The 502,669-nt window shown below is 45.1% G+C and overlaps 1 protein-coding gene and 1 long non-coding RNA gene across 3 annotated transcripts; one reads left to right on the forward strand and one right to left on the reverse strand.

Moving 5' to 3' along the window:
• The first annotated feature begins 62,322 nt into the window (after nucleotides 1-62,322).
• Nucleotides 62,323-484,958, forward strand: Grin2a (glutamate ionotropic receptor NMDA type subunit 2A). Of its 2 annotated transcripts, XM_059270020.1 has the most exons (13): nucleotides 62,323-62,736; nucleotides 293,699-294,291; nucleotides 349,827-349,941; nucleotides 387,245-387,450; nucleotides 395,647-395,815; nucleotides 395,920-396,073; nucleotides 401,914-402,039; nucleotides 406,109-406,338; nucleotides 414,645-414,805; nucleotides 445,524-445,711; nucleotides 477,104-477,342; nucleotides 482,433-483,607; nucleotides 483,951-484,158. In XM_059270020.1, the coding sequence occupies exons 1-13, from the start codon at nucleotides 62,323-62,325 to the stop codon at nucleotides 483,967-483,969; spliced, it is 3,789 nt and encodes a 1,262-aa protein (XP_059126003.1). In that variant the 3' UTR covers nucleotides 483,970-484,158. The 2 variants fall into 2 exon arrangements, with proteins under 2 accessions (XP_059126003.1, XP_059126002.1); XM_059270019.1 differs by having other exon boundaries at nucleotides 482,433-484,958.
• LOC131916631 (uncharacterized) lies at nucleotides 443,856-456,220 on the reverse strand. Its single transcript, XR_009380577.1, has 3 exons — nucleotides 456,088-456,220; nucleotides 449,745-449,854; nucleotides 443,856-444,015 (listed from the first exon to the last, which is right to left on the reverse strand). It is a non-coding gene; the product is annotated as an uncharacterized LOC131916631 (long non-coding RNA).
• Nucleotides 484,959-502,669: the final 17,711 nt, after the last annotated feature.

Below are 502,669 nucleotides of genomic sequence, written 5' to 3' on the forward strand. Positions count from 1 at the left end.
CTGAGCTATTTCTCCAGCCTTTTATGTTCTTTTAGACACACACAAGAAGAGCTGTATATATCTACACACAAATGCCTCTGCAAACAATCTTACTATACAGAGCTCTGACTTCTGCGCTATTTAGTTCAGCATCATATGTGACATCATTTCATTACATCCTTAAATGTTGCCTCAGAACGTGGCTTTTAGCAGCTTCGTACTAATATTCTGTGGTAGAGCTGCGTTGTGTTTTATTTAACCATTCTTTTCTTTTGGACATTTCAATTCTCTACAATTTTTCATTGTTACAAATGGTCTGCGGTAATCTTCTCTGCCCATAAATCTAAGTGTGGCTTGTGATTGTTCCCTGTGTTAAATTGTTTCCTAGTGTTAAAATTCCTTGGTGAGAAGGTCTGAGCAATTTAAATAAGATGTTTCCAAGTTGTCCCCAGAATGGGTAATTTAAAGTCCCACCACAGGGCTAGGAGGGAGGCTGATACACACACACACACACACACACACACACACACACACACACATACACACACACACACACACACACACACACACACACACGATATTGGGAGGTGACCCTGCAAAGAACTGGGGAAATGTCTGTATCCTTGTTCCCACTGACAGACCCCATTGCTTCTAGCTGTGCGGTTTGTGGCTAAGTCTTAGGATTGTTATTATTATTTTTTTCAACTGGTAATTAAACCTCGGGTGGCATGTATTTGAGGCACACACGCTGCCACTGAACTACAGCCTCAGGCCCTGACTCTGCCTTTGGTAGAACTGTGTAAAGAAAAGGCAGGAGAGGGTCTCATTGCTTAGGTGGCGTGGTGTACCAGAAGTCTTGTCTGACTGTGCCTGCCAGTGCAGAGCGTCCGAGTCCCTGAAGGGGAAGCTCTAGGCCCATTGCTTTGTGATGTAGGGAACTTTGTCAACCAAGTTAAAACTGTGATTTTTGCCTATCTATAGAGTCAGTTCCAGGCCAGCCATGGCTACATAGTGAGGCCTTTCTCAAAAGTAAACCAAACAAACAAAACCCTGTGGTTTTGATCTGGGGAGTCTTACAGCTAAGGGCTCGGCACTACAAGGTGCTCTTTGAAGACTAATTTTGTTCTAATGAGGGGAAAATTTAAGGTCAGATCTGCAGGTGAGGTGGGATTTTTGACTCTTACATCCAGGTGAAGTTTTCACAGGGTTATGATGAGAGGAAAAAAATGGCAAAGCAGCATGCACTGATAGAGATTTGCTGTCTCCACAGGTCCACAGGCTGGCCCTCTGCTAAGGATGAACACATTTGTTTTTTTTTTTTCTTTTTTTAGACAGTTTCTTTTAAAAATATGAGTTTTTATTTATGTGTGTAAGTATTTTGCCTGTGTATATGTTTGCGTGTGCACCATGTGCACACCTGGTGCTCACAGAGGCCAGAAGAGGGCGCTGTGTCTCCTGGAACTAGAGTTACAGGCATTGTGAGCCACCATGAGGTGCTAAGAATTAAACTCAGGTTCTCTCCAAAAGCAGAGTGCTCCAGAAGCAGCCAGTGCTCCAGAAGCAGCCAGTGCTCTGAGACATTTCCCTAGCTCGGGGCTTCACGTATTCTACTCAGGCCTTGAATTTGCTGTGTAGCTGAGAATGTCGTCGAACTCCTGATCTCCTTGCCTCCACCCCTCAAGTGGCAGGATCACAGGGTGCCACACCTACTCTATATGGTGATGGGGATTGAACCAGGACTTCATGCAAGCACTCTACTAATTGGTCTGAATCCCTGACTCACTTTGGATGTTCTCTATCTTTTTTTTTTTTTTTTTTTTAAGAGCTGAAAACCTTTCCACAGTATAAATAAAGAATCTGCCAAGAGAGGGGCTGGCCTGTCCACAGATGACAAACACGTCTCCTAGAAATAATATTAAAAACTGAACAAGTAGAGATCAGCTGTCGATGGGGTTGGAGAGACAGCTTAGGTACCTTAACATGGCTTCCTGCTCTTGCAGAGTACCAAGTTCAGTTCCCAGCATCCACTTCCGGTGACTCACAACTGCCAGAAACTTCAACTTCGGGGCATCACACACCCTTTTCTGGAGTCCACAGGCATCTGCACTCATACATGTACCCCTCGACCTCAAACACACACAGACACAGAATCAAGTGAGTCTTAAAAACAACAATACCAACAACAAAAACCATGAGTGGTGGTGACCAAAGCCTCATTGAAAACCTGCAGCCTTGGCTGGAAGACTTTATGAAGCAGACACACATAGACATGAAACTAACGGGAAACTCAGGGAAGGGTAGAGGAGAGGAGTTGGAGAAAGGGATGCCAATTCTGTTATAAATAGTACCCGGGTCTTTCACAGACCTGTGAGGCATCTCTGCATTGGACAAATCCTGAGCCCAGACCAAACTAGATGGATGAGCTGAGAACGGGGCAGTTGTCTGACTGTGGTGGAGTTTACAGTTTGAGTCCAAGCAAGTTAATCACCTGCTAAATGACTTATAGAATCAGTAACAACAATACTCTGTAGGGAAGTCGAAGAGAATCCAGTCTCTATAATCTAACGTTCTCAACAGCTGGAATATCTAATATTCCTCAAACTGTGGCCCATTCCCGTAGGAAAACAACAAACTCAGGTTGTCAGGTTTGTGCTATGGGCAGCTTACCCATTGAGACATCTAGCTGGTTTTTAAAGTAGTTTTTTTGTTGTTGTTGTGGATTTTTTTTTTTTTGACAGGGTTTCTCTGTGTAGCCCTGGCTGTCCTGGAACTCCCTCTGAAAACCAGGCTGGCCTTGAACTCACAGAGATCTGTCTGCTTCTGCCTCCCGAGATCAAAGGTGTTCCCGGAGAGAGCAGTATTTTTAGTAAGATGATATAAATGAAGGCATGGCCACTATAAATGAAAATACAACAAATCTTAGTCAAAATGTCAATAATAAGAAAGAAGCAAATAGAGAATTTAGATTGGAAACATACAATGTTGAAATGGAGCACTCACAGGGAGTTGACAAAGGAATGGTTCAGTGAGTTTCATAAGTCAACAGTACTTTTTACAGTACCGGCTGCTGCACCTTTACATTGTTTCCCTTTTCCCCCATTCATTATTTCTTTACACCAGTCTAAGCAGATGTCTGAGTAGCCTCAGGGGACAGAAAAGATGGGATAAGGGACAAAAGAAGCCAGGCATGGTGGCACATATCTATGATCTCAGCCCTGGGAAGGTAAAGACAGAAGAACTACCAGTTTGAGACCAACCTAAGCTACACAGTAAGATTTCAACTCAGAAAAAAATCACGGGTTAGAACCAGTGAGATGCTCAGTGGGTAAAGGTGCTCAAGCCTGACAACCTGGATTTGATCTCTGAAACCTGCAGGGTTGAAGGAGAGAACCAACTCCTAAAAACTGTCTTCTGACCTCCCTATGCATTCATACCATGCCCCTCCAAAGAGTAAACGAATGTCTAAAAAACTCCAGCTCATTGGTAGCATACTTGTGTAGCATGTATAAGGCCAGAGTTGGACCCTCAGCATCTCCAAATAGACAAAAGCCAAAGAAAATCTGTAAGTGCTTGCTTCTGGTGTCCCAGAGTCCAAGTCGTTGGGTGAATTAAAGAGGTTCAGAGGGATTCTCAAATATTTAGAGTTTGAGAAGAGTGAGCTTATTGAGGGTGGAGGGAGAGCAAGGAGGGGCAGATAAGCAGAAACAGCAAAGACAAAGCAGCCTGGCTGAGGACGAAGGTGGGGAGAGCTGTGTCGGGTCTTCCTTGGTTATCCACCCTGTCTTGCAGGGACACCAACCACTGTGCTCACGTATGGAAAACTGGACCGTGACCTTCCTTGGATACCGGGATCTTTGGTTCCACGTTCTCTCCTGGCTGGGATGGTGGCTGCTGTCCTGGCCCAGCTGTCACTTCTCTCCAGTTTTTAACAACTTCCAGCACTCCTGTTGCTGTATTGCCTGGTAAGGTGACCACTAGGGACACGTGGCTACAAAGACCTGGTTTTTCTGATTTAGAATAGCTCCCAGACACTTCCAAATCCACGTGGGGTTCACATTGGCTTCCTCATGGAGCATACATCGCTCTCTAGTGCCCCACGTCAGTTTCTTGCTTTTCTGCTCTCCACTTGACCTTGTAGACATGTAGGTCTACAATCCCAGCTACACAAGGAGAAGGGAGACCTGAGTTCAAGTTCAGGTTTTGACACTTATGAGTGACTTTTGGGAAGTCGCCCCTGTCTCTGGGCTTGGGGGCTTCATTTGCACTATGAGAATGTTGGTCTGAATTTCCAGCCCCCTGCAGTGGAAGCCTCCTCTAACACACACACACTAGCCCCCTGCAGTGGAAGCCTCCTCTAACACACACACACTAGCCCCCTGCAGTGGAAGCCTCCTCTAACACACACACACTAGCCCCCTGCAGTGGAAGCCTCCTCTCCCACACACACACTAGCCCCCTGCAGTGGAAGCCTCCTCTAACACACACACACTAGCCCCCTGCAGTGGAAGCCTCCTCTAACACACACACACTAGCCCCCTGCAGTGGAAGCCTCCTCTAACACACACACACTAGCCCCCTGCAGTGGAAGCCTCCTCTAACACACACACACTAGCCCCCTGCAGTGGAAGCCTCCTCTAACACACACACACTAGCCCCCTGCAGTGGAAGCCTCCTCTCCCACACACTAGCCCCCTGCAGTGGAAGCCTCCTCTAACACACACACTAGCCCCCTGCAGTGGAAGCCTCCTCTAACACACACACACTAGCCCCCTGCAGTGGAAGCCTCCTCTCCCACACACTAGCCCCCTGCAGTGGAAGCCTCCTCTAACACACACACACTAGCCCCCTGCAGTGGAAGCCTCCTCTAACACACACACACTAGCCCCCTGCAGTGGAAGCCTCCTCTAACACACACACACTAGCCCCCTGCAGTGGAAGCCTCCTCTAACACACACACACTAGCCCCCTGCAGTGGAAGCCTCCTCTAACACACACACTAGCCCCCTGCAGTGGAAGCCTCCTCTAACACACACACACTAGCCCCCTGCAGTGGAAGCCTCCTCTAACACACACACACTAGCCCCCTGCAGTGGAAGCCTCCTCTAACACACACACACTAGCCCCCTGCAGTGGAAGCCTCCTCTAACACACACACACTAGCCCCCTGCAGTGGAAGCCTCCTCTAACACACACACACTAGCCCCCTGCAGTGGAAGCCTCCTCTAACACACACACACTAGCCCCCTGCAGTGGAAGCCTCCTCTAACACACACACACTAGCCCCCTGCAGTGGAAGCCTCCTCTCCCACACACTAGCCCCCTGCAGTGGAAGCCTCCTCTAACACACACACACTAGCCCCCTGCAGTGGAAGCCTCCTCTAACACACACACACTAGCCCCCTGCAGTGGAAGCCTCCTCTAACACACACACACTAGCCCCCTGCAGTGGAAGCCTCCTCTAACACACACACACTAGCCCCCTGCAGTGGAAGCCTCCTCTAACACACACACACTAGCCCCCTACAGTGGAAGCCTCCTCTAACACACACACACTAGCCCCCTGCAGTGGAAGCCTCCTCTAACACACACACACTAGCCCCCTGCAGTGGAAGCCTCCTCTAACACACACACACTAGCCCCCTGCAGTGGAAGCCTCCTCTAACACACACACACTAGCCCCCTGCAGTGGAAGCCTCCTCTAACACACACACTAGCCCCCTGCAGTGGAAGCCTCCTCTCCCACACACTAGCCCCCTGCAGTGGAAGCCTCCTCTAACACACACACTAGCCCCCTGCAGTGGAAGCCTCCTCTAACACACACACACTAGCCCCCTGCAGTGGAAGCCTCCTCTCCCACACACTAGCCCCCTGCAGTGGAAGCCTCCTCTAACACACACACACTAGCCCCCTGCAGTGGAAGCCTCCTCTAACACACACACACTAGCCCCCTACAGTGGAAGCCTCCTCTAACACACACACACTAGCCCCCTGCAGTGGAAGCCTCCTCTCCCACACACTAGCCCCCTGCAGTGGAAGCCTCCTCTAACACACACACTAGCCCCCTACAGTGGAAGCCTCCTCTAACACACACACACTAGCCCCCTGCAGTGGAAGCCTCCTCTAACACACACACTAGCCCCCTGCAGTGGAAGCCTCCTCTAACACACACACACTAGCCCCCTACAGTGGAAGCCTCCTCTCCCCACACACTAGCCCCCTGCAGTGGAAGCCTCCTCTAACACACACACTAGCCCCCTGCAGTGGAAGCCTCCTCTAACACACACTAGCCCCCTGCAGTGGAAGCCTCCTCTAACACACACCTTTGAGTTTACCATTTGGGAGTAGGGGTGCTGCCTCTGATGAGGTTTCCTGCTGTGCAGCTCCCTTCCTCTTGCCCTGATTCTCTCAACTCCAGCTGCTTCTGCATCTTTAGGGAGTCCGGTATTCTTCAGGCCACCCCCTAATTCCACAGGGGACTGCATCTCAGATCATTCCGCTTAGCTTGTTGTTTACAAAATGCCAAGTCAATCATGTGTCTTTTTCCTTTCGTGTTAGTATCTGCAGTTTGCCCTCATTTAAATCACATGTCTCAGCTCACCTTCCACAATTGTTCTCCTGCACCCTTAGGCTCATGAACCATCGTTCCAAGTGGTATGCACCTATTTTAAGAACTTAATTTGTTTGTAATGCACATATCAGCTTCACGATTTGTTTCTTGCTTGTAATTAACTTTTAAGCTAGTACCATTCCCCCACCAAAGACGGAACTTCAGGCAAAGTTGGTGAGGTTAGTCATGCCGGCCGCGTTCGGGTCTTCTGACATCTTCCTTGAACTCCGCAAGTTTGGGATGGGAAAAGGGTGTATTTTTCCTTCCATGTCCATCTGTTACCTTGCAGATCTTGGAACCAATGCATCCATTAGTGGACATGAGTGCCAGAGTTAGAATCTGATGCCTTTTGATTTCTGTACCAAGAGAGGTAAGCCTTTTTCGCTAAACCCCTCACTTTGCAGCTTAAACTGGTCTTTTCCTGAGAGTCCCTGGATGTGGAGGCAGTAGTGAATCAGGAGTCACGGACAGCTGTGCTGTGCTTTCCTTAGCCCTGTAGCAGTCAGTTGCTGATTTCATGTTAGGTCTGAGGGAGTACATGTGTCCAGACATGGGCCCAAGCTGTTCTACAGAATGATTTCTGGCAGTTAGATAAATGCCTGCATTCTTCAGGAACTTGTGAAACAAGTCCTGTCAGCCAAAAAGAATCATTTCCCTAGTCTCCGACAGAAGGGTCTTAAGGCTCTTCCATTGACATACCCGTGGTTGCATGTTAACATGCTGGCCTCCAGGCTCCCCCAGTCCCTAGTCACATGCACTTGTTATACATTTCAAAGCCCATACTAGCATCCTGGCCCTTCTCACCTCCTCCTATACCCTAAACTCCCAGGTCTGCTCCAGTTCATGGTTCCCTCCCCACCAGGTTCTCATCCTCCTTATGACATCACCACACAACCCCCCCTCCCTCGCTTCTCTAGCCCCGGCCATGTCCAGTTTGTTTCTTTTTCTCTTAGCTCTGGACTCTTCCAGATGCCTATGAATGCTCTCTCTCTCTCTTATCCACAATAAAAACCTTTCCCCAATCACGGAGTGGCCATCTTGGTGGTTTCTTTACTGTGTCCCTTCCTTATAGACAGTTTGCAAATCAGAAATGTCCAGTTTGTAGTCTTCAATGATGGGGGAAGTGATCAAATTGGATATAGGTAGCTTTATCTTTATGTGTGTGTGTGTGTGTGTGTGTGTGTGTGTGTGTGTGTGTGTGAGAGAGAGAGAGAGAGAGAGAGAGAGAGAGAGAGAGAGAGAGAGAAAGACAGAGAGAGACAGAGACAGAGACAGAGACAGAGAGACAGAGAGGACAACCTTGGATGTTGTTCTTCAGGAACCATTCATCTTGTCTGTGGAGACAGGGTTTCTCTTGGTATAACCCAGGCCTGGCCATGAACTCAGCATCTTCTTGCCTCATCCTCCTGAGTGCTAGGATGATAGGTGTGTGCAACCTCACCTGGCTCAGAGAATCTGCTAGCTAACAAACTCAAACCAAAATAAGATCAGTTTTCTGGCCCAGGATCATACTGTGAGAAGTGGGTTCCAGGCTACCAGCCTCAGGAAGCCTGGAACTACATCTGTCTCAATTTTGATTGGCACACGGATGCTCTCAGCCATTTGGTGGCCGGATGGTTGACTGAAGGACGCTCAGAAATATAGATGACACAACCAGACTGAGCTTGTTGGAATGAGATATCTTCCTACATGTTCTCCACATTAGCAAAAATGAAAAAATAGTAAGGATTTTATATTTTTCCCAATTTAGGAAAGGCTAGGTGCCACGTGCAGACGTTTCTCTTGCATATATAGGGTGTGTGTGTGTGTGTGTGTGTGTGTGTGTGTGTGTGTGTGTGTGTACAGGCACACATGTTTGGCTTTTGGAGAAGAATTTATAGTAACAGACTGCTCCTCACCAAGCATCCCCTTCTAAGTATAGCCTGCCTGCCTCCATCGGAAAGACCTGCTGCAGAGAGCCTTGCAAACGGAGAATTCCTTATTCCTGTTTAAAATCCGGGGAGTTACAGCTTTCTTGTGAAAGGTCTGGCTTTTCCTGGTTTCTCCTGGTGTCAGATTTTAGCAGGGAGGGAGCAGATTAAGGACTTTCTTACTTCCTGGAACATTCCTCTTGGATCCCTTGATGCTTCTATTATTATTTTAAAATTATGATTGTTGTTGTCTGTGTGCGCATGGTGTGTGCGTGTGTGTTCCCGCTTGAGTGTGCATGCCAAGGCACACGCATGGAGATCAGAGGACAGCTTGGTAGAACTGACTTTTCTTTTCTCTTTCATATGGGTTCCGACATTGGAACTCAGGTTGTGTTAATTCCAAAGATGGGAGGAGAAAGACCACCGACCTAAATCATCATGACCAAATTAATTAAAGCAAGCAATTAATTAAAATAAGCTTTTTTTATTCATGTACATGGGCTGCCTCCCCCTAGGGTGGGCTTCTAGAGGTCAGCACCAAATATGAGGAAACAAGGTTTTTACAGGTTTTTTTTTTTTGTTATTGTTATTGTTTTGTTTTGTTTTAAATAGGGGATTTCCAAATGTGGGCTTTGTTGGGCAAAAAGAAGGGTTATAGGAACAGACAAGTCACAGCACCTATGTAATGATATTATGGCTCGAGGGAGGCCTTGGCTGGCCTGGTCAAGGTGTCCCATGGGTGAGGGAAACATGTCAGGTAGACGCGATGGCGGGCTGTGGACGTGGACAGTCACCCTGGGCACTGCATCCATGTGGAAATGAGTTTATTTTGGGATTTTGGGGGAGGGGAGAGGAAAGGAGAGGCGGAGGAAGGAAGAAAGGGGAGTAGAGGGGGCGAGGGTGCACACCGCATGGTGGGGAAGGGAGGAAGGGCAGAAGAGAGAGACGAAGGGAGGGGTTCTTCCTTAAAAAAGGAGGCTTTTATGTTAGGACGCAGGGCGGCTCCAAGGGTGGGTTCAGAATGCTAACACTAATGACTGACAAGGACATGGCTGCAAGGTGGGCATAACAAGGTGGTCGTATGTGATGGGTATTCTTGGTTGTCAACTTGACTCTATCTGGAATGAACTACAATCCAGAAATGGAGGGCACACTGTGATCTGGATCTTGAGGCAGCAAGACACACCTTTAATCTGGGCCACACCTTCTACTGGAAGCCTATATAAGGACAATTGTAGCTAGAGTTTTCCTGCCTGGCCCACAGTCAGGACAAATCTCTCTCACCTGCCAGTCCCACAGCCGCTCAGACCCGACCAAGTAAACACAGAGACTTACATTGCTTACAAACTGTATGACCGTGGCAGGCTTCTTGCTAACTATTCTTACAGCTTAAATTAATCCATTTCCATAAAGCTATACCTTGCCACGTGGCTCGTGGCTTACCGGCATCTTCACATGCTGCTTGTCCTGGTGGTGGCTGGCAGTGTCTCTGACTCAGCCTTCCACTTCCCAGCTTTATTCTCCTCCTTGTCCCGCCTATACTTCCTCCTGCCTGACTACTGGCCAATCAGTGTTTTATTTACCAACCAATCAGAGCAACACATTTGCCATACAGAACATCCCACGGCAGACAATGGAAGAGTTCTTCTTCTTCACCTGCTTGCCCTCACCTTACCAGCACGTCCATTTCTTCACTGCCAATGGAGCCTACTTCTTCAGGATCCCAGCACATACAGAAGACCAGCTGAGACACTCAGCCTCTGGGACTGAGCAACTGCTAGATTCTTGGACTTTCCATTCACAGCCAGCCATTGTTGGACTGCAGCCTGGAAGCCATTCCAATAAATTCTGAGAGAGAGAGAGAGAGAGAGAGAGAGAGAGAGAGAGAGAGAGAGAGAGAGAGAGAGAGAAAGAGAGAGATTCATTCTATAAGTTCTGTGACTCTAGAGAACCCTGACTAATACATCATATAACCTTTTGAAACAAAGGTAGGGTTGCAAGATGGTTATAGACAACTTGGGAGACAAAGACATGATTGCCATTCCTGGGACAGGCAGTACAGAACCATGCAGTTAAGGTGACAGGTGGGCATAGGCCAAGCCTTGAGAGACAGAGCTTCAGTCATTTACAGAACAAACTAGTTTGTCTTTACTATGAGGTGGCTTTCAAACATAAGGTGGAGGCAGACTGGTTTCCAGTTGCCAGGCCTGAGCAGCAAGCACCTTGAGCCATCTTACCGGCCTGCTATTATTTTAAATGTCTTCTTTAGCATATATTGACTTTACATAATAATGGGTTTCATTTTTAGCATTTTTAGACATGTATGTAATGTGTTTTCATCTCATTCACCCTTCTTATCCTCGCTGTCCTGGCTCCTGCTTCTGGGGATCACCCTCCTCTTCCCAATTAAGCCCTCTTCTTTTAGGTATAGTGGATGGGTTAATTAAAAAAAAAACTATGTTTATTCTTACGTATATGTGTGTGTGTATGTGTTTGTGTGTGAGGGTGCATTCATGCCACGTGCACATGTGAAAATCAAAGGGCACTTTGCACTTCTGTGTTTTGATCTTCATCTTCTACTTGTTTTGAGGCAGGGTCTCTCTGGTGTGCAGCTGTGCTGCACACTCGGGGCAGCTGTCGGAGCCTCTGGGGGATTCTCCGGCCTGCCTCCCATCTCTCTGCATACAGACACCCCACTGCCTCGAGCCTTACACTCATTCCTCAGATCTGAATCAAAGTTGTCAGACTTGGTGAGCCATTTCCCTGACCCAGGATGGGTTAACTTTTGATGAGGTCATGATTTTAAACACACACACACACACACACACACACACACACACACACACACACAGGCACACATACACTCATGTCACTCCACCCATCCCATACAAGTGCACACACCACACACACATACCACACCACACCACATAACACACACACACACACACACACACATCCTCAGCACATACTCAATGATTTGAATGTGGAAGGTCCAGAAACGCAACCTTTCTAAAGAAGGTGTTTTTAAAGAGACAGAAGGCAAAGTATTTTGAAGACAGGGCATCACCTAGCCTAAGATGGCCTTGAACTTGGCTATATAGCTGAGGCTGGCCTCAAACTCTTAGTTGTGCTGGATCATAAGTGTGTGCCATGAATCCTGAAGTGCAGACTAATTCCCGTGGGCTTTGTTTCCTAATGTGCCTGATACGTCACATGAAAATTTCTTCTTCCTCAGGAGGCTTTTCCATGTTCGTCCCTCAAGTCTCTTTCCATGGTAGGTAGTGAGTGTCTTGCTGCCGCTGCCCATGGGATTCCTGGACCATTGTGGACCCCTGGGTTTTCCAGGCCACTCCCTTGTGGGTGTGATTCAACATAGACAGGAAGAGCTGAGGAGGCCTCGTGGCAGCAGATACACCCCACAAACACATTCGGAGCCAGGGTTTATGCATTTATTTTTGTTGTTTTGTTTTTTGCGACAGGGTCTCACTATGTAGATCAGGCTGGCCTGGAACTCCCAGAGATTCTCCTGCCTTTGCCTCCTGAGTGCTTTGCTAAAAGTCATTTTTGCTACTAAGCTGGTCTCAGAGGTGCCCCCTGGGGGAGGGTTGCTTACCCAGCATGCACTCACACATGCAAGTCACAGAACATACACGTAAGTCAGAGGTTCTTGCCTTTTGCCTTTGAGGCAAGGTCTCTCTTGTTTTTACTGTGAACTTCAGGCCGTTACCCTGTCTCTGCCTCCCCCTCCCTACTGGAGTTATAGATTCAAGCTACTGAATCGGGTTATTTAACGTGGGTCCTGGGGATTGGACTCAGGCTTTGTCAGGCTTGCTTGGCAAGAGCTTTTGCCTGATGAGCCATCTCCCTGGCTAGTGACTGTCTTAGCTATCATGGTCCACTGTCTCAACCGTGTGTGAAGGGTCTCTTGGGGATCTTGTTCAAAGGCAGATCAGAGTCCAAAGGTCTGCACTAAAGCTGTGGCTCCTTCTACCCGTGAGCTCTTGGATGAGTCCAATGCTGTTGGTCTCGAGTTCTGCTGAGCTTTTGGATCTCACCCGAAACAGCAACCCGACTCACACAGGAAGCTTAACAACTTGCCGCCCCGGCCTCGGCCTAGGTGCTCTGACTTAATTGCAGCTGACTGGTCATCGTGAGTTGTAAAAGCTTCTTGGCGACACTTGTGTGTGTGGAAAACCCCCACCCCAGGACTCCAACCCAGTTGTAGACCAGCTCATCCTTCTTGGTCAAGGAAGAGAAGACTTGGGAAGATTTTGGTTCCCCTTTAACTCTGGCCTGTCCTTAGCCAGCTGGTTGGACCTGAGGTATTCTGGTACCATGCAGTGGGGAGCAGGCAGGCATGGGCTAAATCTGTCAGGGTACCAGAAGAGGAGCAGAGGTCTCCCCTGGAGGCCCGTAGACACAGCTGCTGCTCTTTGCTGAAGGCCTCATCTGCTAAGTAGAAAAAAGCCCCCAAATTGCTGAGGAGGCTACCTGGGGTTCCCTTCCTGCTGGGTAAGTGTAGGTGACCAGGCCAGGCAGGTCGGCAGTCGTGGAATGCTCTGTAAGGAAAGGGTTGTCAGACTGACCTGGGACTTCTCAACCCATCATCATAGACCCATGGTGATAAAATTCGGGATGACCAGATGGACTTCTCTGGTGATGTTGTAACAAACTGCCATAATCGGAGGAGCTTGGAACAAACGTCGGCAGATGTAGAGATAGCCCAGACTCTGACTCTGAGGCCAGCCTCATCTACACCGGAGCTCTGGGCCAACAGAGGCTCCATAGTGAGACCCTGTCTCAAAGGGGGAAAAAAGAATCACAGATGTGTTACCGTAAATTCTGGAGGGTGAAAGCTGGACTCAGGTCTTAGTGGGGCTGAAATCTAGCTGTTGCTCTTTCCCAGGGACTTGAGAGGAGAACCCACTTTCCAGCCCCTTTCAGTCTCTAGAGGCTGAGCTTTTGGTTCTTTCCTTCGTCTGCAAACCCAGCGCCAGTGAGTTACGTTACCGCACCCTGACCTCTTCTACCTCCTTCTCCTACTCTAAAAGATGGTTCTGATTACAGTAACCTCAACCAGACAACCCAGGGTACTTCCCTGTTCTCACACTAGTCAGTTAGCCAGGCCTGGGGGCTCACACTTGTATTCTCAGGCAGGAGGCTGACCTGGGCCGTCGAGTGAGAACCTGTCTGAAAAGTCCATCCCTCAATCAATATTCACTTCACTTGAAACCTCAGTTCTCTTTTCCAGGGAACAGAACCTTCTCCCAGTTCTGAGGAGTGCACCAAGCCCAGGGTATGTATGGAGGGGGTCATCTTATAGTTGGGGTGTGACGTGTTTTTCATAGTCTCATGTGTCCCAATGCTTGGTCTTGGTCTCCAGCTGGGTGCAATTTGGGAGCCATGGAGTCATTGGTAGGTCGGGCCTAGCTGGAGAAAGTGGATTGCTGGGCATGCGGGTCTTAGGATAGCTCCACTGTGGTTCATTCCCAGCCTGTGGGGATGTGAGGTGGTGAGACCCTCGGTACAAGCTCCTGCCACTGGGGAGCCCCGGAGGTCTGCCTGACCTGGCCCCAGTGCTGCGATGATAAATGTGTCACCCTTGGCTTTCTGTTTAAATGTGGGTTCTGGGGACTGAGTTCAGGGGAACACTTTACCAACTGAGCTGTCTCCTCAGTCCCACAAAGTCCCCACTCGCACTTCCTGGCCTTGTTCATTGTAGTTGAAATAGATGCCTGGGTCAGCGGACGATCACCGCCTGCATGTTCTTATCCTGCAAAACAAAACGAAGCAAAGAGCCAGGCTTAGCTTGTAAGTCCCACTCTACAGAGATGGCCAGAGGTGAAAGTGGCCAACGCCAGCCTTCAGGTTGGCTTCAGGGCAGCATGGCTTCCTATGTTTCCCTTTGTTCCTTGTCTCTCTAGACAGCTGTCTGGTCAAATCCCGGCAGCGACTCCTTGGCCAGAGGCCATCTCCATGTCTCTTTCACCTCAGTTTCCTCTGAGAGGCTCTGCCTTTCTTCCCGAAGTGCTGGAGGGGTCTGTAAATAGTTCCCCGAGGTGCTGGAAGCCTTGGGTGGAGAAACTCACTATAAATACCAGACATTTATAATTAGCCTTCCTGGCGGCTGAGCTCTGCATGTGGAGGAGTCACACACCTGCAGGGTAGAAAGTCAAGACTCAGGGACCAGGCTGGCAGGCGCTGCCTTCTAGGCTAGAGGTGAGAGGTGACCCCATGAGGACACAAGTACAGCAGGGGTGAGGCCATCTTGTGCAGCCTCAGAGTGGGCAGTGGGGGCTGGTGGGGTACCCAGTCTATTGCTCCTTGTTGGTGAGACCTCTGCCCAGGAGTGTGTTGCTCTGAGCCTCCATGTCTAGGGCTACAGGAGTTTGAGGCCAGCCTGGGACAAATGAGATCATGTCTTTAAAAAAGGCAGGGTGGGGGGAGGTGATGACTCAGTTTATAAATTGTGTAAGCATGAAGATCTGAGTTCAGATCCCCAAACCCATGTAAAAAGCAACTCTCACCTGTGATCTCAGCTCTGAGGGGACAGAGATGGGAGGCCGTGGGGCTTGTTGGACAGCTGGTCTAGAAGAACTGGATTGTCAAATTACAGGTTCAGTGAGAGACCCTGTCTTAAAAAAAACAAAAAATAAAGAGAGACACTGGATATTGACCTCTGGCCTCTCTCTCTCTTTCTCTCTCTCTCTCTCTCTCTCTCTCTCTCTCTCTCTCTCTCTCTCTCTCTGTCTTTCTCTGTCTCTGTCTTTGTCTCTGTCTCTCTCTCTCTCTCACACACACACACACACACACACACACACACACGAGAGAGAGAGAGAGAGAGAGAGAGAGAGAGAGAGAGAGAGAGAGATATTGATTGATGCTGTCATAGATGCTGTCATGCTTTTTGCACGGACTCTGGCTTTTTGCAGGACTGCCCTCTGTGTCACTGAGCGGTCTTGGACTTCCAGAAGACAGGGCTCCATCTGCACTTTCAGAACCCTTCCCACACAGAACAGTTTCAACTCTGTTTAGGACAGAAGCAGTCAGACGATACTTAGGTATAAAAAATTGGGTAATCATCCCCACAATCTTGGAGAGTAGTGTCTGGAATGGAGACCCTTGTGATCCCACAATCTTCTGCCCCTCTAAAGTGTGTCCGGTCCACACCCAGTATACATCTTGCATAGTGCTGCCAGAAGAAACTCTTCATCCTCAGATGGTGTCTGAGATCCCTCTCTAGGCTGAACTGAAATGAACGGGGAAGCTGGCTAAGGTGGCTCATGTGACCCACCTGCTGGGAAGTCTTGCTGGGAAGCATTCAGGTCCTGGTATTGGGACATGGGAACTCTTATTTCCTTTCTGTGCACAGCTGAGCAGATATCCTCTACACGTTTTTAAAAATAAGGCACCAAGTCCATTAGCGCCTCTGATGCGTGCGTAGGTGTGTAGATATGGGGCCACCCACTGGATCAGGAAAGCCTACCAGGGGCAACACTTCCAAGAAAACTGACTCCACCTTCCCCTATCAGCCACCAAGTAGGAGTGAGGCCTCAGGAGCCCCCCACCCCATCCATGCTGGAATTTCTGACTGGCTTGACCTCACGAAGGGCGTGTGCAGGTCAACACAGCTGCTGTGAATTCATGAATACAGCAGCTGTGTTATATCCAGAAGACAACATCTCACAGTATCCCGTTCTCCAGCTCCTCGGTTCTCTCTGCTCCCTCTCCCATGATGGCCCCAAGCCCTGAGGTGGGTATGATACAGACATCCCATCTATGGCTGAGCAACCACAGCTGCTTAATTCTTTGCAGATGTTACCTAACATGTGAATCAGATGGGACCTGTTTTACTTGAAGCCTGTTAGAGGTTTCCCGTTGGTAGCAGAGCTTTCTACATCCCAGTGTTGGCGCCTGACCCTTGTGACCCTCTTCTGAGCTGAGACTCAATTCTTTGTTACAGTGGTCACTGTGAGAGTGTGTCCTGCCATGTTTCTGGGATGTAGCTTGAACTTGATCGTCCTGTGCAAAAGTGAAGTCCAGAAGTGATGGGCTAACCACCCAGAGAGTGGTCATCAGCCAACGGAAAGGCAAACTGGATAGATGTACTGTGGCTTCCTCCTCAGAGTGGAAGATGCTGGGCAGCTTCCCGAGTGTCTCTTGGGATTCCTAGCAGCATTGTACCCCTCTCTCAACCCCGTGGTAGTCCCAATAATGAACACATCCCCTTACCCATTTCCTCCCCTTTGTTCTCTCTTCCAGAAATAACCTCTCAAATGGTTACCCACACCCAAATTCTTGTCTCAGACTCTGCTTTTGGAAAACCCAAGCCACCTGGAGCCAGATCCAAACTCCCTGCATGGTTTCAGGGCTTTGCATGATGCTCTTGCACCATCCCAGCCTTCCCAGTCACTGCTCTCCACCATGCCTGCGGTCTCCAGCCACACCTGCCTCTGGCCAGTTCTCCTCCCGTGCCCAGCTTTCCTTCCCTCTGGACGTTCCCTCCCTCTGGCCTCCCCCGCCCTTCTGTGTCTTGCCATCATGCTACAGTCTCAGCTTCAATGTCAGTCTCTTAGAGAATGGCACTCCTCTTGGAATTTTCTTAATTAGTGATAGATGTGGGAGGGCCCAGTCCACTGTAGGTGGGGCTACCTGTGGGCTGGTGGTCCTTCCTGGGTTCTATAAGAAAGCAGAGCATGAACAAGCCATGGGGAGCAAGCCAGTAAGCAGCACCCCTCCATGGCCTCTGCATCAGCTCCTGCTTCCAGGCCCCTGCCCTGCTTGAGTCCCTGTCCTGACTTCCTTTGATGACGAACTGTGATGTGGAAGAATAAGCTGAATAAACCCTTTCCTCCTGGACTTGCTTCTAGTCATGGTGTTTCATCATAACAACAGTAACACTAACTAGGACAGAAATTGGTACCAGGATTGTGGGATATTGCTGTGACAGATCTGACCATGTTTTGTTGGGAGGGTTGTTGAAGGACTTTGGAACTTTGGGCTGGACAAGCCATTGAGTATTTAAACCTTGGTGAACTGTTCTGTGCGAGCTTGGAAAATAAGAGTGTAAGAGAAACACAGAGGATGGAGGCCTAGCTTGTGAGGTTCCAGAGGGAAGTTTGAGAGTCACTTGAAGACTCTACTTGGGTCATTGCATATTTTGAATTAAAAATAGGCAGTGGTGGCGCACGCCTTTAATCCCAGCACTTGGGAGGCAGAGCCAGGCGGATCTCTGTGAGTTCGAGGCCAGCCTGAGCTACCAAGTGAGTTCCAGGAAAGGCGCAAAGCTACACAGAGAAACCCTGTCTCAAAAAACCAAAAAAAAAAAAAAAAAAAAAAAAAAAAAAAAAAAAAATAGGGGCTGAAGATTGGGCTGTGATTAACAAGAGACTAGCACAATAAAGTGAAGCCTTTGCTTTGCCGGGCCAACTGATGCTGGTTAGCTGGACCTGAGAAATACTGGTGACTAAGAACGGAGCAGCACCATTAAGGTAAAATCTGGGGAGTGTTTCCTCAGGGTCACACATAGAAGCTGTCTTCCAGAAGTGGCTGAGATTTTACATTCTGTTGGCAGCTGGACTTGGTAGTATAAGTGTCATCCAGGTGGTGCTGGTTTTGAAGGCATGAAGGGGTCATGGAAGGCAGCTGAGTCTTGGCAGTGGCAAGGTTAGAGTTCTTGAAGAGAGCCCAGAAGAGGCTACTGGTGAAAGTGAAGCCCAGTCGCAACAAGAGATCCTGGTATTTTGAAGACGCCAATACCATGTGGTGACTGTTAAGAACAGCAGCAGCCATGGGGTAGAGCTGGCCTGATTTCAGGAGACAATCTGTGTGTGCTGCAGAGGGTGGAGTTGGAGAGGTGACCCAGGCACTTTGGAGGTGCCTAGAAGATCATGAGTGCATTCCAGACTTTGGACACTGATTTTTTTTTTTTAAACACAGTTGGAGTTTTGCTTTTTAAATTATGACTGTGTTCTGGTTCTTCTCTCTTGAAGTATTTAACTTATTTTTTATTTTATAGGAGTCCACCATTGAGAGACTTGGGATTTTCTAAAGGGACTTTTAACTTAAATGTTTGAATTTTTAAATAGTGGGAGTTTTAAAACTTGGAATATTTTATATTTTATTCATATTAGTGTGTGATCTTGAGAAGGAACAAGAATGGTTATGGCTTAACAGTGGTATGTTTGTGTGCCAAGTTGACAGGGGGTCGATTGTGCTGGATAATTTTAATGTCAATGTGACAGCTACAGCCATCTGAGAGGAAGGAACCTCAGCTGAGAAAATGCCTCCATAATTCTGGGCTGTAGGCAAGCCTATAGGGCATTTTCTTAATTAGTGATTAGTGTGGGAGGGCCCAGCCCATTGTGGGTGGGGCCACCCCTGGGCTGCTGGTTCTTAATTAGTGATTAGTGTGGGAGGGCCCAGCTCATTGTGGGTGGGGCCACCCCTGGGCTGCTGGTCCTGGGTTCTATAAGAAAGCAGGCTGAGCAAGCTATGAGAGCAAGCCAGTAAGCAGCACTCCTCTATGGCTTCTGCATCAGCTCCTGGCCTGTTCTGATTCCTGCCCTGACTTCCTTCAGTGATGAACAGCAATATGGAAGTGTAAGCCAGATCAACTCTCTCCTCCTGAGTTGCTTTTGTCATGGTGTTTGATCACAGCGATAGGAAGCTAACTAGGACCGATCCTAGTTATTTGTGTGTTTGTGTGTCATGTGTGTGCAGTACTGAGAGACCAGCAGAGAGAGCATCATCAGATTGCCCTGGAGCTGAACTTTCAGACGCTGTGAGCTGCCATGTGGGTCCTGGGAAAGGAACCTGCATCTTCTGCAAGAATAACAAGTGTTCCTAACTGCCGAGCCATCTCTCCAGCCTGCTCTCTTATTTTAATTAATTAACTCATTAAGTTTTTTGAGACAAGGTCTTACTGAAGTTAGAACTTGCCATCGGGGCTAGGCTTTTTGGCCAGCAAACTCCACAAGACCTCTTGTCTTTACCTTCCAGAGCTGAGATCTGAGCAGTTTGCCACCATGCCCAGGTTTTTATGTGGGTGCTGTGGATCCAAACTCGGGTCCTCGTGTCTGTGTGGCAGGTATTTTACTGACTGAGCCACCTCCCCAGCTCCCTGGGTATCTATTTCTTAATGATCTGTGACTGGGGATGGCCGCCACCTACTTCTGTGAGGGTCGGGGTGCCCAGCAAGCTCCTGGCATGTGGGACACGAACATTTATTCAATGAAGACAGAAACCAGGTTGGTTTGTTCTCCTTGCATCCCATTCTCCTCTCTGCAGCGCCGGGCTGTGGATGCTGGCAGAAGGCTTGTGCAGAGTAGGAAGGGGATGACTCAGGAGTGAGAGAGTGGAAGGAACACTCCCCATTCTGACCTTCCCCCTCCCACTCCAGGATTAGAGCATCAGTGGACCCTGATGAGACATGCCAGGGAGAAGAGCCAGGCAACTTCCTCCTGGCCCAGAGAGGTGTCCCACTCACCAGGCACCCAAGCTGTGATACCCCAGGATTCTAAGCAGTCACCTGAAGTGTGGCTGGGGTGTGACCTGAGGGGAGGATAACTGATCTCTCTCATTAGCCTCTTTGGGCAAAAAGAGCCATCTTGTAGCTGGTCTGCCCAACGATGCAATCATCTCCGAAGGTGCTAGAACCATGGTCTTGTTCAAGAATGGAGAGAATGTACTAATCAGTGATTTATAACATACTGGTGTCTTCCAAAGTTGCCTGCCTGGAGATGCCTTGAGCCAACTTGCTACATGGTTTATTGGGAAAACATAGATAGATGGGCTGCACCTGGTTGCAGTTATTACGCCTGGTTACTTAGCCTGGTTTTGGCTATGTGACCAGTGGGAAATAAAATGAACAGATTCACATCCAACTTGCACCTTGGTGTCACTCAGGCCCCACTTCCCTTCCAACCATCTCTTGTTTCATGGCCAGAGGCCAAGCAAAGTCCTGTGAGACTCAGGGGTTGACTTGGAGACTGCTTATGGACACCATAGTTCTTTCTGAAGTCTCTCTGGTTTTTCTCATTCTTATCCTTCTGTGTCTTCTGCTTGTGATAAACCTTTTACGACTTTACAGAACCTTGCAAGGCTTTGCCATGATCTGGTTCAGTGTAGCATCATCCAACCTGGGTGTTGGCTCCTGGCAGTCACCTCATAGGTAACCCACGGTTTCTAGGTCCTGGCATTTACATCATAGATCACCCACGGTTCCTAGGTCCTGGCAGTCATATCATAGATCACCCACGGTTCCTAGGTCCTGGCAGTCACATCATAGCTCACCCACGGTTCCTAGGTCCTGGCAGTTATATCATAGATCACCCACGGTTCCTGGCAGTTACATTATAGATCATCCATGAGTCCTAGGTCCTGGCAGTTATATCATAGACAACCCATGGTTCCTAGGTCCTGGGACCTTCTTCTCAGGAGGAGGAGGGAGGGGATAATGATGATGATGTAGCCTACTTGTCCTAAAGAAGCAGTGTGGTGGTATTGTGTTCCCCAAAATACTGTGTACCCTAATAAACTTATCTGGGGTCAGAGAACAGAAAAGCCACTAGATACTTAGGATAGGCAGTGGTAGCACACACCTTTAATCCTAGCATTCCAGAGGCAGAAATCCATGTGTTCAAGGATACAGCCAAGCATAGTGACTCACGTTTTTAATCCCAGAAAGTGAGCCTTTAATCCCAGGGAGTGATGGTAGAAAACAGAAAGGTATATAAGGCATGAGGACCAGGAACTAGAAGCATTTGGCTGGTTAAGCATTTAGGTTTTGAGCAGCACAGTTCAGCTGAGAGCCATTCGGATATGAGGACTCAGAGGCTTCCAGTCTGAGGAGACAAGATCAGCTGAGAAGTTGGCCAGGTGAGGTTAGCTGTGGCTTGTCTGTCTCTCTGATCTTCCAGTTCATGCCAATACTTGGCTCCAGGTTTGTTTTTATTAATAAGAACTTTCAAGATTTCTGCTACAAAGCAGAGCCACAGGGACACAATCTGGAGGTCTAAAGTGTCCATAGCTGCAGAGACCCAACATTACTGAGTGAAGTGCTCAAAGATGCAAGACCCTGTCTGAGAGCACAAGGTATCCATAGCTGTTGAGACCCAACCAGAAGGGCTAAGGTGCCCATAGTCACCAAAAAGTTAAAATCAACCTTAATTGTTACCCATTACCTTATAGTCGTGTGTGTGTGTGTGTGTGTGTGTGTGTGTGTGTGTGTGTGTGTGTATGCACAATACTGAATAAACCATTGTTTTCTCCTTTACCTCAATATTACAGTATAAGCATTAATTGATAATTTTATGGAAGACTCAATTTCCTCATTTGTAAAATGGGAATTACAATAATAATACTGATGTTGATAAAGCCAGTACATGGACCTACATTACAAGGTTATTGTGGGGATTAAATGAGATAAAAAGCATGTAAAAGCTTTTAGCTCAGTGTGTGGTATATTCTGAGAAGTAAAAATTATTATTATAATAAAACTCCTTAAAGTTGCAAATGGCTGTAGAGTACCATATTGAGTGAATGTATCATTATTCATGGAACTATTTCTTTATTGAGTCTACAGGGAATGTTTACATAGCTAGGTATCTTGGCTGGGAGTGTAGCTCAGTTGCCAGAGAGCTTGCCTAGCATACCCAAAGCCCTGTGTCCCAGCACTGCATAAACCAGGTGCTGTGGTGCATTCCTGCAGTCCCAGTACTCAGGAAGTGGAGGCAGAAGGATCAGAAGTCCATGGTCATTCTCAGCTACAACATGAGCCTGAGGTCAGCAGGGGCTACTTGAAAATCTGTTTCAAAATAAACAAAATTAAGTAAGCAAATGTAGGTGTCTTAGTTCTCAAGTCTGTGTTTTCTTATACAGGCTTATATTACTGTCTAGAAATGTAAAGTGCCAATGCAGAAGTTTCTAGAAACCACACACCTGCTTTACAATATTAACTGCAATGAGAATAAAGGAGGGCAGGGCTCCCAGCCCACGTGACTGGGAGTGTGAAATTGGGTGGGTCACGGCACAGATTTTGTTGCCAGATCTTGAGCAGAATGGGAGAGATAGGATCAAGTAGTTGGGAGGGAGGTCAAACTTGATCAAAGATGACATTCTGGACCAGAAACTGAGATGGGCATCACTAGGCACATGGCCTAGTGTGAAGTACAGCAGGCAGAGTGAATCTCAGAACGAGGAGGGAGCCAATAGAAGGTGTGTTAAAAAGTGTAGAAACTGGCTCTTTGTGCTTCTGGAGACCATGAAGATCTACTAGAGCAGGCTCCCATTGTCTCCTCCATGGGAGGGGAGTCTGGCTCGTACCCATTGATGAGTGAAGGTTGCCTAGTGTGCAACTCTGCAGTCCCAGGCTGCTCTGGGCATGGAGACTCAGCAATGGGATCCCACAGTTCTGGGGAATATCCTGAAGGAGAAATGTGGAAGGACAGAAGGTCTGAGAAGGAACTGTGGTTATGATGTTTACTGACTCGGCACACCTGCAGCCAACCGGGAAGGTTAAGTGAGAGTGGTCAGGGGATGTGGTTCATAAACCAGAACACTCAGGCTGCAGAGCTCAATCTCACAGTCTCACGGCTTCCCTGAACTCCAAAGTTTGAGAATCTTCCTCGCTTCGCTTTCTTCCTGCTTCCTCTTCTGTGAGGCTAAAAGGAGGTGCAAAGCAGCTGCCCACGGCCAGAGGGAAACGCTCAGAAAGCTACAGATTCTTGGCAGCCCAACCCACCAGGTTCCTTTTGGGCTAGACAATGCTCTCAGGCAGGGGGCCTTTCTCCTTCCCTCACTCTTTCCCACCCTCAGTCCTCATCTGCATTCACTAGCCTGCACCAGTGGGAGCCCTGGAAGGGGCTAGGTTATTTACTGCATTGGGTGGTCCAAATTTGAACACCTTCTACGTACGTACGTACGTATGTATGTATGTATGTATGTATGTATGTATGTATAGGTATATATGCATGCAGGTATGGATGCAAGTGTGCATGTGTATGCTACTGCGTGTGTTCACTTGGGTGTGGAGGTCAAGGGTCAACCTTGAAGGTCTTTCCTTCCTCAGGAGTTTCCCACTTTATTTTTTTGAGATAGGATCTCCCACCGGGACCTGGGGTTCATCAATTAAGCTAGATTGGCTGGCCAGGGGATCTTGCCTCTACCTCCCCAGCACTAGGATCACAGGCACATGCCACCAGGCCCAGCTGTTTATGTGGGTGTTGGGGACTGAGCTCTGGTCCTCACGCTTACTTCCTGAGGCATCTTTCCAACTTCTAGCCCCTGCAGTCTCCTTCAATCAGAGCAGCAGCTGATGTTTGCTGGAGAGTAGGCACTGAGAGAGGTAATCACCTTGTCTTGTGGATTCTGATAGCTGTCCTCTGTGCTTGTTCTCCCAACACACGGTGGTTCTACAAGGAGAAAGGGGCCCAGGTTGCTCCATTTTCGAGAACTGGGCTTCAAGCCCTGGGACATCATGTGTTTCCACTCTGTGAGCAGGTACCCGCTCATCTGTGCTTCCTGCACAGAAGCTCAAGGGGCCCCCTGCAGTTTCTTGTAGTTTCAGTGAAGGAGGTACTTGGACATCTTACTGCTCTGCTTGGTATGAAGGAGGTGACAGCTCTAAGGCTTAGGAAAATGGCAGAGTTACCGCTGTGCCCTGACTAACTGCTGGCAGCTGTCATCTCTGTCCCCACTGGACAACGAGCCTGGAACCAGAGCAGTGGAGGTTTCCCCAAAACACAAAGCACGAGCAGCAGGCTTGGAACTCAAGTTATTGGGTTGCCAAGCTTGGGAAATTCCCCGCTAGTATTTATGGGGTGCTGTCTTTAGGGTGGCCGGGAACACGGGTTAAATGGTTTGCTGGTTTATTTTCCTTTCTCTTACCTCTTGCCCCTTTCTTTGTTCGAAGCAGGGTCTCATGTAGCTCAGGCTGGTTTCAAGCTTAGTATGTAGCCAAGCACGACTTTGAATTCCTGATCCTCCTGCTCATTCCTGAGTTCTGGAATCAGAGGCATGTGCCTCCATGCCTGGTTTATGTGGTGCTGAGGATGGAATCCAGGCAGCAGGCATACTAGGCAAGCACTCTACCAACTGACCCATGTGCCCTGCCCCCAGCTGGTTTATTGATCTTGAAGTGTGTGTTCTAATTCAGCCATGCACCAGGCAGTACTGCCCCATCTTTCTGCTGGGCACAGGGGCCAAGAAGGCACTATGGTCACAAGCGACTGTCATAAGCCCTAGGTTGTGAAATGATAGGACCAGAGACCCTGTGAGCCACATGTAACCAGCATACTCTTTAGAAGGAAACATTGGCAGCATCCTGACCCACCATGAGCTTACTTCCCTTGGCTTCCAGCCTCAGATTTTAGTGTAGTCACTTTCAGAGTGGGGAAACTGAGGCCAGGAGAAATAGCCAGTAGTCTAAGATCCCTCCACTATTTATGGTACCTCAGGGACAGACCCTCTGCCCCTTGATGCTCTGCAGCATGCTCATATGAGGCTGCCTACCTACATCAAGTCAGGCACTTCGGGGAGATTCCTGGACCCGTGCTCCTCTCCACCCCCAGCCATGGCTATAGTCTGCTCCCCCTCCATCTCCAGCTCTGTGACTAAGAGAACCCCTGAGGCCCCATTTCTGTGAGGCCCCATTTCTGCCAGCCCCCAGCCACCCCCTCGCCTTGGGAGCCCCCAGGCTTGTGAGCCATGGTTCCTAAGACAAGCAGGCCCGTGGGTGGGGCATGTGGGATAATTATAATCTTGGATGGCTTGACTCTGAGGCTGAGAGGCAGGGAGGCAGTTCCTCCTGCAGGCTCCGGGAGTTGAGTCTGAGTCAGAAACCAGCTTCCCCAGCACCCTCCCCCTCTTGAGGGTCTGGACCAGTGGTCTCTCTCATCTTGCCCATCTACCCTCAGATCTGTCAGCTTCTTCATGCTTTGCAAGCCATTCTGACATGCTGGCTATGTACTTACGTATGCATATACTAATGTATGTACGTAAGAGAGCCTGGGCATGCAGATGGGGTAGGGGGCAGGCATGCATGGTGCCTGTTTTAGCTGCAGCAGTCTTTCCGATGTCCTTGGAACATCCTGTGTTTTCCTTTCCTCATCTGAGAGGTGAGTGTGATAAAGATCCTCTTGGAAGATAAAGGAGGGAATGCACGCCCCACTGAACTTCACTCACGTGAAACATGTTAGGCAAGTGTTGGTTGTTGCTGTTGTGGTTACTGTTCTAAAGCTATTAAAGAGATGCAGGGGAGACTGCTCTGGAGACGCTCACCACCTACTGCAGACAGCAAGGAATTTCATCCCACATGGCAATGCCTGGTCCACAGAAACTGCTTAGAGCATTGTATCAGGAAAGAGGAAGCTAGGCTCTGTCATCCTGGCTATTAGGAAGGCTGAGGCAGGAGGATTGCAAGTTAAGGGATGCCTGGGCTATGAAGTCAGTTCAAGTCTAGCCTGCATAACTTCACGACTTTTTGTATCAAAGTGAAAATGTAAAGGAGGGCTGGAGAATATACCTGACTGGTAGAGTACTTGCCTAGCATGTGCCAGACGCTAGATCCAATCCTTGATGCTTCAAAGAAGGAAAGAAAGAAGGAGAAAGGAAGGAAGAAGGAAGAAAGGACAAAGAAGAGAAGGAACAAGGAAAGATTGGTTGATTGATTCTGAGCTTTCATCTAGACTTACAGGAAAAAGATTAGTACTCAATTGTATCAGATTCTGGAGAAGAAAGAGGGGACACCGGTTGTCTCCTGTCACAGAGACAAGTTAACCTTAGAGTGGAGACAAGGTGGAAAGGCAGGGTGGTAATGATGGAGGAGGGTGAACTCTGAACTTCTCAGGCACCCAAGCGCATGCTACAGGGCCAGGGCTGTCTTGTGGGCATCTCTCAGCATCCAGAGGCTGAGAATGGTCACCGCTCCAGAGTGGCGGAAACTTTCTGGAAGTTGCAATTGTGTGTCTTGGGCAGGCAGAGCCCCAGACCTCAGTTTCCCGTCTATTCTCATTTGCTTTCTATTGCTGTGATAAGCACCATGTTTAAAAGCAACTTGGGGAGGAAAGGGGGTATTTCATCTTACAGCTTGTAGTCCATCATCCAGGGAAGACAGGGCAGGAACTCAAGGCAGGAACCGAAGCAGATGCCATGGAGGAGTGCTGCTTACTGGCTTGTTTCTCATGGTTTTCTCGGCCTGCTTTCTTATAGCATCCAGGACCATCTGTCCAGGGGCAGCACTGCCCATGGTGAGCTGGGCCCTCCCACATCAATCATTAATCAAGGTGTGCCCTCAGGCCAGTCTGACGGAGGCATTTTCTCAATTGAGGTTTCCCTTTTCTAGACGACTCTATCTTCTGTCAAGCTGATGAAAAAACAAAAAACAAAACAACAACAAAATCATCACACTATGGGAACCCTCCTACCACCCTGAATTTGGGTGAGATGTCAATGAATTTGTAAGTATGGAGCATTAGATTCAGCACAGGAAGCAGAGAACAGAAGGACCAGGCAATCTGCGTCATGGGAGGAAACATTTGTGAACATTGCTCCCCTGTGTTCTCTGGTCCTAAAAGTCTTGGGTTGAAAACTGAGGATGTACTGATTTTTTGGTCACTGTTCCATCAACAACACAACTGTTTATGCTTCTTCATTTGCCTTGTGTCAGGCATTGGAAAAATGTTACAGTATTTTACTAATTATTAAAGTATATTACTAATAACCTAAAGATTATTCAAGTATATGGAAAGATGAGTGTGTTATAAGCAAGTAATATGTCATTTTATTTATTTATTTATTCATTTAATTGATAAGATCTCATGTAGCCAAGGCTGGCCTTAGCCTTGAACTCACTATGTAGCTGAGGATGGTCTTGAACTTCTGATCTTCCAGCTTCCACCTCCATAGTGGTGGGATTATAGGCATCCATCACCCTGCCAGGTATAAGTGATTCTGGGGATCAAATGTAATACTTTGTGCTGGCTACAAGCACTCTACCAACTGAGTCACGTTTCCAGATAACATGTCATTTTATATAAGGCACTTGAGCATCTGCAGACTTGGGCACCTTTGGGAGGTACTGGGATAAATTTCCTAGGTCACCAAGGAATGATTGCATTTGATAAGGGAATAAAGTATGTACAATCTATAAAAATATCACAACAACTATAAAACTCCAAGTAACCTGATTTTAAAAATAGCTAACAGTATTTGATAAGTTAGTCACTATCACTATTGTTAAAGAAATTAGAATCAAATCTATAATATCTCCTCACATATGCTGATAGCCTGCATACCTTTACCTCTGACTGTATAAACTATCCATTCATATCTATCTATCACCATTTGTCTGCCTGCCTATCTATTCATCCATCCATTATCTAGCTGTCATCTGTCTGTCTGTCTGTCTATCATCTATAAGCATTTGGGAAATGGAGGCAGGAAAATCATGAATTTGAGGCCAGCCTAGATGCATAATGAGTTTCTGTCTCAAAAACAAAAACAATGAAAAACAAAACAAAACAAAGACAAAACCCCCCACAAAACCCAGAAAAAAAGCAATCACCAGTGGGAATGAGGAAGAGATAAAAATCCTGGAGCACTGTTGATAGAATTGTAAACTGATTCAAGTGCTATTGAAAACAGTGCAGAAATTCTGCAAAAATTAGTAATAAATGACCATCTGCTCTAGTAATATCATGTTCACATTCGCCATGTAAACAGCCTAAAGAAGTTGGGCTGATGAATGGCTCAGTGAGGGATCACATTTGCTGCAGAAGCCTACAATATGACTTCTGTCCATGGATCCCATCATGGAAGGAGAGAATTGACGTATGAAAGTTGTGTTCTGACTTCTACACACATGCCACGGTGGGCATATGCCTGCAACATATTTTACACACACACACACACACACACACACACACACACACATACACACACAGAGAGAGAGAGAGAGAGAGAGAGAGAGAGTAATAATAATAAATAGGAATATTTTTACATGGGTGTTCCCTGCAGGTTTATTTATAGTAGTAAAAAGATAGAAGAAACCTAAATGTTCACCAACGGGTGAATGGATAAAGTATGGTAGATACGGCAGTGGGATGTTATTCTGCCTCTAAAAAGAGATTCCCATCATGCTACAACATGGATAATGCTTGAGGTCATTGTATCAAGTGAGATGAGCCAGTCACCAAAGACAAATACTGCATAATTATACTTACAGGAGTAATCAAAAACAGTCAAGCTCATAGAAACAGTGAGTAGATGGAGCCAGGCATGGTAGTGCATGTCTGTCATTTCAGTACTTAGGAACTGAGGCAGGGGGATCAGCAGAATGAGGCCTTGTCTCAAATAAAACAAGTTGTTGGTGCTGGAGAGGGATGAAAGAGGCACCAAGTGACATGCTACAGTGTTCTTAGAGGAAGGTTCTAGATATGCACATGGACTTTCTGGTGATAGGCATACCGTTATGACCATGGTGCTGACCATCTGCAAATGAGCACAGTGGTAAGTTCTGTCGATACCAGCCAGGCTTCCTGGCACTGGACACATACCTGAGAGCAACAAACTGTTTAGAAGGAAGGGCTTGCCCATCATGGCGAGGAGAGAGTCTGACAGGCTGGAGCAGTAAGCCAGAGTGGGAGAGAGCGGTGGGGACTCCTTTCCTGCAGTGTTCCTCCTATCCCTCTCGTCCCCAGCAGTGGGACATACCCCCACACCCCCAGGGCCTGGTCTTCTCTCCTGGCTACTCCTCCCTGAGAGGCCCTGACAGACACCCCAGAGTGACTTTGCTAATCTCCTAGACGCTGCTCAAGTCCATCAACTTGACAAGCATAGTTAACTGTCATATATCATAGTTAAAAGAAAAAATCAGAACAGTGTCAGCCACACAATAAGCACTCAAAACCTGGAAGTGAATATTTAATTTGCCTTAAAGAGCTAGGAGGTGGGGAGGGATTTCCCCTTATAGTCCGTTCTCAGCCAAATGGTTCTACTCTGCGGGGGAGATGGGAAGCAATCAGGATTAGTTGGAACAAAGTGTTTAAAAAAAATAGCAGATTCCATGCAAAGAGCTTACTAGTCAAATAATTGGTGAATGCTCAAGTTTTGTTGAGGCATACGGTATGTAGAACACGATAAAAAGATTCATGTGAGATCAGAAACAGGTTTGGAATTTGGACACTTTGGACTTGACAATGATTGTTCCCAGTTGTGAGTTGTGAGCATGTCTGTTAAGATGCTTGAGACAAGTCAATGGGCTAGTTAAGCAGAAAGGGAGTTTGCTCAGAGGACTTTGAGAAGCTGTGGTCCTCAGGGAACACCTCAGCTTTCAGGTGCATCCTTAGAATTTAGACACCTCTTCCCATTTCACAGAATGGAGAACTCTAGCTTGCGTAGAGCCTGTTCAAGGATGCCGACCCTGCAAACTTGTAACCGCCATGATTCTTGGATATGGTTAGCTCAGCTCTTCGCACTTGATAGAGTTCCAAGAATGATAATTCTTAAAACTACTTGCTAACAGTCCCAGATAATGTACAAATGAGTTCCTTCAACTTGGAGTCATCTTTAAGTCTGAGGAATTCACAGGTGGGTAGCTTTTCGGTCTAGTTCACAGTGCTTCCTTGTTGTAGAATATTATTTTAACTGGGCAAAGATGTGTTAATTTGTTTATGCTGCAGAATGTTACTTTAACTGTGTAAAAGTGTGTTACTTTTGTTTATGCAACGTGTGTTTAATGATGTAAAGATGTGTTGCATCTATTTCTCCTTGCCTGCCTAAGGCATCTGATTGGTCTAATAAAAACCTGACCAGCCAATAGCTAGGCAGGCAAGAGATAGGCAGGGCTGCCAGGCAGAGAGAATAAATACGAGGAGAAATCTAGGCTCAAGAGAAGGACCAAGAGAAGAAGAGAGGAGGGAACGAGGGAGATGCCCCCAGGGCCAGCCAGGCATCCACCAGCCAGAAGACATGAGAAGCAGTGAAAGTAAAGATATAAGAAAGTAACAAGCTCCGAGGCAAAAGGTAGGTAAAGAGAAACAAGTTAATTTAAGGTAAAAGAGCTAGCGCCAGAAATGTGCCTAAGCTAACCCGAGCATTCAAAGCTAATAAAAGTCTCCGTGTCATGATTTGGGAGCTGGTTGGTGCCCCAAAGAAAAAGCCTTGTGCAGCCCCTACTCTCAGGAGGGAGGGCAGGGTGTTCTGGTTGAGGTCCCAGGTTTCTCACTGTGGTGGGATCTCCTCATCATAATTAAGGGCTGATACCTTCCAGCCTTTGTTTCTTTCCACTGGTCTCTGGCACAGACATCTGTGTAATGAATATCTGTTCACCTCAGATAGGGTACCAATTACAGACAAAGAAACAATCTCATTCAAGTCCAGCTTGGTGAGCTAGTGAGTTTACTTGGGTTGCTTACAGGAGTATGAACTCAAAGGCAGCCATGTCTCCAAAAAGCCCACTCCAGCACAGGTTAAGGTGCATCACTGAAACTCCCTACACAATTTGTAGGCTGTTCCACTGAAGAGTGGCCTCTTTCCACTCATCATTTACTGATTTGTTACCATGGGGAGAGGCTTGTGGATCTTGTGACTCCCTGCGTCTTATAAGTGTTCCCACTCTGGGAATGCTTGAATGTGGAGGAAATAGCTGCATTACTGCTGTGGTTGAGACCCAGCCCCAGTCTCCAGGCTTGTCTTATCATGTGGGCAGCAGCTTCTAGCACAAAAGGATTCTAAGAGAGTGGGTCTGTGAGTGAACAACCTCATTAGAGATTGGATGACTAGAATGCTCCATGGAGGCAGAGACTCCAAGGTGAAGTATAGTTGGGATTTCACAGGTTTGGACAGAAGGAGGAGGAGAGAAGACCGAGGCAGCTTGGTGACTGAGATGGGTCAAGACAAAAACAAAGCTCCTCCTGTGATGTTGGAATTCAGACCAAGCACAAACATTCCCAAACCTACAAAGTGGTCAAATACCTCCATTCTGGATTTTGTGAGCAATGGCTGCTCTCCATCAGTTACAGTTTAAACGTCTCTCCTCCCTGTCCTCCCTCCCTTTCTTTCCTTTTTCCTTTCTTCTTCGATAACTTTTTTAAAGATTGTCACCACCACCACCACCATTACCATCACCACCACCATCATCATCATCACCATCATCATCACCATTATCACTACCACCATCATCACCATCATCATTACCACCATTACCATGCCATATCATTGTTTTGAGGACTAGATGAGACTAGAATCAGCAGTCAGTAAATGTGGTTCTACCACAGTAGTGCCCTGTGATGTAATCCATTCTCCCAGTTCAAAGGAAGAAGAACGTCTAAGCTCCTCTCATGCAGCCTTTCCTGGTTGGCTGGGGTGTGGGTCCTTGGACCTCCATGGCCCCCATCACTCCTGCTATGGTACTCCTTATCTGTTTACTGTGTTACCCCCACTGGACTGAGAGCATATTAAGGAAGGGTATTTCACGGGTTTGAAGGGTTGGCTTCTACTGCAGTAACAAAGCCCCACCCCTCCCCAACAGTGTTGTCTTCTTCCTCAAGTTGCAGCCCACTGGGGGCTGGCAGTGGCCCTGCTCCTTGTCATAGTCACTCTGGAATGTGGCAGCCAACTGTTAACCATTTAAAGGCTGGAACAACAGCTAAAAGGAAAATCTCCAATTTCATGGTGTGCTGAGGAGAAAGAAGACAATGAAGAAAGTGTTGACTATTGATAGGCTGAGAGGTGACATGTGTCAGTCAGTTCCTTTGGTGGTCAAAACCAGTTATGTGGCCATTGCTGCGTTCAGATGGAGACAGAATTTTCTTCCAGCAGCTTCTCTAGACTATTTGGCAGACAGTTAAAATCAAACATGGAGACTTTAAACATCCATTTTGTAACAGTTATAGAGCCCCAACAGGAGATCTGAGCTCTTTACAACCCTGTGAGGAAGGGATTTTTCTTCTATAGAGAGGGAAACTGATGCATGGAGTTAAGAGTCTTAGGCCCAGATGCTAGCCACACAGCAGCTGTGATAGGAACAGAGTAAGGACCAAAAGAGCACTGTGGGGGCTGGAGACATGGCTCAGCTGTTAGGAGCACCTGTTGCTTTTCAGGGCATCAGAGTCTGGTTCCCAGCACCCAGGCTGGGCAGCTCACAGCTACCCATAACTCCAGCTCCAGGGGATCCACCACCCTCTTCTGGTCTCCATGGGCACCCATACACACATATAAATAATAAAAACTGGGGAAAAAGTCTCCACAGAACCAATTTCCTAATTCAAATAGAACCATGAAGCTCTGCTTCCTCAGCTCAGTGACTTTACTCTTTGGGCAGAGGTCTACATAGCCCACCCAAACCCCTAGTTCTTATGTGGCTTCCCAGCTGAAATCCAGTGTCTAAGTCCTGCTGAACACCATAAAAATGTCAATTAAGTTGATTTAAAATGTTGCCAATCTCATTAACAACAAACTGTTAGCGTTGGTGCAGCCAGACTGGGCTAAGAATAAATAAGATGAATATTAAAAGGGTTCTGGTGTCATTAATTATCAGTAGTATATTACCCCACCCCACCCTTTTTTTTTCTGTATATCAAGGAAGCTTTCTTTCTTGACAGAAAGAGTCTTTTCGAGAAGTCTGAGGTCTCGCTTGTCATCTGCTGTATTGAAGGAAGGAATGCATGTAGTTGCAACTCTTGCACCCTCTGGCCTGAGTATGCTGACTCTTTCCTAGTCCTGTGGCGTGAGAATCTGACCCATGACTGAGAAGTGAATTAAAAGAGACCCAGCTCCTGTTTGCACTTCACAGCCAGTGTGGGCCTGGGCTCTGCTGCCTGCAGCTGGGTGACCTGCATGGACCACTTAACATCTCTGAGTATCAGTTTCTTTTCCTGTGGATGATAATGTAGTAATGACAGGGGCCGAGGCACAGTGAGATAGCTCATGGATAAAAGCCTCTGTCGAGAAACCCAGATGGCCTGAGTTCGATCCCTGGAACCCGTGAAAAAAGTCAAATGCAGTGACTCTCTGTAACCCCAGATCCAGCTCTATAGTGAGGCTGGAGGGAGGGATGGGAGGTTTGGATAGGAGCTCCTATAAACAGAGCAGGAGCAGGAATTATTAGAGAGACCTTGCCTCCCAAACAAGGTGGAAGGAGAGAACCGACTCCCAGAAAGTCCTCTGACCTTCAAACAGGCAAAGTTGATATGCCTGTGCCTACGTGTACACATCCACTTGTTCACCCACCCATTCACACATACATCTGGCTCACTCACCCACCTGAACACAGAGGTCATAATAAATAAAATAAAATTTCAAAAATTCACAGGTTGCAAAGATGAAGAGATGCTTGCAGCTGGGTGTGGTGGTGCACACTTTTAATCCCAGCACTCAGGAGACAGAGGCAGGAGGATCTCTGTGAATTCTGCCAGCCTGGTCTACATAGCAAGTTTCAAAGCCAGCCAGGGCTGCATAGTGAGATACCCTGAGAAAGAGAGGAGAGAACTGGGGCAGGGGGAGATCGCATACATGCCATGCATGTGGAGACCACAGGAAAACTCTTAAGAGTTTTAAGATAAAGCACAGGCATATCAACTTTGCCTGTTTGAAGGTCAGAGGACAACACCGGTTCTCTCCTTCCACCTTGTTTGGTGCTCTCATTGTGGGGGGGAGGTTGGGGGGTGGGAAGAGGGAAGGGGGGAATCTGTGGTTGGTATGTGAAGTGAATAAAAAAATTTCTTAATTAAAAAAAAAAAGAGTCTGCTCTCTCCTTTGACTGTGGGTCCTGGGGATTGAACTAGGGTTGTCAGCCTCAGTGGTAAGCAGTTTTACCCACAGAGCCATTTTGCTGGCCTCAAAATGTTTTCTGACTATGTGGTTCAGGCTGACTTGGAACTTATCATGTAGCCCAGGCTGGCTTTGAACTGGATCCTTTTGCTTCAGCTACTGAGTGCTGGGATCACAGACGTGAATCACCATCCAGAGATGGTCGAGACAAATGGCTCCACTGAATATTTAAAAACTTCTGTCTTTGCCTTTTCTTTGTTCTTGTGTGTGTGTGTGTGTGTGGGGGGGGTCTTACTATGTTGCCTGATCTGGCCTTGAACTCCTGGGTTCAAATGATGCTCTTGCTCTGACCTACCGCATAGCTAGGAGTTATGGATAAGTGCCACGGTGCCATTGCACAATGTTATTCTAATATAAAAAATAAATCTTATGAAAAACAACTCTTGGGATAATGTTGGCAAAAGTTTCTGTCCCAAAAGCCACTCCCAAGTAACCACAAAGAGGCTTAATATTAATTATAAATGCTTGGCCAATAGCTCAGGCTTGTTACTAGCTAACTCTTACGCTTTCAATTAACCCATATTTTTATCTATACTTTGCCACATGTTTTGGTACCTTTTCTCAGCATGCATACCCATCTTGCCTCTTTCTGCATCTGATGGTGACTCTACCAACTCTGCTCTTCTTCCCTCTAGCATTCTCAGTTTGGCTCTCCTGCCTAACCTTATTCTGTTCAGCCATTGGCCAGTCAGCTTCTTTATTAAATCAATCACAGCAACATATAGTCATACAGTGTAAAGGAATATTCCACAGACTAAAGGTGCAGCTTAGCTGAGTGCTTAGAGACTGCTTTTCTAGCATGCCTGAGGCTCTGAGTTTGATCCCCAGTACTCCACAAAACCACACATAGTGTCTTATGTCTGTAATCCCAGCACTTGGAAAGGGGAGGCAGGAGGATCAGAAGTTCAAGGTGATTTTGAGTGTGTATTGGTCAGGGTTCTCTAGAGTCACAGAACTTATAGGATGAGTATATATATATATATATATATATATATATATATATATATATATATATATATAAAAATATAAGGGAATTTATTGGAATGATTTACAGGCTGTAGGCCAACAATAGCTAGCTGTGAATGGAAAGTCCAAGAACCTAGTATTTGCTCAGTCCTAGAGGCTGGGTGTCTCTGCTGGTCTTCTGTATGTGCTAGGATCCCAAAGAAGTAGACTCCAATGCCAGTGAAGGAATGGGTGTGCTGGCAAGTGAGGGCAAACAGGTGAAGAATGAACACCCCCACTTCCTTCTTCCATTGTCCTTATATAGGCTTCCAGCAAAGGTGTGGCCCAGATCAACAGTGTACCTTCTCACCACAAGATCCAGATCAAAAGCCTGTGTCTTCCTGACTCAAGATCCAGATGACAAGTGTGCCCTCTATTTCTGGACTGTAGTTCATTTCAGATAGAGTCAAGTTGACAACCAAGAATAGCTGAAATATATGATATACTTGTATATAACTCTGTGTATAACAAGTTCAAGCCAGTAGCTTAGGCTGCATGAGACTTGTAGCGGTAACGCCCACGCTACCACCACCATGTCCAAGCGAGTGGCTGTGGATCAAAAAACGGAGACAAGAGACAGCAGGTCATTCGTCTCAGCAGAATGCCGAATGCCGTTTATTGAAGGAGGGAGAAAACCTTAAATACAGGCTTACAGCACAATGGGAGAACCCCGGAGGGCAGAAGTTTGCTACAGATGTTCTACATTCTTGCCTCTAAGCTGTTTACACCAAATGCAGGATACACAAACAAGGAACCTCCAGTGAGCGTTCAGGAGGAAGGAAACCGGCAGGGAATCAGCATAGGGAGGACATCTGGTCAAGGTCAGCAAGCAAGGCAACAGCTACCCAAAATGATCTTGATTCCCTTAAATATAATCTGAGCAACAGCCTGAGGATAAGGAGTAATGGTTTTCACTGGAGAAGCTGGGGAATGTACCCATAGAGTAGGACCTGTCCGCCAAAACACTCCAGTAGGTGAATGAGAAAAACAAAAAATTCATGACCTAAATAATGATATGGAAAGGATACTTTTGGGGGTGGTGGTGGCTGGAGAGACAGCCGTGGGTGCCGGGAACCGAACACGGGCGTTAACCACTACAAGACTGTCTTGTAAACATCAACTGACCAACCAAGGCCTAAAAGAAAGAAAACAAAACCCCTTTCTAGAGTTCCTAGCCCCTTTCTCAGCTGCATAGAAAATGGTAATAATCACACTCTTTAGAGTGCTGTGTTTTACTATCTTATTTAATCCTCACAATAACCATATAAATATTCTTTTAATCAATGATAGGAACAAAGCACAGAAGTAAAATAATTCGTTAATGAAAGATTGGGAAGAGACGCTGTAAACTGCACACAGGAGGGGGCACACACTGCCCTCCCTGTGACTCTGCAAACTACATAGGAGGGGGCACAACCCTCCCTGTAACTCTGTAAACTGTACACAGGAGGGGGCCACACACTGCCCTCCCTGTGACTCTGTAAACTGCACACAGGAGGGGGCACAGCCCTCCCTGTGACTCTGTAAACTGTACACAGGAGGGGGCACAGCCCTCCCTGTGACTCTGTAAACTGTACACAGGAGGGGGGCACACACTGCCCTCCCTGTGATTCTGTAAACTGTACACAGGAGGGGGCACAGCCCTCCCTGTGACTCTGTAAACTGTATACAGGAGGGGGCACACACTGCCCTCCCTGTGACTCTGTAAACTGCACACAGGAGGGGGCACACCCTGCCCTCCCTGTGACTCTGTAAACTGTATACAGGAGGGGGCACAGCCCTCCCTGTGACTCTGTAAACTGCACACAGGAGGGGGCACACCCTGCCCTCCCTGTGACTCTGTAAACTGTACACAGGAGGGGGGCACACACTGCCCTCCCTGTGACTCTGTAAACTGCACACAGGAGGGGGCACAGCCCTCCCTGTGACTCTGTAAACTGTACACAGGAGGGGGGCACACACTGCCCTCCCTGTGACTCTGTAAACTGCACACAGGAGGGGGCACAGCCCTCCCTGTGACTCTGTAAACTGTACACAGGAGGGGGGCACACACTGCCCTCCCTGTGACTCTGTAAACTGTACACAGGAGGGGGCACAGCCCTCCCTGTGACTCTGTAAACTGTACACAGGAGGGGGGCACACACTGCCCTCCCTGTGATTCTGTAAACTGTACACAGGAGGGGGCCACACACTGCCCTCCCTGTGACTCTGTAAACTGTACACAGGAGGGGGGCACACATTGCCCTCCCTGTGACTCTGTAAACTGCACACAGGAGGGGGCACACACATTGCCCTCCCTGTGACTCTGTAAACTGCACACAGGAGGGGGCACACACTGCCCTCCCTGTGACTCTGTAAACTGTACACAGGAGGGGGGCACACACTGCCCTCCCTGTGACTCTGTAAACTGCACACAGGAGGGGGCACACACTGCCCTCCCTGTGACTCTGTAAACTGTACACAGGAGGGGGGCACACACTGCCCTCCCTGTGACTCTGTAAACTGCACACAGGAGGGGGCACACACTACCCTCCCTGTGACTCTGTAAACTGTACACAGGAGGGGGGCACACACTGCCCTTCCTGTGACTCTGTAAACTGCACACAGGAGGGGGCACAGCCCTCCCTGTGACTCTGTAAACTGTACACAGGAGGGAGGCACACACTGCCCTCCCTGTGACTCTGTAAACTGTACACAGGAGGGGGGCACACACTGCCCTCCCTGTGATGCTTGGCAAAAACTGGAGTAGTGTTCCAATGCCGAGGACAGGGCTGGGGGAGACGTGGGCACTGTCCTGAACTGTCACATCTGTCAGCACTCACAACTGCTCTTGGTTGTCTCAAGCCTCCCCTGCTTCTGATCCTGCCATTCTCAGCCAGGCATAAGGGTCCCTAAGGAGCCTGTGCTTTACTTGGGCTGTGTATGAGAGCCCCAGTATTTGCTATTACAGGTTAGTAGAGAGACCTCACCTACAGAGATTAGCCCTCTGGGAGGCACCTCACTTGAGGGCCTCAGCAGCCATGGGGTGGGGGCACGTGGGCTTTCTAGTGATCACACTCTTGGGTCTTTATTCATGAGCGTTCTGGAAAAACCAGGCAAGCACATCGTATATTTTGGTAATGGACCCTGACAGGTGCTCAGTCCCCTGAATCCTTAGCTTGGCTTGCCTCTGTCCCAGGCCGGCTGTGCATCTGGCCACATGTTTTGGAAAAAACCAGTGTAGGAAGGTGGAAGGCATAGAGAGACTGAAAAAGGAGTCAGAAAAAAATCCAATGTCATACAAAGTATATACATACATATATCATTTTATATGTATGGGTGTTTTGTCTGCATGTATGTCTGTGTGCCTGGTGCTAACAGAAGGCCAGAAGATCCAGATTCCCTGGATCTGGAGTTATATATGGTTGTGAGTCACCATGAGGATGCTGGGAACTGAACCCAAGTCCTTTGGATGAGTATCCAGTGATCTTAACTACTGACCCATCTCTAGTTCCCCAAATGTATTTATCAGGGACTCACAAACAGAAGTGCACCTTGGTTAGTCAGTGAGGCAGGAGGATTTCCACTTTCTAGGCAGGAGAAAAGGAGTCATATGCTGAGCTAGCAAAGGTGGCCCACAGCCAATTGGAATGTACCCAGACTTTTTCAAAAACACCTAACATGTTGCATTAGTTACTTATTTCTATAACCAGACCTTAAGGGCTGATTTGAATTGCAGTTTGAGGGCATGCAGTCTGTCATGGAGGGTAAGGCATGTCAGCAGGCAACTTAGTTGGTGGCAGCAGCATGCAGCTGGGTCTCCCGTCTCCTCATATTTTTGCTAAGCAGGAAACAGACACCCACCTCCTCTGGCCAGGCTCTACCTCCTAAACATCCCACAATCTCCCCAAAACAGTGTCACCAGCTAGGGACCATGGGTTCAAACATATGAGCTTGTGAGGGACGTTCACATTAAACCATAAGACATGCCAAGCGTCAGTTAAGAGATGGTCCTTGCAGTCAGTGGCCGGCTGAAATGATGGCTAGTTTTAATTGTCCACCTGACACAGTCTAGAGCTGCCTGGGGGAGCTGGGAGCACGCTGCAGGGGTAAGGCAGATGACCGCAGCCATCTTGGCTGTCCGCACTATCACCTCTGTTGCTGAGATAACCAGCCCAGACAAAAAGCAAGTTGGGGAAGACTGACTGGACCAGATAGGCCCTGTGGGCATGTCTTTGGGAGAGTGTCTTGATTACCTTAATTGATGTGGGAAGACCCAGGCTGAAAGTGGGCAGCCCCAAATTGGGCGGTGGTGGCGCACACATTTAATCCCAGCACTCCGGAGGCAGAGCCAGGTCTACAGAGTGAGATCTAGGACAGGCACCAAAAGAACATGGAGAAACCCTGTCTCGAACCCCCCCCCCCAAAAAAAAAAAGGAAGCGGGCAGCCCCATTCTGTGGTTCTGGGCCCTGGACTGTGCTACAATAGAGAAAGCTAGCTAAGTATAGGCATGCATGCATTCATTTCTCTCTGCTCGACTGTGGATGTGATGTGACCAACTGTTTAAAGTTCATGTCACCTCGACTCCCCTGCTGTGATGGACTGTAACCTGGAATTGTGACCTAAAATAAACCCTTTTTCCCCAACTTGCTTTTTGTCTGGGCTGGTTATCTCAGCAACAGAGGTGATAGTGCGGACAGCCAAGATGGCTGCGGTCATCTGCCTTACCCCTGCAGCGTGCTCCCAGCTCCCCCAGGCCACCCCCGCCCTGTATTACACTGTAGTTAAGGCTGACAGTTTTGTTTCCATTGGGGACTCATGATGAGATTATAGAGGGCAAGAGTGGGGGATCTTTTAGATGAACAGTGGAGGGAAAAGACATCTCCTGTAGGCTGTCCTGCCAGATTCGTGAGTTCAGTTGTGTGGCCTGGTGACTGTCCTTCCAGATTCGTGAGTTCAGTTTTGTGGCCTGGTGGGTCCTTCCAGATTCGTGAGTTCAGCTGTGTGGCCTGGTGACTGTCCTGCCAGATTCGTGAGTTCAGCTGTGTGGCCTGGTGACTGTCCTTCCAGATTCGTGAGTTCAGCTGTGTGGCCTGGTGACTGTCCTTCCAGATTCGTGAGTTCAGCTGTGTGGCCTGGTGACTGTCCTTCCAGATTCGTGAGTTCAGCTGTGTGGCCTGGTGACTGTCCTTCCAGATTCGTGAGTTCAGCTGTGTGGCCTGGTGACTGTCCTTACAGATTCGTGAGTTCAGCTGTGTGGCCTGGGGAGGGGGTGAGAGCTGCCAAGTTCTAATGCAGCCTCTTCCAAAGCCACACGGAGTTGTTGGCCAAGGAGTTGGCAACTGATCCACACAGAGCCAGTGAGTTTCTGCCCTGGGTATTCAGGACTTGGGAAGTCAGAGAAGCTAGTCATCCTCCCTCTGCTCCCCTTGGGTCTAAATCTGAACTGTAAATGGGAAGCATTGGATGAACATTCTAACTATGGAGGAAGTCAGTTTGAAGTCAGTTTGATCCTCAGGGATCATGTGCGATGAGGAGGGAGGGAAGGAGGGAGGGAGGGAGGAGGGAGGGAGAACAGAGCCCAGCTGTTCTTAGATCTAGCTGGATCCACAGATGTGATGGGTCATCTTGGTTGTCAACTTGGTGCCCCTGGGAAGAGGGAACTTCAACTGAAGAATTGCCTCCATTGGCTGGACACGGTAGTATACAACTTTAATCCCAGCACTAGAGAGGTCGAGGCAGATGTCTATCTGTGAGTTTGAGGCCAGCCTGGTCTCCATAGTGAACTTCAGGCCAGCTGAGGCTACATAGTAAGATCCTATCTTTAAAAAAAAAAAATGCCTCCTTCAGACATGTCTGTGGGGCTTTTTTTTTTTTTTTTTTTGACAGTTAATCAATACAGGAGGTACCAGCCCACTGTGGGTAGTACTGTCCCTAGGCAGATGGACCTGGGCTGTATAAGAAAACCAGCTGAATGTGAGCCTGGCAGCAAGCCAATAAGCGTGTTCTGTAGTTTCTGATTTAAACTTCTGCCTTGGTTTCCCTTGATTACATACTCTAACCTGTAAAAACAAATATCCTCTCCTCTGCCAAGTTGCTTTTTCCTGGTGTTTGTCACAGTGATGGAACCCTAACTGGAACACCAGGATTTGTCTGTACAAGCCTGGGTTTGGATTCTCAGAGTCAGCTGTTTCTCTTATCTTGGGAGAGGTTCCCTTGGGACGTGTTTCTGCAGTCCACTGCTAAGTGTCTGCTAGACTAGGCTATCGAATTCTTCGTAACCCAAAGAAGGGGGCTGGGAGAGCCCCTCCAAGTCCCTCCCCTCAGTTGAAAAGTCCAGGATCACCTTGCTTCAGATGTCCAAGCAAGTGAATGGCAAAACCAACTCATGAGTTCAGGTTTCCTCACCCCCATTTCAAGGCCCTTTCTCGTCTTCCTCTTCTATACTGTAAGTAGTGTACAATAATAAAACCACATTGAAAACCAGCAATATTTACTGCTTATTAAGCATGTACTTAGTTCTCCTGTACAAGACAGTTGCTATTACTTTATGTACTTAATAGAAAAGTGTTTAAAAATGAGTGTGCATGCCAGCAGAGATGAATACCATGGCACCTGTGTGGAGGTTGAAGGACATCTCTCCTACTCTGTGGTAGGAATGGAACTCAGGCCACTGGGCTGGCAGCATATGCCTTTACCCATCAGCCTTCTCACCAGCCAGGCTGCTTCACATCAAGAGGCTCTCACACTCCTGCACAGGGGGAGACTGCAGTTCAGCCAGTTTGAAGCAGCTTGCTGAAAACAACAACAACAACCACAGTTAATAAGTCATTGCCAGGGGTCAAGTTCAAGGTATATGGCCCGTGACTGCTCACACTTGATCAGGCGACTCCACTCCAGCTTTTGTATCCTGCTCTACCTAGAGTCACAGTGCCCACCCACACAGGCCTGGGACAGTGCCTGGCTGAGTAGTCCCAGGAGACCTGTCATTTTCTGTATCGTATGGCTACTGGCCTGGGTATGTTGTTCTTGGACTTGCGTTATTTACCTAAGAATTTGCAAGGCTGCTTCTTGCTTAGGTAGCAAATAACCTCTGCAAATATGGACAGGAAATTGGATTTGCTTACCCCAAACTGGGGAGAGCCTCAGATGTTCTGGGAAAGGCACTGATGAGATCATATGAGGTCACCAAACATGCTCTGAGTTTTCACCGTGTGTGTGTGTGTGTGTGTGTGTGTGTGTGTGTGTGTGTGTGTGTGTGAACGTTAGTGCACATGCATTTGGAGGTCATAGGCAACCTTAGGTGTTGTTCCTCAGACACTGCTTACTTTTCTTTGTTTACAGATAGTCTCTCATTGGCCTGAGTCTAAGTTGGCTAGGCTAGCCACCATACTTGGCCTTTTTACGTAAGTTCTGGGGATTGAATTCAGGAACTCGTGATCTCCAGGCAAGCCCTTTAATGACTGAGCAGTCTTCTCAGCCCTAAGTTTCACTTATTAACCTAAAGAGACAGAAAGATCATCATCTTCTTTCCTTCTTCCTCTTCCTCCTCTCCCTCCTCCTCTTCTTCTGTTTGGTTTTTTCAATACAGGGTTTCTCTGTGTAGCTCTGGTTGTCCTGGAACTCCCTGTAGACCACGCTGGCCTCGAACTCACAGAGATCTGCCTGCCTCTGCCTCCTAAGTGCTGGGATTAATGTGTGCACCCCTACACCCAATTCAAAAGATATTCTTCTTCTTCTTCTTCTTCTTTTTTTTTTTTTTTTTTTTTTTGGTTTTTCGAGACAGGGGTTCTCTGTGTAGCTTTGCGCCTTTTCCTGGAACTCACTTGGTAGCCCAGGCTGGCCTCGAACTCACAGAGATCCGCCTGGCTCTGCCTCCCGAGTGCTGGGATTAAAGGCGTGCGCCACCACCGCCCGGCAGATATTCTTCTTTAAAACTGGCTTTACTGAAATATAATTGTACACAAAATAACCGCGCATGTTTAATGTACATAATGTGATCGTTTTGGATATATGCACACATCCTCAATATTATCAGCACAATAAAAAAATAATCCTCATCTGTGGAAAGAATTTTTACTTTTGATTATGCACAGGGTCTTGTGACAGGTGAGTGCTCTAGTATTGAGCTGTGTCTGTCCTGGGCCCAGAGGTTTTCAAGGTCTTTCCACTATTATGGCTGAACAGAGCCTCCGATGTGGTGGACAGGGATAGTCAACTAATCTAAGGACAGCCAGTTCCAAAGTTCCCACTGTGACCACCTGTGGTGGCACCGCCTGGGGAAGCTTCTTAAAATACAGTGCACATATTATCTCCCCACCTATGACACAGTCTCTGTGGTATAAAACAGCAAATTCTTTCTTTCTCTCTCCTTCCTTCCTTCCTTCCTTCCTTCCTTCCTTCCTTCCTTTCTTTCTTTCTTTCTTTCCTTCTTTCTTTTTTTTTTTTCCAAGACAGGGTTTCTCTGTGTAGTTTTGGTGCCTGTCCTGGATCTCACTCTGTAGACCAGGCTGGCCTTGAACTCACAGAGATCCACCTGGCTCTGCCTCCCGAGTGCTGGGTTTAAAGGTGTGCGCTACCACCACCCAGCGCAAATACTTTCTTATGAAATCCTTAAATTTTAAATAAAATATTTTACTTCATTTTTACATTCTGTGTATATATGTGTGTCTGTATGTAGGTGCCCATGAGTGTGAGTGCCCTTGGAGGTCAGAAGAGGATGTCCGACCCCTAAAGCTGGAGGTACAGGATGTTGTGAGTTGCCCAGCATGGGTGCTGTAACCAACACACAGGGCTCATCTGCTGAGGATTCTGTCAGAGTTCTGGTCTGTAAAAACTCCTCGGGGTTGCTTGGCCATCCTTACAGCATGGTGACTGGGATCCACCAGTGTCCTGTAATGGCAAGGCACAATCATGCTGCATTTTTCTCAGGTGCTAGACTGCATTACATTGGTTGCAAGAGCAAGCATAAAAGAGCCTACATAGTCTGGTCTTGAACTTGCTAGGTAGCCAAGGATGATCTTGAACTCTTGATCCCCCTGTTTCCACTTCCTACTGCCGGTGTTACAGGTGTGTACCATCGTGTCTGGTGTTAGACCCACCCATTTTTAAGAGCTTATGATCTCAAGCTCTTGTGTGTGTGGTATACATGCGTATATGTATGTATGTGTCCACTCTTGCACTCACAGAACCCAGAGACAATGTTGGGTGTCCTGCTCTGTCACTCTCCACTTTATTCCCTTGAGACGGCCTTTCTCACTGAGTCTGCCCCAGCCCAGTGACTCTGAGACGGCAGGCACATGTATGGCCATGCCTGTCTTTTTGCATGAGCACTGGGTTTGAACTCAGGCCCTCTCGCTTGCCTAGCAATCTCTCGGATTCACAGACTATACGTGCAGTATCTTGATGGGACAAGTGACAAGTTCTAGAAAATGAGTCAGGGGAGGGACAGCACTGTCCAGCCAGGAAAGGTGCATTCCGTTAAATACAAATCCCCTAGAGGAGAGAACGGGGATGGGCTGGGGGAGGGGAGGCTGGTGGGGTGGAGTGTCCAGCCGGGAAGGTGCATTCCCTTAAATACAAATCCCATCACCTACTGCCGAAGCAGAGTCTGTGGAGATTGAGCCCAAATCTGCATTTTAATCCCTTCCCACCGGACAGCCTCTTTGGTGTCTGAATTTTGAGTTGCAGTTTTATGCCGTCTATAAAACACCGGAACAGAGCAGGTCGGGGAGCTGGCCAGCGGCTAGAAGACAGGCTTTTGTGCTGGCTATGCAGCTGGTTTCTTGGGTGACTTTGGCAAGTAGTTTACTATTTCTGGGTTCATTCTTAGTGGTGATAACGGTACAGGACTCAGAGGACTACTCTGAGGTCTGTGTGGCAGGAGGCAAATGACATGCGTGCCTGGGTACCTGGTTGCAGTCGGCATTCAAATGGCCTCGTCACGACTGCCGAAGTCTCTGTAAAGATGCCCCTTTATTTGCTTGCAGAGGTCAGAGTGACAGTTACGGTCCTCCCTGAACCAGGCCCGCCATTCTTTGGAATTTTTGAGTATTAACAACCCCATTTCACAGAGGAGGAAAGCGAGGCTCAAAGCTTGACTGTCTTGTCCAAGCAGAGAAGAGGACCTGAGTTCATAGTGACTTGCATGTGAAGCCTCTGTCTCCCACACCATACTGTTCCAAGATGTAGGAAATTCAGGTTGTCTTGTTTGCTTACTGGAATCTTCTCTCATTTCACCTTCAAAACCGGGTGTATAGTATCTCAGTTGCTTGAAGCCCGGTGTGTGGGTCTACTATTTCTAAGTGTTTGGGTCCTGGCTGTTGCCCTCTATGGGTCATGGTAAGAATTGCAGTACCAGGAGCTGGGCTAGGGCTTCTAGCAAACCTCTTCCTATTCCATAGGATCAGGCCCAGTTGCCAAAAATCAGCACTACCGTCTCCCTCCACCGCCTCCCTCCACCGCCTCCCTCCACCACCTCCCTCCACCGCCTCCCTCCACCGCCTCCCTCCACCGTCTCCCTCTACCGTCTCCCTCCACCGTCTCCCTCTACCGTCTCCCTCCACCGTCTCCCTCCACCGTCTCCCTCTACCGTCTCATTTCTCTGAGGCTCATTGGCCTGGACGCCAGAAGCTGGGCCCCAAATCCCAGCTCTATCAGCACAGTGGGCCTTGGTAATTAATTAGCTGGGAGATGCCTCCACCTCTTAGAGCTTCCATGTTCACAAACACAACATAGTTCCAACCTGTGGGTTTGCTCTGGGCTTTCAGTGAACTCAGGCAATGCAGGTGTTGAGAGAAGGGTCTGTGCACAGAGAACTGGGGTGTTGCCATCACCCAGGGCCTTGGCCCTGTCAGACGGCTTGACTTTTTCCATCTGAAGAGATGGAACAAGTGAGGGACTCAGAGGTATGGATGATTACAACCCAAGACCTTGCCTGGCCCTGGAAGCCAAGAGATTTATTTATTTAGATAGGTAGCCCAGACTGGCCTTGAACTCACTATGTAGCTGAGAATATTGAAATTCTGATTCTCCTGCCTTCACCACCTAAGTGCTGGAATTTACAGCTGTGTGCCGCCACATCCCTTTTATTCAGTCTGGAGACTGAACCTGAGGCTATGTGTACAATAGGCACTCTAGCAACCGAGCTGTGTGCCTAGCCCTCTCTGCTTCTTGATGAACTTATTTAAATTGTGTTGTCCAAAATACTGGACCATCTAGCCAACACCTATGAACATACCCACCTTCTCCCTCCCTGCCTTTGTTTACTCCTTAAGCAAGCCATTGCACATCATGTCAAATCCAAATTAAACGCCGCAGGGAGACAGGGTCCTCCCTTTCCTCCATGTCTTTCTGATGCCCTCACTCCCTCTTCCACAGCTCAAGCACCTATTGTCCCTCTTTCCATACAGCCACTGCTACCAGCTCCTTTGGGGGTTTCTAGAAATATTCAGTGTATATATAAGCACACTCGGTTTTCTTAAACAAACAAGTAAATATGATCTCTAAAATCATTTGCATTTATTTTTGCTTTCTGTTATTTATTGAAATTGGTAGTTATTAGTGTGTGGGGGTGAGAGAGAGGGAAGAGGGAGAGCACAGAGCACATGTGGAAGTCAGAGACAACTTTGGGAAATCAGTTTCCTTCTCCATTGTGTGTTCTGGGGAGTGAACTCAGGCTATCAGGCTTGCATAGCAAGAACCTTTTCTCACAAAGCCATCTCTCTGGCCCTTGTTCTTCTGTTTTTTTTTTTTTTAAGTAATTTCTTAATTTAAGAGTAATTTTAGATTTATAGAAATACTGAACAGTGGGCACAAAGAGTTCCTATAGATACCTCATCCTGTCTCCCCTAACACAGCAACTTACGCGACTCTGGGGCTATTGTCAAAACTGAGACATGAACAATGGCACATTACTTGCTAACCAAACTCCAGGCTTGGAGCCTAGGGATGTAGCTTAGTTGGTAGGATGTTCATCTAGTATGCACAAGGCCCTGGGTTCAACCCCCAGGACAGTATAAATAGGTGAGAGGGCATGCACCTATAATCCCAGCACTTCAGAACAGAGGCAGGGGGACCAGAAGTTCAAGGCCACCCTTGGCTACATAACCAGTTCAAGTTCAACTTGAGCTATAGACCCTGTCTTAAAACAAAACAAAACAAACAAAAAACCTTCTAGCTTTGTTCTGATGTATAGGATTTCCCACCAATACGCTGCTGGAGGATTCAGCTCCCAGTTCCATGTCTGGGCTGTATTGAGACTGAATCTTGAATATCGAATGGGAAGGGAGGGAGTCTCAATACAGCTCAGACTTGTACTCATGACCCCCGTGTCACCACCTCCCGAGGGTTGCAATTTGAGGCACGCATCACCATGCCTAGCAGCAGATATGGTTTTTCATAGATGAAGATGATACCTCAAAGAAAATCCTTCATCCCTTTTCAAAGACTAAACCAAGATGCCCAAACCAAACAACCATGGCAGCTAGCCCACAAAACCCTCAGGCAACAAAGGAAGTCATGAAGTCAAATATTACTTGTTATTTGTTGAACTACTTATAAAAACCTAGTCGATATATGCCACACACGTCAATGAATTCCATTTGCATGACAGACTTGTTGCAGATGGGGAAATTAAGGCTTGGGAAGGCTGGTGACACCCCTACTCAGCTGGAGAGGAGGTGTGCAACTGTAGACCCAGCCTACAGGTCCCAGCAAGTTGTTGAGCCTGAACGTCGCTTTCTTTCTCTGTAGCAACCAAACCCTTGAGCAGCTTTGTCTAATGGAGAGAAACATTCTTTATGTGATTTGGATTTGACCACTGGACTTCATGACAATTTATTTTCTGACTTCCTGGTATAATGGAGTTCTTTTTATAGGAACTGGGACTCTCCGAGTGCAGATCCAGGAATTTTAATTGGGTGAGAGGAAGCATCACGTAGCAGAGTGAGCACTGAATAGAGTCAGTAAGCACCTGCTTCAATCCTGGTTGGCTTTGGCAACAACCCCAGTCTCATTAACAACAGCAATCGCCTCCATTTAGTGACCTCTCATCCTGTGTCAGGTGCTGCCTAACCTAAGGTAATCTTTTTAGCAATATTATGCTAAGTCATGAATAATGTGCCCATTTTACATCCGAGAAGACAAAGTCTCTATATACCAAGCAATTTGCTCAAGACCATTCAGGTAGGTAGAAAAAGTTAATCTTGAACTTGTGTGTGTGTGCATGTGTGCATGTGTGCGTGCGTGCGTGCGTGTGTGCGTGCGTGCGTGCGTGTGTGTGTGTGTGTGTGTGTGTGTGTGTGTGTGTGTGTATGGTGCTGGGAATTTAACCCAGCTAGGCAAGTGCTCTACCATGGACCTATCACCCTGACCCACACATTCCAAATTTGAACTTGGATGGAAAATTCCAAAAACCTGTATTGTTCACACTATTTTATTCCATTTGCAAATACAAATATAACAGTAACACAGAAAGTGGCTAATATTCATTTTTCTATGTAGCATGCACTATTCCAATTTCTGTGTGCAATTATCATCAAATCCCACTATGATTCTGTGAAGTCAATACAGTCATCCCTTGTTATCTGTGGTGGGAGGGGGTGTTAGATCCAGGATACCTGTAGTACCAAACTCCTAGGACACTGTAGTCCCTTGGTATCCATGAGGGCAGATCCAGGAGGCCCATGATTCCGAATTCTAAGGATACTCTTGTCCTCATGCAAAATGGTGTGGCATTTGCATATCACTGCACAGCCCTTCCTGTGCTTTGAGTCATCTGTGGATGACTTTTAGTGCTGAAGGCAATGTAGGTGCTAGGTAACTGTTGTACAGTATTGCTGAGGGGACACTGGCAATGGGGACAGTCTGCACCTGCGTAGTTTTCCCAGGGTTTTTCCCCTCAGATAGTCTCTCTTTGCCAAGAGTTCAGTCTGCAGATGCGGATCTGGTGGGTCCAGAGTGCTGACTATTAGCAACACCTCCACGTTCAGATGGGTAAACTGACTAGGAAAGGGTCATATCCTTTTGGTTCCCTGCTGTGTTCTGAGAACACTCCCTTTTAGAGGAAGGGCTATGACAGGCACATGTAACTCTCGGCTTTGGCATCTCTTTCCTCTCCGAGAGGCTGCAGGAGCAGCAAGAGCTTGGGAAGGTGGCTGGACAAGTGCCTCCGCTGGGCATCCTCTGGAGGCTGGAGGCATAGGGTAAGTTCCTGGGATCAGTCAAGCCTGTCTTCCACAGGTCCTGGCAGGGCAGCCTGCCTCCTTGGCAGAACAGACTGCAGCCTCAGGCTTCTGGGCACTGTGTGGCTCTGTAAACCGAGCAAGGAAAGGAGGCTTGCCAACGTGTCACAGGCCAGCACCCCCGTGGACACCATCTGGGACCCACTGAACTGAAGAGCCAGGACCAAGCAATGGCTGCCTCCTCCACCCACGGTCACACCTTCCTGAGCATACACCAGAGCGCTTGGCCTAGCAAAGCTGTCAGGGCCCTGGGGGACAGAAATGCCTCCATGGAACCTCTTTAGGCTCCAAAGCCTGTAGGCAAGCACAAACACTCTAACAACTGACACACACTACATGTTGACTAGGCTTGGGTCTTCTGAACTGTCTCGCTCGATTAGTTCCACTCGGGCATAGGAAGTGCTGCTAATATTATTGGGAAGTGTTATGTTAAGTACATTATTGTCTCTATTTTGTGGATGAGAAAACTGAGGTACAGGAAGGCTTACCTGGGGTCATGGGGTCAGGACATTTCAGAGCCAAGATTCAGAGTCTATTTTTACATCTGGTGAGTGGTCTTTCCCGGGGTTCTAATCTCTGTCCATTCTTCTGGTGATGGGCAATTCTATTCAGTCACTTGCTCTTTCTGGTACCCAGTGTTAGGACTGGTCCATATGTTCCAAAGATGTCCACCAGACTTCCAGGGTCACACCATAAGCTGTGGTGCAGGAAGAATGGGTGTGAAGGAAAGATGAGGAAGAAGGTAGGAATATCCTGCCGTCTTAACCTCTAACCTGAGTTCCAGCCTCTGAGGTTAGCTGCTTCCTGTGTTAGGTTCAATGGATGACAGATGGCTTGCAAAAAAGGCCCTGCTGCTTAAGACAAGGGTGAACTCTAGGAATCTAGAAAAACATTCTGTGATTCACAGGGAAGGAAAATGAATCTCAGAGAGATTACCTTCTAAAGAGGCGAAGGAATGACCAACACAAGTCAGATAATGCACTCTTTGAGCAGGCAGACATCCGTGGATTCAGATCCCACCTCTGGGCTTCAGAGTTCAGCTGGTAGAGCTCTTGCCTAGTGTGCACAAAGCCCTGGCTGGACCAGTAACCTTTCCTAATGGCTTGCTTGTTCCTTCAGGTTGCCAGAGTTTAGTTAGCATGGGAGTGTGAGCAGCCTGTGGTCAGCTCCTCCCAGGCAAGTAGGCTGTAAGTGGTGGTGTAAAGAGGTCATCATCCTGATCGTCCCTGCAGTATTTATGCCTATGATTTAAGCACTTAGGAAGTAGATGTAGGAGGAAGCTAGCCTAGGCTACATGAGATTACACCTCAAAAACCAACAAGCGAGCAAGCAAACCAACCAGCCAATCCTCCCTGACTCAAACCTACATCTCAGCTATGCCCATTGTGACTAGAGTCCTTAGGATGGGGTCAGATCAACTAATAACAGGTCCGTTTCCTACCATACAGTTCTGATGCGGGTAGTCGATGTCCTCAGTTACTTCTTTGATGGAAAGACTCAGTAACTGTCATCTATCCTGACTCTCTTTACTTCTAACACCAAGTCCCAAGCAAGGGGCACAAGGCATGTGGATATTGAGTTATTTGCCCATTTATGGCACATATATCCCGCTTGACTATTGAATGTCCTCTAACAGGCCCATTTGTTTAAGGCTTGGTCCTACCCTGCAGTATGAGTGGGAGGTGGTGGAACGGAGTGAAAAAAAGTTAGGTTGTTATGGATGTAACCCTGAGGGGGTTCTAGGACCTAGACCCTTCTTTCTTATTTATTTATTTATTTATTTATTTATTTATTTATTTATTTATTTATTTATTTGTAATGTTATGGGTGTAACCCTGAGGGGGTTCTGGGACCTAGACTCTTTCTTTCTTTCTTTCTTTCTTTCTTTCTTTCTTTCTTTCTTTCTTTCTTTCTTTCTTTCTTTCTTTCTTTCTTATTTATCTATCTATTTATTTATTTATAATGTTATGGGTGTAATCCTGAGGGGGTTCTGGGACCTAGACCCTTCCTATCTATCTATCTATCTATCTATCTATCTATCTATCTATCTATCTATCTGTTTTTTTGTAATGCTTTCATGGTGGCCAAGAGTAAGCAGTTTCCTCCATTTTATCCCACTGTGATGTTGCTTCCTCATCACAGGCCCCCAGAGCAGCAGAGCTGACTGACTATGGGCTGTAGCCTCTGAAACTGACCATAAGGGAAACCTTTCTTCCTTTTTATGCATGCATACATGTGTGCATGAGTGTGTGTGTTTGTGTGTGTGTGTGTGTGTGTGTGTGTGTGTGTGTGCATGCAGGTGCACATGTGCCTGTATATGTACATGTGGAGATCAGAGTTTGATTTTGATGCTGGATTTGCTACTTAAACATTCTCCACCTTATTTTTGGGGTTCAGGCTGACCCTGGAGCCCGCTGGTTGAGCCAGGCTGGTTGGCCAGTTGCAGGAATCTGCGTGTTTCTGCCTCCTCCTCCCACTACGCTGGGATTACCCTACTTTGCCACTATGCCTGCCTTTTTTAATGTGTGCGCTGAGCATTGAACTCAAGTCCTCCTGCCTTCAAAGCAAGCTTTTTATCTACTGAGCCATTTCCCAGCCTCTTCTTTTTAAGTTGTTTTATCTCAAATATTTGTTACAGTGACGGGAAACTGATTAACACAGGACTACCCTCCCTCAAGGGATAATTTTTAGTGGCTTTCTATTTGGCAACATCTTCTGGAATTCAAGTCCCAGGGAGTGTCCTGTACTCCTGGGAGCAGGGGAGGCGTGTGACGAGAAGACATGAACAGAAGGCTGCATTACTCTTAGCAGCTGGGTGACCTCATTTCACGGCTCCTGACTCCAGTGTCCTCACCTTCAGAGAGTGGCCTTAGGGTTTTGATGACCCCAAGGGCCCCTGCAGCTTCAAGGTGGCATGCTTTGACAACTCTGGACACCAGAAAATAAGATTATGTCCTTGGCCTCTAGACATTTCCCCAGAAAGCCCTCTCCCTTTGCATGGACCACAAATCAGAAGACAGTCTTCATGCTGCCTCTGCTGGTGACTGATGAGGCACCGGAGCCCTCCTGGCCATGGGAGACTGGCTTGCTAAGATCTGACACTAAAGCTCTTGCCGAACCGTCCTGACTCAGCCACGGCAGAGCCGGAGGGCCTTGGGCAGGGGCAGTGTCTGTACAGCGAAGGCTGAACCCTGCTGGAGGACGGCTCCCAGAGGAGAGGATGCACTGCAGGAGTAACTGTGAGCCAAGCTCCCAAGGCTCGCTGGGGACAGCAGCATAGCTGGAGTGGGCTCAGAAGCGACCCCTCCACATGCTTTGCACCAGAGGAGCAGCTGCTAATTTGGTAGGTCAGACTGCAGGATGCTGACAGTTACATTTTAAAAGTTAATTTTATTTATTTTTAAATTTTATTTACTTGTGGATGGAATAAATTCCACTGTGCTGGGGTTATAGTACTTTGTCATCATGCCTGGCTTTTGAAGTGTGTGCGCTGAGCATTGAACTCAAGTCCTTCTGCTTTCAAAGCAAACTTTTTATCTACTGAGCCATTTCCCAGCCTCTTCTTTTTAAGTTGTTTTATCTCAAGCATTTGTTACAGTGATGGGAAACTGATTAACACAGCATTCAAGGACTAGCCTCCCTCAAGTAAGGAGGGTATTCCTTGAGGGAGGATAAATAAATACAAATATAAATATTTTTTATTTCTTCCACCAAGTGGATGCTAGGGATGGAACTCAGGTCCTCAGGCTTGGTGACAAGTGTTTTTTATCCATAGAGCTATCTTGTGGCCCAATTTAAAATTTTGTCTCTGTGTACACAGGTGAACCTGCATGCGTGTGTGTGTGTGTGTGTGTGTGTGTGTGTGTGTGTGTGTGTGTGTGTAAGGAATGGTTCAATATTGGGCTGTTCCTCAGTACCACCTACCTAAGACAGACTTCTTTGACAGAGTCTCTCGCTGGCTTGATCAAACTACCTGACTGCCCAGAGAGTCCTGCAGACCTGCATGTCTCCACCTCGCCAGTTCTGGGGCCACACCACAAGTGTCACCTCACCTTGCCTTAAAAATGTAGGTTCCAGGAGCTGAACTCAGAAACTCATATTTGCAAGCGTTTTGCTGCCTGAGCCACCACCCCAGCCCCAGGTCCTGCTTTGCAGTGGCAAGCGACCGGCTCACGTGCCTGACACTGAGCCTGGGGTGGGAGACCAGGTCCCTTCACAGAGGTCACTTATCTCCTTGGTCTCTTGTTGGCCTATGCACTTCTTGTGTGTTAGATGGTGTGGTCGGAGCCCAACACCATCTCCTTGGCCCTTTGGAGGCTTCTTATAGAAGCATGGCTTCCTGTCCCTCTGAGCATAGATAGTATCATCTGGAGCATAAAGCATAAATGGTCCTGGATGACCCTTGCCAGTGAAGGGATAAAGTGGAGAAACTGAATCCTGAAAAAGCACTAACTCTTTCTAAAGCAATGAAATGCAGGACCACTGCCTCTCACGTCTTTCCTCTACAGGGTGTCAAGGTGTCCCCTAGGCTGCCATCTGAACCAGAGAGGACACCAGGTCGCATCACATAAAGACCGAACAAAGAAAGAAATCTATCTCTATGTTCATCCCAAGATTGGCAGTGCAAGGGTATTAAGAGCCTTGGCCTTTCAAGACATGCTAGAATGGACTATGAGGCCTTTGGATAAAATAATATGGAATGAGAAATCTGAACCTTGGTTGAGCCCAGAGTCTAGCTCTCCAAGAAGAGCCACAGAACTCTGAAGAAAAAGGTAACCTGGAGCTTGTTTTGACCAGCCTAACTCTTCCCTTACAAATGGGGAAACCGAGATCTTGGGAGAGAGCCAGGCTGATGGCACATAGGTCAGGGTGTAACAGAACGGAAAGGAAACAGAGCTGTGAGAGTCAGGACATGCTAGAACCAGGAACCCGTGAGAGCTGGAAAAGGTCCAGAGCCACAGATTGAAGCTGATTCTGTTCCTCTGATGGGAACACATAGAACATAGGCCTGAGCATGTTTGCAAGGTCCTGCATGAATTTTGAGGCTAACAGTTAATGAATCAGTGATGTCTACTTTGGTACAAGCTGGAGATCTTTTTTTTTTTTTTTTTTGTGCAGGGAATTGAACCTATGTGCTAGACAAGCAGTCTACCAATCAGCCTTATTCCTAGCCCCAGGACACATAGGTCATCTGCCCCCAAGGTAAAGAAATCTATCAGAAGGCCAGGGCTGGGGCTAAGGCAGTGTAGGAAACCCTGGGAGTTGGAACCTGCAGGCTAGAACTCGGAGGGATGGTGAAGGTGGGCCATCAGGGACACGTGTCATGGACAACGGTCATGACTAGTCTGCTACCTGGGCTGCTCAGCTCCCTGACCGTAACCCTCCTTTTTCTCTGACCTTGAGCTCAGGATTTTACTCATCTCACTCATCTTATCTCCACTGTTAAACTCCTTCGATCCTGCTTGAGCCACAGGTTTTTCACATGCAAAATAAAGATGCTTTTCAATATGGAATGTCTCAGAGAAAGGGCAGTCCTGCAGGTGGTAGCAGCTCTCATGTGGAGTACAATAGGTTCCTGTGGTTAGACTCCTTTCTCTCTCCTCCCTCCTTCCCTCCCTCCCTCCCTCCCTCCTTCCCTCCCTCCCTCCCTCCCTCTCTTTCTCTTTCTTTCTTTCTTTCTTTCTTTCTTTCTTTCTTTCTTTCTTTCTTTCTTTCTTTCTTTCTTTCTTCCTTTCCCTCTTTCCTTTGATACTGCCAGATTTAAAAAAAAAAGCTTTTCAAACTGCAGGACTTCTCATATCACTTAACACAAGAATTCATCTTTTAAAAATTTTTATTGTACTTGTACTGTGTTGAGTAAAGACATTTCCATACAAGTTAAGCGTATTTCCTCTCCTTTCCTCTCTCCTCCTCCTTCTCATCACCCATTGGTCCTCTTTGTTTCTGACACTTTTGCTTCAAATTTCAGGTCATATATGCACATGAGAGGAAGCATATGATAACTGTCTTTGTGACACAGACTTACTTTGCACAATCTGATCATTCCAGTTACATCCATTCTCCTGTAAGTGGCAAAGCTTGGCTCTTCTGTGTGGCTGAGCAAACTTCTCTATCCATGGCTGTGTTGATGGACACGGAGGTTTGCTCCATCACTTAGCTGTTGTGAATGGTGCTGCACTGATCACTGATGTGCAAGTGTCTCCTTTATGTTAACACCAGGAGTGGTACAACGGCCGAGTACGTAGATCGATCTTCGGTTCTCGAGAAACCTCCATATTGACTTCTGTAGTGTCTGGACTCATTTCCACTTCCACGGGAGATGTGCGAGCACTGCCCTCTGCCCACACTCACCAGTGGCTGCACCTTAATCTACTGCTATTTCAGCCAGCAATTGCGACTCCACAGTTACCTGACTGCGTCTCTGTGGATCCACCCAGGTGTCTATCGGTGAACAATATTCAGCCATGAAGAAGGATAAAAGTCTATCATTTGAAACAAAAATATAAAAACTATCTGTGCTTGGTCCAGCTCTGAGATTCCGATGGAATAAGGTGGTTGTAAGCATGAAGATTTTTAAAAAGAGGTTTATTTGTACTTTTAATTATGTGTATGTATGTACATGTCTTGCTGTGGGTTTGTATCCCTGAGTGCAAAGCCTGAGGAGCCCAGAAGAGGGAATTAGATCCTCTGAAGTTCCTAATGACTGTGAGCTGCCTCGCATGGCCTCTTGGAACTGCAAGAGGCTCAGCTATCTCTCTCTCTCTCTCTCTCTCTCTTTAAAAAATATTTTTATTTTATAATTAATTTAATTTTACATATCAGCCACGGATTCCCCTGTCCTCCCTCCTCCCACCTCCCAGCCCCCCCCCCCCCAATCTGCCCCCTGAGCCATATCTTGTTAGACCTGGGGCAAAACCAATTCCACGATTGTCTGATTGAAGCAAGCTGTCCCGAACTGGCTAGCCTGTGCCTCTTCCAAAGTCGGGGTTTCAGAGAGCAGCCCCTCCTGCATTTTGAGGTCCCTTTTGTGGGGAAGGGTTAGGGTTGATAGAAAATAGACAATTGACTATTAGGACCTACATAGAAGAGGGCGCGCTTGCGTGCGTGTGCACGCATGGATGTGGGGGCGGGAAGCGGGGAGGGGGACCCAAGGTTCAAGCCTGCCTGTGGACGTATCATGTGGAAGAGGAGTCATCAAGATATCGGGGAAGACACATTTTATAAGGTCAAAGGGCAATCATATCACAGCTTCAGGAGTTTAACAAGACAAAGGGGTAAGCATACATCATGGGGTCACAAGTTCAGTGTGGGTTGCAAAACACGGTTTGCAGGATCATTAGGCTTAAAAAGCAGAAACTTATTCCTGTAAGGTATGGAGACTTAATGTGTAACAATGTGGCTCCTCAACAACAATGTGGCTCCTGTTTTGTTTCACACTCTCTAGGCCAGAATGCTAATTTTAAAAGCCTCAGCCTACAACTCATGTCCACTTATAGGAGACTGGACACAAAACGTGTTTATTCATACAGAAAGCTAGCAATTCAGTAATTTCAAATAAACAGGGGCGAGGGAGATGGTTCCTTGGGAAAATTACTAACCACAAAACCACACAAGCCTGATAGCCCACATTCTGTCCTTGGAGCCTATATAAAAAGCCAGATGTGATGGCGTGAATCAGTCATACTAACATTTTACTGGAGGAGAGACAAGAGTGTCCCCTAGAAGCTTGCCTGCCAGATAGCCTGGAATACATAGACACAGATTACAAGAGAGACCCTGCTTCAGTAAGAGGGAAGAAGCAAATGATTTCTGCAAACTGCCCTCTGACCTTCACATGCCATGGCATACGACACCCCTCATAATAAATATTTGAAAAATACCAATAGAAAGCTATTAACATGTGTAACCAAATGGGTGACCCTTTGAGTTACCAGTTTTATTCAGAAAACAAAAACAAAAACAAGGCTGTGACTCGGATTCCGTTCTATGAAGCTAACAGAAGGAACAAAACTACTACACAGCATTAGAAATCAAGGTCACAGTTTCTGCCACTGAGCCCTATCCCTAGCCCTGTTTTCACTTTTTATTTTGAGGCAAGTTCTGATTAAATTGCTCAGGCTGTCCTTGAACTTAATCTGTAGTCCACGGAAATTTATGATCTTCCCACCTCAGCTCCCAAGTAGCTTCAGCACTGGGCCCGGCCTTAGCCCTGCATTGTCGATGATTGATACTTGAGGTTTATTTGTTAATTATCTTTTAAAGACTGGCTCTTACTACGTTGCTCAGGCTGCACTGCCTTCCTGGTGGCTGGGGCTACAGGTGTGCACTTACCCGGCTGCAGATTCATTGCTCCTTGAACTAAGACAGTCTAACCTCCCCATGAGTCCCCAATGATACCTCACACAGGAGAGAGGCCCAGCTCACCCACAGCCTCAGGAAATGGACCATCGCCTCCTTTTCTGCCTCCATCATATCACAGCATCCTTCCCACATTTTACTTACCTTCCAGATTCTGTCTGCTTTCGCTCTCTCTTTTGTGTAAAAACCCCAAGGAATTCCATACACAGCGAGCAGCACAACAGTAAACCCATAGGTCTCCTGGACTTGTCTTCTTGTCTGCTCTGCTTAGCCCTATCAATGTATCTAGAAGTACCTTCCTGGATGGGTCACTTTAGAGGGCTCTTAGGTTTCCTGAGCACCTACTATGTGCCAGGTCTTGTTGACTCTGGCCAAGGCCGTTGTCTTTTCATTTCAAATTAACCCTGAGTAATTGGCATTTGGACTACTGTTGCCCGCCCCTGTTTACCAGATTATCCAGTTGTTAAAGGAGGATGATGATGTCTGCGTTTGGTGGGCCTGCAATAACAAAAGCTACTCAGTTTATGAACCACAAGAAGTTCCTTGAAGCTGTTTCTCTGAAATCAACGCGAGGCTGCTTCTGGCTGGGCTGGGGGCTGGATCTCGTTTATAAAGACACTAATGCTATTCTATTCTTAAGACTTAATCACTTTCCGAGGGCCAGTCCTCTTAACCCCATCCCCTAGGGTTTAGGATTTTAACATATGAATTTGGGGCATAAGCATTCAGGTGACCTTAGGCATCAAGTGGAGTTTAAGACCTTTCTCCTGAGGGGAGAAGGGCAGAGGTAGGTGTTTGGGATACAGGTGACTATACAAAGGTCAAATGTAGACATCTAACAATGAGCCTCATGCTCAGTCGCTAGAATTAAAGCCAGCCAGCTCTCAAGTCCAGGTAGACTCGGGCTCTCAGCTCATCCCTTCTGGTGACTTAGTGGCAACCGCAGGGCTACTTTTCGTCTGGTACAACTTAGAGAAGAAAGCAGCAAGTGTGTATGTGTGTGCGCGCGCACGTGTGTGTGTGTGTGTGTGTGTGTGTGTGTGTGTGTGTGTGTGTGGTGTGCGCGTGCACGCGCGCGTCTGTGCGTGGAAGGAGTGTATATGTTTTTGCTTTTAGGTTCCTGGCTTCCTGACATCAGAGTGGGTTCCCATATCAGGGTGGTGAGGCGTTGAGAGAAGCATCCGAGCAGACTCTCTGGGGCGGGTGTGTGCGTGTCGGCGTGCCTTGCGTGGAGCAGGGATTGCTGTACCCAGCGCGAGGCACTGGAGGAGGAAGCCGTAGCAGAGATCTGAATAATTGATTCTCCAGCAGCACCAGACGCCCGGGAGCGGGCGGAAAGCGTGGTTTCAGCACCAAGGTTGCGCGCCACCGCAGGCTCCCCCCCATCACCAGCCAGACACCTAGGTTGGCCTTGTTCGCTGCCGCCTTGCGCTCCAAAAGAGGGTAGCGGCGCTCCGCGTCGCCGCCTAGGGACTGCGGGGTCTGCCTCGGCCCGCCTCCAGGGTGGGCGGCTGCAGGCGGGCCGGAGCTCCGAACATCCTCGGATTGCGCGGGGGTTGCTGCGTTGCGTCTCGCTGGCTGAGAACAAGTCCTAAGTTGGTGTGGTGGGTGCCTCTGCCTTCCTTTATTCTCCGAGGCGACCGCGGCAGAAGCGCGCCCCAGGATCCTGGCTTCTCCAGTGCTGTGAACCGCGGTGGCCAGGCACTCTCCTGAGCTCCCGCTGGCCAAGTGAGGGACCGAACGCCCAGAGCCGAGCTGGCCCCGCAGCGAAGGGCCCGGAGGGAGCTGCGGTTCTCCGCCCGCAACCTTCTCGGCCAGGGACCGCGGGGATCCCCGGCCACACGCGCGCGCGCGCTCCCACACTCACTCACACACACACTCGCTCTCCCGCAAGCCAGGCTGGAGCTGGGCTGCGGAGAGGGTGTCCAGGCGCGCTCAGAGGACCCGTCAGCTGCTGTCCGGAGTGGAGCAGGAAGCTAAGCCAGGGATCTAGGAGAGAGGCTCCCCAGGTGCTGTGCCGGAGCATGGGGCCCGATGAGCTCTGAGAGTCGCGGCCGCAGCAATCAGCCCTGGAGATGACCAGGGGCGGCCACTGCTGAGAACTATGTGGAGAGAGGCTGCGGTGAGTGCTGGCGCGGGACGCCGAGCCTGCGAGGGCCCTGTGAGAAGCCGGTGGGGGGAGGTCTGGATAGGAAGGGGAGGCAGGACGCACAAGAGGGTCGCTACGTGGGAGTGATCACACCTCCCTCGGGGATCCGGGACCGCGGGAGCCCGCGTCCTTCCCTCCCCCTCTTCTCCTCCCGGCTCGTCGCAAACTCAGCCAGCGCCCCCTCCTTCCCTCCTCTTTTTCTCTCCCTACCCCCCACCCCCCTCTCTCAGCAGCTCCTGGTCGCACAACTCCCAGTAGCCGGTGCCTGGGTGGTGGTAGGGGGTGAGGGTGGAGGTTCCCACTAAGCTTCTCGTGGGTGGCCAACCTGGGGCTCCCACTCTCCGGTGCGTCCCTGAGAGGAGCTCCGGTTATCAGCCACAGGGACCGAAGATCCGCACCGAGGGTGTCGTGGGCACCAAGCTCCAGCTCCCTCTCTGGTCGAGCCCCCAGGGTGCATAAGGGGGCTGTGAACACTGCAGACTGCATCCCTCCCCCATCTTCCCCCGCGCTGGTGGGCTGACCCTGCCTCTCCATCTCTCCTCCGCCCCGGTAGAGCCCTGCTGCAGAGCCTCCGGCTGGGATAGCCGCCCCCCGTGGGGGCGATGCGGACAGCGCGGGACAGCCAGGGGAGCGCGCGGGGGCCGCAGCATGCGGGAACCCGCTAAACCCGGTGGCTGCTGAGGCGGCCGAGATGCTCGTGCGCGCAGCACGCCCCATTGCATCCTCCACCTTCTCCGGCTACAGGTACGTCCTGGTTGGTGATACCGGCTCCGTGGGCCTGGGAGGAGATAGGCTCAACCGGTGAGGAGAGAGCAGGAGAGGGTTCAGGAGGGAGAGGGGGGGAAAAGAGCGAGCGAGAGAAATCCAGTACGAGAAAGCAGGAGAGGGAGAGCCCTGTAGCGAGGCGTTGGAGGAGCACCAGGTGGCGCTGCGGCCCTGCACTCCACCTTTCTCACCCTAAATGCCAGGGCTGGAGTTTGCCCCAACTTCCCCCGGGTGCAACAACACCCGGGCCGAGGGGCGCGGGCTTGTACATGCGTGCACGACTGTACAGGCATTTGCAGGCAAGCACCGTTGTGCACCTGGTACAGTACTTGTTTGCGCACCGCCTGAGAACGTTTGAAGGCTCCAGCTGGCCGTGGGCATCTCCACGGCGGCCTGCGGATGTGCGCAGAAAAGCGCGCGTGTCTGTTAGCATGTGCAGCCCACTGCCCACGTGCATCTAAGATTTGGCTCCAGGGTCTGCAGTGGAAAGACTGTGGAGGGGTTGTACACTCCGCGCCCATCTGAGAGCTTTTTGGGAGCCTACCCCCCCACCCCCGCACGTTCTTTGCCAGCTCCCACGCGCTGGCCGGCTTGCGGGGGGGTGGGGGGTGGCGTGCCTACTCTCCAGAATTTTGCATTTCACACGGTGTGAGAGACTGTGTGAGCGCTTGGTTTTGTGCACCCGTGTGTAGGGGGCGGGTCCTGGGGCGGCTTGTCATAGAGCGAAAGCCGGTTCTTGGCCTCTCCGGGCAAGGTGGAAAGGTTCCTCCAGGCACCTGGGAGCTTGGGGTCACAGAGAGCATCCTTCCTCACTTTCAAACGCTTGGGGTGTATCCTGTAGGGGAGAAGCGGGATCTGCAGCTGGTGGGTGCCACTAGTGGAGCGAGGTTTGTGGCGCACTGGGCTAGCTCCCAGGGGGTGGGGTCAGTTAACCCTCTAGGCACGCGACAGATTCAGGCTGCGGTATGCAGGCACCGCCTCTCACGCTGGGGCTGGTTCGGAGTTCGCTGCGCGTGAGCAGGGGGCGGGGTCGACAACTTGGTCCACGCACCTGCGGAGGAAAAGGGTTGGAGATGGCTAGGTCTGGGCATCTGCTTGCGGGTGGTGGTGGGGTTCATGGCTCTCTGGGCACTCAGGAGCTGTGGTCTGCATCAAATTTGGGGAATCTTGTGTGGAATTTGGACCCAGCTGGGGTCGGGGGAAGTCGCTGGAGACAAGAAAGGAGGAGGCTGGGTGCTAGGATGGGCTTGGGGACAGGGATGGAGAAATAGCTTGGACTGGAGTGGTAGATGGAGATGGACATGGGTCGAGGGATGTGGATGGCATCAGCCATGAGGACTCCGGTGAGTGGCCAAAGCAGCCAGTGCTGGGGCCCTGTTTCACACTTGGCTCCTAGAGCAGGTGCTGGGGCAGTCATTCCTGTCACCTGGGCCCCTCACTTACCGCTGCCCTGCTTCTCGTTCTCCTCCACCTCACAGGGACCCTAAGTGGCGACCATGGGCAGACTGGGCTACTGGACCTTGCTGGTACTGCCGGCCCTTCTGGTCTGGCGCGGTCCGGCGCAGGACGCGGCGGCGGAGAAGGGTCCCCCAGCGCTGAACATTGCGGTGCTGCTGGGTCACAGCCACGACGTGACAGAGCGCGAACTTCGAAATCTGTGGGGCCCGGAGCAGGCAACCGGCTTGCCCCTGGACGTGAACGTGGTGGCGTTGCTGATGAACCGCACCGACCCCAAGAGCCTCATCACGCATGTGTGTGACCTCATGTCTGGGGCGCGCATCCATGGCCTCGTGTTTGGAGACGACACCGACCAGGAGGCTGTGGCTCAGATGCTGGATTTTATCTCCTCACAGACTTTCGTTCCCATCTTGGGCATTCACGGGGGTGCATCTATGATTATGGCTGACAAGGTAAGGCCAGGAGGAGATGGGCTGCCAGGGTCCTAGAGGGGCGGATTCTACAAATGGCAGTCACCACGGTGGCCTAGGGCGCCCCTAGCAACTGTGGGCTGTCAAAGCAGGTTAAGTGGCCTCTGGCCTGAGAACTGTGCTGTGTCTCTCTGACCCAGACATGAATGGAAACACCCTTTGCTTTTGGTTCTGAAGATGGGGTCGGTACTTAGACGCAGCTTGGTGTGCCCAGATGAGTACAGAAAATACTAAAGTAGGATGGGGAGTGGTGATAGAATGCTTGGATATCTTCAAGTAGCTCAGAGGCAAGCGTGAAAGCACTTGGGTCTTTTTTTTTTTAAATTTTTTAAGTTTTTTTTTTTTTTTAAATTTTTAACCAGAATCTCCATTTTCTTTCTTTTGGTAAAGTGATTAAAACTACTTAAAAATACTAAGGATAGGTATGTGAGGTTTTTAGCAAACACAAAAGGGGACAGATTCGTGTTTGCCTAGACTTACAGGAATGGAGGTGGGAGCCTGAGCACCCTGTGGCTTAGAGGCACGTGGGCGGAACTCTGCCTCTAGGGAGTAGGAGTGTGTGCAGGGAAGTAACTCCAAGCCCAGAGTGTTGAAGGCCCGGAGGTTTCCTTAGGTAGCTCTAGTGTGAGCTGACAACTTCACTACAGGGCGTCCAAAGATTGTCAAATGGAAGGCATTGGCTCTGGAAGACTGACCTTGGTGTGGAAGTTGAATTTCAGAAATGAGAGAAAATGTGTCTGACCTTCTTGACTTTGGATCACAGTTCTTTGAAGCATTGGTTGGGGGAGGACATGAGAGGCTTGAAGGTTGAATGGGATGTTAGGGATGACACTGTAGTCAAGAGAGAAAAAAGTTTGAAGACAGAAATAAAACAAAAAATGAGAAAGGGGAGATACCGAGTTGGTGTGCTGTCAGTCCACATACGCCTCTGGAGGGCTGGGAAGGAAGGCCTGGGAGTACTTGTGTGCAGTGTCGGAAGCGGGACCTTGGAGATCATTCCTTGGGGAGCAGGGCACAACCTGTCTTGAACCGCTGCTGTGTTCATCTCATCAGCTTTCACTCTGCTCAGTGCATCCTCCTCTGGGGACTGTGTAAATTCTCCCAGGTCCCCTGGGCTGTGGCACATGCAGTGAAAATAGACACTGATGCAGTATCTTAGTGAACACTGGTTTCAGATGGTCCTCTTTCTGGCAGGGTCTCATGGGAGGTGAGGATCTCTCAGCCACCTCTCTGTTTTGGAGGCCCCCTTTCTGGTATAATGAAAGCAGGGGATGGCTGGACTCTGCTTACAGTGGATGGGCCATGTCAGAACTGCAAAGGGCCTTAGGATTATTAAAACACCCTGAAACTCCAGACAAAGTGCCTGAAGCACATGGCTGGTAAGAGACTTCACTAAAAACACACGTTGGGGGATGAAAATAGAATCCTGTTTCTCTGGTCTCAAGCTGTGATCTAGGGAAACCAAACCTAACCTTTAACATTATCATTCCTTATTTAAGAGGGACAGACATTTGGTTGATTGTACAGGAGGCACCAGGCCATGGGGGAGGGACAGTGAATCAGCTTAGAGGGCTTGCTCAATTAAGAAGAGGCCACCCTATTTAGCAGAAGGGAAAGGGGATTAGATTGTGAAAGCTATTATCATTGATCTTTCCTTTTTAAAAGTTTTGATTATAGAAGCAAGGCATAAAAATGAACAGGAATAGCAGGGCATGTACAGGAAAAAAAATTGGATAAGAAGGCATATGCCTTTGATCCCAGCATTCAGAAGACAGATGTCTGTGAGTTCCAGGCTAGTCAGGGCTACGCAGTGAGAGTTATCAGAGAAACTCTGCTACCAGGTGACCTGGGAAGGTGCTTTGAGGTTGGGAGGGTTGGGTAGCTTTCTGGCTTTTTCTTCTGACTATGAGCTGGCAAGTGTGGGGGGCAGGATCTCCCTCACACAGTACAGATGGAAAAGTGGGTACAGAGAGGATCCCAGTGTGAGCACTCCTTGGTACACTATGACCTTGACTACCAAGGAACCTTGATCTGTAAAATGGTGGTCTCTGTCTAGCTAGTTCAGCCACTGTGCCTCCTTTGAAACTGAGTTTTGAGAAGTCAGAGGAATGGGTGAATGTGTGTGTGTGTGTGTGTGTGTGTGTGTGTGTGTGTGTGTGTTTTCTCCTGGGGTGAAATTGCCTTTTGGAGATGTGGTTAAAATTGTGTTTAAGTGAACAGAAACATGTGCTTAAGAGTAAAGGAAAAAAAAAAAAGACCCAGGAAATGGAAAGAGGATGGTGTGAAAGGACATTTCCAGAGAAGACAAGATTAGAGAGAGATTGAAGAGCAAGAGGAAGAGAGGGCTGAAGTGTCCATTGTTAGCACCTCGTAGGGACTGACTTCTCATTGAACTGGGGCTTTCCAGAGTTGGCCTAGGAGATATTTCCAATTGTAGCAGAACAGGAGATGAGTCAAGATGGCAGGATGTCGCTGAAGTGGGCAGAGACACTACTGGGATTATGCAGGTCTCACGTAGCGGAGGAGCAGGTGATATGGGGGGGGGAGTGGGTTTGGAGAAACCTGTGTGTGGTTAAAAAGGAAAGAAGTTGTCTGAAATGCAATCAGCCTTTCTTTCATTAGGAATGCATATGTTTGGCTTGTCTCTTTACCACCTGTTTGGGTTACTGCTTAACATTCAGTGGACTTTATTTAGCTTTATGGAACTAGTCATGAGATGCAGTCTAAAACTGCCGTGCTTAGGCATGCTGACAGTATTGTGACCAGAAAGCTGACAGTATTGTGACCTCCCTAGACTGACAAGACTCCATAAAGGGATTCCAGTTGGGTAATGTCACCTAGAACATACCTATATTTTCTTACTTCTGACTTGACAGTGTGATAGTAGTTGATTATCAGCTAAAAGGAACACACACACACGCACACACGCGCGCACACACACACACACACACACACACAAGCACATGTGTACACAGGAATTCACACACTTAAGCCTTCAGGCATATACTTTTTACCTTCCTCTCAGTCTACTTGACCCTTGAACAAAGCTTTAGACCGGTGATTCTCAACCTTTCTAATATAGTTCCTCATGTTGTGGTGACCTCCAACTATAAGGTTATTTTCGTTGCTGTAATTTTGCTATGGTTATGAGTCATAATGTAAATACCTATGTTTTCTGATGGCCTTAGGTGACCTCTGTGAAAGGGTCATTCACTCCTAAAAGGAGTGCAGAGCACAGGCTGATAACCACTGCTCTATGCTAAGGGCAATAGTGTCAAGTGGCAGGTGTTTGGGGTGTTATTTTAATTTACCGTGGTGTTGATTTTGGTGGTATCCGTGGGTGGTCTTGAAATATCATTAAATTGGAGGTGAGCATTGGTGTCGATGACCTCTCGCCTTCTCATGGCTTGTCCAAGAGAAACAGACTCTTGCTGCACAGGAAACCCAGCAAGTTGATTAGACCTTTTCATCTCTGCTCACCATCCTTGAATTCCTTCTCCCCCTGGTCCGCCCCCTGGTGGAAAAGGCTGGGTCCATATTTTACCTACATCTATCCATGCCAGTCACTGTGTGGATTTTGTTTGGTATGTTTATTTTTAGTTATTTATTTTAAGAGTCACCAAAGGAGTTATTTATTTTACTTTAGGTATGTGATTGTTTTGCTAGCATGCATGAATGTTCATCACATGGATGCCTGTTGGATCCCCTGGAACTAGTTGTGAGTCACCCTGTGGGTGCTGGGAATAGAATCTGGGTCTTCTGCAAGGGTAACAAGTCCTCTTAGCTGCTGAGCCATCTTTTCAGCCCTTGTATGTTTATTTTAAATGTGTGTGTGCATGTGTGTACGCAGCAGCACGTGGAGGTCAGAGGAACCCTTGGGTATTGTTCCTCATGAGCCGCCAATCTCCTCTTCTGAGAATATAAGTCTTTGAGGGAAGATTTAAAAAAGTATTTATGTGTATATGTGTTTTTGCAATAATGAATTCTTCTCCATAGACACTATAAAAATAATATCTTTTCATTGTAGAGCACTTAGAAAGTACATTAAAGTTTAAGGAAGAAAATAAAAAGCTCACCATAAATTTTATCAGTGGAATTAACTTAGGCAACATGTAGATGTATTCCTTCTAATAACAGTTTGTTGGGTTATAATTTCAGAATTATACTTTTTTTAAAAAAATTTTTTGAGTCAGGGTTTCTTTGTGTAGCATTGGCTCTCCTGAAACTAGTTCTGTAGATCAGGTTGGCCTTGAACTCAGATATCCTTCTCTGCCTCTGAGTGCTGGGATTAAAGGCATGTACCAGTACTGCCTGGTGAATTACACTATTTTTATGTTATTATTTTTTGTACTTTACACTCTGGGATTTTTGGCCAGAAGACTCAAGTATCTTTAGTTCTGGAAAAATCTCTGGCCTGTCTGCTGGATACTTTCCCTCCTGTCTTGGTTATTTCCGCTATCTTGAATTGTCCTTTCTTCATTGTGTACATGTGTAATTCTATGCAGCAGTTTCTCAACCAAGCCTTCCTATACCTGACTTATTTTTATATTTTTGAGCTTATTTTCAGAGCAATTATATTTTATTTTTAATTGAGATAGAATTATATCACTTCCTTTCTCCTTTCAGCCCCTGCCAGTTACCTTCTTCTTACCCCTTCCACATTCTTCCTTAATTAATAGTTACCCTTACTTTGATTATCTTTGCTACATACATACATACATATGTATGCAAAATATATATAAATAGACCGTGTTGAGTCAATTTTTGTTGTTTGTGTGTATATGGTTTCATGACTGGCCACTCTGAATTGGACAACTAATAAGGGTCTCATGAATCCTGAGTGGCCTGGACCTTGTTATATAGTTCAACAATGAGCTCAAACTTCTGATCCCCCTGCCTCTACCCACCAAGTACTAAGATTATGTGCACCTGACAGATGTCCAATTTATGTGGCACTAGAGGCAAGCACTCCCCCAATTGAGGGACAGCCTCAGCCCCTGGTCTTAAGAGTTTCTTCTGCCTCATATCTGTAAGGGAGTGTGCTTTTATTTATTTATTTTTCCCTGTGGTGTTGGGGATGAGATCCAGGGTCTTACATTGCTAGATCAGTGCTCTCCCGTCAAGCTTCACTCCAGACCTGGGTTTGTAAACCAGAATTCCCATCAACAGCTCCGTCAGGAACATTTCCTTTTCTCTTCATGGCTTATAGTGCAGGCTGGACCGGTCTATGTTGGTGACTTCCTTATGGCTCCTTGACACAGGCAGGGGCCTCCTGAGATGCAGCTCTTGGAGCATGGTGTGGATGTCCCAGCCTGGTTCATAGAGAGTGGCACAATCTTGCTGTGTTTATCCTCTCTCCTCGGGTGGGTGTTAGTACCTATGTTCACACGGTTATGTTGGATCCATTTCCCCATAGGCCTCATGGCTTCCATCTTCCTATATGAAACTGAGAAGTCTGATCTTCTCTTTCTTTTCTTCTTTGGTCCTTCTGGTGTTGGAAATGGAAAGCCTAAGTGCCCAGCCTGTGCTCTGCCACTGAGCTGCACCGTGATTCCAGCTTTCATCTGTCAATTCATGCAATTTTAGGGGCTCCTCTTTATCTTTTTGGTTTTTTTTTTTTTTGAGACAGGGTTTCTCTGTGTAGCTTTGCGCCTTTCCTGGAACTCGCTTTGTAGACCAGGCTGGCCTCGAACTCACAGAGATCTGCCTGCCTCTGCCTCCTGAGTGCTGGGATTAAAGGCGTGCGTCACCACTGCCTGGCTATCTTTTGTTTTTTAAGTAAATATATATATTTAGTGTATGTGTGCATGGGTGTTCATGTAAGAGTGTGTGTTCATGTGTGTGTATGCATGTGTGAGAGCGTGTGTGCTTGTGAGAATGTGTATGCATGTGTGTGTGTGTGTGTGTGCATGAGCGTGTGAGAGTATATGTGTGAATGCATGTGTGCATGCATGTGTGTGACTATTGGATGTGTATGTGCCATGGTATGTATGTGGAACTCAGAGGAGAATTTTTCAGAAGTTGATTCTCTCTCACCTTATTTCTACCACAGTGCATATTTCAAGACAGAGGTCCGGAGCTTCCAGATGATGCTCCTGTCTCTGTCTCCTTTCTCTCCTCCCCATCTTCTTGTGAGAGTGTTGGGATTACTGATGTGCACATCAGGCTTTTCACGTGGGTTCTGGGGAGTGGATCTCAGGCCCGCAGGATATGTGGCAAATGCTGACTCCGCTCCCTGGCCCAGCCCTCTGTACTTTTGATCTTTGATTTCTTGTTTTTCTTTAATTCCTAAGCAATACTATACCAATAAAAAAATGGAAGACTTCTGTATAAATTTTGTGTCTTAGGAGCAGCAGAAGGAAGAGACTTGAATGTGTTCCCTCTGGTTTTGAGCTAGTTTTATTTCCTAACCTGCTTTTATGTTTTTTTCTTGATTATACATTCTTGGGATTTTTCCTTATGGTGAACTGGATGTTTAGGTTTGATTTTAAACAGCTGCAGAAGGTTTATGCTATAATCAGCAGAGTTGCTGCTCCTCTGTCCCTACATTTACACACAGTCACTTTGGGTTATGGGTGTGCTGCCTGGTGTCCTTTTGCTTCGGTTACGTGGTAAATGTTTGTTGATTGAATGAATCATGCCATTGGTTTTGATTCCAGCTTGAGGCTGCTTCCGGATGGACAAACATGTCACACTATGTTTCAGGGCTCTTTTTGTTCCTTAAGTGTGGACTGATCTCATACATGTGTGCCAACTCTTTTTCTCTCTTTAGCAGGAGATAATTATTAGCCATCCTGGGTACTAGCATGAATTAGGGGTTGCACATGAAACCCCCTGGAGCTGTGCTAAGTGACAGCTCAGTGGTAGGCGGAGGAAGTTGGTGCTCTTGCAACCTGGCAGCTCCTGAGTTGGATGTGAGTGATGGGCCATTAAACACCCAAGGCTCAGGAAAAGGGCAGACATGCAGATCTGAGTGCTGGAGGAGCCCACTCAGCGGCTGCTGCGGCGTCGGCAGGGAACTGGGGAGGGTGGGAGACCTACCTCTAGCCGCATGGAGAAGGCATGTCAGAGGCAGTCATCCACTGCCACCCACGTAAGTCGGCAGGGAGCAGCAAGAGCATCTCAGAAGGCCTGACTGACTCTCCACACAGCCCTCCAGCTTCTTGGGAGTGGCTTTGACCCTTCATGGCTGTGGTTTCATGGTTTGAGGGTTGTGTGTGTCTTCATAGTCTCAGATGGAAAGCAGTGCTCCAGACAGAGTGAGTGGGAGAAGAGAGGGAGGGGGAGGGAGAGCGGAGGAATAGGACTGAACCTTGGGTCTGCAATGAGCGAGTCAGGGGCATCTACTGACTCATCTTGCAGCGAGGTCATCACGTAAAGGAGCGGTTATAAGGCCATTAACTGGTGTTGCACTCACACCTCCACAGCCTTTATCTTTCCAATTTCAATTAGTTACCAACACTTTAAAGTTTAAATCACAGCTTAAAAAAACTCTAAGGCCTGGCCACACTGCCACTTCTCCATGGCAACTGCTGGCTAGATAAGGCATCCTCCCCACCTCTCCGTTTGACAGGACAGGCGCCCTCTCTCTCGGCCCCTCTTCCCACTTCCCTGCTTTGTAATGACGTTGTTTCTGAAGGCTTTGGGAATTGAGACCTGATGCTTGTGAAGAAAATAGCTACACCCCACTAATATTTCCTCCCTCCCTCCCTCCCTCCCTCCCTCCCTCCCTCCCACCCTTCCTCTCCTCACTCATTCCTTCCTTCCTCCCTTCCTGCCTGCCTTTCACTTTTCCCTTTCTTTATGGGAGAGAACATGTGCATGTAGATAAGGGCTCATGTACTTGTACATGCAAAGGCCAAGGCCAGAGGAAACGGTCGGATGGTCTGCTCTGTTACGCCAGCTCTTCACCTTGTCCTCCTTAGGCAAGGCCCCTTGCTGAATCTGGAGCTCACAGTTTTGCCGGGACTGGCAGGCCATCATCTCCGTGGAGCCTCTTGTCTCCCTCTGCCCCCCCCCCCCCCAGTGCTGGGGTTATCGGTGCGGCTATGTAGGTGCCAGGGACTGGAACTCAGGTCCTCACACTTGGGCAGCAAGTGCTCTCACCCACAGGGCCAGCCCCCTCAGGGGCTGCTCCTTCGTGGAGTGTGTGTGGTCACATTGATGCTGTTGTTAATCCCCTTTCTCTGCACAGTGCTCTGGGTGCTGCTACTAAGTAGCTTGAGTTGGAGCATCTCAGAGAACCATGGGCCAAGAGTCTGAGGACCCGAGTTCCATCCCCACATACCTGTGTGGCCTCGGGACACCCCTTCATCTTTTCCAATCTCCTGCTCTTTGGCAAAATGAGAGTCTTGGTGACATCATCTCTAAGTCCCCTCTAGCTCTGGAAATTTTCTCTGCCTTCAGGGAAGGCTTCAAAAAGTTCACCAAAATGAGACTTGTGACACTGGGGGCAGAAGATGACTGTCTTAATCTTTTAGAGAATGCTGTGACTGAACGGTTAATATATTGGCTCTTGAGTTAGTTCATCTGTGTTTAAATTCAGGCTTCACCACTTGGTAGCTGGGCAACTACCAAGAACGAGCCTCAGTGTCTTTATCTGTAAAATGGGATATATCAGTTGCTTTCCTGTTACTGTGATACAAATACCATTATCAAAAGCAATTTAGCAGAGACAAGGCTTATTTTTGCTTATGGTTCCAGAGGGATAGAGTTCTTCCTGGCCGGGAGGCGTGACAGCGGTTTATGTTCTCCTGGTGGCAGAAGCAGGGAGCTGGCTGATCACCTTTTCATCCACACACAGGAAGGAGAGAGAGAGAGAGAGAGAGAGAGAGAGAGAGAGAGAGAGAGAGAGAGAGAGAGAGAGAGAAGAAAGTTAAGGCCAAGCAATGAAACCTCAAAACCCACCAGAGGGACATAGCCCTCCAGCAAGGCTTTCCTCCAAAAGGTTCCATAGCCCCCTGAACAGCACCACCAACGGGACCAACTGTTCAAACACTGAGTCTGTGCGGCACAAGCTACCACATTGGAATGATGTTCACACCTGGCTCTTGTGAGTTTGGGTGTTGAATAAGGTCATGGGTGAAGAGTTCACCTCAGTGTCTGGCTCATCCTAAACTATTCTTAAGATATAACGTACAGTGCTTACATTTTGTGGTTGTTATTTTTCACCAGTGTGTATTTTTAGCAATTACAGATGGGGGATTAACAGTGGTATGAGGTTCCAAAGGCATTCCCTGTGAGAAACTGAGTCCTTAGAAATGAAGGGTCCAGTGTGGTGTGATTCATCCTTCCTCCAGGGCCAGCTAAGACCCGGCTCTGCCTTCTCAGGTCTCAGTGTGAGCTTTGTCCTGGTGTGGGAAACAACGCTCCCCACTTCGTGATAAGAGCACTGGGACTCAGAGCCGGGGGGAAGGGGGAGGGAGAGAAGGTTCAACTTTGTAAAGTTGAGAAACCGGCTAAGAATGGCTGGCGCACTGACTGTGAGGAGAGCCCTTTCCGAACCTCCTGTAACAAGCGCTCTCCTCCCCTCTCTGTTCGCTGAGCCATCAGGAGCACAGGATCTTACCCATTGTCCGGGCCTTACCTTGCTCTCTTCCTTGCGCGTTCGCCTTTTTCTTGCCGAAGCCCCACACCCGTGGGCTCATCTCTACCCTTCACATCCTGTTTATTTAAAAACCTGGTAGGTGTATAAGCTTGTGTCTGCAGGTCACTAGGCAAGCACGGCTGTTGGTAATTTTCTCTAAACTTTTGGTTCTGGTGTGGAATGGCTGCAGAGTTGGCTGGGGTGCCTGGGAGTAGCTTACGTTGTCAGCAGAGGTCTAGTGCTTCCAGATCGTCTGTGTCTGGGCATAAGCTGGCTTGAGATCCCTCTGGAAATGAACCATCAGATTCTGTTTCTTACACTGGTAAACCGGAAGTAGTGTGGGTGATACAGGAGCAGCTGGAAGTGGAGATCATCTCTTTGACCTTTGCACTTAATGACTCCTCCAATCGGAGCGTATGTCGCACTGGGCATCGGGCCTTGCAGTGTACAATACTGCATATAGTTTCTCATGTAACCTTGCCAGGGATTAATGACTCAGTGGGAACCTGGGGAACCTGGCAGCCCCAGAAACATTTGTTTAAAGGTCCTCTGTGTTCAGATGAGGGACTAAGGACCCAGAGGGCTGCGGGGATTTGTTGAGAACCACACAGCTAGAAAGTAGGTCTATTGTTCTTATTCTTTTGCTTCTTTGATTTCCCTTCTAAGTGCATAATTGTGAGCTCAGTGGGTTTTGGGGACTAGCATCAACACAGACAACTGCCAAGTTTTATTATGGACAACAGATTTAAAAAAAATATTTTGGTTGTCTTTGCTTGCATAATTCAGATGCTGGTGATGAAATTAAAATTCAAACCCTTTTTAAAAATTGAAATGATGGACTTCTACCATAGTCTGTACTGCAGAGGTCACCACCCCAGCTTTATTGATACATGAATGATAAATAAAAATTGTGTATTTGAAGTATACATGATATTTCTATATACTAATACGTGATGAAATATACAGCCAAGCCAACGACAGATCCTTGTCTTCACTGTGTGTGTGTGTGTGTGTGTGTGTGTGTGTGTGTGTGTGTGTATCTCAATCTTTGCTGGGTGGTACCTCATCTCCACTTCCAGCAATTTCGACACATTAGAATTTTAATTGCTTATTGATGGATTGATTGTGTTTATGTGCATGGGCATGGACAGGCCATGGCATATTTGTGGAGGTGGGAAGACAGCTGGTGAACCTGTGGGAGTCACTTCACTGTTTCTACTTTATGGATCCCAGGGATCAAACTCAGCTCATCAGCCTCGGCAGCAAGCATGGCACCTTTACCTGCTGAACCACCTCCAGCTTTCTTGCTAACCACAGACATCTCGAAGGGTCAGCACCAAGTCTCTGGGACCTGTTCAGTTAGCTGGTGCCGTTTGCCCAACATTTTCCATAGGTTTAAGAAGAATTTTCACTATTTTGGGAAAGGAAGAGATGGCCTTCAAACTCACTGGGGGATAAGCTTTGCAGGACCGTGAACAGTGGACTGTGCTGAACCTGACTAGATGCATTGTTCACCAGCATAATATTTAAAAAAATATGCATGAACTCTAGCTGCTTGTAAGAGTGTACACCTGTAACCCCAGCTCTTGAGAGATACAGGCAGGAGGATCAGAAGTTTGAGATAATGCTTGGCTACATAGGGAGTTAGAGGCTAGCTCAGGCTATGTGTAAGATAGCCTGGTCTCAAACAAAAACCTAAGCAAAACAGCAACAATAAAACCTGAAAGCAATAAAACAAAACCCCAAATAGTTCAACACGTTCTAAGTCGTGATCCAACTCTTAGTGAGTAGGGCTTGTGTCAGTTACAGTTTCTATTACTGTGAAGAGACAGCATGACCACGGGAACTCTTTTTTTTTTTTTTTTTAAAGATTTATTTATTTATTATGTATACAGCATATATGGCTGCCGGCCAGAAGAGGGCACCAGATCTCATTACGGATGGTTGTGAGCCACCATGTGGTTGCTGGGAATTGAACTCAGGACCTCTGGAAAAGCAGTCAGTGCTCTTAACCTCTGAGCCGTCTCTCCAGCCCCAACCACGGGAACTCTTATAAAGGAAAACATTTAATTGGGGTGGTTCACTTACAGTTTCAGTGGTTCAGTCCATTATCATCATGGCGGTGTACATGGTGACATGCAGGCAGATATGTGCTGGAAAAGTAGCTGAGAATTGTACGTATTGCAGGCAACAGGAAGTCAACTGAGACACTGGGCAGTATCCTGAGCATAGGAAAATGCTCAAAGCCCACCCCCACAGTGACACACTTCCTCTAACAAGGCCACACCCACTCCAACAAAGCCACACTTCCTAATAGTGCCACTCCCTATGAGATTATGGGGACCAATTACATTCACATTACCTCAGGGCCATGCTTCTCAAACTGTAATGTCTAACTAAAGGGAGTAGCTCCGTTTACATACCACTGTTGTTAGGAGTGTTTTCAGCAGCAAATAACAGAATATGTGATCTATGGTGGCTAAAATCCTCAAGAGATTCAGCATTTCTGTTGCAGTGGAGCCCCATGTCTAGCTGAGTAATTTGATAACCCCTAAAGGACTCAGGTCCTTCCTGTCTCTATTTTTCTACTTTGCTTTCCTTGGCAGCTGGCTCCCTTAGTTATCAGATGGCTGTTTTTGTTCCATCCTGACTCCACCTCTACAGCTCTGAGGTTACAGGCATATGGTCACACCAGTTTTTTATGTGGGTGCTAAGGATTTGAACTCAGGTCTTCATGCTTGCACAGCAATTGTCGTTGCCTGGTGTTAGCGCCCCAGTCTCACTGACTTCTTGGAGATAGAGTTTCACTCTCTAGCCCAATCTGGTCTTGAACTTGAAGTGTTCCTGTATCAACTTCCCATGCTTGGCTTACAGGCATATACTGGCAAACTCAGAATCTGTCCAGGACTTTCTCCTGAGAACAGGCAATGTTGCTGAGTGGAACTTGATTCTGTGAGCAGTGTTGGAACTTGATTCTAAGCATTACAGCTGCCCTGCTCTTCGGCATCTGCAGAGATGCACTTAGTTCTAGGGGGCAACTTCCTATGTTGAGATATTGCACCGTGTGCCAGGGAGGCACCCTCAGCATTGTGCAGAATCTAAATGGAATGTGTAAAGGGTTCCAGAAAAGGCATTTAGGTGTGTTCCACTGAGGAAGGAGATCTCGGTAGGGGGAGGATTTGAGAGAGATGTGGCCAGTTGCAGGGTGGAAGGTTTTAGTCTTAATTTTTGTTGTTCCATCTGGAGATGGAACTGAGAGGTAGAGTTTCAGTTTAGGCGAGGGTTAGGTATTGGCAATTGGGTCCACAGAATCAGAAGTACCTGTTGGGATGTGGCTGAGATAACAGTGACTGTCTAACTGTCAGGGATAGGGCCACCTCTGAGTTCTTATTACATTCATTTATTTATAATGTGTGTGTGTATACATGTGTGAGTGGAAGTATGTTGCTGGAGGTCAGAGGACAACCTGTGGGAGTCATTTCTCTCTCTCTCCCATGTGGATCCCAGGGAGTGAGTTCAGGTCATCTGGCTTGGTGGCAAGTGCCTTTATTTTCTGAGCCCTCTAGCCAGCTCTTGTTCAGATACTTTGGACCTCTCAAACCCTTTATCTGTTTTTAAATCTCTGAGCCCTGGTGCTTCAGGGCTTGGGATCTGGCTGAAAACTAACACACTCACTTTCTCCAAATGTGTGAGAGATTTGATCTAGATTTGACTGGGGGAGAAATTTATGATCCCTACATCCTCACTTTGAACCTCAAAGGTCTTTACATCTTCCAAAGAACATATGCGATTGGAAAAGGAGGAGACCTATGTATATATCAGCCCAGCTGGCTCACATACATAAACAGGCACAAGCAGGTTGGTGGCACTGTATTCACCACTGGAAACAGTGTTCTGGGTGATTAATAACCAATGATCTCTAAGTAGACATTTCTGCAACTGCTTCCACTTAATCAGTACTTATTTACATATATTCATATTTTCACCTCTTAATATAGTAATGTGCTTATATTTAATGGACAATCCAGTCTGATTTTCCCAGTAGTCAGATTATTATTATTATTATTGTTATTATTCCCCCTCTTCTTCCATTTGTATTCCCTGTGTTTGTAACAATTGCTTGTTGTAGGAAACGTTGGTTCAGTTCTATTGCGGTCTGTTTCACCTAATGTCCCCACCGCCACCAAGGGAAACAACCTGAAATTGCTTTCTGAATGAGCTACCATTTTAGATTTTATAACTTCCCATAGAAGGGAAATGGCTTCCTTTCTCCTCCTCTTCTTCCCTTTCCACCTCCTCCTCTGTTTCTCCTCCTCTTCTTCCTCCTTCTTTCTCTTCGACAGAGTCTCATGTAGCTCAGGCTGGCCTTGAAATCACTTTGTAGCTAGGATAAGTTCTTTATCTGGTGACTAACTTCCAAGTTTGGGGGTCATAGGCATGCACCATCACACCCAGTTAGGATATGCTATTTTAGTTACTTATTTATGCAGAGCAAAAAAAATCCTCAAAATGCAATACAACATTAAGAAAGAAATTGTTTAATTAATTAATAAATAGCATATTTCCATGTCTCCCTTATCTATCATGCTGCTGACTTGAAGAAGAAAATGAATTGGAATGGCAGTTTATTTTTATCTGTAATTATTTCTGAATTTTTTATATTATAAAGAGGCTCCTCTTCAATTTAAGCCCTGACTTGAGTGTAGTTTATCACTATCCATTGGGTTGTTTTTTAAGATTAAAAAAATTAATTATATGTGTGTGTGTGTGGGTATCCGCAGTGCCTGCAGAGGTCAGAAGAGTGCATTAGTTCTCTGGGAGTTGGAATTACAGGTGTTGAGTCACCCAGTGTGGATGCTGGGAACTGAACTTGGGTCTTCTGCAAAAGGAGTAGGTGCACTTAACCCTTGAGCCGTCTCTCCAGCTACTATCCCTAGGGTCCTTTTTTTTTCTAGTTTTTCTGAGACAGGGTTTCTCTGTGTAGTTGTGGTGCCTGTCCTGGATCTCGGTCTGTAGACCAGGCTGGCCTTGAACTCACAGAGATCTGCCTGCCTCTGCTTCCCGAGTGCTGGGATTAAAGGCATGTGCCACCACCGCCCGGCTCCTAGGTTCTTAACAAAGCCTATCTTGTCAAAACAAAGTAAACTCATTCTGAAATACGTGTGTCTCATTTGGGATTTCTATTGCTGTGATCAAACACCAGGACCAAAAGCAACTTGGGGAGGAAAGAGTTTTTTGACTTACATTTCCACACCACATTTCATTATCGAAGGAAGTCATGGCAGGAACTTAGGGCAGGAACCTGGGGGTAGAACTGAAGCAGAAGCCATGGAGGAACTGGTTTGCTTCTCATGGCTTGCTCAGCCTGCTTTCTTATATCATCCAGGACCACCTGCTCAGGCAGGCCCCACCCCATCAATCACTAATTAAGGAAAAGCCCCACAGGCTTGTCTACAAATCTGTAGACATTTTCTCAGGTGTGGTTCCCTCTCCACAGAAAACTCTAACTTGTGTCAAGTTGACAAAAACCAAGACAGAGTACTTGGCTCACAGCCATTCAGGGTTTAAGGTATTTGCCATGATAGGGTCAGATTTATGGACCACTTTACTCTCTGATGAAGGTGACTGGACTCCTCCCATGTGGTGTTAACTCCTGCACACAACTACAGCAGGTGTGATTTCAGGGGTTCACAGCCCTTCGGGACTGACTCACGGTGCTCCCCCTTGCCTGTGGTCCCCCTCTGTACTTTGTTACTCACTCAATTGTGGTTTGAAAACTGTAAATGGGAAATTCTAGAAATAAACAACACACAAGTTTAACATCATGTATTGTCCTGTGTGGTGTGATGAAAGCTTGTGCTCTCCTCTTCTGTACTCTGGGTAAAACCAGCCATTTGTCCCCTGCATCCATGTGTGTGTGCTGCCTACACATCCGTTATTCAGTAGTTTTCACTGCCGCCATCTCTGGTTGTGCATGTGAAATAGAGGATGAGGGAGATAGTCAAGTTTAATTAATTTCTATTATTGAGTATTGGCATAAATTCCATTTTATTTAGTTATTGTTGCAAGTCTCTCATTGTTTCTAAAGTAAAAATTAAATTTTATCATCGGTATGTGCATAAGGGAAATACATGGCTTACATAGGGCTTGTTAATATATACACAAAGCTAAGCATTACTCATGATCTCAGGCATCTCCTGGAGGACTTGATTGTGATCCTCAGATAAGTGGAGACTACCGCACTTACTGGTTTATTAATGCTTTCATTCCTTTAAAGCAGTTTAAAAATGTTTATTTTATTTTATGTGTATGTGTACCATGTGTGTGCAGTACCCTTGGACACCAGAAGAAGGCATAGGATCTGGCATTCCAGGCAGTTGTGAAGCTCCTATGTGGATGCTGGGAATTGAATCAGATCCTCTGCTAAAACAGTAAGGGCTCTTAACTGATGAGCCATCTCTCCAGCCCACTTCACAGTTCTGTGACTACACTTTGGGTAAAAATGTTTTGTGGACATGTGATAAATATTTGCTTTGATGTAGCCCATAACCTGGTTGGCAGAGACTTGGAACTGCAGCCCAGCATCATGTGACCCATCAGGGTGGCTCAAGGGCTACCATGAGGTGGAGAAGGGGTTGTTGTGTGGTTTGAGTCAGACTGGGGAGCTGATGCCAAACAGAGTACTGTCCCTTGAGGGTCGCCTTCTACTGTGCCCAAGGACGTGCAGCAGGCGGAGAAGGCTAGCATGTAGAGGACTGGAAGCCAGTCTCCAGTCAGAAACTTCTTTCTTCTTAACCGGCTTCCTGAAGCTGCCAGGCATGAGCGACACTGACAGAGTTTTCTCAGGATGGCATTTCTTCCAACTCAAACACTGAGCTTTTGGCAGCTTCCTGTTTGATGTTACAAATGGCTCAATGTCTCCCGCTCTATCTTCTCTCTTCAAATTAGGACTACCCAGCCTGAAGACTAGGTAGTATTTACAGTCCTTGTCTGGAGTCCGAGGGCCAAGAAAGGATGGACTGTGCCAGGTGAATCCTTTCAAAGCTGCAATTTCAGAAAACACACATACGTTAGAACAACCCTTCCCTCCAAACCAGGACACAAAAGAAAACCCCACAACCAGCCAATACAATCAAATGCAGGCACATTGTGAAGTTCAGAGAAGAATAAAGAAATGTTGTTTAAGTCCCACCATTTACAGATGCTTGTCCCTCTTCTGTACTCTTCCTAGTCCTCCCCTCATACCTCATATGCAAAGCACACACATGTCCACATACGCCATTGTGGGGTCTCTCCCACCAGTGCTGGCAGGTATTGATCCGAGAGGGGCAAGAGGGAAATCAGGTTCAACAGGACTCAGGAGCCGGTGTTGGTTCAAACGCCTGGAGACTGACATCAGGCAGTTATTTTAGGCATATTTAAGCACAGTACAATTTGGAAAGATGTTCCTGGTGCAACACAATCCCATATGAACAATGAGGCATAATTACATTGAAACTATTTTCAAAGTACATGTCACTTCTCCCATAGAAATGGGTTCTATAGATAGACTACATGTGTTATCTTAAAGGGCCTGGGGAGGATCTGGTGTGGTCTTGGTTATACAGACAGCACAGAGGCCATGCGGGCTATTTTCCACCCCTGGTCCTGGCTGTGGGAGCTTGAGGGAGCTTGAGGGAGCTCCTGGCCGTGCAGATAGCACAGAGGTCATCTAGACTATTAGCCATCTCCAGCCCTGCTTGTGGAAACTTGGGGGAGCCAGGTATTGCCTGGCCCTACAAATAGTCCAGGAGTCACCGAGGCTCTGGGCCACCTCCATCCCCAGCCTTCCGAGTGGAAGACAGATTAAATACATCTCTTTGAAGTGACAACCTTGTGTGTTTAACATTCCTGGTTTCTCTAATACTTGTCTGTGAGCACAAGGACCTTTGTGCTCCTGGCATATACACAGTTACAGAATTTCCCCGACAGTTTGTAATTTTCCTATGCCAATTTCAAATTACATACAAACATACATACATACATACACGCATACATACATACATGCATACGTGTGTGTGTGTGTGTGTGTGTGCGTGTGTGTGTGCTGGAGGCCAGAGGAAGGCACTGGATACCCTGGACCTGGAGTTGCAGGCAGTTGTGAGCTGTCTGATATGCATGCTGAGAACTGAATTCAGGTCTTTTGTAAGAGCAGAGTATGTTCTTACTGGCTGAGCCATCTCTCCAGCCCCCAAATAAGAACCCATTCATTGGGTTCCAGAAAACTTGAAATACTGGACATTTCATTTCATTAATCATGTCTTGACATAGCTGTCATCCAACTCATCAGTGCTTGAAACACAAAAACTTCTAATTGGCTAGATGAAAAATGTTATCTTTTGATTTAATTTGCTTCTCTGACACCTGCTGTGACATGTGTTTTCATTTAGTCATAGTTTTTATATTCCCTGGGTGTTTCATGTTTCAACCTCTTTGATATTTCCCATTGTGTCAATGGAAAAAAACTCGGATAATGATGGATTCCAATATAAAGTACAGTGAAATAATTTCAAGTTTTAAAAACTAATACGTATTTTGAAGGCTGTCAGGGTGCTCTGTGGCTCTCCACGCTTAGGCACTAGGTCTTGCCAAAGTCTCGTCTCTGCATCCACACTGTTTCTAAATTTGCTGTAAAATGGATGGCTTCCCAGCAGAGAATCATCAGGGACTGGACAGGAGGCCAGGTGAGGAGTCACGTCCGAGTGGACCTGCGGGGGGCTCAGGTCACAGGCTTCACGGCAGATTGTGGAGATGTGTGCCCTGCATTTTGTTCCTCTCACTGGAAAGTCACAGAAAGCTGCACATGTAATGAGTGAGAGGACCTTTCATGGAGCAGCTGTATCCTGTAGTTTTCTATATCCGTGGTGTAGCCAGCAGGCACTGAGGGTTTTTTTTTTGTGTGTGTGTGGTGTGTGTGTGTGTGTGTGTGTGTGTGTGTGTGTGTGTGTGTGTGCACGCATGGAGGCTGAAGGCTGATGTTAGGTATCCTCCTCAGTTACTTTCCCTCTTACTTTTTTAGATAGTTTCTCACTGAACTTGGAGCTTGCTGATTTGCTTAGATTACATGGCCAACAGGCTCAGGGGTCCACCTGCTTCTGTTCTCTCATTGCTGAGATGATAGGAATTTGCCACCGTGTCCGGCTACTATGCATGTACTGGGGATCTGAACTCAGGCAAGGACTTTACTAATTTTCTCCCCCTGAAAAAAGCTTTAAATAACAGCAGCAGGAGAGACTAGGGGTGAGAGTACTGTGCTTGACAGTGTGATTACAGGCCCATCAGACATGACGCTTCCTTTGCCAAATCCCTGAGCCCATGCTGTGTCCGGTGTGAGGCTTCCAGTGTCTGCCTACGGGGAAACCTGGATCTGGAGGCTGTAGACAGTCACAATAGAAACCAAAGTATTTCATTAGTTTATTTCTTTTTCAGTGCTGAGAATCAAACCCCAGGCCTTGGGCACGTTAGCCAAGTGCACCACCACTGGGCCACACCTCCAGCCCTCAGCTTTCTGACGTTGGGTTTTGCTCTGCAGTCCAGGCTTGCCTTAAAGTTGAGATCCACCTGCTTCTGCCTCCTGAGTTCTGGGGTGACAGATGTGTGCCATCCTGCCAGCATTCCAGCATCTTAATAACCAGTCATGTATCCCACGAGGATGTTACTGAGGGCTTGGTGTCCTTTATGAAGACAGCTGAGAACAGGACCCTCGATGGCCATCTCCAAAAGTCAGTGATGCCCCGAGACTGTTTTTGTTTCTTTTCTGTTGCTGTGTTAAAGCACCCTGACAAAAGCAGCATGAGCAATAGAGGGTTTATTGACTCACAATTTCAGGTTATAATCCGCTTCAGGGAAGTCATGAGGCAGGAACGTGAAGCAGCTAGTCACGTGCTGCTCACAGTCAAGAGCAGAGACAATTAATTGACGCATCTGTGTTAGTTCAGTCCTCTCCCCTCTCCTTCCCCCTCTTTCTCTCTCTCTTTCTCTCTCTTTTGGTTTTTCAAGACAGGGTTTCTCTCTGTAGCCTTGGTTGTCCTCACTCTGCAGACCAGGCTGGCCTCGAGCTCACAGAGATCCTCCTGCCGCTGTCTCCTGAGTGCTGGGATAAGGGGCGCCACTACCACCCACCTGCCCTCTCCACTCTTACACAGTTGAGAGTCTCCTTCCTAGGGAATGGTGCCAACCACAGTGGATGGGTCTTTCCACTTTAAATGAATGTAATCTGACACACTCACAGGTCAACCTGATTTAGACAGTCCATCATGGAGACTCCATCCCCAGCTGATTCTAGATTGTATCAAGTTGACAATTAAAACCAACTATTGAATATGGAAAGGTGAGGCTCAACACATTTTGAAAATTTCCTTTCCAAAAATATGGAAACAGAAATGTGCTTCTTCTAGCCTTTCGCCTGCTATACCTGGTGCTTCAGCCTTTCTCCTGTGAGCTGGTTTTCTAGCTGTCTGGGTACCATGCTCCCCACCTCAACTCTTCATTTCCCAAGGCAGGGGCATCTCCAGAAGTTCCTATTTTCATTTTGGTTGGACCAAAGGGCTCTGTTTCAGTCTCTGGTCTGAGGGTTCAATGTGGTCATCTGTACAAGTATAAAATTGTGTAACTCGCAAAAATACTTCACAGACTTTTAAATTCAGGATGTATCCTAGTGGGCTTGTGGGCTTGCTTTGTTCATAGATGTCTTCTTCACCTCCATGGAATCAGGACGTTCACATCTCAGTGACGATGTGGAGGATTTCCAATGCCAGTGGTTTCCAGGGGGAACCAGGCCCATTTCCAGCTTCATCTGAGGGCAGAAGACTGAAATACATAGGCATTTATGACTGAGAGGTGTTTCAGGATGAAGTCCTGTGCTTAGCTCTGAACTCCCGGGTGCACGTGGCCATGCCTGTAATCCCAGCTCTTGGGAGATGGAGGCAAGAGATCAGGAATTCATGATTGCTCTTGGCCACATAGCAAATTTGAAGCCAGCCTAAGGTACAAACAAGAAAGCAACAAAATCAAATAAAAACAACAAAAAACCCAACAAAGCAAACATAACTAATAAGATGTAACTTTCAGAACCTCAGAGTGTGAATGTATTTGGGAGTCTTAGGTAATTATGGTAAAACCAGGTCATATGCAGGGGTCCATAAGTATGTTTCTGGGCCTGTGGTGAGGTGGTGGTAAGGCTGAGGTTGGGAAACATTTTCAGTGGTGGGCAGGACACTGAAAAATGGGAAATACCACCACTTAATTGGATTTCTCTTCCCCTGCCTTTTATTCTACCTGGGCCCTAGTCTATGGTATGGCACCTCCTTCTCCTGTTAACTCTCCTGAAATGCCCTCACGAACACTGTTGTACTTACTTTTCTATTGCTGTGACAAAACACCATGACCAAGGAAACTTATAAAACAAAGCTTTGATTTGGGGCTCACGGTTACAAAGGGTTAGAGTCCATGACCATCATGGTGAGGAGCATGGCAGCAGGCAGGCACATGGTGCTGAAGCAGTAGCTGAGAGCTCATATCTTGATCCAGGATCATATCCAGGATGTCTGCGAACTCTGAAGGTGCCCTAGTCCTTTGGTATCTGTGGAGGGTCTGGGACACCCTAGCTCCTTATGCATTGTGTAGCATGTACCTATGAGCTATGCACAGCCTCCCATGTGCTTCAGCTCATCTGTAGATGACTTACATACAATCCCCAAGCAACAAAAATGGTACCTAGAAATGCTTAGGGGATAATGATAAGAGAGTCTTTATGTGTTTAGTACAGATGTGTATTTCCCTGAATATTTTTGACCTGCAATTGGTTAAATCTGTGTACACAAAACCCATGGATAGGGAGAGCCGATTGAGGTTAAAGAGGCCCCCCTTTAAGATGTGGAAGATGAGGTTTAGAGAAGCCCAGGGATTCACTGAAGTGCATCCTTCCTGAGTCCCAGCTTAGGGTCTCCTGTTTCATCAGCTGTTGATTACTGCTGCTGCTGAAGACATCGGCAAGGATATTCATTATCTATGAGGGGGCATAGTCATGACACCTCTCACTGAAAGCGCATCATGCAACCACACTGCATTCAGAGAAAATGTAAACTCATGCCCACACACATATTCCAATGTCTGACTCTTGAAGACCTTTCTAGCTTCAACTCAGTGGTGTTCCTGCTTTGAAGTGTGTGCTAGCCTTATACTTCCCAAGGACAGCTCTGGACAGTTCTACTCTTCTATTCTAGAAAGAGTCCCATCCAAAAGACACTCAGATTACAGACCTCTCAGGTATTTATAATGCATGGTGGCCTGTTTATGGTACAGATGAATCTTCCACAGCACAGTGTATTAAAATAATGTTTCTCAAATCTGTTTGATAAAAAAACAGACTCTTTGCTCATTTGCTTGTGTGTGCACACACATGCATGGCCACAGGTTAACACGAGGTGTTGTCCTTAGTTGCTTCTCACCTTATATTTTCTGAGACAGTGTCTCTCACTGAACCTGGAGCTCACCGGTTAGTCTGGGCTGCAGGCATCACCAATCTCTGTCTCCCCAGAGCTAGGATTACAGGTAGGCACGGCCATCTGGCCTCTAGCATGGGTACAGGTCCTCATGTTCAGATGGCAAGCACTTTATGTCACAATTGATGAGTGTACACTCATGTGACATGTCACCCAAAGCCATAGATTTGAAGGTTCCTTCTTGGTGTTGTGCCTTCCATAGATTTGGACAAATTTACAATGCCATGTTCACTGTTATAGTACCACAGAGAATGTTTGTATCACCATAAACATCCTCTCTGTGCTGCCTGTGGTGCCTCCCTCTCTCTCTGACCTTGGTGGACATTGAGGTCTGTGCTATCTCCATCTTTTTCCTTTCCCATGACAGCATACAGTTGGAATCACAGAGACATAGCCTTTTCAGATTGGTTTCTTGTACTTATTGATACACATACAAGATCCCTTCATGTCTTTGCATGGTTGGATAGCTAATTTGTTTTTAATGCTGGGTAATATTCCAGAGTCTGGATGTACCATCTTTTAAAGTATGACAGGTTCAGGATCATTTTCCTGTCAAGAAAGTAAAGTGGATTTGACTGGAGGAGGAACGAGCTAATCTGGTAAAGCCGTTTATGAATTGAACATCAGACCAAGCAAGAGGCTGAAGCTAGAGGACGACCAGAGAAGCTCCAGCAGAATGAAGCCAGCAAGAGTCTGGAAAGGAGAGAGCTTGATGGACATAGAGATTTAAAAAGATTCCCTTCTTGTGCATGTGAGTGTGGGCACATGTGCACCGGGACATGTAGAGGCCAGAGGACAGTCTGGACATTTGCTCTCCCTTTCCACTGGTTGAAGCAAGGTCTCTGTTTTGTTTTTCATTGTGTTCATGAGGCTAACTGGCCCAGGATCTGCTGAGGAGTCTCCTGTCTTCGCCTCTTATCTCCCTATAGGACTGCAAGGCTTGTAGATTTGAATGCTACTGTGTCTGGCTTTAGATTCTAGGGATTCAAACTCACATTTTCATGCTTGCACAGCAAACACTACCCACTAATCTATCTCTTCAGCACTTTATAGGGTCTATAATAGTGGAGATAGGCAGAAAGATTGACACATGACATCCATGGAGTTGAATGATAATTATATCCATGTTAAATGTTAACTTTGGCAAAAACAATTTCCCTGAGCTTATCCAGCCGAGAGAACAGCCTGAATAAAGACATGTGGGCGGCCAAGTACAGGGTGCGTATGGGGAGCCATATGTAGATGGTTGTGGTTGGAACATGGGGTGTTTTCATTTTAACCCTAACTCTTCTTGATGTGGATGCTAATTTGGGGTGTATAGAAATGGTGTGAGCCACATTCTTGGCTTTGCCAGGTGTCCAATTCTAGCAACGTGTCTCAATTTTCTCTTCCTTAGACCAACACTGTACTGGCTGTCTTGGTGGTCTCTGGTAGGGTGAAAAGTGTCTGTGATGGGTTACCTCCAGCACACTGTGACTTCTCAGGATGGAGGACAGAGTCAGTGCCTCTCTGGGGTGGTGTGTGCTTGGCAGGAAGAGTTGGACGTGGAGCTCAGCATTTATAGTCCAGCTGTTTGGATGAACCTTTTACGACATCTGCCTTTGAGCCAATTCCCCAGGGCATCTCAGAATTCTGTTGGAATATGTCTGAGAACATTTGCTGTCCACATACCATTGTTTCTTAGTGCTCCCTGTTTCAGTATCTTGGTGCTGTGTCCTGTTACTTCTGTCCAGAAGGTCTCTGTCTACCCAATGAGCAATATCTGTCTTTCCTTGCTTTTAAGTCCACATTACGGAGGATAAAGTTGAGAAGGGAAGAAGAGTTTGAGCCCATAAAATTAGGAAGCTCTGAAGGGGCAAGATGAGGCAACCACTCAATCTAGATGTGCTTAGCTTACTTAGAAATCCAGTTAGGAATTTGGTGTGGTGAATGATGCTAAAAATTAAAAATCCCTTTAAATACAACTTGCATCTTGTGTCTGAGCCCTTGATGGAAGGAAGGTGTTTAATAGATCTTCCAAGATGACAACCATTCCCCTAGGAGACTGGCCAAACCACTCCAAAGCATTTATTGAAGTGGCCCTTGCTTTTCAGCAAAAGAAACAAATACATACTTATTTCATCCTTCATTGTCCAGGTTTCAGCTTAACTTTGATCTCCTCTGGGAAGCAAACTCGACTTCCCCAGGGTAGATTTTATTCAGTAAATAATGTTCAACAGATGGGTGAGTATCTACTACCATGAACCTTTGATGCCTTAACTCAGAGACCTTGGTGGAGCTCCTAAGTTAATGGATTTGAATATCTTTGAAAACTGAAATTACTGAGCAAGATCAAGATGGCTCAAGGCACCAGGTACAGCAATAAAGAAGGTCTCTATTACCAGAAAGCTTATTTTCCAAGTGGGAATGTAGAAAATATGGGGAATAACAATATAAGATAATTTCAGGCAGTGATGTGTCCCAAGCAGGGAACTAAAGCCAAGGAAGGCGAGAGGCCAGCATTGGGCATGGGAGGGGTGAGCTTCTTGATAGAATGGCCAGTAAAGTAGATGATAGAGGAACCCAGTGGAGTGTGGGCAGGGCCATGGTCATAATGATAAGTGTTTGAAGCCGGAGTGGGTAGAGGAAGGTGGCTGGTCATGTTTCGGGAGCAGTAGGAAGAACAGGACATCTATAGGAGACCAAGCAGGGAGAGAGAGAGGAGATAAGACCTGGAAGGTGCAGTAGAGGGCAGCTCCCGCAAGATTTGTGGCCAAGGAAGACATTTGGATCGTATTCTAAGTGTGATAGGCAGCCATTCCAGGGCTTTGAGCAGAGGATAGGCAAAACTTTACTTACAGTTTAAAAAATGCCATTGTCGATGCTGCATTTATAGAAGGGAATGGGGAAGAGACGAGGGGACACTGAGGAGATGATTCGGAAGTTATAATGGTAATTAATCTAGGTAGAGACAGGATTGGCCAGCTGGATGTCCTAGAAGGTTCTCATGGAGGTGGTGAGGACAATCACATTTGGGATGTTCTTGGAATGTAGAATGTCTGGACTTACTGATGGGATGTAAGGAATGAAAGAAGGAAAAGTGAAGAGGGAAAGAGAAAGAATGGCCCCTGGGGTTTTAATTTAACTCATTTTTACATTTGGGGATAAATTTGCAGGCTGGTGTGTGGTTGGTCATGTGCTCATAACCGGGAAAGTGAGAGCTCCTGTTGGAAGTGGGCCAAGCTGTAACGCTCAAGGCTGACCTCTAGTACTTCTGCCAGCTCATCCCTACAGCCCAAAGGTTCTACAGCTTTCCAAATCAAGCACTCGAGCCTGCAGCTGGTGTTTCACACCGAAAACAAACAGTGAGATTTGTTGTGCCCCCTTGGTGGCACCGAGGGTCTAACCAGGGCTTTCCACATGCCAGGCAGGTCTCCACCGCTCTGTTTTTCAGCTGTCTGGATATTGAACTTCAGAGTGGCTTTCTTCCTGTTGCTGCACATTCTGTTCCTCCTGAGCCCACGTCTCTCTTTGTACCCTCCACAGTGCCAGTGATTTAATACCTGCCTCATTCAGTAGTAGGGTCTTGATGCACTCACATTTTAGGTCACGTCACTCCTTGCGATGGACCACTGTTTCGTGCTTTCCAGGATGCTTGGCAGTATCCCTGTCTTTTTTCACTAGATTGTAACAACTAAAAACATCCCCAGAACTGTCTACTATTTTCTGGGCACCATTGTTCCTAGCAAGGAATCACCCAGAAGCAGTGTGACCTCTAATGGACAAGGATGAAATCTGTTCTCTCTGCCTCTCTGGTGGTTAACAGCGTGCAAGGTACACTGTTAGGGGGTTGGGAGCCATTGTGGTGAGTGACCGGATCACTGGTGGGCATCTTTATAAAACTTGTTTTTGGTAATCTGCTGTCAAAATTGCCTCATTCCCGGGTAATCCAGTGGGGGGAGTTGGGGAGTTCAGTGGGTTTGATCTTTGCTGGGGTGCAGGAATTTGTCACCAAACTTGGGAAGTTCCTGTAGTTGTTAACAGGGTTTGGCCATGTTTGGCTGCCATTTCTTATGTAGTTTCTGGACCACGGGGGCAGGGTATGTGTCTCTCATATCCCCACCTCCTTCATGCATTGGAGAATATTGCTGTTGCCTAAGGACCCCAAGAGCTAGGAAGCCATGCAGCTTTCTCAAGCACTGTCCTTAAGTAGAAGTTCTACTTCTCAGACTAGAGCTGCCCAGAGAGTCCCTGGAGTCAGCTCAGCACCCGCCCTTCACCTCTAGTTGGAGACTCAGAGTTGAGGGGTCTTTTCCAGTTGGAGCAAGAATAGTGTTAATAACTCTCCCCATGAAGCAGTCGTACCAATTCACACTCCGTGGGGAGTCTTTATCCCACACTGGTTAGAGGGTACCAGTGTGCGAGCTACTCTCCGTGGGAGCTGACACGGTGAGAAAGAGATGACGCACTAGCTTCTCTCTGCACCATACCACACGGGACAGCCTCCCACTGGGGATGCTGTGAAGCCCTCCCTGTACCCATCATGTTGCTATCCTCTTTCAACCACGCTCTACTCAGCACCAGGCATGTCCTGTAGCTCCCTGCCCAGGAAGGCAGAATTGATAAGGAGCCTCTGGGTCCCCAGCACTGAACAATGTTCTCCCTTTTAGTTTTTATTACATCATCTTCATGATTTTTGTCACCTCTTGCAAGGCCTTGCAAACCAAAGCCCATGATCTGATATAGTACATAAAGCTTTACTGGGACAAAATTGCACACATCTGTAAATGTAATTGATGTTTTCTTTTAGACAATAGTTGAATTAAGCCATTGCCACAAAGACTGTATGGTTTGCAGAGCTGAAGATACTTTTTATTTATCCTTTAAGGAAAAGTATACTGACCCTTAACTCACACTATTATTTAATCAATTTCTCTCTAAATTGAATTCATTTTAAAATTATTATTATGGAAATTATCAAACATATAAGAAGGGAGAATACATAAAGCTTCCATTATCCAGCTTCATCTCATGTTAGATCTTCTGTTTTATATTTCATATTATTTTATTTTAAGCCTTTTTGGGACTGATTCTTACTATGTAATTCAGACTGACTTGGAATTCATGATCTCTCCACCCCAGGCTCCCGAGTGCTGGAAAAGCAGGCATGCATTACCATGCCCAGCAATGTTTGTTTTAAACAGCATTGTTGATGTATAATTAATATGCAAAGCTACACATATTTAACACATACAGTTTGGCGAGTTTGGACATAGGCACTCACCTGTGACACCATTGCTACAACTGAGGCATTTCCCTTTATCTCCAAGCATTTCCTTATGCCTCTTTGTGCTGCTTCTGTAGGAACACCTATCATGAGCTTTCAGAGTTCTAACAGCACAATACCGTGTTGTCAGGTACACTCACTGGGTTGTCCAGCGCTTCTTCAGAACTTCCTCATCTTACATGGCTAAACTTCACGTCATCAGCAACCTCTCCTTGTTGCAGAGAAGCAGCTGCTGGAGCCCATCATTCTAGTCCCTGATGCTGCAGGCTCTAGTACCTTAGTTGTCTGGTATAAATGAAATCATGCTGTGTTTGTCTTCTGTGCGTTGTGTATTTTACTTAGCAGCAAGTCTTACAGAGTCACACATGTTGCGGCAAATTGCAGAATTATGTTGGTAGAGCTTGTCTAGTTTGTGAAAAGCTTGAGTTCAGTCCTTAGCACCACATAAAACTGAGCATGATGGCACACACCTGTAACCTCAGCACTTGGGAGGTGGAGGCAGGAAGAAAGGAAGTTCAAGGTCATCCTCAGCTACATGGCGAGTTTGAAGCCAGCCTGGAGTACATGAGATGCTCCTCTTTTTAAAAGTCTGTATGATAGTGGAGAATTCAGCTCAGTGGCTGAACACTTATTTAACATACACTGATGGTCCTGGGTTCATCTCAGTGCTACAAAATAATTAAAATAAATAAATAAACACCAAAAGTAAAAAGTCTCTGTATATTTCACATCAGAATATACTGTATTTTCTTTATCCATTCATCTCTTGGTGTACATATAGTTCACCCCCAACCAGTTTGGCTATTATGAATTATACTAATATGAAGCTTTTGCATAGCAAAGTAAACAATGGATAGAATAAAAGTCATTCCACATAAGGGGTGAAAATAATTACAAATCATATATCTGATAAGGGGCTATTATTCAAACTAATTTAGGAAACACTAGGACTCAACAGTAAAAGACAAATAGCTCAATAAAAAAATGGTCAAAACCTGTTACATAGAGTATTCTCCAAGCAGACAAGTAGTCAACAGTACTGCAAGGTTTTGCAGTGGGTGATTGTGAGGGTTACCCCATACCTGTTAGGATGGTCCTTATCAAAAAGACAACAATGGCTGCAGAGAGGGCTCAGCAGTTAAGACTATCAGTCTGGCTTTGATTCCCAGCACTCACACGGTAGCTCACAGCCGTCTGTAACTGCAGTTTCAAGAAATCTGACTCCCTCTTTTGGTCTCTGTGGGAACTGCATGCACACAGTACACAGACATACATGTAGACAAAACACATAAAATACAAATAAATAAATCATAAAAAAACAAAATAACACACGTGGCAAGGATGTTAAGTCGCTGGGGTTTTTGTGTGTCAGTGGGAGTGTGAATGGTGCAGCTCCTATGGAGAAGACAGTGTGGAGTTTCCTCTGGAAACAGAAGGACCATCTGAGTAAACAATTCCACTTCTGGGTCCATGTCCAAAAGAACTGGAATCAGGATCTTGAAGAGATAGCTGCATGTCCATGTTCATTCGTCATTCACAACAGCCCAAATACAAACAGTCTTGTTTTCTTTATATTCTCTCCTATTGGTATGTTCATGAAGGCAGTAGTGGCATGGACACCATGGGAGGTAACCAGTTGCTTTCTGATTGGGTTTAGAGCCACGTGACAGAGAAAACTCATACCTACTACTATAAATCTTCCTAAGAACCCATGGTTCAAGGCTCACAGGCACCAGAGATGAACTTGTACTATTACTTTGGTAAGTGGTAACTATGTCCATAGTTTCAAACTGTCTTCCAAATACATATTTCTATACCCAGAGATTAGTGTAGCTCTCAGTCCACATCAGAACTTTTTTTTGTGCCATTGATAGACACTCAACTAGCCAAAATGCAGACAATAATTGTCTATGAGATGCTCAGCAATAAATGGGACATCTGTGTCACCCCTCCTTGCTCAAGGCTCAGGGAATGTTGCAAAAGAGGGGCAAGAAGGATTGTAAGAGCAAAGGTCAGAGAGGACTAGAGTGAAGCAGGGTCTTCTGGACATGGCAGAACCCCTGCATCCATGAACTCACAGGAGCTCTGGCTGTCTGCACAGGAGCAAGCCAGCCAACAGAAAAAAAAATCTCTCTTAAGCCAGGTGTGGTGGTACACGTTTAATTCCATTACCCAGGAGGCAGAGGCAGGCCGATCTCTGTGAATTTGAGGCCATTTTGGTCTACATAGAGAGTTCCAGGACAGCTGGGGCTGCATAGTGAGACCCTGTCTCAAAAACAAAATGGCAACAAAAAAAATTTTCTCTTGCTAATACTTTCCCTGCTCCTAATTATTTTAATGTAAACGTCAGAGATTACATGATTTATTGTAAAACACCAGTAGGTATCTGTAAAGATAAGGACTCCATGTGCTGACTATAAACACAACTTTATTGCCACACTTAAAATAAATCATTTATTAATAGAATTCGCTATCCCCCAACACATCATGATTTGCTCCAAGCAATAATGATCTGGACATGATATTTATATGTATTTTTCCTATGCAATAGAATAACTGTTGATTAATTAGAAGTTTACAAGGAAATTGTGTTCATATACCCTTTAAACTTATCTTTCACACCACTGATAGGCCCCAGTTGGAACAGCAGGTTAAGGAGCTTGCACACTTCCTCTTTGCTTGGCATGGTGAGTATGATGGTATTTGTGCTTCGAAGGACGACAGAGTTAGTCAATGCCTGGAGCAAACAGCAGGGACACAGCCCAAGCATGTCATCTGAACCAACCACAGCTATGTAGTCACCTCCATCAGCTCAACGGGATTTACAATACGATTGAGACCGGCAGATATAATTGGGTAAACAGAAAATAGAATTAAGGTAATCTATCCTAAGTGTACCAAATTCCTGTAATGAGTCGCTTTCAGCAGTTGTGGAAACATATAATTACCAAACAAATTACATGTTATTTTTATCTAAGAAGCTAATTAAGTGTTCTGTGTAAATTATTATGTGGTGGCACAAGGATCCGAGTTGTATTAAGTACCTAATTGGAAAAGGGCCGAGACCCGAGGATTCTTCATGGGAATGGGATCAGGGGAGATCAGAGCAAGTGGATCTGGTAGTGGAGCAGGGGTTGTAAGAGACCGGCGGCAGTGGAGAGGGTTTGGGCATCTCTGGTTGGTTGTGCTTGAGTCTGGTGGGCTGAGATTAAGTCAAAGTTCAAGTTGGTCCCTTTTATTAACCTTGAGCGGGAAATCTGTTCCATCTAACTTGACTCTAAGTTCTATCTTCTCCACAGCGGTTACATAACGTCCTGCCTTGGCTTTATTTCTTGTGACTCAGTAAATCTCCCAGCATCTCTTTGTGGATTGGTGTCCTTTTATACCCTGGAATGTAGGGAAGTGGGCATTTGGGCACAGATACAGCTTTCTTCCCATAACTCCGGACAGATAGCCTAAATGAATTTTTCGATGAAGATTTTAAGGGGAACTAGCCCCACCAAAACATCCCTGTTAGATATCCAGCATGAACACCTGGCTTCCTGCAGGGCAAAGCAAACTGAACAAGGCACAGCGTATGGATGAGAAGATGACATCAAAAGCAGATACTACTGAACCCCTAGGATCGGGAAGATGTTATGTCCATGAAATAAGAACAGAATATTTTATCATTCAAAAACCAAAAAAGGAGCTCTTATAAATTAAAAATATGAATGCACACATGAGATGTAGTTTAGAATGCAAAGTTAAGGGAATATCTCAGAGTAGTTGAAACTTGAGAGAACAGACATAAGGAATTAGGTTAGCTAGACATGGTGCCTTTAATCCAGCATTTGGGAGGAAAAAACTGAGACCAGCCTGCTTTACACAGGAAGTTCTAGGCCACCCAGGGCTACTTAGTGAGACCACATCTCAAAAAATGAAAATGTTAAAATGTTACATGTTAAGAATGATGGAAATAATAAAATGTCATGAGTGGTTTGATGGAGCAATCAAAGGCAGACATGTCAACAGACAACAGGGGATCTGAAAAACTCATGAGTTCTTGAGAACAGGGCCTCACACTAGTGGAGTGAACACTTTACCAGCTGAGCCATCTCTTCAGCTCCTACAAGCCTAGTTTCTTAAAATTTTTTTTTGATAAATTCTTTGAGAACTTTACACAATATCATATTCATATCATATTCAGCCCCTCTAACTCTTCCAATATCCCCTCAACTTCATGTCCTTTTTAATAATGTATTGAGTCCAGTTTGTTCTTTTCACATAGTCCTGGGTGTATGGTCATCCGCTGGAGCATGGTTGACCTATCCTGGGTCATACCCCTAACAAAAATGATTCTCCATCTTCCAGCAGCCATCATCCAAAACTCCCCAGTCAGGGGTGGGGACTTGTCAACCCTTCCTCCTCCATGCTAGAGTGTCACCTGGATGATCTTGTGCTGTGAGTTCATGAGGGCAATATCCCTGTCGTGCTCAGAGGACACCATTCTACTCTGTTCCTCCCTGACCTCTGGCTCTTCCAGTCTTTCTGTACCCTTCTCTACAGTGCCCTGAGTCTTGGGGAGTTGGTACAGATATTCCAGTTGTGGTTAAGAAAGCAGGCAATATGTATCCTCTGTACTTTGATCAGTTGTGAATTTCTCTGCCACCCACCACCCACTGAACAAAGAATCTTCTCCGATGAGGTCTGAGGCTGCACTAATCTATGGGTATAGAGATAGGAATTTAGAGGGGAGTTTGACACTCTGTCTATTTAATAGAATAGTTATGAGTTAACCCCTGGGGCCTGTGAGTTCCCTAACCATGGGTTCTCGACAGATTTGCAGAGACATTTGTTTCCTCGTGTGGAACAGGACTGAAATCCAGTACGAAAGTGGCTGGTTACCTCCACAACATTTGTGCCACTATCGAACCATGGGAATATCTTGCTATGCAGGTAATTATTGTAGTTCACAAAGTTCACATCTGGGTAAGTCTGTTGGTGACTCCCCTCCCTCCCGGCAGCCTACGCAGCACCCTCTAGTCCTGTGGAAGCTAGCCAGCATGGAGAAAGCTTCCTGTTCAGTACTAAACCTGGTTTATTATGGAAAGGAAGAAATCCATAACAAAATATTTCTGCTGAGTGTTAGAGGAGAGGTAGACTTTTCTCCTAAGTGGGGGGTGGTGGTAGAATTGCTGTATTTCCTGTAGGTTATACTGTGGCAGAAAGAGTGCTGAATTGGAGTTATAAGACCAGATTTATGGTCCCTGTCCTGCTGTAGGAGAACTATCTGACCTTCCACAAAGCATTGCTCCTTCCTAGCACTGCTATCTCATCTGTAAAATATGGAAAAAAGGCCCTTGGCATACTTAACTTCTAGAGGTGCTTTGAAGGTGACATGCCATGTTGTAAATGAGCACCATCAATACAGCCAGAGTCTGACTATAAAAAGGCATGATGACAGTCACTACTAACCACTGGGGCTGCACAAAGAGAGGTAAAGCACGTGACCTCACTGGTGGTCTGGAGTTGTCTGCTACGTTGGCTGGATCCAGGCACAGCTGGGGTTGTTCTCTCTTGTCTTTCAGCTTGGTTCTCCAGTAGACTGGCATCAATTTCACGGGGCTGTCTCCTCCTCGCCACCTCCAGGATGACCAGGGTCCACCAGAAATGCCATGTTTTCATTTTTTTCAGTTTGGTGACATTAAAGCAGAGTGTAGAGTCTCCTTTCAGTAGCACTGTCAAAAATCCCAGGGCAGGGGCCAGCGCCATGGCTCAGCAGGTAAAGTGCTCGTCATGTAGACCTGATGAACCCGAGTTTGATCCCCGGAACCCACACTGAAGGAGAGAACTAACTCCTGAAAAATTGTCCTCTGGTCTCTACATACATGCTGTTTCACACATGTGCCTTCACACTCAAATTTCTTACGTAGATGTACACACACAGATTAAAAGAACAAATGTCAATACAAAATGGTGGCTGGTGAGATGACTTAGTAGGTGATGGTGCTTGCAGGCAAGTCTGACAACCTGATCAGACCTCAAAAGTCATGGGGAGAACTGAAGAAAAGTCCTCTGACACCTACACATGCTCCATGCACACATGCACATGCTCACATGTGCACACATACACACATGCTCTCTCTCACACACATGAATTATAATGATCATGAATAAAAATAAAAAAAAGTTCCTGGCACAAATTCTGATTGGCTGCTTCTGGTCATGATGGCCAAGGGATGGAACCAACTGGCCAGGCTGGCCACATGTGTATTTTCGGAGGTACAGGTGCTTGAATTGTCTCTGAAACTACAGAGAACAAAAGGTGAATACCATTGGCTTGCTGAACATTCCAGAAGAAAGAGCGTATTTTGTATTGGAGATGACACTTGCCATTGTCTACCTACTGATCTATGACAGAAATGTTCACTGGGCTGGGGGTCAGGGAGGACTCAGGTTCTAGTCTTGGCAGAGATACCCACTAATTCTATGAGCTGGTTATATCTTTTCTGGAACTTGATCCCCACATCTGTGAAGTAGATTTGGGCTTGAGTTATTCAGGAGTCCCTCACCTTTCCTTCCTCAGACACTTAAAAAGTTATCTTCTTGCCTTTTCTCCCTATCCTATGCTATGCTATGTGTCTGTTAGTAAAACAAGACACATTAATTAAGTAAAAATCTATTGTATCATAAAACATTAATCAACATGTAATTGTCGTTTGGAAATGTCAGACCATCAGGTCTCTATTTCTCTCTATTGGATCACAGGAGTCACAAATGATCATCTGTAAATATATTTATTTTGCTTAAGTAGATACATGTATCTGTCTTGCACCTCAGGCTCAGGGATCACGGTGGAAAAGAGGTGGGAAGATTGGAAGAGCCAGACAAACAGGGAATTTGCTGTAAGACTGTGTTCCCTACAAATGTTGGAGTCTACACCATAAAGTCTCATCAATATGGCCGCCTAAACAAGGATGACACCAGTAGATGTGCTAACATGGAAGGGGAAATATCATGGGGCTTCAGTCTTAGACAAAGAACTGTGGGCAACTAAGGAATATTGAAAGCAGAGAAATCATCTTCCTGAGGGAAGAGTCCACAAATTAGTTATCCAGTACCAAATGGTCAAGCTCTGAAATCATATACATACAAATAACGTTATATGAACCAAGTAGGTTGTATTTATATATTTCGGAATGTGTGTGTGTGTGTGTGTGTGTGTGTGTGTGTGTGTGTGTGTGTAAATTAAAGAAACAGAGGCCATGGATTTGAGAATGAGCAAAGGTATGTGTATACATATGTGTGAAGGGTTGGAGGGAGGAAAGGAAAAGGGGAAAATGATGCAATTATATTTTAATTTCAAAAACTAAAACAATTAAAAAAAATAAAAATGAGTAAACAAAACAGCAAAAAACCTTAGAGATGGCTCAGTTGGTAAAGTGCCTGATGTGTGAGCATCAGGACCTGAGTGCATGTCTTTAGACCTAAATAGAAAGCTGAGTATGGCAGCATATACTCATAACCCCAACATTGAGAATGCTTAGGAAAGGGTCCCAGTAGCTCACTGATCAGCCAGTCTAGTCAATAGATGAGCCCCAGTCTCAAAACCTAGTGTGGAAAGTTGCTGTGGGATGTCTTTCTGTCTGCTGTGAATATGTGTCACTCCGTTGGTTAACAAATAAAGCTGCATTGGCCTATGGCAGGGCAGGATGGAGCCAGGTGGAAAAATCCAAGGGAGATAGTGAAAGGAGAAAGGAGAGTAAGGGGAGACGCCAAACCGCTGTCCACGGAGCAACATGTAATGGGACGCAGGTAAAGCCACGGAACACACGGAGATATGTAGATTAATAGTTATGGGGTGAGTTAAGTTGTAAGAGCTAGCTAGCAAGAAGCCTGAGCCAATAGGCCATCGAATTTGCAATTAACATGCAGCCTCTGAGTGATTATTTTACAAGGGGCCAGGTGGGACCAGAGAAACTTCTGTCTTCAGAAAGTGATTGAGGAAAGTACCCTCTGGCCCCCACACTCATGGGTGTGATTAGAGCACATCACTGGAAACATTTGAATCTGGGATTTCTGTTGAAATATCAGAGATACATACAGCTCGGATTTCCTTGTGGCACCATTTGATTTGGGTAGAAAAATGGCTGCCTCCTTCAGCTTAGTCAGACTGATCCAACCTTGCTGATTTCATTTGAACAAGGTTTCTTACTCTGCCTCTCTTGCCCAAGCCTTTCTACGACAGGCACTTCCTATGCTTCCCCAGACATGAGGGCATAGTGGAGACAGGATGCCCACCTCTCACCTCCCATCACCGAGGTGGAACAAGACGGTGTTCCATTCCCAGCCTGAGATCTGGCTCCTGAGGGAAGATAGGCTCCTGCTCCAGTTTCAGCATCTAGGTCTTGGAAGAAGAAAGCCTCTGTAGGCTTCAGATCTGAAAGCCGGCGTGTCTCATGGTCTCGGTTTTGACTTGGCTGATCCCTGCTGTCTCTGCCAGGTGTTCTGAGTGTTTTATGCATGGCTAGGCTTAGGCAATTGGGCCAGACCTGCCTTGTTATTTTTTAGTTTAGTTAGTTGAAAAGTTTTTTTTTTCTTCTGTTTTTGTTTGTTCTGTTTCCTCAATGGAGAACTTGTGTGTAAAGGATTCTAGAATCCAGGCACTACCAGGGCTTAGCAGTGTTCTTTCAGAATCCATCCATCCATCCATCCATCCATCCATCCATCCATCCATCCATCATTTAGCAAATTTCCCTTAAGCAATTCTGTATTGAAAGCACTCTGATAGCAAGGACCCAGTGATAATAATGGTAATGAGAACAGTTAACATGTACTACAAATGTATTATGAAAGGCTGGGGAGATGACTCAGTAGGAAAACTGCTTGCTGATCAAGTGTGAGCCTGAGGACCTGAGATAGGATCCCTGGATCCTACATAAAGCGAGGTGTGAAACATGTACATCTGCAATCCCAGGCACTCCTACAATGAGATGAGAGATTGAGTTAGGGGGACACATGGAAGCTGACTGGCCATCTAGCCTCGCATACACAGTGGTGAAGAATAAGAGACCCTGACTCAAAGAAAATGGAAGGTAAGGACAGATACCTCTGGTTGTTCTCTGACCCCCACATGCACACCATATCCTGCCTGTCAACACTACATTAAGCCACTACATTAAGTACTACGCTGTGTACTTTAAACACGTCATTTAATGCTTAAAGTGACTCTGAGATGTTCTTATCCCTCCCTTATCCCATTTGATAGATGGGAAAATCCAGGCAGAGAGAACTGAGTCACAGTGCCCCATGTATCATAGCTTGAACTGGATTCCAACCCAAAACTCTCGATTTCCAAGTCTTCATTGTTGGAGTACAAGTTACACTTGATGAAAAGAACTCCTTGGTGGTTCATCTTGATCGCTGACACAATTGAGAAGCTCCTAGAGATTTGTAAGGCACACCTTGGGTGTATCTATGAGAATGTTTCTAGGGCTAAGTAGATCATAGCTATATCCTGCCAAGGCTTCTTCCTGTGTCTTCCTTTTAATCTGCTTCCTGGCTATCATGATATGAACTACCCGACTCTGTCATGTTCTCCTTAGCATGATGGATTTGTGGGTGCCTCTGAAGCCAAGAGCCAAAAGAAATCCTTTCTAATTTTATCTTTTTTCTTCCTTTCTGACCTGAGGAACCCAGGCCTAAATCCCCAACTCCCAATCCTTACTACTTTTAAATTATTCTTTCAGGTGTTTTGGTTACCACAATGAAAAAATGAATAGCAGCTATCTACAGATCCTCTAATCCCACTATTGACTGCCAAAGGTGCTATGTCTCCCTTGGTTCTAACAGAATGGGAGTCTGAGAGTAGACCGACATGCTATGTTTACATGGCCAAGGATTGTTAGAACTCATATTGAGACTTTGGCTTCTTGATGTCGATCCAGGGATCTTTCCATCCTTGCGGGTTCACAAGTTTTCTTAAGAGGCCAACTCCTCAGAGGAGGAGTCCATGCCTGATGTTCGGGAGTTCATGGCAAATGTGTGGCTCAGGCTTAGAGCATGTAACCATTGCTCTTTGTTTTTATTGTTGTTGAGCCAGGTTCTTATGTGGCTCAGGCTGTCCTTGAACTGGCAGTGCTGTTGAAGGTACCCTTGAATTTCTGATCCTCCTGCCTTTACTTCCCGGGTGCAGGATTCCACCATACAGGTTTAGGCGGTGTTTTCCAGGGCTTGGTTTATTCTAAGCAAATACTCTACCGGCTGGGTTATATAGACAGCTCCCAAACAGGGGCTCTCGGCTAAACTCATGGTGAGATCAGTTTGCAATGAGTTGGGGACATTTAAGATCAAACCACAGCAGGGCTTAGGGACTCTCACCCAGGCTAGATGTGGAGGGAATTTTTATTGAAGAAGAAGAAAAATAACATTTGAGCTGATTAAGGGGGTGATTACTGCCCACGAGGAAAGCTCATGGGAAGAGTCGAATGCCTGAAGGGATTAAAAAATTCAAGAAGAAAGATGTCTGACACAAGGTAGGTCACCCCAAAATTGTAGCCGCTGTCATAATCATCATCTCATGAAGGCTGAATGAACTTAATTAAAGAAAGATACTGCCATTGACAGATAAGTTCACCTCAAATTACGAAGAATAATGAGAAGGAAAAGATCACCAGAATATATGGAGCAAAATATTGCAATGGTTTCTGTTTTTAGGAAGATAGTTTATTAATTTTTAAGCAGCGTGTTTAACCTTGTCTGACATGATGCACAGCAGGTGTACAAGTCCTTATGACTGGCAAGTACCTCCTGCTTCCTAAATTGGTCATTTTGAGTTACCAGGGCTGGTTTTCTTGGAAGAGGAACTGGCTTTATTAGCATCTAGTTGCAAATGAATGTCACCCTTGAAGTTCCTGTTGATATTTGATCTTGCATTTCTAGCTGTGGGCAGGAGAGAAAATTACCCCTGGACTTTGGATGTTTTAGCTTTCATTTGTTGAAGAGGTAGAATTACCTCTGTGTGTGCTGTGAGGTATTATGTTTCTCTCTCTCTCTATATATATAAAACATAGACATCCCAATGTGTAAGTTGATGAGTGTTTTGGGACAACCAGGAATCTTCAGAGCAGGTGGAGTTGGATGGAGTGGGAGGGTGAAGGGAGAGTTGTGTAAACCAGATGATGGGAGGATCGGTATACTTGCTTGTGGATCCGTCACTTGACTTAGATGTCCTTATCAGGACCTGGGATGGGCGAGAGGGGCTATAGAAAAACACAGGGAGGGGGAAATAGACATCTCAGCTTGTAATGTGCTTTCCTTGCAAGACACTGAGTTTCATCCCCCAGACCCATGAAAAAAGACAGGCATAGTGGCCTGTGCTTGAAATCCTAGAGCTGGGGAGACTGAGATAGGTGGATCCCTGGGACTCATTGGCTAGCCAGTCTGTACTGGCTGGTTTTGTGTGTCAACTTGACACAAGCTAGAGTCATCAGAGAGAAAGGAACCTCAGTTAAGGAAATGCCTCCATGACACCCAGCTGAAAGGCATTTTCTCAATTAGTGATCAATAGGGGAGGGCCCAGCCCATGGTGGGTGGCGCTATCCCTGGGCTGGTGGTCCTGGGTTCTGTAAGGAAGTAGGCTGAGCAAGCCATGGGAAGCAAGTCAATAAACAGCATCCTCGATGGCTTCTGCAGCAGCTCCTGCCTCCAGGATCCTGTCCTGTTTGAGTTCCTGTCCTGACTTCCTTCAGTGATGAACAGTGATGTGGAAGGGTAAACTGAATAAGCCCTTCCCTCCCCAATTTGCTTTTTAGTCATGGTGTTTCATCATAGCAATAGAAACCCTAATTAAGACAGAGCCTAACCTGCTTGGTAAGTTCCAGGCTAATGAGAGATCCTGCCTCAAAAAAGAAAAGGTGGATGGCACTGGTGTGATGATACCAAAGGTTATTTTCTGGCCTCCCCATATATGCAGATACATGTGCACATACAGTCACACACATGTGAAAACACACATACAGAGTGCAGGGGCATTACAGATATAGCATGGCAACACCTGTGAAATGGTCAGTTAATGTGTTAATTTGACTAGACTACAGTTCCCAGTTATTGAGCCTGACACTAATCTAGCTGTGGTTGTGAAGTGTTTCGTAGACATGACTGAAGTTTATATAGTCAGTTGATCAGTTGGGAAATGGTGGTGATGGTATGGGTGGGTCTGACTAAACAATGACATGACCTTAAGAACAAAGCAGACGCTTCCCTTGAGAAAAGGAACCTCTTTTCTCAGACAGAAGCTGAGGCCCATGCTCTGACATTTGTGTGTGTGCTGTGGATTTTAGATTAGCCTTGTCTTTCCCCACAATCATGAAAACAACTCCTTGTCATGAATCTCTTAACGTCTCCATCTCCTATTGTCTCTTTTTTTTGATGAACTCCAATTTGAGTTTTGGGTGCCAGAAAATGAGGTACTGACTTAAAAAAAAGAAAACCTAAAAAGTGAAAGTGGTTTTGGAGTTGGTAGTAGACAGAACATAACAACAAACTCAGAGACCCTTTGAAAAAGCCAAGATTTTCTTGACCTAGTTATTAGAAATAGGCTTCTGACCCTGTTACTGAGGACTCAGAAGGAGTGAGGGTTATGATAAAGAAAACACACATCATTTAAGAGAATACTTCAGTATCATGGTCAGTTCATACAAGTGTTGTGTTGGACACTCCAGTGGGGTACTTAGGATGGAAATGGGACATGTCATTAAAAACTAGACAAGGGGTCTTTGTAGAGTGGCTGAATCATGTCCTATGTTTTGTGGTGATGTGAACTTGTAAATAATGAGCTTAGATGGGTGGCTGAGGAGATTGCCAAGGAAACCACTGAAGGCGCAGCCAGGTTCTTCATGCTTGAATAACTCTAAGATAATAGACATGGCTTCTTTTGAGCCATACTTTTGTAGGTGACTGATACAACCTGTTAAATGTCAGGTCTTCTGCTAGTCTCTTGATGAATTATCTTGTTTAATTGTTTCCATGCTCTCCTATGAGGCAGGTGTAATCCTCCAGCACTGTGGTGTGGAAGCCGAGGCATTGAAAGTTCAAGTGCCTTGCTGCAGCTGTTTCCCATGTCTGCAGACTAGGTCTTAAATGAAGGGATGTCAAGAGACATGGGAGGTAGCTTAGAGAGCCATAGAGAGATGTAGCTCAGTGTAGGGTTTGCAGATGATGTGCAGTGAGTTGTGGGAAATGGTCTCAATGTTGCTTCATGGTGCTGGAGCTTTATTGGACCATACGGTAACCAGTCACAGCTGGCTCAAATCCATCTCTGTAACTCTCATTGATCGTGTTCTTGGACAAACTACTTCACCCTTTGGAGTCTACCTTTATCACCTATAAATGAGGAGTACAGTATCATCTTTCTTATAGAGATAAGATGCTTAAAAGAGAATAATCTGGGCAAAATGCTTAAGTTAGTATCTGACACATAAAAAATGCTCACAAGAGTGGGTATGGAGGGCTCAGCCCTGATGGGACATCAGTATCCACCTCCTTTACTTAAGGCTCAGGGAACATCACAGAAATGGTGGAGAAGAGATTGTTCGAGTCAGAGGTTGGGGAAGACTCTTGTGAAACTGTGTCTTCTGCCTGCCTGCCAAAGACATCCACACGATTAAGCCAGTCAAAATTCCTGTATATGTATAGGGTGAGAGGCTCACAAAGCCCCTGCCCCAGCTAGGGAGTTATTAACAGTTGAAGGCTGCTGGAGTAGGGGATGTTAGTTTTTTTTTCAGGTATGTGGGCCCTGGTAGGTTGTCCATGTTCAGGTAGATGGCCCTCAACTCATGCACACGTGGGCAGCATTGATTGGACTCAGTGGGTTAGAAGAAGAGACCATGAAGTTGCGATAAGGAGGAGATTTTGGAGGATCTGGAGAGGGATGGATAAATTGTATACATGTTTGAAATCATCAAAGAAGACATTTGAAAAATGCTCATGATCAAAATAACAGTAGCGACATCAGCAGCAATGGTAAGTATGACAATACTAATATTGGTGATAGGTTTTCCTTCCTACTGTGTAACTCTAGGCAGAGCAATGTTGGGGGGGCAGAGCACAGGACCCTGGCCGGTTAGGGATGTAAGCCTATCACAAGCAAAGCAAAAAGTGGGTCCTGGAAGCCTTGCCTGTGCTGTGTTCTCATTGTATGGATTTATCACGACCTGAGTACAGCCATCTTGAGTCATAACTGTGTGGTTACCTAGCATCGTTGCCCTGTTTGGTTTTTTTTTTTTTCATAGTTTTCTAGAAGATTATCAATAAACAGCCATGTGGAGCTTTACAACTGGACCCTGGCTCTAGGGATGTGCCTGTGTGTGGATATGAGCTTGAGACAAATCAGGCACATTCAACTAGGATGAAGTTGCTTTTGTCTTAATCCATAAATGCATCTCCTTTACTGAGCCAGCCTGGGCTGGGGAGAGGGGGCCACTGTGTTGCTGCCACTGCCCAGGACTGCACTTTTATGGTTAAGTCCTTGTATGCTACAGTTCTGGATCTGTCGACTTTTTTCTTCGGTCTCGTAGCACCGTGGGGTGATGCTGATGCTAGTGTGTACACTAGGACTGACTGCTATAGAATCCCTGTGGACCAATCTTGCATCTGCTTTTCTGTTCAAAATGTGCTTCACTCATGAGGTCTCCTCTGATCCTAGGCCAAGTGGACACTCTCCTTGGACTTCTAATAGCCAGTGCTTTCCTGCTCCAGTTTGTTGATGTGTTTGAGGCTCTCCCAGGAGCCCAGAAACTCTCTGCGGTATTAGGGTCCCCATGAACTCTCTCTTATTTATGGCTACATCCTGAACACACACACACACACACACACACACACACACACACACACACACACACCCCAAAAACAAATGGGATGAACGATGAGCTGAGCCTAGAGTGCAGAGGGGATCCTTCAGCTCTCCTGCTTTCCTGGCTGCTTCTCCACAGTTTCGGTTTTTGCAAGCCTTGGAGGCCTGAGGCTGGTTGCTTAGCTCCTCTGTGGCCCTCACCACACAGCCCCTTCTGCATGCTGTTCCCTGACCTCGGTGTTTAATATTTATTGATTGCCCACAGCATGCAAGCTGGTCAATCGTGTTCAGGAGCCTCACTCTTTCCTTCTTGATGGGCCCCTGATGCTCCTTCCATCACCCCAGCTCTGAGATCTTGGAGCCTTGACTTTTCCTCGGAACCTTTATAACCAAAGTCCCAGCTGTGGAGGCGCAGTAACTGAGTTTCCATTTCATTTGCCTCTCAAGCCTTGAGGGCACTGTTTTATATATATACATCTGCCCCCTTTCCTCCTATCCTTCATTCCCCATACTTTTCAGAATCAGTGAGGTGGGAGAGGAGGCTAGGATTAGCTTGGAGTCCCAGCTCCCCCTGTAGTCCCCTGTGCTAATGGTGACTGTATTAGCATAATGTCTTTGACTCCCCCAGCTGTTTGCTTTCCTGGGGATCTGCCTGAGCCACATTGCTCTTGAATCTACTTAATGAAGACGTGGCAGGCGGTGGGTGGCTGGAGAGAGAAGGGGAGAGAAAGTCCCTCGGGTTAGATTCCTGTTACTCAATATTGTTGAGTCGGATCTTCAGCATTCCATCATGTGATATTTGGATGCTAGGAGGGGAGTTAAATATAGAATTCCTCCTTTTGGCATTTTGGAAGGTTTATATAATGTCCTGTTCCTTTTTGACAGCGGGGAGAAAGTGAATAGGTTGCTTGGAAGATTGGTCTGGGTCTAGAGCGCCATTCAAAGCAAAGTCTACTGAGCAGCCTGACCCATCTGCCTACTCAGGGGTGCTCTGTGAATCATGTTTGCAAAGGCAGGTGCCCTTTTGAGCCAAAGGATCTGCTCAGCTCAAAAATTCTATTAATTCTATGATTCTACAAGTAGCCTTCACAAGAGTGGGCGCCGGAAATAGATCAGCTTTACGGCAGGCTCTGAATCTAACTGGTTTGCTGATTTGATTTCTCCTCCAACTCATTTCTGGGCATGGCTTGGCAATGTAGCTGCTTTGCCATGTGCACCATGCTCTGGTGTCCTCGGGATGCCTGTGTTCAGACTGTCTCAATCATCCCCAGCCACGTGACCTCCAGCATCTTCTGTGAGTCTCACTTCATCTTCAGCATGCCCTCAAATCTTTGCCTCCTCCTCCTCCCTTTCCTCTTAGTAAATGACACTCACTGCTTTTTACTTTGCTGTTCGAACTACAGATCCAGTACCCCAACTCTCAACATTTTTTAAAACTGGGTTGAATCTAGGGCTTTGTCCTCTACCATTGAGTTACATCCCCAGCCCTTTATTTATGTATTTTTTTTTTAAACATAGGATCTCATGTCATAAGAAGGCTCAGACTTCCTATATAGTGGAGAATAACTTGAATTTCTGATGCTCCTGCCTCCACCTCCTTGGTGCTGGAATTATAGGTGTGCACCACCATACACAGTTTATGAAGAGGATCGAACCTGGGCCTCATGCATGGTAGGCAAGCACTCTACCAACTGTGCCAAATCCCCACCCCTAGTCTTCATTTTGAAAGAAAGTATTGTGAAGTTGCCCAGGTTGATCTTAGAATCATTCTGTAGCCTAGGCTGACCTTGAACTTGCCATTCTCCTGCCTCAGTCTCCAGAATAGTTGAAATTACAGGCTTAGGCCATTAGGTCAGGCTCTCTAGGACTAACACAGTCTCTGTCTGTCTGTCTGTCTGTCTGTCTGTCTGTCTGTCTGTCTTATCTGCTACGTTCAATGCACCAGCAAATGCTGCTAGCTCTACTTTTACAACATACCTAGGAACCATTTCTCCATCTTTGATGCAGCTGCCCCAGAAAACCACTGTCGACAAGAACAGCGGTTACCTGCTAGTCTCTGCTTCCACTTTGATGTCTTGCCATCAATTTGTGGTTCAGCTGCTCAAGTGATGAAGAAGAACAGCACCACAAACCACAACTCTAACCTACGTTTATCCTTATTAAACTCTTCCTACAGCTTTCTATTTTACCTAGAGGTAAAATCAATTACTCGTTGTGCCCTGAAAGGCCTAACACAATCCCCTGAGTGTATCTTAGACCAAATCCTTTCCCCACTTCCCGTGGCCCCTTCCTTGGGACCCCGCCTCAGGGCCTTTGCAGTTGCTATTCCCTTTGTCTGGGAACTTCGATCATCATTTTAAAGTTAACTTGAAGCCAACACACAAAGTAGTGGGTTTCATCAAGGCATTGTTGTATCTATGTGTTATCATACATTATTCTCATTCATTTTCCCAGTGGCTCCTCCTTGTCCCTCCCTTCTCCAGCTGCTTCTCTTCCCCTCCAGCTAGTTCCTACTTCTGCATTGCTATTACATGTGTGTTCTGTTATCCTCTCCATTGCCCACTACTTCTCACAATCACTTTTTTAGTTTTATGACTTTTCTATACACACAGAAACACACACATAATTTTATTTTATATATGCACATAGAAACACATATACATAAGTTTTTGTTTTTTTCCCAAGACAGGGTTTCTTTATGTAGCTTTATGCCTTTCCTGGAACTCGCTCTGTAGACCAGGCTGTCCTTGAACTCACAGAGATCCACCTGGCTCTGCCTCCCGAGTGCTGGGATTAAAGGCATGCACCACCACTGCCCGGCTACATAAGTTTTTTTTTTTATTTTGAATTTTTGCATAGAACATATTTTGATCATGTTCTTCCTCCTCCTCTAACTCCTTCCAGACCCCCCACTACGCACTCAACTTCATGCTCTTTTTCTCTCTCTTAAAAACAAAGCAAACTACCCCCCAACCCAAAACCATAACAACAAGAAAAGCACATACACACACAACACAGGGAGCCTGTTTTGTGTTGGCCACCTACCCCAGAGCACGGGTGTCTGCTGGGGTAGTTGAGTGTGGTTGAGGTCCCCATGTCACTCCACTGAGGAATCCTGACTTGCCTTCTCCCAGTAGCTTCCAGGTGTGAAAGGCTTTCCAGTTATCAATGGGAGTGTCTCCATGCTGGGACTTGTTTGGTTTGAACTTGTGTAGGTCTTGTGCACATTAGTCTCTGTGAGTTCAAAACACATGTTCAACATAGGTTCTGCATAGGAGAGAAAATATTGGTTATTTGTCTTCCTAACCATGGCTGCCTTCTCTAGATCACCCTACTGTTTTACCTTTATCTCCAGCATTATTGCCTGTGACAGGCATTTTTTTCATGCATGTGTTTGTGGTGTATGTGTGTTAACATACGTGCATGTGGAGGTCTGAGAGGGGCATCAGGAATTTTCCTCAGTTGCTCTCCATTGTAGCTATTGAGGCGGAGTCTCTCACTGAACCCAGAGCTCACCTACAGGGCTGTTCTAGCTGGACATTCCATTCTAGCAGGTGCAGGTTTCATCCTCTGAATTCTGATCTTGGCTGTCACACCCACTGGGGGATTTATGTGGATTCCAGGGATCCAAGCTCTGGTCCTCACCCTTGCGGCTTATATGGTTTCACCACTGAACCATCTCTGTAGTCCACCGGCTGTTGGTCATCTAAGTTAGAGTCACCTGCTCCCCACTGTGGTCACACCCTTCATCTTGTTCTTCTTCCACAGTCAAGCTCTGTCTGAACATGATTTTATTAATGATTTTTTTCTGTGTGATGACAGTGTGTACTCTTTGAAAGTAGGGGATTTGTCTCCATTACTCCTGTATCCTAAGAAGGAAGCATACAATAGGTACATCAGTAAAAATCTGGAGTGTATAAAGCTGAAAAAAAGGATAAAACAATGACATTTACAGGAAAATGGATGTACCCAGAGATCACAGTGCTAAGTGAAAGAAACCAGAATAAGCTCAGAAAGTAAAATACCACATTTTCTCTCCCATATGACATCTAGATTTCGGTGTGTGTGTGTGTGTGTGTGTGTGTGTGTGTGTGTGTGTGTGTGTGTAGGTTATAAAAACAGAGAGACTGTGAAAGGGGAGGAAGAACTCTAAAAGAGAAGGTAGGAGATGGAAATGGACTATGTGACATGAAAACGGAAGGAGGACTTTTTGGCACAAAGGGAAGAGGGGATAGGACAGTCAGAGGGAGAAAGACAAATAAGTGAAGCATGAGGATTATATGTGCAAGGAAATGCTGTGACTGAACCCTAGCTCTCACACCAACTTAAAGACATGAGTGTGTGAGGAGTGATAATAAGGCTCAAATGAGCACACATGAACATACATGTTTCATACACAAATGTGTGTGAATACACACACAGACACACTATAGTAGTTTGAATGAGAATGGCCTCCATAGGTTCATATGTTTGAGTGCTTGGTCCTAGTTAGTGTAACTGTTTGGGAAGGGTTAGGAGGTGTGGCCTTGTTGGAGGACACATGCCATTGGGGTGGCTTTGAGGTTTACTGAGCTCTTACTCTGTCTGTGGGTCAACATGTAGCTGTCAGCTACTGCTTCAGCACCATGCCTGTCTGCCTGCTGCCATGCTCACTCCATGATGGTCATGGAGTCACCTTCTGAAGCCCACAAGTAAATGCTTTTTCTTATAAGTTGTCTTGGTCATGGTGTTGCTTCATAGTAATAGAATAGTGACTAACACACACACACACACAAACATACAACACACATACACACAAACACACATAGCATGCATAAACATACAACAAATACATACAACACACATGCACACACTAGACATACATAGACACACACACACACACTCTTACAAATATACTGAAATATCTGTGGTGAGACACTTTTTCTTTTGGTGCCAGGGCTCAAACTCAAGTAAGCATGGAGCCACTGGCTGTGCCGGGCAGTGCTGCTGTGACCGGGCAGGAGGCAGGCTTCCTAGAACTCTGGGGCTGGGTCAGGCCTCCCCAGTAACATTTTGCTCCCATGCACTTTCTGCCTGGTGTTGAATCCAAACCTTCACTTCTCAGCTCCTCGGGGATCTGCATCTGCGCGGCATCTGCTTCTTAGCAGACGAACTTGGCACATGGCGCTTTTAGAGACATTTAGCTTGTAAAGATATTTATAAAGGAGGGATTCTCTTCTATTTTTTGCCCAGTCATCTGCCGGGGTGGAGAGAGCAGTAACCAGGCATCCATGAGTCATTCTCTTGTCTGGAGAGGGCTGCCCATCTCCATCCTGGATGGACAGGGCTGCAGAGGACCTGCATCCAGGCCCAGTTTTAGTGGAATGAAGCATGCACAGGGGTGGCCTTGCCACATAGGGCATCCCATAATTTGGCCTAGTCATATGATCCTTGATTTCCAGATGATTGTTATTTTAGTATGTATATGTATTATGTACATATATGTTTGTGTGTGTACATGCACATGTGTGTGCATGGAGGTCAGAAGTCAACCTTGGATGTCCTGTTCAATTGCTCTGCACCTTGTCTTACTGAACCTGGAGCTCACTGATTCGGCTAAGCTGGCTGGGCAGTGGGCTCCATGGATCTGCTTGTCTTTGCCCCACCCCACTGTTGAGGTTATAGATACGGTAACTGAGCTTGGCTTTTATGAGGGTGCTAGGGATGCAAACTCAGGACCTCATGCTTTTGTAGCTGGTGTCTGACTGAGCCGTCTCCCCAGTCCCAGATGGGACCATTATGGTCACTTCCTTCATAACATCCTTAGGAGTACAGGCGTGAAGTCAGAGGACAGAAACCCAGCACACTGCTCTAATTTTTGGCACAAATGGCAATTCTGAGGCTCTCTGAGACAAGGGTATAATCTGAGAATTCTGAAATCACTGGTTGTTACACTCATGCTTATGGAGAGTAATGGCTTGTTATAGCAAAGGACATCACAGGGCTGGAGAGATGGCTCAGTGGTTAAGAGCACTGGCTGTTCTTCCAGAGGACCCAGGTTCAGTTCCCAGCACCCACATGACAGCTCACAACCATCTGTAACTCCAGATCCAGGGGATCTGATGCGCTCTTCCGGCCTCCATGGGCACCAGACATGCACATGGTACACATATAAACATGTGGGCAAAACACTCATACACATAAAATAAGAATAAATGAACTTAAAAATAAAGGATATCTGCTAAAATCAGCCAGCAAAGGAGCACACAGGGCGGAGTCCAAGGAAGTTACACTTTTGGATTTCCAGTGTGTGCTGGTTTCCAAGCTGCTGTAGGTTATAGCAAGATCAGGACACACGACTTTGGGTTCTGCAGTTGACTGCTTGAATGGCTGACCTCGTTCTCCAGGTCTCCCAGAAGCTAAAGCCCCCACCTAAAATCACAGTGTTAGAGCACTCATGTGACTCAAGGCCCCCAGGTGTACAAATACTCCAGTCCAGGCACAAGATTCCTAAGGCTTATAGAGAAATCAAGGACAAAAGGGAACAGCCTTTGGGGCAATATTAGATTGTTAACTTTGTAAGGAAGGGCTGAACCCACAACTCTTAAATGGGTTAATTTTGCAGCTTGCAGAGGGGCTGGCTATTTCTTAGGTTCTAACACCCCAAATTACCCTCCCCCCGTTTGTGTGTGTGTGTGTGTGTGTGTGCAGGTGCACTTGTATGTACAGGTGTATGTGCACATGTTGAGACCAGAGGTAAAACCTTGGTTATTCCCTCAATGCCTCGCCTCTTGTTTTTTGAGGCACAGTTTCTCCCTTAGTGAAACTTAGCAATAGGCAGGCTGGTTCTACATTGAGCCCAGAAGTTGCCTGTCTGTTTCTGCAATACTGGGATTACAGATGAATGCTACCATGCCCACTGTCTTAGCCATTTTTTATTGCTGTGAAGAGACACCATGACCGAGGCAACTTATAAAAGAGGGAGTTTAATTGGGAGCTTGCTTACAGTTTTGGAGGGTGACTCATGATCGTCATGGTGGGGAGCATGGCAGCAGGCAGGCATGGTGCTGGAGCAGTAGCTGAGGGCTTATATATTGAAACAACAACCATGAGGTAGAGAGAGTGTACTGGGAATGGTGTGGGTTTTTTGAACCCCCACCTCCCAAACTCACCCCTAGTGACACACTTCCTTCAGCAAGGCCACACCTTCCCCAATTGTTCCACTGTCTGGGAGCCTGTGGTGGGACATCCTCAAACCATCGTACTGACTTTAAAATGTGTGTTCTGGTGGGTCAGACTCAGGCTCTCAGGCTTGCAAAGCAAATGCTTTACTGACTGAGCTGTCTCCCCAAATCCTCAGTCGCCACGCAGTAGCTGTAAGTTCCAAATGCTTGGATCCCACCTCCAGCAGACTGCAAATACTCAGGAAGAAACTGCTGCTGTGTTGTCCATGTGTAGACATCTTCCTCATCACTTTTCTCCAGATACAGGAGAGCAGTCATTTCCTTAACACATAAGCAGGCTAGAGGTGGCCTGTGGTGTGCAAGAGGCTGTGCCCAGGTTGTATGAAAGCCCAGCGCACGACACAGAAAGGGTTGGAGCGTCTTGAGCTTTGTTAACTATGGGGCTCCTGGAAATGATCCTGCTTTTGGTGGCATTAGGGCTTTGGAGTGTGACTCAGAAGTCCGTCAGATCTGATTACTGTCCCTCCAGAGGCAGGAACGGGGTAAGCTGGCACACCGGGTGGAGTGCTGTTCATAGCAGCAGCAGGGGTGCCCAGGCACTGGGGCCTGTGAGTGAGGATCCTCTCAAGACTGTGTTTCAAAGGCAGACAATATTTTGGACTGAATCAGATGGCTGACTTTGTGATCTTTACAGGGAGTTCAAGAAATAACATAAAGGAAATTAAAAGAGGCCAAGTTGGAGGCACAGGTAGGTAATTACAGCTGCTCAAGATTAGGTAGGAGAATTGTTCATTCAAGATCTGTCCTCACCTATAGAGTGAGTTCAAGGCCAGCCTAGACAACTTAGTAAGACTTTGTCTCCAAATAAAAAGTAAAAGGAGGGTCGTGGCTCAGTGGCAGTGTGCTTGCCAATATATGTAAGGCCTAGATTCAACCCACAGCATTGCAAAACAAATAAATGCAGGAAGTCCAACAAAAATTAGTGATCTTTGATAAGGGGTTACCAGCTTCAGTATATAAAGGACACACACACACACACACACACACACACACACACACACACACACGTACGCACAAAAGCACAAAGGACTAACAAGCAGTTAGAGAAAAAATACAAAGGTTAACCAATGCCTGAGGAAATGTTAAATCCTGTTAATAAAGTATAAAATTTTCAAAGTGAAATTATGAAATTGGCCAGGGAATACAAAAATGCTAAGGGGATTCTGTGTTGTTCTTATAATTAATAAAAGCAAGCCAGGCATGTGATCTCAGCACTTGGGAGGTAGAGGCAGATAAATCAATAGTTCAAGGCTATCCTCTCCACCAACATGGTGAATTCTGGGCCATCCTGGGCTAAACAAACAAACGAAAAGCAGGCAGCCAGAAGGTGCTTTCTTCAAAGCCCCTCTGCTTCATTTTGGTGCTGAGTGGGGTGCTGAATCGGGGTGCTGGGAGACCAGCCCTTTCCTTCAGTGTCTTCTTGGTGTCTCCAGCCCTGGCCCTTGATCCTCTCTCCAGATGTCACTGTGCAGAGCAACTCCGAGCAGGAGTCGGAGAAAACTTGCTGAAGCAACCCCCCCAACCCCTCCCTTTGGTTGTGGTGCAGCGTGGAACCTTGCAAACGCTTGTCCAGAGCTTGGGTGCAACCAGCTGCAATCCCTCCTTCCCTCCCTCCCTCTCTCCCTCCCTCCCTCCCTCCCTCCCTCTCTCTGTGAATGTGTTTGTGTGGTTACATGTGTGTGTGGAGGCTAGAGGTCAGCTTCTGGTATCTCTCCCCAGGCACCTTTCTCCTTTTTTAAAGACAAGATCTCTCATTGACCTGGGGTTCACCAAGTAGGCTAAGCTGCTTGTCCAGAATGGACTCAGGTATCTGTCTCTGCTTGGCTGGTGCTGGGATTTCAAGTGCACACCGCAGCGTGTGGCATTTTTTACACAGGTCCTAGTGATCTAAGGCAGCTTGCTCATGCCATCAAGGCAAGAATTTTACCAGTTGAGCTGTCTCCTGAAGCCTGGATCTAGTATTCTCTGATGAGCTGAGTGCTTGGAAAGCCTGTCCGCAGGCATTCTCGGGCCCAGCTTCCTCCCAGGCTCGATTCCTGTGGGATGAACGATTCTCCTTGGCCTTTCCACAGTAGGAAGACAGCCCTGTGCTCTGAACCACCCATCTTCAGCTTCAGGGCAGGCCTAGGGCTCAGCTAGACACCAGGGACAGAGGCTCTGCCAGCCTGCTTCTCCCTGCCAGGACATGGCATGGGGATTATGCCTAAACTCTCTGGTTTGCTTTCAAGCTCTCAGAATTGCTGGAGGAGAATCTTGACTGTTCTCTGTCATGTCTTGGATTTGTGCAGCCGACGAGGCTGCTGGGAGAGATTTATGTCAGGTTTACTTACTCCTTAGAAGCATGGAGCTGACAGTGGAGGATTTCCTGGACTCCTCCTGAGGGGTTTTGGGTGTGGTATTACTCTCTCCAGCACCGTTTAAACCTCCTTGCCTTCCCTTTTCCCTCAGCAGTGAAGTTCCATCCTAGGGTTGTGTTCCTAGAGCCGAGACCCAAGTACTGTCCCTGTCTGGCAGGAAGCAGAGGTCTGACTCCACAGTCTCAGGCCATAGTGAGACTTGGTTCTTGCAGTGTGTAGTAAATGATTTTGCAACCCAGATGTGTTTAAACCTTTGTGGCATCTTTTGGACTTTAGAATACAATCCAGTACTATTTCTATGGCCTAGGAGGCTACTCTTTGGTAAAAAAAACTCATTGGCAATTTTATACACGTATATACCATGGTTGAACATATATACCCATCCCTCTCTCTTATTGCCCCCTCTCCTGCTGAACCCTCCTTCCTTCCCTAAGTTTTCCTTTCATCTTTTTTTTAAACACCTGTCTTTCATTAGTATTGCTCGTAGGAGCAGGGGTGGAGCGTTGTTTCCTGGAACCCAGGCATCTTATCAGCAGCTGCACCACTGAAGAAAGTGTTCTCCTTCTCCAGGAGCCATTGACTGCCATGTGTGCTCAGGGGAGGGGCCAGCTGCTTTCCTGTGTGTTCACTTCTTGCTCTTCTTCCTCTCCAACCCCAGGCTTCGTGCTTTCTCTTTTCTATGCCTGGGATGTTTTCTTCACTGTTCTGTACTCAGCTGATTCCTTCCCTTCTCCAGGATCTGGTTTAAGCTTCATTTCAAGATGCTTTCCGACCACCCTCTCAGATCTTTCACAGGAGCCCTCCTGCCATCAGCTGTATGGAGATTTTAACTTTCATTTGTTTCTTCCGTAGAGGAACGTCTCTATAGGGCAACACCTCTCTCTGTCTTATTGAGAATCCAGTAGAGGTGTTGGCATAGAGACCATTTGAAAATATCCTGAATAGAGCTGGGGAGATGATGTGGTGGGTGAAACACTTGCCTGCATAAGTGCAAATACCTGAGTTCAGATCCTCAGACGCCATGAGAAGATGACTGTGGTGGCACATGTCTGTCATCCCTGTGCTCCTGTGGTGATGTGGGGTGTGCAGATAAGAGAATCCTGGAAGCTTATGGGTGAGGACAGATACCCAAGGCGCCGTGGCATGCCCACCCCCACACTCATACACGGAAATGCACACACACACACACACACACACACACACACACACACACACACACACGTACACACATCATACAAGCGCAAAGTTTAAACCAATGTCATGAACGAAGAGCTAATGGATGAAGGGCAATGTTTTTAGGAAAGTAATGCTGGATTTTCTCTCCTGCCATCTCCCAGCCCACGCTCAGCTGAGCTACATGTAGAGTCTCTTGCCACATCTACACTAACGCCAGTGTCCCTGACTGTATGGAAGGCCCAGGAAAGCCTCTGCCATAGCTCCCAGCCGCCCTGCCCCCACACGAGTGTCCTTTACAGGTGAATAAACAGTCCCAGCCTCTCCAGGATGAGACAGTTCTCAAGAGGGAGTTGCTAGTCATGCTGGCTCTCTCTCTTGTGTGCCACTGGAGGATGGGGTTTGGATGACAGACAAAGTATCAGCCACCATTTATTGAGCACCTACTGTGTACATGGTACGTAGTTTGCAAACATTATCCATTTGTGGTTGTTGTTACCTTCTACATGTGACAGACAAAATGGAGGCTTTCAGAGATCAATGTGCACGTGGAGACACCAGCCTCAAAGACTTTGGCTTTGTTAAAAATGGCATTGAGCATAGGGCCCGGCATATGCTAGGCTGGTGTTCTACCACTTAACCATGACCCCGGCTCCTCACTGGTGGATTCCAGGCACTCTTGTTTCTTTCTATTTTGAGAAAGGGTCTCACCAGGCTTGGCCTTGAACTCACTGTGTAGTTGAAGCAAGCCTTGTTATCCTCTTGCTTCCCAGTCTCTGAGCAGCTGGGATCGCAGGCTTCCGACGCCAAGACCTGGTCTTGTGCTCGTTTCTTACACAATGTGGTTTGCCTTTTGGAAGACACATTCCCTTCCCCCGCCCCTAGACAAAGAAAGAGACATACACACATACGGCACACATGCTAACACACGCTCTCTGTCACACACACACACACACACACACACACACACACACACACACACACTCATATGGTACTAATAGATACAAGCTTCCAAGCCTTGCATTAGAAGACACAGATGCACCCGAGCTGGTGGCTGCTCGAAGTCAGAGACCTGTAGTTTTGCTTCCGAGTAAAGGGTGTACGTAAGGGACCTGGGAGAGGGTGATGGCATAGCAGCACCCATCTCCTGCATGTCCGTGTGCCCCGCATTGGTGGGGGGCTCTGGGCATGGCCTCCTTTCATCCTGACAGCGTATCTGCATGGTGATTGTGAACTTCATTTCACCAGGCAGAAGCCTGGGCACAAGGGAGGAAGATGGGGTGGTGGCTGGATGCAGGCTCAGCCACCAGGTGCACTGACCAGCTTAGCATCTTTAGACCCTAGCTGCTGGACGTTTGGCCCACGAGCCAGCATCCACAGTATCCTCTGGACCGACTGTGACTGAGTCAGAATTTGCATTTTAACCAGACGCCTTGTTAAAGCCGCTCCAGAAATTCTGCATATATAGAGTAAGTGCCACTTTACTGAAGGCTGCAAGGTCTCAGGACCGACTTGTGGCTTCAGCAACGTCTTATGAATTGTGGAGTTAAGAAGCAGTGGTTTTGTTTCCTTCTGGGAATGTGGTGACAAATTCATGTATTGCCTCTACCAGTCAAGGAATAAGGCTATTTTTTGTAGCCCATAGGATACAGTTGTGTGTGTGTATGTACAAGAGTGAGCATATGTGTAGAGGTCAGAGGACAATCTCAGATGTCATTCTTCAGGTAATACACATTTTTTTTGGGGGGGCAGGATATTTCACTGGGACCTGGGGCTCACGTATTAGGCTCTGCTGGTTGGCTTGAACCCCAGGCATTGCCTGTCTCTGCCTCCCTGGTGTGGGATTACAAGTACATTTTATCACCATTGGGTATCAAACTCAGATCCTCATGCATGCACTTTAACTGATTCATATCCCTGGTCTCCATGGGACACTATTGACAGACTACCATAGCATCTCAGCAGACACGACACCACAGGGCCAGGACAGTGGACATGGCAGTTTAAGGCTTGAACAGACGATTACGTCATCTGACTCACATCTGCCTAAAACTGACAAGTGCAAATGTGGGCAGGACACAGGAGCCTTTGACCCCAGGAGGCTGGCCTTATCTCATTGTCAGGGGAAGAACTTTGATCTTTCTCCTTTGATGTGAAAGGCTTGGCATTGGCAGCTCTGTAGCTGATCCCAGGCTCTGAGCTATCATTCAGCATTCCTCTTCATTTATTCCCTCCCCACGGATGCTCTCTTAGACACCCGAGTCTTTAAACAAGGAGAGGGTTTCATTTTCTAACCTTTACAACCTAGAAGCACCCTACAGGCTCCAAGGTGTCCCTGTGGGCTTCACTGATGATGTGTGTGGTCATGTTGAGTCCAGAGGACGACCGCTCTCATGGAAGGTGATTGATGCCCTGTGTCTCTGAGTCACCTCCTTTCTGGAGGATCTGCTGAGTCTGCACCCGCGTCTCTGCCATCGACCTTCCAGCAGGGGGCCCAGGAAGGTCGGCTCCCTCTCCACAGTGCTTTCCACGTTTTTTCATCTTGCCAAGCTGAATTGTCTAATTCCTTTTAAAAAATTTGATACCCGAATATATATGTATTTCCTAAAAGGATCCTTAAAAAAAATACACACACACACACACACACACACACACACACACACATGCTTTTAGGAAATGAGCTCCAGGAATGAGCTAATCAAAGCAGAAACTTCCTGTGAGGAATGTGACAGCAGCATGTCTTTAATAACCTTCAGGAAGACCACATGCTCCAGGCAATTACAGGATTTGGGAGAAAAGAGCTCCTTCTGAATGGCCTGACCTGCTGCCGTGTACCTCACTTTGTAGCCACAATCCTATCTCCCCCTCCTCTCGAGCCCCCTTACCAAGAGCCCCCCAAAAGAGATTTTACATGAATCAAAACTTTCCCTGCTTTACTGAGCTGCAAAAATGGACAGCTCAGGCTAAAAATGGGCATCATTTACATGGTGCCAGGTTTCCTCCGAGGCTTTTGGATCTGTCTACAGGAGGTGCATAATGCATTCTGATACAAGGCCAGATATTAGGGGTGATTTGACTGCTCATGCTTCAGAGTTGGGGTGTAGCTTGGAAAATACAATGTGTTTGTCTAGAGGTTATCAGTTTCACAGCCGTAGAGCCCAGAAAGGAAGGGTATGGAGTAAAAAGCCCCAGTGGGACTCAAGGAACCTGACACAAGGCCTTTGTGCAAAAGACGTTCAGGAGCCTTAAGGCAATTGTTCATTTTGATTAAACCACATCTCTCTTTTGTTTGTAGGGCTGTGAGATTTGATTCAGGTTCTTTCTTGAGAGGAGTTGTCTACTAGTGTTTCCATTATGTGAAATATTTAAAAAAAACCGTGTGTATGTGTGTTTTCATATGTGTGTCTGAGTGTGCTTGCATGTGTGTGGGCTAGACACCAGAGTCTGGTGTCTTCCCCAGTCACTTTCTCCCTGACTTTCTGAGACAGGTCTCTCACCCAGCCTGGAGATGGCTGTTTCAGCCAGGCTGCCTGGAGAGCAGACACATGCAGCCACACCTGGCTTTTGCGAGTGCCATGGATCTGAACTTGAGTCCTCATACCTGGGCAGCAAGCAATTTACGCACTGACCCATCTCCCCAGCCTCTATTTTAAGCTTTTCATACTTAGTATAACCAGCCAAGGCCAGTGCTGTGCTGGGGTGTGGAAGTGTCAGCATCTGCTTGCTCTCCTGTCCCAGGGACAGGGTTTCCTGTCCGGGCCTGTCTGTATGCCTCAGTATGTGAGTCATGGCTGAGAAACACAAAGTTCCTGCACTGTGAAAGAAGCTTTCTGATGACGTCATCGCTGGCAGGATGGCTTGGAATTCAAGATGTGCAGTTGTAGTTAGCTGCTGCTCAGCTTGTGTTGGCATTCTGGGGATGGGCAGTGAGCCACTGGCTTTGTGTTCCTGGGGGAGGTCTTGAGTGTCCTTATTTTTGTGGTCACAGGGATCTGCAGCCTGTTGGATGGGTTCCAGCTGTGCTGGATGCTGTTGTTACACAGTCCAGAAGTGGCAATTGTCTCTGGGGGAGCTAAGCCCTGCTCTTTGGAAAGTCCACTGTCTTTCTTCTGAATAGCTTCTGAGTCTGAGAACCAAGGTTTGTGGTCCTCTAAACAGATCCTCCCCAACAAGGTGTGAGACTTTCCCCTAGTGTTAAGGATGTGAGCTGATATACAAGGCAAAATGTTTTGGGGACCCCCTGCACATGGAGGTAGGCAGTCTAATTGAGACAGCAGATCAGCTTCACTTGGCCTGTGTTGACATCACTCAGGGTTGAAGAATAGGAGTGTAGGAGTCTGAGCATGTCAATCATGTGGTCTCTCTCCATTACTCTTGCCTCCTGAGGCTCCACCTCAGCTTTCTGAGAACAATGGTTGTGAGCAGGAGTGTTGCACTGATAGTGCTTCTCATCCCCAGGCTGTCTGGTGATCTTTTGTGGTTGGGTTTGAAAAGATGTGTTCAAAAGTGGGGCTTTGAAAGTAGATATTAGGAATTGGATAGTGTAGGAGACACAGTTTTACTATGTAGTCTAGGCTGTCCCTGAACTTATTATGTAGCCCAGGTTGGTCTTGAACTTGAGATCCTCCTGCCTCAGTCTCCTGAATGGTAGAATATAAGTCTCACATATTCGACTTCTTTCTTCTTGATGGAGATGTTTTGTTTGTTTCTTTGAATCCACTGTTTGTACAGTGACGTGAAAGATTCAGCGATGACTAAGGCGTAGTCTCTTACCCAGAAGAGCCCATAGATTCCTGGAAAATACTAAGCATGAACAGTTTATCAAGTAAAGCTGGAAAAATCTTTGTGTGTGTGTGAGAACTACCTAGATGCTTAACTGTGCAGAACGGGTAAAGCTACATTCTAGCTCACAGTGTGTTAGGGTAAATGTGGATGCTGTAATAAATATGCCCCCACTTGTCAGTGGCTTAACGTGATGTTGGCTTCCTGCAGATGTAATGGTATTCCTGGCTGGCAAACAACCTTTCTATCTGCAGTAATTCAGGAATCTAGGCTTCTGTAATATTGTGGCTCTTCCAGTCCCCAAGATCTTCTGTCCTCTGTCTCCAAACATCCTGTCTGACTGGAATAAAGGCTTAGCGCAAACTTGAGCAAAAGAGATTGTTTTTTCTACATTAATTTTTTTATGAAAGTTTCTAATGTACACACCAATAGAGGTGAGAGTATAATGGACAGAGCTAACCTTCATGTGCCCACTCTCCAGAATCAGCATTTATCAGTTCATGGGCAATCTTTCCATTCCATCACCACCCACAGTAGATTACTTTGGAGCGAATTCCCAATGCCATATCAGTTCATCTACACATTTTCAGTATGTGTCTCTAAAGATAAGAGCTCTTGGGTAAATGACTTGGTATGTCCTATTAAAAATGAATCTGAAAAGATACAAGGGATGAAGTCATGTGCGCCATCTTGCTCCCAGATCTGGGAACCGGTGCTTCCTGGAAGACAGCAGAGCAAGAAGGAGAGAAACTGAAACCTGAATTGGGTCCTGAATTTCTCTATTCAGGAACTAAGCTTATTGGCTCTCCTCTTCACCACTCCAGTTCAGGGAGCCAGAATATTCCCTGTAGCTGTGTTGCTGATACATTGCTCAAATCTTCTTGCCAGTTCTAAGGGGCATCTGAAGCTTGGATGGATATTTCCCACAACATCCATGGCTTCTTTCCTTAAGCACAGTTGTCTCCCAGCAGTAGGGCATTCTGTGGTCATAAGATTGTGCTTTGCTTTTGCATCTGCAGGCCAGATGTGGCAGGCAATGAGTGATCTCTAGAGCTACCTTCAAGCACAAAGGACAGAAGTTAGTAGGAAATGTCCTAGCTTCCATGTGGGAAGACAAGGATATGTGTTCTGCACTGTCAGAGCCAGGGTGGGATGGAGGCCTTGCCTCAGTGGTACTAACTACACCGGCAGTTGGCTTTTTTCCTTCCCTTTCTGACTACCCTTCCCCACATGTCACAGCTAACCCATTCTCTCTAGCCCTTTGTTTCCTGTATACTCTTCCCACTGCTCAAGCCTTTTGCATGCTTTGACACCCCACAGGCTCATGTCCCAATGCTTTTTTCCCAGAAGGTGGTGCTAGTTTGAGAGGGTATAGAACCTTTAGAAGGTGGGGCCTGGTAGTAGAAATTGGCCCGTAGGGGTGGGCCTCTCGAGGTTCTACCTGGCTCCACTTTCTGTCTCACTCTGTTTGCTGGTCCACCATAAATGACATAGACAGCCTCTACCACATGCTTTGACACCATGAAAGGAGTTGCTCTGCCGGGCCTTCCCGGTCACAGTGGACTGAAGCTCTTGGAAACCACGAGTGCAAATAAACATGTAGTCTTTTACTCATAGTTTTACCAAAATAACTAATATAACCTTTATATTTACATAAAAAAGTCCTAGGTAATTATGCCTTATATTTTCTATCTCCAATTAGTATTTCATGTTAGAGACATGAAGTCACAGGAAATTTTGAGGAACTGTATCCCTACCCTGCTTACCCATAATACTTTAAGTATTTCCAGCCTGAGGGTCAGGCTTGAGTCCTCGCAGAAGCTGGCAAGCAGTTGCTGTGGGTGCTCAAGGCTCTGATACCCCAGCGGCCTGGAATGCTGCTTCAGGTTGTGATTTAGATGGAGAAGCCTCTGGATATTCACATGGAAGGATGCTCTTGAGCATCTTTGTCAAGATAGACTATGGACATCTACTACAAGGAGGGGTTTGTGACGACAAGGACAGTTTCTGTCTCTATAGGGCTTTTGTCTGTCTGTCTGTTTGTTGGGGCTGCAGGTGCTTGTGCACATATATGTGCTTTTGGAGTCCAGAAGTCAATCTCAGATATTCTTCAGGTGCTGTTCACCTTGTGATCTGGAGTCTCTCACTGGCCCAGCACTTGCCTATTCATCTGAATTGGTTGACCATCTAGCCCCAGGAATCTTCCTGTCTCTGCCTTCCCAGTGCTGAGATTACAAGCACATGTCACGGTGCCCAGAGTTTATGTGGGTTCTCGTGATCAAAGTCAGGTCCCTGTACTTGCAGAGCAAGCACTGAGATATCCATCGCTTGTATAATCTAGGGATGAAAACATAAAACACAAGTGAAATACGTAGCTTTAAGGAAGGTCCCGAGAAGCACTCCACAAACTGGAAGACCAGTTTAGCACCTTAAACTCATAAGGAAACCACAAAGAAGAAAGTATCCAATGAAACCAACAAAAAACCAGCAGAGACCATTCAAAGTCAGCCTTTACACCAAAAAACCTGCCTAGGCTTAAGGCTTCAGGCCTCTGCCCCTTGAACTGCACACACGATTCTGACAGAACATGAGAAACGTCACATTTTAAGTAAGGAGGGGATACATACAGCTGAGGGGCTGCTGATTAAAGGCATTTAAATGAACCAGACAAGGATTATGAATGGGTGGTGATGAGGTCGGTCACCTGAACCATGTCTGAGGGAGTATGAGCTGAATGTTGCCAGTTCAAGCTTTTAGAAAAACACTACAAATTGGGATTTTTAAGTAAAATAGCCACACTTTTGTACATAAAAGCTTTCATAAACAGATGTAATGTTAGTACCCTGGGGCCTGACCTGGCCAGTCCAGTGAGTCACAGCTCCCCCTTTTGCTGCTTGTGTTCCTCCAGGCTGTTTTAACTTTGACTCCTTGGTCATTAGATCTCCGTGTTTCTTCTTCTGAGTCCAGGGTCTGGGTTTTGTTGTCTTCCTGGGAAGCCCTTGTCAGAGAAGTCAATGCATATGCAGTCATTTGCAGAAGTCACTCTATTTTGGGTGTGTGGGCAGTGTTCTCAGCAGCCTCAAAGCAAGCTAGCAGTGTGCGTCCCGAGACCAGCGAGGTGGTGCCTAGGGGCTTCTGGGGACACAGATGACATGCTTTCCTCCTCTCTCATGTGTTTACAGAGTCAGCTTGCAAAGGTTACCACTGCTCTGTGGGCGGCTTCCAGCATCCACTCTCGGCTTGTTTCGTTCAGGCTGGGTCCTCTGAATCTAGAGTTCTCTGGGTTTTGCATGCAAACACCATCTTGGGTGGATGAGAATAACCTCTTTTATGTTTTTTGAGGATTCAAGTAGCTTCATGGGGCTTTCCCAAGAGAACCCCAGCATTAGCAGAGAACAGTGGGATTTAGTCCTGTTGTGTGACATACCCGGAGGACTGAACGCATTCTCTCATTAGAGATGTTATTCAGGACTCTGTCTCAGGATCATGAAATAGTTTTTGAAATAAAAAGAGTATCTATTTTATTCATTTTACTTTAGTTTAATTCCAAAAGAGTAATAGACCTGTAGTTTTGGAAATACATAATGAAACAAAAATGATCAGTATATTTGTCATACATATTAAACAAAAGTGGCATTTCTTTCCTATTTCCTTCTCTCTCTCTCTCTCTCTCTCTCTCTCTCTCTCTCTCTCTCTCTCTCTCTGTGTACACACACACACACACACACACACACACACACACACACTGGAGCACGTATGTGTGTATATGTATATATGTGTGCATATAATATGCAAGTATTCATAGACTGATGTCTCTCCACAATTGGGCATTAGTCAAACATTTTTTTTTTTTTTTGCTTACTATCACATAATCTGTAAATGTCTAGTTTTATTTTGCTTGTTCTTTGGAGGGAAGGTCTCCTTAGGTAGCTCACTCTCATTTTAAACCCATGATCCCTCTGCCTCAGCACCCTGTGTGCTGCTGTTCCAGGTGCATGCCACTCTGCCTGGCCTCTGAGTCTCATTTTTAAGGCTTACATGAGGACATATCGTGATGATGTTCACTTACCAGCTTGCCTGACGCTGGATGCCTGGGTCATTCTGATGGAAACTTTTCTGATGTTAACAGTGCTGTGATAAACAGCTTGTGCACGGGTCTTATTTTGGTTATTAGTCCCTCAGCGTAGTTCTTTTTCTGAATGGTAGAAAAGGAGTCTCTTTAGAGCCCTACACTATCTAATGTCAGGCAATCCTTTCAAGGGATGGAGAAAGAATATTCCAACTTTATTGGCTAAACCAACTATTTTTGTTTTATTTAGCTCTGGGTTAACCAAGAGTCCCTTTAACATATAAATACTTTAAAAAATGATTTTTTCCCTCACCGGAAGGCTGACGTGTCTGCTTGTGCCCAGACAGTGTTTCTTTGATGAATGAATTCAGGAACTGAATGAATGAATTCAGGGGTGTTTTCTACTTTCCTACTCTGCCATCTTGAGTTTGTGGTGCTGCTCTGTCTTCAAGATCTTACACTGTAGCTCAGGCTGGCCTAGAACTCAGTGCATGGCCCAGGCTGGCTCCACACTCACGGTGATCCTCTATCTCAGTCTTCCAAGTTTTGGGATTAAAGTTACTGCACCCTGCTCTACATGTAGCTCCTAAGGCCGCTGGACTCACCTGTACTGAGCTGTGGCTGAGCAGATGTGAAGAGGTCCTTCTCAGCCACATAGCCCTAGGACAGAAAGAGAGTTAGGCTCATGGTCACTTCCAGATCCTTCTCTATGTCTCACACATCTTCAGAAAATCCTGTTGGTTTAGGCTCACCATGCTGTCCCACGCCCCGCCCCGCCCCGCCACACCACTCTCCTGCATCATCTCAGAGCTTCTGACCTGGGTTCCCTCTTATTTCCTCAGCTGCTTGCTCCTTCACATTCTGTTAAAAGGATGTTACTGAAACATAACCATTTCATGGCGTTCCTCCAATGTATTAATCACTTTCCTGTGGGTACCTGACAAAAAGGAACTTCAAGGGAGAAAGTATCTTTCAGCAGTGGTTTCAGAAGGATCCATGTCCTTCGTGGCAGGAAAGCATGGGAGAAGCAGCTCAGTTGGAGGCAGGAGCATGTGGTGGAGACTCCCTCACGTTACCGTCAACAAGCAGGCTGAGGAAGGTGCTAGAACCTTCAAAGGCCCGACCCCAGTGACCTACTTCCTCCATCCAGGCCTCCCCTCTCCAACTCTACAGCCTTCAGAACAGCGCCAAGAGCTGGGGACTGTGTGCAAACCCACCATCATGTGAGGAGACATTTCCATTTCCAACCATGACAACCAGGAATGCTATTTAATAGTGTTCGAATTTACAGTCAAATCCAGACTCCTCCTCTCTCTCTGAGGCTCCTGTGTGTGACCTAGGCCCTGTTTGCTCTGTGGCCTTTCCCTTCACTCACTAAGGGCTGCACAGGTCTCCATTAAACTAGTTTGAATTTATTTTCTGTTATTTTCACCCCCTCATTTCTGAATGTTTAATTGACTATATGATTTCCAAGATCAGTTCATTGATTTTTCTTTCCAATTTTTCATTCTTTGAGACTTCGATACATGCGTACAATGAAATATGTTCATGTACACATTCACCCAGTCACCGCCGTCTCCTGACTTCTTATCATTAAACAAAAAAAGAACCTTCCAATTAGTGCTGCATGTATGTGCATGGCTGTGCAGCCATGTGCAGATATAATGAGTTAGGCTGTGTTTCCTCTTCTAGCTCCTAACAACTGTGCAAGGTATTTCCTTTCTTAATTGAAATTTTTATTCTTTTTAGAATTTCATTCATGAGTACACTGTATTTACATGATTTCTATCGCTTCCTCTGCTCCTCCTGTTCCTTCTGTGTCCCTACTAGTTCTCAAATTTATGATCCTTTTATAATTATTATTCTTATATATATGCATAAATCAATATCTATCTGTCTGTCTGTCTGTCTATCCGTCCATCTATCATCTCACCTCAGGCATTTAGTGTTATCTGTATGTACATGTGTTTAAGGGCTGACCATTTGGGATTGGGTAATCTATCAGGGGGCTCATTCCTGGAGAAACGATTCTTCCTCTCTCAGAAATCATTGACTGCCCTTATATAGGGATGGGATCTTATGAAATTTTCTCCGTCATCCTTGGCATATTGATTGGTATTGCCATTGTACAAATTTCGTGTAGGTAATCATGTTAGTAAGATGCCGTGGCTGCAGCTTCCTTGTTGTGTACAGAAGGCACTATCTCACAGCAGGTGTCCTGGTCCGCTGGTCTTTCTGCCCTCTTCTCTGAAGTGTTCTGAGCTTTAAGTGTAGAGTTGTGTTGAATTTATAACAGTTGGGGCTAGAAAACCCATGGTCACTTATTCTTTACACTTTCAACGGTTGTAGATTTCTGAAGTAGCCTCTGAGTACACACACACACACACACACACACACACACACACACACACACACCCCTTTATGAGGGTTGAGAGCTGGTCTTACCTATCGGTGTAAGAATAAATATTTAGCATGCCGTTAGAAGCATATTGATTTAGGGAAATGGAAGTAGTAGGTTCTCCTCTAGGGTCTGTTCCCTCTTCAGCCGTGGGTATTTGCCTGGGTTACAGTATAAGACATTGTGATTTGAGCTCTGGCTCTGCCACTTGATAGTCAGGTGACCTGTGACAATGAGTTAACATTACTGAGACCTGTTTATCTCTTCTTTAAGATGATCTGATATGGTAAGTGCCTAACGTGGTCACTGGGAGGTTCGTGTGAGACATCCATGCAAAGAATCTAGACTGTGGTCTGCCTGCTGCAGGCTGAGCAATCCTTCAGGCACCATGCCCCTCAACACTGGCTGTCTGCATCAGGTGTCCTTGTCACCACAGCAGTGACTCTCATGTCCTGGCCACCTCTACATAAAGCTGCCTCTGTCAGTGTGACCTGATCTCAGACTCTTAAAGAGAGCTCTTCTGGCTGGGGGTGTAGTTCTGTCCGCAGAGCTTACCTAGTGCACATGGGGCATTGTGTTTGATCCCCGCACTGTAGCATGGGGGTGCACACTCTAATCCCAGCACCTGATAGACAGAGGCCGGAAGATCAGAGTTCAGGGCCGTTCTCAGCTACATGGTCAGTTGGAAGTCAGTCTTCGTCACAGGAGACCATGTCTAATATAAATATGAGAATCTTCTCCCTGTTTATGAACCAGTACCCTAACACTTGGCAGGGAAACCAATCTTAAAAGGTTAGGCCATATTGGAGCTGGCATCTTCTTGTCTCAAGAGAGTTACTTAGTTTCCTTCCAGGAATCTTCTAGACTACCTAGATCTCTAGGCGAGGTATAGGCCCTTCAGACATCTTGTGACTACAGCGTTATATCAGTTCTCCCCAACAGGGTGTGTCTACCTTCCCTCAGTGCCAGTTTGCAAACTCCAGAGAAGGCACTCTGCTATTTGCTAGCGCAGCCTGGCAGGATCCTGGGTGCCGTTCAAGAGCTCCAGGATGCTGGTATAAAGTAAAACAGACCCAGCAGGATGCTCTAAGCACCCACCATGCAATGACCTGCTGCGAATTTAGAGCCAGTTCTTGGCAGTGTTAATTCCAGAGCTGTATGGATACTTGTCTCCTAGGGCTTATGCTGTTATTTGTGTCCTGTGGATGCCTTCACCAGAGGCTGATCCATCCTGCTATGCTCTTGCATCTCACTGTGTCAACAACTGCATACATACATTTGTGAATGTGTGTGGGTACTGCAAGCATCTGGGCACATGAGTAAGATGAAGTATGCATGTATCCCCACCAGAACTGACACAAATGGTAAACATTATATGGGAATAAATTAATGGAAGGAGGTTGTTGTTGGTATTTGGGAGATATATATATATATATATATATATATATATATATATATATATATATATATATTCTCCTCAATTTTCCTTTATCCCTCTTCAAATTCTCTTTTAGTTAAAAATAAGGAAAATTCCCCAACCCCCCACTTTGTATGTATACAGTAGATTTTTTTTTACAGTGTCTGTAGTTTTTTACTTCTGTGTCTGTAGTTCAATCAAACCACAACCAAACATAAGATCCTGGAGCTGGGAGCTGGTCAAATACTCGCCAAGCATGCATGAGGAGATGAGAGGAAGGGGAGGGCGGCACCGCCCTGCGCTCTTGGTGTTGAGGAGGCGGAGATGGGAGCGCTGTCCAGTCTACCTTAGTCAGTGAGTTCCAGGTTCAGTGAGAGACCCTGTCTCAAAACAACGGAAATAAAAGTGGCAGAGGAAGACATCTGGGCTTCACCTTTGTCCTTCACACACATGTGGACCTGTACACACACACATACACACACACACACACACACACACACACACACACACACAGAGCGAGAGAGAGAGAGAGAGAGAGAGAGAGAGAGAGAGAGAGAGAGAGAACAAAATAAACAAACTCAATTACCCCATTTTTTCCCCCCAAAAAACTTGACTCTGTATTGAACAGATATGGACTTTTAAAACACTGTTACTATTCTCTCAACAATATAGCACAACTATTCCCATGTCATTTGTGTCTTATTAAGGTATTGTAACTAATCAGGTGATGACTTTTAGGCAGTGACAGGTGCAGGAAGATGTGCATGGGTTATATGTCAACATTGCGCCATGTTATATAGACGTGAGCATCTGCAGGCTTAGGTAGCGGGCACTGAAGGCAGACTATGCATTATGAACGTTTTCATGAGTATATATTTATTTTGGTTTATTTATTTAGGGAACAATAGAGTACCCCTGTCATTGGAATCACTTACATTTATGATAGCTGCCAAGTACCCCATCTTTTTGTCTGGTTTCATATGCATGGTGAGAGGCTGATATTGGGGCCTGCCTCAGTTGCTTGCCACTTTATTTATTTATTTTTTTAGAAAATATTTCCTTGAACCCAGAACTTACTGATTCAGTCACACTGGCTGGCCAGTAAACTCTAGGAATTCTCCTTGTCTCTGCCTCCTGGTGATGAAAGGCGTGTGCCACCATGCTAGGCTTTTTGTGTGGGTGCACTTACTGAGGAGCATCTACCCAGCCCCCATCTGGGTCTTCTCAGTGCTGGGTCAGGCACCCGGGGAGTACTTTACAGCCTAGAGAGCTCTCATATGGTTGTGTGATTTCCCCTCCCATCTTTCCATGTCTGCAGAAAGACCCATGCTTATTGTTATCTGCAGGTTTTTTGTAGCTTTGCTAAGGGTCTGGCTTTCAAGCTTGGCAGATTAGCATAGGTCAAATGTCATGGGCAGCACTGCGGATGAAGATGCCTCCACTTTGGCTAGGGACCCAAAGCCTTCTAGCTTCACCCATATTTCTTCCCGGGATATTTGTTCTCAGTGAGGTTCTGAAGAAACCAGATTCTTTGGGAACCACATGGACAGCCCCATCACCAGACCCAGACTGGCCCCGTTTTAACATAGAAATAGAACATTTAGCCAGTTAAAAGTCTGTAGGTAGCTTGTCTTCTGTGTTCCCATGACACTAAGCTACCACCTTCCTCTTGTTCATTACACTGTGTTGTTAAGTTGCTTAACTTTGGTTTTTCTCTAAGTTCCGCAGATGTCCAGAGCTCCTGGGGGACACAGAAGTCTGACCAATGCATTCATTGATTTATTTTAGCCGTAGATTCCCCTTTTTTTTTCAGGGAATCGGGATTCTGTGTAGGGACTTGGTATGGTCATATATGTAACCCGAAGAACTGGGTAATTGGAGAAGAAACTGTGTATACAAGGAACACTGGAAGAAGACACTCATGTGAGCTTCCATGCCAAAAAAAAAAAAAAATGCTTTTTAGTCTAATTAAAGGGGAAGCCAGTAGCAGAGGTGAGTTACTGTAACTTTCGTACTCATGGCTTAATTACTTCATTAAGTCATTGGCTCCAGTTGTATTTACTGGACTCATGATGTTCAAAGTCCTCTGCTAGGCACTGCAGATATAATTCCCCTAAAGCTAGCCTCTCAATTTTATTCAGTGCTCATATCTGTAGCCATTCATTTACACATGGCCTTTTGTTGTTCTGGGATTGAACCCAGGCCATCGTGGGTGCTAGGCAAGTGCTGTAACAATGAGCTGCAGCCCCAGCTGTTTGCTTCATTAACAAATACTTCCCAGGTGCCTACTATTGTTTGAGGTGGGGAGTTGCATCAGTAAGCGAAAGGGACTAAAAGCTGGACTCTAACACTGAGAACACAGAGTGATGAGGATGTAGGTCATCATGTGCCAGGCTCTCAGGGACAGCAGGAGAACACAAATCCACCAGCGCAGCCACGAACAAGCACCGAGCTGTGGACTCTCTTCTTCTGTGGCCTTCCCTTCTGGTTTCCCTCTGACCACTCTTCTACATTCCCAGGACTTGTGAGAGGGTAGGGTAGGGTAGGGTCTCTTTTGGAGCCATGAAAAAGAAATATGATGCTTGGTAGATTCCCTTGAGAGCCTCAGTTTGGACTAGAAATACTTTGAGCCGCATCCGACTCACCAATCAGGATTGTGTCTCTCTCCGCAGGCTGGTTGTGATGCCGGAACTTTACTCTCTTACTGTCTTGGTGTTCCAGCTGAACTGTTTCTGGTGGAGTTCAGCCACAACTACTTTTTGCACGTGGCCACCACACCTGTGTTTTCTGACTGCATCTCTAGCCATCTTTCTATTGGTCACCCACTTTATACAACACCCAGAGCTAGCTATGGGAGACTTGTAGGAGTGCTAGGCAGACGTCTCAGCCTCACTGACTTCTCTCAAAGAATGACAATCCAAGCGATGAATTGTCATAACCACGATACTAGAAAGTGCAAGCTGCTACGAGGAGACCTGGGTGTGGGGCGGCACTAGAGGCGAGTTCTCCATAGCAGTGATGTGGGGCTCTGAGGAGAGATGGTAAGGAGCTGGTTAGGTGAAGATGAGGGTTGGAGGAGAGGGCAACGGGAAAGGATGACTCTCTAAGTGTGCAAACAGCCCACAGTGAGAAGACCAGCAATTCTTTTAAAGAACAGAAAGAATGCATTTTAGTTTACTTTCTATTGCTGTGACAAAATGCTGACCCACAAACAACTTGTGGAGAGAAGGGTTACCTATTCCGATTATAATCAATCATTGTGGGAAGTCACAGTAGGAACTCAAGGCAGGAACCTGGAGGCCGAAACTGAAGCAGAATCCATGGAGGAGTTTGCGCCCATGGCTTACATAATCTGCTTTCTTATACAACCCAGGATCACCTGCCTATGGTTGGCACCACCCACAGTGGGCTGGGCCCTTTCACTTCAACCATCAATCAAGAAAATGCCCCACAGACTTGTCTACAGGCCAATCTGTTGGGGGGCATTTTTTCAGTTGAGATTCTCTCTTCCAAGATGACCCTACCTTGTGTTGTTGACAAACCCAGCAGTACAGAAGGTCACCATTATTATACCCTGAAGGTCATGGGATGGTGATGGCAAAGCAGAATGATTCTAATGTAGAAAACAGCCGGACCACACCGGGCTGAGTGGACAGCTCTCGGAAGATCATTGAAGAAAGGTTTTATTTAAGAAAGAGACAGATATGATCAGACATTTGTCTTTTAAAAGACCTCTCTGTTAGATGGGAGAAATGAATTGTAAGAGACAATATTAGACTCAGAAAGAAAGGTGAGATGTTACTGAACTTGTTGTCCAGGTGACCGATGACAAGGGACCTGGGCCAGGAGAGAAGAAAGAGAAGTAGATGGATATGAGCTGTCTGCAGGAGGCAGAGGGAAGGGGTGTGGGGTGTGTGGGAGAGGAAGGGGCAAATGTCTCAGAGTCTTAGCTTAGGTGTCTGGGAGAGGGTAGTGCTGTGTTCCAAAGAGGGGCTTAGCTTATGGAGAGGGAGGTAGGAGCTTTTGCTGGACTCTGGATCATTCTGATGAAAGCACTGATCAAGTGAGTACCTGGCTGGCTGCAGGTCTGGGAAGGAATAAGATTCCACAGGGAGAGAGAAGAAAGGGAAAAGTGGATGGCTGTGGGCTGAACCTGATGTTTGATTAAAAAGACTGCTCTTCTCCCATTTTTAATTAAGGTTTTTATTAGTGTATGTTAATTATGTATACTGATGGGTTTCTATGGCATTTTCATGCACATGTATGATGTGTTTTGATCATATTACCCACTGTTACCCTTTCTTACCCCCCACTTCTCTCTGATCTCCTTGCCACTCCCATGCCGTTTTAGTGACCCAGTGACTTGCACTGGGGTTGCGGCTGGGAGCACGGAGGAGTGAGGGGCTCTTTGCAGGAGCACGGAGGAGTGAGGGGCTGTTTGCAGGAGCATGGGCAGCTGCTCCCACATCAAACATTAACTTCCTAAGATTCCTCAGGAACGAGGGGTCTTTGAGAGGTTGGAGTTTTAGAATTATCATGTATCTGTGAGATGAACGTGCAGCAAGAGGAAGACCACATCCAATAGTTTCTTTAAACTGTTTTGTATCCAAAGAACTACAGTTATGTTTTTGTTTTGTCCTATTGGGAAAAATTTAGCTGGACTTGGTGACACATACCTGTAATCCCAGCACTCTGGAGGCTGAGGCAAGAGGATCATATTCAAAGTTATCCTGGGCTCCATAGTTAGACCCTGTACCCTCCAAAACCAAAGATAAATGAGCAAATAGAAATAAAAAATTTAAAAATCCTTTGCTCCTGTGTAATGTGGGTTTTAAAGCTTTTCATATATTTCACCCTCCTTGGCTCTGTTCCTTCTGGAGTTTGTATTTTAAGAAAGATGTTAATGTACTGGTCCCATTAAGAGAAAGGTGACTAGGGAGGTACAGGCTGCTAGGAATGAATTCCCAAAACATCAGTGGGATGATTAGTGTTCATGTGACTGAAAGTAGAGAAAAATAAGGATGAAAGTGGACTCAGTTGATTGCTACCTATGATTATTTGGAGGGTTTTCTTCTTATTTGTATGTATGTGTGTGTGTTCATGTGTGTGCAGGTGCATACTCGTGGTGGACTAGGGACAACTTTGGGTGTCATTATTTGGGAAGTGTCTATATTTTTATTTTATTTTATTTTACTTTTGAGACTGGGTCTCTCATTGACCTGGAGCTTGCCCAGTAGCAAGCCTCAAGAGTCCACCTGTCTTTGTGTCCTGAGTGCTAGAATCACAAACCTGGTTTTTAAATTACTTTGCTTTTTAAACACAGGTCCTGGGGGGTCTCAAATCAGGTCACTGTTTTTTTCTGACAATCTCTTTACCAGGTGAACAGATGATCTACTCTTCCCAGCCCATCTGGAGGGTTTTCATCATGTTGAACATAGAATGGGTATAGTCCACATTGCTCTAGAATAGAAAAGAAGAAACTAGAGGTCATAGGAAATAAAATTTACTTCTAAAAATTAATGAGAAAGAACAGCGAACTAACTAATTAAGTTTAATGACATGAAGCTGGGCATGGAGACATATGTCTACATTCCCAGGAGGCTGAGGCAAGAAGATTTTGAATTTGAGGTCAGCCTGAGCTAAATCATATCTCAAAGAAAGCAGTTTGGATTGAGTCTGACTTGTATGGATGTGTATATATATTCTTCACTCCTCAGATTCTGTGAGGTTATGAGGATTTCTGACAGTGTTCCTATCACAGGCATTCCCTCAACTGCCTGATTCAGAATCTCTATGTATCTCTCCAAGCTTCAGAGCTGCCAGCACAACTTCCAGAAGGGGTCAGTCAATACCCTTGATAGCTCTCCTCTGCGGCCAAATTCTCCTTGCATCTATTCTGGTCTCATTTAATGTAGCTGAAATGATTGATCATTGCCCTTCAGAGACTCATGTATTTTGTGCTCTGTGGAATGTCTGCAGATCACATCCTGACTTGTGCAGAGAGAACCCATCTCTGTGCCTGAGTGTGCCATTTTACTTGACAGTGGTGACTCAGAAGCTGTGGCCACAGGGTTCCCTGAGAGTGCGCTTTGGCTCCATCAGCACTGGATGCAGGTCTTGGGTTAGATGTGAATCTTATTTACAGGGTCCTCATTCATCAGCAAAGGCAGCGGTTGCCACTGCAGACTGTTTCTCATGGAGAATATGAAAGGGATTGAACTATAGTGCCCTCCCTTAGCTCCCCCACATCACACATGAACACCCTTCCCAGAAGAAAACATGAAAGGAGCTGATAAGAAATGCTTTTGGAGTGGTGCACATCTAAAATGTGCATTACCCGTGTCTCAGCACTCCTGGGAAAGAGTGGTCCTGGGCCATGGAGAAGGAATCAGTCATAGTCTGATCCTGGAGAAACCTAGGGATTTCTTTCTTCCTTCCTTCCTTCCTTCCTTCCTTCCTTCCTTCCTTCCTTCCTTCCTTCCTTCCTTCCTCCCTCCCTCCCTCCCTCCCTCCCTCCCTCTCTCTCTCTCTCTCTCTCTCTCTCTCTCTCTCTCTCTCTCTCTCTCCTTCTTCTTCTCTCTCTGTCTCTGCCTGTCTGTGTTCATGCACATGCATGAACATGTGGTCATGTGGTATATCTTCACATGTGTGTGGACAGCCGTGCCCCATGGGTGCCCATGGAAGCCGGGGAGGATGTTAGGTGTAGTGTTCTAGCGCTCTCCACCCTATTCCTTGAGTTAGTGTCTCTCTCTGAATCCAGAGCTAGGCTTCAGGCCAGCAAGCCTGAGCCCCATCCTGCCTCTCCCCCCCCACAGTGTTTGTGTTACAGGAACATGTGGTCATGCCAGCTTTATAGGTTGGTATTGGAAATTTGGATTTCCTGAAATATCTCTTCCAGCCTCTGAGAACTAGGTTTGGAGCCCAGGTCTGTCACTTACCAACCCTGTGGCTGTGGACAGATTACTTCACCCCTCGGAACGTTTGTGTTTTCACCAGAAGATGACCAGCGCAGATCTGGGGAGTCTGTGCGGAGTGTGGAGCGGCTGGTCACATCGTGTCCACAGTCAGGAAGCAGGGAGACAAGAGTGCTGGTGCTCACCTTGATTTGTTTTTCCATTTGGTTTAGGACCTAGGGCATGGTGCTGTCCACATTTGGGGTGGTTCTTCCCTAACTACCTGGAACACAATCTGGAAACTTGCTCACAGACATGCCCAAGGCCTTGTCTCTGCTGATTGTAGAGCCTGCCAAGTTGTTAGCCAATACTGACCATCACACTGATTATTAAGATCACCAGTTTGGGGTCATTTTTTACCTGCATGAAACTGGTTTGATGTCCTGGAAACTGAAGCCAGATCAGACTTTGAGTGGCTTCTCCCGGACATGCCACTACATTTACAGCCATAACATCTTCCTCCCAGAGTGCAGCGGCTTCTCTGGCAGGAGACGGGAACTTCTGTGAGAGGTCTTTCTTATTTATGTCTGTCTGATTCTTTTAGCCTCAGGTCTGGGCTAGATCCAGACTGGGTGGGGAAAGAAAGCCTTAGGAATGTCTTTCTTTGGGAGATGAAACGCTTGTCCCAGGTTTATAATTAGTATCTAAAATAAGGGATTGAGAGGTCCTAGCCAGAAGAGGGAGGAGAGATGGTTACATCACATCCCTAAATGACCTCTGGCATTCTAGCCCCAACAGGCAAATGATCTCTCTTAGAACCCCAGCATCTGCTATTGCTCAGAAAGCTTCCTGGTGATTTGAGCCAATTTAATTAAGTAGACAATTCTCTTTCATTGGAGCTTTTATTCCTTTGAGATAGTGAACAGCTCTGAGTCACTTAGCTTCCTGGGTTTGTCACCACCGGTGGCTTCTTCTTCTTCTTCTTCTTCTTCTTCTTCTTCTTCTTCTTCTTCTTCTTCTTCTTCTTCTTCTTCTTCTTCTCCTCCTCCTCCTCCTCCTCCTCCTCCTCCTCCTCCTCCTCCTCCTTCTCCTTCCTCCTCCTCCTCCTCCCCCTCCTCCTTCTCCTTTTTCTTTTCATCCTCCAGCTCCTCTCCCTTCTCTGAATACCTCTCCCCCATGTCCCCACTTCTCCCAACTCCTTGTCCATTTCCCCTCTTCCTCTTATTTATTTTTCTCCCATGTCTCTTTCTTCTTTTCCTTATCCTCATCTTCCTTCTGACAGTATAGAGTCCTACTATATAACCCAGGCTGGTTTCGAACTTATTATGATCTTCCCACCTCAGCCTCCTGAGTATTGGGATTGTAGGTGTGTGCTGGCTTTTAGACCTCTTTCTAGTGAAGCTTTTAGCTTCTCTTCTCCCCAGGGTAAGCCAGTGGGCAGTCCAGGGAGTAGATGATGTGATGGAGTGAGTTAGGAGTTCAGGACATGACTGGGGAGGGCTTCACACCTGCGAGATACAGAACAAGGGTCAGAAGGAGGAGAGCTGGGTGAGGGAGGGAGAGCCTCCTCAGGCACCGAGGGAGAGCCTCCTCAGGCACCGAGGGAGAGCCTCCTCAGGCACCGAGGGAGAGCCTCCTCAGGCACCGAGGGAGAGCCTCCTCAGGCACCGGGGGAGAGCCTCCTCAGGCACCGAGGGAGAGCCTCCTCAGGCACCGGGGGAGAGCCTCCTCAGGCACCGGCTGTTTCTGTTCCTTGAAAGCATTGCCCTGCTGAGCTCCCGCTGCCTCCTGGCCTCGCTGCTCCTCTGCCCCTCGCTCTTCAAGGAGTATCTGTTGTCTGATGCAGGCCTTCTGCACTTGTTCCTTTCTTCACTGACTCCTTGACTAGTAAACTCTTTTAAAGTACGTAAATAGCACTTGCTGCTATGTGTGACGTTCTGTTTCCTCCTGTGATTGTTTGACTGACTGCTGTCCTTCTGAGATTTCAGCTCTGTAGGGTGTGAATTGTCTTCCTGCTCTCATGGTTGTGGGTTGTATCCTTAGCACCCAGCATGTCACCGCACACATAGCAGGTGCTCAAGGCCTCTGTAAAGGCGCACATTTCAGTATGGCACTTGAAAAGAGGGTGAGCATCCTATCCTGCCTTCAGTGTGAGGGTTAACGTCTTGCCTTTCGTGTCATGAAGTGAGCATCCTGCCTCCAGTGTCGTAAAGAGCACTTTCTCCTAACTGTAGTGAGAGGAGGGTCCTACAGACATCTCGGAAGTGTTTGAACCAACCCTCAAAACTAGTTACCTCTATTTTGGCCCAAGCTCCAGTAAGCAAACCAATAAATCGAGACCTTAGGGATGTAGCTCAGTTTGTAGAGTGCTTGCCTGGCATGCACAAAGCTCAGGGCTTGATCCCCAGCATTGCATAAAAACAGGTGTGGTAGTGTAGGTCTGGGATCCCAGTGTTAAGGATGAGGAGATGAGGGTGGGGGGTTAGAAGTTCAAGGTCGTCCTTGGTTACATAGATAGCATCCTGGACTAAATGAAATTCTGTCTAAAACCAAACCTTAGAGGTGTCTAGACCAGGTAGCAGAGTCTAAACAGACACTCTCTGCCCGCCCTCCCCTGGAGAGACAGCAGCTCCAGCATCTCTCTGGTGAAAAGCATGAATGCTCACATTTCCTGTCCATGGGAGCACTAATGTGCAAGGGAGAATGTGGAGGCAGGGAGGACTACATCCTGTTTCTATTTCTGGGTTGTTTGAGTCTGGGTACTCAAGAGACATGGCCTTGAGTTCTGAGCTCTGATTATTTGCATTTAATCATGGAGGACAGTCTTGTCTTATAAGATTCAAAAGCCATTTTGCAACGTTCAGAGAAATTTCTATTGGGATGAAAATTCGAAGATTTAGTGTTAAGTGTTTTCTCTGCTGAGCACATGGAGTTATCTCAAAACAGGTAGTTGTTAATGCTCCAGGGGAGAAAGGGTCGGATTTACAAGGTCAGGGGAATGTTAGAAAACTATTTGCTTTGATCTGAATTACTCTACATGAGGGGGTTTATAATTTTTTCTTCCTGTGTTTGTATGTGCTTCTTCATGCACATGTACATGTCCAGGTGTACATGTGTGACTGAGTGTGTGGAGGGCGGAAGTCAACACTCACCGCTCCCCCCAATCACTCTCCACCTTCTTTATGGTCTCTCTCTGGGCTGAAGAACTTTCTGATTGTGCTAGACTGGCCAGCTGGAGGGCCCTCAGAGATTCTCTCATCTCTATCTCCTGACGTGATTATAGGCATGCACCTTAGCCTTTCTCTGTGGGTGCTGGGGATCCCAACTCAGCAAAGCACAAGCCATCTCCCCAGCCCGTGGTGAGGAAGCTGGAGAGACAAATGCAGGCAGCCTGGGAGTGATTTGGGAAGTCTGTCCACACTGACCAGCCATCTCTGTCCCCCACTGCTGCCCTCCTCTGGCTTGCCGAAACCAGAGTGTGCCAACGGCTTCAGGCTTGGTTAGGGTCACGTTCCGTTCCTGGGTTTCAGAGCCAGCACTGCTCAGCCTCTGGAGCTGGTCCTCTCTGGATGGAGGCTCTGTCCCTCACCCAGTGCCCCACAGATTAGGTTGTAAGATGACCCCGTTGTCAGGACTGCAGAGTGATGTGGGTAGGATGAAGATTTTGGAGGGAAAGAAACCTTGTCCCTCCTCTTGGTTCCTCAAGCACCTCTGTAGTCATTGTTCAGTGTGTGCCTTTGAGTCACTTGCTTTTAATGTAAGTGCACATATTTTACAGAAGCGACTTGGCATCAGAGCCAGATATGGAAAATCAGTATCACTTCCCACAAATAGAAAGTGTGTGCAAAAATAAACACACACGAAGGAGACCAAGCAGGAATCCCCTTCTGGCTGGAGACAGCTCCTGCCTGAGGCTTTGAGCCCCGGGCCTGATCTTCTGCTTAAAAAAGGAGATTAGCAAGTGTTGTAGGGGGTTTGGGATTTTCTTGTCAAAGCTGTAAGGACTTGAAAAAGAAAAACTCCAGCCATGCCATCTGATGCTGTTTAATTCTTTACCCATGTACCCCTTAAGGGGCATCATGGCTGGCCAAGAGGGGTGGACTTGCTCAAGGGAAGGTTCTAGGCTTTGTCTAGAGACCCTGGGAACCACTCTGTTGACTTCTTTTTCTTCCTTGGTAGGTGCAGAGACAGGGTCATTTCAAAGGGTTAGTGCTGGTCTTTTGGAGACCTTGGACTTGGTACTCACTAGTTGAGGAAGTATAAAAAGATGGAGTATCTGGTGGGAAATAAGGTCAGTGTTGGGACTTGGAATGCACAGGGGAAAGATAGACTTTGAAGCTGTGTCTGGACTTTGCCCCTTGGGGGATTTATGGGAAAGTTGATGGGTGATTGAAGTGGCATTGACCTATGTTATATAGAAATGGGTAATTTACAGGGGAACTGAATGTAAGTGAAATCAGCCCCGCTCTACCTTCATCATGTATACATTTATATTCATGATATCCACACACGTAATGAAGATATATGAGAGCAGAAAGGGGGCTGGGAAGGTGAAAGGGACAGAGGGAGGGTAAACACAGGACGAGAGGGTAATGAGGAGGGAATACGGTCAGAGTATGCGCCACTGCCCGTAGCCTTTTTACGTGATTGCTGGGGATCCCAACTCAGGCCCTCAAGCTTGTGCAGCCCATGGTGAGAAGCTGAGGAGACAATGTGCGGGGAGCCTTGGTGAAGTTTGGGAAGTCTGTCTACACTGATCAGCCATCACCGTCCCCCACTGCTGCCCACCGCTGGCTTTCAGAAACCAGCATGTGCCAACAGCTGCAGATCCCCCGTGTGCCAACATATGTATCCTAGATGATATGTATGTACGAAAATATCATGATGAGACCTATCATTTTTACAATGCATGTACACTAATAAAAAAAAGAAAAAGACATCCCCAGCTGATTGTGACAGTCACTTGGTTGTGGTTCCCAGCTGGTGACAAGGTAAGGGTGAGGCTGATTTTGAGCTGTACACTTTCAGAAGACATGTTTGCGAACACTCCCACTGGTCAGGGCTGAACTCAGTGTGGTCCAGAGAGGTGGGGCAGCCCTATGGGAAGGCACAGCACACATCCAGACATGCCTTTGAGAGAAGAGATGCTCTGGCAGGATGCTGTTCCTTCCAGACTACATGAGCATAACGTTCCAGTTTCCTCTGGGAACTTCAGGTTGATAGAACAACCGAGTCCACCCCCACCTGCCATTTCGACACACCACCCTGTCTGCAGTGTGAGAAATGGAACCTGTGAGCTTCGATTTCTTTTTTGTCGGTCTCAGGGCTGGGAATAAGAGGTAGCATCAACAGTTACTTTTATTTTTCTTATCTTTTGAGACTTAGCTCCTCTGTGTATGAGTAGTAAGGATCTAGGTTTAGCTGCTTGTGTTGGATTCTGGCTTCTGCTGTTGCTGTGTTATCTTGGGTAAGTCACAGAACCTCTCTGTGCTTCAGTTCCCTTGTTTGTCCAAAAGGATGAGATGGAACTGAGCTCATGGTTCATTGTGAGTGTTAGGTCAGGAGACACACATAAGGTGCCCAGAAACATAGTAAGGAATCTAAAGGACTTGTAATGATAAAAGACCAAGGCATTTCTGATTCCCCTTCTGATGTCCTCTGACAGAACTTACTGGGCACTCTCTCCCCTCTCCTCTGTTACTGGGGATAGAACCAAGTCCTGTTGTATGGACATATAACATTTTATTGGTCCATTTGCCAGCTAGTATTTGGGTTGTTTATGCCTTTTATTAGCAATAAAGTCATGTGACTCCCCATATAGGCGTCTATTCAGACACCTGTTTTAACTCCTCTTGTGTAATACCCAGGAGCAGAGCTGTTGGGTCAGACATTGTCGAGTTCACATTTACATTTTTGAGAAACGGACAACTTATTGTCTACAGTAGCCACAGCATCTGATGCTCTCAGCAGCAGCAGGACATTCCAGTTTCCCTGTCTCCTTGCCCAAACTTGTGTGTTCTGTCTTTTTTGCCACAGTCATTCCAGGGAGTACCTGCTCTCTCTTTCTGTTCCGAGTGTTCCTTTTCTTAGTGTTGAATGCCACTAAGTGCACGGCCATTGCCTCAGAACGGCGGGTGTGTTGTCCCTTGGGAGATGAGCACCGGGCTGCCATGTTTTAATCAATTGTGTCTTGTTGTACTTAGAGTTACAAGAGCATTTTATCTTATTCTACTTTATTTCGGCACAGGGGATAGAGTCTAGGGCCTCCCCCAGACTCAGCTCACAGCTCTGCCACTGAGCTGTGCTCTCAGCTCACAAGCTGTTTAGATGGTCAGGACTTAAGTCCTTTATCACATGGATGACTTACAAATATTTTCATCTAGTCTGTGGCTTGCCTTCTAATTTTCTTAATGATATGTTCAGAATGTAAGTTTTTAATTTTTATGACCACTTTATCCATTTCCCCTTTGATGACTCATAAAAATAACAAATAGTGCCATGACTAAGAATTCTTTGTTTAATCCAGGGTTGTATCAATTTCTCAGAATTATGTTTCCAGAAGTTTTGATAGTTTTAGCTTCTTTTTAATTTCTTTGATTAATCTGTGGTGTTTGTTTGTACATGTGTGTGTAGTTTGAGATAAAGATTTAAATTTGCTTCTCCACATATGAATATATAATTTCCCCAGAGTTATTGTCTTCACCCCTTATCAAGGAAATATCTCTTTGCAACAAATAGCACACACAACCAATCAAAAGGCAGAGTTGTGGAGCCCAGTCCCGATTGTACATCTCCAAACACTCCTGCACCTAAGGCTCAGAGAACATTGCCAAAGAATGATGGAAAGATTGCAAAAGCAACTGATCAGGGGGTTTGCTGTGAGACTGTGACTCCTAGTAGCACCACAAGCTATTCCCATAAAGTCTCACCAACATGAATGCCCAAACATAAGCTAAACAAGAATGATGCCAATAGACATTACAAACCAGACAGGGAGAATCCCATGAGACCTCAACCCTACACAAGGAACTACAGGTAGCTGAGGAAAGCTGGGAATGGGAGAGGTGGTCTTTCCTAGGAAGAGTACATCAATTGGTTGTCCAGTGCCAAATAGTCAGCCCTGAAAATGAATATATAATTAACATAATATGGACCAAGAAGGTTGTATTTAGGAATGTATATGTAAATGCATATACATATAAGCATGCTATAACAATCATAAAAGAGGCCATGAATTTGAAGGAGAGCAGGGAAGGGTATTTGCGAGGCCTTGTACAGAGGAAAGAGAGGGGAGAAATGTAAATTATATTATAATCTCAAAAAGGTTTTAAATGTTAAAACAACAACAACATAGTGAATGGCACATGAGGAAAGACACACTAGGCTTGCCTCTGGCTTCCACATGCACACTTACACATATATGTACCCACACAGACATGCACACACATGAACACACTAATGACTCTGGGGAAATTATATGGTGCTTTCTAGTATCGCAAAGGCTAGTTCTAGGGAGGGAACATTCAGGTCAGTTCTAGACTGAGGGGCCTTTTGGCCCTGTTTCTAAAGTACATGGTGTCTTTGGTAGGAGCTTACCTTCCACCTCCGGAGGGTAACCAAGGGCAACAGTAATGGGTTTCTTATGTCTAGTGTTGGGGTTTTGGTAAGTGGTGTTGGGCTCTTGGAGGAGTATCATCAGTCTAGATGATAAAAGTTCATTAAACCTATATATGTATATGTATATCTAGAATTACATGTATTATAGGTTTTATTTTTAAGGTAAACAGTTAATAGCATGATTCCTTGTAGCTTTCCCAAATATCCTTATTGTCATATTACCCCTCTCCTCCCTTCTTCGGTATTGACTCCCCTTACTCCCCCACCAAACGCCCTCCTTTTCTTTCCCATTTCTCTGATCAGGTCGCTTGTACTCTGCTGGTCCCCTCTCTGTTCCTTCCCATCCCCCTATCCTGGCAATGGTCCTATTTTACTTTCCTGGTTTCTGTAGTTACTACAGAATATTTACTCTCATCTGAAGATTTGGAGTGACCACCTTGTTTTTTGAGACAGGGTCTCTGGTTGGCCTGGAACTCACCAACAAATCTAGGCTGGCTGGCCTGCCTCTGATATTACAAGATGCCAAACATTGGTTCTTAAAAGTGGGTTCTAGGGATTGAACTTGACATTTTGTCAGAAACCATTTCACATAAATGTATAACTTGAGTTCTAAGCCTTCAGTTGGAGTCCATCCATGTGTACGTCTGTCTGTCCTTGCCTTGTACATGCCTTCCTGTTCACTCTGGCTTTAAGGTAAACTTCAAAGAAGATAGCATGAGTACCCAGAACTGTTTCTCAACTTCAAACTTACTTTGGCCACTGTATTTTTTCTTTTTCATATAAACTTTAGAATCATTTTTATCTATTTTGGGCACAGACAATCTGTTGAGATTTGGATGAGGGATACATTGAGTGTATTGTGGAATAGTCTGTACTGATACAGAGTCTTTCAATCCACGAATATGAGATGCCATTATTTTTATTTACATTTTCTCCCATTTCTCTTAGCAATACTTTCTAGTCTTTAGGGTGTAAGCATTTTACTTTCTTTGCTTCCAAGTAATTTTTGTCTAAGTATTTTAAGGTTTTGCTGTTACTGTATAAAAACAACTTTCTTAATTTCATTTTTAATTAACTAATTAATTCAAGTTTTGAGAAAGGATTTTTGTTATATAGCCCAGGCTGGCCTTGAACTTTCAATCTTCCTTCCTCAGTCTCCTAGAGTGCTGGGATTACAGGTAAACACCGCCACACCTAACTATTTTTAAACTTTGCATAAGAATATCAAAATGTGCTACAGGACACTTTGATGTGTGCATCCATGATGTATACATGCAAAGTTTGTCTCTGGGGTGAGAAATACAGTTTATTTTACTTTTTATCTTTGGGATTTACCTCCTGTAGCCTTCCTACACTTGTTCATTATTTCTATAATATTTTATGGATATGATGTGTGGATCTTCCACATGTGTGATCATGTTATACAGGAGTGAAGACACTTCTGCCTCCTTTCCTACTGGGATAATGTTAGTTAATTAAAGTTATTTTCTTTTTGTCAAATTGTACTGACCAGACTTCTTACTATCATACAACAGTGAGGAGAAATTCATAAGAATGAGAAGCCTTATCTTGTTCTTGACTTTAGGAGGGCTGTATTTACTTTTCCATTAAACCAGATGTTAGCTGTGGGTTTTGTAGATTCCATTAACTAGGTTGAAAATATTTCTTCTCCTTTCAAGTATGTTGATGGTTTGTATAATGGGGACTTTCTAGATTTTGTTAAGCATGTACTTTCTGACTTTGTCAAATCTGGGAGTTTTCATTTAGTTCTTTGTTCTATTAGCATGTTGCTGATAGGGACAAGGAATATTTAAACAAGAATGAAATCTAAACCAGCCAGTGGGGATACACACCTTTAATCCCAGCACTCAGGAGGCAGAGGCAGGCAGATCTTTGTGAGTTCAAGGCCAGCCTGGTCTACAGGACCAGGACAGCCAAGGATACACAGAAGAACCCAGTCTTGAAACAAACAAACAAACAAACAAACAAACAAACAAACCCCAGAAAGAATGAAATCTAGAACCTTTGTAAAAACCTGTGTGTCGATTATGATGGCTGTGTTTTTTGCCGAAGAGGAAACTGAGACTCAGTTAGCTGAACTTTCCTGCTGGGGATGCACAGTCAAGTGGTGCTTCCAGGGTGTAAGTGGTCGCTGTCAGAGCCAGGCTCCTGCACTGCTCTGCCCTCATGTCCACAGCTGCCGTGCACCAGGCACCTGCTCCTCTCTCTCACTGTGGCATCTCAACACACCAGGTCTCCTGAAATGGCACCTGTCTCCCAGGGGTGGATGAAAACCACTGTCCTTGCTGCACTCTGTGTGCTGACTGTCATCAGTCTTAGGACCCATGCTGGACCCAGCTAAGCATTTGTCTGGCATGATGCCTTCCCACTGAGACCTTACCATTCGTGGCTGCATGGGAATGTATTTTTAGAGCAAGGCAGCCTAGCAGGGCTGCTTGCTCTTCCCCGAGGTCCGTGGATTAGCCCAGGAGTAGCATATGCCCACGCTTTGCCTGCCTGGTCCTGGAACACAGGCCTCCGTGCTGTTCAGAAAACAGATTGTCTCAGGCAGACAATGTGGCCAGCTTTTCCCTCGCTGCTTCCCTATTTACAGAGTTGATCCTCCCCTTCATCTTTCGGGGACCCACAGTGGGGTCCGGCAGCTTCTGAATCAGTGAGATGGTGGGGCTTGCTCACTTGTACCTATGTCTGGCCAAAGAGCTTCTGGTTCTTACCACAAACATCTTGGGCAGGATGCACATCCCTGCCTGGGGACCAGGTGGATTGAGAAGCCCAGCAAACCAGGCTGTTTTTGACACTGCAACTCCTCCAAACCCATTATCCACATGTGCTGAACACTCCCTCCGGTCCAGAAATGGATGGCAGCGCCGTGAGCTACTCTGGCTTCTGTTTGCTTACTGACAAAAGCTCTCAGTAGGATCCTCAGATAGGACCAACAGTGCACACTGTTGCACAGGAACTGACACTCTATCTAGGAAGGGAGCTAGAGATGTGCATGACAAGGTATTGAGATATTTCCAGAAATATCACCTCAGATGTGACCCAGTTCGACAAAACCTTGCTGATCACCTACTTTGAGCAAAACATAGAATGTTGCTGTAGGTAGAGACAAGCACCCCTGCCCAAATGTAACACCTGGGGTCCATCTGTAGAATATGATGGATAGGAAACTCCGTCCATCCGTCTGTCCATCTGTCCATCTGTCCATCTGTCCGTCCATCCGTCAATCCATCCGTCCATCCATCTGTCTGTCCATCCATCCATCCATCCATCCATCCATCCATCCATCCATCCTTCCATCCATCCATCCATCCATCCATGCATCCACCCATGCATCCATCCATGCATCCATCCATGTATCCATGCATCCATGCATCCATCCATCCATCCATCCATCCATCCATCCATTCATCCATCCATCCATCCATCCATCCATCCATCCATCCATCCATCCACCTGTGCTGGTGTAAACATTAGCTTTGGAGCCCGTCTGTCTAGCTTTAATCCTTCCTCTACCTCACTGGCTATAGAAGTAGGCGGACGCCTGGATTTCTTCATTCCTCAGCTTCTTCTGCTCTAATTGGAATGACCACAGTAACCAGGTCCAGTGGTGGGTGGGTGCAGGGATTACACATAACTATACACAAAGTGCGAGGGCAGCTGCTCTTGCTCAGGAAATGCCATGGCCATACCAGGAAGCCCACACTGCTGTGATCATTCATTCAGCAGAGATCTGTAGAGTATCTAGCGTGAGTCAGCCAAGGACCCCGGGCTGGAGACAGAGTGGAGCCACATCCACAGCTTGGCCCTTGTGGAGTTCATGTGTCAGAGGATGGAAGGTCCAGGGGAAAAAAATCAATAGATAAAGAATCAGATGGGGTTGAAGACTTGGGAAAAAAAAGTCAGACAGTAGAGAGGTCAGAGGGCCAGGGCTGCTTGCCTGGTGACAGAGTAGGGGACTCCCCAGAGTAGGTGTTATGAGGTGAGACAGGAAGTCTGTGAGGGGCTGTACAGCACCTGCTTCCAAGCAGATTTTGCCAGGACACAGGCATGGTCTCCTCAGGAGTCACATGGTCTTACCTCTGGCTGCATTTAAATGGACTTATTTCTGCTTGATGACTTGTTGGGTACTGGCTTCTGGGAGTCATTTGTTTCTTTCCTCTTAGTTCAGGGTATTTTGTTACATTTCCATGCCATTAGGATTTGTTAATTTCACCACATTTACTAACTTATTCATTATTCCATGACATGTGTGGGTTCTGGAGATTGTACTCAGACCATCATGCTTGGCGCCAAGCCCCTTTGCCTGCTGAGCCCTTGCTCTGGCCCTGGGAAGGAGTTATTTTGACTCACAGTTTCAGAGGGTACAGTCCACTATGGCGGGGGAGGCATGGTGTGGAGTTTGTGGCTAGGATGGGGGAGTTGTGACTGATGCTCCTCCTCACATCTGAACAGAGAGAGATAGGAAGCTGGGCTGGACTGGAATCCTCAAGGCCCACCCCCAGAGACCCACTTCCTCCATCTAGGCCCCACCTATCAAATGTCCAACAAGTTCCCAAAACAGCAGCAGCCAGCACGTGCTAAGGACAGTGTTCAAACACAGGAGTCTGTGGGGCATTTCCCATTCAGACCACATAACACATGTCTACAATGTGTTTCATTATCTCTCTTTACCCTCTCCTAGCTCCCTCCACTTTCTCCCTGATCACCTTCCTCTTTTCTGTTGTCCCCCTTGGTGGACACTTTTCTTTATTCCAGTGACAGATTCTAGGGTATGATTCACTTTTTATTTTTAATTTTTTATTTAGCTTTCTTTCTTTCTTTCTTTCTTTCTTTCTTTCTTTCTTTCTTTCTTTCTTTCTTTCCTTCCTTCCTTCCTCTCTCTCTCTCTCTCTCTCTCTCTCTCTCTCTCTCTCTCTCTCTCTCTCTCTCTCTCTCTTTATTCATAGCCTTATGAAGCCTAGACTGGCCTCAGATTCTCAGTGCAGCTAAGGATGACCTTAAACTTCTGATCCTCTACCTCCTAAGCTTCAGGATTAGAGAGGCATGCACCACCATGCCTGGTTTATATGGTGCTGGTTATTGAACTCAGAGATTTGTGCATACCAGGCAAGCACTCTACCTACTCAGCTACATCCCCAGGCCCACAGTTATTTTAAATTTTCGATTGACATACATTTGTACATATTTATGAGTACAATATGATGTTTTGATTTTTGTATAATTTGAGTAACAATCAACTCAAGGTAGGTAGCATATCTAACACCTCCATTTTTATTATTTTTTTATGAGTTGTACATTCAGGATCCCTTGTTCTGTTTTGAGAGATGTAATACTATTATGTTTCCTTTCTGTTGTGATAAAACTACAACCAGAACAGCTCAGGGGAGGAAAGGGTTGATTGGTGTGTGAGTCCATCCTGGAGTGAAGGCAGGGCGGGAACAGAAGCAGGAACTTGAAGCAGAAGCCGTGGAGGACCACTACTTGCTGGCTTGCTCACAGGCCCATGCTCAGCTAGCTTTTTCTACAGCTCAGCACCATCTGCCCAGGGGATGGTGCCACCCACAGTGGGCAGGCCCTTCTACATCAATGAACAATCAAGACAATGCTCCATGCCCACAGGCTGATCTGATCTGGGCAATCTCTCTATCGAGACAGTGCCAGGTTGACAGTTACTGCTCACTAGGACAATTACCTTATGACTAGGTGGTTTTTTTTTTTTTTTTTTTTCCTGAGACAGGGTTTCTTTGTGTATCCCTGGCTGTCCTGCAACTCACTCTATAGCCCAGGCTGGCCTTGAACTCACAGAGATATGCCTGTCTCTAGAATTAAAGACATGTGCCACTGCCACCCGGCTACATTTTTGACACTATTGACTACCAGAGCTTATTCTCCCTATCAGACTGTGACGTTGTACCTGTTTACCATCTTTCCTATCCTTCCCTCCTTCCTCTTCCCCATCTCAGCACTATTGTTTTACTCTCAGCTTCTAGGAGATCAACAACTTCTTCTCCTCCGCATCCCCCTCCTTCTTTTCGGGGATTCTACAGTAGACTGAGGTGCTTTGAAGATTGACATGAGAGGGGTCTGGTGTATTCAAGCCTTTGTGCTAAGCTCCACGGCACTTTCCACAGGACACTAGTGACTAGCACAACATTGGGTACTTAGTAGGTGCTCAGTAAACAGCAGAGATAGTTCCTGCATGTTTCTTCCATGCTCCATGTGTTGCCAGGTGCTTCTGATCTTGCCACGTATACTACCATGCCCAGTTTATGCAGTGCTGGAATCATATCCCTTTGTGGAATCAAATTCATTTATGCCAGACAAGCACTCTACAAACTGAACTGCATCACAGCCTGGTACAGAGTCCTTGAAGTGTAAAGAGTAGCCCTCTAGATAGGAGGGAGGAGGGGACAGGGCAGAGTAAATTGGGAAGAGAAGCAGCTGACTGAGAAAACTCCTGAGCCTGAGGCCCAGCAGCAGGGCCAGAGAGAAGGCAGGAGGAGAGCATGCGCATAGGGATGGTTACTATAGACTGTCAACTCAACAAGGTCTAGAATCACTGGTGAGGTGAGCCTCTGGGCAAGCTTGGGCAATTATGCAGCTGGTACCATTCCTGTCTCTGGAGACAGTGTGCCCTCAGCTTTCTGTTTCTGCTGCTGCACCTACCCTGCCACGATGGACTGTATCCTCACACCGTGAGCCCAAATAAACCCGTCCTTGGCATTTGTCAGGTGGCTTGCCTCATTGAAGTAGCTCATGCAGGCTCCCAGCCTCACCTCAGCCACACAGAAGTAGCTCATGTTGGGCTCCCAGCCTCACCTCAGTCACACAGAAGTAGCTCACGCAGGCTCCTAGCCTCACCTTAGTCGTGGAGAATTCATCTTTTCTGCATTGGGTAGCCATGCAAGGAATTTCAGACAGAGAAGTGTCCCACGATCCAACTGGTTGTGTACAAGTGAACAGCTTAGAACTTAATGCAATGCCACCTCTCCATGTTTATTGCCACCTCCTGGGAGCCAGGGTTGGAAGAGCTCACATGAGCTGTTGTGTCTCGCACATCTGTCTGAGATTTGCATGCCCAGCCCGGCTCCCACTCTACCATTCTCCTCCAGCTCCTGAAAATGCCAAATGGTGGGAGTCTCTTCTTGGCTGAAGTTGTTGTTGTTGTTTTTTTTTAGGTTTGAGACTTGAATGTTTCCTTTGAAAATAGGTCCCCCCCCCTCTGGCTAAGAGCAACCTGTTCCTCCCCAATGAGCGGACCTCCTTCCTCTGCTCTTAGAGCAAACTTATTTAATCATGCTGTGATCAAGTCAGCCCAGGGTGCCCATGGTGGCCTTCAATTTTTAAAAAGGACATGGCAGGAAAAAGAAGTGGGCAAGGTAGGTTTGAAGTCTTTTCTGTTTCATTATTATTAAAGGAGGCCCACAGGGGAACACACAGTGCTCGCTCCTTGGCTCAGCACCGCTGATGTCATCTCCATTTCGACCTCTTTAGAAATAATTGGTACTTCACTGGTGTGCTACTCCTCCACGGCTGTGTAACAGGTCACCACCAACTTAGTGGCTCACACTCAGTTGTCATTTCATAAGTTTCTGTGCAGTGTTTGTTTTTCAGACAGAGTCTGAAATGAAGATGGGTATGGTGCTGTGTGTCTGTTAGTCCCGACAGTGGGAGGCTAAGGCAGGAAAAAGATGACTTGGAGGCCAACTTGGGCTACAGAGTAAGACTCTGTCTCCCCACTCTGGTCCAGAACTGTGTCTATTTTGAGCACTGGGATGTGTGACTTTCCTGAAGCCAACGGGTCCGAGAACCTGTTTATTTTAATTAGTTGCATAGAGTGACCCAGATCCCATGGGTACTTGTTTTAAGATCGATGTCATTATGGACTAGGTAGCTATTGCAGAGATGTGGCTGGACCCATTTCAGATATGTTTCTTCTAAAAAATAACTATTTCTAGCTAGAATTTGTTCTGCACCAAGACATGTATTTACAGCTGCTCTGAGCTATCTTTGAGAATGGACAGCTTTGGGGCTCACGGTCCCCACGGGGCACAAACTTTCTCTTTTAATGCTTCAATTCTATTTCTAATCAGAACGAATTTAGAGTATTAATCTCCAGCACTTGTTCCCGCCACTTCCAGCCACTCTACACTTTCTCATAAACAAAGTGACAGTTTGATTGAATGTGGTTTTTTACTAACTACTTTCACTCAGAGCAATTTCTGCGCATGTGTAGGGAGCAGAGCTTAAGAAGTGTGTGTGGAGACAGTGCTAGGCAAGCAGGGAATCCAGAGCAGCAGCTCGCTCTCTGTCCCAGCTGCTCCTGTCCCCTGCCAGGGATCTGGGTGACTCAACTCTGCGTGCAGGTGCCTCTCTCAGAACTCAGGAGGAAGTATGTGAAATTTTAGGAAACTATCCATGCTACATGGTGAGACTGTCATCATTTGTACCACTTAAAGAATGCCACTCTCTTCTGGAACTTGGCCAAACCACAACAAAACAAGGTGCTTGTGACTCTGCCCCCAACTCAACCCAGAACTTGAGAAGCCGTGGTAGGTTCTATGGAAGATTCTGGTGTCAAACATGGAGGCGAAGACAGGGGGCAGAACACAGAACATGGGATAAGTTGATGGGTTGCCTCAGCCGAGGAGCGGTGTTGTGGCCGAGAACCACCCCGCACGGTCCGAGAAGGGCTGCGTGTTCAATGGGAGAGAGCAGTGTCAGCTGGCCCTGCTTAGTCTCCTTCGAGGTGGACTTTTACTCAGTGACAGGTTTCTGGGCATCATCCTGCTATAATGGGAAGATTCAGGGAGGGGTTGGGGACATTGCTTTAAGCAGCACCGAGGCAGGGCTCCATCTCTTTTTGTTCTGAGGTATACAGAGCTGTTCTGTTCCACGGAGAAATCAAGCCTTCACCCTGGGCATGACTCATCTCCCTGTGGCAGGCGAGGTGCTCGGCTTCCAAGAATAGCCTAGCCTGAGGGATCCAAGCCTGGAATCCCTTCCAACTTTCTGGGCTCTGAAGTTTGGCACCCACAGAGGACTGTGCTTAGGTAACGGGGTGCAGATGGCGAGGCGTTTGCAGAGAATGGTAGCTAATAACCATCTCCCTTGCATCTTTGTTCTGCAAAAAAATCGTAAAGCCTGGCCAGGCCCCTTGCTTACAGAGGAAACCTATTCACAAGGAGGTGTGTGTACTTTGGTAGCTGAAAGATAAGGCAATAAGCAAGCCCACACATTCATTTATCCGCTTATTCATAAATATTTGGCTGAAGCCTTGTAAGTGAGAACCACAACAGGATCCTCTACAGGGGACTCAGATCTCCCTGCTCCAGACTGCATCTTGGCAGCTTGGTAGTGGGAAGGAGGTGAAGAAATAAGAGCTGCCATTCGTGGAGCACTTGCTGTGGGTCATGTATTGATAAGTAATTTTCCAATTATATTATGGTATTTTATGGTTGTTTGACCTGCATATATATCTGTGTATCACATGCATGCTGATGCCTGAGGAGGCCAGGAGAAGGCATCCAATCTCTCTGAAGCCGGCATTGCAGACCATTGTGAGCCACCCAGTGCAGGTGCTGGGAACCAAACTTGTGTCCTCCAGTAGAGCTTAGCCACTGAATCAACAATAGCAAGCACTTTAAATGCTCCAGCTCCTCTAACTTCACATAGTACTGTGTGTTCAGCTACACGACCCTCCCCATGTACTGGTCCGGGATGGAGCAGCACCCAGGGGGATGTGCTTAGGCCCCTGACAGTTGGTAGGTGGCCACTCAGACACCAAGTCAGGGCTCTCTGACACGAACTCACAAACCATGAAGCTCATGTTTTGGACCCTGAAAGTCGACTATCACAGACTTAGTGTGTGGTGAGGACTGCTTCTTGGTTCATAGACAACTGTCATTTTCTAATGTCCTCACAAGGGGAACGAGGGTGGGGGAACCTTCTGAGGCCTCTTTCATAAGGGCAGAAGTTTCACAGATAAAACTCTTGTTACCTCTCCAAAGCCCGGCCTCCTGACACCGTTACCTGGGGGTTAGGATGCTAATGCATACATGTCAAAGGCAATCAGTGAAGACCACAGCATCTTTGCACTGACATGTCCTCATCCTCCAGGGCTCAGCTTGGAGGTCAGCTTCCTAGCAGGTCTACTGGACACTGAGTTTAATATACTCTTCCTCTTTAGCTGAGTAGTTTGTCACAATGAGACACTGCCGAATTCCCAAGTCCCTTCTCCTTAGGTCTCACTTGAATTTAAGCTACTGAAGTCCTGAGTCCTGTGTACCTTCTTTATAGTGTGTGTGTGTGTGTTCATGTGTATGCAAGTGCCAGTGTGTGTAGGTGTGTCCATGCATGTTATGTGTGTAGAGGCCCATGGACAACATCTGGTGTCTTCAAGTGCTGTTCACTTTAGTTTTTCAGTCAGGGTCTCTCACTGGTCTAGAGCTCTGTAAGTACACTAGGCTGGTGAGCAGCACGGCCCAGGGACTTGCCTATTTCCACCTCCACAGCCCTCACATTCCGTATCCATGCCACCACACCTAGTGTTTCTTCTTTCCTGTGCGTCTTCAGTTGGCAGATGGTTCTGGTCCATGGCACGTCCATGGCATGGTGAACATTGGCTCAGTGACTACAGGGAGAACATGGCTGTCAGTCCTGACGGGTGTAGATTGCATCTAGAGGGCCATTGTTGAGGGTTTGTTTGGATAAACAGAGCTGTGAGCTGTATGGTTCTGTTTTTATTGTCGTAACTGGCTGGGAAAGAAGAGTGCTATCAAGGACCTGGAAAGCATGGCCGAGCAATTGTAATCGTGGTGCAGAGTCAGTGGCCTCTATCGGTGAAGAGCTTTGCACCCTATAAGCAGCCTCTTTGTAAACGATGGTGAAGGTAACGACAGTATCTGGTTCCTAACCAGGACAGGAACAGCCACTCCTTGTACAAAAGTGAAACCTGGTTTCCCAGGGGGCCAGCAAGGTATGGTGACCCACAGAAGGAACCAAATTGCAGCTCTAGTCTCCCTGGGTGTATCACTCTGTGGCCTGGCTCCTCTGCTCCAGAATGTGGAGCCAGGCCAGGTCTCAGAACTCTCTGATGTTCTTGTCTTCCTTGCCTTAATTCTTTAAAAAGAATTGCTTTTTTATATGGGGTCTTTGGCCTCGGCTGGCCTGGAACTTGCAATATAGCCAAAGATGACCTTGAACTCTTACCATTCTGCTCTGCCTTTCAAGTGTTGGGATCTCAGGTGTGCACCACTGCTCCTGTCTAGGCAAATTCTCTTCCATTCTGTTCAACTGTATCACCAGCCCTCCCTCTTCGGAGACTCTTCCTTTTATTTATGGTCATGCCTATTCCCTCTGAGGGCCTGTGGGAAAGAGGACGCTCAGTGTTCTAGAGCATTCTGCATGTGTGGCCTCTGAGTCTTGCTTTGTTTATCAGTGAAATGGGGATTGTACTAGATGATGGTGTGGTCATGAGAATTAGATGAAGCCATTCCTTCCCAGCTCAGTTCTGGGCACATGGTAGGTGAAGCTGTCTGACATTTGTCCCATATGTTAATGATGGCATCTCATGTGTAATGAAGGCGTTTCAGGCACTGGACTAAACTCTCTCTCTCTCTCTCTCTCTCTCTCTCTCTCTCTCTCTCTCTCTCTCTGTATGTAGGCTAGAAGTCATCTTAGGGTATTGTTCCTCAGGCTGCTGTCCATCTTGTTTTCTTTTGCCTTTTTTTTTTTATAGTCTTCCACTTTTAGCTGGAGTATGGCAACTTGGCTAGGCTGGGAAGCTAGTGAGCCCTGGGGAGCCGCGTGCTGTCTCAGCACTGGGATTACAGGAGTGGCTTTTTCATGTCAGTTCTGGGGATCTGAACTCAAGTCAGCACGCTCATGCAGCAAGTACTAGGAGTGAGCGTGTCCCCAGCCCCCATCTCTTGATTACAGTTGACACCACTGCCATTAAGCTCTTGTGGTTCCCGCGGCCATGCGGAGGCATACCGACAGATAGTGAACACAGCTTTGGGTTACTTTTGAAGGCTGCCTGTGTACCGGGGCCCTGTGTACCGGGGCTCTGCATCGTCCTTTCCTCCATCCCTAAACTGCCAGCTTTGTATTTCTCTCTGCTGTGCTTCTGTAGTCACACCCTCCTGCAACCAAGACCAGGAAAGGCGTACTGTCCCTAAGGACACGGCATGAGACCGACTCACCCAGAACACTGGAGGTCATGGCTGCACGTCCAGATCCTTACCTTATCACTCACATAATCACTCACGTAGTGTCTTTGGCTGTGGAAAAGAACATACGCAGGGACGGAGAATCAGGAGGTGGACCCTGTTGGGTGGCCGTTCTTTCGGCTCTCATACCCATACAGAGATGCTGGGAGATGTTAGATGTTGAAGCCTGGATTTCAGGGGAGAGCCATGGCTGAAGATGCAACTTTGGGGAGTTCGCAGGGTTGCTGACTCTTCCAGTCACATTTGGCTGTTGTTCTATGACTCTCTCTGCCCCAGGCTGTGAGTGCCTTGAGGTATCAGCAGAACCTGGAATTTCATCTTTGTGCTTCTCCATATGCACCCCCAAAGGGTGCTCTGGATTGCCTATGGTATGAACACAGTGTAAGGTTGGATGCAGACAAAGTCTTAGAGATGCACAATGTGGGTCTAAGCTCTGGAGAGTGACTGTGTTCCCTGTGCTGCCTATGGCCAGGCTGAGCAGGATCTGGGAAGAGGCTCTGCAGACCTCCAACTTCCTTGTGTCTTAGTTTTCTGATCCCATCTTCGTCGTTTTTCATTATAGTTTGATGTTCTGAAGGTATTGCCTTGTGAGCATTCTCCTGAAGAGGTTTTTTTTTTTTTTTTTTTTTTTGTGTGTGTGTGTGTGTGGGTTAAGACCCAGGGGCAGCCCACTGGATGCCATCCTGAGTTAATTTGCAAAGGTTGGCAGCCAAACACAGCAGGGAGGGTAAATAATCATAACCCACAGGACAGGCTTCCCACCAGTGAGTCAGAGGAAGGCTGTGGGCGGGGGATTCTTGACCCACTTTGTAGGTACAGGGCTAGCAGAATGGCCTGGTCAGCTCTCTGTTGGTGTGAGGAACATTCTGGTTCTGCTGTGCCTTCTCATGATGCAGCTGGCATGTTTCTCACTCTCTCAGGTGGTCTTGGAAGAAACTTCTGTTATGATTTGAATCTCATGTGCCCTACAGACTGATGCTTTGAACACTTGGTCCACAGCTGCTGCTGCTGCTGTTTCTAGGTCATGTTGTAGCTCTTGGTCACTACCTCATCACTTTGGGTGTAGGCTTTGGGGGTGGGGCCTAGCTGGAGGAAGTGGATCACTGGGGATGGGCCTTTGAAGGCGATACCTGGCCCCACTTTCTGTCTTTTTCTTGGCTTCTTGGTCTGCCATGATGTGAATGGCCTCTGTCACACGCTCCCTCCACTCCGAGTGGAACAGCTGTGTTGTGATTTTTCTGTCATGATGGACTAAAACCCTAAACATGAGCCAAAGTGAACTCTTTTCCCCAAGTATCTCCTGAGGTACTGTGGTCATACTGAGGCAAACAACTAACACGATTTCCTTGCATTGAGAGAGGAGTAGATTGAACTTTCTCTTACTATAGTGTAAATCACCAAACGTCTCACATTTCCTAAGTCACTCAAATAAATGCATCGGCAGTCACGCCATATTGTTTTCTTCTAACACTTGAAAACCAGTGATTTACTCTCTGCTTCTATGGATCTGCCTCTTGTAGATATTTTATATAAATGGAATCATATAGTATGAAGCCTTTTGTGTCTGATTGTTAGTATAATGTCTTCATTGTTCATCCATGCTTCATGTACATGTGCACCAGTGTTTAATACTCCATTGTGTGGACGTATCGTGTCTTGTGTATCTCTCTGTTGATTAATAGATATGACTTGGCTATCATAGATAATACTGCTGAGAACATCCATACACAAGTTTTTGTTTGAAAACTGTTTTCAGTTCCAGTGAGAGTTTATTCTGCTGTAATTAGGGAGGATTGCTGGGTCATACAGTAGTTCTGTGACTGGGGTTTGGAACTTCCAGGCTCGTTTATATCACGGCTGTACTGCTTTACATTCCCATAAGCAGTATGGGCAGTCTTTTTCCTCCATGTCTTTCCCACATTGGTTATTTTCTATTATGCAGTGTGGCACCCCTCATTCTTTGGTTTACATCCCCTGATTGCTGCTGTACTGAGCATCTTCTCACAAGCTTTATTTTTTTTGGGGGGGGGGCATTGTCTGAACAATGCTGATTGGAATCCTCTGCCTATTATTTCATTGGATTTTTCTTTTTATTGTTGAGTTATAAATGTTCTTTGTATGTTCTGTGGGTTGTTCTTTCACTTCTTCATAAGGATATTTGATGGAAAAATTGAATTTTTTTTTTGGTTTTTTGAGACAGAGTTTCTCTGTATAGTTTTGGTACCTGTCCTGGATCTCGTTCTGTAGATCAGGCTGGCCTCGAACTCACAGGGATCTGCCTGGTTCTGCCTCCCAAGTGCTGGGATTAAAGGCATGAACCACCACCACCTGGCTAAAATTGAAAATTTTAAAGTGCTATTGTCCATGATTCCCTTCTCCATATTTATTTACCTAATTTTTTTCTAACTTTCTGTGTCTATGATGTGCATATCTATGTGAGGTCATGTGTGTGATTGTGAGTACATGTGTGCCATGGCCCACTTGATGGTCATAGGACAACTTTGGGTGTCAGTCCTAACCTTGTTTGAAACAGAGTCTCTTGTTAATCCTGACCTTCAAAATTCTGGGCATTCTCTGTCTCTGTCTCACTATAGTTGTGGTAGAATCATGGACATACACTACTACGATCAGCTTTATTTGTGTTCTAGGGACCTGAACTCAGGTCCTTACATTTGCATGCCAAGCACTTTATCCACTGAGCCACCTCCACAGCCGCCTTCTACTTTAGACCCAAGTTTTTGTCTTCAGACATATGGTGGGTTAAAATCTGTTAATGCAACGTTGGTTTCAGGGGTGTGGAAAATAGTTGGGCCAGCCCACTGTTTGTTTTGTTCAGACTCTAGGCTCAGGATGACAGTGGAGAAGGAGAAAGGACCCTTCACATGATTTAGCTCAGCCAGCTCCCTCCCACCACCTTCCCTACTGAGTTCCTTTTGAAGACCAGGTCTGCAGGACCCTGCCTTGCAGTGAGCACACCTCTGTTTGCAGAGGCACTGTTACAAATGCTTCTTCTCCCTAGGTCCTTGCCTGCATGAACCTTCCATCTCTCTGGGCTTCAGGAAGGTTCATAAGTCACCAGATTTTAACAGAGATTCCTCAGCCTGCCTTCACAGTAGACCTTCCAGAGGGCCCCAGATTTCAGACAGTATTAGAATTGCACTTGGAGCTTGTTAGGAACGCAGATTCCTGGGTCATCTTCAGAGATACAGAACCCAAATTTCTAGGGTAAAGCCCAGGGTTTGATATGCACACGGAGTCAAATTCCCAGGTAATTCTGATGTCAAGAGCCTCAGGATGTGAGGTGTCACTGTGTTCTAGAAGCATCCAAATGCAGCCTTGTCCTGAGCCCACAAGAGAGGTACACCTGTTGATTCTTATTCTAGGCTGAATGTTAGAACACCCTGGATGAACTTACTTGCCTCTGGGCAAGGCTAGGGTCTCAGTGGAAGCTTTGCTTCCTTCTGTAAGATTCTGGCCCTCCTGCCACACTCTAGCTGTGGTTATAAGTGTGTGAACTCCACCTGATGTGTCCAGCCTGCTGCCCACAGACCTTGTGTACCCTAGATAGCTGTGAATGTAGCCCAGCACATTTGGAGGTGACAGTGTCATGTTGTAATGTCAAAATTGGACACCTCTGCTCCTCTTCTCTCCCCTAGTCTGCATCCGAAGTCCTGAGAGTTGCAGGTTGTCCTGGAACCAATTTATTTCCTATACAACATTTCTGCTCATGCCTTCTTATAACATCCCTGAGTGCTCACATATGCATGATTCCTTTATGGAACCCCTAGCCACAAACCTCAAGGTTGCTCAACAGTGTTCAGCATTTCTATGTACCAGAGCTGGAGAGATGTCTCAATGGGAAAGACTGCTTGCTGTACAAGCGTGAAGACCTAAGTTCAAATTCCTAGCACCCACATGAGAAGCTGGGCACAGCTGCACGTGTTTGTAACCCAGTGCTGTGGGGGCAGGGACCAGCAGATCCCAAGAACTTGCTGGCTGGTCATCCTTGTCAAAATGATCTCTAGCCTCTGTCTACACATGCACAGCCACATGGACCATATATCACACATAGTACACATACCACAGACACACAGACACAGTGATACACACACAAGACCGCATACTAGGCACAGCTCTTCTAGCATGTATGCTACTAAAATAAAATAGTTCCCAACTTTAATTTTTTTTTTTTTTTGGTTTTGAGCAATATTTGTCATTGTCTAGCTTAAGTGAAGTGCCGGATAAAAGATGGTCATTTCTCTAGTGGGGACACAGAGTCCTCATGCTGACGTGGCCTCAACAATTATGTTGATGCTGGGTGACTTCCCCAAAAGAGAGGTAGGGAGAGGAGGCGAGGATGAGAAATGAAGAGACAGAAGGGAGCAGTCTCTTTGGAGGGCAGCGTGTCCCTGACAAAAGTGGGCAGAGGAAGAGGATGCTTGGAACCCGTCTCCCCTAGAAACTGACAGGTCCAGATGGCTGGTAAGTGAGGCACTCCCAGAGCTGAGAACTCAACCACTGAGTAATCCACAGCCAGTTCCTGAAACTGTAGACAGGGGTCTAAGGATCCAGGCAAGAGCAGGTTAGAAAGGCCTACTTACAATGTAGTGCCCAGAGAACGGGCGATAGAAACGGGCATCAGAGAACACAAAGGGATGTTCATAAATCTTTTGGTGTCATCGGGATCTTGGCTCCTGAGCAGCCCTTAAACTTGCTGGAGAAGAATGACAATGGCATTGGCTTTGACATACAAATTCAGCTTCTCAGGTTCAGTTGTGTACAATGTCAGAGTTCTGGTTAAAATGCAGATTCCAGGGGATGGAGAGCTGGGCTTGGTTGGAAACATGCTTGCTGTGCCAGTGTGAAGACCTGAATTCAGTCCCCAGGACCCATAAACAGACAACAGAGGCATGATAGTGTTTGCTTGTATTACTGGTGCTGGCGCTGAAGACCGCAGGATCCTTACGGCTCACTGTCACCGGTTCTCAGAACCCTTCACTCACATTCTGGCTCCTTCTCTGGAGAGGGCTTTTCTGCCTTTGAATGTAGCTGCTCATTCTGAGCACAGTGGGTGGAGAACACCCTCCACTCACACTCCACATTCTGTGTAGTGTAGTTTGCAACCACCCTTCAAGCATACCTCTCAAATCCTTCTTCATCCCATGCCACCACTGTCAGCACTGGAGTGGCTGCTAACTGGTCTCCAGTGCCACCTGTGTCCCTGTCCACCCGATCCTAGGACTGCCAGAGTCAGGTGCCTCAAGCCACTTCTTTCCTGAGAGGCTTTCAGGGGCTTCTCAGGACAGCTTGGCTTGAGTCCAGGTTCTCCTCCTGACCTGAGGGACCCTCACCCTCCATCCTTCTCTCTCCCCTTTCCTATAGTCCGTATATTCTGTCCCCTCTGCCCAAGTCGGCAGCCCTCTTCAACACTGAGTAAGAAGAAACACCTGACCACCCATCCTCTGCCTTTGAACTTGGTCTTGATGGTGCTAATCTTAAACTTGGTTTGTTATTCTCTCTCTCTCTCTCTCTCTCTCTCTCTCTCTCTCTCTCTCTCTCTCTCTCTCTCTCTCTGTGTGTGTGTGTGTGTGTGTGTGTTCGCAAACCAGAGGTCAGCCTCAGGTGAGGTCCACTGATTTTGAGACCAAGTCTTTAACTTGGGGCTGGATGCTTAGGGTAGATATTCTGTTTAGTGCATTGGACAAACACCATTCCCTTTAACCTCCCCACCCATTGCAGTCAGAGACTTCTGCAGCCCAGAGACATCCATTGACTGCCCGTAGCCACAGCAGCCCAGCTGGTTTATGATCTGCTTTATCTTTATACTAAGGGTTTCTGGTGTCATCTGGGACAAAATCATCCTTTGCTGTGGGCCAGAGAGGGGGGTCTGTTCTCTGCCATCTGCTAGGACATATCATATCTACCCACAGAGCATCTTTGTGTCCAATTTTCAAAATTAAGTAATTAAAAATTTTCTCACTGGTCTCCCCACTGTATTCTTCCTGCTTTCCCCTCTCTCCACCCCCTTTCTCCACCCCCTTTCCCCACCTCCTTTCCCCACCTCCTTTCTCCACCCCCTTTCCCCACCCCCTTTCTCCACCCCCTTTCCCCACCTCCTTTCTCTACCCCCCTTTCCCCACCCCCTTTCTCCACCCCCTTTGTCCACCCCTTTGTCCACCCCTTTGTCCACCCCTTTGTCCATCCCCTTTTTCTACCCCTCCTTTCTCCCTTTTGTTCCCCTGGGCGATTTCACGGCTACTTTTCTTTAATATGTCCATCCATGCATGATGTTATGTGACTATATAAAATCTACAAAGCACATATTAGAGAAAACATACGATATTTGTTTTCTTGAGACCCTTTGTTTGCTTAATATGGTTGCCTCTAGTTGCATCCATTTTCCTGCAAATGATGTGACTTTGTTCTCCTTTGTGGCTAAAAATTCCACTCTGTATAAATCACATTTTCTTATCCATTCTTCTGTTGTTGGACAGGTTGTCTATAACCTAGCAATTGTGACTAGTGCTGCAGGGAACACCGGTCAATATTTCAGTGATACACTGACCTGGAGTCCTTTGACTGAATACCCAGGAGCAGTCTATATGGTGTATGGTATATGGCGGTCTCTGTGTTGTGTGGTAGACCTGTTTTCATAGAGGTTAGATAATGCACTTCCCCATCAACAGTGTGTGTGGGTTGTCCTTTGCCTACATCCTCGCCAGCATTTATTGTTATTTGTTTTCTTAATGACTACTATGTCCAATATTGGGTGGTCAAAATGTCTCCAGAGATTGTCATGTCCTCAGGGGGCAGACGTTTTCTGGCTGAGAGCCACTGACTTAACCTGTGGATGACTTCAGCCTCCTTCCCTCCTGCCCCTCTGTTCTGGTTCCTGCCTGCTCTGGTCCTCTCGGAGAGCAACTGCTCCCTTGCGGATGTGACCCATCTCCCCTGCTGTCATGCCTCCCTGAGGGTAAGGCATGGGTTATCTAGGTTCCAGGTTGTGCTGGACATCCGCTCTTCTGGCGTATTTAACATCAGCATCATGTCCCTAAGCATGTGTCATTGGCAGAACACTACCAACCTGACTTGAAAGTACACAACATGTATTTCTTCCCTTTTCCTAAACACACAGCTGTTTAACATGAGATAAACTGGTGTGTTTGCAGGGAGATGACCTGTCAAAACAGACCCGTGGTTTCTCTGCTGAGAAGCCTCATCCAGAGCTAGAGTGTGCCTTTAAAGTAAAACATACTTCCTCTCTCTCTCTCTCTCTCTCTCTCTCTCTCTCTCTCTCTCTCTCTCCCCCCTCCCTCCCTCCCTCCCATCCCTCTTTGTGTGTGTGTGTGTGTGTGTGTGTGTGTGTGTGTGTGTGTGTACAGAAAGTTGAGTGAAAGAACCTTCAGAAAAATTCCAGCTGCAAGCATCCATAAGCACAAGGGATGAAGAGAGAGGAAAAGAAGAGAGACTAGAGAATAGAAGAGATCAAGTCTCTAGCCAGGGGAACAATTGGAGGTGGATCTCCCACTGTGCTCATTCATTCACTCATTCATTTATTCATTCAATGCCAGGACATGTGCTGGGGGAAAGCTGGACTGTGTAGACATTTGTGTCCTCTTTCTAGGTGTTTGGGAAACAAATCAAGCACTAAGGATGGAGAGCCCTGTGGACCACTGCCCAGTCCAGCCTTGAGGCTGTGGTGGTTAATTCTGGTCGTCAAATTGACAGGGTGTATCATCATCATGGAGACAAGCCTCGGAGACACGCCTGAGAGAGTTTCTAGGTTAGGTCAGTCAAGGTTGGAAGACCCCTAAATGCAAGCTGTATTATTCCACGGGCTGGGGTCCTGGACGGAATAAAAAGGAGAAAGTGAGCTGAGCACCTGTGTTCATCACCCTCTGCTTCCTGACTGTGGGAGCCATGTGAGCCTCATGCTCCTGACACCGTGCCTTCCCAGAATGGACTGGACCCTGTGGATCGTGGGACAATAAGCCTTTCCTTTCTTTGTCAGCTATTTTTGTCACTGTCACAGACAAAGTAGCTAATACAGGGACAACCATGGGATGCCTCCAGGAAGGGAGTCAGTGGAGGGTTCCCAGCAGCCCTCCCCCTTCTCAGTTGCTGTGAATGCCTGTTTGTGAGACAGGGCTCACTCGCAGCAGGAGGCTCAGATGAGGGCATGGAGGAGCTGTGTATGCTCATATCACACTGCTCATCTTTGATGCATGCACCTTCTGTGGACATGCATGCATGGTCTCACATCACCCTCTAAGCCTCCCCAAGGTCAGTGCTGTTATGAGGTGATACCATGGTCCAGAGGTCTAAGTACCCCTTTCTCAGGGTTGTCGAAATCAGAGGTGACATATGAAAAGGCTGGCACCTGGTTTATGCTGTTATGTGAGGGGATTCCCTTCTTGGCTCTTGGCCAAGTTGCTCTGCATTCCATCTCTTCTGAGAGGGTGGATGCTTCTCTCTTCACTGTCTTCAGATAGCATCTTGGAGCATCTCCAGGCTGGAAGATTCGGGTGCAATTGATTGGCTTCTGTGTATGTGAGCTGTCAAATGGGATCCATCCAGTGTCACCTGCCGGCTACCCTCCTCACTCCTTCTTTAGATATCTGCATCCTTTTGTTTTGCTGTATCGGTAATTGGGCAAGATACACTTGCCGTTGCCTTGGAGCTCTAAGTGGGAGAGGAGAAGGAGAGCCCTGGAATGCTGTCCAGCCTTGACAATGTACAGATGGTCTTTCAAATTCCTTGCTTTTCTAATCTTTCTAGCCCTGTGTGTACCTCAATTATACACAATGGTGGGTTCTATTATAACGTTTTCATAAATGATCTAATGTATCTTGATCCTATTCACCCTCCTTATGCTCCCTTGTCCCCTTCTCCTCCTGATGGTCCGCTTCCTCTTCCCAACCAGCTCCCTGCTACATGTATTTATTTCTTCACTTTTGGTGAGTTTAATTAGAGTTGCTCACATGCACATGGGTCAGGGGTTATTTACAGGGGCCCAGAAACCTTTCCCAAGTGGCTACACCACTGAGGAAAATATCTCTTCCTTCCTATGAACTGCAACTATTACCTACCGACTAGTCCTCTGTGGAAAGCGTGGCCTTGTGCGTCCCTCTCTCCTTCATGACAGGATGCTGGTGGGTCCAATCCTGTGCACACTGTGGGCAGGTAGTGAGCAATGCTGTGAGTTCAAAAGCACAGGAACCGCTTCCTACCCAGAAGCCAGTGCTTCCCAGCCCTTCTCCCCCGCCTCTGGCTCTTACCTTCTTTCTGTCCCCTGCTCTGTGATGTTCTCTGAGTCTTGGCAGAGGGAGACAAGTCAGCATTTTATAGGTACAATAAGTGGTTGGTAGTGGGGCCTGATTCGGTGACAAAATGGCACAGCTTGAAGTTCTGTGCTCGGTGACACCAGTCCCTGCTGTGTGTCTAGAGTGGCTTACTTTCCAGGGCACATCTGCCTTCAGCACACTACTTCTGTTGTGCAGCCCCTGGCTAACCGTGAAGCTCTCTGCCTCTCTTTCCCCTCTTTCCTTATGACAGGGAGATAAATAAGCTGGTGATGGTCCTGGAAGAAGGACATGATGTGACAGGCAGGAACAGACTCTGGGAAGGACCCTGGGGCTGCATCTGAATCGTACACAGCCAACCCTCCCCAGTTGTGCAATGTAGCAGAAATAAAGACCCTGGGAGGGACTGAGAGGGAAGAGAGGGAGACATCTCCCAGACTCACAAGGTTGTCAGGCACTGCCTGCTGCTGCGAGACTTGAGATCCTGTGACAGCGGAGGACCTCACCTGCCTCCTGAAGAATGAAGGGCATTTGCACTGGGCTCCCAGGGAGGGCTGGCTGGAGTGGCTGTTCCGGGCAGCAGGAGGGCAGGAGAAGAGATCCCTGCTGTCTGTTGGAGCCATGGTAATTAACTCAGTTTACCAATGCCCTGTTTGCTCCCAGGGAAGAACCACATTTATTTTATTTTATTTTATTTTTTTCTGTGTGTGCATGGGTGTGGATGAATGCACATGTGCATTCAAATGTACCTACATATGTGTTAAGAGTGTGGAGGCCAAATGGCTGGCCACCTCAGGTGTCATCCCTCTGGCACTATACACCTTTTTTTGGAACTTTCTGAGTAGGCCAGGCCAGGACTCTACCTCCCCAGCACTGGGATGGCAGCTGCATGCCACCATGCCTGGCTCTTCATATGAGTGCTGGGGATCAAACTCAGGTTCTTGTGTTTGGAAGGCAAGTACTTTACTAGTTATTAGTACCTTCAAAAATCACTTTTGAGATGTGCCAGGTGACCTTTGACATGTTGTTTGTGTAGTCTTGACTTGAGATGGTGTTGGACATAGTAGGTCTAACTGTCTACAGGAGCTTCCAATTCATTGACCAGAGTATTGAGTACCCTAGGCTGGATACATCACAGCTGTGCTAGCATGAATTCTCTGAAATCTCTACTTACAGATGAGAAAACTCAAGTTAGTGAGGCTGAGGTCACCGGAGCAAATGGCAGTCAAATATGCATATTGTATGAGTCAGATTTTTGTGACTATAACAAAATAACCTAGCTGGCTGTCTTATAAGCAAAGAAGTTTATGTGGCTCACAGGGGAGGCTCTAGAGTATGGCACCTGCATTAGCTAATTTCTGTTGAGGGCCTTTCTGTTGTATCTCATCATGGAGAGTGGCAACGGTGGGAGCCTGTGCAGGACCCACTGCTCGTGTCTCTACATAGGAAGACAGGGAATGAGTGGGTGGGGCCAGGCTCAGGCTTTGTAACAGCACCTTTATAAGAACTATCAAAGGGATTAATGAGAACTACCACGGGCCCTTCCACGGGCCCATTTCCAATTGACCTAGAGACTACTCATAAGGCCCTCTTCTCCCAGAAGTCGATACCACCCTAGGAAATAAAACTCAACACTTGAACCTGTGAGGGTACCTTCAAATCATAGCATGTGTGAAATAAAATTTGGGGGGCAGGTTCATCCTGGGTGAGCCTTGAAGAGATGAGCAGTGATTCACCTGAAGTAGCAAGACACCTCTGTAGTCTGTTTAATTGCAACAGATGGAGAAAGGACATGGTGGCTTTGATAGGGAACCCAACTTTTCATGATGTTCTAAGTCCCTACCATGGTTCTTTCACAGGCTGTACTCTTGGGTGGGCAGTAACAGGCAACTGCTTTGATGATGGTGGTCAATCATATGATGGGTACCAATCCTCCCAAGTAGTGCCAACTGTGCAAATTACCTTGAAATGTGACCCATGGAGCGTGAGAAATGTTGCGCTGGTGAAGTGTTATGCAAAGCACAAGGAACTGAGTCAGAACCCATATAAAGAAAGCTGGATAAGTCTACTTGTACCTTAATCCCAGCACAAGGGAGACAGGCTCACCTGGGGCTCACCAGCCAGCAAAAGTAGTCAGATCAATGTACTCCAGGTTCAGTGCGAGACCCTGCCTCAAAAACAAGGTGGAGAACAACCAGGGAAGTCACCTGACATCAGTCTCTGGCCTCCACACACATGCACATCCACACACACACACACACACACACACACACACACACACACACACACACACAGAAACATGTATTCATGTGTATACCTACACAAATGAGGCACAGTCCCTAAAGGCATGTGAGAATCTGCAGTTCTATTGGAGCTTGGTCAGGGTTCTGTCTGTATGAGATGCTGTGTGGGGTACCTCCTTCTTCCACATTGCCATCAGAATTTTCCAAATTTCCATGTAATTTGTTGTTGCAGGGTCCTAACCCTTCCCTTTTATTTACATTAACATGGAAGTTAATGAGATCCCTGGCCTCTCTGTGGGATGGAGACATCCAGGAACTCTTACAGCTGATCAGGCAGGGGGGGCTGGTCTCTTTGATGGATGCATTGACCAAATGGTCATGGACAACTGGCTGGACATCAATCCTGCCCAGAAACAGTGGAGATTCTTGCTTACTTAGCCCATGGGATCAAAGAGTTTGTGTCATATTGAAGTATTCAGAGGAACGAACCCAGAGTCGGAATAAGCAAGCTTCTGGGAATGGCATGCTTTCTTGCAGTTGCTGGGGATGGAACCCAGAGCATTGTACTGCTGAGCATGTCCCTTAGAGAAGAGCACTACAGGCAAATCTTTAATGGAGACGTGTGTGAGTTAATCCTGGGGGTGGTGACAGCAGGGATGATTGAACAGTGACAACAGTTGATATATTTCTGCCACAATAGTAATCCACCCAGAGATTTTGGATCATATTAGAGGAAAATGTGAGACAAAGAATGTTTGTCAAAGGGACACCTGGTTACAAATGCCTGAAGGCTAGCAATGGAGAGGGCAGATGGAAGGAAAAAGCATAAGTTTGGGGCCGATGAGATGGCTCAGCAGGTAAAGGTGCTTTTGCCATCAAGCCTGATGACCTGAGTTTTATCCCCGGGACCCACATGGTGAATGGAAGAATAGCTCTGGAAGACTGTTGTCTGCCTTTCACACGCATTGGGTAGCAAGTGTGTGCATGTGCACACACACACACAAATCTAATAAGATAAAATGTAATAAGTAAGAGTCAGTTTGCTGTATGAACTGGAGTATGGTGGTTGATTTTTCATAGCTTGACTAGATTAGGAAATCTCAGGAGATTGGTAGAGTACACCTTGGGGTATATCTGTGGGGATCTTTCCAGAGCGTGTTAGGCTATGTGGCTCTGCTTTAATCTGTGGGTACATGTCCCATGGGCTCATAAGAGGATAACCTTATTGGGAGGAGCTAGACCACTGGGGGCCTGTCCCTAGGGCTGTAGCTCATCCTGGCTTCTTCCTGTCCTGGTCCACTGTGATGTGGAGAATGCCATCTTCTACTTCTGTCATGATGTCCTTCTAACCTCCTGGAGGTTCAATAGCTATGAACTGGTCTCTCGAAACCATGAACTCAAATAAATCCTTCCTTTTAAAAATCGATCATGTCAAGTATTTAATGATAGCTACAGAAAAGCAACAAACGTATGAACCAATGTAGAAACAGATCATCCTTTGTGTATGAGTGCCTGTGAGTATGTGTGTGAGTGTTTGAGTGTGTGTGTGTGTGTGTGTGTGTGTGTGTGTGTGTGTAGGATTTCCCTGAGACAGGGTCTCTCACCAGCCTGTAGCTTGCTCACTAGGCTGGCTGGACAACACGACCCAGAGATCCTCCTGTGCCTCCCTTCCCAGTGTTGGGCTTACAAGTGGGAACCACTCCTGGCTCTTCTTTTACAAAGGTTTTGGAGGTAAATCTCAGGTTCTCAGGCAAGCACTTTGCCAGCTGAGCCATCTCCACAGTCCTCATCATCTTTGGATTGATAGGTAAGGTCTTCATTCTAAATGTTTGAAGGTCTGTGTTGCGGGGTTTGGGAATCGTGCCAGACTCCTACTCTAAGAGTGAGGATGCTAGGGTCCAGGGATGATGTTGTCAATGCACTGATGGGGCAGATCTGGGAGCATGCTGGGATGCATTAAACAGGCTCCTTAGGCACACCTGCACATTACCTCGGCTGCCTGGGTCTTGTTTAGAAATCGAAGAGCCAGTCCCAGCTGCCTACTGGGATTTCTGTCCTAGTGGGGGAAATGGAACATCGCTGATGAAATCGATTCAATTCCACAGCTATTGACTGTGAGCCTGCCATGGGTAGGAAGAGCTCTCTGTTCCTGCAGCAGCTTGAGGACTGTTGAAAAATGACAGATCAGTGTGACTCGAGGAAGAAGGGCAGAACAACCCTGAGTCCGGCAGAGGCAGAAATCCTAGAATTCTTTGTGCACTCTGATGAAGAAAGGCTTCAGGGAAGAGGTGACTGGGGAGTTGGATATTTTAGTTGCCTTCCCTAGGAGCCTGAGAAGAGGCGGCTGCTCCATTATCATCCTGGCTGTGTGTGGCACAAGGGATGCAGGCAGCCAGGCCCCATGTACAGAAGTCCATGCTGTCTGTTGAGGTTCACTTTATGACTTTGGCCCTTATGGACACCGGATGATCTGTGGACTGGGATGACCACAGAGGTACACTACCTGCCTAGCGTGTGTGAGATCCTGGGCTCTGTCCCCAGCACTGGAAAAGGATTGCTGCTGTTTGGCTAGGTGTAGCGCTAGTAACCTGAAATCTTAGTGCTTAGAAGGCTGAGACTGGAGGATTGTCTCATGTTTAGGGCCAGTCTGGACTACATAGTGAGACTTAAAAAACAACAAAAATAGTTATGTTGAAGGGAGAGTTCTTTTATTGAGGTTATCAAAGAAAACATTTACATTTAAATGAATAAATATATTGTTAAAAAGTAGAACAATTTCAAAAAAGGAGTCCAGCTTTAAAAATTAAACATGCTTTTTCCTCTAAGAGTAATGGCAGGAGCTATATCATTCAAGGAAAGTTTGTGCTTTAAAAAAAAGCTTTGTTTATGTGTATGTGTTTCATTAAAAATATATTTTATATAAATCTATTCTCATAATGGCTTCCCCTCCCTCAACTCCTCCCAGATCTTCCCCAAACTCCACACCTACAACCCAACTTCTCCCCTTTGTTTTTCTTTTCTTTCTTTCTTTTTTTTGGTTCAGGATTTAATTTTTTTCTTCTATTCATTTTTTTAATATCAAAACATAGCAAAATAAAATATAAGATAGAGCAAAAACCGTCACATCAAAGTTGGACAAGGCAAACCAACAGAAGGAAAAGAACCCAAGAGAAGGCACAGGAGTCAGAGACCCACTCGTTCACACATTCAGGAGTCTCATGAAAGTACTAAACATATATACAAAGGATGTGGTATATACCTGTGTAGGCCCTGTGCTTGCTCTGTGTAGGCTCTGTGAGCTCATATGAGCTCTGCTCAGTTGATTTAGAGGCCTTGTTCTTCCAGAGCCCTCTGTCCCCTCTGTCTTCCCCATTCCTTTTCTGTCTTCCCTGATCTCTGTGAGGAGGGATTTGATAGAGACATCTCATTTAGAGCTGCATGCTCCAAGGCTTCTCTCTGCACATTGTCTGGCTGGAGGTCTCTGTATTTGTTCCCATCTGCTTCAAGAGGAAGCCTCTCTGATGATGGGTGAGTAAGGCACAGATCTATGAGTATAGCAGAATGCCATTAGGGGTCATTTTATTGATTTTTTTTTTGTTTTGACCAATATTATTTGATTTTACCTTAGACCTCTGGGATATCTAGTCTCTGGTTCTTGGTCACCCAAATAGTATCCTGTATGGGTTCTATCGAGTGGAGTGGGCATTAAATCAGATCAGACACTGGTTGGTTACTCCCACAGGCTTTGTGCCACCATTGCCCTAGCATATTTTTCAGGCAGGACAGATTATAGGTCAAAGGGATTATGGCTGATTAATGTTTACATTTCTCTTTTGGTAGCCTACAGAGTACCTCCTGTATCAAGGACACCAGAACATGAGGATGGAGGTTCTATGCAGGCACCAGCTCTACCTCTCCATGTTCACTGAGTTGTGTGGGTGTTGTTTTCAGTAGTGGGGACTTGCTGTCAGGTTGTGGAGAACAGCCTATTGTTTTGACAATGGCCTGGGTTGTTTGGGAGTTTCCATGGGACCTCAATTGAATGTAACCTAGTTCCAGTACTGGAAGCCTCATTTGGTGACAAAAGATGGGCAGTTGGGGTCCATCAGAGGGAGAGTTCTTTGCTAATCCAAGCTGCTTGTAAACTTGACATCATTCCGTGTACTTGAGACTGATACATTCCTTTCACAGATACTCACTGGATACTGAGGTAGTTAAACCAGGTCTGGTGATTTAGGAAAGAAACCCAAATTAACAGTAGCTTGCTCAGGTGTGGTAGAATTTCATTGCTCTCTTACATAACGGGAGTTTAGCAGAACAATTGGACATCACAGTATATCTTATAAGGTGACACAGTGACAGACCCTGGGTTCTTCCACCCTGCTGTTTCTTCCTGGAAGAGTTTTATTCTTAAAATTTACCATGGCTCCAGCCAGGTCTGCATTAAAGAGAAATGAGGAGGAGGAAGTGGTGGGTATGAATAATCTATCTTTTATTTACCTCTGCCACTCATGTCTCATTGACCAGGATGGAACTATGGGGCAATGTCTGTTGGGATGAGCAGTTAGGGAGCCATCTTTATTCCTGGCCATAAATATGCCTGGAATTTTCCTAGGCAGATGGGGAGGGGACAGAAGCTGGAGACTGCTGTCGTAGGCACCCCCTGGGAGCCCAACACCAGGTGATGTGCTTGAAGTGATGTTGACAGGGATGGGTGCTGAGGACAAGGAGTTCCTAGCAGCCCAGTGCTTTTCATTTTCATGTGTGTAGGAGTCACCGGAGGGCTTGTGAAATAGATGTCTGGAAGCCATGCCTGGACCCCCTGAGCTGTGAGGTCTGGCATCTAGGGGGCTGAGAACCTGCACTTCTAGCCATTTCTGAAAACTTGTCACTGCTGCTTCCAGTTGTGGTGCAGGGGCCACTTGGACTCAGGGACTTGGGCCAAGGCACAGCATCCCATATCCTGCAGGTTGAACCAGCTATCTGTTTTTGTAAATGAACTGTTGTTGGGCATTATGCATATGTGCCTGTGTGTGTAGACCAGAGAACTCCCTCATGTGGTGCTCGTCATTCACTGCCCACCTTGTTTTAGACAGGGTCTCTCACTGACCTGGGACTCACTGATTAGGCTAGGTTGACTGGGCAGTGAGCCCCAGGAGTCCAGCTATCTCTGCCTCCCCAGCACTGGGACTACAAGCACGTACCATCCTGCCCAGTACCTTTTTGGGTTTTGTATTTTTAATGTGATAAGGATGCAACTCAAGTCTTCGTCCTTGCAAGGCAAGAATTTTGCCTGCTGGGCTACTTGCCCACTGCTGTGCATTACTTTTTCCGGTACGGATGGACCCACATGCATGCTTGCTGTTGTCCACCATGTTTCCCTCCCCACAAGCTACAGAGCTGAGTCTGTAGTTTGTGACCTAAAGTGTTAGTACCTGACCTTCTGCAGAAGGCCCCTCGGCTTTAAATTAAAGCAAGTCCTCACAACCCTAGAGGGTGTGTCCGCCAAAGGATGGGCAGTAGGAAGACCTGAATTCCCAGCCCGGCCCAGCCATCACTGTGCTACCTACATGCCTGCTCTGGCTGTAATATGATGGAGCCTCAGTTAGGTGATGTACATAATGGGCATCAACTGAATGACTTCCAAAATCCCTTTCTGTGCTTTCCTGGTTTGAGCTAAAAAAGCCGATGCAGTGACCTGTTAAAGGGGCAGGTTCCACTGAACACCACTTGTTTTGCTGCAGAGGTGTGTTCGTCCTTGTGCTCCGCCTGTCCCTTCCTCGTCTGCAGGGACTGCTTTCCTTTCTTCACCTTTGATTGGCACCTAACATTTGTGGGAGCTTGTACCTGTGAGTCCCTGCTTTCCAACTTATCCCATTCATCAGTGTGGCTCCTATTTTATTCCTTTGCCGTTACTGACTGGTAAGAGTTCAGAAAAGAGGCACTTAGAGTTCTGATGCCCCAGAGTCAGTTCATTGTGAACTTGGGAAGCTTTTCTTCAGAAGTGATAAGGGAGGCATGCCTGCTTCCAGTGACAGCCAGTCAATCAAGTGAGACCCACAGTTAATTGAAGCAGAGTGAGTGTGTGGAATGATGTCGTGGAAGAGTGCCTAGTCATCTGGAGTGTGGTAAGCAGTAAATGGTTCTAGGGACAAGTTTCCAAGAGGTTTTATTTTGGGTGACAGCAATGTGAAGGAAGGTGGGCTGACTCGGCAAGGTGCTTTTATGATGTCATCACTGAGTTTTCTGCATTTTGTTTGTAATCCTAAGTACACAGTTTTCGCATTGTCAAAGTTGCTTCATGATCCAAGAGAGCTGCTGCGGCTCCAGCCAACACATTCATGCTCTAGGTGGGAAGCAAGAAGCAGAAAAAGAGCACATTCTTGCCGTAAACACATTTTTAATGATCTCAGAAAATTTCAGTTTATATATCATTGGCCATCTCAACAGAAGGGGAGGCTGGGGAAGACATATTTTACCCAGAAACCTGGCCTTTAGAATTAAAGTGGAGTTGTGTTACTAAGGAAGGAGAGGAGAGGCTCAGAGCTGGAGGGCAGAGTTCCTGCTCCCATGTCTGTCTGAGCAGTTGGGCTCTGGACAGCGGGAAATTCAAGCACAGATACCAGATGCCGGCTGCTCTGGGTGTACTCTGAATGGAAAACAGTGTAGCCTGTGACAGAGAAGAGTCCCAAGCTTTGCTCAGCTGCTCTGCCTCCAGATCCACCCTTTACTAGGTGTGTGAGCAACTTCGTAATTTTTTTCATTGTGTGTATATGGGTATGGTGTGCCTGTGTGTTTCCATATTCATGTTTGATGTCTCCATCCATCATTATCCACTTTACTTATCCAGACGGTGTTTTTTTGTGAAGCCTGGAGCTTGAAGAGTTGGGACATCTAGCTAGTCAGATTGTCCTGGAGGTCCCTGTATCTCCCCCTGAATACTGAGATTACAGGCAAGTCACCATGCCTGCTGGACTCTAGGTGGATCTTAGCTACTTTCACGTTATGATAAAATACTCTGATCAAAGCAACTTAAAGGAGAAAGGACTTGTTTTGGTTCACAGTTCCAGAGGATGTAGCCCATTGTAGTGGAGAAGACATGGCAGCCAGCAGGGAAGGCATGGGAGTAGGAACAGGAAGCTGGTTGTCATATTGCATTCACACTCAGGAAGCTGAGAATGAACAGGAAGTGGGGGCTGCCTACGAAATCTCAAGGCCCACCCCTACTAACCTACTTCCTTCAGCAAGGCTCTACCTCAAAGATCCCTCAACCTTCTTAAATAGAATCACCAACTGGGGAGCCAGTGTTCCACCACATGAGCCCTCTGTGGGCACTTCACATTCAAACCGTAACGTGCAGCCCAGCTTCCAGAAACCCATGGACATCTCTTGGTATAAAATGCATCTGCTCACTGCTTTCTGCTTCCTGATTGTGACAGTCTCACTGTAAAGTGTTATGACCAGCTGCTTCCAGCTTCTGTGACCTTGAGTGCCCCATCACGATGGGCTGTACCCTGGAAACACGAGCGAGAACAACCCTCTCTGTCTTAAGTTGCTTAGTCAGAGTATTTTATAACATCTGTACAAGAAACTAAGACACATGGGTTCTGGGATCCGAACTCAGGTCCCCAGGCTTGCGTGGCGAGTGCTTTATCCACTGAGCCATCTCCCCGGCCCTAGCTGTAAATCTGGAATAGGTTATTCAACATTTCTGAGCTTCAGTTTCCTCATCTGTAACTTGAGAATGATGATGACATTTCAGAGATAATGATGGTGCAGATGGGACAATCATCGGGGTTTTCTTCTGGAATGAAGCCTTTGTGGAAGCTTCAGGGTTTGTGTCCTTAACGCTTAATGCTTAGAAGACACTGTTCTGCAAAGAATGATGGTTTTTAGAGAGAAGAATATCAATTCTAGGACAATCAAGACATAGATTTAGATGCCCACTTGACAGCTTACTGGCTGAGGAGCCTTAAGTGTGCTTCTCAATTTTGCTGAGCCTTAATTTCCTTTAAACCAAAGATTTATTTTTCAATTATGTGTCTGTTTGTGAGTGTCTGTGTGTGGGCACGTGCAGGTGTGGTGGAGGCCAGAGGAGGATGCCATTTCCTTAGAGTTAGAGTTACACAGGTAACTGTGAGCAGCCCATGGGTGGTGGGGACCCATCAGGTATGTGCTCTTAAGTGCTGAGCCATGTCTCCAGACCCCGAGCCTTCGATTTCTATTCACAAATTAGAAAGGGCTGCCCCATGGTTCTTAAGTGCAACCCACACTGTTCAGATGACCCACAAACCCTAGAATGATGGCAGCTACCTCATCTCTCTTGGTCCTGTCCATCTCCTAGGCTGTCATCAGTCCAGTGCATAAGCCTCCCCCCTTTGCCTTTTACACCCAGTCTCCTTCACCTTAGGGGGTCTTTGTCTAAGTGCCCTTCCCTGCATGCGGCTCCTAACTCTCAGAGCTTGCTCATGATTGGGTCTCAGCAGCACTGCTGATTTCTGTAATGTCACCCATTGGTCCCCTTCACAGCAGTCACAGAATCTGCTAGCATCGTTTTTATCTACCTGCTTGTTGACTGCCTGCCCACTTGAATACAAGCTCATTAGGGAGACACCCATCTGTCTTTTTGCCTCAGTACCTTCCTGGCACTTACCTGACTGGGAAGCCTTAAGCATCCAGGATTTAAGGGATAATGTGCACATAAACGACTGGACAGATCCTCGAATACCTGGACACATACATCACATAAAGGGGCCCTGAGGGAACTGTGGACGGAGTGTAGAGGACTGAGAACTTGGATGGGGGAAAATCACTTTACCTCTGACTGAAAATTTTGTGTTTTTCCATTTTTAATGGCAGCAGCAAGCCACGTAACTCCAGCTTTTCCTCATACATTCTGTGTCACATTGCCATGGATGCAAATAACCCAGAACCATTATTTCCTAAATTTTATTTAGAAACCATGGCAATTAGTAGATGCCACATGGATCTTGTGATTTAGCACATTAGTGCCAACCTATATGATATCCAAGTTAAGTGCCAAAAAGTTTTATGACCCAATTTGATTTACTCTTCCTTCCTTGTGATACATTTGGGTTTTAGTTAGTAAGCAGCTGTGCCCTGGAGAGGAAGCTGAAACCTTCTCCATGGTACAGCGTGGGAAGTCAAGTCCCTTGTAGGCATGTGCACTTGTGTTTATGGAGGATCATCCTACAAATAGCTCCGTCACTACGCCCCAACTACTTCAGTCCCCTGTGCTCCCAGTGTCTAGCACAGCTCAGAGGAAGACACTGGCTGGTTGTTTGGTGTTCTCTCACTGTCTATCCATGGACAGAGATGTCACCATCTTGCACTTCAATTACACATTTGAAATCTTAACCTGCTGTCAAATGAGTGTGCTTCAGACACGTGCGGACGCTCCTTACTTCACACTCACCAGCGGCTGAAGCCGTGTTGCTACCTCCAAGGGTTTGCACACTGCTTTCTGTGGAGGTTCTGCTTTATTTGCCGGGGAGAGGGCACGTAGGAATTGAGAAGCGCCGTCTTGATGTCATCTGTTGAAGTGTTTGGACTTGCTGGGTCTCTCAGGAGGGTTGTAGGTTGCTGCCAGCTGGACTCAGTTTCTCAAGTGACAGAGTTCCTCAGACACTGTCTGCTTGAGCAGAGCTCCAGATATCTTGAGTGAACTCTGCGATATCAGAGAAGTCGTCGCCGTCGTACCATGATGTTCGGAAACTTTCCTTTTTAAAAAGAAAAGACTCATAACGCTGGGATATTTCTGACATGCTGGGAATAAAACAGCAAACACCATGTCCGACTCTCCAGATTTAACAAATGTTAGCATTTTTGTCACATTTATTTCAGATTTTTAGAACATAAATAAAGATGCTGCTGAAGCCTGTCAGCTCCCTCCCTCACCACAGGAAACGGCCAACCTGGAGCTGAGAAATGTGCTTTCCCATAAGACCCAGAAAGACACGTGGAACTGTCTTGGGATTTTTACTTTTAAATGGAAACAATTACTTTCTTAAAAAAATTAAAAACATTTTATTTTCATTTACATGTGTGTATTTGTGTGTACGTGTATATGTCTCTATGCATGTGTGTGTGCATATGTGTGTCTGTTCATGTGTGTATGTGTGAGTGTATACCTGTGCACATGTGTATGTCTGTGTGTGTGTCTGTGCATGTATGTCTCTGTATGTGTGTGTGTGTATGTATCTGTGTATTTGTGTATGTTGGTGTATGTATGTGCATGTGTGTGCATTGTGTATGTCTGTGTTTATGTATGTATGTGTGTGAGTGTGTATGTGTGTGTGTGTGTGTGTTTGTGTATGTGTGTGTATGTGTGCCTGAAGAGGCAGTAGACAGTCTCATATTCCATAGAGCTGGAGATTCAGAACCCACATAGGGCAGCTCACAACTGTCTATAATTCTAGCTGCCAGGGATCTGATATCCTCTTCTGGACTCTGTGGACACGTGAACACATGTAACATATGTTCATACAGATGCATACATACGCATAATTAAATATAAAAATACATCTTAAGAAACCTCTTTAACATGATTATTCATGAAAAATTTTCTTAATGGGCTTTGCTCTTTGCCTCTTGAAGGAAACCACTTTCTTTCCTAACAACAGAAGATGATCTCTCCAAAGTGTCACCTTTTGCCTTTGACCTTGAGAAATTGACCCATTTGGGATACATTTTGCGTGCATTGGGTGTCTAGTCTTCATGAAGGTGCCGGGTTCTTCAGCATTACTGACTGCAGGTCCCACCACAGCCTCGCAGATTCCAACAGCTCTCATGTGATGTCACAATGCTGGGCTGCGCTTTGTCCCACCGAACTGTTTATTTCCTCTCCTCCCAAGTGTCTTTGGCATGAATGTCGCTCTCTGCTGATATTTTACTTCTTTGGACAAGCCCATGTCTCTTTCCCATAATTTTCTTTTTTACTTCTCTTATTTTATCCTTAGATATACATTTCATGCACACCATCTCACAATCCAGGAAAATTTCTATTGATTAATTAAAAACTGTTGTGAATTTACAGATGTAGAGCAAATTAATGTTTGGTAAGAAATTCCTACAAGGGAATTATTGTTTTCTGTGTATTGATGTTTGAAAACATTATCAGGTTTTCATTTTTTGTCATTATTTATCTTGAAATATCCTGGATAGAAATTTCCATATAGGCAATTGTGTTGTCTGGGAATATGCTTTCTTTCTAGTGTTTTTATTTCTTAAATTACATCTATAACATCTCATTTGCCATGTGAGGTAACATACTCATGGATTCTTGGTATTAGGACATAGGAATCTTTAAGGACCATTATTTTGAGCTGGGTGGTGGCACACACCTTTAATCCAGCACTCAGAGGCAGAGGCAGGCAGATCTCTGAGTTCCAGGCCAGCCTGGTCTATAGAGTGAGTTCCAGGACAGCCAGGGCTACACAAAAGAACCCTGTCTTGGGAAAAAAAAAGACCCATTATTTTGTCTATCTATTGACATGAGTGTGCATATAGATATGGATATCATTGTAAGAGTGACATTTCCACTGGGCTATTGGAATGATTCTAGGGGCTTTGTTTATTTTTATGTTCTCTTGGCCAAGATGAATGAAATGACACCCTGGCCACATAGAACTTCATTGTTTTCAGTACAGACAGACAAACACACAAGCTGCCTCCAGCATCGGAAGAAAGTGGCTGTGATGGAGAAGACCCCAGGAAGAGAGAGGGCTGGGTGGGCTGCACAGGGGCAGCCCATTTGAACAAGGAATTGTACAGGTTGTCTTTGAGAAAGTGATTCTAAGGCAAGGAATGTATAGACTATCCGTAGGCTATGCACAGAAAACAGCTCCTGTGTGTAAGCCGAGGACAAATTAAACAGATACTTACCTGCTCACTGTCAGTCCACTACTCATAAAACAAAATCTTAGCTTTTCAACATTAGAAAAACAGTTGAAATTAGTTGTGTGAATATGTGGTATGTGCATGGGTGTGTTTGTGTGTGTAGTGTGTCATGCATGTGTGTGTTTATGTGTGGTGTGTACCTGCCACAGACAGAGGCAAACTTAAAGGAATTAGCTGTCTCCTTCCAAGGTGCGGGTCCCAGGGACTGGACTCAGGTTGTCGGCTTGGTGGCAAGCGCCTTTACCCACTGAGTCACCTCACTCTTTTGATATATTAATGAATGAAATTCGAAGGACCTTTACCCAGAGGCTTGCAAGGGCTGTTTTACTGCAGACTGAGATATGATATGTAGAGAAGACCCTGTTAGAGGCTTTCCCTTCCCTTTGGGTCTCCTTTGGGGTGCCAACAGCCAGGAGGTGAATGGCCCAGAGCAGGGAGGAGAGTGTTTCTGTTGCAATAATCTGGAGGTCTCTGTGCTGTCTCCTTCATCTGTGTCAGGAGAGGGCTTCTAGGAAATGGCTCTGGATCTTGCACTGGGATCCCAGCTGTCGTGTAGAAGGGTTGTGAGGACACAGATATATGACCAGGCTGAGGCAGATGGAAAGGATAGAGAGAAATCTGTTAGGAATCTGCAGCTTCTGAAATGTAAAACTAGCCTGAAGGGTGCTTTGCAGGGCCTTGAATGCCTGCCCGCTATGCAGCTTGGGGAGTGTCCATTTTTACAGAGCTTGGGACTGGCTCATGTTGGCAGCTGGGGATGCTGCTCTTGCTGTTCCCAGGACCGGAAGGACCTACAGCCCCACAGATCTCTGCAGGCACATCTGAGTGTTTCTTCAGGTTCAGGAGTCCAGGCAGTTTGAGGCAACATGTTTCCACGTGTTTCCTCAAGAGAGTGGGAAGATTGTGCTCTGGGCATGTTGGAGGAACTTCCATCTTGCTGTTGGCCATTTTAGGAAATCAGACTGTTCAGTTCCTGATTAGGATGGGGAGCAGCAATCCCCAAGGCTGGAAACTTGACAAGGCACCCAGGGAGACAGGGAATTTAAAACATAAGCACTTATATGAAACTTTCAAGGTGTCAATTACATTTTGAATAGTTTATATTAAATATTTAAATCTTACATAAATATTAACTAATTTTGCCCTTGAAAAGCAGGTGTCATTTAGCAAATGTTAACCTGATGCTTAGTCTTGTGAAGTGTTATTAGCTCCTTTTTAATTTAAATTCTTTATTCCTTGAAAATTTCATACAGGTGTACTGTATTCGCATCATTTCTATCCTTCCCTCTCAAACGTCTCCCATGCTTCCATATCAAATCTGTAACCTCTCCTTCTTTAATTACTGTTGTTACACACATACACACACACACACACACACACACACACACACACACACGACACAAAAATCTATTGAGCCCATTTGGTATTGCTTGCACTTACATGTTTTTAGGGCTGACCATTTGAGATTGAATGACCAATTGGGGACTTATTAGCTGCTTTTTATGTAAATCAGACAGCTACAGAGGTTAAGAATTTGTCCAAGGTCACAAAGTTAATGTGTTGAAAAAAGGACTTTTCTGAGGCAGTGATGCACTAGAATCCAGACCTTACTATCCTATGTAAAGGGAGAGGGATGTAGTTGGATTTCCCTGGAAACAGATCTCCATGGAAGATTGAGTGTGGATTTACCTGGGACACTAACCAGTGAGAGGAGAGGGGGTACCAATGGGCGAAGGCTGCCCCTGAGAGGTGTGTTACCAGGTCAGATAGAGAACAGGTGGGCTGTTGAAATGACCCACAGAGATTCTCTCAGCATCAGGGTAAAACACATGCATGAGAGTTATCCTGCCAGTATGGGAGAGTGCTGAGACATTCACACTCTGTACTGTTGGGGTAGAGGAGAGAAAAGGGTCCTTCTGCAGACCATTCCAGAATAGGGAGGAGGATGCTAACTCCTACGAAGTTTTGTCTTTCATGCATGCTGGCCACATGGGGCTCAGAGGGATGCTCTGTAATCAAGATGGATGTAGAAGTCAAGCTGGCTTTGCTGAAATGGCAAGAGAACATAGGAGGAGTCAGGTGGATCATTGACAACATCCAAATCTGGCGTGAGACTCAAGCCTGTGAAACCACAAAGCACAGTAAAGAAGGTTAACAAGCCTGAGGTATGACCCCCCAAACCAGAAAACAAGCTTTGAACCAAGAGCAGTAAAAAGGGCCAGGGAGTTAGCTAGCTCGTCGGATAAAGGAGCTTGCCGCCAAGTCAGGTGGCTCAAGTTCAACCCCTGGGACCCACGTGATGGAAGAAGAGAAATGACTGCTGCAAGTTGTCCTTTGATCTTCACCCACACACCATCACACACACACACACACACACACACACACACACACACACACACACACACCATTTTAAAAGAACACGTAAGTAAATACGGCATTTGCGGAGAACCACAGGTAGGCCAGGCATTCTATTGGGCATTTCTAGGTATCACCGAATTTAAGCCTAAAAATGATCCAGAAAGATGGGCTTTACTTTCACCCTCTTTCCTGCCTGAAGAGACTAAGATTGGGCAAGTAAGGGCCACAGGCCAGTGGTGAGTGAGTTAGATTTAGATCCAAATGTAGATTTAAATCTATTAACTTTAGATCAAATAATGCCTGTGCTTACGGTAAGCCTATGCCATTATAGCATCATTTTATGTAAGAAAGCCCTGCCTTGAGCACAGAGAACAAGTATTTTTGTCTGATCAATGTTAACATCTCTATTAGTATTTCCAATGAGGTGTGATTTTTTTCCACGTGGCACCACCTACAGAGGACTGGGCCCTCCCACATTAATTAGCAATCAGGAAAATGCCCACGGACATGTCCGCAGGCCTCTGATAGAGGCAATTCCTCAGTGCCGTTTCTTTTTCCCAGGTGACTCCACTTTGTGTCAAGCAGACAATAAAGACAAACCTGAGTAGGAAGCTCTGGCTTGAACAGACGCATGTCTTCATTTCTTAGATCCTTCTCCTTGGTTAACTCTCAGAGCCATTGAGAGCTCGGCATGCTAGGAACCAGAGAGCAAGAGGTCTTTTTGTTTTGTCTTCTTAGCAAGGAGGGGACATTTCCCAGAATTCCTTAAGATGGTGCACATTTACATCTCAGTGGGCCAAATTGGATCACGTGTTTACTCTTGACCAGTCACTCACTAAGGCTGCCATCTTGACTTGGAGCAGTGATTTTCAGCAAGGGGCCACATTGCCTCTCTTATCCTCAGGGGTGATGCCTAGAGACATTTTTGACTCCCCAAACTCAGTGTGTAAGGGTGGGGATGTCACTAGGATCTAGCATGTAGGGACCTTGGATGCTGCAAGATATTCTGCAGTGTCCCGTTCAGTCTTCACAGCAAAGAAGCATCCAGTCTAAAATGTCTGTGGTGTTGAAGTAACTCTATTGGGGAGGCACAAACGCACAAAGAAGCTGGGGGTACCGGCAGTGTGGAAGGGGCACGGGAGCGTGTGGAGCACCAAGAGAATCTGCAGCAGAAGGACTTTGCATGTTGTGTATGCTTGAAGTCTCAGGAGACGCATGCAGCTCTTTGCTGCCAGACAGCCACAGCCTGAGCGGGCCATCGGTCTGACCCAGTGTGGCACTTCTTATCTCCATCAGGCTTGCCGCCAGACACTAGGGGTAGGATGTCACTTCTGGCAGAAGGCCAGTCAGGATTAATTGATGGTGAAGCTGTGTCCCACTTTGAACCTCAGTCCTTACGTAGTCGAGCTCTGCAGATCTGTTGGAGGGGCTCTGGCATGGAAGCTGCTGTACGCAAGTCTGTGAACTAGCTGGAGGCTCCTGGCAAATGTAAGGGAAGGAAGACCATTTCCACACTGTTTCTTTTGGGGAAGGAAAAATAAATTTCTGTGTGAGGACATCTACAGTCTTATCAATACCTCATGATAGTGTTTGGATTCCTGGGACACAATTTCCTAGGCCAAACTTAAGGATCCTTGAGTCAGGTCTGAAGTGGGTAATCCAAGGCACCAGCAATGCTTGGGCTGATGGGCAAGGAGTCATCCCCACCTTGGAGATGCTCATGACAACAAGAAATGGTTGCCCAAAGTAATAGTTTGTTTGTTTCTTTTTATTTATTTATTTGTGGTTAAAATTTGAAGAAATGAGTTTCATTGTGACATTTTCATACATGCATGTCATTACATATTTTATTATTTTATTTACATGCGTGTGTGTGTGTGTGTGTGTGTGTGTGTGTGTGTGTGTGTGTACTTGCTTATCTGTATGTGCACCAAGTGCATGAGGTGCCCATGGAAGCCAGAAGAGGGCACCAGACTTCCCAGGGCTGGAGCAACTGGGGAGCCATTTCTCAAGCCCATGTACTTTTTTCTTATTCACTGCCTTGCTCTGTGGACTCTTTCCTGCTCCCTCCTCTCACCACGGGGTCTTGGGGACTGAATACAGGTGCTAGGCTTGGCAGCACAGCACAGCATGCTCACCTGCAGAGCTATCTCACTGGCTCAGATTTCATCAACGTTTATCGAGCATTACTGTACTGTAGCCCCTGGAGGTTAGAGAATTTAGTGCGTTTCTGTTACATGGTGGGTTCCCTGTGTGCTTTTCAGGCAGTCTAGCGTAAAGCAGTAGGGTTCCCCTTGTATTAAAGATAGCTGTAGAATATTGTGATAGCCTAAGTGAACAGAGGTTTAATTTGGGAATAAAAGAGTAGTGTTGGGAAAGACTTCATAGCACTGAGCAAAATTGGAGGAAAGAGGATACAGAAAGGAGGGCAGACACCACAGAGCCACGTGATGCCATTTAAAAAGTATGAACGCAGGCCTTTTCCACCAGGGGACAGTCAGCAAGCCTGAGTTGAGTGCTGTCACTTTGCTAGACTCTGTGACATCTAGACTCAGGGGACTGAATGAGCAGAGCAGGAAGCAGAGGGATTTGGTCTCCACAAGCAGGCAGCTCATGGGGTCAGGTCAAAGTGCTGGAGTCAATCTGAAAACCCTTTAGCAGCACACTGTGGGGTTTCAGCTGTCAGCCCATTGTGGGTTCCAAGCAGGGATCCTACAGGGAGGGTGGGAGCCACAGAGGCAGGGACTTTCCCAGGAGATAACTGAAGCTGGGTGCTGTGTTTGCAGGATGGTGAGAACTCATCCCTTCAATAGTGAGAAGTGGGAAATGGCGGCAGGCCTGCGGGCTTTAGCTCCCACACAGAAGGAGCTGGTAGGGAAAGCTGGGGCTTGCTGAGTGAATCTTGGGAAGCTTTTAAATACATTCTCTGACAGTTTCATACATGTGCTTAATGTGTTTTGATCATATTTGCTCTCATCATCCATCTTCTCTCCTTTCCAACAATTCCCTTCCCACTTGCATGCTTTTCTTTTCTTGTGACTCACTGAGCTTAGGGTTGTTTGCAAGAGGGGGTATTTACTAGAGCTTTGGCAACTAACCAGTGGCTATACCACTGAAGAAAAGATGTCCCTTCCCCAGGGGCCATAAACTGCCTATGGCTATTCAGAGAGGGGTGTGACCTCCCAAGCACCACCCCCCCATGGACCTTCGATAGGCCCTATCTTGTTCAGGTCTTGTGCAGGTGAGTTTCCACAGTTTCCATGAGCTCATGAGTGCAGTGGCCATGCCTTGTCCAGGGGACAGTTTCAAAGCACTCCTCCCCATCCCAAGCTCTCTCCACAGTGCTCTCCTGCGTCTTCCTTGTTCCAGGGAGGAATCAGGCAGGGATCTGGGGAGTTATGTCACAGAAGAGTGGACATACATTAGGACTGCATCACCAGATAGAAATATGAATGGAGACAGAGATAGACGAAGTACTGAGAACCAACTGTAGATTACAGGGGAAGTGACTTCCCAATTAGTATATTCATGTCAGTCTTCCCCAGGGGGTGGGACTTGAACTGCCCTCTGCAGAGTGGGTTAGGTTTACATATACAGCTGGTGTGCTGGTCAGTTTTAACTGTCAACACAACCTAGAATTACTTGAGAGTCTTAAGGAGGAATTATCTAGATCAAGTTGACCCAAGGGCATGTGTCTTAGTTAAGATTTCTATTACTGTGATGAAACACCATGGCCCAAAGCAAATCAGGCAGGAAAGAGTTTCTTTCATTCACATTTCTGTATAAAAGTTCATCATCAAAAGCAGTTAGGGTAGGAACTCTAACAGGACAGGAACCTGGAGGCAGGAGCTGATGAAGAAGCCATGGAAAAAGTGCTGTTTACTGTCTTGTTCCTCATGGCTTACTCAGCCTTCTGTCTTAAAGCACTAAGGACCAAAATCTCAGTGGTGCCCCGCCCTCCCACAATGGACTGTGTCCTCTCATATCACTAATTAAGAAAGTGCCCTACAGCCAGATCTTAGAAGGCCATTCTTAGATGAGGTTCCCTTCTCTTAGATAACTATAGCTTGTATCAAGTTGACATTAGAATAGCAAGCACAGTATGTCTGTGGGGGATTGTCTTGATAATTGATGTAGGATGATTCAGCCCACTGTGGGTGGCACCATTCCCTAGGCAGGGGATTCTGAATTATATGAGACAGGAGAAAGCTAGATGTAACTGAGCAAGAAAGCAGTGTGGGCATATTAATTAATTAGTTAATTAATTAATTAATCTCTGCCCTTGACTGTGGACGTGACCATCTATCTCAAGCCTCTGCTGCTGTGAGTTCCCCACAGGACAGGTAGAATTGTAAGCCTGATAAACCCTTTCTTCCCAGAGTGGCTTCGGGCCAGGGTTTTTATCGCAGTAACGGGAATGTGACTAGGATGGAGCTGAGGAGGTGCACACTCACAGCAAAGGTGTTGGTGACCATTTACCGAACACCCAATGTGTAGCAGACACTGTGCTTACGTGAGCTTTAACTCCTATGGTATTCCTGGAGATGAGTACTATGATCCCCATTTGACAGTCGAAAAACAAGTCTGGAGACATGACATGCGGTGACCCTTCTGAGACCAAGAGCTGGTGTGAGTCCCCACCAGAGCTCTCCCCTAAGACACTCTTGCATTTCAGAGAACACGGCCAATATCTTGCCTAAAGGAACTCTCCTGGCTTGTTCAAAGCATAGCTTTTATGTAACAATTTAGCTTCAGGGAACAGACCCAGAGAATGAATAATCTCTCCACAAAAGAATTTGTCATTTTATTGAACCTTTACAAAAGATTCCCCTTAATTATCAAGCCTGCACCCCACCCAAGACATGGGAAATATGATTCAAAATTTATTAAGATTTACTTTGTGCCCCTTCCCCCTGGAATTCCTGCTCAGGATTATGTCTTTTGTGTAATGAACCTGCTCTGGGTTGTTCGGTGAATTAGCTGGCTAAGGGACGGCTTAGGAGAAGGGAGGCCTTCAACTTTACTTTCATTCCTCCTTTGTTATGATGAAGGCAGTAAGATTTATTGAAGTAAAAGAGTCATTCTCTGCTGTTAATTAACGCCACCCACCTGGCAGCCAGCCGCTCCTGCTTACAGTGAGAGAAAGCTGTTTTGGCTCAGGTAGAGGCAGAGGAGGACTCTTGGGAAGACGTTCAGAGCAAATCCTCCCTACAGCTGAGACCCAGGGAAGACAACAGCAGGCTGTGGCTGCTCCTGCAGAACACCACATGGCCCAACCAGAGCAGTGCAGGGCCGGCCCAACCAGAGCAGTGCAGGGCCGGCGGCAGTCTCCCCACGCTGGCACCTCTCAGTCAGAATCCTCTACATTTATCTCCCCCAACCAGTCTCCCCACAGTGCCATCTCCCTCACACCTGCGTCCTCACAGCTCATCTCCCCCATACCTTCGATTCCCACTATTACATGTTCCCCACAGCTGCTCCTTAGCCTCTGCTGTGGATTATAGAAGCAGATATGAAAAGAATGAGAAGCAGATGTTGTGACAAATATGTGTTTATTTATATGTGTGTGGCTTACCTGTGTGTATGTGTTTGTGTGAACAATTTTTTTGTGTGTGCACATGCTGTGAATGTGAGGGTTTGAGTGTGATCTGTGTGCATAGTGTTGATGGATATGTGTGTGTTTGGGAATTCATTTTTGTGAATGTATGTGATGTGGATTGCTGTTTGCTGTGAGTTTGTGTGTGTATTTGTGAGCATGTGGATGAGTATGGTGTAAATGTCTCTGGCTTCCAGGACACCATTGGCTTGGTGTGGGGTAGCCCCAGGACTTCCTTCACCTCTGTAGATGAGAGCGTGGTTTCTGCTGCCAGCACCTGTTCTCAGAGCAACTGCTGAAAGATGTCCTCCCAGGGTCCCCTCTCACATCCCCATGTATTCCTGTGTCCCAGGCTGCAAAGTTCTGCTGCCCTCTGTCCTGCAGGTGTGGCCTTGGGCAGCCAAGCTCTACTCTTGCCTCTGGGAGAGGAGCTTCAGAACAAAGCCATCCTTCAGAATGAGCTTTAAAAATAAAAGAAGAAGAGGAAGAGTTACCAAGTGAGGGTTTATCAAAGCCACATTACCTGAGGAGGGAGGGAGGAGGGACACGCAAGCAAGGGAGCACTCAGGGTTTAGGTCAGCCTTGAGTCCTATGAATGTCAGGCTCAAGGAGGAACAGGGACCTTCCTGGAGGAGGGGATTCTACCCCTGGCATTTAAAAGACTGATTGGAATGATCTAGGCCAGGGATATTTGCTGATGTCTAGCAATGCTTTTGGTTGTCCAAGTCGGGTTTATGGGGGATTTGCCACTAGGGAGGCCAGGCTGGGTGCTTCTGAGTTGCCTGCAGGGCAGGCTCCATGCTGCAGACCTCTCAGTCAGCACGTGTCCGGCTGGCTGTGTCTGAGAAGCTCTAGTCCACACTAGAGATGGAGAGCTGTGAAGGGCAAAGCCATGGGGATTTGGGTCCCACCTTCTGCCTTGTCCACATTCATCGGCTGAAAACCCAAGTCCTGCGTTTGTGATGTTAGGAGCAGGGACCAAGGGAGGTGATTAGCTCAGAGGGTGAAATGAGACTAAGGAGCCCTCCATCCCTCTACTCCACAGGAGCACAGCAAGCAGGTTCGTTTATGAACCAGGAAGTGGGCTGGAAACCACATCTACTGGCATCTTGACCTTGAGTTCTTTGCCTCCAGAACTGAGATAAAAACATAATTCTGCCTTTTTTTGAAGCCCAGTGTATGGTTTCCTGCCTTACATTTGAATTGTAAGCATTCTGGGTTTGTCTAGGAGGACAACAAGGTCCTGGAAGGCTTAGGAAGGGGTGGGAAGTTACTGGCTGCAGATGCAGGGAGACTCTTGAATTGCTGTGCTGAAGAGTTCAGACTTGATCACAAGTAGACAAGTTAGGGAGTAACGTAGTCAAACACTTTTTATAAAGGTCGTCTTGACTAGTGTGTGGCTAGGGGAAAGATGGCAGGGGCAGGCAGATGTGAGGCTCCTGTTACCATGTGGGAGCAGAGAGGAGGGCTCAGACCAGTTAACTCGTAGGAAAGGATCTTTTTTATATTTCCAGAAGAAAGCTATGGAAGGGACGGCATCACTGAGCTGAGTGTCCATTGTTTAGCATAGCCACCAAGGCAATGGCTTCTTATTTAAATCACTAAACAGGTCAGCATGTTGCATAAGGAGTTGAGCAACACTTCTGCTGACCTAAGCAGAATTCCCCAGGAGCCCAAATCGTGATGCTTTAGCTGGTGATGTGACATCCACTTACATGACAGGTCATGGAAACAAATGATTGTTACCTCTATATCGTGTATCCTTCCTGGAATAGAAGGATGTCATGTGTTGAATTATGTTCCCCTCAAAAATGTATGTCAAGGTCCAACTCCCGGTATCTCAGAATGTGACCTTGGCTGGAGACAGAGTTTTTAGAAGCAGCCCTACCAAAGTGACTATTAGCCATTTTAGAAGGGGAAAATTGGATAGACATGGATAGAGGAAAGATGATAGAAAGGCAGGCATAAATCTTCAAAAATAAAAGTGCCAATACATATTTCTTTCTCTACATATCTCTGTCTGTCCATTACATACATATCATCTATCTTTCTGTCTGTCTATCTACATGTCATCTATCCTCCTAGAGCCTTAGTCATGCTGGGCAAGTGCTTTACAACTGTATATGGCCAACCCCCAACCCTGTTGTGATTTTGAGGCAGGATTTTGCTCTGTTGCCCAGACTAGCCTCAAACTCCTGACAAGTTTCATGGTTCCACTTTCTGAATGCTGGGATTACAGGTGTGAGCCAACTGTTATTTCTGTTATGGTATAAATGATAAAGCTGTCTATAAGTCCAAGAGTCTCTCTCAGTCTCTCCATTAGGAACCAACCTCCTTATACCTTGACCATGGCTTCTAGAACTGTTAAGACAATGTGTTTCTCTTGTTCAAATCACTAAGGTAATTGTGTCCCAGCCAACGTCTACTAACATCAACCACACTAGAGGTCAGAAGTGGTCTGGTGAAGTCCAGAGGGACCCATGACCTCAGTGGTGCAAGAGGGGATGCTTTCAGGAAATGTCACTTAGTTACCATCTTTCCCTGAGAGCAGCATGCAGAAGTCTGTGGATCTTCCAGTGCAGTGGTTCCTGCATACATTCCTAGGACCGGCAGCATCAACCATGCCCTGGGAACACAGAGCCTCAGGTTTCCCCCTGCGATCTTCTGAGTGAGAAATTCTAGGTGATGCCAATGTGTGTTTCAGCTTGTGAGCCACTGACTTAGGGTGTGTGAGACTAGAGAAGGCAGGTGTGCAGCCCACTCTCCAGGACTGTGACAAAATCCAGGAGAAAACCAGTTTAGGGAGGGAAGGTGTGCTTTGGTTCATGGTTTCCATCCACAGTTGCTTAGCTCTGTTGCTTTGGGCCTGAGATAAATTCAACATTGTGGTGAAGATGTGTGGTGGGTCAAGCAGCCAGAAAGCAGAACAAGAGGAAGGCCAAGGTCCCCGAAGCCTGCTTGGGTCACACACCAGAGGCCCGCTTCCTTTGACCGGGGCCCACTTCCAAACACTTGCACCACCTCCCTGTGTCACCAGCTGGAGACCATGCCTTCCACACCTGAGCTTCCTGGGGTGTATTCCACATACTAACTGTCATGAGGGAGGCAACCCTTGAATGCCCTGAAGGATGAGTAGGGCTCTGATAGGCAGCTAAAGGGCAGGCTGTTCAAGAAATGGGGCATGTAGCAAGGAGTGTGAGACGTGAGGGTGGGGGCAAAGTGTCAACATGGTTTTCAAGCATTTGAAAGTAAGGGTGCATTCATGCTCAGCATGGAGCCATTGAATACGTTCAGGATGGCTGTTACAGGAGAGGGCATCATGGATGTGGTGTGTGTTTCTCAGATTCATGGACTCTTTTATGATGCTTCTTGCCAGCTGACCAAGCAATGAGTACAGTTGCTCCTTTTGCCTTTGTTCCCCTCCCTCCCCTCCCCTCTCCTTCTCCTCTTTTTCTCTTTTCTCCTCCCTTTGCATTCCTTCCTCCCTCACTCCTTCCCCCATTCTTACTCTCCCTCCCCCTCTCCTCCCCCCATTCTTACTCTCCCTCCCCCATTCTTACTCTCCTCCTCCATTCTTACTCTCCCTCCCCCATTCTTACTCTCCTTCTCCCATTCTTACTCTCCCTCCCCCATTCTTACTCTCCTCCTCCATTCTTACTCTCTCTCCCCCATTCGTACTCTCCCTCCTCCCAGTCTTACTCTCCCTCCCCATTCTTACTCTCCCTCCCCCATTCTTACTCTCCTCCTCCATTCTTACTCTCCCTCCCCCATTCTTACTCTCCTTCTCCCATTCTTACTCTCCCTCCCCCATTCTTACTCTCCTCCTCCATTCTTACTCTCCCTCCCCCATTCTTACTCTCCCTCCCCCATTCTTACTCTCCTCCTCCATTCTTACTCTCTCTCCCCCATTCGTACTCTCCCTCCTCCCAGTCTTACTCTCCCTCCCCATTTTTACTCTCCCTCCCCATTCTTACTCTCCCTCCCCCATTCTTACTCTCCTCCTCCATTCTTACTCTCCCTCCCCCATTCTTACTCTCCTTCTCCCATTCTTACTCTCCCTCCCCCATTCTTACTCTCCTCCTCCATTCTTACTCTCTCTCCCCCATTCGTACTCTCCCTCCTCCCAGTCTTACTCTCCCTCCCCCATTCTTACTTTCCCTCCCCATTCTTACTCTCCTTCTCCCATTCTTACTCTCCCTCCCCCATTCTTACTCTCCCTCCCCCTTTCTTTCTTCTGACGGGGTCTCATGTAGTTCTGTCTGGTCTAGAATTTGTTGTGTTGACTGTGTAACTTAGAACTCAAGTTCCTTTTGCATGTACCTGCCAAGGGCTGGGATTGTAGGCATGCAGGTCTCAATCACTCTTTATCGAAGTGTGGGTTTCCAATAACTGGGCCTGGGGAAGACGTCCCCGTAATCCCAGGAGAAACCTAGACCTTGGGAATCCTTAAGGATTCCAAGAGCCAGCAAGCCCCGGTGTTGGTGTGCCTGCTTCTCCCGGGCTCTTAAAAGACAAGTGACTCTGGCTCTCGGCTCACACACTAGCCAGCCAGTCTGTTCCGGGCGGAGCCTGGCGGCATCAGATGTGAGTCAGTCTTGACCCGTTTTGCTAAGATCCCCATAGTCACTGACCCAGCCTCAAGGCAGGAGTGACAGTCTCTATCTCAGAAGTCATGTGACTCTGTGACATAGAAAGCTGAGCATTCTGTCTGTTTACACTACTAATCTCAGCTCTTCTGGTGGCCAGGCTTGAAGAAGATATTTATCTCTGTCATAGTCTGTGTTCTTCTAACAGGGTCACCCAGTAGTCATTTCTTGCTACTTTGCTTTGCCTGGACATCAGCAAGAGTTGATGAGAAAGTGGGTCTGTATACCTAGAGCTGCTCATTGCTCAGTGACCCACAGGTGGGAGAGGAAATGTGTCCTTCTCTGCCTTGCCCATGGGGGTTGCTGCATCATAGACTAGCAGCGATCCAGTGCAGCAGTTCTTGCCCAGGAGGCTGTGTCTCTAGGCTGGTGGTGGCTGTGTTTGGATGCAGATCCCTGAGGAATTGCCCCACCTCTCCCTCTCCCTCTCATTCTTTCCTCCAGTTGATGCCCATCATAGCATGCCTGTATCATGGTGCCTCTTCCTTCTGGATGGATTTAAGTGTTTGAATGTCTGTTTTCCCCATTAGGTTCTAAGTTCCCCTGTCTCCTTGGTTCATCTTGGTGCCCTGAGTGCACAGCACAAAGCCATAGTATAGTTAGTGCTCTGTAATACTTGTTAATAGAGTAATAATGGCAGAATGAGTAAGTGAGTGAATGAGCAGCTTGAGCCCAGGCCTGTCTGAAAAAGAAGCCTTCCTTTGCTCTCAGCAGACCTCCATGAGAGAAGATCTCATTTGGCAAGTGTAGAAAGAATTGAATTTTGGTCCCTGGTTGGAGTGACAGGTGGCTGTCTGCTCATGTGAGAAAACCAGAGAACAACTGTACCTTAATAAAGGGGAAATCTTGTGCCTAGGGCAAACTCACCCAGAGGTGCAGACTGGTAGGAGCCTGGGGTGCTGAGAGATCTTGCTTGGTAATGGCCCAGGAAACTGATCTTCCCATATCCAGAGCCTTGTGGAGGTGGTTACGTCTGGCAGCAGGACAGACAGGTGCTGAGACTTGTCTGTACTTCCATATCTGCCGTCACCATTTACTATGAGTCCCTTGCTGGTGCTTGATGCTTCAGACCATGGACTGGCACAGGGGTGCTTGGGTCAAGCCCTGAACCCCGGCTTTCTAGTTGGGCATCTATTGGAATATCCTCTTCTTAAAATTATTATTGGCAATTTAAACACAAACACAATGTATTAGATCATATCCAACCCCACTTTTCCCTCCAACTCCTCCCTGATACTCTCCACATCCTTCTCCCGACTTCATGAATAACCTACTGAGTCCACTGATGGCTGTATGGGCATGGGTGTAGGGTCATTCTCTGGAGCGTGGACAGCCCACCACAGGCTACGCCATGGGAGAAAAATGACTCTTTTCTTCAAAATCAATGCCAATATCCCTCAGATAGGTGTAGGTCTCATGAAGCCCCTCCCTCTCTCCATGGCTGGGTGTTGATTGGCTTGATTTTAACCTTGTGCTGTCCATCACAGTGTTGGGAGTTCATGAGTGCAATGGCCCTGTCATGTCCAGATACTACTTTTCCAGCTCCTCTTCCAGGATGGAGCATCCTCTTTCTCAGTCATACCTCAATCTCCCCATCTGTGAAATGGGGATGATGAGGGTAGTTATGGGGGAAGAATGTGTTAATTTGGATAAAACTTGCAGGATGCACAGGAAGTTCTCATTCTTAGGCTGATGGTTTGGTGAGAAGATCCAACGATATACTGACTTTTCACAGCAGAAAAGACTGTTAAAAAACTCGGCAGAGGTGAAACTTGGACCCAAGTACCCCTGAGGCATGTCAAATTCATGTGATGAGATTAGAGGCTTACGAACATATGGAGTAGAATGTTCAAATGATCACTATTGATACAGTGTGTCCATAGTCACAGAGTGTTGTCGTAATCTCACTAAGGTCTCCTGTATCTCTGGGATCTAGCTGTCATCAACCCAATAAACTCACAGCCCATTATTTGAAGGTCACGGCCCTTGAGTTATTTATTAGACTATTTTTCATGTCCTTTCTGGTGTGATATGTGCATGTGTGTGTGTGTGTGTGTGTGTGTGTGTGTGTGTGTTGTACGTGTGTGTGGGTGTGTGTGTAAGAGTGTGTGTGTGTGTGTGTGTGTGTGTTTGTACGTGTGTGTGGGTGTGTGTGTAAGAGTGTGTGTGTATGCATGTAGAGGTTAGAGGTCCCTGTCATGTGTCTTCCTCTCTACCTTGATTTTTGAGACGAGGCCTCTCACTGAACCAGGAGCTTTCTGATTCAGCTAGACTAGCTGGCCAGTGTGCTCAGGGATTGGATTGTCCTCACCTCCCCAGGGCTGGGGTTAGAGGCACACGACTGTACTGGGTTTTATGTAGGGGCTGGGGATCTGAACTCAGGCTCTTGTGCTTGTGAGACAAGTATTTTAGCATCTGAGCTATCTATCTCCACAACTTGGTTTACTTGCTACATTATTAACTTTTGTAGTTAGTAAGCAAAATAATGGGGTTCATTACATTTTTATATGTGTATTTAATTGTGCTTTGTTCATGTTCGGCCTCAGCTACCCTACTTCATCTCTTCTCTTGCTCCCTCTTACTCCCAAGTACGCCTCATTTACTTCATTTCATTATATGCATATATATTTCTAGATTCCATGTAAGAGAAAACAGGAGGTATTTTATTTCTTCTATTATCTTCTCATTTTCTCCTTCCTTTAAACTCCTACCATACAATCTTCTAGTTCTATGTGTGCATGTGTATGTGTGTGTGCATGTGTGTGTGTGTGTTTGGCCTGGAGCTCACCAATTAGGCTAGTCTAGCTAGCTGACGCATCAGTCTGTATGTATATCCCCAGCATTGAGGTTACAAGCATGTGCTTACACACTTGGAATTCTTATGTGGCTACTGGTGGTGGAACTCAGGTCCTCATTTTTGCGAGGCGAGGCTTACTGACCGAGACATCCTTCCAGCCCCATATGTTATCTAAAGAGCGCAGAGAAACCATGAAGACTTTTAAGCCAGGATGCGGGCAGCTGAGTATCTGATTCACTGCTCAGAAGCGCCCACTGGAGCCCAAATGGAAGATCAGCTGGAGAGGGAGAGAGAGGGCAATAGTCCACAGCTCCTGAGACTAGTCAGCATCCACTGTCTGCGCAGGGAGCAGGCTGGGCACAGAGAACATGGTGGCAGGCTGACAAGGCTCCTGCTCTCACAGAGGGACACAGACAACAGACAGACAGACACGTGAGGGACTGCGTGCCTACTGGGTGGTGGTGTGGGGAGGGAAGCAAGGCTGAGATCAGCAAGAGAAGTGAGAGAAGTGAGGGACATCTGCGTGCGTGCGTGCGTGCGTGCGTGCGTGCGTGCGTGTGTGTGTGTGTGTGTGTGTGTGTGTGTAGGAAAGGCTTCTAGAGTGTCCGGCGTTGAAGGGAGCAGACAGCTCGTGGAAAGCTGGAAGCGGGTTCCACAGTACTGCAGGTGCCACGCTGTTGGGTGAAGAAACAGGTATTGGCAACAGCCAAGAAGTCAGTGTGTCTGGAGACAGGAAGCAGCAGAGGCGGACCGGAAGGGCTATGGAAGTCAGTGTGTCTGGAGACAGGAAGCAGCAGAGGCGGACCGGAAGGGCTATGGAAGTCAGTGTGGCTGGAGACAGGAAGCAGCAGAGGCGGACCGGAGGGGCTGTGGAAGGTTTAGTTTCTATTCAGAAGTCGATAAGAGGTCAAAGGAACATGGAGTAGTGGGAAAGGACATGAACAGGATGGAAGAATTCCATGTTTCTCTCTTTTTTTTAAAGCTTTATTTTCATTTTTAGGTATGATTGTATGTGCTGCATGTGTGTATGTACCAAAGTAGTCTAGAAAAGGGTGTTTGGATTCCCTGGAGCTGGAGTTACAGGTGGTTGTGAGCTGTCCTGTGGGGTGCTGGGAACTGAACTTGGGTCCTCTGGAAGTGCATCAAGCACTCTTAATGGCCGGGCCACCTCTCCAGTCCCCATGTTTCTTTTTCCCAATCCCAGGCCCCTCCCCCAACACTTTCTCAAGTTCAGATTCCTTCTGGCTTCCCTTGTTAGCATCATCATTGTTGTTATTATTAATTATTATTTTATGTTTTGAGCATGTGGTGTGTAGGTGAGGTATGAGTGTGTGCGTGTGTGGGTGTGTGCATGTGTGTTTGTGCATGTGTGGGTGAGTGCTTGTGTGGGTGAGTGAGTGCATGTGTGCCTGTGTGGATGTGTGCATGTGTGGGTGAGTATATGTGTGCATGAGTGTGTGTGTGGGTGTGCCTGCCTGTGCTCATTTATGTGGAAGCCAGGAGACACATTGGGTGTGTCTGCTCTCTGCCTTGCCACTGGTCTGGAGCTCTGTTTCTCCTCTAGACTGCCTGACCTCCTGTCTCCTCTGATACCCCAAGCACTGGGGTTACAGGCACACCCACACCAGGCTTTTTATATGGATGCTGGGGATCTGAACTCAGTTCCTCCTGCTTGCACAGTACATGTTCTTACCCACTGAGCCTTCTCCCCGGCCTATTGTTATTTTACATCAGCAGACAGCATAGCATGGGAGACATACATTTGTGTGTGTGTGTGTGTGTGTGTGTGTGTGTGTGTGTGTGTGTGACAGAGTAGGGATGTTTTCCTCACTTTCCACACTAGAACTTAGGCACTTGGACAGAAGTAACTCCATGTCACTATATGTCAGAAGACTTAAACAACACCTGAGATCACAGATGTCAGTAATATTTGCTGAGATGATCACCCTGTAAGTCCATTTCTATGTTAATGACTCATAGCCAGAAAGTAGAGACTGAGCAGGGCAGCAGGACATAGGGTGGACTGAAATGAAGGAGAGAGGGGCTGACCTTAGTTGGCATTCTTGGAGCACTGGGTCTGATTCCCAGCATGCAGAAATTAGCATGTTGACACACACATACCTGGAATCCCAGCACAGAGGAGGCGGAGGCAGGACACATTCAAATAGTTTGAAGGCATCTTAGACTATATGAGATTCTGTCTCAAACAAACAAAGGAACAAAAAATTGAATGTAAAGAAAAGAAAGGAGAGGCTTATCTATTTACTTAAATATTTGTCTGTTTATTCACTTATTTTCAGTGTTGGGAATTGCACTTAGGGCCTGACCCAGGCTAGGCAAGTGCTCTACTTCTGAGCTATACACCCTTTTCTAATCTTCAACACAAAAGCACAAAGTAACAAGACCAACAAAACCCTTCCTGTCTGACAAGCCTTGGTCCTTGTGTAGACCTTCCTGGGATGTGTGGAGTTCTAGGTGGCAGGACAAAATATGGCCACACCAGTGCAGGTGGCCCCCTGGACTCCCCCTTACCGTGACAGTGGCAAAGGCCTGACCACATGGCTGAACCAGAAGGAGGCGGTATCTAGGTTGTATGCATGCTGCCAAAGTAGTCGCTTCACGGCTGGCACAGAGGAGGGAAACTGAGCATGTGTCTATTATATTTTCTGCCAGAACTGACAGCAATATTGAGTGATGAGAGAAATGTCATTGTATAACATTTAATGATTAAAAAAATTTCCCAAGAACATGAAGATGACTTGGAAAGTCTCTGAAAAGGATTCCTTCCTGTCTGTGGGCAGTGCAGCTGCCCCTTGTCCAGGATCCGATTCCATCACCCGCCACAAGCTTCCAGCGTGCTGTAGCCTCCGTTGACTTCCTGCTTTAATTGGCTGCGTTCTGCAGCTACTGCATGAATAAGGCAGGGGATGTTTTAATTGCAGATGAGGAGAAACATATGCCTTGTCCCCCAAAATAAATGTTGGGGCATTAACTTCTAAGTGCTGCGTCGGGCTTCTCTGTGTAATGTTTTATTCACCATTTCTGTTCTCTTTCGAAGGTGCTGTTTTTCATTTGCATCTACATGAGTGCAGCCGCAGGGAACTGTGCGGCTGGGCTGGGGAGGCACGGTGTTCTTTCTGAAGATTCCTCTTTTGGTTTCCCACAGACTTTGCAGCCTGTGGGTGGGGCTTATGGCCTGCTCCAGCTTCGAGGGGGGGAAAGTTGTGTTGACATAGATCCTGGATCTGGTTCGTGACTGAGAATCATCAGGGAGAGATGACATCCATATTCCATTGTTCTTTGTCCACTTCATTGTTAACATGAGCAATAGTGACACAGGAATGCCCAAGATGACCCTCGGGTGAAACTGGCCCAATGTTTGCTTTTATAAATAAAGCTTTATTGGAACATACTCATACTCATTACCTTACAGAACACATAAGGATGGTTTTATGCTACAATGGCAGGGTTGAGTTACTGTGGCAGATTGGTTGGTCTGCAAAGCTAAAAATGCTGAACTGGCCCACATGGTCTTCTGACAGTCATGGCCTATGCTTGGGCAGGGAGTGGGAACCCTGAGGAAGAAGAGAAGGGACACTGTGTAGGTCTGTGCTAGGTCCTCTGCACATATGTTGTAGTTTGCTTGGGGTTTTTGTGGGACTCCTAACAGGAATTGGGGATATTTCTGACTCTTTTGCCTGCTCTTGGGACCCTTTCCTTCCTGCTGGGTCGCCTCAAGCAGCCTTGATCTGAGGGTTGTGCCTAGTTTTATTGCATCTTGTTATGCTATGCACAGTTAGAGGCCTACTCTTCTCTGAAGGGAAACTGAGGAGTAGTGGATCTGGGGGTGGAGAGGGGGTAACTGGGTAGAGTGGAGGGAGGGGAGGCTGTGGTTGGGATGTATTGCATAAGAGAAGAATAAATTTTAAAATTTATTTTAATTTAAAAGAAATAAACAGAGCTTTAAAAATTTACGCAACATGTAGATTAAAAATCATCTACTTGGGAAAAAAACATGCTGAATTGGGTGTAGTGGTGTAGGTCTGTTATCCCTGCTGCCCTGGAGATGAGGGAGGAGGGTCACAAGGTGAAGATCTGCCTAAGCCATAGAGTGGATTCAAAGCCAACCCACGCTAGTAAGTGAGACTTCCTTTTCAAATGTTAAAACAGGGCTGTGGTCCAATGGTGGACACTGTTGTCCAGCATGGGCAAGGCCGTGGGCTTAGACTTTACCACAGAAACAAAACCAAAAAACCAACACAAACCTTGTTGACCTTTGGCTTTATAACAAAGCTTAGTTCTTACGTTCTTACTCACCTTCTGGCCCAGGGTATGTATTCGTGGGCTTACAGGGTAACTTTTCTTTGCATGGGGATTTAGGGACAAGGCTCTGTCATCTGTGAGCCTGTCATCCTCCAGAGCCCTACAGTTTGGGGTGAACAGAGAGTGGAGCAGAAAGAAGGAAAGAAAAGGGTCTTACGTCTTCATAATGCTGGCCTGTACCCTATTGGGAAGAAGTCTGTTTCAATTTGGTTATAAAATGTGTCATGTTCCCACCCCTTTCAAGCTCATGTGTTTGAGTACTTAGTCCCAAGCTGGCTGGACCAGCTAGTTTTGGGAGGTCGTGGAACCACTGGAAGGTAAGGTTTCAATGGAGGAAGTGGGGGTGCTTTTTTTTGAGGGGGTGAGCTTGGCACCACTTCCTGTCCTCAAGTTCTACTTCCTAGTCCCCCTTGAGGTATGGACAAGCAGCTCCACTCCTGTCCCTTCCCTGCTGTGATGGACTGCAACCTTAAACCAGAATAAATCCCTTTTCCTTCAGGGGCTTCTTGTCAGCCCTTGGGCTACAGCCTTGAGAAAACAGCTAATGTGGAGTCTGTGCTGCAACCAGATGCAAGGACAAATTAGAGGGGGCAAATGCGGTCCCTCGGTGGGCACTGCCTCCTGACTACAAGGTCACAGTCTGCAAAGAGGGGTGCACACTTAGTTCGAGTATCGAGCTATCACCACCAGACTCTTCCTGCGCTATGCTGCATTCGACACCTCTACAATACCACTGACAGCTGGAACCTTCGAGCATTTAGTGAAACACTCCAGGGTTTGCTTTCCTAGCCTTGAAGTGACATGGTCTTAGTGTCTGGCTCTTGAGTTGTCATGAGCAGTAAATGACATAGTATTTATGATGCACCCAGTGTAGACCTGGCATGTGGCAAACAGAACAAATGCCAATTATCAATGAGGATGACATTTCTATTGGCTTCATAAAAACCATAGGCACCCAGAACATCATTTAGAGTGTACTGTAATGAGTACTTCTTTATAAGAATCCATATGGATGGACAAAGGGGGCAGATAGAGGTGGAAGTGGAACACAGGGACCAACCAGCATTTGGTTGGTAGGTGCAATGTCATCTCTAGTTCTGAAGTTGATCAATCAACATCCACTTGCTTGGGGCCAATTGGAGAAGTAAGGTCTGAATGAGAAAGTGCAGGGGTTCTGGAGCAGAGGAGGACTGGCTTCCACAGGTGATGGAGGAGGAGGGGGGCTGCAGGTACAAAAGTCCTGAGGTTCTTACATTTGATAGGAAGAATCTAAAAATACCAACTTTTGGGTGTAGCTGTTTCCCTGCCCCCTCTTATCTCTTTGAGGCTTATTCTTACTTATAAATGCCCAATGTAGTCAGAAGATTTCCTGTGTCCTGGCTGGCACCTGTCGGGACAAATCTCTCCTACTTGTGTCCCCCAAGTAAACACACAGAAGCTTATATTAATTATAACTGCATGTCCATGGCTCAAGCCTTTCGCTAGCTAGCTCTTATATCTTAAATTAGCCCATAACTATTAATCTATGTATAGCCACATGTTCTGTGGCTTTACCTGTGTCCCATTACATGTAGCTCCTTGGGCAGCTCGCTGGCGTCTTCTGACTCAGCCTTCCTCTTCCCAGAATTCTCCTTGTCTGCTTATCCCACCTATACTTCCTGCCTGGCGAAGACTAATCAAAACATCTAGTAGCTGGTTCCTTCCAAAGTTTCCCTCAGGATAGCTGGTGCTCTCGAATGAACCTGCTGCACTGGGGAGGTGGAGCACAAGTGTACACTTTAGGACCTGAAAGATGATGAACTATGCCTGGGCAGGGCGAAGCCAGAGGAAACTCTGGTGGAGGTCTTTAGCTGTCCCTGACGTGCAAATCAGTCGTCCGACCTGGGTATAGGGATAAAAGACTAATTGAACCATCTAGTAGCTTGTTCCCTCTGAAGTTTCTTTAGAAGCCCAGCCTTAGCTTGGCTTATTTCTAGCTAGCTTTTCTTAACTTAAATCAACCCATCTACCCTTTGCCTCTGGGCTTTTATCTCTCTATTTCTTTACTTCTTACTCTATGGCTTGCTCTGTAGCTGGCTGGCTGGCTGGAGTCCTCTCCTTCCTTTCTTGCTCCTTCTACTCTTTTCTAATGTTCTTCTCCTTCTATTTATTCTTTCTGCCTGGCAGCCCCACCTATTTCTCTCTCCTGCCTTGCTATTTGCCATTCAGCTCTTTATTAGACCAATCAGGTGCTTTAGACAGGTGTAGTAACACAGCTTCACAGAGTTAAACAAATGCAACATAAAAGAATGCAACACATCTTTGCATCATTAAACCAATGTTCCATAGCATAAACAAATGCAACACATCTAATATTCCGCAACATTTGGGTTTTCTAGTTTCTTTCCTTTTATGGAAGTAGGAAGAGTGGAACTCATGACTTGTTTGAGATGTCTCTCCTTGAGTGGCATTAGTAGTTTTTCCAGGGGTCTGTGTTAAGAGCTGTCACGACCGTGCTTGCTACCGGAGTTCATCTTCCACAGTCTCTCCTGGCTTGGCTGTGTAGCTAGCTGATGGGTCACATTTTCCTGCCTTCTGATGATAGAAAGGGAGACTTAGAGGGCTGCAGAGATGGACCAGCAGTTAAGAGCTCTTGCTGTCTCTGCAAAGGACCAGCATTTGGTTTTAAGCACCCATACCAGGGGGCTCACAACTACCCATAACTCCAGCTCTGGGGCACCCAGTGCTCTCTTCCAGCCTCTCTGGGCACCTCCACACACACATACAAGTAAGAAGAGGAGATGCTGGGCGGTGGTGGCGCACGCCTTTAATCCCAGCACTTGGGAGGCAGAGGCCGGCGGATCTCTGTGAGTTCGAGGCCAGCCTGGGCTACCAAGTGAGTTCCAGGAAAGGTGCAAAGCTACACAGAGAAACCCTGTCTCGAAAAAAAAAAAAAAAAAGAAGAAGAAGAGGAGAGGTTTAGAGACTGGTCTTCATGCTCTTACTAAATCTAAGGGCAAAGTGATCTCAAATTTGAATGTAGGAAGTGGTTTTGCTTTTATATTAATGGCGAATCCTTCAGGCTATGTTGGCTGCGTGGTGCAGACAGAACTCATTACCATGATTGTGGTACACATTAACACACACTTTATCTTTTCATAGCATTCCTAAGAGCAAAGAGAGGCACTTTCTATTATTTTTGTGGGTGCAGGGAGGTGACATGACCAGGCTGTCCAGTTAGTGGGAACCCACATTGAGATATGAATCCAGCTCTTGAGCATCCATACCCCTGCTCTGTCTTTTGCCTCTGGACATCCTCCTGACTTAGTTACTCCTGGGACATTTTCTCTGTGGAAATTATCTGAGCTTTCCTAAGCAGGAAGAAGACTGAGGACAGGGTGAGGCGGAGCCAGGAAAGTCACCTAGGAGCTGACTATAGGGCTCTGGCTACTCAGGAAGTTCTACCTACCTTCCTGTACCCTGGCTCTCCCCTGTTCCATTGGAGGAGGCTCTGCCTATCTAGATTTGCAGCATCCCAGGCAAAGCCTTGGCCTGCAAGTCTCAGGTTTGCCACAAGATTTCTTGGAGGCAAGGTTGCATCTTTGTCTCTGAGGTTTGGCATCTCTTCTTCCTGTTCCCGGATGGCCCAGTTGAGGTTGGGGTGTGTGCAGCATCCTCAGACGGATCTGTCATATGCTGTGTTGTGTCTTTATTTTCAGCCCCGGGTAATTGGCCTCTCTTGGGGTCAAATGGGGAGATACTTCAGCAGCTTTTCTTTAAACTAAACATGTTCCAGAGACCAGGATGCTTAATATGGTAAGTTTGAAACCTAAACTCCTTTTAAACCCTGAGGCCAGCCAAGTTTCCATCAACAGGAAAGCTTGATACTTCTTCTGTGATGCAATGATGATGATGATAATGGTGATGGTGATGATGATGATGATGATGATGATGATGGTGATGATGAAACTAATGAAAAAGCCCATTCCACCTCTCTGCCAATTTCTGTTCTTCACTGGGTCCCTTTTCTTCCCCCCATCTCTTTCCCCATGCCCTCCACAGCCTTTCCCCTTCATTTTATTTTATTTTTAATTACTTTTATTTTGCTTTACTTTATTTTTTCAATAAACTCTCTCTGTGTGGCCCAGAGTCATCTTAAACTCTTGAGGGTCTTCCCACCTCAGCCTCTCCAAGTGCCTGAATTACCTCTCCTGTCGCATCTCCCTTTATATCATTTTTCTCTCCTCTCTGACTGTCCCGTCAATTTTCTTCATTTATCCTCTCAGTCCCCCTCAGAGTATTTTGTGGGAGGCTGTGTCTGAATTAAATGCTCATTTCACATGCTCAAAAAGACAAACAATTAACCAAGCATCGAGCCATTCTGTGTCTACAAGTAGCCTCTCCACAGCTCTTAAACTTGATGTGAAATAATTGCTGAGTGGGAAAGCCACCATGTCTCCCTCTTCAGCAAGGGTGTGCTTGCATGCAGGGCTCCTCTGCTCTCTTTGGATGTCTCCTCTAGATGCTACTCCAACTTCAGGGCTCGAGTGGGATTGTAAAATTAGAGCGTGTGCAAGCCGCACCCACCAAGGTGTAGTGTGTGATTTCAAATGTTTCAAATGTGAAATGGGAGACAGAGGTGATGAGGACATAGTTTATCTGTAACTAGAAATGTGTGTGTGTGTGTGTGTGTGTGTGTGTGTGTGTGTGTGTGTGTGTGTGTGTCAGGGGCTGGGGAGATAGCTAAGTTGGCAAAGTAAAGTGCTAGTTACACAATCATGAGGACTTGAGTTCAATCCCCAGAACCCACACAGAAAAGCTGGGCATGGTTGTACACACTTGTAATGAGACTGAGGTAGGCAGAGACTGGTGGATCCCTGGGGCTCCCTGGCCCACCACCTTTACCTAATCATCAAGTTCCAGATCAGTGTAAGAACCAGCCTCCAAAGAGCAAAGAAAGGTAGACTGTGTCCTGAGGAATGACACCTGAGATTGGCCTCTGGCTTCCATAGACAGGTGCACACACATACACGTGTACTTGAACACACACATATACCCATGAACACACAGATGTGCATGCACACGCACACACACAAAGAAGATCACTTGACCTTCAAAACAGTAGAGGGAAGCCCAATGAATGAAATCAATTTGAACAGGACTTGATGGCTCAGTTCACACCATTCAGAGTGGTGTGAGGTGTCTTCAGAACACTAGGGCTCATGTTCCAACACACGAGTTCTGACACAGACTGCCAGCTTCATGACCGTGGGTTGTTTAGCCTCTCCGAGTCTCAGTTCGTTCTGATCAGGGGATGCTGTGGTGGTTCACGGTGGGACACGTGTGAAATGCCAACCGAAGATGCACACTGGTAAATATTTGTCAGGGATGTTGCCATTGTTTTTGTTGTTGTTAATTTGTTTTCTTTCAAGAAGCATTTTATGATGTTGCTCAGGCTAGTTTCAAATTAATAATCCTCCTGCATCAGCCTTCTGAGTTCAGAGATGGCAGGTGGGCACTGTACTCCACTCAGTTGTTGCTCTTCTGAAGCTGTCTGCCTGGTGTGTGAAACCACACCCATGCTGTTCTCCCTGAGACGCTGTGGAACAGAACTTTGTGGGAAGGTCTGTGGGAATGAATGAACTTACATGGTTCCCGTGCGCAGGCTCAGCCAGCAGGACAGCAATGCACATTTACATCAACACATCAGAAAAGTTCCATCTCCACACAGCCTCGGAACCAGGGCAAGAAGTACCAGAAGGTCCTTCCTGGTGTTTTAATTCATCCCCCTTCCTTTCCTCCCTTCCCCTCTCTCCCTTGTTCCCTCCATTCCTTCTTCTGTTCCTTCCTTTCATACAGGTCCCTTGTAATTCAAGGTGGCCTCAAACTTGATATGTAGCTGCAGCTGACCTTGAACTTCTGATCTTCCTGCCTCCTGAATACTGGGATTATAGGTATGAGCCACCACTCCTGGCTCATGTGGTGCTGTGGATTGAACCCAGGGCTTTGTGCACACATGTTAGACAAGTACTTTCACAGCTCAGCTACATCCCCAACCAATACTCATTTTTGAACTGATGAGTTGTTAATGCTTACAGCAGTGGTGATTGCAGACAGTGTGATCATTTAGTGTTTTAATCTTGATGTGCTTGATACTGCCTCTAAGATTTATGCCAGGCCACTAACAAGCTTGGTCTTGTTTCCCTTACCTCTAAACTTGCAGTCATAGATATGCTATTGAGGCTGAGGGTGGCAGTTCATGCTTTTAATTCCAGTGCTCAGGAGGCTTAGGCAGGAGGATTGCTGCAAGTTCAAGGCTAGCCTTGGCTGTATAGCAACACCCTATCTCTAAAACCAGAGCAAAACAAGAACCAACCAAACAAACAAATTACCTGCTTAGAAGAGTTGTCAAAAGCGAGCTTCCTGTCCGCAGACCCACACAGATGCAATTGCTATAGGGAACAGGAAACACGATGCAGTCCTTGTCCAACATATTTTTCTTGGCTTCTGGGGATGTTTGTGGAACCACTGCCATAGCTGGCTGAATTGTCTCCAATTTGGAAAAGCCTCCTTCCCTAGATTTGGAATGCATCTGGAATACCAGGAGCAGCTTGAGGTCACCCTCTGTTTGTTGATGATGCACACCATGTTTAGCCTACAGAGTTCAGTTGGAATCCACCGTCTCAATATGCAGTGCTTGCTCATTGTCGTAGGCAGAGCCCTCTCCTTCCAGGCGTGAGAATGCTGTTGGCCGTGCTGGTTTGAAGACGCACATTTAGGAGAGTATGAGGGGCATCCTGGCTTGTCTAAACAAGTTACATCGTCCAGGTTGTGCTGACCTTTCCTCCAGATTCCTGCTAGACATGGGAATAGTGCAGCCATGCTGGTCACATAGCAGCCTGTGTGGTTTTCCAGTGGTGGGTCTGTTGGGCTGGCACTTCTAGAGGGCAATGTCACTGTTGTCAATGTTTCCTAAATATCTAACTGAAGCCTAAATGCATGGCTCTTTTGGTTTTGATACAGGGTCTCATGTAGTTAAAGCTGGTCTTGATGTCATTGTATGGCCAGGAATAGCCTTGAACTCCTGATCCTCCTGCCTTCTGACTCTACCTCTCAAGTTGCTGAGGTTACAGATGGGCACTGGGATGCCCAGTTTATGTGGTGATGGGGACCAAACCCAGCACTTAGTGCAGGATAGGTGAACACTATCAACTGAGCTATGTCCTCAGCCCTTATCACGGTGCACTGATTGATATGTTGGGAAAGGGATGTGTGTGTGTGTGTGTGTGTGTGTGTGTGTGAGAGAGAGAGAGAGAGAGAGAGAGAGAGAGAGAGAGAGAGAGAGAGAGAGAGAGAGAGAGAGAGAGAGAGTTGGGTTCTGCATCATCTGCCCCTTGAAAGGACTTATCCCAGAGTCCAGCCTGATGAACATCAGCTCATCACAGATGATTAGATTTTAATGGCTTGACTCAGTGGTGACAGTGAGAAGCCTGGAGGATATGGCAGCAGAGATGCAGAGTCTCTGGGTAAGAACCAGAGCAGCTGTATCTGGTGTCCCCATCGTTGGCCAGAGAAGTGCGTGCAGCTGTGGCTGCTGCAGGGAGGACCACTGTTTCACCTGGTGGGGAGGCAGCCATGGTATTAACGATGACAGGATTGCAGGAAAATCATGTTGCACGTGGAACACTCAAGGGGCCAAGCCCCTGTTCCATGCTTTCTATGTACTTAATTGCATCTCCTCTTGGAAACATCACAGGTCACTTCGTGACTATTTATCCTCATTTTGAAGCAGAGGAATGCACCATTTAATTAATTCACTCTGCATTATATGGTTACCGAGCAGCCAAGCACACATTTGATCTCTCGACTTCAGAGCCCGTGTTCTCCTTGGTGGTTCAGAAACTCAATTTGGAAAAGTCTAGTTTTACATTTTTTTGCATGCACAAAGACTCCCACACCTTGTATCAAAATAGTAATATGCAAAGACTCAATTTTATATTTCTTAGTCATTTGTATTATCATTCTTTGGTACCACTGGTGTTTGAACTTCTTAGGAATCAAAGACAGGGTGGGGGCATGGATTCCCAGTCTCTGGATGGAGACGCTGAGCCCGAAGAACACCAGTGGATGGGAAGAGCGTGCAGCCGCTGAGAAGCAGGGCTGGAGTCTGACGACCTAAGTTCTTAAACAGCAGTAGTAGGCGATACGTGTTTGTTGGAACTGATTAACCCTTCATTGTCAGACAATAAAAATATCAGCTCTGAGAGAAGTGCTCCTGTGTTGGGATGTTGCAGCTGCTACTAGGTAACTGTCTCTAAACAGTTACTCTTCAGATCTATGTCTGTCTGATGCTGCCTGTCACACACGGGTCCACTGACACTCACCACTTCTCTGCTGCTTGGTGTGTCTTGTCATCGGTGGCCTCTAACCCTGCATGCACCCCAGCGAGCTTACTGACTCAGTTGCTCTGGACTGGGGCCCCACAGCCTGTGTGTGGTGTTGCAGTGAAGTCTTGTGGAGGTGGTCTGTGACTATTTCCATACATGATTTCAGCTGGAACAGTCCTATCTGGGAGGCAGGGGCATTATTCCCAATTCTTACTGTTTCTTACAGGCAGGGAAACTGAACACCATAGAGACTGGCTTATGATGGAGCCAGATCTAGTACTGGATGACTTGAACCAGCTCGAGCTATGGCTTTCTTCCTCCTCCCCATCTCTTCCTTTCTCCTAGTCTCCCTCTCTCTCCTCCCTCCTCTTCCTTCCCTTCCCCATTCCTTCCTATTATAAGAAGGGTCTCACTCTGTAGCCCTGGCTGGCCTGCAGAGCTCTGTAGTTCAAGTTGGCTTTCCTCTTTCCCTAGCCTCCATGGTTTTAGTCCTGCACCACCAAGACCCTAGGACCGGTTGAAATTGTGAATTTTCTGTCATCCCCCTCCTCCTCAATCATCTGAGAGGTGATCTCTCTCCCTATGTAGCCCGTGTTGGCTTCATATTGTGGCAATCCTCCTGTGTGTGCTTCAAAATTCTGGAATTAGAGATGTAGACATCTGGCTGAGGTTGTGGAATTATCACCATCACCTAATTAATGAGCACACTCATCACAGTGTGTATTCCTAATTTTTGTGTGTGTGTGTGTCTATCTGCCTGCCTGACTACTATCTTCATAAATTTCTAGTAGACACTGGTATTGGCCATAGTCAACAAGTTGCTTAGGATTTAGAGTTCCTGAGTATATTCATCTTACAGCTGAGAGAGTTTGTACTTGTAGACTACATCTTCTCTTTGGTATCATGTCTAAACCGGTCTTGGAGAAGATGAGGTCAGTCCAGGACCAGAAACCCCTGCCTCTGATAGTCCCCAATCCCATTCAGGCTGTGATCTCAGAAGGAAGCACTTGCCACTGGCACTGAGGCAGAAGGCTGGCTCAGTTCAGTCATCTCGGGAACACACTGTCTTCTTGCCTTGGGCGATGATTGTTTGTGTGCGGATGCTGCTGCTAACTGTAGACAGGTTGTTGGAGCTGATTTCACCTGTGTTGGGACGCCCCAGGACTCTGTGTGTCCTCTGTGCCACCCTTGTTCAACACCCACCATTTATGGACGTCGGTGTGTCCCACACAATGATGGATGTTTAACACCCAGTCCTTATGACCTAGCAGTAACCACGGAAGCAATAATTACACAACGGTTATAACAAGAGCTCTCATACGTCAGAAAACAGTCATATGCCAGGTAAACGTTATTTATTTAGGTAGGTGGGAGGGTTTGAGACACAGTCTCATGTTATTTCAGGCTGGTCTGGAACTAGTGGTAAGTTTCTGCCTCTGCCTCCCATGTGCTGGTGTGAAAGGCAACATTCTGTTACCAAGTACACATTTTACCTACACCAGCTCACCTTTTTCTTGCATTGCCACATAGAGAAGTTTTATGACTGTCTTTTTGTCAACAATGAAGTGTCCTTTCTTTTTTGGGGGGGGGTGGTAAGGTTCTCACACTGTAGCCCACAGTGACTTGGAACTTGATAGCTACCCGCTACCCTAAAACCTGTATAATTCACCTGCTTGGGCTGGGGTTATAGTCTTGAACCAACTTGCCTAATGGGCCCAGTTCTTCTTTTTATTGATGGGGTTTACCGGAGCACAGAGAGATCACAAGGTCACAAGTTTGCATGGGGGTCTGGGGCTTTCTCAGCAATTTCTCTTTCCGTGAGTCTAATGGAATGGTCCTTACCTCATTCAGTCTTGATAAAAAGAAGTCTTTGTTTAGCCTGGTATGCTTTCCTTGATAATCTAGACTTTCTCACTCTTCCTCGGGAGTCTACTCACACTGTGTCCTCCGCTTCTGCTGTGTGGCTGCCTGCAGAACCTGCGTGCCTAAGTCAGGAAGGCCCGGCTTTCTCTCTTCCTCTTTGTAGCTGCTAAAGTTTGTAGCTTCCTATTATTGCTTTTCTTTTAAACTCTAATGAACTTTTCCCAGACCTTCCAAAAATAGGTTTACAAGAAGAGATCATTGTTTCTTGGGGTTTGGGGGGAATCAGAAGAATCAGGTGCAGGTACAGTTTGTAATCATCATGTGCAAGCTACAGCCCTGGGGTGGAGAAGGGCAGAGAGGGCGGAGAGGGGCAGAGAGGGGCAGAGAGGGGCAGAGAGGGGCAGAGAGGGGCAGAGAGGGGCAGAGAGGGCGGAGAGGGGCAGAGAGGGGCAGAGAGGGGCAGAGAGGGGCAGAGAGGGGCAGAGAGGGCCAGAGAGGGCCAGAGAGGGCGGAGAGGGGCAGAGAGGGCGGAGAGGGGCAGAGAGGGTGGAGAGGGGCAGAGAGGGGCAGAGAGGGGCAGAGAGGGGCAGAGAGGGTGGAGAGGGGCAGAGAGGGTGGAGAGGGGCAGAGAGGGGCAGAGAGGGTGGAGAGGGGCAGAGAGGGGCAGAGAGGGGCAGAGAGGGGCAGAGAGGGTGGAGAGGGGCAGAGAGGGGCAGAGAGGGTGGAGAGGGCAGAGAGGGTGGAGAGGGGCAGAGAGGGGCAGAGAGGGCAGAGAGGGTGGAGAGGGCAGAGAGGGTGGAGAGGGGCAGAGAGGGGCAGAGAGGGGCAGAGAGGGTGGAGAGGGCAGAGAGGGGCAGAGAGGGGCAGAGAGGGTGGAGAGGGGCAGAGAGGGGCAGAGAGGGTGGAGAGGGGCAGAGAGGGGCAGAGAGGGTGGAGAGGGGCAGAGAGGGGCAGAGAGGGGCAGAGAGGGTGGAGAGGGGCAGAGAGGGGCAGAGAGGGTGGAGAGGGGCAGAGAGGGGCAGAGAGGGTGGAGAGGGGCAGAGAGGGGCAGAGAGGGTGGAGAGGGGCAGAGAGGGGCAGAGAGGGTGGAGAGGGGCAGAGAGGGGCAGAGAGGGTGGAGAGGGGCAGAGAGGGGCAGAGAGGGGCAGAGAGGGTGGAGAGGGGCAGAGAGGGGCAGAGAGGGTGGAGAGGGGCAGAGAGGGGCAGAGAGGGTGGAGAGGGGCAGAGAGGGGCAGAGAGGGTGGAGAGGGGCAGAGAGGGGCAGAGAGGGTGGAGAGGGGCAGAGAGGGGCAGAGAGGGGCAGAGAGGGTGGAGAGGGCAGAGAGGGGCAGAGAGGGGCAGAGAGGGGCAGAGAGGGGCAGAGAGGGTGGAGAGGGCAGAGAGGGGCAGAGAGGGGCAGAGAGGGGCAGAGAGGGGCAGAGAGGGGCAGAGAGGGGCAGAGAGGGTGGAGAGGGGCAGAGAGGGGCAGAGAGGGGCAGAGAGGGCGGAGAGGGCAGAGAGGGGCAGAGAGGGCGGAGAGGGCAGAGAGGGGCAGAGAGGGGCAGAGAGGGCGGAGAGGGCGGAGAGGGCAGAGAGGGGCAGAGAGGGCGGAGAGGGCAGAGAGGGGCAGAGAGGGCGGAGAGGGCAGAGAGGGCAGAGAGGGCAGAGAGGGGCAGAGAGGGCGGAGAGGGGCCACTGCAGTTCCACCACTACAAGTTCACTTTAGGACCACAAGTGAGATTGATGCTGAGAGGATGGCTCTTGGGGTATTAGAGCGTCCTGGAGTCAAGGGGCAGGTTTGCTTCCTGTGTCCCCCATGGTACCATGGATGAGGGTACTGCAGTCAGGCCAACTGAATGTGGGGTCACAGGCACTTAGTTACCTCTCTGCCTGGAGCTCCTCTCTCGCAGCCTTGGCACTGGCTACAGAAGGAGCCCCCACTCCCTGCACAGTGTCCTCCCTCTGCACATGTCCTCCCTCTGCACAGTGTCCTCCCCTCCCTCTGCACAGTGTCCTCCCCTCCCTCTGCACAGTGTCCTCCCCTCCCTCTGCACAGTGTCCTCCCCTCCCTCTGCACAGTGTCCTCCCCTCCCTCTGCACAGTGTCCTCCCCTCCCTCTGCACAGTGTCCTCTCTCTGCACAGTGTCCTCCCCTCCCTCTGCACAGTGTCCTCCCTCTGCACAGTGTCCTCCCCTCCCTCTGCACAGTGTCCTCCCTCTGCACAGTGTCCTCCCCTCCCTCTGCACAGTGTCCTCCCTCTGCACAGTGTCCTCCCTCTGCACAGTGTCCTCCCTCTGCACAGTGTCCTCCCCTCCCTCTGCACAGTGTCCTCCCTCTGCACAGTGTCCTCCCCTCCCTCTGCACAGTGTCCTCCCCTCCCTCTGCACAGTGTCCTCCCCTCCCTCTGCACAGTGTCCTCCCTCTGCACAGTGTCCTCCCTCTGCACAGTGTCCTCCCCTCCCTCTGCACAGTGTCCTCCCTCTGCACAGTGTCCTCCCTCTGCACAGTGTCCCTGTGTGGACGGACAGGAAGAGACTTCAGTCTCCTCACCTCTCACCTGGCCACATGCAAGTCTGGTCACAGTGCTGAGCAGAGCCGCCTGCCTGGCTGCCCCTTCCACGTGGAGAACTGTCTTCCAGGGCTGTGCTTCCATGGAACATCAAGGGATGTCTGTCTGTCTAGGTGTTCCTTCTGGTGTTGCCTTACCTTGCCTTCTGTCACCGGGCACAGTCCTTGCAATTTTCACTATTATTTCCTTATAAATTTGTAAGGCAGTTTCACATCTAGATTTTTGAGACAGTTTCATGCAGCACAGGCTGGCCTCCAACTTGAGCTTCTGAGCTTCCTGCCTCCATCTCCCAAGTGCTAGGATTACAGACTTATGTCACCGTGCCCATTTGGATGGAGTGCTGGGGACTGAGCCCAGGCCTCCCTCCTGCATGCTAGAGAAGTGCTCTACCAACTGAGCAGCATCCTCCTCAGCCCACACGCCTGTGCTTTGCCTCCCAAACAGACTAAACTCTCTCGTCCACTTCACCTTGATAACTCCTCTCTTCAGAGAACAGCAACCTTCCCTGTTTTTCTGCTGTTTTAGGAAAGTTACACACTTGGGGAAAAAATGAAAGAGCTATATCAAGGCTGGGATAAAGGTGAGTGAGGAACTTGCTTTGGGTACAACTTTTCAAAAGTTTTCTTTTTTTTCGATTGACATACAATTATTATACGTATTTATAGGGTACAATGTGGTTTGTTTTGATACATATATACATTGTATAATGATCAAATACATTAATTAGCATATCTGGCACCTTTAAACATTTATCTTTTCTTTGTGGTGGGAACACTCAGAATCCTTAGGAAATATCTCCACAGATATTTTGGGACATATGTCATTGGGTCATCACTACAAAATTTCAAGAGGCACCCAGAGTTCATCCATCAAGATAAGTATTATTCTAGTGAAACATTTTAATGTAGTTTTTCTCATACAGTATTTTAAAGAATAAAAGTCAATGCAAAGAATTCTATGATGAACAAAATTTGGGGTCAAAAGTAATCAAATGATTTACTATTGTTTTTACAGGGCAGTCACGTGTGCCATGGGCATGTGTGGCGGTCAGAGGCTGACTTTGTGGAGTTGGTTCTCTCTTTTCACCTTTATGTGGTGCCAGGGATTGAAAACAGGCCACCAGGCATGTGCCTTTTCCCCATGAGCTATCCCACTGGCTTCCAAATGTGAGATTTTAAAGTAGAGAACTCAATAGTGAGGACTAAGGCTGCATCCTACTTCAGATTTTGCTATTTTTTTCAACACGGATTTTTCTTGCATCTGATTTATAAAAATGAAGCATGAAGATATTGCTCACCTTATATGAGGAAGTCTTACAGGTATGGCCTCGAGTTTTGCACATAATACAAGTACTTTCTTCTTTCCCTATAGCTGCAGGACTAGTAATGCTGGGCCAGTACTTGCTGACTGCTCACTGTGCCCCAGCCTTGTTCTTAGGGAGGCATGCCCCCCATATGAGCTCCGAGGTCTAGGAACTGTTACTGTTCATATGTTTCAGGACAATTAGCACCTTCAGAAAGTAGACACTTGTACCAACACACCTGACCAGGTGGTTTGACACCAGGGTCAGACCTTTTGGCATGGCACCCCAGCATCGTATATAAAGTTTATGCCTGAGAACTATGTAATTTAGTTATCAAAAACTGCAAAAAAATCATTTCACAATATTTTGTGTTGGGCCACATTCATTGTTATTCTTGGTCACATGCAGCCTTCAGGCTGTGGGTTTGGCATGGATGCAGGCCATCACAACCTAGAAGAATCGCCTTCTGGTCCCACTCTCTGCCATGATTTCCTCTAGGTAGTCTTCTCTGATGGCCCAGACTCATTGGACATCCATGATGCCACCACCATGCATTGATAACCTTCTTACCTGTTCAGCTGTCTCATAAGTGCAGTGTCTTCATCACTTTATGGTCCAAGGATGAGAAAACCTGGGCCACTTTGTTTGGGTGTTTGTACCTGCTTGTCTTGGCTCTGGACTCACCCTCATTTGCTCCAGTGGACACACGCTCATTGGAGGGGGAAAAAAAGAACGAAAAGGCCCATCCATACCTATCTCTTGGTAAACTCAACCTTCTGCTGATTTATGCTCATCCATCATGCCCATTGTGCAGCAGTGGCCTGGGACCATTTTCTAGCACGACTGATAATGTTTGAAGCTTGGGCAAAGGAGGCGTGGATGGTTGGACTTGGTACCCAACTCCGTCCTGCTGCTCTAGAGTGGTGGGGGCAAGGAGGCTCTGTTCTGTACTAATGAGGGTTGCAAGAGGCAAGTACCCACTCATGGGAGCCCAGGCTCCTGGGCCCCAGGGAGGAAGCTGGAGATGTGTTAGATCACTTTTCTTTGATATGGGAAAAGCAATCTGATCACACAAAAGGGAAGATAAACTACTGCAGAGCCCCAGCTGAATCAAACTGGTCTCTCTGCTGTGATTTGTTCACACCATGCATCTCTACTGGGCACCCAGCAGGTCCAGGAGGTTTTGCCAGACTCTGCGGTTTCAGCTGTGACTGGGGCCCTAGGCTCCCTGCCCTCCTAAAGCATGACATTTAACACTACTTGTACTGTCTAGTAACACATGTCTGTGTTTGGCAAGCAGTGACAGCCCTTTAGAAATATTAATACTAGCTACAGTGCATCTGCGGGGCTGCAGTTGTGTGTGTGTGTGTGTGTGTGTTGTGCATGAAATGGAGGTCAGCCATGTTTGTTTGAGCTGTGTGCTAAGAGTTCAGTGGGGTTGACCTGGGGAATGTTCATTGTGAATGTTTACAGTCATGTTTGAGAAACAGAACAATAACGTATACCTAGGGTGCTTTTCTTGTCTTCTACCCCATCACAGGCTCAATCAGACACCATTTTTCTATGTCCCCCACACCCCTGAGCTCCTCATATCATGGGCAACACCTATCAGGTTGATAATAGGAGATTATTTGACCCCCCATCCCCCACCAACCTTGAACTTTCCCCATTGCTGGGGCTAAGCTGTTTCTGATCCCTGAACCTTTCAGTTGCCTACAACTGGTAATAGTGTGTGCTCAGTCAATGCTTGCTGAAGGAATGCAAACAATGGTGGTTGAATAAGTGAAATACCCAGGATCAAGTGTATTCTACAGTGTTAGATGCCTGTAAACGAATCTGTGCACACCACATACAGAAAGGCAACATGATTTTCCAAATCAAAGAATGCTTCAATGTGTGAAGTGCCTTCAGAATGGACAGGAAGTGGTTTTGTGTGAACTAGTAACTTCCCTGAGTTGAAGCAAGTCACCTGGAAGCAGGTCTCAGTGCTATGACACAGCTCTCTGTGTGTAGATCCACTGCACAATATTGCAGGTCCGTCAAGTGTCTGTTTTCTCTTTCTCATCTGTCACCCTATGCCTAATAAGGTCCTAACTATGTCTAATTTGGACTTTCATATCAACTTTCTAAATGCCCTCGACCTCTCTCCTCCCCATCTTGCTATATACATTAGGTATGTTTTGAAAATGCCAGTGCCATGGCCTGTTAATGGCCCATTGTTTTGTTGCTAAAAATCTGTGTTGCTGAACTTGGTTCTTAACACTATTTGTTCATAGCTCTTCAGGCTCGTGTTTCCTTATTGTCACTGATGTTTCAGCCCCTTAAAGTATTTGTTCCTTCCTGGGATGTGCCCTTGACTTGGTGGTGCTTTTCCTCTTTTCACTGACTCCTGTCTGTAGTAACCTGGTTAATTCCTGCATGTGGGCACCCACACAGGCCAGACACTGACACCAGTCATCATCCATTGTTACTTTCCAACTTGAACTTTTGAGGCAGGATCTCTCACAGAACCTGGATCCCACTGTTTCAGCTACATGGATAAACCAGGGATCTCCCCAGTCTTCTTGTCCCTACTCCCCCCAGAACTGGGGCTACAGACATGTGCTTTTTATGTGGTTGCTAGGGATCAGAATTGGAGACATTCTGTGACACTGCAAATATTCACCCCAATCCATATCTCCAGTACCTAGTTTTCTTCACTTGTATCTGTGAACATTTGGATTCAGGTTAGTCTATGATTCTGCCTCTCCAAATTGACTGTATTCTAAGACAGGGACCATGCTTTGTTTATTTATGAACTTCATCCACCTTCTGGGCCTGGCTCGTAGTGGCCACATGGTTGGGAATGAATGAAAACTCAAGGCTTCCTAGTATGTTAGGAAATTTATGAAGCTGTGAGGAGAGGACATACAGTAGCCAATGAAATCAAGGACCAAATGTGGGTCACTGACCTACAATGTGAAATGAAGTTGTAAAGAGATAAAAATACTGAAGTCATGAATTTAGGTTATGACATTTGGAATAAATGGAATATAACTATCAAATGAAGAGGCATCTGTCCACAGGAAAATGACTGAAGATGGTCATAGGCTGTGACTTTCACTTGCACTGCTTATAAGCAGAATACTGGCACCTAGGCCCCCCACATTCACTTACTGTTTATTAACTGGGTACCAGACAGTGAATGCAGACTTCAGAGTTGTTCCCACAGAGCCGGAATGGGTGGGGTAGGCACAGACACTAGCCAGCAGCCAGGATAACTGCAGAATTACACTGGGAAGGGAGTGCTGGTTCAGACCTGCCACTGGTTAAAGGGCTTCCCCAAAGAGGTCATGTCTGAGCCAGATTCAGTGTGTAAATAGGAGCTTGACTGTGGCTAGGAAAATGAAGGATGTGGTGGTGGAATGAAGAGGAAGAACAAGGCAGTCACTTGAAGCATTTGGAGACATGGTCTCCTGTATCCTGGGCTGGCTTCTAACTTGTATATAGCTGATGATGACCTTGAGCTTCTGATTTGCCTTCCTCTGCTTTCTGAGCTCATGGTTTATAGGTGTGTGCCTCCATGCCTGGGAGGAAGCTAGGGTGTTGTGAAGGCTAGGCAAGCACACTTCCAGTGGAGCCACAGCTCCGGTCCAACCTTTTGCCATTACTAGAGAAACATCTCTTTAGCCGGGGAGGGATGGGATGGCTTTAAGCAGGCCTTTCTGGGCTCTGCGGGATGACACAGAGCACATGCCACTTACTTTCTCTGTCCATGGTACTGATCCAGTATATATATATATATATATATATATATATATATATATATGTGTGTGTGTGTGTGTGTGTGTGTGTGTGTGTGTGTGTGTGTGTGTGTGTGTGTGTGTAGGGGACAGGGAGGCTACTGCTGAGTAAGGCTCTCCTCATTTTGGAAGGGTCAGACAGCAGACAGATGATTCTGGGGAGGGCCTCAAAAAAAAAAAAAAAAACACAGGTACGTATGAGCAGTCTTTAAGAAACTGAAGAACTGTCCCGCAGGAGACAAGACCCCTTGCTGTCCTAGGGGGAGGGCAGAGGGCCTGTGGGCTGTGTGGGAGAGATGTTAGCTCTGCTTCTGAGCAGATCCCATGCAACGGTAAAAGCTTCAGTTATGGGAATGATGCTTATGAAATCTGTCAGCTGCCATCATGGAGCATGCTGAGCACAAGGCAGGCCGCTGGTCTGTGGACTGAAGGCAGGGAAAGGCCTTTGTGGGGTACAGCCAGAGTTTGAAGGCAGCCTGTGGACATGCTATGGGTCATAGTGTTAGGAAAATCAAGTCACTCTTTATTAAAATGTCTACATTTTTAAAAATACAGAAAAACTGGCAAATTGGGCCTGCACTCTGAATCTGCAGTGATTGTTTGTGGTGGAACACGTGACATATTGTTTCCATTTTTATAGTGAACCCCCATAGTCTTAGTGGCTTAGAACATGAAGTGTTCCTTACACTTCTGTAGGTCGGAGTCTTATTGAGTCTCACTGAGCCAAAGTCATGGAGTAGTGGAGCCAAGGCTTTTCTGCAGGCCTTCAGGGCTCATCTCTGTACCTGCCATTCCCAGCTCCTAGAGCTCTCCTGGAGGCCTTTGCTCATGGACCCTTCTGTCTGAAAGCCAGCATCCTAGTGTGTTCCAGTCTCTCTCTGACTCTGCTCCCCACAGAGTGTCTCCTTCTCTGATCCTCTTAAAGAGCTCTGTGATGACTATGGATCCACCTGATAACCCAGGCTCTCTTCTGCATTCCAGAACCCTTACCTATGTGCCTGTTGGTACAAGCCTGTAATTCCAACTGCGTAGGAAGCAGGAAGGGGGATTTAAAGACTTGCTTTTGCTATAAAATAAGTTCAAGGTTAGCTTGTGCTGCTTGGTGAGACCCTGTCTCAAGGTAAAATGTAAAAAGAGAGCTGGAGATAACATTCAGTGGTGGAGAGCTTGCCCAGCATGTGTGAAGCCCTCGGTTCACTCCCCACTGCTTCAAAACAAGCAAACAGAAACAAAAACATACAAACAAGAAATACAACAGAAGTTTTACTTTAATAATGTGCTGGCTAGTTTCTATCAACCTGAATCAAACTTAAGTCACTTGGGAAGAAGGAACCTCAGTTAAGAAGTTGCCTCCATTGGATAGACCTGTGGGACATTTTCCTGAGCAGTGATTGATTGATGTGGGAAGGCCCAGGCCACGGTGGGTGGTGTCACCCCTGGGCAGGTGGTTCAGGGTTGTATAAAAAGAATCAGGCTTAAGAAGCCAGTAAGCAGAGCTTCTCCTCTTGGTGTCTACTCCAGCTCCTGCTTCAGCTTCCACCATGAGTTCCTGCCCTTGCTGCCCTTGACAATGGACTGTGAACTGGGAGTTGCAAGATGAAGTAAATCCTTTCCCCCTCTAAGTCAGTTTTGGTCAACATCTTCTCACAGCAACAGAAGGCAAACTAGGATAAAGGATACCTGCGAAGTCCCTGTCATCACAGGAAATAACTGTCACAGGTTCCAGGGCTGAGGATGTGGAGGCTTAGGATGCCATCTTCTTCCTTTAGCTCCCAGACTGTGGATTTCTGTTCAGGCCTCTGGACCAGAGGCCTCTGCTCTGTGATTTGTGGGCTGAATGACTTTCCTGAATAACCAACTGTTCTTCCTGTGATAGCACGGGGGAGTTAACACATTACCAAACCTTTCTTGAGAAATTGGAGGCCATGAATAAAAGAGGAGGATTTTAAAGGTCACTTGGGAGCCATGATTTCATTGTTTGCCTGATATCACGTGATCAGTTTGACATATGACTCAGCATGTGCTTCACTCTGGATGGGATTAGAAATATGTTAAGACAAAGCATGAAACAGTAGACATTACTTCTATTTCCTCCCTCCTCGAGCGAATGCTTCTGCACAGAATTAGCAAGAATGTTTGAGTAGAGAAATGACCTTGGATGGTCAGCAACTCACAAGAAACCCAAATAGTTTCCAAATGTCACTGTTTCAGCTGGGAATCCAATAAATGTGTCAAACCTCATAACCGAGTATGAGCCATTAGGACTGAGGACCTCTTATTTATGATATTGTCTCTGACCTTCAGAAAGACTTCCGTTTGTTTGCAGGAAGAAGTGTTATGTCCCCAGCATACTGTGTGACTGTATGTTCATGGGTGTGGTGGAGCAGTGCTAAGTGGCTTAAGAGTGTATCACAGCCATCCAGTTCTGAAAGATAATTGTGCCCATCATTCCTCCACAAAGGAGATGTTTGCTGGATCTTGTAGTAGGCCAGGGAGGGAAAAGAAAACAGCCCTGAGTAACTTAGACTGAGAACTTATTCACTAGAAGATTTCCAGGATGTTTCAGAAAAACATGCTTCTGCAAAAGGCAGGGAGAAAAGCCTCGCTGGGCACCTAGGAGGCAGGACCTGCTGGGCAGGTCCTTCAAGGCACAGCAAGTCAGATTTGACCAGAGGTCCTCCTTCCCTCCCATCTACTTGCTAGAGGATGCCTAATTGGTTGAGCTGAGTCCCAGTGTGGCCCAGAAGGAGCAGATACCTTGACCAATGGTTCTCACCTATATAAAAAGAGGTGGGATGTAGCCAGGAGAGACAAGCTGGATAGTGACGTCAGCTGTGACTTTTCCTTGAGATGATTCTCGTGGTTGAGATGCAGGTGGTTCCACAGGCTCTGAGCATCTCTCTATGTCCTCATGGGAGAACTCATGCTGTGATGCAGTGAAGAGAGCTGCTAAGTAGCTGACTGAGCTTGGCTGAGTCCATTTTCCTTTTACGGGAGGCTCTAGTTTCTCCGCTAAGAAGTGGGCAGCCTAGAGATCTTTAAGTTCCCTCTACTCCAAATGTAGACCTCTTTCTAGGATAAACACCTTGGAAAGACAATCTTAGCAATAAAACATTAGTGTGATGTACTCCCAGTTCATCATGAGAGCTGTCTTCAGAGTACAAACACAAATATTGTCCCATAATTTCTTTTTTAACACAAAATATTATTTATTCATTGTGGTTTTTAAAAGAGTATTTTAGGGTTATTATTGGACAATTTTATATGTTTATACAAGTATCTTGATCAAGTCTATACCACGCCTTCCCTACCACTCCTCCCAGAAACACCCTGACACACTCCCTCCTTCGTTTCCCCCTCCTCCTCCTCTTTCGTTTTTTTGTAAGTAACTCACTGGACCTCATTAGTACAGCCCGCTGGAATACTGGCTGCCTTGATCTTGGGCAGGAGACTGTAGCTGCAGCGAGTCCATGACTGTAGCAGTCATGCCCTGTCCAGATGCCAGTGCTCCACATCACTCCTCCACCCTGACTCTTCCTTTCTTTCTGTGTCCTCTTCCATAATGTCCCTATGCCTCGGTGGAGCTGATACAGATGTCTCACTGTGGACTGAGCACTCAACGGTCAGTTGTTACCAGTACTTTGACTATTGAGTAGTCTCTTCATTAACTGCTAACCACTGTGAAAAATCTTCTCTGGCCAAGGCTGTGAACAATACTAATCTATAGATATTTAGCAGGTATTTTGGCACCATGTCCATTGAACAAAACAATGGTAGTAGATACTCCCACCCCCAGGACCTATGACCCCGTCAGCCATGGGTTTGTGACAAGGTTTACAGAACCAGGCATGAATTCCATCTTGTGGAGAAGGCCTCAGATCCAGTCAAAAAGTGGTTGGTTATCTCCATAATACTGATGCCGCTGTTGCACAAGCGGGCGCTTCTTGCCTGGCAAGCTGGTGTTGCAGCATGCAAGGTCCAGCACTGTGTAAGATCCTTGGTAATTTTCTTCCCCAGTAGCTCTGCATTTACCTCCTGGCGCTATGAAAGGTCGTCATCAGTAGAGTCTGCAGGTCAGCTACAGCTTGATTTATCTGTGTCCTGCAACCAAAATGTGCTGTGTCTCCAGCAATACGGATAACTTCTGGTTATGGTGGGTAACCAAGAGCAATGGCAAGAGCCTGTACTATTTTTGGGGTCTCTGGAGCTTCTCCCACTGCTTGGAACTGAGATTTTTTCATTTAATAACCCATGGCTTCCGGGAGAAGCATTCAGGATACTTGCAACCAAACTCCATCTCATATTATTTATATGAGGCTACACACACACACACACACACACACACACACACACACACACACACACAGACATGAGATGTAGCTTTGGCTGGCCTCGAATTTGCTATGTAGACCAGGCTGGCGTTGAGCTCAGAGAGATCCACGTGCCTCTCTCTGCCTTCCAAGTGCAGGCATTAAAGGTGAAATTAGCTCACAAAGTAGTGGGGTTTCTTTCAACTTTCTCATAAATCCTTGGCTTCAGTTCATCTATTCCAAGGCCTTCTTTTCCCTGTGCCCACTTAAACCTTTAGCCCTCAGTATTTCCTGTCTATTTTCTCTTCACATGTTAGATATCACATCACCTGCCTAAGACCCTTTTCTCTTCCTCTCTCACCTTGCAATTTGTATTGATTCATAGACCTGAAAAAGAGGGAAAGGATGGAGATTATCTCCTGAGCTGCTTGGTGACTGATGCTCAGGAAAGGTGTGGCTCTAATTATTAGGAGGATTAGAAAGCAAGACGGTGGAGGAGACACCATGAAAACATGCTATAGTAATAACCCTGTATGTTGAATCTTTAAGTCATGGGGTGTCACAACACCCCAGCTACCTGGTGGAGCGGGGCACAGTGCATACGGGATGCAGTAGGAATATTACCTCTGCCGTTGTACAATGTGGACGCCAAGAGACTGTCACAGGGTGAGTACACAGAGTCCCTGGTGAGGCAAAGTGAGAAAAGTGAGCACCTGCTTACGCATACTCTTTCAGGAGCCTCTCCTCTCTGATCCCCACTCATTAATGCTAGATGCATATTATTCACAGAATATTAATAATGGGGACATTTGAAAACATACGGAGTGTTAGGAATGGTACCAAACACTTCCCATGTGTTGTCTTAGTCCATTTTACAGTAATTTTCAGAGGTAGATGCTATTACTAAAAATGGAGCTATCACTGTTTTTATTGTTAGTGTTTTATTATAGGTATGACCTTTTGCACAAACATCCATGATGTATTAAATATATAAAATGTGCTCACCGTTCTTGGGTTTTATGTAGTTTTTCTGTGTCCTACAAAATATATGTGAAAAACTGTGCATCAGGGAGACTTTTGAACAGGTGCTGCCGTTTGTAACTCCCTTCCAGATATGTTCTCTTATGTTCATAAGTCTTACATTTCTGCACTGTTTTCCAGCATTTCTAATAGAAAGTAGAAATGTTTGCTTTTTCCCCTGCTGCTTGAGATAGAACCTAGGGCATTCTGGATACTAGGCAAGTCCTCTACCATTGAGATATACCACCATCCTCATATATATGAACATATACCTATTCATATATATATGGATATATATACACATATTCATACACACACACACACACACACACACACACACACACACACACACACACATATATATATAATGGATATGGGTGTTTTGCATCCATGTACGTCTGTGTGCATGGCATGTATACATGCATGCCTGTTGCCTGAGGAGGCCAAAAGAGGGTGTTGGTTCCCCTGAAACTGGATTTACAGATAATTGCAAGCCACTGTGTGGTATCAAACTTGTGTCCCCTAGAAGAGTAGCCAGTGCTCTTAACCACTGCACCATCTCTTCAGTCACCCCCAAACATATTTTAAATAACTTCTAGTCCCTGGAACAGACTCTTACCTGGAAGCCCTTGAGGACTCAGAAAAGAAGTATGTGGGAATTTGTTAGGCAGGGGTTATTCTTGCATAAACATGGAGAAAAAAAAGCTAAGCTATAGTCAATGAATACAATTTGATAAGTAATAATCAAAGAAAGAAATTAACCGGGTGTGACTTACTGTCTTCCCTGGACAGACTGGAGCACAGAGGCTCAGAGATGTCTGGGGAAGTAGGGAACCAGAATTCAGACTGAGCCTGCTGGTGAGGATGCAGACATGAGAGGGATCATCTTATCCACTGTGGATGCACGTGCAAATTAGTCTAGCCACTGTGGACACCAATGTGGAGATTCCTCAAATAGTGAAAATGGAGCTCCTCTCTGTCCCAGCCTTCACCCTTTTGGTATTTACTGAAGGACTGAAGTTAGCACTCTATGCGGGTACTCACACATCCCTGCTTATCACAGCAAAGTTATGGGATCAACCTCGGTGTCCATCAGCAGAAGAAAGTGCTGTATATGGAAGTTCTTTCTATTCAGCCAGAAAGAAGAAAGAGATTATGTTGTTTCCTGGAAGCTGGGTGGAACTGAAAATCATTGTGTTAAGAAAAATAAGCTATACTCAGAAAGACAAACAATTGTGTTTTCTGTCATTTGTTGATCTTAGATCTTACATGATACATTCTATATTTCTAATATCATATGACATGAAAGTGGAGAAAGAAGGGACCTGCCAAGGGGAAGGAGGAGAAGGGAGAGACCACGAGGTTGAGATGGTCAGAGGACCTGATATCCATGAATGAAACCCCTTCCTCATGTGTAATACGTATGCCATCTAATAATTAAAAAGCTGTACCTGTTTCCTGTGTCTCACAGCCCACCCATAGAGCATAGGAGACAATGCTCTGGTTTAGCCCAAGGGCACGGACTGCTCAATACTGGGCCAGTATCTGTAGGAGTCTCAGGTCCAGTCTGCATTTGGCTGTCTGCCTGCCCATTTCTGCCTCTTGCTCATCTGCCCCACATGACCTCTCCCTGCTGGGGTTGCCTCTGGCCATGTGACTTGGCTGCTCAGACATTTCTCTGTTCCGGACTGTAAAGATCTATTGTTTTTCATTTCCTGCAGGAAAGAGCAAGTTAGCAAGTCTTGCTCTCTCGAGCCATGTACTGAGATGAGGTGCTGAGGGGGTGATGGGAGGTGGTATTTTTCAATCCACAACTGTCTAACCAAACCCAGTGTAAGTGAAAAAGATCAGGATCACAGATAAGGCCAGGCACACATTTGGGCTCAGGATCCCAGGTGAGCCCAGGCACGCAGGAGCATCCAGAAGCACAGGAGAGCTGAGCTTCACGGAGAAGTCTAGAAGCCCAGGTGAGCTGAGTTGCACAGATGAGCTCAGATTCATAGGTGTGTTCAGGAGCATGGGTGAGCTGAGGGGCACAGACCTGAGGGAGGCCAGGCACTTCCCTGCACCAAGAGCTGCCTAGGTCTCTTTCCTGTCGCCTCTGAGCATGCCTGCCCTGGGTCTAGGGCTTCTGCTGCCTTGGAGACTGAGATACATGGCAAGTGAAGGACTGCTTACGGCTTTGGGCTGAGCATGCCACATCACCTGACTACTTCAGCGTTCTGAACAAGTCCACCTCCTCTTAGCTTTGAGTCCTGACCCCATCCTTGCTGTTTTCTGTAGGCAGGTTCCTCATGGTGCTATGCATATATACGTTTTGTTATTAATTTGTTTGGAATAGGTAAGGCAAGAACATGAAAAACATCAACCATCTCACCATGCATCCAGCAAGCATGCCCCCTCCTAGTCTCCCTTCCAGGATCAAATACTACCTATTTCTTCCGTATCACATTCTCAAGTGTGTATTAGGTTAGAACTCATGAAAGTCCTTTGTTCATAGGTCAAAGTAGCCACCTATTGAAATTTCATATGGCTCAGCCACACTCAAGCATACCTACAGGGCTCACATCTTTTTACTGCTGGTATGTGACGTATTCTGTCTTACTTACATAAGCTTCTTTGAACCAGGACCAGAATTCTTCACTACTACACCACCATTACCTGGCATCAAAACAGCTTTCAATCAGTAAACTCGCCACTGTCTTTTAAACAGATACTAGCAAACTCTAAGCACTGTTCTGAATCTTACCCACTCAACAAATGTTTTTTTCTCAGTACATGAAGTAGGCTCTGTTTCTAGTGGCTGCATGGGATGTGTGTTCATAGAGAGGAGGTAATCTAATGGATACAACCAATCCCCTTCTGATGGCTTCGGAGGTTATTCCCAGCCTCTCACCACTACAAACACAGTTGCCTTGAATATCCTTGCACAGACATTTGTGCTCACATGTGGGAGTAGCTGTAAGAAAGTTCCTACATGAGGAACTGCTGGGCCCATGGCTGTGTTGCTATTTTTGAGTTGACATTGTCTAATTATTTTCTTGTATACTCAGGGAGAAATTGTTGTACCTGTGCATCTTCAGTCCTTTGATTGTTATTCTGGAAGGCAACTCACTTTCCTGGGCTCTGCTGAACAGAGGCAGTGGGGAGTGACCACACACTGTTGGGCTTCTTGAAGTTTGTCTTGCTGCCCCCTGTGGTCAGCAGCAATCTATTCTTTGTGTGTTAACCTGTTACATCTGTATGAGAAGATGGATGTCTCAGCATGACACAACCAAATTAGTTTTGCTGTTGGAAGCCATTGCAGGATGCTAGTTTGGGCACAGCGGCACAGGGGTATGAACCATAACAACAAGGGGAGGGGGGGATCACAGTTTTTCTGGGGGAGCTAGCAACGTGCTAGAGAACAAGTCACCTTTTTTTCTTCATCTCCCACCCCCTCCACTGGAGCTTCCCTCCCCATCCACTGTGCTCAGGTTCATAGAGAGCCTACTACCTTCCAGGTACTTCCTGTCCCAGGTCCAATTTAACATCTATTCTTTCTTTTACGGCAGTACTGGGGATTGAATGCAAGGCCTTGCACTTGCTAGGCAAGAGCTTTTCCAAATGTAGCTGTACAATGCCCTTCACTTTGAAATTCCTTATATGTTTTCCTTCAGCATAGGAAATATCAAGTAATGAATAATAAAAATAAAAATGATGTATTCATGTCTGTTAACTTGTGCAATAGCCTGAGCTTACCCATACAAAAAGCAGGGGACTGAGGGAGCAGGCGAGGAAACATTTAAGGCCACATTGGCTCTCTGTGTGGGTAGCTTTTCACATCTAAATCTGCACACCAATACTTATTTAAAATAAATTCAGACAAAAAGGGAACATCTTGAGATGCTCACACTGAGTGTTGCCATGCTGTTGGCAATGACTGTTCTCAGTGACGATTTTAATTGATCTGTGTTGGGGACCTGTGCTTACAGCAGTGCCCAGTCCAGTGTCAGAGCTGTGTCAAATTCAGAGAAACAGCAAATGATTATCGAGACCCTTTTCTTCTCCCTAGTCTGTTTGTGTCTTGCCAGCAGCATGAGTGGGTCCAACCTATGACACACTTCAGGGCACAGTTCTCCATACTGTCCTTGCTTTGTATTTCTTTCCTTTTGCCCTGTGTAAGAGGTTATGTAACACCAAAGATGTCCTTCCCCGGCTTCTAGACTTCTAATTGAAATGTCATCTCATATGGTGTAATGGTTAGTGTTGATTGTCACCCCAATAGACTCTAGGGTCACCTTAGAGATGGGTCTCTGGATTTGTGTTGTGTGACACTATTCCTCTGGAAATGTAAACAATGTCTACTCACTCCCGGATAGGGAACTGACGACAGATCAAAGTATGGATTATCACCAAAGTCCGACTTGGGTGAACTAATGAGTTTTATTGGGATTACTTACAGTGATATGGATGAGGGGTTACTTACAGGAGCAGAAACGACTTAAAGACTTCTGCATTACCAAAGCCCAGCCCCATATGGGTGACAGCTCACAAGGCTGGGAACCTGGAGCACACTACACAGCCTGCGGGCAGCTCAGCAGGTTGGAGAGGGTCCTTTTAGGTGGCTCAGTTGGTCTGAGCCTCTTCCAGATAGCTCATCTGTTCTTTGTTTCTTCTAGACAATTGACTATTTGCTGCTTCTTCCAGGAGCCCAGGCTTGTCTGGGAGTGCACTGCAGAGGTCTTTACTGTTTATATACCCTTGTGGAGAGAGGGGTCTAGTGATTTGGTCAGTTTCAGGGACTTCCTGAAACTCTTTTGAGCTGTTTACTTTCTGTTTTTACAGGCTTTCCCGTAGTACTCCACCTCCCCTTAGAACATGCAGTTGTTTCATCTCCCTGTCGTTGTCCAGTCTTAAGAAGTTCCCCTCAAAGATGGAAGGTTTTAATCTCAGAAGGAACTGGTACACAACAACATGCTTGTAGGAGATTGATTGACGAGGTGGAAAGGCCCACCCACTGTAGGTGGCACCATTCCAACAGGGATCCTAGACTCCCGTTCGGGTTCTGGATGTCATGTGACCAGCTGCTTCAAGCTGCTGCTTCCTTGGCTTCTCGACCATGATGGATTACACCCTTGGACTGTGAGCAAAAACAAAATATCCCTTAGATCGCTCAGGTCAGAGTATTTTATTACAGAACTGGAATAAACTAAGACATATGGCAAAAAGACTTTTCAGACATGATTATGGTAAAGATTTGGGGTTGAGATTATCTCAGATTATCCAGATAGCCCATTAACATTGTTACAGGTGTCCATATAAGGGAAGACAGAGGTAAAGTCTAATACAGGGAGAAAAGGAGAATTATTCTAGGAAATAGCTGAGGAGGAATATGCTTCTTGTTTGAAAGATGAAGGGCAGTGAGCCAAGGGCCATAAGGACCACAGTTTTAGGAGATGGAAATGAGTTTCCCTTAGGGCCTGAGGACAGAGAACAGTACTGTAATTGCAGCCCAGTGCAACAGATGGAAAGTCTCCAGCAGTGGGAACAGTAGGAGAATAAATGCATGTTGTTTTAAGCCACCAAGTTTCTGGTAATTTGTTACAGTAACCACAGGCAACTAATATATCTCGTGAATGCCTCCTTCTCAAGACTCTTCATGACTCTTATTCATCTTTTCTCTGATTCTTCTTTATAGGCAAAGAGAGGCATTGCATGTCGGAGACCAGCACATTAGGGCACCTTCATTCTTTGTCCCAGAATTCCTTCCCAGGAGGGACAGAGAACAATAAAGTAGATGAGACAACGTGGACACATGACTATAGGATCTGTCACCCACATCGTGACCTAAGTCAGTGTGAGGCAGGCACAGGCTGCAGAGGTCTTTCCCCACTACTCAGATTTTATGCATCACTATCTCTGCTTCTGTGACATCATCCTTTGCTGTGTAAGCCCTCCTAAAGGATCCCCTACACCTTGCTCTGACAAGGTCCCAACCAGGCTGCATGAGGCATGAGGCGCTGCCTCTAATTACAACGTGCTTGATTTACATGGGGGTTACACATTCTCATGTCACTGGGATAAAGTGGGAGTCTCATTGCCAAGGCAACCAGAAGTGGGAGCGTGTACAATTTCAGCCTTGTCCAAGAACTCAGATCAACTTGGTATACTCCCACTGCATTCTTGATTTTCTCGTCTTCCATAGCCAGAATAGTACAAACCATTCCACGATCATCTCTGTTCATACTTTATCTTTTTATTAATGTTTTCAGCAGGCATATGGATTTGTTTCTGAGTTTATTAGAAAGGCCCTTTAATAGTTCCTAGAGAATTCTTCTGCCTTTTCCTGTGTAGAGTATCTGAAATCCCTCTGTGGTAATTACCATCTTCAGCCCCTTCTCTTCTTTCACCTCCCTGCTGCTCCTTGCCTCCCCCATCGGAACTAGAATCTAACATTCCGTTTCTGCCCTCCATCTGGGCTGGATCTCTCAAAAAAAATGGATGAAGGATCATGTTCTCCATATAGAAAGACATATGGAGGCCTCCACAAAATGTAGTTCTAATTTTGCAATGAGTTCTTTGTCGTCTCTTTCCCCTGAAACATGCCTCAGAAACTAATGTGACCCCTAATGGCCTTAATTATCAGCTGTGGCCCACATGATGACAATGTATTATGCCTTGATAGTTGTTGGTGTTTAAAAGTTTATTCCATTGAATGAGGCAGGAGAGATGGCTCAGTGAGCAGGAACGCTTGCCATGTAAGGATGGGGACCTGAGTTCAGATCCCCAGAGTCCAATTTTTTTTTAAAGCTGACTGTGGTGCATGTGCCCCTAACCTCAGCATTAGGGAGCAGACAGAGGTGAATTCCAAGAGCTCACCAACTAGCCCCACCTGTGGAAACAGTGGACTTCAAGTCTAACGGTAGACCCTGTTTCAAGACTTAACAGAGAAGGGTGGAAGATGCTGGACTCCCTCCTGAGGCTTCTACGCTCATGGTGCACGAGTTTGCACAACCATCTGTGTGCACCCTCCTCACACACAAAGAAAAAATGTTAATTCCATTTTAAAATATTGATGAATTTTGACATGAATAAATAGGTTCGCGACTTCATGTAGAGAAATTACTTTTCATGTAGAATTCACAATTTTGCGTCAATTGGGTGACCTGGGTACTTTGATTTACATGTGACTTTCAATGTGAATGAGTTGACAACTTTTAGAACAGGGAGATTCTGCAGAAAAACCTGATTTCTGGCTTAGCATGAAATACAGAAAGATCTGTCAACGCCATGTGGAGCATTCTCTTGTGACTATGTACAGCCGGAGTCTGGAACCGGGGATGAAGTGTTGACACTTGGTTCATCTTAAGCTCTCTTCTACCTTCCCGAAGTGTGGCCTGTCTGATTTCCACAGCATGTAACTCTGCAGCTGTTCTCAGGGAACCCAGCAGTTGCAATGGGGAAGGCACCCGGAGCAGCCTACGATGACTGCCTCTCTCACCTGCCCACCCACCTTGTCCATAAATGTCCATTTCCTCCATCTTAAAGTGGGTCATTTAGCCTCAAAGATGAAGTTTTTGCTGCTTTCCTTCACAGTCCTTCCAGAACCAGCTTTCTCTCTGGGCAAGTACGCCTAAGGATTGTAATAGCCTTGTAGTCTCTTAGAGTCTCCTCCTCCTTGGTTGGAGAACTGCAGAAGGACATCTGTCTAGATTTTTCTATCCTTCCCAGTCTTGATTTCCATTGTGTTCTAAGGAGCTCCAGTCCTGAAAGGGTTGGCAAGTTGACTTTTGCATTTACTGATCACAAAGCACCAGATCCTGTGCCTCCCCATAGTATGCCTGCCTGTGTGTGCACACATCTGTGTTTGTGTGTACAGGTGCACATGCATGTGTGGTGGCCAGATGTCATCCTCAGGTGTCATTCCCCAGGAACAGCGCTCATCTTGTTTTATGAGACAGGTCTCAAGCTAAGCTGGAACTCATGATTAGGTTAAGCTGGCTGGCCAGTGAGCCCCACATGACCGCCTCTCTGCCTTTCTCATGTGAAAGTGTGAGAACTTGAGTTCAGTCCTCAGAACTCAGGTCTACAAGCCAGGCATGGTGGTCATGCCTCCAATCAGAATACTGGAAAGCCATCTGCCCATTCGTCAATAGTGAAACTATAACTCCAAGCCAGATCTCTCTGGGAGGAAAATGTGTGGCATTTCAGCTTTTTGATGTTTAGCTTAGATGAACTTTCTTAAGGTAGACTCATGGAAAGAGATCAGCATGGGAGGGGTGCATAGGATTGTCATATTCAGCCTCTTGTGTGACAGACAAGGAAACAAGCCAAAGAGACTGGAAGTTTCTCTCAGTCAACTGGCATTCAGGCTAGATAGGCGGTCCTAGCATATTGCTTTAGTCTGAGCACTCTTCCACCTTGTTGTTTTCACATGCTAATTGCATGCATTTCTCCCAGGAAGGCGGAGTCACAGCCACAGATCATGGACAGATTTGGTGGTGCAGACTCCAGGGGTAGCAGGGTCTGGGACTCATGTGAAGTCTGCACGTCCCCCTTTTCCCTGTACCAAAGGCTGTAACTAAAGAACCAGGAGGAAGGCAAGGAGCCCAGTGTCTCACTGTTTCTCAGAGAAAGGAAGAAGGGTGTGAATGAGACCAGGGAGGCAAGGAAGGAAGAGATGAAAGAGACATTCAGAGGAAAAAGCACTCAAAGGATGCTAGCCACACTGGAGCCACAATGCCTAGAGGAGAATCTTTGCCTTTCTCTTCCCCAGCCAATGACATAACATAACTTCCAACAAGTAGCCCATTGGTAGAAAAGGAGAGGGTATCAAGCAACTTAAAATTCCAAGAGAGGGATAATGTTGATTTTTTTCTTTTACTCTGGACAGCTGAGATATAACAGCCTTTCATTTTCTTTCCATGGGGAGATTCTACTTTCCCTGTGGTGGTCAGAGCAGTGTGGGTAAAGGAGCACTCACCACAGACAGCTCTTCCAGGATGGTAGGCAGCACACCTCTCAAAGGCTCCCCGTTCTCATCACTGGCACCTGACACATTGCCCAGCTGTGGTTAAGACTCTTCAAATGGAAGCGTTGGCCTGGCTCACCAGGGGTTGGGGTGCTGTGTAATCGAAAGGGCCCTTCTTAGTGGAGAAGGGAGAGAGTTGGAAAAGGTGACAGCAGAAAGCCAGGGGTGGAGTCATGGTGCAGTGAGACATGATACAAGGGATGTCAGAAATCTCTAGAAACCGGAAAAGGTAAAGAAATGCATTCTCCTCTGGAGCTTCCAGAAGGACACAGTCCTGTGGCATCTTGATTATAGATCACTGAAGCCCGTCTGGAACTTACATCCTCCATAACTGTAGGATAAATGTGTGTTTTAACCTCCATGCCTTTGGTAATTACAGCAGTGAATGGTACCTACTGATTGCATCATGGCCTGTGCTGTGTTTTGTGTATATATCTTACTTGGTTCATTAAAAATATTGTTTAATTAAAACTGTGTGTGTGTGAGAGAGCATAGAGTTCTGTGCTGTTCCGAGGGAAGTACCACACCTGCAGAATGGGGACAGTGGTCCATGGGAACTTATACTTTTTTGTTTTTGTTTGTTGAGACAGGGTTTCTCTGTTTAGCCCTGGCTGTCCTGAAACTCAGTCTGTAGACCAGGTTAGCCTCAAACTCATGAGATCTCCTGCGTCTGCCTCCTGAGTGCTGAGATTAAAGGTGTGTGCCACCGCTGCCCAGGCTAATTTTTTTTTTTAAATCTCATTTGTGTTTACCTTTTAAAGCAGAATGTGATTGGGCACTATATTTCCATTCACAAGCATTTCTGTCTTACCAGACTCAGGCAAGCTTAGGGTTTGTTCTCAGTGCCTTACTTTGGAAAACAAGCCACATGGGGAACTCCTACCAAGTCGTTTCAGCTTATATTCTTGCTTCTAAGACTGGTACATGCAGCATTGACTACAGGGGATTAAAATTTTAAAAGTTGGTTCTAGAAGGTGAAACTCAAGCCATCTTCACATTTTTTTCTTTAAAACATGAAGACACAGCTCAGAATACTTTAGTGACAAAGGAATCCAGATCAATAGCTAAACACTTCGACCACAAAGTCGACAATAGGTTACCTTATGGCATATGGCAAGCCCTCTGCCAACCTGCTCAGTAAAGCCTACAGCATTACAGTACCACTCATCACCCACAGGAGGATCAGCCTCATCAGTCCCGAGACCAAGCCTGATCACCCTGTAGATCCTGTTAGCATGTGTCTGTGGATCTTCCAGACTGAAGCCAGGAGACGAGAGAGCAGTTCACACAGCAAGATGACCAGACCCTTCCCAGACTTGTCGCTCTTGTCGGCCTCTGCCTTTTGCCGTAGGGTTTCAATACTGGAGCGAGCGGTCAGGGTCTGTCCCCAGGAGTCTCTTTGCTGCCTTGTTACCTGCCATTGAGTTGTCTCTGAGGGCTTGAGCTTTCACGATTCTCTCCATGTCGCTGTCCACCCACAAGTACTTGTGACAGTGCCACATGGGGATTTCACCAATCAGTCGGATGCAACCCCTTTCTCCAAGACGTCTTCATAATTTTGTAGAGCTTTTCAAACTTTGTCTTTTTCTCTTCCTGTTTCTTTTTTCTCCTTTTCATCTTCTGGAAGTTCCAGTCTTTCTTTGGTAACTGACACTGAGGTCTCACTCTTAAATTCCTTCAGCTGTTTTACACATCACTCACCAATGGGCTCGATCATATAGATCATTTTTAAGGCATCCTTTCAGACTGGAACGTCTAATGTAACTTCGATGTCCTCCTGAAGTGATACCTCTGTTGGTTCAGATCTATTTAAACAGAAAATGATTTTAAGTACCATTATTCACCTCTAACCCCGGCATCATTACACACGTGTGCCTTAGCTAGCCACTCAGGTAGTCCTCTGTGAGCAGCTGGAAGGAGAAAGCCATGCATGTCATTGGAAATGACACATCAGCTGGGAATTTCTGCAGGGAGGGAGGGAGGAGACAGAAGTATCCAGAGAGACGGTGTTTCCACTCTCTGGAGAAAGAAACAGAGGAGGTGTTGAGGGATAGGGAAAGGGCAAGGAAGGGAGGGTATGACCTGAAATGGGTAAGAAAGATGCACAGGAAGGATTTTATGAAACAATTTAAAAACGGAAGATTTTGTGGGGCAATTTGCCAACCCTGCTACAATGACCAGAGCATTGACAATGATCTAGTGGGTTTGCTTATCTTTGGTGTGTGTGAAGTACGTGTGTGAACGGTGCATACACAAGTGTGTATGAATGCAGCTGTGCATGCATGGAGTCCAGAGGAGGGCTGTCTGTGTCCTGCTCTATCACTCTCCACTTTATTCTTTTGAGACCGTTTCTCTCACTGAACTTGGAGTAGGCTGGTGGCCAGTAGGCCCCAGCCATCTCCTGTCTCTGTCCCAGTCCACAGTGCTGGGATTACAGTCACATGCATGGCATCCCTGACATTTTGTATGGGTGCTGGGATTTGGACTTAAGTTCCCATGCTTGCACAGCAAATGCTCTTAATACACTGAACCATCTTCCCACCCCTCAATTTCTTCTTAGTTTGGTAAAATACCTACAACACCAGACACAAAGTTTACCATTTACAACAGTGCAGAGGCATATTTATGTTGTACTGTTGGCCACATTATCTAGTTCTGGAACATTCTGTGTTTACAGTGGAAACGTGCATCACTACCAGATGTGGCATCTCACTTCATCCCATCCCTGAATACTGGCACCTTGTGTCTGTCTTTCTGGATTTGCCCATTTGGGATGTTTTATTCAAATGACATCATGTCAGGGAATCTTATAGAAATGGACCTGGCTTCTTCCACTAAACATAATGTTTGCAGTGTTTGTCCTTTTGCAGCCAGTGAGAAGACCCACAATTAGACATGGAAGAAAGGTCAATTAAAGCTCTATGTCTAAGCTAGGATACAGGTTAAAACTTGATTAGTGGACATTTCTTTTACAAAGTGACATAATGACATTTTCCTTGTATCCACTTTTCATCATCCCCTCTTGTCCCGTTATCTTCTGTTCCTCTTTGTTCTTCTGAAGTGTCCTTTCTCTCCCCCCCCCCCCGTGTGTGTGTGTGTGTGTGTGTGTGTGTGTGTGTGTGTGTGTGACACCAGGGTTTGCTTGCAGGAGAAAACATGTAGTATTTATTTCCATGGGCCTGGATTTCATTTGTTAACATGACGCTTTTCAATTCCATAGACTTTTCTGCAAATGATATGATTTTGGTCTTTATGAGTGTGTGTAGATTGCACACATTCTTTCTCTACTTCTCTGTGGATGGATACCTAAGCTGGTCCTACATTTTGGCTATAGTGAATAGTGCTGACATAAATGTGGATGAGTAGATGTAGTGCCCACCTTTACCACAAAGGAAAAACGATGTGATTGAATGGGGCAGAGCCTTGTACTGACATTGGGTGGTCTCAGACACACCTTCAGAAGAAAACAGTAAATGACAGAATAACAAGTATGCACTGCTATCAGCCGGCAATGTATGCACAGGCAGAGGTGCTGGGCTATGTAACAAATGCACAGAACAGGAGCATACGGCAGCAGGATGTTCTGGGACTAGGGAATGGGTTTAATAGGGCCTTAGTATGTCTCAGCTGTTAGTGGAGAACACAGTCAGATGTTAAATGTGTCTGTATAAATGAAACTCCTTGAAGGAAAAACAGAGAGGGTGCAAGACAGGGGAAAGGTACCAACAATGTCAAGAAAAAGCACAGAAGGAACCGAGTGGCTAAAGTCCTTGTAACTCAAGTGTGGGGACCTGAGTTCAGTCCCCAGCACCCACATCAAAGCTGGGCACAGGATCTATAATTCCAGCATGGAGGGCGTGAAGACAAATACATCCCAGGAGACTTGCTGGCCTCTCAGTCTAGCCAAAGTGGGGATTCCAGTTCAGTTAGAGACCCTGCCTCAAAAATAAGGTGAGGAGCACTGCATGACAACACCCAGTGCAGCCTCTAGCCTTCACAGGAGTGTTCGTGCACTTGCACTGCTTATGTGTGTGTGTGTGCATGCCTACACCAACATCCATACCCACTTACCTCACCCACATACACACAGAGAAATCACAGGGGCATGAAGGCAGACACCCTTTGAGAGAGAATTTGGGTGAAAACATCACACCATTGTGGGACCCTTCGGAGCAGAACTGTGAATGGGGGAAGCCGATTGTGGGGGAACCTGTGGTTCTCATGCCTCCCCATTGAAAGCTGACTGCTTACCACACCCTTATGCTGGTGAGCAACAGTTTGCTTCAGAGCGAGAGGTCAGGAACCAGTCCAGGAAGAGCCACTGTTCTGAGTCCCACTCAGCAATCAGTGTCTCCATTTTGTAGGAAGTTTCCCAAGCTTGATCGAGTTATTCTTCCTGTGCTGTCAGGATGATAAATTTTTGGGGTGATGGTGATAAGACAAAACTATAGTGAGGGAGGAGCATACGTTAAGGAATTTCCTAACATTGGTGCTTCTTCAGTGGGTCCTTCTCAGCCATAAGAAAGGATGAGACGATATTATCAAGGTAAAGGAATGGAACCGGAGATCATCATGTTAAGGGATGTGAGTCTCAAGAAAATCAACATCACTATCTCTCTTCATATGTGGAATCTATACTTAAATATGCACACACACACACACACACACACACACACACACACACACACACACCATGTCAGTAGGAGGGGGCTTTATGGGGAGAAGGGGCCAAACGAGGCAGCAAAGGGGGAAGAGAAGGTAACCCTAGGAGCAAAAGATACAGGCGCGAGAAAATGCCATAATGTAACCCATTTATTTGTGCAAGGACTGTATTTAATTAAAAGGAAGAACAAGCTAGTATCTCCCTGCCAAGGCTCAGACACAGTCATGGAGAATGGAAAGGATGTAAGAGCCAGAGGCTAGGGAGGAGTGTGATGAAATGCCGTCTTCCAGACGTGATGTGGCTAATGCACACACTAACTCACAGCAGCTGTGGGTAGGCACACACGATCAAGACAGTCAAGACGCCAGCATGGATAGAGGCTCACCCCAAACTGAGGGGATGCTGTCAGCTGATGGCTGCCGGGGAAGCGAGAGCCACTTTTCTGTGGGGTGCAGCCACTGGTAGGTTCCCAAATCCCAGGGGGGTTGCCTTACATCCATGTCATAGGAACAGTACTAATTAATCAGACTCAGTGGGTTAGCTTTTAAAAAAAAAGGACATGAAGTTGGAGGGAGATGCATTGGGGAGTAGGGGTTGCTGGAGGGAGGATTTGAGGTGGTTGGCTATGATTAAGACACATTGTATACATGTATGAAAAGTTAAGATTATTTTTATATGTCTCTCTGTGTAATTGTATGATTGTGTGTGTGTGTGTGTGTGTGTGTGTGTGTGTGTGTGTGTGTGTGTGTGTCTGAGGAGACCAGAAGAGAGCACTGTGTCCCCTGGAGCTGGAGCTGCAGGTGGTTATGAGCTGCCTGATATGGGTGCTGGGGACTGAATTTGGGACCTCTGGGAGAGTGCTCTTAGCCGTGGGTCCATCTCTCCATCTGCTTACATGCATGAAGTCTGTAAAGAATCATTAAAAAAAAAATACTATTCAAAGAGGGTTGGGGAGGGAAAGCAGCCAGGTGCTTTCGCTAGGTGCTTGAGAGGCACTAACTAACCAATTCTTGAGGAATCATTCCATGATTTACAAACAAAACCAGAACCCCCTGGTCGTGGATGAATCACATTACTAGTGTAAATGTTATAACATTATGTTGTTTTCCTTGTTGATGACTGAGTTCTGTTTTGAAATACATACCTTATTCATTTATTCATTCTCAGAATTATTTAATGAGTGCTTCTTCTGCACTAAGATGCTGTGTGATTTTTAAAAAAAAGTAGGCGTGACCTGTTTTCATGGAGGTGACAGCACCAGCCACACAAACACATATATGTGGTTACCCATCCCAACAGGAAATTCCATGTAGACAAATGGGCTGAAATGTCACTTGCTGGTGTGACCACCACAATTCACTCAGGTACATCACTTGGGAGGAGATGTCTGATTGGGCTTCCGCGCTCTGGCCTCAGGCAATTTTCTCTGTTAATGGTTGTGGAAAAGGGCAGGGGCATGTTTCCCAGGGAGGTCTGTGTTTAGTCAGGCGGGTTTCCAGCACGTGTGAGCCTGGACAACTGTCTGTGAGAGCTGTGGAGCATGCGGCATTGCAGGACCTCAGAACCTTCCCAGGTGCAGCTGCACTGCAGGCCAAATGAAATGCTTTCCCAAGGAGAGCTGCAGGGAGGAGGCAAGGCTTTGCTCCTCAAGTCAGAGAACAGCTGGATATATCAACAGCTGGATATAATGCAGGTGGTGGTAATGTCCTTCTCCTGGTTGTCTTGCGTCTTCCTTTGCTTGCATATAAATCTTCCTCGTTTTAATTTTGCTATGGCCTCTCTTAGCCCTCTGCAGCTTTATTTTCTTTACATCTTTTTTTCTCATCTCCCTTCCTGGTCTCCTTTTCCATCTTTGCTGTCTCTTTCCCCTCTCATTTCTCTTCCTCTTTGGTCTATAAATTCACCTCTCTACTCATCTTGTTCAAGGTGTCTAGCTCTCCCTTGTAAAAATGTTGTGTACCTCCCTCTAACCCTAACACTGTCATGTTAGACTTAGGGACCACTCCAGGTGCCGAGTCAGCTTCACTCTGCCCTCCTGCCACAGCAGTGAGGAACATAGGGGACCACAAACTTCTTGCATGGAAAATTTATTCTCAGATGTGGGGGTATAGGAGTCATTCAGAGGAAAGTGGCTGGGGATTAGAGAATGTCAAATGCAAGAATAAAAGATGTAAACACAGGATGCAGAAGGGATCAGGTGGTGCTATTATTACAGTAGCATGAACTTGGGAACATTTATGTTGACTTCATTCTGACCACAGGGGAATGATGGGCTGATATGAACCCTTCCTGTGGTCATTTGCACGGCTTCAAGCCTTCACCATAGAGCAGGAGCCGTTATAGGCCAAGAGAGCAGGAGTGCCCTGTGATGTCTGGGCCCAAATAAACACATTTTTGTCTTCATTGAACCTTTTGTGGCATGATCACATTGGAAGCCTTTGAAGCTGTGTGCCATCTTGATTCTCTTTGATCTGCTCCCCAGGTTCTCTTGAACATCTCTGCTCATGCTGACACCTCATCTCCTCTCTGGGGCCTTATCCACTCCCCAAGGGCTCTGGGTCCTCACCTAGCCAGTTTCTTCTTTTCATTATGGTCTCAGATAAAATACTACCTCCTCAGGATCACCTCCAGCCATTCATTCTTGTGATTGTATGTAGTCATTGTGTGTAGCATGACACTTTGGCATATTTGAAGGAAAAATTCCATGCACATGACATGGTTTTCATTTTACTAAATTTTAGGGGCTATCTCAGCAACTTGAAGCTCACTCTTGGTTTTTGAAGTCAGCTGTCCTATGAACTCAATTTTCCAAAAGAGCCCCCCAACCTTGTCCCACCACACTGCATTAGGTTCCATTTACTTCTGCCTTAGGCCTCTTATTCGCTAAAATGAGACTGTTTATTTGCTTATTTTCCACCATCGAGATCCCAGCCAAGAATACCTCCATTACCATAGCAACTGTAGGTAACAGGAAGGACTTTCAATATAAAACAAACCCAATGACATGGAGCTGTTGAGCCAATTTCCTTCATTATTTTCCCGTGCTATGGTGTTGTAGCTGCTCTGGCCTGAAGCAGCCAGAAGCTCACGATGCTACACTGGGCAGTTTCCATCTGTATTCAAATTTCTTGCTGTCCACCATCCTCTCTTCCATTTGCTCCTTGTCTATTTTGATAGAAATCAATAGTTCACCTTGTCTTGCCCTGCATTTCAAATAGCAAATCGACTCTCCAGTATCCCTATCCCATTGACATGGAGAGGTTAGCATCTTTGGAAAGTTGGTCCTCAGGGCGCAATGTAGTTAAGAGGTTTTTCTTCTAATTGATTGGATTCTCTCCCCGAGACCCTCTTCCTCCTCCCATCTAGGGGTGTGGAGGGCTTCACAGAAACATCCCCCAACAATGACATTTTGCTTTATTACCTGGGAGAGAAGGACATACAAGGTGCGGGCGGGCACAGGCAATATGAGTCCAGTAACCCCCTTCACCTCTTCAAACAGAACAACAAAAAGATCCAAAAGCCAGTAAATGGGCTTTGTGCTCTGACAAGCAGTAAGCCTTCTTCAGCGGTTTACCTTGGAAACCGGATCAATGGACCTAGTAGTTTGAAAGTGTGGAGTTTTCATTTAATTATTTTAAGCAAGAGGGAGATGTTTCACGGCACCACCCCCAGTGCAGTGCATTTGTGCTAGAGATGTGAGGCTGCGGCATGCAGGACCATGGCATTCTGGGAGTTAATCTCCCCTCTTTGGACTGTCTCTGCCATCCCGGTGTTCCTACAGCACTGTGGGAGGAGGAGACGGGAGAACCTTTAGCTCTTGTGGAAGACCCTATCTCACAGTACGAGGTGAGGACTGACCCCTGAGTCTGTCTGTGACGTCCACATGAGTACTGCGGCACACATGTGCCTGCCCCGCATCACATATACTCACTCGAGAGAAATGGAACCGGAGTACTGGTGCAGTGGGAAGCCAGATCGGCAGTGATGCTTCTGAAGTCTGTGACAGAGGGAGCCCAAAGACTGCATCTTCACACTGAGGTCCCTGCACTGACTTGTGACACACCCTGAGGTCCTGCGCCACGTGGACTGGCAGCCTGAGGCCTTTGTCTGCCCTTGTGGATGGGGCAGAGTTGTTTACCTTTGAAAGAGTTGGTATGTGTGCACGACGCATTTTTTTATTTTCAACATAAGACAGAGGCATGCCCTTGTAATATGAGAGAGCTGAAAGGGCGGATCTCAACTCTGAGGAAGAGCAAGATAGTGTCCTTTAAAACATCTTAGATTTGCTTGGAGCAAACATTTCCCTGGGATCTGTATTTTGCATACTTCTTCCAGTATTTGTTTTGTTTTGTTTTGTTTTGTTTTGAGACTAGGTCTCATATATTGCCAGGTTGGCCTCAAACTCACTAAGTAGCTGAAGCTGGCCTTGAACTTCTGACCCTATTGCCTCTACTTCCTAAGCACTGGGATCGCAGGTGTTCCTTACCATACCTAGTGTGTGCAGCGTTGGGGAATCAAACCCAGGGCTTCTGTGTGTTGAGCATACACTCTCCTAAAGGAGCTATATTCTCAATTCTTCTCTGAGTCCTTTTTTACGTGACTTATTAGTTGATGGAAAGTTAACTTCTTGTAAAGCCAAGATCAATTTATAAACTCTCTGGTCAGCAAATATCTAGACCATTAGTCACAGAAATACCTAGGCTAGACCTGTGTCCTTGCCTTGACGGTGCTAAGCAGGGGAGATTATTCTCACTGTTGATGCCTTCTCCTTAGCTCTAAGAACCAAGAAGTGTATCGACCTGTTTCTTCCCATTGATAGTATAAAGAAGTAAGTCACAAACATCTTGCGCTCAACTGCTAAGGACAAAGCTGGCTTTTTTCTGCCGAGCAAATAGAACCTCTCTTCCCTGGTCCATCTTCACAGGGGCTTGGAATCTCTCATCCCTGCTCCATCTTCACAGGGGCAGAATCTCTCTTCCCTGCTCCATCTTTACAGGAGTAGAATCTCTCTTCCCTGCTCCATCTTCACAGGGGCAGAATCTCTCTTCCCTGCTCCATCTTTACAGGAGTAGAATCTCTCTTCCCTGGTCCATCTTCACACAGGGGCGGAATCTCTCTTCCCTGGTCCATCTTCACAGGGCCGGAATCTCTCTTCCCTTTCCGTCTTCACAAAGGGCACATCAGTTTGAGAGTTCACAGATGTACACAGCCCTCTCTCCTGTCCTCACAACTCACTGTCTTCCCCTCTGAATTGCTTCCTGTTAAGAGTCATGGCTGCTACTTGAAATCCACATTGATTTTGCCAAGTAAGATTTCAGAGTTGGACTCTGGGGCCAGATGGCCGACATCACCTATTTCTCTGATTTGAGGACATCATTTCTGTTCCCTGGGACCTGGATTCTTCATCTTAATAATGTTGATAATGGTACCTCTAAGGGCCTTGTTGGAGCAAATATATCTGCTGATCCACATAATGACATTAAGAAAGGCCAGATATTTTCCGTTTTCTACTTTATCTTTAATGAGGATACCAACACCTCAGAAGAACCAGGTTATATGTTAAAAAATAAAACTGTTTTCCAAAATTTACCTTAAAAATCTGTTCTCCAAAATCTATCCTGCTCTTAATCTTCACAGAGACAAAACCAATGCAATGTTAAGAATACAGGCAAGAGATTGAGAAGATGGCTTAGTGGTTAAAGTGCTGGCTGGACACTTGTGAGGACCAGAATTCAGAGTCCACTAAGCTCAAGTAAATGCTGGGAGAGTGTGCAGCCATCTGTAATCACAACCTCCAAGGGAAAGACAAAGGATCCCCGGAGCATGCACATCAGAGAGTTCTGGGTTTGACTGAGAGAGCCTGGCTCAGTCAGCATGGTGGAGAGCAACTGAGGATGATCCTGACATCAACCTTGGGCCTCCACATATGTTCATACACACATGAATTGTCATACATATGTATGCTCACACACACACACACACACACACACACACACACACACAATGAAAAAAGACAATATAGTCAAAACTCTACTCACAGACAGCAAATAAGGTCAGTATCTATTTCCCTCATCCTAAGGTAGAAGGATAGATGTTTTCAGAGCGTATCAAAACCTTGCCAGAATCAGGAGTCTGTGTGCTCTTTCCTTATTAGGATAGAGGATTGGACCAACGGAAGTCTTCAACAATGGCTTAACAGAGAAGAAACAGGGATCACTTATGGAGCTTTGTTCATCATCCTGATCAACAAGGATCTGGGGTGACCTGCATCCAAAAATGGAATCTTGGAGGAGATCCATGTATGGGATCATGTGGGCTGGGAGTTAGTGTGATGTATGTGAAATCAGGACTTGTGGTATTTCTAATAGACACAGGAAAGCTATTGATGGCTTTTCAAAATGAGACAGTCATGCCTCCTTCAGAGGGATCTTGTGTAGATTAAATAAGCTAAGTGAAGGCAAGCCACAGTGTCTAGTATGCAGAGGATGTCCTTTATTTGAATAACACATAAAAATTGCGCAGTGCATGTTTTTAATCCCAGCACTTGGGAGGCAGAGGCAGGTGAATGTCTGAACTTGAGGCCAGCCTGGTCTACAGAGTGAGTTCTAGGACAGCCAAGGCTACAGAGAGAAACTGTGCATCAAAAAACAGCAACAACAAAAAATTGTGCATGGCTCTGGGGTAGTGAGTGAGCCTTCAATATGTGCGTGTATTGTAGTGCTCAAACTCACTGATCTGTAAATATCATTTGTCCTTGATTTTTAAAAAAGTGTGTGTGTGTGTGTGTGTGTGAGAGAGAGAGAGAGAGAGAGAGAGAGAGAGAGAGACAGAGAGAGAGACAGAGAGAGACAGAGACAGAGACAGAGACAGAGACATAGAGACAGACAGAATGAGAAAGAAAAAGAGAGACAGAGAGACAGAGAATGAGAGACAGAGAGAGAGAGAGAGAGAGAGAGAGAGAGAGAGAGAGAGAGAGAGAGAATGAGAGACAGAGACAGAGAGACAGAGAATCAGATAAATCTTGGCCAGCAGACTTGGAGGGGATGACGTCTCTGGGGATATAGTCTCTGGAGATGCTGGGTATATTTATTTGAAAAAAGGTCACACAAACATGCTCAAATAAAAACATTGCTTACCCACTGCTTTTGTATTTAAAACTGTGACTGAGCAATGTGTCTGTGAGACATGTCACACGTGTTTATAGAGCTGCTAGCCTCTTTGTTTCTGTGTCCACAGGAAACACAACCCTCAAGTATCCCAGTCCCCTGCTTCACTACTGATTCTTGCCCTGCTATAGATGTAGTGTATTCCTATTCTTTCTGACCAGATAGTCTTCTGCTGTCTCTGGTGGCAGGGAGATCAGGGTTCGAATCCTGGGTCTCATTTGACATGCCATACATAGATTTCCCATATGCAAACTGGTTGCTGTGAAGACTAGAGATCATTCAGATTCACTACCAAGCTTGGAGCAGGTTGTGCTCGGATATCGGGTGCACACCCTTAGAGTCATCTCTCAAGATCGCCCTGGCCCTGGTCTGCAAGTGTTGTGGCTGTTGTAACGTGGCGTCTTGGTGTCTATTGGATCTCATGCTTGGGCGTGGCTGACTTCTAGGATGGGCATACCGACCTGGTTCAGAGATGAATCCATATTGATCTATCAGTGACTATTTAAGGCCATTTCTCCTGACTCGGAGTTAGCAGAGTCAACAGAGTGTGTGAGTGAGCACTCCCTGACTTCTTTGCTTTTATTTAAGGTAAATATACAGAACTAGACCATCTAATAATTTTCTTTTACTGAGGCCATTGATTTTATTTTCTTAGCTTAAGGGAGAGGTGACTAGACATATTTAGTGCACTACTTTAAAAATACATGTTGGCATATTTGTTTGCTTTATTGTGACTGTACTTACTTTATTGCATTTGGACACAGAATAAACTGTCTGTTATTATGTCCTTACTGTTTTTAGTGAGTAGATGGGAATCCCACATCTGAACCTAATGCCCTCACACAAAACCACATTATTGCAGCTACTGTTCTCTCTCTTTTCCTGACTCTAAGTTTCAAGAGGAAGTGCATGGGTACAGATGTGCACATATGTCAGGTTTTTTTTTTTTTTTTTTAAGGGAAGGTCTACCAAATCTTTGGGTCATGTTTATTGGCTTGTTACCTCAAAACATTTAGAGATTCTGGGGCAGCTGTGGCTGTTCTCTGGTCATTAGTGATCCGGTTGCAGATACTAGAAACCAGCACCCACACTTTCAGACATCAAATCCTGTGGTATCCACAGCACAGTTATTCCAAGCAGTGTCTGTGGACAGTGTCCGCCCATGACCATGGATGCTGATTCAGAATGCAGATTTCTGGAAATGAGAGGTGAAGATTCCAACTTGAAGGGGACAAGATAAAATCTAGGAATATGTCAGTTTAAAATAGTATTTTCAAATTTATTCCTTGAAAATTTCATACATACAAATCTCCCCATCTGTTCATGACCTCCAGCTCCTCTACCCTAACCATCTCCTTCCCAAATTCATGGTCTTTCCTTTCCTTTCCTTTCCTTTCCTTTCCTTTCCTTTCCTTTCCTTTCCTTTCCTTTCCTTTCCTTCTTTCCTTTCCTTCTTTCCTTTCCTTTCCTTTCCTTTCCTTTCCTTTCCTTTCCTTTCCTTTCCTTTCCTTTCCTTTCCTTTCCTTTCCTTTCCTTTCCTTTTCCTTTCCTTTCCTTTCCTTTCCTTTCCTTTCCTTTCCTTTCCTTTCCTTTCTTTCTTCCTTCCTTCCTTCCTTCCTTCCTTCCTTTCTTCTTTTTTCTTTCTTCAGGACTATTGAGTCCAATCAATGCTGCCCATATGTGCATAGGTAGGGGGCATGCACTGATGCATGGTAACTTGCTAGTGACCGCACTCCCCCGGAAAAGTGACTCTCCCAACTGCCAATAGCTCCTCAGCCTGGGTGGGGCCTCAGTTGCCCCTCCTCAGCACGTGCTGGAATTTTGACTGGTTTGATCTTGTCCAGGTCTTGTGGAGGTAACACAGCTGTTGTGAGTTTGTGTGTGCAGCAGTTGTCTCGTGTTCAAAGGACAGCATTTCTGAGTATGTTTTTTTAACAAGCTCCTTAGGAATGTTTTTGATGCTCATTAGAACACTGCCTCTAGCTATGAACACATGTGGAGAATGGGTAACAGGAGGTGACAGTGTAATGACTTCAAAGTTGTTAAGGGAGTTCTTACCTGAAGAAACGCTGTGTATCTGAGAGGACGGGAACGACCATTGTCTTGATGTAATCACTGTATGTTATGCATATATCATCGGGCAACACACACACACACACACACACACACACACACACACACACTAGTATTTTTTTTTTTTTTTGAGAGCGGCACTTCTGTTTATTGTTAGGATGTGGTTCATGGCCAAACAATGCTGCACTCCCTTTGGAGTTATAATAGCATTATATCCTTGCACAACCCAGTGTCTGTCATTAGCTCTTTCAGTACTTCACAAGGCCACACAGAAACTTCCTGACGGAGGTGTGAATGAGAGTATCTTCCATAAGCTAATGTATTTGTTTTTGTTTGTTATTTTATATATATATATATTTTGTTTGTTTGTTTGTTTGTTTAAGACAGGGTTTCTCTGTGTAGCCTTGGCTGTCGTAGGACTTGCTCTGTAGATCAGGCTGGCCTCAAACTCACAGAGATCAGCCAACATCCATGTCGGGTGCCTCACAACTGCCTGTGACTCCTGCTCCAGGAGATCCGGTGCCTCTAGCCTTCCTGGGTACCTGTACTCCTATGCACATACCCCCACACAAATGCACACATTCACATAATTTAAAATAAAACAATAAATCTTTAAAAAAATAAAGAGCCTCCCGATTGAAGTGGATAATGTTGTTTTCAGAAGATTTTTAGATTTAAGATATTCAAATGATGCAGCTTCAAATTTAGACAGACAGTTAGGAATCCTTCCAATTCCATGGGAACATGAAACCCAGGCCTGACACGTCACAGGCTCCTGTGTTTATGATGAATTCGGCAGCTGATGAAGATCCACATGGAAGAGCCAGCCACAGACAGCTGTCCTGTGAAGAGGTTGTTTACTCAGCACTTGATGCGGCCACCTGGGCTTCTTCCCTGCTGCTCAGGATTTGGGTTCCCAGGGGCTTCTTCAGCATTTAACTAACCCTTTCTTGGCTGAAGGTGAAGGACCATCTTCCTTGGTGATGGAGAAGTTTTCCCCACAGGGGCAAGGATAGAAGTGTGTCTCTGAGTCCTCGTCATATTTAAAATTCGTGATCTCCACCTCATTGTGAAACACCGTCATGGTCACCCGGTCTACACCTGATCAGTTTTCACACTAGTATTTTTAAAGACAGCCTCGTATGTATGCTCTGGGCACAGCTTTAACATCTCCCATGGTAGTGCCTACTTATTTCAGTTGTAAGATAATCATTTTTCTTGCATACTCCCGGGTAGACTTCTTTGCTGTTCAGTGTATGTTGGTACCCAGCCAGGGACAGTGCAGTTGATCATTTGTGCTTCTGAAGAAGGATAGATGCTTCTCTTTTCCTTCAAAGCTGTTATCCCAGTGAAATGATGAAGAATCCTCCATTTCCCAAAGCACAGATGACTATGATTGCATATGCTTTTGGCCAGGTAATGGTGTTTTCATTTAAAACACTGATGAGTACATATCACTGCCTGATGAGAAAGGCAGATAGGAGCCAGGAGGATAAATTGTAGTCTCTTCCCAGGCCGTATAGAGCCACACACAAATGAAAACATAAATCATCTGGATCCACGGCTGGATGCTGTAATAACGCCATCAGATCTAGTCTTAGGATGACAAAGAAACTGATTAACTTAGGGTTGGTCTCAGCTTAACTAAGAGGCAAGCCTGGCATGTTGGCAACCTCTGTGAGAGCTGTAGTTTCTAACTGAGTGCTGAGTCAAGCTATGTTTTTTATTAATTAAATTTGTTCTTTGGCGATGTCCTAAGTGTATTTAATTTCCTGATCACCCCATTCTTCCTTTTGTCCCTTCTCTGTCAACACCTTTCCTTCCCTTAGGCACCTTTCCCACAGTCACACCCTTTTGTTTTATTTTGTGACCTACTGAGTTTAACCGTGGCCAACTGTGGGGCGACAGGTATAGAGCTCTTCATAGAGGTTCAGTTGGCTCAGCAGTATACACATCTGAAGATAAAGAGACTCCAAGTCACTCTTGTGTGTGTCTGACACACATGTGAGTGCACACAGGAGAGAAGCGAGGCATGCTGCTTCATGTGTGACTAGAGCTGAATGATTTCACATCAGGAGCAGGCTCAGTAGGGAGCCCTGCAGAAACAGAGCTTCCCAATGTCTGCGAATCCACCTTGCGTAAAAATAAAAAAGCAAAATGAATTGGTAACAAAGTAGCTAACTAACTCAAGGGTATCACCATATCCTGACAAACTGGGAGGGGCACAATTCAACTCCTGACAGATATATAAAAGTAACCACCAGCTCATTAAAATAAAAATTCCCATAGAATAAAATATATATTGCAAAATAAGATACTGTGAAAATAGAAGCTATTCAGGGACAGACTCTCCATCTTTACACACATGCACATGCATGCACACACATGTGATGCGCACACACACACACACACACACACAATGTAATTGTTACCTATGGAAATGAGGAAACATAGTAGAGGAAATAGCCATATTTTCTGAATGTGTATGGCCTTTCAGACTTGACTATATATGTTTTACTCCATTTAAAAAATAAAACAAATCATTTTTGAAGTGCCAGATATAAGATAAAACAACTTCAATTTTTCAATGACGCAGAAAGACACCAGTCTAAGTGAGATCAGAGGGACCTCTTTTTACACCCGAGGGTGCACATTCCAAGTATAAAAAGAACAGCAAGCAAATTATAAGCCACTGTCAGAACTGTGGAGGACAGGAAAGGAACAAGACTACCTCCCTAAGGCTCATTTCTTTTATTGTGGGATGCGGAATATTCGTAACTACGTGGACAATGGCAAAATGAGCATTTTGTCATGAGAGAAAGATCTGTGAGGCTGAGTCCTGCCTGATTCTGGATCATTGTTATGTACCAAAGCAGCTTTGATCTGGACATTTTTAAATAACTGGAGGAGAATATGCAGATTTCCACCCCGTAAAAATGATAGCATTCAAGAAGATGGACCGACTGTGATTGGATCATTAGTATTGTGTGGAAGTATCAGATGGCTGCACTGTACACCCCAGAAATAAGTATGCATACGTTAACTAAAAAATAATTTTTTTAAAAAAGCAGCAATATGAGTAACCAAAAGGAGGATTTTGTACCACAAAGAAATGGTAAATGCTTGAGGTGATGTACATGCTAATTACCTTAACTTAATCATTACACAATGTGTCTATGTATGAAAACAGAACAGATCACATTCATATGTGGTAATTAGAAATGTATCATGCATTTTTAACTCAAAATCCACACACTCAGAACAGTGATCAACCTGGCAATAACAAGGGTCCCTGTATCCAGGTTTGAGGCTTTAAGTTTTATTTTCCGTGACAGCAGACCAACCCAGGAAGTGGCTGTTTGCTAAAGTGGGGCTAGAAGCACAACCCACCGCTCCAGGGTTTGTTAAAGCAAAGAACAAAGTGTTACTAGACCACAGGTCACAAGGACCCATATGTCGTGTTGGTTGCCACTTGTTGCTGTAACTGAAAACCCAGCAGAAACCACTTCAGGGATGGGGGCTGGTTCCCACAGTTTCAGGGATGGGGGCTGGTTCCCACAGTTTTAGGGATGGGGGCTGGTTCCCACAGTTTCAGGGATGGGGGCTGGTTCCCACAGTTTCAGGGATGGGGGCTGGTTCCCACAGTTTCAGGGATGGGGGCTGGTTCCCACAGTTTCAGGGAGAGAGAAGGGCTCATTTTCACAGTTTCAAAGGATTTGGTCCATGATCACTTGGCCCCCCATGAACTTGGGTAGAACGTCATGGAATTGGACTATGTGATAGAAGAAGTTGTTCATTTCCTGGCTGACCAGGAAGTAGAGAAAGTGACAACAGGAAGGGACCAGGGCAAGATACAGCCCCCAAAGGTCATGTCCCCAGTGACCTGTTTCCTTCAATTTCCCAACTTCCAATGTCCCATCACCTTTCAACACTGTCTTAGGGTTCCTATTGCTATGAAGAGACACCATGACCATGGCAACTCTTATAAAGGAAAAACATCTAATTGGGATGGGTTACATTTTGAGAAGTTTAGTCCATTATCATCATGGTGTGACATAGTGGTGTGCAAGCAGACATGGTGCTGGAGAAGTAGCTGAGTGCCCCCATATCTTATCTTGAAGGCAACAGGAAGTGGTCGGACCCACTGGACATGACTTGAGCATATATGAGACTTCAAAGCCTGCCCCCACAGTGACACATTTCCTCCAACAAGGCCGCACCTACTCCAACAAGGTCACACCTTCTAATAGTGCCACCCCCTTTGGGGGGCACTTTCCTTCAAACCACCAAAAATGCTCTACTTAAAATTTGAATCCATCAATGGATTAGTCCATTAATTATGTAAGAGTCCTCACAATCATCTTTGGAAACACCCTCACAGACTCACTTAGAGGTGTGTTTTATGAATTGCTTAGGTGGCTTGCAATCCAATCAAGTTGATAATGAGATTAACCTTCACAGAAGCCAGCTTTGAAAAGAACCAACGAGCTAAAGATGAAATATTCAGGATCAATGAAGATGTTAAGTACAAAGAGTTAAAACACAGAAAAGTCATAACTATATCATAATTTATTGTGAGCCCTTTGGGGGATGCTAGGAAACCTGCTCATTGTTTTGAAAACTACATACGGGGAAAAGACCAAGCATTGATTCTGCCTTTCTTAGCTCAACAATTTCTCAGGCTAATCAAATGGCCGATGAACAAAATTCTCTCTCTTTGGCATCATTCCAGGTAATAAATGATGAAGGACTGTAAATTGGAAATTTCTGTTTTGTGAATGCTAATGCACTAATAATTCAAGTAGTCACCAGGACCATCCACTGTCACCAGGACCATCTACTGTCACAGTCACCAGGACCATCCACGGTTACAAAAAAACACAGCTAGAAAATTTTATTTCTTAAAGAAGGTACACAGTTTACCTAGGCAATAGGATTTGAAAAAATATATAAAGCTTGCATTAGCCTCTAGATTGAATTATCAATTTTCAACAAATATGGGAGGGAGAGAGGTGTAAGTCTAGTGTACGACCCCATGGGAGGGCACACAAAGCACAGGCTATAGGAAACTATAACAAGTAGATCCAGTTTTCACTTCCAGACCCAAATACAATGCAATAAATTAACAGGTGGAGGATGAATTTGCACATCAAAAGGTCTTGAATCATATTAACTGATCTTATGTGGAATATTTTTCAATCATAACAAATGGTGTTTTAAAAAGTGTCTAGAATAATCCAAAGAATATGAACACAGATGATGTCTGACTGTAATGGCATTGTGGACATATTTGACAAGAGGAGTCCTTGACTTTTAGGGATACAAACTGAAATATCGACAGACGAAATGATCTGACACTTGGGGTTCCCTTCAGAATAATTCCGGGGGAACTGGCAAAATGATTCAGCGGGTTAAGAAGCTTGCTGCCAAGCCTGATGACCTGAGGCTGATCCTGGTATCCACATGGTGGAAGGAGAGAGCTGACTCCTGCAAGTTGTCCTGTGACTTTTACATGTGTGACACAGTACGTGCATGCAAACACACACACACACACACACACACACACACACACACACACACACTAAACAAACAAACAGGTAAATGTTAAAAAGAAGATATAGGGACCAAAGTTTCTGTAGCTATCTGTATAAATGACTGAAGTGCTTACGATTCGGTCTTATAGATTGGCTATTAACCCAGTTCCTCTCAAGCCCTGCTGGGAGCTCTGGACTGGCTTGGCAAGGCCCCTGGACACCACAGAAGGGAATCCACACAGTCAGGAAGTTACACTCACATGGCACAAGCAGCATTTACTGATTTTATTCTGATAATGGTTTTGTGTTCGCTGTCTTTCTTGTTCTTTCGGTGGGAGCCTGACAGCCCCAAGTACTGGGAGCTTTTAAATCTGGAGCCCATGCTAATTCCATTTCTGTCTTTAAGTGGGCTCTGAGGAATGCAGGGTGAAACACTCTCTGGTTTTATGGAGAAGGAGAAGATGGCCCCATATTGCCAGAATGAGGGCTCCCTTCCCTTTTTATTACCTTAGGTCTAGTTAAAATGCATCATGCATCTTAGACGTATATTGTCTTAAGTTTTCTCATCACTGTAATAAAATACCTGACAGGAGCAGCTGAGAGGATAGAGGATTTGTTTCCACTCACAGATCCAGAGGGACGGAGCCCACCATGGTGGGAAGGGTGGTGACAGGCAGGAAGGGCGAGGTAGCAGAGCAGGGGACTGGCTGCTTACATTGCATCTTCACTCAAGAAGCAGACTGAACAGGAAGTGGGGACAGACTATAGAGCCTCAAGGCCAGCCCTCAGAGGCTCACTACCTCTAGCAAGGCTCCACTTCCTACAAGTTCTAAAACCTTCCCAAACAGTACTAACAGCTGGGGACAAAATGGTCAAATACACGAGCCTGTGGGGGACATTTCTCATTGAAGCCATAAATACACACACACACACACACACACACACACACACACACACACACACCTCATATACATACATACATATATACTTTTATCACATGTGAATATAATGTGTATAAAGGACTAGTGTCTACAGATACAGGGATTCCCAGTCCCCAAGTGTTTTCCACTAAATTCATTCACTCAATGAGTGTTTCTCAAATGCTTAAATGGAAGGCATTATACCAGATGATGAACATGAGGTATGAAAAGGATGAGTTCTAATCAACATCCCAGTGTAGGATGACACCAAGACACACATAAACACACCAATTACAGATTTTGAGTCTGGGGTCTTAACTACCTGGCCATTTTGGCACCCCGAATTGCAGACTTTGAAAAGTACTACAAGAAAAACCTTAAGTACAGCCATGAGGACCAGTGTTGCCAGGTCCTGCTGCAGACGGAGGGCCTCTCAGAGTGTGTGCATTTAGACGAACCGTGAAGAAGAGGGAGTGTCTAACATCGGGAAGAGCTAAGGGGAGGGCAACCAGGGTGCAGGGGAAACTGAGGCAGAAGGAAAATGATTTCCATGTGGGAAACATGGAGGCTAAGTGTGGTCAGACTGTCATGAACAAGAGAGACTGTGGCCCAAAGGACAGGATCTAGTTTCGTCTTTAGATAACCATGTGGAAATCTGTTCTTATCATTCCTCCCATTTCATGGCTGGCGCAATGTAGACAACTTCTTACGTCACTGCTAGTAATCACAGAACAGAAGCATGAGTACACTCCAGAAAGATAAACTGGCTACAGATTTAGTCTCCTCCACCCTTGCTTTTCTCACAACCAGAGGGGTCACTTGAAGCATTGCTTGCTGTGATCAGGATGAGGGACTTAGACTGAAGAGAGAGGCAGAGGACCACGTGCTCTGCAAAGTGAAAACAGGGGTTCCTCACAGGCTCCGACGTGGGAAGAGGAAATGTGAGCTCAGCTTCTGAACAGCTCAGAAGTGCCTGTGGGCACAGAGCAGGACTCAGTGCTGCATGCAGCTGCTGCTCTTCCTCTGCCCTTCTGAGTAAGCTGCCATTTGGGATGCAGAACCAGACCTGAGTTACGCCATTAGAACAGTCCATTAAGACAACACTCTGGGTCTGCTGGGATGCATCAGTTCCAAATGGAGACCTGCTGGCTTTCGTCTTCCATGGATGCCAATAGTTGATTCCTGGCTTGTTGTCTTCTACGGGAGTCAGAATGGAGAGCCTCCTGGGGGAGCCTCCCTTCTGACGGTAAGAAAGGGCTTTTACAGTGAACTTGGCCCAAGTGAATGAGTGGGAGAAACTCAATCTTGTCCTGGAGAGGAGAGCCTTGCTTGGTGAGGGACAGGCAGAGGTGGAGGAATATGCCAGCTCTGGACCAGACAATAAGCACTATCAGTACAGAAATCCATCAGGAGGGCTGGGGGGTGGCTCTGTGAGTAAAGTACCTGTCATTCAAACACAAGGGCTTGAGTCTGGTTCCCACCTGTAAATAGCCAGGTGTGCTGATGTGCCCTTTTAGTTCCAGGATTGGGATGGCAGAGGCAGGAGCATCATTGGGTTTGCTGATTTCAGGACCGTCAAAGACTGTGTTCCAAAAACTAAGTGAACAGCCTACTGAGGAATGGCCCCCATGGCTTCCACATGCATGTGCACATGTATGTACCACCCCCAACACGAATACACATGCACACACAGAGACAAACAGACAGATAGATAGATAGAATGATCCATGGAGACTAGGAATTCTCACCACTCTTCACAAATGAGCAAATCAAGGCTCAGCTAAAGCCGGACCCTAAGGATCCATGTTCTCAAGTCACACAGCTTCTACACAGACACTGAAGTAAGCATCCTGTGCTTTCCAGTCTAAACAACACGCAACTCTGGCTTGTGTTGGACCCTGGCCAGACACTGCCTTTTTCTTTGCTCTCCAAGTGGCCTTTATATGTGTGACAGCATCGCAGGATTTCAGGAGCACATCCAACTGCCTGCCTCCTCTCATACACAGGAAAAGTATGAGAAAGGTGAAGAATGTGTCCAAACTCATCCAGCAAAGGCAGCGGAGCTGGCGTCCCCTGTGTGCTCAGGTTAGCCCCGCCCCTGTGTGCTCAGGTTAGCCCCACCCCGTGTATTCAGGTTAGCGCTGCCCCCCTCTTGTGAAGCCTCTTTCAACTTTGCCTTTGTTGTTCTGCTCCAGGATGAACCGACTGAGACTGTCTTCCTGTGAATAGGGGAATCATTTTGATTTGTGTGGAGTTAAGATTTAGAGTAAGGTATTCACCCAAGTATACTTCCCTAAGAAAACCAACCCACTGAATGGAAGTGTGTGTGTGGGCCGGGCGGTGGTAGCGCACGCCTTTAATCCCAGCACTCGGGAGGCAGAGCCAGGCGGATCTCTGTGAGTTCGAGGCCAGCCTGAGCTACCAAGTGAGTTCCAGGAAAGGCACAAAGCTACACAGAGAAACCCTGTCTCAAAAAACCGTAAAAAAAAAAAAAAAAAAAAAAAAAAAAAAAAAGGAAGTGTGTGTGTGTGTGTGTGTGTGTGTGTGTTTTCATGGGGTGTAGAGAGTGAGGCACATTTATGTACGTATTAAGAGCTTTGTGGCAGAGTTGCCTAAACACGTGCTGTGGTCCATGGCTGCTTGAGCTTTGGTCCTTGTTTGCAGAGTGACCATTTTGCTGTACACTGACCATGTGGCAGGAACACAACACATTTCAAAATATTTATTTTATTACCTTTAATTACGTGTATTTGTGTTTCTCTCTGTGTGTATGTATGTGCATGTGTGTTCTGTTGTATGTTAGAGTATGTATTTGTATTTCTGTATGTGGGTATGTACATACATGTTGTGGTATGTTTGAAGTAAAAGAGGTTGTGGGATTTCTCTAAAGCTGGAAGTTACAGGGAGTTGTAAGTTGCCTGAACATGCTTCCTCTGCAAGAGCAGTGTGAGTGTGCATTCTTAACAACTGAGCCATCTCTTTGGCCCCCAGAGTACTTCTTTGTGTCCTACATATATGTCCCATATTCATGAATGGCTCACCATACTATGGTGAGCAAATGGCATGCGATGAAATTAATTTTTGTTGTTCTTATCTCATTTAGGATGTAAATATGATTTGCTTGATTTCACAGGTTAAGACACTAAGATTTGAAGTCTTAAATAACTGCTTGCCAGTCACTCTGTCAGGAAACAAAAGACCTGATATGCACATCCAGGTCTGTTTGATTCGAGGCACTGGTGGCTTGCATGCTGGCTTTGTGTCAAGTGGGGGCCATGTAGCAAACTGGTTGATCATAAATTCATCATCGTAGGACCAGCAAGAGGGCTCAGTGGGTAGAGGCATTTGCTACTGCGTCTGATGCCCCGAGTTTGATGCCTGGAACCCACATGCTGGAAAGACAGAACTAACCCCCACAAGTCTTTGTCTGACCTCCACATGCACTGTGGCATGTGCACCCATCCACTTACTTGCCAAAAAAAAAATAAAGAATGAATAAATCAAACTTTTTCTTTTGGTTTTTCAAGACAGGGTTTCTCTGTGTAGCTTTGTGCCTATCCTAGAACTCACTTGGTAGTCCAGGCTGGCCTTGAACTCACAGAGATCCACCTGGCTCTGCCTCCCAAGTGCTGGGATTAAAGGTGTGCACCACTGCTGCCCGGCTATCAAACTTTTAAATTAAAATAAAATAATCGCCATGACCAGTGAGGGAAGATGGTTCTCTCTCTTTGCTGGTAGAGACAGAACCAAAGTTATTCCTGGCTGTCCTGCCTCTGGTCTTCTATGAACTACATTTATAACTGTGATGCAATCCCAGCAGGATGAGCTGTTTTGTATTCCATAAGTGTGACAGCCTTTGCCTGATAAGCCTTGCTTCCCAGATCTCATTCGTCACCCGATGTGGAGTCTGGCTGGCCACTTGATGGATAGTGGTTTCCCTCCGAGGAATAAATCTACAAGTCTCGCCAGCCGGATGGCTTCGGAGGACATGCATCATTTGTGAGCGGGGAGTGGGGAGCAGGGAGCGAGCCCTCCTGTGGTTCCAATCCTGGCACTGCCAGGCTGGCTCCTGTTCTTCTGTACATGAGTGATGACATCAGCTCTGTTAAAAAGACAGCACAACCGTGGTGCTATGGTCTTGGCTGTGGATGGCGCCCAGCACACCTGACTCTGAGTTGGTTCAGGACCCCACAGTTTATGATTTTCATTGCGTTCTAAGTACCAACCTGAATGTGGATGTAAGTCCCATTCTCACTGCTGGTAGGAACTCAACTGTGAGGAGGAAGGAACACTCTACTCTGAATTCTTGCAGTATCTTGCTTTGTGATATATGGTCAGTTAGTATATTCCTTGGCATGCATGAGATTTGAGCTATGTCTGTATTTCCAAGAATAGAAAATGCATGCCACCTCAGGCACTAGAGATGTTGGTAGGTGGTACACAGCTGTAGTCATAGAGAACAGAGTCCCACTGTAGGCATGCCATGGTGTCCAAGTAGGCTTTAATAATATGGTTTGTTTTATTTTTATATCATTATTTATGGAACTACTCCAGCTTCCTTTTTATGTGAGCAATAAAATCCCTCTTAAATAGTTTAATTGCATTTTAAAAAGTGAGTTGATTTACAGATTACTAGTAAATGATGGTAAACATCTGCAGTTGAAGTTCAAGAGGAGCTACAACTGGGGCTCACCCGTGTCTCCTCTCAATTCCATAGTATTGTGGGGTTCTGTAACTAAATTTACACAGTTACGCCTGCTGTGTCTCTCTGGTGATTTGACCCCCTTTATTCTTCATTATGACGTACCTCTCTGTGGATTCCTTTTGGCCTGAACTCTATTTTATCCGATGCTAACAGATATGCTCTGGCCTGAACATGCTGACTGGTTGCGTGGTGTGTCTTTTGATTAATTGACTGCCAGTTTGTCCATATGTTTAGGTGGTCTTGTTTTTTACACAATCCATCTTGAGAACCTCTACCTTTCCCTCTGCTGTCACTTAAAGCAGCAATTGATGAGTTTGGAGTCTAATGTTCCAAGTTATGCCAGTCTAGTGCTGCAGTCCTCATTTCTCTCTGCTTTCATTCCTCTTTACTCCATTTCCTGTCGCATCAGTTTTCTGTTGCTGCTGTAACGATTGTAACACACTCAGAGCCTGTAGGAGGTCCCTATTTGCTGTCTGAGGGTGGTCTAGCCTTTGCTCTCTCTGTGTCCCTCTCCATCAGTGCTGAGCCAAGACCCTCCACATGTGAGCCTCTTTTCATTCTGTTTCTCTGATTCCACAAGAAGAAGATTCTCATCCTTTTTGTTCAGTGGTGGGCACCGGGTACCCATTGCCCCTGTCCTAAGGTCTAAGGCAATCTTAATCATATCTTCAAGTCTCTCTTTTTCATGTAATTAAAACACATTTACGGTCTCTAAAGATGGAGGTATCAGCATCTTTGGGAATCATGTCTACCTCCCTGTCCTCTTTTAAATATTGAGGAAACTTTAGAATTTTGTCTTTGCAGATCTTTTTCAAATGATCGTCTAAACATATACAAATGGTATTTGCATGTTCACAGAGTAGTTATAGAAGGAATTCTATGGCTCCATGATGAAGACTATAATTAACAGCTAACAACATACCTGATGGTGAAAATTGCAAGCTTCCCCCTATGTTCAGGAGTGGGACACAGACACCCATTCTTCCTGCTGAGAAGGTCTAGCAAGAGAGACTGTGAAAAAAAAAAAAAAGCAGCCATCCAAATTTGGAAGGAAGACGTGAAATCTCCATTAGCACCAGTAAGGGGATTGCTCTGCACCTGCAGATTCTATTAACACCTGTAGCTCTCTCACACTACTTTGGGCTAGTTTGACTCCTCCTTGGGCCTTTATTCATGCCTGCCTAATCTCTGCCAGATCTTTGAGATAATCTTCTGGCTGTCCCTTTCTCTCCAGGCTTTCTTCTCTCAAAATTTATCAACACAGCTCCCTACTTTTCCTGAAAGCCTATGTCTCCCAGGATGAGTGAACTTTCCATATTCTAGAGAATTCTGTACACACTTTAGTGTTCACCACACCACACCTCTATTTTCAGATTGATTTGGTTTTTATAACCAACTAGTCTGGATTTCTTAGAGGAAAGGACCAGATCTGATGCATCCAGCATCCTCCCTATGAGAGGGTCCATAGACTCATAATTTCCTTGAGGCTGGGGTTTTGCTTGCATACATACCCAGTGCCTGGCTTCATGCCTAGCTTATCAGAGGTATTTAATAAATAGTTCTTTAACTGGAGCAATTTTTTAAACACTTTGTGCAATCTGTTAAGACAGAACCAGGACTGGGTTCCAGATTTGTCTCCCTGTAAGTTAAATCTTTCTCAGACTCCCAAGTAGCTAAATAATCCTCAGGGCCTCTTTTCTGTAGTATATCCAGTTATACCTTTATCCCCATATCTCAAGAGCCACTTGCTTTCATATGTTTTAAAACACAAAGTGAGCTTAAGAAGTCTTGAGGATTTTTCTGGGGTGTCATCTCTCTAGTGAACAGTATAGTAAACCCTGCTCTGTTTCCTAGATTTCAATTTAAAGAAATAAGATCTGAGCTCCAGGACTGAAAGGCAGAGAGACAGTTCACCAAAGACGTTGCATTAGACCTTGAACTTTCCAGGCCCATAGTCTCTAGAATAATTTTGTTAAAGGGAAAACTGCAAGTTAAAAGCCCACTAAGTTGGACCATGAAGGCTGAGATCAAATGTTTATTTGAACTTGAAACTTGAGCTGTATTTTCTGTTTTAAGATGGACTTGTTTGGAATAGAGCAGAAACACAGTGGGTCCCTCTGATACCAAGAAGGGCTCTAGAGGTGAGACTTTTAAACTTTAGTGTACATTAAGAGTCATGAGGGGTTGGGGATTTAGCTCAGTGGTAGAGCGCTTGCCTAGCAAGCACAAGGCCCTGAGTTTGGTCCTCAGCTCTGGTAAAAAAAAAAAAAAAAAAAAAAAAAAAAAAAAAAAAAAAGTCATGTGGAGGGCTGGGGAGATGGTAAAAGTGCCTACTATCCAAGCAGGAGGACCCAAATTCAGGTTCTCAGAACCCATGTAAAAGCTGGACAGAGCATGCGCGTATGTAATCCCAGTGCTCCTACAGGGACGTAGGGACAGGAGAATCTCCAGGAGTTAGCCTTGTGTACACAATGGTGATGAGACCTTGTTTCAAACAAAGCGGAAGGTGAAAGCTGAGACCTGAGGTTGTCTTCTGACCTCTGTACATGCACCATGGCAGCATGCATCCACATTCACTCACTCAGAGGCGCACACACACACATAAGCAGAAAAAAAATCTGTGAAGATTGTGTTGAAACACCAATTCAGGACCCCATTCTAAGAAATTCTAATTTGGTAAGTTTGGAATGAAGCCCAGGTTTATGTATGTTTGTTAGTTTTGCTTGTGGTCCTGATGTGAAGGATCGAAGGCAGAACTTCTTAACAGTGAAGACACTGGTTTGGGGGGAGCAAACAAGCCTTTCTTGGAGTTGCTTGCACATTATGGAGTGTTTAGCAGCATACCTAGACCCAAGGACTCTTTATCCATCAGTCATGCCCACCTCACCTCCAGTTTGGATAACTCAGTGTGTGTCCAGGTATTGCTGAATGTCTCCTGGTAGGTCATGATCACTGCTAAAGACAAGGGTGCTTGGTCTAGGTGGCCAGTAGATTGGTGGCTCATTTATTGAGCAGGTTGGGATGGGTCATAAGGTTGGTTTTTAGTTTTGGTGGGCTGCTTGGTTTACAGAGTCAAATTCCACTCTTTGCAATAGAAGACCTCAGGGGTGATCACACCTCCGCAGTTGGCTTTGGGAGCCATGAACATGATCAAGGACAGACAAAAGGGCAAAGCACAGAGAGTGAGTATTTCAGGAGAAAATACAGCTGACGGTCAGAAAGATTAAGTAGCACCAAGTCCACAAATGGCCCATTGGACCTGACTTCCAGGAGGCCACCTTGACCTTGAAGGTCTGTGCTATGGAGCACAGTGGCCACTGTATTACTAACGTTCCTATTACTGTGATAAAACACCATGGCCAAGCATCTGAAGGAGAAGATTCAGCACACCGTGGTGGGGAAGTGCAGCCACGAGAGCAGGGCCAGAGAGATCACAGTTCATCTACACAGGAAGAGTAAAGATGGGGCAGGAAGCAGGCACAGGGCTGGGAAACCCTGCAGTTCACTCCCAGTGGTGCACTTCTCCCAACAAGGCTCCATCTTCTAAACAGCATCTTTCCAAACAGCACCACCAACAGGGGCCACGATAACAAAACAAAATGGCAACACACCAAGAACACCCCTTGAGTCATTGAAGTATGGTTAGTCTGGGCTGAAATGTGCCTCAAATACCACCTTCATACTGCATTTCAAACAAAATTTTAAAAAAGAATGTAAAATATACCTGTAATTGGCTTCATATTAATTATACTTTTAAATGAAACTAGAATAACTGATCTGAAGTTACATTACTAAAGTTAATTTCGATGTGGTTTTACTTTTTAAAATATAGTTGCTAGAAAATGTTACATGACCTATACGGCTTGCCTTGTGTCTCTGTTGGAAGGTTTTGGTGGATATGGTGGTAGTGAGGGCCAAAAACTGCTGACAGGGAGCTGAGATTACATCGGAGTGCATGGGCTGGCTGTTCTTGGATCAGATATGGAAGATGGGTGATTTACTGTGAGCTGGGAGAAGGGACCTTGCTACAGAGGATTTATTTTGGAGGAGGGAAAGACTAGGGCACGCTTGAGGCCAAGTATAAACCTCATTACATGCAAACTGTCACTTGCCACAGGAGAGAAAAAGAAGAAAAAAAATAAAGCTTAGAGAGATCCTCTTCAAACAGGCAGGAGTAGTGGAGGGGAGATGCACTGGACCCATCTTCTACTCCCTGGAGCCTCATTCTTTTCTCCTGCAAACTGGGAGTGAGGACCCTGTTTCAACAACAGTGCCTCCCGGTAGGCTTGTCCTGGTGTTTGAATGAGATTAAGACTAAAGATCAACTTGGAGGTGATATGACACTGCATTAAAGAATTTCAGGGGCTGGGGAGATGGCGCAGAGGACCAGCTTTTGGTTCTCAGCACTTGAGTTGTGTAGCTCACAACCGCCTGGAACTCTGGCTTTAGGGGATCTCTGTGCAGGCAAGCAAGCAAGTACACACACACATGCACAAAATATAAACTAAAAAATAAAATAATTTTACAAAGAATTTCACCCATTATCCTGAGGTGCTTATACCCACAAAACATACATAGTCCATATTCTTTATGGACACGGAATTAAAGGAGGAATTCAAAATACTGAATGTGAGACTAGTTATAACCAGAAACCATTGCTTGAATCTTGGGTACTGAGAAGCTTGTCCCATGATTCTCTGACTGTGGTCCCTGGATAAATAGCATCAGCATCATGTGGAGTGTGGCCAAATGTGCACACCGTAAGTTCTACTGAATCAGAAACTGTAGGTCTGGAGCCATGTTATAACAAGCTGTTCTTGAGACTGCTTCAGCCCTGGGAAAGCCAGTTCAAAATCTGTATCATGGGCCCAGCAACCAACATGTTGAAAAGGTCAGAAGAAGGTTTTAATGAGCTACCAGGTTGGCAAATGTTCCATATGAAAGTGTTCAGATGGTAGACACTTCACGCTTGTCAAACCAAGGGGCCCCACACACTACTGTGGTCACACGAAATCAGCCACAATCAAGACACTCAGGAAAAAGCATGGCCGTGCTCTGAGGATGTTCACTGCCTACTTGGCCTGTGGGCCATGAATCATCCAACTCTGCTTCAGAATCTAAGCCTTGCTCTGGTTGTGACCCAGTTGTGTATGTTCCTACCATGATGATCCTGGTTTGCATGTCTTCCCATCCTTGTGATACTTGTCTGAACATACGCTGTCACAGAAATCGTAGTCTGTGGACACTTCTGTCATTGTAATCCTGGTTTGCACAGCTTTAATCACAGTGGTTTTGATCTCCATACCATCCATTCTTGGTTTCCGTACCTTCTCACCATTGTGGTTCTGGTTTGCATATTGTCCTACCACTTGGTACTTTTTCGTTCATGTTCATTCATTAATCCAATACCTTTTCTTGGGTCACAGATACTTGCCAGAACCTGATCAGACATCAGAGGTTGACTGGTGGCTTCATGGAAAGACCCTTCCTCACATATCTACAGTCTATCTAGTGTGGGGATAATTATTGCATGGATTACAATTTACTGTGGCTTGTGCTTTAAACGAGGGGGAGGGGTGACTTGCCTTCTCTGGAGTCTGTATTCCACAGCCCAGCTAACTCTCTTTACACTCTACTTTCTGGCTTCCCTGACTACCCAGCTCCTAGTGAAGTTGAGGCAACTTTTGGGAACATTTCTGATTCCATCCCACCAGTTGCCTGGAGTTCTTTACAAATGGTTTATAGAGTTCTCCTCACCCACCACCAGGCTATAGCCATTTATGAGTCATCCCAGACCAGCTGGTTGGTATGGCACATGGGGCTGGGAGAGAAATCTGTTCTAGTTGTTGGGATGGAAATGCTGAAACACAGTTCAAGGGCTGTGCTGCCAGTGTGGAAGTACGCAGCAGACGGTACTTAGCCAGGAAGTCTTTGTTTATTCGAAACTTGTACTCAAGCAGAACTCTGTGCATCTTTTAAGCCCTGAGCATTCGTTCCCAAGTTCACAACTAATTTGGCTCGCATTTGCATGCCTCTTGGGGCCGGGTTTGACATCCCCTCCTCATACTCTTCACAGGATAGCAGCAGTATATCACAACTAACTATTAGGTGCATAGTACAAGCCAGGCATTGCATGAAGTAATATCATACATGCTTTGAAGAATAATGGTCTCTAAAGACATCCAGGTGCTCACCTCTGGAATCTGTAAATGCGTTACTTTACATGGTAAATGGGACTTTGTGGTTCTAATTAAGGTTCAGGACCTTGTAACAGAAGGGATCATGTTAGGTCGGCCCGGGTTAATCCCGTGAATCCTTAAGAGCAGGGAGTCTTTCCAGACTTCAGAGAAAGACGTGAAGGCAGAGGAACGGCCAGGGTTGCAGCAGTGCTGGCTTTGAAGACAGAGGAAGGGGCCAGTGAGCCAAGGGCTGGAGGTGGCTGCTCAGCTGGAAAGACAAGTGAGTTGTTTCTTGGAGCCCCGAAAAGGAGCACAACCCTGCCACCACCTTGATTTTAGTCTTCCTGAGACTAAAATCTCTTTAGTTCACACTTCTCAGCTACCGTGTGAGATAATAAAAACAGATATTATTTGAGACACTACCAAGTCAGTGGACATTCTTTTTTAATGGCAGCAATAGAGAATTAACATACCATGGCTGACCTCACCAAGTCCTCACAAGACCCCTAAGTCAAGCTCTAACCTCCGTCATACGCTCAGGAAGATGAGCTCAAGGCTGACTCTTCGCTCAAGGTCATCTATTTATCAAACAGGACCATTGGTTTCAGAGCCATGTTTGCAATCAGGTAGCATAATCCCTTGTGCTTCTAGGGCATCTACAGGTCTCAACGCAGTACTTACGGTACTTTCCATCAGTGGCTTCCTCTCCTAATCAGTGCATCAGCTAAGCCCAACAGATGACCCCTTTTACTATCATGTTTACTATTCACGTGAGTTATTGTTAATGTTTTCATTTTCATAGAGAATGGATGTAGATTGCTACACAGTGTGTGCTAACTTTGTGGACATCTTCTTTTATATTGAATTCCCCCTACTTCTTGCATGGCAATCATTCTTTTTCAAAGGCTAGCCCACAGGGGCTTCATGCATCACAGCTGCATTACAGTGTCTGGAATAGTGCTTGATGCATTATAGATATACTATAAATACCTGTTGATTGGATGAATTAGTAAATGACATCCTCCCTATAACTATACCCATGGGACCAGAGGCTCACACCCCTGTGGTAACTATCTACAAGCCTCTACCCATACTTCAATAATCTATAATTTACATATGATGTCATGCACGAATGTCAAGTGCACAGCCCTGTGACCACCCAGGTTAAGCATGAGTTTCCAGTGCCCTGCTCTTGTGGATTTGCTGTCGATTCATTTTGCCTGATCTTGAATATCACACATCCTCATTATTCCCCACTGTACATGGGACTATATAGGTGTGTTATTTGTGCTGGCTTCTTTTGAGTTAGCATGGTGTTTTGAGGGTCACCCATCACATCGGATGTAGAAAGCCCTTCGTTTCTATGCTTTTTCATCTGGTGTCTATGTTCCCCCATCTAGATGAAGTCCTGGTGTAGAGTGTGTGACTGACCACTACATTAGAGCTCTTCATTTACATATGAGTCCTAGCTACTGATTCTGACTCAAAATGTCTTCTTGGAAGTTTCAGAAGCCTAGTGTTTCAGTGAGAGGGAGTTCCTAGTAGGCTGATGAGGTTCAATAAAAGATCATTAAGTCAATGAGTACACAAGCAAATGCTTCTGTAATGATTACCTGGTGCTAGACATCCCATGAGCACTATGGTGCTGAACATTGTACATCTCTTATCTCACACAATTGAAATGATAACAGTAACAACTAACTTGAGTGGTAAGTACTGTTAACTCTAAGATATAAATCAATAAATTGGTGCTAAGGAAGTTACCTGTTGGACCTAGGTGATATGATTAATAATAGATGGACTGCTTGATTGCAACCATATGTTCGCCCACCTGCTCAGCTGTCTGTGAGCCATTCTTAATGGTGATTGATTTTCCTTTATAAAGGAAGCATAGGTAAACTATAGGACATTTGAGAAACAGAGAAATGCATAAAGGAGAAGACACAACACAGAGGGCACATTGCACTTCTACCAGAGCATAGTCACTCTTCAGATTTGGGAGTCTATTATCAATTTGCATTGATTTCTGTGCATGGTTTGCTATTTCTTTGTTTGACATAGCTATAATCATAGTGCATACAAAATTATACTTTAGTTCCATGAAACTTTAAAGAAAACTTCTATTAGCATATATTAGTCATGCATAATAGGTTTCATTATGACAGCTTCACACGTTTATAATGTATGTTGATCATATTCACCCCTTGCCTTCTCCGGTTCTCTTTCCACTCCTGATGACCCCTTCCTCTTCCCAAATAGTCCAGCTTTTACTTTCCTGTCTTAATTTATTTTTGGTGACCCAATGAGCTTAAATAGGGCTGCTTACAGGGGAAGGGGCGAGACACTATTTATATGGGCTCCTTGCCAGTGGCTACACTACTGAACAAAAGGTTTCTCCTTCCCTAGAAACCATTAAGGTATACTCAATGGCTGCACTCTACTCCATCTAGCTGACAGCTGATATTGTGTACTGTGGACATTGTTCAATGAGCGCTACCAAACACCAAGCATTGTGCAGCGATCACATTGTTTTCCATCAGGTCCCACTGTCTCCTCCCTGACTTGGCTTACATGGGTCCCAATTGGGAAGTGGTACCATCTCTACCTTAAAGTATTAGTGTTGCTGGATTACGTGCCTTGAATAGACTCCTAGACTTGCTGCTGCTGTGTTACTTTTTAATTAGTAAAAGAACCAAACCACTAAAACAGCATCAACAGCTCCCTGCAGATTCTTTATATGCCTTGCTTTGGCCCAGCAGGAATGCTGGGTAACCAATCAGAGCAAGGGCTCCCAGAACACATCATCCCGGGTGAGAAGTCAGAGGATGGTCAGGGACCTGGGTTTCATATCGATATACTCATGAGGCTTGTTGTGTAAGTGGGTTCGAGGGACTCAAAAGCTGAGGACCAGAACTCAATTTTGAGTCAGGAAGAACCGTCAAACCCATGATGAGCTTTGATTGGGAGGGTGAGAGAGTGTAAGAAGTTTAAATAGGAGGATAGGCTGCCACAGTTGTTTCTCCTGGGCTCGGAGGTGGAAGCTACTGGGTGGGCATGAGGGGACCAGATGAAGCTGCTCTTTAACTCGTAGGTGGGGGATGTTTTCAAGGGATTTTGAAACCGAGGCTGATTTCAGGGTGACATGTAGCATGAATCTTAAAAAGTTCTTATTAATAAGACAAACCCGAGGCCAGTTATTGGGGTGAAATGCTGGATGGTCAGAGAGACAGAACAAGCCACAGCTAACCTCACCTGGCCAACTTCTCAGCTGATCTTGTTTCCTCAGACTGGAAGCTTCTGTGTCCTCATCCCAATGGCTCTCAGCTGAACTGTGCTGCTAGAAGCCTGAAAGCTTAACCAGCCAAATGCTTAACCAGCCAAATGCTTCTAGTTTCTGGTCCTCACATCTTATATACCTTTCTGCTTTCTACCACCACTCCCTGGGATTAAAGGCTTGCTTTTTGGGATTAAAGGCGTGATGAGTCACCATACCTGTCTGTATCCTTGAACACGTGGATTTCTGCCTCTGGAATGCTAGGATTAAAGGCGTGTGCTACCACTGCCTATCCTTTATGTTTAATATTGTGGCTGCTCTGTCTCTGACCCCAGATAAGTTTATTAGCGTGCACAATATTTGGGGGAATACAATACCACACTGACACATGAATGTAAATCCAGCCTGATCTCTGCTTCCTAGAATTACTCATCTTTGTGTTTCCCAAAACCAAACATTTGGGACTTGGAAGAGGGATTAGTCAATATAGTGCACACCTAGCAAGCATGTGGAGCTGAGGTCGATCCCCAGAACCTAAGTTAAAATGCCTAGTGTGATGGTGTGTGCTCATAGTCCCAGCACTGGTGGTAGAGATGGGAGGTTTCTTGGGGGCTCATTAGCTGGGCAGCCTAGACCAGCCACCAGCTCCAGACCAGTCACCACCCAAGGTTGACCTCTGGCCTCTATCTGCACACTCATGTGCACACATATGCACACATGTGTATGTGTGCTCTCATCAGCACACACATGTGGATTTGCACACACGAACATGCAGACACACTTGAACACCCCAAGAGCTCCCCTTGAAATCCAGATTTAAATGGATGGGTTAATGGCTGCTCTGTGGAGGGAGAGACGTTTTCTTCAGTGACATAGCCGTTGGTAGTGCTCCCATGCTCTTATGTGTGCTGCCTCCCCGTTTCCTCATCAGCAACCCTAAACTACAGGGTCACACGGTGAGTTCAAGGACAGTCGGAACTACACAGAGACCGTGCCCCAACTGACACAGGAGCAAACAAATTATACGTATTCCTGGTCCACACCTCAAACCTATACCAGATCCTTACTGTGGGTAAAGATGTGGAAACGGACTGAAATGTGTGTGCATGTGTGCATGTTTGTATGTGTGATCATGATGCCATGCATGTGTGCACGTGTGTATGTGTGATTGTGGTGCCGGGGAGAACCTGTCCACAGAAGCTGGGCTTTAGCCAGGCCTTGGTGGTGCATGCCTTTAATCACAGCACTTGGGAGGCAGAGGCAGATGATCTCTGTGAGTAGAACCTGATCTACAGAGCAAGTTCCAGGACAGCCAGGGCTATACAGAGATACTCTGTCTCAAAAAAAAAGGAAAGAAGAAGAAGAAGAAGAAGAAGAAGAAGAAGAAGAAGAAGAAGAAGAAGAAGAAGAAGTCTTCTTCTTAGAAGTCTTCTTCTTAGAAGTCAGGCTTTAATCTCACAAGCTTTGAGGTTTAGCATCACTAATCAGGCAGAACAGACCATGGTCCTATAACAAATGCAGAATCAGAGAGGGTGGACTTGGTCATGTGGAGGGTGAACTGGCTGCATTTATTGTCCCCAGAATAAGGACTATTTTGGGCCATGTGTGGTGACACATGCCTACAGTTCCAGCCATTTGGAGAGAGAAGAATCTGGTGGTCAAGGTCAGCCTCAACTACACAGGCTGGGGTTCATGAAACCCTGTTTCAAAAACAAAACAAAATCAGAACTCAACTAACTAACTAAATTAAATGAGTTGGGGGATCACTGCACCCCATCTTCAATCCTCAAATTCCACTTACGCAGAAGATACTGTTTTTTGTCTCAATCTGTGGTGGAGAAAACCAGACACAGAGAGGCTAAGTAACTCCCCAGAGTCACCCAGAGCCGGGTGTAGTAGACAGCAGAGCTGGGAGCCCAGCGCGCTTCACTGTCATCCTTCTTCCCGGCCTAAGTGAGAGGGAAGGAGAGAATAGTGCCTTGGAGGGAGGCAGGAAGTACATAAATTGAGCCCATTTGCCCCTGGGGAGGTCTTCATAATATTGGCGAGTGCTGCCCATGGGAGTGACCCACATGATGCTCTGTAACCTCAGAGGAGGCTTCTTGAAGCCTTTAGAAAGATGGAAGCCATGCCGCCCTGCCAAGGTCTACAGGACAGCTACCAGGTAGGGGTCGGGGGTAGCTCAGTGAGCTTCCCTGGGTAGCCTAGTCTCACAAGTGGCACATTACCCTAGTGCTGTTAAATCGCTCTGTGGAAGAAGAGTCGAGGCAGCACCCATGTCCCTGGCCTGTGCTGTGGGTGGGGACTCTGGCCCCATCACCAAGCACAGGGTGCTGGCATTGTTCCCATAATGTTTCTAGGAGGTGGGCTCTCAGGGTTGCACCTGCTCCAGTTCTGCCATTAACTGCCAGATGTGTGCAGAGTGCAGCTGTGGGCTGCAATTTGGCTCTTGGTTACTTCTCTGGAAGGGAGTTAGGGTTTCACAAGGGAAAGCCGGAAGCAGAGGTGTCCCTAAAAGAACCCACAGCCCTGTGGGGAGGGGCAGTGGCTCAGTGAAAGCCATAGGCCTCAGCTCAGTCCTACAGCTGCCCTCCAAGTGCTGAGCCCAGGAGGCTCCCTCACATCAGTGGGCTCTGGCCTGAGAAGGTTCTGATCCTCCTGACTGAAGACAGCCCTGCCAAGGAGCACACAGGGCCACTGTGACAGACAGAAGTATTCTTGAGGAGGGGGAAGGAGGCCCATGTGGCAGCAGCAGAGAAGCAGGCATTGCTAAGAAGGTAATTAGCACGTTCCTCTGATTAGCAGCCAGAGAATTATTGAAAGGGATTAGATGGAAACTGTGAAAAGAGGCTCAGGCAGCTAAGAGGTGAGAGGAAGGTATTGCCTTTTCTCTGGTACAGGAACGAAAACACATATCATAAGCAGGGAACCACCCTCACCTCAGTGGCTCCCTCTCAGAACTTCATGCTTGCCTCTTACCACAGGGCCTTTGCACATGAGCTCTCGTCACAAAGGCGTTCCTTTCTCCTGTGTGACAAGATAATATCTCCAGCATCTGCTTTAGAGAGGTCTCTGTTCATCTAGATAGGTCCATGGGCCCCCACGGTGGTTTAAAACACCGTAAACTTTTCTGTGAAAACGCAAGCAGCAAAAGCAGTTCCACATTTGTGTGGCAGTTTGTTCGACGCTATCTCCTCCATCTCGGCCATAAGCTCCGTGGGCGTGGGTTCCCTGGCTGTTCTTGTGGAGCACTGGGTCCCAGCCTCCGACACAGTACCTGGCACAGAGATGAGGAGAGTGGGCCGGATGAAGAGAACTGGGGGCAGATCCAGCGAGGCCATGCCGCTTCCGGGCCTTGGAGAGCTTCCATTCCCAGGAAACCGGGGGTAGGGGGTGGGGTGGGGGGGTGTCTATATGATGAGGTGACTTTAACAAGACCACGTGGCTCATGTGTGGTGACACCAGGACCCCTCTGGAACCCTCGAGAGTCTGTCCCTCACCTTTGCTGTAGATGTGGCTATTATGATGCTTTGGTAGAAGGTCTTTTTTGTTTGTTTTCAATTAAAACAGGGACAAAGCAGAAAACAATGGAAGCGAAAGAGAGACACCAAGGCCAGTGAAAGAAGGGGTTGATTTCCGACATCTCATTTCAGGGCCCCCCGCTTTGGAAGACCTGCCCCTCGTAGGTCACCTGGCATGAAGCTCCATGCTTACCTGGTGGCAGCCAGGAAGTGCTTTGTATGTTGGTCACTTTAAGCGATAAAACTCTCCGAGGATGACGGCGGAAGCCTGAAGGGTGGTGCCTGAAGATGGGGATCAGCACTTGGCAGGAAGCTGGTCACAGGACCTTCCCACACCTGTTTGCTTCTGCCCCGTGGTGACACAGTTCGTTACGTTTCCTCGCTCGTTGGAGTTGGGGGTGGGAGGGAACTCAATATCTTCCCTGGTGCCACTTGAACCACTTCCTTACTAGGACACACTGGGGTTCGACCTCATGCAAAACAAGCCAGTGACCCTCAACCAAACCCCAAAGGTCCTACTGTGTGCTGGAGATGCAGTGACTGACAGGGCAGAGTGAAGAGACACAGCAGAGCTTCAAACGGTCCCTGCTTCTCGGGAGCATTTGTTCAGGGGAGGGTAGACACACACACAGTGATGCCTGTACAAAGTTCAGTCCTAAACATGAGATGCCGTGAAAACCTGTGGAGAGTCAAGAGGGGGTGACCTGATCCAGGAGATTGTACAAGCCACCCCCAAGGAAAGGGGCATCCGGTTGTGAAGTCTTGCCGTGCAAGCATGGGTACCTGAGTTCAAGCCCAGAACCCACCTAAAAAAGCCAGGCAGTGGGGGCTCATGCTTGTAACCCCAGCACTGGGGAGGCAGAGACAGGTGGATCCCTGCTCTCCTTGACCAGCCAGCCTAGCCTACTCTACAAGTTCCAGGTCAGTAAGGATGGCATCTAAGGACACCACCTGGGGTTAACCTCTGCCACCCACACACAGACATACATGTGAACACACACACACACACACACATACACACACACACACACACACACACACACACACACACACAAGAAAAGGAGAAAAGCAGGATCCAGTGATAAAATGCAGTGCAGGAGTTGGGCTAAGAGGGAAAGACACCAGCAAAGGCCCTGTGGTCAGCACAAGGGAGTTGGGAGGCACTGAAGCTGGAGAAGAGAGTGCACGGGCAAGTGTAGTTTGAGATGAACCCACAGAGGAGCCCAGCTCAGGTTCCACCGGCATGTGCAGGCCATGTGCTCATTCCCGCTCCTCGTCCTGAGAGCCATTCAGCACTATTTGGCTATATGGTCTGCACCAAGGTGGAGGGAAGCCCAGGCTGTTGAGAAGGTGAAACTCTCCCTTGACTTGGGTAATGTATTTATGGAGCGTCTACGAGGATGACACCAAACCTACCCCAACGCACCAGATACCCTGCGGAACAAGAGTGCCCTGATCCCAGGGGGAGGAACACAGCATCGCCCCACCCTTTGCAGTCTAATTCTGTCTTCCTCACACTTGGCCATTCCTTGACACGAGGAATGAACAGCACATGGGCCTAGAGAGAGGACTCTGATTGCTGGATTCTGGGACTTGGACTGTGGTCTGACTTCTTATTGACTCATTTTTCCAGAGTGGAGAACACTGGTGGTTGAGCAGAGGGTTTCATCCAGAAGCAGAGGACGCATTCAAACACGAACTTGTCTTGTGTGCTGATGGAATCTCTTTTTATTATTCGTGGCCTGAACATCTGCTTGGCCAGGGGTTAAAAAGATGGGGAGAGGCCAAGGACGCCTGCTGGGCATCTCATGTGAGCTTTAGAAATGGAGGTACCTCGTAGTTTACAAACAAGCTGTGGTTCCATGTTCCCCCAATCAAATGTGGTGTCCAGTTTGTAATGAGCTCCGTTTTCTGCCTTCCTCAGTTTCAAGGGTTCTGGAACTAGCCCTCCGGAAGATGTCGACAGGATATGAAACAGTGTCTGTGAGTGAGACAGAGCCACCAACCCGACTCCTCATCCACCTCTCATGGGCACATCCAACCTTTGCTTCCTCCCCATTCTCTGGGAAACAAGGGTTAGATTTTAGGTTTTCTTTGAAAAGAAAACGGGCAGTTCAAAGGAAAGAGCTCAGGGAGCTTTGACAGCGATGGTGCCATGCAAGCATGAACTAGGAAGTAACGGAAAAGGAATGCATTCATTCGAAAACGGGCAGTTCAAAGGAAAGAGCTCAGGGAGCTTTGACAGCGATGGTGCCATGCAAGCATGAACTAGGAAGTAACGGAAAAGGAATGCATTCATTCTGCCTTCCCTTAGCATGCGTAGAGCCGCTTAGGACACCCGGTGTCTAGCTCAAGAGGAAAGGCTTCCAGAGGTGGAGAAGCATGGGGAGCCTTCTGACCCCAGCATTCAGAAGCAGGCTTCTCTATTTCCAAAATGCCTTCAGGTCTGAGAAGCCTATGGTGGTTAGAAAGTGTCACAGTACCCTCTTCAGGTCTTGTGTCTCTGGAGCTTCTACGCAATGCCATGGTCTGGCCCTTCGTCCACTACAGAGCCCGCAGGGACTGTCCCTCTGTACAGCAGTGCTATCCAGCCTCCATCTTCATGGGTGCAGGATGGCTTCTCTTTGCTCTCTTGGCTTCTGAGCCATGATTCTCCCCTGCTGTCTCCCCTGTCCCTTCCTCATCCCTGCTTCCTCCTTACATGAAGTTTCTCTTGATGCTGGTCCCCATTTGCTAATGGCTCTTCCGCTGTTCCCAGACTTCTCTTCCCACCCATGTTATGAGATGCTGTTAGAACCCCCATCTCAGACTGCAGCTGCCACTGCTCGCCTGGCCTTGGCCATATGTTTCTAGCTGGTCTTCATGCTCCTGATGTGGAGGGCTGCTGAGTATACAGCCTCCGAGTTCCACGTGCATTTCCTTCCTCTTTACTTGTCCTTGTTTATGCACTCACTCAGTAAACATTTATGAGCTGTAGGTCAGCCAGGATGCTGGGTGCCAGGGATAGCTGTGAGAAGGAAAGGCCAGCGTGCTCCCCACTTTGTAAGCAGCACCCCAGTCACTGTCCTCTGAGGCTCTCCCTTCTCCGTCACACTCAGTACCCCAGCCTGGCCTATCACCTGGCTGCCAGGACCACTTGAATCCACTCCCTCCACATCCCTTAGGCTTTTGTTCTCTTTAACTGTTCTGGCCCTTTCCTAATTCTGACCTCCCCTCCCCCGTGATGGGACCAGTGGCTTCTTGGCCTGCTCATCTAATGGCCACTCCTTTATTCCTCTAGAACACCCGCCACATGCCAGCAGAGCGATGCCTCTCAGGGACAGAAATCCGAGCACATAACGTCTCTGTGAATTCTTTAGTGGTCTCTTCTCTCCAAGCCTAGGAAACACGAACACATTTTTACTTCTCTGCTCTGGGTCTCCTCAGGGTCCCTTCCTCCCTCACTTTTTACCCACTTTGTTCTTTTCTTCCAAGACCAACTTAAATGTCTTCAATTCGGCTCTACAAGTAGAAATATTGAGTTTCTGTCTGTGCTAGGCTCTGTTACACACGCTTACAATATATCAATGAACAAACGAAACCACCTCTGACCTCTGGTGCTTATAACCTGTCACCCAGATAACACAGCACTCCAGCAGGAAAGGGCACAAGGAAACGTAGAAATCGTGTCAGAGTTAAGGACAATATCGTTCATGCAACTGACTTCTTAAAAATTTTAAGGGTTTACTTTTTTATATGTGTATGTGTTGGTGTGTATTTCCCATGTGTATGCAGGTGCTCCCAGAGGCCAGCAGAAGGCACTGGATTCTCTGGAGTTAGAATGACAGGCCATTGTAAGCTGTCTGACACGGGTATTGGGAACAGAATTAAGGACTCTGGAAGAGCAGCACTTTTAACTGCTGACCCATCTGTCCAGCCTCACCAGTTTCCTTCAATCCTTGTCATTAGCATATGCATATATGCTAATATATAACTATATTAATACATATTACAAAGCTTCAGGTTTCATAATGGTATTTTTTTGAAGAACATCAAGTATTTTGACCAAATCCACTCCCATTAGCCTCTCCTGTCCTTCCCACCCCTCCGTACTCCTCAGCATCCTCTTCCCAAATAGTCAGTCTCCTTTCTATTTTCACATCAAATGTGTGCATGCGTGTATGCATGTGATACCTGTCTGTGTGTCGTCTATGCATGTATGCATATGATACCTGCCTGCATCTGTCTATCTATGTATAACTTAGGTTCCACATAAGAGAGAGAACATGCTATATTTGTCATTTGGGGAGATGAATGCATTAAAAAGTGCAGTATATGTGAATCATAGAACCTATTTCAAGGTCCACAGCATGAGCCAGCCAAACGTGGGCCTCCCTTGAGTCCCGACTCTTTCCCAGACCCAAGCTTTGGTGCTCTTCCTGTTTTGCTTACCGTCCCAGCACACACCTGCTCTTCACATCTCTGCATCTTTGCACACTGACCTCTACTATCTCTGGAATGTTCTAGCATTTGTCTGGCTGCTGTCCATTCAGAAGCAGCTCAGGGTCACCTTGTCTTCAGTACATGTGGCTTTCTTTGGCTACAGTTCTCAGCATTCCTGGACTACACCACGTGTGGCTGTGCTCTGTGGCTTCTTTCTTGGGTGAGCCTAAAGGCCAGTAAGATCTCAGCCTTTAGCCTCAACTTTCTTATATGTAACATGGGAAGAAAGAGAGCTTTTTATTGATTGTCCATGGCTGTTATAAAATTTGCAATATCTATTGTGATGGCTAGAGTTACTTGTGGACTTGACAGGATCTGGAATACCCTGGAGGATGAGCCTCTGGGCAAGGCTGTGGGAAATTATCTTGATTGTGTTGATTGATGCTGGAAGAATTTTAACTGTGGGCAGGGCCATCCCTGCTCAGGGGACCCTGAAGTGTACAGAGTGAATAAAGAGAGTTAAGCATTAGCATGCATGCATTGCTCTCTGTTTCTTGACTGGATGCCAGGGGACCATGTGGTCCCTGCCCCTGCTGCCCTGAGTCCCCCACCACAATGAGCTATGCCTCAAACTGGGAGCCCTTTCTCCTGTAAGTTGCCGTTGTCTGGGTGTTTTGTCACAGCAGCTGCAGCAGCTGAAACGTAAGGTATTTCTAAGAGCTGGGACATCAGTGGATGGAGTATGTCAGAATTCCTGCAGCCTCTGGGGCTTCTGCTTGCAGACACTTTCCAGCCTGAGGCTGGGGCGGGGGACAGTGTGGGGGTGGTGGGGAGTGGTGGTGCTCATTGACTGAGTCTTGCCTGATGCTATCTGTGTGACTGTAAGCAGGAGGCCCCAGGGCTGAGCACAGATATAAATGGACAACCATTGATTTTGTGTTTTTCTTTTCAAACAGTAATTTGGAACCCTTTGCAGAGACCAGCATCCAATTTCCCCTGTTATATCACTTCTCAGGAAGACACTCAAACCCTCCGTTTTTCTGTTAAAATCTCTCCCTTCCTTCCCTTGTTCATGCTGCTGATTCCGTCTGTACTCAGAGTTCAATTGTGATGGTGAACACTGGTCACAATTTTCCTTTTTGCGATCATTAAATGGGGCTTAGATGAGTGGCTTGGATTAACACTTAATGGAGGGAACAAACAAATATTAACTTTCTGACATCTACGCAGGAATGCACATGCATACACTGTACCTAAATATGCATATGGAGATATAGTGCTATGTTATTAAATGGGATGGTAATAGTCTATATTTGGTCTGCTGGTCCCAAGGGTGTGTAGGAGAGGTGCATAAATCTGATGCTCATAAGATTCTCAATCTACATAAGTTACAGGAAGACGTATGATTTGTTAGCATCGGTGGGAAAGTGAGTAGCAAGCAGAATATTCTGCTCGAGTAAAAGGTTGCTAAATTGGCTGGCTTGAGTTCAGGCTTCATTTTTCTTCTGCATGTCTTATAGAGGGAGAAGCTGGCCACGGCCAGAAGCTGCTCTAGAATGGGGGATCTCCAGGTGCTCTGTGAACATAAGCTCCAGGAGCCATGATTGGGCCAAGATATGGAAGAAGCAAATTAAGCATTGACAAATGGGAGGTGTGTACCCTGCTGAGGCAAGCAAGGGCTATGGAATCCAGCAGTATTCAAACAAATGTGTTTTGTCATTAATATGACCTCCTTCATGGTGTATGTGTGTGACGAAGGACTTCATGGGGTGTGTGTGTGATGGGGGACTTCATGGGGTGTGTGTGTGATGAGGGATTTCATGGTGTGTGTGTGATGAGGGACTTCATGGGGTGTGTGTGTGTGATGAGGGAATGCACTCTTGAACCTTCCCAAGTGGCTTTTGTTAGGTACTTCTTCACAACGATGAGAAAAGTAGTTAATATAGGGGTGTACTAAGAGTCAATGAGGTCACGTGGAAGAAGTGATTGACACAATAAATACAAGTAGACAGAAGCAATGGGCATCAGTGGTGATGACTTTTCCCATCATATAGCAGCAGAAATGGAGTCCTAATGAGGTTGGATCACGGTCAAGTCCACAGATGCAGTAAGAGGAACAACCGAGATTAGAAGTCAGTGTCATCCCAGAACCTATGTCTTCTGCTCCCCCAGGCCACTTCTGGGCATCTTCTTGGTTCTTAAATGCAATTATAGCTCCATGCTCCACTACTTTCTGTCCCCATGGATCTGTCTGTTCAGGATGTGTCATAGCAATGGCATCACACAGTGCCCAGGACTCTTGTGTTTGGCTGCTGTTGCTGAAGGAAAGTGGAAAAAGTGATGGGGCCTGGGAGTGAGCTAGAGAGGAGAAACGGCTCACATATGGTCCCTGTGCTAAGGAGAGCCCAGGGTCAGCTCTGAGAGCAGGCAGGACACATTGCTTGCTGGAATCAGTTTCTGGCTTTGGATGGACAAGTACTCCTCTTTGTCTGAAGGTGTTTGGTTTCTGAGTCCTGAAGAGGATGAGAATACCCACTTCCATGTGCATTCACTGCTTGCTTTCAGGCTCTGAAGATTTGCAAGAGAGTCCCATATTTCAGAGCCTCAGCTCTGCCTCTGACCTCCATCATCCCAGCACCTCCCCTACCTGCTGCTCTCTCCACACCCCACTCTAACCCACTCTAACCCTCCTGATACACCCCTATCTCAACCACTCTTTCTCTTGCTGAATGTTCATTATTATTTCACTCATACCCACAACTTTATTAATTTATTAATACATGCATGCACCCCTCCACCACTGTATGCATCTACCCATACGTGCATTCCTCTGTCTCTATATCTATCCATCCATGCACCTGTCCATTAACCAATCATTGTACCCATTGTTCTCTGTCTACCCACCCTTCACAATATCCATCCATCCATCCTTCAATCTATTATGTATCTACTCATCCATTTATCTAACTACCCATTTTATTTATCAATCCCTGGATCCACTCATTATTATTTTCTCAATTAATTTATCACTCTATTCATCTACCCATTCATACATCTCCTCATCCATCTATCTACTTATTAATTCATCCATCCATCTATGCCTTCATATATCTGTCCCTCTGTGCCATCCATCATCTATTCCTCTATCCATCCTACACCCATCCATTCATCCCTCCATTTTTGTATGTATCTACATATCCATTCATGTATCCATCTACATTCATCCCTGTAAAGATCCACCTATGCATCCACCTATGCATCCATCCGCCCACTCTGAATCTACCATATATTCATTCCTCAATTTATCTATCCCTCTATGTACACATTCTCATGTACATACATTCATCCACCCACTCGTCTATCCAACCATCTATCAATCCATCCACCTCTGCATCCTTCCATTTCAGTATATATCCATTCATCCATGAACCCATTCATTCCTACATCTCTGCATCCATCCACTCACCCATCCATTTACTTGTATCTTTAGCAAAAATGTTCTGAGCTTCACCATGTAACAGGAGTTGAGCTGGGTATTGTTACTGCAGAGATGAATTGACATTAATCTGGTAGCATAGAAACAGTTATTTAAATAGACACCTAAAATACAAGATCAACAATAGAGGCCTGGACAGTGTGTTCTGGGAGCACCATGGGGGTAGAATGGAGAAAGGAGGTGGCATCCTCTTGTCATTTACCAAGCAGGCTCATGAATAGGTCCCTCATTTAGCAGTTCACAGAGCTAAGGCTTATCACCATGTCACAGAGGTTCCTGCACACTTTGGATGCCATTAAGTCCATTTTATAGATGAAAAACAGAGGCTTGGAGAGTTTCCTGAACATTCTGCAGCGGAAACTGCTCCAGAAGGCAGGTGTATTCTCTGGGGGCTAAAGAACAGAAGTGGTGGGTCCCTGGCTGACTGGCAGTTACCTCTCCAGGCTCTTCTGATGCTGAGTGGTTCCAGCTCTTTCAGGAGTGGGATGCTTCACCCCAGGATGGCTTCTCTTCCTTCCCTCCCACGCAGCAGGCTCTAACTCACAGCTTCTCCCCAACGCTCTTTGTTGGATGAGATGATGGGGACTGACAGGCTGTGACGTGCGGCTGTCTCAGCTGGGAATGCCTGATGGAAACACAGGGTGAAGATGCCAGGCAGTAGATGCCTCCTTGTGTCATGCTGTACTTCTTCCTGGTAGAGGCAGAGGTCACCTGGTGCCATGGCCCAGGCAGGTTCACACTAAGACCTGCAGGTCTGAAACTCCACGCAGACAGACACTAGCTGTGTGACCTTGGATATGTGACTTGACCTCTACAGCTCACAGCATGGGTGTGGACTGGCATCACTGGCATCACTTGGAAGCTTGTTAGCGACGCACCAGCCCTGTCTGCTGAATTGCATTTTAACAAGATTCTCGAAAATGATTCCTGTGCTCCTTAAAGTCAGGAAGCCGCCCCTTCACTTCCTTCACTGAAACTGGGGATGGAATATGTTCCCCCAAAGTCAGTGTGAGCATTAAACATATTTGAATCTTTCCTAGTGGCTTTCCTGGGCCAATTGGCCCAGAGCCGAAGGGGATCCTGGGAGGTGGGGGTTTGTGTTTTAACCCTGAGAAGAGTCTTCCACCTGTTTGATGCCCAATCCCTGGCACACTTGTGCCATCTGTGTCAGTTAAGACACATGGGACAGAGTCACGGGGAGATTTTGTTTTGTATTCACTGTGTTGCTGTTCTGGTGGGTTGTCCTGTTTGGATTTTCTGTCATCATTGTGGTTGGTTCTTTCATGATTACACAGCCACAATAATCACAGCTCTCATTAACGATGCTTTCGGTGTGTGAGTAGCAGTTCATGCTTTCTCCTAATCACAACAACCTTTTGAAAGTGAGAAAACAGAGCCTCTGAGTTATGGGGATTTTTGTCCAAGCCTGAAGCGTATTCTATCTGATACCATCTGTGCCTTTAAGAACTTGAACCTGGGGTGGGGAGACGGAAATACTTCCTAGGGAAGAATGAAGACCAGAGGCCTATCCCCAGAATCCACAGGAAACCCACACGTGGCTGTGCACATCGCAATATTTACAGTGCTGGGAGGCTTAGATAGGAAGGCTCCCTGGGGCTCATGGGTCAGGTGATCTAGCTGGATCAGTGCGTTCCAGTGAGAGGCCCTGTCTTAAAAGAGTAAGGTGGAGAATGATTGAGGAAGACACTCAACCTCAATGAAGGCCTCCATACCCATGCACTTATGCACATGAAAACATGTATACACACAGTGGGAGGGGCAATTTCCTTTAGAGGCTGAGGTCTCAGGGTGGTTCAAAGACCAGGGGGATATTTTTAAAGAGGTCATTTTACTTTAATATTTACCACCAGGACTTTCCCCTTGCCAAAGTTATTGGAAAGCCTGGGACAATGTTTTTCCAAAATGAAAGCTGCCTCCTTCTTTCTTTCCATAGCCCAAGATGATATCTTAATGAACACACGACTTGTTTGCTTCTCCTCCTCAGTGCAATGTCTTAATGACAAGCCATTATTATTGGTGGCAACTTGTCATGTCTCACGTCTAGGTCGCAACAGCTGTGGCTGTCAGACTGTCTGGGAAGAGCCAATCTTGGCAGTGTATTGCAGAAAAACAGAGAAACAGAAGAAGGATGCAGAGCTCATGAAAAGAAGAAGGAGATGAGTGGAGATGGCAGGTGCCTCTGGGAAACATGGATAAGGAAAGTGGAGATGGTAGAGGGAAGGGGCTTGTTTGAGTTCTTCTGATCCAAGTTCATCAAGATGAGTGGAGACTATTATATTAGTCTCCATTTCTTTCCCTACCCAAAGGGGCATTAGGAATCTTCTGGTATAAGGGTCAGAAAAGCTAATTCCAATTAGTTTTAAGCAAAAGAAGATAATGAGTTAAGGCATGCATCTGACAAGGGTATGCTGGCTTCAGATGTGGCTTGACCAAGGCACTCAAGAAGGATATCAAGGCTTAGTAATGCCATCTTCCAGCTTTCCCATGCCTCCTTGGTCTTCTTTCTCAAGATAGTATAAGGTAGGAAGTCTGATGGCTGCCAGAAATTTTAGCTGAAGAACCTTCCAGGTTGAAGAGAAAGAACCTGCAGTTTTGGAAACCCTTTTTTTCCCACCAACCCTGAGAGTCACTCTGTCTAGACTGCCTTAGGACAAGTTTTTACCCTGAAATTAATTTTGAGCACACCATGGGAGTTAAATGAGCCCATTGGCTTGTCTAGGAGAGGGGAATGATGACTTTCCAAGAAAATTCACTACTATCAGTAAAGGGATAATGAATACTTAGTGGTCAGAATGGCAGCTGTTCATCACAGCTCATAAAATGATGTCTCAGACACGTGGCTTCAGAGAAGTCACAGCCAGAAGTGGCCAAACAAAGATGCTCCTGGAAGCTTTGATTTCTCAGCTCCCCAGACACCTGACCCAGTGGCCTCTGAGCAGGTAGAATCTCTCTCTGGCTTTGGTGGGAGACTTCCATAATTGTTAGGGGCCCTGCTTGGAAGGCTGGGGCCAGAGACTTACCTGGGAGTTGTCAGAGCATAGATGAAGCCAGCATGGGCCTTTGCTGTGTCCTTATTTAGAAACAAGGGCTCGTCTCTCAGCCCTTCATGTCTGGCTACTAATGATCTAGAAAGCATGGCCATGGCTCTAGTGTAGACTGTGTTGGGCTTTCTTAAATGAGTTGCAGCAGAATTCAAGTGGTGTACCTCTCCATGCATGGATATGGTCTTTAGTTTTTTCTTTTGTTGAGACATGGTCTCATTATATAGCCTTGATTGGTCTGGGATTTGCTAGACCAGCTGCTGCCTCTGCCTCCCAAGTGTAGGCGCTAGGATTACAGAAGTGTACCACCTCACCTTCTTAGATGCACTCCTTCCTGCAGCCCTGAAGCTCTTGTTAGAGGGAAATCTCTGGATGTGCCTGGATGACCTGTTAGGGAAAGGTCCAGTGTCCTCAGAAGACCTGAAAGTTTGAGCCATGGCAGTGAGATTTGAGTACCAGTTGATGAAAGGGCGTAGCATGCATTTGTTTGCTTGGCTGCTCTCTGAGTGCCTGTGTCAGAATTCTAGGGGGGAAAAAGCCTGAGAGTCCGAGCATCCCACCCAAGTACCTACAGCACCTAAGCAGAGGAGTTGCTGGGAGTATCATCTACCTAGGGTGTTGATGCAGAGTGTGTCTCATTCTCTAGGGGGCGCCCTCTGTGAAAACAGCCCCTGTGTCCTGCCCTAGCTCATCTCTCACCCATCTGTCTTGCAAATTAAATTTCAATTGCTCTGACCTTCCCATGGTTTCCTGCTCAGATACTCTTTCTGCCCCAACCCTAAATTTTACGTGGCTGATTCATCCTACATTTTCTTTTCTTTTCTTTCTTTCTTTTTTTTTTTTGGTGTGTATGTGTGGGGCTGTATGTTTACATATGTGTTTCTGTACGTGTATGTGTGTGCAAATGTATATGCTCATATGTGTGGAGGTCAGAGGTCAATATTCAGTGTGCTTTTTAGTCTCTTGCTACCTTTCATAATTTTTTTTTTTTTTTTAAATCCAGGCTCTGTTGCTGACCCTGGAGATCACCAGTTGGCTAGACTGGCTGGCCGATAAGGGATCCTCCTGCCCACCCCTCATTTCCCTGAGCCCAGGGGTTACAGGCATGCTGCCATGCACAACTTTTCCCATAGGTGCTAGAGATCGATCACACCTAGCTCTTGGTGCTTATGTGGCAAGCACGTTAGCAACTAAGCCATCCTCCGGGCCCCATCATTTCCTTTGGTCTGTTTCAGTGTCCTGACTGATAACCAATGTGTCTCCATTGAAATCCAGGCCTGAACTATGACATTTGATTCCTTTGAAATTGTTCCACGCATAGATTTATTTCTTCCTTGTCGGTCTCCTTCTGTAATGAGATAAAATCCACAGAAGCAGGTATCTTCCCTTAGGCAGCAGCCTCTTCACCAGATTCTGTATCCTGGAAAAACACTTGGAGTTTAGCAGGAGTCCTTTGAACCTGTTGAGTGAATGACAGGTAACCCATGGATGAGAGCTTCCTCCTGGCACAGTAGACCTGGCAGATCTGCTCAGATAAGTGACGTGTGGATCCTTCCCTGTCCTGGAAGCCTTGAAGACACCCAAAACATCTGCCTAAGGATCTGTAAGGTGCATGGGAGAGCTCCAGGTGGATGGTGCCTTGCCCTCAAGAATTCTTAGTCTGGACATGGTGACCATTGGTGAACCAGAGCTTAGATGTGGGGCTAAAGACTGAGTGCTGGGAACTCAGCAGAGGAGAGTAAGTGGGAAGCAGGACATAAGAAGTAGGTGATGGATGTGGGTCCCAGGGCCCATCAGAGCTGCTATCATTCCACTGTTGATACCCACCAAACTTGGCTGACCTTGCATGTTCATTGTCTCTCACAATATGTACGATAATTTCTGGGTCTCTCTCTGTCTCTCTCTGTCTCTCTCTCTCTCTCTCTCTCTCTCTCTCTTTCTGTGTGTGTGTGTGTGTGTGTGTGTGTGTGTGTGTGTGTGCGTGTGTGTGCCTGCACTCGTGAGTGCCTGCACAGGGAAGGGTGTGAGGTGTCCTCTGTCATTCTCTACCACTGACCCTGGAGCTCTGTTTTGCTGTGAGGCTGGCTGGTCAGCAGGCCAGTGTAATCCCCCTGTCTCCAATCCTCTTCCTCCAGTGCTGGAGTTACAGGAGTGTATGGCCATGCCTGTCATTTTTTACATGGGTGCTGAGGATCTGAACTCAGGTCCTTACGGTTGTACAGTATGTGCTCTTACCCACTGGGCCATCTCTGCAGCCTGTGTGACTCTTTCTCTCCTCATGTTTTCAGATGTGAAAACAGAAAGGTTAAACAACTTGCTCGCTGTAGACAATGGGCTGCCAGCCCTGCTTGTGTCCTCCTATAGCCCGGGCCCCGGCTTTTCGTAGGTCCTCTGTGCTGTGTGCTTTCTATGTGATGATGTCCCGACTCAGCAAGACAAGTGCCAGGTGTGGGGTCAGAGAACTGTCTGCCCCGTACTGGCTCACATGGAATTTAGAGTAAGCCATCGTGGTTCTGGACCCTCAGTTTCCTTATCTGAAGTCTCAGCTTAGCTTTCTCCAATGCTGGATCCTGTTAGATTCCCTGAAGGAATCAAATAGTGTTTCTGAGCTCCACTCAGACCATATTTAGGGGTAAGGCAGCAAGGGTGAGGAAACATTGGCTTTCAAGTTCAAGTATACAAGGAGGGTGACTCTAAGTCAAGATCAAGTTTCTTCTATTTAAATTTAAGTAGTCACATGCAGCAGTCCTGTTCTGAGAGCCACTCTAGGCTGAGGCTTTGGGGTGGTAAGTGGAGGTGGCAATTGTCTTACTCTGAGCATATCCTGACACTCTGAGAGCCCAGGGAACAAAGCATGAGTAAAGATCATGTTCTTCTTGTCCCTGTATTGGAGCATTCCAGGCACCCGACATAGCTACCCTAGCTGGGAACTCAATGCTTACCAGAAACTGTACATTTAACTCCTCTCTCTGGCCAGCCGTATCACCTGGTGTGTATCCAAAGGAAACAAAGTCACTACCTCGAAAACCTGCTAGAACCAGTGCCTCTCAACCTTCCTAATGTTGTGACCCTTTGATAGAGTTCCTCATGTTGTGGGGATCACTGCCCATAAAATTATTTCATTGCTACTTCATTACTGTAATTTTGCCACCATGTTATGAGTCGTAATGCGAATATTTGATATGCAGGATATCTGATATGTGACCCCCAACAGGGTCAAGACTCACAGGTTGAGAGCCACTGTGCACTCCTTGGTTTCCTCAAGGGGTTGCTTCTAGAACCCTCATCCAGACATCAAAATGCACAGACACTCTGGTCCCTTACAGAAGGTGGATGTATATTTGCATGCAATTTGAATAGACACTCCCTACTACTTAAAATACCCAATACATGCAAATTGTTGCTATCCTGCACTGCTGAGAGAGTAATGGCCAGACAAGGCCCGTTTGCCCTATGAAGATGCAACTCTAAAATATTTTCAGCCCATGGTTGGTTGAATCTGTGCATCTGTACAGAAGGTTGGTTGCGTATGTATAGGTATATATGCATATATGTGTGTGTGTGTTTCTATAATGTCTATTAAAAGAGGAAATCCTGCTATTTGTGACAACATAGATTAATTTGGAAGACATAACAAGCCAGAGACAGAAAGACAAATACTTCATGATTTCACTTACATGTCGGATATAAAAAGCTGATCTCAGAGAAAGAGAATAGAACGATGGTTGCCAGGGCCCAGAGGACAGGGGGAGTTTGGAGATGTCAGTCACAGGGCATGCATTTGCATTTGTAAATTAGGAAGTGCTGGCAGACCTAATGTGAGCGTAGTTACTAATACTGTACTATGTATCTGAAGTTTGCTGAGAGTGGATCTCAAATATTCTCATCCCTCACACACAGAGGTAACTGTGAGGAGATGGATGTGCTAATTAGCTTGATTATGGTAATCATTTCACAGTGTATTCACATATCAAAACATTATTTTGTGCACCTTGGATATATACAACTTCTATTTGTTAATTATTCCTCAATAAAGCAGAAAAATAAAGGAAACAAATGAAACTGATTTGAAGAGAAAGAAGCACACAGATGAAGACGGTGCTAGGTTGTTTAACAGGAAGGCTGGTCGGGTGGGAGGAGGACTCGGTTGTCAGGGGGCCTGCTGTGCAACCATGAGGGCCTGTGTTCTAGCTCCAGAACCCATGCAAGACAGGCAGGCATGGTGCCATGTGCTTGTTATCCCAAAGTTTCCACATGTTTCTTGCATTCATTACCAATGTGTCAGACACCTCACCTCCTTTTACACAAGCCCCTCAGACACTGCAATAGATGCCGAGTCCCAGACAGCTTGCAACGGGGCTGCTGGGAGGTGCAGTCTTGTTCTGAAGGTTGTGGCAACTGGGAAACCATTTTAAAGAGGAGTGGGAGGGGAGCCATGCTCCAGTGTGAACTTTAGAATGACAGCTCCAGTAGCAGGTGGGGAGCAGTGAGCCGAGAAAGCCTCGGTAGCATTCCAGACAGAAGCCAGCACTCTGGTTTGACTGTACCAACCAGCACCGGAACACAGGCAGGTACAAACAGGAGAGGAAAAGGAAAGAAACCCACAGGCTTATGAAGAAGCAGTGGCTGCCTCTCAGCTTGGGTGTTGGTTGGCTGCAGGAGTCAGCGAGGGAGGGACATCCTTTCTTCCTAACAGGAGTAAACTGGAGGACAGAATTCAGATGATTAAATGGTCTAGGGAGTCGGAGTGTCTTGAAATGGAGTACTGCCGTTGAGATGGTGGAATTGATATGATGTTAGGATATGGCACTCAGATGCCATTTCATTCCTCTCTTGCCTCAGTTTCCTCCTTGAATCAATGGACAATGAAATGACACATAATTGTCATTTTTACAACTTCTTGGGGATCTTCTTTGTTGGCTGGGTGCCTCAATAGGGAGTATGCACACCTCTCTGTTCTGGATACCTGGAAGGAAGCCGTGTTTTATGGTAGCTAAACCTCTAGATGCTGAATTGAGATGGCCTGGTTTTGACCCCTGGCTCTGCCATGTCCTTTATATGAATTTTAGCAAAGTCACGTTCTGAGCCTCGGCTTGAAAGTCTGGGATGTAGGGATGGTGACCATACTTCCTATTGCTGATACACTGTGCTGTGTGTTGGATATTGGCTGTGACAATGACTGTGATGGTGACAGTGAGCAGAAAGGCTGGATGTGATGGTGGTGGAGGAGAACGTGAGGTAATAAACTTCTCTGATGGGACTTGTTCATCCTATGTGCCTGTTCCGTGCTCTTATCCGAATCCTCAGGCCTATCGAGTTTGATACCTTGTTTGTTTTGTTCTTTGAGGTTCATGTATGTATACAATAAAATATCATACATGCTTCTTCTTTCCCCCTCAGATTTCCTCCATGTCCCCTAACACACCTCCTCTTTCAGCTTCATGCCTCATTCTCTTCCCCTTCTTCCTCTTCATCATCTTCTTCTTCCTCTTCCCCTCCTCCTCTTTCTCCTTCTCCTTCTCTTTCCCCTCTTCCTCCCTTCTTCTCCTATTAATATCTTTCTAAGTCAAATCAGTGCTGCCCATGTATACATAGGTGTGAGGCCATTCACTGCAGCATGGGAAACCTACCAGTGGCCAATACCCTAGAAGAATGCCCTGCCCCCAGCAGCTGTTATCTGCCAATAGCTCTTCAGCAAGGGGGTGGGCCTGAAGGCCACAGTCATCTGTGTTGGAGTTTTGGCTGGCTTGATCTTATAGAGGTAACCACAGCTGCTCTGAGTTCTGAATGTAACGGTCATGCCACATCCAGAAGACTTCATCTCACAGCACTTCTCTCCATCTTACAGCTCTTACACTATTTTAGCCCCTTCTGCAATGTTCCCTGAGCCTTGGCAGTGATTATTCTCAGCACTTGGACCAGTTGTGAGTCTTTGATCAACCCCTACCCACTGCAGATAAAACTCTTCTGGCCGAAGTTGAGTGGTATCTTGATTTTTTTCCTTCTACTTGTAGGGATGAAGATAAAATCTGTTGAAAACCTCCATTGGTCCATTAGGAGAACAGTGTAAAGTATGTCAGAGCTCACTGGGACGTCCGTTTGTAGAACAAAACAACTTCCCAAGTTCTTTTTCTGCATCTTTGCTGCCAGGGCTGAGCTGTTTTCTTTACCAGCCATGTCCACCCTGCTAAGAAGCAGAAGAGATGCCCTAGGAAGGTCTGTAGAGTCGACAGCAGTGACTAGTCAACCATGCTTTCTGGGGACAGGCTTCTGGCTCACCCATTTCCTCACCAAATATTTATATGGCTCTTTATGTGTGTCAGGCATAGTTCTAGTCTCTGAAAAGATGCTAGTTGAGTGAAACTCATCCTGCCATTGAGATATGACAGGGGATATCAAAAGAATTGGTTTTGTGATTCAGATAATCTGGTCATAGAAACTGTGTCTCCGTTAGACCGGCACAGGGCCAGCAGCATTGATTTTTTTAAAGATATTTATTTATGTGATGATGATATGCAGCTAGAGATGAGAGCCACTGGTGTGTGTACAGGGAACATTGCATGAATCTTGCAACAACCACCACGCTATTGTCATTCTGGAACCGCGAGGATCTTAGGAGAGTCTGCTGACCACTGTGTCTTCATGAGAAGGACCATTTGTAGATATTATGCTGTTGCCTCATCTCCTGAGTAGTTAAGATCAAAGTAAACACGGATATATATAACCTTGGTAAGTAGGTGAGTGAAATGAAAGTTGATATTTGAATCAACTAGTTGTCATCCCTGGACCTGATAGAGTCAGGTGTCTCCATGGGCACTCAGTGATCTCTGGAATGTTCCAGAATAGGACTAATGCTTTAGATCTGATGGAATGAGACCTCACACATCACAGGATGGAAACAGTCTAGAACAGACAGACAGCATCCTGAATGTCCCTGCCTCCCTTGCTATGTTTGAAACAGTTTGTTCTGCAGTTTGCGAGCTTGGGGAGAGAGCTGCTCTTGCCACAGCACCATAGTGGGCGTGTGAGATGTGTTTCCCTCCCCTGACTGCACAGGCAAGGGAAGCCCAGTGCCAGCGTGCCAGAGGTGATCAGAGACAGCTCTCCTGAGCCCACAGAGGACAGGCGGGGGTAGGGCTGAGTGCATCAGGGACCGCCTCTACCATCAAGGCAGGAAGTGGGAACATGGAAGACTGGGCCATTTGGCATATCTGCTGTCTCCTGGGCGGGTGGCCAAACTCCCCATCACCTTCTGCCAGTCCATAAAATCACCATAGACAAAAGAAAAAAAAATCAAGGCTAAAAGGAGCCTCATTCTGCAATGTTTTGCAAATGTCTCCTCATTTCTGTCTCTCAAGAGGATATACAATGTCTACAGTGGAATGTGTGTGTGTGTGTGTGTGTGTGTGTGTGTGTGTGTGTGTGTGTGTTGTGTGGTACCTAGGATTGAAGTCACGGCCTCATGCATGTTAGGCCAACTCTACTACAGGCCTGCAAGCCTAACCCTCGGTGGAGCTTAATGTACCAAACAGAAATGAAACATCGTGCAGATTATTAGGAATACACCCATGGTCTCCAGGTCAGCACAGAACAGAGACACCTTCTCATCCATGTCTATTATTGCATGAATCCTAATAGCCACACTATGGAGTCAGTCTAAGTGTCAATCAACAGAGTTGTGGATAAGTGAGCCCGTGAAGGGTGTTGGTGTTGCTTTCTCACTATAGAACGGTCTGACCATCCCTGTCCTACTCTTTATGAAGCCTCCTAATTCAGAGAGCATGGGCTGGTTTGCAATATACTAATGGGTCTGGATACCCCAGTTTATGAGCTAGGATAGAGACCCCCAGGGTTCTGGCAGTTGTCATGTAGTCCACAGGACAGACAGTGAAGAGGAAGTCCCAGACTGTTGGAGGCAAGGAGAAACAAACCTCAGACTCTTCTCAGTTCATCTCCTTCTTCACCTATGGAATTGTGTTAATTACACCCAGTTAGTATACAAAGAAACTCAAACCCAGGAAGATTAAGTGCTTGCCTGGAGTGACGTGGTTACTTATCACAGGGTCAGGATTTGAACTTGGGTCTGAAATGTCCCAGAACCCACAGTATACTAACTTGGAAACTGACTGGTACACACAAAGAGGCATGCTGGAGTTGTACCTAAGGAGGTACAGGGACCATTGTTGACTGCCCTGCATTGGAAATGTGAACAGTTTGAGCTGATGAGGTGCTCCAAGGCCAGAGCACTTCGGGGTTACACAATCTCTTGCTGAGACATAACAATAGATCCTGATCCCTGGGTAAACCTCATTTGCTGAATACTTGGTATCTGGCCAACATGGCATGGGGTGAGGGTGGGGTCACTTAATTCTTATACCCCAATGGCAAAGCACAGGAGTGGATCACTTGCCATCCTGGGAGAATCTCTGCCCCTCTGGGCTTAGCCCTGGTTCACTAGTGTCCCCCCTAGGGCCAGGCTGTTCATGGGGGTGAAGGGTAAGCTTTCTGTAGAACGTTTAGATTGGCATTAGCTGACAGGCACGAGAATGTAATGAGCAGTACAACTCCCCAGTAAGCACTTTTGCATGTTAACTATGATTCCCGCCTCTCTATGTATAGATAATGTGCATGCATATGTGTATTTGTGTATGTGTCTAATATGTGACATACTTGTATGTGTGAGTGGGAGCACACACATGCCCCAGTGGGTATGGACTCAGAGAATAACCTCAGGTGTTAACCTTTGCCTTCCACCATTCTAGACAGAGGACAACATGTAGTTCTCCAATGCACAAACCAGGCTAGCTAGCCCTCAAATTCCAGGGATCCTCCTGTCTCCTCCATCTCCCACCTCACTAGAGAACCACTGAGATTACAGTGTGTACTAATGTGCTTGGCTTGGTGTGGGCTCTAGGGATTTGAACTCATGTCCTTATACTTGCACGGCAAGCAATTCCACACTGAACCATCTCTCCAGCCCCTTTAGTTATCTTTATACCTATTATGCTGATGAGGAACTTTCCCCAAGGGCATACAATTAAGTCTGTAACAGAGCAGTCTGACCCCAGGTGTGCACTGTGCTCCATCTATTGGAGTAGGGTGTGAATGGGAGTGTGGAGATCAGCTTCCTGTTGCCGTGACCAAATACATAAGAGGAAGCAGGATTCATGGTTTAGAGTTTTTAACCCCTGGTCACTTGCCTCCATTGTTTCTGCTCCTGAGTTGAGGCAGAAAGAATATCATAACAGGGAGTATGGGTGGAACAAAGCAGCTCACCTCCTGGAAGAGAGAGAGAGCAGAGAGGGGGGCATGGACCAGAGACAAAATATACCCTTGAAGGGTGTGTTCCCAGTGACTTGCATCCTACAGTTAGACCCCTCCTGCAGTTTCCAGCACCTTCCAACAGCTCTCATGGATAAATCTACCCATGATGTCAGAGCTATGCAAGCCTAGTTGTCTCCTGAAGGTCCTGACTCTGAGCACTACTGTGTTTGGCAGTAAGCCTTCAACACACAAACTCTGGAGCGCCTTTAAGGTCCTAACGAAAATGGAGGATCATCAGAAGATCAGCTCATGCTGAAGTGTCTAAGATGGAGAGGAAGGATGGCCAGGCCAGTGTTTTGCACGGATCTTTTCACAGGTTGACTGTGCTGCACTGGCTCTGGGCTGCTGAACTGCTGTGTGTGATTATCTTTCTCCCTGAAGGTCACATTGAAGGCACACGCTCTTCCATCTAGAGAATACGAGGCAAGACTGTACCCGACTACAGCTCTCTTCTGTACATAGAGCATCTCACAGGCAGCCTGGTGATGCTACAATTCACTGCACATGGAGCAAGGAACCTTCGGGAGCCCCAACTCCAGCCACATCTAGCATGTCGGTCCCCACCTCTAGTTGTTCGAAAATGTGTGCATATGTGGGTTGTCTCAAAGACTTACTTATTTAACAATTTCACACATGTATGCCATACATGCTAACCACTCTCACCCCACCTCCCTACCATCCTGTCCACCTTCCCCCGCTTCCCACAAACCTCTCTCTAATATTCAAGACTAGGGTCATCTTTGTGATCATGGGTTTTGACTCTAGTTGCCTCAATATTGGGTACACAACTAAAGACAGTGGTTTTTCCCCTCCCAGAATCCATCAATAGCCACTAGCTCAGAGTGAAGGAGAGGTCCCCATAAACCCTCCCCCTTTCCTTTACTGATTGTTGATAGGTTCAGTCTTGTATGGGTGCAGTGCAGGTAACTCCAGCTGTTGTAACTGCAATCAGGAATTAATGATTTCGAGGACTGGACTGAATGTAGAGAATGGTGTTTGCGGCCCTTCACCCTGTCTCCTGGCTCTTGTGTTCTTCCCCTCCCGTGTCCCCTCTTCTGCAGTGTGTAAATGACTGTTTAAAGCTGCACACAGCATCAAGGACTCTAGTGCATTCCCTCTTGGGCCCTCTTTGCATCATGTTGAACACTTCCTCTATTCCTCATGGATGCAGTGCAGCTGTCTTCTGCAGTCACAGTGTGGCTCTGGTGGCAGCATCCTCAGATGTTTCAGTGCCCACTGGAAATTAATGCATGTCTTTGGTAACTCAGTTTGCAACACTTTGGTCCCATCTTAGGAAGCACCCAATGGTGTGGGGGGCTGACTACTATAGTTGCTTTCAGACTTCTGTGTCATCTGCTAGATTCTATATGTTCTTGTCTTTTTGGTTACTCAGTGAAGATCTGAGACAGCTTATGAAGCATATAAGTTTTCTACGTTCCTCTTCCTATCAATAAAGTGCACACTAAATTTTTGTGTGTATGGGCTGGAGTGATATCTATTATTAAAGATCTTTCCTTGAAAGCATAAAGAACTAAGTTCAGTCTCCCAGAACCTAAAAGAGGAAAAGTTGGATATGATAGTACACACTTGTAACCACATCCATGGGGAGGCAGTCACAGGTGGATTCCTGGGGCTCACTGGCTAGCATGATTTTCCCCATTGGCAGGTCTCAAGTCAGTGAGAGACCTTGTCCAAAAAAGCCAAACAAGGGGCTGGCAAAACGGCTCAGGAATAGAGGTGTTTGCTCTCAAGCCTCATGACTTGTGTTCTATCCCTGGGACTCACATGGTAGAAAGAGAGAAATGGATACCACAAGTTGTCCCTGAACTTCACACATGCACTATGACCTCCACGCACCCACCCACTAACCCATTACAAATAACTGTTAGAAAAAAAATAAGGTAGATAGTACCTGAGGATTGACATCCAAGTTTGTCCTCTGGCCTCCACACACATGAACACAAAAAGGCATGCATATATACAAAGATGTACATGCTCACAAATATGTATGTATTTGGGGCTTTGGTCAGAGAAGTGATTTTGTGGAGTGTGTAGGAGTGGGTGGTGATGTTAAAGGTCTGACTTTGGATGTGACATTCAGGATCCACAAAGCACACAATCTCAGACACTGAATTATCCCCTTGGAGCATTCTGTGTAACCCAAGGACATTCTTCTGGGACTTCAATTCCACACTCATGCATATCCTTGTTCTCCACTCACTGATGTGTCATGGGCCAAGCCTACTGCCAACCATGGGGACAGAGTGATGAGTACAACAGCTTCTCTGCCCTTGAAGAGCTCACAGTCTTGTCAAGATGTGATTGAAAAAAAAATCCATCAATTCAAGAATATTGGATTCCTCCAAATGCTACAGTAGGGAAAAGGATAATTTCCCCAAGTCTTTAAATCTGTTACCCATTTTAATTGATTTAATTAGGTAAAATTCATAGAACTGTAATGCTGGAAGAAGCCCAGAAACCATTTATTTATTTCCACTTCTCTCTGTCTTCAGGCCATGCTGCACTAAGTAATCCACCAAACCCATGCCTTCCAGAAAGAGCAGTGTTTCCAAGAACTGTAGCTTGTTGGCCACTGAGATCAAGAAAATGGAATGGAAAAAGTTGACATTCATAGTTACAAAGTATTTCTCTGAAAGACATGACTGGAATCATGGAACCACTACACACACACACACACACACACACACACACACACACACACGAGTGTACACACAATGCAGTCCCCATAAGTAACACTGCTGAATTGAGGTGGGATTACACAGAAAATAAAAAGTGCTAAATGAAAATGTGGTTGTAATAGGGTAAGATCACCTTGGCAATTCTTTCAGTTTCTGGAAGAAATAATATACCCTAGCCTTGGTCAGATCCTGTCTTGTGGTAACACAGAGGCATATTTTTGTTGAGCTGGCATTTGTTTTATGTTCAAGTGGTGGGCATATGTATGTGCAGGTATGCATATGTACACATGCATATAGCAGTCAGAGGGAAACCTTAGCCTTGTTCCCCAGGAGCCATTTTACCTTGGATTTTGAGAGACCAAGTAGGTTGAGCTGACTGACCAATGAGCCCCAGGAATGCCCTGTCTCCATCTCCCCAGCACTGGGATTACAGGTGCATGCGCATGCTCAGCTTTAAAACAAAAACAAACAAACAAACAAAAACCATGTGTTCTGGTCCTCACACTTGCAAGGCAAACACTTCACCAGCTGAGCTATGAGCTCCACTTCCTGAGTTGTCATTTCTGTAGCACATTATCTAGAGCAACGTGGCTTACACATTCACCATGTACTTGTTTTAAATGATCCCCAGAGGGCTGTGGCTGCAGATGGGAGGGGAGACTGGTATGAGGCATTCTTGGACCTACCTAGGCTTGGATACTTGGTTGCTGTATGACACTTTAATCATAGGTCTCCCTGCCAATAGCACCAATGTCATAAGACCACTGTGGGAACTAATGAGTTGAGGAGTGTGGGGGGATTATACATTTGACAACCCTGTAATCACCTGCTTGGCCAAGTGAAGTTTTGTTCTCATGATCATATATTTACTTGTGAAGCTGTTAGGATCATAGTGGCCCCTTAGCCCAATACAAGTTACCAGGGCTTTATCAGAATAGTGCCTAAGCTTTTCAATAGAATTTCATCCTTTTTACTTCATACAGCAGAGTGCATTTATCTATTATACTAAAAAAACTACACCCCACAACATGCTTACCTGTTTCCCCTCTCCCTTGCCTTAATTCTTCTACAGTTCCACAGGTCTCTCTCAGTCTCCCGTTCACAGCAGCTGCTCTTTCCCAAGTTCACCTTACATCTGTGACAGCAGAGATCCAGATGTGACTGTCCTGCTAGTCATGATTTCCCAAGGTCTAAAGCACATAGCAAAGTGTTCTGTAAATGTTGGCCGATCAAGTGGGTAGATGGTCACACGGATTATTGTCTGTACTGTACTACATGAGAATCTTAGGTTGAAGCTACAGAAGCCCTACTTGCACCAGCTCATGTGAACAGGGGAACTGAGTGGCTCCTTTAGCTGGTGCTCTGGGGGTAACCGGCTTCCGGTATGTCAGAGTCCAGGAGCTCCAACTGTGCTCTAGTGCACCTTCCTGTACTTCCTGATGCTCCTTTGTGTCTGTAGACTTCATTTTCATGACATGACCCTGAGGACTAGACCAAATTGTATTATTGGAATGATGTGGATGGAAATGGGTGGGGAAAGGGCATCTAGAGGGAAATTAGAGTGGATGATGATGAACGAAATAGTAAATATGCGTCCTTGTGCTAGCCACAGGCTTCTGAGTGTGAATTCTTCAAGTCTGCGTTTTCTGTGCATGTTCCAGAGCCCAGCACAGATCAGCAGTGCTTATTTTTATTATTTGTGTATATGTATGTGTGCATGTGTGTGATCAATGTGTACATGTGTGTGCCAATGTGTGTATGCATGTGGAAACTAAATGACAGCCTTAGGTATTGTTCCTCAGGAGCTGTCTACTTCGCTTTTAAACAGTCTTTTACTGGTTTGTAACTTGCCGTATCAGCTTGGCTCCAGGAATCCACCTGTCTCTCTTTTTTAATGTGGTTTCTGGGGATCAAACACAGGTACTCGTGATTACATGACAAGCTTTTACCAACCGAGTCATGCCCCAAGTTCTTCAGAAGTGTTTAGTATGAGTTGATGTTTTTCTCTGGTTTTGGGAAAAGGGCATCTCTAAGTCTACAGAGACAGACCACACTGCACAGCCTCTGGCCTCACCCCCTGCTTTTCTGTCTTCTTATCTGTTGGCAGGATCCGACGTCCACATTCTTCCAGTTTGGAGCGTCCATCCAGCAGCAAGCCACGGTTATGCTGAAGATCATGCAGGATTATGACTGGCATGTCTTCTCCCTGGTGACCACCATCTTCCCTGGCTACAGGGACTTCATCAGCTTCATCAAGACAACAGTGGACAACAGCTTTGTGGGCTGGGACATGCAGAACGTGATCACACTGGACACTTCCTTCGAGGATGCCAAGACACAGGTCCAGCTGAAGAAGATCCATTCTTCTGTCATCTTACTATACTGTTCCAAAGATGAGGCTGTCCTCATCTTGAGTGAGGCTCGCTCGCTCGGCCTCACCGGCTATGACTTCTTCTGGATTGTCCCCAGTTTGGTCTCTGGGAACACAGAGCTCATCCCCAAAGAGTTCCCATCAGGACTCATTTCAGTCTCCTACGATGACTGGGACTACAGCCTGGAGGCGAGAGTGAGGGATGGTCTTGGGATCCTAACCACTGCCGCATCTTCCATGTTGGAGAAATTCTCCTACATCCCTGAGGCCAAGACCAGCTGCTATGGGCAGGCAGAGAAGCCAGAGACCCCTCATCACACTCTGCACCAGTAAGAAAGGGCTCTTTTGTTGTCTCCCAAAGATGGGTCAGAATTTTGTTGCTTATAAATGTTTGGGTTCACAGTCATTGATGAAAGTATAGACTTGACACACAGAATGTATATATTTACTTGGAGGAAGTTTGTTTTGATTTTATGCTCATTTCTATTTTCCTCTCTTCCCATCACACTTTAAAAATAATAAGTAACATAATGCTATTTTTTGGAGCAGAATTTTATTATATAGCCACGGCTATTTTGGAACTTGCTATGTAGCCCAGGCTGGCCTCCATCTTACAACTCTTCTGTAAACTCCAGAGTGTTGAGTTTACAAGTAATGCTGTAATACCTAGCTAATAATAATATATTTTAGTGGCTTTCTGCATCTTGCTTTTGTTTTCTTTACTCAAAACATACCTTGGAAACGTCCACTTGAGAATTCCCTTCTTTCTCTTTCTCTTTCTCTTCCTCCCTTTCTCACATCAATCTTTCTATCTATCTATCTATCTATCTATCTATCTATCTATCTATCTATCCATCCATCCATCCATCTATCTATCTATCTATCTATCTATCTATCTATCTATCTATCTATCTATCTATCCATCCACTTATCCATCCATCCATCCATCCATCCATCATCTATCTATCTATCTATCTATCTATCTATCTATCTATCTATCTTATCCATCCATCTATCTATCTATCTATCTATCTATCTATCTATCTATCTATCTATCTATCTATCTATCTATCTATCCATCCATCCATCCATCCATCCATCCATCCATCCATCCATCCATCCATCTATCTATCTATCTATCTATCTATCTATCTATCTATCTATCTATCTATCTATCTATCTATCTATCTATCTTATCCATCCATCTATCTATCTATCTATCTATCTATCTATCTATCTATCTATCTATCTATCTATCCATCCATCCATCCATCCATCCATCCATCCATCCATCTATCTATCTATCTATCTATCTATCTATCTATCTATCTATTATCTATTTATATGTCAGGTAGACTCTTTGTAATATCCATGCCACATTCTTCCATAGTCATACACCATGATTTATTTATTCACTCTTTACATTCATGAGAATTCAGGTTTTTTTCCCAAATGTTTTTTTTTCCCATTAGAGGTTCTGCTATCTCTTTTTGCCTGTGTGCAACTGATTGTCTAGAACTTGTTCTAAGAAGTAGGACTTGGGGATCAACGTGGGCATCTTTAAGTATCCATTGTCAAACTACTCTACAAAACAATGGCACCAATTTATATTCACACGAGAGTTTGTGGAATCATATGATATCTCACATCCTCAGCAGCTTGGCCTGATTTGGGAAAATTGTCCACACTGATGCTCCTGGTCTCCGGCTGAGTCTGAATTTCTTTTCTTCTTATATAGCAAGAATCTTTGTAGGTCATTGGAGATCTTGGCAATCATCACTCTTAAAGCTACATTCCATTTTGCCATATGCCTGTAGCATAATTTATTTAATTGACCCATCATGGTGGGCATTTGAGTTAAATTTTATGTTTCTGGGAAGTGTCATTATTCTTTGTGGCCCATCATCATGGCTCAGCTGCTAAGATTTAGAATTATTATTCAGACACCCATTCTGCATGTTTTTGCCTGATGTTTGATGATGTAATACGTGCTGCTGCATTCCTCATATAATGAGCAGTGTGGTACTGTGATTAAAGACTAGGCTGGGAAGTGATGCTGTTCATGTTCAAATCCTGTCTCCTGCCAGGTGGCAGTAGTGCACGCCTTTAATCCCAGCACTTGGGAGGCAGAGCCAAGCGGATCTCTGTGAGCTCGAGGACAGCCTGGTCTACAGAGCGAGACCCAGGACAGGCACCAAAACTACACAGAGAAACCCTGTCTTGAAAAAACAAAACAAAATAAAACAAACAAACAACCGCCCCCCTCCCCCCCCAAAAAAAAACAAAAAAGAAAGAAAGAAAGTCCTGTCTCCTTCACATTCTACAGGACATAGGCAATCACTTTACCTTTCTGGGTCTCAAGTGCTTGTCATAAAGTGGTAATAATGTCCCCTGCTTTCTATGTTGGTTATTTTCAAATGTTAGCATGTATTGAGACATCTGGAAGGGCTTGGTAAGGTTCTGGGTCTGCACTTGGAATTTTTATTGTATTAGTAGGTCTGGAGTGAGATCATAGAATTGATATTCTAACAAGTTCCTAGATGGTGATGATATTGCTGCTATGGGGGCTGTTCTTTGAAAATCAAGGTTGTGGGGGGTTGTAATGAATATGAAAAGAGGGGATATGATATGTGAGAAGTGATGTTTCTTATGTGCTGATACCTGCTGACCATTCAATAAGAATCAGAGTTATCAATAAGTGTGGCACCATCCAAGATTGTAGTCAACGGGCCCTGTTGGCTGCCTGCAGAGTACTGCCATTCTAAAACATCTCTGGAAGACTGTGAGTTTGAATCTGCTACCTTCCAGAGTTTACCTCTGAAACAGGACCAGAGGGGTGTGTGTGTGTCTGTATCGGTATGCACATGCCATGCCTGCATTTGGGGAGTCAGAGCACAATGTCAGCTGTCAGTCATCACCTCCACCTTGTTTGAGACAGTATCTCATTATTTTCCCACTGTGGTGCCGGGATAGATGGCCTAAAAGCTTTTGTGCACAGTCCTGGCTCCATCCTCCATCTTTCAGTGGGATGAGAGATCCTCACATTGTGTCCTTTTATGTGTGTTCTGGGAAATTGAATGTAAGTGCTCAAAATTGTGAGACAAGTACTTTAACCTACTGAGCCATCTTCCTAGCCCACGATGTACTTCTTCATAACTAACGTACACCTGAGAAAAATGGATTGTTGAATTACGAAACCAAGCTCCTTTGACAATGGCCCCCATCCTATTTCTAGATAGCCTCATTTAGCATGCTAAATAATCATCCACGTATCAGGAAAGAACTCGGATAACTCAGTGTGGACATGGGAGTTTCTTAGGAAGTCAGGCTTGCTGCCAGCCTAAGACAAGGGCTGAGCTAATGAATTCACATTCACTTTAATAAGATGTGCCCTGCAGCTGGCAGACTTAGAAATCTATTATTTTGTGGGAAACATAACTCAATTGTAAGGCAATTGAAATGTAATATATATAGGAAAAGGAATTTGAGCGGGATAATTGCCAAGACATTCAGATTCCTTTCCAGGGACCACCCTAGATTCCATTCTTTAAGGAGCGAAAACAACAAACCCCGAGGCTGTGAAGTGTGGCTGTACTGGCTCCTTTAGATGTATCCGCTTCGTCAATGGCATCTCCACCCCAGAGAAGAAACACACCAGGCACAGTAGTGTGGTACCCACTGCCCCTGGAGAGAAACGGCTCGCCATCCACACGCGGGTGGTGGCGGTGACTGTGAGGCCGGGTAGTGGCTCCCAGTGGCTCCATCCTTCTCTCCTTGCCACACTCCTCTTCCCTACAGTGCTCCTCACAGGCACCTCAGCAAGGAAAGAGTGGAGCCCTGCTGGGTTGCCCTTGTTACACCCCAAAGGAAGTAACTGAGAAGAACTGAGGGCCCTATATCCTTCTGGCTCTCAGCTGTCATTGCTCACACCTAGAAAATCCTGTGAGGGCTCCTGGAATACACAGTGAAGTTAAGAAGTGGCTTCTGTCTCCAAAGACCATGCAGTCTGATGAAAAGAGGAGAAATTTGTCCCCAAGAATTCACTTTTTACATTTGTTTAGTGTGTGTGTGTGTGTGTGTGTGTGTGTGTGTGTGTGTGTGTGTGTATGCACCATTGTGTGCATGTACAGGTCAGGAGACAGCTTTCTGGGAGTTGGCTCTCTCCTTCCTTTACACGGGTCCCAGGGATTGAACTCAGGCCTTCAGGCTTAGCAGCAAGACTCCTTCCCCACTGCACCATCTTGCTGGCTCAAGAATTCTTTTTTTTTTTTTTTTTTTATACTGAAAAAGACAGTGAGTGGTAGAGAATATGATGATGTACTCAGCCAATACTCAACACAGAATGAGGATGGCATGTCACGTTTGTTTGAATGCTTTAACCAACAGCACATTAGTGGCAGTGTAGAAGTCCTGCTGCTGCTTCCCTTTTCAATCTTTCAAGGGGAGAGAATCCCTACAGTGAATCCAGTACATATGCAATCTGTACGTGTACTTGTATATTTTCACTAACTATACCTGTGCAACCACATGCCCAATCCACAGCTCTTTTCAATGCATCCTAGACACATCGAATGCATTCCAGTCTGCTTGGCTTTAACCTTGTATTTTCAAGATCACTGTGAAGATAATGTCATTCCAGTGCATTCATCTCAGCTGCTGTTTCTGTGTTCTACCACACCCATGCTTCACTGTTTATCTAACGATGCCTGGGTGATGGGCATTTAGGTTGCAGATAAGGACAGGCTCTGGGTATCTGAAGGCAGTGAGCAGATAAGGCTGAACTGGGTACATGAGCTTGCTCAGTGGGACTGGAGACTCTTGAGTTAGAGGTTTCTTACTTTAGTTTTTTTTATTATTATTAAATTTTCAGCTGGATAAAGCCTTAATTTGCAAAGCATCTTGAGAACAGATAGCTCTCCTTACTTCTACTGTGTAGAAGGGAAGATGGAGACAGTTTCAGCTGAATCCATACTTGCTTCTCAGGATGGCTCATTAAGAGCAGCTTTGGCCAACTGAGATCTTCTTGGGGCTATCAGGTGTTTGACTCTATGGCTCCCAAGTTCATTGATTATTATCTTAGAGTTCCTGCAGTTGAGGTACTGGAGTGATGCACTGTCACCCACGGTGTGCAAGGGGCAGCTTGCAGGGCATAGAGTGTTTCTGATCTTACCATAGACTCGTCTCTGCCCTCATGCTTTCAAATGGTGGGGTGTAGAGAAGGGGAAATGTCTCCATCTTTTAATATTTCTGGTTTTATAGAAGATACTTTGAAAAGAGCAGTCAGCATTTTCCAAAGTTCAAAAATAGCTCAGCCACGTTATGCAACCTCTTCCTTGCTGCTGCCGCAAAGTTATTAAACATCTGCTCCTTCACCAAGCATAGAGCACAGCACACGTAACTCCCAGAATGTGAGGGCAAACCATGACCTGTTTCCTGGTGTGGATCCCAGGCTCTTCATCCCAGTTCGATGCCAAGCTCTGTCCCATTCGGGAGCAGCCAGGGAGGCAGCCCAGTTAGGGGTGGGTTCCCTGGAGTCTGGGCTGCTGTGGCTTGAGCCCCTGATGTGTGTATCTCCAGACCTAAGGCTCTGGGAGAGCCTCTCAACTCTTCCACATCTACTTACTCTCTTGGAAGTCCTATGGAGATGAGGAAGGCATGTGACTGTTTGACCAGTGCCTGCACATGGACAAGCAGATTATAAATGGATGCTGTCATAAGTTGAGCAGCCCTAGTATGAAAATACAAAATCTTAAATGCTCCAAAATTTAAAACTTTAAGTGCAGGTAAGATGCCACAAGTGGAAAATTCCTCACTGAATCTCTTGGGGTCACTAAAAGGATACAGTTTTTTTCAGGCCTTGTGTTTAAGGAACATAAATGGGGCTTGGGCTAGAGCTTAGTTGGTAGAGTGTGCTTAGCGTGTAGGAAAGCCTGGGTTTCAGTTTCCAGGGAAACTTTGGTTGGTGGTAGTGCACACCTATAATCTCAGCACTTGGGAGGTAGAGGCAAGGGAATCAGGAGTTCAAGGTTATCTTTGGCTACATCGTGAGTTTGAGGCTCCCCTGGGTCTCCCTGGGAAAGAAAGGAATGATGGAAGGAAGGAAGGAAGAAAGGAAGGGAGAAAGGAAGGGAGGAAGGAAGGAAGGAAGGAAGGAAGGAAAAGAAGGAGAGAAAAGGAAGGATGACTCCAGGGTTTAGAACGTGGGTCCTGTGCCTGAGACACTGCATTATGTCTACACAAATGTCTCCACATCCGAAGAACTCTGAAAGCTGCCATCCTTCTAGCCCCGAGCATTTCTGAGATCCTCAGCCTGGACTGATGACACACAAAGAAATAAAACTGTGCACAGAGCAGATGAATCTGCTTACCACAGCCCACAAAACCGGTGTTCACACCACACAAAGCAGTGTGAGCCTTTGGCATGCTAGCACCAGTTCTCTGTGGAGGGAGAGACCCACAGCCCAGCACACGACTGTGGGGCCAGAGAGGACTGATTCTACCTTTGGTCTTCTGCAAGGTGCTCGAAGTGGAGCAAGGCAGAGTCCAGCTGGCTAGAGCAGAGGTGTGGGGGAGGGCATTCCTGGAGTGAGTGCAGCTCTTCAAAAAGACAGCAGGGTCCAATGACGAAGTGCCCTGTGGTCGGTTTCCAGGCTTCTTTTTGATAGTTTTTAGTTTGTTCTGTTGATGACTCAAGTTCTGCCCCTAGCCCCTGTGTTGTCTGTGTTGTCTCTCAGGCCACAAGTGTGGGCCCAGGTGAACTCCCTACCACACCTGGACTGTGGTTTTGTGGGCTGGAGAGAGTTACATCTGCTGTGAGTGTGCACGTGTGTCTACCTGTGCATGAGTGTGTGTATGTGGCCATGCTCACACGTTGGGAGGGGACACCTTTTGGACTCAGGGAAACAGGAGATGAGTGTTTTTCAGACCAAATCTTGTCATAGATTTATTTCAGAAGTGTGTCTGGGGGGTGGAGAAGGAGTTGTGGTTGTGTTAGGTATGTAGAGGGCTTGACTTTGAACTTATTGTGAATCTACCAATGTAATTTACCCTTTGAACACTGGCTTTTCTCCTGAAGTTGGCCAGGCCCCCTCTGTCTTTTTATCATCTCTTTCTTTTTCACACACATCTACACACATTCTCTCTGTCTCTGTCTCTGTCTGTCTCTCTGTCTCTGTCTCTCTCTATCTGTCTCTCTGTCTCTCTCTGTCTGTCTGTCTGTCTCTCTCTGTGTGTGTGTGTGTGTGTGTGTGTGTGTGTGTGTGTGTACAGAGCACTATCCATTTATATCTTTTTGCTTTTAGCAGAATTAAATGAACATTTACATGCAAAACACTTACTGTGGCTCCTGACAAGCCCGAGACTTTCTCCAGTACCCATCATGTCATCCGTTCTCATCTCACCCACCCTGTAATTTCCACTGGTCATGCTGCAAGCTATGCACAAGGCAGAGGTGAGGGAAACAGCTGTCTGTTTATCCGAATTTCATCATTTTAGGATTTATTTTGTCTTTTCATCTTGTGCCTGTGTTTGTGTCTGTGTGGGAATATGAGCACATGAGTGTAGGTGCACATGAGTGTAGGTGCACATGAGTGTAGGTGCACATGAGTGTATGTGCACATGAGTGCAGGAGCACAAGAGTGTATGAGCACATGAGTGCAGGTGCACATGAGTGCAGGAGTACATGAGTGTAGGTGCACATGAGTGCAGGAGCACAAGAGTGTATGTGCACATGAGTGCAGGAGCACATGAGTGCAGGAGCACATGAGTGGAGCTGTCTGATATAGGTGCTGGGAACTGAACTTGGGTCCTGTGCAAGAACAGGAAGCACTTTAAACTACTCAGCCATCTTTCCAGCCTCCAATTTTATTTGTTAATGACTGCCATACAACTTATGTCCTGTGGCTACTATTTTAGTTGCAGGAATGTGAGGAATTCGCATTGAAATCACTCAAGTACATCTTTAGCACAAAGGAATGGGAGAAACATTCCCTCCTGGTTTTGTAGATTAGTATTTGAAAGAAACTTAACTGACTTTCCTTGGTACTCGGCTTGCCATCTATGACCTCAACTGCAGGTCAGGCTTCTGCTGAATCAGCAGCACTCAGTTTCCCTGCCAGGACAGGGAAAGGCAGGCAGCTGAGAGAAAGCGAGTCTAACCAGTATCCAGGAACACTGACACTCCCCCTTCAGCTTTGTCTCCCAAGGAAGCAGAGGAAAGAAAGGTTTAGGGTTTAATGGCCACTGGGAGACTGCACTAAACCTGCTTGGTGTGTTTTTATTTGATAATCAGAACTCTCGCTGTTGGTTTCTTTTCAAATGCCAATGAAAGAGCCTGCTCCGTTAATTCTCTGAGCTTGACTGCAGTCAAGCTTCCCTGGGCGAATGTGATAACTCTTTGCAAATATTTATCAGTGGGATCAGCATTACCTGCACAAACATTTCTTAGTGAGCTAGCCACTCCAGAGAACAAGCTATCCCGTGGGCCTGTGCTATGTTTCTGATGATGGGGACCCTCAACTCAGGAATGGGGAAAGTGGCCTAGTAAGTCTTCAAGGGACAGATGTAATGAACACAGGGGTGGGTGCCAAGCTGAGACAAGGTATTCCGCACCAGGCTCTAAAGGCAGAGTGTGGATCTAAACAGTGCTGGCCCCGTGACCCTGCCTCTCTTGAACAAGTGGCTTAACTTCTCCATTTCCTTATCCGCAAACATGACATGACCCAGAGTACTGGAGGATGGTAGTGACGACGACGACATGCACATGAACGTCTCAGCCAAGCACTCAGGACACAGTGGGCACTCTACAGGGTACCGCTTCTTGATCTTGTCTCCCTTGGTTGTCTTGCTGGACCCAGGAGGGGCGGGTTGAGTGCTCTGGGTACCCAGCCCTGGAGCTCAGTCAACAGTCTTGTTTCAGCTCTGTCGCTCTTTGTGCCATCTTTCCTGGAACCCAGCCTTCTCTTTCTTGGCTGGAAGTCAAAAGCACCGTATGCCAACCCCGCAATGCCAGTCAATCATTTCCAATTGGCACCCAGTGAATAGCTCGACAAATGGTGGAAACTTGATGTTGGCAACTCAGAAGAAGCAGCCGTTGCCTGTGACTTTACCTTGAAGGGAAGGTGGTTTGGGTTGTTGTTGGGGGCGGGTCACACAGGAGCACAGATACTGTTCAAATTCGCCTAAGGCCAGATGTTAAGTCTTGGAACCTGCACACTTAGAAAAAAAAAAAAAGACATATGGATCCTTTTCCTTCAGGGAGAAGTACTGGAGACACTATCATTCTGAAACCTGGTCAGTTAGTAATATATAGTGATTGCTTGCTGTGACTCAGCTCAGTGAGAAGATAAAGTAAATAAAAGTACTGCCTTCATTACTCTGGGCCTTCTGGCAGAGTGCATATCGGGAGTGGGAGGTCTCAATGTGTAAGCACAGAGACCAGCTAGGAGGCGATGGCAGAGGTGGCGACTTAGTGGGAGTTGTAGCTCTGCTTTCAAAAGGAAGTGACTCACCTAGTGCATGCTGGGTACCACGTTAACGAGGCCTGATGAACAATGACGTTATGAAAAGAGACAGTAACCACTTTTTTAGACCCGTGCAGCTTGGTGGATGGTTACATCTTTTACTAAACACGGAAAAGAAGCATTGGGTAGGTAGGAATCAGAGATAGTGTACATTTCAGAAATGCTGAATTGAATATACTTTTGAAAGATTCAAGTGAAAATCTCAAGTAGGCAATTCAAAAGGAGTGTCTCAACTCACACCAAAGATACAATGCACAGGGTTTGAGATTATTGGTGGCCCTTACAGTCCCCAAATTGAGTGAGATTGCTGTGGTATTTTGAGTGAGAAATGTTCCTGTAAACTCAGGTGCTTATACACTCTGTCTCCAGCTGGTGGTGCTGTCTGGGGAGGTTGTAGACCTGCAGGAGGCGGAGCCTTGCTGGAGGAAGTGAGTCACTGGAGGTACACCTTAAGGTTTAAAAGCCTGGCCCTATTTCCTGCCTGCTTTCTGCCTCCTGACTATGTACTGTGTGACCAGCTGTCTGTTTCTGCAGCCTCTCCTTCCCACCACAGTGGACTGTGTCCTTAAACTGTAAGACAAAATAACCTTTCCCCCAGTAAGTGGCTACTTCTTAGGTATTTGTTCAGAACAATGAGAAAACAACTAATACAGTCGCCTAGGGGGAAATGAGAAATAGGAGGATGCGGGTTCAAGTTGAGAGGAGCCTGAATATTAATTAGTGCGAAGAGAAGGAGAGACAGTGGTAGACTGTGGCTTCCAGCTGTGCCTGTTCTTGTGGGTATGCTGGCTTCATGTCCGACGCTGTCCTGGAGCCTGGTGGGTATTTGTAACATCTACTAGGTGCTCCACATTGAGGCAGGTACTGTGACCCTTTCAAAGATGTCTTAACTGTGGCCACTGATGATATATCTGGCTTACCACAACCTAGCAGAATCACACCAGGAATTTTAATCAGTACTTGGAGGAAGTAAAACGTCCCAGGTGGTGAACTATCGGACTGCTCTTCTAGCAGTGAGTCCTTTGAGTCATAGGCAGTCAATCCCATATTGTACTGAGCCTGAGCGAGGATGCAGATGGCAAGCCACGTGCTTGATCTGGATTGATGAGGAGGTGAGAGGCTGTGGAATTGGAGAGGGATGAGGCGATAGTTCCGGAAAGGGAAACAATCTCTGGATTTGTTTCATTGTGGAAGTGATTTGGAAAGCAATTGACACTCCATGAAGCGGCCACATTAAATATCCTTGCTATGGAAAGAGGAGGAAGGTGTGGCTGAGTGCAAAGAGGCAGTGTGCAGGTTGCCCCTGAGTGGGTATCCTGGAACCCTTTTGTTTACACATGTGCTTCCTCCCGTGCAGGGCGGAGACCCTCCCTGTCCCAGCCAGGTGGGGGAGCTAGAGAGCTAGGCTGGGTGTCCTCACCGGTTCTCTGTCCTTGTCCCTGGCTTCTCTGCTCCCTCTTCTTGCTGTCACTTGGATGCTGCCTGCTGCAGGTGCCTCTGAGCCCTTGTCCAGCTCCTGGTGACACAGAGCCTGGCATGGATCCCAGGAATGGAAGACTCACTGTCAGGCCCAATGACACTGGCTGCATGCGTGGGCAGGGTAGGCCAGCCACATTTCTACCACAGCCCCGAAGTTTGGTGAATGAGCTGACAGATCTGCCGAGGTCTGGTGTGTTGTCCAAATCAGCACAGTTCCTGAGAGCCACCTCATTTTGTCAAGTCTTGGCTAGCCACAAGAATAAACCATACTGCTCAGTTTCTCACAAGGTAGCAAACAGCTCTTTGAGAAGAGCTCACTTCCTCTACATTTTTACCACTAGTAGTAAAAAGAACTTCTAAAAATTTAATTAATGCATCATTATGTGTGAGGGAGGTACAGAGACTTCATTCCGCACATTTCATCAGGTAGTGTATATATCTATACAGATGATGTAATAGGAGTGTGAATGTGTCCTAATGAGACCGCCATGAACTCACTGGCTGCTTCCCTATATGCCAGTGAGTTCTAACGCATTCCCTTCAAGTTTTAGATGTGAGTTAGAATGTTTTCTCCTTTAGGCAATATCCTTTTAACTCAATCGATATAGTGGATTATTTCACATAAGGGAAATTCCAGACGTGTATGGATTTCACATGCAGTGTGATCAAGGTTCTGGATCTTTGGTGAGAGTCAACTTTTTCCTCTAGCTGGATTTTTTTTCTATTACTTTTAAGTTTTCTGCGAACAATACCTGAGGTAACTTTCGTTCAAGGCCAGTGATGTTTCCATCTTTGGGACAACATTGTGAAAGTGCTACTCATTGGCTGGTTTAATTCTGGCCCCCTCACTCAGCCGTTGACAAGGCTGACAGACATAGTTAAATTGAATCAGAACATCTGTTGCTGGGACAGGGCTGAACATCCCCCAAAGCACACAGGTTCATATGGAAGGCATGGGAATATATATATATATATATATATTCAAAGGTTGCAGACTTACCTATATTCTCACTCTCCCCGCCTCCCCTGTGTGTGTGTGTGTGTGTGTGTGTGTGTGTGTGTGTGTGTGTGTGTGTACTTATATAAGTCCCAGTGATTAAGAATGCTGGAGCTGGAAAGATGGCTCAGTGGTTTAGAGCACTAGCTGTTCTTGGAAAAGACCCAGGTTTGATTCCCAGTGCCCACATGGCGGTTCACAACCATTCCTAACTCCAGTTCCAGGGGATCCGATGCCCTCTTCTGTACTCCATGGGCATCTGAAATGCACATGGTATACAGACATACATGCAGGCAAAACACACATACACATAAAAAAAGGAATTCCAAGATTTTGCAGACATTGTGTAACATCTTGAAACATACAAAGGGCTGCTGACAATGATCCTATGTCCTTGTTTGGTGATGGTCAACTGGAAATTTGGAATGGCTGCCACTCTTATCTGGGAAGGATCTCCCCAGGGGACCTTAGTTCCCACCAACTTCCCTCATTCATAGTACCTCTATGGCTTTTTTAAGCATTTTGTTTTTTCAAAAATGTACTAGTAAGATAGCTCGGTATGTACAGTGCTTATTTCAGAAGCATGAAGACCTGAGTTTGATCCCCAGAACCCACATTTTAAAAAAATGCCAGGCATGATGGTGTGCACTTGTAATCCCAGTGCTGGGGAGCCAGAGAGAGCAAGTCCTTGGGACCTGCTGCCCAGCCAGCCTAGCCTCCCAGATGAGCTCCAGGCCGATGAGGAACTCTGTCTCAAAAAGAAGCAAACAATCAATCAAAACAAAAAAACAAATAAAAATAGGATGCTGGCTGAGGAATGACCACTGAGGTTGTTCCTTAGCTACCACGTGCTGTGCTCATGTGTATCTGAACACACACACACACACACACACACACACACACACACACACACGAATATACTTATTATATTACTTTTATTGTTGTTTAAGTATCGATCATCATTACCTAAACACGACCAGAATGACTGATCCCTGGCAGACACTAAGATGAGTGATGACAGGAAGTTTTATGCTGTTTTATTTTGCATGTGTGTATGTGTGGTTTGCATGTGTGTAAGTGTCTGTGTTCACATATGTGTCCGTTATGTGTGCATGTGGAGGCCTGAGGCTGGTGGTGGGTGTCTCCCTTGATTGCACTCGATCTTACATACCCAGTAAGGTCTCTTACTGAACCTGGAACTCTCCATTTCAGCCACTCTGGCTGTCTATCTCGCCCTGAAGATTCATTGTCTCTGTGTACCTCCCGGGTGCTGGAATTATGGGCAGGCACCATGCCCGCTCGGCTTTTTCTGTGAGTTCTGGGGATCACAACTCTGAACCTTACATGCACATGATCAGTGACATGTGATTTACCCTGTGTGCTACCCGCCCCCCAGCTCACACGGGAAGTCTGTTTTCATGCTTCTAGGGAGTGTTACCCCCGGTTAGGAAACTGAGTCTTCAGCAACCTGGCTCTGCCCTTTTCCTCTCCACCAACAGCATCTCATTGCAGGGACGTTTTCACCTAGAGCTGCTGGAGAGATCACAAAGCAACAGCGGGACTCTGGTTTCCTGTGACCACAGATGACTCCCTGCGATTAAAGAGTTATCCTAACCTTGCACCCCCACTTTCTCAAAGCAGATCAATAAAACTGGCACCCAGAGTTCTTGGTGGGGGTTTTCTGGGCCACAATCACTGAAACTAAGAGACTAGCTTTCTGTTGTGATAAAATACCCTGACAAAAGCAATTCACAGGAGAAAGGGTTTATTTTGGCTCACACTTCAGGGCGTGGTCTGTCACAGCAGGGGTCAAGGCCCCAGGCCAGTGGGAGACACTGTCTCAAAAACAACAAAACCCAACAGCAATACAGATGGATCTTGAGGAGTAGTACTGGAGGTTGTGCGCGCGCACACGCGCACGCGCGCACACACACACACACATACACATATATACACACACACATACACACACACACACACACACATACACACACACACACACACACACACACACACACACACACACACCTTTTTACTAATATTGACTGATTCTTCTGACCAAAGTGAAATAATAAACAAAGTGGACTGGAGAAAACAAAATAGACAAAAGTGAAATGATCATTTTTGTGACAGTGGATATTGGGTAAAAGGAGATAAGAAGTAAGTAAGTGAGTTATCATTCATAACTCCCAGGGAGTTATGGGCTGAAGCCTAAAGATGGGGAACCCAGGCAAATCCTGGGAGACTTGGTGACATGGAAAGAAAGCTGAGTGTAAGGAAGCAAAGGTCCCAGAGTCCCCCAGGAAGAGGATGAGGGGCTGAGGAGATGCCTCATCAGTTAAAGCACTTGCCACACAAGCATGAGGTCCGAGCTCAGATCCCCAAACCCCACACAAAATTCTGGGCCGACATCACAGCCTGCCTGTAATTCCAGTCTCAGAGGGCAGAGACAGGGAAAGGCTCCTCTGCTCTAGACATCTGCATGCTTTCAAATGTTCTTTACCTCTCCACCACCAAATTTGATGAAAACTATAAATCCACTGTTTAAGAAATTCTGAATCTTGAGAGAAGAATGATGAAGGCATGCTACAATCTAGTTTCTCAAGGTCTGTGTTGAATACTTATCAGTTACTGGAGTTTAAAGCTACTAAAGGTGACTTATTTTGCTTTCTATTGCTGTGGAGGAAGAAAGTTTATTTGGCTTATACTTCCACATCAAAGTCCATCATTGAGGAAAGTCAGGGTAGAAACTCAAAGTTGCTCTCAGTGGCTCCCTCAGTCTTATTTCTTGTACTACCCCGACCACCTGCCCAAGGGGTCACACCACCCTCAGTGGGCTGGGACTTTCCATATCAACCATCCAATCAAGAAAATGCACTACTACTTTGCCTATAGATGATCAGATGGAGACATTTTATCAATGGAGGATTCTCTTACCAGATAACTGGAGCTTGTGTCAAGTTGACAAGATACTAATCAAGACAAGATGACATTATATACAGAAACACAAATCACAACAGCACATTTCTCACTAGATACAATAAAAGGCAAAAGATAATGGGGACTTTGATGTCCTACAGGGAAAATCAGTGTCAACCTAGAACTTGCTTGTTTAGGATGAGTTCTTACTGAGTCAACCTGGATGACTTCAAACCTTCAGCTCTCCTGTGTCTGTCTGCTGAGTGCTAGCATGACAACCACGAGCTACCACTACCAGCTACAGCCCAGAGAGTGAGCTAAGAGAGCTGTACTTTCAATTTTCAGTGGGTGAGCATACTAAACACATAGCAAGCTGAAGCAAGGAAGCAATCGTGAGTAGCAGATAGAGGGACAGCAGATAGCAAAACATCTCCTAAACTGAGCATCCATCAGAGATGACTAGAGTAGCCCAATTGAGAAAACAGACGAAAGGTAGTACCTTCAAATTGAGAGCTTACAAACACGCAGCATAAATGGACTGGGGAGGCTCCCCTGAAGCAGGCAGTTGGAGTCCCTTCCTGGGAGTCCTGAGCAGATCAAATCGCTCCCTCAGGTGAGGCTTCCAAAAATAGACAGTAGCAGGCAGCTGACATCATGAATTGGGTGCTTACAACCTCCAGCAGAAACTGATTGAAGAAACTAAGGAGATCAGCTGGAATTTAAAATCAGCTTTCTCTCCATGAGCGTCTCGTGGCTGACCTGGCTTCTTGTCCCACTACAGGCATGCACACACATACACACTCACCAGAAAAACAGTAGTAATAACGGTTAGAAAAAGCTTCCTCCTGGCTAGTCAAGGACACAATGTTTTGATTCTAGGGCCGGTTTTCTCTTCTCTTCCTTTCTTGTCACAGACTTAAGAGCTCTAGTTGGCCCGGGGAAAAGGCATTTGGGGGAATGCTTGAAATAAGCATTCTGAAAAGCCTCTTCACTCCAAAAATTCCCTTTCAGCAAACTTAAACAGCACAAGACAATTTACCCACAGAGTATACATTCCAAATACCTAGAATATTTTCCATGATGAAAATATCTTTCCAAAATGAAAATGCAATATTAGCTTCTAACATACAGAATAACTGTGTTGTTCATCATCAACAAATCCAAACTGTGAGAAACATTCCAGAAAACCCTTAGTGTGAAGGGTAGTGATATTAAGCGGGAAGCTGGATCTTGTAACACAGTGAAAAGTGTTTGAAATGAAAACAACCTGCCATATATCGTGTTTGTAAAGAACTAATCCATCTAAAAGTTATGATTTTTTAAACAAAGATAATAACTGTGTCAAGGGATTTACAATGTGGCAAAAAGTAAAATGTCTACAGTAGCGACTGCACAAAAGCTGCAAGTAAAAGAAAGAGTATTATGTAAAGGTTTTGTGCTGTACATAAAGTGAAATGTAACTTGAGAATTGTAATATAACCAATAAATAGGAAACAACAGACTCTAAAGGAGCCGCTAGGTTATAAAGAACCAGATCTTTGGCTAACATCATAGAAAATAAACAAAAGGTAATTATAAAAACCTGAAAAGAGAATGCAGGTGGAAGGGGCAAAATAACAAAAATCATGATGGTACATTTAAAATCAACTACCTCACTAACTCCATTAAATGTAAGTGGCATAAACATCTCATTTAAAAGGGAAAGGTCACAAAATTAGATTAGAAAGTAGATTCCAATTATAAGCTGCTTATAAGAAACTCATTGTAAATATAGAGATAACAGACAATAAAAGAAATGTAAACACTTTGAACATTTAAATATACATACCAACATGAATGAAAAAGTCTAGACTAGCTGTATTAGTAATAAACTAAGTGAATTTCAGAGCTTGAGTATTTTCTGTGAGAAAGAATGTCATTTCATAATGACAAATGAGTCAATGTAACAAGAAGACATTATCAGTCTAAATATGTATATATACAATAGCAGAGCTTCAAAATAATGAGGCAAAAGTGACAGGGATAATGAGAGAACTGAAAGAAGAATTTTAAAATTCACAATTACAGCTGGAGATTTAATACTACTGTCTTCATAATTGATACAACAAGCAGAAAAATTAGTAAGCATACAGATGATCTTGACATCAGAACCAAACTGACATAACAGGCAGCCCTCCACCCAACAGCACAAAAACTATGTTTCAGGCTATAAGTCTTTATGCGTTTGAAAGGGACAATTTCAAAGTATTTCAACGAATGCACTGGAATGAGTTAGAATTCAACAACAGAAAAATCTCTAGACATTCCTAGATATTTGCATATTAACTACCATACTTTAAAATATCTTAGATGCCAAAGAAGAAATTTTAAAAATTATCCAGATTATCATTTAAAAGTTGTACAGCCTGCTTGGGACAGCGTTCTCCCTGAGGTGTGGAGCATGTCACCAGTCCATGGGGGTGACTGGTTCTTTGCTTGGTTACCTGTTATTCTAGACAGTCATGAGTTGATGTCCACACGGACAGTTGTGGGTGTGAGGCCATGAGAATTTCACTGCCTGACAAAAGTGGGGAAATTGAGTCCAGATGGGTGTGTGGGTGTTAGTCACAGGCAATCCACATTACTTGCCCTCCACAGAAATTTTATGCTGTGGTAGAAATAGTCCTAAATCCTGAAGTTTAGGACATCAAGTTATGCCCACACTTTTTCTTTTGGATATCTTGGAAAAATTTTAAACATTTATGGGTCTGGTCTTTCTCACTGTACACCTACATATTGGACAAGATGAAATGATCTGGAATTGGATTGCATGACATCAGAGCAGGCAGATACTACTGTTCTATAATGTTTATTGATTTTCCTTCACTTTGCCTAAGGAAGGGTCTAGATGCTTGTACAATATCACCACAGTTGCTAGAGTGGGTGTGATGAATTCACCACCACATCACAGTGCAAGTGAGCACTAACAATAACTTTGCTCTAATTTAGTTTCATAAATTATTTATAGCATCTGGCTAATGTTAATAATAAAATATATTTCTAGTTGTAACAAATTGTTTTTGACTGGTTTTATAACAGTATTGCAAAGTACTTTATCTATGTATGGGGAAACTGAGGCCCAAAAGAAACAAGATTAATTTTTCACTGTTCAGTTAATGACAAAAGCCTCAGTCTTCCTTCTCCAAGAGTAAGTGATGCTGCTCCTATCATACCAGTCTCTTCCCTTCCAGGTTCTTTGTGATTAGTAATAACAATTTGATGAAGATGATAGTGAGTAAGATGAGGATGATGATGGTGATGACAATGGTTATGATGGTGATGATTGTTATGATGATGATAATGATGGTTAGGATGGTGATTATGGTCATGATCATGGTGATGACAACTGTGATGATGATGATAATGATGATGATGATGATGATGATGATGATGATGACTGTGATTGTGATTGTAGGTGTTTTTTTTTCCGTCTTTATAGCCCACCATCCACCTCCCAAATAAATCCAATGAGACTTATTCTTATTTATGAATGCCTGGCCTTAGCTTGGCTTGTTTCTAGCCAGCTTTTCTTAACTTAAATTATCCCATCTACCTTTTGCCTCTGAGATTTTATCTTTCTCTATTCCATATACATTTCTTTACTTCTTATTCCATGGCTTGCTGTGTAGATGGGCAGCTGGCCCCTGGTGTCCTCTCCCCTTCTCCTTTTTTCTCACTCCTCTCTTTTCTCTTTTTCTCCTATTTATTTTCTTACCTGGCAGCCCTGCCTGTTTCTCTCTCATGCCTAGCTATTGGCCATTCAGCCTTTTATTAGACCAATCAGGCATTTTAGACAGGTAGAGAAACACAACTTCACAGACTTAAACAAATGCAACATAAAAGAATGCAACACATCTTTGCATCATTAAACAAGTGTTCCACAGCATAAACAAATGCAACACATCTTCAACTAATAATCCACAACTTGTGATGGTAGGGCGACAATGATGATGATGGTGGTGATGACTAGGATGAACTCTGGGGACCTTGCTCATTTTATCTTTGCATATTGTGGCCAGTTAATAAATAGGTATTGAATGAATTAATAAGGATAAATCCTAAAATAGTACTCAGCTTGATGAGTGTGCTCTCATAAGATGAGGGATTCTTACATGTACCTTGTTTTTTATCTTCACAACTGTATGAAATAAGGTGTATTATGATTCCCATTTCACATTAGGAAAATCTGAGAGAAGAGTGATTTTCCAAGTTTTGCCTCATATCCTCATGGAAGACTCAGATGAAGGTTTTTTTGTTTTGTTTTGTTTTGTTTTTTTGGTTTTTTTTTTTCAGACACTTATATTCAGTCCTCTTTGTAGGGAAAAGAAGGCATGTCAGGAGATTTCAAGAGGTCCTGCAATGTCTTCTGATTTGGTAAAGCTGTTGCATAGAAAGTCTTATACTGTGCACCAGAGTTGCCTGCTTGTCTTTATTACAAAATGTGATTGACCAGAATTCATTTTATAAGCTACAAGACCATTCTAAAAATGCTAATGTTCTTGCCATCAATTACCAATAATTATTATTGTCAAAAGGGTCTAGGTTTGAGCACTACTGAAAATAAAACAAGCGAGGGGAGGAGCTGGTCTATTCTGGGAGAATTGTAATGAGAATAGAGAGTGATCGAGTCCCTGCCAGTTCATTTTAGAATGGGTCTCTTGGACTTTGTGAATTCTAAGAAGGGTTGATAGATACTAACTCTTCAGGGAATTGAGCAAAACGTCAGCAAGGAACCTCAGCAATACTGACTAGGTAGAAAGAAGGAAATAAAAGTAGAAAGGGAGAGGAAAGCCGAGGTTTAATTTTGATCCTGGATGCAGTCCAGTTCATAATGGGGCTGTCTGCCTTGATTTTTAAAGTGTTTGATTCCCACATGGTATATGATAGAGGCCAAATTACTAGTAAATACTTTCAATTCAGGACAGTGGTGAGGGAGCCAGTGTGATTCTGCACCATTGACTTGAGTTAAGCTCTGTCTTGAGTTTAATAAATATTTGGCTTTCAATACTGTGTTTTACTGAATCAGACTCAGAGTTCTGAATACAGATCTTTGAGAAAGTGTTTGTCTTTAGTCTATGAGGTGAAAACAAAACATAAAAATTGTCCTGAGACATCTGTTAGCCATGTTTATCCATAGCCTTTGTATAACTCATTCCTTCCTTTGTTCACACATATTGAGAGATGCTGGTAGCAAAAGGCCATGGGAGTATACTGCAGATGATAACTAGTGTCCAAAAGGTCAACCCATAAGAATCAAGGATTCTGATGGATGATTAAACCAAAATGCAGGGTGTTTTGGAATTATTGCCTTTTGAATGAATTGGCTGTTTCTTGTAGATTTCTTGTGCAATAACAGCTATGATATTTCTCCATTACCATGTATCTTCATATAATATGTATATGTAATCTCATGATTACATCTCAATCCTATGGGGACATATATCTGTGGGTGGTCAGGAACATGACTTTTCATTTAGCTGTATAATTTTGATATATAGAAAATATACTAGGATATGCTTCATAGCCAGATCCATTGTCCCACAAGACTGTGGATGCTTAAAGCCTGCTTTGTTCCTTTTGCTCAGACTTAGACAGAAAATAATAATCCCTCCTCAGTCTAACACAAACTGTACACATTTAGTTCATTTTTAATTCAGAGCAAGTTCAACCTAAACTAAAGGCCTTTGTAAATAGATCAGAAGTTTAAAACTTTACAGTTATGCACAAGGTCAGAGTTGCCGGTGTTCTACCAAGGTTACTAACACAAAACACCCTAAGAAAAGCCTGCCAATTCTTCACTTGCCAAGTCTGCTGACAAAAAGTTGTATCTCAGAGTTTGTTGCACTGGGCACTGCACCCCTCCCTCTGGTCCTGAGACCTTGGAACCTTGTGTTACCATGGTAATGGCTCTACTCCTTATTGTCTATTCTAGGAATGTGCTATGACCTTGAGGGTTTTGAAACTTTTCTCAGGATCGCAAGGAGTCTCCTGTTAGAAATGTACGGACAGTCAGGCAACAGAGGAGCGAAGAATGGGAGCTGAAAAGAAGCTGTTGATTTAGAGAAGTTTACTTAGAACAATAAAGAGATGGCTAAAAGAGCACAGTGTGACTAGATTCATTCTTATACCCTCAGATAAGTAGATTTTCCCTCACTGGTGTGCAGTGTCTTCCTGGACTCGGGGAGACAGCTCTTTGGACCTGGCACCCAAATAGCTTCTGCTCCATGCATACGTTCATTTGTTTTCATTCCCTTGACCTTTCATGTATTCTGAATTCATCCATTGAGCACTTTGTGTGCATGATGCTGTGAGCAGATATAAGGCACACACAGTGATGTGCACACAGCCTGATACTTCTATTTTAGTGAACAGATTAAAGGTAAATAATCATGTCAAGACAAGTTGGTGTTGAGATGATTATTTGACACAACCTAGATTCCCCTGGGGAGTGTCTCAATGAGGGATTGTCTACATTGGGTCAGTCTGTGGGCATGCCTGTGGAGGATTGCCTTAATTACACTGTTTAACGTGGGAAGACACAGCCCACTGTGAGCGTCACTATTCCCTAGACAGGGGTCCTGAATTGTTTAAGATGGAGAAATTGAGCTTAGCACCAGCAAACAAGCAAGCGAGCATGGATGCAGCTGAGTCTCTCTGCTCTTGACTGTGGCTGTGATGTGACCAGCTGTTTAAAGTTCCTGCCTTGACTTCCATGCTATCAACTGTAGCCTGGAACTGTGAGATAAAACCCTCCTAAGTTGCTTTTTGCCAGGGCATTCTGTCACAGCCACAGAAAGGAAACTAGGGCAGATGGATGGGGAAGCTAAGGAGATGGAGAATGGGGTGGGAGGAGCCATTTTAGATACCTGGTTTGGAAAGAAAAGTTTTGGCAAATACCTAGATGAAGTGAGTGAGGAAGGAATGTGAAGATCTGGAAAGAGGGTGTGGGATGAGGTGCTAGCCTGTGCAAAGGGCAAGAAAAGTACTTTCAGGGTTCAAAGAACCACAAGGCATTCAGTTGGCAGAAACTGAAGAGTGAGTGGGATGCATTTAGAGGGGGGGCTGAGTCTATGCTTTCAAGGTACAGTGGGTCGGGGGTGTCTTTGAAGCACTAGGGAAGCTTTGGTGGTTTTGTCAGGGTGGGGAAGATGGATTCCACAGCTCACACAGCTGTGCATGTGCTTCATTTGCCCTTATATCCGCCAAATGCCATCTCTAGTAAGCTTTGCATGGAGTGATGCAGAAGAACTTTCCTCTCCAGGGTCTGTGCTTCTCTCCACCATCATGAGGTCTAGATGGATAGGTCCTACTTGGCCACAGCCAGTCTGAAGAATTCCATTCTTTTCTCTTCTGCAATTGGTTTAGGAATCTAAGGAGGTCTAGTAGAAATTTGGGGTTATTTGACATGTGACAAGTGTGCAAATGTATGGAATAGAATTTCTCCTGACATTTTTCTGCTAAAGAAACCTGGCTGAGAATAAGGGGACTCACAACTGGGCAGAAAAAAAGACAAATGGCATGCAAAAAATAAGCCAGAGTGTGGGGGACCCACCCCCATCTTTTTCCTTAGGGTACTCTTGAGGAGAGAGGGATAAGATATTCAGATAGACACATAGAGGGAAGAGAAACAGATAGAAACACAGGATAGCCTCAGGAGGGCCTGGATCCTTACCAACTGGCCCAGAACTTTATTCAAAAGGGCTTTTTATAACAATGCCAAAGAGCAAGGCAAAAGACTTCCCTTGCTAAATATAGCCAAGTGCAGACCCTTCCAAACACCTGGTACCCAGGCCCGTGGTCCAATCATCCTCTTCTGCAGCCCTGCTGGTAAAGCAAGCTCAGATCTCACTAGGAAACCTCTGTGGGCTCCCACACCAGAGCCACAATCAAACTACACCCGAGTTCCATTCTGACACCGACTTTCTCAGATGTTACTAAACAAACACCCATAGTGACCTAAGTTGAATAGAGCTACTCTGTCCAGTTCCGTAGAAAGAACTCTGAGGTATATGCATATATAGCTGCTTTTTTGTTGTATTTTGATAATAGTTGACCTACTGTATTATTTAACTTACATGACTACATTTAACAAAGGAGAATTGACCAACAGGTACATAGACTAGGGCTGCTCTACACAAGGCACTTTGGCTTTTGATTCCAGACAGAAAATTCCTTGATGGACATAGTTCAGGCTTACACTGCATGTGTTTGCGCCTTTAGAGGCTTCAGGCTTGTGTATTCATGGGCTTTGGGATCAGATTCCAGCTTTTTCTGCCACTTATAGCTGTGGGACCTTGAACAAGTTGCTAAATGTATGTGGAGCTTATTTTTGTCTTCCATAAAATGGAAATATTACTGGTCCCCCTCATGGTGGGGGAGTTTGTGAGAATTAAATAATGCATGAAAAGCGTTTAGCTCAGTGCCCAGTACATAGTAAGCCATCTATGAATGCTGCTTCTTATGTAATAACACAATCCTCAGAATAACCAAGGAAAGTGGGACAAAAAATGCCGCCTAGATAGCAGAATTTCTCTGCATAGCTTAATTAAGTATGTTTCATTATTCCAAATCCCCAGGGCTTTTAAAGTAAAGCTACATTTTCCAGAAAATTTAGAAAGACAGTCTCATTAACTAGAGAGTAGGGTTGGGGCAATCTTCAAGGTAGAAACCGAGAGGGGCAGGCGGCACCTGAGGAAAGGGTGTCTGCTCCCTTCGTGGTCAGCACACATGCTCAGCCACACAACTGTGTCAACTTCCTTTTTTACACTTGAGAAGAACTTGGGAGAGATGGCCCAGTAAGTACAGCTCTTGTCTGGCATGCACGAGGTCCTGAATTTAACCCCCAGAACCCATATGTAAATGCCATGTGTGTGCCTATAATTCCAGCACTGACGGGGGCAGGGATGAGGATGACTGGGGCCTGCTGACTAGCCAGCCTAGTCTAACTGGTGAGTTCTAGGTCAGTGAAAGACTCTTTCAAAGCCAGTGCTGGATAACCGATTGGTACACTCTTCTCTGCTGTTTTTGAAGGGTGACACCTGAGGTTGTCCTCTAGTCTTAATATGCATGTGTGCACATGTGCACACACACACACACACACACACACACACACACAAAACAAGTGACTGAAAGTGAGATGCTACCATATTTTATTTAACGAAAGACCCCGATTGTAAGATGACTTTACTTTTTACAAGGTTGAAGTGTGAAAGATGTGCATTCTAGAATTAACCCAATAGGGAAGCTGGGTGTTGGGGCTCAAGTTCACTTATCAGTGGGCAGGCAGCACAGGCAACAGCAGTCATAGCTAGGGTTCCCTTCCAAGCCCCACAGCGGGTATGCAACTGGAAACAAGAATACAGCTCTTACTTTTCCCACAGCACTACAATTTCGTAGGGAATCTAGACAAAAAAAGGTGAGTAATGAAACAAATAAAGCACTTTAGGGGCTGTTCTGGGTTCTATACCCAGGACCACAAACTGAATGTGCTGGTACACACTTATAATCTCAGGACTTGGGATGAGCAGACAGGAAGATCAGAAGTTAAGGTCATCCTTAGCTACATAGGGAATTCAAAGCCAGCCTAGGCTACATGAGACCCTATCTTGAAAAAAAGAAAGAAGCAAGGAAGGAAAGAAAAAGAAGAAAAGAAACAAAACTTTTCTTCCTGCTGGAGGCTGTGAAGGGAGGGTGGGGATCACAGAGAGGAAAAGTTCCTACTGTGTGAGAGATGCTTCTGTCTATCGGGGTGAGGGAGAACTTCGATTCAGGGATCAGACATTCAAATGGAAAGCTGGAAGGCGCAGAACCAGGCATGAAAAGAAGCAGAGAAGAGTTGTTGCAAGCGAAGGGAACTGAGTGTGCAAAGTCCCTGGAGTGGGAAAGACTTTGACGCTAATAAGGAAATAGAAAGAGAAGTCGGTATGGTGGAAGAAGAGCTGGAACTAGAAGATGCTCAGTGACTCCAACTGACCCCCCCAGTCACTAGCCAGCGCCATGGCAGGACACTAGGTGTCTCTCTTAGTCCACAGCAGCACAGCGGAAGGGCCATTCCATGTGTTACTGTTCTGTGCAAGCTGTGTCTTTAGTTCCAAATGGTTTTCAATTCAGAACCTTCAGTTCCCTTACTGAAGCTAAAGAAGAAATGGAGCCACCCGAGTTTATAAAAGTCTGCAAGTTCAGGGAGCACAGAGATCCCACACTCCCAGCCTCAGGAGCTCTTTTGAAGTTGTGTGACATGCCAGTGCCTTTTCTGAGGACTCATGTCATGATGTTTTCAGGCTGTGGCACATAACACAGCAGGATGGTCATTTTACCTCCTACATAATTAATACACATAATAAAAATAGAGAGCAAGACACACACAAAACCTTTAACATCATAGCAATGCTGAGTCACATAAAGTTATTCCTAGTTTACACAGAAAGACAACAAAGCAGATACAATATAACTAACATGCCTCAAGAGCACTGCTCCAGCTCTTATGCCTTAGGATTCAGAAGAGAAAGAAAGACCACATAAGATCGGAAGACTGAAAATTCTCCATCTCTCTGTGCAATCTAAAGAAGGAGAAGAGATTGATGAGGATTTAATGTCATTGCCACATCATCCTAAACTAGCATGTAGGGGTCTGGAGTTTGGAACACTGTGGTCACTTCCTTCTATGTGTTAACCAGTTTAACTTAATGCTACCCTGAGAGGTAGGTTGATTAATATTAACATGTCCATTTCACATAAAAACTGAGGCAAAATAACAACTTGCCCTCATCCCCAACTTCTGAGGTCATTCATAAACTCTGGCTGTTTAATCTCAAGGCCAGTATTGGTCATTGTGATATTGTTCTGTTGATGGCGTATTTCTCCCAGAAGAACAATTACATCAATAGCACCAATTCACTGGGTAGACCTTATCTCTGTTTGAGAACCATACCTTTTAACTGTCAGGGAACAAACAAACATGTTAGGAAAAGATTATTATTATGCTGACTTTGCTTACAGAGGCAAACAGTTAGATCCTGAAGTCTAACCTTCCTGTCTCTATGGGAGAAATTGTATGCATTAGCAGCATTAGCTACAATGTGTGTGTAACTGGGTAGCTCCATGTCACTTTTTCCAAGCAAAGAGAGTTGCTGTCCTTAAGGACTGTAGGCTCAATTTAAGTCCTTTGATTTTTTCTTTGTTTGTTTTATTTGTCTCTTCAGTGCTGGGAATAGAAGCTAGGCCTGTGTGCACCCTAGGAAAGCTCTCTACCACCGAGACACACGCCAGCATTGCTTCCTAAGGAATTTATGTATCCTTGACCAGTTGAATCCTATTTTTTTGTGTATGTATTGATTTCTGGTTCGGCTTCTTCCACTTAACTTATTTAGAACTCTGCATAGTCAATAGGATGCAAATAAATGGAAACATATGCACCTCCCTGCATGTGGGAGATGTCACTGTTGGCTGTGCTCTTGCTGAACTGTCTCTGTGGCAAGATGCTTCAGCTTCCAGTTGAGCCTGCTCATCTCTGGTGGCATGTCTGAGTACTGTCATAGCCAGGCGACAGAAATGATAGGGCATCAACAGCAAGTTTCAAATCACTCTTCCCCCTTGGTGTTGAGTCTGTGGTCCTTCAAAACGCTGACTCCTCTCACGATGGAGCCACTTTTCCATCTTCCCTGAGCACACATGGATCATCTGCATACGCACGGGAGTAAGCTGTAGAACCTGTGTGGGGGGAAATTGTTCTCTTTACAGTGGCTTAACATGGTGAGAAAGGACCAGAATAGACCATGCTGTTCCGAAGCCAGATCCACGGTAGAGAGCAGGTGCCGACGGACCTGTCAGCCACACAGCTGGTTGAGTTAACTCCATTAGCCAGTGTTGGACAATTTTGTCCTCTGAAATAGAAACTAGTATAGTGGCAGGCAGCCTGTTTGCCAAATGGTGCCCCCTGCTGGGCTGGTGGAGGTCTGCCGTTCTTGTTGGTACATCTGTTGGGTACTGTTGCCAACATGTTGAAAATTTGCAGTTCTGCAGACTAGTATTGTCTGTTTGGGTATTTTTGTTGTTGTTAAGAGAAAGACCCAGATTGGCCATTTTTCTTTTTTTTTAAAGAGGATTTCTTTCTGTTTCTTTGTCGATGTATGTGTATGTGTGTCTGTGTGAGTGAATGCCATGAACATGTGTCAGAGGCTAGAAGAAGATGACACATCCCTTGGAACTGGAGTTACACGGTCCTGATGTTGGTGCTGGGAACTGAACTCTGGTCTTCAGGAAGAGCAGCACACACTTTAACCACTGGCCATCTCTCCAGCCTTGCCCTCCCTTCCCCCTTTTCCTTGATGACTTGGCATTTTTTTACTCCTAGTTTGATTCCAACTAGACAAAATTAGTCTCTGAATTTATGCTAATCCAGAGGTACTTTTTGGCTGAAGATGGATTTCTCCAGATCTTTGATTTTTGATTCTTGGGACCCCTCTCTCCCTTACTACACTGTTTTCTCACACTTGTGACTTAGTACATTATTTTAGTGAATTTTTGAAGATCAGCAGTAAGAACAATTCCTACATATGAAATGCAACATAAGATGGGAGGAATTCTCTTCAAAGTTACCTGCCTTCTATGTCCTTAGCAGGCTGAGCAGCTCCGAGGAATGGAGCTGAGAATGCAAAATGTGAACTCTTAGAGGCAAAGCTAAAAAAACAGGACCTTGGACATCAAACAGCTCTTACAGAGAGTGTTTTGATGTGGGAAGTGTGAAAGAAGCACAGGATGGGAATCCTTTGCAGGATGTGAAGCCCAGACATGCAAATGCTCTCACCACTGAAAGCAGGAGAGGCTTAGAAGCAGAGCTATTGAAGTTTCCAGCGAAACAACTTCTGTTAAACATCTAGCACCTTGCTAACAAGGGTTGTACTCCTGGTTTACGGCCATAATTAATTATTCCCACATAGAGGTGAATTACTGTCCTGGTTAGTTTTATGTCAACTTGGCACAAGCTAGAGTCATCTGAAAGGAGGGAACCTCAATTGAGAAGATGCCTCCTTGACATCCAGCTGTAGGGCATTTTATTAATTAGTGATCAACGGGGAGGGCCCAGGCCATTGTGGGCAGGGCCATCCCTGGGCTGGTGGTCCTGGGTTCCGTAAGAAGGCAGGCTGAGCAGCCATGAGGAACAAGCCAGTAAGCAGCACCCTGCACGGCCTCTGCATCAGCTCCTGCCTCCAGGTTCCTGTCCTGCTTGAGTTCCCGTCCTGACTTCCTTCAGTGATGAACAGTGTTGTGGATCAACCCTTTCCTCCCCAAGCGCTTTTGCGTGGTGTTTCATCACAGCGATAGGAACTCTAACTAGGATAATCACAAAGGAATTTATTTTGATTAACTCTATGACCTGAAATACAAGTTTGGAACCAAAATAGATTTCTTCATAAAATTCTTTGGGATGAAATATCATTTTGAAAATTCTAGACTGTATCCAGAGAAAAGAGAAGGAATTTGTGTGTATGTGTGTGTGTGTGTGTGTGTGTGTGTGTGTGTGTAGGTCAGAGGTCAGCCTCAGGGGCTGTTCAGCTTATTTTTTGAGACAGTGCCTCTTATTGTCCTGGTGACCACTGATTTAGTTAGGTTGGCTTCATCTGAAGAACTTATAGAAATTTGTCAAAAGCCCTGAGGGTCTGCCCATCTTCCCAGCTGTGGGATTATAAGTGTGCTACCACTTTTTTTTTCCTGCCAAGAACATTTTAATTTAAATTTTTTCCTTTTTTACAATTTTTAAAATTGCCTCACTCTCTCTCCCTTTCCTCCCTCTAACTCCCCACCCCTACCCCCCACCCCTGTTCTTGGGTCACATGCTTGCAAGGCAAGCCCTCTATCAATTGAATTATCTCCCTACCCCTACACATGTATTTTTCAATGTAATGGAGTGCTGGCACCACAGGAATATGCTGCAAGATACTTGAAGGATCCCATGAAGAGAGTCTAAGGTAGTCCAATGAACGTATTCAAGGTTTTAAAGAGTTGTTCTCTGGAAATAGCAAAATCCATCATTTTCTTATAGAGAAGAACAGGAATCAGTGGGTTGGAGCTTTAAGGAAATCATTCCTGCTCAGTCATGAAGCCTTTGCTAAATGTTTCAGCTTTAGTAAAAGGCACCCTGCTAGGAAGAGAGCGATCTGGAGACCTTGAGTGGAAGGGCAGGTGTGAGGAAGCGTGAGAGACACTTGCACATTGTGCAGAAACGGTGAAGGGTGGAGCAGGGTGGAGCGAGACGTTCTGTCTGCGTAGACAAATGACTTGGCAAATCTTTCTGCCTGGAAACTATTTGGATCTAGTGCCAATGAGTTCAAGCCTGTGCCTCACTTTCTCTTCTGTCAAGTCTAAAACCCCGAAAAACCCACTGTTCTTACGGCAAGTCCTCAATCCTCCACAAACGCCAGCAAGAGATGGTTTGGGTTATCTGGCCTCTCTGTATGTTAGTACACATTGGCTGTTGTTTGTGCCAACTATACTATGCTGGTCTTTAGGGCCGTAAGCCCTTAAATGGGCCCAGCATGGCCATCCCTCCCTCATGGCCAACCCCTCTGCTTGTATCACATGTTTGCTTTTATATAAGCCGTTCTTTTCTTCCTTTGCCAAGACATGGCTTCCTCGGGCATTTTCCTTCCATGTAACCAGGATTAGAAGCAGTTCCAAGTTAATAATAAATTTAATTTTTTCACAGTAGACTAGGAACTCCATGAAGGCCTGTTGTTCAACATTATAGTTTGCTTATGCCAGATGCTTTAACATAACATATTTGTTAAATGAACATCCAAATACTGGTGAAAAGAATTTCCACAGACCACTTCTGACTATCAAAATGTAAAGTTGAGTGAAGTAACTAGATTAATTTATCTGAATAACTTGGCCGCCCCTCATAAATCTCAACCCCAGATAAATACAAAGATTGTACAAATGAAAATTAATTTGTAGAGATTTTTCGCAGTGTAAATCCAACAATATAAGTAGAGTGTGGATACTTATGTTCATAATTAATGCCCTAGAATACATTTTAGAAAATTTAAGCTTTTCTTAAATTTCATATATTGTAAAAGTAAAAAAAATTATAAACTAAGTTATTTTACATAGATTCTCTGCCTTGAGTTGTGGAGTTGAGTCCCAATAGATACATCTATAAAACAACCCTCATACCTAAGGCTCAGGGGACATTCCAGAGCAGGGGACAGAAAGATTGTTAGAGCCAAAAGATCAGGGAGTTTATGAGTTTGCTGTGAGATTGTGTCTCCTGGCAACGTCAGAAGCTCCACCCATAATGTCTCACCAACATCAGCTGAGTAAGAGTGACATGTATAGACGTGCCAGATAGGATGGAGAGGAGCCCGAGACCCCAACCCTACACAAAGAACCACAGGCAGCTAAGGAATACTGAGAGCTGGAGAACTGTCTTCTCCAGGGAAGAGCACACCGATATGTTATCCAATACCAAGTGGTCAGCCCTGAAAACATGCAACATTATACAGACTGAACAGGTTATATTTAGGAAAAAATATACACATATACCCACATATATATGCACATATATGTATGTATATATATGTGTGTATGTATATATATATATATATATATATATATATATATATAGTGTGTGTGTGTGTGTGTGTGTGTGTGTGTGTGTGAACAATTAATGAAAAAAGAGGCCATGAATTTGAAAGAGAACAATGAAAGTTTTACAGGAGGGTCTAGATGGAGGAAAGGGGACTGAGAAATTTAGTAATTATATTATAATCTCAAAAACAAAAGAAGTAAAAACCAAAATATTCTGTCTTTGAGTCTTCCCATTCACACTTGCTCAACAGTCATAGTTTAGCAGTTCCTATAGGCATGGATTTCAGGAACATTTCTCTTTGAACTAAATCACTCTCTTTAACAGTGCCCATTAATACTACCAAGACCTAATGATTGTTGTTGAGTTTCCATGTTCTAGGCTCTGCACAAAGTGCTTCTTGTGCATTTCCCTTTAAATATTCACAATAGCTGTGTGATCTGAGTGTTTTTTACTATCTCTAGTGTGAGGGTAGTTTCACATAAATTTGACACAAGCTAGAGTCATCTGAGAGGAGGGACCTCAGTTGAGAAAATGCCTCCAGAAGATCTGGCTGCAGGCAATCCTATAGCGTATTTTCTTAATTAAGGATTGACATGTGAGGGCCCAGTCCAGTGTAGCTAGTGTGCCACCTGGGCTGGTGGTTCCAGCCCTATAGGAAAGGCAGGCTGAGCAAGCTGGTAAGCAGCACCCCTCCATGGCCTTTGCATTCTTCCTCCAGGTTCCGGCCCTGTTTGAGTTCCTGTCCTGACTTCCTTCAGTGATGAACAGTAATGTGGAGGTGTAAGCCAGAAAACCCTTTCCTCTCCAAGTTGCTTTTGACATGGCATTTCATTATAGCACTAGTAACCCTAACTAAGACACCTAGCCTACAGATGTGAAAACATGAAATCCACTTTGTTATTTTTGTAAAAATTGTTTTTTATTGTAATAAAACATATGTAACATATTAGGCACCATTTTAATAATTTAAAACCACATGGTCCAGTGGTAGTTAGTATATCACACTATTGTGCAAATATCACTGTTCTAGAGCTTTCTAATCACTCCACACAATGCCACTTCTACTTATGTGCCCCAAAGAATTAATAACAGTTACTCAGACCCACCTAGTATGTGACTGTTGCAGTACCAGTCACCATAACCCAGATTGTAAACATCCCAAACGTCCATCAACAGCTGACCAGGATGGTCACGACTCACTCTCTGAAATTGTAGTCCCCAAATAAACTCTTTCTTCTATGAATCGCCTTGGTCATGGTGTCTTATCACAGAAATGGAAAAGCAAGACACCAAGTGAAAGAATCCGAGAACAAAGGCCCACATATCACGTGATTCATTTTATATGAAATTTAGTCATTAGTTTTTGCGATAACCGTACATCCTAAGAGATTTTCATTTAATAGGACAGCACATTCCTTAGCAATGACATATGTGAAATTTGGGCTTTATATGCTAACTCCATTCTCCAAATCAAAGTGGAAATAATATAACTTAATTAAAAGAAAAACAGCCTGCCATGGGTCCTCTAAATGAATCTGTGTATTCCATACAGCAAATTTAAGGAACTGTGGAAAACAGCCTTTGGCTCCTTTACATACAGTCCATTCCCTCTGGGGTGGGAGCCACACAGCTCCTTTCTGCACACGTGCTCTGTCCAGTAAAATAGCCAGGAACCATATGTGGCTATTCAATTTGCACTTGATTACAATTAAACCGAGTTGAAAGCTTGATTCCTCAGTCCCATCCGTATCTCAGTACTCAGTAGCCAAAGCTGATGCGTGCAGTTGCTCTGATGCCTTCACAGACCTGTGACACCATCACCACCATGGCAGGAAGTGCTACTAGACAGCTTTGGGCTCTGGGTGGTTGCACTGAGGCACCGCTGAAGTCCTCTGTGTCCCTGGTCCTCTGCTCAAGTACACCTCTTCCTTGGAGCCCTTACTTCTCACTCCTAGTCCTGGCTGACCGGTCACCTCCCTGGCGGGCTCTGAAACTGACCTACTTTCCCAATGTCACCAGCAAGGAAGGGCCTGGTGCCAACCATCAGCATGGTGCCTCTCCTCGCTCCCCTTCCTGTTCGCTGCCTGCTCTGGACCAGATCCATCCTACCACTCTTTGACGGGAGGGTCTCCTTCCACGGAACTCTAGCCAGCTCTGCAGAAGGCCAGGCCCTGCTTCCAGCTCCATTTTGTTGTTGAGAGGGAGACTCATATCATCCGGCCACGTCTCTCATCTCATCTGCTCCCTTCTTCAGACTTCTTCCCACACTCCTCCTCCTCTTCAAAAAGAGTTTTCCTTTCATCTCTCCATTCAACTCCCTTGTCTCCTCTTCCTTTCCTCCCAGTTGTTTCTCTGTAGTTGTAAAATTAACGGTTTACAACTATTTCGAAAATACATAGTAAGAAAGCTATTGTAAACATATATACACATACACATATACACATATAAACATACATATGTATGTATATAATTTACATTGAAGTTGTCTTCCTTTGTAGGGAAGCTATCCCAGTAGATACCTAGAATTTCAGGTAAACTGAGTCTTCTGTGGCTTTCCCTATATGAGGAGTTTAATTTAAAATTAGGTAGAAGACACTGGCAATAGCTAAGTATAAAAGAAATGAATTTTAACTATCCACTCTAGGAAAAGTTATAGGAATCTGACTTTTCTCCCTTTCTTTCAGAAGATCTTTTTATAATTTAAAGTATTTTGTATTTGTTTGCATGTGTGTGGGTACATACATGCATGTGTGCAGATGTGTGTGTGTGTGTGTGTGTGTGTGTGTGTGTGTGTGTGTGTGTGTGTGTGTATTAGTGGATGCCAAAAGAAAAACCTTGGGGGTGTTCCTCAGTTACCATCCACTGTTTTTTGAGACTGTCCTTTCATGGCCTGTGCTCACTGACAGGCTAGGCTGGCTGGTCAGTGAGTGCCAGGGACCAGATGTCTCCTTCCCCAGAGCTGGGCTTTCAAATGTGTGCCCCACCACAGCTGACATTTTTTTTTTTTTTTGTCAGTCCGGGTATTGAACTCAGTATGGCAAGTACTTCAGCAACTGAGCCAACTTCCCAGAGTCTCCTGGAATATTGTGTGTGTCCTACTCACCCCTGTATCTCCTGTGAAGATGTCAGGTGACACTCTGCCTACTTGATGAGATGAAGTCAGCCGAAATGATGAAAGGACTGTAAAACAGCAACTACTGACCCCTCAGAAGGGATCCTCTGCTTCTAGTAGTTCTCGGTCATAGACCCTTAACGATGTGAAAGAGGTGGCACACACAGTGTGGGCACAACAAACAAATTCACATCTAGGGTGGGATGGAGTGTGGATGGCACAATATTTTATCATTCTATTCAATGCAATTTTATAATCCCAATATTTATCTTTATTTGTGGAGTGTGTGTGTGTGTGTGTGTGTGTGTGTGTGTGTGTGTGTGTAGGAATGCTAAGAGACACATGGAGTAGTCAGAAGACATGTTTGTGGGTCACTTCTCTCCTCCCTTTATGTGGGTTCTGAGGATCAAACTTAAGTAGCACACAAGCTCTTCGCTCACTGAATGGTTTGCTGACGCAGTGGTGTATAAAATCTCTGTGGAGTTTCAACCTGACATATTCAGACTGTGCTTGGCCACAGGTAAAGAAAACACTGAAATTAAAGCCAAGCAGGAGAACGAGGCATTCTTTACCCCAGCCATTCTTTTGCCCATTGGGTGGCAATTGGATCATCTTCTCTTTCAACAGGGTGGCCTTTGCAATTCCGGATAGAGAAGAATATCCAGGTACCTCCTAGAACTGCAGAGCTGGTCCTTTTAGAGGACACATTTCCACAGCAGAAACCCATGGTGGGATGTGAAACATGGCTACTGCAGAATTTACACAGGGCTGTCAAGTTTCATTACAAGACTGGGCAGCATAGAGATTGCTATTTAGGCCAGGACATATTTAACTCTATCTTGATGGTTCTGAGTTGCCATCCAGCACACCAGGAAATTCTCCATACTGCTGAGGACTCTGGCACTGGACAGATAAAAATCTGTTCCTGTTCATACAGTAAATGGGCACTGACCGCCCACCATATGCCAGATGCTGTTCGTGGTGAGGACACATGGGGACAGCTCAGACGCCGTCCCTGCTCCCCTGGAGTTTACCCTCCAGCAAAGGAGATGAGGGGTGTGAAGGATCCCACAGCAGTAGGGAGGAAAGGCAGAGGCAGAAGAAGGGAGGGGCTCTGAGGAGCCAGGGCAATGGGAGCTTCGTGGGGTTTTCGAGAAGGCATGGACTCTGCTCAGTTTTGGAGGGTCTAAGTCTATAAATATTTAGGAGAGAAAGATCTTTGCATTTTAATGCAGACTTCTATGATGTTTTCTTTCCCTCCCTCTCTAGCTCTGTGCTGATGTGGGTATATGCTATGGTGGGTGCATGTGTATACGTGTGCATGTGGAGGTAGTTTTGCTAACCTGACACAAACCTCAACAATGAATTACACCTTGTAAGCTGATACAAACCCTTTCCTCCCCAAGTTGGTTTTGGTCAGTGTTTCATCATGCAATGGAGAAGCAAAGTAGGACAGAGGTCCACTTCAGGTGCTGTTCCTCAGGAGTTATCTACTTCCTCTTTTGAGATAGGTTAATTCACTGACCTGACTGTCTGACTAGGCTGACTGGCTGAACGGTGAGCCCTAGGGATCCGCTTGTCTCTGCCTCCCCAGTGCCATGATTACAAGCAGACACCACTATGCTTAGCTTTTAGCTTTAAAAACATGAGTTCTGGGAATCAAACTCAAGTGCTCATGTTTGTGTGACAAGCTCTTTATTCATGAGCCGTCTTCCCAGCCCCTGACTTTCATTTTAGTTATTAATTTTAGCAAAGATTTTGAATTTTATTTTTTTAAAATAATGTATGGAATTGAGTGTGGGATGCGCCAGTCTAAGAATCTCAAAAACACGTGGTCTTATAGTTTGAATCTGAACTGTCCTTCATGGGCTAGTGAACACTTGGTTCCCAGCTCCATGTTGGGAAATATTGGAAACTTTAGGAGTTGACACCTCAACAGAGAAACAGGTCACTGAGGACTTGTTTGGAGAAGTTATACCAGGTGTCCAGTTCCTTCCTTTCTCTGTTTCCTGGCTCCATTGAATGACCCACTCCAGCCCCATGTTCTTATGGCCATGATGTTCTACCGTGCCACAGGCAATGGGACTGGCTATTCTGAAATCACCATGGCTGTGTGTTCTGGAATCACTGTGGCCTGTGTGTTCTGAAATCACCGTGGCCTGTGTGTTCTGAAACCATGAGCCAAAATGGATCCTTCATCCCTTACATTATGTCAGGCATTTTATTACAGTAGCAAAGACTCTGATTAACACACAATGACAGACTCATGTCATCATTATTACTAAGACCAAGTTACAAAATGGTTCCATTCTCTGCACAAAAATGTCCCATGCTCTCAATTTACAGTTACGTATTTCCATACTTTAACCTTTGGCAGTCACTCATCTGTCCTCTGTCCTTGTCATCTGCCTTTTGGAAAACATTCTCTAAAACAGAAACCTACAATGTGTGATGTTTAAGCATCACTCCTTTCACTCCAGCAGAACTCCTTTGTTAGTCAATTTCTTTTGTGTTTTTATAGTTTATTTTTTGTATAACCATATAGTAATCCATTTTATGCATTCCCAGAAATCCCACTCTAAGATGTTTCATTTAAGGAAATAAAATCTTATGATCACATTAAACCTGTAAAGATATATATATGTGTTATATATATATATATATATATATATATATATATATATATATATATATGTCTTTATATATGTATACACACACACACACACACACACACACACACACACACACATATATGGAGAGAGAGAGAGGGAGAGAGACCCTCTCTTCATAATTGCCCCGTGCAGAAAACAAATTCTCTACTGTCCTCTATGGCTTAATAGACAAGAGGTGTGATTTTTAAGTGAAGGAATACAAATTCTTGTTAACCAAAGCAAGACAAACAGAGAAACAAAAACCCAAAGGATATATGGGTTCATTCAATAGAAAGAATGCAGTGATCTTGGCATGTTGAGATTCAGGCTGAAGTAATGTCTTCAGATCTGGCTAGCCCCATCTAAATAAATGTTAACATACATTCTTTCAACACCATGTCTTCTTAAATCCAGAAAACCAATGACTCCTTCCAAGCTGCAAGAGAAAGTTTCCAGAGAAGGAATCTGATTGGATGAGGTCGAATGGAGCACCCATCCCGGGGCCAATCACCATAGCCAGAAGCAATGCTTGTGATGATTAGCAGCCTGCCATCCAGATGCAGTCCCCACTGCTTTCTTCATAGTGCAGAGTGTGGGAGTCAGAGCTGAGAACCAGAGAATCACAGTGTCTGTCAGAACCTCATGAGTCCTCAACTCTGTTTTGATGCACAATATGGAAAGAACAGTTATGGCAAACGGGGTTGGAAAAGCTAAGGAACATGGAGATTTTATCCTCTGAGTAATAGGAGGCTGTGTCAGCCTATTTTATTGTGTATATTTTTGTGGTGTGTATGTGTGGCACGTGCATATGTGTGTGTGTGTGTGTGTGTGTGTGTGCATGTATGCCCTTGTGCACACATGGAGGCCATAGGAGGTGTCAGGTGTCTTGCCCTATCACTGTCCATCTTATTCCCTAAACTAGGAGCTAGACTGTCAGCCAGCAAGTATTGGTCATTCCCCTGTCTCCATCTCCCTACAGCGTTGGGGTGAGCTCACAGCTATGCCTAGCTTTTTATGTGATGCTGCGGATTCAAACTGATGTTCTTATGTTCCTCCAGTAAGTCCTCTTACCCACTGAGCCATGTCTCCAGCCCTTCATTTCAGCCTTTTGAGGAAGGCTGCACGTGAACTCATTGGAGATTCAGGACGCTCACCTGACAGTGGGATGAATCAGAGGTACAGGATAGTATGAAGAGAATCTGGGACCAGTAGGTGCAGCCACTCTCTAGGCATGAGGGCAGCAGCTATAACTCAGAGCACTTTCGGAACAAGCTACAGAAATGAACTCCAGCCTGCTTGTCTCTAAATTTGTTCTCTCTGCTCACAGGCTGCCGAATTCTACACACTGGGCCACAGATTGTTGTCTCTAAGAAGTTTATAATCTAGCATAAGTGATGCAGTTGTATAGACTGTGAACCAGGAAAGAATAGAGACACATTTCATGTAATATTCATTAAAGGTGTGTGTTTCATTTTCATGGATGTTCTGGCAAATGAAAATAAAGGTCTTAGGCAAGTAATTTTTTTTTCAAATCCACTCCAAGTGGTTTATTTAATTGGTGAATTTACACTTTAAACAGGAGAAGAGCAACTTGCTAGAAGTTAATGGCTGGAGGACTCACCTACTCTGAGGTCAGTAGTACTTCATAGGGAAGGTGTTATTTGAGATTGTCCTGTAGAGTGGTGACGCATAAGGATGATATAGGCAACAAAAGGAGTAAAGTCATGTGGACAGGGCTGGGGAGGGGGCTCAGTTGGTGGAGTGCTTGCCCAGCATGCACAGAGCCCTGAGTTTGATTCCCAGCACCACATACATGAGTCACAGTGGTGTGGTGTTCTGTAGTCCAATAGTCAGGAGGAAGAGGTCAGAGAATCAGAATTTCAAGGTCATCCTTGGCTACACAGTGATCTCAAGGCCAGCTAGAGATACATGATACCCTGTTACAAACCTCTCCACTCCCAACACCAAAAAGAAATGCAAGGGCCAAGTCAAGTGGAACCCCCAGAGCCATGCAGTGGAGAGTTGGTAAAGGCTCAGCAATGTCGAAAGGCAAGGATGTGGAGATGGAGCTCTCACTTCTGTTTGCTGTCCCCGCTCAGTCCCATGCCTGCTGTGGGGTGGACCAGCATGGCCCTGAGGTGAACACTGACATTGCTTTCCAGTCAAGTCAGTTCTTACTGAAGGGACCGAGGCCAACAGTGTGGTGCTGGATAAACACAGATGACCCACAGGAAGACCCTGCTTTTGCTTCTGGCTAACCGTGTGTGAGAATGAGATGCTTTGAGAACACTGAATGTAGTGTATTGCCGAGGGCTACCCCAGGAGGTGTGGGTTCACAAGAACCAAGAAAAGAAAACATTACCAGGCAAAACCCTAGGCAGAAATGGAGCTTGAAGTCAGCCTTGGGCTGAGGAAATGGATCTGCCAAAAGAGTGTGTCCTGGTTAGTTTTATTTCAACTTGACAGAAGCTAGAGACATTGGGGAAGAGGAAACTTCAGTTGAGAAAATGCCCCCACCAAGCCTATGGCCTATGGTCAAGGTGGCTCTAGGCACTACACAAAGCAGGCTGAACAAGCCACAAGGAGTGAGCCAGTAAGCAGTGTTCCTCCGAGGCTCCTGCTCCAGTTCCTTCCTCCAGGTTCCTGCCTTGACTTCCCTCAGTGCTGGGAGAGTTACAGCCATGCCTGAGAGTTGTAAGACGAAGTAAACTCTTTCTTTTCCAAGTTGTTTAGGGTCATGGTGTACTATCACAACATAAAACACTAAGACAGAATGACTGCCTTGCAAACACGAGGACCCGAGTGTGCTTCTCAGAACCCATGTGAAAAAGAAAAAGCTGGTATGTGTGCATGCACACACCCTTCCCCAGCAACACAATCAGCTTTACAAAACAAAAAATAAGCCAAAAAACAAATAACAACAAAAGACTATTGAGCTTTCATTGGACGTGAAGAGGCAGGGGATATCTGACTAGGAGTTACAAGAGGCAGGGACGGGACCGCAGCCTTGTGTGTTCAGCTGGGAGAAGGGAGCTGGGGAGAGATATGCCCCCCTGCCCACCCCCCCCCCCCCGTATCGCTGAGCTGGAGGGAAGCAAATGATTGTGTTGATAAAGGATGAGTCTAAATTGGGGCTGGTGCTGCCACATCCAAAGACTTTGCATCCCAAAAGACTATGGTTCAAATAGTCATGTCTCTACAGTTCAAATCTGCTAGGACATATTTTGTTTTAAAATGATAGAAAATGGTCTGACTAGACAGCCCAGTGGAAAAAATGCTTATCTAGCATTCATGAAGTCCTATAGTTCTTTCCAAACTATAAACTAAGTGAGCAAATAAATACATATGAAATAACATAAAATCTAAGACACACATGGCTTAGATAAGATGGGCACTGGATTCTATGTTCTGCAACAGAGGGCCCAAGATTGCTCATAGCTGGTGTGGTAGTCCAATTATCTACATTCTTTCTACCCTGTGACTCTGTTACCTTGGCCAGTGGCTTCTACTTCTTGGTCCAAAATGACTGTAGGTGCTCCGACCATCACATCTGCATTGCAACCAAAAGGAAGAGGAAGGAACAGTGGTGGGCTTACCTTCTCAGTATGAGGTACTTTCTATAACTTGTACAGTTGTACTTGTCTTCTCTCTTCCTATTGGCCAGACCATAGTTTCGAGTTCTCAGAATATAAACTTTATTATTAGATATTCTGTTTCCAGATAAAATAGGCATTTCCCTTTCTTCCCCTTTAAAAAAGTTGGTTTTCTTTTCTTTATTTTTTATTTTTATTTTTATTTTTTTACCACTAGAGATGGAATCCCCCAGTCATGCTGGACAAGCCCTCTTCCACTAAGCTGCATCTCCAGAAACCCCTTCCCCACTTTTCTATGTTTTTATTTTGAGATGGGGTCTCACTAAGTTGCCCAGGTAAGCCTTGAACTCCCTCTGTAGCCCAGGCAGACTTTGAGCTTGTGATCCTCCTGCCTCAGCCTCCTTGGTAGCTGGGATGACAGGCCTGAGCCACCATGCCCAGTTCGTAGATTTCCACTTCTGGAAGCAGAAGGGAAGGGATTGATGAGCAATCAGAAGTCCCTGGCACCCTGCATGCCTCCCCATGGTCTCTAACCCTCAAAGCATCTTCTTCCCCTATAGAAGGAGGAACCCACAGCTGGCTCTCTGCCTGAGGTAATACAGAGAAAGCATCCTGAACAGCATGCAATGCATACTGGAATCAAGTGAATTAAGTACCTCACTTTAAGCAGTTGCTCTTACTTGCATATCTGAGGAGATGGGCCAAGAACTGAGGTCTCCTGGTTTGAATGTTAGGATTCTTCTCTGCAGTAGCATGGAGGAGTACACATCTTAATTGCTCTCTGGTTTGATGAACACAAACAGAATTTTCCCCAAATAATGTAAGAAGTTTTCGATGTATCAAAGAATGAAAAGGAGACGGGAACTCTAGAGTCCCATTGGCTACGCTTTTCTTCACAGCCTTCAGGCAACCTTGTCAGATTTCCCACACTCTGTGAAGAACAGGTAGATAGTGACTGGACTTGGGCCAAAAGGAAAACAAGAAAGGACAGAGATCTGTGACTTTCTTCATTCAGTGGCTGCTCTGAACACAGGGCCATATACTGTTCCACAGTCTACACGGGACACACAGCTGTTAACAGTAGCAAGCCTTTGTATCTGTTGAACCCATGTCCCATTATGGGGTATCTAGAGATTGGAATATAAGATTATACCTTACATTGAGTGACAATTGATCCATACCTCCTTCTGTATATTTTTTCTTTTCTCTGTCTTCTCCTCTCCCTGTCCTTTTCCTTCTCCTCCTCCTTGTGGATAAAAACAAGATCCCATGCATATCTGCTTCCTCAAGATCTTGACTAGTTAGTAGAGTGCTGGTCCTGCATGCCTGAAGCCCTGGGAACGAGCTACAATACTGCACAAAACAGCTGTGGTAGCACACACCTGTAACCCCAGCACTTAAGAGGTGGAGGCAAAAGAATCAGATGTTGAAGACCAGTCTGGGGTGCAGGAGATTCTGTCCAAAAACTGAAAAGTAAAGATGTCAAGTGGTTTGGAAGCATAGGGGCGGGTGACTGAGAAAGCTGCTAACTCTCACGCTCGCTGCCCACCTCTACCGTACTCTCGATTAGAATCGTCACAGAAGCTGGTAGTGGTGGCTTCTTCCAGCTTGTTCCTAGCAGTCGAGCAAGGCATTGGAGGTAAGTAGGGGTGCATTCAGTGCTACGTTGATATGTTATTAATATCTCCCAGGCACTAGATTCTCCATTCTAGGTTCCTTGGTATATCCTACATATAAGGAACAATAGGCAGCTGGGATTAAAAAACACAAAACACTTTGTTAATGGCCGCTCAGACTTCCAGTAACTTTCAATAAGTAAACGAGATCCCAGAAACAGACAAGTGGCCTTGTATAATTTCTTTTCTGCAGCTGGTTCACTGGAAGTAAATGCTGAGTATGGGAAAGCCTCCAGACCCATGTCTTCTCATTCATTTGTTCCCTTGTTCAACAGCACGTGGATGCTCTGTCCAGGACTTGCACACTCTATCAGCAGTGTTAGATGTGGAGTGATACAAAGACAATCCCTGCTTTCTACATTTTTAAAATTCAGTGTTAGCCAAGTCTGGTGGTGCAGGATTGCAATCTCATTTAATTTGGGAAGCTAGGGCAGAAGGATTACAAATTCAAGGCCTGCCTTGGTACAGAGTGAATTCAAGTCCAGCCTGGGCAACCTAACAAGACTCTGTCTCAAAACAGAGTGAAACGGGGGCTGGGTATGTAGCTCAGGGGCAGAACACTTGCTTAGTATGTGTTTAACTCTCAGTTTCTACAAAGAAAGCAAACAACAACAACAAAAATCAATATTTTTCAGTCAGTCAAGGTATTTTTCAATTGGCCACAATAATAGAAGTTATGTTAGAGGAGTGATATTCTCTCTCTCTCTCTCTCTCTCTCTCTCTCTCTCTCTCTCTCTCTCTCTCTCTCTCTCTCTCTCTGTCTCTCTCTCTCTCTATTTAAAAGGTTCATTTATGTCACCATTTCTGAGTCTATCTCCTGTGACACTGGCCTGGACAGTGCAGAATGTGGGCTGGACTCATGGAATTCAGCCCTTACACTGGCATCTTGGCTCTGTTGTTAGGTGTTTAGAAACATCCAACAAATCTATGAGTTGAGCACAAGGGAGGAAAAATGGAAAGCCACACTACTCACAGGAGATGGGCAAGGTGAGGGAGGCGAACGGAGACATCTGAGGGCGAGGCAGACACAGGAAAAGGTAGAAAGGGGTTTGCTTTAGAGGACTGAGGGGTCCTTCCTTCATGAGGGCACAGAGTCAGGTTTGTTTTTGCAGTGCTGGAGATCAACTCTAGACTCCAGTGTCCCTGTTTGGCCAGAGCTCCCCCCAGAGCTAACAGTGAATGCTAAACCAGGAAGCTCTGAACAGACACCAGTGTGAAAGAGATTTCAGATCACCAGGAAAGAGTGAGAGAGAGTGAGTGAGAGCGGAGAGCATAATGTTGGCTAGGTAGGAGGGCAGGAAGCATCGTAGAGGAGTTGGGGGAGGAAATTTAACAAAGAACCCAAATCTTCTAGAAATGAGCTGGAAAACATGAACAGATTAAAGAAAAACAATGACTCTGACTCCCAAAACATGTAAATAAAGTGAAAAATGGAAAACCTGTGACACCCAGGTCTGCTGGAAGAGGCATTTAAGTGCAATTTAGGAAACCAGTCCTTGGAACTCGGGAAATGGCAGAGCAAATGGGAAATTAACCAAAAATTGAGAAACACTAAACGGGTTATGGTGGCATTTATGAAAGAGTAAGAGAATTAAAGTCTGAAGGGAAAGGGTGAATAATAAATATGTCTCGAGAACATTTGAAATAATCAGATTGTGGAAGTTAAAAGAGACAACTGTGAAGTAAAGAAGACAAAGTAGAAACTGGAAAGAATGAGACATTTTGTGCACACAGGCTCACAGGCTCTTACAGGACTGAGGGGCCCTGGACATGACCACACCCGGGTGCCCAAGAGAAGTATGGCTTTAAAAAGACAGAACTGCATCACAATAGGGTGTTAGGCAAGGGGACAGAGTGGGACAAAAATGACAACATGTGGGAAGTGTTCATTAACTGCTGTTTATTAGACAACAGCTGTGTACTAGGCATGTTCAGAACGTCCTGTGTGTTTTTGAGCTATGTTAGGTGATGAGGAGTTTATAAGGTTTATTCTAATTAAAGTGTTTTTAATAATATATTAGTTATACATTATAGTAAGTTTCATCATGACATTTTAATACTTGTATAAAATGTATTTTGGTTATATTCTCCCTATTATTCTCTCTTGTCCCCCTACCCCCCTACACTTTACTGACCCTTTCCTCTTCCCAATCTTTTTTTTTTTTTTTTTTTTGTGACTCAATGAGTTTAATTAGGGTTATTTGCAGGACCATGGGAACATTACCTGTTGCTATACTGAAGAAAATGTTTCCCTCTGCCAACAACCATTAATTGCCCATAGGTCCTCAGAGAAGCGGCCTCTTCGTCACTCTGTGATAGGATGTTGGTCTGGGTGATCTTGTGCAGGTGATCACGGCGGCTGAGAATTAAGGCACAGAATGGCTATGCCACACCCTAAGACAGTGTTCTGAAGCATTTCAGTCCTTCCTTCAGCTCCTACATTTGGTTTTTGTTCTCTCTTCTGGTCCCCAAGCCTTGGTGAGATGTTTCATTTAGGGGCTAAGCTTTCAACAGTCATTTACTCTCCTTTAGCAAAACTGACAGTGGAGTGTGGTGATATTTTATTTGTGCTGAAATGTGGTGATATTTTATTTGTATGTTAATAAATAAAGTTTGCCTGGAGACCAGAGGTCATAGCCAGACATAAACAAAAGTCAGGCGGTGGTAGCACACACCCTTAATCCGATCACATGGCAGGCAGAGTCTCAGTGTGTTCAAGGACACAGCCAAATGTGGTGACACACACCTTTAATCCCAGTACCAACCATAGAGACCTGAAGGTCTATACAGATGGACAGTGCAAAGGAAGTGAGGTGGCTGGGCTAAGAGCCAATGAGAAGGCAGAACAGCAAGGCAATAAAAGTGCAGGTTAGACAGGAAGAAGCTGGTTCTCTTGGGAGGCTATGGTGGCGTGGTGAGCTAACCTTGGCTGGTGGCTATTCCTATTTCTCTGATCTCTAAGGCTTTCACACCTATGTTTGGCTCTGTGTTTCTTATTTAATAAGACTGTTTAGAAATTCGTCTACAGTGGAGGAGGTGGAAGAGGCTCAGAGCATGTAAGCTGCCCCCCCCCCCCAGGGACCCATCAGGAAGCATCAGGGGCATCTCATTCTTTAACACCATGAAACTTCAACCACATAGAAACCCTGATTCTGTTTGTGTTCTTAGAATGGTTATCAGTACTAGATTTCTGCGAGGTGCTATGTTCAGGTTACATTATGCAAGCAAAAAGGGGCCTTGCTTATTAGAAAACAAAGCAAAATTACCAAAACCCAAAGAGAGCTTAAGCCAACTGTCCAACAGAAATAGAACAGCTAGCTTTTTTTATGTGAGTTCTGGGGGATCAAGCTCATCTTTCATGTGTGTGCACCCATCCATGGAGCTATGTTTCTAAACCCTCATGTGATCTTATCACTTCATTTTAAAGAAAACATTTTTGAGATCCAGGGTGTGGGACTGCAGAGATGGCTCAGTAGTTAAGAGGACTCAGGTTCAGTTCTTAGCACCCATGTGATGCAGGCCACAGCAGCCTATAGCTCCAGCTCCAGAGGATCTGATACCCTTTTCTGGCCTCCCTAGGTACATGAACAAATGAAGACAAACCCACACACAGACACATGTAATTCAGCAACAGAGGTACATGAACAAATGAAGACAAATGCACACATAGACACATGTAATTCAACAACAGCATAATGTTGAATAGTATTGAAATATTTATTCAACATATATATTGAAAAAATAAAATACAGGGTTTTCATTAGACCTATGGCATGTCTTAATCCAGACCACCCACATAGCAAGTGCCCCATGACCCCTTGTGACTCATGCTTCCATAATAGACACTGCTGGTCTAGAGTGAACTTGGAATTTCTGGTCCAGTTTCACTCCATTTGTGAAATAGGAAGATGGACTCCCTGTTCTCCCTTTGGGCCTTGGCCATTCACAGAACAGAAGATTCAAGCAGCGGAGAAAGGGCCATTCAACACAGGCAGCAGCCTTACATCTCCAAGGCCATAGCTACTACAGGAAGCTTGTCTGTACATGTGCCTCAAGTAGTATATATTTGTTTGGATTAGTGCTATGTAGACCACTTTACCATCACTGAATAATGAGAAGACAGAGGCAAACCTTTGCAGAGCACCAGGTCTCACCACCTTGTGCATTTTGCTAGAATATTTTCTTGTATTTATTGTTCCTGATGGAAATATTGAAGATGTAATTTGAAGCTTAGCAGCCACCAGGGTTTCTGGTATGTTTATCTGATTGCTAAAGGTGTGTAATCAATTTTGATAAGCAAGACAGTGATACGATTTTACTGTTTAATACAAGTGCTCAGCAGGTAATAATGGGGACAAAGCAAAGTGGTATATAATAGTATCTCCTTAGGTAAAGAATTTTGCCCTAGTGTAAGTTTAAGTGGGAAGAAAGCCTAAGGAAACATGGACTGTCTTGCTAGAAACTGGATGGAGGAATTGAAGGGAATAGGCACTTGCTCCCTGCCAACTTCATAATAAAATTGGTGTTCAGCAGAAATTTCTGTTAGAGCTTTTTTCCTCTCCCAAAGGACTAAAGACAGGAGCTAGACAGAAAGAGATGGCACTAACATTTAGTACATGGAGTCACTACTCTAGAATACTGAATTTTAAGGGAACGCAGTAAAAATCAGGACATGAGGATTTCTGTATAGTTGCTTTCATATAATCTGAAGCTGATTTGTCAAATCTGAATAATCACGCTCCTAACTGCACCTTGTTTAATTAGGAGATGGAGGGAAAGGAACGGTGCCTAAGGAATCAAGATGAGAAATTAAAGAAGGTTTGAGCAAATTCAACAGATAAATCCAAAAAAGGATGGTGACCCATGCTGGCCTCTTGCTTAAAATGATGAGCGTGATACTCAGGTCACATAATGTCACTTGCAAATGCTTCTCCTGTGGGCCACCTGCCTATGCCCAAACTGAAGTCTTTATTCCCTGACCCACTGTGTTAGTTAGTTTTCCTTCAATCAACCCATAAAGAAGAAACATTTCTTTGTTCTCAAGTTGGGAGTCTATGATTGGGAAGTTAAGTTTTAGGGCCAGAGTGGAGCAACATGTCACGGCAGGAGTCCATGGAAGAGAAAACTGCTCACCTCTTGCTAAAGAGATGAAAGAATGGAAGTGACAAGGATATCCACTGTCCTCTTAAGGGCAGCATCCCATTACCTCCCGACTTCTCAATAGGCACCACTCTCAAAGCTTCTACCTCCTCCAACTGTAGCACCCTGGGGGTCAGTCTTTTAGCATGTAAGTCTTTGTGGGAGACAGTCAAGATTCAACTTGGAGCACTTACCTTTCTAAACAGAAAATAAGCAGGATATTTCCAAACCTCTTGATAATTTGTACAGACATTTAGGTTATGACCTAGACCTCGTCTAAGCTCCATTAATCCAAAAATGTTGGATTATTGAAATTTGGCATGACAGTGCACTGGGTTCATTGAGAGATACCTCTATGAACTGGTCCTCCTACCTGTGAGTTTGGGATGTGAGGCACAGAAAGTTCCTAGGTGGCTATTTGTTTTGTGTTTGTTTGTTTGTTGTTGTTTTAATGGTTTGGCTCATCTTTACAGCAGTTACACAGCATTCAACACATGTTCTGTTGTAGCGACTAGCCTGTTGGTGCAATCACTTTACCCCACACACTGTTTCCTTTGCCCTCATTCTTGCCTTGATTACTACCTGGTCCCCTCTGTTTTTTTGGTGCCTTGAGAACTTGCTCTTCCTGCCTCTACCCCAATAAACAGGATGAGTACAATCCCCTCAGTACAGCTGATGAAACATTTCCTTCTGTCTCCAGCTTCTCTTCTCAAGCCACTTCCCTCCTCCCATACCGCATCTCCCAATCCTCTGACCAGATTCTAACTCTGATCAAACTCATTATGAAGATTCATCTCTCTCCCTTTGACTATGCAATTTTCCCACGCAAACTGTTGTTGCTATCCCCTACCGTCTGTCTGTCTGTCTGACCCTTGATCTTTTCTGCACATGACCCAAACATGTTCTACTTTGTCTCCTGATTCTAGCCCTGGAGTTACAATAGAACTTAACACAGCTTACCTTATGCACATTATCAGCTTAATGGGTAAACATTGTTCATTTTATATTCACCGTTCTTTATTGTTATTGTTATTTTTTTGTGACTTTCTCCCCAATCTTGAAAACTGTATGGTTGTTTTTGTACTACTTTCTTAGCAGATTTCATGATACAGAGCATGCTTGATATGTAGTAGGTCCTCAGATGTGTCTATTGGATGGAATAATGGATATATTAATGAATTATTAGTGGGCTTATGGATAGATAATCTATAGATGTGTAGCAGATGGATGGACAAATAGATGGATAAGTGTATTGATGGGCTTATGGATGTGTGGGTAAATGTATTTGTGGGTGATGAATGCAACTATGTATAGTAAAGTGTATTGATGGATGGATAGATGGCACATCTTATGATGATATGTCAATAAACTTAACTATCAAGTATCAACTGGGTGCCTTCTGTGTGCTAGGCAATTTGATAGGACCAAAAATAATTATGAGAAATGAAACCAAAACTTCAGCTTGGAAGATAAAAAGCAGCTTAATTTAGCTCCCAATTAGTTACTTTGAAAGCCTACTGACAATGAGAAATTTAATGAAAGTCCAGTGTCCCTCTAATTCATCAGTCTACGCAAAATCTTTTCATGAGTCCTATGCACACAGGGTGTGAGATGGAATGTGAGATGGAATGTTCCCTAGATGTTCCTATGTGGCTCTATTTAGCTCATCATGTACCAGCCAAGAGCCATCAATGGGAAGGAGCAAGAGCAAACAAGTCTCCACTGCCTAAACAACGAATGGTGTTCAATCCATGAACAAAAGTATTGGCATTCCCTCTAATGTAGAGGCTTGTCTGTTCTGCCAATGGCAAACCTGAATGCTTCTCTACTTACAACCTTCTTTTCACAGTTTCCCATGACTTCTGAACAAACTCCCAGTGCTTTAGTACGCCGTACAAGGGCCCCCATGAGCTACTGTTAGAGTCCTTCAGACTTAGCTCCTTAAGAAGCTGCTTTCTGCTTCTTCTGGTATATCATGATCTCAGCTGGTAACTCCTCTGACCAGAATGCTTCTTCCTACTTCTCCCTTTTTCTTCAGTATCCCCCAAAAGGGCTCCCCAGACATCCATGTGTAGCTGAAGTTTTCCTGGTCCTGTCCGGCTCCTGCAGCCCTGTGGTCCTACAGCCGCTCAGACCCAAATAAACACATACAGGCTTATATTGTTTTTAAACTATGGCCATGGCAGGCTTCTTGTTATCTAGTTCTTATATCTTTTTTTTTGTTTGTTTTTCAAGACAGGGTTTCTATGTGTAGTTTTGGAGCCTGTCCTGGATCTCACTCTGTAGACCAGGCTGGTCTTGAACTCACAGAGATCCGCCCTGCCTCCTGAGTGCTGGGATTAAAGGTATGTGCTACTGCCTCCTGGCTAGTACTTATATCTTAAATTAACCCATTTCTATAAATCTATACCTTGCCACATTGCTTATGGCTTACTGGTATTTTACATCTTGTTTCTCCTGGTGGCAGCTGTCAGCGTCTCCTTTGCTCTGCCCTTCTCCTCTTTCTCTCTAGTTAGAATGTCCTGCCTAACCCTATTCTGCCTCATCATTGGCCAAACAACTTTATTTATCAACCAATCAGAGCAACGTATTTTCACATCATACAAAAAGATACTCCTATCATTTCTTCTTTTCTTTCTACTTAAAAGGAAGGTTTTTTAACTTCAACATAGAAAAATTACATATAATAAAACAGATATCAAGCAAGAATTATAGTTATAATATCTAGTCTATTTGTATTTTCCAAAATAAAAAAAATATTCTATATATCTTATATTTGCGAGTCTAAGGTTTCATATCTACGTTATCTCTTACCATAGCCAAGGAAACCATAATTATAACTATCTAGTCTTCAACTACATCAAAGACCTGAGAAGGATATAATATTACCTAAGTAAACAGGAAGTACACTGTAAGTAAATTCTAAAAATCTGGAATGACAGAGACAGCTGGCTGCCTGGACAGTCACCTAAAGTTCTTCTGCAATGTTGGGGCATCCATCTTCGGCCCATAGGCCTAGTCTCTCAGTCATTTCTCTCTGAGTCCTGTAGAATGTCTGGCAGTTCCTTCTGCAAAACAGAAACCTGAAGGACCATCTCGCCTTGCAAAGTTCAGTGGTCACCTTCCTATGGGTCTTGCATGTCCAGTCGATACAACATTTTGTCAAGCAGTCCAGGCAAGAACAATTTCTTGCCCAAATGGCTTTCATCTAGAAGCCCCTCATCAACTTTTGCAACTTTCTCATTTTCCAGCTGTCATTCTGTCATTGCTGTGCCTATGTCTATGAATTGTGAGAATGGTTGGCCAGAGGGTAGAGAGGCACTGTACCTTTAATTCTGCATCTATCAGACTCACTATAAGGCTTGACATATAAGAGACCTGTAATAAACAGTTGCAGAGTCAAAAATATCTTTCTAGGTCTGGTTAGGTGATTTAGTTGGTAAAGGGCTTGTCTGACAAAGACAAGCATCTGAGTTTGACCCTCAGAACCCATGTAAAAGTGCCAGGCATTATGGAGCACCTGAAATCCCAGCACTGGGGAGGCAGAGACAAGTGGATTCTTGGGGCTTGCTCATCAGCCAGCCCAGCCTATTTGACAAGCCACTGAGAGACCCTGTCTCAGAACACAAGGTGGGTGGCATTCCTGAGGAATGACATCAAGGTTGTTCTCTGGCCCCCACCTATATGTGCACAAGCATCCATGCACACATATACATATGCCTCCTTGCATACGTACCCAAGGAAGATGTCTTTCTAGCAATCTATCGTAGACACTACAATGCCTCAAGTAGAATAGTGATTGCTCAGCTTTGTTTTCGCACAGTGTTTCTGTTGAAGTGCTTGATTACAAACAATTTGAAGACTAAAAGGGAACAAAGGAAATGGGAAGTACCTGCAACCCTTTGGTGCACAGGCAGGTTCTCTACTTAACCCTCTCCTGCTCCTTGAACATTTAATGCTGAGTGTTTTTTCTAAATCATTAGCTTGTTGCTGAGAACATGATATTTAACAATAATTATTATTTTAATTTATGGGTGTGTGTATGTGTGTCTATGCCACCTGCCTCTGGGGGCCCTCGGAGGCCAGAAGAGGGTGTGTGATGCCCTGGAGCTGGAGTTACAGGCAGTTGTGAGTCACCTGACGTGGGTGCTAGGAACCAAACTTGAGTCTTCTGGAAGAGCATTGAGAGCTCCTAACTACTGAGTTATCCGGCCCTAAGTAGTGTAGATGTGTAGCTGGAGAATTTCTCTCCAGCTCCTGCCACCAAGTCCTGCCAGTCCCAGAGCCCACTTATAAAATAAACACACAGACTCTTACATTATTTAAACTGCTTGGCCATTAGCTCAGGCCTGTCATTGTCTAGCTCTTACTCTTATATTTAGCCCATTTCTATTAAACTTTACTTTGCCACATGGCTCATTTTCCTTGTCCTGGCGGCAGCTCCAGGCAGTCTCTCCCTTCCCTTCCTGTTCCCTCAATTCTCTTCTCTGTTAGTCCCGCCTATACTTCCTGTCTGGCTATTGGCCAATCAGAGTTTATTTACATATAGTGATATCCACAGCACTTCCCCTTTTCTTCTTTTTTTTTAAAAAGGAAGGTTTTAACTTTAACATAGTAAAATTACATATAACAAAACAATTATCAAGCAAGAATTACAGTTACAGTATTAAAGAAGAGATTCTATCTATCTTATATTTGTGAGTTTAAGGTTTTATATCTAACTTATCTTTTATTATAACTAAGAAAAATTGTAAGTATCTAGTCTTTAACCACATCAAAGACCTCAGAAGGATATAATACTGCCTGAGAAATGGGAGAAGGATGCAAGCAACTTTTGGGAGTCTTGCAGGGTAGACAGAGACAGCTGAGCCTGGACAGTCATCCAAAGTTTTCTTGTAAAGTTGGGGCATCTGTCTTCAGCCCACAGGCCTAGAGTCTCTTATTCACTTTTTTCTGTGTCTTGTAGAATGTCTGGCAGTTTTCTCTGCAAAGCAGGAACCTGAAGGACCATTTTGTCAAGCAAAGTTCAGTGGTCACCTTTTTATGGGTCCTGCATGTCCAGTTGATCAAGCAGTCCAGGCAAGAACAGTTTCTTGCCCAAATGGCTATTTTTGTCAAGGTGAAGATAAACTCCATATGGAGTGTCTTTGATGCCCATACTCCTCTCTGAAGTAAATCGGTGCTGTCAGGAGCAGACATGTCTCACTGTCCAGAAAGTCTAAATTTTTAAAACATTTTAAATGCCATATTCTGTAGGTCTTTGAAGTGTTTGAAGACTACCTATCTATCTGAAATATATCTATGTATACCTAGAAGACTTAACTAACATGGCTACAAATATGATTATCATAGATGACTAACTATTAATCTATTTTTTAATTATCCATTACAATTTTAAATGAGTTACATAAACATAATACCTCAAACAAGAATAGAAATATATATACAGTATAACAAAATTAAGTTTAAATTTGTATCAATAAACTAAAATCTATAGCAATGTAAAACATTTTAAACAAGTTGTTACTCTTTAAAAGTAGGTTCATTAATCTACCCTTTCATCCTATCATATCTAAACTATCCCCTTTTTTTTTCTTTAGAAAGAGATTGTATTTATAATCAACCTGTTTTAAATAAAAATATTGGTTTTTCTCTGTCCCACACCAGAGGGCTCTTCTGATTTGGGACATAAGAATCTCTTAACCATTTTTTTTTAAGCAATATGTCTGGGTTTAGAGGGGGAGTGAGCCAATTCCATCTCTAAAGCCAGCTTGGTATATTTGGGAATTTGGGCGTAGCTTGTCTTACTACTTCCTGCTGGAGGGGGGCGCTGTATCTTATGGGGACACAAAGAAAATTTTAGGATTATGGAGTAGTCCATGAGGGTGTATCATCTGAGCCAGTTGCCTGAAACCGTTTTGGGTGTTGGATCATCTGGGCCATGGTGTCATTGGAGACCTTTTAGGCGGTCTTGGCTGGTCAAACCTGATGTATCTTAATCTGGAACAAATCCATAGCCTCTGGCTTTCTGTGGAAACAAAAGCAGAGACTCTTTTCCAAAGCAACATATCCTTATATCCAAATTTTGAAGTCAAGGTACCTTTAAAATTTACATTTTGGCATAACTCAACAGCTTTTACAATCAAATGTTTTTCTTCAGTTACAAATATCAAAGACAACATAATCCAGATTCTCTGTGTGATAGCCATTCTTTACATGGCTTATTACCTTTAATGTTTCTTTAAAGACTTTATTTTTAAAAACTATCTATTTGTTTATATAACTGTATATATTTCTTTTTTTTCTCTTTTAAGCCTACGTACATTTTACACACATTGTGAACTATTCCATCTGAATCAGTCTTATTGTGAACCTATTGATTTAAACTGCAGCATTTTAAGACTGAAACAGCCCTGTGGCTGTTGGCTCCGCCCACTTTAGTTTCCCAACATGGTGGTGGTCCGTTTTCCGCCAGCTCTGGGAGCTGTAACTCTCAGAAATAGTGGGTCTACACTTTTATCAAAGTAGCGTGTAGCCCAGAAACCTCTTTTTTTTTTTTTTTAATATATACTAGTAAAGACTAAATCTACCACACAGCGTAATGTGCTGCTGGCAGACACCTTATTCCTGCCATACTGCCGGTCAAACGCACAGGCCAGGAACCCGCCAGTAGTTCAAACCAGCGTTTTGCGGCATCTAGCTGCCATATGAGACATGAAGCAGGAACCTGGTTTTGCCTCTGTTTAGAATTGGTTATCAAATATTCTCAGGTTTAAGGTGGAAACTTGAGCCGTTGGTCGCCATTTGTAGCTGGAGAATTTCTCTCCAGCTCCTGCCACCAAGTCCCACCAGTCCCAGAGCCCACTTATAAAATAAACACACAGACTCTTACATTATTTAAACTGCTTGGCCATTAGCTCAGGCCTGTCATTGTCTAGCTCTCACTCTTATATTTAGCCCATTTCTGTTAAACTTTACTTTGTCACATGGCTCATGGCTTACCAGTACTTTACATTTTCCTTGTCCTGGCAGCAGCTCCAGGCAGTCTCTCCCTTCCCTTCCTGTTCCCTCAATTCTCTTCTCTGTTAGTCCCACCTATACTTCCTGTCTGGCTATTGGTCAATCAGAGTTTATTTACATATAGCGATATCCACAGCATAGATGGCCCATGGGATGGATATGCAGCATGGTTCCTCACCATTTCCCTTGTTTTTTTCAACTTGTTTGTGGAGATTTGGTCTCTCCTATGTGGTCACTTCTGCACTATAGAAGGTTAAAGGTGGACATGTGACCCACTAGGCCAGTCTCTTATTTTGAGACTTTGTAGTTTCTTTCTCCTCCTTAAATAGTTATACTTCTTTATCTGCTTTTGATGAGGTGAATATAAAGCCAGAGAATGCTTTCATGCCTTCTCTTTCTGATGAAGTTTTCAAATGTCTCAGTCTATCATACTATTTTTATGGACTATCTGTGAAGGATCAACAGCCATGTTTTCTTAAACTGTTTTTCCTGTTTTATTGTGTGCATTTGTGGACACACATATGTCATAGTTTGTAGAGGTCAGAGGACAACTTTCAGGTGTTGGTTCTTTTCTTCCATTACATGAGTTCCACTCCAGGTTTGGTGGCAAGTCTCTTTGCCTGCTGAGGCATACTGCTGGCCCTTAGACATATTTAACATCACACCTATCTCAAGATTCGTGGAGATATTGAACCCCTGGGGCACCTTTTCATCTTAGTTCTGGTGGATGAACTGTGCTGGGTATGCCCATTGGAGTCCAATTGATCACATGCAAGAGAATTTGGAGGATCAGAGTAGAGAGGGAACAAGAATCATTAAGCAGACAGAAGTCCCCAGGTCAGAGTTGGTTTTGTGGATAGGGCACAGGCCCTTGATGACTTGCTGCTTCGTCCTCTTTTTTTCTTTCCTATAATATACCTCTCTTTCTCTCTCGCTCTTTTTAAAAAGTGTGTGTGTGTGTGTGTGTGTGTGTGTGTGTGTGTGTGTGTGTAAGCCAAAGAATGACACTGGGTATCTTCCTCAGTTACTCTCCATGTTTGTTTATTTTTTTGAGACAGAATCTCTCATTGAACCTGGAGATCATAGTTCAGCCAGATTGCCTGGCCAGCAAGCCCCAGGAGCCATCCTGTGTCTGCTGCTGCACTGGGATTACAGGCATGTGTGCCCATACACAGACTTTTCACAGGGTGCAGGGGATCTGAACTCAGGTCCTAATGTTCATAGCAAACGCTTTGCCAACTGAGTCATTTCCTCAGCCCCATATCCCCTTTCTTGTAGCATGTCAGAGATTTGCAGTTAATCAGCTAATATTTGTCCTCTCCCTTAGACTATAAACCTCATGAGAGCAGGGATCACATCTGTTTCCTTTTTTATCTCCACCCAACTAGCTAAGCCCTGACAGGTAGCAAATAAATATTAGCTGAATGAGTAATAAACAGATGGGATACCATTGCTTTGAATCGAAATCTGTGTGGTTTATGAGGAAGCAATTCCCTCCTGGGGAACCTATGGAAAAATAATAGAATACACAGGGCTAGAGAGAGGGCTCAGACGTTAAAAGTGTTTGATGTTCCTGCTGAAGACCTGAATCCAGTTCCCACAATACATGATCTCATCACTACCTGCAATTCCTGCTCTGTGGGACCCAATGCCCTTTTTCCTTCTAGCTTCTACAGTCACCCATATGTGTGTGGGCATCCATACTTACACACACACACACACACACACACACACACACACACACACACACACACACACAAAGAGAGACAGAGGAGAGAGGGAGAGAGTTGGAGGGGAGAGAATAATATGTGTTCAGATTCTCACATAAGAAGATCATGTGAGCCCAGGCCAATGATTTAATAGTCAAAAGTGTTAAACAGTTGACTATTAATGCCTAGATACAGGACTAGGATTCTGAGAATGAGTCCAGGCTGGTGGACCGGACTCTGTGTAGTTGGCAGTGCCCCCCATAGGTCCTGACAGGTTCACAGCTGGAGGCTCTGTATGATGGTAAGCAATGGCTGTGCACATTCATGCCTTAATACTATGCTGATGGCGGCACTCACTCATTTGTTGGATGCTCCTTTAAGTCTTCCCTAAAACGTGTCTTTCTCTCTTCCTCCATCTAGATTTATGGTCAATGTGACATGGGATGGCAAAGACTTGTCCTTCACTGAAGAAGGCTATCAGGTGCACCCCAGACTTGTGGTGATTGTGCTGAACAAGGACCGAGAGTGGGAAAAGGTAAGTGTGTGCAGAACGCAGGGGTAGAGGGAGAGCACCTCCTCCCAGAGCTCAGCCTGTGCAGTGGTTCTGAACTCCCTTCAGAAGCCCAGGCTAGCCTTTCTGAGAACCAGGCAGGTGCAAATGTATAGGAATGCACTTACAGTCATGTGCTGTTCTCAGGTCCCGGCAGGCATAGTTCTGGACAGATTTAGGACAATTTAAAGATGGTTAAGCTCCAGTTACAGAAAAGCAGTACCAAATGTCCACTGTAGCAAAGATCACATTGATTTCTTGACTCTTCTAAGCATGTACCATGTTCACCAATTGCCATTTTGTGAACACCCTGTATTTTCATAAACTTAGTTTACTCTAAGTAAACTAGTTTTCAAAACTTCAGTGTATCCCTTCTACGGCTTTCTGTAAACCATATTGAGGAGATGGAGCATATAAGTCTTACAAAGCACTTATCAAAGCACTGTATATTAACGCTGAAAAGTCAGAACATAAAGAAAAAAAACCACGCCGTATACTGCACAGCCTGTGTCACAGAAGAGAGGCCTGATAGAATTCACTGAGCTCTCAGATACACAATGATACCTGTCCCCGTGGCACACCTTCCTCCACACCCCAACCACCAAGTCAGTCCCCACACTATTTCACAAGGAGTGCAATAAAAGGTCAAGGCCCAGGACATGTCAGGTAAGCGGAGGCAGGGAAAGTGTACCGGCCAGAGGAGGGAGCAGGGTCCCATGAGATACTGTCTTCTGAACATGGATCATGGCTGTTACACACATGAAAGGGGGGGAGCAGGGTCCCATGACATGCTGTCTTCTGAACATGGATCATGGCTGTTACACACATGAAGAGGGGGGAGCAGGGTCCCGTGAGATGCTGTCTTCTGAACATGGATCATGGCTGTTACACACATGAAGGGGGCGGGGAGCAGGGTCCCGTGAGATGCTGTCTTCTGAACATGGATCATGGCTGTTACACACATGAAGGGGGGGAGCAGGGTCCCGTGACATGCTGTCTTCTGAACATGGATCATGTTGCCTCCGTGAACTCAGAGCAGCCGTGGTCGCCTGCACAAGCTCTGTAGAAGATCAAGCCAGTTAAAAGTCCAGCATGGATGTGGGAGAGAATCTGAGGCCCTACACCTAGTTGAGGAGATCTTCGCATTGAGGAGTGCTAGGAAGGGAGAGTCACTTTTCTTTTGGAATGTGGTCACTAGTAGCTTGCCCATGCCCCAGTGGACCCATGCATACATAGGCAGCATTAACTGGTCTTAGTGAGCTACAAATAAAAATAAAATTAAAAAAAGACCAAAGTATAAATTGGTATTGTTGACTAGTATTTGACAAAATATGCCTTATCTAAATGATATTGGCATCTTAAAATTTATCTTTGCTTTGCACATCAAATGGAAGGGTGAGAGGCCCAAGAGAGGAGGAAGGTCCAGGGCAGGGACCAGGAGAAAACACTATAAACAGGAGCAGAGCCTTTGCAGGCTCAGCGACAGACCCCTAAAGGGTGACAAGGCAGCTACATTCACCAGCTAAAAATTATGTGTTCCTTCAAGAACATGTGCAAAATTCACTGAGGTAGACTGTATTTTGGAATACAAAATGAATCTCATATTTGGAAAAACGGAAATGGTACAGAATGAACCCTCTAATAACAGCAATATTCAAATAAAATTCAGCAGTAAAGATATATCCAGAAAATGCATGTTTGGAAATTATGACACACTTCTACTTAAATGTTAGGTCAAAAGAGAAATAAAAGAGATGTTAGAAAATATTTCGAAAAGAATGGTAGTGAAAACACATGTATCAAAACTGGAAGGGTAAAGCTGAGTATGTGTTAGGAGGGAAATTGATGGCTGCAATTCGTTATAATTAGAGGGAATGTGTGGAGCTGGGGCAATGGGTCAGCAGTTGAAAGTACTTGTTGCTCTTCCTGAGGACTAGAGTCCAGCACTCATGGTTGGTGGCTTGTACCTGTTTGCAGCTCCAGCTCCTGCCTATCTAGTGCTGTTCTACTGGCTTCCTTGGGTATCCACTCACACACAGCATACATTCACACAGACACAAATACATGCACATAAATAAAAATAAAATAGATCTTTTTAAAAAGCCAAGTTGTAAAGTCCATAATTTTTCCTTGAAAAAAGAGAGATCTGGTGACATAGCTCTATAATTTCATCACTGGGGACTGAGCCAGAAGGCTTGCAAATCACAACCGTATCCGACTGCACAGCGAGACCCTGACTTTGTCTCTCTGTATCTTTTTCTATCTCACAGCACATGGAAAACTAGAAAAAGAACCTGAATGACACAGAAGGAAAAATAATAGATACAAGATTAAAAGTCAGCAATTTAGAACACAACCTTTAGGAAAACATTAATAAAGGGAAACATAAATAATTAATAGTAAAACAGAAAGGTGACACTACTACAGACATACTGGTTCAAAGTAATAAAGAAGAATATCACATAAAATTCATGCCAACCAATTTGACAGTTGTTAAATTATTAGACTGGGAAACTACTTCAGAGAAACATGATTTTCTCGAACTGACATGGGAAGAAGTCATCTGAATATATTTGCTAGGAAGTTGAATATATAACAGAAAAACTTCCCCTATTTTGGTGGGAAAAAGTAATTTATTTGCATTGCTCTCATTTTCTACTGTGGTGTTAGGACGACAATCTTCATGTCCAAATGGCTTCACTGTGAATTCAATCAAATGTTTAAAAAATCAGTGAGAGCAATCAATGTACCCAGGTTTTCACCATCTTCCTAATGTTGCCTGAAAAGATAATGCATCACAGAAAAGAGGCGTTTATTTTAGGATGCAATATTGGCTTCACATTCAAAAACTAAATTGATGTAATTTACCATATTAACTGAATAAAGGGGGAAATTATATAGTTATTTCAACAGATGCAGAAAACACATTTGACAAAATTCACTATCCATCTTGATAAGAAGGCCAATTAATTCCTTAATCTGATGAGGGCTGTCTATGGAAATCCTATAGCTAGTATCTTTTTAAATACAATATTCTTTTCATTCTTTTAGAATTTTATACATGTATAGAGTGAATTTTAATTATATTCACCCCAACCCCTACAGATACTTCTAGGTCTTACTACATGTCTCTGTCTCAACTTCATGTCCTGTTTTAAACTTTATTTATTTTTAATTTTAATCCTTATCACCTATTGAACCTAATTACTCCTGCTCTTATACACATTCATGGGACTACACCCCCAAAGAAAACTGACTCTTCATCCCCCAGCAGCCATCAATTATCAGTGACTCTTCAACTAGGTGTGGGTGCTCACTAGGCCCTCCCCCACCTATGATGGGCTGTTGACTGCCTTGACCTTGTGTAGGTCTTGTGCAGACAACCACAGCTGCTATGAGATCATGAGGGCAGTAGCCATGTCATGTCCATCAGACAGTACAGTTAGTATCTTATTTAATGATGAAATAGTGAAAAGAGATCTGAAAATGCACAGTGAAGTGATATTGATTGATGATGAAAAGTTGTAAGACTTTCTAATAAACGGCATCATGTCAGCTCAAGGGTCATAAGGAACTAAAAATAAACCTGGACCATTTACTCACACTATGTACAGAAACTACTCGAAGCAAATTGTAGACTTATGTCAAAACTAAAATCAAAAAGTTCCTAGAAGGTGATGAAGGAGGATTTGGAAGGCCCAAAAAGTTTCTAGAAGGTGATGAAGGAGGATTTGGAAGGCCCAAGGGGACCTCAGATTTCTTTTCTTCCTTTTATTTTTGAGATTATAATATAATTACACCATTTCTCCCTTCCTTTATTCCATCCAAACCCTCCCATATATACTTCCTAACTCTCTTCATGGCCACTTCTTTTATTAATTGTTACATGCATATAATAATATATATCCTTAAATATAACTGGCTCAATCTGACAACAGATTTCTTAAACATCCAGTAAGCATAAAAATTGCAATCTTTCAAAATAAAAAAAACATTTTGCTTATTATAAAGCGTTTTAGAAATGAAAAAGACAAAATACAAATTGGAAGAGATAATATATGTATGTTGTGAAGAATACATATTTAGGATATATAAACAACTTACAAATCAGTAATAAAAAAGATCAACAGTATTAATAAAAATAGAAATTGTCTTAGATACTTCATAAAAGATACTATTCAAATGTTGATACATTTAAGGAAATGCTTAATATCACTGTTCTTGAAGGGAATATAAATATTTATGTGTGTGTTGTGCTGAGGATTGAACCAGTTAGTTTCACATGCTAGGCAAGTTCTCTACCCCTGATTATATCCCCATCATAGGGTCAGGCAAATTAAAATAATACATAGGATTCAGGTTCATACTCACTTAGTGGGTATTAATATAAATATTGACAGTATTATTTTCTGGTGAGGGCTTAGCGTCTCATACATTCCAGGTGAGAATCTAAATTACAACCAGAAAGGGAAATTGTTTGGCCTGGGTTTTATAAAGAGAAACATACATAATACACACAGACCTTCCCACCCACCTAGTTACATTGTTAAAGACATATATGTATACATCCAAACATACATGTGTATGATAATGTTAATGCAATTTTATTCATACAGCAAATATCAGAAATAATTCTAGCTATGTCTATAAGAAAATGAATAAATAAAATATGCTAGATTCACAAAATTAACTGCTTCTCATTAATAGGAAGGAAGGAATTACTAATATGTGTATTGATGGGGATAACTAAAAAGCATTATGTTGAACCAAAGGAGATAGAAACTAAATATTGTAATGCATTATTCATTTTATATGAAGTTCAAAAAGAGGTAAAACTTTCTAATGAGGTTCGACAGCAGAACACTGGTTGCTGTCCTAGTGAAGGACTGTTGCTGAGAAAGAAACTCAGAGAATTTTCTAGAGTGATGGCATGGGATTTTATTCTTGAACATTTCTCAGAGTACATCCAGCCATGGCAGCAGTTCTGCTCACTTATTGCATTTCTTTGTACCCAACTTTAAAAATTAAGTTCTATAGCTTGTGATACTCAGCACAATTAACCAATAGATTTTGCTGAGGACTCATATGTATGACCCCTCCAGGTACTGACATTATCTAGAATAGCAATACTCATCATTTAATGATCATTGATTTGCTCTGTTCATCCTCTTGATGATTTACCAAACATATGACTGAAAACACTGTGTATTAATTTAACAATTGAACACATGCCTCCATTGTGCCTGGCAGTTTTATCTTTGGACTCTATCACTAAGTAAGAAGATAATTTCTATACTCAAGGCAGGTGATTGAAGATGTGGATGAGATGGGAGTCTTCATGTTTCTGTTATGCCCGCAGGGAATAAAACATTATCTTCTGGTTTACCATCCCTGGGCTTTCTCTCCTCTTTCTTCTGATAAACTCTGTCACTCACCATGTTCAGTGTCTTATGACTCCATCCGTGTATGGTGTTCCTAAGGCATCTGCGACTTTGAACATTCTGTTTCTTTGTCTTTTGTGTATCTCTTATTTTATTTATTCTCTATTTCCCAGGGTTTCCTTCCACGGATACCTGCAAAACCAAAATAGGAAGGTTTATTTTGTGATCATAACAAGAGGTAGAGAATGTGTGTGTTGTTGAGTAGGGCAATTGTTGGCATAATCTAGAGATCACCTCTGAGCTGCAAAATTATTCTTGTTGGTTGAGCTTGATAGTCCAGGCTTGGGCTTGGCTTACAACTGTGAAATTTCTCTGCTGCCTTTGGATTGGGCTCATATGCCAAGGAGCCAGCTTACAAGCAGGTCGCTGCAATACAGGCGGTAACATTGAATGAAAGAAAGATGCCTTTGACATTCTCCACTTTCAGATACAAGAATGCTTTTGAATACTTTGTATAGCCTCACATTCCTGTTGAGGTACAGCAAGTGCCCCAAATGCAGCTCTGGGAGTTGCTGCCCAGTTGAGCTTACCATGTCCAAATAGTTCCTGTCAGTGCTCTATTCTCCTGGCACACAGGGATCCAGAGCTTCAGAATAACTCCCTGTGCTTCTGTCTCTAAGACAAGGAAGCCAGTGGAGCAGGAAAACACCAGACATGCTTTCCCTGAGCTTCCCAGAGTGCCATGCTGGTACAGCAGGTCAGCAGAGGGGCAGGGCTGCCGGGAGGAATTGGAATTCTGGAACACAGAGGCATGTTCTTTTCATCTGAGGATCACCCAGTGGCATCACTGCAAGCAGTGCATGAAATGAGGTTTTTATGAAAAACGTTAAGGGCTCTCAGAGGGGTGCTGGTGTTTGCTGGACCTTTGTGTGTGGCTGGCATGGATTCTTCTAAGTCCATACACCTCTCTAGAACCCAGAGCTAAGTAACCTTTCTTTTGCAAATCAGAATTTCTGGGTCATTGTCTCTATTTTTTTTCTGCTCATCATGGAACTTGGTGGGTCCAGGGTTTCTAGAGATGTTTGAAAGTAATACCTCACATGAGATCTAATGAACAATCAGTCCAGGGCAACCAACATCCCATGTCCATTAAATATGAGACTGCAGATATCCATATCCTCATGTAGTTTACAAATAAGTCAACCTTAGTACAGTGCTGTCTACGGTGCTATCTATATTCTACTGCTATAGTGTCAATCACAGAGAAGAGAGGAAGTGACCTTGACCTTGTCATCTGGGTCAGGTCATTCTGAGGATGGGAACTTTAGATTGGGCTTAGTGATAAATTGCATTTCATCAGGCTCAACCATTTTTTTATTAACAACTCCCAGGGCCTTCAGAACAATTTTATTAGCTACTTAAAATTTAATAGTTTTTAAGTGAAAAGATATATGTATGTAAACACATATACACATATACACACATACAGACTATTTTTATATTTTTAAATAAATAAATAAAACTGAGTCAATGGGTGGTGGAAAATGTGGTTTTTGTACTTATGTATGTTGCAGAAAGAGTGAGTCCAGCCTAGCGATGTATCCCAGGCTAGATAGAAAAGGAATGTGGATTGGAGGAGAGATTTAAGGAGATATTTAAAACATTTTGAAGCTTAAAATATCACATACAGATAGGACAAAAACCAACACAGGTTAAAGTGAAACAAAAATTTTATTCTTTTCAGAAGATTCAATGTAGAACCCGAGCTTACCCATTCACCATGTCCGAGTAAGGGGCTGAGGACGAAAACAGAGACAAGACAGCAGGTCATTCATCTCAGTAGAATGCCGTTTATTGAAGGAGGGAGGAGGTCTTAAATACAGGCTTACAGCACAGTGGGAGAGCCCTGGAGGGCAGAAGTTTGCTACAGATGTTCTACATTCTTTCATCCCAGCTGTTTACACCAATATGCAGGATACACAAACAAGGAACCTCCAGTAAACTGTTTAGGAGGTAGGAAACCCGCAGGGAATTAGCATAGGGAGGACATCTGATCAAGATCAGCAAGCAAGGCAACAGCTACCCAAGGAACAGGAGTCGAGTCGGGGCCCAACAATTGAAAGATGAGGTTTCTGAGAACACAGGGGACCCTCAAGGGGAGAAGACCCTCATTTTGATGGGGGAGACAATCATTATTATGGGGGAGAATTTCATTGTGATGGGGGAGACCCTCATTATGACAGAGAGATCCTCACTATGACAAGGGAGACCCTCATATTAACATAGGAGACCCTCATTGTGACAGAGTGATACTAATAAAAGGGAAAGACCCTCATTTTGAGTGGCAGATATAACACAAATTTCTAAATGGTCTTATTAATAAAAAACCCAGAGCCAGATATTGGGATAAAAGTTGAAATATTAGAGAGGCAGAGAGCAAGCCACTGGTTCTTACTCCTACGAAATCCTCCACCAAAAGAGAGTGGGCTCCTTTCACCCTGCCATATCACTTTCTCTCTCCTCCCAGCTCTATCACTTCCTGTCTGTCTGTACAGACCTCCAGACCTCTATGGTTAACTAGTGGCCAGTTCCTCCTTCTCATTTTCAGGCAAGCTTTATTTGTTAGAGCGCAAATAAAGTATCACCACTGTTAGTGGAGAACCTCACTAATTCTTCCTAAAGTAAAGTTCCCATTGTCCTTGACCTGATAGACCTGATTTTTCTCCCATTCTTATGACTCTCATTTCTAACCTCAGTTTTGGTTGTCTTGCGCAGAGACACTTCCATATCCTTCCCTTCTGCATAGCTCTGTCTCCTAGTCTACGGAGTTGCCTCCAGAATACTCCTCAAATGCAGAGCCAAGGCCATCCTTGAAATGGGCTCGTTTGCTGAGCCTGTAAAGCTTTGTTCTTCTTCTCCCACTGTTCTGCAAGCCCTCAGCTGCTGTCTGCTTCTGCTAGGCCCTCCGATAATTCTGTCCCATTGAGCATTCGTCCTTCTTTGTCAGGAATCCATCCCTTTTGCAGCAACCCTGCCTCTGGGTGGTTCAAGGTGGGTTGGGTCCTTTGCACTGTCTGCAGACCCATGAGCCAACTCTTAAGAGGATCAGCAGTGTGCTCTGCAATTGCTTGGGAGCACATTCATCTCTTCTTAGACTAGAAGCCCACTCAGGGAAAGATCTGTTCAACTCATCTGCTTCTTCAGCTCCATCGGAAGGATTTGTACACGGGCGCAGATGGGCCTCTCTAAATCTGTTAGTCGTGATGACTTCACTTTCCATTTGTTAAGAGCTATTCTGTACCAAGAACTAGACTGAGAATTTTACATTCATAATCTCATGTACGTGTTTCCAAAAATCCATCCAAAGTAGGTTTTTTAATTCTTATTTCAGACATGTAAATTCAGGATCAGAGAGGCTAGTGACCTGATGAAGATCTTCCAGCTAGGGTCTGACAAAAGCAGAAGCAAATGTAGGTCTGGTTGATCCGAAAGCTGTGTTCTCCAACACTGCGTCATGCCCAATAATGGGCAGAGAGATATTTAGAGGAGAAGGGCAGAGAGCTTGACCTCCCACACTCATGCTCATTTTTCTCACTGGATACAGAAGATTCTACTAAAGCCAGCTAATTGGAGTGTGAGATATAAATATTTATTACATCTCACAGCTGTGTATCTTTCAATTTGGGTCATTAAGGAAGGGGTTGTACCCTGTCTTGTACGTCTTACACAGAATAAAATTGGGGCCACTTGAAGGATTTCTGGTATTGGCAGAGAATTTAATGCTATATTCATTTATGTATTGCATGTTTGTTGGGGTAAGGATGTCAGAGAACAGTTTGTATGAGTTGGTTCTCTCCTTCTACAGCACCGGACCCAGGGATAGAACTCAGGTCATCTGGCTTGGGAACAGGTGCTTTTACCCAGTGAGCAATCACTCCACCCCTAGATGGGGATTTTTTTAAAGAAAGAAACAAGCTAAGCTTGCTTTGAGTCTACGGCTGGTTGTAGTGTGCTGATGTGTGATTTCACGAGGCATGATGATGTATACAGTGTAGATATTGTTTTAATGGCTTTTTTGTGGTATGGAGGATTGAATCTAAGTACTTACCCATGGTAGGCAAGTGTTATAGTACTGAGTCATATTCCCAGCCCAAACTTTGTTTATTTTGAAATAAGGCCTCATATATTCTAGGATGACCTCACACTCAAAATGCAGCTGGGATTCAAGAACCACCCATGATGCCTGGTCTAACATGATAGTGTTATTTCCTTTTTTTCAGTACTGGGGATTAAGCCTAAGGCCTTGCATGTGCCCATCAAGCACTCTACCAACCGAATCACATCTCCAGCTCTTTACATTTTAATTGCTACATAATAATTGTATGCATATATACAATGCAGAGTGATATTTCAATACACATATACCATGTGTAATGATCTGATGAGGTAATTAACAAATCCATTCATCATTTCTTTGCATTTCGAAAATTCTAAATCCTCCCCATTAGCTATTTTGAAATATACAGTTAATTATTGTCAGTCATAATTACCCTACAGTACTACAGCATAGTAGACATTTTCTTTCTATCACAGCCGTACTCCTGGACCCATTGTAGATCTGCTCTCTACTCCTTTATCCATCCTTTTCTGTTTAAGAGACTGTGTGTCCATTTAATCGCTGTGGGTGCACTCCCCTTTCCATCATTATTTCCCATCTCCACTATTATGTTCATTCTAGGATGGTTCAGGGAATCATAGAACTCATGAGAATGTGTGTGTGTGTGTGTGTGTGTGTGTGTGTGTGTGTGTGTGTGTGTCCAAGAACTGAAATATTTGTATAAACAGTGTACTTGGCTTACACACACAAATATTCCTATGAATATTTTAAAAATAAAGCATGAAGGAAAGTCGTAGTTGTGAGGATGTCAGTAAATGACAATGGGTAGAACAATCACATGAATTGTGCTTATGTCAACAACAGCAGCTTGTAGGTCAAACCATGCATTCTGATTACTGTCAGCACTAAAGGCGTTCTGTGTTTATGTTTGTATTTTCCATCTTTTTTTTTTTTTAAGCTATCTCATCTTTGGTATCCAAATACCGATGCACAGCACACGCTCACAGGATGGAGAGGAGACTGAATGGGACTCACACCCAGGAATATCCTCAATGAGGAGGGGGTCACAGTCATCATTTTTTTTTTTAATGAGTGCAGGTTCTTGGGCTGTTTTAGAACTAGCTGAGGAGAGAGGTAAAGGCATTAGTTGGGCTGCCAACCATATCCGAATCCGCATCTGCAGCTTTCATTTGCTTCCCTAGGGATTTCAATGGTTGTGAAAGGTGAGGAGCCACTGCTAGGGACATGCGTGTGCCCCCATGATTCCAAGATCAGAGCTCTTGTCAAGAACCCTTGCTTCTTGGCCTTTGTCTCTTTTTCTGCTCTGGAAGATTCTGCTTAGCTGAAATGCTTAGGCCAAATGTGGGAAAAGAAGGAAGGAAAGAAATTAGAATCTTGTTGAGTCTTTCTGTGTGTGGAGAGTACATGCGCAGGAGTGGGCACACACACGTGTGTGTGTGTGTGTGTGTGTGTGTGTGTGTGTGTGTGTGTGTGTATGCTTATTGAGGCAGGAGGTCAGCCTTGGGTGCTGTTTGTCAGGCACCACCCACCTTGTTTTATGGGACAGAATATCTCACTAGCCTGGAGCTCACCAAATAAGCTAGCCTGGCTAGCCTGCAAGACTCAGAGACCCATCTTCGTTTGACCACTGAATTACAAGGAGGCACCAATGACCCCAGCTTTTGTTGCATTTTGAATACACTCTGAGAAATTAGACAGTTACTAGTAAGATCAAATGAAATGCTAGATATGGCTGTGACTGAGAACCTACATTGTCCTCAATGCATAATAAATGTGAACTTATCGAATAATCACCCCAGTTAAATCTTCACACATAACCAGGAGTAACTGAATTGGGGATACTTAACCCTCATCTATTCACGTTCATTTTATCAAGGATTTTTTTCTTGAACACCAGCTGTATGCACATCTTTGTTAAGGGTTGAAAAATAGATAAAACATCTGCTCTTTAAGAGACTCAGAGTCTAACAGGGCACTGGGGTGTGCTCAGAACTTCAGCAGAACATGAGGTATGCTGCAGATGTTGAGAAGTGAGTCTAGCATGTCAGAGAAGACATATGAGGCAGAAAAAATAAGAGCATCTATTGAAAATGCTTCTTATTTGGTCAGGGTCTCAGGGAATAAGCACGATATGGACTTCAGGAGCTGATGGAGAGCCATGCACACAAGCTGAAACACCTCAAACCAAGGTTTGGAGGCAAACACACTCAAGTTCTATTTGGGCCTGACTGGTGGATGTTCAACAGAGATTGTGACAGAGAATTCTAAGAATGGTTCAATAGCATTCACCCTTAAACAGAAATGATAGTTTGCATGAATCTTGGAGCAATTTTCTAAAGAGCCGTGTAAAGAAAATGGAGTTGTGAAGAGTGATCACAGTATAGGTCTGAGTTAGCTATTTATTCCTCCTAGAGTTCATGGTTTTGATGAGCCATTGCTCTCGTGGTTACATAGTGTTACATGGCAAGAAGGTGTTTGTCGTTTAATACTGAGAGAGGGGCTTCCAAGCTGCTGTCCTGAGATGGGTTTTTCTGTTTTTCAGATTTAAGGACAGAAGGGGGTCTTAGTAAGTTTTCTTCTTGTTGCTCTGACAAAACACCTTCAACTAGACAATGGTGCTACTCATCTTTAGGGGGGTTGTCTTTCCTCCAAAGACAATCAAAATAATTCCTTACAGGCATACCTAAGGTCCCCTTTCCTAAGTGATTCTAGCTCCTGTTAAGTTGACAACACAACTATCACAAGTGTGCTGTGTAAGTGGGAAGCAGGAGCGCAGTCAGTCCTTGCTACTATGCAGAAAAAAGTAGGACATGAGTCCTCTGACCTCAAAGACCTGAAGTTAGCCAACACTCTCTGAGAGCTCAGCAGTGCATCCTCTCAGATGGTCCAGAATGCAGTTTTGTGGTGCCCTGAGAACCAAGCTGAGCCCTCCTGGACTTCAGACCTACAAGGCTGTCAGTAGTAAATGGGTGTTGTTACAGATGGCTGTATTCAGGGGTTTATTGTACAACAATAGAAAAATACAAACTTTTTAAAAGAATTTAAGACTGTGGTCACTGTAATACGCATTATAGAATATAAGACTTTATGTATTGACCCATGAAGGCACTGTTGAAGATCATGAGGTAAGAGTACTGTATACAAATAAAAGGAAGAACTAATCTTTATTTAGCCCTTATGGTGTGCTACGGAAGGTGTGGGGCATTGGTTTAACTCTCACATCAGCACTGAGACTCCATGGCTTTTCTTTTCAGCAGAAGGAAAGAGGCCAGGAGAAATGCTTCAGCTTGCATGCAGAGCTGGTGAGCTGCAAAGTGTGGACATTTTACCCAACAGCCAGTACTCACAGACATAAATTGGGATGCTTCTCATATAAAAGTGGTAGTTGGCATGACTCTTCGAGAAGTTTCCTAAAGGGCTATTTAAGGAAAATGGAGTTGTGAAGAACCAATGCTCCGAAAGATGCAGAGTAGGGAGGAAGTGGGTGGTTGGGTTTTTACAATGTTATTTTAGGTATAGGTCTGAGTTAGTTACTCACAGATTGGGCAGTTCTAGAGCAAATTTGTTGCATCTGTATGATACTGATCATCTCTCCTCCTTTATTCTCCTCCCTCTCCTCCTTTCCCCAAATCCACATTTAAAGTCAAGTGTGCTTTTTGTAAAATGAATTTGGTAATATCACCAACCTTAGCAAAGTCTTATGGAATTTAATTTGTTTCCTTATATAATGATCATTAAGTTTCTCAAATGATGTGAACCAGAGAGGGAAAGTTAAGTCATTACAAAGGACTTAAAATTATCATCTGTCTTCCCCAGAGTCACGCACAGGAACTATTTTAAATACCCACATAGTACAATATGTCAGGTCACCGGAGGGAAGGTACAGTGGATCTCTGTAAATTAACTTGTCCAGCTGGGATACAGAATGCCATCTCCTAATGGTATATATGTTCTGGTTTTACACAAGTTGTTCTATTTTCTTTCTTTATTCAGTGTTTAATTTTTTTGTATTTATAGTTTTAACCCACTTCAAACTGATGTTGAACCAGTGGTATCCTACAAGGCAACATTCTGCTAAAATTTTTCTAGATTCCAAAAGCAACAACAAAATGCAGTTTACAGAAAAGGTATCTCTGTGGGAACATGCATTGATAGGGCTGTTAATGATAAAGATAGGTGATAATGCGTGTTGATGATGACCGATGTGTGAATATTTTTTTTATTTTTATTTGTTCTTTAAGAATTCATATAATATCTTTTGATCATACTTAACTGTTGGATATGTGGCCTTCCACTGGAACACAATCAAGCAACCGTGGACATACTTTTAAAGAAAACACATTCTTCCTCTTCCAGTATCTATCAATTACCAATAGCTCCTTGGCTAGGGGTGGGACTTGGTGCCACCTCCCCTCTCCATGCTGGGATTTTGTCTGGCTTGAGCTGGCACAGCGACCGTGCATTCTGTCATAATCACCGTGTCCACATGTGCAATGGCCCTTTTGTGTCCTGAGATCGCTGCTGCCTTGTCGTCACTTGCTCCCTCTTGCTTTTACAATCCTTTTGCCCTTTTCTGCTGTGATCCTTAGTCTTGGGAGGAGGGGGTGGAATAGAGATGGCCCGTTTAGGCCTGAGCATTCTACACTCTCCGATTCTCTGAACCTTGACCTGTTGTGGATCTGTGTTAATCACAATCTACTGCAAAACAAACATAAAAACAAAATCCTTTTCCAATTAGGATTGAGAGATGTACTAACTTATGGGTATAAAGATAAGTCATTTGAGTCTGTTTAATTCTGCATCCTTTTAGCAGAATAATAACAGTAAGTTCTCCTTTAACACTAAATAAAGACCTTTTAAAAAAGTCATATGGAAATCTATTACTGTAGAAACTTTCTAAAAATGTATATGTAGATACATAAAAAAGAGTTTAAATGGAATTAACTTTTAATGGGGGCAACAATGCCCTTACTAGACATCATAGGCTAACAAAGAAGTTCAATGCTGGAAATGGAGTTGTTGACCACTGAGATCCCATAGATACCTAAACATTACAAGTTATTGTCATTGATCTTGGTTGTCTACCAGAACTTGACAGTAAAACTCTATTGCTGAAGACACCACATACTTGAGTAAGAGAACATGGAGAAATCAAGTTTATAATCACCTGAAATGTTCTTCACTACTGGCTAGCTTTCATAGTGCTGGAAGGTGCTGTACACACTACTGGAGGAGAAAAGTTACCATCCATCTCATTAAGCTCTGAATCTATAGGAATGACCAACTTGAAAAGACACACCCACTGGTGCAACAGTGGTATGGACATCAGACAGGTAACTAACGATTTTCTGATTGGATTCAAGGCCTACTGCACAAGATGCAACCTGCTCCTGGAGTCTTCATCAGGGTCAAGAGCATGTGGCTTCACAGGCCGCAGACCATAAAAGAGAGCCTACCACCATTGATCTTGATGGCAATAGCCACCATTAGTTGAGCTCTGTAATGTACCATGAACAATGATGTATTCTTACTCTAATGTCTTGTTTTGATCTTAGAATGTTCTCTTCATTTTCACATCTCTAAAAGTCACATGATGACAATACTCTTCGATAGAGTTTTTTGAATAGTATATTAAATGCTTAGAAAACTGACTGGAAGATGGACACCACAGGCTAACAAGGAAAAAGGTTCATGGAGAATGTTCACTAACCACCAGTTCCAATCGTAAGTCCTTCTTTTCTAACAGTATAGGAAGGAAAATGGAAAGTACGTGAGTAGACAATTTGTCCAAGGTCACAGAGTGGTAAGGGCAGACTTGGATCCGATACCTTGGTACAATCATAGTGTCATGGCAGTGCTCACGTCTACTCAACTCAGAAACAGTCTGAGGGTGATGGGGGCACAATCATGCTGACAGAAAGTACAGATGTGAGACAAAAGCTGCTCCCTGCATAGCCTGCCACTGCCATCAATTATGAAAATGAGTGAATAAGATTATTTAAATGACCCCAGATGAGTAAATTATTCAAAGAGCCTCTCAGTCAGAAGTATTTCTAGAAACTTCTGAACAGACAAATGAAAACCATTTAGATTTTCTGACAGGGTCATCAACTCATCTCTGTTAAGGAAGATTCCAAAGAACTAAGTGTCTCTGGGCAGGGGGAGAGGAGAGACTGATGAGGACTGGAGGAATGGGAAAGAAGGAATAAGGAAGAGGAAGAGGAAAAGACAGAGACTGTCAAAGTCGTATTTCCATCATCATATCTGTGCTAGTTAGTTTTTGTGAACATGACACAGAGTAGAATCACCTGGGAAGAGGGAATGTCAGCTGAGGATTGCCTCTATCACATTGTCCTGTGGGCATGTCTGTGGGGACATTTTCTTTATTAACAATTGATTCAGGATGGCACAGCCCACTGTGAGCAGTGCTATTCCAAGGCATGTGGGCATGGGTTGTATAAGAAACCAAGTCGAACAAGCCAATAAGCAGTATTCCTCTGAGGTCTCTGTTTCAGTTCTTGCCTCCATGTTCCTACCTTACCTTCTCTCAATGATGGTCTATAACCTACAAGCTAAAATAAACCTTTTTTTCCCCAAGTTGTTTTGGGTCAATGTTCTATCTCAGTAACAACTTATGAAGAGGAAAGGCTTGTATTGGCTCAGCTTTGGAGGTTTCAGTCCATTCTTGACTGATTCTTGCAGTGGGTCAAGGTGGGAGGATGTGGAGGAACAAAATTACTCTCTTCACAGTTAGGGAGTAAAAATAGAACGAGGAAAGGGACTGGGTACCATCATTTCTATCAAGAGCATTCTCCCAATGACCTTCAGAATTCCCACTAGGCTCCTCCTCTGAAAAGTCTTAACACTTCAAAGTAATGTCACCTAGAGGACCAAACCTGTAACACATCAACTTTTGGGAGACATTCTTTATCTCAAGCACAGAAGAAAGGAAGGGGAGAGGAAGAAGGAAGGAGAAAGGGAGAGGAGAAAGAACAAGAGTGGGAGGATAAGGAGAAAGGAGAGAAAACGATCAGTGGGCCTTTAAAGTTTTTTCTGTGTTCTCTGGGATGGTACATTCTTGCAGAGCTTAGACTGCTACCAGGGGCTCTGGGTAAGTGAGGAGATGGAGGAGGCAGAGTCTAGATTCAAGCAGAAGTGGTATCTGCTTCTCTCTCTCTCTCTCTCTCTCTCTCTCTCTCTCTCTCTCTCTCTCTCTCTCTCTCTCTCTCTCTCTCTCTCTCTCCTTCCCTCCCTCCCTCCCTCCCTCCCTCTCTCAAGTTTCAAGTGAGCTGTCATTTGGAGAAAATGCAATATTTTTCTTAATTATATTTCTAAAAGAAGTTTGAAAGTGAGTTGAGTCTCAGCTTGGATTTAATGATCCTGGTCCTCAGAACATAACACAAGCACATAGGAAGGCTGCGCTGAGCATGGAGTCCACAGCAAACCTTAAATACGGGCTTTCACATTTATGACTCCACTTAGCTGCATGTTGGGAAGTAGGTGGCAGTCTCTGACTATATTTAAGTAGTGCCAACTTGAAGATACCCAATGACATTTTGTACAAACTGCTGAGGAAGTATTCAAATTCAGATCTTGTGACTGTCCAAATTCACAGCTATCAGAGGCACCTCAGAGCCAGAGATCACTGAACTGTAGACACGGGAGGCCTTTTGTCGCCTACTTCATTTTCTTTTTCTTTTCTCTGTCCCCCTGGGACAGGGTTTCTGTGCATAGCCCTGCCTGTTCTAGAACTCGCTCTGGAGACCAGGATGGCTTTGAGCTCATAGATCCTCCTGCCTCTGCCTCTGGAGTGCTGGGGTTAAAGGTGCCATCACTGCCCTGCCCTACTTCATTTCCTAGCTCACCTGGGTAGCAATATCTTTATTTTCCCATCCCACCCACAGGCCCCAGGACCCACTGCTGGCTTTCTGGAGATGTTTACCATGTTCTTACCACAGCCCTGTCAGTCTGTGATTTGCCACTTGTGTGCTGACAGTGGAACAGGAAGGACATTTGTCCCCTAGGAAAGAGACAGAACAGTGAGGTACTCCACCCTGTCATTCTGCTCCTGGCTGCAAGTGACTGACAGTGGGGCCTGGATTATCTGGGGCTGCAGTTGGGTTTTCTCAACTGAGGTTCTTGTAACTACTCTACCTCCACCCTCCTCCCTGGATCATAACCCAGCTTAGACCAACAGGAGAGGCAGAAACAGAGAGGTAGAATACTCCAGTATTAATCGCCAAGCTTTGGGAGCTTAATGTGTACCTTTTAGACTCTGCAGGCAAGAGTTATGGCTACCCCAGAACTTTCCTCAGAAATTCATTAGTATACAGTTGTTATACAGATACTTCTTGATAGCATTTTGTTCAAGTGTATTGTCATGCACTTTGGCCAGATTTGTTCCCAATACCCTCTCCTTTCCCACTTCCTCCTCTCCTCTCATTCTCTTCTCAAATAGTCTCCCCTCAGTTTTCATGGTATGTGTGTAGGACACATAATAGTTCTATTTTCATGCCATAGATGTGCAGTAAGGTATGTGTATATATGCACATATATGTATATATCTTGAATAATTCCCTGTATTTTATAAAACAATAATAATGCTAATCATTTTGCTTCAATTATGGCCTTTATATTAATTACATTGATTACTTTTTAATAGTCAAGATAATTAGTATCACCCTGTCCTCCCATGACAGTGACATATAAGAAACTGAGGATTTAGGTGACTGGTGGCTTGACCAAGATGACAGAGCCTAGATTACAGCTCAGCTCTGTCAGAGTCCCAAGTTCAGTTCATTTCCATGTCATGGTAGAAATGTGCTTTCTTTGCATGTAGGCAGTGAAAGTAGCCAGAGGTTCACCATGGAAGCCCATTTTGGGAGTCCTTGTCCCTGTGCAGAGGACTGGCTCCAGTGTTTTCAAAGAGGGCTATTACAGGCACAAGGGCCCCTGCTGTGCTACAGGTCTCTTCTTTTCCTTCTGGATCTCAGTTCAGCATCCCCCCCCCTTACCCCCCTCTGGGCTGTATGCAAATCAGTCTCCTAATCAGTTCTCCCTTCTTCCTGCAAAGCCAATCAGCTTTTGCAGTCTGACAATCTGAGGATGTAAATGAGTCCCCACCCCTGCAGAAACCACTTCTTCATTGCTTATGGCTCTGCCATATGGTCTACCATCTACCCATTGTCTTTTGAAAACTGTTACAGAACTCATCATTGCCATATCCATAGCATCTTTAGAGTCCATATTGCTGCCATTTGAATTATAATCCTGCAAATTAGAAAGACTGAGGGAGACTAGAGAAGGAAAGAGCAGGGGCTGAACCATCTGGATTCTCTCCATGTGGGAAGAGCCTGTTGTAAGCACAGACAAATACCCACAGTGCAGAAGACACCAGTGAATCTACGCGTATGCCCTCGGAAGGAGTTTTGGAAACCAATGGCCTCTCTCTTAGCAGTGTTTAACTTTGAAGTGGAGTCAGAACACCGATTCTTGATGCTGGTTCCCTACCTCTGTGTGGGCCAGCAAGTTACAGCATGAGCAAAAGGGCCAGTGTCAGTTTTGACTGTCACATCCCAACGGCCACTGTCTGAAAACGGACACAAGGGTATTTCCCTAGTGATAGCCCCAAGATTCACAGGTAGAGAAATGTTCAAAGTTCTTCTGCCAATACTGCACATTTCATTTCACTTCACTTAGACCATTCAATATGGTCACTTGAATCCACACAGCAAGATTTGGGTTTCATTAGCAAAATAAAACCTAAGGCTATGCAGTCAGGAGTTGCCATTTAACTAAGAACAGATGAGGTTTCGAGAGTATGGGTGTTGATTTCCATGGAGCGATGCTCTAACCTATGGGGATTAGAGTCAGAGACAAGCATGTAAAGTCTAAATTAACATCAAGAGAGAAGCACATAATTAAGTATACAAATAAGGTAAATGTTGTGGTCAGTGGAGATCAAGGATCGGTAGCTTCCTGCTTCCTTGAGCTTGCCACTGGCCAATAGCTGAACCACTGGGGTGGGTGTTGAATAGTTTTTGGGGTAAGTTTGGCCGTGAGACTCATTTAGTTCTAATACCCTGGCCAACCTTGAAACATCGTTATTCATATTTCTCAGACCTCAGTAGAATGGAGTTAATGATAATGCCCTTTCTATCCGCAATGTGTCTGAGAGTTATTAAAGCCATCATTCATCAAATGCTTCCTGTGAGTCTGAGAGGACTTTAGATATGCGGCCTTCCATGCATGCGTATATGGTGTGTGTGTGTGTGTGTGTGTGTGTGTGTGTGTGTGTGTGTGTGAATCTATGGAACTCACAGGTTCCTATCAGGTGTCTTCCTCTGCTTCTTCCCACTTATTTTTGTGGTAGAATGTTTCACTGAGTCTGGAGCTCACTGTTTTAACTAGCCTGGCTAATAGACGCCAGGGATCCTCTTGTCTGCTTCTGTCTTCAGCACTGTGGTGACACACATGTGCTGTTATACCTGGCCTTGTGTGGGTATTGGGGGTCTCAATTCACGTCCTTGATACTTGTTCAGCAAGCATTTTGCCCCCTGATCCACCTCTAGTTCTCATAACCCCTTTTATTTACAAAAAACTTTATGATATTAGTATTGTTACGATGCTTATTTTGTAAATGAGGAAACAAAGGGGAAAAGAAGAGTCAACTTTCAACAGCCTGAGCTAGATTATGACTTAATTTGTTGGCTTCCAAAGCCCATGCTTTGACCGTTCTGTTGTGTTCCTGCTTCAGTCAAATTCTACAGTGCAGTTGATATCACCCAGTGCTGTAAGAGGTAGAGAATTCAAATAAAATTCACACTTTAGTTTTTCTATGTCTTTCCTAACCATGAAAACAAAATGATCATAGTTTCCAAGCTCTAGAAGGTCTCTAGCTAAGCACATTGAGCTTCCCCCCTCACATTCATAATGCTAAGCAGTAGATACAGTTTATTTTACAGATGGGAGAAGTGAAGGCTAGAGATGTGAATTAATTGAACATCATCCCTCGGCCACTTTTGAAATTGTGAGAGTTATAGGTAATTTATGCCAAATACATAGTAGGGAGCATGGGACCTGGTAGAAAGGGCTTAGCAAATGGGAGCTATAGCACATTCAGAGTGTAATCTAGATTTTTTTTAATGACACTTATTTGGGTTATTTTCTCTTGCTTTTTGCATTTTGAGTGGATTTCTGAGAACTACTAACAATGCTCTCTTTCTCTCAGGAGCTGGTTTAGACTCTAAAGATCATCATCCTCAGGAACCATTGGCCATTTGCACAGCCCACACAATAGGGTAACAGTGAAGTACACACAGTTAAGCAAATGTTGGCCGGAATACTATCTCTTCTCGGTCAAGTTACTTGAATGAACACTGTTTCACCCCTCTTAACAATGGTAGCAATTTCTTTTTCCTCTTTATGTGACTGTCATGAATGACAAATAAAATGCTCTATTAACAGTAACTTGCAATTCATAGAGAGCCTTATAAATTCAGGCATCTTTGGTGTTATCATCCCTACAATAATACAGCTTTCTGACTAGGATGTTTCCTCCAATGTGCCTGTTTTCTGAGGTTTCTTTTTGTCTGTTTCTATTCATCTTTTCCCAGTACAGCTTCTTAGCCAATCAAACAGTAACAAGCTAATGCATACGGATCCAAGAAAGTTTGAGTTACATTTATAGTTATGAAATTAATGATACACATTAATAGTGCAAAACTTCCAGCCAGAAAAAGGAGAATGAAATAATTTCCAGGCCTTTGGGTTTATTGGAGAACTAAGGTAATGGCAGGCTGCTTTTGGCAGGACCTTCTCTGTGCACAGAATTATATTAATAGACAATATGAGTTCTATTTAAAATCGTCAGCAGTTAAGTGCAAAGCAGATCTGTCTCCCATTACAGAGGAGAGAAGTGAATGCCTGTGTCCTTTTGGTAGACAGGCTGTGGGACTGGGTTTCTAGTCAGTGTCTTGCTTTATAAGCTCTGGAGTCATGTCATGTCTGTAGGAGGATATGCACATTGGAGGTGGAAAGGAACATTCACTGAAGGCTTTCTAAGTGCTGGGCGTCTTGTCCAATGGTTCATTTGTGTGAATTAATAGAATCACTCCAAGATCCCTTAATAATATGAACCAGGTCACACTGATTGGACAGTGACCAGGTACATGAAAGAGACTGGAATCAGTCTTGAATTGTTTTATTTCTTTGTTTTGTTTAATTCTCATAAGAATTATACAGTATGATGACTCATCTTATGCCCAATTCACAGATGAGGAAGTCAGTGTTCTAGAGGCGCCATTAAACAAGTTCACATAACAGAAAGCTCTGTAGCCGAGTGAAAGCCCATACTCAGCTGACTCCCAACTCTGCGTTGTTTTTCACACCTAAGAGAACAACTCAAGCTGATGGTTGACTGCAGGGGGAGCCGTTAGGATGGTCCAATTGGTTTGGGTTGTTAATTAACTTATTTAATGAGCACTTAGAGCCCTGAGCTGGACACAAGAGACACAAAGGAAGGCAGAACCCAGTCCCTGAACTGCAAGAGTCCGCTAGAGCAACGGATGAACATTTGGATACTATAACTGATGAATAAGTAGAGAAAAGAGCACCTCCCCGATCCTGTGGAGCTGGAGACTCTTTTCCTTGGCCTTGGGGTCTGAATGACAGATAAGGGGTGCCTAGCAAATGGGGAGGCAGGGGATTTTCTGGACAGGGTGGGTAGTGTTGAAAGTGGTGACAGAGAGAAATGCTGATGGGCCTAGCAGCTGGACTTAGTTCTGTGTGCTTTATGAATCCACATGGGCAGAATGGGGTCAAGAGTTGGCTGTCAAGAATGGCGTGGGCATGACTGCAAGGAGCTAGAAAGGCCAGTCCAGAGACTGAGCCATTTAGACCACAATGTTTACATCTCATTCCAGCTGGAACTGGAAATCATATCAGGGACAGCGGAATGCTCAGATGACAGACACATTTAGAGTCCATGACCTGGAGGATGGACTGATGGGAAAATTACCCCAAAGCAGGACAATCCAATGAGAAGCTTCTTCACAGGCAGGGCAGATTAAAAGTCCACACTGTGTTGGTAGTGTCAAGTCTGGGTGCTTGGTTTAATATATACAGGGGAGAAAGGAAGAGAGATGAGCTGAGGATCATTTGGAGCATTGGGATTTCAGTAATTCATACTTGCAGATGGGATAGGATTTGTATTTCTCTTATGACTTAAGAGAAGAGGGTGAGTTGACTCTAATCATGTCAGCGACTGAGACTCCTTGGGGGCAGCAGGAAGGAGCTGATGAGGAGGAGTCGGAACTACATGCTGTTGACCTATGGCTGATAACGGAAGACTGAGGAGCAGGAGAGATCTGAGCACGGAGAGTTGAGGTCAAGAGGCAGACTAGAGGCTTGTATCAGTCAAAGAGGCAGGAAACAGCCTAGTGCAGACACACTCGGGGAGGCTGGGGTGGCCCACAATGAACATTCTTGGGACTGATATATGATATGTCTGTTATTTAGTGAAGAGTGATGCACTAGGGACCTTAGTGAGCATGTTTTACAGGAGGGCTGACTACAGAACAGGGATATCTAAGCACAGGGGTGGAATCCCTATTAGTCTAGCCCAGTGCTTCTCAACCTTCCCAATGCTGCGACCTTTAATACAGTTCCTCATGTTGTGGTGACCCCCAACCATAAAATTATTTTCATTGCTACTTCATAATTGTAATTTTGCTACTGTTATGAATCATGATGTAAATATTTGTGTTTTCTAATGGTCTTAGGCGGCCCCCGTGAAAGGGTTGTTTGACCCCCCCCAAAGGGGTCTTGAACCACAGGTTGAGAACCAATGGTCTAGATGAAAGGTGCCTCTTTCAATCTCAGTGCAGAAGGAAGGCACATGCAGAGGCAAGGTAAGTTGATGGATTACGTGGGTTGTCCATCGAAGTTGAAAGAAAAGATAGATTCATCAACCGAGAGCGAAGATGTTGCTGGAAGCCTGAAGCTTTGTGGGCAGGTGTGAAGGTTTGAAATAGTTTCCAGGGGATGGTGGAGATGCAATTAGGAAAAGAGAGGAATATTTCTAGTCAGAGAGGGTGTCCTGAAACTTGAAACGACATTAAGCTAGTTGGTCATGTGATGTTCTCCACCTGTACAGCTGGTTTACAGGTGCAAAAGTGGTTGGATTGACTCAGATGGGGGTGGACATGCCAAGTGGGTGTGATAAGAGGACAGGTGGAGACAGACACTTGTGCAAATTGGAACAGATCTGTGGTTATGGAGAGTGAAAAGTATTGGCTGGACTAGTGAAGATGTGAAAGAAAGCATGGAGGGGTCATTTAGAAGAAAATAGAGATGTCCAGGGCCAACATGACACTGGAGAAGAGCCAGAAGCTTGCTTCCATGAATGAGGCTGTAGCTTTTCTTAGAATCACTGAAGTTTAGTTTTTTTAATGGAATTTATGTCACTGGGATCAATGGCTAAAGTGGATTGGAGGCGGTTCATGGAGAAAGGACCTCCAAGTTCAACCAAATCACCTGAGAAGTGTGGATACACTTGTGAAAGGAATGACATCAGCTATTTGCAAACAGGACAAGTTCAGTATGGTGCGTAGTGGCACACAGGAGTAAAGTCACCACCCACAGCATGCGTGGGTTCACAGCCAGTCCGGAAGGAACTGCAAAGCTAGTCACAGATGTGAACTCAAAAGCCCCCAGAATCCAGGGAGCATGCAGGGATGCAGCATGCAACATCCACCTGTTTCTGCACCCATCTCGAGCCTTTCCCTTTACTTCTCTCCTCTTCTTCCCTTTGTACTCAGTGTGCTTCATCCAGTTTGGATGAATTCCTGACTTATAACCACACCCCTTCAGTTCAACTCTTAAGCCTCTGTTCACACTGTGCCCTCAATCCACAACCCCCTTCTCTCTGTTCTGATTCCCTCCTTTACAGACTCCAGACACTCTGAGTCTGCCACCTTTCCTAATTCCTTATTTACCACTTCTGAGGGATGTCTGCATCAATTTCATCTTTGACCCTTTGCTCTTACCATTCCCTCCTTTACAGACTCCAGACACTCTGAGTCTGCCACCTTTCCTAATTCCTTATTTACCACTTCTGAGGGATGTCTGCATCAATTTCATCTTTGACCCTTTGCTCTTACCATTTTAAAAAAATGTTGTATAATTCATTATATCTTCCTTATTACCCAGTTAATAATCTTTCACCAGTAGGCATTTAAAATGGTGATTAGCAAATGTTGTTTACTGATATTTTAGGCTTTGAGGACCACACTGTCTTTCTGACAAGCCCTCAACCCTTGTTAGCATGTCAAGAAATGTAAAGGGCATATAGGGAAAACAAGCACAGCTGTGTTCCAATAAAGCTTTATTTATGGACACAAATTCAAATCTCATAGAATTTTCATGTGTCATAAGCATTATTCTTTCAACCATTTAAAAATAGAAAACCCAGTGTGTGTGGTGGTATATACCTGTGATCTCAGCACTCTGGAGACTCAAATAGGAGAATTGTGAATTCAGGACCTGCTTAGGCTACATTGGGAGACCCCAACTCAAACGACAACATCATCAACAACCAAAGTGAAACAGGAAACCCCATCTGTGACTCATGACTTACTCTAAAACATTTGACCCCTGTATGATACTTTGCTGACCTCAGGGTGAGAGGCCAATCACCTTGAAGAGCTGCTGTTGGGAAGGCTGATGTCATTGAACAGGCACTAACACTTATTGAGTGAATGGACCAAGACATCCTGTCATGTAACCCTAGAGAATGATTCTGCTAATTAGTTTTGACACTAACCAGGGATCTTGGGATTCTACATTTGACTATAATTTGTATGAATCTGAAAATTTAACAGGGATGATGTTCACTCAGCTTTACTTTTCTGGCCGCTGTGAGTTCTTTTCAGTGGCTGTGTTTGTGGTGTAGTTGAGCAAGAAGTGCAATGCTGAGGTGCTTCTGGGCCAGTTGGCTGATTCTGGTTTCCTCTCAGTAGCTCTACAGAGTACTGGAATTGTGCATTCATGTCTGGGATAAGGACACTCGTGTGCAAGACTGGACAGTCAAGGGTTACTTAGACTCTGTTTAATGAAATAATGACTCTTAGCTGTCACATCCCATAAGGACCATCTTCCCTTCCAACACATTCAATAATCATGATTGTATGTGTGTGTATGCATTTGTAGCTGTGTGAACATCCATGTGTTTGGAGGCCAGAGGCTGATGTTGGAATGTTTTCCTCATTTCCTCCCTCTCCCTCTCCCTCTCCCTCTCCCTCTCCCTCTCCCTCTCCCTCTCCCTCTCCCTCTCCCTCTCCCTCTCCCTCTCCCTCTCCCTCTCCCTCTCCCTCTCCCTCTCCCTCTCCCTCTCCCTCTCCCTCTCCCTCTCCCTCTCCCTCTCCCTCTCCCTCTCCCTCTCCCTCTCCCTCTCCCTCTCCCTCTCCCTCTCCCTCTCCCTCTCCCTCTCCCTCTCCCTCTCCCTCTCCCTCTCCCTCTCCCTCTCCCTCTCCCTCTCCCTCTCCCTCTCCCTCTCCCTCTCCCTCTCCCTCTCCCTCTCCCTCTCCCTCTCCCTCTCCCTCTCCCTCTCCCTCTCTAGGGCTCAGACAGCCTGGAGCAAAGTCATTTGAGGGCCAGAACTCAGGAAAGAAAAAGGCCTGTCAAAACACCATCTTATCTAAAGAGAACCGAGCTCTGAGCAGCAGGCATTTCGTCACGGCCTTGGAGTTAACCCCTGCACAAGGGCTTGGTTTGGTGCCTTAGGCATCAACCCTGATTCCCCTTCATCTTGGAAGGAGACAAATGTCCACCTCCAGGATTTAAATTTATTATTTTGCCCCAGATACAAAAGCACAGATGCCCATCAGAGACCCGACAGCATTCACAGCTCTCTAACTTCTCACGGGCAAGGAGATACAACGTCTTTCAACCAGTCGGTACCCTCAGGTCTTGCAGCCTTACTTTAAAACTTTGTAGACACTATATATGAGGTTAAATTTGAAGTTTCAGGCCTAACACCACATGGAACTGGTGTTGTTGTTATTATTTTTCTTTATAGTGCTGAGTGACGAAATCTCTTCGCTCTTTGCCTGTGACATCCCTCAAGTCAGGTTTGATGCACTGATGCCTGTTGCTTCCTTAGTCTGCCATTTGATTTCATGGAAGTTATCTGTTTTGTAAATAGTTATAGTCTCAGACCAAAGTTTTGCCACTTTAAAGGATTTCATTAAAAAAGAGGAGGAGTCTTATCCATATTTACATTTTAGCTTTATTGTCTTAGGCCATCCTCCCAGGATGGGAGCATGCCTGCCTCTCTGACCAATTTCTAACTCACTGGCAGCGTGGCCAAGGGGACAGAGCTACTAAATATTGTCCAGGTAAACGCTTCCTCGAAGAGCTGTTGACTCTGCCTGATTGCAAATGGTCTTTCATTTATTCTACAGTCGGAAGTGATGCTGATCTTTGAAATTTACCCAGAACAAAGCACATGAGAAGGTCAAGAGCAAACCTTTGCCACATTTCTAAACAGTCTTTGTGGAAGTTTTTTTTTTTTTTTTTTTTTAAAGTAAGAAGAACTGCCGATTCTAAGAGAGGCCAGATCTCAGGCTGAGTTTTCCTTTAACAGTGTGGGGTGCTTAGCTACGTACCCCAATCCCAATGTCTGTGCGCCAACCTCCTTTGATACCTCCTTGAACTGATTGACCTTGCTTTTGTCTTCAGTACAGTGGCACTGTGAAGAGCTCCACACAGTTTTGCATTTGGGTTTTAGTAAAAGCAGATGCAGCCATGTGAACAGACAGTGTCTTCTTCAGCCCTAGCACCGAAGCCCACCAACACAACAGGAGGCAGACCTTCCTTTAAGGGCCCTTATGTAATGGGATGGAGGCTACTGTGGAGTCCAAGAAGCCTAATCAGCTGCTAGAGCCTTAATTACATTCCTCTTGGTTGAAATCCCCAAATTACCCGATTGTCACGCAGCTCACATTTGAGCGGAGGATTCTTTCCCCTGATCTATTATTCTAATTGCCTTTTAGATGTCCATGCTCATAGTGCATAGCACTGGAATTCTACCCCAAGGCCACAAAGCAGGGCCCACTAATAGCACTGCTGTTGGAGGCATTGTCCATGTAGAGTTCAAGTCCTTAGAAGAATACGTTCATGGGAAAACTGGGGAAATAGAGCTGCCATGCATGAAAGCAAGCTGCAAGACCACCTCAGTCCTCTGTCTGTGTCTGTGTCTGTGTCTATGTCTGTCTGTCTGTCTGTCTGTCTGTCTCTGTCTGTCTCTGTCTCTGTCTGTCTCTGTCTCTCTCTCTCTCTCTCTCTCTCTCTCTCTCTCTCTCTCTCTCTCTCTCTCTCTCTCCCCTGTACTCTACAGGGAAAGCAAGCATAGTACCTTTCTGAAGGAAATAGGTTACACACTGGGGCCCCGAACCTGTGCATCCAAGCATTTATAATTTTCCTTGAAACATCCACAAGTAGATCCGATGCCAACTTTGGAAACCTTGGGGTCTCTGAAGTCTGGCATCCTGAGCTCAGAGTCTACAACCTGCTGTTTGATTTTGGACAAGTCACTTAAGTCGTCAAGTTTTTCAATTTGCAAAATGAGGATGACAGCTTTTATTCCTTGCAGAATCATGTCAATAAAATAAGAAAATGCCTACTGGGGGACTGTAGTACCTCAATAAATGCCACTGACTATACTTACTAGTTATTCAATAGTTGTTATTATAGCCCATGAAAAGCTGACTGATACAGAAACTATACAATAAGAAGGACTCCCAGGAGCATGTTCAAAAAATTAATTAGTGATTATGAGAGGTCCTTTTACTTTTCCATGAATTTTCAAGTCTCTGATGTTAGATCTTTGCAATGTGGAATCAAAGAGGAGGAAGAAAACACATTAGCTGCTTAGCTAATTAGCAAAGCACATCACTTTTAATAATTAAAGGGACACTGAAGAAATAGGACTTTTGTCCACCCCTGGGGACCTAGGAACAGAGGAGTTCCAAAGATTATACACAAGCTCCTGAAGAAAATGAAGTCAAAGACTTCCACTTTTAAATTTAAATTTCAAACGCGAACGAGCCTTGAGCTATTCTCCCACTGACTGAGCCTGAGGAGAAGAGCGCTACATATGATCCTTCTCTACTGCTCCTGGGCATGTATCTGAAGGACTCTAAGTCAACATACCTCACAGATATCTGCACATCGTGTCTGTCACTGCAGAGGTCGTGATAGCCAAGTTACAGAATAGTCTAGGTGAATGAATAAAGAAAACTTGCTATTTACACACAATGGCATTTTATTCAGCCATAAAGAATGAAATTGCGTCTTTTTCTGGAAAATGGATGCAACTAGAGACCGTTATATCAAGTCAAATAAGCCAGGCACAGAAAGACAAATGCTGTATATTTTTCTTATTTGTGAGTTTTAGGCTTGTTTATAGATATATAAAACCACACACTCACATGCACACACACAGTGTGAATGCAGAAGAGGGGGTACAGGTAAGGAAGAACAGTAGTGGGGGGTATGAGGAAAGGGGATATACTCAAAGAACATTACAGACTTGAAAAAAAAGTCTTTCTGAAACCTAACACCATATAATAAATATGCATCAAAAAAAAGAATAGATGTAGATATCTGAGTTGTTTGTGGAAATGTCAAAGACCAAAACGCATCTCCACAGATGACCAAATCAGTGTCCGGTTCTACAATGGTTGGTGCTCTTATCTGTAGAGATATTAGATTAACCCAAGAGTGGTTACAGAAGGAAAAAAAGTCAACAGCTTCAATGTGAGCTGTGTAACAATTAGGCAATTCTGAAATTTCAACTGAGAGGAATTTAATTAAGGCTCTAATAGCTGATTAAACTCATTTAGATCTGCTGGCAATTGCCACTGGTTATGTAAGTCACCCAGGAAGAAAGATTTCCATCCATTTCTCCAGCTTCATTTAATTCTGCCTGTAGCCAAAGGTATAATCTTCTTGGTGCTCCTCAAAATAGGGCCCTTGGATGACCAGAGCAGAAAGCTCCAAGACTCCAACAGAAATGTCTGGATCCCAGGCCTCGAGCCAGACCCAGCACTGTGGAAATCCCGGACTCCCTCCCTTCCTCCTTTCTTGCCCCCACTCCCTGTGGTGTATAAGAACATGTTTGTGTGTGTCCATGTGTGTTTGTACATGCAGAGAACAGAGATTGCTATCTGAGGTCTTCTTCCATGTCTTCACTTTATCTTTGAGAAGGGGCTTCTCCGTGAGTCAGAGCTCCCTGACTCTTCTTCACAGGGTAACTAGTGAGGTGAGGAGATGCTCCTGTCTCTGCCTCCCCAGTGCTAGGATTTCAAAGGCACCATGACATTTCCTGTTTTGTTTTTATTTTTGGTCCTGAAGAGCTAAACTCAGGTCCTCATGCCTGTGTGGCAAGTACTTTGCCCATAAATTCAGTATCCCCAGCCATATGAGTTCATTCTTTTAAAATTTTATGTTATATTTATCTATTCACTAGTGCTGCTTGTGTGCACATGCATACACGCATGTGTGCATGTGAACCTCAGTGTGAATGATGAGCTCATGGGACAACTAAAAGGGGTTAGTTCTCTATCACACCACGTGGTGCCCAGGGGTCTAAGTCAAGTCATCAGACTTAGCAGCAAGTGTGTCTTTACCCGTCAAGCCATCTCACTGGCCCAAGTTCATTCTTTTTGTTTATTTGTGTTTTTGTTTGTTTGTTTGTTTGCTTGTTTTGAGATAGGTTCTCACTGTATATCCCTGACTGGTCTTAAGCTCACTATGTAGACTAGACTGGCCTTGAACACACAGAGCCTCCTGCTTCTGTCTCCCAATTCTGGGATTAAAGGAGCATGTCTCCATTCATGCCCTCCCTGGCTTCCTTTCTAATCATCTCCAAAGAGTGAAGTTCACAACTCCACCTCCTTCAATTGCTGCATTGAAAATGTCTCATCCTCAAGTGGCCCCCGAGTCTCTACTGCCTTGAAACAAGGCTGGCTAAATTACAACTGCTTCTCAGCAACTTCTTTGTAGGGCTTGTTTGCATGTAACTGGTCTGGAAAACTGAGTTCCACAGTGATACCTGGCTTCCACGTACTAGCCGCCATCGGTGAACTTAAGTACCAGATTTGTTTTAAAAATACGACAAACTACTGAACCCCATCGTGAAACACCCTGGCCATAGCATATTGTGAAACACCCTGGCCACGGCACATTGTGAAACACCCTGGCCACGGCACACTGTAGCTTACCATGAAGCTAGAGCGGTGGAGCAGAAGCTTGTGCTGTCATTCCTAGACCCATCAAATTCAGACCTTTCTAGGACTTCCAGCTGCCACCTCTGACACACCAGTGTAGTCCTGCTATTGGCTTGCATGCGCACAGATAAGCTTGCAGAGGCCCGAGACACTAATGGATGAGCCTCCTTAGGCAAAACATGGACATGAGATCATCCACAGTTGCTTCTCTTCCGCCTTTCGGGAGATTTTTACGTTTCAGGTGGAGAGACGTTGGCCTCCTATTTGTTTTGCTTTCCTCTGTAGCTGCTTCGGCCTGAAGAGCTTGTTACTCATCGTCCCTCCAACTTGAAAGTAAATCTCCACTTGTTAACTGGAGTGAAATGTTCTCTGATATTTTGCACAAGTGAAGCGTTTGTTTTTAAAGCCGACTTTCTTCTGTTTATGAACTCACCCTCTGAGCTCTGCCCAGGCAGACTGGGGCATAGCTGGTGTGAACTCAGCTTCCATTGCCACTTTTAATAAATGTCTCTGATTTTTAATTTCATAATCTCTGTTGCCCTGTATCCAAGGAGAGGAGTTGGGTAAATGGACAATTTCCCTCTTTTAACTCTGAATTCTATTAAAAAGAATTGATGATATTGCTGTGGTTCCATCCAGCAAATATTCCATGAAGTAGTTGGTCACTGACCACTCTACTACAGCAACTGAGGGCTTCATATTGCAGACTGACCAACTTGGAGCATCTACAGAGTGTTCTTTCAAGGCATTTCCAGCCCCACTCCACCCGTAAGGACTCGATACATCTTTGAATTCTATCAGTTCTCCTAATTTGAGATGCTATGAGTTTATGCCAGTCTTACCACTGAGTTCTACGAGAGTTAATCAGCTGCTTCCTGATGCATCTCTTTGCAGTCAGAATCTTTATGCCAAAACCTCTTTCTTTGCACTGCTTTAGGAGGAGGGTGTGCAATAAAATACTCCCCTCATTGAAAATCTCCCCTAAGTTCCACCCATACATTCCAATCATCCACAAGCTAAAGATAAAACTAAAAGATGCGTACCAGCTCTCGAACTGGTTCCCATTTGTATGCCCACAGAGGAAACTTGTCCTTCCTTAGCGCCCCGTGCTAACCCAGCACAGCATTCATCTCACCTGTTGCTGTTGGTTACATTATGCCTTCTGTTGTGCTACAGATGGACTTTGCACATGCCACACCATCACTCTACCACTAAGTTATCTGCATTCCCAGCCAAGTAATGGGACTGAAGCTCCTTCACTTTTCTCCAGCCAGACAGGAAGTGATGCAAAGAGAGAGGGGCGGACTCTCTGAGGACTGTCACTGGTACAGCCCCAGGAGCTCCTGCCACAAGTGAAATGAATCATTCAATGCAGGTGTGTGGAGTTCATGAAAGAACAATCGAGAGAAATAAAAAGGTGTATACACACACACACACACACACACACACACACACACACACACACACATGCACTTCATGTGGAGAATTACCATCCACTGGAGAATTGGCATTTGAAGTAGCTGGACCTGAAAAGAGCTGGTAGGATTTCAGTAGGTGAGGTTACAGGTGAAGGAGTCCAGCTAGATGAAATAGAGGAGCTATAGGTACGCGAGTGGGTGCTGTTCAGGGGAAGTTTGGTGAAAAATGTGTATGTCATGTATTATAGCTTAGCATCTTGTCTCTCTGTGTGCTTACATGAACATGTGTCTGGATGTGTGAGAGCACATTTGTAGGTATGGTTGTATGTGGAGGTTATGAGCATGCATGTAGTCTGAGTATGTACAGGTATGTGCCTGTGTATAAGTTCATGTATAGATGCGCTGGCTCATGTTGGTGTGTGCTTGTTTATTGGTAAGAGCATGAAGGTTGAGTGTACATGTTATACTGTGAGAGAATGCAGAGCGTGTTTGATGGGACTTTTGAGAGGCAGACAGAGACAAAACCAGAGGAGATGGAGAAAGATTGGTTGGAGCTGTGTGTGGTGGGGCTTTGGTTTCACAGGCAGCCCCAGGGTTTGATCAGGGCTAGACTCGGAACGTTGGCATCCTTGTTGTTGCTTATTTTTGAGACAGGGTCTCATATAGCCCTGGCTAGCCTCAAACTGGCTTTGTAGCCAAGGATAATCTCGAGTTTCTGCTACTCAATTTTATGCAGTGTTGATGATCAAACACTGGCCTTTGTGCATGCTAGCTTATCACTCTACCAACTGAGCTACATCCTCCCCCGCCCCCAGTTCTGGTGTCATGCATGTGTTTCTATGGTTTGGAGATCTGAAAGCCAACGATGCAGTTATTTTAATTGTATCTTGTAAGAATTTCATAAATAGATTAAATAGGATCAAACACTCACAGCACTTTGGAAAAAGAGATGCACACATCTATTAACCTAAATTCTTCAGCTGCTTGCTGTTCCTGTGACATCCCTCTGAGCTTATCCAGACATGAAGAAGCAGAGACATTAACTTGAGACACGCAGTTTCTGGAGCTGAAATTATCTCTGCTCTGAGAACATATTGGCTGAACATTTGCAGAGTAATCATTGCCCATTCACAGGGCACTTTCTAGAAGCTGAAGGCAGTTAGCGTCCTCAAAGCACTGTATTTAAATTACATTAATAAGAATGGATAAAAAATCCTTACAAAGTTAATTTCTCCTTTTTATTTTTCTTTCAGTGAAATCACTTCTCTCCATCAGAGGTCAATTATTTTTCTTTGTCCTCCAAACTTCAGTATATTTGCTGAAAATGCCCCAAAGCTCTATCATCAAAATTCAGTTTATTTTGAAGGCGAAAGATTTTTTTCCTCCTCCCACACAGCCTATTTGGGTGAGTGGAGGGCTGTGTTTAAGGACAAAAATATTCATGATAGAGATTTTTTAAAAAAATCTGCCCATAACTCTATTTTTTTTTTTTTTTGTACAGGAGGTATGTAGAAATTAAAATGGTACTGAGAGCAGTGCCCAGACTTGGTAAGAGCTCAGGAAAAGTCGACATTCAGTCCTGTAAGCCCCAAAGGGAGCCCAGAAGATGGTTCAGTCAGTAAAAGGCCCTGAAAGCATGAGGACCTGGGTCCCATCCCCCACCCCCAGGTGGTGTGCACCTGTAATCCCAGTGCCAGGGTGGCAGAGTCACGTCTATCCCTGGGCTCACTGCCCAACTAGGCTGGCTTGATCAGTGAGCTTCAGGCTAGTGAGGAACTTCATCTAAAAAACCAACCTCAACTCTACAGAACTACGAGCAACTGGGGAGCGCCCGAAGGAGGAGAGGTGGCCAGTTGGAAGAGCACACCAATGGGTTGTCTGCTGCCACAGTCAGCCCTGAAAACAAGCATATAAGTAACATTATATGGACTGAACAGGTTCTGTTTAGAGATGTATATGTATGCATGCAATAGCAATTAGTGAACAAAGAGTACATGAATTTGAAGGAGAGAGGGAAGGGAATATGAGAGGGTTTTGAGGGACGAAAGGGAAGGGAGGAATGTAATTAAATTATAATCTCAAAAAGAAAACAAATGGTTTCATAAACAAAAACAAAATTAAACAAGGTAAACAGTGCCTGGTGAACAACAGCCAAGACTGATCTCTGACCTCTACTCACATGCACTTGTATGCACGCCCTCCCTAGTGTGTTCTTGCACGCACACACACACATACAAACACACACACACACACACACACACACACACACACACACACACACACACACGGCGCGCGATGCTATCACTGTATTGTTCTGGTCTTTCTATTACCTAGCTCAATATTCACTCTCTAACCGCTTGTTCCCATTATGATAACTGTATCCTAATAGGCTGAGCAACATTTCCAAGGAAAGCTCTCATTGGCTCATCCATCCACATGCATATTATTTATATTGGGAATTGGGAAGCTATGTCTGGAAGGCAGGAAGAGCCTTGACACTACAGTGTGATTGTTAAGAATAAATGAGTAGAAACATCAAGAGCAGGTAGGACAATGTGTCTGAGTCTCAGAGAGCCAAAAGGAGCAGTAGCTTTGCTGTGTGAGTTAGGGAAAGTTACACACCCCTCTGTGTTGAACTATTAAGTTGGAACTATGTGTACCATATGGGATCTGGGTGTGGGGAGGGCACACAGACTAAGTGACCTTGTTTCCACTACACAGAAGTGACCTTGTATAACTGTAGTATGGAATGCTGTAGTAGAGATAGGCACAGAGTTCTCCATCTCTGGGGACAGCAAAGATGGCTTTTCAGAGGATGTGATGTTGGAGTTCTGTCATAAATGCTGACCATGAAGGAGAGCATCCGCTGTGCATGTCCTATGCCTTGCTAGGTCCTAGGCTTTGTGCACTGTGCACATCTTTGCCTCATTTGGACCCACTAGAGTCCTCAGTTGTTTTCTGCATTTTACAAATGGAGAAAGTGAAGCTCAGAGAGGTTAGGTGACTTTCCCAAAGTCATTCAGCTAAAGTGTAAAGCTGGTAGGAACACTCAGAACTTCTTCACCCCTAGAGGGTGAGCCCACTCCACTACCCAGCCTTTCCTGGGGGTCAGATTTGAGTTTTTCAAGACAAATGGAAAGGAATGGAAATTATTGTTAAAAATGTTTGTGTTTATGCTTGTGTATGTATGCATGCATGTGTGTATGTGGGGGGGGAGTGTACACATACGTGTGCATGTGTGTGGAAGCCAGAGGTCAACCTCAGACCTTAGATGCTGTTTCTCAGATGCTGTCTACCTGGCTTGGGGGTGAAGTTTTTTTTTTTTTTCTTTTTTGAGTGTCCCTCAGTGTCCTGGAATTCACTGACTTACGAGACCCAGGGATCCACCTGCCTTTCCCTCCCCAGTAGTGGAATTCCATTAGATCCGCCATGCCCTACTTTGTCATGTGAGTTCTGGGGACTGAACTCAGGTCCCCAGGCTGTGGTACAAGCTCTGCCTGTGCCCTCTCTCTAACAGCAAGGTTTAATGTATGTATAGATTTGGTATTATTAGTTGATCACTGTCCCTCAGCTGACTGATAGGACTGGGAGGGCAGGAACCACTCTAGGCTGGTACCAGCACACAGTAGGTGTGCAATAAATCAATGCTGAACCAAGAAAGAATTCCACAGACTCCACCTTCTCCCTAGCTTCTACCTCACAACATGGATAGATGAGCATGTTTGCCTCACCAAATGAGCCTGCCAACCTCTGTGTCTAAAAAAGGACGCTCTCACCAAAGCTAGACAATTTTGTAATTAGCCACATGGGATGTTTCTTTACAGCCAGCAAAAATTTTCCAGTGCAAATGATGAGGTAATCTCAGAGAGCAGAAATTCTTTTTCTCTTCTTCACCCTCTTCACCTTCTGGTACTCAATGTGTCTGGATTCTCTTTAAGGGCCTGAGATTCATTTCTGGTGACACTCACGTCACCGGAGGAGAGGTGAGTGGGTCACATGAGCACAGACAAGCCTGCACTTGGCACCCAGCTTCTCTGGTGAGGGGTTTTCCTTGAGATCGGTGTTACAAATGAAGCGCTGACCTGTGGTGTCCGCAGCTGCTCTGGAGGAGGAAGGAGAGAGCAAGGCGTGGAGGCAGCCTTCTCTTGGCAAGGATGTGAACAGCGCCAATAAACTGTCAAATAAAATTAAGGTTCAAAACATACAGCCTTCAATTTGATTTCACTAAGATGCCGGCTGCTGCTCAGAGGGAATACAATCGATTCTGTTTTGACAGGTCTTGATGCGCACTAGGCAGTAACAGTCTCCGTTCTGTGGATTAGTAAAAGTTCACCTTCATTTGCAACTTAAATGGGACCATATGAGGGTGAAATGATACTTCTAATCCCATCACTGCCTCAGCCCCTGAGGTCGTCTCTTTGTTCAATCCTCCTCTCCTTCTTTGCTCGCTCACTTCACATTACTCTTTCCTTTCCTTGCTGTTTCTCACATATTTTCCTGCTTCCCGCTTGCATTTTCCTTCCTCTCTAATTGCAGTAGAAGCCTGAGGTTCCCCCTTATGTGCCAGGCACTTGGATTTTCTGTATATGCACTACTTGATTCTCCTAACAACTTAGGAAGCAGGTGGAGTTGCATCATGGGACAGATGAGGAAACAGATGCTCCTGTAATGAAGAGCTTGCACAGTTGAGAAGTGGGGAGATCCACATCCAAGTCTATATGTCTGTGACTATCACAGTCCATGCAGTTTCCGTGACACCCATGGCCCTAAACTCTGGCAGAACATTGGATCTTTCTGGGAAGCCCCCGAAGTACAGGTGTTGGTCATCACTGCCAGATACGCACATTTCATTAGCCTCTAGAGGGATCTGGGAGGTGGAGGAGCTGCCCAATATTCAGGTCTTCACCACGTTTTTTTAGTGTACAAGCAAAGCATACATCAAGGCATGTGGCAGTTAAGCCCCTCAGGCTTTTAGATGTCCTGTCTCTTGCGAGAAGGACCTACCTTTCTGGAAGTCGGTGATGTGTGAAAGCACAGTGTGTCTTTGTGTTTGTGATGCAGGTGGGCAAATGGGAGAACCAGACCCTGAGCCTGAGGCATGCTGTGTGGCCAAGGTACAAGTCCTTTTCTGACTGTGAGCCGGACGACAACCACCTGAGCATTGTCACCCTGGAGGAAGCCCCCTTCGTCATCGTAGAAGACATAGACCCGCTGACGGAGACCTGTGTGAGGAACACGGTGCCCTGTCGGAAGTTTGTCAAGATCAAGTGAGTTCCGGGGATGCTCTTGGCTAGATGTGTTCATTCCTACCTAAGAGCTTATGTAACAGTATCCAGAATCCAGTCATAATATCAGATATATTCCATGGTCATGATCATGGAGATTAGAAGACTTACATGCCTGGAGATGTACCAAATATGCATTTGTTTAATTACAATGTTGATATGAAGTGGGTGTTTGTTGTTCATGGGAAAGTGATACTAGCAGATTATAGGAATATTAAGAAACTCTTCAGGGCTAGAGAGATGAATTGGTTGGTCAAGGGCTTGTCTTGCAAGCACCAAGACCTGAGTTTGAGCCCCCAAACCAATAGTAATAATAATAGTAATAATAATAATAATAATAATAATAATAATAATAATAATGATAAGCCAGTCAGGCATGGTGGCACACTAGAAAGGTAGGGACAAATGGATCCCTAGTATTCACTGGGCAGCCAGTCCAACCTACTTATTGAGCTCCAGGTTAGTGAGAGACCCTGTCTTAAAGTGAGGTGTACAGCTTTGCTGAGAAACCATCCAGGCCAGGTTTGTTCTCTGGCCTTCACATGTGTACACACAGACACACACACAGACTACACACACACACACACACACACACACACACACACACAGACTACAAACACAGACATACACACATACATACGTAGACTGCACACACATAGACACATATACACACACACATACACACACAGAGACTACACACACATGCAGACACAGACTACACACATACAAAGACTACGCACACAGACACACATACACAGACTACACACACACATACACACATACATATACAAAAACTACACACACAGACACACACATATACACATATATACACACATACACAGACTGCAAACACAGACACATACATACATATACACACAGACTGCACACACACACACACACACACACACACATACACACACAGACACACAGACACTTTCACACACACAGACACACAGACACAGACTACACACACACACAAACTACACATACACAGACACACACACACACACACACACACATACACACACAAATAAAAACACAAAGCACAAGGAAGAAACCTGTTTAAGGCCCTGCAGTGAATAGGCGGGAAAGGTGGGATTCGAACATAGGGCCAACAAACAGCATCACCCCACACCTTCCCTTCCGTTTTTTCTTCGTAACACTCCCTATTTTCCGCCCTTCTGGGCCCCTCCCTTCAGCACATTCTTCTCCCTTCTGCCTCTTACATTTCCCAGATGGGCACTTTCCAAGTTTAAATAAAAACCTGCCTGAGCTCGGGGTGACCTCGGGGTAAAACTATCCTTGCACACAACTTTTATGGGGGATCCAGGAGGGAGTGGCTGCACTTGTGCCATTTTCTCTCGTCACACTGAAGAGAAAGCTGACAGTAAGTTTAGAGTTCTCCTTCATGAATGAACCCTTTGGGGACACAGACGCATTTACAGCCAAGACAAAGATCTTGCAGTCATGTGTTGAAAATGGCCGAAAGCAGCTCAGCCGATGAAGGACCAGGGCAAATGAATGCCATTAGGCCTTGTGAAGGGAATCTGTAGAAGAGTTATAGCTCATAAGGTAAGGGTTAGACATTCAAAGGCCTGGAAGAAGGACATCCTAAGTGCAAAGGCCCTGTGGCTGGAAAGAGCTTAGCAAGCTTGATAAACCAAAGGAAACCCGTTGAAGACTGGAGAGGAGGGAGCTGGAAGGATCATGGAAGAGAAAATGTGGGAAAGGGGCTCAGGCATACGGGGCAGGGTTCTGTGTGCTGAGATTGATCAGATGAAAGCAGTGTCTCCCACAAATCCAAAAGCTTAACTCAGCAGGACACTTCTGACCATCACAGCACTCTGCCTGAAGCAGCCAATCATGTGGGGCTCCTTGTGTTTCCAAATCTACGGGAGGAGTTAGAGTGTAAAGTCAGTAGCCTTACTGGAAACCATCTCAGCTGGTGGAAAGCTTGCCTAGTGTGCAGGAAGCCCTGGGTTCAATTCCCAGAACTACTGAGTACAGTGGTGCAAGCTTTTAATTCTAGCACTCCAGAAGGGAGGGTCAGAAGTTCAAGGTTATGCTCAAATACATAATGAATTTGAGACCAGCCTGGGGTACATGATTTTATGATATAAATGTATGATATGATATGATATACATACATACATACATACATGCATATATATTATAATCAGTAGCCTCAGAGGCAAAACTAAGTAGATCCAAGTTCTGAGTCATATTTCTATGGAGAAACATAAACCCAAATAAATTACTCTCTTTAAAAGAATTGACTTTTCTATTGAAGATTAAACAGCTTAATACATTAAAGTTCGTGGTTTGGGTTCCTGCAGGGAGGTGGTAGCGTTTTCCATGTGGAAATGTGAAGAGCTTGCTGTGCCTGTGTGTCCAGGCAAAATTAAGGTGCTGGATTTCACTTAGATCAATAGAAAGATACCAGGATCCACTAATGCCGACATTAACACGGATGAGAACAATTGTTTCCCCAAAGTGAAAGGCTCTGTGCAGGCCTGCAGAAAGAGCCCAACCAGACATCTGCTTTCTTGGTAATTCTCTGGCGAGGAAGACCTTTTGTGCCTCACATGTCGTCTCTAAAACAGTAGATTCTCAAGTGGACTCACAGCTCTTCAGAATCTGAGGAATGACTTCCCATCTGCTCCACCAAGTGTTGAAGGCACGGAGAGAAAATTGGAAAGATTATTTGCCTTGATCTGTGTGGAGAAATGGTCATTCTACCAATAAACTCCTTACCTGTCAAATCATTGACGGGAAGAGAGGGAGTTCATTTAAATTTATATATATATATATATATATATATATATATATATAATGTATAATATGAAATTATTTTATATATTGCATACTCAAGTATTATATATATATATATATATATATATATATATATACACACACACACACACACACACACACACACACACACACACACACGTGTGTATATATTATTAGAAGACACTATCTTGAAGCAGATGTCCTGGTCTTCTGGCTGTTACAAACTTTTTGCCTCCTCTTCTGCAATGTTCCTTAGGTGTGGGGGTTGTGGTATAGATAAAGCAATTTGGGCTGGAAACCCATGATAAGTTGTTCTCTGTACCTTGACCAGTTGTGGCTTTCTGTAATGGACTCTGTCTGCTATGAAAAGAAGCATCTTTGATGAGGAGTGAGGCTTACACTTATCTGTGGCTATAAAGACAAATATTTAGAATACAGTTAGAATTGTCCTGGTTTAGGAAAGAGGCAGGAGTAGGTTCTCCTCAGGATTCTATAGCCTCACCAGCTGTAGGTGATAGGCTAGATTTATAGTGCCAATAATTCTTTTATACTAGAAATGCTTTACATACCTTTTCATGTAACCATGCATCTTAGTTGTCAAAATTAAAAGAAGGTCTATTTTGGCTCATAATTTTAGAGGAGTTTCAGTCCATTATGACAATGTGAAGGTTAAAACTGTCCTTTGACAGGATCTGTTGTCACCTAGGATGCACCCTTCTGGGCATGTCTGGTTATAGATTGGGTTCATTGAGATGGGAAGGCCCATCCTAAATGTAGAAGGCACCATTCTCTGGCCTGGAGTCCTGAAGTGAATAACAAGGAGAAATCAAGCTGAGGGCCAGCATTCTACTCTGTGTCTCTCTGTCTCTGCGTCTCTGTATCTGTCTCTGTGTCTGTCTCTGTCTCTGCCTCTTTCTCTCTGTCTCTCTCTTTCTCTCTCTCTCCTTCTTGACTATAGATGCAATTAACCAGCTGCTTCCCATTCTTGCTCCCATGCCTGTCTGTCCATGATGGACTGCACCCTCAAACTGAAAGCCAAGTGAAGTGCTCACTTCCTTGTTTGCGTCAGGTATTTGGTCACAATAACTAGAAAGTTAACTCATATAGTGGGGAAGGCATGGTGGTAGGTGTGGCTCCATCCATGGTGGTTGGAGACTGGCCTGGATGTCTTCATATACAGCAGATAAAGAAGCAGAGCGTGAAGAAGAAGTGAGGCTGGAATATAATCCTCCAGAGTCTCCTCCCAACAACCCACTTTCTCCAGTGAGGCCTCACCTTCCAAAAGTTCCACAACCACTCCAAACAGCAGCCACCTGCTAGTGACTAAACGTTCTAACACATGTGCCTGTGAGAGACACTTCACACTCAAACTGCGCGTGTTTCTAGCCATCCTGTAAAGTGATGGCCTCTCCTCTCAGGAGTCAGGGCACTCATCCCAGTTCCCTGGTCTGTAATAGCAGGCCCAGGCTCTGTACACAGCGCTGATTTGCATTGTTCTCCACCACTGGCCACACAGGAGAATTGCAAAGCCATTGAACCACACATCTTATTGGCTCCCTTTCCTTGTATTTGTTTCTATGAATCATCTTTGCTTTGAGTGCTGGTGGAGAGCTGAAGAAGCCTGAGTATCATTTCCTAGGGTTTTCTGTGATTAAGTCACACCCCCTTCACACTCACAAAGGCTGGAAAAGGAGTCATCAGATGTTGGGAGTCATCAGGTGCTCTGTACTCAGTCAGCATAATGAATTTAATTAGTAACTTTGCCTGTTTTTTTTCATGTTGTGTCTTTTTGTTTTGTTTTGTTTTTAGTTTGACAAATTACTTTAGATATTTCAAAATATAACACAAAATCTACCAGTGTAGGGTTTATTGGAATTGTAAGCATTCATACTATTCATTCCTGGAGTTTTTCACCTTCCCAATATGACTTTTCATTCCTATTGACTAATAACCCTTCATTCCTCCCCCATCTCCAGCTCCTGACAATCATCATTCTATGTCCATCTCTTTGATTTGACGTCTTCGGGTTTGTCTTTTTGTGACTTGTTTATTACACATCTTCACTCATATGTCAGAATTTTATTCCTTTTTAGAGCTATGTGTATATACCACCTTTAGTGTATCAGTTCATAATTAAAATTATAATTTTTGATCACTTATTCCCATTGGAGCCTCAATACTACAGGTGACTTATTCCATTCCCACATTAATTTTACTCTCTCACTGTGAAATAGATTATTTCACGAGGGGCCCCCTGAGACACAGACACAACCAGCACAGGGGACCAACAGCAGCTCACTCAGACACAGGCACCTCTTATACCCATTAGAGGAGGAGATGGGCAGACGTCAAGGCAGAAGTACATACAACAACATAAAGAGCAATATGGCATCACCAGAACCTAGCCCTCCTCCAACAGCAAGACCTGAACATCACAAGGTAGAAGAACCAGAAGAAAGCGACCTTAAGAACAGCATCATGTTGTGTCTTTAGGACCTAGTTGCTTACATAGAGGAGGCACTCACTGGGTGCATATGGGGTGAACATTCACTGTGGCCATCTATATCTAGAAATAAATCTTGTGGTCAAGGGATGTCATTAGCTCACAGGCTGACTGAGGCCTGTGAATACCTGTGATCTTGACTCTAACATACGGAGCATCAGCAACTTTTGTCTGCTATCCCAAGAATCTTAGCCAGATGGAGGAAGAGGAGTCAGTGTGTGGTGCAGTCACCAGCAGAAAGAAAGAATCTAATCAGGGCACACATGTCAAAGCTACATATAGAGAAAGGAAAATGGTAACTGCTCTTGCCGTTAACCGAGTGTACTAGGCTCTGTTTCTATTGTTCTTCAGCCCACTGTAAACCCTCTGTTCTGAGTATTCAGTGGGGAAGAAGCGGGTACTTACTTCCCATAATTTTATAACATTGGCCCCACCAGTCATTATATGTGGATGTAGGCATATGTGGCTTCTTAGATGAGGGTAGAAGGTCAGAGAAGATTACTTAGGTTGTAGGGTAAGACAGGGAAGTCACCATGATGCATCTGTCCAAAGGAAGCCAGATCACTGAGTAGAAGTCTGGGGTAGGAGCAGGTGTAAAGGTTAAAACAGTGAGTCAAGTGAGGCCACCATGGCCTTGAAATAAGAAAAAAGATGTAACCTGCAGCTCAATCCCATCACCACAGTTGTACTGCCAAACATTTCCACATCATGTATGCAGACACTAATAGACATCTATGAGGCCTGACATATGTGTATCCAATTAGATGCAGAGTGCATACTCACTAGAAAATGTGGGGAGAATATCTCAAAGGCATGGGAAAGAAAAAATACCCTGCCTGTCAAATACAGCTACCTTTCCTATTTAATTTTTTTTCTGGATGGCATTTTGAGAGGTTTGATTTTGTGTAGCTGTGCTTATGTTTGTATTTCTTTGTAGCCTACTTTTTCATAAGGCATGTAAACCTTTTCCTATTTTGATCTTGAATTTCCATAAACACTATTTGGATGCATAGTTAACAATTCACTGTGTAGATGTATGAAAAGTGGAGTTTTCCAATAGAGCAGGTATTCCATGACTGTGGGACTCGCCTACAGGACTGAGCTAACAGGATGCCCATTGATGCAAGGAATAATTGAGTGCAGTACCAAAAAGATCTTTTGGTAAGGTTCTCTGGGAGCAATTTCCTACTTGTTTTCAAAGATCATGGTGCTTCCTTTGGTTGTGAAGGATTTGTATGGCTGTCCCTAGGATCTGACCTGTCAAGTGAGTAAAGCCAGGTGACTATAAAGAAGAGTGAGCAGAGCCCCCTGGGAGGTTACAAGGTCACCTTCAATATGGCAATGCTATGTGAATTTTTTTTGCCTGTGAATGTATATGTGGTGTGTAGGTAGGTGTATGTTCAACTGTGTGGAGCACATATGTGTATGAATGTATGTATGTACACTTGTAGAGGCCATCAGTTTCTAAACTGCTGTCTACTTTATTTATTGAGGCAAGGTCTCTTATTGAACCCAGAATTTACCAGTTACTCCTAGTCTATCCAGCCGGTTGGTGATCTCTGCCTCTCATGCCTGGATTACAGGCAGCCACCATGCCTGCCTGGCTTCTGTGTTTTGGGTTCTGGGATCTGAACTCTGATCTTCACATTTGTGCAGGAAGTGCTTCTGTCCTGAGCCACCTCCCCAGACCCTGCTGTGTCCTCCCAGGACTTTTCCCTGCCCTGAGGTGCTGTCGGGTGAAAGTGCCATCTTTGTAACTCCTGCCATGCGTTTACACAGAAAGAATGTTATAATAAACCCTCACTGGAGACTGGCAGCTCTGGTGAGAGGTGAAATCCACAACTCCAGAACAGCAGAAAGCTCAGGTGCCCTGACTAAGGCACTGTCTTAGCACCCACTTCTCCCTTTGGCTCTAAGAGCTCATCAGGGTGAAGATGCAGAAAAACCCTACTCTCCTCAAGGCTTTCTAATTCTCTGCTCCATTTCCCAATAAGTTTTTTCCCCCCAAGATTAGTTTAGATCAGATGACAACAGTCTGGTCTAAAGAGGTTTTATGTGTTCAAAACTCTTTAAAAAACAAGTGTTGGTAACTTTCCTCTGAAGTGTGAACTGTACCAAATTCAGAGAAATTTCGTGGAGGTGAAGCCCACAGTTAGTATACAGCACTTACCAGAGTGCCTACTCAATTAGCATCACTCAATTAATGCCAACTGTTATCATTTAGCAGTTTGGGGGCCTGAAGATGTAGCTCAGCTCATAGAGGGCTTGCTTAGTATGCAATGGCTCTTACTTTTGGCACTCAAGAGGTGGAGATGTGAGAATCAGAAACCCAAAATCATTCTCAGCTACATAAGGAGTCTGAGGCCAGCCTGGGCTATGAAACCCTGTCTCACAAAACAAGGGGTTCAGGAGGTAGCTTAGTGGATAAGAGTTCAGGACATGAATGCACAAAGACCTGAGTTTGAATACTAGTTTGAATGCACCTATGTCAAAAGCTGGGTAAGCACGGCTGTATGTGCCTGTAACTCCAGCACTGAACAGGGGATAGGAAGAAACATACTCTGAGAGATTGTTAGCCAGCCAGCTTAGCCAAAATGGCAGGTGCCTTAGATTCAGTGAGAGACTCTATCTCAAGAGAACAATGTGGAGAGTGATAGAAGGCATGTGGGTATTCTCCTTTGACTACTACACATGTGCACTAACATGCACACACACACACACACACACACACACACACAAACACACACACACACACTAAAGAACTTCAGAACTCACTTCCCCTTTTGAGCTTCAACTTCTCATCCAAAAATACAAATGTATATGTAGCCAAGAACACAGGCTTCCAAGAGTAAGTTTCTGTGATTCTGGGACTTTCTTGGCAGCAACTCAACCAATGAAGGGATGAACGTGAAGAAGTGTTGCAAGGGGTTCTGCATCGACATCCTGAAGAAGCTGTCCAGGACTGTGAAGTTCACCTATGACCTCTACCTGGTGACCAATGGGAAGCATGGGAAAAAGGTTAACAATGTGTGGAACGGCATGATAGGTGAAGTAAGTTATCTTTGCTACCTCCAGGTTCTCATCCCCTCAGAGGGTCTTGGGGTCCAGTGGTGCTGGGAAGAGAGGATGAAGGCCATGTTCTTTCTTCCATCCAGGTTGTCTATCAGAGAGCAGTCATGGCCGTGGGCTCGCTCACCATTAATGAGGAGCGTTCGGAAGTGGTGGACTTCTCGGTGCCCTTTGTGGAGACAGGAATCAGTGTCATGGTCTCCAGGAGCAATGGCACCGTCTCCCCCTCTGCTTTCCTTGGTATGTGAATTTCATAGTAATAGCTTCCCCGGGGGGGGGGGGGGGGACATGGGCATTCTGGGCCGGGGAACTGCCTCAGCTGGTAAAGAGCTTGCTGTGTGAGCATAAGGACCTGAGTTTGTTCCCCAGGTTACGTGTGAACTCTTCCAGCTAATGGGCACCCTATCCCTTCAGCTCATATGTTTTCGTTTATCTTTAAGTTGGGCATTTCTGCTGATAAATACCATCACATATTTAGATATTGGTCTTGATTATGTAAAATGAAAATTAGTATATGGCTAAAACCAGGAAAACATTTTAAAAAATGAATTAACCTGTCTGTCCACAGTTAATTTAAATAAGCCTGTAGGACTTGATTCACCATCCACACACACCTACCTTCCACTAATCATTTGTTTATTAGAAGTAATGGAAACTGCTGAGTGATTTATTCCAGTACTATAATAAACAGAAATAGTCTGAGGAATATACACTGATATAGAATTAATAGACTCGTATTTTAAAGTGTGCCTATACTTCTTGCCATATAATTTGAAACAGAAGTGCTTTCAACTTTGCTTCTAACAATTTCATAAATGTGTTTACATAAAAGACAATCAAGGTGGAGTTACTCTCCCAGTGTCCATGCCATGAACACAGGACTGTATGTGTGCTGGCATCCCGGAGGGAGTCAGAGAAACTTCTGGCACACAGCCAAGCACAATTAATTTCTTCTTTAAAGCGACTGTGTGCTTACTAGAAATTATTTTCTAGAAGTTATCTTGTTGAACATCATGAAGTTCAGATTATTAACTTTTCCCTGATATTCCCATATAAATGAGTTTGTCCATATTTGGGACGGTGAAGACAGATGTTTGTCTCGGGATGAAAACTCTAGGAGCAGAAGAAAATGGTTTTATTAAGGTCAACTGAATTTCTTATACTTTTCTAGAGACAGGAAAACATCATTAAAGAAAATCACAAGGGCTGGAGAAATGGTTCAGTGGTTAAGAGCACTTGACTGCTCTTGCAGAAGATCTGAGATCAGTTTTTTAAAATATTTTTATTTTATAATTATTTTAATTTTACATATCAGCCACGGATTCCCCTGTCCTCCCTCTTCCCACGCCCCAGAATCCCCCCCCCCCAATATGCCCCCCATTCCCACATCCTCCAAGGCAAGGTCTCCCCTGGGGAGTCAGCCCAGCCTGGTAGATTCAGTTGAGGCAGGTCCAGTCCCCTCCTCCCTACACCAAGGCTGAGCAAAGTGTCTCAGCATAGGCCCTAGGTTCCAAAATGCCAGCTCATGCACCAAGGACAGGTCCTGGTCCCACTGCATGGTGGCCTCCTGAACAGTTCAAGCTAATCAACTGTCTCACTTATCCAGAGGGCCTGGTCCAGTTCCATGGGGGCTCCTCAGCTATTGGTTCACAGTTCATGTGTTTCTGCTAGTTTGGCTATTTGTCCTTGTGCTTTTTCCAATCATGGTCTCGATATCTCTTGCTCATATAATCCCTCCTCTCTCTCATCAATTGGACTCCTGGAGCTCCACCTGGCTTGGCCATGGATCTCTGCATCTGCTTCCATCGGTCACTGGATGAGAGTTCTATCATGACAGTTAAGGTGTTCGGCCATCTGATCACCAGAGTAGGTCAGCTCAGGCACCCTCTTGACCATTGCCAGTAGTCTATAGTGGAGGTATCTTTGTGGATTTCTGGGGACCTCTTTAGCACTTTGCTTCTTCCTATTCCCATGGGGTCTTCATTTATCATGGTATCTCTTTTCTTGTTCTCCCTCTCTGTTCCTGATCCAGCTGGGATCTCCTGCTCCCCTAAGCTCTCTTTCCCCCTGATCCTTGCCCTCTATTACCCCCCCCCCCACAAACCCCCAGTTTGCTCATGTAGATCTCATCCATTTCTCTGTCATTGGGCAATCCCTGTGTCTTTCTTAGGGTCCTCTTTAAAAAGGTAGCCTCCCTGGTGTTGTGAGTTGCAGTCTGGTTATCCTTTGCTTTACTTCTAGTATGTACTTATGAGTGTTCAGTTCTTAACACACATATGGCAGCCTATGATGGCCTGTAATTCCAGTTACAGAGAAGCTGATGCCCTCTTCTGGCCTCCATGGGCACTGCACTCATTGGTACACAGACACACCCAGCCACAAACACTTACACATTGAATAAATAAATTACAAACTCTTACTGACTTGTGGATACCAACTTCAAACCTATACTTTTGCTCCCCAAGCCTTTATTTACGTCACGTCAGCAGCCGGTATCACTGCCAAGCTACTTTCCCTTGAGTACAGTGTTGACTAACAGGATGTTTAGAGACCGCTTTATTCACAGCAGCATATAGAATGACTATTTTCATTTCTGATAATCCAGTTAAGCTGTTGAAATCCTTGCTACTCACTGCATTTGAGTTTTGCACTTGTTACTTCAATTTCTCCAACCTTTGTTGGTCTAATAACAAGCTCGAGAAAGACATATCTTGTTATGTTCTCCCCTTTGTCCTTTCGTCTGACAGATCCATATCTGGAGGGAGCCTCATTACACCAGCAAAATGCAACTGGCTCATCCTACAAGTAATGCAGACTCTTAGTCATTATGAGATGGGCGTTTGACTAGTTTCCCTGGCTTATTTTTCCTGCATTGCCCACCAGACTGTTTAACATAACACAGCTCTTCTCAGGGTTAAGAAAAGATGGGGGAAGGACTGAATTCATGCAGTCATGTAGAAAGAAATGCATCTCTTTTCACAAAATGCCCACGTCCCTGACCAGAGAGAACTTTTCTCCAGTGCAATCAGAGACAGAGTATCAAGTGGCTTGTCTCATAAAAATGGGTCACCGATATTGAATCTGGCCTCAACCCACTTTTGGTAGATTTTTTAATCTTACCTATGTCTGTAGACTATTTCCATTGGAAGTCAACTCTTTTGCCCAGTTTAACACCCCTTATTCATACTGTCTCTTTAAAAATAAACTAAACTGTTCAGGAGGGAGCTGCTTTCGACGCTATTTTCATGCAGTAAGTTTAAAATATTTTTCCTGGTCTCCAGATTACATCCCTGTCTGATTGACTGTGCACCCCTTATTTACAGACATCATGTGCAGGTTTTGAAAGTCATAATGAGCCAAGCTAAGCTACATTTTTCCATTCATGGGCTCAGCCATGCGGAGAGCCTAAACACTCCAGATCTGATTGTGCCGCTCTTTGTTAGTTCCTATTCTCTCTCCCCCACAAACTCCATTAATTCACTTGGGAAATGTCGGGCAGGTAATGCTGCTGAGCTTTTGTGTGAAACCATAACCAGGCAGCTCTCTTCAAGGACAGGGATGACGTCTTATGATAGTTCCATCCAGTTCTTTCTAAGAGCTTGCCGAGTAGGTTAGATTCTTACATCCATAGAAATGCTGGAGTCTCCCACACTGAAGTCCCTTCATAGATAAATGGTGAATCTGTTTTAAACTATCGGACGATATAACTCAGAGCAATTTAAGATATTTTTGGGTCACCTCTCAGGTGCTATGGACTGGTCCACTCTGTGTGTGTGTGTGTGTGTGGTCTGCAAGTAGCAGGGCACAAACAGGTACTTCATCTATTAAAACCAGAATACTGGGTCACTAAGATGACTCAGTGGGAAAAGGGACTCACCACCAAGCCTAACCACTGGGTTCAATCCCAGGGCCCCACAGGGTGGAAAGAAAGAATTGATTTCTGCAAGTTGTCTGATAGCCTCCACAAATGTTCCTTGGCAAGCGCACACACACACACACACACACACACACACACACACACACATACACACACACTACGTATACATGACATGCAAAATAAATAAATAAAAACTCAATAAAATTTAAAATCATACTCCTGAAGCAGAGCCCTTGATTTCTGAGGCATGATCACAAGCCAAGAGACTGATGATGTCACCTTCAATGAGGAAACATTGGATCAGTGGCTGGGATCAGTTTTCTGACTAGTATGTTCATGATTAGTACGTATTCTGCCAAACAAGATCTGCTGCAGGTTTAAAAATTCTGACACATGAACAGAATGCAGTAGTGATTTACCCTTAATTTTTATGATGGTATCAGGTCCTACAGAGAAATGGGAGTTAATTAGTAAGTGTGATTTTATTAACTGAAGGTGCTTTTTCAGCACTGGGGATGGCATTTCACTTACCATTTTTGGCTTTAATTGTGGAATCAGTCATTCCGTCCACTCTGTGGTGTATGTATACAGCATTTAAGAGGCAGTGTTAAAGGCTTTCCCCGGGAAGGCTCATGCACTCATCATGTGTCCCAGCAAGTACACCCTACTTGCAGAATTACTTTAACATCTTTATTCTTGATGATTAAATAATTTTTTGATTTCCTAATTATCCATCTACTTATCTTCCTTTTGGATGCACCTCATTACCAGGCTGCAGTGATTCCAGGAACATAATGTTATTTATTACTCTAGCTGAAATCAGCTAAGATAAATTTCAGTTGCAGCCTCAATTCCTTGAGCTCATTTTTGTGTTAAACAAGGAAGCTATCCCATCACATGTTGCCCTTTAACACACTTACACTATTGAAATTGCGTCCCAAACCAGGCTCTAAATTGTGCACTATCATTAAGGTTTAGACACCACACTACTTCCTTGCTGTACATTAAGATCATCTCTTTGGAATCTGCCTGTGTCAGGGACCCACAGGCTCTATTCCTGACTGACATTAGCACTTCATAAAACTTGTAAAAATGGTAAAGTATTTACCATCAAGTGGCATTGTCACACTTATTATGTTTTACTCTCAAAAGTGTTTCTTCTGGGGAAAATGACTTTCAGTTAATTTGTGTCTGTGTGTAATATACTCCCCACGATGCAATCAGTTGGAGATGTGTTCATTAAGATTTTTTTTTTTTTGCTGAATTTTCTAGCCCATCCATATCATGCATGATAACACAGCTTTAATCAGCTAATTTTCATATTCTCAATCAGGTTAAGTGGAAGTGTTCCTTTATATACAGGATCTCTGACCTTTCTAGAATGTTGTAGGACTTAGAACCTTGTGCCCCACATGCTTCTGAGACACCTGCCTACTGCCCAAGTTACGTGAACCATTAAGATGACTTGTAAGGAAGCAACTATTTACCCATCTAAGGCTTCATCACCTCTGCTCTCAATGACATCTGATGGAATTATTCCATGAACGTAATAGCTTAGAATAGCTTTTGGTTGTAGTTAAGCCCATCACCCGCCTCAGTAAGACATGTAGGCCACAGGGATCTCATCCATCTGCAGCAGAGGGTGCTAAATTGTGACTTTCTAATATTCTTGTCAAGTCCATGATTTTATAATCCTTTGTAACAGGTTATAATTTTCCATCTACTTTTGAAATTCCCCACACATCCTCACCACTAGTATATAAAAATACAAATGAAAGTAAAAATTAAAACCACACATTTGTAGCATCCATATACTACCTATTTGAGTCTGGCTTGTTTCTCCTCAGCTTTGGTTTTCTAGATGATTCTATGATTAGGTGGGGCCCTGTGACCTGTTTGTTTGCAGTCTAACATATTCCTTCTCATCTTATCATTCTTTTTTGCTTATATTATCCTTGACCTGGTTTGTATAATGTCACATTCTCTTCTCTATTTTTATTATCTCATGTACAGTTTTACGAAGTGTCTCAAATCATTTTATAAAGAATGGTTTCACATATGAATAAAAATGACCAGCTTCTTTGGAATGATCAGATTTGATGACAGCATGTTCCATAAGCTTTCAGCTGGGTGAGTGGGCTTCCTTCTGGGGCTGAGGAAGAACTCACTGATTACGCATTTGTCCTTATCTCTTTCCCTGTAGAACCCTTCAGCGCCTCTGTCTGGGTGATGATGTTTGTGATGCTGCTCATTGTCTCTGCCATTGCTGTCTTTGTTTTTGAATACTTCAGTCCTGTTGGATACAACAGAAACTTAGCCAAAGGGAAAGGTAAGGAAGCCTCATAAGCCTGGTACAAAGTGAATGCTGTTTCAGGGCCAGGAAGGTGGCTCAGGGCGTAAGGTGCTCGCTGTGCATATCTCCAGCACCCATGTAAAAACCAGATACCACGGTGAGCATCCATAACCAGCACTGCAGGTAACGGAGCAGAAACAGGCAGATTCCAGGGGCTTGCTCATCAGCCAGTCTAGCGAGTTGGTGAGCTCCAGATTCAATGAGACCCTGTCTCAAAAAATAGAGTGTAGAGTTATAGAGGGAAGATGCTCAACGTTGAACTCAGGCTTCCACATGTGCATGGGCATGAGCTCTCACAGCTGAATGCACCCACATGCACATATGTGCATAACACACACACACACACACACACACACACACACAGAGAGAGAGAGACAGAAACAGAGACAGAGACAGACAGAGGAAGAGAGAGAGAAAGAGAGAGAGACTTTTAGTTTTAGAGCACTTTACCACATGTTGCTGAGTTGTTGTGGTGAATCTTCATAAGAATAGTGTTGACACATTGATGTGACAAGTATGATCTGTTTAAGCATGAAACATTTTAATTTTATTATAATTCGAGGTCAATAGTGGTTAGGTAAAAATCATTGATATTCAATTTGTTGAGAAAACAGAGTTGAAGGGTTTTGGCAATTTGTTTTAAAAATGTAGATCAAAAGAAATATTAAAGTCACAGCAAGTCTCAATTTCAATCTATGAAAATAAAATGACTCAATAGATTCAACTTTAAGAACATTCTTCAAACTAGTGAATCTTATTTGCATTAGTTTGACAATAAATATAACTATAAAGTGGTGTATTTCCCCAGAGTTAAATTTTTCCCTGATGGTGCTGATTGTAGTGTACTGTATTTGATAAGAATTGGTAGGTGAAAAGTGGAATTTAAAGATATTCTTTGGTTATAACTCACTAAGAGGCTTGCTAAACACATCACATCGTTTTGAGTAGATTTCCCTTAATGCACGGCACCTTCGTAAGTGGATGTTATTAGAAAGCATCCAATCCCTTTCCCCTAAAGTGACTTGATATTGCAGAGACAGGAGACCTTGGGAGCAGGAACAGAGTTCAGGGCTATAGTCCTTGCCCAGCATATGCAAGGCTCTCAAGTTTGGTGCTCCTGCCACAAAAAATGAAGACCTTGGTGTCTCAAATATCCCTCCAGAACAGGACATCCTTTAATTCAACACATACACATGTAACTTGAGAGATTTAATACTAGAAACAGTCAAGAGGTCATGGGAATTTATTAGGGACATTGTTTCATTAAAATCTTTCTACTTCTTAACTATTGAAGAGCAGCAAATACTACAGAAGCCATCTCCCAAACCACGAAAGGGCCATACATAAACATGTGTTTAAGTAAGGGCTGAACCATAAAGGATCTTTCAGCACAGCAGGGAAGGTGATTCCCTGTGATGGTTACACGAAGGTGAAGCAGGACTTCCACCAACAGAGCAGTTGTGCCCTCACACAGACCACGCGTGGATATTTACTGAGTCTGTTCTGTGTGCCAAGCCCCATGTGGCTGCAGGCGACAAGGTGAATCAGATGGAGGCTTCCTAGGACTTAGGTGGGGAGACAAGAGGTGAGCACATTGATTGTCATCACAGTTAGTAGTAAGTGCAGGAAGAGCACAAGCCAGACTCACGCCATGGTGAGGGATGGGGCACGAAGACCAGGAAGGGATCAAACCAGTGAGGTTCAGCTGAGGTCGAAAGGAAGAGTTTAGCTGTGAGAAAAACAGAAAAGAGCATTCAATTAGAAGCAGCCGCCCACAGGAAAGTCTGGAGCTCAAACCCATCCTGACATGTTGGAGAAACAGAGGATGAAAGCAAGCCTGGTGGTGGAGCCTTGTCATTGTAGCTCCTGTAGTGGTGGGGCAGAGGTCCAAGCTCAAGGCCATCCTGGGTTACAAAGACTAGTCTGGGGAAGTTGTAACTGACCTTTCAGAAGGACTGAGGATGCAGCTCAAAGGCAGAGTGCTTGGCTAGTGTGTACAGGGCCCTGGGCTCCCCTCCCAGCAGAACAAACAAACCAACAAAAATAAAATATGGAAGACATGAATTTAGGAGGAAGATGTGATGGGGGGTCTTCAGGGGAGTTTGGAGTAGGAAGTAAGGGATGGATATGGTCAAAATACATTGTATATACCTATGGAATTTCAAAGGTAATAAACCAAAAAGATTAGGGTAGTTTGGACTAGGTTAAAGGCTATGAAGGTGGAAACAGGTGGATATACTGGTGATACATCATGGAGAATAAAAATGATTTGAAGATCATTTTCTTCAGCGGTTCATCCCTTGGACAAAGTATACACTGGAAGATTACCATAAGAAAACCATCAAAAGAATATTAAACAAGCTAGCATACAACCCTCACCTCTAACCCACTTGCTCCCTGTGTCCTGTTCCTGTGCACGTGACAGCTCAGGAAATAAGAGCACTTAGTTTCTCTGCAAAATGTTTTCTTTTACATTTCACTGCATTTTATGGGTTAAGTTACATAGTGCAGAACAGTACTCACACATCAGGAATTCCCCAAAGTGTCCTGAGGGTCCCCCTCTCAGCTACCTGTGTCTGACTCTTAAATGGCTGTCACTTCTGGTCAGGCTTTCTGTAATTAAGTAGCTGATGAAGTCAGCAAGATTGACTCAAGAGTTCCTGACCTCTTGGGAATAAGTCCAGAAAATCATAAAACTAGGCAAAGAGAATTGTGGGAGATTGAGATCGAGAATTACAGGGTTAACCACCTTCTCCTTCATGTGTTGAGACTTACAGGATTAACCACCTTCTTCATGTGTTGAGAATTATAGGGTTAACTGCCTTCTCCTTCATACGTTGCATGGTGGGCACTGTGGGTATGTGGGAGCGAGTCTGGTCTCCAGTGGAGGAAGAGTCTTCTCTTAGGCCCTGCCCAGAGCGTCCTAACTCCCATCCAAGCGAATCCTCTCCTGCCACTTTATTTATTGCCCACTCGGCTAACATTGCCAGCTGAGGTCTCGGTAGATCATTTTGTCATATCTTCATTTACTTAAATGACATAAAAATTAACCTTCTGCTTAAAGAAGGCGTTTTTCTCTCTCAGAGTGAGGGCATAAATTGATTTTTTTTTTCTGGTACAAGACGAAGTCTTGAAAACTCTCACTTGAGTGGTTTACTGTCCTCATATGCCCTATCCCAATAAATTTCCACATATTGTTCTGCCTCCCAGTTAAGCCTGTCACAAGGAACACTTAAAAACTGAAAGGGACACACTGCTGAGAGGATTCGGAGAGCAAGGGAAAGGGATGGGATATCAGTCCATTCTCAGTGACTTGCAGCAAAATGTCTCCCTTCTGTGAAGTGTGGGAGAATTAGGCTCTATTGTTCTGTTCCTGAACGCCTCCATTTGAAAGGAGTTTGATTTGTATATTGTTCACACTTTACATGTGAATTTGAACAGGAGCAATTTCCAGGGACAACTGAATTCGAACCCCAAGCATGCTCTTGCCAGATTGAATGGCTCTTAGGGACAGCCAATAGTGAAGCACCCCCCACCCATGGACATGCTTCTGCAGGCTTCCTTTACATTTACTTTATGTATTTTAATTATTTGAGAATTTCATAAATGCATATAATGTGTTTTGTTCAAATCTACCCCCAACTCTCTCTCCTTCAAGTTCTCCTTTAATTTTTTAAGGAGTTTGGCTTCCCCAAATGGAAACCAAATCCAAATTTAAAAACATGTCCTAACACCACTTTTCACGGAAACCCCCACTTTGCATAACTCTTTTCTTTTTAAGACATGTGGTAAAATCCAGTTAGATAGAAATGTGAGGAAAATGCAAATTATCTTAAGGCAAAGAGAAGTTGACTGCAGTAAGGTTCTGGGGACAAGGGAAAAGCATAACTCTAATGAGCTTCTGTCTTCCACCCTCCAGTGCTACTGGTGACTGCCACTGTGCACACCACACACACACACACACACACACACACACACACACACACACACACACACGAGTGTGCACTCTCAGCGAGCGCTCTGACCATTCCTCTGCCACTTGCAGCTCCCCACGGGCCTTCTTTTACAATTGGAAAAGCTATATGGCTTCTCTGGGGCCTGGTCTTCAACAACTCCGTGCCGGTCCAGAATCCTAAAGGCACAACCAGCAAGATCATGGTGTCAGTGTGGGCCTTCTTTGCTGTCATTTTCCTGGCCAGCTACACAGCCAACCTGGCTGCCTTCATGATCCAAGAGGAGTTTGTGGACCAAGTGACAGGCCTCAGTGACAAGAAGGTAAGGAGACCCCTTTGCCTTGCTGACTGAGGCCCCCTGCTAACTGCCAGGGGTGATTCGGGTGGTTAAGGGCTCAACTGTCTACTGTATAACTCAAAAGCAGGAGATTTCTTCCATAAATTGCATATTCATGAAGTAGAGACGCCATCTTAAACGCCACTGCCCAGTGTGTAACAGATTCTGGATCCCAGCTTGTCTGTGTGGTCCCTTCTCACATTTATAAGCTCTTCTTAAGGATGCTTAGACTGTGGCTCTGCAGCTCCAGATCACCCTGAAGCATTGGTGGAAACTTGGGGATTTGATCCTGAGGAGGGTGTGCTGCCAGACAAGAAGCACCTTGGAGAAGAGCTGTGGGGACCCCTTGCCCTCTGAGAACTCGAGTGGGTCTTATCCAGATGCCGTGCCTTGGATTCTCAGCATATGACATTTAAAAAAGTCATCCCTAAACTCCATCCAGAGACAATGATTATGTCTGTTCTTTACTGTACAATCGAGTCAGCCTGGTTGGTGGCCCTTCCGACTCTCTGGAATGAGCACAGAGGTGTCTGCCACTCTGCTTCTTCTTAGCTGCTCTTCAACAACCCGCCCCAGTAAGCTGGGCTCTATACACCCGCTCTCCCCATCCTCCTTCTCCGTCCTCCCTCCCTGTCCTCCCTTCCCGTCCTCTTTCCCTGTCCTCCCTCCCGATCCCCCCGCCCCCCCCCCCCCCCCGTCCTCCCTTCTGGTCCTTTCTCCCTGTCCTCTCTCTCCATCCTCCCCTACTCCTCTCCCCCCCACCCCCCCACTTCCCCCACCCCCCGCACTGGATCCCAGAGAGGGCTATGTGGTTTGACTGACTGTTCAGAAACCTCGAGGAGGATGGAGAGAGGTAAAGTGGGTTCATTCTCCTATTGAAATTTTAGCTCAGGAAACAAATCCCGACTTGCTAAACTCAGCAGTGCTGAGCCTGCAGCGCAGCAGAGATTTTCTGTCTCGTGTGTGAGGATAATTTGTCTCTTTATAAAACCTCCCTGTCGCATCTTGTTGACATAAGTCTGCATCTACCCTTTCAGCATTCATCAACAAACTGCTGAGTAGAAAATCAGTCAGTGAAAAGCCTTTGCAGCTTATCCATACACTCTTGGAGAAAGGGGTACACGGTGTCCTAGAAACAGAGAGACCGCGAGAGGGTCAAAGATGGAGTCACCTTCACAAACATGACTTAGGAGTGCCCGGCCTTTCTCAGAGGGCTAGAAAACTCCCACACCACCGGGGTAGCTGCCCTTCCATTCCTACCTTCCCCACATATTCCCTCCCTCTTGCTCACCAAGCTCTCTTTCCCATTCCCACACACCCCAGGCTCCTTCCCAGCGGGGCGCCTTTGGCCTTCCTGGTCCTGTGTGCGGACTGTTTCACCCCGATTTTTTCCTGGCTGCTCTTCCTTGAATTTCAGGCTGGAGAGAAAATATCAAGCCCTCAGAGAGATCTTTCCTGGCTACTGGGGTGAGCTTGGCAGACTGAGCCAGAGCTCTGGAGAAACCTGAGTTTTGAGTAGGAAGAAGTAAACAGCAGAGGAGAGGGAGCTGCCGGCGGGGAAGGGACTTGAGGGTTACGTTGATAAGACTAAAGTGGGCTCAGAGTTGGTCAGTCAGTTTGTCTGTCTTTTTTTCTTTGATTTTTCAGTAGTGGGGTTGAATCTAGAGTCACTGCATGCTCCCTGAGTGCTCTGCTACTGAGCTACATCTCCAGCACTCTTTACTTTCTGCTTTGAGACGGGGTCTCACTACATTGCCCAGGTTGGCTGTGAACTCATTCTGGTCTAGACAAGCTTTGAACTTGTAATTCTTCTGCTTCAGTTTCTTGAGTAGTTGGAATGAGATGCCTGTGCCTCCAGGCTCTGGTAGAAAAGTTCTTTTTATAGCAATTCTAGCACTTAGGGAGTGTTTGGTATGAGTATCGGTCGAATGCATGAATGCATGTATGCTATGTTAGACATGTATACCCCTCACTTGAGTCCACTGGAACCTCTCCAGATCTGTATCCCCAGCATTTTACCTGCTCTCTGCATGCTTTGCTGATAAAGGCTCATAGCAAAGGTCTTCGGCGCTGCAATGGTAGAATTGAGGTCACCTGTAATCAATATGAGCAGTACAAAGCCCAGGTGCTCCCCCACTCTTCAGATGGACAAATGGAGGCATGTGGACTCTTCAGACTAGCCACAGAATCTCACAGAGATACAGACTTGGCCTCTGTCAGACCACCAGACAGACCCTTGGCCAGCTTCCTGCCCCCTTTAACTCCCTGCTCCCGTCTGTCATTATTAAGTCATTGTCATCTGAAGCAAGGGGCATCCACAGACCACCAGGGTATTGCATCTAGAGGCAGAAAAGTTAGATCTCCATTTCCTTTCCGCCAGGACTAGCCACATCATGTGACCTCACTGCCTGCTGGTTCTTCTCTGTGAATCTAGGGTTCACCCTTTTGGAGAAGGTAAAAAGGTGCTGGAACTGTGAATGAGCCTTTGTCCTAATTAGCTTTCTGTTGTCATGGCAAAACACTGACCAAAAACAATATAGCCATTACCAAGGAAAGCCAGGACGGGAGCTGAAGGCAGGAACCTGGAGGCAAGAACTGAAGCAGAGGCCGTGGAGGAGTGTTGCTTAGTGGTTGCTTCTAGGTTCATGTAACCTTATAAACAGAACCACCTGTGCAGGGTAAGCTGGACCCCCCTTCATTGATTAGCAATTAAGAAAAGGCTCCTCAGACATTCCCACAGACAAATCTGATGGAAGAAATTCCTCAATTGAGATTCACTCTTCCTAGGCTTGTCTAGGTTTATGTCAAGTTAATGAAAGCTATGACAACTTCATGCCCCTTGACATCTTTTACAGGCCGGGCAAAGGTGGCGCACGCCTTTAATCCCAGCACTCAGGAGGTAGAGCCAGGCGGATCTCTGTGAGTTCGAGGCCAGCCTGGTCTACAGAGCGAGATCCAGGACAGGCACCAAAATTACACGGAGAAACCCTGTCTCAAAAAACCAAAAAACAAACAAACAAACAAACAAAAAACCCAAAGTACTATTCAATGACTCCATTATATGATAGGGTCAAAGATGTAATCCCTAGAGGAAGTGATTGGGAGAGGCAGTTCAGAACTCTGCCTTGAATGGGAAGCTTTTCCACGAAATCGGTTGACAAACTATTTTGCTTTCTGTCATGCTCCTGTGGGTACATGTAGAGGTCAGAGGTCAATGCCAATTGTCTTCCCCAGTCATTCTCCACATATGCTTTTCAAACAAGACCTCTTACTAAACCAGGAGCCCACTTTTTGCGGTAGACTGGCTGATCAGAAAGCCCCTGGGGTCCCCCTGTTTCTATCCCCCTTTCCCTCCCCAGTCCTAGGGTTATATGTGTACGCTGCCATGCTCACTTTTTTATGGAAATCCAATCTCAGGTCCTCAAGTTTATGCAGCAGACACCTTACCCACCCAGCCATTTCCCCAAGCCCTTGTTGCTATTTTCAAAGACAAAGAGAAAGAAATCCGTTGGATTGTAGTTTGGAGTCTAAATAATATGACCACTTGCAAAAAGACTAACTTAAAGCACCAATCGCATGGCTGACCTTCTCTGGTTTGGAAGAACCCAGTAGTAGATGCTGTATCCCCGTGGGACCCAGCTCAGCTCCCATGCTCAGAGCACCAAACGCAAACTGATAGCACCTTTAATTAAATGTTTGATGTAATTCGATAAACAAAATTTCCGAGTAAATAATCTAAATGCTCCTAGAAGATTAAAGGCAGCTACATTAGGGAAGTTTGCAAAATGTAAATCTGTACTGAATCAGTCTGTTAATACTGTACATACAGAGAGAGGAAGAGTACCTTGTGGGGGTCAAGCTCGACCTTGACCTCTGATGGGCATAAGGCTTCCCGTGTCTCAGTATCCTCAGGCCTTAATGTATGAACAAAAGAATATGCTAATTCTGTTCTGGAAAGTGGATCTGAGGATTAGGGATAAGCGCCTTACCACGTGTGGGCTACTGCTTATGCGGTATTTCCTCCTTCCCACTTCCTCTTTGCACTGCCTCCTCCTTCCTGTCCTTCCTCCTCCTCCTCCTTCTTTCTCTTCATTACTGCCGTGTTCTGGAGCCTGGGAAGTTAGTGTATGGAGGTGGACTCCTGCAACTACCCCTGCAGGGTTTTAGGGGCTTCCCAGGTAGTGGAGCTGTGTGTCCCTTCTCAGAGTCATGGAGCCTTGCTGGGCAGGGGTAGGTGTCACAGTCTAGGCAGGGAATCTTTACTTTGCTGAAGGCCAAGTCTGTTTGGTCTCCCATCACGAAACATGTGGTATGTGCTACAGAGATAGCTCAGCCATTAAAGGGCTTGTCTTGAAGTGCAGTAGGACCTGAAGTCAATCCTCCAAACCTGTGTCAAAAAGGGCAGGTGTAGTGGCACAAGCTTGTTATCCCAGTGCTGGGGAGCAGGCATCTGGCTGGTCCTTGGTTCTCACTGGCCTGCTTGGAGAGTTCCAGGCTAGTGGAAATTTTGTCTCAAAAGAAAAGGTGGATGGGTCCTGAAGAACCACACTGGACGTTACCCTCTGTCCTCAGCATGCACTACACTCACATGTGTGTGTACCTGTGCACACATGATTCACCCTCTGAAGACCATGCTAGGACTAGAGGCCCTGGCTACTAGGTATTTCCAGTTTAGAGACATGTGAGACACATCTTCCCCAAGTCTATAGTTTTGGCTTCATAAGGATACAGGGTGAAGAAATGCACTGGTTAATTGCTGAATTTATTTTGAAATTGTATTTCTTAGCTCTGTGTCTATCTCCTCCATCATAAAAGCATGCCATGGCTTATTCACTTAAATGACCTTCAGACCTGTCCTCACACTGAATATAGATGAAAGAAAATTAGGAACCAGTTCTCTGTTCTCCACGCTGGAAGGAGACTGCCTAAAGCTATGCTCATTGATGACAGTTACCGAGAACAACACACATGTGATCACTATGGCACATGTAATATGATCTGCATGAAGCAATTGAATTACATGCCATTTCAAGCATGGTATAACTGATTTCCAAAGCGATGCATAATGTATAGATAAGAGAAGCAGGCTTAGTGAGCTTCGTGGACTGCCCCAAACAACCCAGTTCCTAAGTTCCTAAGTTGGGGCGGGGGGGGAGGTGCTTTCCTGATCTGGACCTGTGGTGGCATTCCTCTGTGCTCCTTCTACACAGGGGCTACCCCTGCCTTCACTGAAGCCGCACCTGCTCCATTCTGCTTGCCTGGGACCCTGGCTGGGAGGAGGTCTCTCACCAGAAATCATTCCAGTAGGAAACATGGGACATCTACAGGGTAGATCTGGTTGAGAAAGATGAGCCACTTGTGACCCTAACTTTTCAGACTGAGGGTCAGGACTCTACAGTGAGCCGCAGAATTGATGTAAGGGTTTGGAACCCTCAAACAAGGACCTTCTCTGTGGACGGACGGTAGTGATGGTCGTACAAAGGGAGCATGTTTAACGCCAGTGAAAGGCACACTTAAATGTCTTAAATCACATGTTCTGTACATTTTATTTCAATTTTAAAATATATGAATATACTTTACAATCCAGAGAAAAGGCCACAACATTGTGACTTCAGTGTGTCATGTGTAGAAAGCACGAGCACCTCTAAGTTGTGCGCGTGTGTGTACAGGCAGCAGTGAAAAGTGTACAGTGAATCATCATTTGAAAATTTGACAACCTTTGATCTAGTGAGGGAGGTCTCTGGGTGTTGGGCCTGGCTGTGGGGGCTGTTATTGAAGTCTGAGGACATGAGACCATCACAGAGACTTCAGATTTGTCTGTCTCTGCGCAAATCAGAGGCAGAGGGGAAAGTGCATTTTAGTGCTGCATCCCCGCACACTTGCAGAGTGAAGCGGAAGGCTTTTAGTCAAACAGACCCTCTCCTCGTGTCCCTGGAGATGGGGAATGGCTGTTACAACAACTAGATTTATGAGCAGCGCTGTGAGTCCTGTTCCCCCAGAGCCTGCAGCTGCTCTGCAAGGCAGTCTGAGCTTGTGCTTTCTCTTCTGGTGATGAGCAAGGTTGCTGTGCACAGAGCCTTATGCTGCACGTACACACACACATACACACACACATACATGCACATACACATGCACAGCTATATACACACATGTGCATGTATTCACACATATACATTCAACATGTACATACACACATGCCTGTGCACACATACACATGTATGCATGCACATTCATGCACACACATACATACATATATCTCCTTATACATACACGTACCCACACACATACACACATGTAATATGCACATGCATGACATATCACATGTACACACACACTTTCTCACAATGCAAGGTGCACCCAGGCAGAAGGCTCTAGTTTAGACACAGCATGGCCCCTTCTCCCAGATCCAGTTACAGCTGCCAATTCTGCAGCAGTATGACTCATTTCGAGAAAATGATTTTCAACTGGAACTTTTAGTTGACAGTGAAAAGAAGTGTGAGTTCTGGAGGCAGGACTAGCACCTCTTGAGTAAACTTGGATACTTTCTCTGGCAGTTCTTAGTTTTGTGGAAAGCATGTGGGTCTGCCACTTGGAGAGATCCCCTGGGCTGTGACCCTCACACTGGCACAGGTTTGCTGGGCACTCTTACCCTTCAGCATCTCCAGGTCCTTGTCTACATTTCATTTATTTTTGAGACAATGTCTTGATGTGTGGCCCAGGTTGGCCTTGAACTTGTAACCTTCCTGCCTCAGCCTAAGTGCTCTAATACAGGTGTGCACACCATGCCCAGCATTTACACGGTCATATAATCCAAGCTTCAGTTTCTTCATATACAAAATGGAGCCATAAGATTAGTCTCATATCTGAGAGGCTGTGAGGGTGCATGGCCAGTGTTTTCAGAAGGTTGGGGCACACTGCTATCCCCACGTAAGTCCTGGGGAAATGTCAGCTATTACAAAGTAAACTGACAACATGGGTCATTATGACTATAACCTTCTAGTTTCATAGCTCACAGTCTGTATAAAAATGCAGCTTGGGTATTGTTTTTGGCCACAATGAACAAAAATACTAAAGCATTAGTTTCCAGTGCTTTCTCCATTGCAGCAATTTGCCAAATGTTATGCTATTCAGTCTTCACAGTGACCCTATGAGAGAATTGCTGATGTGGTCCCTACTGCATGGGCCCTGCCTCTGCTGCCTCTAGGATCAATTGCATTTCTAGGATTCAGGCTACATCAGTTGACTTCTAATTGGGTTGAATATCCTGAAACATGATCTAAGTACATTATATATGTACATAAAAAGCTCTAACAAAACCTATAGTTGCATACAATTAATGTTATATTAATAAAATGTTTTAAATCTGTGAACGTGGGGCTGGAGTGACGGCTCAGTCAGCCAAGTGCCTTGTAGGCATGAGGACTCGGGTTCATCTCCGAGAACTCCATCCAGACTAGACTATTTGGAGAGTTCCAGATTCAGTGAAAGCCCCTGTCTCAAAACACAGGATAGATTTCTCTTGAGGAATATCTAAGGTTGGCTTCTACCCTGCACATACAGGAACACACATCATGAGCATCCCCCCCCCCACACATGAACACACACATACACACACACAAGCTGTGGGCAGGTAGTACCAGCCAGTCAGTCAAGAAACAATCATGGAGCATAGGAAACTTCATGCAAGCCTGAGGATCCCAGGAAGTAGAGTCAGTGGAGGCTTCAGCTCATAGGCTTTCCCTGGGTCTGTCATGAGCCTGTCACAGCAGCTGGCAACTGTTAGGATTCCACAAATGCTGCCTGTACAGATGACTGAGAGAATGGAGGATGAATGAGTGATAGCATACAGCCATTTTCTGGAGATGAGAGCAAGATATGACTGGCAGGAATCACAGAAAGGAAAATCTTCATCATAAAACAGGTAAGTGAATTTGAATAAAGCAGACCCTTAACTCCTTCAGCATATCTTGGTGCCAACTGTGTGTCTAGCATGATGCTAGTCTCCTTAATGGAACAGGAGAGCTAACCTCAGCAGAAATTCATTGAGCAACAGACCAAGGTCCATGTTTGGTTCTGGGGAACAGTTCAGAAAACACAAGCTAGATGCTGTCTTCACCTTCCTGGGGATCGCAGGCCCACAGGAGATAGGATTAAGCACAAAGAAAGCTGAAAAGGACCTTCTTACTGCTCTGTACTTCTACATGCTCAACCTCTGTCACTGCATGAATGCTCACTCTCTGGTTTCTTCTCGCTCTTCCTTTCATCTTCCCCTCCCCCAACTCCCCCTCCAGTTTCAGAGACCTCATGACTATTCCCCGCCTTTCCGATTTGGGACAGTACCCAATGGGAGCACAGAGAGGAATATCCGTAACAACTACCCCTATATGCATCAGTACATGACCAAATTCAACCAGAGGGGAGTGGAGGACGCCTTGGTCAGCTTGAAAACAGGGTAAGGACAATGCTTTCTTCTTCTCTGCAGGCATCAATGCTTAAAGGTGACAGCAGCAGACTCTGCATGTCACAATGCTTATCTGTGAGACTGCCTGTTTTCTGGAGAGCTACTGCAGGCTAGATGGCCGCCAGTAGAGGAGTGTTTGTGTTAATCTGATGAGCATCATGGGCTGCCTGTTAAGACGAGGCAACCCACAAAGTGTGGAAACTTGAAAAGCCCAGGGGTTCTGTAAGCTGATAAAAGAAGTTCGTCCAACTCCATGGGATATTTTAGCCATGTAGAAAGACCTAAAAAGGTCGAGAGCTTAAAGAAGTAAAACTAGACTTCTATTAGATTATTTGGGGGAGGGTAGGATACTGGTAACAGCTTGACAGTACAATATTGATGAAGGTGGCTGGCGATGAGGCTCAGAGCAAAGTCTGTGTCTGGAGTGCAGAAGTCCTAAATTTCATTCTAGACACACTGAACAAAATGGTGAAGGAGAAAGGAAAGAGATAAGAACTCAAATCCTTTCTAAAGACACAACCAGTGTTCTGGTCTACCCATTGACATGGTGGAATAGACCTGTATTAGTCAGGGGTCTCTAGAGGAACATAACTGATGGAATGAATATGTATATGTTTGTGTGTGTATGTGTAATGTATGTATGTATATATACACATATGTGGGTATGTATATATATAAAGGGGATTTATTAGAATGGCTTACAGGCTGTTGTTCAACTAGTCCAACAATGTCTGTCTACCAATGGAATGTTCAAGAATACAGTAGTTGTTCAGTTCATGAGGTTGGATTTCTCAGCTGATCTTCAGTATATGACTGCCAGCAAGAACAAGCAAGCAAAGAGAGCAAGCCTCCATCCATACGTGATATATATATATCAGCACAAAGTGTGGCCCAGATTAAAGATGCATCTTTCCACCTCAAAAGATCTGGATTCAAAGTGGGTCCTCCCACTTAAAATGATTTAATTGAGAAATAAAAACCTCGAAGGTATATCCAGCCATTTAGGTTTTAGTTATTTCCAAATGTAGTCAAGTTGACAACTGAGAACAGCCATCACAAATCCCCACCTTGTCAACCTGATACACAATCATATCTCCTTATATTATGCTTTCATTTACAAATGAAAATAACTATGTCATAATTACACCTAACATAATATAACTATCACTTGTACAACTGTAAACACATTATAAATTTTAGAATAGGTGGCAATGTCCCTTAAGGGACATTCTTTTAGTGTCTGAAACTCAAATATAATAATCCCTAATACTCTCTTACTTGATGTTATATTACATGATAAATTAATTGAGGAAAGAAAACAAATATCTGTAAAAACACATTCTTAACAAAATATGACAGAAATATTCATGTCAATTATAATCGTCATTTCTGCAACTGGTCACATTATAACGCTTTCCTCTACTACCCATTCTGCATTTCCTCCACCCTCAACAAGCACCACAGCAGGTCTTGGCTCTTTTCCTGGAGGAGTGACCTATACCTTCATTCTTCATGGGTCTGTGCCCTTTGGCATCCTGCCTGGATTAGGCTGTTGTAGTTTCCTGTTGACTTTATCACAGGTCATGGTAGCACCAAGAGATGCCCTAAAGGATCTCCTGCACTCCAGACATAATCCTTCTTACCTCCACTGTGGAGAGGCAATCCAATTTCCCCATGGTAACCTAGACCAATCACCCCTCCTAACACTTATTCCTTTTTTAGCCATTGGTTTAAGGGCATTAGAAGCCCAAAGTGGCCAGGGGAAATCTGAGCTTTCAGTTCAATGGAATGTTTGTTCTGTCTGCTGGCAGAAGTGCTCCCTGCTCTGAAACCAGAACTTCTAGGCCAACAGAACTTAAGGTTTTAGAAACAGGAAGCAGTATTACCAGTGGGTCACTAGGAGTGAGAGTGAATAGAACTATATGCTTTCCCACCCCATGCTTCCTGGACCCATGGATCCTGGCTATGGGAGAAACTGTACCATATATTGGATGCTGATTCAAGACATATACTGCTTTTTGGAAAACACTGCTCCAGCCCTCCAGGCTGCTGCTACCTAATTGGCTCTTTCACTCTGTATTCAAAGGGCCATTTAATCTTTCTATCAGGCCAGATGCTTCAGGATATAGGGAATATGGTAGGACCAGTACATTCCATGATCATGGACCCACTGTCACACTTCTCTGGCTGTAATGTGAGTTCCTTGGTCAGAAGCAACACTGTGTGGAGTTCTATGATGGTGGATAAGGCATTCTATAAGTCCAAAGATAGTAGTTTTGTCAGAAACATTACATTCTGATAAGGTAAATCCATAACCAAAATAAGTTTCTACTCCAGTAAGGACAAAGCGTTGTCCTTTCCATAGAGGAAGTGGTCTAATATAGTTAACCTGCCACCAGATTGCTGGCTGGTCACCCAGGGGGATGGTGCCATACCTGAGGCTCAGTATTGGTCTCTGTTGTTGGCAGATCTAGCACTCAGCAGCAGTTGTAGTCAGAGCAGTCTTGGTGAGTAGAAGTCTGTATTGAGGAGCTCATGTATAACCCCACCTCTGCCACCATGGCCACTTTGTTTGTGGGCCCAATGGGCAATGACAGGCATGCCTGGGAAAAGAGGGTGCCTGTTCACAGAATGGGTCATCCTATCCACTTGATTACTGAACTCTTCCTCTGCTGGTCACTTTTTGATGAACATTTACATGAGACACAGTTATCTTCACATCCTTTGCCCACTGCAGAGATCTATCCACATTCTTCTTCTCCAGATGTCTTTCTCACCAATTTTACAATCATTCTCTTTCTAAGTCCCTGACCAATCCATTGGCTAAAGCCCATGTATCAGTGAATGCTGTTGGTTGTTTTTTCTCTTTTGGGGGGCCTGCCACCCAGCTTCCAAGTAAATCACACATGGAGGCTTATTCTTACTTATAAATGTCCAGCCTTAGTTTGGCTTGTTTGCCAGCTCTACTTAACTTATCCTGTCTGCCTTTTGCCTATGAGCTTTTCCCGTTCTCTTACTTCTGTAAATCCTACTCTTACTCTGTGGCTTGCTTGTAGCTGGATGGCTAGCCCCTGGAGTCCTCTTCCTTTTCTGGCTCCTTCTTTTTCTTCACTCCTCCATCTCTTTTCCTCTCTTTCCAGATTTCTCCTTCTTTTTTTTTTTTGGTTTTTCGAGACAGGGTTTCTCTGTGTAGCTTTGTGCCTTTCCTGGGACTCACTTGGTAGACCAGGCTGGCCTCGAACTCACAGAGATCCGCCTGCCTCTGTCTCCCGAGTGCAGGGATTAAAGGCGTGCGCCACCACCGCCTGGCTCAGATTTCTCCTTCTATTTATTCTCTCTGCCTGGCAGCCCCACCTATCCTTTCTCCTGCCTCACCATTGGCCGTTCAGTTCTTTATTAGACCATCAGGTGTTTTAGACAGGCAAAGTAACACAGCTTCACAGAGTTAAACAAATGCAACATAAACAAAAGTAACACAGCTTAAAACAAGTGAACAATCACACATCTGCCATTTCTCCTTCCAAACAAACTGACCATGTGTAGTACCTGAAGTTCTGCCTGCTGTGAAGATTTCTCTTTACCAGAGTCTTTCGGGGTTGTCCCAGAAAGGGATTGTATAATGCTGCATTTCTGGGTAGTGCCTTCATAACGTGCAGAACCATCAGTAAACCAGGCCCTAGTCTTCTTTTCCTTAGTCAACCAATCACAGGGAACACCCCATGAGGATACAGGTGCGTGCTTGGCAGCAAACGGCATTGTCACAGTAGTAGAAACAATAGGCATTTAGGCAACTTCTTCATGTCGCTTGCTCGTGCCTTCAGGACCTGCTTGGGCCCGATCTCGTATATACCACTTCCATTTGATAACAGATTGCTGCTGTGCATGTCCTATTTTATAACTAGGTGAGTCAGATAACACCCAGCTCATGTAGGCAGCTTGGGTCACATGGTAACTTGGTGGCCCATGGTCAAGCATTCAGTTTCCTTTAAGGCCCAATACCAGACCAAGAGCTGTCTTTCAAAGGGAGAATAGTTGTCTGAGATGATGGTAGAGCCTTACTCTGAAATCCCAAAGGTCTCTCCTGTGATTTACCTATAGGGGCCTGCAAACAGCATCCCTATCTGCCATTGACACCACAAGTACCATAGGGGCTGCTGGATCATATGGTCCAAGTAGTACAGCAGCCTGCACAGCAGCCTGGACCTGTTGAAGAACCTTCTCATGTTCCAGGTTCCACTCCAAACATAATAGCCCTCACTCCATAGATCAGCGGGCCAATGTCAGAATTCTGCCAACTTCTAAGTATATCTATCACAATTATACATTTTGGGCCTGGGGAAATAACCACAGGGTGATTTGGAGAACCCACTGGACCTACTGTGAGTTGGACTTCTTCCCAAACTCCATTCATCGTCTGAACTCCATAAGCCCCTACTTTAATTGGAGGGCCACAATGTTTCTTGGGATCCCTCAGAATCAGCGCCAGTTCAGATCCCGTGTCTAACAGACCCCAGGAAGTCTGTTGTTTCCTTTCCCCCAGTGTACAGTTACCCTTGTAAAAGGCCAAGGTCCTTCTAGGGAAGGACTGGAGAAAGGCTAACTGTAGCTAGAGTTTTCCTGCCTGGCCCACAGTCAGGGCAAATCTCTCTCACCTGCTAGTCCCACAGCCACTCAGACCCGACCAAGTAAACACAGAGACTTATATTGGTTACAAACTGTATGGCTGTGGCAGGCTTCTTGCTAACTGTTCTTACAGCTTAAATTAATCCATTTCCTTTAATCTATACCTTGCCACATGGCTCGTGGCTTACCAGCATCTTCACAAGCTGCTTCTCATCGTGGTGGCTGGCAGTGTCTCTCTGACTCAGCCTTCCACTTCCCAGCTTTATTCTCCTCCTTGTCCCGCCTACACTTCCTGCCTAGCCAACGGCCAATCAGTGTTTTATTTATTGACTAATTAGCAACACATTTGCCATACAGAACAATCCACAGCAGCTAACAGTAAAATTTTAGGTATTTTATCAAGTTCCTTTCTCAAGAGAACCTGGCTACTCCTGCATTCAAGAGGTTCTGGGTTTGCAAACTGGCTCAAGTCTTGAAATTGATTCATGGACTGAGATTCCCTTTTGCCATAATCCAATATAGCCTTTCTTTCATTTGTTTGAGAATTTTTCCACTTCTGCAGATCAAACAAAAATTTAGTAGTCTTCTTATCTATTTCATGCCTAGAAACAGTATGATTGATTAGCCCAGTAGTTCTCAACCTGTGGGTCGCAACCCCTTTGGGGGTCAAATGACCCTTTCACAGAGGTCACCTAAGACCATATGCATATCAGATATTTGCATTATGATTCATAGTAGTAACAAAATTACAGTTATGAAGTAGCAACAAAAATAATTTCGTGGTTGGGGGGTCACCACAACATGAGGAACTGTATTAAGGAGTCACAGCATGAGGAAGGTTGAGAACCACTGGATTAGCCAGTACCAAAGGTCCATACAAGTCATGCCACCATACAATCACTTTGTCTGTGCTCACCATTACAGGTCAGACCATTATGAACATTGCTTTGCCTATGATGCCGTTATGATAACCAGGGTCACCTTGCCTTTGGTGACTCAGTGCTGTCACCTAGCCCTTCTACCTCAGGACCCAACTAAATCCATTGCATTTAATTCATCCAACTGAGCAGTAACCTCTCCAGCCTTAAGGTCTGGCACAAGGACAGGGGCGACAAGAGGCTCTTGAAATGTGCTGGTGCCCCCTCACCATTTTCATCTTATAGAAGTAGTGAAGGGCTGGGCCTTCCCCTTGTGGAGGATTAGGTTTAACACAGCATACCCACTCTAGCATTACAATTTCCCTGAGTCTTAAAAAATCCCTCCATCAACACTAAGCCAAGGGACATCAGGCATCTCCAACTCCTTTTCAGTAGGCCATCTTCTGACAAATGCTTCAACAAACCATTCAAACAAACTGTTGACACCTTTCTTAACTGTTCAAACTTCCATATTAAACTCAGAATCTCCACTCAGTGGACCCATGTCAATAAACTCAACCTGATCCAATTTTATGTTCCTTCCACCATTATCCCACACCCTTGAAATCCATTCCCACACATATTCACCAGGTTTCTGCTTGAATGAATTAGCAAACTCATTAAGCTCTTGAGTAGTGTAGCATACCTCCCCATGGACTGCACTTGCTACCTCCCCTAGGTGCCTGCTTTTTCCTTCGGTCTGGTTATAGGTCTGGAGGAAACTATTGGTGGTTCTGAGGGACATCGGTCTTGTCTTTCCTGGCATTTCCTTCAGAGAAAGTCACTTCTGCTTTAGCAGACAATGAAGGATTGATTTCGTCAGTCAAAGGCAGTAAGGGCAATAGTTCAAGGGGTGGGATTGTTAGTACTTCTTCTGCTGAGGGTGGAGAGCCTGCCTCCTCAGGTGAGATAAGCCCTTGAGAATCGGAGGGTTCAAAGTGCTTAGCTTCCATGGGGTCCTCCCACACATCCCCATCCCAAGTTACAGGGTCCCAATTACTGCCCTAATTCTACCTGCCAACACCCTACAGAGCTGGGACTTGAATTTTTGCTGTAATTCAGCCAACCTTATAATGAGGGCTTTGGTTTGATTTTCCACAACTTGATCTCTGTGGCTGCTGGAGAGAAGATTCTCTTCCAGGGCACACTTAGGAACTTTTAGACTGTTTATGACTGGAGCAGGTCAATTTTATCACCAAGTTCATTGTTGTTCTTCACTGTATTGAGATGCTAGGAGTTGGTTAATTTTATCCTCAAGTTCATTCCTATTCTTTGTCAATTTATCCAGAGATGCTAGGAGCAACCAACAAGCAGCATCATTTTCCTTATTTTTTTCACAAACTGTCAAAAGTTTTTCATTTTCTGCAGAGTCACCAAATCATTTGCCTCTTACAGCCAGTGAATAAGGGTAATCAAAGGCATTTGTCTCCTTAAGTTTTAAAATGGTTCATACATGGGCTTTCAGAACTCTCTGAGCTTCTAGGAGAGGCTTCAGTAACTGGAGATGTTGGCAAATTGGAAAGCCTATGCTAGATACTTAGAAAATTCATCCTTACACTTCTGTTACTCTAGAACTACTTCTGGTATCAACATCTGTATTCTCAGGGTTTCCTAGAGAAACAGAACTGATATAATGGCTATGTATATGATATATATAATATACTATATATAATGTAATGACTATATATGTATATATGTATATGTAGTATAAAAGGAATTTATTAGAATGGCTTATATGCTGTGGTCCAGCTAGTTCAGCAATGTCTATTTACCAATGGGAAGTCCAAGAATCTAGTAGTTTCTCAGTTCACAAGGCTGAATGTCTCATCTGATCTTCAGTATACACCAGAACCCCAAAGCAATAGGCTCTAATGCCAGTGACTAGACTTGCCAGAGAAGGCAAGCAGGCAGAGCAAGCTTCCTTCTTCATATCTTTATTTAGGCTGCCAGCAGAAGGTGTGGCCCAGATTAAATGTGGATCTTCCCAGCTCAAAAGAGCTAGATTAAAAGTGGGTCTTCCTACTTCAAATTATTTCATTGAGGAAAGAACCCTCAGCCAGGGAGGTGGTGACACACATTTAATCTCGGCACTCGGGAGGCAGAGGTAGACAGATCTCTGTGAGTTCAAGAATCCAGGACAGGCTCCAAAGCTACACAGAGAAACTCTAAAACCCTGTCTTGGAAAAAGAAAGAAAGAAAGAAAGAAAGAGAGAGAGAGAGAGAGAGAGAGAGAGAGAGAGAGAGAGAGAGAGAGAGAAGAGAGAGAGGGAGGGAGGGAGGGAGGGAGGCAGGGAGGGAGGGAGGGAGGGAGGAAGAGAGAAAAATCTCTCACAGGTGTGCCCAATCGCTTCCAGATGTAGTCAAGTTGACAACCAAGAATAGCCATCACAACCCCCATATGACAAAGTGACAATGTACAGCCTGGGAGTGGAGACAGGTGGATTCCCTGGGCTTTAGGCCAGCCAATCATGACAAAGCAGCAGGCTCTAGGTTCAGTAAGAGACCCCTTTTCAATGAATCACGTACAGCGCAACAGAAGATTCCTCTGGAGTTCACACATGCACTCACAGGCAAGGGCATCTGCACACACAAGTGCATACACAGACACACAGAAAAGGTAGTGTGGTCTGGGGAGGCAGTTCAGCAGGTTAGAGTATTTACCACACAAACATGAATGCCTGGATTTGATCCACAAGAACCTATGTGTAAAAAAAAGGACAGGTGTGGTAGTATTTACTTGAAATCCCAGTGCAGGAGTGAGTGGTGATGGTGGAGACAGGAGGATCTCTGGCTAGCCAGACTCATCCAGTCAGTGGGCTCCAGGCCAGTGAGAGACCCAGTCTCAACAAATAAGCTGGAGAACACTTGAGGAAGAATCTGACACTGACCTATGGCTGCCACATGTATGTGACACACATGAATGCACCCCTCCCCAAGCCCCCATACATAAGAGAAGTAAAAATACCACAGTCAGAGACAGTCACTGCCTCTCCCCACTATTGGCTCTGTGATTTTTTGTGTTTATGACCTTTATTTAAGCATCTTGAGCCTCATACTTAAAGTGGGAATAATCATAGGACCTAATTCACTAGAATTATGTGGCAAATAAGATGGACGGAAGTGTTAGAGAGAGCAGTTTGGGTAGCACCTGGCATAAGATGGTGTTTATTGTTATTGCTGTCATTTGTTGCAAAGGTTAAACTCCATTTGTGGATCTTCAGAAAGTCAGGGATGTGTGAAATACAATTTAGAAGGATTCCATTAAAATGATTTCATTTTAAATGAAGGAGTTGTATAATGAGAGAAGTTTTGATTATCTAGAAAATTAGCTTTGATGGGGATTTCAGCCGTCTGGGGTTTCTGAACCTGACACATGACTACAGCAGCAATCTCCCCACACCTCAGCAGCTGCTTTCTCTTCTTCTTACCTTTCGGGGGACTAAGAAGCCCGTCTACACTGTCAGTCTAAACCCAGATCGATGCACAGTTCTTCAGGAATTTCGTCTGAGGGCATTCCCCCCCCCCCACCAGCCCTGTGTTTGGACTTTGATTGGTATGTTAGCACAGACAAGAAGAACATTTCTTCAGAGGTTAATCCATGACTCACCCCAAACTCACACATGGCTTATTCCAGCTTGAAATGATGTTTTTAAAGTTTTTAAATGCACAACAAAAACACAGAAGTCTGATATTAAATAAATTGATGGCTCTCTACTCACTCACATTGGTTAGTGGTCCCCAGCAGTGGTCATCCTTAGTAGTGTCTTCCACCAAGCCTGTCACCTCCAAAGCTGAAGGTTCATTCCTACTCTTACAACCTATAAATAATATCATCTTGTTTGTTTTATTATTCTGTCTTCTTTACCACAGCACTCTTATTGTGAGACTGTTGCACTGAATCCTAGGTCTCGTTTCTTATTGCTGTGTAGATTTTCATGGTTGGCACACTTCACAAGTTTATGCCTCTCAGTCTTGGTGAATGTGTGAGGACTGCACTGTTTGGAGTATTTGGATACTGTTCTAAAGAGACCCTCGTATGCGCCTTCTTTTGCACATGCTCCTCCCAGTATACCTTTGATAATGGAATTGCTGGGGCATGGAGTGTGTATATATTCAACTTTAGCAGATACCATAAAATTGTTTTCTTTTTTTATGACTTTCAAGCTTAGGCATGGTGTGGGTCTATGGGTTCTTTCCCCAAATACCTGCATCGTTGCTTCAGACAGACCATGAACACAGTGTGGAGGACATGTTGAGAGCTGTCTGGCTCCTGGTCATCCATTTGTCACCCAGGGCTCAAAATGGGTTAGTTTCTTTCATTTTTTAAAAGTATGTGATACAAAAAAGGAATTGCAGAAGCAGAAACCAGCCAAGGCAATAAATTGTACAAATTGTTTCCTGAAAACCATATAATAATTATGACATCCATCTTGGAAAGCTCGGGCAGATGGTGCTTTGCTGTGGAAACTCCCCATGTAAGGGCTGCTTTGGGCTGGTTCTTCAGAGTAGAAGCAAGAGCTAAAGGGATACGAGTTATTCTTCAGGTGACAGGTGGTAGGTCGTTAGAGATGAGAACACATTAGGGCTGCATCCTGGAGATTTGGGCTGAGTGGGGTTAATGCTGCCAGAAAACAACATGTGTTCTTAAAAGACACCATGGTTAACTATCTGAATAAGGTTTGAATAGACAAGACATCTGTATTGTCCAAAAATTAAGCATGATCACCACCACCACAACAACAACAAAAAAAACCATAGTACCCGGGCCTGATTTTGCAGTCCTATCATCGCAGCTATGCAAGAATCTGTATGCAAGAACATAAATTCATGTCTGTCCATCTTACAAAATGAGTTCAAGACCACCCTTGGCAACTTAGTGATACCCTGTCTCCAAATGAAACATAAAAAGAGGGCTGGGATATAGTTCAATGGTAGAGCATAAAGGATCTAGGTTTAATCCCCAGTATCACCCCAAACAAAGAAAATACATGAAAAAAAGTGAACACTTAGATTCTCCTTCCATGCTGCTCTTCATTTGCCTTATACCCTCCCTCCAAAGTACCCCAGTACATTTGCTCCATTACTATCCCTTGGTAGATTCAGATTGTTCTGTGTCCTGCATAGGCTTTCATTTGTAAATGAACCATGCTGTATTTATCCAATGCCCGATTGATAGAAACTTAGGTTGTCTCCAATATTTTGCTATTGCAAATGATAGTGCAATGGGGACTACCCCCACACGTTTCATGTAATATAACATTAATTTATTGAAATAGTTGGTCAAAGACTACATATAATTGTAATTTTGGCAGATGTTGACAAATTTCCTTTCAAAGGAAATGTATATTTGCCCCATAAAAGAGAGTCTGTTTCTCCAAGGTTGTTACAAACACATTTCCCAGTTGACCTTCTAAACAGTTCCTACTAAGTAAAGTTTGCATCAACATATATTTTAATTTGGACATTTTCATTATCAATGATTTTGAACATCTTTTTCTATATAACTAAGAATCATCAGTAATTCCTTTTTTGAAAAGAAAGTTTTTTTAATCAGTTTAGTTTTTGATCCTGTTGAAGATATTGCACTTTCAATTATTTAGGATTTTTCTTGGGTTATTTTATGAGAGCTGACTCCAAACCCTCAGATAATGCCCTGCTGTACCAGAACTGTCCAGAAACCCCATGTGCATCTTTTGTGTCTATATCCACACACCCCCACTTCTGTCTTTTTAACATCAGCTCTGCCACAGATAGAGGCCCTTTTCCTTCCTTTCACATCTTGGTTCTTAAATTTTGTTATTATTAAATATATTAGTGTCTGATGATGATGATGATGATGATGATGATGATGATGGTGATGAGTCACTGTCCTGCCTTACCATGTACAACATCTCAGGAAAGCTTCATCTCTCTGGAAGATAGGTACCCAATCTATCCTTGAATTGCTGAGATTTATGGCATCTCCTTTGTACCACCCTGAGCACCCTGTAGTCCAACAGACACTACTTAGAACACCCTGAGTGTGGAGCTCAACTATTGGCTCCTGTCCCTGGCTATACGGGTCTCAGCAGCATCTTCAGAATAGGAAACAAGTTCTATAAGCACGGCCAGGAAGTACTGGCTGTTGTTTCCTGAGACGGCTTTGCACACCTAGTAGCGTCAGCTTAGGTTCAGTGCCCTGTTTGAGTTGTGGCTCTTCATCCAGCCATGGCTTTGAACAAGCCATGCCATCTCTTAGTCTCACTTTCTCCATCTCAAAAGCAAAGGTGCTGATACTTTGATCTCTGAAATAGCCCTGAGATTCTTTTATCTGCATCAACCACATTTGTAGTCAGAATTCAGACAGATCACATAAAAATCAGGAAAAAAATCAGGAAAGATTAAGGAAAAGAATTCTAATTCTAGTGTTTCCAAGCCTTGTTGATGAACCAAAACAACATGAATCACATGCTAACTTGTTAAAATGCAGATTCCTGGGTCTTGTGTGGCTTTCTGTGTATCTATGGAGAATCTTCATTTTGATGAGCATCCTCTACCAGGTGCTAGTGGTTCTGAGGGATGAGAGGATTTCAGAACAGCTACTTTAAAGGAGTCTCATAAACACATTGGATTGAGACAGGTTTATAAACAGTAGACAAACCAATGCTTATCTTTAGAATGAATCAAGGCTAGAAGAAAAGCAGAGAGGGAGAAAGTCTTTAAAAGTATGTTTCTCCGTATATTTGGATTTGTAATAAACGAAACTCAAGATGTTATCAAGTAAAGTCACAGGAAAAAATAGATTTGATGTGTAAATGCTGAGATCAGAATGATCTCAGAGATGGGCTATGGAGGAAGAGCTGTTAGTAACCCCAGGTTTATAGACCAAGTATGACCAGATGCCTACAGAAACAATCTGGGGACTCAATAATTGTTTGGACTAGAATTTAAGAGCTTGCACTCTCATGCAAGTAGGGTGTGGAAGAGCTGCCCACATCCTGGAAGACAGGACAGAGTAGAGTTGAAACAGGACAGGATGACATACTTCCTCCAAGAAAGCCTGCCTTCTGTAGTTTCACCGTTTCCCAATAGCCTGTTCAAATCCTTAATGAGGGCTGAGTGCTGATGATCTAGTCATGTGTGGAAACCTGCTCATAGACACGCCCGTATGAACCTAGGTACATCTCAATCCAGTTATGCTGATGATCAGAACCAGCTATCAGAGTAGCCTAAATTGAAGTCAGCAGGGATAATAACAGAAAGAGCCCCAGCAAGCCAGATGAAGCAGAGTCCCCATGGGAAGGGTCTGGGAACAAGCTCTTCAGGAGATTTATGCTAATCAGGTTTTGAGAACATCTCCTCTAGAAGAGAGGACAGAAGCTGAATGGGGCAGAGACATCTAGACTTACAAATGCTGTCTCATTCACCCAGGGTTGGCAAGGGGTAAACTGGAAAGCTTCTACACCAGATTTCAGGTCCCTAGGACTCTAGAGAGCTACTAGTTTAAGACACAGTAGGATAATTGGTGTTTTTTATTTTAGTTGATTTTCATGTGCACTTATTTGTACATTAATATAAAAGTCTAACCTCTCTCTCTTCCCTTCTTTTATTTACGATTTTTATTAGCATATATTATCCCTGCAAAGTCATGAGTTTCTTTATGACATTTCCATTCATGGAAATGTGGAACACTGCAGTCATACACATTTCCTGAGAAGCTCACCGCTTCAGCCCTCATACCCCGCTCTCCAGTTTCCTATTTGACTTCTTCCCAACCCAACACCATAGGCAAACAGACGGATCTCATTGTCCTCCTTTATACACAGTAAAGTGAAGAATTATTTTAAAGGGAGAATTATCCTTTTTTTTTTATTGTGACAAAGTTAACATAAAATTACCACCTTGGTTGTTTTCAGTGTAGAAGGTCAGGGGTGTCAAATGTATTCAAGACTTGGTACAAGTATCAAGACCACTGTTCTAGTTTCGTTCTGTTGCTGTGATCAAACACTCCAACCAAAAGCAACTTAGGGGAATAAAGGGTTTATTTGGCTCATACTTCCAGGTCATAGTATATCACTGAAGAAAGTTATGACAGGAATTTGAAGCAGAAGTCATAGATAAATGCTGCTTACTGTTTTCCTCTCTGGCTTATACTCAGCTGACTTTCTTACACAGTCTAGGACCACCAGCCCAGGGAATGGTGCTGCCCATTGTAGGCTAGGTCCTGATACATAAATTAACAATCAAGACAGGCCCCACCGACAAGTTCTTAGGCCAGGTTCCCTGATTGAAACTCTCTTCTCAAATGATTCTGTGTTGTATCAAGTTGACAGCTAAAGCTCACTCTTCACTTTCTAAGCTTCAAACTCAGTGTCCTAAAAACACAAATTCTGTTCTCCCTCCTCTGTCTCTGGTAACCACCATCCTATTTCTTATCTTTATGATTTTGACCACTGCGAGCCTCTTGTTTAAATAGAATTGAACAGTGTGTGTGTGTGTGTGTGTGTGTGTGTGTGTGTGTGTGTGTGTGTGTGTGTGTGTGCTGTGTCTGTGTGTGTGTGTGTGTGCTCGCACATGCGCATGTACTTATTTTATTTCACTGAGCACAATGTCCTCAAGGTCAATTTATATTATAGTATATATTTATTTTTATATCCTTCTTAAAGGCTGGATAATATTCAATTGTTTTTATACACATGCTTCTCCTGTATTCATCTTTTGATAGACCCATGTCACTGCCCTTGCCTTTCAGCTGGTTTGGATAATGCAGCGTGAGCATAGGTATGCAAATGTCTCTTTGAGTCCCCAGAATGGGTTATTTTGGTATATCTATAGAAGTAGAATTACTGTGTCATAAAATGTGTATTTATATATTTAGGAATGTGTGTGTGTATGTGTGTGTGTGTGTGTGTGTGTGTGTGTGTGTGTGTATAACAACAATTGAAGAAAAAACTATGAATTTGAAAGTGATGAGAATGTAAATGGTAGGATTTGGAGGGAGGAAAAAGAAGGGGAAATGGTATAATTATATTATAATCTCAAAAATATTTTAAAATTACTTAAAATATACAATTTCATTTTTAAATGTTTGAAGATCCATTGTTCTTTTCTCCCTCGTCTGTAAGATGTTCTGGTATTTTATACACAAGTCCCAGTAAGATGTTCTGGTATTTTATACACGAGTCCCAGTTTCCCTACTTTCTTTCCAATGCCTGTTTGTTCCTTGTTAGTAGTGTGAGTATTTATAAGGATTAGTGATGTTGAGCTGAGTGGTCACTGGCCATTTGTATACCTTCTCTGAAAAGTAATTTGCCCACTTTTTCTGTGTTTTAGTTATTGAGTTTTAGGGGTTCTCTTTATCTTTTGCATATTCATATATTAATGTCTTGTCACACACATGATTTGAAAATATGTTCTTCCATTTTGTGGGCTAAATTTTACATTTCAGTTATGTTGACAATATCTTTTTTTGTTTGTTTTTTGTTTTGTTTTGTTTTGTTTTTTCAAGACAGGGGTTCTCTGCGTAGTTTTGGTGCCTGTCTTGGATGTCACTCTGTAACCCAGGCTGGACCTGAACTCACAGAGATCCACCTGCCTCTGCCTCCCGAGTGCTGGGATTAAAGGCGTGCGCCACCACCGTTGTCGGCGGCAATATCTTTGTTACACAATTTTTAAGCATTAAGGAAATACATCTTTTTGCATGAACATTTATCTACAAAGCTCAGGTTGATCCTCCCTGCAGATGTGAGATTATATGTGCAGATGTGTGTACATGTGCATAGGTATGCAAGTGTACACTCCCGTGTGGAGGCTGAGAGCATCCTCAGGCATCCCCCCCCCCCCCCCCCCCCCCCCCCCCCGCCCAGGTACCATACTTCTTGTTTTTGAGAGCTGGTCTCTCATCCCTGCTCAGCTGATTCAGCTAATTGGGCTGGCCTGTGAGCCCTAGAGATTCTCCTGTCCGTGCTTCCTCAGAACTGAGGCTACAAGGACACACCATCACACTGAATGCTGGGGATTGAACTCAGGTCCTTTGCTTGTTCAGCACATACTGAGTCATTCCCCTAAGTCTCAGGTTTTTCTTCATGATATGCCTGTTAAAAAAAACAGAACTGTGATCTCACATCCTTGCAAGGGCAGAAACATCTTCACTGCAAAGCGGGCACTGATCTTTAGTCTTTCACACCGGTTCTCAAAGGTGATTGGAGATGTGGGGGATTGTGACTTTGGGTCTGAATACATTAAGCTGGCAGTATCTTTGACCAACACCGTCACCTTTACGCCACCTGCATCCTACTGATGTTACAGTTTATGAGCTGCAGCCCTGAGTGAGTGGCATAACCCCACTCAACTCTCAGTGCTCTGAGCTAGGTACCACTTTATTCTCCTCAGAAGATGAAGAACATGAAGATCACAGAGATGAACAGATGGTACAATGAGCTGTTTAGCAGAATCACTGTATTGCAGAATTATTAAGCACAGGGCTCAGGCTCGCCTCCCACTTGCAATCCTGGCTAGAGAGTTGGATAGATAGGATTAGAGTTCAAGGCAGGATTGATAAGTGGAGTTGTATGGTCCTGTATAATATATATGTCTTATGTAACTCATCATGTGATGACATCAGAGCTGATAAAAAACACAGCATCCTTATTTCTACTCTCTAAAGAAACTGGTCCAGCAACACAGGAAAGACAGAGAGAAAGGTAGATGTGGGGTGTCAGGATGGTTGCTATGCCAAGCAAGTTCTTTCAAGGATACCATCTGAGTGGGGCTTATTTGCTATATTTTATCAGACAGAATCAAGCACGCGTGGTTCATTTTCAGCTGCTGAGTTCGAAAGCGGGCGTAGACATCAGCGCTCAGCGAGCTGTTCTAAATGGGATCGCGTCATCTCCAGAGAAAAGCAGATCGACAATGACCTGGTTTCTGAGATCCACCCCCACACTGCAAATACAGCTCAAAAATAATTGGTACCACATCATACGGTTAGGGTTGTTTTTCCTTAATAAAAACTCAAGAAAGCAGAGACATCTTTCTTCTTTTTGTCCTTGGAATGACTTCTTGTTATACTCCATAAAAAACAATATTAAAAGATTTTCAAGGCCCTCCATGAAAAGTGTTAAAAATAGGAAAACTGGAGGTGGGGGAGACACTGAAAGAAGTACATTCACAGTTCTGTAAACTCAGAGATGGAGACAGAGGGACAGGAAGAGGAAGAAAGCAGACTAAAGGAAAATGCAGAAAAATGTTGACAGAGGGCTGAGGAGACAGTTCAGTCAGTGCTTGCCCTGCAAGTGTGAGGAACTAAGCTCATACCCAGAACTCACATACAAAGCTGGGCATAGTGGCATGCACTGGGAGGTGGAGACAGGCGGACCCCTGAGGCTCACTGGCTAGCCAGCCTTGATAGTCTACTTGATGAGCCCCAGGCCAAAGGAGCTAGGTGGAATTCCTGAGGCTGTCCTCTGGCTCCATGTTATACCTGTGCACGTGCACACACGTGCGCATGCACACACGCACGCACGCACGCACGCATGCACACATGCACACACACACACACGAGTGAAATGGTTACTTTTGAAAAGTTTGCTAACAGCCATCTTGCAGGGCAGTCTGCTGAGAATGTCATTTTGTGTCATCTCTCAGATTCTGTACCATTAACAGCCTTGGTTTTGTTTTGTTTTGTTTTGTTTTCCATTTAAGTCAGACTTTTTTCTATGGACAACATGTATCTTGCAACTAATAATGGTTGGCTTTGTGCTTGGGCTATGACTTGAAAATGCACAGCTCGATCTGTGATTGTCCTTCAGCAATTGTGAGAGTGTGTAGTGTAAATGGTCCCTGGCTTCCTTGAAGCCTTGATACTGTTCCACATCTGAATGGGCTCGACTCAAATTGCTTTATCCACCCATTTGAAGCTCTTTTTATTGTATTTTGAATTGTTTGGGAAGTAAGTGAGGTATTTCTTACCAACGGGTAACATTTATTGGGCATTGACCTCTGGGAAGGTCCTGTTTGGGTGGCTTGATCAGCATAATCTTATTTAAACCTTTTGTCTACACTGTGGCCATGGCTGCCATCATTTCCACCTTCTATTCTGGAACAGAAGACACAGGAACGGAATGATGGAACAGGGTTTCTAGGGTACATAAGTATTGCTCCAGAGCCAATGCTTTGAGTCACAGCTTAAATACAGTAACGCGGTGACCATCTCTGCGACAACGCACAGCCAGGGTGCCTCTAATTGCCCAGTGTTATATAAAACCAGTGCAAAGTTTGTACAAGTTCTCATTTCAACATGTCTATTCCTCCTTTGAAATTTGTATTGCTATTTTCAAGAATATTTCTGCTTCTGTTGTGATAGAAAAGACAAACACTCCAGAGAGGAAACTGTATTCCTTAAGAGTAGAGCCATACACAGTGTGGTTTCTCTTGAGAAACTCAAAGAAGCCAGAACTCCCTAGAAGATTTTATATTCTTATTTTTAAGCATATATGTGCATATGTGCAGGCTTGTACACATGTGTGTACACATAGGTGTGGAGGCCAGAGGTCAACCTTGGGTTTTCTTCCTCAAACCGCTGGCCACCATGTTTTTTTGAGACAGGGTCTCTCACTGGCTTAGAACTCACCAAGTTCTGTCTGCCTGTCTCTGACTCCTCAGCACTGCGATTATAAGGCTGTTGGGTTCGGAGGATGAACTCAGGTCCTCTTGTTTGCAAGTCATGTACTTGACTGACTGAGCCGCTGTCCCAGCCCAGATTCTGTATTCTTTGGGTGTGTCTCCCATCACTATTTACTGAGTCCACATAGGAACTTCAAATCTGCAACTGCTTCTTTGCCTTTCCATTGTGCTGGATATGCAACCTCTCCATTTTGCAGAAGGGACGAGGGCTAGGAATAAGCAGCAACCTGCACAAGGACCTACTCAAGGTAGAGCCAGCATTCAGAGTCTGACCCACAACGGGCTGTCCCTCTTTTTGACTTGAGAAGGGGACAATGCTGAAACAGGTCAGACCCGCTTATTATAAGGTGTAGGAGCAGGAGCAGAGAATCTGTGTGCTCTTGACCATCTGTGTCTTAGTAACAGGCTCCTTTCTTCCAACAGCTTACAAACAGGCTTCCACTCATCAGGTACTAATGATCACAGCATCTAAGTGTCAACCTTAGATGGTCTTGACTCATAAGGCTTTGGAGGAGTGAGTCTTCCACTGGTGGGGCTGGCTCAGGCTGTAAAATCATCTAGCACACATTGTAAGACTTCATCTGCATCTCAAAGGGAGCCCTTGTCCCAACTGCAAAGGCAGACAAGCCCCACCTGTAGAGAACTGCAGGTAGGTGCTGGGCACTGTGACACACCTGTGATCAAAACCGTGGCTTGTTATCTCAGCACCTGAGAGGCAGATGCAGGAGGATCATGAATTTGCAGCCGTTCTTGGCTACATATTGAGGCTCTATCTCAAAACAACAAGAGACAAGAAATGTAGGTGGAGAGTGACATTGCCCCCTACTGCAGTGATGTCTGAGGGCACCCACAAGCACCTGCCACAGAATGCTGGCTTTCTCAACTAGAAATGCATTCTCTTGGTTCTAGATGCCAGAAGTCCAAAGTCAAGATGAAGATGGGGACATGCTCCTTCCAGGGTCTCTGGTGGAGAATACTTCCTCACTTCCAGCTTCTGCTTCTGGGGGCTCCTGGTTCCCTTGGCTTGTAGCTGCCTCTCTCTCCTATGACTTCATGTCCACATGGGCTTCTTTCCCTGCGTATCTTTTCTTATAAAGCTGAGACCGTTGGACATATATACCCTAAGGTATATACCCTAGGTAATGTTTATGTCAAGATCCTCAGTTACTAACATCTTCAAAGACCCTGTTTAGCACCTGCTGACACTGTTCATCATATGAAAGTCACCAACCACAGTGGGACTCTTGCAGCACCTCCTCCCTGCAGATTTCCAGTGTCAGCACTTGCAGAGAAGAATATCCTTGGATGCCTGGGTACATGCACTGCTCAAGTCCCGTCTGCAGATGCACTGTAGGGAATGGGGTTGCATCCCACAGGAAGGCACAATGCACATGTGTCTAGTGTTATACCTTGCGAGGGAGCCCCACACCTAGGTGGCCATTGTGCTGGCTGGTTTCTTGTGCCTCCCACCTGTAGTTGCTTAGGTAGCTCTCAATTCATGTTGGAGTATAACACACACACTTTAGTTATTACTCCCCCTGGATTCTTCATAGCTACCTTTTGTTGAGTTTGTGCTGATTAGCATGTCTGCTGTACAGACAGCTAATCACTGGTAAATTTATGTGCTCAGGAACAGAACCAGTAAACTTCAGAATTGAAGTGAACTAGTTCTAGGAGCTTTGCCCTGGACTATCACGCTTTCTGCTTCTCATTATAAAAATATTCTCAGAGCAAAAATGAAAAAATACCTAGAGATGAATAAATATCCCATTGACCACACGCCAACATCAAACCAGCCCTGGCTGGATAATCATTGATTTGATGTATAGTCCATTTCTCTTAGACCTTTGCTGTATATTTTTGCATCTATTTATACCTTCATCTGTAATTACAATATTTATTTCTGCACATGCTATCCAACTATATGCAGTAGGTTAAAATTTTCAATTATAATGTTTTGATGAGCTTCCAGATCTGTAGGTGTTTTTGCCTTCACTCTTTAGGGCTGCTGGGAAACCCCATATTTATGCACCATAGTTGACTCAAGCTGGAACTTCTCTGGTAAGCTGAGGGCTAGTAGTCCGGGCATCTATGTTAAACTTCTTAATGAATCCTCAGTTTCTTTCTGCAAGTTGTAAATAGAATTCCTCAGTCAAAACAGTCAGACTTTCTTGAAACTTCAAGTCTCCTATGGTCAACTCATTGGTTTGTTAATTTGCCTTCTTTCTGACTTCATGGTAGATTGTAGACTCAGTGAGAAAGACTCAGTCTCACAGCCTGGGTCTAGTTAACTTGTTCACTGTGTGCCTTTTGACACCTCTCTGACCCCATTCCCCATATCTGTGAGATCGCATGACCTGTAATTCCTTGGAGAATTAGATACTCTGACTTAGGGAAGCTATTGGCACTGAGTCCCACATGTTCTAGAATGTGACTGACTTAGAATCTTACTTTGATTTTTGTGTTTTATGGTTGTACAGATTCCTTGTGTTTCAGTCCTGGAACCCGACAAAGTCTTCATATCCCATCATTTCTACATTGTAATGGGGTGTTTGGGACTTAGCTTCCTAGACTCAAATGTGTTCTCTGCTAAAACTCAGCTGGGACATCTTACACAACTTAATTTGCCTCTCAAACTCTACCTTTCCCACTCATAAAATGCTATTTGGGGGCTGGGGAGATGGCACAGTAGTTAAGAGCATTGTTGTTCTTGTAGAGGACCTAATTTGGTTTCAGCATCCATATGGTGGCTCACAGCCACCTGTTAACTCCACTTCCAGGGCATCTGACACCCATTCTTGGCTTTGAAGCCACCTGGCACTCACATGACATGCAGACATACATGCAGGTACTCACATTAAAGCAAACACATCTTTAGAAGACATGCTATTCAGGAGTTGGAGAGATGGCTCAGCAATTAAGAGGACTTGTGACTCTTGGAGAGGACTTGGCATCAGTCCCTAGTACCCACATGATGGCTCACAACCACATTTCCAGTCCCAGGAGATTAATGCCCTCTTCTGACCTCCACAGACACCAGGTACACACATGCAAAACAACCATACACATAACGTAAAATAAATATATCTGAAAGGTTTTTCTTTTTCTAAACAAAACAGCTGTTTAACTTGTCCCCTCCATAGGATATGAATGGAAATTATTGGAATATTCAGGCAAAGAACATGGTGTCCATCAGGAAGTGACCATTCTAGGAAAGTCTGAACAAGGACATTGTTTCTTGGTATCAGAATGATGAGCTCCAATTTCAACCACTGAGAAGTGTAACAAGGAACTCCTCATGAGAATGACCGTCCAGAAGGAACGGTCTGAGCTCTGGTGAGGAGAAAGAGTGGCATTTGAGGAGTGTCCTCCTTCACAGGAAGGTCTACAGCTGTTATCTCACCCTACTATAAACACACAAGAAGGATCGTGAAACCCTTCTGGTCAGATGGGGAATCAAGGCTTTGTGAGACACAGACTGGCCTGTCTCCCCCAGCTTGTGACCGAGCCTGTTCCTCCAGAGTCCCCTGTGTGTGGGAAGCCCTATGCCGGCTCCGTACAGGGACTTGCAGTGGTCTGCAGTGGGTGGGTCTGGAAATACAGGCTCTGTACATCTTCTTGAGTGGAGAATTGTGGGTTTCAATTCCCTTCTGTGAAAACTCCAAACACTATTCTATGATATCACCACCCTTTGGATGCAATCAACTTGGGTCCAAAGTAAATGAAATGGAATGAAAGCAGCGATCGTCTATCATTTCAGTCCTTTCCTGTGTCTGAAGTTGCGGCCAAGGGCACAGCCACCTTGTAGCCTCGCTCCCACCATTTCCCTCCTCCCTCCCATCCCATTGCCTCTCTTTTCTGCCTCTCTTGGAGCCTTACTATCTGCTCTCTACCTCATTCCTCCGGGTGCTTGAAGTTCTTTCTCTTTCTGCCTCTTTTCCTGATTTTCTCTTTCTTGCGCTCCCATCTCTCTCCCTATTTTTCTTGGCATCTGTTCCTCCTCTCAAACCCTCTCCACTTCTCTACCATTCTTGTCTGTCTTACAAATTTACTCAGAATCTTCACAGTAAGAATAAATATTAAGCATGTGTCTTTTTGTTTCCAGCTCACAGTGCATGTTCTTGGTAGGAATAATCAACACCAATTAAACTGACAGTAGCGAAAAGCACACAGGATGAAATTCGTTATTGATTAAAAATCCATAGACGACTGGAATCTTCTTCGCTAATTTTGTATTTCTGCACAATTTTGACTCAAGAGAATTGCACTTGGTGAAAATAATAACTACAAAAGAAAAATCCCAAATGGCAGGAATCATAAATTAGTTGAATTTGTTGTGCTCCAAAAGTTGATCAATGAATCAAATCTTCATAAAATTTAGACAGAATTGACTCCAGTGAAAACAGTTTCCGAAATAAAAAAGGGGACAGGGACAATGTGACTATGCCATGCAAGATATTGAGCTAGGAGTTAAGTCAGCTTAATGGATTACTATAAAATTAATCAATGTCAGTATAATTCTGATTTCAATGTTTGCATTCACAAACTCAAAGTCAAAAATGTGAGCCTGGAGCTAGAGAGATACCATGGTGATTAAGAATGCTTGCTCTTCTAGAGGATGGGGAATCTGTTCTTATCACCAATGTTGAGTGCCTCATAACTGCCTTTAACTCCAGATCCAGATCCAAAGACCTAGTCTGTCTTCAGCAGGCACCTACATGCACAAGTACACACACACACACACACACACACACACACACACACACACACACACGCACGCACGCACACACACACACAAATAAATATACATGTAATTTTTTTAAAAGTGTGAGCCTGGGACCTGCAAAATGGCTGAGTGGGTAATGGCACCTGTCTGGTTTTCATGCCTGAAACCCATATGTTAGAAGGAGAGAACTCACTCCTGAAAATTGTACTTTGATCTCCATATGGGTTCCATAACACACATGTGGGTGTATAATGTAAGCACACACACACATACACACACAAAACAAACAAATAAATAAATAGATAGATAAATAAATAAATGTTTAAAAAAATATTTGGACAACTGTGAGCCTAAGCTACTTTCTTAAAGCCAGCTGTAGACCAGTCTGGTTGAGGGTGGGTATAGATTGACTGTCTTATTCCTAGTAAACATGTGCAAAGGTTGTCAAGCCTCAGGAGTACCTTCTGGGAACCACACATGCCCTCTGCCCTGTGTCTGGTGCTTGCTCATGATCCATACACCCTTCTCTTCTCATACAAAATTAACATTCCCAATCCCCCAAGGTTCATCAAGATCTGCAATTACAAAGCACCTTCTTTTCCATTTTTATCTATCCAACACCCAGCACTGCAGGAGAAGGGTCATTTGCCCATCTTACAGAAGGCCAAGCCAAGGCTCAGAGGGGTCCTGTGATGAGGCCTCCTCGTCAGAGCTGTGAAGAGGAATGTGAGAGGTGTGCACTAATCCACAGTTGCCTAAATGTGTGAAATAGCCTGGTGCAGTGTGTGTGTGTGTGTGTGTGTGTGTGTGTGTGTGTGTGTGTGTGTGCCACTACATACACCAGGATATCTGACTCATGAACATCTAGAGACTTTCTTGTATCTACCTATCAACTTGATATAGGAACACTAGAATTGCAGGCATGAATACTGTGTCCAGATTTCCCATGGATTCTGGGAATTTGAACTCAGATCCTCATGCTTGCAGAGCAAGTGTTTTACCCACTGAGCCATCTCCCTAGCAAAGCTTTGGCACGAACTAAAATGCATTCAGTTATCATCATAGAGACATTTCTGTTTTCATAACACTTGAGACTAGTTCTCCAACACACACACACACACACACACACACACACACACACACTAGTTTTATTAATTCATCAGAACAAGTCACTGTCTTGTTAGAGGCTTCTTGAATGTTAATGAATGAATAATTAACTTTAACTATATAATTAGCCTTTAAATGTGCTGAGACCCCTAGAGAGCATCTGAAAACATGCATAAGATGATGAGCTAAAACCGGAAGCTTTTGATTAGGAAATATCAGGCTGCCTGGCAACACAAGTCCCATTCCCAGAAAGGACCCATGCCTCAATGATGGGGTACAGTCTTCACTCAAGTATGGGGAATCAACTTCTCTGAAAAATAGTTTGGGGCCTAGAGTGGCCTTGCAAGGGCATTGCATAGATACAAGCATTTTGGACCCCCTGAAGTGATGAGGTCAGATCTACATGCCTGAAGGCTGTAAGCTCTCCAGAGCTGTCAAAAGTCCCAGCAGGAAGTCAGCAGGCTCAAGTAGCTCCATGTCCCCTTGAGATTGCCTCCTCACCTGTGCTTCCTTGCATAGGTCTGGTTCCCTCTCTTCTTTGGAATTACCATCATTTCTAATCATTTGTGTTTCTTGAGGACTGCTGGTGACAGAGAGAGCGATGGCATCTACAGATTCTGTGATGTCTGGTGTTGCGTGCGTGCGTGCGTGCGTGCGTGCGTGCGTGCGTGCGCGCGTGTGTTGTTTGGGGTTTTAGCCTCCATGTTAAGAAGCAAGGTCAATTCATCTACCACAAAAAGGGATGGAGTTTCTGAGAACAGGTGGTATTGGTCTTAGGGTGCCAGATAGGACTCTGTCTCCACCCAAGGCAGGCCCTGACCTTTGAGCCTCCTCCTGCGCAGCTCAAGGTGGATAGATGAGAGGATGATTTCCTCCTGAAGATGTAGAGAACACAAGTAGTCAGATTCCCTTCCCTTCGAGGCCTGCGCTTTCACGTGGATGCTTAGTTCTGAAGGATGGAGCCCCCAGGGCTGGCCTTTGCTCTGTGCTGGTCAGAGCTCAGCACTGACAGTTACCCATCTGCAGCTGGATTCATCACTCTGGCCTCCTGCAGTCACAGCGCAAATGTCTGTGGGCCAACCAGATTCCTCGAGGTGCTCTCTCTTCCTCCTCATCAACCTTTGTTTCCAACAGGAGTCTGTGCCCATCAGCAACCAGCTACCCAACAGATTAGAATATATTAAATTCAGAAAGAGCGTCCCATGCAGGTAACTCCAGACGTACATGCTAGGTATTTACTGGGGAACAGACAAAAGCTGAATCACGCACCAGATGTCTTTAAACTCTTAGTGCTCTGCCCCATCCTTGCCCTTTTTTTGTATCTGGCTTGATTTACAGTGTTAAATCCTAATTTGAATTTCCTAAGAAGTACACAGAACTGCACCCACCTAGTTTTAAGTCCTAGGGCCTCAGTGGCCTTGGCATCCCCTGAAATCTAAATCCAGCTTTGGACAACTAGAAGCTGGGTGACGGTGTCCAGCCAAGTTCAGCTTCTCAACCAGACAGTTAGCAAATGCTCACAACAGGATTCACTCATCCTTGCCTTGGCTGCCATAGCCTTTAAAAAAAAGTGTCTGTTTAAACATAAGTAGAAAAATAATAATGGGAATAGATAAAAGAAGGCAATTCAGGCAAAGTGTTTGGAACTGGACTTATTACAGAGGGTGTATAAAATTTGTGGGGCCTTTAGCCATAAACTGAATTTAACTGAATGCGTTTATGCATTTTAAGCATTTGCTATAAGCCGGCCATTGCGCACACTTAACTTACATAACATCACTTTGTTCCCAACAGCCCTCTGAGGGCAGAGACTGTCAGCTCCTTTTTGCAGAGAGAAAAAAACCCAACCCAACCCACAACAAAACAAAACCCAAGCCTTAGAAATACAGGTGCAGCTTCCAAAGCTTCCAGCTCACAAGGATCACTTTCCAGCACGTCGGCAGTTTAATTCTTTTTTCTTTCTAACGACAGCACTGTCTCTGATGGGAAACAGATAACAGATAAAACTTTTGCAGTGTGAGCCAGGAGGAGAGCCCAGAGTCTGGCTACCCCAGCCTTCCCCTTACCTATGACAGGATACCTGGTGAATATTGTCCATTCCTGTAGCCCTCGGCCACATTTAGCCATTTTTATTAGTATCTAAATCAGTGCAGTTCAATGAAATTTCAAACTCGGTTCTTTGGCTGGCTGCATTAACTGCAGTTCAAAGGCCACTACCCACAGGAGACTGCAGAAGCAGACATTTGCATCACTGCAGAAAGCATCCATGGACAGCACTCTTCCGGAGAGTGTTGAGGTATAGAGTATGGAATACCACAGTTGCACCAGAGACTGCCTTAGCTTTCCAGAAGCTTGTATGCTTGAAGACAAAATAAAAAAGAACAGGAATGATGTCATCTGTCTCCTGGGCAATGATGATGTCTCAATGGGATTGATGCCTGCCAAGTGCTATGAGCAAACAATGGCTTGCTTTTGTTTGCTGTATACAAGAAAGATTGTGTGTGGTGTATGTGTGTGCTGTTTGCATGAGCCTGTGTGTGCTGTGCATGTGCATCAGTCAGAGAAGGACATTTGTGTGTCCTGTTTATTACTCTCCACCTTATTTCATCGAGACAGGATCTTCCTCTGAGCCTGGAGCTAAGTTGGCAGCAACAGGTTCCAGTGATCCTTGTCTCTTCCCTACGGTGCTGGGGTTATAGGTACCTGTGTAGACATACCTGGATTTTTATGTGCCGCTGGGGATTTAAACTTGGGTCTTTATGTTTGTACAGAATGTGTTCTTACCCACTGAGCCATCTCCCTTAGCCCAAGGATATTGTTTTGAACATGCAGGCATCTCTGTCCATGTGTGTCTAGATCCTAGTGCTCTGGGATCACTGGGGAGAGAGAGAGAGAGAGAGAGAGAGAGAGAGAGAGAGAGAGAGAGAGAGAGAGAGAGAGAGAGAGATCTACTTCATGCACTCCCAGTTTCAAATGTTAGCACTGCTTGTGTTTTGCTGTGGCCCCAGGAACACAGAGAGGTGGGCCAGGAAGAACAGGATCCTCCCGTCTGTGGCTTCCTGTGGCTACAGCCCTGAAGACATGTTTCTTTGGCCCCTCCAGCCATCCAGTGTGTAAATGTTTTTGTCAGGACCAACCACATACCTGCCATGAATCATCTTGCCTTTTCCCTATCTCTTCATCTGGCTGTTGCTCAGCAGAACATGTGTCATGAAATATGGAACCGATTTGCAGAATTCTATGGCTGTCCCTAACAACACCAACTGAAGCTGCTGTTGGACAACTCTTGCATGATTGCCAAGCTTATCTTTTCATTTCCATCCCAACAGTGTATTAGAGGGGGTTAGGGGGATGGTGAGATGACAGATGCTAGAGATACCAGTAGGGTGGCTGAAGGCTAGACTGTTCTGTATACATGTAAGTCTGTAGATGTGTGTTTATGGTTATTTCTTGAGGAACTGAGGGAGTTTGCTGAGACTCAGAAAGTCTTTATAAAACCAAGGTTCTCAGTATCTCCATGGCAACTGTGGTATGTGAAGTATTGACATTACAAGTACCTCAGCTTTATCAAAGGGGAGAAATACCACAGATATAGTATCCCATGTCTAACTACCCTTTGATAGTCACAGGAGGTGACTCGCAGCTTACAGAATCCTAGGATGTCTCAGAATCGCAGCAGAACACCGTGACCCCCTCACCCCATAGCTGAAGAGCCCAGTATCCAAAGGGAAGAAGTGGCTTTCCTGAGGCCGTGCCTTCATCCAAGCCCAACCTAGGACTCAAATATGCTCTACCCATCCCGAGGCTGTGCCTTCATCCAAGCCCAACCTAGGACTCAAATATGCTCTATCCATCCTGAGGCTGTGCCTTCATCCAAGCCCAGCCTAGGACTCAAATATGCTCTATCCATCCTGAGGCTGTGCCTTCATCCAAGCCCAGCCTAGGACTCAAATATGCTCTATCCATCCTGAGGCTGTATCTTCATCCAAGCACAGCCTAGGACTCAAATATGCTCTGTCTACTAATCCAGTACTCTAGTCCTACACTATGAATGGCTTTGAATCTTTCCTTTATTTTTAATATATGTGCATGTATATATACATATATAGTCTTTAATTATATCCCCCATTATCCTTCCTTATTCCCTTCCCTCTCACCTACTGAACCCCATTCTTCTTCCCAACAAGCCACCTCCTATTTTCATGCCTTTTCCTGTGACCTACTGCATTTGATAAGGGTTGCTTGCATGAGCGTGGGTTGGGGACATGTACTTGACCACGAACAACTTGCTGGTGACTACACTACTGAGGAATATAAATCCCCACCCCTTGTGATGGAATGTTGGCAGGCCAGTCTTATGCAAGGGTTGCACAAGAAGCCACCACTGCTGTGAGTTCTGGAGACCTCACGTCTTTTGCAGCTCTCCACCCATTATCCCAGCTGTTCCCAGATAGCTGGCCTTGCAGAAAGGCTGCACCTGCTTCTCTGGGCAGCTCTGGTTTGCCTGTACCACTGGCCACACCCAGCTTCATGCTGGTGCTGATGCTTGGATGCTCTGATTCCTTTTGACAAGACCAGAGATTAATACCTAGTGTTTGGGATAAAAGTTCTGGAGTCTTTCTGTAAGTTAGATAAGCCCTGTAGGGTTGCCTCACCTATAATCATTACAAAAAACATAACAAAAGCAGGGAAAATGGAAATGATGAACATAACTATAAAGCTTGCAAATTTGTATTCCCACAGGGAGTCCTCCTGCAGCTGCCTCTGAGAATGCAGCCCGCTACATCTTCTCCTGCCACTCTTGTTTTTCTTTGCATCAATGTTTTATGTTTTCTCCTTAGGGAAAGAGACTGAAGTAGAGACCATGGCAGGAAGTTGAATAATCTCTGATGTAGTTTTCCACCTGTTTTAGAGTGGAAACATCCATCCCTGCACTCCAGGGCAATAGTTTTGGCCCTTTCAGATAACTTCAAATTGTTGAAATTATGTGCACACTCACCAGTTGGGTCCTAGGTAATCATTGGGTTCAGCCACATCATTCATAAGATGCCATGATGCTTGCCATTGGGAGATGGTGAGTGTGGGGGTGTCACACAGGACTTCTGAATTGATGACTCAGTTTTGAATTTCATGGAGATTCCAAAGATGTGCCCCCATGTAAAAATCTACAGAGCAAATCAAAGCATAGATGCAGGATTGCAATAAAAATAAACCTATTAGAAGAAACACTATTTTTATTGATATGGAGATGTGCTTAGCATGTGTGAAGTGAGAAAAGAAAGCACTCTGTGATGTGCCTTGGTGTAATCCATTTGGGGGATGAAATAAAGGAGGTAAACTACATTGGATGGACAGCCAGGTCTTGTAAAGAAGTTTCAGTGGAACAGAACTGAGCTTGTTCATGCTGTATTATCGGATTGTTTGGGAACTCTGTGCTTTCTTGGGTTTCCCTGACAAAGTATCCTGAACTAACAGACTTAAACAACAGAAATTTGCTGTCCTAAAGTTACGAAGGTTCAGAGTTAGGTAGCAGGGTATTGGCAGGGCTGTGCTGCCTCTGAGAAGGAGATAGAAAGGTCTGTTTTAGGGGTCTCATTGTTCACAGGTACAATTGTTCCTAGCTGCATAATTATAGTCTTTACATAATGCAAACTCCAGTGTGTGTGTGTGTGTGTGTGTGTGTGTGTGTGTGTGTGTGCGTGCACGCACGTGCGATACTGGATTAGGGGCCCATTCAGTATGACCTTATCTTATCTGGTCACATTCATAATGACTGAATTTCAAAACAGACCATATACTGAGAGTTGGGACTTCAAAATTATTTTTTTGATGGAAAGAGGGACCATTAATCCACAACACCCCACCACAGCAAATTTACAGTTGCATCCATGAACACATGACTCACAAAACCTCAACTGTTCATCTTGTCTTTACATAAAAAGTTTTCCTATCCCCTGAATGTGTGTGTGTGTGTGTGTGTGTGTGTGTGTGTGTGTGTGTGTGAGAGAGAGAGAGAGAGAGAGAGAGAGAGAGAGAGAGAGAGAGAGAGAGAATACATACAAACCCCAGAAGACTACCCATCAATATGCTGATAGAGATAACCTCATAGTTACAGATTATGGGTTATAGAATTTTGTAACTTATTTAATCACTTACATAATTTTAATCCTATCTTAATACCTTTCTATATTGTTTGAGTTTTTAAATGTTCCTGTGTAATGGTTTTGTAACACAAACACAAATGTATTTATGTAAGTCTTTAAAACAAAAAGGCCTCGTTCCTGATTAATTCCTCTTCACTGCTTGCATACCACCACCTAGTTCTGCTGTCCTTTAGTGGTTCATGGTGTTCCGAAGCAAACCTTTTAAACGGGCCACCATTTCCCCACTGCTGGGAGGTGCTAAGGACAAACACTTAGCAAACAAAAAACCTGCCTGTTTACTCACTTGGGTATATGGATTCTTCGTGTCTTAATTTAGCTGCCTCTTGTAAGTTGAAAAGGAAAGGTTTTGGCTTTTATCTCCTCATTAAAAATAGATCCTTTTATGACAAGGGGCTGGAGCAACCATGAGTCACCATCTCCACTGTGTGAGGTGCTGGAGTCGGCTGGGGAGCAGGGCCCTGAGATGGCACCTGGCCACCCCACGACTCCCCGGTGTCTTGTCGTTTCAGGAAACTGGACGCTTTCATCTATGATGCGGCCGTCTTGAACTACAAAGCCGGGCGGGACGAAGGCTGTAAACTGGTGACCATTGGCAGCGGGTACATCTTTGCCACCACTGGCTATGGAATTGCCCTCCAGAAGGGCTCGCCCTGGAAGAGGCAGATCGACCTGGCGCTGCTCCAGTTCGTTGGTGATGGTAAGTAAGACCCCGAGGAACCTTGTACTTGACAAGGTGAGACTCAGAATGAAGGATGTCAACAAATCCCTTAAAATACCCAGGCAGGCCTCTTGTACTTCAGCATGCAGATTTGTGTGACCCCAAGTATAGGCTAGGTTCGGGACAGTGGCTGTACAGCATTACGTAACCCAGCTGCGGGGTGAGTCAGCTTCTCATGGCTATGACAAAATACCCAGGCTGAGCAACTTAAAGGAGAAAACGAGTATTTTGTCCTGTGGTTTCTCAGGTTTTAGTCTATGGCCCAGTTGCTTTTAGGCCTGGGGTGGAGCAGTGCATTGTGAGGAAAGCTTATGGTAGAGGGAAGCTGCCAAGCCTGTGATGAGCAAGATGTGGCAGTGGGGCAGGACAATGTTCAGCCTTCAAGGGCATGTCTCCAGTGACCCACTTCTGACAGGCCTCGTGCCTTAAGGTTTCCATCATGTCCCAGTAGCCCATTAACTTAGGAATCTGTAAATTGGTTGATGAGCTTGAATGGGTTGGATCACAGCTCTCATGATCCAAACACCTCCCAGAATTCCTGTCTCAGAACACAGTTGAAGGCTTATGTGACTCACAATTCCACATTACAGTTCATTACTGGGGGAGCCAAGCAGGAGCTCCAGCAGTTAGCTACATCACAGTCAGGAGCAACGAGAGGATATTCCATCCTGGCTTGCTGGTTGCTTATACTGAGCCAGTTTTCTCCACTTTACCAAACTCAGGACTGTATTCATGAACTAGTACTCACATTCTTGGGTGAGTCTTTCTACCTTAATAAACAGTCATGACAACCCCACACAGACATGATCAAGACGATTCTTCAGTCGAAAACCTCTTCCCAGGTGGTTCTAGGCTGTGTCCAATTAGCAGTTAGAATTAACCAACACACTAGTTAAGTCCTGATGTCTGTTCCCTACATCTCAAAGTAGAGAAGCATTCCTCATAGGGTTTGGATTAAAAAAAGACTTTTCTGGACCTATCAGCAGTGATTGCAGAGCAAGTCAGGTTCCACTGCCTCAGTGGTTCTCAGTTTCTTGTGGAGGAATGAAGGAACTCGTGGAGGAATGAAGGAAAGGAAGTCTCTAGAAAAGGAAGAACCCCGTGGTTCCCACCAGCATTCCACTCTCCTGCCGCCCACCATGCAAACTAACCACAGTTCCTCCTCACACAGGTTTACAACCTAATGAGACTGGGGCACACTGCCACATGGGTTACCTGGGACTCAGTGTGCTTCCTCCTGCCTGCCCTTATCCACTGTACGACTGGTGTTTTAATGACTTTTCTCACTGTGTGTTCAAACATCAGACAATAAACAGCTTAAGGCCCATCATGGCAGCAGGATTATGAGGCTGGGCACACTGCATCTACACACAGGAAGCAGAGAGTGAACAGGAAGTGGAGCTTAGCCGTAGAACCTCAAGCCTTGCTCCAGTGGCTCACATCCTGCAGTGAAGTGCCACCTCCTAGCAGATCCACAACCTTTCCAAACAAGTTACCAGATGGGGGACCCAGGGTTGAAATACATGAACCTATTGTGTGCATTTCACATCTGACCACAGCAGCTGATAATCTTGCCACATCTCTTAGCATGATGAGACGGCTTTTCTTGTCTTGCACTCTGAGCCATAGTTTCTATCTGGGTGGCTGATGCAAAGTAGAATGCCAGCATAGAGCACAGGCTAGCATTCCCTCAGTGCGAGACACAAAATCTCAGAGTGCAGGACAGAAGCCCCGCTCAAAAATGGATGGAGCTATAGTCAGACATATTACAGACTGTGCCGTGCTGTGTATAGCTGAGAGGATGAAATAAAGCAACCGCTGTAGTCAAACACGATATTGAAATGAGCAAAGGTTTATGCACATGTTGGTGTGGGTTTGAATGGAGTTTGCAGTTCTTTGTAGTTTTCCTTCTTTCTTAGCTCACAAAATTAAATCCTTAATTTTTACAGGGCCATCAAACATTCTAAATGTGTTTTCTATTTACCTCTCAAATGAGGACATCTGAGTCTCAGGATTCCCTCCCGGGCATTTGTTTCTTCCTCGGATCACTGGGCATGTTCTCTGCTGTGTAGCTGTGATTTGTGGCTATGTTGGTCAGCTGTTGCTGTGAGGTCTCAGAGGCATACAACAAGATGCCTTTACTCTTCTGATGGGAGTTCAAATGGAGTGGACAAGCCTGGATTCAGGGTTGGATGAGTTTGATAGAGATGAAGTCAATGAGTCAAGTCTGACCTCTGCCACGTGCATGCTGGTTATGGGCCTCAGGCAGGCTGTTACTAGTCACCTGGAAGAAGGTATTTTCTTCACAAGCGAAGCACTTCGCTGTGTAGGGACATGTTATGTTTCTGCTTGGTTCCCTGGTTGTCTTCCAATATTCTCCTATCTAAAACAAGTCAGATGGCAAATCCCCAACCCAACATATTGGATGTATATTTCTTTATGGGAAGAGAAAGGATAGGGGATGAACACTGTGATGACACTGGAAGTTTGGTGACAATTTTTCCACTCCTCCTCACAGGCTGACCACGTCCCCATAGAACCCTGAGCATAACAGGCAATTGGTCAATGAAAGCTTGAGTGCACAAAGACATGTATGGGTGAATGCTTGGTGTCAGGGTATATTTCATTTGACAGGAAATGTTTAAATGTGATGGGTGTCTGTCAAATGAGAAAGCTTTAACTCTAGCCCTGTTCATGGTTGTTGTCACTCTTGGAGTGTCTGCTAGGAAACTGCTGACATCTTTAGAAAACAGGGTATGTCAATCAATGTAGGCGATGCACTACACATATTCTTTAGTTTATCTTCAGAAGCACCTCTTGAAATCCTGTTTTACAAAGATGGAAACTGAAGTTTAGGGGACTTGGAACTTCCCTTGCTGGTAGGTGGTGATATCTCAACTTCAGGGAATTTAGTCTAGAAAGAATTCAGTTAAGCAAGAGTCCTGTTCTTTTTATTTTTCTAAGATGTCTGGCAAAGTTGATTGATTGGACACTTGATGTTAATAGGCACTCCAGGAAGAAGTGATTCAGTGCATATCTGAACTAAATCTGTGTTTGCTGTTCTTACAAATACTTCTGTGAAATTACCTCTCTTAGCCTCAGTTACTCTTTGTGTATAGGTACAGATATATTTACATAAGAATGGAAAATGAAATGAGGGGATATATGTAAAGATCTTAGCTTAGCACAGAATCTGCAGCATAATATGGTTCAAAAATATAAGCTGTCAACCCCATCTTCTCTCTATTATCATCATTATGATCATCATCATCATTTTTATAATATAATCATCTCAGTCACTAAAACCAAAATATTCTTCTTTAGCATCGTCATCATCACCACCACCACCATTAACAAAAACACCATTGGCATCACCAACCACCAATGTCCTCGTCATTATCACTGTCACCATCCCCACCATTACTCCCCTACCATCTTCACCAACAATAACACCATCACCAGCAGCAACACTATCATTATCATCACCACCACCACCACTGTCATAATTCTAATTGCATCAGCACCAGCAGCATAATCACCAACATTTTCATCCTCATTATTATTACCACCACCATTACCACCATCAACATCATCAGCCTCCAAATAATTATCACCACACCTACATCATCATTCCCATTGCCACTATCATCTAGCCCCAGAATTAGTATCAGAAACACCAGCATCATGGGACCATTGGTTCCCATAATCATCATCACCATCGGCATCACTATAATTGCACGTTCATCATGTTCATTTCTACCACCACCACCATCACCATCTTTCACCTTCTCAACATGTTCTTTTCCCTCATCCACCATCACCATCCTTGCATGATGCTCATGTTCAGTGCATTTCAGTCAGTGATATATTAGCAATAATGCAGTTAGGTTACATCCCAGAAACACATTGTGGTGCTGAACAGGGACCATCTTCCCTGCCTCATTTCAAGATGCTCACATATAAGAGTATTGAGTTGTTATAGATAGTTTATGCCCTGGCTGGAGATACTTACATATAGAGCATTGGCTTCTTATAGATAGTTTATGTCCTGGCTCATTGCTTTCCCAGTTACACTGCTGGGCTTAGGAAATGTATCTTTTCAGCTTCATCTTCAGAGGCCATCTGGAAGCAAAGACATGGGAGAGAAAATGACGTTGCTCCAGGGGGCATCTTAAGATAATCTTCCCGGAAAGCCTTGTCCAATTCTGAATGTCTCTCTAGGAGTAAATACATGAATTAACACAGCTGCATAAATATTTCACTTATCTTATGCAGTTTCAGCAGGATTAATTATGCTCTAAAATTAGACCTGTAAAGAGCACAGTGCCAAGCAGTACCTAATTATTATTCATCCCTTAGAATGGAGTGTTTATCTCTTGTTATAGAGTAGCTCCAGTGGACGATTATGAGTCTAATGAGTGTCAAAAGTATAAAAAAATTTACTAATGGGCTGTGTAAATATAACCTCTGAGTGAAGTGTTTGGTTATAGGAAGACCTCTTACGTAAAATCTACCAGTTACCTCCCTAGGAAGAAAGCTACTAATCTATGTCTAGAGATGCACAGTATCCCAGTTAGGCCTTGGTTTCCTTCTCTTGTCTGTCCATGTCCCCTTTGGGTCAGTGGGATGCACCATAGGATCTTTAGTTCCTAGGTCAAAAAGCTCCTAAGTGCCATATGGCCCCATCAGTACCAACACTGAACATTTATTGAGGAATATCACTGCTGATTCAAGACAAGATGTAATTGTCTTTTCTTCTTTTCTTCAAGGTACTCACAGGTGGCTGACAATGTATACATTTAAATATGTAAATTTAAAATTGAAACATATTTATAAAAATTCATCTATGAATATGTATGTAAAATATGTAGACTATACACATAGGCACTTTTATTAGATATCTTGGATAGACAAGAGACTCATCAAACAGCTATGAAACACTAGATTTTCATGAGAATAAATGGAAAGAATAAGTCATAAAGAAACAGAGCAGTGAGATTTTAGAGACAGAGTAGAACAGACCAGTGTTCATAGGCTTCTCAGTGATGCACTCACCCAGCAGCTAGTAAATTTCTGTGGCACTTGGTATCTCCTTGGAACCTGAAAGGTGACATAATTGACCACAGAAGCTCACTGAGCCTGGCACATTAAGAACGGCGTTTCTAGCTTCAAAGTGGAGGTGAACATGGACCTCTTAGTGCTTATATGGCTCATGAGCTTTGTGATTTTCATCATGATTCTGGGATTTGGAGGGACAAGGGATATTATAGAGGCCAAGCCCTCTGCTATTCAAAGGCTAGTAAACCAGACATTGAGAGGCCAGACCCGATGATACATGCCTGCAATCCCAGCCCCGAGGATGCTGAAACAAGCAGAAAGGAAGCAAGGGCTTGGGGTGTAGCACGGTGGGGGCACACTTACAAACATGCACAGACCATGGGTTCCGTTCTCAGGAAAACCAAGGACAAAAGAAGCATCATGGGAATGAGAGTCCGTATTATTCATGAGCAAATGGTGCTTAGAACCTGGAAGAGAGCTGTTGTTCAACCCCTGGTGGGTGACCCAGCATCATACCAAGTATATCATATATACCCCAATAACACTATAGAGTGTCCGGAGTGCATCTTATCTATGCCTTTGCGGTATAGGAAAGTGAGGCTCAGACTTCAAAAAGAAAAGATTTCATTTGAGAAGGGCCTGAGATTTAACAATTATCATCTCCCAAGTAGCAATACTGTGGCCAACACCTTCTATAGATTATTACAGATGTAAAAACTCAACCAAGTTTATTTATACATTATGATCCTATCGCCTTTAAAATAGTGGTTCTCAACCTTTGGGTTATGACCCCCAAAGACCATCAGAAAACACATATATTTACATTATGATTCATAGCAGTAGCAAAATTATAGTTATGAAGTGGCAATGAAATAATGTTGTGGCTGGGGTCACCACAGCATGAGGAACTGGGTTAAAGGGTCACAGCATCAGGAAGGTTGGGAGCCACTGCTCTAGAACATCTTGACTGGGCTGGAAAGATAGCTTAGTGGTAATGCTGCTCATGCAGAGGACCTGAGTTCGGTTCCCAGCATGCATGTTCTGCAGCGCACAACCACCTGTAATTCCAGGTCCAACAAATCTGATGCCCTCTTCTGGATGCTGCTGCCACACATAAGCATGTGCACATATTCACACAGAGACACACACACACATAAATAAAAATAAAACAGTCTGGCCACAGAGCCAGCTCACCTTCGCTAACAGGACTTTTTTCCCCAGAAATATTTAATGTTTATACTTGTCTGCACTTTGCTTTGTTTTCAGATTTGTGGAATTCCATTTAAACTCAGAAATGTATTACTTGTCCCCAGTACACACTAAGTCCACTAAATAAATGAAAATAAAAATACTAATAATCACATTAATATATCATCATAGGTTTTTAATACATTATTTATAAAGTATACTCTATTGTAGTATGCCATATTTAGGTACATAAATTTTATATACAAAATACTTGGAAGATATGACACATTTCTGTTGTTTATGTATTTGTATAAGTAAGGCTGGGGGATGGCTCATCAATAAAGTCCATGATGAGCAGGCATAGGATTTGAATTTAATCCCCAGTGCTCATGTAAAAATCCAGTCATGGTGGCATGAGCTTGTGATCCCAGTGCTGTGGGAGTACAGAGATGCAGAGCCTGCAGCTCAGTGATAAGTCCCCCTAACCTAGTTGGAGATCTCCAGGTCTCAATGAGAGAACCTATCTCAAAATACAATGTGGACTGCTCCTGAAGAACACTAAGGTTGAACTCTGACCTTCACACACATACCTACAAATGTGCATGTACAACCTCATGTGCACGCGAACCCATCCCTCCACAGGTGTGAACATGCAAATACGTGCACACACACACACAAACAATAACATATTAACATCGTCACCAAATCAATGAAATTTTCTGGGACTCTCCAAGGCTTAAGGCTAGTTCATGATCCTTGTCATACTGTTACTTAAGCTTTTCTGATAGTTGTCATATATATATATATATATATATATATATATATATATATATATATATATATATAAAAATAAATAATTTCAATCAGATGGATGCACTGAACACCCCCCACTTTTGTTTGGCAGTTTTGTGGTAATTGTTTTAAAGGTTTATCCAGATTTTACATGAATTGAGGGGACCACAGCTATGTTCTATATTGATAATTCCAATTAGATTGCTGTAGGGTTCCACAACAATTCAGCCCTAGAGTTTTGGGCAACACTAACCCAGCACATTGATGCTCACAAGTCTTGAAGTAAGTAAGGTAACAGTGAAGGGAAGTGGGTTGAATGGACCACTTCCTGCCTCTAAGTCAGTGGTTCTCAACCTTCCAATGCTGCCATCCTTTAGCACAGCTCTTCATGTTGTGGTGACCCCAGCCATAAAATTTTTATTACTTCATAACTGTAATTTTGCTAGTGTTATGAATCATAATGTAAATATCTGATAAGCAGTGTATCTGCAATGTGACCCCTGGGGGGTCGTGACCCATGGGTTGAGAACCACTGCTCTAAGTGGTTCACTGTTGATACCCTCATTCCTTGTTCCTCAGCTTTTCCTTTGAAGGACATGGTGGGGTGCTTTTGACAGTTAGGGACTCCCTGCTGCCAGCTGGAGTGCAAAGTGTTCCTAACTGGAGATGTTCTTTTTGTTGCTAATTAGGACTTTCATAAATTGCTCTGGGCCACTGGATGAGCCGCTAATATCTTCAACACTGTCCTGATCCAACTTCCAAGCTTAATTTCCTTGGGTGGAGCTGGACACCCTGCCGTGTGGCTGGTAATGACCACACATGCCTCCATTCTGAGGAATATCACAGAGGTCTTTTCAGGCTGTCTGTCGCCTTGGCTGGCTCAGAAGGACATGGCTGTGTGACCAAAGGCAGTCCCCGTATATCCTCCACCCTAGCGCTCTCCCGACACATCTGAAATCCTGTCGTTTGGATTTTTAGGCAAGCATAGACTCTCTAATGCTGCCCTCTTGAAAAGGGACTTCCTTTTACTCTCTTCTGACTCTGTTTCTAGATTTGAATGTGGTCTGTCCTTCAGTCTTCTGCTCCCCATAAAGACTCCCCTAAGGGCAGGTACCGCTCCTTTCAACTTGCTGAGCTCTGAGCTCACAGCATCCTGTGGGACTCAGCAATGCAAGCCAAGCAAAGGAGAAATGAAGGCTCTATAATTTCCTAGCCCTGGAACCTGAGGAAATTAATTTTTCTGAGTTCCAATTTCCTCATCTTTAAATCTGAGTTGTTTAAAGGTTAAAAGTTAAAACATGTATAAACTAATCAGTGAGTCAATACCAATGTTTAAAAGGAGAATTTTAAGTTCCTTTATTCAAGACAAATAGAAACAGTTTACCCAAATCCATGGACACAGCCAAAGCAGTATAGAGGGGAAGTTTGTAGCAACAAATGCCTGCATTTTAAGAAGCAGGAGCTGGGGTGACACAGTGGCAAGAATACTTGCTGTGCAAGCATGACGACCTGGGGTATAATCCCCAGCACCTGTAAATACCTTGGTGAAGCAGCACTTAAACTTGTAACCCAAGTACTGGGGGGTGGGAAACAGACATAGCAGCATCAGAGGCTCTTGTGGTATGCAAGCACACGCGCGCGCGCGCACACACACACACACACACACACACACACACACACACACACACACGGTGCTCTCAGACAAACTAGCTCGGTGCCTGGCATACACTTGATGTGTTCTTGTTTGGGGCCTCTTCCTGTTCTCTGGCCCTATGAAAAGAGCTGATTCGGAGTCCCTTGAGGGTGGATCACATTTAAGTCTATGTCTGTTGTGCTTCCCATTCTTCCTCTGGACTCACAGATGACCTCTGCACATCAGATGCTCAATTTAAACCCATTCAATGAGCTGGCAGTATTGCAGATATGTTTGCAGGGCTTATTTGGTTTACCAGATATCTCCTCTGATCAATGAGGTCTTTTTTTTTTTCAAGGAAAGAAATTAGATGCCCGTATTATTCATAGTTCCTATGACCAACACCTGACAACAAGCAACTTCAGGGAAGAAAGATTATGTTGGCTTGTGGTTCAAGAGGAGATAGTCCACTGTGGCAGGAAAAGCCTGGTGGCAGTCAGTTCCGTAGAGTGAGGATGTGTGGCAGCTTGCTCTCATGTAAGTGTCCCAGGAAACAGAACAATCTGAAGGCTGAGGCAGGCTTTGGTCAAAACCCTCCGAGCCATGCAATGCTGAGCAAATTCATTTCTTTGAGTCCGGTTTCCTCATCTTTAAATCAGAATTGTTTAAAGATTAAATGCTCAAACAAGTGTAAACTAGACTACATCCTTTACCTAGGTCCCTCGTCTTCAAGGACCTACAACCACCCACGGTGGGGCCACCAACCAGGAACCACGTTTCAAGCACCCGAGTTTATGAATATCTTATGTTCAAACTATAACAAGAAGTTGTAAGGAGAGAGGTGTGGGAGGTAATCAGTGAACCACATTCCAATGTCACAGTCCTCAGGATCCCCTGTATTCACTGTAAGGCAGGAACATTTCTCGATTGTTTTATCTGTGTACAATAATGTCAATATCCCTGGTTTATTTCATCTTTCCAACACAATTATCTTAATGTACAGAATCAGCAAGGTGGTACATTCTCTGGCTCTTATGACAGAAGAGAAGTATCAATTATTGACATTTGTCTCACACCTGGGACCCTAAAGCCAAGAAAGACAAGGACTGGCCTTACCTATGGTTGTACGGGAGTGGCAGAGTTTAGAGTTTAGACTACAACCAGGATTTCTTGCCTTCTAGGCCAAACATGTCCCAAACAAACATGGGGAGAAGAAGCCATGTAGTGACCCCCTTGCCTTGTTACTTTGGAGGAAGACTTGGTGTGTGAGACCAGAGCAAGGGGTAAGGGGCACAGCGGGTATCGCAGTTTGCAGCAGCCAGCAGCCCAGTCAGGATCAAGAAATGACCAGTATAAAGAGCAGCGATGTTTCAAGCCTCTGCCCTCCTAAGGCACAGTGTGGACAGACAGAAGAGGTGTGTGGACAGAGAGCCCACCTGGCTCTTCTCAGGCAATGCATCACTAACGGGGCGATAGGCAGGCACACACTGAGTCCTCAAGCACACACATGTTCATGTCCTCCAGTCCCTCCCCCTCCCCCTCTTTCATTTTTATGAGTCCTTTCTATTCATCTCACTTCACAGCTTCCATGCAAACCTCCCACAACCACTCACCCCAGTCTCTGTCCCAAGGAAGGGTTCATGAGAACAAGCTGCTGTACCCCACCATCGATTTCTGTTTTTACCTCACTGACGTATGGTTTTGTTCACTCAAAGGCATCATCAGAACAAGAGCTGGGAATGATGTCGGCAGTTTCATTTTAGACAGACTTTCAGCTAAACTGGGTCGAACTCCCACTGTGTTCTCTGCTGAATTCATTCCTGCAATCCCTAAGAATAAAAACGCACAAATGTTTCCTTCATAATTTCTGTGTATGTGCACATATGCATACGTCTGATATATTGTATCAACCAAGACTTGTTTTCCAAATTCTCTAACTTTAGACTGGGCTCTGAGTGTGCCCACATAACTAGCAACCATGTCAGTCAGAACTCATGGTCTTTGCAGGCAGCTGGAAACTGGGAACATACTGCTGAAACTTGTGCTTCCTCTGGGCTTGATCGGCTTCGGAAGTGCCTTGGCCAAGTCCTGCCACTGTCTGTTTGTAAAAATGAAGGACTATTGGGTAGCAGGCCTACATACCTGTGCATTAGGTATTAGCTGTGGTATTTCTCACACTGCAAGAGCGGGACTGAGCAGCTTCAGTGGAAACTGCCCTGCAGAGTTTTACACATCTATTCTTTAGTCTCTTACAGAGTAAGTTTGATGATCCCTTGTTTGGACTGTCTAAAGCCTCAGCCCATTTAAGGAGATATGCGCAAAGGGAGGATGGAGGGATGCATGGAGGGCGACGAGGTGCAGGGAATACAAAAACCTCTTCTCCATACTTAAGTAACTTACCAAAGAGCACAGGAAAAGAAGGTCAGAAACTCTAGAACAACCAGCTCTGTGTGTGTGTATGTGTGTGGGGGGGGGGGATAAAGAGGAGAAAGAAGGGCCAGACAAGTGGGAAAGGGAGGAGCGCACAGGTCCACGATGGGGAAACAGAAAGAGAAAGAAAAAGAGGAGGCTGGCAGGAGCGAAGGAGAACAGAGGAAAAAGGAATGGAAAAGAAGGACATGGAAAGGAAGAGAGAGCAGAGAAAGGGAGCCACGGGGGAGGAGGGACTGGAGAAAGATTTGCTGAGTGGCTACTTTATGTCATTTTTAGTTTGGGCATCTGCAAAGCAGGCTAGGTTTGTGCAAATGAGCAATTAGCTGTGTTGAAGAGGAAAGTGGAGCCTCAGAGCCATCCGTGACCCCGTCCTGGCTCCCGGCATGGACCAGGCTGATTCACTCTTGCCAGTGAGATGTGATCTGTGTCTCTGGCTTGGCCTGCCAGCAGTCCTTTCTGACACAGATCCCCACGTTTTCAGATGACTCAGCAGCACCTATGACAACCCGCAGCCTCAGTCTATTTAAAGAGATTTGTGCAAAATAAGGATGGAGTAGGGACTGGAGAGTGAGACAGTGCAGAAAACCCGAGATCCGTCGTGCACATTCACAGACACTGACAGCCACAGAGGGATCATCGAAGCCTCATGTGCATTGGTTTATTGAGTCCTCACAACAGAGTAACAAGGAAATTAACTAAGGTGTTCCAAACCGTAGGGCTTCTACCAGCAGATCTGAGGGTGGGGCCTATGTGAAGGGTTCTCAGGATCTCTGCTGTAACTGTCTTGTGCTGTGTGACTGCTGTAACCCTCACAGGCCACTGACATCTTAGGTCCCTGCCCAGGCTCAGTCCACTTTTTTCTTGCATGGTGGAGTGGCATGTGTTATGGATGCTGACTCAGCAGCAGAGGTCGAGGATGAAAAAGGGGCCTGTGCCATCATTCTCTTCTCCATGGTGAAGGAGACTTGTTTGTGCCTCAGGCCCTGGTGCCCTGGAAATAGACCCATCCTAATTTTTGAGATCCTTCAAGCCCAGCAGTTTTGGGGGAACTCAGGACTGCGAAGCAAGAGATGAGAAGGAAGGAAGCAAGGACAGGATGTAATTAAGAGAAGTCTGGTGTTTGGCCCGATACAGGTGTGCAGAGCCTGCCTTTCCACATTCACAAAGGCCCATTTCGCTTGCCGGAATTTCTTGTTCCCCCGCAGAGATCCTCAGCCAAGCATAATCCGCAGCATTCTAGAATGTTATCATTGTTCGCTAAATGTGTTTTAATCAAATCGAGACTTCAAAGGCTGGAGTCACCGTTTGGGCTGAACTGTGGAAATTACAAACTTTCTAACCCAGTTAGTGAGGACTAGATGCCACTGACGAAGCAGCCAGTTTTCACTAACCCACCTGTTCATTCACTCACTCATTCACTCTCCCCTCTAGTCATTCATTCAGTGGAGAATAACAGCCGCTTTGAAGCTCGGTGGTGGGACAGAATGATGATGAAACAGTCCTGTCCTGCTGCCTTTACTTACCAAGCTGCTTGGGAGCTGGCCCTGGCAGTGTAGGCCTGTAATCCCAGCTGCTCAGGAGGGAATCACAAATGGCAAGGCCTGTCGAGGTTACTGAGTACACTCAATGCCAGCTTTGGCAACCTATTGAGGCACTGTCTCAAAATAAAAATAAAAAAGAGGCTCTGGATATAGATTAGAGGTTGGGCGTGTGTCTAGCATGCATGTGGCCTTGGCTTACTTTCTCAGTCCAGGCGTGGTATGGAATTTGGGTGTTTTTATTTTGTGTCAGAAAAAACTTAGATTCAACTATCTAATTTTCACTCTCCTGAGGCACTTTTATTTTCTCTATGCTGGTTCAAATACCCAATACTTAAGTGTCACTTTCTGGAATAACAGCTTTTAACATTTGGAGACATCTCTTCTGATTGGCAAATGGGATCCGTGATGTCCAATCCTGGCCTGGAGTTTTCTCCATCCTCCTTCTCTCGAGGATCCCCATTGACTTACACTGAGATGCAGGTGACAGTGAAACACAAGCAATGATGTCATAGGATCTCCAAGCAGCAGCCCATAGCAACCATAATAAAGAATATAAGAGGCTGAGGGTAGGGCGTGAATAGAAGCAGCAGTCTTTAATGCTGTGCTTTCTCATTCAGAAAGGATCAAAATAGGCATGGGAATCTTTGCTGTTGCCAAAGATTTTACTTTCCATTATTGGCTATAATAATGGTGTTGAAAATAATATAGGCTTGGCTGAAGCTCCACAGTTAGTTGGAGAATGAGCCACTGATTGACTGAGAGAGACCAGAAATGGTAAAATTCCTGACATGTGTGGATGTAGTTTCACCAGAAGCCACCCAATGTGACGCAAGATCATTATTGATGGATAGTAAGTTGACTGAGCCCAATTTTCTCATGTAGATCTCATTATTGTTCATAGTCAATATGGATAATGTTTGCGTGCACACAAATTCATTTACATGTGAACAGCATCTTTGATTCTATCATCTATCTATCTATCTATCTATCTATCTACTCAAAGAGGGTGTTGATAAATTACCATTTTAATGTCCTTGCCACTGAGTCACTTTGACTGTCCTATAATTCTAAAGCTTTACCCAGGACAAACTATTCCATTCAGAAACAGTGCTTTCAGAGAAGAGATCTGTCAGTTCTGAGCATACATTAGCAATAAAGGCCTTAATGGCTTCTTCATTGGCCTGTGACCAGATGGTATCATGAAAATTAGGCTTGTTTATTTCCCTCCTAATTTTAACTAGAAACATACTTGGAATAATAATGGAACAGTACTTACTTAGGAAACCGATAAAAATCCATAAATATCCAGAAGGGTCATTGACTCTCCCTCGGGCACTGAAGCTCTTAGAATCTGCATCTGTGTGAGTTCCCCCTTCGAATTTCCCAACAGACCCTTTGGTTTTCAGAATCTCAGTATCTGTTATCAGTCTGACAGACAACAGGGTTCACAAAAAGTCTGCAGCATCAAGCATGAGCTGACAAGCAGCGAATCGCTTAAACGAGGCAAAGTCGAGTGTCAGGGGAACCATCAAAGATGGAAATGAGACATGGTGGCTTGTTGGTAAGGCAAAGGCAGTGCCAGCCTTGTGCAAGCTTGACAGGATGGGAACCAGTGGACTCTGATCCTCCCACTCCACACTGTTCAAACACTCTCATTTGGAAAGGCAATGAGAGACAGATGGACAGATAGATATGAAAAACAACAGATCTACTACCTTCACATTATTATTTCCAATTTGTATATTGCCTACTGGATCCTGTCATGTGGAGTGCATTTCTTTAAATGATTATTAATGACACACATACAGATATTTCTATGTTCGCTGACTTTAAACATTTTTATGTGTGTCTATTATCTGATAGCAACAGTTGTTTTAGTTTTGGGTGAAATACTTAACCAAGGAAATGTTACCTGTTTTTGTTTGCTTGTTTTGTGCTACTGGGTATTGAACACAATTCATGAGAATATCTTGGTGAAATAGTGAGTGCCCGGTAAGCTTAGGTGATGTATTTAGGATCTCCTTACACTGCAATTTATTCCCATCCACATGTATAAGGTTTGAAAATTCATTCATTTCCTTTGTTATTTCGTATATAAATACACTGTTAGATCATATCTACATACGCCGGCTCCTTGCTCCAATTCCTCCTAGACACCCTCTCACTTCTCTCTCCCATCTTCATACTCTCCCCTCCTCCTCCTCCTCCTTCTCCTTCTCCTTCTTTTCTTTCTCTCTTTACTGTCCCCTTAGCTCGAGCGTTGCTGCCTGTACACACGTGTGTAAGGTACCATGCACTGGAGCCTGGGCAACCTCCTATGGGCCACACTGCTGAAGAAAACTGACTCTCCCTTCCCCACTGGCCACCAACTGCTAGCGGCACCTCCGCTAGGGCTGGAGCTTTGGGAGCCTCTTCCCCACTTCCCTGTGCATGCTGGAATGGTGTCTAGCTTGATCTTGTTCAGGTCCCATCCCAGCAACCGTAACTGTTGTGGTTCATGACCGCTACAGCTCTGTTGCATCCAGAAGACATTTTTTACAGTGATTTTCTTCAACCTCCAATTCTTACAGGCTTTTCTCTCCTGAGTCACCTGTGCGTGCGTGCGTGCGTGCGTGCGTGCGTGCGTGCATGCGTGCGTGTGTGTGTGTGTGTGTGTGTGTGTGTGATAAATGTTCCATTAAGGATGAGCACTCCATAGCCACTTATTTTCCACATGGCCAGTTGTGAGTCTCAGTATCTTTGAATCAGTGTTCTACAGACTGTGCCCTCTTGACCATTACCCACTAATGGCCACATGGCCACATCCACACATCACTCTATGCTACCAGGGCTGAGTGGCACTTCAGTAGCAGAGACCATATCATCATAAAGCTGCACATATTTGCTAATTGGCTCTTTTCAGACAAAAGAATTCTGATCTCTTGTTTAAGTGATAAAAGTTAAGTGTGGTTGTTTTAAAATAACTCTAACAATAATGACTTTAACAAAATACAGCACATTCCCCCTCTACCCTTGAAGCACTTCTCTGTTTTTGTAGAGAAATCACACATTGAAGAAGGTTTCGTTCTCTCTTAGGGTGTCTGTTTCCTTATACTTGTTTTTACTCTCTCCTCTTAATTCCCCAAATGAAAGGCTGTCTTGTACTTTTGCTATGGCGCTTGGTCTTTCTTCCTTTGGTCAGTTGAGAAATATGATGTGCATTCATTATACGGCACAAGCCCCAAAGCCTCATTAACTTTTGTACATTTGTGCCACCCATTTAAGATGCTGAACACAACCCAGAAAGCTTCCTTAGGGCCAAGTCAGTCCGCATCCCCTCCCCACAATAACTACCATTCTTCCCTCCATGGTTTGGAGTTAGGTTTTCCTACTTCTGACCTTCAAATACATGGTGGAATCAAACCACATACATGAGGTTTTAAATTTCATGTTCTTCCTTTTGTATTCATTATTTGGTAATTTCACATACAAATAATATTAGATGGTGCCTACACACCCCTGCTCCCTGCTCCAGCTCCTCCTTCGTGCCTTTTATGGCACTGAGAACTGACTTTTCATTGGTATGTGGTATTGTATTGAACAAAATTTCTTCCGTGTGCTTTTCAATGTTGCTGCTAATGGATCTTTGCAGTAGTTCTAACTTGTTTCTGCCTTGACTATCCCTGTGCACCTTTCGGTGCACCATTCACTTAATAGCTTTGGAATTCTCAATTGAGTGACATTGATGGTCACATAGCACACATACTAAGTGCTAGTAGATCTGTCCTGCCAGCTTTCAGGAGATACACAACCAGTCACACTTCCACCAGCAATGCCTGCTGCTCTTCCTGTGGGTGAGTGGCCTGTGGCTGAGACAGAGAGAACTAAGCACAGCTGAACTCCTAGTGTTTAGCTACAGAGCTGAATATTGTCATGTGATCATAGCCAACAGGATGGAAACCTAGATTTTTTCCCCAGCATTGACCTTGATATATTTGGTGACCTCGGTCCATAGGACATGGCTTCAGATCAGTGGGATGGGGACAGAGGATCACCATATCTGCTTCACATACCAAGTTGAAATCTGAATCTAGTGACTCCCTTGTCTTGAATTGAATTGAGTTGATGGAGGGACATCTTTTGTACACTAGCCCTCTTCTCCATACTCCACACAAAGCAAGAGTCCTCTTCCTATTTCAGCCTCAGACGGTACTGAAAGCAAACGTGGTTCTTCCTGTGATGAGGCTGGTCTTTCCTTTCTGTCCTTAACCCTTTCTTTGTCTCTTTCAGCATCTCTTCCCCATTCCCTCCCTCCCTCTCCTCTTCCCACTCTCGAAACTTCATTCCACAATGAATGAGTGCGTCTTACGCTCTTTGCACTGTCCTAGGCCATGGAGAATACCGATCAAATGGAAGTAGTCCATTTTACTGTGGATTTTACAGTCCCAGGGAGCTGGTTGTCAACACTGCAATAAAAATGGAATTGAAAAGTAGTGAGGTCATTTTATTTGCTGAAAGAAAGGATATATTTCTTGGCATGAAATATGAAATTACTGCTATCATTTCTTTTCTTACAGCTACAGTCTTTTAAAACACTAAGACCCCTTAGTGATATTAAAAATCCTCATGTCGTTACAGTGTGAGTCATAAGACTTTGAGGACATTGGATGGAGGAAATGTGTAATGTCAAAACATTACTGTGAATTCATTTGTGTTCCATATTTATATGCCTTTGAAGTTATATCAGGTTGACTGTCTGTGTCTGTGCAAGCAGACTGGCTAAGGGGTATGAGAAAAGCCTAGTCTACAGAGATGCTCACGGGCTTCCTGCAAGTTTTCTTCCAGGTTGTCTGTTGACAAAGTGCTCCATGTTCAAGCATGAGGATCTGATGTTCATCACAGAAGCCATGTGAAAAGCTAGGCATTGTGGCATGTATGTATTTGTAAAGCCTGGCATGGTGGTATGTATGTGCTTGTAATCCCTGTGCATGGCAGTGGAGACTTACAGACCAGCCAGCATAGCCAAACTGGCAAGTTCCAGGTTCAGGGGGACGCCTTTCCTCAACAATAACAACAAAAGGTGGAGAGTGACTGAGAAAGCCGCCTGGTGTCAGCATCTCTGAGGTCAGCATCTGTCCCCCTCACTGTACACGTACACACACACACACACACACACACACACACACACACACACACACACACAAACACCCCTTCAGCCTTACTTTAGAAAAGTATTTCTCTCCAACTCCACCCTCTGATGGGACGTTTTGACCATGTATACTGGTTGATAGTTCACAGACCTGCCCAACCCTCTCATTTTTTCACCTTTTTATTCACCTTCTCCAAGAAGATAAACAGATAAAATCTGTGTGCATTTAAATGTTCTGAGTCCTGGTTGCAAAGTTGGTCACATGGTCTGTGAAGCCCCAGCCAGATGGTGACAACCAGAAACAGGTTTGCAACAGTCAAGTTCCATCCCCAGAGCAGAAACCTTGGCTGGAAGGTGGTGGTTGAAGAACTGGTGCCAAAGACATCTTGTCTCTGCATCTAACTGGATACATTTAATCCGAGCCCTGTTTTTATTTTAGTTTGTGACTTCTCAGCATTATGCAGAAATGGAATATTCTGACATTTAAATAAGGACCATTTATCTTCCAAATTCAGTCTACTGGTATCCAGAATCTTATACTATTTCTCATCATACCATCATCAAAGATATTTTTGCCTTTTTAGCAAATACCCAATGACCCTTTGGGTTCACGGGTTGAGAGGTCATGGGCTCCAGAATGTTACTCCCATGCCCCACATTGTTTAGTTTTTATTTCTTTCTTATTTGTCAGATGTGTTGGGTTGGATTTGGGTTTAAGAGATTTTTTTTCCCCATCCCTGTGTGTGTGCACATGTGTTTGTGGTCTATACGTGGGGGGAGAGGATGTACACACTCTGGCAAGCATATGTGGATATATCGTTGTCTTCCTTTATCACTCTCCATCTTGTTTTCTGAGACAGGGTTTCTTGCTGAACCTGGAGCTTGTCAATTTGGCTAGATTGGCCAGTTAGTCAAGAGTGGCTTGCTGGTCAAGGCCCCAAGAGCCTCTTGTCTCTGCCTCTTAGGACCAGGATCACAGGTACACACTGCTACACCTGGCTTTTCATATGGATGCTGGGGTCCAACCTCATGTCCTATATAGCAAGTACTTTAACAGCTGTGCCATCACTCAAGCCGTGCCCCTCCCCTTTGAGCCATCACTCAAGCCATGCCCCTCCCCTTTGAGCCATCCTCACTCTAGCCATGCCCCTCCCCTTTGAGCCATCCTCACTCTAGCCATGCCCCTCCCCTTTGAGCCATCACTCAAGCCGTGCCCTTTGAGCCATCCTCACTCTAGCCGTGCCCCTCCCCTTTGAGCCATCCTCACTCTAGCCATGCCCCTCCCCTTTGAGTCATCATGCTAGCCATACCCTCCCTCCTTTCCTATTTAAAACTTAAGGGTTTGGAGTCACTACAAGGAAGAAAGGGACTTCAGTTTTTCACCTCTACATCTGAGAAGCTGCACTTGACCTACATGATTTTGAGTCTAGCATGTGTAGTTAATGAGTAAAAGCCCCAAGGCCGGTGGTCAGGAACCACACTGGCCTTACTCTGTTGATGACCACACATCCACAATCTGACCGGCATCTTCCTTCCACATGTAGAGTCCCTGACTATGTAGGACCCGAACTTTTCTCATTCCCAGGACTGCAGCTACACTAAAGTCTGTTCTTGTTGAAAACACAAGTGTATGTGGCTCTGTGCCCTAGATTTCACACAAAGAAAGCTGTTGCCTTGCCATTTTCAGTTCCAATTGGGCTTCTGAGAAGCTCAAGGTGCCCAAAGCCTTAGCAAGACATGAAACAAGATGGAATGGGGTCAGTTCCCCTTGTGGTGCTCAAGAAAACCTAATGGGATCAGCAACAACATCATGCTGACGTCTTTGGGCTATAGATGGAAGCTGCTCCCCATGGGAACCACCATCTCCATGTCCAAAAGCTTTGATGGGACTGAGTCTGCCCTAAAAGCCAGCCCTCATTTCTGAGTTCCATAATCTGTTCCTAACCCTGTGCTTGCGGCTTCAGAGACCGTTCTCTTTGGGGCTCTTGCTAGTTCTTAGATCTGTGCATCACAAAATAGACAAGAAGAGAAGAACCTTGCACCATCTATGGTTAGCATGCTAAGACCTGCACTGTGTGTCGGGAATACCAGAAATATGAGACAAAAACCCCTCTCTTACTTAGTAAACGTACCTCCCCTTGATGAAGACATAGATACAATTATACTTCACTGTGGCCATCTATGTGGATAGAGTATCCAGGATGTCATGTTGGGAGAAAATGTGGTCTCTTCCTATATTAGCTACCCGTTTTAGCACTGTGATCAAATGCCTGACAAGTGGCAACTTAGTGGAGGAAGGGTTTGTCTTGGCTCACAGTTCTGGAAGAGGCAGTTTATCATAGTGATGGAGTAGTCTCTTCCCTGGCCTTGTTTTCTTTGATTCACACACTCCATCAGTTAGAAGGGCTCTACTCCCAAGTGTCCACAGTCAGGAAGCAGAGAAAACTACGTGCGTGACGCTCCTTTCACTTTCTATTTATTCGGTCTAGGGCCCCAGCCCATGGAGTGGTGTCCACATTCAGGCCTGGTCACCCCTCCTCAAGTAATACAATCTAGAAACCCTCTCACAGACATGCCCACATGTGCTCAGACATGCAGTACAATACCCACAGCTGATGGTTATGACGGTGACCCTGATGATATCCTACAGTGAATCCAGTCAGTCCTCTCAAATGTCTTCCAATGACAATTTATCCCTAAGCAGGAGAGCCTGCTCTGCATGCTCTGCTTGCCTTTGAGCAAAGGACAGGACTCTAATAGAGATTATGTCACTGTGATAGATTTTTTTCTAGTAATCTTCTACCATACTCAGAATTATCATCCAAATTTGAAGTTTGGATGAGGCACAACACCACACACACACACACACACACACACACACACACACACACCCCTATTCCAGCTGGTCTTATATTTTGTGTGAAGAAACATTGGTTTCCTGTCAGGGGACTATGATTGGAGAAACATGGGTGGCAGCCAAAGCATCTTGAGCTACAAGGTCAGTGTTCACTGTGGAAAGGGTCCAGTGGTCTGCTGTTCCTAGGGTACCCAGAAGGCCTTATGTTCTTTTAGCCCCTCTTTTGAGTCCCCTCCTCCTTCCCCCAAATTTCAAACTCTCCCCTGTTCCACAAACACTCTGTGTTTCTCCTTGCCTCTAGCCTTATGAAAACCTAATCTTACCATGACATAATTACTGATTTGCATGGCAGTCTCTTTCTGAAGGACTCTGAGTTCATAGATGCCAAAAGCAGCATGCTACTTATCATTAAGTGAAAAAATACATGCCTTTAAAAATGTGTAAATGAGTAAAGAAAAAAAAAACCCAACCATAAAGTCCTCAGAAAACCCAAACATCTTTTCACATCATCCCTGCTGAGGATCGAGGACTTTGGTTAGAAAAAACAAAAACAAACAAAAAAAAGTAGATGTCTGCCTGTGAGGTTATACGTGGGAGATGACTTTTTAAAAAAATGTATTTAGCACATTCTAGGCCCAGACAAAGCCTAAAGGATACAGGTTCAAAATAGATTTTTTAATTTATTTTTTATTTTATAATTTAATTTTACATATCAGCCACGGATTCCCCTGTCCTCCCTCCTCGCCCCCCTGCCCTCCCTCAGCCCACCTCCCATTCCCATCTCCTCCAGGGCAAGGACTCCCCTGGGGATTCAGTTCAGTCTGGTAGATTCAGTTGAGGCAGGTCCAGTCCTTTCCTCCCTTCACCCAGGCTGAGCAAAGTGTCCCTGCATAGGCCCCAGGCTCCAAACAGCCAGCTCATGCACTAAGGACAGGTCCTGGTCCCACTGCCTGGGGGCCTCCCAAACAGTTCAAGCTAATCAACTGTCTCACTTATCCAGAGGGCCTGATCCAGTTGGGGCTCCTCAGCTATTGGTTCATAGTTCATGTGTTTCCACTAGTTTGGCTATTTGTCCCTGTGCTTTTTCCAATCATGGTCTCAACAATTCTTGTTCATACAATCCCTCCTCTTTCTCGCCAATTGGACTCCCGGAGCTCCACTTGGGGCTTGGCCGTGGATCTCTGCATCTGCTTCCATCAGTCATTGGATGAAAGTTCCACCACGACAGTTAGGGTGTTTGGCCATCCGATCACCAGATTAGGTCAGTTCGGGCTTTCTCTCGACCATTGCCAGTAGTCTATTGTGGAGGTATCTTTGTGGATTTCTGGGGACCTCTCTAGCACTTTGCTTCTTCCTATTCCCATGGGGTCTTCATTTATCATGGTCTCTTTTTCCTTGTTCTCCCTCTCTGTTGTTGATCCAGCTGGGATCTCCCACTCCCCTAAGCTCTCTTTCCCTCGACCCTTGCCCTTCATTTCCCCCCCTCCTCATGTCCAGTTTGCTCATGTAGATCTCATCCATTTCTCTGTTGTTGGGCAATCCCTGTGTCTTTCTTAGTGTACTCTTTTCTAGGTAGCCTCCCTGGAGTTGTGAGTAGCAGTCTAGTCATCCTTTGTTTTACATCTAGTATCCACCTGTGAGTGAGTACATACCATGTTTGTCTTTCTGAGTCTGGGTTACCTCACTCAGGATGATTTTTTTTATAGATCCATCTATTTTCCTGCAAACCTCATGATGTCATTGTTTTTCTCTGCTGAGTAGTACTCCATTGTGTACATGTACCACATTTTATTTATACATTCTTCAGTTGAAGGGCATCTAGGTTGTTTCCAGGTTCTGGTTATTACAAATAATGCTGCTATGAACATAGCTGAACATGTGCCCTTGTGGTATGATTGAGCATTCCTTGGGTATATGCTCAAGAGTGGTATAGCTGGGTCTTGGGGGAGATTGATTCCCAATTTTCTAAGAAAGCGCCATATTGATTTCCAAAGTGGCTGCACATGCTTGCATTCCCACCAGCAGTGCAGGAGAGTTCCCCTAGCTCCACATCCTCTCCAGCATAAGCTGTCTTCAGTATTTTTGATCTTAGCCAATCTGACAGGTGTAAGGTGGTATCTCAGAGTTGTTTTGATTTGCATTTCCCTGATGATTAGGGATGTTGAGCAATTTCTTAAATGTCTTTCAGCCATTTGAGCTTCCTCTGTTGAGAATTCTCTGTTTACCTCTATAGCCCATTTCTTAATTGGACTGTTAGGCATTTTGATGTTTAATTTCTTGAATTCTTTATATATTCTGGATATCAGCTCTCTGTCAGATGTGGGGTTGGTGAAGATCTTTTCCCATTCTGTAGGCTGTCACTTTGTCTTGTTGACCATGTCCTTTGCTCTACAAAAGCTTCTCAGTTTCAAAAGGTCCCATTGATTGATTGTTTCTCTCAGTGTCTGTGCTACTGGTGTTATATTTAGGAAATGATCTCTTGTTCCAATGCATTCAAGACTACTTCCTACTTTCTCTTCTAACAGGTTCAGAGTAACTGGATTTATGTTGAGGTCTTTGATCCACTTGGACTTAAGTTTTGTGCACGGTGACAGATATGGATCTATTTGCAATCTTCTATATATTGACATCCAGTTATGCCAGCACCATTTGTTGAAGATGATTTCTTTTTTCTATTGTACAGTTTTGGCTTCTTTGTCAAAAATGTGGCTATCCTGGTTTTTTTGTTTTTCCATATGAAGTTGAGTATTGTTCTTTCCAGGTCTGTGAAGAATTGTGTTGGTATTTTGATGGGGATTGCATTGAATCTGTAGATTGCTTTTGGTAAGATTGCCATTTTTTACTATGTTAATCCTTCCTATCCATGAGCATGGGAGATCTTTCCATTTTCTGACATCTTCTTCAATTTCTTTTTTCAGGGGCTCAAAGTTCTTGTCATATAGGTCCTTCACTTGCTTTGTTAGAGTTACCCCAAGGTATTTTATATCATTTGTGGCTATTGTAAAGGGTGATGTATCTATGATTTCCTTCTCAGCCTGTTTGTCAATTGTATATAGGAGGGCTACTGATTTTTTTGAGTTGATCTTGTATCCTGCTATGTTGCTGAAGGTGTTTATAAGCTGTATTATTTCCATGGTTGAATTTTTGGGGTCACTTATGTATACTATCATATCATCTGCAAATAGCGAAATCTTGACTTCTTCCTTTCCAATTTGTATCCCCTTGATCTCCTTATGTTGTCTTATTGCCCTGGCTAGAACTTCAATTACTATGTTGAATAAATATGGGGAGAGTGGACAGCCTTGCCTTGTTCCTGATTTTAGTGGAATCGCTTTGAGTTTCTCTCCATTTAATTTGATGTTGACTGTTGGCTTGCTGTAAATTGCCTTTATTATGTCTAGGTATGTTCCCTGTATTTCTGATCTCTCCAAGACCATTACCATGAAGGGGTGTTGGATTTTGTCAAATGCCTTTTCAGCATCTAGTGAGATGATCATGTGGTTTTTTCCTTTCAGTTTGTTTATATGGTATATTACATTGATGGACTTTTGTATGTTGAACCACCCTTGCATCCCTGGGATGAAGCCTACTTGATCATGGTGGATAATTGTTTTGATGTGTTCTTAGAGTCTGTTTGCCAGTATTTTATTGAGTATTTTTGCATCAATGTTCATGAGGGAGATTGGTCTGTAGCTCTCTTTCTTTGTTGAATCCTTGTTTGGCTTAGGAATCAGGGTAATTGTAGCCTCATAGAAGGAGTTTGGTAATGTTCCTTCTGTTTCTATTGTGTGGAACAATTTAGAGAGTATTGGTAGTAACTCTTCTTTGAAGATCTGGTAGAATTCTGCACTGAAACCATCTGGTCCTGGGCTTTTTTTGGTTGGGAGACTTTTAATGACTGATTCTATTTCCTTAGGGGTTATTGGTCTATTTGAATAGTTTATCTGGTCTTGATTTAACTTAGGTATGTGGTACCTATCCAGAAAATTATCCATTTCTTTTAGATTTTCCAGTTTTGTGGAGTAGAGGCTTTTGAAGTATGACCTGATGATTTTCTGGATTTCCTCAGTGTTAGTTGTTATGTCTCCCTTTTCATTTCTGATTTTGTTAATTTGGATGCTCTCTCTCTGTCTTTTGGTTAGTTTGGATAAGGGTTTGTCTATCTTGTTGATATTCTCAAAGAACCAACTCTTTGTTTCATTAATTTTTTGTATTGTTCTCTTTGTTTCTATTTTATTGATTTCAGCTCTCAATTTGATTATTTCCGGGCGTCTACTCTTCCTGGGTGACTTTGCTTCTTTTTGTTCTAGAGCTTTCAGGTGTGCTGTTAAGTCACTAGTGTGAGATTTCTCTAATTTCTTTATGTGGGCATTTAGTGCTATGAATTTCCCTCTTAGCACTGCTTTCATAGTGTCCCATAAGTTTGGGTATGTGGTATATTCATTTTCATTGATCTCTAGGAAGTCTTTAATTTCTTTCTTTATTTCTTCCTTAACCCATTGGTGATTCAGTTGAGCATTATTCAGTTTCCATGAGATTGTAGGCTTTCTGTAGTTTTTGTTGTTGTTGAAATCAAACCATGGTGGTCTGTTAGAACACAGGAGGTTATTCCAACTGTTTTGTATCTGTTGAGATTTGCTTTGTGGCCAAGTATGTGGTTGATTTTAGAGAAGGTTCCATGGGGTGCTGAGAAGAAGGTATATTCTTTTTTGTTAGGATGGAATGTTCTGTAGATACCGATTAAGTCCATTTGAGTCATAACATCTGTTAAGTCCTTTATTTCTCTGTTAAGTTTTGATTTGACAGATCTGTCCAGTGGTGAGAGTAGGGTGTTGAAGTTTCCCACTATTAATGTGTGGGGTTTTATATGTGATTTAAGCTTTAGTAATGTTTCTTTTACGTATGTGGGTGCCCTTGTGTTTGGGGCATAAATGTTCAGAATTGAAACTTCATCTTGGTGAATCTTTCCTGTGATGAGTATGTAATGCCCTTCTTGATCAGATTTTTTTTAAAACTGACCTCAGGGAAGACATACTGGGAAGTGGGAAAGTAGTCACATTGCTTGCTATAAAATCCCTCCTGTAGTAATCCCCTTAGCTCATAGGTGGTCTTACAGGGTAAAGTGAAATCGAATCTGAAAAGCAACTGCACTTACCCAGAAGTGATGAGGACTTCCCCTGGTAATACTGACTTCTCCAGAAGTGCTGGGAACTCCCTCCCCCAGAAGTATGGAAGTGTTGAGGGCAGAAGTGTTGAAGACTCCAGCCAGTAAGAGACTGATTCCTCTCACTTTGGATAGTAGTCTTTTGAGAGCTTAGTCTCTTCTGGGGCTGGGCATTCTTGGAGTTCCAGAATACATTAGTTAGAAGGGCACAGGAAGGCTTGTGTGGCCCACTCTACTCCCTATCTTCCCCGACTTCATGTGGTAAGAACACTATCCCCAGAAACACTTGCGAGTCATTAACGTGAGTAGCGTGCATGCAACATCATTTAATTCTAACAAATCTCCTATGAAGTCAATAACCCTGTGTTCCCACTTGGAAGATGTCTAAACTGGAATGCAAAAGGAAATCCCACAACTTGTCTACCTTAAAACTCAGCTGCAGATGGCAATGGTGGATGGAACCAGCCACAGTACATCAATATGAGGGTGATGAATTAGTTTAAAAAATAAATAAAAATAAATCATGACAGTACCAGAATATAGTAGCTTTTATGTAATTTTGTTAAATAAAAATGTAGACTAGGGAGATGGCTCAGCCACTAATGTGCTAGCAAGGCACTTCTAATAGATATTAGAAGTATCTAACTAATGTGGGAACCTGAATGTGATTTCCAGAACCCAGGTACACAGGACATCTGCCAGTGATGCCTGCACATGGCAATGCATCCTTAGAAGACCAAAATGAGAACCTTTGACATAGGTGCAGTGTCCCATGGGTCACTGTCATTAGAGGCGTGAACAGAAGAGAGACCTTGCTGCCACCAGTCTTCTCCTAGGAAGGGAGAAGATGGTGTGGTCTGGCCACAAGCCAAGCTTCCCCTGCTCCTGGGAGAATCTGGTCTCTGTCCTCCCAGCAAGAATGAGCCTCCTTCAGGAAACAGACTTAGCAATCCCATTTGCCAGCACTGCTTCCTATGATAAAACTAACAATGCTGTAACCTCTTTGTAAGAGGTTAAAATGACAATGGGATGTGTAACGCCAAGCTCTTCCTTATGAAAATAATATTCAATGCTTCATACCAGCTCAGGGCTTCACACCAGCTCAGGGCTTCTTCACACCAGCTCAGGGCTTCCTCACACCAGCTCAGGCAGGGCTTCCTCACGCTAGCTCAGGGCTTCCTCATTGTCAAGACTCACTCTCCAATCCACTACAACATTCCCCATTTGTTCTGGCTTTCCATCTATTTATAAGTCAGAAAAACAGCAAAAAAGATCTGCACATTTTTGTAGTCCTGCACAATTTAAGCTTGGGGATACAAGTTAAAAAAATAGAAACAGAAAATATGGATCTGATGCTTAGTATGTGCTGTAGGCCATGAAAAATGCCGAAATCATAAAACACGGTCACTGATCTCCCTCAAGGATATTATAATATACTCGAGCAGATTAAAAACAGAATAAGAAAGTATTTGAACCACAGTTCACTACAGTAGGAAGAGGGCCACAGGCTGGAAGTATCTAACTGGAAAATGATTCGAATAGGCTGTAATTGGTGCTGAGAAATATAACGTCACTCTCCTTTCGGAATCTGGGTTGGGCTTACCAAGTTGGCTTAATTCTAAAGAGAGGTGTGGTATGCTTGGGCAAAGGACAAAGACAAAAATTCTTTGTACTTGCATCTTGAAAGGAATCAAGGCCATGTTTCTGTTAGCCAGACTCCCGGTGCCACTGGCTTACAAACCTGGCTCTTTTTGAGACAACACTAAAGAGAAGATATTCTGGGACTTGTATGAATCCTAGGGAGAAAGACCCATTTTTGTATGTGTGTCCTCACAAACTGAAGGGGGGGGACTCAACAATACATTGTGTTTTTAGGAAGTGGCATTAGTGGCTTTAGAAAGAGAGGAAGCAGTTATACAAGCCTTGAGGCTCATGGTAGACAGAGGGCTTCGGATGAGTCTGTGTCAGTACTGGGTAGACAGGAGATAATACTCATCTTCCATGACATTTTCAACTGTGTGTGGTGCTGGAGTATGTTGGAAGGGAAGAAGTTCAGCCAGGACAGCCCTTCATTCCACTGTGTCCTCAATGCTGATTCACCAGAACTGCCATCTTGTGTGACGAACTTGCTGGGAGATAGAGTTCTTAATATTTTTTCCTCTCATAAATATTCATGTTTCCCTTCTTATGTACAACTTCTGAGACCTTCAATGAGTCATTTTGTCTATGAAAAGGAAACTAGGAAAATCTCTGTCCATCAAAGCAAAGAAAATGCAGGGAGGGTTTCCATCTGCTTGCTGCTGAGTGAGAAACTGGACTGAGAAGCCTTTGAGCATCCATGTGTGCATCACTTAAATGATGCAATAATCGCATTCAATCTTTTCATACAAAAAATGAGTACACTAAAAACTCCTGGAGCTGTGGTAGAAGGCAACTCCAAAACCATCTCTAGGGACACTTCTGTCACCCTGTGATCTTGGGGAGCTTATGATTCTTAGAGGAAGAATAACTCTGCAGAGGATTAACTCAGGATCAAAAAACTAGAAAGGTATGCAGCAGGCAGTAGTTAATACTGAAACCTGAAATTGGAAAAAGTGATAGGAGCATGCTTAGCCCCAGATGGGGTATCTGTATCATATACCACATCCCTCCAAGGCTCAGAGAATATAAGAAAGAGGGGCAGAAAGACAGAGCCAGAGGTTGGGGAAGATTGTTGTGACATGCCTCACAATAGCTACAGTTGCTGGGACAAGATCGAGCTAGTTACCATTCCAGCATGGGCAGGGCAGGGGCTCCCAGAGCCCTGCCCCTAGCAGAAGAGCTACTGGCAATTAATGGGCAATGGAGAAAGAAGAATCTGCTTTTTTCAGCAGTGTGGCCCACAGTAGGTCGCCAGTGCTCCAGGGGATGATGCCCTATACCTGTGCATAAATTGGCGGCATTTATTAGACTCAGTGGGTTATTTAAAAATAAAAGTTGTGAGTCTTGGAGGTAAATGTAGGAGACACCCAGGAGGAGCTGAAGGGGGTGAGCAGAGGGAGATATGATCTAAGTACATTGTATGCACATATGAAATCAACAAAGACTAAATAAAAAATTCAAAAGATTACAACTGTCACAAAGAAATCAACTAGCATGAGTGAGAGCAAAGAGCAAACAGAATGAGAAGTCTAAGAATGATTCCCCTTGACTATAGGCTTGAAATTGCTAAACTAGAACAGGTTTGAAAATCTTAATGAAAAGAACAGCTGAAGCTTTGAAAGAAACAAATAAATAGTTCGTGTAAAATAAAGAGATTAAAATGGAAGCATAAAGTGAAATATTACCAGTTAGAGAACAAATGAGCTAGAGAATGAATCTTTGTGTGGATCAACCTGTTCCAGCCCACAAAGATATATAAATATGAAAACAAGATTAATAACCTAAAGGGTAGACTGACAACACTCTTTGTTACAATTTTCAGGACAAAATGAGTTATTACAGGTCATCAGGGAATTGCTAATTACAGCATCCAGGTAGCACTGTCAGCTAGGAAAAGAGCAAAAGTCCTGCACAAACCTGACAAAACTATCCAAGTCCAGTGGGTACGTGGGATGTGAACGGTACTGTCAATTTGGAATACAGTTGGGCAGTTTCCTAGAAAGCTCAGCATTTCTTTACCATATAATCCAGAGAATTTCACAAAATTTCTCTAGATATTTTAACCAAATGAGTAAAAAATATCCACATAAACATCTTTACTAATCAATGTTTGTAGTGGCTTTATTTGTCACGGTGCAAATTTGGAAAGAACCAACATCAACATCTACAGGTGAACAGATAAGCAAACTGTATCCAGATGTGGAACTCAGTAATGAGGAGACAAGGAAGCCTTGCAAGGCATATTATGCAGTGAAAGAAGCCAGTCTGAAATACTTCCAACTACGTGACACTGGAAAAGACAACACCATAGATCAGTAGTTGCCAAAGTTTGAGAAGAGTTACAGAGAGGTATGATTTATTTAAAAATGTTAAAATAGGGAAGTTAATATTTAAAGCAATAGTAGACAAAATTTTTATTTTTTTAATATTTATATATGTGTACGTGAGTAAGACACATGTCAGGCACACACATGGAAGTCAGAGGACAACTTTCAGGAGTCTGTTCTCTCTTTTCACCATGTGAATCCCAGGGATCAAACTCGGGTCTCAGGCTTGGCAGCAAGTACCCTTACGTGCCGAGTCATCTCACTTGCCCAAGGTGAGAACATTTCCCCCAGAACTAAAGCTGAGAGTCATCAGATGGAACAATCACACCGAGACTAAAATCTCAATAAATAAAGCAAATCCACATGTAGATTCTACACCAAAGTCAAAAGGAAGAGAGAAAATAGAGATTGTGAAGCCGGCAAATGGCAGTGAGCAGACCCCTGACCCCACGACAGCAGTTCAGATCTGAGGAAAACTGAGTCACCACAAGGCCCAGGAAATACCACCACTAGCTTGCATTAAAAAATGAGAGAAAAACAGAGGTGATAATACACTGATTTCACAAAACTTCAAAACAAGACTCACTTGAAGTCTATAACGATAACAGAGAGGCAGCATGAACTTTTAAAATCATCCCTTCATTCTCCATCAGATACCTCCTACTCAGCTTAGAGATCAGCTACATACATACACAATGGAGTCATGATTTGCATTTAGCATATAAGTTTTCTGTGATGATTAATGTCCCTGAGAGAGAATTCTTAAGACTGATTCATGGAGTAAATGCCAGTGCTTAGTAAACCGTAGATGGTGTAATTACTAGACATTGAGATCCTGGAATTTGATCTTCAATGGGGACTGGATAACATTCAGAGAAGAAACAGTGTAAGGTGTGCCTCTTTTTCATTCCCAATGAAAAGCACACCTGTTTCCTTAGTTGCCTGTTGAAATGAAGAAGATGTTTGCTTTGCAAGGGGCCATTCAGAGCTAAGATGTCTTTCTTCCACTAATGTTTAGCATCTTATGCTCATTATTTGTGAGTGAGTTTTTTGGAGTGGTTTGGGGCATTCTAAACATGAGAAAGAAGAAACTGATATAGCTGAGGTCCACCATCTGTCAGGCACAGTTCCAGGCATCTTCCTCCTTACAATCAATAGTAGCACAAGCTATTGTTTATGAGACTTGATGTGAACCAGACTCAACTGACCCTCACCACAACTCCCTGGAGTATGCACTCTTGCTATACACATTATTCATGGAATTGAGGGGTTTGGAGGTTAAATCTTTCCACTGCATCATGCCTATCCTGCATGAGCTTGGGTGGATGGGGTTTGGGGGTATATAGAGAACAAAGAAAATAATGGGGAGGCTGCAACCATGATTAAAACTATACCAGGTGCTGCCAAACTCATCACACTGTAAATACCATCTAATTTAATCATGTCCATAATGGTAGCAGGGAGGTGTTACCCTCAACAGCCAAAGGTCAGTCAGCCAAGCTCAGTAACTTACCTTAAGGTCACGCAATTGTAAGTCATGTACCTGTTCCCAACTCAGAAGTGCCTACAGCAAGGTCTTCACTGCCAGTTGGTGTTGTGTTCTGTGCAGGTGAGATGGAGGAACTGGAGACACTGTGGCTTACAGGCATCTGCCACAATGAGAAGAATGAGGTGATGAGCAGCCAGCTGGACATCGACAACATGGCGGGCGTGTTCTACATGCTGGCTGCAGCTATGGCCCTGAGCCTCATCACCTTCATCTGGGAGCACCTCTTCTACTGGAAGCTGCGCTTCTGCTTCACTGGCGTGTGCTCTGACCGGCCCGGGCTGCTCTTCTCCATCAGCAGGGTCAGTACCCCAAGCGGCTCCTTCCCAGTACAGCAGGCGGGTCCAGAACAACACAGGGCTTTCGGAGAATCAGGCACATATTAACATATTACATATTGCTAAGACATTTTAATATCTACCAGATTGTCTATATATTACCTGTCTATCTCAATCATCTATTTATCTATAATCAATCTATCATTGCCATCTTCATCTATGTATCTTTCATTTCTCTATCACCTGCCAATCTATCAACTATCTTTTATCATTTATATGTTTATTCATCCATCTCTATCACCTATCAATCAACTATCATTTATCAGTCTATATGACATCTATTTATCCATCATCTATCTATCTATCATCTATCAGTGATTTATTGTCTATCTATCTATCTACTCTATATATGTATATATGTCCATGTATCTCTGTCATCTGTCATATATCAATCCATCATCTATCTGTCATCAACTTTCAATGTATCAGTCTATTTAATACTTATCACCATGTATCTGTCATCGATCTATTATCTATCATCTAGTTAGCTATCTTTCTATCATCTATCATATATCCTTCCTTAATTTATCTACCTGTTTCTTTCATCTTCCCATTTTAGTGGTAACAACAGTTAGTTTTATATGCTGATCTTTATTGGGGGAAATGAAATAATCAGCTTAAAATGAATTTGTATATTCTTAGCATGAGGTGATTTTGAGAACTTTGGAGATTCAAAAGGTACACATTAGCTTTGTGAGAAGGATTTATTTTCTCCATTCAATTACACTTGACTTGGGTTCTGTGCAAATACATATTTCCTAATTAGCTTGATGGCATCTAAACACACAGATTGCTTAAAAATAACAACGTGCATGCATATAGCTAGGAAGTATGCCAACTTTAAACTAATTCTTCCAGCCAATTACTAAAAGCTTTTCATATCCAAATGGTTCTGGGATTATGTTAAGCAAATGCACACTGTTGCATTTGCTTGTAAATCTAGCTTCTTTTTGGAACAGACAGCCAAGTTGGTAGGATCATCATTGTGAAAAATGAACTGAATCCGGCATCTCTATCCCAGCATCCTAGGGATGGAAATGGAGAGGACTATGGGGTGCAGGTGAAGCTTTGTCAGTAGAATTTGAACTTTCCTGCCCTCCAGGGCAGAGGGGGATGCCCAGCCATGACTGATGCATCCTGAAGGCTTCAGGGAGTCCAGTATGGCAGAGGCTCTCCTCCTCCAATATTATTTGTCTTCTAAATCAGAGCAGCCTGATGAGTATGAATAAGGACGTCCCATTATTCCCCTACCTCCTTTCTTTACTATGAAAACACATAGAAGGTTCAGCCCCTGATGCTGATTGATGTAAAAAAGCCTGCAGTGGAGGATTGCCAGACATGGCAAAGTGCAGTTACTGTGTGGATGATGGTCAGAGCCAGACATGTTTTCTTTCTTGTCTCATTGTGAAACCCCCTGAGGTTAATATGATCATACCCATCCTGTGGATGAGGAAACTGGGGGCTCAAAGCTTAAATTGGGGCTTTTTAAAAACTTTCATCCTATTTCCCTGAAATAACAAGTTTGCTTGCACTTTATCCATCAGGTCATAAATGGGAGGCACTGAGGAGATAACAACTCCCGAGGAGCAACACCATGTTTGTCTCTTGGCCTCACACACACGTGTGAATAGTTATGTGATCATGGACATGAGTGTGCTCTCTCTCTCTCTCTCTCTCTCTCTCTCTCTCTCTCTCTCTCTCACACACACACACACACACACACACACACACACACACACACACACACAAACACACACATACACACATCCTGTATACAGAGTTGGGTCACATACGTTAGTCAAGTTCAGAGTGTGGGCTTCTTTCTAAGGATGCTGATCTGTGATGCTCTGAAGTCTCCCAAGGCAGGTATCTGCTGCACAGAGAATACATTTCCTAATTGCCAGTTCTTTCAAGACACTGACCGTGCAGCCCACAGTAAAACAATCGCCATACAGTAAACACATGCAGCTCTCCTTGCAGGCTCAGTGGCTCTTGAGAGCTCCTGGAGATGCAGTTTGGATGCCAACCTGGAACACACACATTCCTGGTACTGTCAAGGGAAATATAATAGCTCAAATGAGACATTTATTACACACTGGAACCAAGCTTCTACAATGACTGTCCCTTGTCATATTTTTATGACTTAAACAAATCCACCTTCCAATCTGTGGGATGATCTTAATGTTAGTTTTCTCTCCAAAGTGTTCCTCCCCCGACACACACCATTTATGGAAAAAAGAGTAAAAGATTCTTGCTATCTCTAGTCAAAACTCACCTTGACTGTCTCTTGAAGTGTGAGCAATAAGAGGCTTAGTAAAAACAGAAGCCAAGGGGTGGGGGCTGTGATGCCTTCCCACTGTGCTCCAAGGGGGCGCTTAGAGAATGAAAGATGCTTCCTACCAACTGGCCGTCAAGACCAACAGAAGCTAGACACCATCAGGACTAGCCCAGGATGAATGGGATCAAGGAGGGCTGTAGAGTCCTTGTTCAACTGAGCATGTTTTCAGAAGTCAGGAGCTCTGAGAAGCAAAGCCAGTTGACCAGGAGACATGTAGCCCACCAGGAACACTAAGAGGGTACCTCATTTTCATAACCCATAGAAGGTATTCAGAATCTGTGAGTAACAGAGGGGAAGAGAGAGCGCTAACTAACAAAGGGAGAAGCTCAAGCCAGGGGCTCACTGAGGTCCACAGGAGCCAGCCTCACTAACTAGAAGGCGAGAGTGATTTCTGGAACAATCTTTCTGTAGCAGTGAGTGGCATGCACTTTTTGTAGTTTTGACAAGGTGGGCATTATGTGTTCAAGCAGGTTTGAAAGGAGAAAGGAGCAAAAACAGGCCACAGCTTGTCCACTCCACAATCACTTCTTTATTCTGTCTTGCCTTTGTGCCCACCAGAGGAGGATATGATTCCCACTTCTCAACTGGGAAAGCTGAGGTTCACTCAAGGACAACAGCTTATTTGAGGCCACATCTAGCGGTCTCCGACTCATCCTGTTATACTGGAATATGTATCCCCTCTCCTGAACAGCCTATCGGGAAAATGGATTGACCCAGATAGAGGAAGCTGTTGTGGAAACAGCTTCGGCCTATGACATCTCTTCCCTTCCTTGGCCCCACTAGGAAGATCAATTGCTTTAGCTGTGTTTTACCAGTCCCAGGGGAACCAGGAAGGAGAAGCTATAGCCCAACCATCTCCTGTAGCACAGTCCAGCTCTGGCCATGCTGTGAGCCTCCTCCAAACACAGCCTGCATTTCAAGGAGGCAGGAAGCATGGCAGGGGAGCACAGTAGAGGAGCACGACCAGCAGTTCAAGATGGCAGGGGAGCACAGCCAGCAGTTTAGGGGAGCACATCCAGCAGTTTAGGGGAGCACAGCCAGCAGTTCAAGGCAGCAGGGGAGCTCATTGTACAGTGGTAACAGGTGCAGAGAAGTCTATAGGTTCTCCTGAGGGAGGGCAGGAGCTTGTTAGAATAAAGTTGCAGATTTAGAAAAAAAATAAGACTATATATTTCATAATACAACAAGGAGAGGAGACAAAGACCCCATCTGACTCTGACATAGAGGAAACATCAGTTTTTCGCCCATCAGTGCAGAGGCCCTCTAGATTACATGTAAGATTATATTGTATGACTGATTAAGGGTTGACTAATGTGCCAGATTCTATGAAACACATGACATAATTGTATGATTCTTATGCCCACAGTCTGAGTGTTCTAGCATTGTTAGTGCAAGGGGAGAAGTGTGGTTTGGGGCAGGATCAATAGCCAACTAACTGCTCGTGACAGAGGAGACTAAAGATAATGTGGAAGGAAGGAGGAGAGGGAGGGAGGGAGGAGAGAGAGGCAAAGAGGGAAGGAAGAGAAGAAAGGAAGGGAGGGAAGGAAAGGTTGGAGGGAGGGAAAGAGAGGCCAAGAATGGAAGAAAGGGGGACAGAAGGGAAGGAAGGTAGGGAAGGACTCTGGGGGAGAGGGAAGAACAGAAGGAGGGAAAGGGAAAGAAAGGATGAGAAGATGAAGGGGTAGAAAGGGAAAGATGACAGGAAGGGGAGACCAAGAATGAGCGGGAAAAGAGGGATGGAATGAGGGAGGGAATGGAAGAAAGGAGAAAGGGGAAGAAGGGAGAGGAAGGGAGAGAGGGAGGAAAAGGGAGGAGAGAAAAGAAAAGAAGGAAGAAGGAAGTTGGTGCAGTGTTAGCCCCTGGGCTCTGGATCTTAACCACAAAGCTTAGGTTGACACAATCTCGGCAAAGGCTGCTTGAACATGAGACGGTCATGTGTTGTGTGCAGCGTTTTTGTGAGGCTGGAGACTGTCTTCGGACAGTAAGTGCAGCTGTCCAGATGAATTAAGACTTCATAGTTCTGAGAGCATCCCTCTTGGGTTATGTTTGATGCAGCCATGGGGGTCGATAAAGCCATGTTCAGAGGTACATGACACAAACTTCTTGCTACTTTATGCCAAAGTCAACAACAGATCTGCCTCATGAGTCAGTCCATTTCCTGGGAAGGTTTCCTGGCAATCTTAAGAGGAGGCAGATCAAATTCTACAAATTTGATCCAATTGCTTGCATTAGGTATGGTGGCCAAAATCTGGATATGGGGAGAAGAAAGCAAGATGGTTACAAATCCAAAGATTATTGGTGTTCTAGCTACTACAGCAGCATGAGAAAAGAGCCCTTCTCCTGCCAAGAGTCTCTCAGCTCTAATGGTTATGGAGTCTTCTCTCTCTGCCAATGTTACTGCTTATATTATCTGGGTGAAGTCTTGTGAATCACGAAAGTTTCAGGAGCTTTCTGAAACTTATGAGTTGTGTTTACTACCTGAGTCTTCATAGAATGTTTCAATGCTGAATAAATAGTTACACAGCACTGGTACAATACAACTTGTCTTACCTATTGAAGTAAGATAATCAGGATAATCAGGATTCAGAATGAATTTCAATCTCTCCATGACTCCCACAAGAAATCTGTAATTCACCTTTGCAGGTAAAGCTCTGATGGGCAAGTGGTTTCATACTAGGTCTTCTGTTGATGTGTGTTTTGTGTTCCTTACTCACAGGGCATCTACAGTTGCATCCATGGTGTGCACATTGAAGAAAAGAAGAAGTCTCCAGATTTCAATCTGACTGGGTCACAGAGCAACATGCTAAAGCTTCTTCGGTCAGCCAAGAACATCTCCAACATGTCCAACATGAACTCCTCAAGAATGGACTCACCCAAAAGAGCTACTGACTTCATCCAAAGAGGGTCACTTATTGTGGACATGGTTTCAGACAAGGGGAATTTAATATATTCAGACAACAGGTCCTTTCAGGGTAAGGACAGCATATTTGGGGACAACATGAATGAACTCCAAACATTTGTGGCCAATAGGCACAAAGATAACCTCAGTAACTATGTGTTCCAAGGACAGCATCCTCTCACTCTCAATGAGTCCAACCCTAACACAGTGGAGGTGGCTGTCAGCACTGAATCCAAAGGGAACTCCCGACCACGGCAGCTTTGGAAGAAATCCATGGAGTCTCTACGCCAGGATTCTTTGAACCAGAACCCAGTCTCGCAGAGGGATGAAAAGACTGTAGAGAATAGGACCCACTCCCTAAAGAGTCCTAGGTATCTTCCAGAAGAGGTAGCCCACTCTGACATTTCAGAAACTTCAAGCCGGGCCACATGCCACAGGGAGACAGATAACAATAAGAACCACAAGACCAAGGATAACTTCAAAAGGTCAATGGCCTCCAAATACCCCAAGGATTGTAGTGAGGTTGAACGTACCTATATGAAAACCAAAGCAAGCTCTCCCAGGGATAAGATCTACACCATTGATGGTGAGAAAGAGCCCAGTTTCCACTTGGATCCTCCACAGTTTGTTGAGAACATAGCCCTCCCTGAGAATGTGAGCTTCCCAGATCCCTACCAAGACCACAATGAGAACTTCCGTAAGGGAGATTCCACGCTGCCCATGAACAGGAACCCGTTACACAATGAAGATGGACTTCCCAACAATGACCAATATAAACTCTATGCCAAGCACTTTACCTTAAAAGACAAGGGTTCCCCACACAGTGAGGGCAGTGATCGATACCGGCAGAACTCCACACACTGCAGAAGCTGCCTTTCCAACCTGCCCACCTACTCAGGCCACTTTACCATGAGGTCTCCTTTCAAGTGTGATGCCTGTCTGCGGATGGGGAACCTCTATGACATTGATGAAGACCAGATGCTTCAGGAGACAGGTAACCCAGCTACTCAGGAGGAGGTCTACCAGCAGGACTGGTCCCAGAACAATGCCCTCCAGTTCCAGAAGAACAAGCTAAGGATTAACCGACAGCACTCCTATGATAACATTCTGGACAAACCCAGGGAGCTAGACCTCAGCAGGCCCTCCCGGAGCATAAGCCTCAAGGACAGAGAACGGCTACTGGAGGGCAACTTATATGGGAGCCTGTTCAGTGTTCCCTCAAGCAAACTCTCGGGGAACAAAAGCTCCCTCTTCCCCCAAGGTCTGGAGGACAGCAAGAGAAGCAAGTCTCTCTTGCCAGACCACACTTCTGATAATCCTTTCCTCCACACGTATGGGGATGACCAACGCTTAGTTATTGGGAGATGTCCCTCGGACCCTTACAAACACTCATTGCCATCACAGGCAGTAAATGACAGCTATCTTCGGTCGTCCTTGAGGTCAACAGCATCATATTGCTCCAGGGACAGTCGGGGCCACAGTGATGTGTACATTTCAGAGCATGTTATGCCTTATGCTGCAAATAAGAATAACATGTACTCTACCCCCAGGGTTTTAAATTCCTGCAGCAATAGACGCGTGTATAAGAAAATGCCTAGTATCGAATCCGATGTCTAAAATCTTCCACCAGTGTTTATCTATAAGGAAACATGGAATGGCCAACGTTCTGGAGGGTAAATGTTGGATGTCCCATAGCACCCTACTAGGAGGAAGAGGATTTAGGGAGGTACTCTTTTGTTGGCTCTTTTGCACATGGCTCCATGCCATAATCTTTCACTCAAGGAATCTTGTGAGGTATGTGCTGTACTCAGCACATACCAGATAGGTGAATCCTTAACCAAAAACACATAAATGAATATGGGCAAGTCTCCCAGACATGCCGACTGGGTATGGTGGCAATAATGGTACATCGGATGGTGACAGTGATATTGTGATTGCCTATATTCCAAATTCCATGAAGATCAGTCCACCATGTAACTTCCCCATCAGAAATGCCTCATCATTTCTCTAATACAGAATAAGCAATATGGTATGCATGTAAGTCTGACACAGACAATAAGACAGTTAAGAATGCATTCGCACTGTAGTAAGATTGACATGTGCAAGGATTAAGAAGTTTGGCTTGTAACAGTTCTCAGCTTTCTTGTTATGCCTTCCATTACAACCCTGGCTCAGCCCCCAAGAACTCCAGGTTCCCCCCAAAGAATAGCAAATCCGTGTGTTCATTGTATGTATGCTACTTTCACTGTAGTCTGTCCCTAAGACACATCTGGAAAAAATAGCCACAGGGACTCTCAGGTGGAGAGCTGTAAGAATCTCTTTGGATGTTAATGTTCGTGTATCTCTCACCCTCAGCTTCAATGGTCTTGTTCGGAGCTGCATAAACACATTTATGTCTTCGATATCTAGGTGTGGATCCTCTGTCTATGACATAGTGGCCGTTGTAGTTTATCTTGAAGACTCTTATGTAAGTAAGTTTGCATTTCCTCCCTTCTGGTGATGACTCAGGGTTGTATAGTATCTCTTACCCGATCCCTCCCAGAGTAACTGTAACTGTTCTGTCCCCCAACAGCCATGATGGTGTCTAATTAGCTGTGTGTTGTGTTCCTAGAGTTGTTAATGTGGTGACATGTGCCAGCAGCCATGTGTAATCTGTAAGAAGTACCATGCCATCTGTGTGCCCAAGGCTAGCATGGTTTTACATTTATCTTCCTTAATGTCAGGAAACTCTATTAGACACTTATTTCTATACAAACCTCCTCAAATCAAAAGCCTTCAGACATTAAAGCCACTTGTGCGTATACCCTGAGCACCCTCCCAGCTATGGATAAACTCAGTAAGACGAGGGATTTCTCTCCTCTGAAAGATGCACCTTCTCGGAGGTGGACCATTTCCCCAGCACCAACAGAGACAGATGAGAAGTCTTCAATGCATTTGTCTTTCCTGAGTCACCTGCGTTGTCCTAGTCCTGGCCCACTCAAGCCTGTGCATATATGATAGAACAGATACTCATTATTTTAAAAAAAATTGGACACAGTGAAGGGAATATTCATGCATGGAAAATTTCTTAGCACATAAATTTCTGCCACATTTTTTATAAAGATCCAAAAGGTAGTTATGATATTTATTAGACAAGAATATATCACAAAACAGCAAATAATATGAATTAAATATTTTATATGGTTCCTTTCTATCAATTATTATATTTTCAATGCATTATCGTCTTGGAAATAGCTGGGCTAGCCAGCGATGGTATTTTGCACGAGATTCAGCCAGTTTGGTGTCTTGCTGCTATGAAAGAGACTCACCATTTCCTGTTTTTCTTTTTACCAAATTTTGATTTGGGTTCTTGGAGAAAAGGGCAGCACCACGGGTTGAAGCTTCATCCTGTTTCTTTTCCTCATGGGGTGTTCTGTTTTGTAGCTGGTGTTGTCCTGTAGTTGAGCGGAGAGGGGAAGGTGGTCACAGAGCTTGAAGATGCTTCAAATGGAGCCGGCAGTGGAAAAGGCCACTCGATCTGCAGTAATGACAAAAAGTGATGCCGTAAGCCAGAGTGCCGGTGATGCGCTGGCAGAGGGGAGTGGGCAAGAGCATGTCTCCTCTTGTCGTCTGTGGGACACAGAAAGCGTTGAGGCAGTGCTAGAAGTTGACAAAGTTACATTTTATCCCATGGATCCAGCGTCCTTCCTCCCCCGAGTCCCAGAGATGGAGAAGCCTCCATTAGGGAACCTGGAACAGCCTCCCCAGTTTCTGATCTTAAATTTCGGCTTCGGTGACTGTAAACTCCTTCACTTTGGCTCCCTGTTGCATCCCAGACTGGTCTTCCTCCTGCTAGGGCCACTGCCATATCCTCACAGAAGTGAATTTAAGTTTCCTCACAATATGGAGTACTGACTCACCATAAATCCCAAGAGCTCTCTGCTTCCTGTATTGTCCTCAAAGCCCAGGGGGTGCTGTCGAGTGCTACAGCAGTCCAATGAGACCACAATTACACCCCACAGCCTCCTCAAAACCTTCTCGAGAAATCCAGAGAGCATTTCTGCTATTAACCCCATACAAAAGAAATTAAAGTGAGGCTTTTAGAAGAACCAATCATGTAATAGGAAAGAATCCAACTGTTTTAGCACCAAGATATAAGTAAACATTGGTAGTTAGGGGCTGTGCGGTAAACATGTTTTTTTCTCCTCCACTAATTCACTGACTCTTACATGTGATGATTTCAGAGAAGAATATGAGATGGTCAGTTTCCAATTGAAGGGTAATCATGTGGACCTGTTTGAAGGTAATCCAAGTGAGTACCATTCTTTGGAAAACTAACATGAGGAGTGGCAGATGGAACATACAGTAGGAGGTGGTGAGGACTGGACAGGAAGCCCTGCCTGGACTGTGTATCAGTTAGAGGGTCCCTGAGCAAAACCCAAGCTCCAAGCCCTTAGGCTCACGGGTGCTAAGAAGCCAGCGTCCCTGAACCCAACTGTCTGGCCTTCTCCTGGAGTAAGTCAGGGCAGTTTCCTGCACCTTGTCATCTCAGCAGCTTCGGTTGGTTGGCCCATTGTGGAAAACACCAAACCGTTCTTCAGATGGAAGTACCTGAATGCAAAAGCCAGGCTTCCACATCCTGTGTAAGAAAAATTTCCAGGGCATGACCCCCACCCTGCCAAACCTCAGAGCTCTGGGAAACAGTTCTGCCACCCTTAGACCTGTAAGTTTGAGGCCGCTTCTGGCTTCAATGCTGCAAGAAGGCAAGTCCCCAGTGCTCTGTCTTCTTGTCAGTAATACCTGCCTGAGGGCAGGGGTGATATCCTCATCACTAGCTCCTGCTCTGTCCTCTGCATTATTGTAGCAATCTAAATAGTGACTGCCATGCTCTGGGTTTCCTGCTCCCTGCCTCAAAGGATACTTGAGAAGATTTAATATTTAGCTTTCTTGTGGAAACATTAAAATCTATCCATTTCAGCAAAAAAACATCCTATCAATTCACACTTACTTTCTGGGGAGAGAAAAGGAAAATTACACCTTGTTTACAAATGAAATAGTTTCATTTAAATGGGACTTTAGCTAAGGCAGTTAATTAGTCAAAAGATCCATGGCAGTCACACAGTCTCATGTTGTTTATTCTATTTGATGTGTCTACCGCTGATGTGTATTTAAAATTCTGCATCCTTCTCAGGAAATGACAAATGCCCTGAATTCTTTGCAAATAGAATTGCTAATGAAAAAGAAAACGAAAGTTGGTGTTAATTAAATGGTGATTAAAAATTTATCACCCTTAAACCTAAAAAGTGCAGCTTTAATAATTGCTTGTCATATAAATAAATACCTTGCACTGAAGTCCCTTGTGGCTTAAGACCTAAATAAATACTAATGTGAGAAACGGAAATCTCCGTCAGAGGAGCTGAATGTACCCATTAGCATGATGCACATTCCTGTACTGTTTCTTTGTGTGGAGCTGTTGTGTGTGAATCCTCAAGAAAAGGATATAAACTGTTTCAAGATGGAGCTGGTTGGTATTACCCGTGGCTGTAATAGACTTAACTGGACTTCAAGAAATAGAGCTTAAGCAGGAGGAAGCCAAATTTATCAGTCAGTATTTAATAGTAATTCAAGGTCAAAAGAAAAGAGGCCTTCCTTCCAAAAGCACTGTTCATTTACACTTGAGTCAAAATTTGGCCTGTCTGTGTGCCCTCCCTCTTCTTTTGGTTGAACAGGATCAGAAGCACTCATTGGGAGTTTATGGGTCTCTACTTGAAAGGTTTTCCAATGCGGAGTTGCCGTTTTCCAGTCAGCCATTTTCCTTTGTACTGTGTTCATCTCTAATTGTCTCTGATGAGGTCAGCTTGATACAGATCAGAGATGATCAAATGCACTCCTGTGAATACAGTTGCTCATGTACACATGTGTATATTATACATGCTTGGTTTCTACAATTCACACGTAAGTGTATTATCCAAACAAAGCTGTACATATTGTAAATTTTATGTTAAAAATTAAGTGGTGGTGATGGCGTGAACACACAGAAAACCCATTCTGATTATTTTGATAGGAGGGTATTTATGTAGAGAGGGCATTATATTTTTTTAAGTATCAGCTCTAGGAAGGATGACAGGGCTCAAGGGGCTTTGAGCATTGATGTTCTTGGCCCCTTAAGAATCAAAATTCTGGAGCTAGGCGTGTGCAATATATGCTGCTTACATTCATTTTTGAATAAGATGCTGATATGGACTTACATGTGACTTTTGTAAACCCATCAAAAGACATAGATTTGCTATTTAAATTTCTTCCCTCTCTTGGCTTGTTCTGTGCCTAGAAGTGCTATCAGTATAGAAGTACAAGATGCCTGTCCAGAAGGATCTTAGATTAAATGGATTTTGTGGAATGACACCAAGATTTCAGGGAAAGGGGACAAGTGACTGTCTAAGGTAGTCTAAGGGACAGTAGTGATCTGTCTCAGGTAAAATCAGAAAGAATCGGAGTTGGGGCTGGAACCCAAGACTCTGTGGTCTGATTTCTGGCTTGGCACCCTTTACTAAGCTGACATATCTCTGGGTTTCTTTTAGGAAGACACTCCCCATGGGTCCCTTTGGAACAAGAGCCAGAGAAACTCAGAACTGCCCTGTCTTCCTTTGCCTCTTGCTCTTTGCAGATGCAAGCATGACTCTCTGAATTTGGTTTCTCTTGAAGCTCCTTTGCAATCCCTCACTCTCCCAGGGTCCTGAGGAAGAGACGGTCTTTCCTGGGGAGCCTATCCTCTAGAGAAAATCTACAAAGGATCTAGGTTAAAGCTCTAAACCAAAGAAGAGAGCCGGCAGCACCCGGGGATGTGCTGTGCTGCTGCATGAGGCCCCGATCAGGCCATAGGACTAGACGAGGGGGCGGTTTCCTCTGAAGTCCAGCTGGGGAGTAAAGGGCTGCAAACGGAATGGAAAGTAAAATCTCTTCCTATAGGTAGTTCATGCTTTAAAAAGGTAATTCCTAAATACAAAAGATAACCAAGGACCATACAACAAAAACAGATTAAATAGTGAAAATCAGAATTCGATACTTCACTGTTGTAAGAAGATCAAAATTAACTGATATTGTAATCAAACCTTTTTTTAAAAGTTCTTCCCTGAGTTTTAAGGAATTGTGGAAAGTACAGTTGGTGTCGTTGGAAATGGCCTTGATTTCTTTGATGTATCTGAGACAATGAGGGGGAAACAGGAGCAGCTAAACAGGTGAAAACTCATTCTTCCCAGTTTTTCACAAGTACCCTCGGCTCTGTCTCTAGCCAGTCCTGCATGGCTTACCAAATCATGCCTCAAATGCTTCAAAAGGGTTGAAAAATCCTTCAGAGATTTGGAAAAGTAGACCATGGTGTAAAGAAGAAAGCGGAGAAGAACAGAAAGTTCTCCCAGCTGGGTCGCTCATGGCCTTTAAAGACTTTTGATAGCTCAGGGTGTGGACGGGTCAGGGGAGAGGGTAAGAGTGTGCTTTGTGGAGTCCCAAGTGCCTACTGTTACAGATGGCAAAAGAAATGCCAGGTTCCCTAGTGGAAAAAAGAGGACAAGGGTGTGAAGGAAGGGAATCCGGGTGTGTTTCTGGCAGGACAGAGGGATGGAGGGGTGTGGAAGGAGATGCTTTCACACTATGTGCCATTCTGTGCATATGAGAATGCTACAGTTTCTGCTCATCACAAGTATGCACCATGGGTCAGTGTCTGAATCTTGAAATACCCTACTATGTCTACACTGAATGAGTTTAACCTAGAAGTTAAGTGTTATTCTTCCCATTTTGCAGATGAGGAAACTAAGGCTGAGATTGTTCTAAGCCTCACTAGCAACAGGGAGGTAGACTAGAAGCAGAAAGAGATGTGCTCATTTCAGGTCCCCAGGATTTTCCCTAAGTACCCTACCCAGGTTGCCTGGTTTGGGGTATATCAAGAACTCTTGGGGATCCTTCCTCTGTTCACAGTCTCTTCCAAGCCTGGAACACTGTTCATGTCTCTTCTCCTCCCCGTGCCTGCACTCAGCATTAACCTTTTTATTTTTTATTTTTGCTTCAGAAATTTACCTTCTCTACTTAGCATGTGCCTAACCTTAAGTATCCCTTTCCCAATCTCTTTTCTTCTTTAACAGTTGGCATCAGGGCTAGTACCATTAAACATATGTACATAGTATGCTTTCACGGGTGTGTGGAGACAGTCACACACACATGCACACACTGCCTTGTGGTCCTCAATCAAAGCTCTCTTAAGCACCATGACCCCTTTCTAAACAGGTTGCTATTTGCAGACTCACTGATCCTCCTACTCATCTGTGTTGGTTTCTCTTCGCCAGGCAGACAGAATGAGGTTCAGAGGTAGGGCAGGGAATGGGGAATAGTTTTGTATAAATGATTGAGTGTTTTAGTCATCAGGGTGATTGAGGGCCAGCTATTAAAATGCTGTTGTTGTTGTTGTTGTTGTTTTTCTTGGTCTGTTTCATTTGTTAAATTGCCTTAGAGATGCACTCCTGGTCGTTAGTATCAGGATAATTGTTGATACGCCAACACTTGTTAATATCCCAAGGAAGAGTTGAATTGGGACCCTTCCATAGCACTTTATAGGAACCAGGAGTGGTATGGTGTCTAATATGCCATGCAGGTGTTGCTCCCAAGCACACAGGTACCATCTGTGCATCCCTCCCACTGGTGTTCTAAACCACACTTCTTTTCTGGCATTTACATTTACAGTGAGGTGGGGTGTACTAGGCCCATTTTATAGATGAGAAGATTGAGCTAGGATCACAAGGAAAATTGTTTGAAAGGCTCCAGAGTTACATTTTCATAAAAAAAAAATGTAGTCATTGCTCCAAGTGCTTCTGGGGAGTCTTTAAACACAGTATAAATGCCCTTAGCTCAATTCCCTGGAATAACTCTCCAGATGTTTCCATCCTTCAAGCGTTACAACAGTCAAAAGCCTCAGTATAGAGGAGTGTGGGCCTAGGGGTACAGCTCAATTAGAAGAGTGTTTGTACAGCACACATAAGGCCCAGGTTCCGTGCCCAGCACTGCGAACATAAACAGTGTGGTGGCACATGCCTGGGATCCCAACACTCAGGAGGCAGAGGCAGGAGGATCGTGAGTTTAAGATTATACCCGGGCTACAGAATGAATTGGAAGCCAACCTGGGCTACAAGAGACTCTGTCTCAAAAATGAAAACAAAAACACAGAGGTTACTAGTATTTAATAGCTATTCTGAGATGACGTGTTTCTGCATGAGACAGGGCTGCTGAGCTCTGCAGAAAATGGAGTGCCTCCAATGTCAGGGCTGAGAGCTCCTCCACTTTGGAGCTGTATTTCAAAGCACACAATTCCCCAGCAAACTATAACCAAACTATTTAAGATGGAATCATTCCTCAGATTCACTTCACAAATCAGGTGTCAACTGACTTCAAGAAGAAACAAGACAGAAGCAATTATCACTCATCAATCCCTTCTAGGTACCATATCAGCAAACCGATGAGTCTGCATTTTTAAAATTCTAGAACATTCCTCATTATCAGTAGCCCTGGGTCATAACCTCTTCCAGTTAATTCTCTTTCACACCTTTGGGAAGGATTTAAAACCCTTCAAAAGGATATTAGCATAACACATAGCCAATACCACAGATGCCTTTTCAATTAATAAGGTTAATTGTTCTCCAACTAGCATAAGTTTGTCTTTGGCATTTTCAATACTTCTCATTGATCTGACATTTTGCTGTTTCAAGCTTTTAAAGGGCTCAAATCAAAGACTATTGATAACTGAGCTAATAGTGAAGGTCCAGAAATATAAGAATACATTGTCTGTTTTTCCGTGAGAAACAATCACAGCCTTTTGAATTCATTGGAGGTTTTTGCATTAAGCATGTATGATATATTGAATTGTTTCTCTTCCAGGTCAGGCTAATTCACATTAGGAAATGGTATTGACTTTTAAAACCTATTTTCCTTTAAAAAATATCTTAAATGTATTAAGTTTGTAGACACAGCTCTGGGGCCATGACCATTAGGGAAATATTCCATGTCAGAAACAGAAGATTAAACATGATTTTGTGGCAAATCTGAGCCATCTTCTTTGAAAATTTGGTGGATTTGGAAATATCAAACTGGCATTTCTAACATTCATGTTACTCTGAATTTTTCATTGGAAAGGATGTAAGTGAACAATTTTTTTCAAAGAAGATATTAAGTCAGGAATATGTAGGAAACATGGTCGTTAAAAAACACAAATAATCACAAAATAAATGTGGGTCAGATGTTTTCCCAGCCAGAGGGTCCCCAAAGATGTTTTTATGGTTGTTTTCAAAGTCTGAATGTTAATCTTGTTCATTCCCCTGATAAAACATATTTAAGAGCATATCCTTGCCAAATTAATTGGTAGAATTCATTATAGTTTATATGGCACTGGAATGTTTATGTATGTGTACTTAGATATTTCAAACTGAATATCAGGAAGAATTCAGTGAGTTAATTGGTGGCTTGAATAAGAAATAGGTCATGAAACTCATAAATAATGGCCTTCTCAGACAGTAAAAGAGGGTAAACTATTCATTTTCCAGTCATACTGTAAGACTCGCATAATGTACAAGCCACCCATTGCCCACAGGAGAGTTATTGAATTAAACAGCTTATCCATAAAGGGTTTACCTATGAGTCTATCTTTAACCCAGTATGAGTGGGATTGAACTCATAAGCAGAGGGTTTCCATCCACAGCTACATGAAACACCATCTATAACTCACATCAGGACTGGCCTGATGTCTTGTATGGTGGAGCCCAAGGATAGCTGTGTGCTCCACTCAGTGGTCTTCACTTGGGAGTAGATCTTCACCTACCAGTCACAGCAGTTTATACCTGTCATGTTCTGATCCACTGCATGAGGAAGTGCTAATAACTGTATTAAATATTTCCAAGCATAGCTACAAAATTACACGTTTGCTTAACACCTTTCTATGATAGAGGAAGTATATCCTATGGTCGTCTTCTTGTAGTATGTCTTTTTAATTTTGTTCAATGTGTTATCAACTGTTTTAAGGAATGGGATTTGACATGTGTGTGCAAACTGATATGTACATAACTCCCAGGGCAATGAAAGTGCCCATCATACAGTGTAAAAATGTAAATACAGGAAATTTCATTTTTCTAATAAAGATAATTTCTGCCAATTGATATGAAAATGAGAAATGGATCTGTGATCTGTGGTCTTTGTTGTGTTCTCGTTGCTGCTGTGTGGGCCTTGCTCAGAAAAGAATAACACTGTCTACTATGGCTAGTGGGGAAGGACTGGTGGATAGCAAGGAGAAGTGGTCTGGGCAGTGATGGTGTGCTGCCAGCAATCAGGTGATGGGCTGGGGTGGGTGTAGCCGCTGTAAAGAAGTGCTTGTCCTGTTAGGGTGAGTTTGTTTGTCTGCAGCTTCTTGACTGTAATCTAAGCCATGAACACAAGGGAAGTCTAGATTGGCTTCTGTGTGTGTGCAGTTTTGTGTGTTTAGAAACAGATGCTATGCATGAAATCTCCAGCTGTGTAATCTCTGGCACACAAACAAGGGTCATACAAATCAGGCACATGCAAATCAAAGCACATACATGCAAATTAAGGCAATCCTGTTTGACCAAAGTGCAGTCCTGATCAGAAGCTTGGATCAAGGCTGCAGCTCTGCGGTTCTGTGTTAGACTACTCCAATTTGGCTGGAGGGGGACTATTTTGTTTGAGATTTTTTGACCAAACATAAAAAAAATTTCATAACAGGAATTTCTCTCTCTCTCTCTCTCTCTCTCTCTCTCTCTCTCTCTCTCTCTCTCTCTCTGTGTGTGTGTGTGTGTGTGTGTGTGTGAGAGAGAGAGAGAGAGAGAGAGAGAGATCGATCAAGTATGTTGGTTTCTTACTAATGGTATTCCCTACCACGAACTTGATCTTGCCTGCTTTTGGTAGTGGGGGAGGGAAGAATAAATCATGGAACTGGGGAGAATTTTCAGGATTTCAGCTGAAAGCTTTGCTTTTATCCTTTGCCCACATCCCATCTTCCTGGGCATCCCCCACACTCACAGCCTTGGCTCTGATGTTGACCTCTAACTGAGAACCACTCCCTTATCCGACCATGTGGGTTCGTCACTGTCATTGCTACTGCCCTATGCCGAGGTCAGACACAGATCATCCACAGCCCCATCCTTTGGCTCATGAAGAATGAACAGATCTGCTTATTTGAAGTGGCCAATTAGAGCATTCATCCCAGGAAACATCTCTGCTCCAGAACTGATTTCTCAGGCCAGATGTCCAGTGGTCATCTCTCACTCCATCTCCCTTTACATACAACCCACTGGGAGATGTGTCTGCTTGACCCTTAAACGATACCCCGAGTCTATCTACTTTTCATCACCCCTGCCATTGTTGCTCAGTCCTTCAGTGGCTGTTAATCCAACTGTAAAACTGCTAATCCTTTCCCTTGCTTCTGCTCTTGCCTCCGTCATGACCTAGTCTCTAGCAGAGCACCGAGTTCCATAACCAAAACACAAATTAGATATGGCTCACTTGACTCCAGCCTCCAGTATCTGTCCATCAAAATCAGAATGCAACCTCAATCCTTCCCACATGGTGGCAAGGTGCTAATTGGTCTGCCTTTCCCACCTCATGTACAGCCAGTCTGCACCATGCTCCCCAGTGGCCTGCCAGGATGAACTCTCAAACACAAGCAACTCCGAGCCTTTGCCTTTGCAGTTAACTCTCTTTTTAGACCTTTGCATGGCCTCATCCTTACCATACTTAGGGTTCTGCTTAAATGGCATCCCCTAAGTGAGGCCCCCTATGGGCACAGTTCCTCAAACAGACCCTTCTGCATCACTCTGTCTCCTTTCTGGAACCCTTTGGATCCTTGCAATACTTTCTTCTCCTGAAAATTTTTCAGAGATTATGTTTACTATATTAATTTTTATCACAGCTTTATTTTTATTTATTTGTTGTGTGCACAGACTTGTTCTTAATCCATTCATTACCTTTTTACTAGCATGTAACACAGTGCAGTGTGTGGTGTCTGCTACATGGGAAGCACCCAGTGGCATGTGTCAAGTATAGGTATCTCCGTGTTCAGGAGCATCATACCCTCAAAGTGGATGGGACCTGGGATGCAGCTCAGTGGAAAAGAGCATGCCTAACATGCCCAAGACACTGGCTTCAATCCCCAGCACCCAAAAGAAAAAGACAAAAAAAAGTTACACAAAATGGATGGTTTTATCGAGTTTGTGCTACAAGATACTTAGCATCTTAATCCTTTCTTGTGTTTCTGATCCAGACCTTAACAGCGTCTCTGTCCCTTCTTGTCTTGCTTGTCTTGTGAATAACGATGAAAGATAATATCTCACTCAGGCACAGTGACTGTGCCTTGTCAGTTAACTCTGCTGAAAAGGGGAAAGAAAGTCACCATTTCTTGAGCATTTTCTGCATGCCGTGTTCCAGATTCCGAGATCTCTTCACAAATGTCATGTTAATAAATCCTTCAAGCCATAGGAAAGCTCAGAACGTGGTCTCTTATGATCAGCGCACACTACACTACAATGTGGATGTATGTAACCCAAGACCCAATCTTTCGATGTTGTCATGAGGTACTGCCATTGTGAGCAAGAGAACACCCCTTCAGTCCCCAAACAATTAAATCCACAGCAAGTGAAGAACTGCTGACCTCAGAAGAGCACAGAGGAAACTAACATGTTTTGCTTTCTATGAAAGTGAACAGCGCCCGGGGGGGAGGGGGAGTATATGAGTATGTGTATATTTGCAGTTGCATATGTGAGAGAGGAGTGAACGCACATATGTACGTCCATGAGGGTGGACATCAGAGGACAACTTGGCTCCACTCTTCTGCATTTTCACCTTGTGTTTTGGAATTGGTTTCCCACTGGCCTGGAGCTCATAGTGTAGGCTAGGCTAGCTAGCCAGAGAGCCTTGTCTTCCCGTCTCTGCCTCCCTGGATCTAGGATTACACATACCCATTACATCACTCCATGTTTTTTTTTTTTTAAACAGGAGTTACGATAATGTAACTCAAGTTCTCCAGCTTACAAGACCAGCCCTTACATTGCTAATTTTATTTACCTCCTAAAGCTAATTTTACCTCCTATGCTAATATGACTGATGTAGAGATGGAGGCTTACAGACATAAGCAACTCAATCCAGGACCCATCATACATTGGTACATGGCACAGGAAGGGATCTGCAGACCCGGATACTCTACACCATGAACATTCATGGCAAAGAAATATTTTCCTTTTCTCTTGCATCATCCTGTCTTCTATCTTCCATGATCCAGCCTTTCCTTTGGAGCAGCAGATGATGGGCTATTTCCAACACATTTTCCATTAACTGAAGTGGCACTAAATGCCATCACTGCTATGAAACTAATTGGCATTTTGTGGGTTGCTTTTACATCCATGTAGCTCCATTTAGGGGCATAATTATTTCCTAATGAGGAAGCGATTTATACTTAGTACTGGGGACACTTGCTTCTGCCAGTGACATTGCTCTCTGGAATGGCTCAGTTCTTTCCTTTTCCCCCAAGATTCTACTGACTGCAGCCAAATGAACAGACAGACGCTAAACTTAATTAACAGGCAGTTCAGGTCCTGCAAGAGGGGAAGACTCTCACTTGCCAGTCAAATTTGCAGTAAGTCACCAATAAAGCCATTTTTTTTTTCTTGGAGAACCCCATAGTCTTCTGCTAGAAACAGAATAATTGGGGTCACTTATCTTCTTTTCTGAGAGTGCTGATAAAATTTGTCAAAGTTCACTAAGTTCACCCATCTTTATAAAGGACCCCCGACCATCCCTTAGAGCATTCCCTGTTAGCAGGAATTATAGCTCTTGTTTTCATGTAAGGAAAAGAAGCAACTCCTTTGAGACGACAGAAGCAGGAAGTTGTGGTACACCTGTGATCAGCGTGCTTCATGTTCTTACATGTGCACTGTCGTGTGGCCACGTCTGCCTCTGAGGCCTAAGACTCCTGTCTGTTCACGCTTAGAAAACAGATGAACGGCCGTCAGGAGATGACTTAGCTGGGCTTGCTGCTCAAGCATGAGGGCCTAAGTTCATGTCTTCAACATCCAAATAAAAGCTGGTGCCATGCAACTGTAACCCAAGCCCCAGAGGGCAGGACAAGAGTGATCCCTGGGGCTCATAGGCAAAGCCAGTCCAGCCAGATTCGGTGAGAGACTCGAGCTCAAATATAAGAGAGAGAACTGTAGAGGAAGGTACCAAATATTGCTCCCTGGCCTCCATGGGTAAACATACCCGCACACACATGTGCCCCCATTTATATACAACCAATATATACACTCACAAGTGTGCGTATACACACACACACACACACACACACACACACACACACACACACATTGTAAAAAAACTATATGAGTTGTAGAAAGAAGAGTTGGAATTCTAGGAATTGGCCACATTTTGCTGTGTGATCCTTGGCTAGTCACTCAACCTTTCTGAGTCTTCTCATGCAAAACTTTGGATGTTTAAAAATTATAAAATTAAGTAGTAATAACTAAAAAAGCATTTTTAAAATATAAATTAGCTTCCAGAGTAGCAAGTTTCTTTATAGAATTTTCACTCTTAGTTTCTTTCTTTCTTTTGTGGAGCCCCAATTCTTTCTGTCTGCTCATCAGCTTATTCAGAAACACTGTTAACAAATGATAGTAGTTCTGCACACACACACACACACACACACACACACACACACACACTTTTTTTTTTAAGTTTTGAACAATTTTAGCTCTGTAACTTAAGAGATTTGTAGTAAACGGTCTTTCCAAAGAATAAATTACTTATAGAGTGGCTGTGAGCCTCGGCATCTAAGCAAGCTTCACTGAGGACAGACAACAGCTTTCCTGATGAGAGATGGCCCACACCTGTGGCTAAGCCTGATGATCTGAGTTTTATCCTCTGGGACCTAATAGTGTAATAACCAAGTCCTTCAAGTTGTTCTGAGTCCCACAAGTACACACACACACACACACACACACACACACACACACACACACACAAATAAGTAGATACATACATACACAAATAAATAGATATATACTTATATACATACATGCATACATAAATAGATACACACATATATACATACACACATCCAAGAACTTTGGGTGGCAAAAAATGGTTTGGAAGGTTTTAAAAAATTAAAAGGCACACAATTGGGTGGGTAGGAAAAGAGAGTGGAGCTAGGAAAAGAGAGTGGAGCTAGGAAGAGTTAGGGCAGGGAAGTAAACATCATCCAAACACATTGTAAGAGATTGAAACTTTCAAAACTAACTAATTAAAAGAATAAATGTCCAGTCCCATGCATGTGTCCAACCCCACAGCTGTTGGTCTGATTACTGGTGTAGACCAGCTCAGGCACCCTCTGTACTATTGCTAGTAGTCTAAGCTAGGGTCATCCTTGTGGAATCCTGGGAACTTCTCTAGCACCAAGTTTCTCCCTATGCCTATGATGTCTCCCTCTATCAAGATATCTCTTTCATTCCTCTCCCACTCTATTCCTGTTCAAGCTAGACCATCCCATTCCCTTATGTTCTCATCCCCCGTCCCCTATCCTCTATTGCCCCCCTCACCCCCAGTTTACTCATGGAGATCTCATTGGTTTCTCCTTCCCAGGTCAATCCATGCATCCCTCTTAGGGTCCTCCTTGTTAGCTAGTTTCTCTGGAGCTGTGGGTTGTAGTCTGGTTATCTTTTGTTTCACATCTAGTATCCACTTATGAATGAGTAAATACCACGTTTGTCTAGACCCTCTGCATAAGTGAGACAGTTGTGTAGTTTGATCTGTTTAAGGGGCCCCTGGCAGTGGGATCAGAATCTATCCCTGGTGCATGAGCCGGCTTTTTGGAGCCCACTACCTATGGTGGGACACCTTGCACAGCCTTGATGCAGGGGAAGGGGCTTGGACCTGCCTCAATTGAATGGGAGGCCTTTACTTTTCAGAGGAGGGAATGAGGGATGGATTGTTGGGGAAGGCTGGGGGTGAGTAGTAGTAGTAGGATCTGTGGTTTGTATGTAAAACGAATAGAAAAATTCTTAATAAAGGAATAAATAAATAAATATTTTAAAAAATCCCACAAAACTTTCAAAGCCACAAAGCCACAGAGCCTCTCTTCCAAGAGCAGCAGCCTGGCTGCTGTCTCTGTGCTGTCCATATCAAATGTCCATATCAAATATCGGTGCTGTGCCCCTAAGCCAATGTAGAGAAAATTGGCCTGTAGTCGTTTTCCTGAAATTTCCAAACACTGAAAGTTCCACAGAGTGTGCATGAATCCTCCGCCCTCTGACCTAGCAACAGCTTCCATCCAGCTTTCCTGCAGGAGGAAGCCAGGCACTGTGCTGCCCACAGTTTCTTCTTGCTGAACTCCCTCCTCACCCCTGAAGAAGAGCCCACCCACTCTTTCCCATCTCCCGCCTCTGCTGGCTGGTGTGTCACAGAGGCTTTATCCTCTTTTCTCTCGCCTCTCTCTCTGTCTCTTTGTTTCTGCTTGAGGAAGAAACTGACCAGGGTCTCTTAACTCTGAAGGCTCCTCCCCTTCTATTTCTTCCTAAATCTAGGAAACACCAACCACCATTTCAGAGGCGGGGGACAGAGGGTCTTCCAGCAGCATAACATTTTGGGTATCTGGTTGCCTGAGGCCTCAAGTACAAGCCGGAAATGATGGAAAAGGAGGGTCAGCAAGAGACAGAATGGAGAACAGACCTCCCTCATCAGCCAAGTCCCCTGAAGAATGGTGTGTAGGGCCTAGGTAAAGCCCTTGCTGCAAGCGTGAGGAGTTGGGTTCAGAGTCCCACAACTCACATAAAGAAGTTGGGCATGTTAGCATGCTCCAGTAATCCCAGCATCAGAGATGCAGACCCAGGAGGCTTTCTGTCATTCTACACAATAGGTGAACTCCAAGTTCAGTGAAAGACCCTGTTCCCCCAAACAGTAGAGAGTAACCACAGAAGACTCCCAGTGTCTACCTCTGGCTTCCACAAGCATGGGTAAACAGGCATATGCACACTCATATGTGTATGTGCATACAAACACAGATGCACACATAGAAATGCACACACAGAGATGCACGTGGCGGGGCGTGTGGAGTGCCACCTTGGAAAATGGAAAAAAAACGTTAAGAAGATTATTGTTTATGGCCTTCTTAGCATGCTCGGGACAACGGGAAAAAGTTGGTACTGGCCTTCCTCTCAGAACCACAGCACAGTAAGCTGACCTTGAGATGCACAGCCACCACCAGAATGAGTGACATGGTGAAATGAGCCATTTTTCAGCAAAACATGAGCATAAGGCTTTATAATCCAAAATTCATGACTATAAGATTAAACCACAGGCCAGATTCCATGCACATCCAGCATCTCTTTCCTGTGATCTTAGCAACCCAAATCCTGCCATGAGCTACGGATGGGACTAATCTAGAAGAAAAATGGTCAGCACTGGCACTGCCTTTGGGCCTAGAAAGAACTCTACTGGGTTTGGAATTTGCCTTGTTTAGCAGAAGGAGTAAAGATTAGGGTCACAGACCCATGTTTATCAACAGTCAATGATAAAGCAAGCACACTGCTTACTCTCCACTGCCAACTTGATGGCATTTAGGATCACCATGGAAACAATGTGTCTGGGAGGGAGCCTCTAGACTGGGTTAATGAGGTATGAAGACCAGCGTAGGATGTGGGTGGCCCCAGGCCATGGACTAAGGTCCCAGACTTGGTAAGAAGAGGGTGAGCTGAGCAGCAGCGTTTCTCTCTCTGATTGACTGCTGACAGTGTGACCAGCCGCCCTGTGTCCCCACCACCACGCCCCGCCCACTGTCCTCAGCTAGGCCCTTAGACTAAAGCCAAAATAAATCTTCCTTGGTGCTGCTTTTCCACAACAATGAGAAAAGTAATTTATGTAAAAATACACAAATTACAACAATACCCAACACCTTCATTGCCCATTTCTCCTAGATTTTTTGAAGACACAACCTGTCCCCATCCCAACTCGTTGAAAAACATGCACCTTTCTCCCTCTCCCACAGCTTTTTCTTTTTTTCTTCTAGAACTTGCTTTCTTGAACAGAACTTCCTCAGCCCCCACTCTTCAGCTCAAAGTCCCACCAGTCACAGCGACTGTCACCTTACTGCTCCTGCTAGGTTCGTTGCCCACCTGGACCTTCTTGCACGACTGTGTTCTCCACCCCACAACCAATTTTCATCTCTCATCATCCCTTAGTGGATTATTGTGACAATCTAATAACGGGCCTCTCTGCCTTTAATTTTTACCTCGGCACACTTGACAGGGTGATGGTATTGAAATAGAATTCTGACCAAGGCATCATTCAGCAGAGAGCCTTTTGGCAGCTTCCTGTTGGCTGGAGAGGAAACCTGAGGTCTCTTCTGTCTGCCAGACACGTTCCTAGTCTGTTCTTACTGATTGTACACTTTCACCACTGCTGCTGTTCCTCACACTCGGATGTCTGTCCTCACACTTGGATGTCTGTCACACTCGGATGTCTGTCCTCACACTCGGATGTCTGTCCTGCACTGTCCTCACACTCAGATGTCTGTCCTGCACTGTCCTCACACTCAGATGTCTGTCCTCACACTCAGATGTCTGTCCTGCACTGTCCTCACACTCAGATGTCTGTTCTCACACTTAGATGTCTGTCCTCACACTCGGATGTCTGTCACACTCAGATGTCTGTCCTCACACTCGGATGTCTGTCACACTTGGATGTCTGTCCTCACACTCGGATGTCTGTCCTGCACTTTTCTCACACTCAGATGTCTGTCCTGCACTGTCCTCACACTCAGATGTCTGTCCTCACACTCAGATGTCTGTCCTCACACTCAGATGTCTGTCCTGCACTGTCCTCACACTCAGATGTCTGTCCTGCACTGTCCTCACACTCAGATGTCTGTCCTCACACTCAGATGTTTGTCCTCACATTCAGATGTCTGTCCTCACACTCAGATGTCTGTCCTGCACTGTCCTCACACTCAGATGTCTGTCCTGCACTGTCCTCACATTCAGATGTCTGTC

This window comes from Peromyscus eremicus, chromosome 8a, assembly GCF_949786415.1.
Source record: "Peromyscus eremicus chromosome 8a, PerEre_H2_v1, whole genome shotgun sequence".
NCBI lineage: Eukaryota > Metazoa > Chordata > Mammalia > Rodentia > Cricetidae > Peromyscus > Peromyscus eremicus.

Coding starts and splice junctions, on each gene's coding strand:
- Grin2a (XM_059270019.1), top strand. CDS start 62,323: ATGGGCAGACTGGGCTACTGGACCTTGCTGGTACTGCCGGCCCTTCTG. Junction 349,942..387,244: donor AGGACCGAGAGTGGGAAAAG/GTAAGTGTGTGC, acceptor TTTGTGATGCAG/GTGGGCAAATGGGAGAACCA. Junction 402,040..406,108: donor AAACTTAGCCAAAGGGAAAG/GTAAGGAAGCCT, acceptor TGCCACTTGCAG/CTCCCCACGGGCCTTCTTTT.